Below are 415,967 nucleotides of genomic sequence, written 5' to 3'. Positions count from 1 at the left end.
TCAATACTACATATGTACCTTCCAGCCTGGAAGAGAAAGGATGTCGGGATTAAAGCTGTTGTCTTTAAGCACATTTCACCCATCCCTTGTCCGCACAATGCAGTCTCTGAGTATTCATGCACAGCCTTCAGGAATGCTTGAGCCTGTATCTGCAAATAGACACAAACCCTACAAAGGCTCTAAGGGGCGGGGGAGCTTCTATTGCTAAAACGAAGAAAGAGGGGAATTAACCCTAAAGGAAAAGTGAAAGGAGAGGGACAGAAGCACTGGCTCATGCTTTGGCAGAGCAGGTATAGCAGGAAGCAACACCTTCTTGGCTACATCACTGGTCAGTCTGGGAAGGGTTGCTCCAGCCTATTGTTTTCACAGCCCCTATTTCGATCCCTAAGAAATTATTGCCGATACACTCCATGAAACTCTGAAAATCTGAGGGACATTCCAGTTTATCTGCCACCTGTGTTCAGATGCAGATCTATAGCATAGATTGCTTTAGGAACTAAGGAGGCTTTCCTAGGCCAGGCATGTAAGTTCACCTCACTGTAATAACAGCTCAAACTCAACTCTTGATCTCATTGAATACCTTCAAGCCTCACTTTACCCTCAGACTCCACAATGGTATCATAAGCTCTTGGAAGGCCAGTGGCTCTTCCTTTGGCCCCAGTAGGAAGCTGCAATCACATACTCGCTGGCCTGCCAGGAACAACCCAAGCCTAGCCTCATGAACAATAAAAGCGAAGCCAGTGAAATAATTTATGGACCCACTTGGGAGGCTGCTCTGTCTCCTCAGAAAGCCTCAGTGCCATGTACACACACACAAAACAAAACTTTTGATATTTTCTTGGTGTGTATATGTGTATTATTAGCAACACCTAAATTTAAATTCACAACACCTTGCTGCATTTTGGGTACTGGTGATGGCATTTTAAATTGATCCGCATGGTGAAACAATCTACTTCCGCAAGTTACCCACTCTCCTCTACACACACACACACACACACACACACACACGGTAACAATGCACATCCTCCGACTACACAAATTTAATTAATTTTTTTTAAATCAGTAGCTTACACGTATATAGGCTTTCAGTGGTTTCATTTGAAAAGAACTAAGACACAGGCTGCTCAGGTCCTAATTCCTCAGCCAGCAGCCACTTTGCCCGACCTGTGTCTCTGTACTTCTGTTTAAGGGAAGCCACCTTGAAAGATGAATTTAAGTCAAAATGCAATGCTTCCCATAGTTTTCAGAGCTAATGCTTGTTGTCTGATCAGTAACACTTAATAGGGAGCTTGAGAAAGACTGACTCCCTCTCCTTTCACTTTTCCTTTAGGGTTAATTCCCCTCTTTCTTCGTTTTAGCAATAGAAGCTCCCCCGCCCCTTAGAGCCTTTGTAGGGTTTGTGTCTATTTGCAGATACAGGCTCAAGCATTCCTGAAGGCTGTGCATGAATACTCAGAGACTGCATTGTGCGGACAAGGGATGGGTGAAATGTGCTTAAAGACAACAGCTTTAATCCCGACATCCTTTCTTTTCCAGGCTGGAAGGTACATATGTAGTATTGACCATAAGAGAGACACAGGTAGGCAAATCTCAAACAGCCTTTCTCAAGCTCTTGGAGTGCTGGACTACAGAAACAGTTGAGCTGCAGGAATAGGCAGAGACTGCAGGTCTTGGAGTGCTGGACTACAGAAACAGTTGAGCTGCAGGAATAGGCAGAGACTGCAAAAGCTGTGTCACCTGCGTCTGTCTTCTAAGTTTATTTTCTTTTCTCTCTTGTACAATGGTACAAGTGCCTACTGGGATTTGGAGATGATTTGGACAACAGGGGTTCTTTCCAGTACTTCATCCTCCTAAGATTAAAGTTAATTAAACTACCTTGCTTGAGTTAATTTAATGATTAAAATTGATTTAATCAGAATCTTCATAAGAACCAAGAGGATGGGGGCGGGAGAGAAACTTTATTCTTCTGCCAGAGTAGGATACTTCAGAAGGGTGAGGGCTGGGTTTCCTTAGGCAGGATGGTGTTAGGGACAGCCAGCAGAGTTGGGGACATGTAAAGGATGTGTGTAACATGATCTGTGGGGTTGTTCAATGACTGTATACAGAATTCTCTACAACCTGCCATGTGCTGCTGTATTCATGAGCAAGAAAATGGAACTAACCTAGAAGTCCATCGGCAGATGAATGCATAATCAAAACAGTGCATTTACACAGTGGTATTTCACTCTTCTGAAAAGAAAAGCAGAAACCGTGAACTATTCGGAAAAATGAATAGACCCCCTGGAAAGCATAATATCCAGTGGCGTGACCCAAACTCAGAAAGACAAACTCATATGTGTTCTCATATGCACATTCTACCCTGTAAGGTATACATTATATGTAAATGGGTGCAAGTAAGGTTAAAGCCTAAAAAGTAAAAGAGACCAAGAGGGCAAAAATAGGTGTGAAGGAGCGATGGGATGGTGGTACAGGGTAAAGCGGCATCAGGAAGAGGAAAGAGGTAAGGAGGGGGATGGCAGTGATGAGGAGAGAGGGAAAGGCTCTACGCAACCACACTTTGACTGAAAATACCGCAGTACCAAATGTCTTCTATGAGGATTAAAGATATTAAAGTAAATAAATAGAGCACAGACTTAAAAAACAAAAAACATAAAGCCATCCGAATACATTCTAATTGTAAGAAAATAGTGTATTCTAGAGTGTAGGGAAGTATGTTAGCTTTGGTTTTTATGTTCCTTTAGTGTTTTTTGGGGGGGGGGGTTGCTTACTTATTTATTTATTTATTTATATTTTTACATTGAGTATCTCATGTAGCTCAGGCTACCCTTATAAGTTCAATGTAGCTGGGGCTGGCTTTGAACTTGTGCTACTCCTGCCTCCAGCTCCTGGGAGCAAGGCTAACAGGCATCTCCTGCCACACTCAGCTTTAGAATGTGGACACTTAAAATACTATGGGGAATGAGAAAAGACTCAGAAGGGTGGCATTTCAGAAAAGGACAAGGGTCTAGTGGCTTGTTAGAATGAATTTGACCTCTTGATAGTAGTTCTCTAAGAACTGAAGTCGAAGAGGGGATTCTGGGCTTGGAACCCAGCCTCTTTCTGGTTGCTGGTGTGTGTTCTGGGGTAAGTTAGCCTGCTTCTACAAACATCTCAGTTATAAAATGGTGCGGAGGCTGAGGCACTGGTACTGGATCATTAGTGAGGGTTAAGTGAGAGTATAAGACTTAACTAGTGCCCAGCCTTGTTGATAAACACTAATCAGGATGACGATAAGGATTGTGCTTGACGGCAGTGGTTGCACAGCGAGCTTTCAATAAAAATGGAAAATGAAAAGGTTGCAAAACCTTTTTGTGGGGAGGGGCTTAAAATTCTGTGCTTTTGGTCCTCTGATTCTTCTTGCTTCGTCCCTAGCAATTTAAAAGACCAGTACTGAATTCTGCCCTTTTCTGAAGTTCTATCATTAGCTGATCTTATTTCTAGAACTCTTTAACTTTTAAAAATTCACCTCTGATATCTATTTTTAAAAGAACAGATACTCCTGAGTCCCCTGCTTTGTTCAGTGCTAATACATTGATGTTATTGAAAAGATCTACCTCACCATACCGAGCGATCTCCACAAGTATTAAAAGGTAAGTAATTTCTTTGACGAAGAGCAATCACCGGCATCCTTCCTTTCCTTAGACTTGAAACAGACAGCGCTGTCCTCTTTGTCCATTCTTCATAGAACACTGCACATGACTGAGGTAATTTTTGCATGATTAATGCAGCCTCTAAAAGAGGCAATGTTTCTATGTAACTCAAAAAGTGTTTGGACTATATAAAGCATATGTGTGCCTCATTAGCCAGTCTCTGGCCCAGGTTAATCCTTACAAAGGTTTTTTTTTCTCCTGTCTCTAAAAACACTACTTGATGAGTGTCATTCTCCAAGCACTACATGACAGTTAGAAAAGATCCAATTAGGATCTAAACTTCCAGACAGCACTTAGAAGTGATGGTAAATTCAAACAAGACCACCCTGAGTCTGTGGAGGAATTGGAGGTGTTTGAAGTTTGAGAGAAATGCTTTCCTTCTTGTAAAAGTCGGTGCTAATTAAAGGTCAGAAACACAGTAACCATCCAGAGTTCTAGCACTCACGGTCCTTGAGAGGCAACGAGAGTTAATAAGATGAAGTCAAAGCAGGGAAGATTCATGTTGACGCCATAGGGTGTGCCTGATTAAATGCCAGTTCTTGCTCACAGCAAGTACAGCTATCTGGCGTCTCAAAGTCACTGCCAAGGACACAACACACGAGTCTCATCTGAAGCTGAGCTGTTTCTACTTTGCCTGGTTCTCCACAGACGGTGATTCACAGCACAGGACATGAGTCACCTATTGACACTTAGATTCAAGTCCAGAGCTAAGCTCCAAGCTTAGCTTGGCCAGGCAGAAGCAGTCCCTGTGTGAGATACCTTGTACTCTACATGCATTAGCGAGAGCAAGATTCCTGGTAGAATCCAGGCAATGATTTCTGAGACTGGGATGGGGAGCTGGGCTTATTTAGAATCTTATAGCCTGATGTGCCAAGCAGACTCCCCTTAGCGATAACACACTGCGGTGGTTAATGTAGGCTGTCAACGTCACAGGATCTAGAATCATCTTGGCAAGAAATCTCTGTGCACACCTGTGAGTTTTTAGAGTCAGTTAATTGAGGTGGGAAGGGCAACACCCTAAGAATGGGCAACACCATTCGTGAGGCAGGGTCGCAGACTGAATAAGAAAGGGTAAAGTGGCTGAGCACCAGCTTCACCTCCCTCTACTCCCCGACTGTTCCTGCAGTGTGACCAGCTGCCCGTCATTATGTCTTCTCCATCATGGTGGACTGTATCCCCTAAAACTGTGAGTCAAAATAAACTCACACACTCAAGCTACCTTTGACGGGTGTGTGTGTGTGTGTGTGTGTGTGTGTCACAAAAATGAGAAAAGTAACTAAGACACACACATACAATGACTCCATTTATAAGGTGTATGGCTGCAATGATTGGCCCTGACAACACAGTGGGAGGAGTCTAGGTCAGATGGAGCATGAGAAAGAATGAAGTCTGTGACTGGGATGATGATATGTTCTTGAGGAAGTCTTTCTGGACATACTAGTCTGTCTGTCCTTGTCACAGTGGGCTGTAGAGTATAACCAAAAAAACACTTGTTGACCTACTGAGGGCTGCATGGCAGTATACACCTAGACTACTAGCTAATTGATACTAGATGCGTATTGTTTCTACAGTCTTTCTCGGGTCTCATCCATTCCCTGGCTCTACTTGTGAGCTGTGGTTTCCAGCCTACTCGTTCCTGCTTTTGCTTGTTGGTGCACTATTTTGTCTGGACTTTTCTTCCTACAAGCCTTTTCTTTATGGCAATATCTCTGATACGTGCTTAGGTCTCTGTTTCTAGTTTTAAACAGACATCGACAGATGTCAAGTCCCATGACTTGGAACTGACTTCTCATTGTATCTGGTTCTTCTCATCTATCCTTTCTATTTACTCTTCCAAGAAGCATTTTGTAACCATCCGTGTAAGTGGACTTACCTACTTTTTCTTTATTTTTCATTCTTCCTTTCTTATCTATTGATGTTTATACTTACTTACTAGTTTATAGGAGTCAAGAAACTAGGACAGCATTGGCAGATAGCCTTTTCTTTTCTTCTTTTCTTTTCTTTTCTTTTCTTTTCTTTCTTTCTTTTTTTTTCTTTTTTTCAATGAGCACCTCCTAGCCAGGCAGGACTAGTGGAAAGAGGTGAATAATAATCCAGTGTAAAAACCTTTAATCCAAAAAATTACCCTGCCTACAAGAAGTACAGGGATAAAGAAGGAACAGAGATTGAGGGAATGTCCAACCATGATTGGCCCAACCTGAATCTCACCCCACCGTAGAGAGCCAGCCCCTGACTCTATTAATAATGCTCTGTTGTGCTTGCAGACAGGAAACTAACATGACTGTTCTCTGGCTGGCTCCACCCAGCATTGGATAGAGGCAGATGCTGGGACTTGCAGAATGGAGCAGAGTTCTGAGGGTCCTGTGGAAATGTTGGGGGAAAAAACAGAAGGACCTATAGGTGACAGGAACTTTACAAGAAGACCAACAGAGACAACTAACCCAGACCTATGGGGGCTTACAGAGACTGAGAGTGATAGTAACTATGGAGCATGCATGATCTGGACCTAGGAGGCCCCCTGCACATACATAGCTGATGAGCAGCTTGGTCTTCATATGGGTTGCCTGGCAAATGGAGGGGAAGCTTGTTTCTAACGTAGACTCTATTGCCTGCTTTTGGATTGCTTCCTACTGGCAGGGCTGCCTTGCCGGCCTCAGTGAATGAATATATGCTCTGTCCTAATGTGACTTGACGTACTGAGGAGGGTTGATATGAGGCTCTCTTTTTCTGGGGTGGAAGGGAGAGAAAAAGAGGAAAAGAGGAGGTGGGAGGACTGAAAAGAGAAGAGGAGGGGGAAAACCATTGGGATGTAAAGTAAATAAGCTGAAATAAAATAAAAAATTAAAAGGCAGATAGCCTTTTCATTCATTCTGTATTTATGAATGGATAGATAAATAGTTGAATGAATGATGACTCCCCAAACTCATTATGTCCTTTATACATGTTGCTTCCTATGTTTTTCTCCATCTTGAGAAATTGAAATCTACCTTCAATCCATGCCTCGTCCATTATTCCTGCTCTCAAGAATTAACCACTTGCTCATCCATGATGCCATAAAAAATATGTACGTCTCTATTATTTTAAGAACGTATCATATGGTACATGACTGCTAACTCACTGATTCTCCCTTACCTTCTTATTTTTTGAGACAAGAAATATGTCTCACTGATCTTCTGACCCATAATTACAATAACAATTAGAAGTGACTCCCAGGCATATTTTTTTCTTTGTTTATCTGAGAGTTCTTTGTCAAGCACTGCTCCATATTTCTTCAGAATTTAGAAAGTTAGTCTCTTAGCATAGAGTGTAGCACAAAGCTATCCTTCGAAATGTCAAATAGCAAAACACAAGCCTTTAAATAAGAAGTCATAGCCAGATGACAGTGGCACATGCCTGCACTCAGGAGGCAGTGGCAGTTGGATCTTTTTGAGTTTGAGGTCAGCTTAGTCTACAGAGTGAATTCCAGGACAGCTGGGGCTACGTAGAGAAACTCTGTCTTAAGAAGAAACAAGCCCAAACAAACAAACAAAAACCAAAAAAAAGATGTAATAAAAATAAGCAAATATTTTGCATTTAATATATAGTGCTCTTTAAACAAGGAACATCAGAAAAAGTCACTGTGGTCGCCATTAAATTACCCCAGGATTTGACAATTTAAAACACCAAATGCTTACTTTCTTTTGAAACTTCTGAATCAGGAAGTCAAGAATTGAGAAGGAGTTTAGCTATCATTCTAAATTCCCCTAAATTGTCCAATCAGTGAATCAGTGGGATGAATTGCAACGGAATAAACATAGGAAGCAGGCATTGCAGAAGAGCTCCGATGGGGACTTTTGGTAAGGACACAGCCGTCTGGCAGGCATCTTAGAGCAAAAAGCAGGCAAATCCCAGCTGCTTTCCTCTTGGTGGGCATGAAGAGATTTCTAAGAGATGTCACTGGAGACTTGGATACAGGGTTTTCTGAACCCCTGGGGAGTTTCTGGGAGCAGATCCAGAGCACATGTAACCTCTGCTTTCGCCTCCCTTTCTGTGAACAGCCTGCAGCCAGAAATAGGAAGTCTAACTTGCAAAAAAGATTGAAATTAGGGTTGGAAATAGCCCTGATGCTGGATATTTAACACCTCACCGAGGTTTCTGAAAGAACCCTCAGAATAAACTGAAGCTTTTACAGACTGAATCGCCAGAAGCATCCAGGGGTGTGGGGGGAAATCCTTGATAAAGGAACCTGTAAATCATGCAGCCAGGAGAGGTACTGGAAAGAGAATCACGCCAGTTACAAACTGAAAGGGAGGAAACGTGTCAGTGTACAAAGAGAGTGAACAACAGAGGTGTCTGTGAGGGGCACCCATGGACCTGGTGCTTCTCCCGAGCTGGAGAAGTTAAGGGTTGGGGGTAGGGTATGCCAGCCAAACCCTGTAAGAGTAGGAACTGAGGAATGCTATCTTAAATAGGTACCTCAGCCTTTTGTCCTGAGTTTGAGACCTAACACCCTTAATTTCATAGGGTAAGATTTATTTTAATACTGTAGGGCATCCTTGTGAATGTCTTTGATATTGGGTGTCACAATAGCACGGTTTTGTCACCTCTCCCTCTAGGGCAACAAGTTCCTCGATGATGGACAGCCCTGATAACCCTGAGGCACTGTTCCTATCCCAACTCAGATCTCCCACCCTTGTCTTATAATCAAGAAACATTCTTTATCCTTTCTGCTCACTGGATTAGGAAAGATCAACTGTGCAGACAAATGCATTAGATTCAGTATTACTCTGAATACATTTTCTTGAAAAAAATCTCTGAGGACTCCTCCATTCACACCCAGTCTGCAGTTAGTTTGGAAGCTACTAAGTCACTGGTATGCTTTTGTCAAAATTAACCCCTAATTGGAGATAGCCACAAAATACTAGACTTAGAATGGATTGATTATACAGACTTACTGTAGTGAAGGAGGACAATTTTGTATCCTTTTCAGTCTAGCTGAAGCCCTGTAACCTGAAGCACTGTTCCTATATGAACCCAAATCTCTCACCTTTGCATTATATATATAACTAAAAAAACATTCCTCCATCTTATAGTCAAATATTTTTGTATATATTTGTATATATATGATAGATAGATAGATAGATAGATAGATAGATAGATAGATAGATAGATAGATAGACCTTCACACAAGAAAAAGGAACTATGTAAGAAAAAAGAATGGTGCAAAGACACCATTGGATGTCAAAGCTCAGATAACATTTTAACCAATAGCATTGTCAGGAAATGAGAAGGGAAAAGACAAAGGAATAAGCTCTTAGGAGTGGTAAGTTATGACCTTTGGTTTGAGAGAGAGTAGAGAATTAGTCTGTCTGCTGTTCTTCAGTTATATTGAGCTCAAGATAATTCTTATGTCTAGCTGGTGTCTTTTAGGGTGGTATGTGGTAAGTCCCTCGAATAGAAGGGTCATGGTTTAATCCATTGAGTTGTCACTAGCCTTCACGATGACTTCTAAATGATGGTGGGTAAAGGACACAAGTCGTTGAAATCCCAACTGCAGACCAAAAAAGCCTCATGCTCACTTATACCTGCCCTCCCAGGACACCCACTTCTTAGTCTGTGTCCCCGTGCACAGACAAGCACAGTGTCATATGTAACTTGGCTATCCTTTGATTCTCAGTAATACTGAGCCCCAGTGTTAGTTAATCATGGGGTTGCGTTTTCTATAATCTGTGACACGCTTTGTTTAGTTTTGCTTTCTTAAAAAAAATGACCTCATGATTTTATCGTGACTTTTGCTTACTTCTTTACAAGTACTTTGCCTTAGAACATGTGGCCTACACACTTCAGTTCCCATGAATACCCTTCCCTAACTTCCTTTTCGAAGTTACCGGAAGACTTGGTCAAGGATGCTTTTTTTAATGCCACAAGTTTACTAATCTCTCCTTTGATTATCTGATAGCTTTTCCTTTGCTCTTCAGCAAGACGAGTTAGTTGAGGCGAGGTTTGGTGGCCATAGCCTATAATCCTAAGATTTTTTTTTAATGTGATTATTCACCAGATTGTCTAAATCTCTTTCTTGGAAGTATGTAGAATACTTTGAGAATACGAATCACTCATCTGGCCCATTTAGCTAGGATAATTGGTGAGATAATGTATGAAAAGATAATATATGCAAAACACTTAGCGCTTAACATAGTTCCTGGCACAATTCAGACATGCAATGAATGTTAGCGGTATTAAATCCTTCGGTCTTCCTACAAACCTCAATTTCAAGTTCAGATTCATAGGCTTCTTGGCTCCATGTTTCACAGGCACCCTCTGTTCTTCCTTCCCTTTTTCTAGCCAGTGTGTGTGTGTGTGTGTGTGTGTGTGTGTGTGTGCGCGCGCGTGTGTGTGCGTGTGTGCGTGTGTTCATGGGTGGTTGCGCATGTAGACAGCAGAGGTTGCCATAAAGTATCTTCCTCAGTTGCTTTCTACTGTGTTTTTTGAGGCAAGGTCTCTCATTAAGCCTGGAGATAGTCAATTTGGCTAGGCTAGCAAGCAGATGAGTTCCAGGAATCTGCCCATATCCATTCTAATATCCACCCCAGTGCTGACATAGAAATTTATCATGGTGTCCAGCTTTTTCACATGGGCTCTAAACTCAGGTCCTCATGCTTGCACAGCAGGCACCTTACCCCCTGAGCCATCTTCCCAGATTCTGTGCTAGTGTTCCCCCTCCATTGCCACCACTAAGCTGAAGAATTCAGCTCTGCATGTTGGCCCACTTCACCAACCTTAGACTCTCTCTTGAGGCTGATGAACTCTGCAGACTCATTGGTCAGCACCATCTGAGTTTTTCTCAGTGAGGGATTGAACTCCAGTTCTCGCATGTGCTGTACCTGTTCTAGTAACACAGGAGCAGCCCTGATGATTGGTGCTAACAGTAGAAGATGAGAACTACATACTTATCAACACTTAAACAAATTTCTCCTTCCACCATTTTACCTAAACAAAGGAACAATCTACAACTTCTCAAAAATATTTTGAATTGGGTCACCATTAAACCAGGGAGTCTTGATTAAGTTATGAAGTTAATGAAATTGGGATTCTAAGAGAACCCTCAATTAACCCCTAATTAACACAACACAAAAAAATAACTTAGGAAGAAGGCTATCCCCAGAAGGTTTGTCATATTCTACACATAAGAGGCCAAGAGATACCAGAGAGCAATGCAACAGATCCATTAGTTCCTAAAATTCTACTTTCAGAGATAGCATATTCCAAAAGCTAACTCTGTGTTTTTATAGAATTCAGATCGACTCTGAAGTGACGAGGGAACAGATGAGCTATAAATGTGTGAATACAGTCTTCCAAGCCCAACGGGGGGAAAAACGTTTAAAAGATCTACAGAAATGTTTACTTTGAGCTTGAGGGTTAGTGGAAGAAATGAAGACACTGGTGATATAATGTCTCACCAGGATAAGTGGGGTGCAGTATTTGTGTGTGTTCAGGGGTGAGGGTGGCAAGGCTTACTGTGAGGAAGTAGTGTGCTGGGAATTGTTTGACAACCTGCCAAGGGATAGAAGGGATGCCCTCATTTAGAGCTTTTGCTGTTCTCTTGGTATAAATATTCTCACTGTTGCTAGCTGTAGTCTTATCAGTGTGATGACCCTGCACTTGAAAAGAGATATGCAAGTAGCGGCATTCCATAATATTTCAGCCATACCCAACAAACATGACATCAAGAGCAGAGATAATAGTGAAGTTATTAGGAAGTGATGAGTTTGAGTTTTGATTTCCTTGCATCTTCCATGTAATTTAAGCTGTAGGCTTATACGATTTAGTTTTTAATAATGGTTATGTTTAATGACTGGTTTACTAAAAGTTATGTTTGATGTTTGTGTCTCGCCATTTTTCCCGTCCATTTCCAGGCTTATTTCAAACCTGAAAAGAAAGCTTCCATCCAGCTTTCCTAACATGATCTTGCCTCCCATTTGAGGTATTCATGTCTGTAAAAATTGTCTCAAATAATAACTTCTTCTGTCTCTGCTTGGCCAAGGGTATCTGAGTAAGTTTTCATTTGAACACCATTCCACATCCTTTAGGTCTGGAAGACAGGAAGAAGGGGCAGGTAGGTACAGCCCAGCCCTGAGCTACAGCCCAGCACTGAGACATTTTAAAGATGATCTGTTTAGGGACAGAGCAATGACACTTTTTCATAGTGACTTCAACCAGGCTACTCATATAAATTAGTGTTCCAAATCAAGTGACTCATTTTGTACAAACATTAAATTCTCAGCCAATTTGACAATATAAGAAAACTATCACTTCATATTTTTTAGCTCAAAAGTGATGCTTAAATTTTGAGTTATAATTCTTATTTTGGCAGAAGACCGATGGCAGTCCCCCCAAAATGATATCAGAGCCATCCCGGCACTGTGTTCAGCTTGGGTGCCATATTTCCCCGGAAGCTAGGAGACTGGAAATTGTCATCTGAGGACTAGTTTAAGAAATTACTTTTTTCGAGAACTCTAAAGGCAGACATGATATATGACTTAACTGCTGTCGTGTGGAAAGGGATTAGATTTTGATTTTGCAGATTATCATGACAGATAGAAACGGGGGGGGGGGAGGCTGTGATTTAGGGAACCAGACTTCCAATTTTGGTTTCCTCATTTACTAAATTGAACAAGTCATGTAAACGCTCTAAATCTCAGAACTGTAATCTGCAAAACAGGGTGTATTCATTTACTATTAGTGATGTATCAAATTACCATAAATGTAGTGACTGAAAGCAGCATAACTGTGTCGTCTCTCAGTTCCAAAGGCTAAACTCTCAGCGGGTCTCACTGAGATCAATCAAGAAGTTAGCGAGACTGAATTATTCCTGGGAGCTCTAGGAAAGAGTCCATGTCCTTGTCTTTTCCAGCTTCTATAGGCAGATTGCTTTCTTTGGCCTATCACACCATTCTTCCATCTTCAAAGCTACGAAAACTGGGACTTTTTTTTCTTCTCTTCCTTCCTAGCTCACTGTCTTATATGCCTATGGCCAGTATTTCCAGTCTCTTGTGATACTGAGATGATCCTGGGTTGTTGTTACATTTCAAACTGACTGGCAGCCTCGATTTCAATTGCCAACTAGATTCCCCCTTTCTTCAAACCTCACACGTCTACAAGTTGCAAAGCTCAGCATGTGGACATCTGTGAGGGCCCATTATTCTCTCTATGATGTGGGGAGGATGTGAGGATAAAAATAGTGCCACACCGTACTCCTTTGGGGCTTATTTCACACATGAAAATAAGGCTCCCATCTAGTTTTCCTTACACGGATCTTGCCCCCCCCATTTGAGGCATGCATGTCTGTAAAAACTGTCTCAAATAACTGCTTCTGTCTCTGCTTGGGCAAGCGTAGCCAAGTACATCTTCCACTGAGCATCATTTCACGCTTCCTTCAGGTCTAGGAGGAAGGAGGAGGAGCAGGAAAGACCTGAGCTATCAGAGCTACAGCCAAGCACTGAGGCTTTTAAGAGATGAGCTGGGTAGAGACAGAGCAATGGCATTCTTTACGCTCCTCACAGATATCTTACTGTGCACTCCTCAATTCAGCAGAAGAGCTGTCGCCATTATTATCTCTAATAACCCCTGTGTGTTCTCTAAAGCTACCTCAACAAAGTACCATAAAAAAAAGTACCATAAAGCAGGTGGCCATAATGCAATGGGAGCACATTGTCTCAGAAGACCTAAGTGTGAGAACTTGGAGAGCAAGGTAGTCAAGAATGGCCCCTTCTGAATATTCTGAAGGAAGGTGGTAGCTTGTTGGTTTGTGGGTTTATCAGTCAATCATTTCATTCATATTTCCATGTGCCTTAGTTGGGGTTTCTGTTGCTGTGATGAAACACCATGACCAAAAAGCAACTTGGAGAGGAAAGGGTTTATTCACCTTTCACTTCCAGATCATAATCCATCACTGGAGGAAGTCAGGATGGAACTCAAACAGGTCAGAAACCTGGAGGCAGGAGCTGATGCATAAGCCTCGGAGGGGTGCTGCTTATTGGCTTGCTCCCTCTGGCTTGCTTGGCTTGCTTTCTTGTAGAACCCAGGGCCACCAGCCCAGGGATGGCTCCACCCACCATGGGCTGAGCCCTCCCCCATTGATCACTAATTGAGAAAATGTCCTACAGCTTGATCTCATGGAAGCCTTTCCTCAACTGAGGTTCCTTCCTCTCTGATGACTCTAGCTTGAGTCAAGTTGATACGTAAAACCAGCCAGGATACCATGTTCTCTGAGCTTATGATAATGTACAAAGTTTTCCTTCTTGTAAAGATACCAGCATACTGAATTAGGACCCCTACCCTACTCTAATGTGAGTTTATCTTAATTAATTACATCTAAACTAGTTCTGTTGCCAAACAAATAAGGTCACATTATAAGGTGCTAGGGGATTGGGTTTTAAAGCATGAATGTGGGGGAAATATAAGTCTAAACCTAATAGACTTCAAGGCTCAGGCAACAGATGGATGTGTGAGCAGAGAGAATATTTCCCAGGATGAAAGCATACACATCTGTAAGATGTCTGACTATGGGAGGGGAATTGAGTTTCCCATTTGCTAGTCAGTGAGAAAAAGTGAATGGTAGAATAGACTAACACACCCTTAAACTAAAACTCCTTAAAAAGACAAGTGCTGTGCTCTGCATGTGAAATGTTCCTTGCAGGAACATACTGATGGCTCTACCTGGTGGCACTAATTTTGTAAGGTGGTACACTGAGTTAGTGATGCTTAGCATAAGAGGTAGGTCACTGTGTCTTTGAAAGCTACCCTGCCCTTGCCTGCTCTGCTTTGCCTGCTAATGTAGGCTTGCCAATCTTATCCCACAATGCCTTTCCTCCATGAAGTGAAGCCCACAGACTGACCCTACTGAACTGCGAGTCAATGTCTTCCCCCTTCTAAGCATGTCGTTTTCTGATATTTGTTACAGTGACAAAAACCACTGAGTACCGCAGAAGATTGTTTTCAAGAAGTGAGATTACTACTGTCATGGTTCTTGACAGCATGGTTCAGACGCCTGTAGTTTGTGAGAGGACTTGGGGAAGGTCTGGAAATGGGGGCTACGGGAGTCCTAGAATGATGCAAACAGAGATAAGTGGCTGGTTGTGGTGGGAATTCAGAAGAAAGGAATTCTGACAGGAGTCGGGGTAGGAAGGAGTGTGCCCATGAGTGTCACATGGAAACTTCGAGTCCATTTGGGTTTAGACTAGAGGCCATTACATTCTGTAAGACCTTATCCAGATATCCATCAGTGCATGTATAGAATAGTTTTGACCCCCCCAAAAAAATATGAACAAAATCTTATCATTTGCAATAACACATGTGAAACTGGACATCATTATGTTAAGTAAAATAACTGAAAAAACAAAGACAGTACCCTGTATTCTCATTCATTTGTTGAAACTATCAGGCTGATCTTGGAGAATAACCTAGTGAAACAGTGATCATCAGAGGTGGAAGGGCATTTGGGAGACAGGGAGGAAAGAAGTTGTATGATGGAAACCAACACACAATTAAACTCAGAGAATCAGTTCTGATACTCTATTATACACTAGGAGGCTCACTGAATACAACAGAGGATGATCTGTTTCAAATATAGCTAAAGATTTCCAACACATTAAAATGACTAATATTTGAGAAAGCAGAAGCTCTTATTCCCATGATTTAATCACTTATTGAGTGTGCATATCAAATTATTATAGTGTACTCTATAAAGGCATACAATATGCTGCAATTAAAATTAATATTCTACAACATAAGAGACAAGTTTTTAAAATATGGTTAATGGGAGGAGGCTATACCATTTCTCAGAGGTGGGAATGTCTCCCATCCTTGGCTCTGCTTTCCTTAGTTTGGGTACCATTCAGCAAATCTTCACAGGGCCTTTACCTGAAACCAGGCATTCTACAGACTTGCCAGCTAGGTGATTTTTTTTCCTGCTAAGCTGTCTGTACACTCACAGGAAGTTCACCCTATTTTATGTGAAGTGTAAAACTAAACCCGAGGTAGCTTTCTAAGAACTGAGACGGCAGCAAAGCCACAAACACTTTCAGAGGTAAAAGGTTGTTGGTAGAGCTGTACCCCCCTTACTGCTTTCTGATTAGTTCTCCTTGGCCTCCCCCTTTGTCACCCGTCTTTTGTTCTCTCTGCTCAGCTATGCGTTGGACCCTGTGGATTGAGTCACTCAGACTACCCAGGTGTCTGCAATGAGTTGAAGTTGGCAGCTTTGTTGGGGGAGAGGCAAGAGAGGCCAGGCTATTCCTTCCAGCCTCTTCTAGGGACCATGCCTCTGCCAGGCAGTTTGCCCCTCCCATCCCCATTGGCTCTTGCCCTGCTTAAACTGTGGATGTCCTTTCTGGCCTTTGACTTTAGGACACTGCTCTCAACTTCTGGATGCTTCTCTGAGGCACTTACCCATGAACCACCACAAGAGTTATGCAAATTATCCTTTGCTTCCTTTGTTGGGACTGTCTGGTTGGCCAGGTGCTACTGCTCCCAAACACAGTCCAGTTCCTTAGAGCTGGTCAGGAAGCAGAGTGTAACGAGGGCTCTGTGCTGGCTGTACTGATAGGCATCTTTCATGGACTGTCTAGAAACCCCACAGACAGGTGCATTTCCATCTACATGGTAAGGCAGAAGCAGACTCAGAGAAATAAATATCTACCTCAGTTGCTGCTACTGGTCAGATAGGGTTTTGAAGCCACACTATCAGTCTAGAAGCTGTATTTTCCAGAGGGAAAAAACCCCACAAACACGCAAACAAATAAAAAAATGCAAACAAGAACTAAATCATTAGAAAGTCCTTTTAAAAGGTGTAAGCATTTTTTTTTAAACCGTGGTTGTTTAACTGAATTAAATGACACCCAAAGAGTGCACGTGAGTAGCTTAATTTTGGGTTTTATCGTTTTTAGCATCAGAACATGGTACAGAATGAATCTATTGATTTAGAGACCCTGGACCAGCCCGGCCACTTTGGGATTGAGAGTTGAAGCATCAAGTGTTTCTGATGTGCAATAAGGCTTAAAAGAGTTTCTCAACCTGTGGGTCATGACCCCTTTGGCGTCAAACAACCTTTTCACGGGGGGTCCTATATCAGATATCCTGTATATCAGATATTTACATTATGATTTATAACAGTAGCAAAATTACACTTATGAGGTAGCAACGAAAATAATTTCGTGGTTGGGGGTCATCATAGCAAGAGGAACAGTATTAAAGGGTCACAGCGTTAGGAAGGTTGAGAACCACTGGACTAGAAGGATGGGAACAGAACACGCACTTGATCTGAGGCCAGGTTGCCTGGCCTTGAATCCTGACCTCGCCGTGTGTTGACTCTCACCTTTTCAGGTTTCTGTGTCCCATTTGGTGGGGTTGTAAGAAATACCCGGTTAATTAAACCCAGTTAAAGTGTTATGAATGACGCCTCGTATGTCTCTGGGATGCGTTGGGTAGCGCTGTAATCACAACACTGGCATGTCTGGAGTTTACATGCATTTGCCTCACCCTTTGGGGAAACTCTTTTGAAGCAGTTTGCTGCCTGGGGAAGTAAGCGTCTCCTTAGGCACAGGTGTAACGGGAGGAAGCGTTCAGCCTCCGGCCTCACAAGTCAAGGAAGGAGCACTGACATTGTCAGGGCTTCTGATGCAATGTGTGTGTGGTGAGGGGGGCAAACCTAAAAGCAACAGATAAATTCGCACCAAACAGTTACAAAATACTGCATTGGAGATAGTAAGATAGCTCCCTGACTGGAAGGAACCTGTTGCTGAGCCAGAAAAACTGAGTTCTATCCCTGGAGCGAAAGCTGACCGGCTCCCAGGGGTTGCCCTCTGACTCCCACGTGTGTGCCCTGGCATTGGCAAGCACACTTGTGCAGAATAAGTAAATGAATGCGTAATAACAAGGCAAAGGTTGTTCTGGCATGGGAGTGCAGCTGGCCGGCAGGGCACTTGCCTAGTACTCATAAAGCATTGAGTCAGTGCCCGGCCCTGAGGATGATTCACGAAATAATGTGCTTTACAACCTCCTTTAGAACACTTTACAGGTGTTACAGAAGCGCGGTGCACGTGATGGTTTGCGATGGCTAATGACCACAATGGTGGTCAGGTAAAAGCGATGTCGCCCCGTGACGCTGATGCGTTAGTCTAGGCAGGCCCGCACTGAGGGCTTCGCAATAACCACATCAGTCTCGGGGGCATTTCTCGGAATGGATCCCCATCCCTGAGTGACAGGTAACTATAGACTAACGCAGTTATGGATCTGGATGTAAAGCTACATCGGCATGTTTTCAGCTCTCCTTCCTGCTGCGTCCCTGTGACTCTGTGTGTCTGGCTTTGTCTGCAGGTAAGTCAGAGGCCTACATCCTTCAGGAAGGGGAAGTCTGGGTGAAAGGTGAATAGCATTCCCGCCTTTACGAAACCTACCACCTACTATGCTTCTGGTTACGAGGGAAGAGGTAAAGATGTGTGTGTGTGTGTGTGTGTGTGTGTGTGTGTGTGTGTTATATGCATATGATATGTATGCATACATGTACGCATGAGGATAAGTGTGGTGTGGTGTCAGAGGGTGACATTTGGTAGCCTGCTCTGTCACTCTGTCTTAATTTCTCTGAAACAAGGTCTCTCACTGAACCTGGATCTTGGCTGGCAGCCATCGAGCACAAGGGATCCTTCTGTTTCTGTTCTCCATGGTGCTGGGGTTACAGGAACTCACACAGCCTTGCCCAGCTCTCTACACAGTGCTGAAATCCAAATTCAGGTTCTTCTGCCTGGGCAGCAGACACTCTTATACACTGAGCCATCTACGCAGCCCCCAAGGTTAGGAGAAAACGGACAGAGAGGAGAAAATTATTAGTCAGTGATACCCCTGCTGACAAAATGGAACCTGGGAAGGAGTGCCAGACAGAGGGACAGACGCTCGTGGGGGGCTTCTGGGTTTGGTGAGAGGATGAAGCCAAAATCCAGAAAAGGGCTGGAAACAGAGAAGGGTTAGCTGTCTGCAAGGGTCCTAGGCATAGTCAGCTCTTAAAGTTATTGAGAATGACTTCCTCTTCGGGGCACAGCGGGCAGAAAAAGCAACCGGTCCTAGAGAATGAAAAATCACAGGGCATTAGAGCAGCCTAGAATTTCTTCTCTCCTTCTAGACCTGTGCTTTTCTTTTGGGTCATACTGCCCAGCAGAGTACACACACAGCTTTAAGCACATGCACACCTGAGGCACTGGGAAACTGCTGGAGAGAAAAGGCCTGGGGAATGCAGAGCAGAGAGGGCTTCACTCCAAGCCTATGGCTATCCCAGAAGAAGTGTGGAATCTATATTTTTCATGCTTCCTTGCCCATTCTGGGGCCTGAGGAATACAGTGGCAATGACAATGAGACTCTGGCTCCCTGTACTCTTACCCTTTGGGGTTATGAGAGCAGAAGATAAAAAGTCGGCAGACAATTTAGAGGTGGGCACCCAGAAGACAACAGAATGTCCTTGTTTCCCTGGCTGGGAACCTCAGATGGGAGCTCTGGTTTCTAATCTCCTTCTAAATGAGCACCCTTGCCTGGAGGCCATACACCTGGTCAGGCTGAAACTCCAGTCTAGACATTAATCTCTTTGGTGATCAGCCTTGGAACTGGATCCCTGGCTTTTTGTGGTGGAAATAGGTTATTTTTTTTTCAGCTGTATTCCATCTCCCAAATGGTTTTAGGGTTATCTCTTCAGCCAGCACAAGGAGCCATTAAGAGGGGAATGTGCCATCAGAGACCCATTAAGACAGATCTGTTTCTTCCTGGGCAAGGAATGGAATCTACCTATGGCCTGGCTTAGAGACCTAACATTCCAAACATCCAAAATATAAACACCAGTCAAATTGGAAAGGTCAACCAACTGCCTAAGAGACAAGCCATCTGGATGGTGGATTTACCCAATGCCATACTAACAGAGCACTAACCCTTCTCCATTTCAAGTTTTGTTTTGTTTTTCTGGATCTGGACTTCATGATCTCCCCAAATCCAGAAATCCTCCATGTTGCATCTGTTTCTCTGTCTGGCACTCCTTTCCAGGTTCCATTCTGTCACCAGATATATTTTGCTCCTGCATATCCATGGGAGGAATAATTATTCCCTAAATGAGATAGTATATGATCTTTCCCAGAATCCCTTGCTCTCTGTGTGTTTATTCCAGAGCCCACAGAAAACAATAACTTTTCCTCTGATATTTGAGCATTTTCACTTTTTCTCTGAAATCGTCTCCTCTTTGCCATGTGGCTCCTCGCCAAATCTCCATGTCTAGCTCAAAAGGCATAATGTTCTTTCTTTTCTCCATTTCCTTCTTCTGGGCAACTGCCAAGATTTACAGCAAGCCTGCCTTATGTTTTTTGTTTTTTTTTTTTAAACTCTGATAAAATTGTCCTCAAACTTTCTTTGAGCCTGTTCTTAAATTATTTCATTAATGAGGCTAAGGACCATGAAAGGGGGACTCCGTTTCCCCCCAATAACACACGCACCCAAAATGAGGTTTCCCAAATTTTCTACTAACAATAACAGCAGTTCTCAATCTGTGGGTCACGACTCCTGTGGGGCTACCCTTTCACAGCAGTCACGTAAGACCATCGGAAATATCAGATGTTTACATTACAATTCACAACAGGAGCAAAATTACAGTTGTGAAGGAGCAACAAAATAATTTTATGGGTGGGGACCTCCACAACATGAGGAACTGTGTTAGAGGGGAGGAAGGTTGAGAGGCACTGGGTTAGAACATCTGCTTGCTCTGGGTTGTTCCTCCTGTCTCCTTTACCTTCTGATTTCCAAGATCTTTTGAGTTGGGAGTTGGATTTGCTTCACCTATTTTATGGGTCTATTTTAATGGGAGTTTCTTTCTCTTCATGACTCCTGCCCTAAGTTAACATGGCAGTTCTGAATAAGTCAGTCACTTCCCCTTTGCCGTAAGCATTTATTACCCCTAAGAATTGTCCAGCCACATTCTTGAACTTTAGAGGAAACAGATGGGATTTAGAGTTGGTGACTATGCTATCACTTCTATTCTTCTGCGAGGAACATTATAGGGGAAGAGAAAAGCCTTCCATCCTGTGAAGGCATGGTCAAAGGACTTGACAATGAACACATCAGAGAAAAAGCAATGCTCATTTATTAACTTGCATAAACATGGAGTCTGTATACAAAGCATAAGACCCCAGGAGAGATCCAGACGGCTGAAGCCTAGGTAACACACAGAGCTCCAGAGGAAAGCAGAGGCTGGAATGAGAGGGACTTGGAGTATTCTGCATGGGGGCAGTGACAGTTATTGGAGGAGTAAGAGGGAAACAAAATGTGAGCACAGGTTGTCTTAATAAACTTACATTCGTTCTGTTCACTCCTTGCCTGAATTTCTCTATTCTTCTTGGGTGTGAGACAGTGAACTTGGAAACCTTGGGGTTAGTGCTATCTTCGGTGACAGTTGATCACTCGGCATGCAGCTCCCCAAGTTAAGCTGACCAAGAGCCAAGAAAAGTTCTACTCTCAAAGAACACCCATTACTATCCTGCTGAATTTTAACAGCTGCCTCATCTTTTCTATCTCACTTTTTTTCCCCTGAGACAGGGTTTCTCTGCGTAGCCCTGGCTGTCCTGGAACTTATACTGTTGACCTGGCTGGCCTCCACCTTGGAGATGCACCTGCCTCTGCCTCCTGAGTGTGGGACTGAAGGTGTGTGCCTCCTCCACCTTGCACAGGGTAGGAGAGACAGGGAAACAAATTTTAGTGCCAGCTCGCTGGTAAAGACTGCCAAGTGCTTTTCTGGGGTCAAGAGCTCTGGGAGCCCTCAGGAACATAAATGCATATTAAGATAACGGGTACACAAGTTTTCGCATTATTACACTCATTAAAAAACATGCACAGCATGTGCTAACAACAGTAAAGTAGGTCACAGGGAAGACAGTGGCACTGTGTCTAAAAGGCAATTGCAGAATGGTCTTGCAGTAGAGGAGAGAGGTTACACTCACCTCAGGTCTAACAAAGAGAAGTAGGATGAGTAGCCCAGGAACTCAGCGGGGGCTCAATGGAGGAAACTGTGTAAAGAGGCTTCAAAGGTCAAGGGAAGGGCTGGAGAGCTGGCTCTGCACTCACTGCCTTGACGGACCACACAGGTTTGATTCTCAGTGATCCATGTAATGGATCGCAAGCATCCATAACTCCAGCGCCAGGAAATCAGATACCCTCTTCTGGTCTCCATGGGCACCAGGCATGCCCACAGGGGGCAGACATACATTAGAGCAAAGAACTCGTAGATAGAAAATTTAAAAAAATCTAGATACAAAGTCATTTTAAAAAGGAGGTTAAGGGAAATCTTGTTGAATGCCAGTGAGAAGGTTCTGAGAACGATGATGTATCACAGCTGGGAGGTTATTTTCAGTGGATTGACTAAGAGGGAGCTCCAAGGTCAGGCTTAATCAAACAGCAACCTGACAGGTTTTGCTCAAAGGACAGAGTTTTGTCACAGAAAGCCCCAGGAAAAGCCAAGCTTAACTGCGTCAACAATTTTCTGTCATCACATCAATATTGCCCTTGGGACCAACTGTATTGAAGCTGTAGGACATGGAACCTGATTTTTGGGGTTGCTATATTCCATATTGAAGAAGTAAGTACCTGTCAATTCCCCTAGTGCAGAACTATTGCCTGGTTCTCTTTCCCAGGATAAAATATTGCCAGTTAATTTTCACCCATCTGTTGTTACAAATGCTCCTTTGAGAGGCAACATCAAAACTCTCTTCTGGATTCTGGGTGGCTTAATTTACTTAGTGGTGATGAAGTTTACAACATATTATGTTAGAAAAGCATTTGTAGCTGGGTATGCCTCACAGCACTGAGGCGTATGAAGTGGATGCTGCAGGGTTGAGACTAGCCCGGGGTATTCTTTCTTATCTAACGTTGTTTTATTTTTAAGATTACGATGACCTTTGTTAAGGTGTGACTAAAATGCAGTCTGAGGGGCCAGAGAGATGGCTCCGCAGTGAAGAATGTTGTGGGTTATCCAGAGGAACCAAGTTTGGTTCCCAGCAGCCATGCTGGACGGTGCACACCTGCTTGTAACTCCAGCCCAGGATGGCCTCAAATCCACAGAAAAGCAATTCTCCTGTCTTAGCCTAAGTGCTAGGGAGTGTGTGTGTGTGTGTCTCTGTGTGTCTGTGTGTGTCTCTGTGTGTGAGTGTGTGTGTGTGTGTGTGTGTGTGTGTGTATGTGTGTGTGTGTGTGTGTGAGTGTACGTGTGCTGGGGAAACCCTGCTGCTAAGTTCAAAGTCTGCCATGACGGGAAAGGCCTGAGTTCCTCATAAAATGGAGGACTTTGTCAGGGAAGCTTTCTTTTCTCTGCCCAGAAGAACTTGGATCCTCACATTCTGTACCTGAGGAAAGTCAAGTAGCCCTTAGGGAAATTACAGGGCTAACTAACTCCCTTTCTCCCTATAAGAACCTGGGCAACAAGCACCTGGGATTCCCAGACTGCCTCTCCCTGTGTGAATGAGCATTTCGGTCCCTCAGCCCTGCAGCCAATGATCTTTACCCACCTGAGATATACCTACCTCCTCCCCAAAGTCCTATATAACCCTCTCACACCCCCAGTAAAACTGATCAGTCTCCCCGAAGCTGGTCCTGGAGTGTTGTCATTTTAGTCCGTTCTCAAAGGGCCCATGATCCCCGGGGGCAGGAAGGGTCTCATGTGTGTATTCGTGTGCATGTGTGTTAGTGTGTATGTCAGAGTGTTTGTGAGTGTGTGAGAGAGTATGTATGAGTGTGTGTGAGTGTGTATGTGTGCACGTATACGTGTGTGTGTGTGTGTGTGTGTGTGTGTGTGTGTGTGTGTCAGTGTATGTATTGTTTTGGAGGGGAGACAGGAGTGTCACGGTGTACATTGGAGATCAGAGAACAACTTTTGGGGATTGGTATTCTCCAATTAACACATTAGTTTTGGAGATCGAATGCAGGTCATCAGCAAAACACCTTTACTGCTGAACTCTCCCTCTCCCTTGTTATGTTATTGTTTTTTAAGAACACATTCCATCAAACAGACCCTTTAGAGAAAAAATAAATAGTCCTAACTCATAAAACAAAGTGCTTTCCTACTGTAATCATTTGAACCTAGAAACTTCTTTAAAGGATCGCTTTAATAGTTTTAAATGTGAATCTGTCATTATATATATATATATATATATATATATATATATAGGGATTTAGAGTAAGATGTTACAGAAAAATAACAAAGCAAAACAAAACAAAAGAAGGGGAAAACCCAACTAAATTCGAGAGTTGTGAAGGACACTGATCTTTCAATAGAAATGAGAAAGAGGCAGAGGGGCAAGCTCATAGTTCTGTAAGGCAGCATAGCAGCTCTTTAGCAAATGTCACTGATAGACGGAGTTTCTGAAGGGGTCCCAGCCATTCCTCCAGCAAGTGCCTCTGAGAACGCACCAGCGCTGTCGGCCATGGATGGTGTTTTGGTTACTAATGAACTATAGAAGTGAAAACAAGCATTCAGGCAGAGACAGCCAAAGGCAGAGTCCATTATGCATTCACAGTGCCCTGGGAAAACAAGTCCTCAAGACAGGAACGCATGTTAAGACAGCCATGGTCATCATGATAATGGCCTGAAAGGTTTTTCTAACTGAGAAACAGCCACTTCTGAACTTTTTCTTCAGCAGGGGATGATTCAAAGCGATGAACAAAAAACGTTCAAGTAGAAGACACGACACTCTCTTTCAATGAGCAGCAGTTTTATTCCTACATTGGTGGGGGTTTGTACAGATCCCATACAGCTTTCTTTTAGCCACAATTACAAATCTGAAAATATATTAAGCACATACATTATTAACTAAAAAGGCCGATGAGGCTCTTTGTTCAGACATTATTGGTTACAAATATAATAGTGTGGATAGATGCAGCAGTAGGAAAAAATAGATTCGCTGCCATTTGACTAGATTTGCAGAGAACATGTAACTGATTTTAAAACCACGAGGATGCTCTATTATAGAACATAAATAAGTTCAGTTGCTGGGTTTATTTACATTGTTTTATGCTTCGCACAGATGATGGAGCAGCTAAGTGCACCTTTGTAGACTTTAGAATTAGGAGGCATGATCTAACAGCCAAAGCACACAGCTGGAAGTAACTTCTGCTCTACACCGAGAATGCAGGATATGTGAGCTGTGAACTACTGTCAATATGCTGGCAGTTTAGCAGGGGGACCTGCTCTTTGTTCTTGGAGAACTGAGCCTCACAAGCAACAGCCAAGATGAAGTGTTCTTTAGTGGGGGCATTGGTGCCCTCTCTTGTCAGTGTGGCTGAGACCAGAAGACTCTGAACTCTGGTTGTAGACCATCCCACAAACTGCCAGATAGAGGCTGGTCATCTCCACTAGCGTTCTAAGGCACACACTCCTTTCTCAGTGCGATGCATATTTACACATGTAGCTATTGAAATATGTCTCAGACATAACAGAAAAGCTTGGTGTTGGGGCAAAGAGGGTGCTTCTTAAAGAACATTACTTGAGGCAGAAAACAGCCCAAACAAATCCTTCTTGTGACTATTCTAAGAAGGGTTACATTACATTTATCTGACACTATTTACAGTTTTGAACAACTTTCTTTGGTGTCTTATATAATATCATGTGCACTGGCGTATAGGTTAAAAAATAATCTTTGGTAAATCTTTTAATAGATCTTTTATTTCCATTACATAAACTTCCATTTAGGGAAGCATTCACCAACAATTTTTTTACTTAATGAATTTATCTATATAGACAGTCCTTAAAAGAATAAAAATGCATACATTTATTCCAAGGAAGCTTCCCTACAAGTCAAGTATTTTTCCAGCCAGAAGTGTTTTCACTGCTACACACATTTTTAGAAGAGAACAGATTTTTTGCTGTTATCATGGCGGCATCGAATGTCACCCTGAATTTCAACTGAAATGGCCAAACACTCTCAAACTTAACCTGCACTATAAGACTATAAGGTGCTCTGTCCACAATGACAAAACATGTAAACTTAGTCACACACATGTGTAATTAAAAAACCAGTTCAAGCTGGTTGAATCAGCTAGATCAGCTAGATCACCCAACCAGCATAGTCATAGTGAATCCCAACAATAGTAACAGGTCGGAGAGCCTTGACCTGAAATGGTTGTGATCAGAATCTGTTTGATTTTAAAATAAATTTGGAATTTTTGAATAAATATAATATGAATCTTGAATGTGTATCTAATGTGTTCATTTCTGTCCCTTGTGTACCCTGCACAGAAAGCTGATGTTAGGTTCACATGGTGGTTTTTAATGTGCTTGTGTCTGACTGAGGCATCACATGGGGCTGTAGAACTTAGCACTGCTTCATGTCAGGGCTCAAAAAGCCTTGGACTTTGGAGCATTTTGAGTTTCAGATTTCGGTATTAGGGATGCTCATTCCATCTGTCCTAACAGAAATACATAATGAGATTTTAAGAGAAACAAGAAGGGAGGGAAGGAAGGAAGGAAGGAAGGAAGGAAAGAAGGAAGGAAGGAAGGAAGGAAGGAAGGAAGGAAGGAAGGAAGGAAGGAAGGAAGGAAGGAAGGAAGGAAGACACACCATTCTACCATTTCTACCATTCTGTCTTCCTGGCGTCTGCTTTGGTGAGCTCTTCTCCAATAGTTTCCTTTCTTTGCATCATTTTACTTCCCCTCTGCAGTCATGGTCTAAAGTTTCCTTTGCTGTGAAGTGTTCTTTGAACACTGGTTGTGCTTTCTGAAGCTTGATTAAAGATCTTCGGAATGGTAACGGGGCATTCAAGCAGGTGTGGCATTTCTCTACCGAGTCCTCAGGGATGACAGCCTGCTCGGGGGCACTGCTCATGCCTTCGGACTGTTCTCGTCTGGTCAATTACATTTATTCATTTGTTTATTTAGCCAGTGGAACAGAACTCAGAAAACCTCTAAACTGTTTCTTAAACCACGCAGCTTATTACTTACTACCTATTCAGTGTGGCATGGTCAGGTTGGTCTGGGCAGCTTGTGTGAACAAAAATTTTAGAGTGGTCTATGGCTGGGACTCCAAGGCAAATATATAGATCTAGTGACTTCAGAATTCAGCTTCCCAAAATAGCATAAACTAACTGACCAAGGATTTAGACATGGCAGATCTTTTTTTTTCCAAAGGGATCGGTTCAGTATAAGATGTTAGAGCCTTAACACCAAGATAAGAGAAGCAGTGTGAAATGTGACATGCAACCCTATTTTTGTAATGCTGGACATCTGTTGAACCACTTCATATTATTTTCTCATATCATTTTGGGCTTTCTTCCAAGGAGTAATAACAAAATTAATTACAGAGCCTCCTAAATATATCTAACCCCATGTTGCTGTATTGCTCCCGTTTTCATGCTGAAAAATTAGGTCTTGATCACTCCTCTGTAATGTTGAGAGTATGGAATGTTAGCCAGGGGTGAAAGGAGACGAGATGAACAGAAGATAGAATCCTATCCAACTGACCCAGTGAACTGTCCAATGGGAAGAATCAGCAAGCAACGTGGGACCCCAGCACTAAAGGGGGGGAATGCCTCAAGAGAAACATTTGAGAGCCCAGACAGGGAGATGCATCTGCGAAAATCTGATTCAGGGGTGGAAAAACTTGGCAGCTTTCCAGAGAAAAGCAGAATGATAATGTGAAATTGATTTAATGTGAAGAGATTAAAGGAGTTAATTATAAGGAACCTGGGTAAATAATTATTCAGATGCAAAACAGACTCTCTTAAGGTTTGATGGCCTTGAAGTACCTTGAAGCCTTGATGATTAAAGAGAGGCACTCAGGTGCAGACAGGGTGCTCCCCAAGGCAGGAAGTGGAGTGTTTACCAAGACACAGCCTCATGATGCAATTAAATGCGGATGCATCCTATGGAGCAAATGGCAAAGAAACCTTTCTTTTTCTCTCCTTACCTATTTTGTGGCTCCTGAGACTAAACCGAGGGCCTCTCCACATGCCAAGCAAGCATTCTACCCTACAGTTCCCCGCTCTCTGCTAAAGTCCATGAGTAGATCAACTAGATTTGTATTACAACTGGGGGGGGGCAGAGAGAGAGAGAGAAAGAGAGAGAGAGCTACTCTCATTGCCATTGTGCATTCTCCTTGAGGACAAAGATTTTGGAACAGTGCTAGCCTGTTTTAGGCAGGCCCTTGCTGGAACTTCTCTCAGAACGAAAATGAACTTCTCTTTCCAGGTTATCAACATGCTTTGTTCCGAGCTACATGACTTTACAACTCTGTTGTTTTCCTCTTCTCAGGAGGAGGGGGAAGTGGACACACAAACGTGCTACCTCATGGCTGCTCCCTGAGCCTAGCCTTTTCTTCTTCCTCTAAGAAACATGATTCCTAACAGACACCAAGCAAAACCATGTCTGACCTCTATTTTCTCTCTAGTTGCCTGTCCCCATGCTTATACCTCTCTTCCTCTTTCTCCTGATGAAATGATCAAAACATTTGATGCATCTCTGGACACAAGACCAGAGCCTCATAGCGTCAGTCTTCACACAGAGCACAGTGACACTGTGAGGACTCTGAGTTCTGACCGGGGGGTGGGGGGAGGACAGCGGGGGGAATCCTTAGGAGCTGCTCCTCTGTTTCTATGAGCTTCAGATGCACCATAAAAAAATGTCCAGGTTGGGTGCGGAGTTATGTAATTTTTTGGATATCACAATATATTCACAAACTAAGGTTACAATGACCTTAGCTATAGTTAAACATTTTCAATTGCTATACCAATTATATCTGTTTTACCATTGGAATTTATGGGATGCAGCAAACGTTGGAGAGAAACGTGGTGTTTCTGTCCACGAAGCCCTGAAGTTAACAAATGTGACTGGTCACTCAGGCGACCACACTGCTCTTTCCATACCTTCCTCAGGAAACATCTTTGAATTGAGTCTTGATTTGGTCAATGTCCACTTTCTGATTCACTGGAATTATTAATATCCAAAATAAAGCACAGGTCTTAAAGGTAAACTTGTTAGATCGTGTGTGTGTGTGTGTGTGTGTGTGTGTGTGTGTGTGTGGTGTCATTCATATTAAACGAAGCTTCAGGTGAGTGTACTAGACAACATTTTAACTGCACCGACTTATTTAAAAAAGATCTTCGGATGGATTTTTTGATTAAGGACAGCCGGGGTTTGTTTGTTTGCTTGTTTTTTACCATTGTTTAATCCTATAGGTGATATTGTAGCTATTTCTATGAATGTGTTGGTAGACGGTGCTTTCTTTGATCAGGAACATGACCTACCACTCACTGTAGCTCTTTCCGAAGGAAAACCAAGTGCGGCTGCTGCAGGCATGCAGCCTGCTTTGTGCTTGAGGTTCCATCAGAGGTACAGGTGGCATTGTCACAAGGTACACCTCACATCTCTTAGTATCACTCACTATCAGAACCTTCCACTCTTCAGTCGCTGCAAGTTTCAATGCCCTTGAGTGACCATGGCTTGTAATTCCGGGAGGAGTCAGCCAACAAGCTTCTAGTTTAGACAACACCTAGCTCGGCTTTGGTGCTGTCTAATCCTTTATTTGTTTATTTTTAATTTCTTGGCATATGGTCTATCACAGAGGTGTAGCCATTGCCCTAATCTTTCTTTGACTGTTACACTCTTTAGGTCCTGAGGTTCCTTCGTGAAAAAGCAGCTCAGCAAAGCTGGGCTTCTGGTATGCTCTCTCTAGCTCTGACTTTGGTTTACCCAGTGAATATCGAGATAGGCAAGAAACAGCCCCAGGGATTGTTCTTGCAGCTTCCTCGGCACACATTTCACCTGTCGTATAGGTGGGATCGGTTTATGCAGAACAAGCCATGGACACTTTAGTGTGCAAAAAAATAGTATTATATAAACCTTAATTTTAAACATTATGAAAAATACATATTTACAGAAGGAACTACAAAATACAAGTATATACAATAATATCTGTTACCTTTAAATTACATAAATTCTTTAACATTCTCCAGATTAATAAATTATACATAGTATCAACAGAAATAGCTGGCACCTCTGCAGGGCATGAAGCAAGGTTTCCTTTTTAAAAGTCACACAGTGAAAAACGTTTATCCAGGGGATCTTCAGGTGTGTTCTTAACGTCTCTAGTAGATTGGATCTGGGAGCAAAGATGATATGGTTAGAAACTGTAGAGCAGCTGTTCAACCAGCAGCAAAACAGTAGCAAAAGCACAGTTACGAAGTAGCAGCTGAAATGATTTTATGGTTGGAGGTCACCACACCATGAGGAGCTGTATTAGAGGGGCACAGTGTTAGGGAAATTGAGAGCCACTGCTATAGAGCAACTGTCTCCGTTATCCTAGTTATGAAATTTCTACATGGGAGACACTGACGGACATCGCTAAAGCTCTGTGTGATTCAGGATAGAGCCTCACTGTGGGCCAGCTCACTCCATTTAGAAATGCAGATTCCTGGACTTGAAAGGGACTCTGGTTACCCATGTCCTCCTGCCTCTGAGATACAGAGGGAGCTACAGGCCAGGAGGAAGAGTAAGCTTCCCAGGGTGACATATGAACTACATTCTGAAGCTTAGCTGTTAGGATGGCGGCTTTTCTGTTTCAAGCCCACAATTAGCTTCTTTCAGGCACACCCAAGATTCGTTATAAGAAGATTTTTAAACAAGTTAACACAAGACCAAAGAACCCTTACCGTCTACCCCCACCAACCTGTCCCTCCCAGAATGTCTTAAAGAAACTGATATGCAAAAACATTAAATTACTTCACAGATAAATTAGGGGGTGATTATTTACAACACAAAAGATTATCTGATTTCCAAGGCAGCCCTAGATGCTACAGCTTACTAAATAACACACTGGCTGGGTGTGCATGACTTACTAAGTTAGAAGTTAGTTTTTTTTTATTTTGGTTTTTTCTTGTTCCTGATTTTTTTTTTAACAGAAAAAAATGTTAGGCTTTTGTTCTAGAAGATTTATAAACCAGTAGAAAAACATCAGATGGTCCTGTGTTGTTCAAAGATATTAATTTTGCTGTCAGATTTCTTCCCATTCCATGTTTGTTTCCCCCTACATACATTGCTTCTGTCTGTTTTACGTTCTGCATTGAGCCAGGGTTGAGCTATGGGTTCTCACTCAGTGGATGTTTGATCTCTACTGTAATGGTGGGACTCGAAAGGAGTGGGAGGTGACCTGCTCACTGGGAGATTACAGTTGGTCCCTCAGAGGGAACCCGTTCCGGTTCACTCTGGTTTCACAGGACTGAATCAGCTTCCAAAGGAAGAATAGGTTGTCATCAAAGAACAAGCCTGCTTCCTTCTTAGCGCCCTGCCATTGTCCCTTTCACCGTAGGCTCTCACCTGGTGAATGCGGCTAGCTGCTGGACCCCACGAAAGGCCAAATACATGGGATCAGCATATCCATGGACTCCTTTTCTTTCCTTTGTGGTCATGAGGGTTGAACCCAGAGCTCCCTGCCTGTTAAGCAACATCTCCACCCCAAACCTCTCATCTTTATAAAGTATCTAGTCTCAGGTATTTTGTTATAGCAACCAAGACAAGCTTCTTTGTAAGGGTATCCACACTATGATAATATCCTCAAAACTGTTATTCTGAGTCCAGGTGTGGTGGCATGTGCCTCCGGTCTTGCTTATGGCAAGGCTGAGGAAGAAGGGATGCTTGAGCCTAGGACTCGAAGGCCAGTCTAGGTAACATAGCCTTTATCTCAAACTGCAAAACAAACAAACATTTTTAATGAGCACTGTAGTTATTATTAGTGAATATGCTCTGGTTCCTGCTATGACTTGAATATGACTTCTGGTTCATTACAGTCAAATACTTGGTCTGCCGGGTGACAGTATTAGAAAATGCCATAGCGAACCCTTTGGAATATGATGAGTCCTCAGGAGGAAGCTCCATAGAGTTATGTGGCCTTGCATCTCCCAGCTATCTATTCCCTGGTTCAAGATTTGGCCACTTGCCCTGACAGACACTCTCCTGTGATTGCTGTCCACCACTCACTATGAGGTCCTCACCAGGACTTAGCTGACACAAGTGCCATTCTCTTGAACCCCCAGAAGTGTATGCTAAATGAGCTTTCTGCTTTATAACATTAGCCATCCCAAGTATTTTGCTGTGATAATGCCAAGCTGACCAGCATAGCCATCTGTTACATTACTGCTTTTCGTTCCGACTTGTAAATGAAAAGGCTTTATGCACAAAGTATATTCTGTATATTTAAGATAACAGGAAAAATACTCGGTCACAGTTAGGAATGCATTAAAGACACTGAAAACCTGATTGCCAAATTTTTCATTTTGCATCAGTTTTGTAGTTTGAACTCCCAGTTATAGTTTTAGTGCCTTCTCTCCCTAGTGGTCAGTTTGATCTCTCAGAAAAGAAATATTAAGGAAAAGCAGTTTGTAGAGAGCATGCTGAGTTAGGCAGACAGAGGGGTGTAGCCAATTGTCGGAGAATCTGCCTGCCATGTGTGAGCCCTGGGTATTAATGCCAGCACTGAAAAAAAAATTATTGATACCAAGTTTCTGCTCAACTGTGGATTGACCGTTCCCATTCTGCCTCTCCTCTCTGCTGCACCTTTGGGAGGGGGTTCTTTTGGGTAAAAGAAGAAATGGGAGGTTGAAGCTGGAGGAGCATTGAACTAGTACTAGTTTCCAGACAGCGCATTTTGAGAAATTGAACTTAAAAGTGAGTGACATTCAAGCTAGCGAGGTCAGCTCTTACCTCTGTGATATTCTGGATTCACATTTTCATAGATGGGAAACAGGGGGTTTTCTTGTTCGTTCCGCAGTTTCCTCGCTCTGAGGACATCTCTCACGCACTGATGCAAATATATGTACTGACACTGTGGAGAGTCAGAAAACACATCCAAAAATGGGTCCTCAAGCAGAGAAAGGTTTGTACTTGTCCTAGGGTTTCTATCGCTGCAATGAAACACTGTGACCAAAAGGAAGTTGAAGAGGAAAGGGTTTATTCATCTTCCACTTCCACATCACCGCTCACCACCTACTGAGCTATACATCCTCAGACCTCTCCCTGCTTTTGATCTTTTTGGGTGCTAGGAGTTAAACTTGGGGCCTTACACATTCTAGACAAGAGCTCTGCCTCTGAGTTGTAGTACCAGCTAGGATAGATCAGTAAACAAATTAACAAACAGTCATAAGCAAGGCTTGCTCCAGTTTTAAGAACTATTCTTTGCTTTTTTTATTCTCACAGATCCTACTTGGTTTTATGCCACCTTGACCTTGAAAACGGACTGATTTTTTTTTATGTGTGTGTGTGCATGTCTTCCTGAGTTTATTTGCAGCATGTGTGTGCATAAGCCCTTGGAGGCCAGAAGATGGGGTTGGTTCTCCGGAACTGGAGTTACAGGCTGTTCTCAGCCCCATGGGGTGCTGGGAACCAAAGCTGGATCTTCTGAAAGAGCAGTGAGCACATGTAGCCGCTGATCGGCTTCTCCTGCTCCACACAACCCCTCCTCTTTAATTTAAGTGCTTTCGGATGGAAGAGATAAGCTGTGAATGAACTCTGTTATACCCAGGCCAGAGCTTAGGAATACATTGTTCAACAGTGATTCACCACGGGCTTCGAAACTAATTACTCTCTATTAATTTGCCTTGTCTTAAGTATCAACTTTTCTTTTCCCAATAGGATATCCCTTCAAAAACTGATTACTTCTAAAATCATCAAGTTGTTACTGTAGCCGCCCCCCCCCACTTAATTCTTAATGAAAAATAGAAAAAAAAAAAAAACTAAACTAAACCTCAAGACACAAAAGAATTTTTTTTTTAATTGGGGAAGCCCTGGCTAAATGCTGACATATCCACTTCCATTTAGCCCCACCAATCTTTTCAGTATTGTGTCGGATTTATGATATTACATGTATGGCCATTCGGTTCATGGCTCCTAAGAGATAGGTTAGCACGAGGGCAGACATGTGAGCGAATACCTAGAAGATAATAAATTAGAATTATGTATAAAGGTTCATGCAGGACAGGAAGCTCTTGAGATCATTTGGAGAGAGAAAATATCAAGCTAGAAAAGATGACCTTGAAAGAACCTGAATAAAGTAAGACATCCCACGTGACAAATATAACGTGAAAGTGAGTTGGGAGTCCAGTGTGGCTAAAATACAGATTGCCTGGGTCATGGGTGACCTTCAGGATAGTCTTTTAAATGAGACCTGAGATACTTCATCCCACAATGTCCTGGTGTCTCCTCATGACAGCAGTCAGAATGCCTGACAAAAACCACTACTATATCCCTCAACAAGGTCTTACTATAGCAAAGTGTCTCTCTCAGAGTTAGGCTACAAATCTGTCCCAAGGCAGAAGGCTAAAGAGGGAAAGATGCTTGCAAGTCCCCTATTGCCTCTTTGTCTAGAAATCCTTGCTGTTTGTGTAACCGTCAGAAATGATGATGACCCATATTCCTTTGTATCCCAAAGTCTCAAGGTACAAGAAAACTGAGATCACCTGTCACTGTAGACTCAGACAAATCAGGGTAGAGCTCAGAAATTCCTTTTTCCTGTTCTGGAGCCATCACCCACAGGCCCTGTGCTGTGAGTTATAGCCCTCTGTATCCATGCCCCCTCATGTAACCAAACAAGTCAGGCAGTCCCTGGAGAGGGGAATCCAAGACTACAAAGACTGTAGAAATTTTTCCAGTGTGACACGGGCTTAAAGCCACACAAATAATGCCTGATTGCTGTCTGGATTTAGGTTGGCTAAGGCCCCCCCCCCAAAAAAAAAGGAGAGAGGAAAATTATATCAACTTTATATTTCAGGGTTATTTTATTTTCAAAGTCAGAGAAATGTGCAAGGGACAAGCAGGGCACTGGAAGTGGTTCAGGATTCCATGCGCTTTTTATCTCAGTCAACAGGCCCCTACCCTGGGCCAATGCGTTGACTCTGAGACAGCTCAGTGCTAGCTGTATAAGCAAGAGGGCTTGAGGCTGGCTCTCCAGAACTCATAACAAGCCAGATGTAGTGGTGCATGCCTGTAGTCCCAGCAATGGGGAGGTAAAGAGAGTTGTACTCCTGGGGTTTACTATGAGTGATTCAGAATCAAAGTTCAGTGAGAGACCTTGCCTCAAAAAATAAGGTGGACAGCAACTGAGAAAGACATCCAGTGTTCCCTTATCGCTTCCACATGCATACAATACACATTCCTACTCACACAGAAAGGATATGTACGTGTGTATACCATGTTCATGGATACCTCCCAAAAGGTAGTGAGTTTGGTGTTGAGCATTTTTTTTTCCCAAGACAGGGTTTTTCTGTTTAGCCTTGGCTGCCCTGGACTCACTTTGGAGACTAGGCTGGCCTTGAACTTTCAGAGATCCGCCTACCTCTGCCTCCCTGAGTGCTTGGATTTCAGGCATGCAGCACCGTACCCACCTTGGTGTCGAGCATTTTGAGTTGGAGATGAGTGTAACATGTAGGCAGAATGGCTCAGCGAGCAGGTACTTAGATAAAAGTTAAGGAAACAGGGACAGGGACGGGGGATTAGGTTTGGGAAAGAGGAGTGTGTGCCTAGGAGGGGAGGACATGGCCCAGAGTGAAAACTGAGAGAAATAAAAAGATTTACTGTATCTGGAGCTCAGATACTGAAAATGCAAGTAGAGAGAAAAAAAGCACAGACTCTTCAGAACAGTGGGAAAAGGAGAAGAGAAGAACAGAAGGAAGGGGCGATGTCTAAAGAGGAGGAGATTTGGTCCATGGCAGGTGCCTCTGCTCTGAAAGCCAGGCAGTGATGCTTATAATAGACACCCTGTTTGGGGCCAAGAGTTTGGACAGGTTCATGGAAGTGATACATAGCCCAAGTTGTATTTCAAAGTAACCAGGAGCCCTAATATACACACAGACACCCTCCCACACACACGGCTCAAGATTACTTACAATGTATTAGGTATTTACTCCCCAACCTTCAAATTAATTATAGTCTGAGTTTGTGGGAAGTGATGCTGAAATGAGACACTGGCGCCGACTTTTTAGCAACATAATTGAAGGGTTTTTTTTTCTCATTTGTAAACTAGACTTTAAAAAGTGATACAGAGACAGAAGAGTTTCTACTCCCCAGAGCTCATACAGGGGTGGGGAAGATACGAGTGATATGACCCTGTCCCCTAAATGAAATGACAGATAGACAGCAATCATCGTGAAGTGCGTGGTTACTGGGAAGCCTGATGTGAGAGGCTGGGTCCTGCCAGTGAAGTCACCATTAATTTTGTCTGACTTCACCAAGCAGCACGGACGTGATGACCTGCCTGCCCTCTGTTGTGGCACAAAAGGAGGGACCTGGCAATAGCCGAGGAGCACCGGGACTGTTATAGTTTGCCAAGCCTTGCGCTCTAGTAGCCAGATGACCAAAACCACAAGGACTAGACGACCACCACGGAAATCTGTAGAACGGAGGAGCGGGGTTGTCTGATAAGGAAATGGAACAGAACATGTTGCTGCTATTTGTAGAAGCGGGGGTTTGGGTTAAAGGATGCTGATTACCTAGTTTCCTTAGTCAAGACCCTGCCTCCAACCCACGGTCCTGGGGGAACAAACCTAGAGACCTGTGCACATTAGGTAAACACTCTACCAATCAACTATACATAGCCCAAGTTTTGTATGCTCTTGAATTCTTTCCTATTGAAACACTGAGTCTGTGGTAGAGAAACTGCTATCGTGAAAGCACTAGCTAGTCATGTTGGTACATGCTCAGCCTTATGGTTCTGGGGATTAAGGATTTCAAGTTCAAGGCTAATCTGGCCTATACAGTGAGGTTCTGTGCCAACAGAACAGAACTGACACTGGGAGATGGCTCCGTGGTCAAGAACACTTGTTTGAAGAGGTTCAGAGTTCAGTTTCCAGCACCCACAATGGATGGGGCACCCCTAGCCAGCCGCAGCCCCAGGGGACCCCATGTCATCTTGAGGCCTTGACATGGGGTCCCTCATGTACTTATCTCTCTCTCTCTCTCTCTCTCACACACACACACACACACCTATAAATAAAAGCGAAATAATCCTTAAAAAATCACAATCTAAACAATAACAGAGTGAGAGAGATAAGGAGACAGACAGACAGACACACGCACAACTCAGGGGAGTACAAAGGCGGCAGCAGATCCGGTGAGTAGGCGCTGCCTACAGGAGAGGCCGAAACATAGGCTTCTGCCAAATGTGGCCCAGAAGGTGAGCTCCACAGGATACGAATATAACGCTGCACCAGAAAGAGCTTAGGGGACAGTGCTTTTAGAACTGCGCATTCGACAAAGCTCAAAGGTAACCTTGCTGCGGGATGCTGGTTGCGGAGCCCTGTTGCCTGTACGGTTTCCATGGCTACGGTGACTGGATGGTAGCAAGTAGATAGAACTTTTTATCCATGGAAAGCTTTTTAGATTTTGTCTTTTCCCTCTGAGTTACTTGAACGAAGATTTGGGAAAGCCAATGAGAGAATCCGGGCTTTAGAGGGTGCTGATGAGAGAGTGAAACGTGTTTGGTATATGTGGGGTTTGTGTGTAGACTGACTGTGGGGCCATGGAGCGATGGCTCAGTATTCAAGGGCCTAGGATGGTCCAGAACAAGGTCCAAGCTTGCTTACCTCATGGCTATGGATTACTTTCCCAACATAATATGTATATTAATTAAATTATTTGGGAATATCATACAATGTATCCTAATCACACCAGCTTCCCATTGCTCCCAGCTATACCTGTACCCTTGTGCCTTGCCCCCCCCAAAAAAAAACCACAACAACCAGCCAAACAAACAAACAAACAAACAAACAAAAAAGCCCAACCAAGTCCAATTTGTGCTACCCATACACTCAAGACAGGGTTTCTCTATGTAGCCTTTGCTGCCCTGTAACTAATTATGTAGACCAGGCAAGCTTCAAACACTACCTGCCTCTGCCTCCTGAGTGCCAGGATTGAAGGTGTGCGCCATCACTGGCCAGCAGGACTATGGATTTTGTACAAAACTTTTTAGCCTCTGGGCCTCAGCTTTCCAGGTTGGAAATGAAAATAAGTACCATGGGACATTGTCTTAAAAAAACAAACAAAACGCCCCAAACCAAACTGAAAACAACGAAAAACACCTACAAATGTCAAAACAGTGCTCAAAGGGAAACATGTAACCTTCCTTCTATACAGCTCTTGGGGTATGCATTTGAGATGAGGATGCAGATGGAGAGGGTGGAGCTGGGGAGAGAAGAAAGTCAGAAGCTTCCTTATGGAAGCTCCTGTGCTTCTCCACCAGCCTGCCTTAAAATGAGCTCCTAAGTGGGCTGGGCTAGCCAGTTCCCCACATATAAAGCTTTTCCAAAATATTCTATCTCTCTTCCTGCTTACCTAAGTAGATTCTTCCCTGAGGGGCTCAGGAAAAAATACACCTAATGCTGAAGGCCAATGAGATTTGCTTCAAAATATGAAGTCCTGGAAAATGTGTATGTTCTCTTCTGTCTCTTGCTCAAGTGTCCTGACAGGCTAGGGAGCGGTGGATTAGGTGTGCGGAAGGCACTGGTGTCCATCTTGGAAGGCTTACCTCCGTCTGGACCATGTGGACCCTGTGCAGTCTAAGGTCGTGCACTGCTCCGTAAATGTCCACAGCATCCTTTGAGTCCAACTGCTGGAGGATCCGGTCCAAGGCAACAAATGTCCCCGTTCTGCCCACGCCAGCGCTGCAGAGAAGCAAAGGGAAGACGGGGGCCTCTGACTTCATTGCCCTTTCAAGATGATAGCAGGAGACTCGGGCCATCTTTCTTCTGTCTCTCAAACTGGGAGAATACAGGCATTCTTTCTTTCCACAGGCATGCTCTCTCTCAGGGAAAGATAAGCGAGAGCCCCTGTGGTCCACTGCTTCCCCATTCCTCCTATCCCTCACCCCACCGCTGTAGGCACCACTCCGACCTCGGTATGTTTCAGGACCATGCCTATTTTTTTTTATACTTTTTCTACATACCTTCAATTCCCAAAAAAGAACATTCCATATGTTTTGAACATTTACTGAAGTGCTAAGACTCTTTCCATATCCTTTTGCCAAGTTCTCTACTCAATATTGTGAGTATTGTTTTGTGGTTTATTCATTTGGGATACAGAAGTAATTTCATCTCTCTCTCCCTCTCTCTCTCTCTCTCTCTCTCTCTCTCTCTCTCTCTCTCTTTCACTTGCTCTTTCTTTCCTTGTTCTTTCCCATCGCTTTATTATTGTTGTTGTTTTGAGGAGGCGCTTGCTCTGTACTCAGGGCCTTTCTGCCTTAGTCTTCCTAGTGCTGGGCTCACAGGCACGGCCATGTGCGCTTGGCTTGACCTCCAACTTCTGTTATCTGTTCTGAGGAGACCACAGACTGCTGCCAGTCCCCTCCATGCTACACGGCAGAAGATCATTTTTGGTTTTTCTATTAAAAACCGTGCAGCAGTGAACATCACTGTGAATCCGTGGGGCAACTTCCGAGCCGGTGATAGCTAGAAAGTCACCGCTGGGTTGGTTGCAGGGGATGATCATTTTTGCTAAAAACTGCTAAATTTCTCCTTCATACAGGATTCTTTGATGCTGTGCCAGTTGGTGATACCAAGATGAATTTGTTCTTATTGAGCACAGACAAAATTAGAACTGGGAATACAGAGAAAGGAGAGCTCATGCCTGTCTGCTCACTGTGATAAATACTTTCATAAGGACTCTGAATAGTCCCACAAGAAATTCTTTCTCATTCCCCATGCATCCCCTGCTTTTCACGCACTACACACAGGCATAGGTTTCCATACCAACGTTATCTTTAGCTTGAGCACTGCAGCAATCCAGGGAAGGCGCCTTGCCACGCCAAGGCGGTGCGGGCACCTCTGCTGGTGGGCCAAGAGCAACTCCTGCCTCAGGTCACTAAGACCAGTGAGACTTCTGACCAAGTAGCGTATGTAATCTCATACCTTTCGTCTTAAAAACTCAACTTTGCCCATATCCGTCATTTACCGTGGCACCCATTCCCACTGCAGGGTTCCACTCTTTCTAAATAAGTATCATTCTTTGTGGACAATCCCTCTGATTGTTTGGGCTGGCAATGAACACATTGAAAGGCACAGAACAATTCTCTGGTGTTCCTGGAAGAAAATGCCTGCCTTTCTTTGGAAAGCTGGGGACGCCTCACTATTTCACATTCGCATTAAAGCACTGGGGTCCAAGGATATAGAAAAGCAGGGCTCCTGGGGTGCGCGGCTGCTGGGAGAAGGTAAAACACTTGCTGTTTTCTTTACTGCAGCAATGCTCTGCCCCTTATTTCCTAGTGCCACTCAATTGGGACGATCAAAGTGTGCTGCAAACATTAATTAGCTAAACACCAGGCTCCCCAGAGAGAGAAAGATAGCATGTTAACTTGATTTTTATGGACAGATGAACTGAAGCGAGGAAAAGTCAAGAGAGAAAAAGAAAGTTTAAAAGCAAAAATTGGCTACAGACTGCTGGAGTGAGTTAGCTGGGTCCTTTTGCTTGTCTGTCATCTGGCTTCATCTGTGTGAGGACACGGCTTTCCCTCCTCTGGATGCCATACATAGCTTCAGAGATCAGGTTCTTATGAGACATCGATCTGTCTGTGGCTTGATCATAAAGCTTCCAGGATTGTGAAAAGTAAATCTCCATGGTTTATAAGTTACCCAGGCTGCAGTAGTTTGTGATAGTAATCCCAGTGGACACACAAACATGCTACTAGACCTGGGGGTGGGGGAGGTCTGCGGCAGGGAGCTTAAAAGATGGATAAGACTTACCCAGGTGATTGAGAGAGAAAGTTATCTCAAGGAGTTAAGAACTGAAGGAAACAGGAATAAGTCTATGCACCAGACCTGGGAATAAAAATGCCATGTTTTCTCTTATGTGCAGGACGGACCTAGGTGAAAGATTATATGAGGTGGTTTGAATGGGAAATGTCCCCGACAGTTTCAGGCATTCGAACACAATCTCCGCTCAGTGGTGCGCTTGGAGATAGGTTTAGAATGTGTGGCCTTATTGGAGGAACTGTTTCATTAGGGGCAGTCTTTGAGTATTTATAGTCATGTTCCACTTCCTGTTTGCTCTCTGCTTCTTGCCTATAGTTCAACATGTAAGCCCTCAGCATGCTGTTCTAACTGCCTTGCTGCTGTCACACTGTCCCTGCTATCATGCCCTCCAACCTCTGCAACTCTAAGCTCAAAGAAACTCCTTCTCCTGTTAGTCGCCTTGTTCAGGGTTTTTTTGTCGCAGTAACAGAAAAGTAACTTATACATTATACATTTGTACATTCCTGTGTGTGTCTGTGTGATGAGACTGTCTCCCCACATGAGAGGAGAGACAGTAATCTTAAGAAAGAATAAGATAATGGAGTACATGTGATAGGAAAGCAGAAGGCGCTAGGAGACAGCTGACCCGAGGAAGGCAGGAGATATGGGAGAGGTCTACGGGGGAGGAAAACACACAAATGTAAAGAATAAGGACATACATGTATGAAAACGTGACAAGGAAACCCACTGGCTTGTATGAAAACATGAAAAAAGTAATTAAAAAAAAATTAGACGCAAGCAAAACAAAAGAACAAACTTGTAGGGTTTAACTTCCGTGTAAAATGGGAGGGGAGGAGACGAGAAATGGAACTGAAGGTGAGATGCGACCCATTATGGAGGACCTGGAAGTCACTTAAGGATTCTATGTTTCATGCAGTAGGAAAGCGAATATGGAGAGAGTGAGGGGGAGAACAAAGTAGGAGGTGAAGAAAGTGGAAAAGCTGAAGCTGTAAAGAAGAACGAGGTTAGGAGAGAAGGAAGAAGAGCATAATAGACGCGGGGTGAGGCAGGCTGGCTGGCGTGGAGGAGCCTTCACTGGCTGCAGGCCCACTCGGCCTCCACCGAGACTGTCTCCCAGGGCGCTCTCACCTGCAGTGCACTACGGTGGGCCCCGCCCCTTGGCTCCTGTTGATGTAGTCCCTGACGGTCCTCACAAACTGGATCAGGGACTGGGTGGTCTCTGGGACCCCATGGTCTGGCCACACTGTGTAGTGAAAGTGGCGGATGAGCCTGTGTGCGTCCAACTGTTCTTCCTGCCAGGGTGGAGAACAGGTGATCAGACGGACAACTGAGAAAAAACGCAGACAGCCTCTGACAACTGTGTCACATAGGAGTTTCCACAGTCCGAACTACAGGCTGTGAACCAGCAAAAGCAGGATTTACAGAGAATCTTCTTTGTAAATTGGGTTGTTTCTCCCTCCACCTTTACTCATTTCCTCTCCTGTTCTCCTCTCCTCTCCTCTCCTTTCCTCTCCTCCTCCTGTCCTCCTCTCCTTTCTTTTTTCTTTCTTCTTCCTGTCCTCCTCTTCTCCTCCTCCTCTTTTCCTCTTCTTTCCTTTCCTTTCCTGAGACAAGGCCTCATGTAGCCTAGGTTTGCCCCAAGCTCTCGAGGTATATAGAGGATGACCTTGAACTTCATTCTGCCTCCACCTCCCAAATGCTGGGATTCCAAATACATACCACAGTACCTGGCTTCTAAGTTGGGTTTTAAAATGAAGTCAAGCATACTAACATACACTGCATATCTTAAATTCCCTGATGGTCCACTCGGGTAGCACGGACTCTGAGACCATCTGCAGGATGAGGTCCCCATAGTAGAGGGGGTCTTGGTCTGCTGGCCAGTAATGGTCACACTTCACCTGGAAGAGAACAAACAGGAAAATGTGTGCCTGGAGACATGACAGCAATGTGGATCTGGACCCTCCCTCCTCAAAGTCCCTTCCTGAGTTAGGGATCCAGATCAGCAGCTAAAACAACCTGACCTTGACTGTTACTTTCTGTCAACCTGCTCATGGCCAGTGACAAAGTAGGTCTACTGTTTCAAGGGATGGCAAGAAACTTCCCCCCAAACAGGCCCTGGTCCCAGTGGTTAGATTCATTCACCCGTGGGACAGCTTAAGGAGTTCTTGATTTATTTTTTTTAACTCAGTGTATGGTCCCACCAGCTGACAAAGAATGATTTAAAACCTCCTGTTCTTGGGCTGAAGCCACAGTGCATAGGATATACACATCCTACAATTCCAGCCAAAGAACCTCAAGGAGAAGGGAGAAGATGTTCTTTCTGAAGAAAGACCTAACCAAGCAGAGGAAGGTACTGTCCTCTTGGACCTATTTGTTTACTTTTTTTTTTTTTTAAATCACATTCTTTACCTGGACCACGAGCCAAAGTGATCTTTGAGATGTTAGAACTCTCAGCTAAACTTTTTTATGCATGAAGAGATAAGGAAAGAGATTTGAGTGTTTTTGGATTATGTCTTGTGGTACCTATTAAATCGCTATCTTTTGTAATATGCGAATTCATTGACTATAAGTATGTATTTGTATTTCTGTGTGTAGACTTGGGTATCAAATTCTATGAACATTACTTTTTTATATGTGGCGAGGCCAGCAGATATAGCTAAATATGTGTACTGAATTTCTGTTTACATGGCTATGCACATAGTTTGGCCATTTCCTCAACACGTGTAGTTATATATAGCTCATATAAATATTGTCAAACAAGGAGAGTCTTGCAGAGAAAGACATAGGTCCTAGTCTAGCCAGGATGATGAAAGATAGTCTGGGAATCCAACATACATACATGAAGCTCTTAAGTTTCTTTTTGATCCTAAAAGTAGCCATATAATATCAAATATTAGAAATGGAGATTATAAATATAAGCGGTTTGACTAATAGCTCATTTGTGTCTGCCAGTACAGCCTAAAATACTTTTTCCTGAGAGGCCCCCTCAAATCAGCATACATGCGGTAGGTAATCTTTCCACCCTTTTGCTTCTGACTCTCCCAGGCTTCACATGCAAATGGGTTTGAGTGAAACGTCTGACCGCGGCTTAGTTCCCTAACAGCTTCTCCCACGGTCTCTACTTGGTTTTGCGGGTGTGACTTTGGATGAGGAGGGAGGGCAGAGGGCCATCAGAATAACAGCAAGAGAGCGGAGCCAGGGAGTCAGGAGGGCTGTTTACTCACTCGGCCTTTCTCAACACACTGGGTCACCATGACGATGTTGTGAACGTTTTGCTCCCACGCCATTTTCCAGAAGTCGTCCTTGGTGCCAGGAAGCGGTCCCTGAGTGGCGATATACTCTCTTCTGAAGTTGTTTCCCTGTGATGGAGTTACAAGACGGAGAATCAGTGACAATGGGCCTCTTTAGAACTGTAAACAAAGAGTTAGCTCGTAGATTAGATGATATGGAGATCTCCAGCAGGCCCTGGAGTTGAGAATAAGAGATGGACACGAGTGTCAAGGCTTGAAAGTAGGAAGGAAAAGGCTAGAGCACTGGACTATTGTTAAAAGGCACATTCCTTTTTATCAGGTGGATCTGTTTGTAAAGGCAAATGGAGGATTCCAGCTGAAATATAAAAAACAGTTTTACTCTAGTTTGTGTGTTTAGTGTTTGTGTGTGTGTCCATGTGTCTCTGTGTGCCTCTGTGTGTGTATATGTGTGTGCCTGTGTGTGTTTGTGTGTGTGTGTAGACTGTGCCGGGGACTGATTTTAGTCTTTTTGGATAATTGGCATCACAATAATTTGGGAAAAAGTGTAATGCAAAGGAAACTCAGTGGAAAATGAGCCATTGATGTCTAGGCTTCTACCAGATAGGGTGGATTGGGTCTGGACTCTCGAGGGTCTGACTTCATCCTAACCATGGTGACCTAGATATTTTTTTGCTAATTCATTCTTCACTTCAGCAATATGGAATTACTTGCAAATCTTAGTGGGAGCTCATTGTGTCATTGCCTTTGCTCAAGATCTCACTATATTGCATCAGCTCTGCCATCCACAACCCAGCCACCCACACGCTGCTTCTCCGCCGGCTAATCTTTATTTATCCTTAGCACCTTGTCTGTCTGACTGAAGTCATCCTTCATCTTTCTCTCTATTGGGTGACATTCTCCTCCTGCATGTTCTGTGGCAACCCCTAATCTCTGCTACCCAGTGTGGTCCTCTGTCTGGCGGGGATGGGATTCCACAGGGCTTGTTAGAAATACAAAATCCCAGGCTCTACCTGCCTCTGCCAGCTCAGCATGGACTGTGTTGAAGGCAGAATGAGGCTGGTGCTCTGTCGTATAGGAGATGCTGTTCTGGCGTGGCAGACACAGCCCTGCCCTGTAACTCATCAATTGTTCAACAGTTCACTTAGAGATATAAGCCCTTGATAGATCTCAGTGGTTGGGTCATAATTATTACTTAATTAGTATGTATTGAATGTATAGGTGATAATTTGAGGTGTTTTCCTACATTATTGGAAAAGCGATCCAGGGCTCAGTGAGGTGACAGAATTCGCTGTGTCACAGAGCCCACCAGGAACAGAATTAGAATTTAAATCTGGGTTTTTCTGACCTTTAACGCCTCTTTCCCTGAGGTACATGTGGGAGGTTGGCAAGACAGAAGCCAACATCAGATCCCAGAACTTAGCACAACTTTGAACAGTGTGTGGTTTCCAAAGGTCCAAATAACAAGAGGTTGGCCCTTCTGGCATGGCAGCCTTATGCACGGGGCCCATCTTCATTGAGCATCTCTAATCTTCCTCATCTCAGGGCCACAGAATGAAAAGAACCTTTAAACACGCATCCTGGGTTCGTGAGAGTCACATCTGACCATCGCCATTGTGAGAAACAGGGCTTAGCAGTAATAGCACTGAGCAGCCTGTATTTTATGGCAACCAGACAGGGTCTTTTAAAATTTGCAAGTGTTTATAGACAGAGCAGGGGGCAGCTCAGAATCTCCTGTGTAGCCATCATCAACGCATCATCCTGGGCACTGTGACCCGGAAGTTCACTTACAGGGATGTAGCTGGCATTGATGTAGTCAGAGCATGGGTCATCGTCCACATTGGACAGCTTCACTCTCGAGGCATCGTCTGCAAGGAGAGTTATCGAAAGATGTGCTGCTGTGCCTTGGGGTCAATTTCTCATTTATGCAACGTGATATTACGATTGCTTTATCTCTGATCCTCAGGGCAGCCTCAGGAGAAGCGTTCCTATGTCTGTTTAATAGGTGGGGCTCCGACAGGGTAACTAACTCGGGGCATGTGACACAGTTGTCTTACAAACAATGGGCGCAAGAGACATTGTGAATCCCCAGCCGTGGTTTTATTTTTGCAATGTTCCACTTGCTTACTGCAATGGCCAGCTAGCTCTCTTCTACTTCTGGAACAAATAGTATCCAGAAAAACCCCCTTCGATTGCATTCCCTGATTGGGTAGGCTGCTTTTCTTAAAAAAACAAAACAAAACACTGACTAGAAACTATAAAGTGAACCCAACTGAGTCTGTCGGAGCCCTGCTCTGAACTCTGCTAATTCTCTGAGTCTCCAGGGAGAGTAAGGACAAGGCAGATTGCTAACTGGTAGCCATTACCCTGTGACAGAAGTGCAGGAACACATGAATTGTTCCTTAGGACCCTAGAGCATACATAGCCAGGTATTCTACACACGCGCATGCGCGCGCGCGCACACACACACACACACACACACACACACACACACACAAGTGTGACCGTTCACACGGCTTTTGTGTGATAGCCTCATGAATTCCAACCCAAAACTTACAGGGCAGTATGTTGTTATATCGATTTTTTCCTCGGTTCTCAGGCAAGAGGGCAATATCACATGATTGGCTTCGACCCACGTCTTTCAAGTCCTGGTTGCAAATGGAGAATATGAAACCAAAAATAAGGCAACTCATACAACCCCTGAGACACAGAATAACTAAAGATGTGTACATGAGTTAGAATTTACAGAACAGCTGTTCCATACACACGGGCTCTGATCCCACAGCTCCACGGGGGAGGGGCGCCTAAGACCATCCTACAGAGGAGCCTTAGAGATGATAAATGCATGCTCCGGGACACAGGTGCCGGAATTGTGTTCAGAGCCTGGGTACTCGTTTCCAAACCACCTCATTTGCCAGACAAGCAAACGTCCAGGCTGCGGAACTGACACCATCGCCACTGAAACGTGTTCAAACGTGTTCATTTTGTCCTACTACCTGATCCAGAAAGTACTTTGCTATGCGGTTTGAGCTCAAGCTGGCCCCTGAGAATAGGTGGAATGCTGTTCGAGGAGCCGTGCCCAACAGTAGTGCTATTCTGAGACCTTGAACATCCCAACTGTGAGTTCACAGTGACATTCAAGAAGGGAGTCTACGAATGAGGAGCAAAATCTTCCCTGGGCCTGCCCGAGTGGTACCTCATATTCCTTGGATAGAAGGTAGTTGGAGTCAGCCTGGAGCTTCATGAAATGTCCTTCAAACTGATTTATCTTTATGGGGCTGTAATTAAAAATAAAGCAAGAGGAAAAGGAAGTTACCGAAGTAACAGGAAAAGTGTTATAAACCAGCTTTATTTCAAAAGCAGATTAATTAATACATTTTTCGCTTACCAAGAAGTTTTCCGGTTGCTGTAGACAGACAAAAGAGAAAGAGGAACCCTGTTAGCAAATCTCACAGAATTCATCTTTCAGTAAACTGAGCGAACAAAACGTTGGCACTTACCCTTTCTGGCCCAGATTTAAATGGACAGACAAAGGCCGGTCCCTTCGAATGCTCAGGCGGGCAGATGGCCTTTCCCGGCCGTGGCTGAAACGTAGGACACAGGTTTCTTTATTTTATTTATATTACTTTGGCTGCCTCTCCCCCATGTATAGTGAGGCTGTGCGCACTCGCACACTCATGCAAATGTGAAATCTCCAGATTCCACAGAAGCCTGCACTTAGCCAACATCTCTTTAAGAGGGGAAAAGGAGATGGGAAAAACCGAAGTGTGTGCTAGCTCTCGTTCTTTTTGGTTCTTTCTGAAATTAGCTTGGCTAGTAAATCCCAGGGTGAGGAGGTCAGCCATATTGTTCAGGGCATTTCAGGTACACAGTTTGGAAAATTCTGTCTTCATGAGGATATGTACCACCTCGACTCTTGTGCCTGCACAGAAGGATTTCGTTTCATGTTTAAGGAGCTCTATTGATGGCCTCTCATTCATTGCTGAGGGCCCTGTTCATTACTGGTGTGTGGGAAAGCTGGAGAGCTGGTACTCCCGGACTCAGACTTTGATTCTTGTTCTTTTTCTTTGTCTTCTTTTTTCCCCCTCCCTCTTCTCCTCCCAGTTCCACCCGAATACGACCCTTCCCCCACTCTCCCCTCCCTCCTCCCACAGAAGGGGAAGCCCCCAAAGGGGTACCAATCCACCACAAATCTCAGCAGGAGTAAGTGCAGCCTCTCCCACCGGGGAGGGAGCAACAAAGGAGACCAGCTAGTGGAAAGGGACCTAGCAGGAGGCAAGAGTCAGAGGCGGCCCCTATTCCTATTGTTTGGGGACTAAGCCAACTATAGTGATTTCATCTGGAGAAATGAAGCCATTTTCCCCGTTCAGGCTAAAGGGCATTTTTAGTAGCACCTCTATATTTGTGAGCCTGATCATTAAAGACATGTTTGTACTTACTTAACTTTCTGTCTGCAGATGAAGAAGGCAACAAGGGCCACCAGCATGCCAATTAGAAAGAGGCCAGCACTCACACCTTCAATAACTCCAAACAAGGGCTCTGTGATAACCCAGACAGAAACAAGCAACGAAAGAAGAGAAAATTGGTGTTAAGAAACCATTTTGATGGCTAGGAAAGCTGTCTTCCTAAGTGACATTGTTATTAGTGCCATTCAAGATGCCCGCAGTGAGGTATTGACTCTCCCAAGGCCATGAGCAGGCAGCTCAGATGAAGGGTTGCCTACGTCCTATTATAGTCACATTGGTTCCAGAGTAAAAGTTTACCAACTTTGGGAGTTGATGATGTATCACTCAGAGCTGTGTGACACTGTTAATGGACCTCTATGTGAAGAATTATACAGTCCCTGGGGTTTTAGAAACTCCAGCCAATTAGTAAGTTATTTTGACAACATCTCACATTTATTATCTTTATTTTTCTTTCCTTTGTCCCTCCTCCCTCCCTTCCCCCTCTTTGCACTTCCCTTCTTTCCTCTCTCCCAATCCCTTCCTCATCTCTCTTTTCTTTCTGATTCCTTGACAAGGTCTTACTATGGTGTCTAGATTGGTCCTGTCTTGGATTTCAAGGCTCAGTTGTTCTTCCTATGCTAGCATCCTGATACTTTGGATTACAAATGTGTACCATCACAACCAACATCCCTCAGTTTTATTGAATTATAATTAACAAACCATATAATTCACCCCATCTAAATGGCAGAATTCAATAGTTTTTGGTATACACAGTAATTTTGCACATATTACCACAAATAACTTGATAACATTTTAATATCCAGGGAAGTGGACTCACATCTATTAGTCATTTCCCATTTATCATTTTTCTCTAGCCTGGGCATAGTTAATTTACTTTCCCTATCTATGGATATGTCTACTCTGGACATTTAATAGAAATTAAGTCATAAATAGGTGGCTTTTTGTAACTGGCTTTGTTAACTTAGCATAATGTCTTCAAGGCTTATCTAAATCACATATATCAAGAGTTATTAGTTTTTACAGCTAAACATTTCATTGTATGAACACATCATATATTGTTTATTCATTCGCTGATATATATTCAAGTTGTGTCTACTTTTTTAGAACTTTGAAGGACGCTGCTATGAGTATCCATGTGAGGTTTTGTGCGGACGTGTTTTCATTTCTCTTGGGTATTTACTTAAATGTTGAATTGTTGGGTCATGTGACAGTATATTTTCAGGCGCTGCAAAACCATCTATCTATAGCAGCTATCCTATTTTATCTTCTTCCAAGCAATGCGGGAGGCTCCCTTCACCCAGCAGCCCTTTCGTGGTAAACGCATGGCATCTTTCAGTGGTTTTGACTGGCACTTCACTAACCACTAACGTGCTCATTTGCTTCTTAGCATCTTGAGCATCTTTGGAACAGCTTTGATCCTCTGCTCATTTTATTTAAACATATTTTTAACGCTTTATTTCTTTTTATGTGGACAGTGTTTTACCTGCATGTCTGCATGGACACCGTATGTACCCGGTGCCTGAAGAGCCCTGAAGAGTGTGTCATATCCCTTGCAACTGGAGTTATGGACTGTTGTAAGCCACCACTGAGGTGCTGGGACTCCAACCCGGGGCCTCTGGAAGAGCAGCCAGTGCTCTTAACTGCCAGCTGTATTTGTCTTAAGAGTTTATTGACTATTAACAATTTGCAACTATTTCTCTCTTTTTCCAAGGGTCATCTTCTCAGTTGTTAACTGCTGTCTTTCAAACACAAAAGACTTTCATTTTGGTGAACTAACTCCAGTAGTTTATCTTCTTCTCTTTTTCCTATGTTTTTAATATTTTACCTAAGAAATTGTTTTGTAGCTCAGGGTCACGCAGATTTCCTCCTGTGTTTTCTTTGGAAAGCCTTCCTATTTGTCCTCTCCTGTGTAGTTGTGTGGAGCCGCCCACATTAGGTCTGGTTATTCTATACTGACTTTCTTTACTCAAATCATCACTATCATTTTCCTTTTAATGTGCTTATGGTTCTGCTTTGAATATTTGCTTAGCACTTTCTTTCACTGAACTACATAATATTTTTTTTACATGATGATAGTTCAGATAGGAAAGAATTGTGTTTACAAAATCTCTACTTAATAATAAATTATGGACAAATACATGTAAATCCTCTTAGCTGGCTTCTGATCCATCTTTGGACTAGATGAAGGAGCTTATCCCTGTGTTTGCTAGGAACAGATAGAACGGTCTGGGGGCTGGGCCACCCTTCATCGTGCAGCAGGAGAGAGCAGCACAACGTCCTCAGACGGAAAAGTTGAGCCCTGAGGCAAACCAGATGAGGGAAGTTGTGTCATGGGACAATGTTTCAAGGGACAAGCTGACGGGAGTCACGCGATTCTCAGCGCACTGTTGATAATCAGAGGCAGGGCAGTGCTGAGGCCACAGGGTGTGACAGACTGTGTCTAAATACCAGCTGAAACAGATTGGGCGACTCGCTTAGCCTCTTGGTACCACAGTCTCCCATATTTGAAACGTAGGTGGCAATAGCTTCAGAATCGCCAAAGGGGTGACCAGCAAGGGTCACTCACCATGACTGCCCAAGCTGTCCCTCACACTTAGGACACTGGTTTCCTCCAAACATTTATGCAAAGCCTTTAAAATTTACATTTGAGGTTTTAAAATTATTGTTGCTATTTGCGGTGCTGGGGATAGGATTTGGGCCCTTCCATGTAGCGGGAAGAGCTTCATGGGCACGTGTGCTATGTATGCCACGGTGCAAGATGGGGAGGTCCTCTCCTTTCCTGTGAGGATCCTGGGAGCTCAAGCTCAGGTTGTCAGGCTTGGAGGCAAGCTCTGTCACTGACTGAGCCATTTCACCAGCCCAGGGTTTTTAAATAACATAAAAGAAAACATAACAAACCAAAGGAAGACAAAAATCACCTTTGCCGTTGCGATTGTTGGATATAAAATTAATACTTTAATGGTTTTCCTCATCCCTTCTTTTACATGTACACATAGTGTTTGAGGGGAGCTGTCTCCAAGACTCTCATGCCTAAGTGGTGGTGCATATGACCCCTATGCCCCCTCTGTGCTGTAGGACACCTCTGGATTGACTTAGAATACCGTTGCAATGTGAATGCTGTGTCAGCAGCTGGTAGGCTGTGTTGGTTTACAGAGCAACGGGCATGAAAAGAAAGTTTGTTTAAAACTAGCACAAACACAACTTAGCTCTTGAATATATTTTTGATTCACAGTGTTGAACCTGTGGACACAGAGAACCGACTCTGTATGTGCATTTTCTGTCCCACCTACAGCGAAGAGCCCTTTGTGCCAACTTACACTTTGATCCATGTAAGCTCTTAATATTGATGTTTTTCATTCACTCGGAAATTCATTTTTAGTGGAAGAACATTGTGTACTTCCACCTTCTCTGAAGATTAATCTCCTTCTGGTCTGTTTTATAGAACTGGTGTAATCTCCCTGATCCACATCAGTTCACGGTCACGTGGAGATTAAAATCCAAGGGGACATGAATAGCCTCCCACCATCCGGCAGCTCCCCACCCCTCCCCACTACAGGCTCTTGTGGTTGACACAGTGACTGGCTGCAAGTGTTAGACTTACCTGACTCAGTGGTGATGGGCAAAGAGAAAAATGTATCTGAGTAGAGAGGTTTTGTGAACTCTTTCAAGTCCTCATCAAATAGCTGTGTAAAAGCCCGGATACTGATTCTGAAAGAAAACAAGTTCATTTAAATGTAAATCTGTGCTGGAGCACAGTAAGGTGGGCTGAAGATTGTGTTCAAGGGGAAACGGTGGGTAGCTGGTTGTTTCATATGTAGGGTCAGATGAGTTATGAAATCAGACATGGGTTCATAGAGTCACTCACTGATAATAAGGATAATGAGAGGAAAAAAAACAAACCAAGATCCCTACCATCTCAGAAACTCTAATCCCATGGGGGAAATCAGACAGCAAACCCATAGATACAATGTGTCCAATGGAGTGCCACTGATAAGGAATGAACATGGAATTAAAAAAAAAAAAAAAGAAGCCTGACAACGAGAAGGGTCACTATGGCGATGATCAGCAGAGTTCTGGCCACACAGGCTATTTTCTATGTGGTTCTTCCATGTGCTTTGAGAAGTTACACCTCCTCTTACCAACTCTCTGCTACATTGTCCTCCTCATGTAAAACAACAACAACTACAAAATACAAGAGTGCTGAGGTCTAGAAAACAAATGTGTGCCCTGTGACCTGATGAAGCTGGAAGAATGCGAAACTCTTCAGGGTTCCTCTTGGCTGGTTCCTTTGTTCGTAAACATTCTATGAGCAATTTCGTGCCAAGTACTTGCTGCAGTGTATTGTAATCAATGACACGTCTAGCTCCTCAGTTACCCCAAACCTCCGAAGTGCAACGAAGAGGGCAAGTAATTCTGTAGAGGGAAAAAAATGCAGGACTCAAGGATGTAGGGCTAGGGGCTGTCAGTGAACCAAAGGGCGAATCTATCCGCCAGCTGTGGATGGCAGGTATGGGGCTGGCTGAAGAGTGAGCTGCCTTTATAAGCAGGAGTGGAAAGCATCCCGAAGATCACGAAAACAAATTTCAAAGATTCAGAGATGTAGGAGAGCCATGCCACCGGAAGCTTGTTGGAGTGAGGGGTTAGAGGGCAAATGGTAGGATCTCGAGAGCTTGTAAATGAGTGGGAATCACAGGTGTGGTGTGATGAGGCTTGATCTGTCCCATACATGACTCTTCAGGACAACTCTGTGATGATGTGCAGATGGAGACGGCAAGGACTGGAGAGCTAGGCTGCAGCTTATAGCATGACACAGCTAAAAAGTAGCAGGGCTGGAGCTCAGATGGTGGGGCTTTCCAGAGGGCCTTGGCACTCGCTGGAAGATTGGTGGCCCTGGTCTAGACATAAACGTCATAGTTTCTTACTTGCTTTTCTTGTGGAATACAGTACCGTTGCCCCCTCTGGCTGATTCACCCTGTGCCACTTCAGTTACCTTGTCAGTTGTGGCCCAAAAATGTTACACGGAAAATTTCAGAAATAAATAATTTTTAAATTTTAAACTGCATGCCATTCAGAATGGCAAAATGAAACCTCACATTGTCCTATTCTCTTCCATGCAGAGTATGAAACATTCCTTTGTTCAGCATTTCTGTGTGTGTGTGTGTGTGTGTGTGTGTGTGTGTGTGTGTGTGGTGTATGCCCCCCCCCCCCAGATATGGTGGCACATGCCCTTAATCCCAGGACTCAGGGAGGCAGAGGCAGACAGATCTCTGTAAGTTTGAGGCCAGCCAGGTCTACAAAGCAAGTCCAGGACAGCCAGCGCTACACAGAGAAACCTTTTCTCAGAAAACCAAAAAAAAAAAAAAAAAAAAAAAAGAAAAGAAAAAAAAAATGTCTATAGCCTTATCTTCCAAAACAGGAGCATAGGTTTCCTTTCTCTTGGGGATGCTGATCGCTGATTGGGGTGCCTCTGTTTGCTTTTGGAAACACAATGCAGAATAAGAATGCCACACATTCCTAGGGCTGGAAGTCTGTTAGCTGCAGCTGTGCTTTCTGGGAGCCAACAGCAAACAGCTGTTGCATTCACCTGCCCCTCAGAGAGAAGAACAGGTGTTCCCATTCAACGGTGCTCCCTTCAGTCTGGGTCCAGAGCACTTTTGTATTTATGCACTTTCGAGAGGAAGTATAATTTCAGTCTTGAAAGTGTATGATAGCACTTCATATTGTTTGGGTCTGCCTAAACTCAGTCTATTTGAAGATTTTCACAACAGTGAGCATCGTAAATTACTTGACAAATGCTTAAGCAGTTGCATCAGGGGGGAAAAAACGATCTTTTAAAAGGCCTCGGTGCTTCAAACAATGCGTTGGAACTTCTGTATGATGTTGAAAACCCTGTTTGCACATTATCTGTGAATGGAGGCAGGAGCCCAACTTTTATAAATTACCCTCTATAATATAGAGTACTCTTGCAGTGTAGGCTATTAATCTTCAGGAGCTCATATGTAGCAGGCGCTCAGGCAGCTGAGCACCTCATAATGCGGTACGTCTCTCTAGCAAATGATGGCAGCGCGTCTAACCTGTAGGCGGTGTGTGGCTTCAGCGGTCCATCACAGAAGTGTTGCTGACTGGGATCACATTTGCCGCCAAGGCTGTCCATCTCTCCTCCAAGCTTGATGTTGAAGCTCTTAGAACTGCTCTCAGGACTTTCAGCACATTTGCTGGCAAAATAATTGGTCTGGTAGACATGAACGGAAGCGTTGTGCCTGTATTCCAGGTAGGAAGGGAGAGGGTGCTGTTGTTCTGGTCTTAGCTCATCCATGCCTGCAGGAGAAGACCCACAGTTAAAGACACGTGTGTGTGTGTGTGTGTGTGTGTGTGTGTGTGTGTGTCTGTGTGTGTATGGAGTGCTATATCCCCAAGGCTATATGTTCATCCACTATCTTCTGTTATCCCATGATACAGACTCTGTGATCTCAAAAGATGCGATGAAACTATTTTTTCTTAGGTGAGTGTAAATAATTTTATGATCACACACATGCACAATCAGTTTTCTAGAATATCAAATAATCAGGTACATCAGATAATAACATTGTGCCACAGCTCCAGATGACTGGTAGCTCCTCGTCAAGAGAGGGAAGCTACTTAATCTCTGTACCCTGTCAAACTGACTGTATTTGCAGAAGCTTGAATGACCTGGGAGACAGAGAAAAGATAAGAAAAATCATGTCCCAAGGCAGAGCACTTGTCCCCCAAGGACAACATGCAGATCCAGAGGTGACAGGCTGCTGTTAATCTTGAGTACAATTGGATTCTGGCTCAAATCCTGGCTCGCTCTGAGCACTTCCCAGAATGCCCTCCTTCTCCACCCAGCCTCCTGTGTATTTGGGCACTGTGAACTTTTGATGCTACTTGAGGGAAAAAAAGCATAATTAATAAGGAAAATATTAATAATTAACATGTTTGAGCAAATGTCCTTGTTGTATACTTGAGCATCTTTTGGATATATGCCTGGGAGTGGTATGGCTGGATCTTGAAGACTATTCCTAATTGTCTGAGAAAACACCAGATTGATTTCCAAAGTGGTTATACAAGTTTACATTCCCACCAGCATTAGAGGAGGGTTCCCCTTTCTCCATATCCGCTCCAGCATGTATTGTCACTTGAGTTTTTGATCTTAGCCATTCTGATGGGTAAAAGGTGAAATCTCAGGGTTGTTTTGATTTGAATCTCCCTAATGACTAAGGACGTCGAGCATTTCTTTAATTGTTTCTCTGCCTTTCTATATTTCTCTGTTGAGAATTCTCTGTTTAGCTCTGTACCCCATTTTTTAATTGGATTACTTGATTTGTTGCTTTTTAACTTCTTTAGTTCTTTATATATTATGGATATTAGCCCTCTGTCAGTCTGTAGGCTGTCGTTTTGTTCTGACGACAGTGTCCTTTGCTTTACAAAAGCTTTTCAATTTCATGAGGTCCCATTTACAGATGTCCCTCAACAGAGGAATGGATAGAGAAATAGTGGTACGTTTACACAATGGAATACTCTCAGCAATAAAAAACAAGGAAATCATGAAATTTTCGGGCAAATGGTGGGATCTAGAAAAGATCATCCTGAGTGAGGTATCTGAGAAGCAGAAAGACACACGCGGTATATACTCACTTGTAAGTGGATATTAGACATATAATGTAGGATAAACATACTAAAATCTGTACACCTAAAGAAGCTAAGCAAGAAGGAGGTAAGATGATCAATCCTCATTCAGAAAGACAAACGGATGGACATTGGAAGAAGGAGAAAACAGGAAACAGGACAGAAGCCTACCACAGAGGGCCTCTGAAAGACTCTACCCAGCAGGGTATCAAAGCAGATGCTGAGACTCTTAACCAAACTTTGGGCAGAGTGCAGGGAATCTTATGAAAGAAGGGGGAGATAGAAAGACCTGGAGAGGACAGGAGCTCCACAAGGAGAGCAACAGATCCAAAAAATTTGGGCACAGGGGACTTTTCTGAGACTGATACTTCAACCAAGGACTATCCATAGATATAACCTAGAACCCCTGCACAGATGTAGCCAATAGCATCTCAGTGTCCAAATGGGTTCCCTAATAATGGTAACAGGGACTGTCTATGACATGAACTTAGTGGATGGCTCTTTGATTACCTCCCCCTGAGGTGGGGGAGCAGCCTTGCCAGGCCACAGAGAAGGACAATGCAGCCAGTCCTGATGAGACCTAATAAGCTAGGGTCAGATGGAAGGGGAGGAGGACCTTCCCTATCAGTGGACTTGGAGAAGGGCATAGGAGGAGTTGACGGAGGGAGGGAGGGAGGGTGGGATTGAGAGAGAATTAAGGAGTGGGCTACAGCTGGGATACAAAGTGAATAAACTGTAATTCACATAAAAAATAAAAATTTAATAATAAAAAATAAATAAGGAAAATATTATAGAGATGAGATTCTACCTCCAATGTCCTTCAAGAAATGGGTTTGTCACAGCACCTTGGACTTTGTTTAATAAGATCTGCTCACAGTGAGTATCTCTTAGAAATATTTTTTACTGATTTATTGGTATTTTATTGATGATTGCATCTGGGGAAACAGACTTGTGTAGAGAAGGAATTCCCCAGAAGAGATTAATTCCAAGAACTGAGGTCCTCATATTCTGAGGACCCGTTTTTTTTTTAATTTTTATTTTTATATGAATTCCAGTTTACTCACTTTGTATCCCAGCTGTAGTCTCCTCCCTCCTCCCCTCCCAGTATCACTCTCCCTCCATCATCTCCTCCTGTGCCCCTCTGTTAGTCTGATAGGAGAGGTCCTCCTCCCCTTCCATCTGACCCTAGCTTATCCGGTCTCATCAGAAAAAGGCTCTAGACAAGGACTTTGGGGTTCTACTTTACTTCTCTCTTCCTAAGGACCCCACTGAAACCACAAAGCACCTTTCAAAATGTTCCCTGGGTCCCTCCTTTTATAAATCCCTTCTTCCGTGGCATTAGCCAGTAGAGCTCCCTTGGACCAGTGTACATATGTCCCAGACAAGAGGTGATTTCCTGTATTTGGCTGGTTGTTTGGGCGTTAATTTACCTTTCCTGAAATGGATATATCATTTTGCTGGCAATATCTGAAAATTAGTATTGCCTTTAAGATGAGTGGCTGGCTGGTTTGTTATCTTGGGTTCTTAGGGACCATCACCCAACTCTGAGGACACTGCTAACGGAGACCCACCTGGCTGTGGAGCGCAGGGCCAGCGGTTCTATGGGTATGAGATTTTGGTCACTGCCCTAGATGCATGTGGAAGCCCATTATGTTCATTGCCGCCTAATTAAAGTCTGTTCACAGCTCACAAATTTATCTCCAATCCCAGGGTGTGAGGAAATCAGGGATGCACCATTGACCCTTGAAATTATTTAATTAATTATGCATAACCAATTTAGTACAATGAAACAGAATGTAAAACCATACAGACTGTTAAATATCCAGTGAAACTAGAACACCATTTAGTCTAGAAATTGTTCTAGTGTTTGTCATGTTTAAAAATTTCCCTTTGCTCATAAATGGCCCAAAGTTGGTTAGAGATGCTTAAGAAATTTATGTATAGCACCTTAGATAATTCTGAGAAATATAAGGAAGGCGAAATAGACTGTGCGCTCTGGAATCTATTTTGGAGAATAACACTTAAGGCCTTAACAGCAAGTGAATGCTTGTATAGCTGTACCTCCAGTTCAACACCGCCTGTAGGCGCTTTGACTGAATGTATCAATAATCAACTCCAAAGGTCACAATTCAGTGTGTATAATGGTGTGACCGTTACTGCGTAGCATTTGCCCAGTCTGTGGAAACTGGGTGGTCCCTGCATAGTCTACAAAACTGCACAATGAAATATAGTGCTAAAAAGTAAGAGTTGGCTGTTGCCTGCTTTTGGATCACTTTCCGCTAGCTGGGCTGCCTGGTCTGGCCTCAGTGGAAGAGGATTCATTTAGTCCTGATCTGACTTGGTGTGTCAGGGTGGGTTGGTACAGGAGCCGGGAGGCGGTAGGAATCTCCTTTTCTGAGGAGAAGGGGAGAAAGAAAAAGGGAAAGAGGGTGGGAGGGGAGGAGGGAGGGGGCTTTGATCGCCATGTAAAGTGAATAAATACATTTAATAAAAAAATTTAAGAGTTGGGTCTGGTAATTGCATGTCCGTAATCCCAGCCCTGAGGAAACTGAGGCAGAAGACTCATGAGTTTCAGGTCAGCCTGGGCTACAAAGTGTGGGAAAGATCGAACTGAGCCACACACACACACACACACACACACACACACACAAAGGAAAAAGAAAAAAGAAAAAGAAAAAGCCTGCCACTCAAAACAAGCAACAGTAAGATTAAGCAAGCAGAATTCAGAAAAACAAACTCTGTAAAAGAGTGATATTTCAAGTGAACATCATTTCTCCCTTGTAAGCTTTTGGCAAGTTTTGGGAATTGATGCATAGTTTGGGAATATCTGGCTGTCAGAGGCATTTGGGACAAAGAGATAAATGATCTTGAGGTAGATTGCTACTTAAATGCGGAATTATGAAAAAAAAAAAAGAAGTGAATGAAATTGATGGGTAGCCAAGATGATATTGCATTTTGCATTTCCAATATTGCTTGGGAAATAGTATGTGCTCTAAAAACAAGTTGTACTTTTTTTTTTTTTTAAATTGCTTTTGTTACATAGCACTCGATGGTCTTAAACTTAAATAGCCCTTCTGTCTCAGCTTGGGGGCTGACTTCTTCAAGTGTGGGCAACTCTGTTTAGCTCAATGGTTACTGTTTTGTTATTTTTTAATTCTCCTTTATGCTCAAAGATGTCAGGGTTATCTTTAGTTATCTTTATAACAGGCTTCGTTGCCAAGAGCCTCCGGGCAGCTTTGCTTGTAACTATCTCCTTGTATCTCACAGAGACAGAACTGAGTATTGAAAACTTAATTTTCTACTCTTCAAACTTGTGGTCAAAGGAGCCCTCACATGACCTTTAAGAAGGAAGCTCTGTGTCTCCGAGTTCATCGGTTCGTCGTTACTTACCGTCAGCCTCTCTCACCACCACTGCGAAGTATTTCACAGCTCCGTTGGTGTCACTGAACCAGCTACAGTTGACGGTGAAGTTGATGGAAGATTTGCTGATCAGCACATCCTTTTCATTCACACGGATGTGCGGGGGCGGTGGAGGAGGGCCTAGAAAAAGAGGTGGGAAGCCAAGAAGGGTCATAGGGGTACTCTCTCCTCCTGAACAGGTCAGAGAGGTGAAGTCTGAAAGAGGCCAGCAAAAGGGGCGTCTTTTCTGCAGGGTTTTCTCAGGCTGTAGCATTCAGTTCCTTAAGAGCTCCACTAGTTCTAGACTAACTGGACGAGGCACTTAAATCCCGTCTCGTTCGCGCATGTTAACATTGACTTGTTAGTTACTGGAGAACTCTACTCAGAGAAATGTCGATGTTTCCTGGAGCCATTTGATCCTCTGCTCCATGTAATAACGAGACAGGGTTATATATATATATATATATATATATATATATATATATATATAACCATTATATATATATATAATGGACTGTGGGCAAGGGGATGGGAGTGATGGAAATAACTGAGAGAGATGGAGACGCAAAGCCTTCTACCCTGTGTGACAGGAGCCCACTTGCAGACCTTTGGGAAACACTTACGGTCTATCATAGTGATGGTGCTGTCTTCAACCACCTCGCTGGTCACCCCCGCCGACTGCACCTTGATGGACACCAGGTACCTCTTATGAGGCACTAGCATCATGATGTTGAGGAGAGATTTTTCTTTGTCTAGCTTTCTGGAAAACTCGATTTCTTGGGTATCCATTTTTCGACATTCAATGCTATAGCCATCAAAGTCGGAATCAGGCGGTACCCAAGAGCAGGCAATGGCCGTCGAGTTCTGAGGGCGGCAGTGCAGGTTTTGTATCTTGTCCGGCTCTGTAGGTGCAAGGGGGAAGAGACACAATTCAGCGGTGTGGACATTTCCTCCGGCACTTTTGGGGATAACCATCTAAGATGTAAACAGACAGCCCCCACAATGTACTGAATTGCTTTTTGGGGAAGATATCTTTAAAGATCTTTCAGGAAAATTTCTGGCTGTTAGACTGCACTCTGAAAAAAAAATACTGTTTAAGTTGGGCTATGGTGCTACACGCCTTTAATCCCAGCACTTGGGAGGCAGAGGAAGGCTGAGCTTTGTGAGTTCAAGGCCAGCCTTGTCTACAGAGTGAGTTCCAGGATGGACAGAGCTACACAGAGAAACCTTGTCTTAAAAGATGAGAGAGAGAGAGAGAGAGAGAGAGAGAGAGAGAGAGAGAGAGAGAACAGGGCCAGGGAGATGGCTCAGCAAGTAAAGGGACTAGCCAGCAAGCCTGATGGCTGGAGTTTAATCCCTGCAATCTACATGATCAGAAGGACAAATGACTTCCCCAGGTTGTCCTCTGATCTCCACATACATGTGTGCTGTGGCGTGTACACACATGCACACTCATGAGAGCACACACAAAAGTAAAGAGATGGATAAACAAAGAATGTAAAAGAAATAGTTTAAAATGTAGCTCAGGATGTAGCTAGATAATTTAGCACTTGGCTGGCACATGTAAAGGCAAGAGTTCTCTCTTCAACATTGCAAACCCAAACCAAAACAATACAACGATAAAACCGCCCACTGAAAGTGAAAGCACTGCCCCTTTAGAGAAATCACCAGTATGCTTGGAAAAACATGTGTGAGCACACTGGAACTGGCTAGACAGAAGGTGAGGCGAGGCCCCAACCTGAATGCAAAGTCTTTACCAACACGTCTGGACAAGTAAACAACTTCCCACCTCTACAACCCATCTGTGCATACTACCTCATATAGTTCTTGCAAAGATCTCAGGGTGGAAACATGGACAGCCTCCTGGAACACTGGCTGGCAGAGTCATTACTTGGTAAACATGAACTCTGCTGAATGCGAGACTGAGAAATAACTTCAGTGACTCGTTATCCTCCAAGTGCTAGCATGCTAACTTCCATCTCCTTCTTCCAGTCTCTCCCGGAAACCTGGAAGGATTCTATCAGTCTATTTTCTACTGTCTACTCAGAGTAAGTTTCTAAAACCTAAATATGGCTGCGGTGTCTCTGTGGGTTTAGGGCAGCCTGACTTCGCCTGAAGCCCCACATTGAAAGCCTGGCAAATAAGCCATTTGGGCTCCGTTCTTCTTCATGCTCCTTCTCTGCCCAATTAAACTTCCTTCTGCTCCTGGAGAGAGAATGTTGCCACATTTCTCTCTCCTCCCCCAGGGTCTTCCAGTGTTTTATTTTCTCTACCTATTCTCCACTTCTTTTTTTCACCTGTACCCAGTGAATTCTGTTCTCTGTACGTTTCAATTTAGATGTTTCTTCTTTCAGGAAGCCTCCTTGTTTTGGGTCAAGTGCCTCTGACATGAATTCAGTGACATTTCCCTTTCACACCCAAAAATGCAACTTTCTTTCAGTGACAGTCCTGTCTGCCAAAGCTCCATGGGGACAGGGATCACTTCTTTGTTGAGTATTGTTCTTAGTGCTGGGTGAATGAAGAAATCAAAGGAGACGTCTACCCGAATCCAAGTCTCGCCATCTCAAACTAAACTGTGCATCCAACCCAAGCCCCACTGTAATAAGATGGTCCTCTCATCCCATCGGAAACCCAAGATAAGCGAAACAAGCCGTACTTGTCCTCACAGACCCAGAAATTGGTTTGCTGTAGGTTTTCCAGGAATCTCCACTGACAGTCTTGACGCTGAACTGATAGGACCTCCCTGGGCGAAGCCCATACACAATGCGTCCTTCTGATTTTCTGCTGCTGTAGGGGTTGAAGACCGTCAGTGCATCTCCAGGGAGCCACTGCAGCTCAAAGTCGTTGTAATCTGTCCAGTCTGGGGGTCCCTTCCAGGTGATGGCCAAGGAAGTGTTCGCAACATCAGCAAATGACAAGAGACTGGGGGGACTGGGGGCTGTACATAAAATAAAAGGGAAGGCCACACAATCAGATTTGTGACGTAACGGGGTGAGAGCACTGAACTGGACATCAGATCTGCTTTAATGTACAGAGAGATAACATAACAATAGGTGTAGACACTTTCTTTTATAGAAACTCTCCTGTGTAAGGCACTATCTAGCATTTTATATGCCTTTTCTTAACTATTCGTAACCATGGCCTCCTGACTAGAGTGCTACAGAGCATGAGTGTGCCCTGGGTGTGTTGTGTGTTACGTGTTTAGGAAAGCATTCCACCGTATTTGAAAGCAGTAGGGCTGGAGCTCAGAGAGAGTTCTGACCAGTTTTAGAGAATCTTGGGGACTGACTTCAGGGCGGGATACAGAGATTATCTGTGTGCATGCGAGGCAAGACAGCACTCAGGAGAGATTACTCCATTGAAACACAATGGTGATGCATATAGTTGTCCTCATCTTTCCTATCTGAAAACGGAGGCTGAGATGCTCAATGGTCTTCTTGCATGTGAGTGACAGCCCAAAATTAAGAACCTGGTGCTTTTTCCACAAAGCATATCTTGGTTTTGTTTTCTCATTGTGTGCATTATGTGTGAGCACGTGCCCATCTCTCTCCCTTGTGTGTGTGTGTGTACGTGTACATGTGTGCTTATGCATCTTTGTGTGTATGTGAGAGAGAGAGCCCATGAGAGCATGTATACATCTCATGGTGCATGTATGACGGTCAGAGGACAACCTCGGATATTTGCATTCTACCTTGACTGAGGCCTGGTTTCTTCTGTGTCTGCCCCTGTGTAGGCCAGAGTGTCTACAAGCTACTCGTGTCCCCACCTCCCAGCATGCCTTAGGAGGGGATGGGGAGATTACAGACATATGCTTTCAAGCTCCACTTTACTTGGGTCCTGGGGATTTGAACCTAGCTCCTCATGCCTGAGCAGCAAGTCGCTCTACCCCCCAAACCATCTTATCCCTCAAATCATAATTAAAAGGCTTCTCAACAGCGCTTGACTGGGCTTCTTACCTGTTCTGCCCTCCCCTGTGACTTGATTGCTGAGGTCCCCGCTGTGCGTCACCACACACAGTGTGTATTTCCTTCCAGGAACGAGACCTTGGAAGCGCCACTCTGTCAGGCCCTTGTCCTTCCAGCTCTCCTTCTTCGTGCCATTGGGGTTGTAGAGAATCAGCTCGTAGAAGTCAAAGTCCCCGGAGGCCGGGCTCCAGCTGAACCAAAGGCTGTCTGTCATGTTCCGATTGGATCCTCTGAGATGATTCACTGCAGCTGGGACTGAGAAGGAGAAAAACTCACGCTGAGGATGGAACAGGCGCGAAACCATGCTGAGCCACAGGTGAGGGCCTGAGCTGGGCTGGGCCCATGGTCCAGTTGCCTGCACTGTGGACTCGCCGATGGCTCAGAGCGCTCACGCTGGGCTCATGTCGGGTAGTAATGGGTACAAATTAAAACAAGTCAAAGCAGGTGGTGGTTCTTCGTAATGGACCATCCAGTGACTGTTAGTTAGGCAGCAATGCGCTGGTTAGCTTCTAAAAGACCCAGAAAATGGCTTCAGCTTCTTCTAGCCTGACCCACCACTCTGACAGCCACCATCCTGTAGCCACCCTCTGGGCCTGTTTACTGCCCCATCTACCATTAGCTTCTCTGTTACATCATTTTCTGACTGACCACAGTGGTCAGTCAGTGTGAGTGAGTGTGTGTGTGTGTGTGTGTGTGATTTGTAGTTCATCTCCTGTGGACCTGCTCTGCCCTCCATCTATTCCTCGTAGGAAATTGCAGGGGGTAGTTTGACTAGGGCCGCTAGAGGAGCAGGGTTAATTTTCCACAAACCCCGTTAAATAACTAAACAGAGGCAAAGGAACAGAAGCCCGTGGAATGAGGAGGACACAGCTCATCCCCACTCTGAGTTAGGGACAAAAGTTTCAATCACACACAGTCACCTAAAGCTCTGCTCTGGGCAGAACGGGGGAGAAGAACATGTCAAGGCTGAGCTGGTAACTGTGATGGCACCTCCCTTGCCACCCGTTACTGTTTAAGCCCGGGTCCTACCTGTTCTGCCGAATATAAAGGACTCGTTGGACAGCTCCCCACTGTGCGTCACGATCACCATCTTGTACATGCGGCCTTGTAGCAAGTTCTGGAAAGAGAAGCTCTGCACCAGCGGGTCAACTTGAGCCCTTTCCTGAAGCGTTTTGTCTGGGTTGTACAGAAAGATGTTGTACCAGCTGAGCTCGCCCTCCGAGGCAGTCCAGCTGAAGGACAGGTGTCTGGTGGAGTTCTCTGTGATCCTCAGATTGGTGACAGCTGCGGGGACTGGGAGAGTCAAGGGACAGGAGGGTGAGTCAGCGTTTTTGGATCCCAGACACAGACCAGGACTGACACTCTTGGTGGACACATTCAACCCCGAACCCAACATCCTGCTTTTAGGGTCGTTGGCTTTCGATAGATGCAAACAACAGCTTCCTAGGATGGGCTCCCCTGAGAGGCTTTGGTGACTGCCCTTTTCAGCTGACGTGTGTCTGTCTCTCATTTTGTCTGTGCTCCAGACAAGAATTTCATGTGCTTTGGGGGGCAGTGGTTCTCAACCTGCGGGTCACGACCCCCACAAGGGTAGCATATCCGATATCCTGAATATGAGATATTTACAACAGAAGCAAAACGCCCATTACAAAGTAACGATGAAAATAATTTTCTGGTCAGGGGGTCAACCACAGCATGAGGAACTGTATTAAAGGGTCACAGCATCAGGAAGGCTGAGAAAACCACTGTCTTTGGGCACCATGGCCAGAGTTCATATTGCCCCATCACTGTCCCTGTGTATGGTGCTGCAGGAGAAGGAGCACGCGATCGAGAATGGAGGGCCATGCTCGCAAATTCCACGGCCGCCAGAGGGTCTACACCTCAGGGAGCTTGGTCAAGGCGAAGGCCTATGAATCTGAAGATGCGCATGGCAGCTGAGACACTGCTCCATCCCTGGTGGCTGTGGGGTCAAGCACAAGCCCCGTTCACAGTGTTCAGGACAAGCGTTAGTTATGCCCTTGACTTGTGAGGGCTTCTGCTGTGCAATCATTTTGTTACCCAATGCCCATCAATAAATCTTTCTCCCTGCCCGAAGTGAACAGCAAAGACATGGATCCCCAAAACTAAAGAAATAGGAAGTTTGTGATTTACTGATGCCAAACCATTTAGTTTAAAAAAGGGCCACAAGAGGACAGGAAACAATGGTGGGAAATTACCGCCACAGACACATTTAAGCTACAGAATAAAAGTTGATTTGATCTGTGCATCTAAGTATTTTTCTCATGCCCATTAGAGTAAAGATCAAAAGATTACCTCTGAGTGCTAGCAGAGGGCTCAGAGATGATTACTAGACTGCAGAGGAGAGGCCCTAAGGAAGAGGAGTGGATGGGCAGAGAGGGAAAAGCTAACAGTAGTAGAAATTGGATTTAGGGGTATGAGAAAGGAAAACAACAGGAAAAACCCAAATCACTCTAAAAATGACATGGGTTAGGTGTTTCACTGAGGTTTTGACCTGCAGCGTTTCCAGATGTTGAATAAACCTAAGCATTTTTTCCACCGTAAGTTTATTGGCCACATGAATTCTACAAGCACACTTTGGTGGGCATGGTGGTGCATGCTTGAAACCTCATCTCTTAGGAGGCTGTGGTAAAAGGCTTATCCAAGGTCTGAACTATTATGGTCAGAGGGGTGGGCTGACATAGGCTAGCCATCGCTATGCAGAAAACAATGTCTCAAAACAAAAATCAAGCACACAGTAACCCTCCACCCCCAGCACACACAAAAGCCAATCCAACCCAACCACCATGAAGAACTAGCTCATCATCCTTTGTCCACTATAACTCAAATAATTTGCTATTAGATATTGGAATTCGTTATACATTCTGGATGAAAATAACTTTGTGAGGCAAACAGGGTCCCCAACATTTGCCCAGTTCTTTTGGTTGCCTCTTCCTTCTGGTGGCTGCTTGACTTTGTTGCATAGAAGCCTCTCTGTTTGCTATAAGGTGCCCACCCTCACCCCTGCCAGTAATTGTAACTGGACACACTGATGGCTTCAAGTTTTTTCCTGTTGTCTTTCAGGTCTTACAACTAAGCCATGGTGTATATGCTTTTAATGAGACCAGCCAGTCAACATAGTAAGACCCTGTCTCAAAAACAAAGAAACAAACAAACCTTAGGCCATTTTGAGCTTTTTTTTTTTTTCCAATAGCTTTGGCTGTCCTGAACTCACTATGTAGACCAGGCTGGCCTTGAACTCATAGTCATCCACCTACCTCTGCCTCCCTGAGTGCTGGGATTACAGGTGTGTGCCACTGAACTTGAACAGCTTTTAAACACTATTTATTGAAGGGGTTGTAGCCTTTTAGCCAGTAATGGTTTTGTTACCATTGTTAAGAATCAGTTGGCCTCAAATATGTGAGATTATTTCTGAATGCTCCTCTGTAATCTGTTAATTAGAATGACTGTTCCTTATGGTGCTGTAATGCTGTTTTGATTACTGTAGATTTACAGTGTATTTTAAGGTCAGGTATTATCCTACCTCCAGCTTTGTTCTTTTTACTCAAGATTGTTGTAGCTACTTAGCCATTTTTTGTGCTAATTTTAGAATGTTTTTCTAGTTATGTGAAACTTGATGGGCACTGAACTGAATCTGTAAGTCACTTTAAGTGATTTATATTTTGGTAATATTCATCTTTATAATCCATTAGTGTGGAAGGTCTTTCTACTTTTCTGTTTGTGTTTACTTTTCAATTTCTTTTACAAGAGTTTTCTAATTACCATTGTAGAGGCCATTCACTCTCTTAGGTAACTTTCTTTCTAGGCATTTTATTTTCTTTGTAACTATTGTGAATGGCATTCTGTTCATGATTTCCTTCTCAGGAATTTTGTTATTGTTGCACAAAAATGTTTTGATTTTTGTATGCTGATTTTGCATCCTGAAATTTTACTGAATTTGTTTGTCAGCTCTAACAGGGTTCTGTGGACTCCATAGGTTTTCTTGTGTGTGTGTGTGTGTATGTGTGAGATAAATCATATCCACAAGCAGTGATAATTCATTGTTCTCCCATCCTACTTGTGTTGTTTTTCCTCTCAGTTCTTTGTCTTGCCAACTGTCTCAGTAAGACTTTCAGTGTCACACTGTACAAATGAGGTGGGACTAGACAGAGCTATCTTTTTCAAGATCATGATTCTCAACCTGTGGGTCATGACTCCTTTGGGAGACAAAATGACCCTTTCACAGCGGTCACATAAGACCATTGGAAAATACAGTCCCGGCACAAGAGTCCTCAGAGGTTGGAGGACGCAGAAGATCAGAGAGTCAGATCTAGAGATTGAAATGACATCATTACGGGCCACACTACGGGCCAAGGGATGTGAAAAAGGCACGGAGTGGATTACTCCCTGAAGAACTTTGAAAGGTTGTTGACACCACTTGACATCTTATTTCGGTTCCGGTTTCTAACTTTGAGGAGGACTACATGCTAGTACCTTTGCACCATTTCAAATGGTCAAGTTTGTAGCAAAGTAGGCTTCGGCCACAGTCAACTGACGGGGCCGGTTTTAATGACGAGACAGAATTGGAGTATGGCGGGCTAAAACCCGTGTGGCCTGGCTGGCTCATGTGGGACTGTGAAGTAAGGATGAATGTGACTAGAGTGACATGCATCTTCCCTGAGAGAGAGCATGGCCTCACTCTCTCACCTTCCAGTGTCCACACCACGGCAGACAAGGAGGGAGCTGGCCCAAGGCAGGAAGCTGTGTCACTCACCCGTCCGGCCTTCAGCCTGGGCTGCCTTACTGGAGAGTCCTCCGCTGACAGTTAAGATCTGCATCTTGTATTTCTTGCCGGGCGTTAGATCTTCAAATTTGTGCTGCTTGGCGGTAGCTGCCTCTGACGTATTGCTCAAAAGAAGCCCGTTCTCATTCAGAAGCAGGATGTCGTATCTTTCCGCCACACCGACAGCTTTCTGCCAACTCACTGTCAGGGAGTTACTGCTGTACGCATTGTCTGCCACGACTCCCTGGACGGATGCTGGAACTTCAAAGAAACAAGAAGAGCAAGAAAACTCAGGCTCAACCACTTAGGGCAAAGCACTCAACTGAGGAAAATTTTTCTAAACTCACAGCGCACAACTGCACTTTCATTCCCTAAAACTTTTGAATTTTTTGAAAAAAAGTCTGAGAAGTGCATAGCTACAAAGACTTCTGTCTATACATAAATTTTGAAACATCCTTTTTTTTTAAGCAGGTATACATTTCCCCCTATCACACTTAATTATTTTTAAAGAAAATCTCTATCAAGACAAGAGCGTACGAAGCAAAGATGAGGGATGCTCTTGAAACCGCTGCAAACTGTAGAGGCATCTTGAAATCAGACTTTCACGTGCAGTTTTAAATTAGACCCATTCGTACATGGTTCCACTGTGGAGAACTGGGGCGCCCTCTATCATCTGGGGCTTACCCGTCTGCCCGAGCATGTCCACCTGGTTGCTCAGGGACCCACTGACAGAAGCAATGACGATCCTGTATTTGGCTCCGGCTTCCAGCCTGTGGAAAACGTGCTCAGAGATGTGCTTGGGGATAGTCTGGGATTCAACCTTCTCGTCCTGCCTGAATGCTGACACCACATAGGAGTCCATGTCTCCCCCGCCTGGGGTCCAGGTTACCATCAACCTATCCGTGGCTCCGTTGGCAGAAACGTGAACATTCTTGACAGTACTGGGAACTGAAAGAGAAAACAAACTTAAGAAAACCTCACTTAAGAAATGAACGGTGGGGATATTTAACTAACGTTTCCAAGCCCGGCTGGGGGTGTGGCTCAGCGCTATGACACTTGCCTATCATACGAGGCCTTGGGTCCCCTCTTTGGCATCTCCCCAGGTTGTGTTAAAAATGTTAAAAGTGTTTTTCAACATTTTACCATTTAGTGAAAGGGTGTGTGTGGAAAAAAAAAACATACAAATTTGCCTTTTTACTTTTCTGACTCTTCTGACCAAACAGAGGTTAAAGAGAGAAAGTTCAGGGGGAGATCAAGACCAACGAAGAGAAATGAAAATGGTAGCCATATATTGAGGGCTAAACTTGGCTTTCTTATTTATTAGCTATGCCATAATAGGGACATTATTTAATCTCCATACATTTGTGCATAAGAAAAATGCCAATGGTGATTATAGTAACGAGTCATAGGGTTGAGAAGACTGGACAGAATAGACTCTGCTGTGGGGCTGCCCTGTCCCCCAATAAGCTGTCAACTTGTATTATTAAAACGTGATCCCTCCTGAATTCCAAAGAACTGGTGCCCCATCAGGAGAGTTGTTTATTAAACCTATGATATAATCTGAGTGCCCCAGAAGCCCCAGCGAGGCACGCCCATTCAATGTTATTCCTCTGGAAGTTTCCTTGCCACCTCCAGGTTGACCACGGGGGTTGTCACTGTCAGGACAGCTTTCTGCTCCTTGCGGTCTCTCATTTCTCCAAGTCTTAATCTAAACACTCGCACTATCAAACATGTCAAATACATCACTGCGTCCACTCAGGCTCAAGAACAGGACTTCAAATTACCGGTGAGGCCCTCGATGAAGGCTGACTGCTGGACGTCACCGCTGACGGTCAGGACAAGGATTTTGTAATGGCGCCCCGGGGTGAGCGCGGTGAACTGGTACTCAGTGGCGGTGTTTACGAGGTGAATGGGTGGAAAGACTTTCATGTCGTTGAAGAGCAGCTGGACCTCATACTGGTCGACGTCCCCACTGGCTCTTGACCATGTCACGTGGAGATCCTCGGTGCTCCTGTTGAGGAGTGTGAGGCTCTTGACAGGCTCCGGCACTGGGGAGAGAGAGGAGAAGCTATTTTAGGAATGGGGCTGATCGAGTTTACCTACACAGTTCGTGACTCACACTCAAGGAACTGCCAAACATCTCTCTCCCCCCGAAAAACCTTGAATTACTTCATGCAAAATTAAACAAGAAAAATTGAAAGCTACTACTTAAGTTGTGATTTTTTTTCCCCTGACATAAATCTTCTATGCTATATGTTGGTAGGATATAATTATAAAATGAGTTATGATCTCAATCAGAAGATAAAACAGGATGTCTAGAATTTTAATGCCTTGATGCAAGAAGACAGGGAAGAAAAATGAAACACTCTCTCTTTTTTTTTTTCTTCCTCCCTCACCATATTTGCTTTTATCTACCAATAAATATTCTGTGATTGCAAGTCATTGCTTGGCTGAATGATACAAGCTCCAGGTGAGAGTTATTGGGCCTATAACTGATGAATCAGGAAGTACAGACAACTCAGGGTTTGCATGAACTTAGTGCCAACTCAGTGACCATCAAGTCCAGCCACATGACCTTCTGATGACCCCTCCACTTACTTGTTCTCCCATTCCCTTGTTCACTGGCTTCATATTGTCCACTTTTTGTACTGACAGTGACACTGTACAGGCGTCCAGGGATGAGCTGAACAAATACACACTCGTTTTCTGACTTGGGAATGATTTTGGTTTGAATGAGGTTGTTTTTGTTTTTGATGGTGACTTGATAGTGATCAAAGTCTCCAGTGGCATGTACCCAGGACACCTTTAGGTAGTCGCTCCTGGCTGAGTTGCTGACACTGATTCCTTGGACCTTGTCGGGCACTGGAAAAGAGAACAGTTGAAGTGTTAGTGATTCCAGGAGAGCAGGTGATCACAGATGACCACCCGAAACAGTGAAGCACAGAAGACAGAAGACAGTTTTTATCGTGTGCATTTAAAAGGTGAATCTCAGAACTATAGACCACAAAGGGGAAAGGTGTATACATTCCTTAAAATGATCTCTTGGTAAAAAACACGATGAATACATTCTAACCTATTAAATGACAACAGAATGTCTCTTATAAGATGGAACATAACCATAATAACTAGTGCCTAATACAAAGGACGATGCAGATATTAATAATCACATCATACCTTGGTGACTCAAGTTACCAAGAAAGGCCCTCCCCCCCCCAAAAAAAAAACTCAAAAGAAAAATGGAGAAAAGGGAAACTTGTATGAGAGCATATACAAAGTTATGTTCTGAGTCACTAGTCATCCAAGAAACTCAGGCTCAGACCCTAATGCGATGGTGTTCCGTATTCCTTTGGCAAAACAGAAAGCAGGCAAAGCTACGAAAAAGGGTATCTATCCTTCTTATCCTTCAAAAGAGGCCGGACAATGAGCTGTTGTGCATACACAATGAAATATTACACTATTAATTTTTTTATTAACTTGAAACACAAAAATTTGGGTCTCTTGCTTTGAATATCAAAATATGAACTGTGGGTGACTCTAAGCAATATAACATAACTTTGAAAATTTAAATCCCTCAAAGATTACATTCTTCTCACATACATAAAAATGCCTTTGCATGTTAAAACAACTGAAAAATTAAAACCTTATTACACTAGGATTGTACATAAGCAAAGCTATTCAAGGAAGAGATGAACTTGATGAGTCAAGACACTGGCTATCGTGGGATGGATTAGTCAGGCACAAACCATGTGATCGGATACAAATTACTGTCAAAGTCCTAGCTAGCTTTTATTTTAGGCAGCAGTCTCATGCCTTTTTAAATTTGTAAAAATTCCTACCTAGGAAATTCATGCCTAGGAAAATCAAAGTGTAAATTGATGTGTGTGTGTGTGTGTGTGTGTGTGTGTGTGTGTGTGTTTTAAGCAAGAATTATGACTAATGCTATTTTGTAAACCCGAGACTGCTTCCAATAGATATATAAACAAATGGTTCCATGAGCCAATGTTTTTCTTCTCCATTAATAGGAAAATGTATTTTACTAGGAACACTGTGGTGAAGCAATTCCGATATTAAGGATGGTCTAGTTTTCAATTTAGGGCTGAGTTTTGATTCAATAATAAATTACAAATTCTCTTGTGTAAGTGTATATACATGCTATGTGGTGCATGTGTGAATCAGAGGCCAGAGATTGACATTTTCCTTGATTGTTCTCCACCTTATTTTTGAGAGAGGGTCACTCACTGAACCTAGTTTGTCAGGTTGGCTGAGCTGGCTTGTCCAGCTGGCCCATGAGCACCTACCTGCTTATCTCTGCCTTCTCCAGCACAGACCCAAAATGCTACTATGATAGATGTGTGGCACCATGCCAGGCTTTTATGTGCGTGCTGGAGATTCACACTCAGGTCCTTATGCCTACATGGCAGTCATTTTACTGACTGAGCCACCTCCCCAGCTACAATGTCTGCTCCTGTCCTACTAGGACCAGACATGGAGACTCACAGGAAGAAGCTTGGAAAGAGACTGTGCTTGACCCCAAGAACTGAGCATCTGCTCTAATTAGCTGTCTCTTTTAGCTCTTTTGAACACTTCTATGCCTGTAGGAGTTTGGTGTATGTCACAGCATGTCTGCTCGGGCACACACCAAGCCCCAGGTCCTTTTTCTTCTACTTTCTCCCAAATCATAAAACAGCCAGAAATTCCATCATTCTGCCACCTAAACCATGATGCTTTTACACAGGTTGTATTAATATCTTTTACTGACTAGTTTTACATTAGAACATAGTGCATCACGGGTCTGGAACAAAGAGAGGCCTTTACTTGAAACCAATTACATTTCTGTTAGCATTTAGCCACCGCGGACACGAGAAATTCTGAAATGGCACTATATGCACACACTAAGAACGTTCACTGATCTAGGCAATTAACCGAAGGCAAAGCAATTACTACGGGAAGAAGAAGTAGCTGAGCGTGACGCTAAGTCAATAAGGGGCTCTCCAGGTGGAACTGGAAGTCATTTGTGAGAACCGCTTTAACGCACGGCCAGAGGACGTGACACGGGATTAGAAGCATTGGTCTGTTCAGCTTGATGGGGAAGAAGAGCGTTAGAGAAGTTAAAGAGCATTAAGGCAGCCAGCCCAGATCAGCATGACGACAACTCAGGCACAACTCTGGTTAGAGTCATTGGCTTTTTGTCAGTGGTGCACCAAATCCAAGTTCATGCTGGTCAAAGAGCCAAGATGCTGCTCTGAGCAGAAAATAGCTTTTCTCACATTTGGGAAGAAAATCTTAGCAAAAGACCTTGCAATCTTTGAGTCATGTGGACAGGGAATGCTAATGAGGCGGGTGGATGGAAGTCCTAAGGTTAGCAGTTCGAAGATAGAGCCCTAATTTCTAGTCAGTTTTAGGCTCAGAGTTGATCGATAGGAGGCCCTGACATAAGATTACTCTGGAGGTGAAAATCAACTTTTCAGATCTAAGTCACGATTGTAATTATCAGCATAATTAAACTTTAGGTTATTTGAGGGTAGAGAGAATTTCCGTTGCCAATTAGTGCTTCTAAGTCTGGCGTGATGTAAAGGCTGAACTCTGCCATGGTTCGGACACGCGACCTTCAACACGCCACTCTTCGTCTTTGGGATTTTTTTATTATCACCAAATGAGGAGACAGGAGAACCGTTTCAATGCTAGCGTTCTATAATAAAGCTAGATAGGAAGCCGTGTAGTGTCTCCTCGGAGACACAGGAACTGCAGATGGCTAAGTGGTTAAGAATGCTTTTGCTCCTACAGAGAGGACCTAAGCTGGGTTCCCAGCACCCACAGCAGCTGGCTCACAACCTCCAGCAACTCCAGCTCCGGGGGCCTTCATACCCTCCTCTAGACTGCCTGAGCACCCACACTCACATGCATGTGTCCACACAAAGACATCCATAATTTTAAAAATACACATAGAAAGAAATTGCAACTTTTTTTCCTCCTCACAACTTCTATACTGTGAGGTTACTGTGTTTCTGGAGTCTCCCGAGGGCTGACCAGGTGGGAAACCTTGATGATTCATTGACCAGGAAGGTACCAAGCTCCTATTCAGCCCCAGCATCAAAGCTCACCAGCAGGGTGACATCACTGTCCCCGATGATCGTGGAAAAAGAACTGTTTCAGGTGCAAGAGTCAACCCGGAGCCCAGGAAGGAAGACTTGACAAAATATTGACGTCAGCCTTAAACAGAGATTTCAGAAGTAAACCCCAGAAAGCAGGAATACATGGGGAAAATGGTGGTTGTCTATATTTAGTCCCTTCTAGCACATCAAAGACCTGGCTGGCGTTCATCTGCTAAGAGTTTTGCTCCCTAGTCTAGGGACTATAAAGGGCCACATTTTTACCTTGTGTTCAAAGAACGCACAGTAGTCTTGATCATCACATATTTTGGGAAAGATTATTGAATCGAGGGTTTTTTAGGCCTTAGCATGAAGCGGAGCTAACTTTAAGTCCAAGATCTGAAACTTCCTGGCTGCTCGAAACGACAATAACAAAGAACTGGGCGATTTGACCTCTTAACCTTCTTAAAACTTGTTTTCCTAATCTGTAAAATGGGAACAATGACTTCTCTCAGAAAGGAATGTGCAAGGATTAATTAGTTAATATATGTGAACCCGTGATCCAGTAACCAAAAAGCACCCCCCTCCCCCAAACAGAAATAGTTGTTATCCTATTTAATATAATAGGAATTCTAGCTATGAAGGCTAGGCCAGTCTTCCTATAAATGTGACATCTGCTCGCTTGCCGATTAAAACAGGAAGCCTCCAGATCAATTCTGCGACGGTAACTGCCTTTCACCCAGGACCACGGCAGCTCCATGATGCTCGGGGCCCACAGCTGGCCTGCGTCTGCAGAGCCCTGGACCTCGGCATCCTTACCTGTCCGTTCTTCGCTGAAGGAACGGCTCGCGTAATCGCCACTCCTGCTGGTTATGGTGACATTGTAGAGGCGGCCCGGAGTGAGGGAGCTGAAGGAGCACTCGCTGACCGTCTTGGCGATGTTGAGGGACTGAACCACCCTGCCGTCGTGGGACAGGCTCACCACGTAGTTATCCACGTCTCCAGGCGCCGGCAGCCAGGAAACGCTGAGGTAATCATTACGGCCAGAGTTGCTGACTGTTACTCCGCTCACACTGGACGGGACTGAGAGTTCCAGCGAGGGGCGACATGGTCAAAGAAAATACAACCAGAAGGCTGGGTTAGCTATAGTGCTCAATAAGAACTGGGGACTGGTAGTCTGAGCTGATTATACAGGAAGTTGAGGTACCAGAATCCCAAGCGGCTTTGGGAAGGCAAAACTCTTTCATCAGAAGGCTAATGAAAGAAAAACAGGAGGAGGCCTTTTAGACGCCTCATAACCCAAGCACGATGACTTTCATGGGATATCTGTGTGGGGAGTGTTTCCAGAGGTATTTTATGTGAAGGAGGCGGGAGAGTCTTGGTAGGAAAGAAAAAAAACAAATTTTAGCAGTCCAAAAATGAATCAATTTGAACCAAACTCTTAAAAAAAAAAAAATCAAAGATACTTGATGGCAAAGGAGAAAAATTCCATGAATTTTCTGAAGATCTTAGACTCTGTGTTACCTTTGACTTTTATGTAATCAAGTTTTTTATTCCCGGGGAGTTTAATAATAGAAAACACAGCTGGAGGCGCAGCTATCCCGTGCTAAAGCGCCTTCTGCCCTCTAGCGGCCAGAAGCCTAAAAGCGCATCCTGGAAGCCTTGTACATCTGGAAACTGGGCAAGAGAAAGCTATGGCTGGGAGAAACCATCTTTCCGACATCGTCATTATCATTTGCTTGTATCAGTTACAGATCAATGCCACAAACGTTTGCCGAGAAACTTGTATGTTTCCAGGTGCGTAAAAATGCAACGGACACGGATGCCTTAAGGTTTTCCCCGGCCACGAGGTAAAAAATGATAAATTGGTGACTGAGGTATTGATTTAAAAGTTCATTATGCATTGGAGTTAGGCGTCTAGAGCACCATACTGCCTTTGGCAATGGCAGGCTGAACTCTTAGACTGCGCACGGCCTGTACCGCTGTTTTCATCCCAGGCTGCTCAGCTTTTAGCTGGTGATTTTCCTGTAATTGCCAGGGCTCGTAAAAGACAGGATTCAGCTAAGTGAGACCTGAGAGGCCTAATCTAATATGCCCGAATTCCAAGAATTAACCTCAAAGTCTATCGTACCCACGACTGATGAGCTGTACATATGCTATTTAGAAAGGATAGAATTATCAGGAGGGTTTTGGCCAAAAGTGTAACTCACTTGATTAAGATAAAATAGGCACACGAGTTATTTGGTATTTCTCTAGAATGAAAATGTTCTCAGACCTGGAGTAGATTGATCAGATATCTGATATTTTCAATTTCGGTTCCTACCATTCTATCCAGGCTGAAAAGGTTTTCACGTGCTTGCTTCAACTCTGTGAAAGCTTATCTGAGCTAAAAGAAGAATTTTCAAAACTGTTTTAATGTTGACCATTATATCAAGCGTTTGAAGAAATACTAAGTGATTACTATTATGGCTTGAGACATGGAATCATTTTATAATGTTCTCTATAAAAACTGTGTTAATCTAGGGATCTTCCGGAATCCTTAGTCATTGACAGGACACAGGTCAGTCTACTCAGAGCGAGGGAGGCTGAGACGCACTGAAAAGTGGATGCAAAGTCCTTCTCAGCTTTTCAGTCCTCACCCCGACACTACTACACTGAAGCATGGTGCCAGCAGTTGTTACGAGAGAAGGAAGAGGGCGTCAGAAAAGACACCAGTGACAATGTCTGCTGACGCAGAATGAGAGCTCTGGCATCCATCCGCGAATTTCTGACACCAAGTTCAGTTGCATAGCTGTGTCTCTGAAAGTTAGCGAAAGCGGTGTTTTCTGGGTTAAATTAAGTAGATGAGACTGATTTTGGAATGAGACTTTTGCTGATAATTAGCATCCGAGTGTTGGGTTCATAGACGGAATCCAACTTGGAATAATTATGTAAAATTAAGAGGTCGAGGTTATTGACCCTCTTCTGAGTCCAGTCATAGTTATCAAAGCTTCTGTTGGGCTTGTATATTTTTTCCCTAAGAAACTGGAACATAAATTGCATATGTCATATGAAATAATACATTATGTACTTTCAATGTGTTCTGTGGAAAAATTCCATTTCCTTTTTTTTTGGTGCTGAACTTCTCCCGCACAATGACCATAAGGATACCTATTTGTCCTCCTAGGTCATTCTTATTGGACAAGGAGCACTGAAGGTCAGGAGCATTGTTGAGGCGGCATTCAGCACTGAGCATTCGATGATGTTGTTTATGGAATATACATGTGACTTTTCCAGGAGTGCAGTGATATACTCCTGTAGCCCCAGCTATTGGAAAGGCTGAAGCAGGAGGCCGGGATGAGCTGGAGAGTTCAGAGTCAACCTGGCCAACATAGCAAGACTCCACAGATGCCACTTGAGAATGACATCAACCCAGCTTTGATCTTGTGAAGTGGATATCATCTTGCTTCTGTGTCTTGAAAATAAGACGGTGTGTGTGGAAGACAGATCATTACTTGTTTGTTTTAACTGGAAAAAAAATTTTGAAGGAAAACAACCCCAAGAGAGGACAAGCTCAGACACCGAGTGGTTACTATGACTTGAAACGTTTTTCTAGCTTTGATGTGGTTATTGGAGATATAAGAAAAGCTCAGTACTCTCTCCTGTCCTCATGCTTCAGCCGCTTTCCATTCCGTGTATGGGTGGTATGGAAACCGGCTCTTAGGAAGGAAACAGAGAAGCCTGATTTTAGGATGCTTAAAAAAAAATTCCTGCTGGGTGGTAAAGCTCGGTCTTCATATGGGGTTTCCTAACCATTGGAACAGGGGCTGTATCTGACTCTGTCGCCTGCCTTTTGGATCCCTTTCCCCTAACTGGGGGCTGCCTTGTCTAACTGTAATGGAACTCGTATGCCAAGACAAGTTGATATTTGTGGGAGGCCTCCCTTTTTTCTGAGCCTCTTCTGAGGAGAAAGGGAAGATGGGAGGATGGTGGGGAGGTGAGGTGAGAGGGAGGGTCTGGGAAGAGAGGAGGGAGGGAAAGCTGTGATCGGGATGTAAAAATCAATTAATTGATTACAATTAATGAAAAAACATTCCTGTTGGAGGCACCTTTGTGACCCGAGGTATCTGTAAGTTACAGAGACCTATCCGCAGACTTCTTACCTGTTCTTCCTTCTGCCACCACCTGTCGGGAAGAGATCCCTCCGCTCACTGTCGTCACCACCACTGAGTAGAGGCTGCCGGATTTCAAGGCTCGGAAGCTGTACCTGCTGGTCTCACTGGAGACACTCTCGTTTTTGATGACCACATTTTCATGGATCAGTAAAAGTTGGTAGAACTCTACGTCTCCTGATGCCTTTGTCCAGTTAGTGAGCAGACTACTGGTCATGCCTTGGTTGGTGACGTACAAGTCAGTCACTTGGGCAGGCACTACAAGGCAGCAGATAGAAGACAAAGCACGCTATGTTTGGTCATCCCAAGGCAATGTGCGAATGAGGGGTCAAAGTGGAGACAGACTAAGTGCTAATAATAATAATAATAATAATAATAATAATAATAATAAACCCAAAACATGTTTTGTTTGGTTTTGATGTGGGCTTTTCGCCCTGTTTCTCACAGCATATAGATACTTGCTCCTCTTAAGGTTCAGCCCCTTTAAACAGCTGCTTATTCAACAGCTTTCGGTTATTCAGCCAGTAAAGATGAGATGATGATGCTTTGACTTTAAACTTCATATAACAAAGCTTGGTGCTTTAGCGAACTTTCTATTTAATATGACTTTAATCCATCTTTATTCTACAAGAGCACAAACCTTCAAATCTACCGGAGCCAAGGGCTATTACAGGGTGGCAATGGGAAATTCCTTCAAGTTGGTGGTGATGGTTACATTAGGGCCTAGCAAGTTGGTCACTTCTTTTTTAGTATGTCCTCCGAAGGGCTATTGTTGTGTTGCTCATGAGAATTCTATAATAATGTATAGAATTTATAAAATGACAGTATTGGCAATTATAGTAAGTAGTGAATGCCTACTACCGTTCAGAGCAGAAGGCATTTGGGAGGTCATATTATCTAATATTCATAAGTGTCTATAAGGTTAATTTCACATTTCCTTTACTAATGGGGAAATCAAACATCATGACAGCATCTCTCTAGCTTACCTCACAGCTTGATTAATAATCAGCAGATAGCCAGGCTACAGCTCTCTCACACTTAAGCCTGTGACCTTTTTCTAATTATCAGCTACTGCCACTTCCAACCGTTGGTTAGTGGCCACAGACACTGAGGTTGACATTTGGTTCTCTTTGTGCTCCTTCCTTAGGTCATAATAATCATAGCTTCAGTAGCCTCCTCCTTAAAGTTCATTAACTTTTGGGCTAAGGTGTGAATATATTGACCAAAATATTATCATGCATACTTCAGTAGAGCCATCTGATTTTAACTTTTATATGGAAAGTAAGGGAACTATAACTACCAGAACAGTTAAAACAAAACAAAACAAAAAACAAAACCGCTTCCTCACTAATCACAAAAACAAAGCTGAAGAACAAATATCAGCCAATTTTACTAGAAAGTCATAGTAATTAGGATGGTATGAATAAAACCAGCAAAGAACAGACAGACATATAAGTGGATGGAACAGAATTGGAAGTCCAGCACTCAGGGAGGCAGAGGCAGGCGCATCTTTGTGAGTTGGAGGCCAGCCTGGTCTATAAGAGTGAGTTCAGAACAGCCATGGCTACACAGAGAAACCCTGTCTCAGAAAAAACAAATGAACGAAAGAAAGGAAGGAAGGAAGGAAAGAAGGAAGGAAAGAAAGAAGGAAGGAAGAAAAGGCAACTAACAATGGTACTGAACAAGGAGAAAAATATCTGACCAAAAATCTTCCAAAAGGAGATCATAGATAGGGAAAAGGCATAGGAAAGGCTTCTCAAGCCGCCAGACATAAGAGTCCCCGACACATCTACTGGAATGGCTAGAGACACACAATAAACAGGAGTGCTGCCTGGAGTGGCCCGGCATTGTTTACAGCAGTGAAAAAAGTGTGTAATCTAGCTGGGATGGTGGCACATGCCTGTGGTCCCAGCTACCTAATGGGGCGGCTGGGACTGAAGGGTTGGTCACTTGACCCCAGGAATTTGGGGCTAGCCTGGACACCACAGTGAGAACCCCATCTCAAGACATAAGAAAATAAGCATTTTAATTGCTATAGAAGAGAGAGTCGCAGTTCCTCACAAAGTTAAACAAACGCCTTACCACACTTAAAGTATCATCCAAGAGTATGAATAGGGGTGAGGAAAACACTAGCATCTAAAACAATGCCGTGGCCTTTCATTTCCAGCACTATGCTAGATTATTAACACGAAAATGAAAAAAAAAATCACTACAATGAACGTAGCCCACATATTGGATGAGAACAAAACCAAATAAAACAATATTTTGTCAGAAACGTGAGGAATTCTCAGAGGCTGGTAAGGAAGTGGTAGGTTATTGGATTACTGAAGCAAACTGCTGCCTTAGGCATGTTTCAGACGTGAACTCGCACTCTGATTTTCCAGCAGGGCAGAATCCTGGAGGTGGGAGGTAAAGTGTAGGACACCCCCAGGCTGAGGAAGCTGATGGCTGAGCCTACACAGAACTGCATCCTGCAGCCTACTTCTTCTCTTCTCCCCACATCTCTGAGCCTTTTTAATATCTGCAGGAGAGAACAATTTTCTTTGAGGTGTTTTCCTTCTTTTCTGTAGACTTTCTATGTGCTGAGAAAGTCCCTGCCTCTGATCTAACTCCCAAGCCTTCTTGAGAATCCTTAACCTTGAGACAGCTTCGATGTGTTTACGACTGGAATTCACAAATGTGGGTGTTCAAAACACTCAGATTGACTAATTGTGTTGAACCAGGTGTGAGCTGACAGCAGTCCTGGGTACAAAGAAGAATCAAATGAAAATTCTTTCTGAAAAGCATCATTAAACAAAGCCTTAAAGAAGTCTCATATAATAAGATTCCAGGGTATATAAGCCTATAGAAAAAGAAAGAGAGAGAAACATTTAAACAAATAAAGCTGCTTAAGCAAATAGCAGCAAAAAATCAACAGACAATAGCCTATAACTGCTGCAGACTCCAGATTTCAGGAAAAAGACTGGACAGAATGCAAAACAAACATTTACGTTTAGATTGTAGTAATAAAAGAGTGCAGTTAAAACAAATCTAAAGAGCCTAATATATAACTCAGTCATAGAACTCTTGCTTAGTCTGTGTGTGTGCAGGTGGATGAGTGTGTGTCAGAGAGCATGTGCGTAAGTGTGCGCGAATGTGTATGTTTATGAATCTGTGTGAATACACTTAATTCAGAGTGAAAGAACATATATAGACTTGGGAGAAAACCAAAGAGGATATTTGAAAGTGAAAAATATAACAGAATTTACCAGATTAGATAGAGCTGCAGAGAGAATTAGTCAGCTAAAAGAACCAGATGAAAAAAAAATCAAGCAGATTGCAGAGCAGGAAGCAAATACATGGAAATGTGAGGCATGTGTATCTCTGTGTTACAAACGGGGAGTCAGAGAGAAGTGAGAGACAAAACTCTCAGAGTTAGGAGCTGAGACAAGGCCCCCCGAAAGCACAGAAATCCCGACACATCTCAAGTAAACGAGTGGGAGGGCTTCTGTACCTAGATTGCCCCCATGGAGCAGCAGGACTGCAGAGGCCACATTAAGTGGGCCTCTCAGAGGGAAGTGTGAACTGGCCTGGGAGCCCACTTTTTAACAGCGGCAATGAATGGCCGGAGAATAGGAAAACACTTCCAGTGTCCTGACAGAAAATATCTTTCAGCACAAGACAAAAAAAGACAAAAACATAGGAAATGGCTTTGCAAAGCTGAAAGCTGCATAAAGACACACCGGGGGGGGGGGGGGGGAAGCAAAAGTTGAGAGAGTTTGTCCCCAGGATTTTTCAACAAAGAATTTAAGGACCGTCCTTCCAGAAGAAAGAAAACCCTCTCTCATAGAACTTCTGAAACACAGAGAAAAAAAAAAAAAAAAAAAAAAGGAAAAACGGGCGGTACGGTAAGTCGGAAGAAAACTGAAGAGAGCATAGCTTCACAAAACCATGTTTTGGGGAGGTAGAATTTACAAGGAGAAATAAAAGGGCTGTAGGGAGGGCTCAGCAGGTCGGAACACTTGCTGCTCTTGCAGAGGACCTGGGCTTGTTTCCTGGAACCCACATGCAGGCTCACTCTCTGTAGCTTCAGTTCCTGGGGACAGGACATCCTCTTCTGGCCTCATGAGCACCAGGCACACACGTAGTGCTACACATACATACATGCAGGCAATCACTCACATATACACTAAAAAAAGAAGTTGCAGTAGGAGGGAAAGACAACACAGGCTATCCAGAGCCTGCGCATTGCCAATACCAGGCTTGACGAGAAAATGACAGCAGTTCCAAGGACATCTGCCACCTGCTGGCATCAGCACTCACGCACTTTCTTTCCCAGGTGACACTGGTGCTAAATTATCCATTCTCCTCTCTAAAGCCAGTTCTCTCATCGGGGTATAGATCCGACACCCCTCCCTGAAGGCCAACAACATTTGCCTCTCTCCTGATGATATCAATACCCCATTTTCCTGTAGATATTACAACCAACATGTAGCATCCTCCATTTTTAATAATTAAAAACAATACTTTCTGTCATACTCCCTATTCTTGACAGTGTCCCATTTCTCTGTTCTCTTTTGCAAGCAAAACTTCACAGCAAGGTTATTCTCTAATGTATTTCAATTAGTAAAATACACTTAAACAAAAGAAGAACCCTGGTAAAAATTGAAACACAACAGAAAGGGTCATAATGTCGTGCCAGGTACATAAGAGGCATAGCAGGCACTTAACAGATAGTTGCAAGTTTCTGTGGATAGGCCGTTGTAAAATGAGTGAGTGTTACTACCTGTTCTTCCTTTTACTGAAGATGACTGTTTTAAATCTCCACTCATACTGGTGATGGTCGCCTTGTAATTTCGTCCAGGCATCAGGTCTGTAAAGGTGAATTCTTTGGCATCCTTGGAGAGCGATTTGTGGATGACTAAGAGGTCTCTGTCCATCAGTGAAATGATGTATTTCTCCCATTCACCTGTAGGGGCCTGCCACGTGATGCCCAGTGAGGTCTCATTAGCGTGTTTGACACGAAGCTGGAGGACAGCCAGGGGGACTGAAGAAAAAGTCAAGAGAGACGTGAGGTCACTGGTCCAGTCCACAGCCATCAGCAGTTTTTAGAGAGCTACTCTCTTCCATCAGTCCTGGGTTCTACAGGAGTTGGGTGTGCTTTTAACTGCTCAGCCACCTCTGTAGTTCCTCTCTTCTTGTGGATCATTGTTTTGAAAATAATTAACCAATATCCTCTGACCCACGAAACTACAGAGAATTGCTTGAGTAGTTGAGTGAGAGGCATTTATTACTCTCAAAGGCACTTGGCTTGATGGACCAAGTCCCCTTGTGTATTTCTGGGTGGGCCCTGCTGTGTCACGAAGGGAAAGGCAACTTGAAAGCAATGACAATCTTAGTAAGGGTAGCCCTTATCTTAATGGAATCTTGATTTCTTCCACTTCTTTAAAAGATGTTATCATTACAATTTCTAGAAGGCCTTGCTAACAGCAAAATATAGGTCCTCCCAAACAATAGGCAAGCCAAATTATAAAAGAGTCAGTTGTATAAAATTGCAATTTGATTTCTGCACTTCCGTGGTAATGGACCAGTGCACCTTTTGTCAATGTACAAAAACCACTGATGATTTGAATCAAGGCCTACCTCGTGCTACTTTATTCATCACCTGGAAGTGTGGTTTTAAAACGACCCCTAAGTGGCCTGTGAAAATGGTTTGCTGCTCTAACGAAACAGAAAAATCTGGAAAACTATGCAAATCGAGGGGTTCTACCTTTTGCATTCACTCTGAGGACATTTGCAAAACCTCCCTGGCCAGGAAGGGCATGTGTTTCTGAAAAATATCACCAGTATCTGAAAGATGTCAGATACTTTTTAAAGAAACAGTGTGAACTCTGGTAGGTATACAAGTGTGTGGGGTCCAGGTCGAACCCTGGGTCAGTGGCCTCCAAAAGTGTTGAATTGCTTTGTTCATGTTTTAAAATTCAGGGTGAGAGACAGTTAAGGGTCTTGCTCTAGACCTTCAGGTGAGCAAAGCACTAACCACACTCTGCTTCAGACGCAGTGCTGAGAGTTAGATTTCTGAGCTCTCCAGCAGCATGGACATGAGCCTTATCCGGAAGGAACAAATTGTTTTTAAACTAGAAGACTAGGTTGCACAGAAGAAACTGAGGAAAAAATATTATGATTTGAAAGCAAATTCAGCATGAAATAAATAAAAATCAAAGATGGAGCGTGGGACGGGGGTTCTCCAGAGAATTGTGCCAATAGGTTGGACTAGACTATTTATCTTACATTTCCAGGTTGCTTGAATCTGGAAAATAATTGGTGTGGCTGGCAAAATACTGGGAGATGAGAGAGACACCCACACAGTGTCTTGACTTAAGCAGGCTAGTTCTTTGAGCATCATCCACCAGACATTAATATTTGGAAGAGGAAAACATCACTGAAAGATACAGGCTATGAGTTAAGAGGCTATTATCATCATCTTATTTAGCATTCTTCTCATAACTTTGAATCAGTGCAGTCATTTCTTTATCAGGCAAGACTACAGGAGATAGATTTCACTTTAAGTATGGGCTGTTCTGCATCCCGACAGTCATCATAGAAATGTAGAACTCGGCAGGATAACTGTCGCACCTGAGAGTTGAGGAAGCAGGTTCAGGGTTTTATGATTTGCCAGAGAAATTGCAATATAATGGTGACAACAACATGATCGAGACTCATGTATCCTAACACGCTTTTCCTGTCATCGAGACACATCCCTCTCCATGTCAATCACCACGGTACCTGATGCTCAGATTCTCAAATTGTTCAATATTAGGGCAAGGCAATGGTAACTTAGTTACCAGCACTCTTTGGAAGATTGGTCGTTATTCTCAGATTGTATCTTGCCTGTTGTTTGGCATTTAAAATATGTTTTCTTGGGGATGGAGAGAGATCTCAGTGCTTAAGAGTGTTCACCGTTCTGGCATAGGATGGGGCTCAGTTTCTAGTACTCATGTTGAGCATCTCACAAGTGCCCGTAATGCTAGGTCTGTGGGATCCTCTGCCTTCTTTCAGGAGCACATACCCTCCTCCCTGCCCCAACACTCAGTTTAAAAATCACACACACACACACACACATTTTAAGAAAGGGGTTTTCTGTGTAATCCTGGCTGTCCTAGAACTTGCTCTTTAGACCAGGTTGGCCTCAAACTCAGAGATCCACCTGCCCCTGCCCTTCGAATCATGAGATTAAAGGTGTGCACCACCACCATCTGGCATAAAAAGAAAAATTTAAAATGTCTTCTTTCATAAAATAATGAAAGTCACCCATGGAAAGGAGGTTCGATGTTCAAAATTGCCAAAATTAAATGTTTGAAACTCTGTTATCCTGTTACCATCTCACCTTTAGGGAGGGAGTACAGAAGTAAAACATCTGTGGTTATGTGAGGCAGGGAAGGAATTAAGTTCTGCCAGTCGTGAAACCCTACAAGTTTGTTTACCTGTCCTGCCTTGGCAGCGCTCAGAATTCCTCAGATCTCCACTCTCAACGATGACTTCCACCTCATACTGTCTCCCTGGTATGAGCTCCAGGACATCCATGACATAGTGTGTTTTCTCCTTTCCCACTGTGGTGTTGAGAAGCGCCAAGGACTCGTTGAAGAGCAGGACACGATAGTGCTCCCAGTCTCCAGCAGGGGGCGTCCAGTTCACTGCGAAGGACTTCATCCAAATCTCATTGTATGAAACCAGATTCCTCACCTTTTCTGGAACTAAACAAGGACATGCCAAGAACGTATTGAAAACAAACAAACAAAAAATTAAGGATATTCACTTGCCTTTTATGAGAAGCAACGTATAGAGAACACAGTGGCTGCTGTTGTACACATTTGCACCCCTCCGGATGTCTGTGTACATCAGCTGAGTACACTTTTTCAATTTGAAGACATTTGACGTTCAAGAAATGCATGCAAAAATCATTTCAACAACAGGACACTTATGCACTTTCTTGCAACACTGTTCATAGTCTGGTGATGCTTTCTTTGTTTTCCATTGCTTGCCTGCCAGTGCTGGAGATCATACTGACATTGTATCTCATGATGGTGACACAGACAAATGGGACAGCCTTTGAAATAGATAGTGTATGTTGTTGCTCATGAAACATTCCCATTCTTTTTATTCCAACGGGGAAGAACAAACTTCATGCATTTTGGCTTTAGGCATGTTTCAAGTACAAAACACTCAGGGTCTCTCCAAAACAACGATCAAACAAAACCTCAGGTCCTTCACCTAACATCTGTGTCCCTTCAAGCTCAGACCTGCTCTCCTCCTAGACCTCCTCCTGACATCTCCCTAGAGTCTCCCTCCCTCCTTCCCTTTCCCCGTTAGTGTGTTCAGGAGTGTGTGCGGCAGAACTGTGGTCTCCTGAACTCTTCCACTTCTGAGACTTTGTTCCCATCATTCATTCTCTCGCAGACATTTCTTCTTTTCCTCTTTTATTTGCCAGAAAGTTTACTCAGTCTGGGTTCTACAGTGAAGCCATTTCCACTAAGCTTCTACTGATCTTCTGAAAGAGAATACTCTTTTGGATCCCTTTTGACCATACAGCTTTTACTTGAGATCTCTAATGGCACTGGGACCAGACACAGACTGAACCACCTGCTTTTAATTCCAACCCCAGTACTTTCTGGCCGGATGACCAAGAGCAAGTTATTTAATACTCCAGTTTATCTGTACAACGTCTATGTTAACAGCATAGCTCTTAGCTTACAGTTTTCCTGTAATAAATAAACAAAATAGGTGTAACGTGTTTACACAGGGCCTGACACGAAATTATCGATGCCATTAGTATTTCTAACGGATACTATTCTTGGTGTGTGTGTGTTTGCCTGTGTGTGCATGTGTGCATGTGTGTGTGTGTGTGTTACATCTTTGGTTAAAATCTATTAAGCAAAGACCAGCAGATAACCTTTTATTAAACTATAAAAAATGGCCCCTGAAATGTCATATTTTCACTTAGAGGAGTATTAAAAATAAGCCACCAAGCAGGTTTGCCCACAGGGTGTGCTTTGCAGAACCTTGCCTTAAAAGAAATAGTACATCATAACCATTTAACTGTGTCCAAGGTTCAAAGTACATAAATTATTCAAATAAAGAATGAGATAAATGTCCAGTAACATAAAATAATAAAATTATTTATGGGAAACATGATTAAGTGCTAACTTGGCCTTTTAAAAAGAATGAACCATAAACATTTCCTTTATTGACATCAGTGGTAGTGTATTTGTGATACTTAGGTGACATGGCATGAAAAAGCAGAGAGCAGGGACAGCATGCAGATCACACAGGAACCCAGGCACATTCGTTTAAGTGACAAAATTTATGCAATTGAACCTCTGTGCATGGGTTCTATTCCCTGGGCTTCCTTGGAATAGAAGGAAGGTAATAAAAACCCTCCTTCTCAGGTAGGAGAAGAAATTTCCTTCTATGTTATTTTGTCCTATTCTGAGCTATACCTGAGAGTGATTGAAGCAACCAAAGACTATTCTGGAGGCTGACTTACCTGTTCTGCCCATTGCCATCTTCTGAGCAGACAGTTCACCAGAGACACAGATGATGGTAACCTGGTAAAGCCGCCCAGGAACTAAGTCTGTAAACTGAATTTCAGTAACACGAGGCGCTAATGTTTTGGATTCCTTGATGGTCCCTTGGTGAGACAGGGTAACGTTGTAGGAGTCTACATCTCCAAGAGGTTTCTGCCACTTGACTTTTAGAGAAGTCGGACTGCCATCATTTGTGACCTTCAGATCTGGGACCGCCATCGGAGCTAATCAGCAAGGAATAAAACAGAGATTTTACTCCTCATCTCTTGCCCTTCCTATAGGCACATTTTCACCGGGACTTTAGTGCCTGTGGTTACATACTCTTGGATCAAGAGAAAACTGCTTGAGAGACAAGACGATACTGGAAATCCAAGCAAGACTGCGCTATGGCAAGAGCGTCTTACAGTCAGGAGCCTGGATTCTGGGTGGACTTGCCAAGCGGTCCACAGAACACTGGGCAGTTCTCTGCCAGTCTCACTCTGCCTAGTTGCTTCCTGGCAAATAAAGCTTGGTTAGAACATTCTCTGCATTCCTTTGCAGCTCTGGGACTCTTTAGAGAGACTTTACAATGAGATATGCCATCTACTTAATTTCTTTTCCTTTCTTTCTTTCTTCTTTCCTGCCTTTCTTTCTTTCTTTCTTAGATTTATTTATTTATTTTATTTATACAGTTTTCTGCCTGCATTTGTGCCAGCAGGCCAGAAGAGGGCACCAGATCTCATTATAGATGGTTATACCATGTGGTTGCTGGGAATTGAACTCAGGACTTACCTCTGAGCCATTTCTCCAGCCCCCTGCTTAATTTTTTTGTGAGTGTTTATATACTTAATAAATATCAAGTACACACTAAATAGGTGGATTAGTTGGTAGTTGTACAAATTTGTGTGCTAAAATACTGTTTTGTTTTGTTTTGAGATAAGGTTTCTCTGTGTAGCCTTGGCTGTCCTGGACTCACTTTGTAGGTCAGGCTGGCCTCAAACTCACAGAGATCAGCCTGCCTCTTCCTCCTGAATGCTGGGAGTACAGGTGTGTGCCACTGCTCTTGGCTGCTAAAATATTTTTTAAAAGGTGTGTGTGTGTGTGTGTGTGTGTGTGTGTGAGAGAGAGAGAGAGAGAGAATGTATGTCACGTGTGTGCAAGTGCCCACGGATGCCAGAAGAGGACATTGATTCCAGGGGGCTGGAGATACAGGCAGTTGTAAGCTGCCCAATGAGGGTGCTAGAAGCAAATCCCAGGAGAGCAGCAAGCACTCCTGACAGCCGAGCCATCTCCCCAACCCACTAAAACACTTCTTATATTAAGTCATGATGAAGAGCTGTGTTACTCTTTCATCAAAGGAAAACTCAGGACAAGAGATAAGCTTTGGTGAATATTTTTTTCTACCTCTTACACATGCTGTAACTATGCCTAATGGCATAATACAAATTAGTACAGTTTCACTAGAAGAGAGACTATAGCACAATGACTTTGCACAGGACACTCAGAAGGCAAATTTGTGGGTTTTTTTCTCTCTCTCTGTATCTTTGTCTCTGTGTTTGTCTCTCTATCGTACTGTCCCTGTATCTCTCTGTCTCTCTTCCTTCCTCTCCTTCTCCCTCCCTCTCTTTCTCTCCAGTCCAGGATGGTCTAGAACTTGCTATATAGTCAAGGCTGTTCTCAAATTTGTTATCCTCCTGCCTCAGCTTCCTGAGTGTTGGGATTGCAAGTGTGCATATGGCTTTACTTGTTCTTGACATATCTCTTATTTAGGAGCATTGACATGTCTTTGAAGTGTGTTATGTGTTATATGTAGGAGTCCCCCAAATCTTTCTCCTTAGCTTCCTGTAGTTCTAGATACTCTTCCCATTAGAATGATTCCAAAGGTACCACCTATATTACAGTTTACTTTAAAATTAGACAACTCACACAGAGAAAAGGTTTATCACCACATTGTACTAATTAGGAGCAGATGACTATAAGTTCCGTGAGGGCTCTGACATTGTCTCTCTTGACTGGCACTAACCTGCAATGCTTAGCATATACTGAACACTCAGTAAATGAATGTGCAAATGAACAATTCATTAATCACTAGCACCAATTAGGTTTTTTTATTTTTTTTCAGTTTAGGTTGGGCTGTGGGACTGGGCTCTATGTCATGCTTTCATGGTAAAGGGTTTTAGAAATGACTGTCATATAGGGATGTCTCTTTATAGCACTAAAAAAGCACTCCCGACTTACTGTGGGTGATTACAAAGATAGTAGACGCCTAGTTAAGAGCCTTTGGGGGCCTTTGCTGTGTATTAAATCAAAAAGTTTGAACCGTATCAGCAACTAACTTTGCTTTAAAATATTGCCAAGGGCTAGTTTCAACTTTAGAACAAAAGAGAATCTTTTTTCTTCATGAACACCGATGTATGTGAAAGTCTTTCTATAACTCACATGAATTTCAGTTTATCCTACATTACCATTATCCAAAAACATACCCGGTTTAAACTCACTTTGAGCTTTGCTCTTGTTTAGCCAAGAGGAGGCGCTTACCTGTCCTCACTAGTCTCCACCGGTAGTTTTGCAGGCCCGAGGCCATGGTGACAATGGTGAGGTTGTAGAGGTGGCCAGGGGTCAAGCCATGTAAAGCGTAAGAAGTGTCCTGCTTGTCCACCTTCCTGTCTTGGACTATGGTTCCTTTATCCATCAGCATCAGCCTGTATTGCTCCACATTCCCAGAACCACGAGACCAGGAAATGAGGAGAGAATTCGGATTGGGGGAAACGCCGATATCTTTCACTGGAGACGGCACTAGTGGGAAGAAAACACAAGTCCAGAATGTCATTCATGATCCCCTTGTAGAAAGACAGAGGCGGAGTTCTTTAATTTACATCTTTACTTAGACTTGTAGCCATATTCTAACTTGTATGATAGCAATAATTAGTAATGGCTCTCTTGAGAGTTCAATGGAACCTTCATTAACCATCTTTATTAAGTCCACAGGCTTTATGGGCTAAAGGGACATCATGCATTGCCGGTCTTATCTCCCCTGTTTTACAGAGATGACTCTAGATGTTGCCAATCAGTGTAATGTAGCATGACAATACTTAGAGGGGACAAAGGAACAAACTTGAGGAAAAATGGAAAGAGATAGAAATAAGCAGACACAGCGAGGGAAGAGCAAGTGACAGGAAAGCCAGGAACTTCCCAGGAGTGCTGTCATGACACATGGAGACGTGAGATGAATTATTTTTCAGCATATCCAAGAAGCCAAAACCCTATTGTAAATACAGGGGTGATATTATGAAAATACAAGGGGAGAGAGGGAGAGAGAGAGAGAGAACGAGAACAAATAAGTCACAAATTTGGAAGGCAAGGGGCAGAAATCTCTTTTTCCTGGATTTGAATTAGATTGACCTATAGGGATTCCCTGTTTTAAATGAGAGAAAACTCCATTTTCAGAGAAATCTAGTAACTTGCTCAAAATCGCCTAGCTCTGTAGCGGCACACACACACGTCCAGTCTCCTCCCTGTATCATAACCTCCTTTTGACAGGGTATTTACTCTATTTGCTTATGAGAGATATCATGTTCCCATTCCTTGAATAACGTATAGTATTGAAGGTGACATAGAGGGCTGGGGGGTGCTTGCCTAGCACACAAGAGTCTCTGGGGTTTCATCCCCGGCACCAGCAAAAAGAAGAAAAAGAGAGAAAAGAAAAGGTATTGCAGACTCTTAACTACCAACAACACAGATCTTACCTGTTGATCCATTGATATACATGGGAGAGGAGCGTTTTTCTCCAGACACAGCTGTGATGGCAATTTTGTAGTTACTACCAGCAGTGAGGTTCAAGAAGGTGTATTGGCTCCATGTGATACTTTCTCGAACTTGGACTTCTCGTATCTTTTGATTGTTCTCATCAAATAATTGCACCTCATACCTGGTGACTTTTCCGGAAGAGGGGGTCCACTGGACTTGCAGGGTAGTTGAAGCTGTCTTCTCAGGGTTGACTTCAAACCTGGCAGGAGGCAGGGGATCTGCAAAGCATACACCATTAAAGACAAGACAGCATGAGGTCTTTGAAAATAACTGTTTATTCTGCTGAAGCCGAGGTTCACTTTCCTTAAAAATGTAAAGAATCTCCACCGCCTGAGAAAAAATATCGCCTATTGCTGTTGCTATACTTGTGAACCCACTGTCTCATTTCACAAACACACAGCTCCCTTACCTATTAGAGACATGAATTCCTACTTCTGATAAGGGCTTTTTGTTAAGGTAGGTCTGACCCTGAAAATTCAATCAAGGCTATGTTTTCTTGGACTGGGAAGTTCAGCATGTTTTCAGACACTGACAAGCACCCATCCTGTGCTTCATTAAATACTGAGGCTCCAACCGGAAAATATAGACTAGTAGGGGATAATAGGAGTTTGGAATTTGTACTCAGCTTTTTCCTAGGTTGTGGATCCTTGGTGTCATTTACAAACATAAATTTGGGTAGTTTTTAGCTATTAGATTTGATATTGAGCCTAATATATATTTGCTTACCAAATTAGATGCTCCCAACATCTGTGATTACCACTATCCCTATATTTTTAAAACCTTAGTTCTGGAGAATGCTGGCATTGACAGGGTCCACAGCGCTGATGGGATGGATAATGTTTCGCACCTAACAATTCATGTCACTTGGGTGATATTCTTGAAGTCAGGGTCAGTGTGGGGAGTGCTACTCTGCCCTTGCTGAATCTTTACCATTGAACTTGAATCAGGATGAAGAGGGTGTCATGGGACTGGGAACTAGCTCAGAGGTCAACATGATCTTATAAGCAGCTATTCATTAGGCATAGTGAGAAGTTGAATATAAGAATTTAGGCTGTCCCTAGTTTGCAAGCAGGGAGCAGAACCACTGAGAAACATCTACATGTGAAAAAAATGTATCAGTCTTGCATAGTTTTTGGCCACAAAAGTCAGAAGGAGATATTGGGGAGCAATTTGTAAATCGGGCCATTTGTTTGAGTGACAGTTATACAGACCTCAGCTCCAGCCATGTCCTGGTGGATTGCATTTTGTTCATGATACCCAGAATTATGCACCTTATAATAAATGTACTCCCTGAAGAAGATGCCCATTTGTGATTAGCACAGCTCCAGCAAGTAAGTTAACCTTATTCTCTGTTCAGATGGCATCTTTGGGCAGGCAGTTCATAAGACTACCTGTGGGCGAACAAGACATTGTATATGCAATACAGCCTATGAAATCTGGTGCCTTTATGTTTTAAGCTATTGTTTATGTGAGCTCATCATTCTGTAAAAATTAAAGATCCCATGACTATATATATATATGTATATATATATATATATATCAATAATTATTAAAAACACGAAGAATAGCTGAGAAGCCGGTAAAGGCAATGCCTCAGACAGAGAGCTCAGAGCACAGGTGAGCTTCGAAAACTTCTCATGTTCCCACCCTTGTGATCGCCTGACGGTTCTATGTCTTAGCATTTCGTGACTTTGAATCTGGCTCCATGGCTTGGCTGTTTTATACCTGGGGAATTTGTAATGCTCAACATTAGCTGTCCTTATGGTTCCTATTCCATGCTGATTTATCTGCCACGGAACCAGTGAGGTATGGTTCTAAAGAGCATGGACTTTGGAACTGGATGAAGCTAAGTTCAAATATTGGCTCCGTTGCATACCATTGATGTGACACTGAGTTTCATCGAAGCTTCTAACTCCCCGTTTGTCTGGAGTGCAATAATAAACAAACAAACAAACAAATAAATAGGGATAATAATAAATACAAGCGTTCCAAGGAGTTTTGAGAGCAAACCAGATATAGAGATTTTAACCCAACATGCAATGGGTACTTAGTTCAAAATCCTATTTCTGTCTCATTTATCAAATAAATAAATATTTTCTTCTGAATCATTTATAAGAAGGAGGCAAAAACAAAACAAAAAATTTTGCAAACTGAACTGATGATATCTTCAATGACTTCTGTTATATAAAGAAAAGTCTTGGTAAAAATCTTGGAACTAATTTTCTAACGCTTAAGTTAAAGTAAGTACTTTCCAAGATGATTTTTATTCATAGCTTTTTTTATTTAACTTTTATTAATTACACTTTATTCATTTTGTATCCCCCCATAAGCCCCTCCTCCTTCCCTCCCGATCCCACTCTCCCTCCCCTTTCTGCATGCATGTCCCTCCCCAAGTCCACTAATAGGGGAGGTCCTCCTCTCCTTCTTTCTGATCTTAGTCTATCAGTTCTCATCAGAAGTGGCTGCATTGTCATCTTCTGTGGCCTGGTAAGGCTGCTCCCCCCTCAGGGGGATGTGATCAAAGAGCAGGCTAATCAGATTGTGTCAGAGGCAGTCCCTCTTCCCATTACTATGTAACCCACTTGGACATGGGCTACATCTGTGCAGGGGTTCTAGGTTATCTCCATGAATAGTCCTTGGTTGGAGTATGAGTCTCTGGGAAGTTCCCTGTGTTCAAATTTTCTTGTTCTGTTGCTTTTTTTTTTTTTTTGTAATTGAAATTTAAAATTTTTTGGAGGGAGTGATGCAGGTAAATATTATTTAAATTTTTTTATCCTATGCAACAGATGCCTTAATAAAAGGAAAGAAGGTAATGTCCCTTCATACAAGGTTCTTTAGTTACCTGGCAAGAATAAGGCGCCTACCATTGTGAGATTCCAATAGCCAGCAAACCTCTAGGACAAAGTAGTGGGACCAACCACGAAGAAACACTTTTGCTGAAGTAGCATTTTAAGGGCAAGGGCGAAAGGGACACTTTCCCCCAGTGGAAGTTCCACAGAGATAAATCTTGCCATCTATGTCTATTACCAAACCAGATAAAGGTTAAAGAAAGTGTTAGGAGCAGTGTAGTCTAAATATACACAATCTGCAAAATATGAGCTGTAAAAAATGAATTTTAAGATTGCGTGCCTAGAGGGTGAACTTCAGAAATGCAGACTTTATCTAATCTCTCTGAGCCAGAAAACAAAACAGTCGATCCTTTGTACATCCGGCAGAACAAAGAAACAATGAAACTGGGAAGTGCCTGGGCTGCGAGAACCTGCCCTGGAAACAAACACTTAAAACCCCATTTACACTGCGATAAAGCCCGGGGCTGGCAGAGGTCCACTGCTGCCCCGCATGCCGCAGGAGCCGAAGGGTTTGGAGATTTCATTAGCATCGGCCCAGTGAAAACGCCACTGTAGCCAAAACATTTTCCGTTTCATAGCAGATGTAAGTCAGATGCCTCTGTTTGGGGTGCAAGCTTCTTCGGCGTGTGGCAGCACGTATGATTGGTTCGTATGTGCGTGCATGTGAGTGTGTGTGAGGACTAGTGCACAGGTGTGCCATAGTGTGAATGTCAAGGTTAGATCACAACCTCGGGTATCCCTGTATTCCACCTTGTTGGAGACGGGGTTTCTGTGTTGCTCCTCTGGACACCTAGCTGACTGGTCCATGAGCCACCTGAGATAATCCTTTCTCCACTTCCTATTTTGCCCTGAGAGCACTGGGATTATAGGCAAGCGTGACCCAGGCCTGTGTTTATGCGGGCTCTGGGGATTCCAACAAAGGTCTTCATATGTGCATGAAAAGCCCTTAACCCACTGAGCCATCTCCTAGCTTTCATCTGTATGAATGTATGCATGCATGCATGCGTGCATGTATTATGTAATCATGTACGTATGCATGTATGTTGTGTATGTGAGGGTGATTTTAACACTGTTTGACAATTCAGCTACATAACTGCCAATCTAGTTTTTCTGCCCTCAGAAGAAAAGACAAGGCTTGGAAAAATTCCTAAGCCAAGATGAATTATGTTTTCCTCTTAAAAAAAAAAAGCCACTTGGAAAGAAGAAAATTATATTTCTAATGCAAGTAATACTTAATTCTTATAATTTTTATCAGTGAGGCTACTAAGAATATTAGTGTTTATTGATACATAGATTTCTAGGCTTAAACTACGAAATGACTGAATTTATTTTAGAAATAAATTTAAACCAAGAGGCGTGCTGCCAACCTGTGCATCGGTGTCAACATCTGTATAGGACCTACATTATATCTGGGAAGGATGCCATGGAGGAGAAGCTGAGAGACACCAAATGTGGGTACCAGGAGGTAGAGCCAAATATCTGACAGCCAGATGTAAACTGTGTGTTCTTTCTAGCATGTGAGATGCTGCCCTGAGGTGCATATTCGGTGCAACCTCAACAAACCCATCTAGATGTGCATGGAAGGGACAGGCATGTTTATACAACTCCTCAGCTGAGAGCATACTCAAGACGAGTAATAGCAGGATGGCACCTGTGCCTAACTCTAGGCACAGGAAAGCTCCCTTGAACTATTCATTTAGCTGTTATCTTAGGAAGCTAGGTTGGGGTTTATTAAGAAGTGGTTGAAGCAAAGAGGTCAGCATGAGCTTTAAGAGTGTGGGAAACAGACACTTAAGACAACAGCCAGTGTCGTGCCCTGCAGTGAATGCTGGCTCCTCGGGGGAGTCTTCCCATTGAGTTTTAAGCTGTTTTCCTTGTCAGTTCCTTTCCCCACTAGTTTTACTACATTTACCTGAGGTCAGACCACTTTGTCCTAGATTACTTAAGACATGTTTAGGTGTTCTCCTTACTTCATGCCTTTCCTTCCCCGTTGCCAATCTATCCCATGAGCGTCTCTCCTATTGGCCATCTTTCTCCATCCTGAAGCTGCAAGAGCTTCATCAACATCCACTTCAAAGCAAAGCCCAAGCTGTTTCATAGGCACTCCAGGCTTCCCTGGCTCTGGGCATCAGCCCTCTTTTAAAATTTATCCATCTTTACTGTCTCACTCCATTCCGGGAGACCTCTGTGCACCCAAAGCCAAGTTCTGGTAGCTTTACAGAAGCTGGGCTGTCATATTTATTTAAAAGCAGGTGGGTAGCAAGCTCGACTTCATTGCAAGCTACATTTAACTTGGCATTTTGTATAATTTGGAATGGATATCAATGATTCAAACAAAATAACCAGGTTTTTTTTTCATGGCAATTAGGTGGGGTAGAGTATGATCCCAAATAATTCCTGCTACATGCTCTTGAAAATGAGAAGAAAAATGGCATAGGAAAGGAATTTCCCACAGTCTCCAGCACATTCAATGCATTTCTAGTAGAAAGAATTCCTTGGTTGTCATTGCTGTTATTGTCCAGTGGTTCTCAATCTGTGGGTCCTGACCCTTTGGGGGTTGAACAGTCCTTTCACAGGGGTCTCCTTAGACCACTGGAAAACACACTTGTTTATATTATGATTCATAACAGTAGCAAAGTTACAGTTATGAAGCAGTCACAAAAAATAATTTTACAGTTGGGGGTCACCACAACACGAGGAATGGTATTAAAGGGTTGCAGCATTAGGAAGGTTGAGAACCACTGCTATTAAGTCAGTTTTCTTTCTCACTTTAAGGTTGATGCAATCTATTAGGCTGATATGGAATACACAATACTACTGCTCCGATACATCAGATTGCTGGACATGAGATTTACATTAGACGTAGACAGGTACTACAAGGCACCTGTAAATCTCCAACAAGCTTGAAGGATGCTAGAGCGGTTTCGGCAATCATTTGCCAAGTCATTAACAATAGCGCAGACTGCCATGTTATTTTGCAGACCATCCTACCAAGCACTAAAGGTTCACCAAGCACTACAGGACCAGCAATCTGTGAATCTGAGACACACACAGGATGAATACACAGAATAAAGGTGAATTATCAAGGTGGCGAACTTTGACAACACAGACTTGGGTGCAAGTCTGGCCGTTCTCCCAAAAATGGCTACAGGCAAGGAGCTCTGTTCCTGTGGTCCTCAGTCTCTCATCTTAAACAGCACTAGCGATACGTATCTTTCAGAGCTGTGGTGAGAGGGAGTGTGGATGAAGCGCTAAGGCTGGCCCTGACACATGAAGACACTTTGTAGAGCCTGGTCGGTGTGAGTCTTGCTGCTAATCTTGTGCTCCACGCAAAGTGGCTTTCCCTTACTTGAAACGCTTGGAGTGAACATCTCTTAGATTTGGAGACTTTTCTTTCTTTCTTTCTTTCTTTCTTTCTTTCTTTCTTTCTTTCTTTCTTTCTTTCTTTCTTTTTCTCTCTCTCTCCTTTTTGTTTTGCTTTTGAAATATTTCCATACACATAATGAGATATCTTGAGGACCGAACCCAAGTTTAGACACTCACACGTTTCATTACATCTTAGGCCCAGAGCGTAAAGGTAATTTTGTATACTTAAAAAAAAATTATGCAGAAAGCAGAGTTCCACGATGTAGAATTTTCCACTTGTGACATCATGTCACTGCTCAAAAAGTTTCAGGTTTTGGAGGATTTCAGTTTTTTTTTTTTTTTTTTTTTGGAGGCTCGATCTATACAGTAACAAAGGAAATTTTCAATGCTAAAATTGAAAAGCAGGAAATAATAGCCAAGGAGGGTAGGCTTAAGATGTAAGCCTCCTGAAGGAGTCAAACTCCAGCAGATTTGAAAGGGCATGTAGGACTTGAGAACCAGAAGACAGCAGTTGAGAAGTCCGAAAGGAGTTTAGTGTAAAGCACTGAAGAGTTCACCTCTAGTGAACCAGAGAGAGGAACCTGTGAGTACTGAGAACAGCCCCTACAGCCTGCAGGGGCTGCGTTCTGTCCCCCATAGTTGTGCCCTAGTACTTCCTGTCCCCAATTCTTTGTCACCACCACCACAGTCTCCTCAGTGTTATCTAAAGCACTGCGTGGGTACAGCATAAAGAGGAGTTTCCCATGTGAGCTGTCATGTGATGAGTGTTCTACAACTGGACAGCTAAACCATGAGGATGTTTTGCTAGTGTTGAGTAAGATAACTATGTATCGTTGTTAGTTTTTTTTTTTTTAAATCATACATATAAAGACACAAACTGAAATATCTGTAAATCAAATGAGATTGCTATGATTTGGATTGTTCAAAATGATAAGCATGGGGGTCAAGGACATACGTGAAGCAAGGCGGGCCATAAACTGGTGTTTTATGAAAGGCAGGTAATAGGTACATGCTTTTTCATTGTACTATTCTTCTTATGTTCTTTTTTTTAATGCAATCTATTTACTTTATGTGTGTGAGTGCTTTGCTCACACCTATGTCTGTGCACTGTGTGTGTGTGTGTGTGTGCTTGATGCTGCAGAGGTCAAAGAGGGCACTATATCCTCTGGAGCTGGAGTGGTGGACAGCTGTGAGCCACTGTGTGGGTTCTGGGAATTGAACCCTGATCCTTTTCGAAAGAACAAGTGCTCTTAACTGCTGAGTTGTCTCTCTACATCACTGGTTCTCAACCTTCCCAATGCTGTGACCCTTTAATACAGTTCCTCGCGTTGTGGTGACCACAACCATAAAATTATTTTGCTGCTACTTCATAGCTGTAATTTTGCTACTGTTCTGAATCATGATGTGAATAGCTGATAGGCAGGACCTCTGATATAAGAACTTCCCAAAGAGGTTGCAACTCATAGGCTGAGATTCTAAACTCTCTTTTTTACTTTCTTATGTGTCTGATATGTTTGGTATTTTCTTCCGCATTGCAGGAAGAAAAACAACAACAAATTTCAAAACAAAAATTCCAGAAAGCCCGTTGTGTTCATTTTAGTTGCATGTTACATATTTATGTGCATAGCTGCACCTTAATTTACATATATTCATATATGCAATGGGCTTGGCTTCTCCTACAGGATAAGAAAGTTGCTAGTACCATCTTTTCTATGGGTACTCTAGAAAACTGCTATAGGGAAAAGGAAAGCAAAACAATTCTTTCTGTTCTTTCATTTTTTTTTCTCATTAGAAGTTGACTTGAAAGGTAATAAGACATCATATAGAATTCTGAAAGAACTAATATCAGTGTAAAAATAATATCAGTTCTGTAGAACAGTGGTAAGAACATTGGGATGGAGCCAGTACAGCAGGGACCAAGCTCCAGCTCTGTCATGCGTGAACTAGGTGGGTTTGTGAAAATTAGGTTAGTTCCTTGGAGGATGAACTTATCCAACCTGGAAGCAATGGTAGACATACTGCATAAAAAATGTGACCAATTATTCCAATTTGTCAATTGACAAATTATCTAATTTGCCCAATAAAATCTACTAACCCTATGAGGCAGGCATTATTATTTTATCATCCTCCTCACTATATAGGTTAGCAAAGAGCCCTGAGGCAAAGAGCAACTTTCTCCAAACATCCTGGCCAGTGAAGAGGAGGCTTGTGCCTTCAGAATTCATCTCTGGGCCATTATGCAAACTCTCCTTTCAAAGGCTCACTCCACAGGCTCCATGAGACAGAGTCAAAAGCTATACAGTGGAGAGGCTGAGGAGGGGGAACTGTCATGAGTCTAAGACCAGCCTGGGGGTGGATAAAGAGACCTGGCCTCAAAGACAAAGACAAAAACAAGAAAAACAAATAAGCAAACAAAACCCAAAAAGTAAAACAGTAACCACAAAACATATAGTCAACATAATAGATATATTATGCTTTCATGTACTAAATATGGAATGCTCTGTACCATAAAAGCACACACACAAAAAGATCCTTTCTTTCTGGCACTCACAATAAATAGTGCCAAGCCATTATAGATTTAACTGCACGTGAGAACGCATGGTCCCCAAATCTTACTGCTAATAAATGATGTAAAAGAAATGTCAGTGGATCCAAAGTTGCAGTGTGCTTTGATGCACTTTGACTCTCCAGCTCTATTATTTCTTCGCTCAAGTTCATCTCAAATAGCATAGAAACCAGGAACTGTTTTTTAAATCTCTGCAAATGTTTACTGATGATAGAAAGTTATAGATAGTTTTCAGAAATTATGGCTCATAATTAAAGTTAGAGTTAGCATGTGGGCTAAAGCTGCAATCCCAGTAACCCTAGAATAAGGCTGTATTTGAGACAGCAGGGGCCTTTAAAGAGGTGAATAAATTAAACTGGGGTCATTAGGTGGGACTCCGATCTAATATAACTAGTGTCCTTTCAAGAAGAGGAGAGGAGAAGAGAGGAGGGGAGAGAGAGCCGGGGAGGAGAAGGGGGGGGGAGAATGGAAGAAGAAGGGAGGGTAGAGGGAAAGAGAGAAGAGAAGGGGAGGAGAGGGGAGGGGAGGGGAGGAGAGGAGAAGAGGGACACCGTCAGGCATGGATGAACAGTGCTGTCACACCAAGAATTAGCTCAGTGGTAGAGTGCTTGCCTGGCAAGTGCAAGGCCCTGCCTGGGTTTGGTCCTCAGCTCCGGGGTGGGGGGTTGGGAGGGCAAGCCTAGGAAGACAAAAAAAATCTGTAGACCTTGGACTCCAAGCCAACATGTAGACATTTTGACCTTGGACTCAAGCCTCAAGGAGTGGGGGGAAATCAATTTTGTTTTTAGAGTACTCAGGTTTTGGTATGGCAGCCTCGGTCAATCCAGTACAACAAATAACATTTTGGAATGGAAATAACATCTGAGGCAGTAGCTTGATAATTAAAGTGCCTAAATGTTTTTCACCATGTTAAGTAATAAAATAATCATCCAAGGGTGGGGACTTCCGGACATTTTTTTCCCCTTGGAAGATTAATAAGTAGCTGAGAGTAGCAAAAAGTCTAGTGCCTATGAACATTCATTTCTCCAGGTAAAGTTCCCACCTCTATTTCACTAGGCTCAGGGAGATGAGATAATGTATCAGAAACTGAGCACCACCTCAGCCAACTCTTTAACATCGAAAGTGACAGGCCCTGTTCACAGGAAGAGCCTCAGCGTGACCTGCTAAGAATCTGACCCTGTTCAAGGCCTTCCTCCCGAAAACCCAAAACCTGAAGCCCCAGGCTAAACCTAAGAATAAATATCAGCCTTAGGCTACAGAGCAACATCTATCAGCCTTGGGCTATAGAGCAAAACCTAGGAGTGTGTAAGTGTGACATTAAATCCTCAAAGCTGTCTGGATTATCAGCAACATGGATTGCCATATAGGACCCCAAATAGGATCCTGGGACAGATAAGGGAGATGGATAAAAGCTAAGAACGTGTAAATCATGGTTAGACAGGTTCATGCAACAAACACAGTAACAGTGAGGAAATCTAAGGTACCTGTGTGCAATTGTTATAACTTTTCTGTAAATCTGAAACTGACCTAAAAGCATAGCTTTTTTTTTTTTTTTTTTTAACAGTGCCTCCCTATGAGACTCTGGCCTGGTACTCTATATGTAGACCAAGATTGCCTTAAACTCATAGAGATCCAACTGCCTCTGCTCCCCAAGTGCTGGGATTAAAGATGTGTCCTGTGAATTTTGCGTTTTTAACGCTGGTGAAATAAACTAGAATTTTCCTGACTGCCACAGAGGCCAAGCAGGGTCTAGTTTAAACAGTTACGTATCCCCAGAGGCTAGCTCTGCAAGCTCTGCTTTAGTTTCTGAGGTGACAGTCTTTGAAGCATGCCTACTTATTTAATATTTGGTGTGGCTATTATATTATTTCCTGGTAGATTCAGAAGTATACAACTTGACAGTCACAACCCTCTGATCACATTGCCAGTGAGTAGCCAGATAAACTTGAGAATAGCTCACTATCTTCTCTGTGGTTATGACAGCCTGGCACTCACGGGACGGGACAAAGTCCCCATTCAGGAAAGATGTGTAAAGCAGTCACCACTGTCAATAAAACCTCTCATGCCTGCCCAAGACTACAGGCACAGGAGGCATTTTTTTATTCTATAACTTTATAAACTCCTCATTCGCCCTCTGGCACTGTTCCCTCTGCTTTTCTTCACAGTGAACATTTCCTAAACTAAATCTGAATCCACATTTTCCAAATCTGATTTGAAATCTGGAATGGATGTTTACTATTGCTAAAAAACAATCCATCTGTCTATCTATCTATCTATCTATCTATCTATCTATCTATCTATCTATCTATCTATCTTTAAGTCCAGGTCTACATAAGACAAAATAATGAACTATTTGGATTGTTGGTGAAATCCATCACCAAAAATCACACCTGATCATGTAAGCAAGTCTGATGTTCATTCATGAATGAGTCTTACTTTTGTTCTGATTTATACTAGAACAATAAGATTGGTAAAAGGCAGTGGAGAAAGAACTCACATTTTGAATGACATCTTTTGTTTGTTTGAGTCAATATTATGCTAGTTGGTATTGCTTTAGTAAATAAAATATGAATTGTGGACCTCACCCCTCTGGCTTAGCAATCAAAATATTGAGGAATAATAGTTCTTATTTTTCTTAACAAAATGAAAACTTACACATGTCTTTAAACTCCGGAAAGCACTACATACAAATAAATTTATAGATAAACAACTAAAAATCCTTCCTAAAACAATATTTAAAAATCATAGTTCAGCGTTTTTTTTTTTAATTTAAATGAAATCCTATTTAAAGAGACAGAGAATTCTGATAAAGATTACGCGGTCATACAAACGGGCACGGGGAAATTGACCATCACGCAGAACGCAGACACCATCTGCAATTTTCATCGTCCACATTTACTCTGAAGCTCAGGAAACATTTGGTGAAAACTACCTCCTTAAGGAAAAACAGCGAGTCTGGGGGTGTCGCTCAGTTGTACAGTGCTTGCCTAGAATGAAGTAGGCCCTCGGTCCTGTCCGGAGCATGATAAAACAACGCAGGCAACATGATGTGGAGATTTCTCATGTTTCACCGCACGTCTCTGGACTTGAAGCATCTCCCGGCGTAGCAACCCAAAGCTTGCTTCACGCCACTAGCATGTTTAGTGAACCTTTGCTCGTGATCTTTTCTTCAAAAAACCAAATCCCTGGGTTAAGCAGCTATCTCCAAGTTCCTTAAAGCTTAAGTTTCCCCTCCCCCTCCCCCGAAAGCTTCTGAAAATGCAGCTACTTGGCTACTTTAAGATGTCTCTCTGCCCCACTAACTACACACTCCTGGTGGGAACTTTCCAGTGCCACCAGCAGGTCTTGAAGTTCTAGGTTCGACATTCCACAGCCACAGTAACGTGACTATTCACAGAACCGACCAACTGCTTCATCTCCTGGGGAAAACCCAGCTGCTTCAACTCCTGGGAAACCATCCAATTCTGTAGTCAATTTAAACCTCTGGTTCCATATAAATTTAAGCATATTCCTAACAAGTAGCTTGTCTTTTCAAATTAAGGTTCCTTATTAATTAAGTCCTCAGAAGTCACCTGTGTGTTCCATCTGTAGTAAGTCAAATGATATGAGTGGGCATCATGGCTTTAAAAAAAAACCATAAAAGGATTACTATTTCATTTCAGGGGCTCAGTGAGATTTCCTGACCCTGCTTGCAAATTGCCTTTACACAGGTGGTCTTCAACGAGCTATGGCCAAAGAAACCATCTTTGTTCTGGGAAAGAATCATAAAGTTAACTCATTTATCCACTTAGCTTTCAGAATTTTTCTCTTCGATTTGAACTTCCACTTGAAGGAACAGAGGTGGTAAAGACTAAGTAATGAAAGAATTTGCAGCACCCTCATGGGCTGAGACTCCACTGAGATAAATGCTTGTGACAGCTCCTGAAGGTGGGAAGAACTTGGGCCTGAAACAACCACTTCACAGATAAGAGAATGGGGCAGGGGTGGGGGCAAGAGAGACAGATTCTCATCATCCACACCTGGAAGAGGTCCCTGGGGAATCACCGACTCGAAGTTCAGCGTGCTCAAAGGATGTTCTCTACCACTAAATTAACTCAAGAAACACAGAATCTTTTTTTTTTTTCCTCCATGCTCATTTCAAGGACGCTTTCAGCTTTCCCTATGAATAGCACTCTTTCGTTCCTGAAGATTTTACGTCCTGGTTCATGTCCTATACCTACGACCAAGCATATCTACCCTTAACCATCACAGCTCCATTATTTATTGTCAAAGCATTTACTTAAAACGAGTCTGATGTTTGACAGTCTAATGTGATGGAAGCTCAAACCATATCAATTTAAATCATTCCCTCTGCAGCCCCTCTCCTCTGCACCACTCTGTCCGCTTCTAGGGGCTGTTTAATCAGCTGACATTCTCAGCACTAAGGGAGTCTCTTAAGAGTCAAGCAAGCTGCTCCGATTTCAGCCAACTAGAAATCCTGGTCCAATATCACGACAGGTATTTCTCTCTATATATAGTTTTCTTTCTTTTTTTTTCTCTTTTTTAATGCCCAGAGATCAAATGAAAGCTCCAGTATGAAAAGGCAAGGCTCAGTTTAGAGGGCTTGGCCACCCCGTTACACCTGTCACTCTTTACCTGTCTGTAAGACCAGAGTTCTCTCTTCTCCATCCAGAGAAACAATCCTGAAGTTATAGGTGGTCCCTGCTTGTAAATCCTTGGGGTCACATCCATAGGTGGTGTTGTCTCTCCGGAAGGGGTGGCACCACAAGGGCCCTGAGTTGTCACTGCTGTAGATGAGGCTAAAGTTACAGGCTGACCCAAACGTCCTCCACTGGATAGATGCTGCCGAGCTGGAGACCCTGGACTCCAACACGGTGAAGTTACACTTCGCTAGCTCTGCCACGCCAGTCTGCAAAAGAGTCAGAGAGCACAGAGTAAGTCCATGGTCTGCGCTGCCTAGGGATGTCCGCAGCGACCTCCCAGAGCCACCTGTCCTCAGCCCTGGAGCCCAGCATGAGCTTGTCCTCTCACCCTCCAGCCCACAGGGGAAGTGGATGGCAGACAACTTTCACCCTAGTTGCTCCACCTCCCCCAGGAGCAGCTGGAGACAGAAGGTTACTTTCTTGACAGCAGAGTTTCTGGAAAGGGTGGTTCTCCCACACAGGGGCAAGAGATTTCTGTTCCTTTTCTCCCGGAGGGAGGCTGGGAACAGGCTGGATTCGGGTCTCGGCGGGGGAGTGGAGCATCATCCCCCCACCCCAACCCCTGAGCTGCCGGCTCACCTGCAGAAGGTTGAGCGTGATCCCCAAGGCCAGCACGGCTCCATGGTTCAGCATCTCGCTGGGAGGACAGCCGGGCCACCTCGGGTACCACTTGTTGCGCGCTCAGCGCCCCCCGCGGGCGCAGCGCGCTCCCTTCGGGGCTGGAGTCGCGCAGGGGCCGCGGCAGCCGCTGCTTCTGCTGCCGCCCCGGACGGGCTGCGGACGCGACAGGCGGCGGGGGCCCGCGGCGCGCGGCCCTTCCCACGCTGCCATTCTGACCCGCGCTGCCTCGCCCCCAAGCCCCGTCCGGGACTTCCGCAATCAAAAGGCAATTTCCTTGTCTCCCGGCAAAGGAACAATGCTCCGGAGAGGGAGGGAGCCCCGAGGAGCCAACGCCTGAGGCTGCCAAGGGGGCCTGAGGCCAGCCAAGCTGGCCCCCTTCCTCCGCTGCCGCCACCCCAGCCAAGGGTCCCTTCTGGGGGCGCGGGGGAGGGGGGCTCCGCCTTCTCCTCCTTGGCTTTCACTTTTTCCTTCTCAGTGGTCCTCAGCCTTGTCCTCAAATCCTTAAATAGTGCTTGAGCCCTCTCACTTTTCAGCCCCCCCCTCCTCCCCACCCCAGCGCCCCCCTCCCTATCTTCCTTCCTATCTTTCTCATCTGCTTTCTCCAGGGCCTCTTTTTCCCAGGCTTAAACTTGACCGGAGCACATTTCCCTGGGTCGCCCACACTCTTTCCTGAAGCCTTTTATTGGAGGGCCTTAGCCCTTCTCACCTCAAAACACTCATTTGTCACAGGGCACATCCTCTTGACAGAGAGAAAAGACCCGCGAAGAGCCCGCCCATCATCAACAGCACCTCTATTTCTCCATCCACCTTTACCATTTCTCTTGCTCAGGTCCCTGTGCTCTCTAAATCTTAGGCAAATCCTGTGACCCGACAGCGAAATAATCATCACCAACGTGCTCATGCCCTAGACGGCAGCTCCACCGCTGATTACCCTCGTGATTCTCCAGCCCACAGAAGAAAGCAATGTTCAGCTTAGCTCAGCGGGAAACACTCCTGTAGCCGGGCTTCCCACACCTTTCAAAGTTGCCGTAGTGTTTTCTACGCCAGCTGCAAGCACGTTAGCAACTGTCCTATAACCTGAAGAAACGCGCGTCTAAAAGTAGGTCATGGGGGGGAGGGGAAGAAAAACAAAAAACCCTCCATCACCCAGAGCAAAAGTACTAAATGGGAATGATAGCAAAACGTCGCAGCCACTGTGATAGCTGTCAAGTCTTGAGGCGCTTAGCAGAAGACATGACCCCCCACTGAAATGACTAAGATAAGGCAATTCTGTTCCGATTCCATTTCTCTGTTTGCTTAAGATCGTTCTTAGCCCTCTCCTTACAAATGTCACGTCTGCTTTGGCAACACTGTTGAGATTTCCACTCCTTGCCTATGGTCCAGATGTATTAACCAAAATAATTGGCAAGTTATGTCTAAAATGGCTACTATGCTCTGGCAGGAACGAACATTTCAAGGTTCTCTGATCCTCCTCTAACTTTGATGCATCTTTGGGGTGTTTGTCTTTTAAAATGCCCTATCCCTGAGCTTGGGTGCCATGAAAATTGCTCTTGGTCTAGCCATTGATAAAGACTCAGAAGTCCTAACTGGCTTCATCAGGGTGGCTGCCAATAACTATCTCTCATGGATATTTACTCCACATTTCAGGTCATGAGAAGGAATAAGACATGCACCCCGCCTTCGTATATAATATGGCGCAGATAAACATGTCCCCCAATGCTCCAAGTCTGCTAGACTTAACTTGGGAAAAAAGTGACAATTACTTCAGTTATCTTAGAAAACATGCTCGCCACTATTTCTGCATGAAAAATGGAATTTGTTCCCTTTCAGAGACCCCCGGCTCTTAGAAGCAGCTACAGACGTGTGTAAAATCACCCCTGCAAGTCAGTGGGCACACACCAGGCACATGTATGCACTGGGCAAATCAGCATTTCCTCTTTCTTCGCAGGGGTTGGTTGTCTCGCTAGCACGTTCTCATTCTCTGCATTTTCGCCCTGCACCCTCCACAACCTGGCATGCCTTCCTGCCTTGTCCTCAGAGCCCACATCTCTCCTCCATTAGCTCTGCGCTTCGCTTTGTCACAAGCACCAGCCGCCCTGAGTCTTGGCAGTCTCTTCTCAGCGCTCTTCTTCATCTTTACCCTTTCTCCCCTTTCTGCACTTGGAAAGCAAGGCTACCTCAGTTGAAACAGAAGAACAATGTTCAAAAGGCTCCTCAGGGAGAGCTACTGTAAAATTACAAACGTGAAAAGCGACTTTGCAAACCTTATTTGAACCAGTGCTAGATTGTCCAGCAGCAGGTGCATCTAAATCATTTTATATTTTATTTTATTTTTGATTCTCTTTTTTAGATTTACTCATTGCATAGGTCCCACTTACTAATTCCTGATGTTTATGCTTTTCTTTGTCATTTTCTCTGGTACTTTGAATTTTTCTGATTGGTTTTCCAATTTGCAGGCTTTCCCCTTAATAGACTAGATATTCACTGACCTCTGGGAATCCTCGGTAGATCCTGTCTTTCAAGCTCTCTCTGTCATACACATACACACATTCACGAACATGCTGCATTCTTTTTTTACCAACTTTAGCATATCTAATAATCCTTCCTTATGACTTAGACGAATATACCTGAAGACATTTGAAAAGAAACAAACAGGACCGGGACAAAACATCTTCCCAAATCAGTGCTTAGATGCTTCCCAGTTAATAGGAACCTAACAAGAGTGCACCTAGCAACAGGAGTCTGGAAAATAAGAAGTTGTGCCTTTAAATCCATATTTACTCGTGAGCTATGGAAAATGAACATACATATATACATACATACATACATAATAACTGAGTTTAAATCATTTCTTAATCTCCTCAACATAGTTGAAGAATCATATCAGTAATTGATGGAAAAGGCCAATAGTTATAAACATTTCTTTCCCAAAGCTATCTGATTGCAGACTTTGAATTTATTAGTATTTTATCATTATCATCTTAAGGCTGACGACAGAGCTTCTAATACTTGGTGGTTCTAAGTAGCCCATAAAAATTAAAAGATAGTGAGACATTAGGGACAACTAAAGCCACTAGGGCTTATAGGTGCTGCAGAGGGAGCTAAGCAGTTAAAGGCACCTACTGCTTTTTAGAGGACCTGGGTTTAGCTCCCAGCACCCACGTGGTGAGTTATAACACCCTTAACTGCAGTTCCAGGAGATTGGAGGCACCAGGCATGCGTGTGGTACAGATGGCATAACTGCAAACAAAACACTCACACACATAAAAAATAAATAAAGTTTTAAAAAATGAGATTTCAGCTATGGTGTTAATAGGCAGATACGGCTACCGGTTCCAGGAAGCAAGGACACCGAAGTCTTCTTTTCCGTGGAGAGTTTACGAAGCAGTCCAAAGTATACGTATGTTAACTCGTTTCTTATTTGCTCCCTTTGTTTGAAATTCCACAACTGCCTTTGAGCTCATTGTCCCATAGCACACTCCTGCATTTGCTTTACAAGTCACTGCATTCCAGGAATGGGGATCAGTCATTCTGCACCCTGCCAGCGGGTAACCTTTTCTCCTTGTAGTCAGGAAGCCTTTCCCAGACTCCACAGGAAGGGTGTGGCTGCTTCTGACTAGACATCAATGACTGAACAGTTGTCTTTCAAAAAAAGGTGATAAAGAGTCATGCTGACGATCCTGCTTGAGTTAACAGTCATTACCTACCAACATGGATGTTGTTACATTATGAACATAAACACTGAGTTTTATGTCAGTCACCCCGGGCCAAGAACCACTGTTTGGGAATGGCGACTTTGTATAGTTTTCATATTTATTTGCTTATCCTGCAGAGAGTAATTTAAAGATGTAAGTACACAACTCTGTAAGAGGTATGTAAGGCAAGGTGTACAAGGTCCTGAACACAGGATCCTCCATCCCCATGGGGCCGGGGGCATGTCACCCTCCCAGCACAGGATGCTTTCCTTGTCACCTTCCTGGAAAGCCCCTGACCTCAGGCATTTGCCTATTTTATAGAGAGTTCATGAAGGAGGGCTGGTTAAATCACTGGCCCTTGGTCATAAGCTCAACCTTCATGCCCTTCCCCCTCCACGAGACCCCTTCTAAGCCACTCACCGATGCCCCCAGAATCCTCACCCGCATTAAGTGTTTATCACTAGGGCTTCTAAAAACCACTTTATTCATACAAGCCCGAATGTGGTTGAAAAACCACTATGTGTTGCTTTTATCCATTTGCAGCTGTTTCAGGGATCTAAGTCAAATATTTTTTACAACATATATTTTATTATTCTAGTGGTATAAGAAATGACAAGGATTATAGGACCCCTTAACCAGGAGCAGTGGATATTAAAATCCAAAGAACAGATGTCCCTCTGGACTTTAAGCCCAGCGAGGCCATCTGTGGTCCACTGGTCACTCCTTTACACATGCTTCTGTCATTGGGTGATAATGGCTGGGGTAGAGTTGGGATGGACGTTTGCACACCCCAAAAATGTCGGTTGCCTCATAACAGAGTTAGCTGTGTGGTACACATACTTTGGTTTGAGCTCCAGTACACATAATTTGGTTTGAGCATAGCACAAGGTCCCCTCACCTTTCCTCATCTCAGAGTGAGGCCATTCCCTAGGGAAACTCAGACCCAGCAAGTGATGCCCACTGCTTCTATGCCATTGGGAACATATTGCTTTCCCTCCTCTGCTTACTAGTTTTCCATCCACAAAACAAAGGCACAGCACATGGTGGTAGGCACACTCAGAACACTACCGTTGTCTCCTATCCCCAGTAACTTTTTCTAAGCATTCCACCACCAGTGTGTATGTTCACATGAGAATGTGCCTGCTGGGTGGTGCGCGTAGCATCATTTGATGGCTCCATAGGAAGGAGCTGAGCTACTGTAAGCCAGACTGAGCAGGGGGTGAGTCAGAGAGCTCTGTGGAAGAGGAAGTGAAGCAGAATTGGGAAAACTAATCCAAACCTCTCACAAGCAACCGAAAGGCCACAGTCCCCACCCAGTGCCTTCTTTACCTGACTCTGCATCATTGTCTATCTCCTGCTTCCCTCTTCTCTTCAGGTGCAGGCTCTCATTCAGCAAATATGACCAGGCACCTGCTCAGTGCCAGGCTTGGGCTTATTTATGTTGGAAGACTCCTCCTCAAAGTCAGACATCATAAGGAAAAAGTGTCTTTTATGCTTTTCACTCGTCTGTTTAATTCAGAGCAACAACATGTGGCGATGATTCAAACATTTGTGTATTTAAGTACTGTCTGCACCTTTGGTCCTTTGAAAGAAATTATTTTAGGTAGAGTTTTGTTTTCTCATTTTGCACAGGGTTCAGAATACAACAGAATCTCAGTAAATATTTTATAAGTGGGTCTTTGTAGCTGCTTAGTAAATGCTGTTATGTGAATTAATTCTCAAACAACATGTTGTAAGTACAGTCCTGACTGGGAAAGAGAGGAGTGGAAAGAGAGAGAGCAGGGGAGAAAGAGAATAAAACAGGAAGAGATTGATTTTTGAGAGAAAGAAGGAAAAGTGGAAAGAGATAAGAATGGGAGCAAAAAAAAAACTGAAAGAAAAGGAAGGAAGAGGAGGAGGAATGTGACAAGGAAGGAAAGGAGGGGGAATGGGAGAGATAAGGAGAAGGGGGAGAGGAGGAAGACGAGGAAGAGACACACTCCTGTAGGACGGTGTGGTACCAGTGATTATCTGAGAACTTGCTAGAAATTCATATTATGGGGCCCTACCATCGACCCAAGGAATCAGTGCTGTAGGGGGTGAAGGAAAGAATTTGTTTTAACAAATCCTCTGTTGCTATTCGGCGACGAAGAGCTAATAAAACTCCAATGCCAGACTTGTCTCCTCATACACCTCCAACCAAAAATCTCATTGTTAGGCAAGTTAGTGTTAAATCGTCTTCCTTAATTTCTCTCAAATTTCACCAATCTCTCTGCTTCCAAGGGGTGACATGGACTATTTAGCGGGTCTTGAACAATTTTGGAATTTGTAAATTGGCTACCTTTACCATATAAATCGTGCACGTCTCGACTTTTATAACGTCTCATGAAAAATTAAGTGTGGATGCTCCAGGAAGAAGAGCTGGAAACACGGCCTATGGTAACACCAGATGTTAGGCATGAGACAGGCCTGATGCCATTCCTTCTAGGAAGAATTTTTTTCCTAGTACTAGGTATTAAATGCAGGAACCTGCCATGACTGAAAAGTGCTCTGCCTCCGATCTATATTCTAACCCTGTATGTATGTTTATTTATTTATTTTTTTCTGCCAGAGGCTTGCTAAGTTGCTCTCGCTGCCCTTAACTTGCTGTGTAGCTCAGGAAGGTCTTATATTTATATCCTGCTGTGCTGGCTTCAGAAGATGGGCTTATTGGCCCGCTCACCAGGTCTGCTAGAAGGGTGTGTGTGTGTGTGTGTGTGTGTGTGTGTGTGTGTGTGTAGTACCTTCCATCTCTCCTTAGAGCCTCTCTTACACATTCCCTTCCAACCTCATGCCTTCTACCTTTTTAAAAAAAATGACCACAGAATGCAATCAGTGCTGGTGGCGGAGCCATCTATAGGAGGGTCAAGTACAACCAAACTATCCGTGTACACGTCCGCCAGAGAAAAAGGACTCTCTTTTCTACCAACAGCCATCAATTGCCAACAGATTCTCAACTATGTGTGGGGCTTAGTGAGCCCCTCCCCCACCCATGCTGGGATTTGGATGGCCTTCATCTTGTGCTGCTCTTGTACAGGCAACCATGACTACTTGAAATATATTTTGTGTGTTATTCAAATCTCATGCAATATCTTTACTTATTTAGAGACAGGACACTGTGTAAATGGACCTGGCCTTGATCTGTTTGTGTAGCTGAGGATGACTTTGAACTCCTGATCTTGCTGCCTGCACCTTCTGAGTCTAGTATGACACACATGCGCGACCGTGCCAAGTTCATGTGGTATTTAGGATGTAAACACCCTCATTCATGCTCAGCAAATGCTCTATCAATGACACCATGGCAATTCTTAAAAGAAGGTGTCGCAACCAGGTAGATGGGTTAGCTAAAACCAAGCACAAGATATCAGGTCCCTTTCTAAGTTTTCCCTTGTATTGCCTCAGTAGAAAATTGTGTTGAAAGCTAATGCACGTTTAACCTGCGACAAGTGTCATGCACCTAAAAAAGAGAAGCACTAAACTAGAAGAAAGCATAATTTTGATGAGCAGTTATTTGTAAAATCCTCACGGCCATCTTGTTCTGTATTTAGAGATACAGTTTAAAGTACTTAAAGAAACCTTCCAAGATAAACTTCTAGATCTCACGTCTCCAAGAAATAACAAAAACGTTTGGAGGGCAGTTTGAGGGGCTGAGAGAGAAGGCATGAACTACACGCACAGTGCGATTCCCAGCCAAGGGCCAGACATGTTAGGACCTGTGAGTGTTAATAGTGACATAATATTCTGCCGGGAGTGCTAAGATGGCATCACGGTAACTGAGCGCTCAGCGATACTAACGAAATGCATGGACTAATGCAGACTCCACGCATGAATAGCTTTCCGAGGACATCCAGTGACAATAAATTCACACTGCATTCTATCTTGTATCCAAAGGAAGCTGTTCAGTAGAACTACACCAGAGACTTTTAATGCCTACCCAGACTGCTGGCCCTGCCATGGGAGGGGGAGGGAGGGCATCTAAATCCTGGAAGGGAGGAGTGGGAGAGAATTATCAGGAGGCTCCACCACCAAACAAACACATCTTTAAGGCTTCTTGGTGTTTATTTTCCACACCAGTTTCTAATACTTTTTCTTTTCCTCTTCCTTTTCTTCTTCTTCTTTTTTTTTAAAAATCAGGGAGAAAATCTTTGTGTAGTTTTATTTAGCATGGTAGCCATTGATAGTCATATGATCTACAAGCACTGGGACTCTAAGGGAATTGCTTCCTCAAGCTCTCGGAAACTCACCAACACCATAGCTGCGACTTCACCAATGCCATAGCTGCCACCACCCAACACAAGAGATGAATCGGCTCGAAGGTGAGTGAAATTAGGGTAGAAAAGCTTCCCACAGGACTGTCAGTGTTTGCTGTTAGTGTGTGCCATCAGTGGGCACATGGCTCCTAGGTGGTATGGCTTTAGGAGCTAGACAGTGATAGGCATAAAAAATCTATTCACCCAGTCCTTGACAGTAGATAAATGAAACATGGCATAAGATTTGCTTTTGCAGAACAGTGAAATGGGGCTGGAGCGATGGCTCATCAACTAAGAGTACCTGTTTTTCTTGCAGAAGACTTGAAGGTTCTGCCCCTAGAACCCCTTTGATGGTCCACAACCATTGACAACTCTAGTTCTAGGAGATCTGATGCCCTCTTCTGGCCTCGGTACTAGGCATGCATGAGGTGCACATAGGCACAGGCAAGCAAAACACTCAGCCATATAAAACAAATGTAAAACAATTTTTAAAGCCAAACAAACAAATAAACAAGCCTTTAGCTTTTTTAGAGACTTAAGGTTGGAAATCAAAGACATATTTTAAATATTCTGTGGGTCACATTGTTTCCCTGTGAATTCTGTAGATGTTACAAAGAAGAGCCTTATAACGTGGTCAACATAGATGAATTCTGGCTTTTACAACAAGATATTAATATTGCTTTAAAAATCAAAATAAGAAGGCAATACCGAGAGAAACTAGATCTTTTTCTTGTTTGTTTGTTTTTTTTTAAAGCTTGAATTTTGAATGAAAATAAAATCAAAAGATGGAGCCGTGATGGCCCTACATTCTGCCTGTCTTGGTTATGTATAACTCAATACAGTTCCCTTACCCCACCCTTCTCTCTTGGGTGAGGCAGAGCATCTCTCTGATCTCTTAGTGTTGAGCTGCCAGTGATCAAAGCAGAAGATCAAAGAACCTTATCATGATTTCCACAAATGCAATGTTTAACCCATCAGCCAGAATACAGAGCGCTGGAAGGAAGGAGCTCTGGTCTTCATTACCTCCTCCGCATCCCCAGGTCGTGATGACTGGATTTCTGTCATATGCTGACATAATAAACCTTTACACTCTTCCACTAAACAAGGGCTTGGCTAAGAATTATGCCCAAATCTTCCACAAAATAACCTCCTCACGCATCCCGGTGCAGAATTAGAACTGTCATCAGCAAAGTCTCCAGTATGTAGCCCCCAAGCCTTAGAAGAAATTGGCATCCATGAAGCAATTGTTCCGTAGGGGTGGGCACCAAGTCTGTGTGAAGCTAGTGGTTCTCAACAACCAGGACACATTGTCTGAAACTGCTACTTGTACCAACAAGATCAGGACCCTCAACAAACTATGCCCATAGCTGTGAGTTCTAGCCATTGTTCTGCTTTCTTTTCTGGTCTTATCGCCCCCACTTTCACAGTCTTGCAGAGAGAAGAGCCAACAGGGAAATCCAGAGACATACATCCCCAACAGCAGGCATGTAACAAGGCCCAAATCTATGAGGGATATGAAACAAGGGACATGATAGTAACGGGGAACAGAAGTGGCTGCAGAAGGAGGTTCTCATCTGGACCTACTGTGTTCAGCTGCCGGCTCCCTTCAAGGGCAGGAGAAATGTAAGCAGATTGTTACTTCAGTCCCGGCTCCTGGCATTCATGGTATTTCTCCTTCCAGCTACTTTTCACCATATTCTACAGGAGTGTGTGTGTTGGGGGGGGGGAAGAGGTGTGTGTTCAAAGCTGTTATTCTGTGCCTGGAATCTGAAAGTGCAACTGATAGCTGGGGTAAACTGTAAAGATTTAAAGTACTTAGCAGTTCTCCCTTTATCTTATCTTTTCTTCATACTTATCATGCAGCTTAGCAGCCAGCTCTGACTTTTGGCTTCGCTGACTTTTTTTTTTTCTCCAAATTCATCTAATTTCTTTTGTATTGTGGGTGTCTATCTCTCCTCCCCTTCTTCCTCCCAGCCTCCCCAAGCTCCACTGTCTGTCACCCCAGTTCCTGAAGAAGAGGCATCTTGGTGCGTCTCGGCCACTGACCTAAGCTTCCTGTGGATGGCAGCCTCCGAAAGCCCACCCAGCAAACTTCATTTTGATCTCTTTTTATTTTAAAAGTAATTATTTTGAAATAATCGCACACTAACAGGCGAACTGTAAGGCTTTTACCCAGGGTTCCTACAACCCTTTCCTGGACCTACCATCACTCTCTCACTGTCTCTGTCTCCTTCCCATTCATATCACCCTTGAGTTTTGCGATATGGACTTAACTGATCTTGTTCTTTGAACCACTCCAGGTGTTCTTCTGTGACATCTGTCTTCCCCCATAGTTGACTGATGTTTCCTTGCGTCTGACTTCAGGTTCTACAGCCCCTGCAGTGCTCTCTCTAAGAAGTAGGTCATTCAGTTATCTCCCAACCCGCCACAAACTTGCACTTCAGGCAACGCTGATTTAGGAGCTGTGAAGCGGACTCCCAGAACTGCAGCTTTAAAACCTGTGCAGGAGATTGTGGCCCATGCAGCCAGGGCGAAGGGTCATAGAATTTCCCTAATATTTGGCTTCTCTGTGGGTCTTAGTTTTCTATCCTTTAGTCATTCTCCTTCTCCCTGCATCAGCCCTTGTTCCAGTACATCTCATCTGCTCAGAGGCAACAGTGTGCCAGAGAAAGGTAGCATGTCAGCCAGCCACCTCAACGCGTACGGCCTGCTCCATGGCTGCATCTTAGGTGTGTGGGTGTCTATTTGTGTGTGTCTCTATGTGTGTGTGTCTCTATGTGTGTTTTATGTCATGACAAACCATCAGCCCAGCTTCCCTGTGAACAAAATGGAAGGCAATCCAACTATCTGTCATTAAAGGAAAAATGGAAGGAAAACAAAAAGGAATCCTTCAATTTTTAAGGCTGGAGGGGTTAGGTGAATTTTAAATTCAATTGTGCTATTAGCAGATGGCCACCCACTTTAACTGAGTAATCAAGAAACTGCAGGTGGAATTAGGATTGGATGCTGCTGACAATGAGGTAGGGGCTTTCAGGCACACATTAATATCACAAGGATGTTACTTCCTGCTTTTTAAACATCTCCACGCGGGGCCTGAGAAGCTGGCTTGCTCAGCTGCTCAGACCATGTTCTGAGGGCTGGAGTTCAGTCCCCAGGTTGGGTGGCTCACAACCGCCTGTAACTCCACCTCCAGGGGAATCAGGCATCTCTGGGCTCTGAGGGTCCTGCACTCTCACGTGCACGTACCTCGCCTCCCCCTACACCCGTAATTAAAAATAATAAAAATAAACATTAAAAATAATCTCATCAGTCTCATGGTCTGTGATATCTGATTCCACTCATAATAGACAGTCTACGTGTCATGTGGGTACTCTGAGGATGATTTGCATTTGCCCTCTAGACTAGAGGTTCTCAACCTGTGGGGTCACAACCTTTTGGGGGTTCAAATGACCTTTTCACAGGCGTCACCTAAAACCATCAGAAAACACAGATTATTTACATTACGGTTCATGACAGCAGCAAAACTATAGTTATGAAGCAGCAGCAAAATGATTTTATAGATCACAGCATTAGGAAGGTTGAGAACTGCTGCCCTAGGCAGGGGGATGCTGTCTGTCCACACAGCGGGGGTGACAGTCGGGCTAAGTGTACTAAGTGACCCAGTAAAGGAGGTTTGCACCCTTTACTACCTGGGCTCATAGAGAACTTTCTGCACTTGCCTCCTCACTCCTTCGGAGCCTAGTGTGAACTGGGCTGTGATCTCTTTGAAGGCCAAATGGAAGGAAATGCAGAACTGTGAGAGCTTAGCCCAGCATCACAATGGCTATTCACCAACAGAGGAAGCGCTGCTCTCCTCCACCCGCCCCCCCCCCTCCCCAGGCCAGCACAAGGGCGGGGTGGGAGAGGAGGCAGGCAGTGAACCTCTAGGCAAGATTTATAAGTAGTGGTATCAGAACCAGCCAGTAACCTTATATTTTTATGCACAGTCAGCACTTTATCCCTTCTAGAGAATTTTCACAGAATATGCTAGCTCACCTGGGTTCTTCAGTCCTGCAGTCAGCTAGGGTAGGAATGATAAAACAAAGACTAAAAAGAGTCAATATTATTAAATACTCAGTTAAGAACAACTAGCGTGCCAAGGTGATTTTGTTGTTGTTTGTTTTTCAAGACAGGTTTTCTCTGTGTAGCCCTGGCTGTCCTAGAACTCAATCTGTAGACCTGGCTGACCTTGAATTTACAGAGATCTGCGAGCCTCTGCCTCCCGAGTGCTGGGACTAAGGGCATGTGCCACCACCGCTGGCCCAAGGTGATTTCTTTAATCAGACTTTTATTCTCACAACCTTACTAGGCAGATGAATTCACTAAATAATTTTCATTTCATAGAAGGAAATACTTGGGTAGAAACTGCCAGGGCATACACTAGATTTTGTTGAAACCAAAACCTTAGATAGTTAAGAAACACAGAGAAAGAGACAGAAACAGAGACAGAGAGACAGAGAAACAGAGAGGGAGAGAGAGTTAGCTACAGAATTTGATACCAAATCTTGGTCCAAATATACAGCCTTTCACAGTCAAATCCATCACATTGGCAAGGGAGGGTATGAGAAAAGGGGGAAAGGTAAAGAAAAGACACATGCTACATCCTCAAAAAGTGAGTGTAGGATCATTTTGTGTGATTGCTGAGGGGTGATAGTTGCAGTTCAAATATGTCTTCCTTGGCATTTGCCTGGATGAACAGGAATTACGTATTAGAGAGTATGGGGGCAGAGTGTGTATGTGTATACACTCTTGCTTTTTTTCATTTTTTTATAATTTTATTTTTTTATATCAATCACAGGTTATTCACTTTGTATCCCAGCTGTAGCCCCCTCCCTCATTCCCTCCCAATCCCACTCTCCCTCTCTCATCTCCTCCCTGCCCCTTTCCAAGTCCACACACTGCACTCCCGGAGAAGATAAACAAGAAAGAGGACCCAGGGTAAGATGATCAATCCTCACTTAGAAAGACAAATGGGATGGACATGGGAAGTAGGAGAAAACAAGTAACAGGACAAGAGCCTACCGCAGAGGGCCTCTGAAAGACTCTGCCTAGCTGTGTACCAAAGCAGATGCTGAGATTCATAACCAAACCTTTGGCTATTTTTCTTCTTAATCATTTGAGCCCGTCATTGGGTTTTAACCTCTGTGTATCTCAGCTAGAAATCTGCAAAACAGAGCCTATGATGACAGCAATGGTGATGATGATGGTTAGATACAGTTTCTTGTTTGATGCCCAACAACATGTATGTTCCTTTGCACTGTGAGTCTGCTGCTGCTTCCATCAAGAAGCAGCACCTGTTGGCCTATTCCTTGAATCTGGGCTGGTTTGTGGCTTGTTTTAGCCCTCAAATGTGGCAGAAGTAGCCTTGTGTGACTCCAGAGACCATCCCTCCAGAATCCTTCAGCCTTTACCTTTGGCCTTTTATGAAGCTGGGCTAACTTCCCACCATGAAAGGGAAGCTGGTATTGTTTACTGGAGGATGAGGGGTCATGAGGTGAGCCTAAAGGGCCGGCTTATAGCCAACCGCTGAACGCTAGTCATGCAAATGAGCTGTGTCTCTTAGAGTCCTGCTCACTCCTGGTGCTGTTTGCAGCTGCTACAGTGAGACCAGCATGAACCAGGAAGGGAGTCATCTACCCAACTAGATCCACCACAGATCAGTCCAGTCCACTCTGTCCCATTTCATTCCATGCCATTACCTTCACCTGCATTCTATTTTGTTCCATTCTGTCCCATTCCAAACACTTCCTTTCTTTTTCCCAAAACTTTAAACATTTTGTTCAGGTGCTTTAGTCAAATATATATAGTCAGAAACCCATCCTCAAACTCAAAAACAGTTTGCTCAACCGACAGCACAATTGAAATCTCAATCCCAAATATTCACAAGGCAGATACATAATAAAGAAAAAAAAAACAAGAGATTTAAGTATAATTTCAAACAATTGAGCTGAACTATTTTACTCTCATATTCTTCTGGTGCTCTTTGTCAAAATTACTCTCAAAGGTTATAAATTTTGAATTGTAAGTGACTCATATTAGTTTTCAAAGTATCAAACTCCAGTTGTTTATGATGAACATTTGTGAAATAATGCTCCTTTAAGTAGAGTTTGATTAGGAGGCTGGCTAGATTAGAGTTCAGAATTCTGAAAGCTGCTCTTGGAGAAACTGCCTTTGGGGAGAGCATGGTTTTTCGACCCTGACTTCACAGAGAATAGTCTATATTTTGCCTGAACTTCAAGAAAGCTAGGTCAGATACTGGTTATGTAGACTGCCTTGTTTAGGAGTTCATACAAACATTGCCGTGGGAGATGAGATTGAAAAAGATAACAAAAATAAGACAAAATAAAGACAACAACAACAATAACACCAAACCATCCCTTCTGCCCTCTCCAAGGCTGCAAAGACTGTTTGGGGCTGACCCTGTGAGCTTCATTATACAGGATTAAATCCACTTGACCAGTGATAAACTTGCAAGAGAGCTCTGTTGCAGGTTGTTCTGAACATATCTTTGCAGAGCCTGGCTGACTCTTCACCCTATTTCTTTTTTTTAATTTTATTTTTAGCATTTATTACAATTTATTCAATTTGTATCCAGGCTGTGGCCCCCTCCCTCCTCCCCTCCCAAACCCACGAACCCTCCCTCTTCTCCTCCTATGCCCCTCCCCTAGTCCACTGATAGGGGAGGTCCTCCTCCCCCTTCTATCAGACTCTAGCCTATCAGGTCTCACCAGGACTGGTTGCATTGTAGTCCTCTGTGGCCTGGCAAGGCTGCACCCACCAGGGGGAGGTGAAAATATGCTCAACTATACAACAAGGACATTTGCTCAACCATGTTCGTAGTAGCTCTATTCCTAATAGCCAGAATCTGGAAATAGCCTAGATGTCCCTCATCTGAGGAATGGATACAGAAATTGTGGTACATTTACACAATGGAATACTACTCAGCAATTAAAAACAAGGAAATCATGAAATTTGCAGGCAAATTCTGGGAACTTGAAGCGATCATCTTGAGTGAGGTAACCCAGAAGCAGAAAAACACACTATATATGCTATACATATATATAGCACATAACACAGTATATATGCTATATACTCACTCGTAAGTGGTTATTTGACCCTCTTTCTAAGATATCTCATAATGTCAGACCTGGGCCATTCTTTTTTTTCTTTTCTAAAAGACCACCTGCCTGTATTCAGGCAGATAGGTTTCTGTGGTAGTCGTTACTCAATGTTTTTGTTTGAAATATTCCCCCATCATGTACTGTCATATAGAATTAAGTTAAAATGTGAATGATTGCTCCACTAAACTAATGGTACAATGTGAGTTTTTGTTGAGGCAGATACAGCCAAAACAAAGATGTGAACATTCACTTTCAAAGAGAAGTAGCAAATACCTTATTCATGTTAGTGGATGAAATGGCTGAGGAGCTGGAGAACTGGGAAGCACCCTGATCATGGGGTGCTCCTGAAGTCACGGCTATCCCACCTCCTCTCCTTCATTTCCACTTTCCAAAGTCAGATGCTCTGAGACCACAATTTCTGAGCCAAGAGGTGGGCATAATTCAAGGTAGGAGTGAGAGGCTTTAACTGTGCTCCCATTTCTCTGTCTTAAGCCCCAAATGGGTGGAGGGATGGGCCAGACATAGATGACCTTCAAACTCAGATTTAGAGTTTGTGTTCTTGGAATAGATATTTATATTACTGGACAGAAATTGAGGGCTATGTTGGAGAGTGATGTAAAGAGTTTCCAAAAAAAGCAATAGGGCCTTCCTAACTGTTTATAGGCAAGGAAAGAACTAGGGCAGAGGGAGGAGTTATGGAAATGGGAAAGTAGAACAAAAGCAGAGTCTTGGGGGTTATTCAGTGTTCTGACTGTTTTTGTTTTGTGCTCAATAATGATAGATGTGTTCTATAGCTGGGGACCACATGTAATATTCAGTTCAATCCAATGCAAAAGCAATTAAGAGAACCAATTGGGTGGATGTCATTTGGAAGATATTGGGCTTTCACATTCTTTAATTCTTTTGGTTGTTTATTAGGAAAGAGCTAAACACTCTCAGGTGAAGTGTGAACTTTCTCTTTGTTTGTGCTATGGATTAACTCATGGTTTCACTCAAGCATATACTCATCCACCATCAAGACATACCCACATTCTTCATGGCATACTCTATTCTAATTACACCATCATTGCCCACTTTGAGGCTCAAACCTCTAAGAGCAAAGCCAAGCCAAAGAAACAACGCTCAAAACAGAGAGACTGTGTGGGTAACACCCACAAGCTACCAATGCCACTGCTCATTCACTTGACACATCTGTCGCCTTGAGGACTACCAAGATGATAGATAGGCCGTTGATGGGGAGGCGCCACGCCTTCTGCTTATCTTTACCTTCCCAAACAATTACAGCGATTCTGGATCTGCCATTGCTCTGAGATTCTTGCCCCTAGGAGCATAAATGGTCTGGAAATAAAGTACTGGTTTCAACTTCTGCTTAGTTGCTTTAGGCTATGTTTAGGACCACAAACCCCGACTTGGGTTCACAAAAACGCCAGTCTGCAAGAATACAGTATGGTATGGCAAGCCCAATTATCTTCATCTCATCAAGACGCGACGGTTTCAAAGGTTTCGTCATTATGCCCAACGCGTCTATGTGCAATTAGCGGGTAAGACACAAAATGGCTGATTCCTTAGCTAGCGCAGCGGAACTTTGAGCAAGGCAAGGGAAGGGCTTTCAGCCACCCTTCACAACGGTACCGCCCCCTCTCCTCCTACCTCTGAAGTGGTGCTGGAGAAGGGTGGGGTGGTCGATGGACTCCAGGTGGTGTCTGCCGCTCGAGCCGTGTGCAGACTGGGGAGGTCTCTCTTGCTGCTGCTTTGACTGTAGGTCTCAGCCGTGCTCCCAAGGAACGCCTCCGTGGTATTCCTAGTGTGTTCTGGGCTGTATGGGACCGTGTTTAAAGTTGTGGGAATCTGGGGAGTAGCTGAGTTTCTAGCAATCCGCACTGAGACTTCTGTTCCCAGGCCAGCTGAGGAGAAGAGAGGACAGTGGCAAAACTAACAAACAAACAAACAACCCAATCATTCTCACATTGTTCAAATTTTATGTCAATTCATCACATAAAATGATTTTGTTTTGAGATAGGATATCACCTGTTTCAGACTGATCTTGAACCTGCTATGTGGCCAGAGGCTGTTGAACTCCTGATCATACTACCCCTACTTTCTAAGTGTTGATGTTACATTTGTGGACCACCATGTCTGGTGTATACAGTGTTAGGGCTCTAACCCAGGGCATCATGCTGGCTAGGCCAGGCCAGCATTTTACTAACTGGGACACATTCCCAGTACCACATAAAAACAATTTTTTGTATGTGTGTAGAAAAAAAAAAAGCCCCTTCAGTAAGAAGCCTGTAGATAAATTTAGTTGTATAAAAAAAAAAAAAAAAACAAAACCAAAGATCAGTGTATTATAATATCTACACACTTTCTAGTTTTCCCATCCTTCGTTCATGTTATGTGGTTGAGAGGGAGAGTTACGAAATCTGTTATATGAAAAGGCCAGTGCTGCATGCATAGAAGACGGAGGTCAAATTTTTTCTGCGAACGTCTAGATCTCTGAGTTGATCTCAGGAGTGGTCCAGGGTCTCCAAAGATCTAGCCAGGCTTCTGCGCTTAGGAAACTCACAGGGTGCTGTGGGGCAACTGTCACAGACTTCGTCAGCTTCTCAAAGCGGGTGTGAAACAGAACTGTACCCTGACAGCCATTGCTAGTGACTTCCCTAACTATGTCATAGAGAATGGCTCCCCGTGGGGCCATGATGCAAACATTCATGAAAGTTAATTTTTGTTTTTAATTTATTTTAAATGCTATATAAAAACGTGAAATTATGTATTAACGGAGTATTATTGATGTTTAGTTTCTGCATATATTACACAATGTTTAAATCAGATTACCGCATCTTTCTCTTCAAACATATTTTTAAAATATGTTTTAGAATCTTTTTCTTTTTGGTTTTTGAATGTTCAGTACATTCCTTATTACTGCTGACTGTCAAGCAGCACATCAGGATGTCTTGTTCCTGTCTAACTATAACATAGTGTCTGCTGGTGGGAAGTGTTTTTAATTCTGACTCTTCAATTATGTTGAAAATTTCTCCCCCCATTTCTTTTTCCCTTCCTCTCCTCTCTCTCTCTCTCTCTCCCTTTGAGACAGGATTTCTCTGTGTAGCCCTGGCTGTCCTGGAACTAACTCTTTAGACCAGGCTGATCTCAAACTCAGAGATCTTCCTGCCTCTGCCTCCAAGTTCTGGGATTAAAGGTGTGTGCCACCCAGCAAGGTTGTTGTATTTTCTTTTGAAAGAACAGCTAGTGATTTAGGGTATATGAGCTGGTGGGCTAAATTTCCCATATTGAAAAACAAACAAACAACATCAGTTCACCTCGCCATAACTACAACAACAAAAAAGTGCTCTTCTTACATTTTTGACAAGTTCCCAGGTGATGCCTCTACTGGCCTGTGAGTAGCTGTGTAGCATATTCTAGGCCAAAGCCACACAAAATAAACGATTGGAAAATTCTGCAAATGACTGGCTGACAGGGTATGTTTGGATGTTTCACCGGCTTTGGCGATGTTGAGTTATAAACCCCACAGAATCCTGTATCTGGCATTCATCTATCTATCTATCTATCTATCTATCTATCTATCTATCTATCTATCTATCACTTTGAGGATTGTGGGCTTTAAGAATCTGAGCAACAGTTTTGCTTTTCATTACTTCTTTACTTGTTCATTTAATTTAATGATTAGGCAACCACTACATGCAAAGTCGCCCCTCCCCTTAAAGAAGGGCTTAAGCTTGGACTTTCTAATCATCTTTACTTATCCCTCTTTTGAGTCCCATTTTTTCCCATTCTTATTTTACCTGACTAGTACGTTTCATATGGCAATGCATGTCAAGAAGAGGGGCCGAGGAACAAAAAAGGTTCACGGCAGAAAAGATCCATTTATGACTTAACAAGATATAAGTAGATATTCTCATAAAAGTTAATGAAGTAACCATGGTAATTAAGCATTTTTCTTTCTTGAGATACAAAGGGCCGTGCGAAGAACTTTGCATAGTTTTGGGCGGATTTGGCAAAAAGAAATATAAGACACCAGTTAAATTCGAAGTTCAGGTAATAATATTTTAGGATAATTGAGCATATTTATATAGTGCTAATAAATGATTCAAGAATTATATACCATACTGTGTATTACAAATATACTTAAAATTTATCTGAAATTCAAACATAAGTGGGTGTCCATGTGTATTGTCAGCAATCTTGCTTATATGTCTACTAAATCTACACTTTGATAGCTTTCTGAATATATTTTTTTCAGTTTATTTTATTTTTTTTTTACTTTCACATCATTTAATACTATCATTGCCTTGGACTAGAGTTATATACTTGAGATTTAGCTCAGGGTGCCTTCTCATGGCAAATTTGACCATAGTTCTACCTGAGACTTCTTCACAACTGTTGAGAAACAGTCTTAATTTCTCAGTCTTGCTTTCAGACTTTAAAGATTAAATGTTTTCTTCACCAGGCATCTGTTAGTGTGGAGATGGGAGGTGGATGGAGCTCAGCATCTCTCTCACCTTCAGCTTTGGCCAGTGCTAACTGGTCCTAAGTTAAGGACCACCTAAAACAATTTTAACTCTCAGATTCTTTTAAAAAGAATGGGTTAGGACCCAAATCAAGCTTCCAAATACCTAGCATGCAATAACTTTTTTTTTTCTGTATGCCAACCTATGCCTCCTTTACTAGAAAACAGTTGGTAAGTTTTTATCATAAGAACTTAAAAAATATATTAGCCAAGAGGCACAACCAGTGGATGAAACTACACTCTCCCAAAGATGAATAAATGATCAAAACCATCTGGAGATTTGTTCTGTAAAGAGCATTGCAGATGTGACCACTGCATATAGCTTTTGGCTTTTTTTTTTTTTTTTTTTTGTGGAGAAAACCCTCAAACTTCTGCCATTATCTTTAATCACTCTCACATATTTTAAAAATACCTCAGACCAAACATATCCACTATCCATTTTAGGCAACCCCCTCCTATTTTTTTTTTTTTTTTTTGCCAAAAACATATTTAACTCTAATATCTCCTTATTTTATGTCTGTATGTTTGCCTGGTATGATTTAAAAGCTAAAGAAATTTTAGCCTGAACATTTAATTTCCATAATCTGTGAATTTTGAAACAGGGATTTGTAAAGATAATTGGTGTCTGAGCCACCTTTAAAGTTTGCCTGTCTTAGCCTCCCTCTAGAAACTGCGATTCAGTGGATTTGGTGTGGGTCCCAGACTCTGCATTTGTAACAGATGGCCTGGATGATGATTCTAGTCTATGGCTTTGCCGTATACACATTACGAACCAAAATGCAGTCCCAATGTCTACTTCTCTGTCTCTCTCTCTGCTCTTTCTGTCTCTGTCTTCTCTCTCCATCCCTCTCTCCCTCTCCTTTCTCTGACAAGGTCTCATATTAATAGCTGGAGCTGGCCATGGACTCCCATCCTTTTCCTCCACTTTACAAGTTCTGGAGTTAACAGTGTTACAGACCAGTAATTGTGATAATTTCTTATGGTATTGAAAGTTTATAAAATAGATGGAAAGAAAATCCTTGTAATAAATATACAAGACTCTCAAAGTAAGCTCTTTTTTTTTTTTTATTACTGAACTCTCTGTTGGAATAGACGTATGAAATGATTCTAAAAATAGTAGGCCTGTAGATGTTTGGCTGCCCACAGTATCTTCGAATATTCTATGGAAGTGTGCAGACATTTCCCAATCCGTGAAAGAGGAAGATGTTTTGACGGTGGCAAGGAAAAGTTCTTACACAATGGAACAATATGCTCAAGCTATTTTTAACGTTTTATTGTGCCATTGCTACTACATTGTTTTCACATTATAGTGAAATTCTTCGTAGAACACAATTTAAGACCAGTGGGGCACTGTGTGCTCAATCTGAAGCTTACTTTTTTCACTAATGTTGTTACTAGCTCTTAGTTAGGGCAAGTTTGCCCGTAAGATGCTATGTGCTGACTCTAGCAGTTCAAGACCATCTTTTGAATACTTTCCCAAAGGGCAACAAAATAATCAGTCTCAGGAATAATCATTAACTAAGGTTTCTGTATAATGAAAAGGACAATAATCAAATTAGTTTCTCATCTTCAAACGATATAAATAACATCCAAGCATGTCAAAAAAAAAGTAACTTGTATTACAGTCCTTTTATGATAAGAAATTTTAACTGTATTTCTGCTCTGGAGAGAGATGTCAAATATAATGAAATATGACGTGTCTATCAAAAGAGAGTAAATTAAGTGGACGAGCTAACACTGACGTTGACAATAAGGGAAAGATGACATACACACCTACACTCCAAACAGTATTGGGCTTCCTAAAAATGGAGGAGAAAGGATGGGAATTATAGTAGTTTAGTAGGAAATGTTCAAGATGATCACCATTCAGAAAATGTAGTCAGTGAAATAAAGGGCATGCTTAAAAATATATGCCTAAATTACTTTATAAATACCCAGTTGGAAAGAAAGTAAAAATTAACAGGTGAAAATTCATGCCAACACAAGGCACAGTAAAAAAAAAAAAAAAAACAAAAACAAAGAGCACAGCAATTAATCTGTAATGGAAGAAGGAATACTATGGGTTACATTATGAGCCTTGGCTTTTCAGTTTTTAGCCAGGGAGATCGGCTTTTTGGAGACCCTGATTTGTTGCCATCTGTATGGCCCACAGTAGTTGCATTAGAGTCCTGTTTTTAAAAATTGCCTTAAAATAGTGATTTGAGAAAAATATTTATTTTCAACCTGGTTCAGGTTGGGTGTGGTAGCTGGAATCTCTGCACTTGGGAGGAGGAATCCTCTCAGGAAGGGCCCACTGTTGGTGAGTTTCTGGCCAGTCTGGGCTACACAGTAAGAGCTGGTCTCAAAGAACCAAGGCCTTGCATTCAGCGTGGAGATAAACACTTGCCTCACATGACTTGAGGTGAGAGAAGGATCCTATTTCCTGCGGGTAACAGTACAACTGCTACATTTATCACGGTTTTATGCCATCCAGGACAGACCTGAACACACCAGCCACAGGGGAGACACTGGGCAGGATGGCTCTCTGTGCTGCATACTTTCTGATAGAATCGAACTTTCTAACAGACTACTGCATTTTTACCCTCTTTGCATAGTCAGAACTGGTGCAAGAATCGAGACCGTAAACCTCAGTGTCTTCTGCAGAAGAGCCTTCAGCCAGCAGCGACTAACACACGTGTGTAGGAGTGACACAACACTGTTTAAAGATTAGCATGGTAGAAAAGTGTAACTCAGCCTCAGAGGTGGCTAACCAACCAACCAACCGACCAAACAAACAAACAAACAAAAAACCTTAAAGTATGGTGGATGCTGATCCCCAAAAGGACTATGGCCCCACATTGGTGTTAGTACAAGTGTGCAGTTCTTGATGCAGAATATTGAGATAAATGTGGAGGGAGAACAGTGTCAAGGAATCTTGGGAATCTGTGCTTTTAGTAAATTCTGCCTTTTCCCCATGGCATTGTCATACAACCAGCCAAAAGAAAACCAGTGGCTCAGCACTGGGACCACCTGGGGAGTACTGGGAAGGACTGGGAAACACTGAGATGAGATGCACGCTTATAAGAGATGAACATCAGTAAAGGACTTAACTTGGATTTAGAACATTTATTACATCTTGATGAACCTCAGTCTCTGTATGGAAACTCATTTCTAAGTGATTCTCCCAGCAGTTGGTAGGGCTCTTTCATGCCCACTGAACTGTGACTCTGAGCTTTGTCTGTCATGACTTCCTGAGCCAACCTCTAGTGGAGGAGCTGATATGCTATAAAAGCAGCTAACTTCAAGAGAAGATGAAGTACATATTTATTCCACAGACATTCCTCTTTAGGACTAATTATGCATGGAACCAAGAATTTGTGCATGCATATACAAATATTTATGTATATTTATCATGTGGGGGACACCAGTGATCAACAAATTAGAAAAACCTATGATTACACACTGGCTTTTACTATTAAAAAAATAAAATAAAAAAGCGTGTTATCTCCCAATGAACATCGATATGAGAGAGCTTCAAAAGCATGGCTTAGTCCCACCTCTGCCTTGTGAACCTCCATTTTCTTTAATATTCCTCCTCCCCAGAGGATAGAGGTTTCCAGGCCAGAAGAACCTAATTTCTAGGCCACTAACTTTAGTCATTATGTGCTCATGCTGTGTATATGCCTAGATGTATATTCTAATACTCAGTAGTGCTTGATCATAGCGTCTGGCACAAAAGAGGGACTCAAGAAGCTTTTTTTTTTTTTTTTTTTTTTTTTTTTTTTTTGATCTGAGGAGATGACTCAGTAGGTATGAAGACCTGAGTTCAGATCTCCAAGAACCTTTGGACAGCACAGGTTCAATAGCCCAGTGTCAGCTCTCCTGCTGTGAGGTGAGAGGCAGAGACAGGAGGGTTTGTAGAGGCTTGTGTGCCCTAGCTAGTGTGGTGGGTGTGGAGGTGAACAACAAGAGATACTGCCTCAAATAAGGTGGAAGCCAAGGAGTAAGACCCAAGGTGGCCCTCTGACCTTCCGACCTTTCTACAAGGGAGAAGTAGTATTCACAAGAGACTGCCAGCATACATGGGCACACGTTTTAAAATTTGAGTAAGTACAAAAAAGGAAGGGAAGGTAAATAACAAAGGCGGAGATGTTGCTGACTTTAATGAGGATAACGAAGTTTTCCCCTCTTGGACACCAGTTAATAAGCTTCTGTTGGTAAACGTATGTATCTCCCAAAGGAAATGGGTTGGAGCACATGGCTCTCCCTGGCCTTTGAGAAGACAAGACAGCAGAATGACTTCCAGAACTGACGCACTCACCTTGCTTTAGACAGAGGCTTTCATTGACCAGTTTCCCCTCCTTGTTGAAGTCTAATTTCATCCAGCTGTCGAGGTATTTACTGATTTTCCTGACCACTACTTTACGGTTTTGTTTCTTGAGAAAGAGAGAGGTATTTTCCACCTCAAGGAAACCTTCTTGATCATGGCAGGTCCATCGGGGTGCCTGGGCACAGGGAGTGGCGACTGCTGGTTGGAAGGGGCCCCTTGAGGAGTTGGAGATGCCCAGGCACAGTCCAGATTTAACATGGAAGAACTTCCCGTTCTCGGTTGACAGCCACTGTTGGTTCTGGCTGGTGCCATCGCACGAGCCCATGATCACTTTCTGATTTATGGAGAGGCATTGCTGTTTACGTACATGGACTATCTGGAACCCCTCTGGAAGATGAAAGACTTATGAAGTACTGTGTAAGGGCCATTAAATAGCGAAATCAGCCAAATTAAAAATGCCAGTTTTACTTATACTTTAATCTTTCTAGCACTGCAAGTGAATTCTCTTGGCTTTAGCTCACGTGACCTAAAATCCTAAGGTGAAGAGCTAGCAAATAATCCCCCAAACCCAACCCACCAACCGAAAACATCTTCCCAAACTCAACCAATCAAGCAAGTAATCAAGCTACCAAAAACACTCTCCCAAATCAATCAGTCAACCCACCAATAAAATAAGCCAACACCAGAAACAATAACAAAATGGATATCTTCAGGGTGACAATGGAAAATGTCAAAACATCGTACGTAGCGCTTCCCTGCTAAACTTTTGTATGATTTAGTAGGAACATTATCCCCCACTGGAAAAATGAAAGGAATCTTGGAAGAGAAACAAAGTCATCCAAAGATTATGGCTTTTCATTGGATGAGGAAGGACAAAAACAGAGAGTGGCGTGTGCATTATCAAAATCAATTCAGTATACAGTTTTGTCCCTTTAACCCTCTGGTCCTTTTTATATCATAGCCTCGTTCCATTATGTCTGAGAAGACATGCCTCCTTCTCAGTCACAGCTCACAGAGTAAGTCAATATTTGTTTACAAGTTGCACAGTCTGAATAAATACTTTTAAAATTGGGTCCTTTTATTAAAAGACAGAAATACAAGGGATCCCCCATTTTCCAAGCACAACTTTGCTGGTAGTGAAAAACCAAAGTATTGATTAACAGAGGCTGAGCTCCTGCACTCCTGCAGAGAAGCATTGATTCTGTGACAATGTCTATAGTTTTCCACCAAATATGAGCACGTTAAAAAAAAAGTCAGTACTTCTTGAAGACTAAATGCCCAATTTTTAAACATTCACAAATAAAATATCCATGCTCAGTAATAATTTTCAATGAGTTTTAACCTAAACTACCTAGTTTTCTCATGGAAATATTCAATCCTTCCAAATGACAACTTCCAAGTAAAACATATTTCTTTACTCTCTTCAATCACATTCCTTATGAATATATTTTTCTTCAACATGAAAGAAAGTAAAACTATAACCTGACTGGGGGGGAAAACCCAGAGAATGCTATAGACTGTTAAATAGACTGTTACAAATAAACAATAAAAGATGTCTGGCAAGGGTTCCTTACTCTGAGGCCCATCTTTTTAGAGGCTGAGTTGTGCCAGGCACTTGGTAAACACTTATTTTCTTTCAGAGCGAAATCTCAGGAGTGTGGCCAGAGCTGTCTCCTTTTACCCACCCCACTCCTCATCGTCTTTGGGTATACTGCTGTGGAGACCTGGCTCCAATTCTGACTTATTTCAGAGACTTTTCCCAAGGCTACCAGCCTCCTTGGCTAACTCTGAGAGAGATGTCTCAGGAAACAGAGGAAGACCCACTCACCCAAGCTCCTGAGGACCAGGCAGGTTAGAATCGTCACGTAAAATTCAGCCTCCATTTTCCACTTAACAACGGTTCATGCTTCACTTGGGAGAAAAAAATTCTCCCAGATAAGAGAGGCAAAGAGTAGGAAGGAAATGTGCTTCATGGAGAGGGGAAAAGTCAGTGACACACTTCCTCCAATTGAATTGTTTGGGGGGAAGTTTTACACCAGTGTCCTTTTGTCTGTTTCCTTAGAAAGACGGGATAATGATCATGTCTTTTTAAAATGTAAAGCCAGCCACCAGGAGCCAGAATAACTCCAGAAGTCTTCCCCCTGCCATCCCTTTGGCACATGATTCCGACTTATAAACTCAAGATGGAGAGAGAGAATTGTCATGTTAGATAACTGAGTCTTCCTGCATCACGCTTCTTTTCAGGTGATGTGATTCTGCCCAATATACGTAAGCCGTGTCATTTATGGGTCTGTGACAAGTCATATAAAGACACAAACATGCACTGTTTGTAAAATGAGATGCTGGCGTCTATAAGGAAAACCTCATTATCACACAAGCGATTATAAGATTGCATTTGGAGAGAGTCATCTCCCTGCCCCCCCAGGAGGAGGAAAAGACTGAAATTAAAGCCACCATATTCTCCACTTCAGTTTACCCTTATGATGGCCTTTTTCAAATGGAGGTAAGAAAAAAATATTCTTCACTCAATATTTAGTGTTAAGAGTCATTTATTGGTAGTAGGAAAGAAAGTCAACTTTGCTGCAATGAAAATTCACGTATGAGCAGAGCATCTCATGTTGCTGAGTGCAGTTACTTTGCCTTCATCTGTCTCTTGAGGAACAAACCCTTTTAGAAATGTAGGGACATGCATGACAGAGTCCTCAGAAGAACTTTGGGAACAAAACAGGTTGGAGCATCCCCAAAGGGCACCTGCCTTTTATTGGGAGAGGGAATCCAGGTAGACAGCATATTCAAAAATCCCTTTAGTAAAAGAGAGATGAACATTTAAAATTATCAATACTTTATAGTTACTATAAATTTGTTTATCCCCCTTTAAAGTAAAACAAGTCACAATGTAGAAATATAGTGGTTCGAGTTACGGAACAGGAGCCACTCTATGCCTAATAATAGAATATATATGTATATATATTCACACACACACACATATATATCCAATGACAATCATTGTGCTCTGTAATTGATCCATAGAAGGTACTATAAATACACATTTAATAGATATAATCCAGACACATTTTCATATAAAATAGTTACTGTATTTGATTTTTTTTTTTCCAAAAACAAAAAACATATTTGTTAAAAATTCGTTATCGATCACTTGCAACTTTAGCAGCAAGATTCTGGTAACTGAGATAGGTAATAGCACTTAAAACAGGAACAGTTGAACAGCTGACAGTCCAGTCACAAGACAGGCCTTATGAACAGTAGAGCATCTAAACACGTGATGACGATGTCTTCAGCAGCAATTCCCGTCACCACGATGACAGTCACTGATGATTACGTACATAGATTCTGTGTGGCAGAGTCAACACAGACAGAACAAAAGCCTCCTTAGGCTGTGTGAGAAACTGTCACAGCCCCATCAGCATCGGACCTCTGAGACAATTTGGGGGCTGCCTCCAAATGCATTCCTATACACAAAGGGCCGGCAATCTTTTCTGTTGCCTGGTCTTCCACAATCCATGCCTCAGGCTGGCTTTAGGGCCTCCTCATCCATTGCGGGAAGCTCCTTCTAGGAGCCTCCGGTAGGTGATTTGGTTTATAATCCATGAGAGGTTGACGCTCTGGTAAGCCTTCAGAGTCACTGGACAGTTTCTGGTGGGAGTCTGCTCTCGAACAGGCACAGCGCGTGGTGCAGGAATTCATACTGCTCACTGGTTTGGACCATGCCACCCCTGCATGGAAGAGAGCCAAAGAGAACGCGGTTTGCACGACACTTTATAATACTGTAACCTTAGCGTGACGGTAGAACTAGAGTGTTACACCAGACACACAGAATAGTTAAGATGTCAGAGCATGACCCATGACTCATAGGTTAGTGATCATGAGGCTGGTGTGAAGAAGCCGTTGACAGTTGTAACTATGAACATTCCCTAAGAACGCATAACACATGTTAAACAATTTGTTGGTAGCATTGGAATTGCTATACCTCTTAGTGTGACTTAGTGTTTTAATAGCTACTGGGGAACTTCAGTTTTAATAGCTGACTGGGGAACTGTGTGCCGTGTCAGGACAGATTGTACACAACTCATGGTTACTGGACCCCTGGACTGCATCATCTTCCCTGTGCTTTCACTGGCTCCTGGTGGCTCGGGGAGAAGCAGGAAAGGCTGAACATGTAGGGCATCATCTAGTGGTATGGTGGGCTATGCTCTCCAGGCTTTTACATGCATACTAAATGACGTTCACACAACAAAGTTGTCTAGTGATACATTTTCCAGAACATGGCTCACTCTTTTAAATATCTGTGCATATATATATATATATATATATATATATATAGTCACATACACACATATGTGTGTATATGTACATATACATACATACATATATATGCATACACACACACACACACACGAATATAATGCCATGCACCTGGTTATTTATTTTAGTGTTTTGAGACCCCATCTTCTATAGCTTAGGGAACTACTGAACTCACTCTGTGATAGAGGATGACTTTGACCCTTGACCCCCTGCCTCCTGGAAGTGTTTACCTGTGTACTGTTACTAGAACTGTGATAGAGCCTAACAGACGAATGCTTGGACTCTGGAACAAGTCAGGTAATCCAGCGCAAATACCTCTTGTTCTAATTTTTAACTGTGTGATTTACACAAATTCCTTGAGAGCATTTAGTCTCATTTCCCTACTCTGTTAAAACAAGACAGTGACTGTGTTTCAAAGTTATGGGCACTAGGTAAATTCAGGGGAGCCGGAGTGGTAGTCCTAGTTCGCTAGAGCTGTATCCATCTTCTGTTGAAATGCATTATGGGTTTGGCTTAGAAGTGATGTAAATAGGTTAACAAAAGACAGCTGAGCTGTGATCCATTGCTCTTCCTACGAGTTAAAGATCTACTGTAAAGTGGTTTGTTTAAGGCTATTTGGGCACCAAACAGCCTTTGGGTGTGCTAGACATCAAAACAATAGTGGGTGGGTCTTTTAACTGCCTGGAAACTGGGAATTGGCTCTTGCTTTTCCTCTTCATTGGGACCATTGTCATCACCAGCTGACATAGATCAGTGGAAGGCAGCTGCTCTGTGAGAAAAATGATGACTTCTCATTATTCATCTATATATATATATATATATATATATATATATATATATATAATCCTTTTATGACATTTTTTCCTAAGGTGATGGTTCTTCAGCTTCATAAAACTGTCAGACACTAATAAAAAAAAAGCTACCTGCTTTTCATTTCACAGAATAAGAGCATCAGGATAGCAATTATCTGAATTCCTGTAATCTCCCTGTAACTCTTCAGCCATACAATGAATCCTATTTTAGTTTCAGTCTTTGTTTTAGCTAGTTTTTTTTTTTTTTCTTTTTGTAGCGGTGGTTGGTACTATTCAAAATAATTTTCAGATCACGTAGGCACTTCCAACTTCAAAGCGTGGTGAGTTGTTCCCCCATCACATGACTTCTCGTTAACAGTAACTGAAACTAGCCTTTTCTGTATGCTTACTAAGCAGGTTAAGCTACAGAAGCAGCGAGAATACATCCTCTGAGCTAAACAGTGACTCCTCAGGCAGGCTTGGCATGGTGCCAAAACCACGTATTCGGCAAGAAATAAAGAGGTAACCTCAGTTTTCTGTGGTAGCAACTTCTTTGCAGAAATATTACCACAGTCTTTTCCCCTAGAACTGCATGTTTTGTTTCCCAAGCTTTGACTGGTCAGAAGGTGACAACAGAAATGGCAGCTGAGGAGTCATGTTCTTTTCCTAGTTGTGTGATGATGCCTCGGAACATTAAAAGAAAAACAAAAACAACAACAACAAAAAACATAGCAGGTGTTCAGGAGATGCTAGTCTGGACCGCAAAGCTTGGGAGATGCAGCCACAGTGAATATTAGGGTAGCTGCTAGGGCACGGAGAAGCACCTCCTTGCCTTTGACATTCTCTCAGAGGATCAATACTCCTGCGTCAAGTTGTATGTAGAAAGCCTGAGTACGATGCCTCTCGTGGCCTCTGGTCCTCGAACTTTCTCTTACCATTTATCTCACTTCTGGGCAAGATGTCCCCTTTCTTGGCTGTTCTGTTACAGTGTGGCATTTGCATGTCCAGTTGGTGGACCAAAGGCGTCACAGCTGAGGCCTTGGTGACTGTTTGAGAAGTGGCTGGGCAGAATGTGATCCTGGTTGGAACAGCTTCGCTGTGACTGAGATCTGTTGACCATAACAGAGTCAGCTAACTAAGCCAAGGTTGCCGCAGCCAGTGAAGGTGGGAGACGTGGGCGCACAGCACACTGTGGCAAAACTCCTGTGGGCCTGAAAGCTCCCGAAAGATGCAGGGAAAGTGTTGTTATTTCCTATTTCTTTTGGAAAATAAGAACAAGAGGAGCAGCATGCAAGGAGCCTCAGAGATCGTTCATTGAAATGACTGGCAAAAGCTTGTTTGTCTATAGGCTGGGCGGTCAGCCAACTTCTGGAATGCTTGTGGGCAGAGATACCTTTAGAGACAGGCTTCTGGAGGCATCCAAATCCCTCTCTCCCTCTCTCTCTCTCTCTAACATCCTCACCCTCCTATTGGCCAACTAAAATAACCCCAGTAGGTCTCACGATTCTCCTTGTAGTCACACAGTAGTTCTCTAAATGATGAAAACAACCATCAAAGTCCCATAATCTTTCTTCTCTAGACTAAACATCCTGTGGTTACTCAACATCTCCGTGAGGCCTGTTTTCCCTGTCACTCACCGACAGTCTCCTACTGCTACCAGCTATTTGATGAAATAGGACCTTCCTGCAGCGTTGTATGTGCTCCTGATGGGATCTTGTCAGCAAGCATATTTTCTCTCTTAGCGCCTCATTGTAGAGCACTGAAGTTCCATGCACAGGTTCCTCAGGAGGTGAGGATGCATGGTAGTTGATACTCAGCAAGCATCTTAGAAGCAGTTGGGTTAATTAAAAGCCAGCAGGACTTTTTTTTTTAAAACCTAAAAATTACAGTTTTTTTTTCCCACCCTGGATTCGAGCTATTGAAATTTTGAAATTACACACAGGATCTTACATTTGTTCCCATTAATTTTAACTTTGTTAATTCTTTATTTGAACAGAATGTTCTTGCGCACTAAATCACTATTTCTGACATTCAATAGATTAGTCTTCCATTTCTCATTTCCAGTATTGAACCTTCCAGGCACTTAACAAGCATGTCTTGCATCTCACCTACGTCATTTATTCAAAACAAGACAAAACAAAAAAGTAAAAAAAAGTCAGAACCAAACTAAGATGACGTCTTTATGATGAGTAATTTGATAAGATATGCATTAGTCAATCTCTTCTTAAAATTTTTTTCCAGCTAAGTTGTAGGTTTTTAAGGTCCCACATGTCATTACTTTACATACGAAAAACACTTAGCAGCTTCTACATTAAATAGGCACTTAACTAGTTCTAGGTCAATCTATCAAGCAAATAATCCAGAACATGACACTGTTATATTATGTAAAAAAGAGATAAATCATGGGCTAAAACAAAGCAAAGACTTTCCCAAAAATGCTTTCATTAGATGTTGGCTCAAATTTAAGAACTCATCTCAATCCTCTTGGGAAATATTTAATAAATATTTCACAGAATACATTGGTATACTGGAGATTCCATTGACCTTTGTAAGAACTTAAAACCTAGGGGTACCCTTCAGGAACATTTTTCTTTTGTAAGCTGGTAATATGAAACAAAACACAAAACAAACCCAGGAAGCTAGTAGAGTATACAAAATATTTTTGTGGAATAAATGAACACAACTATATAGATTATAGAGGGTCTTCAAGAAGAGTTTGATGATACTTCACCCCTAGGCCAGTTTAGCAATAATTGATCCTAGGAACCTATTCAGATGGATGGGGGCTCCATGGATTTGTTGAACCAATCAGGTCCTAATGTGAACTGGTTCTGGAAGGCAAGAGACAGGGATTCTCTTACCTATTACTTTGAAACCAACCATCATCAAACAAAAACAAACAAAACCCACATAGGCATTATCCAACTGCCCTTTAAAGAGCAGCCACTAGATAATCCATTGCCTTTAGCAGGTCGTAGTTGAAACTCCACCAAAAGGTTTTTAAAAGTTTTAACAGTGATTCCAAGTCTTAGAAAATTAGGCCTTGTTGGCTTCAAAACTGTCATCAGTGACACAGAAGGCTGGAAATTAGCACTGTTGCTTAGCCCACTATAGAACTGAGGAATTCTCTTTATGTACAAATTCAGGTTTTATCAAGCACCATAGGTTAAGCTATAATTTATGTCTACAATTAAGTAGGTATTAATCAAAAAAGAATAAGTCATCTGGGACCATAGTCCTGTGATATCAATCCTTGATAGGTAGCAGAGGGAGGGTCAGGAGTTCAAGGCCAGCCATGTCACATATGACTATCTCAAAAGACAAAAAGAAAAAAAAAAAAAAGAAAATGGTAAGAGATCCTTAGCTATGCCAGTGGTTACAGGTTTGAAAAGGTCTGGAATGCCAAAGCGTCAAGTTCATTACCAACAGGGACTAAAGCATGTTAAGAGGCCAAGACAAAACAGAATCAGACTCACCACACACTGCTGCCAAGATAAATTCTGTCTCCATCACTTATTGGTAAATACCTTACGACATCATCTTTGCAGTGCTCAGTTTTTTTTTCTTTTTCATACTCAAAAACAGTGAGGCAACACAGCAGTTGTGCCTACTTGTTAGCACTGCTGTGACGAGCAAATGGGTTCATCCAGGTAAAATGTGTGGGCTGAAGCTAAGCTTGTGACTACTGTCCTCTGGTTAAACAGGACCAGTTAGGAAACTCTGGGCTGAATGTTCTGTCAGACTTGGAGGGCTAAGAACAAGCTTGGCCGAGGACAAGCTGGTTGGGCATGTCTGGATGGAGGTGATCCACACATGCTTCTACACCATAAGACGGCTATAGAAGAGGTAGCCGCTTCAAGGAGAAGCCGTGGGCTTGGAGCCTGGCAGATCTCAGGTAATAAGTTCTTCCTTTTAAACCTATTAGCTTCGGGGTTTCGTCAATTAATTCTTGTTGTCATCTCGAGACAGAGTTTTGCTAAATTACCCAGGCTTGGCTCAAACTCCTGTACTCCCCCTGCCTCCATCCTCTCAAGCGCTGAGATTACAGGAGAGCATCGCCATACTGGGGAGCTCTGAGTTTAGGTGGCTCACTTCTCTCCTCCCCTACAACTTGGCTTTGCTCCCTTATAAGACTGCACGAGTGACAGCTGTCATCTCATTAGGAGTATCAGCTATGTCGAAGTGTGTGGTTGTCTTGCTGTGGGAGAGTCAGAGTACCCCAGGGGTGGTATCAGGGAGGAAGAGGAGGAGGAGAGATGGTCCCTGTCAGTGTCAGCTGCCACTAGTGTAGCTGTGTGTGTAGTGACTCTTCTCATTGGCATTCTGTGGAAGATTTCATCTGCAAGAAATTTTCCATTGTTCACGCCCACAAAAGAGCTAGAAAAGCACTGACCTGGCAAATAAATGCGTTACCTAAGAAGGTTTTAAGTTTTGCGGGGCTTAATAGATAATCCACAAATGCTTCGCCCAGTGGCTGCCGGTGCTCAGGTACTACATAAATGCTGTATATCATTGTTCTTTGAAGCACTGTTCAGTTAACACTGTACCTGGGTGGATCACTCATCATGGTTGCCTCAGACGGTAATGGTTCAGCCCCAAGCCCTGGTGAGGTTCTGGCCAGTGTCTCTTAGAAGGCCTGGGTTTGTATTCTAGATTCTTTGTTTATCCTGTTTATGTCACAGCCTGTGCTCTGGAAATAAAATGGGCCCTTTTACTGTAAAGGTGCTGTCGGCTCTGCTTTCCTTGTGGCCATAGACTAGAAGGACAGTTGACTAGACCAGAAAGGATTCAGGCATGCTACCTTCTAAACCTGTCAGATACCCCATCTCCTTAGCCCTGCCAAACCCAGAGATTGGAGCCAGCTCCTTTCTGTGTAGGGAAGCATGCAACGGTGTCAGCTAGGGGTAGACTCAAGTTAGAGGAGAGAAAAATGTAGGATTCCCCTGGCCAGGTTTGCAAGTGAGACAATATTTTGGAAAACAAAACAAAACAAGACAACAAAACAAAAACTCTCCAAGTGTAACAGATGTCCAGGAGAGAGCTATGGTTTTTAACGCGTTAAAATTGTGACCTTTTGTGACTGTACACACACACACACACACACACACACACACACACACACACACAGCCTTTCCTGCCGCACCGCCCAGCCAGTATCCGGTCTAATCAGTAGACAGAAGGAATTCTGCAGCGGTGACTCACTGCTGGGCTAACAATGGAATTCTCAATCCCTTGCTTTTTATTATTTTTCAAATCTGGAATTCTTTTGGTAAGGTTTGGTACAGTAAATTTAGAACAAAAGGTGTAGACATTAACGCGCCTCATGGGTAAAGCTCTGATGGCTTTGGCATGAGTCAAGTGAGGCCGAGTGCGCGTTCCCGGTGAGACGCCAGCTGTGAGGTATGCCGGGCACTCCACCGAAAGCTTCCCCACATCTTTAGCAGATGTCAAATCAAGAAAGGAGAATTTAGATGGGTGTGATGACGCAGGTCTGTAATCCCAGTACACGGGGGGGGGGGGGGGGGGCAGCACAATCGGAAAGGTGAGGCCAGACTGGGCCGCATGAGACCCTGTTTCCTTTAATCCCAGCACTCAGAGGCAGAGGCAGGTGGATTTCTGTGAGTTCAAAGCCAGCCTTGGTCTACATAGGGATTCCCAGGAAAGACAGAGCTACAAAACAGAGAGATTCTGTCTCAAAAGCAAAACAAAACAAAAGCAAAAAAGGAAGGGAGAGCTGCAACCTCAAATGTCATTCCGCAGAAACTGCACTTTTTTTTTAAAGCGGGGCCTCTCACTGGCCTGTACTTACAGTAGGCTAGGCTGGCTGGCTGATCAGTGAGCCTCAGAAATTGGTCTGTCTCTGATGCTTTAGTACTGGGAGTACAAACTCACACTACCACAGGCAACTTTTTCTAAACATAGGTTCTGAGTATTGGTCTCAGGTCCTCATGTTTATAAAACAACAAAAAATCAAAACAAAACAATACTTTACCAACAGAGCCCAACCCCTCAGACAAGGTGTTTTGCATATAGATACTTTGTCTAAAATCAAGTGATCATTCAGTTACAGCTCTAATTTATATATGCCTCACATATGCCGGGTTGGATTTCAACTCTCTCTGTAGCTGGGAATGATCCTGAACTTTTGACACCCCTGATTCTATTCCCAAGTGCTGGGATTTAAATATGTACTACTCTTCCTGGTTTGTGCAGTGCAGGGGATTGAACCTAGGGCTTTGGACGTGATAGGCAAACTCTCTGTCTGTTGAGCAACGGCCCCAGAACTAGCTCAGCATTGTTTTCAAGAGTGATTTTTCTTCCTGAAATTCTCCCTCCCACCACTGAGTAAGTAGGTTAACGTCTGATTATGTCCTAGCTAAAATGAAGAAGGTTGCCCTGGCAATCCTTGGAATATTCCGCTGTGAAACCTATTCTTTTTCAAAGAGGGTCTCTCATTAGTATCTCAAAAACCAAAATGTCAGGAAAACACACACCACCTTCCTAGGACTTCATTTCTAGGTGTCCTGAGAATTCCTGATTCCCCAATGAGGCCTTTGAAACTCACTCACTTACTAGGTATAGCAGTGTGGTTATTTGGGCATGCAGAAATGCAGTAGATGTCAGGCTGTGCTCAATAACATTATAGTAAGGAGGAGAAACTTTAGACCTGAAACTATTTTAGCTAGATTTTGGAGACAAAGAATATTTGAGGATATACATTAGAGATTTAGAGATATTGATGGCATGTCTATTCCTTCTTTAAGATGGGCATGCTAAAAAAAAAAAGCACGTTATCAAATTGAAATGAGTAGTGAGAACATTTAAACAATGATAATGATGAACACGGGAAGTACTTTCTATCTTGTCTTGGAAGCTACAAGTGAAGCCGTTGAATGTCACTCTACCTGAAGGCCCCCAAGGTAAGGGCACACAGAGCCAGCTACAGGCTTATCTCAGTAGCTCTCAAAACACAGGATTAGACAGATTGCTTCCTGTTCCTGTCAAGGGGGATCAAGGAATGTGATAAAAAGCCTTGGATCCAGAGATTCCATTGAAGGTTTCACCCCACAGACTCTTGTTTTCAAATTCTGCCAGGATTCAGAGGTTCTAGGGGAATTGGAGGAAATATCCTGGGGTGGGGGTAGAGGGAGGAGGAGGAGAAGGAGGAATGTCTGTGATCAATCTGCAATAGGAGATAATCCTTTCCTCCCTGCTAGCCGCCTTCAGACACTCATGGGCTGTTTTTCAGTCATTCTCTTGTAATGTCTATGAGCCATGCTCTCAGTGTTCCTGGGGAATTTACTACCATAGTCCATTATTAGTTATGATTATCTTTGTGTGTGTATGACATCCATATGTATAAGAGCGTTGGTCCTTGCCTTTCCATCACATCTGAGTCAGGACTTTATTGTTTACCTTTGTACATGTAAGTCCAGCTGCCCATTAGTTTCCTAGCATTCTCCTGTCTGCACCATCTACCTTATTTTAGCTGCAAATCTGCTCAAAATCATTATTAAAAGTGGAGCCTCAGACTTACGACTCTGCCGCAAGAATTGCGGCATCTATTTATAGGAGCTGCCTGAAAGCCAGTAATAATAGTGCTTTGCCAGAGCCCGCTGGAAGCCTGTGTCACTGTTTTGAACTGGAAACATCCATTCAACCTCACACACCCAGTCCTAAATCAGAACACTCGCGTTTATTACTCACACGCTCTTGTCTATTTTTAAGCAAACATAACTTATTGCAATTTTTTTTTTTTTTTTTTTTTTTTACCAAATCAGGAATTTTGATTCTGCCCGGTGTTCAAACTCTTTGGCTCATTGATCATGAGATAAGTCCCATATTCAAGCCACTGTCTTGTTTTTTTTCCTCAGCCCTTAACCGTCCTTGGCTTCTCTGAGGAAGCAGCTATGAGATATGGGTAGATTATTATTATTATTTTTTATATATACAAAGATGCAGATTCACTTTATAGGCCTCAAACTCACTGTGTAGTTCAGGATGACTTTAAACTCACTGTAATCCTCTTACTATCCTAAGCGCTTTCTTCCTTCCTGCTCTTTTTCTTTCTTCTTTCTTTTTATTTTGTTTTACTTTTTGCCTTACTATTATCTAAGGAGGTCTGACACTTCGCACTCACTAAGAAATTACCCATAGACTGTAACCGTTCACAGAGGGACAGAAGGTCTCTTCACAGCCAGGTACCTGGTAACATGCTCAGCAGTGGGGGCTCAGTGACGTTTGCTGAATGACAGAATGAACGAAAAACCACTGTGAGCAGACATCGCTCAAGCCCGCCCCACGTGATGCAGAGTTTCACAAACACTTACCCTGAAACCATTCCAAAGCCATGTTCCTTCAAACGATTTCAGTGTGTAGATTTGTACGGAATTCACTTTTGTGGTGAGAGGGATCTGACAGTCCAGCAAATGTTCTGCTCTTACCATCTAGAAACATCTTAGATTTTTATACAAGGCAATCCCCATTTTCTCCTGACCTTCCCCCTTGTAGGCTCTGCCCATCAGAGGCACCCTAAGCTAGAGTTTTTCTGCTTCCTGTCACTGTCCTAGGATCTTCCCATGACTGGCCGTGGTCTGCAAGGCCATGCCAAGATGTGTCTGGTATCTTGATTCCCTTCCTCTAGTAAAAAGGCAAGTTCTCAAGGTCTTCCTGGGGTGGGAATGCATTGTCCCTAGCATTCATAGTGGGAGGGGATATAGAGTGGGATGTAAGACATCCCAAGCCTGGATTCATGGTTCTGTTAGGCAGAGGCTGACTTGCTAATAGCAGATTTGCCACACACACACACACACACACACACACACCACATGTGTATATATATATATATATATATATATATATATATATTTTCTTTTTCTTTTTCTTTTTTCCTAGACATGGGTCTCGTGTAGCCCAGGCTGGCATCCAGATTCAGTAGGTGGCTGAGGATGACCTTGAGCTTTTCTGCTTCTAACCCCAAGTGGTGGGATTTGGAGGTGGGAGCCACCATGCCTGGATATTAACAGCATTTTATACATTCACTCTACACAGGCATTTCAGACACCCTCCATAGAGGTACTCTGGCATCAGGCAGCTTTCCTGTACTCCTCGGATCGAGCCTATATCACCCCATGTGTTTATGAGACAGTTGTCATTTATACTAAAATGGCTTAGATCCTATGGCGCTATATTGTCACTCATGCTTTCAACTAGCAAAGCACCACGGAAGCGACATGACTTGGTCAGGGAGTTTTACAGTGAGCATTGCAAAATCCTGTTAACTTCCACCTAGCCATCCATACTGTTTGAGTTGGAAATCAGTAGTCCTGGATTCCAGATGAATCTATTTTGCCTCAGGCTAAGCCATATGATTTTGAACAAAAGACTGGCTATCTTTCGTTTTTAATTTTCTTTCTTTCTTTCTTTCTTTCTTTCTTTCTTTCTTTCTTTCTTTCTTTCTTTCTTTTTCTGAGCTAAGATCTTTCTTATGTAGTTCAGTTTGTCCTCAAACTCAGTGTGCCAGGTGAGGGTGACTTTGAACTCCAGATACTCCTGACTCTACCTTCTAAGAGCTGGGACTAAAGGCAGGTGCCAGTTTGCCTGGCCTAATGTCTTTTTTTTTTCTTGAAAAATAAAAGAAAGGAAGAAAGAAAGAAAAGAAGAAAGAGGGAAAGGCAAGAAGAGAAGAGCCTCAAGAATGTGCTCCCGCCACCACACTTTTGAGTTTGTTTTGTGAGTTAGATGAGTCATGTCCTTTGAAGACTATGGAGATCTCCTAATGAGATAACTTTCTGTCTGTTGAATAGCACTCTCTGGAATGTCTGGGAGACCCTGAGTAAAAGGCTAAGATGGCCAGGGAGATCATAAGGAACAATGGAGGTTGAAGAAGTACTAAAGAAAAATACAGTGTAAGAGGACAGAAGTGACATGTTTTTGTTGTTGTTTAAGACTGTATTTTTCTTTTTTCTTTTGTCCTTCTTCCCCTTTTTGTCTCCCTTCCTCTGTCCCTCCCTTCCCCTTTCCTTTTGTTTCTCTCCCCTCCCTACCTCTTTCTTCTTCCCTTTCTTCTTCCCTCTCTCCCCTTTTTCCCTTCCTTCCTCCCTCTCTCTCTCTCCTCTTTCCTTTCTCTTTCTCCCTTCCCCTTTGTTGAGACATGGCCTCACTGAAAAATCAAGGCTAACTTCAAACTTGAAATCCTTCTGCCTCAGCTTCTTAATTGTTGAGTGTGTGCCAACAGGCCTAGCTTAGCTTTTTTTAGTGGCATGAGTTTAAGGCATTAGCCTCAGTCAGCTATCAAGTAGAATTTTAAAGGTAAGCTCTATCAGGAAAACATTGAACCATTAGAGCAAGAGATGAGAGACGGGAAGGAAAAAGAAGATGAGGTGAAAGGAAGAGAAAGGATTTCTGTTGTGCTTTTCATAACTGCCAGGTGTGTGTGTGTGTGAGACAGTGGACAACTGAAGGAATTGACACACAAAGGGAGGCAGGGTGAGCATGTCTGTTTCCAAAGGAGCAGCTCCAAGGATGAGCTTTCATACAGGGCTCTTAAGAAATCAGTTAAACATGTTTGACATGCATATTGGCAGTGATTCACAAGACAGACTTCAGATCAGCAGTGAATTTGGATGTGTTTTAAAGACTCTAGCAAGAATCAAAAGTCCAACCCTGTGGGAAGACCTTGGTGCTGACAGGAGGCCAAGGCCAAAATTTCTGCCCATTTGCTTTAGGAAGGAAGGAGTAGATAGAGGAGGCATTTTGACAGGATTAAAAAAAAATGTATTGTGATTCCTTTTAAAACCAGAGAACAATTCAGTGGCCTCCGCAGGGGAATGTGACTGGGGAAATGCAGACCAAAGAAGAGGTCAAGATACAAAAGTGAATGGGGAGTGGGAGATGGGAAGGAGAACTCAACAGTGATGAGAGCCAAAGCAGTGGGCAGGCCAAGCGCCTTTCCCAGCACCCAGTCTGAAATGGTGTCAGGGCAGGAATTATTGGATGCCATTTTGGCAAAGAATCAGTTTCCCTCCATGCACTTCAGCAGGTACTCACGGAGTTCTGGAGCTAGAGCAGGAAAGCAGCATTTGACTAGGGGCTATGGGTCAGAGAACCTCAGGGACTTGGGGTCCTAGCTATGAGCTTTGGTATTTGGGCTTTTGATGGTTGGTGTGTTACAAATCAGTTCCTTCGATGTCTTTTTGTTGCTGTTCTGTGATGAGTTCTTGCTATGTAACCCAGACAGGCCTCAAACTTACGACTGTGGCACTGTGTCTTCCCCACTCTCTCCTCTCCCCACATATCCCCTCTCTTTTCTTCCCTCCCCCACTCCCTCTCTTGGTAAGGTTTCTGTAGCCTAGACTGTCTTGGCTTTAATATCTTTTCAATGCAATTCATATTTTCTCATGCGTGCGTGTGTGTATGTGTAAGTGTCTGTCTGTGGTTGGTGTGCATGTATGTGTGGGGACGCTGGTTGTACATGTATGTGCATGTGTGTGCATGTGGCAGCACAGTTAGTGTCTTCCTCAATCACTCTTCCCCTTGCATAGTGAGGGAGGGTCTCTCTTTGAACTGGATTTCACTTTCCGGCTAGTCTAGATAGCCAACTAGGTCTAGAGATTTCCTGGCTCTACTTCCTGCTCTCTGGAGTTAGGAGCAGGCAGTCACGTTCACTGGCTTTTTTTGTGGTTGCTGGAGATCCAAACTCTGGTCTTTATGTTTGTGAAGACAAAGGCTTTTCCCACCAAGTCATCTTCTCTCACCACAATACATGTTCTTTAGTATAGAGATCAAGGAGCACACAGTTATGTTTATGAAGTGTGATGGACTGGAATAGGTTGTGATGGACCACGCTGCTCAGAACCGAGGTCTCTGTGATCCATCCCCTGTCCACGTACCTGTCTACACGAAGCTGGCAGACAATACTTAGTGCGTCCACAACTCCTTCTTCTTTCAACTGTTGGCAGCCAATGGATGTAGCAATGAAACACCCAGTCCTCCCAATCCCGGCACTGAACAGGAAAGAAAAGGAAAGAGAAGATAAGGAAAAAAGAATGACATCGAGCTGCATTCTTTTCATTGTATACCTTTAACTTAGAAACTATGAAGACTAAAAATGATAAAGCTGCCGTGTATCGAACAGCCTATTGAGCAGTAACCAAGTGTGTGCTGTGCTTAAAATAGATTCTTTCACTTAATTTTAAGTAGTAGGATGAGTGCGGTGGGAGGAGGTGAGGGGTTGGAGAAGAGCAGGTATTGTAACTGTTCTAGAAATTCTAGAAGGAATAAGGCAAGGAATGGGCAGTCGACGAGAAAGCAAATATTTAGACACAGTACACTTGTGATGAACAGTGGGAAAACAAAATGTCGAAGATAACTAGGCCTAGAGGACAAGAAGGCTGATGTTGCCACAGGAGCAAGAGGGAATTCTGGGAAGGGGGCTGACTAGGAGGTACAGTTAGATGCTGAAGTCTAGTGAATAACCAAAGATTCACTTCTATTTAGGAGAGAGAATGGGGCTGAGGCACATGTTTTCTGGTCATTTTCATTGAGAGGATAACTGAATAGGAAGAGTGTGTGTCTTGAAGAACTTCTGCATTTACCTGCTTTAGATGGTAAGACTATAGACTCAACTTAGCATCCCCACCCCCCGATCTTGATCACCATATTTATGTAAATTTCTCTCAACTCCGAATCTAAAGTCCCCAAACTTCTCCTAGGTAGAACTCTTGATGTTACTATATTTCACGCGTTCAATATATTTAAATATATACCTCTATGTATCTTTCCACAGGGGCCTTACCCATCAGCTACAAGACTTTCCAGCCTAGGAACCTGGGAGCCATCTTCCACATCTGCATCTCTCTCACCTTCTACATCCCACTTGACGCTTTTTAAAAAATATTTTCCAGCTCAACTGAGCCTTTGGGATTTGTGCTTCCCTTTCTGTGGAGAACTCACATCCTTAGTGAGTTTCCATTTCATGACCAGCAGGGTTATCAGAATGCTTCCCACCTCTCAAGACTTTTCTTGAATCGGTTCATGGCACTGCTGCTTGGTTCATTGTTCCAAACTAAGGACATCATTACTCATTACTCAAACATTGTTGCGGCTTGCTATTGGTTACAACACAACATCTATCCTACTCATCCTGGTACTCATGACCTAAAAAAAACATCTTATTGTAGCAAGCATTAAACTTTTAATTTTGTTGTTTTTTTTCTACTACACATGCTATTGTCCTTATTTTCATGAATTATAATTATTTCACATATTTAATATATTTTTCTTCAGCTGAATGTTACTAAAAAGACATTTATAAGGAATGGGTTCCCTTTAATTGAAGAGTCCATAAAGACTTTGTTTCTCTGACAAAGATTTGGACCATATCCTAGGAAGGGTAGGTACTTTGTCTATCATGAATGGAAGCATATGATCCCAGGTGAAACAGTAATTTGAGGAGAGAAATGATGTAAAATAGAGTATGTGGCTTATGATAGGCAGTAGAACAGCTGAAAAGGAAGAGAAAGTTCTTTGAGTGGAAAAGCAGAAAACAACTCCAGGCAAACTAATATTGTACATCAGAAGCTGAGAAGCATGAGCTACATCCTGTATGCTTTTAAGAGCATCTAAAAGAATTTGATGGTAACTCTCCAGAAAGAAACTCACATATGCATTCCCATTTGTTCAGATATCGTCGGGGAATTCACTCATCCCCGTACTGTGTCTACAGAAGATGAGGCTAAGTACCGTTCCTCCAGGTGATGTGGAGACACCCACCAGTTTGGAACAAGGACTGTATGCCATGCAAACATTCTCAGGACTATCACTTCAGAGAAGCACATAGGCTAAGCCAGTGTGGCCCAAGGGAGAAGGATGTGTGTGGCCAATTAGTCAACTACTCCTAAACTACACGGATGAGGTCATAAGGGCCTGGACTAGGGTGGACGGACAGGAAGTGTGATTATGGGAGAAGCTTTGAAGGCAAAGCCAATCTGGTAACTGATTAGATACTGAGACTAGAATTGGAATAAGGGCCAAAGATAACTGTCAACATTGGATGCAGAGTAGAGGGAACAAAGGAGGCCTCATTCTTAGACGTAGTAATCAGAAGGGGCCTTGATTTAATAGGGGAAGTGCCTCTTTCAGTTTAGAAATTTTCACTGCTTAATGACTTTAGGTGGGAGACAGCTCCAGCCCTAAACTACGTCCATCTAGCCTTTTTTCCTCTGGCTCCAAGGGTTTAGGATAAAGCTAGCCACTGGATAATGCCACCTTTGATGACTAGACACATAGGAACTTTTAATTAGTCCACAGTTTCAAAACAGAAATAGAGTAAAATAAATCTAAAATCAAATGTTTTATTAAGTCTTAGAAAGTTAAGAAAATCAGCATCAATTAGCTTGGAAAAAAATATGGAATACATGGCCATTCATCCAAATGACTATAAATCACTTTCTTTGGTCACATGAAAAGTAAAACAAGGGGAAATGCCAGTTATGGGAAGTAAACTTCAAGCTAGACACGAGGCAGAGAACCCCATGGAACGCTGTTGCTGTCGTCTGCTTGGCCTCCATACCCTACGTGTGAACTTTGTTTTCTTTAAAAGAAATGACCACTCACTCCTTTCCCACTTCATACATTAGCTTCCATCTGGTTTTCATGAGATATCTCTGGAAATGGCTAACTGTTCCATAAAACGTGTCATAATAACAAGCGCTACCAAGACACAATCCATGCAGTATCTTAAAACAACAAAAACCCATTAATAATTAACGATATCTGCAGTTCCAACATGTATGTGACCAAAGAGACAAAAATGAACAAAAACAATTTTCAAGTCAGATGATGGAGTAAGGTTTCCTGCCCACTCAGCTGCTTATTTAGAACTTGAAATAATTTGTTTTCTGTCTGCTAAAAATGTCCCAAAAGGTCTAATGCATTTCTGTAAGCATCATTTTGACTAAGGTTCCATCATTAGGAGAGTGATCCCTCTTTAACAGATATGGAATTTACGACAAAGTTACATCCAGGAAGCTAAGCGACGATTAAAGAGCAGACAGCTGTTTTGGCAGGAGGATCAGTTCGTGCCTTACCTGCAGTGGACAACCACAGGCCCTCGGCCCTCAGAGGCAAGTCTGTCTTCTTCTACATCCAGCATGAGCTGCAGAAGGGGCTGGGCACTGTCTGGGGTCTTGTGATCAGGCCATGAAGTATACCAGTAATGCTTCACATGTTGGGTGTGACTTCCTTGCTGAAAATAGCAACAGCCACCCAATTACTTAGTCACTTGTGGAACTAAGAGGCACCACATCACAGTGCTAATTTCCTTCTTTGTCTCCCTTATTGCTGCCAGCTAACTTCTAGGTAGGGAAAAAAAAATCCAGAAGCTTTTCAAAAATACCCTTTCACCTTGACAAAGCTTTACTGTGAGTGTCCTGTTCTGACAGGGAAGTTGAGTGTTCAGCCTCAAAGAATCAAGGTCTGTATCCATCATATAGATCACATATGTATTATACACCGAGGGTATATTTATAATAAATTTTAGCAGCTAAAACTGTTGCTGTTGTTTGGAATGGGGTCTCACTATGTAGCCCTGGTTGGTCTGGAACTCACAGAGATCCCCCTGCCTCTGCCTCTGCCTCTGCCTTTCAAGTGGTGGGATTATAGGCATGTGCCACCATGGCCTGCTATAAAGGTAAAATTTTAACAGAAAGAAAGGGACATGCTGTGTTTCCTGTTCTCTAAATCTTGACAGATCATATATAGACATATTAACAAATATAAGAACATTTGCTTGATTCCTAATCAGAATAGTTCTACAGTCCTCTCAAATTGTGGTATTTAATAGCAGCGAGAAACCCTAGCAGTAAAGGAGTTCCTAGCAGTAAAGGAGTCCCTAGAAGTAAAGAGGCTACGTGGAATCCCTAGCATAAAAACACTTTGCGACAGGCTCACACGTAGCATCTCAAACCAGAGGCCAGGTGGGAGGTCTGTTTCTGACCACGCATGTGTTTATAAATAGGTTTTCAAAAAGCCTTCCTCTGCTACACTTTTGAATAAAAACCATCCTTGTAGCCCTGTCTTCACTGTCTTCCTCTTAGTTATGATTTTATCTCAGCAGTCGGCTGCTGATAAGATTGAAGTCCTTACATTGATTTATTAAAAGTGAAGATAATACCATGGCAATGCTGGTTAGCACCTGCTGCCTCATGAGTTAAGAAAGACCCCACATTTCTATGATGGAAGCTGGTCTAGGAATGTCCCTGGGAATGACTGTATCTCCACGTTTTTTAAGATCTCCTCAGCACTGCAGGCTCATCTTGTCTCCCACAGCCATGCACCCGTGCAGATTTTCTCTTCCACAGTTCTCAGGCCTCCCTTAAAGCTGTTTAGATAACGACATTAGCATAAATGTCTTAGTAGGGTCTCCTGCACAAGCCTTTTGTTAAGGGGTTTCTAAAGGTTGTCAGTGATATTTTATAAGTGAAAATTAGATGACTCTAAATGCACTGAAAAATGTTCTTCCATAGTGCCTACTTATATTCATTTAATTATTTTGTATAACCCTTATCCTCACTTACTTTGAAGACAGCAACAGCCCTCAAATCTTACCTTTAAGACAAGGTTTCGAATGGTGTAGTTATCACATTCATTTACACTGATGACCAGAACCTCAACCTTGCCGTAAATCCCTCTCTTTTCTGGCCAGTAGAGCACACATTTCTGGGGGAAAAAAACACAACAAAGCTTTGCATCTCTCTTCTTTCAATGGTCTCATTTTTTTTTCATTTACTTAGAAAGTTCAAAAACCAGCTTTATTAGCCTGTAAAGCTATGAAGACAAGGTGAGCTATATGATGCACAGAATAAACCTCAATGAAGTGTATGTTACAAGTGTTTTGTGACATTTTACTGTTAACCCCATACCAACCATAACAACAAAACAAAATTTAACTAAACACTAACAAGGATTTAAGAATTCCCTTAATAACTAACAAGTATAAGGAATCATCTCTCCCACGGTGGCTGAGCCAAGCACCATTTCCTGCTGCATCAAACCAATATGTCCAACAGGAGTTCCTGCAATGGATTAGACACTCATATAAGATTGTATCCCCTGGCACACAAGGCAGGTATAGTGACTAGTATATGCAAATATTATGTTTTCCCAGGTCTGATGATGTGACTTTTCACTTATGAGACCCATTGATATTAATGTGGAACACAATTATGACTGACATGTTTTTATAATTGATGCTCTGTGAAGGACTTAATAGGACCAATAATAATGATATTAGAAACTGGAAGCTATAACACAGCAGTTAAAGAGCAGACTTTGGACTCTGAGGACCTAGATCCAGATTTTAGTTCCACCATAAGCAGGACATTTTAATTATCAGTTTCCTCATAATTTCATATACACCAAGTATTTAGAACAAAGTAAGTACTTAAAACTGTCATTGTTACTGTGTTTTGGTTCTTTATTACATTTCATTTATATGTTCTCTGTGTATGTGTACATGTATGTGTGGGTGCACACATGCCATGGGATATATGTGGAGACCAGAGGACAACCTGCAGGAGTCAGTTCCCTCTTTCCAGTGTGTGCGTCTCAGGAATTAAACTTAGGTTAACAGGGTGGGTGGCAAGCCCTTTATCAGCCCAGTGTTCTTGCCAGCTCTTGTTGATGTTTTGGAAAAATGATTGCTTATCTATGTGTATGTTTGCGTGTGCATGTGCCTGCATGCATGTTCACTCATAGAAGCGTGGCTGCCAGTGAAGGCCAGATGAGGGTACCCACTTCCCTAGAGCTTGAGTTATAGGCAGTTGCAAGTCACCTATTGTGGGTGCTGGGCACTGAGCTCTGCCTTTCCTCTGGGAAAGCAGCAAGGGCCTTTAGCCATTGAGCCATCTCTCCAGTCCCCCTTGTTCCCATATTTTTAAGGCTTCTGAGTGATAATTCACAATATATATATACATTTATGTATAATTTCTTTCACATTTTGCCATCAGTTAGGATCCTATATACCTAGGATACTTGATTCTTCACATACCAAGTATTTTCTTCAAGAGAAGGGTGTATGAGCACTTGAAAAAACTTAAGTACCTATAAATTCAAAATACCAAACATTCATAGATTCACAGACTTAAAGGGAAGACATACACTATTTAAGAAACAGTTCTCTCGGGCGTCATCATGCCATTACTCTAACAAGTGCCAGGAAGGAAATAATGTTGTCTGGAGCAGTTTCTTTCACTCATTACATTAAACTCATATGTCTTCACAGCTTTATCCTTTTCAATGAAATGGAGATCATTCTGGTTTTGTTTACACGTCACCCAGGGTATCTGATTTCGTGTTGCCATTAAAAGCATGTGCCTGGCAAGAGGGCTTGGCTTCCTTAGCTGATGCCCTGATTTGACCCCTTGATCCCATAGGTGGCAGCAGAGAACCCTCTCTACAAAGTTAATCATCTGACCTTGGCATACCCCTACTCTACCTCCTCACCAAGGCAAATAAATTAATTAAAACAAAAAAGACCCCCATTTTTAAAGGTAAAGTGAATTGTTTCACTATCAATGTGTTGGAAAATATTTGAATTATGTGTGCGTGTGTGTGTATCCATGTGCTCAAGCTTATGCATTCATATGCAGAGAACGAAAGAGAATATCTCATGTCTTCCACTATTACTCTCTGCCTGTTTCTTTGGGTCGCTGAATCTGCAGGTAGCCTGACTGCCAGCAAGCCCCATCAATCCCCCAGTTAACATCCCTGAGATCACGGGAGCACACAGCAGGGCCAGGCTTTTTACGTGGGTGTTTGGTGTTCAAACTCAAGTGTTCCTATTTGACCAGGAAGATCTCTTGTATAGCCTCTGCTACCATCTGTAGTCAAACTAACCCAGTTTGACTAGTTGAGTAGTTTGAGTAGTTTGTTAATTCAGCTTTGTGAATTCAACTCTCCCCTGAGCCTGACACTGACTCCTAGCCAGTCCCGCTTAACAGTGGTGTTTGCCAGTGTCTTGATCCCTTTGTATTGATGCTCAAGAGCATTGCTTGCCTTTGTCCTTACTAACCCCGAACATCTGTTAGCACATAAAGAGCTGTCTGATAACTAAGCTGTATTTAGACTGATACTCCCTATGACGGCAGTTGTATTTATGGCCGAAGCACTATAGTTTATTTAAATGACACAAAATCAGCTAAATAAGGAGTATAGGAGCTAAGAAAACACCCCAGAGCAAGCTATGCTGACAGGCTGAGTACTCAGGAGCAGCCTTGAAGCAAGGTGTCTCCCTGAGCCTCTCTTACTCTGAAGCTGGCTATTAAAACTTCTTTGAGTTATCAAAAAGTAGAAATGACAAGACCCTTGCTCCAGAGAGTTTTTCTCCATTCCTGGGAGGAAGAATAGAACACAGAGGCCACAAAGTACTCCTGACAGCCACTCTTTCCACTGGATTAGCCCTGCCATCCACTCATGTCTACGATGAGTTTCAATAATAAATATAACTGCCACCATGACAGCTGTCAGTGTAAGTTCCAACATGGCTTCCCAGTGTTCACAGAATCTAAGTCGAAAGATACTTTTTATTGGATTTTTGGGCCTACCTATATTTCTATTTCTGTACATTTCTGTGCCACATAAAACTCTTTGACTAAGGAAAGGGCATAGGGGGAGAAGAGAGTGGGTGGGTGGGACTGGGAGGAGATGAGGGAGGGGGCTGCAGGGGGATACAAAGTGAATACATTGTAATAAATAAAGAAATAAAATTTTAAAAATGGAAAAAAATTATCTATTTAAATAATTAAAAAAAAAAAACCCTTTTTGAGGGGTAAGGGGCTTGAGATTATGTATCCTAGTCTACCTTCAAGTTCTTGATCCTTCAGCTTTTGAAAAGAGTGTGCCACACACCCAGCTAAACTCTTGGTGAGGAAATGAGAACGAATAAAGAAAACTATATAGTCAAATCAGGCCAAAATGAGACAACTAGAAGGTTTTTGTAAAGCTTAAAAAAAAAAAAAACCTAAATATGATTCATCACCAGTACTGTTTTACAGGCTTTTCTGTATGCTCTCCCACTTAAAAAAGAAAATGGGGAATTCTGATAATGTGGATATACATTCATAACCTGGAATCCTAGCTTCAGGACGGCACTCAAACAAAACCCAACACAGACCTCAGCCCCACTGTTAAAAAGTACACGGATTTTACCTGTGTGTAGCTGTGTGTGGCCTGTGAGTGGATGTAGACCTGGGTGGGAACGCAGAGGACAGCCTGGTGTGTTGTTACTCTAAGAGAGAGGCTGCCAACTTCGTGTGGCTATTGCGGGGCATCAAAAATGATCCAAGTGTGGTGCTGTGACGTGTTGAGTACCTCGAGCCGAAGTGAGAACATTAGGACCGAGGCTCTCAGACTTCCTTCCCCTGCCTCTGGCCTCTCAGAGGCCCAGGAAGTCCCGCAGGCTCCCTCTGAAGTGTCCTTATCTGAGTGAGGGAAGTCCTTCCAGACACTCCCTAGGACGTCAAAAGGAAGATTCACCAGTGGAAAGAAAACAAGAGCCGGCACCACACCCGAGCTCCCGAAGAACTTTTTTTGAGACTGTTATCTGTTCTTCTGCCCTATTTCATTTCCCCAAAAAAGAATTTCTCGGGCTAGCCATGGCAGCTCACTTTGGTACTCCCAGGCCTCAGAAGGCCAAGGGAAGGGAATCATGAGTCTGAGGCTAGAGTGGGCTACCTATGCGCATCCTGACTCAAAAACCTAAAACACACGAGCGAACAAAACAAAACAAAAAACAGAAGACTTACCCAAAACAAGAACCTCTCACCACAATCAATTTCTCTAACACAGCCTACAATCACCACCTCATTCTTTTTGAACCTTTCTGGTTTTTCTGAATGGTCACTTTTCATGTTGTATATTCTTGGTTTTGTACCGTGTTTATGTTCCTCTCCTTTGAATTTCTGTTAGCTAACTCCAGCAAACCCAGTTTCTGAAACTTCAGAGAGCAGAGGGGAAGTTCCTTTTGTGCGTATGATATGGCATGTTCTATACCATCTTAAATTGGAATATGTTTTTTCAAGAATTTATATCATTTAGTCAAGTGAGTTCACATCTATGAATATATCTTAATGAAAATTAGATAGTTAGAAGTGTGGATAAAAATGTCAAAGCAATTTAAACATTTATTAAAATGCAAATAAGTACACGAGTTTTGATATATCCAGACAATGGGATTCTGGTAGTTATTAAAAGTAATGTTTTGATGAATTATGACAAAGAAGATGTACATAATGTTGAAAGCATAATATTTAATGGGATATGAATACCCCATTTTTCTCTTTATGTCAATTCTAAGCCTTCCCCCATCTTGTATTAGCAGGTATCCCATTTCCATCTTTTGTCCATACAGAGCTTTAATTTTAAGTACCACCTATCTCTGGAGCTCCCCAAACTTTATACTTGAAATCTGAAGCTTGTTTTCTTCCCTCATTGTTCCCCCTTACACCCTCAATCTGGGTTTATGCCATCACCATCCTCTACCTCTCTAAATCAGACTCCATCACTCACTCACTCCTTCATCTTTCTCCATTCAATCATGACACAGCTCTGTGGCTCTCAGCTCTGGAACATGTCTTACCTCAATTCCCTCTTCTCACGACCCCGACCCTGCCTTAATTTAGTTCCTCATTATTTCTCATCTGGACTGTTGCTACGACTTTCTAACAAATCCAAACTCTAGATCCTCCACCAACTATGTTCCTAATGTACAAATTACATCAACACTCTTGGTTAAAAAGATCCTCTGTGATTCTCCACAGTCTGTATGGGGAAACCCAAAGATTTTAGTAAAGTTTTGGATACTCATTGCAATGTCACTCTTCCCACACTACTGCACTCAACAAATGGCAGCGGCATTAGCATTGGGTAGTGCTTTTCACACTCACATTCATAAATGACAGGGGTATCAGCCTTTCCCACGGTATATGGGATGAGCTCAACATTTCCTTTCTTTCTTCCCTAGATGAAGAGGGGGCTAGTGAATGACAGTCAGAGGTGCCTGAGGACTTTGCTTGACTCACTGTAAGACTGTAAACATTTTTTTTTCTTTTCTGAGACAAGGATGCACCACACAGCTCAGCAGTCCTTGACCTTAAGATTCTTCCCAAGTCCTGAGACTATAGGCATGAGTCATCCCAGTAAGCTTCAACAGGACTGTCTGTCAGTCATTCTCTCTCCCCTCCCCTCCCCTCCCCTCCCCTCCCCTCCCCTCCCCTCCCCTCCCCCTCCCTTCCCCTCCTTTCCTCACTTTCCTCTCCTCTTTTTTCTTTTCCTTTCCTCTCTTCTTGTTTCCTCCCCTCCTCTCTCTTCCTTTCCTTTCTTCTTTTTTCCTCCCCTCCCTTTCTCTCTCCTCCCCTTCTCTTTTCTTTCTTTCTTTCTTTCTTTCTTTCTTTCTTTCTTTCCTTCCTTCCTTCCTTCCTTCCTTCCTTCCTTCCTTCCTTCTCTCTCTCTCTCTCTCTCTCTCACTCTCTTTCTTTCTTTCTTTCTTTCTCTCTCTCTCTCTCTCTCTCTCTTCTTCTTTCTTTCTTTCTTTCTTTCTTTCTTTCTTTCTTTCTTTCCCCTCTTTATCTCTTCCCTTTCACCCTCCTTTCCTTTCCCTTCATTTTCTTCCTTCTTTCTTTTATTTTTTTTTCTTTTTACTCTCTAGGTCCTAGATCCCCAGAGCCTACAAAGTCTAAGCAAATACTCCAACACTGAGTACAGCCCACAGGCTCTGCCACCTGCCTGTTTTGATCCTATGGTGACAGTTACTTTCTCTAGTAATACAATAATTCATGTTAAAAGAACGTGAACACTGTTTTCAATTTTGTTTCATTTGATTCGTAATTCTCTTCCTGTTCAGATTCATTTAAAAACATGAAAGAACTCAAAATTGCCTGCAACTAGGTCTCTTTTATTATAAGAACTCATTTTTCAGCTCTAGTTTTTAATTTTTTTGTTTATTCTTATTTTGTAACTGACAATGGGATTATTAAAAGGAACATGGTGATTATTCTTTTTTTTTTTTACTTATTAGAAAGTAAACAGTTCATAAACATAAAGCGTGGGAACTTCTAAAGATATGTCCACCTCCGTATTCTTTGGAGGAAGTGATTTGTGTCTATTTTAAACAATGACACTAAGCACAATTGAGAGTTGGCTAGTGTTCAGTAACCAGCATCTTCCTGGTGCTGAGAACCCACAGTGTATTGCTTTAAAGCACACTCCTCGGTATCATTTTGATCTGCAGAACAATAGAGTTTCCTATATCATTTACATGTGTAACTTTGGGGAGCCTGGGCACGAAGGATTTTTATTTTAAGTTAACGGTGAAGGGGTGGTTAAAAACATGTGTTTCACTGTTCTGGATTATGACTGCCCACAGGAAATAAACATTTGGCATATTACACAGCAAATATATAAAGTGTTTGGCTTTTGTATCCCTTTTTATCTTCGCGTTAAAGAAGGATAAGAAGCCAAACGGTAAAAAACAAAACAAACCAACCAAGTATGCCTCTCAGTCGGGATTCACAGCCAAAGAGAAAAACAAAATCCTCAACAACAATTCAGTATGGGAATAATTTTTTTTAAGGTGTCTTAGCTTTCACGGGATCTACGCAGCTCTCCGGTGGGCGCAGTGAAGTCTAGGAATGGTAAGAATGAATTAAGCTTGAAAAGGTGCAGGGTGGAGAGAGCGCCTGAGCATCCTTAGGGGAGGAATCCTGCTGCACTTTAACCCTCAGGTCTGACCCTGAGCAGTTCTGCTAGAATGATAGCCACAGCCATGGTCTTGGGGTTAAAGAAGGGTATCCATTCACTGGGGCTTGACTTAGTCCCAGTTGCTCACAGCAGGTTTCTCTGAAATGTGTTAAGTAACTAAGATGCTTAAGGAATGCTCTCTGACTAACACCTTTAGTTCCTGCCTTCCTGCCATGAAAGGACTCAATTAGGCAAATCCTACTGGGCTTGAAGAAAGGTGGTGGTTGGATAGATATGATTGGTATACATTGTACAAATATAATATTACAAAGAACAAATAACAGGCAGTTGCGAGCTCTCCAATTGTGGGTGCTGGGAACCAAACTCTTGCCCTCTGAAAGGTTAGTGAGTGCTTTAGCCACTGAGCCATCTCTCCAGACCCCTCATCTGTGTGATTTTTGCCTTCAACTTAGGGTGATCTTCTTGTATCAGCATCCTTAGTGCTAAAATTACAGATGTGAGCCCCCATGCCTAGCTGATTTCATTTTTAATAGAAGAAGTAGTATGTATAAGGTTACAAATGTGTTCTAAGACCAATAAACATGAAAATTTATTTAGAAATTTGTTATTTTTACTATTATGCCTTGTACTCTCATGACTGTCCAGTACTTTTTTAACTTTTATTAATTACACTTTATTCACTTTGTATTCCCCCATAAATCCCTCCCTCCTCCCCTCCTAATCCCACCTTCCCTCCTCTTTCTTCACGAATGCCCCTCCCCAAGTCCACTGATAGGGGAGGTCTTCTCCTTCCTTCTGATCCTAGTCTATCAGATCTCATCAGGAGTGGCTGCATTGTCATCTTCTGTGGCCTGGTAAGGCTGCTCCCCCCCCCCACAGGGGGAGGTGATCAAAGAGCAGGCCAATCAGTTCATGTCAGAGGCAGTCCCTCTGCCCATTCTAGTATTTTATTTTTATCTCCCTGATTTGTGTTGTTTGCTTACTATTTTTAGTTACTCTGGAGTCTTTTAAAAACATTTTATTTGAGCCAGGTGTGGTGGCACACATCTGTAATCCCAGCACTCAGGAGGCAGAGGCAGGTGGATCTCTATCAATTTAAGGCTAGTCTGGTCTACAGAGAGAGTCCAGGACAGCCAAGGCTACACAGAGAAACTCTGTCTGGAAAAACCAAAAACCAAAAACCAAACCAATCAAACAAATGAACAAACAAATTATTTGTGTGCATGTGGAGGTCAGAGGAGAACCTTTGGGAATCAGTTCTCTTCCTGCACTGTGGGTTCTGGGGACAAACGCAGGCCACGAGCTTACCCAGTGAGTGTTTGTTACCACTCCCCCTGGTATTTTGTATATCTATAATGGATGTTTATATACATATACATCTATCTATCTATCTATCTATCTATCTATCTATCTATCCTCTTTCTGAAGTTTTTGTCTTTATAAAGTACAGACAATGCTGCCAACCTGGTTTTGCTGCCTATGTTGTCCCACCTGGCATTTTTTTGGTTTTAAGATCTGAGCTTTCCCAATTTTGAATAATCAATGGTTAGTTCTAAATTAAGTAAGAATGCCAGATTTAGACAAATTAATTCCCTCTCTTAATTTAGTAGATGCATTTAATTGTGTGGTTTATCTTATTTCACTCTTTTCACATCCTTTAGAGATGTTCACATTTTAACTCATGGCTCCTGCAAGCCTGGGTTTGTCTCTAATTCTTGTAGGCCACTAAAACATAAGCCATCGGTACTTCTCTGGTTTTACCCCTTTCATTAAATTTTTGAAGTTTTGAACTACGATTAGTTTTTAAAAGTTCTGCTGTGCATTCTATTTCATAGCTTACCCAGGGTTACAGCCAGGGTTACCCAGCTTACAGCCGAGGGTTCTTCAGGTTAACTCATGTTCTTACTGGGAAGTAGGTGAACAAATGAGGCACAGCATGCCACACATGTTAACTTGCCTAAAGGAAGCTTGTCACTCTTAGAGCAATACCAGTTATCATCTGCTCAAGGTATAAAGTAACCTCGACATTTGATATCTTCGTTTCCTCTTACATAAATATTTTGTAAGTACGCGGTCATCTCGTTTACGCCAACTCTCTCCTACGGCATAAGAGACATATAGAGCATCCAGAACTGGGATAAACATCATACCTCATTTTTCTCTTTGAGTTTTGTGATCATAACGATCACGGGGCTATCTTCTTGCCAAACCATTTGCCAGAAGTCATTCACCGTGTTGATCATGGGGCCCTGAGTGGCGATAAAAGCTTTCTCCTTGCCGCTGTAGCCCTAGACGGAGCAAAGAGCCAACATATCGTTATAGGTCCGTGGATTGCTGTGGACGTTCTGGGGGGCGATCTTCAGAATAATGGAGATGTGCAAGTTCAGAAGCAGCTTCCCTGATCCCAGCACCGCTAGGCATACGTGTAGCACTTCCCAGAAAACCCAGCTCTCCAGTAGGTAGAAAGGGTTGTAAAGTCCAGTCACTCCACATGGGGCCTGTGCTCAGGGACTCACAGCCAGGGAGGACTCACAGCCAGGGAGGACTCACTGTGAAACACCTGTGGCCAGTGTTGATGTGACTATAACATGAGCACTACAGACATGAAACACTGGTTTAATTTGGTTCACCAAATTAAAGCAACCTTTATTCTGAGAATGGAAGAAAGAAACAAAGCTGGGTGGGGCGGGGGATTCGTTAGGGGGAAAAAGGATAAAACCAACAACTCAAAATAGTAAGTCAACATGCCAGCTAGAGAGAGAGGTACAGTTACTTACCCTAATATAATTAGCATTAATGTAAGTGCTCAATGGGTCGCTTATATTTTTTGGTCTTAAACACACTCTGCTGAGAGGATCTAAGGAAGAAGCCAGAGAAAACACACTGAGTAGATCTAGTTTAAAAAAAAATCCTCTAGAGCAACTACAAGCAGCAAAGAGAAGTGTGTAAGTTCAGGGCTGTTAGACCAGTGCCAGTGTTTGTCTTCTGTGCACGTGTGTGTCTATCTCTTGATCTATCTGTGAGACTTGGTCCACCCATCAACCCTGATTCTGATGGAGGCCACAACATGCTTTAAGGGAGTTCTGATTCTTGACCCCTCTCTCCTTTGGACCCCTCTCTCTTTCTTTAGATTTGGAATTTACAACCCTGCTTTTCTCCTATTTCTTCAGAAAAGAATTGGACTGTTCTCTCCCATTTCTTTGTATTTCACTATTATCCCCTGATCTGGCCCTTCAGGACATAGTTCTGTCCTGGCTTCACCAGCAGTGTTCATTGACTTACTGGGATTGAAACATGTGATATTAGCATGGGTGTGAGGACAAGGCAAACGAGGGCAAAAGGAGGTTGAAAAGCACATCTTGAGTTAGCGAGTTCTCCGTCTGGCCATAAAACAACAAACAACATCCCCTGATCACTATTGGATGTCACACCCCTCCCGGTGCTTCGGAGGCCTGACGCGATTTAGCCTGTGCGTCTAAGAAAAGCTCCCTTAGGTAGCGGCTGCCACCTCTAACAGCATATTCCAAACTGAAACAGAATCTTGTTCATAGCGGGAAGGCCTTACAGCTTCGCCCAAAACACTACAGAACTTCTGTGCCTTTTTGGATGACACAAAAAAGAGCTGAACGACTGCGAAGATGGATTGTTTGAGGAGTCAGATGTAACCTGACAGAGGATGAAGAAATGGGGCTCAGCAACATGGACCTCGTTTGGGAGGAGGGAATTTCTCTGAAGGGTCATGATGGGCAAATGGTTCTGGAGAAAACTAGAGCACAGTAGGCCCTGGGAATGTGTCCGGTGGCAGCCCTCTCAGCTAGAGCCCTCACAGGACGGATCCTGTGGAGAGGCCAAATGGCTCTACCTGTTTCAAACCATGGCATTGCCCTAGTCCTTCTGGAATCATGGCATGCCCCTACATTGCCTACAGCGGTTGGGTAGGGGCGAGCTGGTTTTTATTTGCAGAAGCCATTTCCACCCAACTTTGCATTCATGCTGTATGTAACACGCATCACGCTGTCCACACTGTCAAAGGACTTTCTGCTTGACTGCCTTTTATTCCCTCCTCTCTCTTTCTGTTTCTGAACCCTTAGTAGCTGCATTTTAACGTATGTCTGTGTTTTTGCAGAACACAAAATAAGGAAACAGGAAGAGGAGCCACCGAGGTGTAAACAGCACTTGTGACCAGGTTCCATGAGTGGTAGTGTGGGGGAGGGGTCTAACTGCCGGCCTTCTTGCAGTGCCCTTGAGCTTCTTGCCTAGCATGTAACGCACCACCATCTGGCATCAGTCATCTGCTGAAGCTCACGAACCCGTGTATAGTCATGCCCCTGCCAGACGGGCAGACTTACACACCCCGTTGTGTATAAGGGCTAATCGTTTCCTCTTCTTTCTTTAGTGACAAGATTCTGTGTTCACGCTGGGGTCTGGTAAGATGCACAGTGTGTAACTCCCCCTCTTCCCATCTCTTGTGGTTAGTTGGGGTCACATGACCAGGCTGTTATTTGTAAATGAAAGTGACGTGTATGACGTCATGGTCATGGGAATCAAAGGAGAGGCGGTGATCTCCTTTTGCTGCTTTGTATTCCTTTTTTCACTGCGTGGGTCCCTGTTGGGGTGAGCAGTGTCTTGGAACGTGAGAAGACAAGCAAGGCCTTAACCTGAGACAAAGGTCTGGATGCACAACATGGCGAAGCTGCTAGATCAACCTGAAGACGCCTCTGTCTGAGGCAGATACATTTCCAACTCATTTCAGCCACTGATAGCATAGTTGTCTTTATATGTATGTGTATGTATTTCTAAGTTTTGTGTGTGTGTATGAATGAAATTTGTTTTAGTCATAAGTCAGTTCTATGTAGCTGTTTTTTTCACATTTCTAGAATTTGTGAATACTTAGAAAATAAAGGCTTAGGTCAAAGTCCTCATGTCCAATAAGAACCAAGTTATATAAAGAAAAAAAATTAGCAATTTAAGAACTATGTCTTTCAGTTTAGAGGAATATCTAAGCTCCAAGGATCTATGGCTTGACTACTTAGATACCCGCTGTGATTGCAACAGCCTGGACAGCCCCAAATTGCATTGTACTGAATGTTCCTCTTCTGTCCAGCCTTAAACACACAGTCTACTCACTCTAATGTCTATATTTGGAAAAAAAATGTCTTTAGTTTTTATATGTAGCCACCAATCATGTGAAGTCATCAGCCACATGCAGACACCGAATCCTTGACAAGTGTCTGGTGGGAGCTGAGGACTTAGAATCTTAATTTCATGTTCTACATCAGGAGGTACTTTGCTGTGAGTGGCTAGCGGGTGGCTCTTCCAGATAGTGCAGACCTGCAGGGTGGCTTCCGAGCTCCACGTGGTGGACTACAGCAGTCTTTAATTGTCTTTGCCCATGGCCTCACTGCCAGCTACATCCCTGTCTACCCCATCTGATGTGGCTCCAGCATCAAAGACGCTGTCTTGCAGATTTTAGGCATTTGAACACACTCCTCTTTTATACAAGAGTTTCTCACGTCTCAGGGCTCAGCACTGCAAACACACCTTTCAGAAGTCCTGGCCTTTCTGGGGAAAATGAAGCATCCACTTTTTGCCCTGGTTTCCCTGACTTTTATTTCAGTGTTTGTTACTTTGTGTTCTAAGTGCTTATGTTTCTGCCTGCCCTCAACAGGTTGTGGTGAGACCCTGGAGGGCAGGGACCATGTTTGGTTTACATCTACGGCCTTTATAATTTCCACTTGATGTGTTGTTCATGAAGAGTCTAATTCTTGAATTAATTTCTGCGGTGAATAGTTCAAATGCTGCTTTTGCTTTTTTTTTTTTTTTTAGATTTTTTTTTTCTTAGCAACCGAGACAAGAAAGAATGTGCTTGTCTTAATGTCTGTTGGTTACTTGAGATTTGCACAGATGCCTCAAGCTACTCCAGCTTGAAAAGCCCCACCCACCCCACCCCCACACTCTCCTTAAGCTTTGTGTCTATGGATCATATGAGTTAAAGGGGATTTACTTTGTAAACTTCTCAGAAATGGTTCTCCATCAAGCTAAATGATATTTATGAAAAAATTAGCAATTTATAGTAATTTTCATATATTTAGAGGTTCAAGTACTTGTTATTTTTAAAGAGGTACAACATATGATTATGCTGGGAAAAGGAGTTTTCCAGCGTAATCTTTTTTCTTTCCCGTTCCTTCCTAGCCTTCTTCCGTGTTTCTTTTCTTTTTTTTTTTCTTATTTTTTTTTGATTGTTACAACTTATTCGCTTTGTATCCCAGCTGTAGCCCCCTCTCTCATCCCCTCCCAATCCCACCCTTTCCTTCTTGTTCTCCTCCTACATCTCTCTTGGAGTCCACTGATAGGGGAGGTCCTCCTCCCCTTCCATCTGATCCTAGCCTATCAGGTCTCCTCAGGACTGGCTGCACTGTCCTCCTCTGTGGCCTGGTAAGGCTGCTCCCCACCCCCCTCAGGGGGAGGTGATCAAAGAGCCAGCCACTGAGTTCATGTCAGAGACAGTCCCTGTTCCCTTTACTAGGGAATCCACTCGGGACACGGAGCTGCCATGGGCTACATCTATGTAGGGGTTCTAGGTTATCTCCATGCATGCTCCTTGGTTGGAATATTTGTCTCAGAAAAGACCCCTGGGCCCAGATTTTTTGGATCTGTTGCTCTCCTTGTGGAGCTCATGTTTCTTCCAGGTCTTTCTATCTTTCCCTTCTTTCATAAGATTCCCTGCACTCTGCCCAAAGTTTGGCTATGAGTCTCAGCATCTACTTTAATACCCTGCTAGATAGAGTCTTTCAGAAGTCCTCTGTGGTAGGCTCCTTTGCTGTTCCCTGTTTTCTCACTCTTCTGATTTCTATCCTATTTGATTTCTGAGCGAGGATTAATGGGGTACAGAGCTAAAAAGAGAATTCTCAGTAGAGGAATACAGAATGGCAGAGAAACACTTAAAGAAATGCTTAACATCCTTAGTTATCATGGAAATGCAAATCAAAACGATCCTGAGATTTTACCTTACACTCATCAGAATGGCTAAGATCAAAAACTGACGTGACAACACATGCTGCAGAGGATGTGGAGAAAGGGGAACCCTCATCCATTGCTGGTGGGAATGTAAACTTGTACAACCACTTTGGAAATCAATCTGGCACTTTCTCAGAAAATTAGAAATAGTGCTTCCTCAATATTCAGCTATACCACTCCTAGGCATATATCAAAAATATGCTCAGCTGTACAACAGGGACATTTGCTCAGCCATGTTCATAGCAGCTTTATTTGTAATAGTCAGAATCTGGAAATAACCCAGATATCCCTCAATGGAGGAATGGATACAGAAATTGTGGTACATTTACACAATGGAATACTACTCAGCAATTAAAAACAAGGAACTGATGAAATTTGCAGGTAAATGGTGGGATCTAGAAAAGCTCATCCTGAGTGAGGTATCCCAGAAGTAGAAAGACACACATGGTATATACTCCCTTATAAGTGGTTATTAGACATATAATATAGGATAAACACACTAAAATCGTCCTTGTTTTTTATGTCCTCCTTCTGTATCTCTGTCCTTCTTTCCTGTCCTTTTCTTTTTTTCCTCAGCATTATTGGACATAAGCAAAAATTTCTTGCACCAAGTCTGTATTTATGAAAATTTCCTACCCTGGTCTCACTAAAATACCACTGCTATCTTGACTTTTCTCTTTGCCAGACAAAACAAAACTTGATCAGTATTTTAACTGACACAAGAACATACTTCATCAAAGATGACTATATACTTAAGATTTTCCTTCCAGGCAGAAACACAGCTGAGGCTCAAGGGAAAAAAATGGGAAGATGGGGAAGCATATATTCCCATGTATCTTGAGCAAAGCCAAGGGGTGGGTTTTCATAGGTGAATTCAAGATAGGTGGAAGTTGGAGGCAGGGCTGGTTACATAGTCAAGGTGCTCATGGCCTATCTTTGACTTCACTGCAAAAGAGAGAGGACTTGGGACCGCATTGTCCAACATGACAGGTACCAGCCACCTGAGGCTAACCAGATATAGATAAAATGTTCAGTACGGTCCTATGTTGCATTAGTGGTACTGCAAGTGCTCAACTGTCATATTGGCATTTATATCAGAAACAGCAAACTGCTGTGGAGATCTGATCTCGGCAAAGCAGGATGGTGATGACATGAAGCACATGTGTAAGGACCATGAGAACATAGGAGGAGAAATGGGGATCTTTATAGTCTACTCTTGAAAGAGGACTTTTCTACACATACAGTGTTTAATTATCTTCTGGAATTTATTCTAGAAAAATTAATGACAGACCCACCATCATTTAGGTAGAGGAAGACAATAGAATCTAATATCGGTTACTAATCTATCAGTTAGGACTCTGCTAAGAGTTTGCACAGTTGATGTCTTCAATAGATGCAGAGGGTAGAGTTATTGTCCCTGTTTTTTGGGGGGGGAGAGGTGGGTAAAGAAAAGATTTAGTACAAAAGGATTTAGGACAAAAAGATTAAGTAGCCTGTACACACTAAGATTTTCTTGTAAGAGTGGGAAATAAAACCTAACTTTAGTATCTTGGTTTAGCTACAGAAGTTGTTGGTTTAGTGAGTGGTTCATTTGCTTGTGTATCTACCTTGTATAAAACATGTCTTATAAATCCAATACATATGGAAAACGCTACTGAGAATCCTTACTGAACATCACTGTTTGTAGTAGGAAGCACAGGCCAGGGTAAACAGAGCTCTGTAGTTTTGTGTGTATGTTGCTTTACATTTATAAATAAGTAAACATTTATGAAGTGTTTACTTCCTAATTGCGTGTCATTGCTCCATTCTGAGGCATGTTAGGTCCTCCCTGTGGCTTCTAGGATTTGCAGTACAGTAGTGTACCGCTAATGTTTGTTTATTCTGCAAGACAATTTGATCCAAGCTTGACCTTTGCACCTTAATCTGCTAGTTATCCTGTTCTGTTTTGAGCTAGACATCGTCCTTAAAGAAAGAGCAACAATTCAGTTGGCTGTTGCTTATCCACATACCCACAAGCATGTGTGTGTGTGGGGTGTGTGTGTGTGTACACATAAACTTTTTTTTCTGTGGGGAAGGGAATCAAGGTGACGGTCTTGTGGCATCAGGCAAACCCTCTACTATGAGCTCTAGCCCCAGGTCCCACTGATGCTTAACCATTCAAGAATTGCAAATTAAGTAGCTACTCTGAAATTCTTGCTAGCAACACTTAAAGGTTTCAGTTTTTCTATATTCTTGTCAACATTTTATTGTTCAGAAAGATACACATGGTGTATACTCACTAACAAGTGGATATTAGAAATATAAGATAAACATATTAAAATCTGTACACCTAAAGTAGCTAAGCAAGAAGGGGGACCAAGAGTAAGATGATCAATCCTCACTGAGAAAGGCAAACAGGATGGACATCGGAGGAGGGAGAAAACAGGAAACAGGACAGGAGCCTACCACAGAGGACCTCTGAAAGGCTCTACCCAGCAGGGTATTGAAGTAGATGCTGAGACTCATAACCAAACTTTGGGCAGTGCGCAGGGAATCTTATGAAAGAAGGAGATGAAAGACCTGGAAGGAACAGGAGCTCCACAAGGAGAGCAACAGAACCAAAAAAATCTGGACACAGAGGTCTTCTCTCAGACTGATACTTCAGCCAGGGACCATGTATGGAGATAACCTAGGCCCCCTGCACAGATGTAGCCCATGGCAGCTCAGTGTCCAAATGGGTACCCTAGTAAGGGGAACAGGGACTGTCTCTGACATGAACTCAGTGTCTGGCTCTTTGATCATCTCCCCCTGACGGGGGAGCAGTCTTACCAGGCCACAGAGGAAGACAATGCAGCCAGTTCGGATGAGATCTGATAGGCTAGGGTCAGATGGAAGGGGAGGAGGACCTCCCCTATCAGTGGACTAAGGGAGGGGCATGGGCAAAGAAGAGGCAGGAAGGGTGGGATTGGGAGAGGATGAGGGATGCTACAGCTGGGATACAAAGTGAATAAATTATAATTAATAAAAAATGAATTAATTAAAACATTTCATTGTGTCTATTTTTATCACACTTATGGTGGATATGAAGTGATGTCTCTCTTTGGTTTTGAAGTCTCTAATGGATAATAATGTTCATCTTTTATGCCTGTTGGTCAGCTGTGTGGCTTCAAGGAGGAGTTTCTATTGAAGAACTTTTTCTATTTTAAAACTGCTTTGTTGTTTGTATGATCAGGGCTGATCATTGGTAATGGATAACCAATTTGTGAGCTCTTCCCTGGGAAAGAGTATTTTTCCTGCTCTCAGCATTCCTTAGTTGCCTGTAACTCTTTGCCTAAAGTTAGAACTTCAAAAGATTTTCCCTTTCCATGTTACCATATCTATTGGTGTTGTCCTAACATTATATGGACTGAACAGGACATATTTATATATTTAGGAATGTATATATATACACACACATATATATATGCATATACATTATATATAATATATATGCACACACAATAAAGATATTATGTGCCTGAGAGAGAGAGAGATTCAGAAAGTAAGGCAGATACACGGGAATGATTGTGGAGAGGAAAGGGAAGGGAAGAAATGATATAACTATATCTTATTAAATAAAAAAATTGCTAAAAAATTGCTTTGTTGTCTTTAATATTGGGCTGTTAGAACACTTTATTTTCTCTATACAAGTCTCCTATCAAATGCTTGTTCTATAGCTACTGTCCCATTCTGTGGGTTATCTTTCCCTTTTTATGATGACATTTGAAACTAAAATTTTGTGTTTCCATGAAGCTCATTCCTGTTTGTCTTTTGGGGGCTTATTCTTTTGGTGTCATCTAAGAAACCATCAGCTACCTCAAGCTTCTGAGAAATTTGTGCTTCTCTTTTTTTGTTTTAGCTCCTATCCACATGCAAGTATCTGATACATTTTGAATTAGTTTTTATATATAGTCCAAGAACAGATGCATCTTCTTTTGCTTTTTCCTTCATGCATGGAATTATGTAACAGTAGTGATGAAAATCAGTTAATACTAATGTGTAATGGAATAGTATTTTAGAGCCACGGATTTTTCTGGAGTTGTGAGCTAGTCACTGTGATGAAAGTAGCATGAGATAAAGTCAACTCCAGATAACCTTGGTGATGACTATTCTTGACACACCCATTTCAACTCTAAGTTTGGTGTGTTACAATTTTGTGAGGGTTGGAATGGGTGAGGTATTGGTGAACGGATGACACCATTTTACGGTGCAAATTATTGACTCACGAAACTTACTTGGCAAAATGGTCTTATAACGATTTTTAGTTCCATGACGTGGAATATCTATTTCCTTGGGATCCACAAAGTTCATTGGAATTTCCTGCAAAAACAAATGATATCAAGTTGTGTATTTAATGCTGACATAAAGATCAACTTCACAGTGGGTATTGGCTCTATGATCACCTGGACTTCAAAGCCATCTATAAAACAACAGACTTACCCTGCTGCCTGCCCAACATCTTTCCTTTCATAAACAGGTAAAACACAGCCTGTTTGCTAACATCTAAGAAACATCCCTGTATGATTGGAAAGATTATTTTATTTGTTGTTACTACAGAGACAGAGAGCACTCTGCTTAGGTCGTAAGCATCCTGCTGTTACATCCCTTAGAAAACTATTAAAAAAAAAAAAAACCAACAATGTATTTGTTTTTTAACTTTGTTCAAAAACTTTTAAAAAATAAATAATATTAATTAATTAATTAATTAATTAGTTTGTTTTTTGAGACAGAATTTTTCAGTGTAGTTCTAGCTATCCTGGAACTTGCTCTGTAGACCAGACTGGCCTTGAACTCACAGAAACACAATTGCCTCTGCTTTCTAGTGCATGTACCATCACCTGGCTTTATTTAACTTTATTTTTTTATTTCTTCAAAAACTTTTTATTAGATCAGAAAAATATTCATTCCTTTAATATCAATTGTGATTCTTTTAGAATCATTAAAACTTCCTCCTAAAGTGGTAAGTGTGGAAGGATTTTGTTACTGATCTATGTGCTGAACTATTCTTAAAAAGAAATCACATGGTTCACATGATCACAGAAGGAAGAATTAGGACAGAAGTGGCTCTTTTCCACCCGTGAGACCTAAAACTACATGCATCCTTATATGACCAGGTTCAAGGGATGAGCAAGAATTTTCAAAAGGACATAGGCAAGTATTTTAAGATTTTCTTATAAAAATACAGTATTTCTTAAAATAAAGTTCTTAAATAGAGTAAACAAATCATGGTGAAATCACATAAAAACAACTGTTATGTTATTTGGTGATTAAGGACCAAGAACTCCTTCAGTCTCATAAAACATTTCCTTCTTTTTCATTAGCACCCATTAACCTTACAAAATAACACATTTACCCCGTTTTCATGCTCACATATAATGCACTTTGACTACACTCCCCACCTCCCATTTTTACCATTTTTCCTTTGTCCAAGTTTTCTTTGGAAAAAATAACTAAGCACTGAAGTTGAGGAAACTCATCCAGAACTTCAAGGTGTCCCCATATTCTGCCAATCTGAAAACTCAAGAAAAGGCAGACTACATCATGAATTGAAAACTTGGTTACAGAGAAGAACAACTTTTTCCTTTAAAAAGGGGGCCACTGTGCTTATTTTTTATTATTTTAGACATTTAAGATAGTCTACTGAATACTACTGATACTCTACTGAAACATTTTCATTTTTTTAGTTCCAGGATATCAAAATAAAAGTGTCAAATATTCAAGATTTCTTTCTTTGTTGCTGTTGTTGGAGGCAAGAGCTCAGGTAGCCCTGAGTCACCTCAGACTCGCTACGTAGTTAAGGATGATCCTGAACTTTCAATCCACCTCCCTGAACTTTGAGGGGCATGCACCACCACTCCAGGTTTGTATGGCTCTGGAGTTTAAACTCAGGGCTTTATGTATGCTAGACAAGCACTCCCAACCCACATGTTTATTTTTAATCATTCAAAAAAGTCAGGTTGCTTTGACAAAGCCATAGAAGGCAACAATTTTATTCCCTGTTCTCTTTCATTTCACCCTGCTCTCTGGTACACATTGGCAATCAGGGTCCCACATTGTTGTTCTCCCTGTATCCTCCTTGTTGGCCTCATCTTTATTTCATGGAAGTAGACCATGTTAGAGGCTTATTTTATCAGCAAATATACAGGTATAAGGTTAATACTGATTTCTGTATTCCCCCAAATCTGGTTGCAATCCTTGTTCTGAGAATCTCCTGTCTGAATGTTATGTAAACTCTGCTCTTCAATTGGCCCCGATATGTAAATAAAGCAGCTTATAGTCAGTTGCTGAGCAGGGGAGAAAATAGAGCTGAATTTACTGGCAGTCAGGGGAGAAGGAGTTAAAAGACAAAGTAGGGGATTCAGCCACAGAGACATCAGAGAGAGGGACTGGAGCATGGAAGCTACAAAGCACAAGTATCTCTGGGATGTATGCTGTGAGGAAGCCCAATTAGCTTAGCGAGTCTAGAATAGAGAAATAACTGCCCAGTTATTGTGTTGTGAAGCTTATTATTAATCAAAGAAGCTTATTATTAAACAAATATAATAGAGTCTCAATTATTTGTGTGATAGCTGTGTTAAAAGAGAAACAGAGAAACAAACATTGTTTTATAAAATTAATCTTAATGCAAAGATCTATTTATGGCCCCAGAACAGACACTAGATGCCTTTGCTAGGCAATGTGACCATTAACTGGCACTTTGATTTCTAGGCTTCATTTGCTTCACATATAAAAATATCACACACAGCTGGGTGTGGTGGTGCACACCTATGATCCCAGCACTCTGGGAGACAGAGGTAGGTGTAGCACTGTGAGTACAAGACCAGCCTGGTCTACAAAGTGAGACCAGGATAGCCAAGACTACACAGAGAATGTTGTCTCAGAAAACCAACCAAACCAAACCAAACCACCCCCTGGCAACAGACAAACAAACAAAATAAAAACAAACAAAACCACTATGGCTTGGCTTCTCATTTTAAAAACTCCACAATGGTATTTTACTTCAGAGGGTTGATAATAGTTGGTGTCACTAATCAGGAGTCTAGCACATTACTGATCTTTCTCTTTTAGTCTGGTACTAAATATCAGAACTGACCATAGAGCTTTCTATTTATTATACACAGCTTAAGCTGTGTAACCGCTTTATGATACAGCGTTATCCAATCAGTGAGTATTCCCTTCAGGTAACACCTAGAAAGTACACTCCCGTTTATTCTCTGTGTGTGGTATCTTACCACGTATTAAATTACCTGATGCAATGTTGATTTTCTAAAACTGAACCTCATACGGCACTCACTGTCATTTTTAGCTCACACTTGGTCTTTTCTTGAATTCTGTTGCCCAAATTAAAAACAAAACAAAACAAAAACAAAAACAAAAAATGAAACAAAACACCACCACAACAAGACCACCAAAAACAAAACACCAAAAACAAAAACCCTGAGTACTGCTCCTAACTTCTCCATAGCTCTTCCTTACCTCATTTAACAAAACCAACATTTTGTTCATTGTTGAAAACTCTCTCAGTTTCTCTGAGAGCATGTTAGTGTTGACACCTCCTGATTTCTGGTTTCCATGCTGTTGCCTCTAGAGTCCTCAATCTGCTCCCTTCCCAGTGCCTTCCCTGCTGCCAAGGGGGTGGCTTTTCTAAAGTAAGCTTAAATCCCATTCTGAAGGCTTAACTTTTGCCACTTCCCATTTTGATTTCAGTGCCCCAGGAAAGATGAACAATTCAATTTCCCACAGTCACAGAAAGGCTTTCTCCCAATCTTAAAATGCCTCTTTCTCTGCCCAAGTCCCCTGTGCCACTGCACACTGCTGGCTCTTACGTGCTGAGTCAGCGAAGAGTTGTGTTGCAGCCTCAGCAGTCAGCCAACAGTTAACAGATGTGGATCTAAAGCCATGGCCCTTTACCTTCTGCCTTGCAACCATTTGCCCGCAGCAAGCTGTTTGAGACAGGGCAGCAGCATTTCCAGATATGGCTCTGGGACTTAGAATATTAAAACTGAGTAAGAAATAGTGGGCTCACCATGAATTCACTTTGAAGTAAGTGGGAACTTGCCACCACATCCCTCAGCTGGGGCCTCGTGAGCACGCGGCTGGCTGACTGCAGGTACTCCATGGCGACTTTCTCCCGGGGGGTTGGGACGGCCACAAAGGGTTCCACATTTCCCAGGCTGCTCATGTCCAGTGTGAGGGATACATTGGATCCGCGTCTACATGGGGAAAGAATGTCATTACATTTAACTATTACAAACATTTAGTAATTTAGTATACATGAATTTAAAATATTCTTCTTTTTTTTTTTTTTTTTACAAGGACACAGTTCAGTGAGCTCTTTCCAGGAATAAGGCTCGTGTGTGTGTGTGTGTGTGTGTGTGTGTGTGTGTGTGTGTAAATATATACATATTTGTTATCATGACTGACTACAGTAAGTCTCCATAGTTCCTTTATAAGGAACTGACGATTTAAACGTTGTGAACAATTCTGAATTGAGAACATGTATAAACTATAAAATATTAGTAAGCGTACTTGTTGAAATAATGGGGTGGTTAACAGTTTTAAATAAAAACACCAGAAAAAGTAAAGACATCTGACTGGATAAATCATATATAGGTAAAAGAACATGCATTTATATGTATGTCTGGGAGTTCAAAATAAATTTCATAGTCATTAAATGCTTTAGTCATTTTACAGCGTAGACATGCTTCAAAGTAGCGTGCATGACACCACAAATAAGTATATCTTTGATTTGTTAATTAAAACAGAAGAAAATTAAAATATCAATCTCTCTATAGTTCCTGCTATTACATTAAAACAGGATGGGAAAGTTTTGAAATGTGTGTGCGCATAAATTTATATATTGTAACTCCTGGATAAATCCTTTATACTGAGGGCAGTGGCACACACCTGAAATTCTAGAGGCTGAGAGATATAGGCAGGAAGATGAGGAAGGAGTTCAAGGTCATTCTCCACTATGTAATGAGTTTTGAGGCCAACCTGGGCTGCACAAGACTATCTCAACTCACACACACACACAAACACGTGTTATTCATTTAACTTTATGAAACTTATAAAAGGCCACCTAGAGCTATAAGCTAAATTTCAGTTTCTTTTTTCTTTATAATTTCCCTTTCTTCTTCTGGGAAGTAATGCCTGAAGTCCTTCCGCCTTCGCAGACCCTGGCGTGCTGGGTAGGTTTAAGTCCCTCACCGGAGTTCCCTTAGCTGCGTGGAGCACAGCTGCAAAAGCAGGCGACAACAATTGACAGCGTGGCTGGCTGTTCTACAGGTCAGCCTGTGAGGGAAGGAGGTTTAGAGCCAGAGATTGTGCTCATCACGATTGTAATTTAAAGAGCACAAAGTTATGTGTCAGGATATTACAAGTGCCAAGTGTCTGGTGTCCCGCAGAAGTGGAGAGCAAGGAGCAGAAGGCCAAAACGCAAGAGGAAATACAGTAGGAGGAAATTCTGAGCCTCTGATCAGTCCCTCTGAATGGTGGAGAGCACATCAGAAAAGAGTTAAGTGGCTTAGCCTCCATTTTAAACAATGGGAAAGACGCAACCAGAGAAACCCACGAACATCTACCAGTTTTTTTTTTTTTGAAGCTGAATCTCCTTGGATTCTTGATTCTGCTGTAGATACAGCACTGGCCCTGTCTGTAGTTTGATAGGTAATGTTTTTACCCTTGAAATGGATGGCAATTATCGTTTTTAATTCCTGTTTTTACTTAATAGAGATTTATTTATTTATTTATTGTCATTAAATCATATACCTAAAAATCCATGGCATTTTGGGTTGTTTGCTTCACTAGTTGCTGAGCTAGCTGGAGTCCTAAAGCTGGTTTAGAAGGGTGAGGACTCTGCTTCTGGCACTAGCAGAAGAAACCGGGTTTTCAGCATAACTACCCAAGCTACACCAGTTTGAAGAATTATTTTCTTACACTGGCATGCAAAGCAAGGGGCTTCATCAGAGCATCTCCTACATATGCGCTCCTAAACTTCAAGTCATCTGCTCCCCTCCCCATAGATGATGCCTGTCCCAGGTGCCTCTGGCTGGTTCCTCTTTTCCCTTAGCAATTCTTCTAGCAATTCTACCGTGCTGTTATAAGTATCCCATTACTCTATCCAAGAGGATTTCTCCATTTCTCAAGAGAGTCTGATGGGCATATTATGTGCTTAATGCATTTCTTTTCCTTCTTAATTTCTTTCTTTGAAAACTGGCTAAAGCTTTCTGAATATTTCACAAGCGCATTTGTTGGTAACTAATGTGATTATGTAAGTTCTTGTTGTATGCAAACATGTACCCTGCCGTACTCATTGCAGTATTATGTACTGTAATCCTTTCTGTTTTGCTACTGGATTGGTCACAGCCTGATATGTGTACGTGAGCCTTTCACAATAACAGCATTCAGTTTTTTCCCCTTTCATTTCAAATGTTTTATCTTAAATAACTTCAGTGCTTGAAGGATTCATAATTATATATCTTCACTGTTGGGCTTACCACTGTTTCTTTATTTTCTTTCACTTCCATATTCAGCTTTATCTTTGACTCATAAAAAAATTGATATTGAAGATCTGAGGACATGGCTCAGTGTAAGATGCCTGTAGGAGGGCTTGAGTACAGATTCCCAGAAATCATGATTAAAAAAAAAAAAATCCAGGTATCACAGCATGCATCTGAATCCAAGCCCTGGCAGGGAGTTGGGGATAATCAGAGTCACGTGAGTTCCTGGAGTTCACTGGCCAGCCAGCCTACCCAAACCCATAAGCTTCAGGTTCAGTGAGAGACCCTGACTCAAAAATTAAAAGGAACAGTGAGTGAAGACGCCATTTGCCGTACTCCTCCTGCCTCTGCATGTACACATATGCACACACACACAATTTATACTGACACGCTTTATTCTTCTTTGGAGTGTTCCTGAAATACATTTTCTGATTTTTATCTTTATTATTAACTCTTTGGGGTTGCTGAGGTAGGAATAGAGAGGGGCAGCATCCTGAAGCTCCTGTGACATGCTACCTGTTCCATAGAGAGGTGTATGTGCCAGCCTGTTTGTTTGTTTTCTCCCAAAGTGAGAGTGTGTTGGCAGATTATGTTAGCTTCTATGTGGAGCTGAAAGTCAAGTTCTTGGGAACAGGAAGGGGTCAAGAATAGTATTCAAATACAGATTTTTATCTTCACAACATTTTTGTTTGGGCTCAGATCTTGCCCGTCCATATTCTTGGTTGCTCTTCTTAGGGTCACTTAGCTTCTGTCTCTTTTAAAGTGAATAAATAATCAAGTATACTCTACTGAGACTTACTACCTAAGCAACATACAAGGAATGATGTCAGTTTCTCATTAAAAACAACAATGCGTGGGTATTATTAAACTTAGATAACACTGAACAAAATCCTCTGTAATTTTCACTTTTTGTATAAGTGTAAGGAATTCACTTAAGGACCCTTCCACAAGATTAACTTTAGTGCTTTGAAATCAATGCCTACACATTTGCCACAAAAGAAAAATACACCCTGATAATTTATTATCTTAAAATTTTCCTTTATTACGGCAAATCTATCTGCACTGAACCCTAGACAATCCCACAGCGCTTCACTTCAGACAGTGTCTCAATGTTCAGCTACAGAGTTAAGCTTTCACAGGCTGGCCTTGCAAAGAGCATTTGCCACAGAACAGCCTTCTCATGCTGAGAACTCTCTCACGATTGTTATAAAATACGATGCTAGGATGTTGTTAGCTTGGGGAAAAAAAATTCTCCCCTTTTGTTAGTTCTTATTTTTAAGGCACAAACAATATTTAGAATTGTTGAAATATGGTGCTATTAGGGTACTGACTTGGAAGGATCAGCTTACAAGAACCTACACTTTTGGAGACTTCGGCGTCTGTTTGGAGCGAACTGCTTAAACATGTAACCACGTATTAACTTTTCCTGATGAAGAGTTCACTGTGGAAATTTATAAAATTTAGACACTTAAAAATTGAATTATATTGAACTCATATTTGTGCTTTTTACTAGTATTTAAGTCGATGTTAATTTTTTTCTAATTCACATGGATCAACAACCGTGGCTAATAGTTACAGTTTTTGGTTTATTTGCTTAGAAAAGGGATGAACTCACCTTCATTGTTTATTTTTAAGTCCTTAACTTTGAGAATATTTTAGTCCCATCTTTCCTAATGTCTGTAATGTATCTTGATATATTACTGTGGTGTTTGTGGTGTGCCATTGTTTCTCAGACACATTTGTGGCAATCACCAGTCCGCTGTTGCCTTAAACCATTGAAGTGGTTTAAGGTTTATGTTTATGCTCAGTTAAGCACACTGATCTCACTAAGTCACTTTATTTTACGTTTATTTACTCGTGTGTTTCTGTGTGCAACAGCACACACATCAAGGTCAGGTAACAACTACAGAGTTGGTTCTCTCCTGTCATTTACATTCTAAGGAAGGAGCTGGTGGCCTATGCCACAGTGGCAAGTTCCTTTACTCCATGAGCCATTTTATTAGCCTAAACATTTCTTCTTTAAAAAGTTAACCATTCTGGTGGTTTGAATAAAAAATGGTCCCCATAGGCCCATAGGAAGTGGCACTGTTAGGAGGTTCAGCCTTTTTGGAGGAGCTGTGGCTTTGTTGGAGAAAATGTGTCACTGGGGGTGGGCTTTGAGGTCTCAGGTGCTCAAGCCAGGCCTAGTGGGTCAGTTCTCTTCCTGCTGCCTGCTGATCCAGACACAGAACTCTCAGTTCCTTCTCTAGCACCATGTCCACCTGCACACTGCCATATTTCCTACCATGACAATAAAGGACTAAACCTCTGAACTGTAAGTCAACCCCAATTAAATGTTTTCTTTCATAGGAGTTGCTGTCTATTGCTTTGAAGACAGCCTAACTAAGATAACCATTTAATCGATTTGTAATTTATTTGGGGCTATGGTCAAAGGTGAATTCCTGAGTTTTTTTTTTCTTCCAGATAGCTAGTCAGTATGTTTTAACACAACTTATAGAAATATCTAGAAAAGGATATGTTTTTAGTAAATATATTTTTAAACTAGCTACTACTGACTACGACCTGAAGTGAAAAATTTGACTTTATTAAACCAAGATAACATTGGCTTGTTCTAGGAAATGCCACAAACCAAAGTGAGTAGAAGCGAGGGCAGAATTTAATAATTCAAAAACAGATCAGGAAAATTAAAATGAAGATAGGTTTAGAGAAAAAATATCCATCAAAATAACAGGAGATCAAGACTTTTAAATAACAACAGAGTGTGGAAAGTAAGAACATGAACTCTTATTGAAAACTTGGCCTCTATTTTGCTGTGCAAGTATGAAAAACAGTTTAGACATTTTTATGCCTTTTGGTCACTAGTGGACAAAAGGGAACACAATAAAAAGGCTTTATCAAGCTCGCCTGTAGCACCAATTATTATTTATGCCAAAAAGTAAATAGGAGGGAGGAAATTCAAAAGATACCAATGCAAACAATTGAAGGAAAAAGCAAATTCTTAAGGCAAGGTAAGAGCAATGCAACAAACAGCAGGCTAATTGCAATTAAGCCAAAAGGAAAACACACATAAATATTATGAGCCAGGGGCATACTGAACTCAGCAAGGGAATATAAACAACTCTGCTGAAAAGGTCTATGTCTGTACCACTGTTCTCAAAAGCCATAAGGTGGGAAGAAAACACTGCTAAAAATACTTGAGCACTTAGACTGAGTGCTGGAATAATGCAGAGACCACACATCCACTTTCCTGGATGGCGAGGGATTTGACACTCGACTTTAGAAGCTGCTTTTGGCAGAAGGGGTAGTTTCCACACAAGGCTGCTCTCCTCGCGCCGGGCCAGTTGGCCAAGAAGAATGAAGACTTCCAGCCCCTCCTCACTTGGTGTCCTCAAAGAACTTAACTGAGGACCGAAGAAAATAAAACAAACAGTTGCTCTGCCTGTGCCCTAGGCAGATGTGTTCCTCGACTATCAGATGAGGAAATGACAGCGAGAAATTCTGGCAGCTGGCTATAGCCAAGCCTTGGAATAAGAATGGAAAAGTACACGGCTCAAAGGTCGTGAGACAGTGATTTGCATAGAACTGTCCCCACAGCACCCCATCCAATCTCACTAGAAGAGAAACAAGAACTTCACTCAGCTGAGTGGTTACATAAAAAGTTCTTACGTTCCTACCATGATAGCCAATCCTCCTGCCTCCACCTCCTGGGTGCTTAGACTAAAGGGTGTGCCCACCCCACCCAGCTAGTGGCTAACATTTTATGTATCATAAGGCTAGGTAAAGAATTATCATTAGAACACCCAGGAAGCAGAGGTAGGTCGATCTCCATGAGTTCAAGGTCAGCCCGTCAGCCCGTCAGCCCGGCCTATACAGTCAGGGCTGTATAGTAAGACTATCTCAAAAGACTGAAACAAAGAAAGAGTACCAGCCACCCCACCCCACACACAACTAAAAAAATAAACCCATACATACATACACATATATGTGAAATATATAAAGTAAACTTGTTACATTGTTCTCTAGGCTCTGGCCTTGGAAACTGATGAAATCAATGCTTTGCCACACTTAAATTTTCTTGCCCTCAGACTTTCTAGATTGTGACCAAAGATAATGACAACCATAGGTTTTTTTTTCCCCACAATATAGAGGGTAAGGAAACATAAAGGTCACTTTTCTTTCCCCAGCTTGGTATCATGTACATGAAACATTTGTGGAGCAATAACCATTTGGGAAGTCTCGCCTCCCACTGCATTGATGTGGCTTCATGGGTATTCGAAACAAGCAGAGGAGGAAGAACTGGTTACTTAGTCCATCTGCAGCAGTTAAATTTGTAAGCAGCCCCAGTGGCCCCCTAAGTTGAAAATGCTTCTTTTACCTGACATAGTCAAAATTTATACTTTATATCTTTACAAGGAACAGATTTTTTTAAAAATCTAATTTGAAAATAAGATGTTTTCACTAGACAAAGACTAAAATAGAAGATACCTTTAAAATAAAAATATCTCCAATAATAGATGGAGTAACCTCTAATGTTTTTTGTGACTGTCCTTCAGATCTTCAGGACAGTTATGTCTGATTTCAGAGCTGACCAACTTGGCATAGCCAACTGGGGCCACTCTCCTGCGGAAGACTGTTCTACTCCCAGCATTCCTTCGTTGCCTGCAGTTCTTTATCTAGGGTTGGGGCGCTGCAAGATTCCTTCCTCCCATAGTTACACAACTGTCTTCCTTGTCAGTGAGTTGTTTTATAATCTAAGCCAATAAATCGTCAGAGACACCGGATATGGAAGAAACCCGAAGACAGACTCTGAGGGCCTGTTGACACAGCTCAAACCATTCGTGTTTGGCGCCAAGCTTCTAACAGCTCCCTAGCGAGCCTTCAAACCCTCCCAGCATCTCTCTGGAAGGTCTTCTTGCGTCTAAACTCTCCAAATTAAAATGTTTTCTCCCATCTCTCCCTATAATAGTTTTCACTAGGAAGTAATTGAAAATACAACGATAAGGCCCACCACTCGCTCCCTTTGACATAATGCTTCCTCATCGCCTCCTCCTGCATCTCTCCAGGCTCCCCTGTCACACCCTCTCCCTCTCTGTGCCTGAGCAGGCAGCGCACTACATCTTAATTCAGATCCGTGTCTTTTAAATCATACCCCTAAATGTAGGCGTTCTTTTCCAGAACAGTTTTTTTCCTGATATATTCCTAATAAACACATATCTTATTCACCGGAAATGTTTTTATTCTCTGCAATGTGAGCAGTTTGAGGCAAAGATCAGAGCTTCAATTCTGCCTCTGTGCCCACTAGCACATGAAAGGCTACGCTTTCCTTATCTGTGTAGATACACAGTTGAAATAAGTGAGAGAGTGCGAGGTGGCCCGATGGCTTGGACAGTTTCTCCAGAAATAAACCGGGGGAGCACTTTAGATGAGAGTTCCAACATGTAGAGTGATATGCCAGATGTGGTGGTGTACACAAATAATCCCGGCACTTGGGGGGCAGGGACAGGAGGCTGATTAAAGCTACACTGTAAACACCTGTCCCCCCTGAACAGCATATCAAGACCCTGTATAAAAAAATGAACACATAAAATAAAATATGTAAAACTAATGTAATTTGGACTGTGCAGGTACAAGAAATGCTATTTTTAAGATTTGGTGTAAAACTTGTATAAATATCCATGAAGTTTTAGCTTTAACATCCTGAAGACCTTTGAAGATTTTATGCATACAAAAGAAAAAAATGCAGTGCACTGTTTCCAAACCAAGAGTGATTCATTTTTATCTTTTTCTGTCATTTGGTATTGTTTTGGCTGTCACTCATGATGAGGAGTGTTTCCCTTAAAAAAAAAAAAAGAGCAGAATGTTGGTAGCTCTAAATTTAGTTCCTAACTTTACTTTTTCCTCATTCATAGAGTGATATGAAGAAATATTAGATCTCAATAAAGAAACCAGTCTTTCTGAAATGGGAATCTGAATTTCAGTTGATTTGTGTAAAGGCATGAACTTGGATATATATGCAGATATGCCTAATGTTTTGTAAGTAGCATATATAATTAATTCACCATTTATTTATGCAACTTCCAAGGACTCCTTTGAGTACTCACTTCACTCAATGAAGTAAATGTAGTTACTTTCAAGACCAGTGATGCACACAGGTAGACCCTTCCACTGATATTAGCTAACTCAGGAATCATCAGAAAGCATACATTATTTATTTCGACTACAGCTCTCAACAAAGGAACGGCAGAGAAATTTCTCAATCTGATGAAAGTCATGCCCCAAAGCCCCACAGCTAACATTTGTTCAACAACGGAAGATTCAGAACTTTCTAGGCAAAATAATCTTGAAGAAGAAGAAAGGTGGAAGACTCGCATTTGCTTAGTTCAAAAATTCTACAAAGTTGCACTAACAGCAGCAGCAGCAGCAAGAACACAAAGAGGTATTATAACGTTAGATGTACAGATCATCGGAAGAGAATTAAGGTTCCGTACATCAACAAGGAGAGATGTCCCAGACAAAACTACCAGGAGAAGCTGCTGCAAAGGCCATGGGCAGGTCTAAGGAAGGCAGAGGAAGTGCTGTCGAGATTTTGAGGAAGCCAGAACTCTCACCTACCGCTATTTGGAGTGTGAGTGGTCTGGTCATTTGGGGAAAAGTAGCAGTGCTTTAAAACCTAACCTTGTGAGTTATGCAAGTATGCTATGGCTGTTAGGGAAGTGCCCGCCTACTTCACTGTACCCCCAAGTCTCATTTCACTTTTTATTTTGAGGCGGGTTCTCACCAAGTTGTACACACAGCTTGAACTCTCTCTCTAGCCCACATGGGTCTCGGATTTGTGATCCTTCTGCCTCAGTTTCCAGAACTCTGAGGTTACAGGCCAGGTAGGCTGCAGCACAAATTCTTTCAAATCTTTATACCAAATTCCTAAACTTGTTTTTAGTTGTTGGAGAGAAACCTTTGTAAAGCTACTTTTCATAAGGAAAAAAAAAAGAGTGTAATAGAATGATTTGTGTTAAACAATAGTATATTCCAAATCATGTGTAGGTTTGTATCTGAAAACGTGGGAGGCAGAAGCAGGCAGGAGTATCTTGAGTTTAAGGTCAATACATAGCTAGACCTTATGTATTGATAGATTTAATTTCGAGACAGCTTCTCTAGCCCAGGCTGACCTCAAACTCCTTACGTAGTTTGAACTTGAACTTCTGACCTTCCCCTCTACTTCCTGAGCACTGGGACTATAGGTGTGTGTTGCTACAGTTGGTTTATGCAGAGTTGGGGGTTGAAGCTAAGGCACCACGAGTGCTAGGCAAGTTCCCAACCAATGGCGCTACGCTCTCTCCCTCAGCCTCTGTCTTACATCTAACCAGGCATGGTGGCACAGGCCTGCAATCCCAGAATTCAGAAGGTGAAGGCAAGAGGATCATTAATTTAAGGTCAGCCATACACACTCTGAGAGTTTGAGACCAGCCTGGGTTTCGTTAGATATCAATATTAAAAACAAAAACAAAAACAAAAAATGAAGTGATTACTTCTAATGTCTCTCTGAGTCTATGCGTCTTGAGAGGCCCTGATCTTGTCTAACATCCAGCACAATTATCTGCAAGATCTCAGTTATTTGATATAAGAAGCAGATATCTGGGCTAGAGCGATGCCTCATTAGTTAAGAGCATTGGATGCTCTGCCAGAGGACCTAGGTTTGATTCCCAGCACCCACATGACAGCCAACAAGCATCTGGAACTCCCATCCCAGGGAATCCTACACCCTTTGCCAACCTCCGGTGGCATCAGGCACATGGATATACATGCAGCCAAAATACCGATAGCTTCCACCATTAAAAAGACACCTTCAGGATCCACCCGCACCTAAAACGAACTCTCAGTTACAAATTATGAAAATCTACCATTTCCAAAACGTTCAGCCAAGAACAACAGCTTACTTAAATACCCATTCCTGTGTTTGTTCTGCGCTCACTAAAAAGCATAACCACCCACAAACGCAGGGCGGCAATTGTGAGCTTTGGGCAGTGAGGCACTTTGGGAATGAACCAGGGTGACCACTGCCCTCTAGGAGTCACTGGCCTTTCACCGGGGAATTGCAGTGTAGAAGTCGCTTCCTTTTGGTCAGGGGAGAGTAGGGGGTGGGGGGCTGTATTTAATGTCCCATCACTCCTCAGGTGGAAGGAAGGAAGGGGCCAATTACCTGGAAGAGTTGTGCTCCTGATAAAAGGCACCATCTGACCACACCAACCTTCCCGCCAGTGTAAACACACAATCACGTTATCAGTACCATCTGAGATAAGGATAGAAGTTTAAATATAAATTATTGACGGGAGGCTCCAATAATTAAAACAGGCTTTTCCCTCCTCGTGTGATGGAGGCTTGCCACCTGGATGCCGTTTGTCACAACTCATTGTTATTTCTGGGTCTTTTCTCATCCATGACAAGCGCGATAATTGCAAGATAACCGTGAAGTTCAAGGGTCAGTGTGCCACATGAGGGGGAAGGCACAGAGCTGGAGGCTTTACTCTGCTTCGTTGGCTATACTGCATCCAAGGAGCAGAGGGACTGGCAAAAAATGAGTACATCTGGAATTCAAAGTATCATATACGTTTTAAGGACTGAACGGGCATCTGTCATTCTGTCATGTGACGTGCACTTTGATGCTTGCACTAGGAGACACAGCCCTTTCTTCTCTAGAAATGAAAGTATACACGTCAGCCAAATCAAATAGAATGAAGAAATTACCTGGAAACAACCTCTGACTAATGCTTTAGGAGCAGCTAGCATTTTTGGTATAAAATTAAACTCATGTATATGTCCTTCATTTTTGTTAGGCGTGGTTTGCACGCCACGGCGTTTACATTTCTAACATGTAGAATTCAATACATTTATATCAGTCACTGGGTTGGCTAAGCTGTGGTGGCACATGCCTTTAATCCCAGCACTGCGAGTTTGAGGCCAGCTGTGTCTACACAGTGAGTTCTAAAAGGACAAAAAAAAAAAATCAGCACAGTAAATTTTAAAATATTTTCCTTATTCTCAAAAGAAACTGCCTCCCCATATCTCCCTCTACAGAGGTGTTGGGTGCCAGTCATACAGTTTCTGTATTTACAGGTTCATTCACTTTGAAGGTTCCTCCACATGGCATACTTGTTTCCCCCCCCCCCTTTTTTTATTACTTTATAAATTGTTCTACTATGTTTGGATATAAATTTTCATGGCGTATATTTTATTTCTCCTGGGTCCAGTCGGCGACGGAATTGTTGTAGCATCCAATCATTCTATGCTTTATTCTGTTCTGGAACAGAATCCAGGCTTTAGGCATTCGAGGTGAGTCTTCTACAGCTGAGCTCTATACCACAAGCACCACCATTTCACTTTTTGAAGAACCACCAAATGGTTTTTCCCAAGTGGGTAGGCTACTTGCCGTTCCCAGCTGTAAGACATTACGTTTCTAATTCCTCCACAATCTTGTCACTCTACAACATATACTATTGTTATTTATTTATTTATTTATTACAGCAATCCCAGAGAAGAAGTGGAATTTCATTGGTGTTTCAATTGCATTTTTCTATACAATTATAGATACTGATGATATTTTTTGCACTTACCAGTCCTTTGTTTATTTATGCCTGTTCCAACTTTTGCTTTATTTTAAGTTGCCTTTTTTAGTCCTAAAGTACTTCCCATATGATAGATGGTAGATCCTTATCACACATGATTTATAGTTATTTCCTTCTATCTCAGTTGTCGTTTCAGTTTGCTGTGATGGCTAATAATTTTATGTGTCATCTTGACTGAGACATGGGATGTCAGTCAATATTTATCTGAGAGTGCTTTGGATGAAATCAACATTTAAACCAGTATATTTAGCAGAGCAAATTGACCTTAATAATTCGTTACTGGTCAGCCTGAACAAAAGACAAGTGCTGAGCCCATCTTCCTCTTAGGTCAAAGTGAGGAATTCTGTTTTGCCCTAGAATGAAATGAGACACTACTCTTTCCTGTGTCGAGATTCAAACTCAGCCTTTCCTGTATTCTAAGCCTGCTAGTCCTCAGACTAGAACCACAAAGTAGAAAGTAGAAAGTAGAAAGTAGAAAGCTACTTAAGACTTTCTTAAGCAGCCAGGCTACTGAGCCACCGCAAAGATTCGGAGACTTCCGGCCTCCTCTCTGATGTGATTCCTTTTTAACATATCTTTATGCATATTCTGCCAATACTGGCTTGTTTCTATGGAGACCTTGTAGGTGACAACATCAGAACGTAATGTCAAAAGATTGAGCACACAGGAACCATGCTTTGTCCTGTAGTTTTAATGATGCAAGATAGAAGAAGCATGAACAGAAACAGGGTAAAAAGCTCACCAGCACAATTCCAAGAATAACACAGCGCCATCAATACAAATGCCATGTCTCGGTATCATGAAGTGTTCCAGCATCTGCCGTGGATGCCTGCTATGGTCCACATTACACACTAGATCAACTTTCCCCTTAAATACATGTATCTGTGACAAAGTTTAAGTCATAAATTAGGCATAATAAGAGACTGTTAATCACTAAAAAATCCCAGTGCACAGCAGCCACAGTTGCATGAGCACAGTGTCTCTTTCAAGACCTCTGATGGTGCCATGTTTGCCTTTCACATCCTGTGATGTGAGGTGATGTATGCTGTGATGTGTTTAAGTGAGCTGGATGATGTAGGCAAAGGGATGGGGTGTGAGGCTACTACACAAGGGTTGTCTCAACATCAGCTCGGGGTTAGAGTAGTTAATAAGTGAGATAGTTATCAGGTGACTAGTGAGACAGGTAAATACACCATCTGGATACACTGGACCAAAGGATGCCATATGCCCTGTGCAAGACAGTGTGGGATAGTGACAGATTTCATCATACTGTTCATAATGGCTGAAATTTAATACTTATGGACTGTTGATTTCTATAATTTAAAAAAGTATTTATTTGGTTTTTGGTGAGTGTACACGTGTGAGTGTGTGTGTGTAACAGTATATGGGTGCCATGGCACCTGTGGAGGTCAGAAGACAACCGTATAGAATTGTTTTTTCTTCTCTGTGGGCTCTGGGAATTGAACTCAGGTTGGCACCTTTACTTGATGAGCCATCTAACTGGCCAATGTTTCCTTTTTTCTTTGGATAGGGTCTCGCTCTGTCGTCCAGGCTGGCTTTGAACTCGTGGTAATCCTCTTGCTACAACCTCCTAAGTGCTGGGTTACAGGCATGGTTCACCATGCTTGGATGGTTTCCACATTTTCAGAAAATGTAGTCGATCACAAACGTCTGAGAACACGGAAGGAGGTACTACAGGAAACAGGGGCTATTGCAGTTTAGTCAGTGTAAAGTTGGTACCCAAAGAGGCCTTCTTGGCCCGAATCACCGTGTCTTCCTCCATCATCATGCAGAAAACATCACTGATGTCCCAGAACCACTTCACTGTCTGTTGAGCAGACATCTGTGGTATAAAATCTTTCATTCAAGGGAAATACCATGGTTTTCATCTAGAAAATATTAATTTAACTTAAATACAAATCTAACTTATTATAAAGGCTTATGAAAAAATATATTTTTCATTGTTGGGGTCAAACCCAAGGCTCCCCACAGGCTAAGCAGGCACCCTGTTACTGGGCTCATTTGTAAAATTTTCAGCGAGGAAGAAAGGCTCCTCCCATGGTCCTCTCTCTCTTAACTCTAGTTCTTCGTGCAGCACCTTACTCTGGGGCCTTGTGTACTCTCACTTTGGTTACACAAATATATACAATATATATACAAATATATAAAAAGATAACTAATCAGAACATTCTCCATAGCTTTGCATCTTTCCCCCACCTTACATTATATACTGAAAAACTTATTAAAACAGCAAGCCAGCAATTATTTATCTAGTGGTAAATATCTGTTTACAGTTATTTATTTCTGGTTCCTTTCACTACTATAACGTTGCGGTTGGTTTTCTGGTACTGTATATGTTTGCTTAGTCACCAAGATACATCTCTAGGAATATAAGTTTATCTAATTTATCCAGTACGGCAAAATTAGTTTTCTTTATTATTTAAGACATATAAAAAGTAACCTTCTATCCCCTTTATTATCTCTTGGTCAGTGTTTAATCATTATAACAGAAAACGGTTTTAAAAATACTGGCACTATAGACATGGCAGAAAAGGCTATGCACAACCCCACTATAGCCATATTCTAAATTTATCTTCAAGTTTCAAGTAAAATTGCTAATAATTATCATCATTTTTATTGTCTGCCACATAAGTAAATTGATAAAAATAATTAAGGCCATCACTGAACTTCATTTACTTATAAATTATAACATGGACTGTTATACTGAAATATTATGAAAATTAAGACACTTTTACAAAATTTCAAGTAAGACAAGGAAGAGAAAGAAGGAATCTTTTTTCTTTACCGATTATTTGTTCGGCCTATTCCCTAGGATCAACATGTCCCACGTGGAGACTGTGCCGTGTATCTAGACATGTAGGGCAATAGGGACTTCTTATAATCACCTTGGATATTCATGGCACCCTGCACCTGGGATGCCGTTGGACCACATCAGGGCCCCTCCCTAGTCCCGAGAGATCTTTAAACATGACATTTATGTCTAACACGAGGGACATGTCCTTCTGTCCTCTGGACGTGTAACTGGCAAACATTAAGTTTTTACTGCAAGAATTTGCTATACAAATGACTTCAATAACTGTATGGACAAATTGAAATGCTCTAAACGTAATATATTCACTGGCGCTTTCCTTAAGCAAGTGGTTGTGGAGTATGTGTGAAACACGGCTGTAACCAAAGCTGCAAGAATATTTCTTGTCTCCATCGAACTATTGCTCCCAGGTATTGTTTCACGAGTTAATTATTTCTTTTCACTAGAGATATTTTTAGAACATGTAACACTTCTATCTAGACAACTCTCCATCTTTGAGATATCCATGATGACACTTCTTTATAACCCTAGGTCACGATTCTGTAAATAGTGTGATAATGAACAAAGGGTATCTTCTAAAACGCTTACTGCCTTTCAAGGAAAGGGAGATCTCGTATGAGACCGGAATGGCCTGGACCGCTGTTAGAGGAGCACGTTATCCAGTCCTTGGATGCGCTAGTGACACTCTGTTCTGATGACAGATCGAGATATAGAGACAAGTCTAACCAGAGATGCCAAGGGCAGAGTCACTGGTCTCAGAAACTGAAGAATGCAGGGTTTCCAGTCGGATTTTTGAAAAGTAGCTCTAGCCGCTACTAATGAAATCGAAGCAGGAGAAGGAGGAAGAGGAGGAGGAGAAAGAGCTGAGCACAGGTCATGGAGGGCATCCTGACAGAAGTTGCCAAGCACAGGTCATTCAGGGCATCCTGACAAAGTCGGCACAGGATGCAGGGCAGAAATCACTTATAGGGCATGGTCCCTACGTGTTCCTGGGTTGACAACCCCGGCGAGGTGGAATACCACCTCACATCCTTCTCCACAGCAGTGTATTCTTCTACGCAAGCCTTGTAGGCATGGGGAGAAGAATGAGCACAGAAATGTTCAGGCCTGACTCAGTCTGCATTGTTCCGTGTTCACTGTAATGTTCTCCGCTGATTCCTAAAGAATAAAAACAACTTTGTCTTTACTGTACACTAAACAACTGTAATGCAAACCTCAGCCAGTGGGCTTAACTCACCGATGCTCACTGATTTCTGGCATGAATAGAAAGCCATTCTAAGATGAAGAACACTTCCTTAAAAATCCAACTTAACCGTAGTGTTTCGAAGGCTTGCAAAAATGATCACGTTCACATTTGGAACTGCTTTTTGTGGCATTAACTGAATATTTCTAATAAGTGTATAAAGTATGGCTTAGCTGATTCTCCTCTTCCCCATCTGCCCCAACCTTGCCACATTTCATCCCCAATCCTGAATTTCCTTCTGGGTCATGCCACATATGTCCTTTCACTCCCCCCCACCCCTGTCCCCACCCCTTCCTTCAGCAACCATTTCATCCTCTCTTCATCTCCTCTCAGGCTTTAATCTCCTTTACTCCCATGTAGAGATGGACACTACAGGTTAGCATCCACAATTTAAAACCTCCCTGGACTAGAGAGAGGGTCAGTGGTTGAGAGTCCATACTGTGTTTGCAGAGGACCCAAGTTCAGTTCCTGGCATCGCCTCAGGGGGCCCAGGCTCTCTGCTCCCTGAGGGTACAGCTCCAGGGAGGAGCGGACAACTGCTGCATACACACACATACACACACACACACACACACACACAAACACATACATAGACACACTCATAGACACACATACATACACAGACACACACACATAGACAGACACCATACACACACACAGACACACACACATAGACACACACTCACATAGACAGACATCATACACACACACAGACACACACACACATAGATACACACACATACACACAGACATACACACACATAGACATACACACACACATAGACACACACACATACACACACATACACACACATCCACACATAGACACACATACACACACACATAGATACACACACACACATAGACACACACATACACACACATAGATACACACATAGATACACACACATAGACACACATGCACGCACACACACTATTGAAAATGAAATAAAAATTCTTTACGGTCCCCACTGCATTTTATATAAAGGCACCTGCCTTTTGTGCCTTTATTATTGTGGGTTATATTTTTCCAAATGTTTTGAAGAGTTGGGTGTTATCAATACATTCTTTTACGGTAAGAAAAATCACAGCAGTCTTTGGCGCTCTGAATACTTAGGGATTTTCTATATTGTAAATGGGGTGAGATGCTGATAAATCCCTGAAGTTTTGTAATTATAATATGAGGGATATATTTGTAGACAGAACATATTTATATCCCTTTGTGTATACTTGAAAGATGGTAGAAAATGTGACTTCTGAAAAAAAAAATTCTTCCATGTGTCTGAATTATCAACACACACATTTTCTACCAATAATCCCCTGTGTCAGATGAGGACAAGCAGAGAAGTGTGAACTCAAAAAAAAAAAAAAACCTAGAAAAAAAAAAAACCAAAATACTAAAAACGAAGTGCTTAGGACAATCTGTTCAGAGGGACAGAGCTCATTAAGGGAATGCCACAGGCCAGTTCCTGGAGTTCTGGTCCACACCTAACAAATTCCAAAAGTTCTTCAGACCTAAGCAAGTCAAAATACACTGCGGAAATCGTTTTTGACAAGAACTCTCGGACTGAGCTTTAAGCAATCAGTATCAGGCTAGGACAGGAATCACCCAGTATCCTGTGGAGGAAAACAGCTGACGCGAGGCCCAAGCAGCCTTCCCCCTCCTAATCAGGCTTTCTAATGTACTGCCAATTTGCCCCCAGGCTGTCCTCGACAAGGCCACAGCATTACTGGAATCCAGGGGTCACCACCGGCAAGTCCTGGGGTGCAGGGCCGCATCTTTTCCTGGAGTTCCTTTCTCCAATGCAACTGTGCTTCATCGAGAAAGTTCTTTTCAGTTTGAGTCTTAATGGACCCCCCCGCCCGACTAAATTCCATATTGTTCTGTGTGAGAAAGAGGGCATGCGTCCTTTCTGTACTGCCTTGAACACAGATAAGGAACAGACAGAATCCCTTCTGAGGGATGCCAGATGAGAGCCTCCGGGGCTGCAGGCTTAAGTAGGAAGCCCTGCTTGGTGCATTTGGGTCTGAACCAGTGCAGAACGCCCTCTGGATGGCAATTAGGGACGTAGGGGAGCAGAATCTGTTGGTGGCTCCTTTCCAACCTTGGGATCCTTACGGGGCCCTTGATCCTTGTTTATTTGATTTGGCTTTCCATCTTAGAAGGGCTCCAAATGTCTCAGGTAGAATTTTTGATGACAGAAAAACAGCTGCTTTAATGTTCGTTTCAACAAAAGGGGTCAAAAAAAAAAAAAAAAAAAGCAGCCCCTGGGTCTCCCTCCGTGTGTGTGGCTCACTAGCGCCACCTGTAGGTGGAGGGCAGGAAGGCAGCGCAGGCCGCCCGCTCCCCTGAGGCTGCCCGGGTGCCTTCGGCTGGAAGCAGTATTGTTTTATTTCAGATTGCTCCTGTTTCGCCATGGAAAGAAAGTCGACTACAGGAACGGCCAGTTGCAAACACGGAGGAGGGGCGATCAGGAGTATGTGGTACTTTGGGCACCAGAGGAGGCAGAAAACAGGGAAAAGTTGAGTTTCGGTGGCTCGCAGCCTGGCGTCTCTGCAGGGGATGCTTCCATGACATCAGCTTAAACGCTTGTGTCTCAGTTTCTGCGTTGTGAAGGTCGTATGATATCCCGTATAAACAAACACACAGGCATGGGCACGCGAGGCTTTTCTAGAGCCCTAGTTACTGCTCGTTGGTGTTCCGGGCCATTTTCTGAATCGTGCTAAAGCTAGGCCTTGAAATGTCCTTCTACATTTGCACACGCTCAATATAGGATTGATTGTATTGCCTTGTTCTATTGTAGACGCCAAACAAGTTGAAGGTCAAAGGTCAAAGGTGAGACCTGGGAAGCCACTGGTCAGTGTCAGCATCCATCTACATAGACGCTAACAGCAGTGCTTTTTATTCTAAGCGCACCAAGAGAAGTCTAATTTTTTCTTAAAAGAGTATATGTTACATAAACTATAAGACTAAAAAAAACAACAACAAAAAACAAAACAAACAAACAAACAAACAAAAAAAAAACAGTGACCATAACACATTTCCTGAAAGAAATCTATTGCACACATGTATTGTCTCGATGGCTCGGCTAGAATTCAAAAATCTTTTACTTAGGCTTGGTGATGTCTGTCAAGAGGCTCTCAACTTCGGGGGTTAGAAAGGGCACCAGGGACACTGGCTGTCGTGAATCATGACTGCTAAGCTACCCTCTTTGGGCATGCTCCCCTCCAGGGTGGCTATAACGGCAGGTGCATTGCAGATTGTTCCTGTTCAGACAAACCGGAAGAGAAGCGAACACGGAGTGCGCAGAGGGAGCACACCGTATGTTTCCAGCAGCCTTAGTTGACCACAGCAAACGGCACGTTTGGTCTGACTGCTTACAAGCATTGATTCTATGTCCTGGGCTGATGGTAAAACTGGGGTTATGGTTATGGTTCCTCAAAGTTCAGCACACTACAGTTTCCCCAGGCTCTTTGACATTTATTGCCCTTGTCTGGGGAGAATACTCCCCTCCAGAGAGCAAATGGATCCGACAGCCCAGAGCCCTCCCGTTTAACACATCTAGGAACAGAAGCTCTGGAAGGCTTTCAGATGGCTGCTGCCCCCGGCAGGGTCCTCAGGAAAACACCCAGCAGTGAGAAGCAAGTATAGACGATTCTTCAGGGACCCCGTGGCCCTAATCAAACCCAGATTTAAATGCCTCCATATTCTGGTGTGGCAAGAAATAGGAGTGAACTATGAGTTTGTTCCCCAGATAAGGGGAATGATAAATAAGAAATGAACCTTCTGTAGCCTCTGAAAAATTTACCCTGTGTAGCATCCACCAAGAACATTTTCTTCCTACACACTTTCCTGTCTTCTCACTGCTACTTCCCAGGGTACTTGGCGATCTTGTGCCTAGGACTGACACCGGCCTGGGGTGAGTAAGAATACGCTTCCTGTGTAAGAGCACAAGACATTTTAGGAACAGGAAAGGCCCATCCGGTCCAACATACCTGCCCTTTTTAGGTTTATCTTAATATCACCTTCCTTAACCTTAGGCAGACATTTCTCATAATCTCCATCATAAAATTAGACGTGCCTATTAGTATCATTATCTTTAAAGCAGATAATTTCTGAAAACACTTAAGGCTGCTGGGAGTTTGTACTTTTAGATTTTATGGAGTCATAACCTCCAAGTTCGAACAAAGGAAACTCCAGAGGCGTTTAGCTTTAGGGTTGGGGAGGTCAGCTCACTTGATTTTATTATACACACTTTAAATTACGAGTTGTTTTATTTGTTGTGTTCTGGTTACCAACATTTTCTGTCAGAGTATTTGATGATAAGAGGCATGTTTCTGAGGAGAGGAATCCACAGGGAGAGAATCTGTAGGTGGCTGAGTTCATAAACATCACAGACCTGTTTAAAAGCTTAGCATTCCTTGAGCTCTTTCCTGGCCTCTGCGTCATGTCTCATATCTGGACTTTATGGCAGGGTGAGGTAAGCAGCTCACTGTCATAAAGAAGGGGGGGTGGTGTTTGTTCGATAAATACGACACTGCTCAGGAGGATTCATGCTTTCAGTCAAAAAGCCAGAAGAGGAGGACCCGGGAAGGAGGGGCCCTCAGCAGCATGTAGGTCAGGGTCTGCAAACTTCATGCACTGATTTTTCACTCTTTCGCTCTGCAGGTCAGCAAAGCATCGAGAAGACACCAAAGCTGTCTGCCAGATGTCGAGCACTGATTAATTCGTCTTAAGTTCAGCCAAAAGGGAAGAAAGCATGACGGGTGGAGCACGAAGAGCCAACACAATCAGCATCTGAGCAACCAAGGCTTCCTGTCACCTTGGGAACAAAATTGATTGGCACCAGCTTCCTGTGTACAAGCTAAAAACCAGTAGCAACTGTAGTAACAAGAATAAACTAGAGATAAGGGACGTGGAAATTAAACCAACTCATGTCACCAAAACTTCAGCTCAAAGGCCTGAGCAGAAAACTCATGAGCTAACTTTTGAGAGCAATTTTCAAAACTTATTTTATATGTAAAGTACACTGATTTCTTCTAGTTTTTCATATTTTTTTGGCAGTTTGAAATCTATATATTAAAAAAAGACATGGACCTACATTTATTTTAAAATCATTTATTTTAAAAGACTCATGATTTCCTCATCTCTAAAAAACAAAACCGAACTTTACTGTACTGGAAATGTACTGGAATGATTTCCTAGTTTTTGCTTTAGTTCTATGCTCTGAAAAATAAAATTTCTCTATAAGTTACATATATATATGGCTACTATGAGTTGTAAAATAAGCTTTGGAAATATGTGATTATATGAGATAAAACAACAAAAGCATCAATATTTGCTTTTTTGTTTGTTTATAATTTTTCTTATCTCTTCAGCTGTTATAATCATCTTTGTTAAAATATTTTTAAAAAATATTTTTATTATTTTATTTTACATGCATTGATGTTCAGCCTGCATGCATGTCTGTGTAAGGGTATCAGAGCTTGGAGCTATGGACAGTTGTGAACTGCCATGTGGGTGCTGGGAATTGAACCTGGGTCCTCTGGAAGAGCAGTCAAATGCTCTTAACCACTAAGCCAACTCTCTAGCCCCCATTAAAAGATTTTTTTAAAAAAAATATTTCTTTTAGTTAATGAAGAAAACAATGCATTTCATCATGATGTTTTCTACATGCTATATTTGTGTTCATCCTTATGACCCTCAATAGTTCCCCCTCCCCCACCTTGCTGGTTGTAAGAATAAACTATACTAGATACATGAGAAAAAGCATGTGATTAAAAAGTGGTATGTGCTAGCCTAATCTAATTCTATTTGCTTTCAGGCTGGATTGGATTCTGAAACTGTATTCCCTGATGCTGTATTCATCCATTTAAAAGTATTTGTTACAATATAAATATATAAAGTTACATCTATAAACAGGATTACAATGCACGAAGTAGCTTGATTGCTCTGTGTCTTACTTTTTAAAGATTTACACAGAGGAACAATCTAAAATTAGACAACTGTAGAAAGAGACACATTATTTTGTGAAGTCATGAAACAGGAAAGCAAAAATGTTTCCAAAATACATACTTTCTCTGAAAGTTTGAGACTAGATTAAAAAATAAAATCTCCACCCCCTTTTTTTTTGTGAGAGACGCCTTTGGAAAGTTATGTGATATTTTTGCCTGTTCTCCTCTCCTTTAAATGGTCTGAGACCGTCACTTAGCCCTCTCTGTCTTTAAATCGGCTCTGGACTGCTCGTTACACCTAACGACACGTAAGCCTTCTGTAGGCAGTTGCTATGCTGTGTTGCTTAAAGAACAACAACAGAAACAACCTGGAAGTGCTCCACAGGGACAAAGGTGAAGTGGTTTGGATCTGCAGTTGTCTGGAGATGAGGGTGGAAGCTACGGTGTGGAGTCCAGCTGGGGCTCTGTTCTTTAGCTTGCCCTAGCCTTGATTGACATTATTAATGTAGGACACTGAGGCCAGTTCTTAGTGCCAAGCAGATGCTTTGCCGTTGTCGGCTGTGTTCTCATTCAGATCCTCACTCATTTTACTACCAAGACACCTTCAGGGTGACTCCAGGACTGCGCCGGTCTCTGCGCTCTGGGCTGCTGTGGACAGTATTTCTCTTCTCCTCAGCGTAGTGGATTCACCTGGTACTTACTCTCCTGCTTCTGCCTGCACCTTGATGTTTTTGTTGCCAAGGCGACACTCGAAACTGTCATCCGTGAGTACGAACATGGTATGTGGATATCTCTGCAGAAGTCTGGAGAGTATGTACAACTGATGATGGCCTGAGTTACCAGTATTTTACACTGTCTGGTGGCCAAGATGAGAGTGTGGAATGCACCCTCCCAGTGTAAGTAGGACACCTTATACTCTGTGCCATCATAAAATAAACACAGAAAGACAAGGTCAAAGGACGTGATCTATTGACCATTTAACTGCATACTAAAAGATGTCATTGACTTACTTATTGTTATTTTTTTTCCTCTCGTGGCAAACCTTTCCCCATTTATCTTTATGTTTAAGGAGAAATGAGTTTGATAAGATGAGAGCTCTTTTTGTATATCTGAGCTAAACTATTCCCAGGAGAATGTTCTTGGGTTGGCCCATACCTCAATTCTGAACAATTACCCTGGCATTATCCTGAAAACAATCCACACAGTTCTCCTAAAAATAAATAAAGCACAATGGAGTAAAATTATCCTCCCAATATAGGAGCAGTGACATTTCAGTCAGGAAATCTAAGCTTTTCCCAATGCATTAAACTCTTAGGCGTTTGTTGCAAATACTTTCTTGACTGTGGAAAAAGTCAGATTGCTGAGTTAATGATTGCGCCGGAACACTGGTGAAAACAATATACCAAAGTCTAACTCGGGTGAGTTTGTCTAGGCTGTCAACTGTCCCGACTGTACAGTAAATGGGGTCAATTCTTGCCAGAGTTCCACTGGAGTACTCCAGCTGAGGGCACACTGGTTTCTAATCTCTCTTTAAAGTGGGAGCCTCTCAGTTAAGAAAGAAAAGAAAATCTCATCTGCTCATAAAGAGAACATGTGTTCACAGCAATGGTGGAGGACACAGACCTCAGCCCACTTTCCTCTATGGCCCCTGGAAGCAGAGTTTCAAAACAATGGAAGCCGGCTCCCAGAGTGTCCTTAGGGGTCTTTGTAAAAAGCCAGCTAGCATCTTTATTATTGTTATTCATATTATTGTTAACATATTGTTATTCATATGTTATTGTATTCATTATCAGCATATATCCTTGTCTATAAACTGTTGGCATCCTGCCTCCTAATAATTGCAGTAATAAAGCCAGCTTTGGAACTCAGTGCAATGGAGCAGATAAGGTTACTGAGGTATGGTGGGGCCCAGATCAGTCATCTTTGTAAAAACCACTTACAAGGCTTCGGATTGGCAAGGCCTGAGTTGTTTGCATTCCAGAGCTGTGCTTCTGGAGGGTTGTGGCTCCTGCCTTCACACCAGCGCTCTGTCACCACTGGGTAGGACTCTTTATGTGACTTGCACCAGGATCATCGAGACCACAGTTCCCAAAGAGAGTAATTTAAATACAGGAAAACCAGAGAAATAGAAATGTATACACACAGGCATTTCAACATGCATGCACTTAAATGTAGATTTTGATGGATTTATTTACATAGTTGATATATCTGTGTATCTGGACTCATATGCATGATCGTCTCTAAGGCTCCACATGGGATCATTTCCAGGATCCAAGTAGAAGCCTAAACTGTCAGGGCCAAGCGGCTTGAGTGAAATGGTCCCGCCCTTGCATATAACCCCCAGGCATCTGTCTGTAGGGTTCAAGTCACCTCTTGTTTGTATGACACCAAGTGCAATGTGAATGCCACGGACATTGCTGTAGTGTCTAGAGGGCAGGGACAGGAAAAACATGTTGCATGTTTGGCATTGATGCAAGATCCCTGCCTCCACACACATTCAAGTGTGTCCTGCACACACTTGAATCCATACACCATGGAACCCCTCAGTAAGGAGGCAGACGGCGTAGAGATGTCTCCATGGATTCCTTAGACCCCCTTCTTCCTCCCAGATGCTCCCTAAGACCTGCTGAGGCTAAATTCCTGGGTCACACTCTATAATATTTTTGTCTATAGACTCCATGTAGGTTCTAGCATTCTTTAGACTATGCAAAAGTTTCCCTAGGCCGTTCTATTAGAAGAGGCTTGGGAATGGCTGCTCTAACCGGCCATCTCAGCTCTCTATCGCTGCGTTTTCAAGAAGTTACAAGGCTTCCGTTGCTGTTTTGTTTTGGTTGAGACGAGATCTGCTATAGCCCAGCTGGCCTGAAACTCACCACGGGGGCCAAGACTGGCCTTGAACTTCTGATCCTCCCGCCTCCACCTTCAACATACTGAAGATATGGGAATGTGCCATCCTGCCTGGCAGAGCTCTGAGCTCTAAACTCTAACAGCCCACTTCCGTACTACGGCCACACCTGCCGCACTGAGAGACAGCGGCAGCAAGTGAAAACACGGAAGGACACATGTATTTAGGGAAGCCCAGTGTGTATCAGGCAATGCAGGTTAGGAGAGTGTATGGGCAGGACTGAACACTGGGCAGGTGGGCCTCTGCCCCTAGGAAGCTTACTGTCTCGTAAACAATACAGTTCAGCGCTTTATGAAGAGCAAAGGCTTTGATAAAAGCTATGAAAATATAATCACATTTAAGCCACGCCTCTGTTATTGTATTCATTATCAGCATTCTGAAGTTCTTCACATGGCAATACGAGTTAATATAATGTACATCTGCCGCCTTGTGGATACAAAAATCTGGGGTGGCGCCACAAATAAATCCTAGCAATTCCAGAGAGACCGGTGTCGAGACAATGTGTACAGGGTTTCCCAAGGCAGCCCTTCCCACCCTTCACTGGTATCACTCTGGAAGCTCTGTAAAACCAATCTTAGGAAGGCTGTAGAGAAGGGCCTTTCTTTCACTTCTAGGAGGACAGCTGTTTCAGTGTGCCACCTGCAGGTCCCATACAGAACAGCACATTTAAATTAGAAATGAGAAAAGTCCAGGTCACCAGTTCTCAAATAATATTTAGCAAAGCTATCTCCCACTCCTTACTGCTCTCAGAGAGTTTGCATTCAGAACAGGGAAGGCAAGAATTCTGAACCCATTTCTGTCCACACGTTTCTGAAATATCTATTAACCAAACTCCTAAATTGAGTTTGCCCAAACCAAACCAACAACAGTAACAACGAAAAACCCCAAAACAACAGTCTCCCCCTAAGAAAACCCAAACCCCAAACTTCAGATCTGTCTCCCTCCCCTGGTGTGTGCTCAGTGCCTTCAAGTGTACAGACACTTTCTAAGTTTTACTAATTTACCTGAAAGCAAAGTCACACTACCACAAATGGCTTAGCACAGAAACCTCTTTTCTTCAATTTTTGTTTGGACTAGAAGCCATTTCTCTCACTGTAGGAAAGGGTGGGTAGTGACACACATCTGGAGCTGAAGCGTCAAGCACTCTACAAGCTGATTTAAACGAGTTGATCCAGACTCTTCTTCCATTGAGCCCTGACAGCAGGAAAAGCCAGCACCAGCAGACCAAGCTGATCAAGCTCTCTCTCTCTCTCTCTCTCTCTCTCTCTCTCTCTCTCAAGAACTGGATGAATACAGCCAGACAATACGCAGAGTGAGAGACCTTGGGACACTCAGCCCTAAGAGGGAGGTTGCCATCCAAATCCTTCCCCTCAGGGCTCAGGAAACCCCATGGCAGAGGAGGCAGAAGAGTGTAAGAGCCAGAGGGGATGGAGGACACCAAGGAAAACAGGGCCTACTAAACCTAGCATGACCAACACGTATATGAACTCACAGAGACTGAGGCAGCACGCACAGATCTGTACCATGCAGGGTCCTAGAGCTGAAAGGAGACATGGACATGAGCTCCTGTCATTAACCCAGAGCTGTCTACAACTGATAACCACTTCAAATGAAAAATGAGTTTGAGTCTCGCTGGAGAAACAAACTATCTTGTTTGTTTGTTGTTGTTGTTTTATTTTTTTGATACAGGGTTTTGCTGTGTAACAAATTTTTAGATCAGGCTGGCTTCAAACTCCCAGAGATCTGCCTGCCTCTGCCTGAGTCCCGGGATTGCAGGCGCGCACCACTGTGCCAGGCAGAAGCTAACTAATCTTAAGGGTAGGCTGCATGCCCAGCAGAAATTGGCAAGACAATTCCTCCCTTCCTTCCTAATCCCCGCCCCCCAGGTCCTTTGCAAGAGACAGAAAGGGGGTGGGCCAAATGGGAGAGGAGGTGGAGAGAAAATGGGAGGAGTAGAGGGAAGGAAAACCGTAACACGAATATATTGTATGGAAAATTTTTTTTCTCTTTTCAATAATAGAAAAAAAAAAGTAAAATTCCGTTTTCCTTTATGCAAGATTAAGTAGGAAATGAATCAATAGGCTGTCGTCCACTAGGGGGCACTGTTTCTCTATATTGCAGCCAGATGGGCCTGGTACTAGCAAAAGAAACTAATTTGTGAACACTGCCCCCATCCCTCCGCCCCAGGCCTTCCCCTACGTGAGGCCCCGCTAAATAGGAACATGACTTTAATTTGTAATATACTCACAACAAAAATGACAATCAGTTTAAAACTAATTTAATTTTGCTCAAGTTACCTGCCTTTGGTGATCCGTCCTTTTTGAGTATTCTGCTAAACCAGAGGTCATGTACCCAGATGGGGAAAAGTCTAATAAGAGCAGGATGGTGCCTCCCTCCAAAGAAAAACAACATTCAGGTGGTCTGCGAGGTGTACGACACATTCCTAACGGCGCCCTGGGCGAGAGCCTGCAAGGCACAGTCCTGACACGGTATCTGAGATTCAGAGCGGGCCTCTCCAAATAGAAAGCCAGGCTTTCCCAGGGAATTGTCTGTGCCTGCCCTGATTAAAATGACTCCTACAAAGCGGGCTGCTTCGCCTAATTCTGTCAACTTGTACATCGAGATCTGGAGTATAGCCCTTAGCAGAGACAGAAGGGTCCTTTTGTAAGGCAGGAACTCTCCAGAGTGAAGCTCTTAGCGGTCCAGGACTAAAGCAATCAGTGGACAGAATCTCAGAAATGATAGCTACCACAGCGCTCACACCACTTCAGGCCAGGACGACAAGAACACTATAGAATGCCCGTCTTGGGCTGGAGACGCGGCTCAGTGGTTAAATACATGTGCTATTCTTTCAGGGTATCGGAGTCCCGTTCTCAAACTTGGGTGGCTTCTGTTGTCTCCAGTTCTAGGGGACCAAGCACCTTTGGCCAACTAGGGCATTTACATACACATCCAAATGTGCCCCTTCCCATATGCACACAGTTAAAATGCCTTAAGGAAATGTGCAGCAACTATAAAGCACACTTAATTCTCTCTAAATGCACAGATTATAATCTGAATGGCCAGAAGCTTTCCCAGAGTAGTGGGATTGGGCTCCTCCATGTCGGGTGTGGAAATGGATCCCCTGTGACTCATCCCAGCACCCAGGATCCAGGATCAGGCTGCAGTCCTTGGACGTGAGAGGTTGGGCATGGGAAAGGCCTGAGAGTCTGTCCACTCAGTCTCACAGGGCAGCCCATGTGCTTAGTGGGCTGGTAGCGAATTCAGACAGGAACAGCTCTCAATGGGACTGACGCTGGTGTGGCTTCAGGGTGTCACGAGTGAGGAAAAGGGAGGCAACCTGACAAAGGGAGCAGTTATAGTGATGTCTGGTAGTGTCCAGTCCCAAACTGGTGAGTCGCCCGGCCAGAAAGGCTCAGGCATTTGAGGCAGGGTCTTAAGAGAGGCCCATACTTGCCAAAAAATGATGGCCAAGATTTAGCAAAACTTGTATTTTAATTTTTTTAAATATGCATTTGGGCTGGGTATATTGCTAATTGGTAGCACACTTGCTGAACATCCATAAGGCCTTGGTCTTACCCCCCATCCCTTTCCCCTAAATCTCCCTCTACTTCTCTATCCCACGTGCATCTCTAACCTTGGCTCCTGCTCTATTCTCCTGGGTTTGTATCTGCTGCCGCTTTCACTTTTTGTGTTGAATACTACTCCATCTTGTTCATGATTTGCCTAGAGATAAAAGCTCAACATCTTTTGTCTCTATTTTCTTAGTCCCTGTAATTTTTAAAAAGTGTGATTGGGGAATACAGAACTCTCTTAAAAAGTCATTTCTTAAACGTTCACAACCCCAGCTGGCGTCGCAAAAATGCAGGATGTCTACGGTACAAAGGAAGAGGAAAGTAGCTTGCCATTCACTGTTGATCTGAGCTTGTACGTGTTCCAAATGCTCCCCCCCCCATTTCTGGGTATCCCCTTAAAAGAAATTTTATAAGAATATGATGTAAAAAGCTACCAAAAGTTCAAAATCATCACCCATGTCATCTAGAAGGAGGCGGGATAGACAGCAAAGTGGCAACTTTGTAGCTATACTCTCTAGAGGTCAATCTTTAGTTTATTTTTTACTTCTTTGTGATGCTGGGCATGCTATCCAGTCTCTCTAGAGTTCAGCTTCCTTGTAAGAAAGGACAAGGGATGCCTTTATTACTCTGCCTCAAGGGATGCTGGGAAGATCCTATGAGACAATACATTAAGAGCTGCTGACCTAGGGCAGGCCAATGTCCTGCCCGTATGTCGGTTGCCAGTGCTTGTCTGTTTCTATGGCAATGACAGCTGCTGGGGGGAGGGGCACAGACACGCCTTCTCCGATGTTCTTTTCACCCCTCTGTTCACAGAGTGAACGTCTCAATTCTGGACTAAGTAGAGACAGGCCCCGCCCTGCATGCCCAGTGCGCTCTGAGTGCAGTTTTTAAGCTTTCCTTTTTAACTTTTTCCTTTTTATCATTGCCTCATATACCTTTCGCTGTAGCTTCTTTACTGTATTCACACTTCCCATCATCTTGTTCTTTACATCAGATGAGCATTTGGACTCTTGAATGAGAGAGACCAGGTAAGACAAGAAAGCCAGGACAGAAAACAGGCTTCCGGGAAAGCTATCTACCTTTGGAGGGCTTTGAGTCTGCTTCACAGAGTTCCATTTTCCTGACTGAAAGATCTTAAAAGGACTCTGACAGCTTAGTGGGAAAATCTGATAAAAGAAAAGACAGTGTGACAAGATGTAATACACCTGTTTTCCCACAATAGTGTTTTAAATTTATTTTCCATGGGATATGGGATTAAGTTTGTCTTCTTTTTTTTTCCTCAAAAGGTGGAAGTCTAGGGCTTGCCTGGGGACACACTGCTTGCTTTCCAATTGCCTTCGCCCCCCTCACAGCCCAGAAACGTACTATAAATTACTTTGCCAATAAACTAAACACAAGAGGCAAGTTTCATCGACACATAAAACACGAGTCTCTTCCATGAGGCTGAAGTGAGATAGTGCATGTAAAGGGCTGCGAGTCTTCCTGAGGCCCTTTGTTCTGCATGTGTGTTGTTCTGTGCTCTGCTGGTTCTGGGCTGTGCTATGATCCCATATATTGCCAGGTGAAGCAAATGAGTCAGGCTGATGGATTGTGTTCAATGGTGCGTAGGCTCCGGCAGAACAAACGGTGTTTATTCGAAGGAGACCAGGCAGAACACGTGCAACGGCTTGGAAAGATCAACAAGATCACAGTTAAGTCTGAACTTAACTGTGCTATAACCAGTGGGCACCCATCGGCAGACACAGTGGTTCTGCTGGTGACCCCTTCAGGTCGCCCCTGTTTGACTACCTTCTCCCTTGCTCCAGGGACGCTGGCTGTTGCCACTTCCTGGAGAATCACCCTCAGATGATGGGAGTTGACTAGAAAGTTATGTCCCCAGGCATCCTGTAGTGCATGGTTGGCTGGTTTATGAGGGAATGGGTACCTAGCTCATTTCCCTAGATGTGGGACAACTGTCAATGAGCTAGCATGGGTGACCCAGGGCTCCCTGTGTGCTCACCGCGAGGGTATGAGCCAATCCTGCCTTTGCTTGTTCTTGTCCCCACTCTGCTTCTCAGCTTTCCTGATGGGCTTCTCCTTAGAGCATCCTGTCCCAAACCACGTGGACAAGAACCTGTGTCTCAAGCTAATCTTTCACAAGACCTCACCTGTTACGTCAGAGCAGATTTGAGATCCCACTGCCATTTGATAGGAAGCTCAAGAGCTGACTTTCATCAGGGGGTTTATTCAGAGATTGTGGGTTTTAGTTTCTAGAGTTTAAATATAATTAATGCCCTGATATCCATTCAGACACGATCTTTATTCATATCCCCTTGGAGGGAGATCAACTGAAGACAGATTAAGTCTTTTCAAAGTTAAAAATCTTTGAGTACCAAAATGCATCCACCAGAGGGAGGAAGGGACAGAAGCCAGGGCCTTTGACCTTCGCAGGAGGATGTTATAATACAACAAAGGAGTTGGGCCTGAGTTTGGGAGAAGAAACTCATTTTATTGGTAAGGTCTGCCATTTTTTTTCATTGCTTCTGCTATTGCTGACATATTTGTGGCTCTGACAGGACTCTTCTGGAATTAGCTAGGTCGAATTTCCAAGACCCATAGGATCCTAAGAAGACACATCACCTATGAAGAGCAAATAAACCACATAACAGTATGTTTACAAAAAGATGCCTGTACCCTTGTGGCAGCTCTAGTTTTCGAGAACAAATCCTCTTGTAACACCACAGTTTTGCTGGCCCACTGACTGCGGACACTTCTTTTCTACAGTTGTCTAACCCTCCTTGCTCAGGTTTTACAGCTAATAGAAAACCAAGATGGGAAAACAGAGAAATAGTGTGAGCACACCAGTTCTGCCAATTTCCTGCACTCAGAGTCAACCTCCAGTCCTGCAGCAGCCCAAGGGCGCCATCTGTAGGACTTTTGTGTATATGATTCTTGTCTTCCCACTAGAAAAAAACTGTACTTTTTAGAATTTGCATAAGGTCCCCCATTTTCTGGACACTTGAGATTCAGCCTGCAATTTTCTTGAGAGGTTTAAGGAGGTGATTTGGGGATGGCAGACACGGGAAAAAGGAGGAGGGGATATAAAACCAGTTAGGCACCTTGCTGCTCTAGCTATCTTGGCCAGCTATCACGAGAGCAAGGATCAGGTGCATTACAGATACACAGTCTGAAGCTACATGCAGAGTAGTCATGAAGCACCTGAATCTGCCTAAACTATAAACTCATAACTTGATAATTTGATATTGGATGACCAGCTTTAAAATGTACAATTATAAATATGTAGTCATAAATATATTGTAGGTAGGAGGAGGAAAAAAAAACCCTAAAGTTCAATTGATAGGTACCAAATATGTATGATTTCATCCTGCAGAGAGAAATGTACTGATGTTGTGAAAAAAAAGCCAACTTGCTGAATTAAAAAATATAAGCAATCAGTACACACAAACCTGGGAACACAGACGCAGAGGACGGAAACTAAAATGATTTTAGAGTTCCTTTCCCTTCTCAAATTCACCGTGCCATTTTCCATTATTAATTTTACAGTACCCTTTGAAGTAAGGTGAAGTTGTTTTGTAGATGGGGAAAGCTATACCACAGAGCTATACTTACTGTGTTGAGCTTCTCATGTAATAAATGCCAGAGGGCTGGCTCTCCAGCTTATCATTAGTCTACTTGCTCTTGGGGAAATTTCTTTAGAAACTGGAGGTGTCTATCCACATACAAAGGGAAGTTAATTAACTCTGTAACTCTTTCTGAATTATGTACTGGGATTGCAGGAACCATGGACACAGAGTACCTAGAGCTCTCGTAGGTGGCTAAGAGAGTCTCACAGCCTAGTTAAGGGGGAGGGTCCGTCACTACAGAATGGGTCAGTGTTTTCTGAATGATTCTTTAAGTAAAAAGCACTCTAAGGCAGTGGTGCCTTTGTGAGCTCACTGTTGTTACAAATCCCTACGGGCACGGGTAGGCTAGGCCCATGGCAGGAGGTAAATGTTACGTTGTGCCGTGGAGATGACAGAGAGGAAAGGGGCAACAAATGAACAAAATGTCAGCAGAAACACATGGAAGGAGGTGGGAATGGGAAGAGACTGAATGGGATAGATTGTTGTGGGACCAGTAGCAAATAAATTTGGAGAGAAAAAAAATCAGAATTAGGTAGTCTAGGATCTGTCAGGCCCATCAAGGAAGGCAAAGAAGTATAGGAGTTCCCCCCTTTTTTTTCATAGTTAGTAAGATAACACAAGTTTTGTTTTAGGAGGATAAACCTGAAAAGAATACAACATGAATTAAGAGAGGAAAAGAATTAGATTTAGACAGCGAGGGTGAAATAAAATAGTGCAGGTGATAGGTAATCTACGTTAATTTTTATGGCATTTTTTATAATCAGAAAATTCACTTCAAAGATGAAGCAGCCAGGCCCAGGGTAAGGAGTGTTTCAGGAATGAGAAAATTAGAAGCAAGAATCAATATGATTTGGGGGTGATAATTGGGAGTAGAGATAACATAACTACCCAAAGTCCCCACATCCTATGGATTTTTACTCTTCATAATTTTCAAAACATATTTTCATATTTATCTAAGCACGTACATATAGTCTCTACATATTATTTTACTTATATTTTAACAAAATTATATTATTGATACCAAGGATGCGAGATTTATGACAGTTGATTAATAAGGCAGCCTTTATGATCTTATGGCTTTATGGATAAGTTCTCATTCAATAAGCAGAAGATTATTATTTATACCAGGATCAAGCTCTGGAAATGAAAACATGAAGCTTTCTAAAAGGCACCATTAGAATACGTAATCATAAAAGGTCAAGGCTTGAAGATGAAATGTCAAAAAACGTTTTTGACCATATAACACACTGTATAGGAACCATAATTTTATCACTCTTAAAGTTATCCACTGTGCCACGTTGGCAGAGATTCATGGCAGAAAGATGGGAGTGAAAATAAAGGAGGAAGGAAGGCTGACTGGATAAGCAAAGTGTTTCCCTTCTGGGAGTTGACCAGAGAATTACTCATGAAGTGCATTCACTTCTGTGAGCTCCTGCTCTCCAGAGATTAGATTCTATATGTAAGCGATAAAGCAACCATTAAATAATATATATGTCCCCCAGAAGTTCAGAGTCTATTGTCTATGACAGGTCAGTAAACTGAAACTGACGACACACACAAGTGAATCTATGCATATCATGCAGAAGGAAGCCGAAGGGAAGGTCCTGGGTTAGTGCTGGGCTACAGGGGTGAGGCAGAGAGTCACTGTGAGGAATGACCTTTAGTCATTCAAGAGGAAGTGACAGGTATACTTTCTTCCCCCCTTTTCCAGTTCTGTCTCTCACCTTTGGACCTTCCTTGTCTTCACGCTGTCAAGCTGCTTGGCTTTTTATCGCTTAAGAAAGATATGTGAAAGTAGACGGCAAAGAAATATGGGTTCTGTCTTTTGAGTTTCAAAGGTCAAGTCCAGAGTGGAAAAACACACCCGAATGTGTAAATGCCAGATACAGTGAAATACAAAATCAGCCAGAGTAGAGATTCTTAGTCATGAAGCCAGAGAAAAATTGCATGGACTCAGGGGAGATGTGTTAGTGGTGAATTGAGAGTAAAGCCCTGGCAAGCCACTAAAGCTGAACCCCGGAGAAGAGAGGTGTCTTCAGCAGAGGGACCTTGACCCCTGGTAGAACCATGAGAAAAAGTGGCTGGGAGAAGGTGCTGTAGGGATGGAGTCTTGGTGTGAGACTATATTTCTTATATTTCCACGTAAGGTAAAGTAGTCAGCAGTGAGAATACTATGGTACCTCAGAGTGTGTTGGGCACCGTCTAGAGAGGGGAAGAGAGGGAATGAAAGGAACTCATCACCAGAAACGGAAGGACTTGCATGAATAGAAAGAAGGACCGAGTTGGTAGCAACGGAATGAGTGGATTTCTGAGGATACAGGATGCTTTGCACATTTTAGCAAATGACAGTTTGGATGGAGAGTATTAAGGCAGATGGGACTCTTACATTTTATATTGAGAAGGTTCTTTCAAAATATAGATGAAATCCCCAAGCAACAGAGGTGGAGCCTGAGTCAATTGGAAAGGGGCTAAGATTAAGTTTATGCCATTTCAGTGGCGTGGGACTTAGAACAAGAGTTTAGCATGAGTTGTAGAGAAATAAAGGTATATCTCTCATTTCTTTGATTTGTAGACACAGATTCATTCTTAACGTAAGGTGGTACTTTCTAATAGCAAATAGGGATAGGGAAAAAATGGACAGAATCTAGGTGACTACTATTTCATGGTCTTTAAAGGGTTTAGTATGGTGCGTGGAGAAACCCCACAGTAGCGGGATGTATGTATGTAGGTACTTAGCAGGAAATAAGGTATAGTAGACCAGAGCAGAGATGCTAAGAAATCAGCAGTCTTTTGTGCTAGATAGGAAGAAAAATGAAGCATGTGTTTTGTACTGAGTAGTTGGACCACAGAGTGTCAAGACAAAGAGGATGGCAGGTTGAAAACTGATGAGGCAGCAAATACACTGTGTTCCTTTAGGATAAAGGGGGGAAAGACAAGAATCATAGGAGAAATGACCGAAGGGAAGGGAAGCTCTTTGATGTAAAAGAAAACCAACGTTGAGGTGAAAAGATAATAAACATTAGGGAAGAAAGCTTAGCTGGAAAGAGAGGAGAAAAATCGATAAAGTAAGTTACTAAGTTAGGAAGGACTTGGAGACATGGAGAGAGCAGATTTCTCTTGCTTTGAGGAGGGTAGGCATTGGGAGTAGGGGATTCAGGGACAGTTGTAATTATTGATCAGGGAACATGAAGGATTTAATAGTGATCAGCCTTTAGGGTTTTTTTTTTTATAAGTAGCATTTCCATGTGGATAACAAATATGAGTAAGACGTCACTTGAGTACCCTCCCTTCTCAAACAATGAAACGAATACATGGATTTTAACCTTATGCTTCTTGAAATTCAAATGTGCTACTGAGATGGTCTGAAAGGATGGTGCTACTGACGGCTCTTCTCCCGGACAAAGCTACACTGACCTTGCTTAGAATTACTAGTGCCTGGTTCTTGTTAAAATTACCCTGATTTTAAACTGTTTACTACTATCTTTGTCTTTTTCTATGTCCATTCTGACCTTTCCCGCTTCTCTCCCCTTGGGTCATCACTGATGCTCAGAGCTCTCCTGCAAGGCTTCCCCTTGAAGCAGCCACAAGTGCTGGAGACTGGGAAGAAGCCGAGAACGTAGCCCATTCTTTCCTCGTTTAGAAGGAAGTGAGGGTCAGATGAATGATGGATCTGTGGACCTGGATCTCAGCTCTCCAGAGCCTAAGTTATTCTCAAGAGAAAAGGTCTGTCTCACCTTCATTTCCAGAACAAATCTGAGAAAGACATTAAGCTATATCCCAGTAGGAGAATGTCACTTGGGGGCTGCTGTAGAACTGTCAGGAAGGCAGCAGCATTTCATGGGAGGAGAAAGGATGAATGATCTGAATATCTCCTGTTTCCCCTCTAGAGCATCATCAACTGTTTGTCTACCAAGAGTCTTTCTAGCTAATCTCAACAAACCTCTCTCCTGTCTTAGCATTCACTGGGAACACATTAGAAGAATTTTAGATGTTTTTCTTTCTGAGACATAGCTCAAGCTGACATGGTATTCACCATTGCCCAAGGCAGCCTCAAACTTATAAAAATCCCTCTGCTTCCACTTCTCTAGTGCTGGGGTTACAGGTATGAGCCATCACGCCTGGCTGAAGGTCAAAGAGTTGAATGGTACATTTTTGTATTTTGAAGTACTTAAAGGTCTAAACGATACTTCTCTGAAGGATGTGTGTGGGGAACATGACACTTTCCATAGGACATGGTGATAAGTTACTGGAAATAAAGGCAAAATGAACATATGTGAATTAAACCCCAAAGACAGCAAAATGGCCAGTGATAGAAAATGAACACATAGAAAAAGAAGTGCATTTGCTTTCAGGCTTTCAATGTTCTCACACAATCCTAGTGTTGGTTACAACATAAACATTTTTTTAACAATAAAATAAAAACTTATTGTGGGCTGGAAATACAGTTCTTTGATAGATCACTTCTGTGATGTCCTGGAGGCACCATTCTCAGTTCCACACACCACCAGAAAGTAACAGAATTACTTAAGAAAACACTATGTTCCAAAAAGTTTAATTAATATTTGGGGTGGGGGGAGAAAAACTTACCCGCTCCTTATGTACTCTACATATTTTAGTTTTTTCCCCCTATGGGACTTGCTTTAAATGAAAGTATACCATATGGACAACTACATCCCAAAGACAGACAAGGATAACAAAAATACAGATCCCAACATGTGATTCTCACTGTGGATAAATGAAACGGAAGGGAAATTTTAGATGAATTAATGTATGGCACAGACTCCTTCTACATGACTCCAAACAACATGGGCATCTTGCACTTATTACCAACCCCTTTACACCACGCTTGATGATACTTAAGTGAGATTTCTCTGTTTGGTTAGTGGCCCTTGATAAGTACTTAATAAAAAGTGGTAGGAACTGCCCCTCGGCTGAAGATGGACTTGGAGTCTACACACGCTTCAAGGAATCAGACGTACTGAGACAACTGTGACAAAAGTTCTTGTCCACGGGCGACAAGAAATCTACTTCCTGGTGCCTATTTGCTGGCGAATGATTCTACCCCATGGTCAGCCGTTTCCGGTTTCACCCTTTTTAGCTAGAGGAAACTTTTCAGAAACAAAGCAGAACAAAAGCGGTCTGTAGTTGGGCTCTCAGTCAAGGCTCTTACCGCTCCTGAAGTCCGATGGGCTTCATTTTGAAGGGAGAAGGGCAGACGGAGGTGGAGGTGGTGTTTCTGATCTCAGGAGAGCATTGGCCTTGGGGGTCCACAATGACATTCAGCACATTGGGCGCCTGCTCGGGCTGGACCATGCTGTGGGCTGTCTTGGCCTCCGGTTGTGCTGGCTGGAACGCAATGGGTGACAGGTGGATCTCTTGGTTTTTCTCTTTATCTTGTCTTAAGGAAAGCTGAAACCTTTCTTTTAACCTATAAATAATCTACAAAGAGATACAAGGGCTTCTGTGAGATTCTTGTGTCCTGGACAACAGAGTGTGACCCCCCAACCCCCACCTTAGAAGACACAACAGAATGAACATTAGTGATAAAGTAGGCCCAGGCGCTAATATAATCTCTTGGGTTTTTTGTTGTACTGAGATTTTTTTTTTTCCCTGTAAAATAAGACCCTGGTACATACATAATGCCGGTATGACTGATCGTCATACCAGCAGGCAGCTTTAATAGCACTCAGTGTAGTCATGGGGCAGAGGTAGGGCCAGCACAGACACTGTCTGCCTTTGCTCGGTATTTCAAACAGGCTGCACATACATCTTGAATGTCTGTGTCCACGAATACATCCCTCAAGGATATAGTCAAAAGAAAATTTGGCAATAATTCTACAAGGATGCTGGGTGACAGTTTGATCACAGGAGTTTCTTGAAATGGAGGCGTTTGGAAGGAAGGGCTATGAAACATGGATCTATGATCTTTAGGGAGACAGAGAACTGTATCCATTTATAGCAGAGATGCAAGGCTTATTAAAATGTTAATAAGAATGGTTATCCCATAAACAAGTCATTCTTATCTCGGTAAACATGTCATTAGTCATACGTCAACTGGAGAATCTGTTAAATACTTGAAAAAACAACATGTAAGGCATCTATCAAGGAGTAATTTGGACAGCTAGAATTTTCTCATTTTTTTTCTTTTAAAAAATGTATAGAAAGTTAAAGAACCTTTCTGAGTTTTAGGTGTGTGGGTGTTTTGCCTGAATGTGTGTCTGTGTACCATGTGAATGGCTGGTGCCTGAGGAAGTTAGGAAAGTGTACCGGATCCCTTGGAACTGGAGTTAGAGATGGCTGTGAACCACCGTGTGGGTGTTGAGACTTGGACACAGGTCTTCTGGGAGAGCATGCAGTACTTTTAACCACCGAGACATCTCTCTCACACAAGGCAATCACGTTTAAGCTTTTAAAAGGATGACACAGACTGGTGAGGCACCAATTAACTTAGAGAAGAACACTGCCCGTCTGAAGAGTATCTTCATACTGGTTGATCCCTTCAGCTTTCCCTGTTCTGCCTTTGTGTTCCCGAGCATTCTCCCTTTGACTTTGTTCCATTCAATTTCCAACCCTCGCTTCTAAACCTCCCCTTTTCTTCCAGAATCATGAGTGTATCTTTTTTATTTCCTTATTGCTACCCATGTTCACTTGATGCTGGCTGCTCTGCTCCAACTCCTACAAAAGCCAGATGTCCTAGCTCCAAGTGTGTTCAGGGTGTGACTTGATGAGCTAATTCATGTGGAGGGAGAAGTGACAAGTCATTATCTGCAATTATGTAGGTGAACAGCACCCAGGGTGTCTGTACCCAGGACTCCTTACGACACTGACCCCCTGGTGTGATTTCTAGGATCCATCGGCTGAACAGACAGGAATCAGGAAGAAGATTTCCTGGCCATTTCTAGTAAGATTCCCTTTAGCGAGTCTTGAAATGTATTCTATCTTCCTTGTCTTTTCAAAGCTCTTTTAAATTCTACTCACTTATATATTTTAATAAGTCTTCTGGGAAATTTAAGCTCTCTCTCTATGAGTATATGTGTACATATATAGGAATTCATCTAAAATTATGAAATAAATACCTTTGAAAATTTATTTTAGAACATTAAAAATATTTCCCAGCTAGTCTCAGAGTAATATTGAGAAAGGGTCTGTTTAACAGAACATTTTTACAAAAATAGATCAGAACTAAATTAAAACACACCAATCTAAAATGAACTATCAGAGATTAATCTCCCTGAATATGATATTTTGTGTTATATATATATACATATATATATAAATTTCATATATACATATGAAATTTAAAAAATAAAAAGAGACATAAAATGTCCTCCCAACTGAATCAACTGAATACTTATTGGCAATCTTCTTTAGACTTGCCAGAGCAGAAAGCATCATTAGTGGTGCATATGACAAAATTAGAGGCTTCTTGTAATGCTGAGCAAAAGAAATAGACAAAACTGTCAGGAGAGATAGCTCAGTGGTTCAGAGCACTTGCTGCTCTTGCAGAAGACCTGGGTTTGATTCCTAGCACCAATATGGCAACTAACAATTGTCTACAACTCCAACAACTCCAGCTCCTTGGAATCTGTCACCATCTTCTGGCCTGAGCAGGGTACTGCAAGCATGTAGTTCACATAAATTCAGTGCAAGCATATATATATATATATATATATATATATATATATATACCTAAAATAATAAATAAGTCTTTAAATAAAGAATTAGACAAAAATGAAAACAAGATAAAGGTTTCAAAACCATGAGTCTTAAAGGTATGTTTTTATAGATTAAAAGATGTCTCCATAAGAAAAAAAAACAAAAACTGTGCATATCAGGAATAATGAGAAGCACACATCATATATTGAGCTGCTGGGAAATTAGAGCAAGTCACTTTTTTTTTAAATGCTCATTTTCTCATAACCTGAAAACTATAATCTTCAGCAAGGGAAAACAAAATCTTAGATTTTTTTTTTCAAAACAATGGTATGTGCTTATGACTCCAGCACTTGGAAGTCTGAGGTAGTAGCCTTCAAGGCCAACTTTGGGTCACACGTCAAGAGCCTGTCTCACATTCAAACAAACAAGCAAGTGCATTCGCTTCAGTGGGTTTCGAATATTGCCACAGCAAATATTACTGCACAAGGGGAAGATGGATGTTAACTATTAGAGATGAGCTTCTCCCCTCTACAGTGTTTACTTTCAGATATACTGTGTTCTCTTGGAGCTACAGGAAAGACCATGCTGAAGGGGAGTGCCTTTATCTTCTGGAGGGGAGTGCCTAATGTCTAACTTTCTGCTTATTTGCAGTTTCTGTCTCCTCTGCCACCGTGCTGCAGTATGGACACAGCAGGGCAACACCAGCTAGATGCCACATACATGGGAAACTTACTGTGATAAGCTGAACCCAGAACTACTAAAATGTGAGACAATGTAGTTCAAAGTGGGACAGCATTCTTACGTTGCAAACAAGGCACTTTTCTGAATGAAGAAACCGATACATTTATGCCTTCAGGATCCATTTACTAGAAGGAGTGATGCATGTATTTTGTAGTTTAAGTTCTTCACATATGAATGTAACAGGCATGCTGGGATATTTGGTTTACTTGTTCATATTTTCATTTTGGAGCCATATTATACCATGAAATCAAGAGCCAGCATACAGTTGTCCTCCGCTGTTCTTGGCAGGCCTCTTTATGATTACATTAGTGCAGACAAGATCTGGTCTAAAGTCCTTCTCTGTCACATACAGTTTGGTGAGGAAAAGCTGCCACGTATTTTATAATCAGTAATCTATTTCACCTCTGGCTTTTAACCCGTCTCAGTGTAGTTTGCATATGAAATGCTTTCCACACAACATTAATCAGGAAAAAAAATCAGAATCTGGAAAATGCTTAATGTAAACATGGCAGTTAAAAATACTCAAAATACTGGACTGGTTGATAGAAAGTATGAAAAAAAGATGAGGTTGCTACCTGGCAATAAGGTAATTTTGTGAACTTTAGTTATAAAGCAGTCTTGGCTATAAGGCAGGTTTTCAACTACCGAGTAGAAATTTTGTCCTGCAGAAGATATTTGCAATGTCTAGAGAAACTCTGGGGTAGAGAATGGGCCAGTACCAGGAGTATGAAGCTAGGAAGCAGATAAACACTCATCAATACACAGGAAAGGTCACACTCCCAACCCCCAACAGAAGGGTCAGTCCTTGGTGAGACTGTTGAGCAGCCTCATCAGGGAGCTAAGCCTCATCTGGTATAAGCTCTTGTTTCACAGTGAGGCTTGAAGCAGTTAGATCACCTAGAGAACATGGCTATAAAGTCTAGAATCCAGGTCTCCCAAATTCTAGGCACGTAATCATGGTTTCTTTCAAATCCATACTTCCTCCTTCCTGACCTCATTTCCAAAGCTTCTGGAAATGTGTGTCAGAGACTTCTCTGCACAGATTGAATCTTCAGATACAATATTTGCATATTTTTTTCCTGTGAGAATTTACTTTGCTTAAAAAGCTCATTCTTAAAGCCTAGCAGAGCAATGACAAGCTAAGATGTTCCCTTTATTTTTTCAGAGCTTGTGTTGGAGCTTTGGGATGCATTAAAATAATCTGATCATTTGTGGGAGGAAAGAGAAAGGAGTATTGAATAAGAGGAGCTATAAAAGCTGAATTATAATATGGGGAGTATGAAATGGCAGCAGCGAGACCCAAGGAATGCAGAAACGAGAGGAAGTAAACAAGGCCCCTCGAAACATTTTGCAGTTATAATTTTTACTTTTAAATTCTCAAAAGTAACAGAAGACATTGTGTTTGGGTTAAGGTACGTTCTAATTTTAAAATGATGGCCCCAATAGACAGTGTTCTATAGGGTGTTTTACAGTAAGTTAAACAAGAGTTTATTCTTTTAATGTCATGAACACTCCTACTATATCCTGGAAATGAGATGCAGATATAGCACATGCCTGCGGTTCTCAGAACTCGGAGGTTTCTAGAAAACAAATGTTTAGAATCACATCCAGCACAAGGTACTAAGTGCAAATGGGTGTGCCCTTAGCACACAAGCATGGAGCAGCAAAGGCTTATCAGTCTTGTCTGGGCGGAGTGTGTATGATAAACACAGGCATACTCATGTGTTCCTAGACCTATCTGTGGCTAAAAATAGAAGTCCGCAGAATGAGTGACAGGAGTAAAGGAAATTGTGGTTGACTCTGTTATGGGATCATGCAGAGCCATGGTAGTGAGCTTAGACCTTCGGCCAGATGGACTTGAGTTTGAATTCCAATCCCTCCTACCTTTCCATCCGTCCCGCCCACTGTTTGCTGTGGATCTTATCTCTTCTGAATCCTGCTTTGCTCATCAGCAAAGACAGGAATTTTAAAAATTATTCTGCGTCCCGCAGTAGATTTAGGACCAGTAAGTATGCAATATACAGAAGAAATGAATTACTGTTATCATTTTACTCCTGCGAGTTAGGGGGTTGTAGACTATTTAAGTCATAAAAAGAATAATTTGAGCTACGGGTCTGCTTTAGTGATGGTGTCAGTCAATCTTATCAGCTAAGCATCCGGGTTTATCTCCCTTACCCCTAGAGAGTATATATAACAGGTTAGAAATTATAGGTAGGTAGGTGTCTATGTCTGCTTTTTGACATGAACCTATTGGATGATGTTCAGAGCCTAATGGTCCAGTACAGCATTTCCTGCCTCACTTACTAGACCATGACTTGCTTCATACCTGGATGGGTCTGCCATGGCAGCACTTTTACATTCCGGCAGCTGTTTGTTTGCAATTTCTAAAATTGCTTTCCAGAAGCGATCTGGCCTCTAGACATCTCTATGTACATTTCATGAATACTTTTACACTTTTTAATAAGCCTGTAAGTACATTGGAAGTTCTAATTTAGAAGATAAATGGTGTTCTTTCTATTTTGTACTCAAGTTTAAGAACTAATTCTTCTCAGTAATAAATTTCCTCCATTAAAAACAGACTGAATGGAGTCAAAGTTGCCCACACATTTTTTTTTCTTAGAAAATTCTATTTGTCTATTTGCCACCCCTCCACCCACTGTATATTCACATTTGAGAGGTGCTAAATAAGTCACACATTTGAAAATGTCACTCTTGCCTAATTTTATGTCTGACAATATATATTCCTTTTTTTTTTGTATTGTAAGGAAAGTAAACATCATGCCACACTGAAAGAAAACTTGCCAAAGTTTGTGCTACTGTTGTACCTAATACATAATCTTTCAGTACAAAAATTTATCTGTACGTCAGAATGAAATCATCTGATTTTCACTTCAGTGCTATATGAGAATGCTGGACACAATAAAGTCCATCTGAGACTTCATAAATATAACTAATGCCACAAGGAACATTCCAAATTATAGCTTTTTCTTTGCCACGGAGCCAACAGAGGTGTAGGAAACAGCGCATTTGTGCATCTGAGAATCAGAAAGTGGACCTCAGTACACTTCAGCACTATATATATACTGCATATCTAACAGTAAGAGAATCTGGCAAGAAATTAATTTAAGATAATTATCAGAAGCGGCTGGACTCAGGAAGATGACTTGATCTTAGAGAATCATATTTAACACGTCTCTAAGCGTGAGCTGTGGCAAACTGTAGCAGATAAATTAGTTTCGCCTTTAATCCTATTAGAAAGTATTATTTTTTTCCACGGATATCAACCCTTCTGAAGCATTGTCAGTTCCTTTGTTCCTTTGTAAGTGACTCCTTCCTAGTAAAAGTTAAGGAAGCGTTTGAAATCAATCAATCAATCTGTTTCTGTCATTTATTCAGTCATCACCTGCACTCCGGCCAAGCGTTCTTTCTCCATCTCTGTTCCCCAGCCCTCAGCATGCTTCCTCCTTAGAGAGAGAACACCACTACCTGGTAAGCAAGCCAGATGACATGGGGGCATTCTTGGTACTGTCCTGATCGTCAGGACCCCGCAAGTCCTGCTTCTTCTACCGCCACACGGCACTCCATCTTTCACCCTTGCCCTTCTCCACTTCTCCCCGATACCAGTTCGCCATCGTCGTCTCTGTCATGAAAGGGCCTGCCTGTTCCCATGCTTCACACTCCCCTGAGCCACAGCTGCTTTCTTTCTTTTTTTTTGCTCAATCTTTTATTTATTTTTAATTTTAATTTTTTACATTTATTCACTGTATATCCTGAATGTAGCCCCCCTCCCTTATCTACGCCCTGTCTCACCCTCCCTCTCTCATCCCCCTTCCACATCCTTCCCTAGTCCACAGAAAGGGGGTGTTCTACTCAACTACTATCTGACCCTAGCCTATAAAGTCTCATCAGAATTGCCTGGATCCTCTTTCTCTGTGACCTAGCAAAGTCACCCAACCAGGGGAAAATGATCAAAGAGCAGGCAACTGAGTTCATGTCAGAGACAGCCCTATTACCCTTACTAGGGTACCCACATGTAGACTGAGCTTCCTACTAGCTACATCTGAGCAGGCATCTAGGTCCTCTTTGTGCATGGTCCTTGATTAATGCATCAGTCTCTGCAGGTCTCCCTGAGCCCAGAATTTTTGGCTTTGTTGGCCTCCTTGTGGAACTCCTTTCTCCTCTGGGTCCTTCTTTTCCACCCCACCTCCATCTTCCATAAGACTCCCTGTTCTCTGCCCGAAGTTAGGCTGTAAGTCTCAGCATCTGCTTCAATACCCTGCTGGGTGGAGTCTTTCAGAGGATATCTATGATAGGCTTCTGTCTTGTTCCAAGTCTTCTGCCACTTCTGGTGTCTATCCTATTCACTCTTCTGAGTGAGAAATAAGCATCCTCCCTTGGGTCCTCCTTGTTGTATAGCTTCTTTAAGGTCTATGGATTTTAGTAATGTGTTGGTATAATGTTCTTTTGAAATGTATACACCTTACCCTTGTTCATTCAAATGCTGATTTCTCCCCCCACCTCTCTGGTTTCAATTTGGATATTGCATTGTGATACTTATTCTAAGCATCCTGTCTCAACTTTGTGTAAACAGGCCAAAATAAAGCAACTAGCCACAATGTTGTGCAATGGGAGGAGCCAGAGGACAGGAAAGAGGGGAGGAGCAGAGGGCAGGAAATGAGTGGGAGGAGAAAGGGTGAGAGAAGAATTTGGAGACAGAGCTGGAGGACAGATCTTGGAGGACATGGAGCATGAACCAGACCTAAGATTTCACAAAAAGCAAGTATAATGGATAAAATCTAAATGTTAGGAAACTATGAGGGCTTGGAGGTTTAGGATGGAACAACTATTGCCCAGCATTGTTTTCTAGGTTGATTAAATAAATCCCAGTCTCTGTGTGGTGACTTGGTTATACAACAGCTGCTTTCTTAAGCAGTGACTTATCTCTTAAATATCCTCACACAATCTGCACGAACTCTGTTTCCATTTTTCTCCAGAATATGACAGTCTAACTGCAACACCATTCAACTGCTGTCTCTCTGTCTGACACGGGTACCCCATGCATGTTTGTAGCTCCCAAATGTCTGGCTGTTCTGCCTGGTCGCTCACTACCATGCTTTCTTCTCTGTGGCCCTCATTACAATTTAATGCTTCCCAAAGAATTGATATGACTTTGTGTGTTTCTGAGAAAACTGAGTAGAAGGTACCGAGGTCCTATATAAGTCTGTTTCATAGATCTCTTTCTTGGTGCAAGTAATTTGTTATAGCGGAAGAACTGGCATTGATACATTGTTGTTCTTGACTCTTGCCACACAGTAGCCGCTCTCAGTGCTATGTATTTTATACACATGGTGAATTTATAACACCACGCAGCCATCACAATGCAGAAGAAGTTCATTGCCCCAAATCTATATTCCCCACACAATAACCCCTCCACCACCCGCCATGATTTGACAGCCATGGATCCTTCCCAAATCTTTATAGTTTTTTTTTTTTCCTTTCTCAGGATATCCTATAGATGAGGTCAGAGAGTATGTCCACTATTTGATGTTTTACAATTGTTAACCTTTGTCCATATTTCCTTCCATAATTAAAGCTTTTCAGAGAACAGCTGTGATGGAAGTGTGCTCTCCTCTCCTGCACTGGATCCCTGCGCGAATATGTTGCCTGTGATGATGGATGAATCCACAACAAGCCCAGCAACATCAACCGTACTTTTGAAACATCCCTTTCTTGACTTGTTCTAGTAACGATGGAACAGGCTTATTTAGGCTTGTGCCATTTACATTGGTGTTTGGCTAATATTGGAAAAGGGGGAGTTGGTGTTGGACCTAAGAAGTTGAGGGAGGGACCACTCTAGGTCCTTTTGTCTGAGACCAGTGCCTGGTTACACCCAGTTTATGGGATATCTTGACATCGCATTCAGTTACAGTCAGTGAATCAGAAACAGTTTACCTGTCAAAAGCAAACCCTGCTCTTTTTCTGCCTATGAACTGGCTTCCCACCCTCCCTCTCCATTTTGTCTTCTGAATCTTTTTCATTAATCTTCTGACCAACCTTGGTGTTTTACTACTTTCTGTTCTTCTTTCCTTACTCTTCTACGATTCTTCTTTTTCTCACTGCACTGATGTGGACTGAACATGGGGGCTGACAAGCTCTAAGCAAGAGTTCTACTGAGCTGCACCCCCAGCTCCTTCAAGCCCTTTAATCTGTGAAACAGAATAATTCCTAATTACGACTAACAAGACAGAGGGTAGAACCTGAGCTTTCCTAGGCTGAGGGAAGAAAAATAACATATCTTGAAGAGAAGTTAGCCACAAGGAGGAACCACACCCTTTAAACAGGAAGTCAGAGACCTCCTCTACAGTTTCCATCAAACTTTTCATCTTTTCATTAAAATTATTTTCCTTAATTCCTGCCACGTAGATATAACATCTCTTTTAAACTTGTTTCTTAAATTATTGTTTTGATTATTGGGTTACAGTTTTAGAGGTTCAATTTCTGATCCAAAGGAGTTATCTTTAATCCATTACAATGGAAAATTTAGGGTGCTCTGGTCATTTCCTTCATTTTGAGATCTTGGGGGTGTGCCTGTCTTCACTCTCTTTGTGACCTTATTTGTATGCCCCAAGTTCAGATCCAGTGGTCCTTTCTGACTTTCTAGATTGAGTCTCAATCTTTTTGGTATCATTTCCAGAAGCAAGAACACAAATGAAGAAAATGCAATAAAACACTGTTGATTATAATCAAATAATGTTGATTATAGATGGAGTCATTAGCATTTTGTCTTTTGAAGAGGAGATGTAAAGCAAAACAGGAAACATTTCTAAAGATATACAAAATAAAAAGAACATAACACATAAAAAGATATTAAACCCATTTGTAAACTTCAAACATTATCCTACATTGCAATTTTTTTAAAAACAACAATAATAATATTTAAAAATCCTTGTTTTACTTGAGAGTTAACTATTAACTCATTCAGTGTCAAAGCCTGGCTTAATTTAGTGGGTTGGGTTTATTTTGGATTCTACTTTTTAAAATCAGGACTATGATTTGTAGGTTATATATCACGACCTGCAGAACAATTGCAGTGTTTACTTTTATTCTTGCATATTATTCATTCAGCTGGAAATGAGGTTGCAGTGACTCGGTTACCTTCAAGGCTATAATTGCTTCCATTAATGCCTGATATTTCTTAACATACCTTCAAGACCATTTAAAACAAGGAAATAAACCCTTCCTTTGGGAGAAAGCTAGCCTCAAAGACATACTTCTTCAATTTTCCCCCCTCCGTGTCCCATAAAGATGACAAAAGAGAAGAAATAAAGTCAGCTCAAAGTGCGCACCCGAGACTTAAGTGACGTTAAGGGCTACAGTGAGCTCGGAAAATCACCTTCTAAATCCTCACAGAGGGGTTGATCTAGAGCCTAAACACTGCAGTGCAGCTCCAGCCCCTCCGTAGAGGTCAGCATCCGTACTTCCGCACTCCCTTACACTGTCTTTCAGCAATCAGTCTTCAGCTGCCACAAAACGGTCCCAGCCTAACACGATTATAGCCTGGCCTCTGCTTCTAGTCTTTTCAATATTCGTTCAAGTGGCAAACTACCTCACATTACTAAGCAGTGGGCTCCACAAAGGACAAGACACACAAAGAAACAAACTTACCATCAAACATGTTACTATAATAACAAAGATGCTGAGAAAAATGACGACTGCGTAAAATCCTTCTTTGCTCCAGATTCTGTCCGCTTCATGCTGCCCTTGTAAAATATTTTTCTTTCAAAAGCAAAAGAGAAAACCCGGTGTTAAAGGAGAGCTTGAGGAAACTGGCGTTCTTATCAGACTGTCAACATATTCTTAGCTTGATTCCATTCAGTGTAGTAAAACACACCTCCAACCCTCGCTGCCACAGCTGCTTCTCTAACTGCCCAGGCACAGCCGGACAGACAGCCATCCTCTATGTCAGGAGATCCTGTAAGGGAGGGGGTGGGCATGCGGGGCAGGCTCCTGGGTTCTTGCTTTTCTCCACGTCCTGCACTGCCTCTCTTGAAATCACCTGGTTCACAGGTAAGAGAGCTCTGTGCGTTTCCACGCCGGGAAATTGTTTCCAAAGCTCTCCATGCAGCCAGTCCCCTCCCACGTCCACACTGTGTTCACAGCTCTGCTCCTTACTTTTAAACAAAAGTGAAACAGGTGTAAATAAAAAGCTCGTGACGGTTTAACAAACAAGCCTTGAGGTTGGGAGGATAGCTGTTTTGTTTTCTTCTTTTATCATATCCTTTTCCTCCTTAAACGGAACTTCCTTTGTCAAAATCTAACGCAGTATCCTGCGTAGAGATTGCCAGGATAATATATTTTATTTAAAGTAATAGGGAACACCCACAAGGTGAGAATTACTTAGTAATAAATGGTAAAAATAAATAGGATTATTTTAATTTTTATTGCTCTTACTTCTAGCTTTGGGAGTGGAGATACAGAAGAATTATAAAGACGTGAATTTCTCTTGGATCTTCAAAACAGAACAGCACATTGATGGCTACTTCAGAACTTTTGTTTTCTGTTTGAGACAGATTCGCTCATTCTGTAGCCCAAGCTGGCCTTGAACTTAAGGCAACTTTCTTGCCTCAGCCTCCTATGTGCTGGTATCATAGGTATGGATCACCATACCTAGATATGAAAACGTTTTATAAGTTAAGTGACATTGTAGACTTATAGGTAAAGAAACCTTAACTTCAAAAAATAGAACAAAACCTAGGTGGTATCTGAGTAGGAAAAACATAAAGTCTGTATGAAGCAAAATGTTTCCACTCACTTTTAAGACCAGTTTACAGGTCCGAGGGAGAGCATATGTCTATCCTTGACTGTTGGCACCAAAGACTAAAACAGCCTCAAATTAAACCTATATTTTAAGTCTCTAAACTTTGAGTTAATTTCTAGCTATTTTTTTAAAGTTAGAAAGTATATTTAGTATTTGCAAATTAGATAAAAATATTAACCTTAAAAATTACGTCATGGAAATTTTAATCTCTGCTCTCAATCGAATCTTAGTAGAGAGATGAATGACGAGACTTTGAGTTCAATTATGACAATACAAATCATTTGGGGAGAGACTTATTTATGTCCTACTACCTTTGGCTACCTCTGGGTAGATGCATAGATACAGGAAATGATTTATGTAGATACTTTGATTGATAGAGAATCTGTTAGTACTCGCTTGGCCAGGTGATTAGTAACTTAGGACCCTGCTAGAATGACTGGGTTCCTGTGACAATTTCCTTTTGCTTCTTTAAAAACAGGTAGGGCATTTTTTTTCCCACTTCAGTTTCTCTGTAAACACAGCTAGAAGCTAATAGAAAAGAAAACTATTGTAAGAATCGAGAATGGAATTGACATTTTTTTTTCAGGCAAGTAAATGGCATCTATTGTCTGCTATAAAAGCAAACTAGTTAAGCCTTCATGCAGGCAGCATATATTTGTCAAATTTAAGTATAAGGATTTGTGCTTAAACTCATGTAAAATTAGAAGAAGGGGTGGTTAGGAGGGTGGAGAGAGATGTTGTATTGATCCATTTTCCTTCTTTAGTTCTATGGTTCTCAGAGCAAAAACATGTTCCTTTCTGTGGAAGACAGACCTGGCTTTTTTTTTTTTTTAAGTGAAGCAATGATGATGGAAGAATTATCCTGCACCCTCCCATACTGCACCCACAGCTCAAAGGGCTCTTGTTTGGAACTAGAACTTAGTCACTGCACGTTCTTGGTAAATAGATTTCCTTCTGAGTCATGCTGCTCCTGCTGAGTGCTGCTATATCTGTTCAGAGATCTAAACAGCCTGATAAGGGCAGGGTAATAAAGGAAAAGTTTGTAGTCATGAGACCACACATCAAAAGATTGTAGTACACAGTAATCTCCAATCTAACCTTTACATAGGGTGAACCCAGTGGCTTTCAGATTTTGTCAGGGGCTGCGGGTTCAATAAGTCATAGACTCCCAGGCCAGGTCAAGTTAATGCCAGTGTAACATCTTTATGGGTAATTTCATAGCTGTGCTGCTCTGCCTTCAACTTAGGTGCAGTGAAAAAAGATGGTGTGTTTTTGTTATTAAAGAATGGAGATATTGACTAATATCCACTTATGAGTATATACCATATAATATAGCATAAACATACTAAAATCTATAGTCCTAAAGAATCTAAAGAATGAGGACCCAGGTAAGAGGCTGAAACCTCATTCAGAATGGCAAACAGGATAGACATCTGAAGTGGGAGAAAACAGGGAACAGGACAGGAGCCTTCCCCAGAGGACCGCTGAAATGCTTTACCCACCAGGGTATCAAAGCAGATACTGAGACTCATAACCAAACTTTGGGCAGAGTACTGAAACCCTTATGGAAGAAGAGGGAGATAGAAAGATCTGGAAGGGACAGGAGCTCCACAAGGAGAATAGCAGAGCCAAAAAACCTGGGCCCGGGGATGGGGTGTGGGTGAAGAGAGTGATACTCCAACCAAGGACCATGCATGGAGAGGACCTAGAACCCCTGTTTAAATGAAGCCCATAGTCTGCTCAGTTTCTAAGTGAGTGCCCTAGTAAGGGGAGCAGGGGCTGACATGAACTCAATGGCCTGCTCTTTGATCACTTCTCCCCTACAGAGTGCATCCTTGCCAGCCCACAGAAGAAGATGATGCAGCCAGCCTTGATGAGATCTGATAGGCTAGGGTCAGAGAGAAGGGAAGGAGGTCCCCCCTTATCAGGGAACCAGGCAAGAGCATAGGGGAAGAAGAGGGAGGGTGGGTAGGACTAGGAGGAGATGAGGGAGGATACAAAGTGAATAAAATGTAATAAACAAACAAATAATTTTAAAAAGGAAAAAAAAAAAGAATTTTGATCACTTCCCCGTGATGGGACTTCCCTACCAGACCACAGGGAAGGAAGGAAGGAAGGAAGGAAGGAAGAAAGAAAGAAAGAAAGAAAGAAAGAAAGAAAGAAAGAAAGAAAGAAAAAAAGAGAATTTAGATGTTTCCTTTCTCTATGATGACAGCTTCTCTAGCTCTTTTATGACTTGATGTCATGTAGTTGGTTCTTCACCATCTCCCACAACACCCTTTCACTCTCTCATTCTTTCCTTCTTTCTTTCCGCTCCCTCATATCAGGGAAGATGAAACAGATACAGGGACTTCAGGAGGTACATCATGTTGGGAGAAGTGAAGTCTGAAGAAAGAAATGGAAATGTTATGTAAAAGGTCTGGTTCATTTGATTACTGCAGATTGAGGAGACTCATCTCACAGCAGCATGGCTTTGTTGAGTAAGTGCCAGATTTTATTCATATTACACGCAATGCAAGCTCTTGATCCGAGTGGTCTAATGTATGTTAACACCGATGTCATATGCCCTCAGCATTGAATGCTAGGCCTGGAACTCTTCACACTTGCCCTCCGGTTAATGTACCGAGTTTGAAGGAACAATCACCCAACCCAGAAGTTTATGGTTCATATTTTATATTATAGGAGTTTTTTCTTTGAGTCACTTTTTCTCAGACATCAATCAATTCATCGGTCTGTTATTTAAAGAAGGTAACTTCCTCCTTTGCAATACAGAAGTTATGAAACTGGAGTCATTTGCAAATGAACAACAATGGGAACCTAAATGCTTTATTCAATATTAATGTAGAATTTAATGTTTCAATGATTATCTATCAATTTTTGGGAAAAATGTAAATAAAAACTAAAATAGTGAGTTAATTTTATTTCTCTGGAATCTGTCTCATGGGGAAAGAGGAAGGGCATTTAAAAAATTTACAGGCATCTAATAATAAAACAATATGTGCTTATACTGTTCTAGGTACCACATAAAATATATATAAAAGAAATAATGTGATGGCTCACAACATAGTCCCAGCACTGACAGGGCTGAAGCTGGAGAATTATCACAAGCCCTATGCCGTCATAAACTTCAGGACAGCTGGTTACAGTGTGAGACCCTGTCTTAAAGACTCTTCACCCCAGAAAGGAAAAACAAAACAAAACAAAAAACCCCAACAAAACAAAACAAAAAACGATGTCTTTTCTCAGGAAACTCATATTGGCAACAGATGATTAACAAAAGTAATTCTCTATTTGGTATTTTTTTTTTTTTTGCTTTCTGAATCATTTTCAATAAAACAACAACAAAAACCCAAACCAGGAACAAAGAAAGAGTAGCAAAAACACCCTTTTCCATGAAAATAATTAACATAAATTTGGGAATAGATGCTTTGAAACATCTTTGTGGAATTCTGCAGTGGATGTAAAAGATAGCCCGGAGACAGGCGTTCTTCCTTCCCCCTCCCCCTTAATGGCTACCCTGTCATAGGAAGGTGTGTTTTGAGGGATATCAGGTGAGACAGGGTTGAGACATAAGAGGTTACAGAAGCTTAACCACAAGGAAAAGAATAAAGCCATGGGGAAACATACAGGAGAGCCCTGGAAGCTCTTCATAGGTAAGACACACAACTGTCCTTCCCCATTTCTGCAGTGTCCCTTAGCCTGAATGTGACACAAGTACTTCAAACCTGCACACTGCAGGCTCTTTCTTTCTTGACTTTCTCCTTCTTAACATTTAGTTTCAGGACGGGCCTTCTAGTGGCACTGAACAAAAGATCCACACAGCCCATCCCATCTTGCTGAAACGTCCCTTACGCTCAACTGAAACACCTGAAGAGCCCTTATACTGAGTATTTCACAGGTTAGACAGTTCCTAGATTTATACCTTTCAACAACTTTATGGGCAAACATCATATTGTGGTCACTAAATACGCTTGTTTTTTTTAAGTTTAGGGCAGGCTTTGTCATCTACTGTAGACCAATAGCTTCCTCATGGGCAGTCCATGTAACCTCCTCCTTTACCACAGTTACATGTAGGGGGGCCCGCAAGTACTTGTTAAAACACATTCTTATCATGTGCTTATTTTAATGTTAATTTCACATGAAAACAGATGTTGTGGGCTTCATTATTATTATTAATCATTATTATTGTTTTGGGACAGGGTTTCTCTGTCCTGGCTTCCCTGGAACTTGCTTTGTAGGCCAGGTTCTCGTCAAACTCAAGAGATTCACCTGCCTCTGCCTCCTGAGTGCTGGGATTCAAAGTGTGCACCACCACTGCCTGGCAATTTCTATATTTCACACTAAAATATAAATATTAATTGGTTCTGTCTAAATAGTGGCCTTCCCATTCTTTCTGAGATCTTCACATTCTAAAGCCACCTGTTTGTGTCTGTTTGCTATCTGTGAGTGTGATTCAATTGATGTAAGACTTCAAGCTCCACATTTTTTGTCTTGCTTATTTGTTTTCTTAGCTTAGGGTAGGTCTTAGCATGGCTTCCCGACACTTGCTGACTCAGCTGCTTCATGCTGCTGGACAAAGCAAAGGCACTGGAGACAAAGATAAAGTGACATGGCATGTCCCTTCAAAGAACCTACAGTGCAGAGATAGCCTCCAAGACAGCCTAGCAGGAGGGGTTTCGCTCTGACCTCAACAGGGACATGATGCACTGAGCACCTAAGCTCCAGAAGGAATGATGGAAGCCTTTCCCATTAAAAGAAGGATGAAAGCTGGAAGGTATATAGGAAGACTGGATTACAAGCATGGAGGGGTGGGTTTAAGGGTCATGATAACTAGCAAACCGAGGATTGCTCTAACACAAACTCAGGTGCCACTCAGTAAGTACAGAGCACAGTGCCTGTAGACCATGAGAAATGTAGCCCGCATCCTGTTTGTATTTTGAAACCAGAGAATCAAAAAATTAGGTGTATACTGAAGAAGTTTGCTCTGACAGCAAAAGAAAAAGAAACAAGTTTTGAGCAGGAAGGGGAGGGACAGGGCAGCAAACAAAGCCAAAAGCGGTGGCACAGGATGTGAGCAGGAGGGTGACTGTTTTGGCTCGGTAGTGACACACAGTTTGTCCTCCTGTTTGTGGCTTCTGCATCTGCAAATTCAGCCAACTGTGAACAGAAGCTCTTAGTGAAGCAAATTCATCTTCAGTTCACCTGTACAGTTTTAGCAACTCTTCACATTTTAATTACATTATATCATGTGTTATAAGTAACTCAGAGAGGATTTGATGCATGTGGGAGTATGTTCGTAGGGTACATGCAGGTGTAACTTTGCACAGGAAATCCTAGTGTCTGAAGATGTTGATATACATTGGTGTCCTGGATCCATCTTCCGAGGATAGCAAAGGACTGTACAGCCTCAATTTTAAGTCGTCCATGTTCAAATTCCATTTGTTTGCTACAAACAAAATCTGAAGATTTTCGCATATATTTAAAAAATTTAATCCATATGTCAAGTCCATTAGATAAAGACTAATTTCCATTTGAATCAGAAGAAACTGAGGCTCAGGGGGCGTGACACCATGCAAAGGAAAACATTCCTCACAGCAATATTGTCTCACCAGGATTCAAATGGTTGAGTACACGAGTTTTTAGTCTAATACCTCTGAGTGGAAATGAAAGGCAATGGGGTTTCCTGGAAAGCAGATAAAGCCAGCACAAAATAATGATTTATTTTGCTTTATTTGGAAAGAGTAGCCCAGACTGGCCTGCAAGGCACTCTCCATGTAGGTCAACATGACTGACTGTCCTGAATCTGCTTCCTGAGTGCTGGTTTCTGGTATTTCAGGGGTACACCACCATGCTCCGTCTAGATATTCGTATTCTCTCTGTCTGTCTGTCTCTCTCTGTGTCTCTGTGTTTCTCTGTCTCCCTTCTTCCCCTCCCTTTCTCTCTCCCTCCTTCCTTCCTTTCTTCTACCTCCCTCTCTGTTTTCCCTCCTCTTTTTTCTTTCTTTTCCTTTAGGTGCTATGGATTAAACCCAGGGCCTAACACATGTAATTGTTGGCTTACATGTCACTCTTGAGTCACTTTGAGACAGCTGTTTAATTTTTATGTACCTTACTTTCTGTGTGTTCATGTTTTCCCCCCAAAGCCAAATTTCATGAATTTGTGAGCTGAATTACATTTATTTAGGATGCTGGTTATTCTGATGAATTTGAGTTTGAAAGGAGAGATAGAGAGGGATTATTCACCGTGTAGGAAAAATGGAGGGACGGTAGAGAACCCGTTTTTAACTGTCAGATTTAGAGAACACCAGAAAGAAAATCTCATAAATAGGAAAAAGCCTATCTCACATACTTCAAAATCATGGGGCAAATGGATATTTTATGATTATTTTGACAATGGAAGTGATGAGGAATTATTCTCTCATTGAGGAACACAGAGTAAAGTTTTTGTTTTTGGCAAAATCAGTTTCCAGTGAGTAACAGACAAACCTATCTAACTGGCATTTCTTGTAGACAATCTACTGAAAAGAAATTACAGGGTCACAATTATTTCAAGAATCAAACTTTAACATGAAAAGTGCATTTTCTTAAGGAAAACACATAAACTGTGACGCACACCAGATTCAGACCTTTGTGGAGAGTGCTGTTTTAAACTCCTCACAGGTTGGATTAGCAAATCGTGCTAAATGCAGACTTTTTTTTTTTTTTTTTAATGAACTCTTCCGTGCAGTGCCGTACCTCAGGGGAGATGTCTGTAATTCCAAACTGCGGTAAACTCTGATGCAAAACGTCGACATTGAGCGAGCGCAGTACTTCCTCAGCTTGCAGTGCCTGCGGCTCTCCTGGTTTCCGGTTTACAGGGGACACAAACAACTCAACATGGCTCTTCTTTTCCTAGTGAGGGCACACCATTTGGGTATGTTAAAGATGTCTAAATGGCATTATTTTAGTTAGTTAGAACTCCAGAATGTAAAATTTAATATTTTATTATATAATAATTTTACTATATAATAATTATATATAATAATTTCCTTTTTATATTTTATCATATAGTAATAAATTAATATATAGTAATATACAATGAAAGATATGAAATATGAACTATCAAAGATATGAGTAATATATAATATATTATAATTTATATAAAACATATATTATTAATATATAATATTTTTATTATTTTATTTATATATGATATCATATGTTCTATATATTAATTAATATATTATATAATAAACATTTTATTATATATTACATAATTTTACACATTATATTAGCCTATATATTAATATAATATATATCCTATATTATATTAATTTATATGCATTATACATAGTAATATAATATAATATGTAATATAAGTATACATAATATAGCATAAATTATACCATAATATATTATGATTATATGTTATAATTTATATATACAAATACCTAAATTATGTACATTATTATAATATATTATATGTATAATATAATATATTACATTATTTATGTTGTTTTATATTATGTTAATATATTATATATATATATAATTATATTCTGTATTAAATATGGGACAGAAAATATTTTATCTATTAAAATATATATTCTATTATCTATAATATACACTAATATGTATGTTGCTGTTGTTAATTTCAGAGAGCATAGCCAGAAGTAATATAATGTGGTTCTTAGTTCTACATCCTGCTTTAGCTTCCTCCTAAATACTAGCATTATAGGTTTGGACCAACTTAACATAAATTTTAGAAGCTCCCTGAATACGTAGGCTTAAAGTCATATTTTATAGTCAAACGAGTTTGATCAAACCCAGTGTAAGCATCAACCATCAGGCACCACCATGTTTTATCTTTCCTCATCAAGGGTGAATGCAAAAGCTAGACTGGCCAAGGAAGACGAGTTTGACATTCCCTTCCTCATTCTTTTGATCTTATTTCCAAACTTTGAAACTCTATCCTCGGTAGTAATGCATTTAATAAACCTAGACCCAGAGCCAAGGCATCTATTCAGCCGAGCTAGGTGCCCTGGCTGTAATAACTGTCTTCGCTTTTGAATATTTTTGAGATGAGCTCTCCCTGTGTTCTATCTAAGGCTAGTGTGGAGTGCCTTTATGTATCCAAGTCCAATACCAAACTCCAGATCCCCTGCTTCTACTTTCCCACTACCAGGGTAATGGTTTGGCGTTATTCTGCCTAGCAAATCTTTGCTCTTAAAAAATATTTTTTTTTTATTTATTTTCTGTGCGTGTCCGTCTATGTGAGGTTGTCAGATCCTCTGGAATTGGAGTTACTGGCAGTTGTGAGCTGCTGTGTGGGTGCTGGGAATTGAACCCAGGTTCTCTGGAAGAGCAGCCAGTGTTCTTAACCGCCTAGCCATCTCTTCAGCCACAACGTTTACTTTTAAAAGATGCTAACAAATTCTGTATTTTCTCTTTTTGAACTAAAACCTTTATAGTAGTTATTCAGTCTCTAAAAACTGCCTACTAAGAATAAATGCTTTCTGTGGGAATTGAAACAATTCAACTTTCACCTGCAGAAAAATACATAAAAATATAAATCAACCCTCAAAACAAAGTGTCTGTACCTGAAAATACAAATACAGCTACACGTGTAGAGTAGACAGCTTAATTTGAATAAGGCATACAATTTAATGAAATGGAAGCATTTATTTAGTCCTTTGTTGGGTTCCAAATATAATATAAATAAAGATTTTAAAGCTATGAGAAAACCTGAAGTCTTTTAATTATTTAATATATTAATGATTTAAATATTGTATATATTGTTATTTAGGTATTTTAAGCATATGTATTAAGTATTAAATATATATGTATGTGCATGTGTATTCATGTGCATGTATGTGTTATGTATGCATGTATATGAATGACATGTGTATAGTAGCCTGTGGAGGTCAGAAGATGACATTGAATTCTGGACTAGAGTTCCAGGCAGTTGTGAGCTGCTATTTGGGTTCTGCGAACCAAACCTGGCTCTTTTGCGAGAACAGTGGTGCTATTAACCCAGACGCCACCTCTATATCTGCCCTTCACAGTCTCTGTTGTGTGAGCCTTAGACAACTAGACTTTTACAAAGAAAAATAATCATTGTCAGGCATAGTAATGTGTCATTTGTTTCATCCCAGCACCCTAGAGGCAGAGCAGGCGGATCTCTGATTCAAGGCTAGCCTGGTCTACAGAGTGAGTTCCAGAACAGCCGAGGCCACACAAAGAAGCCGTCTGGTTTAAAATTGTCCAGTTTATCCAGTCTTCAGTGGAAATGAGATCATGTAGTTCATGACATCCAGGTTCCCAGATACTGAGAAAATGGGGTGAAGAATGTATGTGGGTGACTGGGGTAACGGGTCTAGAGTCATCCTACACAGGGGACCTCTTGGTCACTTAGGTTTTCCTCACCCCCACTTCAGATGCCAATCTTAAGTTTTTTTCCATTTGAGCTACTGAGGTAAGGATCAGTTCTTTTTTTATTCATACATAAACCTTTGTTTTGTGCAGTCAGCATCCATTCCATTGATAAGCTTAAAGGTCTTGAGTAAACAGTGTCCAGAAACCTGATACAGAAGGTTCCAGCCCCTGAACTAATTTTGGAAGTGGTATCAGGTTGCTAGAACTGGTAATATGGTCCCTTTCCAAATTTATCAGGGAAGGTAATATTGAACTATGACAAGGTTGCTAAACTATTTTCTGTACAGGGCCAGATTAGGTAAATTCCTTAGGCTTTCCGGGTCAATCTGTTTGCTGTAACAACTTAGCTTTGCCACTGTAAGCGTAAACACCGCCACGCCACCACGTGTGGACCAGCGGATTCGGCTTGCTCTAATAGACATTTATTTACACAAACGGGTAATGCGGCAGGTTGGGCTTATCAATAGAACCGTGCCATGCTCTACAGCACTGTGAGGATGAGGAATCTGCTCGGATTCTGAAAATAGGAGAGATCGTCATCTTACAACAAGACGGTTGATGTGCACTTGCTGGGGTCGGAGCCCCAAGGCGGCAGCTACTCCTCGGCGGAAGATGCGAAGCAACGTTATGTTCGGCTTGTTTATATCCATTTGCAATGTCTGAAAAACAAAGATGAAAAAAAGAAACTCGAGTGAATATTGAGTCTCATATGGCCAGTTGGCCATTAGTAACTGGCCACTGCAGTTTGGGGGCTTTCGTAAGTCTGAGTGCTAATTCTGATACAAAGAAAATCACCGACATACGTTATTTGGAAACGTAAACGGCGGCTAAGTGATGGCACATTATGTAATAAAGTAATTTTAAACGCACCAGAAAATGATCATCTTTTTTTAAAGAAAAGTATTCCACTGCAGTGTGGCTTAATCTACTTGGCTCGCCTTTTGGTGTCTGCAGCCAAGGCTGTTTCACCTCTCTAAGCTGAAGGACATGTTTAATTCATGTCCGCACACAGTGGTGAAGAACGATGCTAGGTAAGGTCCATAAGGCTTGACCTGGCTGTTCCCCCAGTGCCAGGCAAACAAATGACATGCAGGACGCACTTTCTCTGGTAGAGATGCCTCACTCTGCACTTCACTCACGCGGACACGGATATACGCATAATTAAAAAATGAAATATTTAGAAATCGTCTGAGGATGTGTGTTCGCATACCATTCGCTATGCTTTTTTTATAGTTTAGATCTGCTTCCCATCTGTAAATAACAATTTAATATAGAGAGTTAAACTCAAGCTAAGCCTTCAAGGATCAGTAGAATTTAGACAACAGTGACGGTTTTCAGTTTATAGTTAATTTATAGTTTTGAGCATAAGTCCTTTATCTACCTACTAAAACCCAGTCCTTGATATCTCTCCACAACAAAGGCTGTCTTTACTCTGAAAGCCTGCCACCTACACTGCCCCCTGCCCTGTCTACACTGCCAGGGTATGGAAGCTGTTGTTCGATCTTGGAGTGTGTGTCACAGCTGTCTGCTCTTGCCTTCCTCAACCTGCTTGCCTGAAACTCTGGTAAGGAGCCCCTGAGTTCTGGCTTGCCCACAGTGTTTGTCAGGCAGGCTGAGTAGGCAGGCACTGTCTCTGGTCCCCCTAGGGCAGGATTCAGTGCTGCAAGCAACTCTGGGAACTGAGAGACAAGGGGTTTGTGTAAGCCCTGGAGAGCTCAGTTCCCAGGGCCGTGATTAGCAGAGGCTTGTAACTGTGGAAACAGTATTAAGGTCTCACATGGGAAGTGAAATAGGAACTCAAGATTAAAATCACTCAACAAGACAACTCTGTAAGATGGTATAAAGCTGTGCTTTTGAACCAGAAACTTGAATGACCCAACTCAAGTGAAGAAATGCACAGAGGTAATCCTCAGAAATTGGAATCCTCCGGCTCACCACAGCAAACATTTGAGTAATTTGCCTCAGATCTCTGCTTGATGGTGAAAACTTGGATTGATTCCACAGAGCATGCAGGAACCTCTGACTATTGCCCTACAAAATAACGATGCTAAATTATAGCTTAAATAGATATATTATTATGTGTTGTATAAATATAAACAGACATGAACATTTGGGGTTCTAATATGTGCCAGAGAGAATTATGAATGCAAATTTGGAAAAAAAGAAAGGATTCTTAATCCAACGGCAATTTTATTGCACGCAGAATAGGAGTGAAACTTCCTGTAGCTATTGGACATAGGCCACTTATACCTTTGTGAGTAGAGGCTGGAAACAAATAGCTCCTTCCGTGCTGCTGCATGCAGGCTCAGTTAAGACAAAGCAGGAATTTCCAAGGCAATAATGAGGTTACAGCTTAGTTTCAAAGTTACCATGAAATAACATAAGGTGTTTTAAAGCCCTCTTGATCATTTTTATGATTTAATATTTCCATTTCAAGGAGAAATAGAGATTCTAAATGGGAATGTTAAGACATTTAATAGCATTCAGTCATTCAAACAGTTACTGTGTTGCATGAGTTTGAAATGTCCTCCTCAAAGGCCACATACTAATGACTTAAAGACTTGGTCCTCAGCTTATGGTGTCTGTACCTTAAGAAGTAGAACCTAGTGGGAGGAAGTTAGATTGCCACTGGGGTGCCCTCGGACTAAGTACCCAAGCTCTAGAACCTTCCCCTTTTTTTGGCTTACTGTCTCCTTCATGTTTTGTAATATGCCTCTTTCACAGGCCCCTAGTTGATAGGTCAATTGACTATGGACTGAAACTTGTAAGAGCTGATTATCTTTGGTTTATGTTAGAGTAACAGAAGCTAACACTACATAAGGAAAACTGGGTACTTATAGTGATAATTATAACCATATGAACATAAAGATTTATAATGAAAACATAGTCAGAAAGATTCCAATACAAAGTTTATTGGGAATCTCTTATTCAGAGGTTATGGAGTCAATTTTCCATTATTGTATTACCCATTAAAAGAAACAGCACTGTTGTGATGTGTGTGTGTGTGTGTGTGTGTGTGTGGTATATGTTTATGTACACATGTTTGTATGTGTGGTCACCCATTTGAGTTCATCCGGAGGTTATTTTTAGGGATGTCTTAATCAATTGCTTATCCACCTTATTTTCTGAGAGAAGGGTTATTAATGGACCTAGAACTCGGTTTTGACTATCCAGGCTAGCCAAGGACCATCCCCAGGGTCTGTTTCTACATCAGTTCTGGAGTTATGGATGTGTGCTGCTAAGCCTAGCTTTTTAAAATGGGTGCTCACGGTTTGAACTCAGATCCTCACATCTGCACAGCAAACACGCTATTTACCGAGCATCTCTGCATCCCCTTATTAGTACTCTACAAGATTTTCTTTGGAACCAGGCATGGTAGCACATGCCTATCACCCCAGCACGGGAGGCTAGAATAAAAGACTGAGTCTGAGGCTGACCTTAGTAACATAGTTTTAGGTCATCCTGGTACATAGGGAGACGTTGGCTCTCTTCTTGCCCTCAAAGAAGGCTTTCTTTGGTCACCAGACTGCCCACTAAACTAGTTAAGGCCGATAGGCATTAGCTATAAATGGGCTGACAGAATTAACTAACATCCTGCACTTACAGGCGACTGACTGTGAATGGCTCTCAGCCATTTATTTTTAAAGGATGGTTGATTTTTTTTTCCCTGGGAGGAGGGCAGTCAGTCCTCTCACAGTGCTAATGTTCAGCATCACCTATCTTCGATTATACTCACCAAGAGTCATAACCATATCTAGTTGCTCAGTTAGCCAAAAGAAGGTCGGATGACTCTCCTTACCCCTAGCAGATATACCTAAAATCCCTGAGAGAAATGCTGTTTCTCATTAGCAACAAAAACCCCTACTTTGCTGAGCATCCCATTCTTAGTCTTAACACATCCTCATTCTTGTCTTACTCCATTCTTAATCATGGAACCCCCTATCTTTGGTCAGGATTTGTATTGGCAAGTGATTTCCGGAACAGTTTTTCCATCATGTATTTGAATTGAGCAGGAATCACTGTCCTTTGCTACTGTTTACATACTTGTTTCAGTGGTCTGTATTTCTATGCTTCTTTCTGCATAGATGTCCCACTCATGTTTCCAACCCAATGTTACCAACTCAATCACTTTTTCCTCTCCCTATGCACAGCTGACTTTCCCCCTTTCTCCATGTTTTATATGGTGAAGTATCACATTTGGTAGTCATTTTGACTCCTTTCTTATTCTTCGCCATTATGACAGCAAATTGGTAATGTCTGCTCTATTGCCTATTGTCAGGGATCACGTCTTCTCTCTGCTCTCCCTTCTCAATCTTCCCTGAATACTCAACCCATTTTACCTTCATCTGTGTTTTAAATATCTCAGTTTAGATTCTCACCATGGCTGTCTAGACTATTTGAGTAAAGAACCAGTGGGTTGCCAGTCTTCCATGATCTTTAATTATTTTTTTCAATATTTCAACATTTATTATCACCATCGTGTGTGTGTGTGTGTGTGTGTGTGCCCAATCACGCCATGAAACAGTGTGGAGGTCAGAAGAAAACTTATCAGGACTGTCTTAACTTCACACTCCTATCTGTTATACATTACACTAGGCACACAGTAGTCATACCTGAAGTTTGTAATCATGCTATTTTCTTTTCCTGTGGTGTCTATTGGCATATGGCTAGCTAGCAAAATGCAGTTCCTTCTCCCTGGAGACTCAGTTCCTTTCATAGAAGGACACCACCGTTCCTGGGCTCTTCATTTGGATGTATCTCTTGTTTAGCTGGATTTCAGTATCTGTTACTTTCAGGTGAGGCTCTGAAGTGCTATATTTTTGGAGGTATTGTATCTTTAAAAGAATGTTTGTGGTGCTTTTAATAACAAATGACATCTTGGCTGGATATTAGATTCTTGATTCAATCTCTATTTTTATTTTTTGCCTTTGAAACCTGCTGCTGTTATCTGAATGCCTCCTGGCAATGAAAGTTACTGTAAAAAATACCCTGACCTGAGGCTAGCCTTCCTGCAGATAACTTGCTTTCCTCTGCCTGTAATCTCATAGGATTCTTTATCTCTGAAGTGAGGAAAAACTCCCCCACAGTATTTCCTTGGTTTGGTTGTTCCTACAACACCGAATGCCTTCGAAATCTATAGATTTTAAACTTTGTTTCAGAAATATTATTTCCCATGTTATATGTGAATGATCTCACATCCAGATACCAATTGAACCATTGTATATTGTATTCCTTTTTAGCCTCACTGCTTTATATGTTTCCTCCACTAGCCACTTGCATACTTCTATTCAGTAAATATGTTTTCCATCCTGCTCTCTCTGTCCTTTCCATTTCCTTGGTTTCTAATGTAGTTTCAATTTCTCTAATGTATTTTAATTAACTTTGAAACTTTTATAATTTTATTTATTCTTTACAATTTCATATGTGCCTCTGATGAAATTTAATCATATTTGCCCCCGATATCTCCCCTCCAACCTTTGCCAGATGTCTCCAAAGTGTCCCTCTCCCGACTTAATAACTCACTATGTCCAGTTACTGCTGCCCATATGTGCATGGGTGTGGGGCCAAGCACTGGAAAGTAGCAATCTTATCAGCAGCCCAGCTGAACAGCACTTCAACAGCAGGGCCTGGGCGTCTACACAGGATATGGAGTCTTTTAAACAGGGAATGGTGCATGTAAAACTTCTCCGTAAAACTTCTTTGTCGTTTGCTTATGTTTTAAAATACTTTTTCACCCCAAGGAGTTCAGTTTCTGTATGTCTCTCAAAACATATGTCTCCCAGTGCCTATCTGTCATATTTAAACTTTCATTCATTATATGATCTTCAAAGCCCTACTTTATCTGGCTCCTGTTGGCTCTGATCCTTTTCTAATATTCCCCATTCAAGTCATTCTGTTCTTACATGTCCTCAGCAAACCACGGTCATTTAGACTATATGGCCTTTACTTTAACTTGCCAGATGCTTATAGAGCTTTCTAGCATTAGTGTATAGTGACTCCTGGTCTTTCCTCCCTCTGTTTAGATTTCACCTTCTTAAAGAAGCCTTTCCAACATGACTAGTCTCTGTCACATTATTTTATTTCCTGATGGCATCTGTCATTAATTGACACGCCTTGTTTACTGACTTTTATTCCCTCAATAGAGCTCAACTGTTTATCCGATCCTCTGCCATTTCCTCCATGACCTCACGCATAGTAGGTATTGAATAAATCTTTGTGAAGCCAAAGAATATGAACTGTCATAATCGACATTGTGTTGTTACTAAGCGGAAGAGTGTAATTTACACAGTAGGATTTGGAAGGGTGATGGGAACCAGGGCTACTGCAGGGGCCTTTCTACTCAGTTGAGAAATAGATGCTTAAGAAATATGCAGAGGCCCATACTCCAACCAAGTACCAGGCATGGAGATAACCTAGAACCCCTGCGCAGATGTAATCCATGGCAGTTTAGTGTCTAAGTGGGTTACATAGTAAGGGGAAGAGGGACTGCCTCCGACATAATCTGATTGGCCTGCTCTTTGATCACCTCCCCCTGAGGGGGGAGCAGCCTTACCAGGCCACAGAAGATGACAAAGCAGCTACTCCAGATGTGATCTGATAGACTAAGATCAGAAGGAAGGAGAGAAGGACCTCCTCTAGCAGTGGACTTACGGAGAGGCATGCATGAAGAAGGGGGAGGAAGGGTGGGATCGGGAGAGGAGTAGGGAGGGGCTTACGGGGGGGATACAAAGTGAATAAAGTGTAAAAAAAATAAAAAATAAAAAAATAAAAAAGAAATATGTAGAACTGATTTTGAATAATTCACATTATATATATAATTTAGTTCTGATTCTTTGACTATTATATATTTAAGAAACAAAAAGGTCCCAGGGTTAATCTTTTTTATTTTTAAATTGAAAATATTTTTTTATATAATATATTCTGATTATGTTTTCTCTTCCCTCAACTCCTTTCAGATCCTTCCCACCACAATCCATTCTTTTGTTTCTCTCTCTCATTAGAAAACAAATAGGCATCTAAAATATAATAATAAAATAAGATAAAATAAAATCAAATAAACCTAATCTTATAACTTTTTTCAAGTCTACTCCTATTATATAATTAATATAAATTTTCCAAGCTGTGTGTTATATTGATTGCAAATTAAACACACAGTTAGAAAGTGTTAATGTCATTTTTGTATAACTAAAGGACATTAAATAAATTTGATAATTTTAAAATTTAAATTATTATTATACAAATCAAATAGGCTTATGATAGAAGATATAAAAAATACAATAAATTAAAACAGATTCATAATTGATTACCCCGTCACTCTGAGACAAGCTTATGGCCTTCTTTGTATTAGCTTTTTTTGTGGTTCATAAGTTATGTCACGTAAAGTACCTATGCTTATGTGAATATATTACATATATATCATTCAAATATCATCTATTTTAAAGTGGTTTAAACTTGATTTCTGGAGCTTCCTCTTTCTCATGACTTTAGAAGAAACCTTAGCTCCCCAACTTGATGTTTTATTCTGTGAGGCAGGCACAAATGCACTTATACTCCTGGGTATTTGTTTCCCTTTATTCTCCCTTGGGGACAGTATGTGACCCGTGTAATTGGGACATTTTCAGTAAGACAGCAGGGCATGCATAGTTCTGTGCTTTCCTTCTGTGTGCTAATTACCAATAAGAGCATATATTCTTGTCCACTCTTTGAAAATGATACAGTACATTTTAAAGGATGTTTTTACAGAAAAGACCTAGAGTTGACCAGTGCCTCTTGAGCGCATCTTTCTAAGAAGATGGAGTCACAGAAGAATAGCCTCATTGTACACTTCAGCCTTGTCTCCAGCATCCTATCAGCAATGATTTGGGTGTTTTGATCTCATAAGTCTGTATCCTCTGTCCCTTAGAGTGTGGGAGGACAGAGATTCCATCTCTCAGTCTACTGAAACACAAACACTGCATCACAGACTCACTTCACATCACTTCTCAAAGCCAAGCCAAACCAAACCCCAAAAGGCTCTACGAGGGTTCTTGTTAGTTGGCTTTGGTTTCAGCGCAGGAATAGCCTGAGGTCAAAAGTCTGAAGGCAATCGGAGTGTGCAGGGATTTGGAAGTCTGGGGTAGAGTCTCCACAAGCAGTTTGTTATTACAGCCACACGCATTCAGGAAGAAAAACATGGATCATGGAAAGGCTGTAAGTTTTTTGACTAGGAAATAATTGTGAATTTCAGGCAGTGATTCTCAAATGTGGTTTCTGAGCCACTGGGAGGCCATATGAGACTTTATACACAATTGCATATGTTTCTGATTCGAATTAGGCACTTAATCCATTTTGATGGATTACTGCATCAAAATTACTGCATTTTGAATTAGGTATATGCTCTGTTTTATTGTTTGTTTGTTTTGTTTTGCTTTGTTTTTGTCTTGACACAAACTAGTTATCTGGGAAGAGGAGCCTCAACTGAGAACCCCCCCTCCCCATCAAATTGGCTTGTAATCAATCCTGTAGGCTGTCCTATTGATTAATGCTAGATGTGGGAGGACCTAGCCTCTTGTGGGAGGTCCTGGGTAGTATAAGAAAGCAAGCTGAGCAAACCATGAGGAGCAAGCTAGTCAGCAGCACCCCTCCCTGGCCTCTGCATCAGTTCCTGCCTTCAGGTTCCTGCCTTGCTGCCTTGTGTTCTTCCCGTAACTTCTCTATATGATGAACTTGTTACCTGTGAGTATAAGATGAAATAAAGCCTTTCCTTCCCGAGTTGCTTCTGGTCATGGTGTTTTAGCATAGCTTAGCTTACCACAGGTATATGACATTAAGAACAAATTTTGGCTCAAACAAAGGAAAAAAAATAAGGTGACGAGCACCAAGGGACATTGCCTCTCATGGCAGCTATCTTTTCACATTTATACTTCAGCAAGGGTATCTCATATGGCTTAATATTTCTCCTCAAGATCCCTACTCTAGTGATGAGCTCCCCCTTTAACACAATAGGTAACAATAGTGGCGTTTTCAGACACTCTGAAAGCAATTGACATACACACTTAATAAGATTTCTGTATTCCTGATGTTTTGGTCATGGGCATACAATTTTCATTGTAGTTATGGGTCACAAAATTCATTTATTTGGAGGCTGGAGAGATGGCTCAGTGGTTATGAGTGTGCACTGCTCTTGCTGGAGACTGGAGTTCAGTTCCCAGCACCCATAACCAGTGGTTCACAGCTACTCTTGACCCCAGGTCCAGAAAAATCCAACTTGTCTTCTGGCCTCCGTGAACACCTGTACTCACATGTACGTTCCCACGCACAGACACACATGCACTTCCACAAAACAAGGAAAGCAATTCATTGCTATTTAGTTAGTACAATTTGTGACAGTGGCGATGATTAGTAGTGAGTGAGAAGACACATTTAAATTTCTTGTTTGTTAAAGGGAAGACTTGGACCAAGGACAATAGTCAGGAGTCTCTTGACTTCTGTGTTCACACACGTTTAGACGCATCTGTCCAGTGTGCGCTTGCTCTAAGGATAATTTAACAAAATGATTATGTTTACATGTTTAGAAACAGGGTAGGCAAGTAAATATCAAATAAGCTTTCTTCATCAACAAATTACAGTTATGAGCTCAGGATATTGAGAAAGACATGAGTTCAAACTAGGGTGGGCATCTCTGTCAAATTCTTAACTCTCCAAGAACTTCAGTTTCTTCATCTATCAAATGGGAGTGATAAACGCATTCTTTGTTATGAGACTAACTTAGGAAATCATAAGAATTCAGATAGAAAAACAGCTAGAACTGGCATAGGAAAGATCCTCAGTAAACTTAGCCTAATGATATGAATTTATTGCATACTAACACTGAAAACAATTTATTTGGTGAGGTACTTAGCTGCATGTTCAGAGCAAAGAGGAATGGAATAGTGACTAATAGGCATAATACTTATTTACTAGAACAATTACTAATATCAGGGCTGGAAGTGGCCTGATTGTATTGATGTTGTTCATGTTGACAGATTTTTACATCTATCAAGGAATTTTAGCTAAAAGTCAGTCAAGCAATCAGAAAAAAGGAAAACACAACATTCAAATTATTTCATTTTGCCAAAAATAATACCATTTGTTTTATATTTGAGGTCAGAATGCCAGATTTTTGTTTGTTTGTTTTTGTTTTTTTTTAGAATGCCAGATTTTAAGAAAGTTCTTTGACTTTCAAATCAATGCCTCCCTTTATTCTCCATCAAATTCAGCCCCCAAATCCATAGAGCATAGAAGATGCTTTATAGACATTGAATTAAATTTATATTTATCTTGCTTCTTTTTCTACCACTACAAATTAAATGCCAATAAAAAGCAGCCAAATTTAGCAACCTAGGTTAGAATCCCTTAGCTGATTCATTTGAAAAGCCTTTTATAACCTAATTTCCTCTTTATTTCATTAATCTCTCTCCTCTATTTCAATTTTACCTCTTAATTAGTGTCCTATTTTATCTTATCTATTTTTGGGATAAGCCTTTCTCTGTTGCTTCTAAAGATTCTTTACACTTATCTGTTAGAACTTTGTATACAATTTCCTGAAATCTTTAAATTTTAAATAATTCAATAGGCTTCATGTTCATAAATATATTACTTTTTAAAAATCACGAAATGATGACAACCTTGATCTTCTGAGTACATATTCACTGGAGGAGGCTAAAGCTTACATAAATTACAGAATTTATACTGCATACTCATGATATTTCTACCCTTGTGCTTTGTGATTTTGCATTTTTTAACTTGTAAAATATTAAAGTTACACACACACACACAAATCAAGGAAAATAGAGGGTCAATAGAAACCTCTCAAGACAGAAGAAAAGCCATAATGTAATCATGATAAACTGTTATCCTGGTCACACTAAGTGAATGTAGCAGCAACTTACTTGCTTCAACAGACTTTTCAAGTCTCATTATTATATTCTCCAGTCAACAGACATTTCTACTTTCATCTCCCTGATTATCTTTCTTTGTCTCTGTTGTTATTTTCACCTACTGTTATTCCCTATGTTCTCTTTCAATCTTCCTTGGGTGGTTCCTACTTCTTTCCTTCCCTCAGCATTTCTTACTCTTGGGGCAGAAGACGGAAGCCAAAATTTACGCTGAAGGTGGCTCAAACTGGATCCAGGCAGAAAAGGAAACACCCGGTAAACATTGTTGGAAAAAAAATAGGTCAGACAAATTCAGGCTTCTACAATGTGCCTCATCAAGGTAACAAATCTGGATGAGTGTGGTGGCTGGAGCATAGCTTTAATCTCAGAAAAATAAAATTGCTGTGAGTTGAAGGCCGGCCTGGTCTACATCGCAAGTTCTAGGCTAGCCATGGCCACATAGTGAGAATCTGTCTCAATGAATCAAGCACCATCACTACTACTAACAACAACAACAACAACAACAACAAAAGAAAACAAGAAACAAATTAACAAACCAAAGCTAACAAACCTCAAACTCTCTATCACTTCTATGACTGCTTCACTCATAGAGCACATTTGAAAGGACAAGAGACATCCCAACGCTGTGTCTAATACTTAAGTCTCATTTGTGAATGGTGTCTAGGATTGCTTAGAAATAGACATCCATGGGCAAATGCATAAGCTTTAAATTCCCCAGAGAACTTGCTTTCTAGTCATAAACTGAGGTTGTTTTAAGCCACCAAACATACATGTATATTAAAAATCAAGAAATTATTAATATATACTGGCCACTTGTGCTTTATTTGATAAGAGTAAAAGAGTCAGATGGATATTTTTTTTTCTCTTAATGTTCAGACAACAGGGGTATATTATTTCCAGACTTGTGGGGGGGGATCACATAGAAAAAAGCTTGAGCCACGAAATGGCAGAAGACCACATGAGCTCTGAAATGCCATCTGAGTGGTTCGGAGTCTAACCCTGCATGGGTGGATGTCACACATTTCTTTTCTTTTGATTCCCACCACGGAGGAGTTCATGTTTCACTTCAGGGACTGTAATAGGGTTCTGCTTTCCCTCTTCTGGTGAGCTACACGATTCTCCAAGAAACATGATAAAAATGAAGTGTGGCTTATTGGCAAGTGTTTTCGAGATGCACCTAAAAGTGCTGCAGTTGAATATCCTTGGTAATCTTGATTATTTTTCTGTCACAGTGGGCATTACCAATTTTCTGCATAAGTTAATGTGGATAGAGTGTGGAATGGGTTTTAGTATGCCCATGGTTCTTTCATCTGCAGAAGGAGATGGCGACATAATAATAAGCATATCATTTTCCCACAATATGTTATTTCAATGATTAGCACTTTCAGAGCCATCTCTTTTCTAGAAAAGCAAGATTCCTGTTGTCTGCATCAGAGATTTTAAATACAGCACCACTGGGCCAGTGTCGTCTTAGTGCTTTCTTTTTTGTCTTAGTACTTCTTCATCCTTACAGTGAGACTTGCTTTTCTTTTAGTAGGATTGAGGGTGTGATGTTTGTTAGGACCGATGTACCTGTGACTTAATTATTAAATTGCCCCAAAGAAGTAAATGAATAAGTTGATCAGAAAAACAGCAAGGTTACATATAGCTTACTTTTCCTTCTTGCAGCTAAAGATAGAAATGGTTAACCTATAGGGCACAGTTCAGATCAATTATTCACTGAGTGATTCACGATGATCACTTAAAAATAAATCGAAGATTTTGGAAGCTCTAGGGGAAAGTATTTTGGTATAAGGAGCTAAAAAGCCACAACTGCTTTGTAGCTCTACTCTCTTGTAAGTAAAAGTTTTTAACAGGCAAACGTTCTTCATATGTATGTAAAGAAATTTTTTGAAAACTTCCTTCTTTCTCTCTAGTTTAAAAATCTGGCTGCTCAACCCTAAATTTTGGCCCTCCTTTGACGTTATTATCTGCTCATGTTTCATACTAGAGCTGCACTGAAAAGAAAAAAAAATCTGGCAGACCAATATTTTATAGGAAATGGAGCTTGATTTCATGAGCCAAATGACTAATCTGGGCTATCCTGATGATTGGTCTCTGTAATACTGAATCAGACAGAAAGTTAATCCAATTTTATTATAAGGATGTATGGTAATATCAGCTACATTATTTTTGACATTGTCATTTATCCTTAAGGACCATGGATAAAATAGAAATTGTCCACAACCTTGTACCACTACTAATACTATTTTAAAAGCTCAAACTAAATTTCCATTTTTTCCATCCCTGTATGCCCAGATCCTGGACACAGTGCCAAGAACACAGTGGGAATTCAATAAATATATCTTGAAATAAATTTCTGTCTAAACATTCTGTGAGATCCTCCTTATCTGAGAGCATTGCTTTCTAGGCAGATTAACTAATGAATTCATAAATAATTTTTAATCAGGGCTAAAAATTATTGTGAGAGTTATTAAGATTAAAAGCAAAGGTTCTTGGTTCTTTGAAAGAAAGGAGCAAAGCTGCCATTCCCAGCTGGGAACTAGGCCAGGGGCACCTCATATCAAAGCCTTTCACTCAGCCGTCTCTTTAGTGGATCAGAACAGAAGATACTGACTGACATTTTAGCAAAGTCTCTATGTAACAGGGGGACCGCAGAGGCCGTCAAGGTAAAAATGGCTAGATTTTGTGGCTCAGCTCGCCACAAAATTTTCTAGTTACCACAAATAAGGTCACCCCCACCCCCAAATGTCAGTGTGGAAACACACTGAACAAAAACAGAGAAAACATCTGCTTCACTTACTATCTTTTATGAAACTTTTGGGTTCTGTCCAAACGGATGCGTTTGTAACTCCACTCTTCGGCATGGCTGTTAGTTTTGCAGATGCCCCTGAGGATGGTGAGTCGTTACTGTAATGCTGAAGAGCCGCAGGGTGTGTTTACACTTCACACTTAGAGGCTCAATCTGTTTCTCTGACAATCAGAAAGCTTCTTCGCTGACTCATTCCAACAGCCACTAATAGAAACCCCAGCGTTTATGCTCCGGACCTCACGGCATCCCCCAGACCACCCTCTCCCCATCCCTATGGAATGATTCTCTTACCCTTTTGGAAACTGACCGAGTGTCGTGATACATCGGACTTCCATTTGGGTTTCTCTTGTTATTCCTTCACCATTGCAAGTTGCACTAATCAGAAAGCCTGGGAGCTGAAGCCGTGTTTAGTCACCTGGAGCATACTGGCTGCTACTATTTCTAGAGACGCGGCTGAGCCCCGGTCTACAGCCAGAGCTGGCGCTTTCCCAGGAGACACCCCAGGTGCTTGCTGCTTCGACACTCTAGTAGCTTTGAAATTCATGTGTTTCTTTTTCATTGTAATTAGCAAAACTGTAAAATGAGAATTTTATGAACTGTGGGCAAGGCACGTTGCATTAGGAAAAAAAACTGTTTTTTTAAAATAATTTTAAAAGAAAACAGCATGTTTATAAGATCTTTTCAGAAAAAAAGTGTTTTTTTAAGTTCTTACAGCTATCTAATTTTAGCTCTCTTTATGATTTAGGAAACAGGGATTAATATTCATATATGTATTGAAGAGGAAATTAAAGTGACTAATAACAAACCCAAGTAATGAGTTGGAGATTCAAATATACCCTGGTCTGATTAAAAAACTATTTTTTCCCTACCATTCCATTTTGGCTTAATACATGTAAATAAATTATTGTTATAATTGTTACTATTAGAGAAAATTTTGTTCGAAGACACATCAGATAGAGCAAAGGAAAGGAAAACCTTTTCTTTGTCTATACATAGCTAACCTCATTTTCTTAGGGTAAGAATAGTTGAAACAGAGGGCGGAGCCAAGATGGCGACTAGCACACACAGTTTCTGAGCGGTGGGATACCTGATCTTCTGAGTTGGAGAATGGAAGGACCCCCAACCCAGGAAAACCACAGCGAGGCTTTCTGAACACCAGAGAACATCGCAGGAGGTGAAAACTTTGGCCTCCGGTCACCCGGAGACTTGCTTGGGGAAGGAGAGAAACGATCCTTTGTTCTTGCTGCACTCCCTTCCCCCAGACCTCCTTCCTCCTCGGCACAGCGGCACAGCGGACTCATCTTTCTCAGCGCAGACCTAACTGCCTGGGGTATACAGCCGCTGAGACGGAGCCCCAAGCACTTTAGCGGCAGACAAAAGCCAGCAGTACGTGCCCCGGAGTCCCAGATTCGCGCAGCGGCTGCACCATCCTCCCAGGGCGCGAATCTGCTAGACACCATACTAGCTCCGCAGGATCGCCATCACTGACGGTACGGCCCGCCCAATCCCACAGTGACAGAGAATACGCTATATACTCACCAAAACCAGGCAGAAACGTCATACAACCTGGACACACCAGGCGCTGGGCCTCCCAAGCTTGGAGAGCACAATGAAGAGATCCCAGGACTTCCCAGAAAGCATTGGGACTAGCAACCCAGTCTCCAGTTACAGCGGGACGTGGCGGCGGAGCAGCACTGAATTGACGGGGCACCACAGCCCTCCAGTTTAAGACTAACCAGGGCCAAACCAGAGAACAGAGAGCCTGGTTACCCCATCCCTGCTGAAGTGACCACCCTGAAATCTCCAGCTGCAGCAAGACCTCAGAACCTGGCAGTGACAGCAGCACAGAACTGGCGGAACACATCAAAGAAGCAGGGCCAAACCAGAGAGCAGAGAGCCCCGGATACCACGATCTCAGCCAAGAGACCTGCCTGTAAGTGAGTGCATCCTTGAGAATCTGCAGTTCCCCAGATCCTGGGTCCTTCTAAATCAGAAGCCAGGCATCGAACCCCCCTCCCACCCACATACCCACTTTGGGAAACAGAGGGGCACTAGGGACATTGAAGTTCCTGCCCTGTGGGCCTGATTGAGGAGCTAAGACAGTTAATGCCAGAAATTGCGCTGCGATCATCATTAGCGCCTGCGACATATACAGTGCAGAGCCCCTCCCACACACTCAAGGGTTCAACATTAGCCATCACTCTGTCCCTCGAGAAACTCATCCACGCACACTTACACACACAGATACACACGCGCGCGCGCACACACACGCTTGCATTTGCCCCGTTTGCGCCTGCGTACTTTCCTCCCACAGGTACAGCTAGTCCTCAGCACACGCTGAGAGTGCTCAGCTTCCTGAAGAACTCTCCAGACACCAGAGAGAGACAGCACCAGTCTGATCTGCAGAATCCAAAAACAAACAGGGAAGGTTTCAGATAAGCCAATGGCCAGAGGTAGGCGAAAGAACACTTCCAACATAAATCAGGACATCATGACTTCACCAGCAAACCCCAAAATCGATGGATACACCAATCCAGCAGAAGCACAGGAAAATGATTTTAAAGCCATGCTTGCCCAATTATTTGAGGCTCATAAGGAGGAAATGAACAAGTCTTTCAAAGAGATGGCCAGTCAATTGGAGGCAAAGAAAGAAGAAATAGACAATATCCTTAAAGAAACACAGGCAAACATAGCCAAACAAATAGATACACAAGTAGAGGAAAAATTAGTGGCATATAAGAAGGAAATGAAAAAAGAAATAGAGGCCATCGTAGAGAGACAGGAATCCAAATTCAAACACATGAAAGAAATGGTGCAAGGCATGAAAACAGAATTAGAATCAATAAAGAAAACACAAAATGAGAAAACCCTTGAGCTGGAGAACTTAGAGAAAAGATCAGGAACCACAAAAGTAAGCATCACCAACAGAATACAAGAGATGGAAGAGAGAATCTCGGGAGCTGAAGACACACTGGCAGAAATGGATACTTCTCTCAAAGAAAAAGTAAAATCAGAAAAGTTCCAATCACAAAATATCCAAGAAATCAAGGATGCTATGAAAAGACAAAATCTAAGAATAATAGGAATTCACGAAAAAGAAGACTCCAGACTCCAAGGTCCAGAAAATATTTTCAAGAAAATCATAGAAGAAAATTTTCCCAACTTAAAGAAAGAGATGTCCATAAATATACAAGAGGCCTACAGAACTCCAAATAGACTAGACCAGAAAAGAAACACATCACGTCACATCATAGTCAAAACACTAAATCTACAGAACAAAGAAAAGATATTAAAAGCAGCAAGGGAAAAAGGCCAAGTAACATATGAAGGTAGACCTATCAGAATCACGCCGGACTTCTCATCAGAAACTATGAAAGCCAGAAGGGCCTGGGCAAGTATCATGGAGACTCTAAGAGATCACAAATGTCAACCCAGACTACTATACCCTGCAAAGCTTTCAATCAACATAGATGGAGAAAACAAAATATTCCATGACAAAACTAAATTTATACAATATCTACACAGCAAACCATCCCTACAGAAGATACTAGAAGGAAAACTCCAATCCAATGAAAACAAATTCACCCAAGAAAACAGGGCATACAGATAATGTCCCAACAAAAATGAAAAGAAAACAAGCAATGAAACAGGGTTAGATCATCGACTCCATTACAAAAGGAACTAACATGCATTGGTCACTATTATCTATCAATATCAATGGACTCAACTCACCAATAAAAAGACACAGGCTAACAGAATGGTTAAGGAAACAGGATCCAACATTCTGTTGCATCCAAGAAACACACCTATGCAACAAAGACAAACACTACCTCAGAGTAAAGGGCTGGAAAACTGTTTTTCAAGCAAACGGTTCCAGAAAACAAGCTGGAGTAGCCATCCTAATATCTAATAAAATAGACTTTCAACCCAAGTTAATCAAAAAAGATAAGGAGGGCCACTATATTCTCATCAAAGGAAAAATCCACCAAGAGGACATCACAATCTTGAATATCTATGCCCCAAATACAAGAGCACCGACATTCGTAAATGAAACATTATTAAAGCTTAAATCATACATTGATCCTAATACCTTAATAGTGGGAGACTTCAACACTCCACTCTCACCAAGGGACAGATCAACTAGACAGACACCAAATAGGGAAATAAAAGCACTCACAGAATCCCTAAATCAAATGGACCTAATAGAAATCTACAGATCATTTCACCCAAACTCAAAAGAGTACACCTTCTTTTCAGCACCACATGGAACCTTTTCCAAAATAGACCATATAGTGGGCCACAAAGCAAGCCTCAACAGATACAAAAGGATTGAAATAATCCCTTGTATACTATCTGACCACCATGGACTAAAGCTCGACCTCAACAACAACAGAAACAACAAAAAGCCGACACGCACATGGAAACTGAACAACTTACTACTCAATGACAGCTGGGTTAAGGAAGAAATAAAGAAAGAAATTAAAGACTTCCTAGAATTCAATGAAAAAGAAGGCACAACATACCCAAATTTATGGGACACATTGAAAGCAGTGCTCAGAGGAAAATTTATAGCACTAAGTGCCTGCAAGAAGAAATTCGTGACATCACATACAAACAACTTAATGGCCCAACTAAAAACCCTAGAAAAAAAAGAAGCAGATACACCCAAGAGGAGCAGACGGCTGGAAATAATCAAAATAAGGGCTGAAATCAATCAACTAGAAACAAATAAAACTATCCAAAGAATCAATGAAACAAAAAGCTGGTTCTTTGAGAAAATCAACAAGATAGACAAACCCTTAGCCAAACTAACTAAAAAGCAGAGAGAAACTATCCAGATCAGCAAAATCAAAAATGAAAATGGGGACATAACCACAGACATTGAGGAAATCCAAACAATTATTAGGTCATACTACAAAAGCCTATATGCCACAAAATTTGAGAATCTAAATGAAATGGATAATTTTCTTGAAAGATTCCATCTACCAAAACTAAGTCAAGATCAGGTAGAAAGACTGAATAGCCCTATATCTCCCAAGGAAATCAAAGCAGTTATTAACAGTCTCCCCTCCAAAAAAAGCCCTGGACCAGATGGCTTCAGCACAGAATTCTACAAGACCTTCAAAGAAGTGCTAACTCCAATTCTCCTCAAGCTATTCCACAAAATAAAAACAGAAGGAACACTACCAAACTCATTCTATGAAGCCACAGTCACCTTAATACCTAAACCACACAAAGACCCAACAAAAAAAGAGAACTTTAGGCCTATCTCTCTTATGAACATTGACGCAAAAATACTCAATAAAATACTTGCAAACCGAATCCAAGAACACATCAAAGATATCATCCACCATGACCAAGTAGGCTTCATCCCAGGCATGCAAGGGTGGTTCAACATACGGAAATCCATCAATGTAATCCACTACATAAACAAACTGAAGGAGAAAAACCACATGATCATCTCCTTAGACGCCGAAAAAGCATTTGACAAAGTCCAACACCCATTCATGTTTAAAGTCTTGGAGAGATCAGGGATACAAGGCACATACCTAAACATAGTAAAGGCAATATATAGCAAGCCTATAGCTAACATCAAACTCAATGGAGAGAAACTTAAAGCAATCCCACTGAAATCAGGGACAAGACAAGGCTGTCCATTGTCCCCATATCTCTTCAACATAGTACTTGAAGTCCTAGCCAGAGCAATAAGACAACTAAAGGAGATCAAGGGGATACAAATCGGAAAGGAAGAGGTCAAAGTGTCACTATTTGCAGATGATATGATAGCATACATGAGCGACCCCAAAAATTCAACCAGAGAACTCCTTCAGCTGATAAACACCTTCAGCAAAGTGGCAGGATACAAAATCAACTCAAAAAAATCAGAAGCCCTCCTATATACCAAAGACAAAAAGGCTGAGAAAGAAATTAGGGAAACAACACCCTTCACAATAGCCACTAATAACATAAAGTACCTTGGTGTGACTCTAACCAAGCAAGTGAAAGACCTGTTTGAGAAAAACTTCAAGTCTCTGAAGAAAGAAATCGAAGAAGATATCAGAAGATGGAAAGATCTCCCATGCTCATGGATTGGTAGGATTAACATGGTGAAAATGGCCATACTGCCAAAAGCAATCTACAGATTCAATGCAATTCCCATCAAAATACCAACTCAATTCTTTACAGACCTTGAAAAAAGATTCTCAGCTTCATATGGAGAAACAAAAAACCCAGAATCTCCAAAACGATCCTGTACAACAACAGATCATCTGGAGGTATCTCCATTCCTGATCTCAAGCTGTACTACAGGGCAACAGTAATAAAAACTGCATGGTATTGGCATAGAAACAGAAAGGAGGATCAATGGAACCGCATAGAAGACCCAGAAATAAATCCACACACCTATGAATACTCGATATTCGACAAAGAAGCCAATTCCATTCAATGGAAAAAAGACAGCATCTTCAACAAATGGTGCTGGACCAACTGGATGTCTACATGCAGAAAAATGAAAATAGATCCATATTTATCACCCTGCACAAAACTAAAGTCAAAGTGGATCAAGGACCTCAACATAAAACCAGATACCCTAAATCAATTGGAAAAAAAAGTGGGGAACAGCCTAGAACTCATTGGCACAGGAGACAACTTCCTGAACAGAACACCAACAGCACAGGCTCTAAGAGCAACAATCAATAAATGGGACCTCATGAAACTGAAAAGCTTCTGTAAAGCAAAGGATACCGTCATCAAAACAAAACGACTGCCTACAGATTGGGAAAGAATCTTCACTAACCCTTTATCTGACAGAGGACTAATATCCAGTATATACAAAGAACTAAAGAAGCTGAAAAGCAGCAAACCAAGTAATCCAATTAAAAAATGGGGAACAGAGCTAAACAGAGAATTCTCGACAGAGGAATATCGAATGGCAGAAAAACACTTAAAGAAATGCTCATCCTCATTAGCCATCAGGGAAATGCAAATCAAAACGACCCTGAGATATCACCTTACACCCATCAGAATGGCCAAGATGAAAAACTCAAGCGATAACACATGCTGGAGAGGTTGTGGAGAAAGGGGAACCCTCCTCCACTGCTGGTGGGAATGTAAACTGGTACAACCACTCTGGAAAGCTATCTGGCGCTTTCTAAGACAAATAGGAATAGTGCTTCCTCCAGACCCAGCTATACCACTGCTAGGTATATACCCAAAGTTTGTTCAAGTACACAAAAAGGACACTTGCTCAACCATGTTTATAGCAGCTCTATTTGTAATAGCCAGAACCTGGAAACAACCCAGATGTCCATCAACGGTGGAATGGGTTCAGAAATTGTGGTATTTTTATACAATGGAATACTACTCAGCAATCAAAAAGGAGGAAATCATGAAATTTGCAGGCAAATGGTGGGATCTAGAAAAGATCATTCTGAGTGAAATATCCCAGAAGGAGAAAGACAAACATGGGATATACTCACTTATATAGACCTATAAGATATGATAAACATAATGAAATCTATACACCTAAAAAAGATAATCAATTGAGCGGACATGGGGTAAGATGATCAATCCTCATTTAGAAAGACAGATGGGATGAGCATTGAATGTAAGACAGGAGTCTACTGAGCGCATCTGAAAGACTCTTAATTAGCAGTGTTTTCAAAGCAAAGACTCATGACCAAACCTTTGGCAGAGTACAGGGAATCATAAAAAAGAAGGGGAGTTAGTCTGATGGGGAAAGGATAGGAGCTCCACAAGGACCAAATATATCTGGGCACAGGGTCTTTTCTGAGACTGACATTCAACCAAGGACCATGTATGGATATAACCTAGAACCTCCACTCAGATGTAGCCTGTGGTAGCTCAGTAACCAATTGGTTTCCCAAAGTGAGGGGAACAGGGACTATTTCTAACAGGAACTCAATGACTGGCTCTTTGGTCTCCCCACCCCCGAAGGGAGGAGCAGTCCTGTTAGGCCACAGAGGAGGGTTTTGCAGCCAGTCCTGAAGATACCTGATAAAACAGGATCAGATGAATGGGGAGGAGGTCTCCCCATTCCATCAGTGGACTTGGAAAGGGGCACGGTGGAGATGAGGGAGGGAGGGAGGGACTGGGAGGGAATGAGGGATCGGGACATGGCTGGGATACAGAGTTAATAAAATGTAACTGATAAAAAAAATAAAAAAATAATAATAATAAAGAAAAAAAATAAATAAAAAAAAAATAAAAAAAGAATAGTTGAAACACATTGAGAACGCCACAAACTGGGACATCAAAATACAAGGCATAACTCTAACAGAGTTCAATAAACCTTAATTATTGGTACACTACTGGTATCAAGGTAAATTGTTTACGAGTACCAGAGCCTTCCTAACAGCCCTAAAAAGATGTTCATGATCTTTGATCCAAAAATTCCCCACCTGAAAATGTATCTTAATGAAATGACTTCAGTGAATAAACATTAAGTCCTAAGATTTTCTTGGCTAAATTTTATTTAAAAAAAAAATCAGAGGAAAGGTTAAGGAACATCAATAGACAAGGCATAAAAAATTTTTGGCTCAGTCACATGAGTCTTTGTGAGGCAGGACAATCTGCTAGGGGGTCATCAAGGGTTTAGGCTCTCTCGATGGTTGGCCTGCCGGGCGTGGAACTGAGCATGCTACTCCTCCACAGGAAACATGACAGGTGCAAGCCGGCTTTTATCGTGTGTTTTAAAACTTTTTATCATGTAACTGTAGGCGACGAATTGGTGAGGTGTAGGTGAGGGCTGTGCTTCTGAGCGGTTTCTAAGTACAGGCCGCACTTTGGCGGCCTCTAGTACGCAGTCCCTCAGGCTCATCCTCTTGAGCCATCAGCAGCCTGTCAGCTCACAGGTGGTTCCCTCCTCCTCCTGACAGTCTTTTCACACGAGGCCCCAGGACCTTGCCTTCTCTGTGTTGTTTCTCTTCAGCCACTTCTTTACTTGTCTTTTATTTTTCCTCTTTATCTTCCAAATTCTTAAAGAGCCCCGTGCTTTGCTCTCAGTTTCTCCTCCTCCTCCTCCTTCTCTTTCCGAGCCACAGACTCAAATTAACTGTAAATTCTTCCAGAGAAGTCAAAGCTTGCCATCTAATGGAGCACCTACATACCCATTTACACGTCAGGCTTAATCTTCTGACTCCTGCTCTCCCCACACTCATACGAGATTGGTTCTTTCCTCTTTTCTCTTTTTCTAACTAGAACCCTTAGTCTTTCAGTGCTTAAGTAAAAACAAAACAAACAAAATAAAAAAAAATCAAAATAAAACAAAAACAGTATCATTCTTTCTTTTTCTCATGTGCTACTATTGGTAACAGAAGTCCTTTTGTCCTTTGGACAGTAGTGACAGCAAAGTCACATCCAGCACCCTTCACCACTACAACCCTCCTCCCACCGCTGTGGTTCATAGTGTCAAGCTTCTATCTAATTGGCCTCTCTGCTTCTAGCTTTCTTTTGCCTCTGCACAAAGCCGGAGTGAGTAAAACACACACACACACACACACACACACACACACACACACACACATTAGATCATATCAGTGCTATCTTAAAACTCTCTGAGGGGCATCGCAACTTGTTCAGAGTAAAATTAGAATCTGGCATGGCCCTATTTGAGTGCCAACTTAGCAGCTCCCTGCCTCCATCCTTGCCATTCCCCCTTTGATTTCAGTACCTTTTTCTTTTTCATGTGTACATGTATGTATGAACGTGTATACAGTTGTGTGTTTGTTCATGTATGAGTGCACATGTGTTGAGCCCATGTTTGTGGAGGTCACAGGCAGATATTGGGATCTTCCTCCACTCATCTTCCATGGTATTCTTTGAGGCAGTATTATCAATCAAACCCAGAGCTGCTCGATGAGGCTAGTCTAACTATCGAGCTTGCTGTAGGGATCTGCCTTTTAAAACTTCAATTATTAGCAGGCTGTCACATCTACCAAGCATTTACATGGATTCTAGGGACCTAAATTCAGGTCCTCATGGTTGCACAGAAAGGGCATTAACTGAAGAATCACCCCCTAGTCTTTTCTTTATATTCTTTATTCTTGTCCCTTCAGCACACCCAAGTCCCCCTCCCTGCAGGTCTTTGCAGTGGTGGCTTCACTAATAGAAACTTTTTCTAAGATACAGTGGGTCCCAGCCTCTCACTCTATCCAGATTTCTGCTAAAACAGTACTTCTGCGGAGGCCTTCCTCAGGAGAGTATTTAAAACATCCTCTCATCTGTCACCTTCTTAGCATTTCTTATTCAGGGTGTGTTATCTATCTACCGTACCTACTTGAAGGTTTCAAGCCTGCACTTAGTTTGGGTTCTGGGAACTGAACTTAGGTCTTCTGCAAGAGCAGCAGGTGCTCTTAACCACAGAAACATTTCCCCAACTTCATATTTCCAACATCTAGGATTGATAATGACCATGTGCATCCCTTGAAATAACGGTTTGTCCATCATGTGAAGATTCAGAATAATCTGCCAACCAAAGACTTGAGAGCTTAAAAAAAGTCCTACATTTATGAATGGTTAAGGAGTTTCTCATAAAAGGACCTGTCCTACGGAAAGTGAGGCCTAGGTCTCTGAAATGGGGATTGAAGGGTGAGAGCCTAGAAGGAAGTAGGAAGCAAGTCTAATGTAAATTCAAGTGAATCGTTGGGATATTGGAACAGCTTCAGAACACAATGAGATGAAATGAGATCAACATAAGGTGACTTTCTTTTTTTTATTTTTCATCAATTACACTTTATTCATTCTGCATCCCCCCATAAGCCCCTCCCTCCTCCCCTCCCAATCCCACCCTCCCTCTTCCCTCTGCATGCATGCCACTCCCCAAGTCCACTAATAGGGGAGGTTCTCCTCTCTTTTCTGATCTTAGTCTATCAGTTCACATCAAAAGTGGCTGCATTGTCCTCTACTATGGCCTGGTAAGGCTGCTTCCCCCCAGGGGGAGATGATCAAAGAGCAGGCCAATCAGATCATGTCAGAGGCAGTCCCTCTTCACATTACTATGTAACCCAATTGGACTCTGAACTGCCCTGGGCTACATCTGTGCAGGGGTTCTGGGTTATCTCTATGAATAGTCCTTGGTTGGAGTATGAGTCTCTGGGAAGTTCCCTGTGTTCAAATTTTCTTGTTCTGTTGCTCTCCTTGTGGAGACCCTGTCCTCTCCAGCTCTTACTATTTCCCAGTTCTTACATAAAATTCCCTTCACTCTGCCCAACAGTTGCCCATCAGGCTCAGCATCTGCATTGATAGTCTGTAGGGCAGAGGCTTTGAGAGGCCCTCTGTGGTAGGTTCCTAGGTTGTTTCCTGTTTTCTTCTTCTTCTGATGTCCATCCTCTTTGCCTTTCTGGATGGGGATTGGACATTTTAGTTAGGGTCCTCTCTCTTGCTTAGTTTCTTTAGATGCACAGGTTTTAGTGGGTTTGTCCTATGTTGTATGTCTATATGAGTGAGTATATACCATGTGTGTCTTTTTGCTTCTGGGACAACTCACTCAGGATGATCCTTTCCAACAAGATGTGAATGGAAACATCACAATAACACAAGAATGTAAGGAGACCTTTTCTCATTCTCAAATGTGTGAGGGTAAGTTTAGTGTTTGTTACTAACTCATCAAAATTCCCCTGAGAACATTATTTTCCAACTTTTATTAGTATGTGATAAGATATAGTCTCATCATTACTCATACACCCCATTGGAATGTGCATAAACACCATTTCTGTTTGAATTGCATTTGAAATAGACACAGATACGAGAACTTTCAAATTTATCATTTCATTTTTTCCAAAGGCACAGACAAAATCACAGGGCTCATTGTCATTAGGAGAACCATCGATCCAATTGATCACATTTTCAAAAGCATTTTACTTGATGTATATTCTGTTAGAATTTGAATTTTTACTATTTCTATGTGTCAGGAATTCTGATGAAGTTAAGTATTAAGTAACAAATTTATAATAGCATTCTTATGTTTCAAAATGTGTTTTGTAGATTTTTAATAACAGGTAATGTCTTCTGTTCCCCCTGGCTTCCCCACCTCATCAAGTATAACAGAAGTAAATATATACGAATCTCATCAGAGTAGCCAATATATTTTAGGTTACTTAATAATTTGCCTTATAAGCAAACATTGGTTATATAACTGAAGTGGAAGTTTCTGGTTTCTTTGAAGACTCAGTTTTGTCATGTGATGTTTTGCTGCAAGCTGGACATGGAGGCTGGCTTGTGAGAGGGCATGTGATGTTTGCTGTGAACTCTTTCATGTGAGGGCAATGACTTGGGCCAGTTGAGAACATCTGTGGGTGGATTCTGAGGAGAGGAGAGCTATAGAGGTCCACACACAGCGAGGTTTGGCTTTTTGGATTGACATCTCTGTACTGATCATTGTCCTTTGACACTTGACTTCACAGAGAGAAATGTTCCAGAGAACTTCTGAGGGAAATCCAACTGAGTCTTGCTGTGTTTGCTGACTTCTTGTGCTGATGAGTGTTGCTGCTTGGTGTTGGCCTTTGGACTGGACTGCTGGTATCCTGACAACTGAGTTTGGTAATCCCCTAAAGACCCAATCGACCCTAATCAGCAGGAAGTAGATAAAAGAGGTCTATAGCCCTTTTTTACCAATCTCCTATCTAAGGTTGGGGGCGGGGCATGGTGTTGGAAGGGAGGTAAAGGTGTTTAAGAGCTGTAAATAAAGTAGGTTACTTTAAGCCTACATATAACTATGAAGTAGGCCTTACCAGGTGCCGTAATATTATTACCTTTGCCCTTAAGGTGAAATAGATATGCTATCTGTAAACTTGTGTTTTGATTTAATATAATCAGTAATTTTATCAGTGCTAAAAATAACCCTGGAAACTAAGGAAAATTGCAAGCATAGATAAATGAATTAGATGCCTTTCATACATCTGGAAATGAGTTAGTATGGTAGAAAACAGATTAGTTTCCATTTGAGCCTTATTATTAATGGATCACAATAGATATCAAATAAACCTAAAACCAAATTATCTAGATGTCATATAGGCCATGCTGTCGCATTAACATTTGAGTTAAAAAAAAGTGAAGGTATCTGGTTGGACCATAAAAACAAACTACAGAACAAGCAACAACCAGCCCCAGAGCATGAATAAGGCATACCTCTTCTGATTTCTCTTGCCCGCTCTTCACTCTTCCAGCCGTTCTGTGTCTTTAGTTCATATTGTTTCCTTGATTTGGAATGGATGTCTACTAGATCCACTGAGAAAATATTTTACGAGTTTCTAACATATGTCAAGAACCCTATTCTCCAATAACATGTGGTCGTGAAGGCCTCTGAGTCCCACAAGAGACATATTTTTTATTCTTTTTAAATTTTTTATAATAATTATTAATTACACTTTATTCATTTTGTATTTCCCCATAAGCCCCTCCCTCCTCCCCTCCCGATCCCACCCTTCCTTCTCTTTCTGCATGCATGCTCCTCCCCAAGTCCACTGATAGGGGAGGTCCTCCTCTCCTTCCTTCTGATCTTAGTCTATCAGATCACATCAGGAATGGTTGCATTGTCTTCTTCTGTGGCCTGGTAAGGCTGCTCCCCCCTCAGGGGGAGATGATCAAAGAGCAGGCCAATCAGTTTATGTCAGAGGTAGTCCCTCTTCCCATCACTATGTAACCCACTTGGACACTAAACTGCCATGGGCTACATCTGTGCAGGGGTTCTAGGTTATCTCCATGAATAGTCCTTGGGTGGAGTATGAGTCTCTGGGAATTTCCCTGTATTCAAATTTTCTTGTTCTGTTGCTCTCCTTGAGGAGTTCCTGTCCTCTCCAGCTCTTGCTATTTCACACTTCTTACATAAAATTCCATTCGCTCTGCCCGTCAGTTGGCCATCAGGCTCAGCATCTGCTTTGATAGTCTGCAGGGCAGAGGCTTTCAGAGGCCCTCTGTGGCAGGTTCCTAGGTTGTTTCCTGTTTTCTTCTTCTTCTGATGTCCATCCTCTTTGCCTTTCAGGATGGGGATTGAGCGTTTTAGTTAGGGTCCTCTCTTTTGTTTTGTTTGTTTAGATGTACCGATTTTAGTGGGCTTATCCTATGTTGTATGTTTATATGAGTGAGTATATACCATGTGTGTCTTTTTGCTTCTGGGACAACTCACTCAGGATGATCCTTTCCAGGTCCCACCATTTACCTGCAAATTTCATGATTTCCTTATTTTTCATTGCTGAGTAATACTCCATTGTATAGATGTACCACAATTTCTGCATCCATTCTTGAGTTGAGGGGCATCTGGGCTGTTTCCAGCTTCTGGCTATTATAAATAAAGCTGCTACAAACATGGTTGAGCAAATGTCCTTTTTGTGTACTTGAGCCTCTTTTGGATATATGCCTAGGAGCGGTATGGCTGGATCTTGAGGAAGCGCTATTCCTAGTTGTCTGAGAAAGCGCCAGATTGATTTCCAGAGTGGTTGTACAAGTTTACATTCCCACCAGCAGTGGAGAAGGGTTCCCCTTTCTCCACAACCTCTCCGGCATGTGTTGTCACTTGAGTTTTTGATCTTGGCCATTTTGATGGGTGTGAGGTGAAATCTCAGGGTTGTTTTGATTTGCATTTCCCTGATGAGTAAGGATGTTAAACATTTCTTTAAGTGTTTCTCTGCCATTCGATATTCCTCTACAGAGAGTTCTCTGTTTAGCTCTGTTCCCCATTTTTTAAGTGGATTACTTGGTTTGTTGCTTTTCAGCTTCTTTAGTTCTTATATATACTGGATATGAGTCCTCTGTTAGAGAAAGCGTTGGTGAAGATTATTTCCCAATCTGTAGGCAGTCGCTTTGTTTTGATGACAGTATCCTTTGCTTTATAGAAGCTTTTCAGTTTCAGGAGGTCCCATTTATTGATTGTTGCTCTTAGAGCCTGTGCTGTTGGTGTTCTGTTCAGGAAGTTCTCTCCTGTACCAATGAGTTCTAGGGTATTCCCCACTTTTTTTTTTTCTAGCCGATTTAATGTGTCTGGTTTTATGTTGAGGTCTTTGATCCACTTGGACTTCAGTTTTGTGCAGGGTGATAAGTATGGATCTATTTTCATTTTTCTATATGTAGATATCCAGTTAGACCAGCACCATTTGTTGAAGATGCTATCTTTTTTCCATTGTATGGTTTTGGCATCTTTGTCAAAAATCAGGTGTCCATAAGTGTGTGGGTTTATTTCTGGGTCTTCTGTTTGGTTCCATTGATCCACCATTCTGTTTCTGTGCCAGTACCATGCAGTTTTTATAACTGTTGCTCTATAGTACAGCTTGAGATCAGGGATGGAGGTACCTCCAGAAGATCTTTTATTGTAGAGGATTGTTTTAGCAATTCTGGGTTTCTAGTTATTCCATAAGAAGTTGAGAATTTTTCTTTCCAGGTCTGTAAAGAATTGTGTTGGCAATTTGATGGGAATTGCATTAAATCTGTAGATTGCTTTTGGTAAGATGGCCATTTTTACTATGTTAATCTTGCTAAGCCATGAGCATGGGAGATCTTTCCATCTTCTCATATCTTCTAATTCTTTCTTCAGAGATTTGAAATTTTTTTCATACAAGTCTTTGACTTGCTTGGTTAGGGTTACACCAAGGTACTTTATGTCATTTGTGGCTATTGTGAAGGGTGTTGTTTCCCTAATTTCTTTCTCAGCCCTTTTGTCTTTTGTATACAGGAGTGCTACTGAATTTTTTGAGTTAATTTTGTATCTGGCCACTTTGCTGAAGGTGTTTATCAGCTGTAGGAGTTCCCTGGTAGAGTTTTTGGGGTCACTCATGTATACTATCCTATCATCTGCAAATAGTGATAATTTGACTTCTTCCTTTCCAATCTGTATCCCCTTGATCTCATTCAACTGTCTTATTGCTCTAGCAAGGACTTCCAGCACTATGTTGAAGAGATATGGAGAGAGTGGGCAGCCTTGTTTTGTCCCTGATTTTAGTGGTGTTGCTTTAAGTTTCTCTCTGTTTAGTTTGATGTTGGCTATAGGCTTGCTGTATATCGCCTTTACTATGTTTAGATATGTGCCTTGTATCCCTGATCTCTCCAATACTTTAAACATGAATGGATGTTGAATTTTGTCAAATGCTTTTTCAGCATCTAGGGATATTATCATGTGGTTTCTTTCTTTTAGTTTGTTAATATGGTGGATCACATTAATGGATTTATGTATATTGAACCACCCCTGCATACCTGGGATGAAGCCTACTTGGTCACAGTGGATAATATCTTTGATGTGTTCTTGGATTCGGTTTGCAAGTATTTTGTTAAGTATTTTTGCATCTATGTTCATAAGGGAGATTGGCCTGAAATTCTCTTTCTTTGTTGAGTCTTTGTGAGGTTTAGGTACCAAGGTGACTGTGGCTTCATAGAATGAGTTTGGTAATGTTCCTTCTGTTTTGAATTTGTGGAATATTTTGAAGAGAATTGGTGTTAGCTCTTCTTTGAAGGTCTGGTAGAATTCTGTGCTGAAGCCATCTGGTCCTGGGCTTTTTTTGGATGGGAGACTTTTGATGACTGCTTCTATTTCTTTGGGGGATATAGGACTATTTAGTTGATTTACCTGGTGCTGATTCAGTTTTGGTAAGTCAAATCGATCAAGAAAATTGTCCATTTCATTTAGATTTTCAAATTTTGTGGCATATAGACTTTGGAAGTAAGTCCTAATGATTGGATTTCCTCAGTGTCTGTAGTTATGTCCCCCTTTTCATTTCTGATTTTGTTGATTTGGGTGGTGTCTCTCTGCCTTTCAGTTAGCTTGGCTAAGGGTTTGTTGATCTTGTTGATTTTATCAAAGAACCAGCTCTTGGTTTCATTGATTCTTTGAATTGTTTTATTTGTTTCCAATTGATTGATTTCAGCCCTGAGTTTGATTATTTCCAGCTGTCTACTCCTTCTTGGTGTGTCTGCTTCTTCTTTTTCTAGGGTTTTTAAGTGAGCCATTAAGTTGCTTGAATGAGCTGTCTCGAATTTCTTCTTGAAGGGACTTAGTGCTATGAACTTTCCTCTTAGCACTGCTTTCATTGTGTCCCACAAGTTTGGGTATGTTGTGTCTTCATTTTCATTGATTTCTAGAAAGACTTTAATTTCTTTCTTTATTTCTTCCCTGATCCAGCTGTCATTTAGTAACAAGTTGTTGAGTTTCCATGTGTGTGTAGGCTTTTTGTTATTTCTGTTTTTGTTGAGGTCCAGCTTTATTCCATGGTGATCAGACAAGATACAAGGGATTATTTCAATCTTCTTGTATCTGTTGAGGCTTGCTTTGTGACCCACTATATGGTCTATTTTGGAGAAGGTTCCATGAGGTGCTGAGAAGAAGGTAAATTCTTTTGTGTTTGGGTGTAAAGTTCTGTAAATGTCTGTTAGGTCCATTTGATTCATGACCTCTGTCAGAGACATTGTTTCTTTGTTTAATTTCTGTTTTGTTGACCTGTCCTTTGTTGAGAGTGGGGTGTTGAAGTCTCCCACTATTAATGTGTGGGGATCTATGTGTGGTTTAAATTTTATCAATGTTTCTTTACCAAATGTGGGTGCTCTTGTATTTGGGGCATAGATGTTCAGGATTGTGATGTCTTCCTGGTGGAATTTTCCTTTGATGAGTATGAAGTGTCCTTCCCCATCACTTTTTATTAATTTTGGTTGAAAGTCTATTTTATCAGATATTAGAATGGCTACTCCTCCTTGCTTCTTGGGTCCGTTTGCTTAGAAAGCCGTCTTCCAACCCTTTACCCCCAGGTAATGTCTATCTTTGTGCCTTAGGTGTGTTTCTTGTATGCAACAGATTGCTGGGTTTTGTTTACGTATCCATTCTGTTAATCTGTGTCTTTTTATTGGAGAGTTGAATCCATTGATGTTGAGAGAGATTAATGACCAGTGGCTGTTAGATCCCTTTATTTTGATGTTGGCTGTGGTCATCAGGTTGTGTGCTTGGTTGCTTTTTGTTTTACTGTAGTAAGGTTAATTATTTCCTGTGTTTTCTTGAAAGAAGCTAATTTTTTGGAGTCGTATTTTCCCTTCCAGTGTCTTCTGTAATGCTGGATTTATGTGTAGGTATTGTTGAAATTCGTTTTTGTCATTGAATATCTTATTTTCTCCATCTATGAGGACTGATAGCTTTGCAGGGTATAGTAGCCTGGGCTGACATCTGTGTTCTCTTAGGGTCTACATGATATCCTTCCAGGCCCTTCTGGCTTTCATAGTCTGTTGAAAAGTCAGGTGTGATTCTAATGGGTTTGCCATTATATGTTACTTGGCCTTTTTCCCTTGCGGCTTTTAGTATTTTTTCTTTGTTCTGTATACTTACTGTTTTGATTATTATGTGGCGATAGGATTTTCTTTTCTGGTCAAATTTGTTGGGTGTTTTGTAGGCCTCATGTATTCTTATTGGCCTCTCCTTTAACTTGGGGAAATTTTCTTCAATGATTTTGTTGAAAATATTTTTCTGGGCCTTGGAGAAGGGAGTCTTCTTTTTCCTCTATACCTATTATTCTTAGGTTTTGTCTTTTCATATTGTCTTGAATTTCTTGGACAGTCTGTGTCAGGAATTTTTTGGATTTAACATTTCTTTGACAGATACATCAATTTCTTCCATTGTATCTTCTACACCTGAGATTCTTCCATCTCTTGTAGTCTGTTGGTTATGCTTACCTCTGTAGTTCCTGTTTTCTTCCCTAGGTTTTTCCTCTCCATTATTTCCTCCATTTGTGTTTTCTTTAATTTTTCCAATTCTATCTTCAGGTTTTGAGTTGTTTTGTTTACTTCCTTCACCTGTCTGATTGTACTTTCCTGTTTTTCTTTTAGTTCCTTCAACTCTGTTTCTTTTATTTCATTCAGTGCTTTAAGCATTTCCTTTCTAAAGGCCGTAAACTGTTTGGCTGCAGCTTCCCCTATTTCTTTATGGATGGCAATATTCTGTTTGAGTTTATCTTCCTCTATGTCTTTACATATCTTATTTGTTTCCTCTGTTATCATCTTCTTGAGCATAGTTGTTAGGTCATCTTCTTGGATTTCAGTTATGCTGGGGTGTCCAGGGCTACTTGCCCCTGGGTAACTGGGTTCTGGAGATGCCATATTGCTCTGTCTTTTGTTGCTTGAGCTTTTATGCTGGCCTCTACCCATTGTGCTATCTTAGGTGTTTGGGGTTATTTTCTGGTGGTTCCTGGGGATCCTGTGGTGGAGAGAATCCCCTTTGCAGAAAGCTGGTTTTTCCTAAAGGATGTCTTCTCAGCTTTTTGGGTATAGTCCCTGGATGGCTGGCGTTTTTTTCAGTAGTTGCTGCTGCTCACCTCAGGGATAGAGACCTGAGTGGTAATTGTGGTCTTTGTTAGAGGGTCCTCTTCTCACCCAGGGAAGTCCTGAGGACAGCTGCCCTATTTCTGGGTTTCTTGCTGTAAATTTAATGATCAGCTGCTGTGACCCAGTTGGACATCTGGAGCACAGCAACTGTTTGTGCCTGTGTCTGGAGCACAGCTGAGTGATGGCGGCTCAGTCTCTGCCAGCTGCCTGGCGCGCAGAAACTGCCTGTGTCTGCCTTTCCAGCCTTTGGGAGCCTGGGAGTCTGCCTAAACTGGGTAATTTTTCCGAGACCTTTTTGGGGTGGGGGGTGTCGGCTGAGTGCTCTGAGATCAGACCAGCCGTTTCCCTCTCTCTGTGTTTGCACCGGACAGTGAAACTCTTTTGCTGGTGCCCTGGTGCCCACAGTTCTATCTCAGGCGGTGAATCAGGTGTGCAGGCAGAGCTCTGTGCAGGAGCCTTGGTCCCTGGCTCTGGCTCTGGGCTGGCTCCTGGGGCGCCCGTGGAACCCGAGTCTTTTCCAGGGGATGTCTGGGTGACCTAAGGCCGGTCCCAATCGTTTCCTGTACCCTGGGGTTATCTCTCGACTGAAAATTCCAGTCTCTGATAGTGTGGTGCACATGGTTCAGTCTGGGACCGTGACCAGAGACTCTGGCTTGTGGCTCTGGGCTGGGGCTGGGGCTGGCGGCCGGCAGCCAAGTGTCTGGCGGAACTGGGATCTCTTCCGCGGTTTATCCGGGTGAGTTAAAGCTGATTGAATCCCCTCCGTGGAGTATCCGCTCACCTGGGAAACACAATGACTGTGTTTTATTGCCGAGAGTTCTGATTGCTGGTCACTGTGCTGATTCTGCTGTGCTGACGGTCAGAATGAGAGTCCTCCCGGTGCCGACATCTTGCCCCGCCTCCCCATATTTTTTATTCTTATCAAGGGCAAATCCCTTCACTTATGCTCCCATCCTCTTATGCTTCCATTCTCAAGAACTTCCTTTTGCTTGTTTTAGGCATCATTATTTCCTCAGCTACTGATGAATTTTAAGCTTCCTTGAAAATAAAACCATACTGTCTGCCCCTCTATTTAGCTATCATTCCTTTCCTTTGTTGAGAAAAAAAAAAAAAGTATTTGTTCCTGAGAACTATTTACATAAAATAGCCTCAAGCAAATCAGACATAGCCTGTACTTTACCATTACTTGTATTTCATCTGACAGGATCTCAAGAATAAATGGAACCCATTGAGATCACTCGTGGTCTTCACAGAGCCACGTGCACTAGGCTTCTGCAGGTCCCTCCTTCTCAGCAGCAGTCTGACATAGTAGATTGCTCCTTCCTCCTGGAAACTTTGTTATCTTAGCTTCCATGGCATTTTACGATCTTGCTTTTCTTCAACTTCATGTTAAATATTCATCCTCGCGTAAGTTACTCTAATCGTGTAACCTAAGAAAGGCCCTTTCTTACCTCCCTTTCTTAGGATTTGACACACAGTTTCTACATACCTCGCCTTAATGTGTAATAATCTGTTTGTGTATATGTGTATGACACCAGAGTCACTTTGTCTTGCTTACTCCTGCCGTCTGTTGTAACTCCTGGTGCATAGGCACTCAGAACCTTATTGTTATATTTTGTCAGTCCCCATGAGAAATTCAGTCCTCACAGAGGAAGCTGCTGAAGAATCTTTACTCCTACCTTTCATCAGTACTAACGCTTGCTTGCTTTACAGTCCCCATGATTCTCAGAAGTCTTTCTTCTGAGAGGATTGGGCTCACAGACATGATGTGAGCACTATCACCATGCTATATCTGCACCCCCTTCTAATGTTTTTTTTCCCTCCCTCCCTTCCTCCCTCCATCCCTCCCTCCCTTCCTTCCTTCCTTTCTTTTTTTTTTCTCAAAATCTTTTTGCTGGACAAATGGGTAAAAGAAAAACAGAATAACAAAGAATGGACATAAATGGAAAATAGCAAAAAATGACAAATCAAAATGAAAGCAACAGAAAGAGTAGTGTTGGCATCCCAGCTAGGGAATGCAAGGGTTTCATGAGCAACTCATGCCCTGATAAGAGGAAAGGAAGTCTAAGGTCTACCTACTCTCCTGACTATGCACGAACTTTTATCTTCATGGGGAAGTCCAAAGTACTTACTAGACCAAACAAACCATTTAGCCACGTGAGAAATGCAGCTCTGTGTTAAAAACATGTGTGTGTATATATATATATATATATATATATATATATATATATATATCACATAAATGTTATACACATTTATTTTAAATAAAGACGCCTATTTTGATGTATGATAGACCACGTGTTATTTTACAGTTAGGTGTGCATATTGTTCTCAGTTCCCCAAGGACTCAAATGACGATTTCAAAGGAAATCTAAGAATCACATGTTCATTTCCTCTGAAATAGAACTTTCATTTCCAGATACTGAGTTTTATCAAGATAATTTCTCAAAGAAATTGGTGACTCATAAGATAAGCTAGGGTCAGATACCTTTAGACTTATTTATGCCATTTTTTCTTCACCTTTGGAGTTGAGTCACAAGGTTCTCTTTTCTGTGTTGAGGCTGAAGATAGGGATATGGAATTTCCTGAGTGCTTATGGAGTAAGAAAGAGTAGAGAGATGAGAGCCACGTGCCACACTAGGCCAGTGATTAAAACGGGAAAAAAAAGGGCTGAGGTGAAACTTGGACACATAAGGCTTTACATGATGAATAATGATGAGCTACCCTTTGGGTTACATGTGTTATGTCCTGCTTATGCTTACAGCATTGACTATCTAATATTTAAAAGCATTCTGCTGGGTATAATGGTACACACTTGTAACTATGGCACTCAGGAGCCAGAGGCAGGAGGATCTCATTTGAGGATTTCCTGAGCTATGTAGGGAGATCCTACATCAAAACAAAATAAACAACCAAAGAACCCGGTGACTCAGATACAGTTATTATCATTTGCTAATGAGCAAACAGTCTCAAGAGTGTTAATGACTTCCCTAAGGCCACATGTCAACTAACCCAGATACATTTTCTCTCCCTTGGCACACATAAATGAGATTTATTAAAACATTGAAGATACACTTAAATTCATATTAATAATAATTTTAAAAGAACTATGAAATTTTAGAATGAGAGTTAGATGAAAATATAATAATAACAATTACATAATAAGATTAAGAGGATTTTATCCTAAATCTTTCTACAAATTGTACAAGCTGGCTACTAATTTCATATCTCTGGAATCGGTTTTCTTAGGTCTGAGTGTATGAAGATTGATTCTTCAATATAGAAGCCCACTGATTCATGTGTCAACCTGGATGGACCACAGGGTACCCAGATATTTAGTTGGGCATTGTTCTGAGTGTATCTATGGGGTATTTCTGGATGATATTGACAACTGAAGCAGAGCCTTCAGTTAAGTATTGCTCTCAGTATAGGTGGGCCTCCTTCAAACTATGAAAAGTAAGAGAATTAACTCCTCTCTGCCTTTGAGTCAGTCCTTTTAGAATTGGACTCATCTGGAATTTACGCCATAACCTCTTTTGTTTTGCAGACCTTTGAACTCATATTGGAAGCGTTTCACCGAGTCTCCTTCATCTGCACCCTGAAGACAGAAGATCTTAGAATTCTCACCTTGTATCTCATGAGCAAAATTCTTATAATAAATCTCCTTATTTATGCCCATCTCCAGTTTTGAATTGGTTCTGTTTCTTTAAAGAACACAGCTGAGTCCATTCATCCAATAATACCAACAACTGAAGATATGGTTGGACTCTTTCTCTTATACCTTCTTTGTACTTGGAGACTATGTTGGCCTCCATTCTTAAGCTCTGAGAAGAAAGCATATGGAGTGGAGGTGTAGCCGACTAGGCTGTGGCTACCAAGGAGATTATTTCCTAGGAACCTGTGTCAGTTTGTCTTTAGTCCATATTGCTGAAAAGAGTGCTTGTGCAGCCCATAGCACTATTACCCATGACTTCAGCTCCTAACAGCAAAGAAAGAATATAATACGACACAGAGTTCACATTGAAGTGAAACAAAGTATAGATTTAGATGTATGATTTAGAGTTATCTAATTATACAGAACACAGCTTAAGGCTGTAGTCTATGCAAACATAAAATTTTAAGTTAAACAACTTTATTAAGGAGCTGTATTTTCACAGGTGTCCTCTCATGATTCACAAAATACCATTAAATTTACCCTATTACACAGTGATGAGTATATTGAGGAGTGCTGTGTAGAAGTAAAATTTTGTAAAAAATTAAAAATTAGCTATATAAAGTATGGCAGTTAAAGGGGTTTTGAATATTACCAGTAATAACTAGATTATGAATTCCTTGTGTAATTCTAAATGCAGTTGTATTTTAAAAATTATATTAAAACATTTTTCCAAGTATTTATTTATGCAGGAGCATGCATGTGCAATGTGGAAGTCGGAGGACATTTGTGGATGTTGGATTTCTTTTTTTACCATGTGGGTTCTGAGGATTGACTTTAAATCATTAGGCTTACTGGCCATCATCTTGACTCACAGAGACATTGTCCCATCCTTGTTGTAGTGTTAAAAATTATGTTAGATAATAATTGAACAAACAAAGAACAATGAACATAAGTAAAGCATTTGGAGCATGGAGCCTTGAGGCTTACGGTAAGATGAGTAGACAGTTTATCACTGGGCAGGATTTTAGACAGTTCCTTTGCCTTTGTTACAGAATGACATGGAGCAAAGGACAGTGATGCTCATGAAGACAGAGTGAGCTCATACAGGAATCAAGTAAGTAAACCTCAGGAAAGAAAGGCTACACCCATCCAGTAGGCGCATTCTTGTATTCTGAGTATGGTTAGGTCATTTCTGCATATTTGATGAGGAAACAGAAGTGGTTTAAAAATCACTTCTGTTCTGAGGAACTTCATCCTATCTCTCTTCCTGCCAGTAACTAAAGTGTGTGTGTGTGTGTGTGTGTGTGTGTGTATGCATGTGCATCCACGCATGTGTGTGCGTGAATATATTTGTATGCATGCAGAGACTAGGGCGAAGATGTTAAGAAAGTACTAGCTTTCAGGCTAGAGCAAGTATTTGGCGTTTGGAAGAATCAGTGGACTGCTATGCGTACAGCTCAGTGGTAGCGTGTGTTAAGCCCTGAGGTCCCTAAATAGAAATGTGGGTATTAAAAAAAAGAAGGAAGAAGCAAGGAAGTGATAAAGGGGGAAGAGGGATAGAGGAAAGGGAAGGAAAGAGAGAAAGAGAGATTTAAGTAAGAATCAATTTGTTGCTTGACTCTGACTGTGACTACTTTCTCAAATTTTGAATTTTGAATTTGTGGTGTCATGCTTTTCATAGTCGAGAGAGAGAGAGAGAGAGAGCGAGAGAGAATGAGAGAGAGAGAGAGATACAAATTTAGGGCCTTAAGTTGTAGCCATTCTCTTTACAGGAAGTTGCCTAGCTGGCTATCATGTCTCAGCATCTGAAAATTCCCAACACTACCTAATTAAGCAATAAACTCACTATTAGTGAAACCCTATGCAAGTGGCCATATGGCTTGTGAAATTTAAGAAAGTTAGTTCAAGGCCAGACAGAAGTTAATGGTGTAAGTGAGGTTAAAACCAGCGTGCTTTCTGTTTCCCGGCATCCAAACCATTACCCAGTGTCTTCACATCTAAAGACAATCTGTGACAGCCAGAGTGAATTCATGATCAGACTGCAGACCATGAATCTTAGCAGCAGTGTTTGTAAAAACTCAAGTTTCATGATCAATGTTTCAAAAAAAAACAACCCCTATTTTTTCAGATTGTGCACTGTTAAAAATTAAAAGCATGGTACAATGAAAAAGTAAACATTCATTTTTACTGCAAGATGGTAATTAATATTTTATGTATTTCCCCCTGGGATCCTCCATCATACATAAATAAGATTATGTATTTTTACAGATGCAGGTTTATATACTCTATAATGTCATCTCTTTGCTTTCACTTATTAGAAGCTGACATTTCCTAAATGTAAAACAACAGGTTTATCTTATCATCTTGTAAATATTTCAAAATCTGTTTAATTAATCCTTACTGACAAGCACATTGTTTCCATTTTATCCTGCAATGTTCTTTGTGCATGGCTTTATATTCTTAGAAGTTATGAAATCACAATTAGTGAGTTAAACTATGAGTTTTGAAGGACTTTTGTTGATTTTGCATTCATTCCGCCACGATCTACCAAAATACATTAATTTAGAGATGCATTCATTTTCAAACAGCAAGCAGGTAATACTGGAAGTTACAAATATGAGTGAGGGTTTCTTCCTTAAGACAGTTGTCCAAATGTGACAAGCAAAGACAATTAATCTGTGACACTTGCTTAAAGCATTTACATGGACTCTCTCATTTCCTCCTGTTAGGCTTTTCATTGAGTAGATGAGGCATTGAAGTGCACTGTTTAAAATTGCATGTCTTATAAGTTGATATTTGAACCCCGACAGTTTGATTCCGGGGACTATGCTCTTAACCTCCAAGTTAACATTTAAAAATATACACAAATAGTTTTAATATTATGATTAACTTGGTGTATGTGGAATGTAATTATGCCAAAGCAAAAGTTCTTCATACGGTAATGGGGGAGATTTTGAAGTGCTATATGGTCCCTTCTATGAGGCAAAATATCATGAGGTGCCCCCTTCCAGAGGCAAAATAGGCATCGAAGCTATAGTTATGGCCTTCTTAGTCCTGGTTGGTATTCCCAAAGGCTTGAGGTAAATAACCAGCTACAGAATTATTTTAGAGGGATATTGGAAGAAGCTGGAGAGCCACCCGGAGTCTGTTGCATCTTAATGCAGTTTAGACCATCTGCCTATCTGTGATCCTCTGTAATGAAGAACCCTTCAGCTGGGGCTGAGTCATTGTTTCTGATATATGAGCCCAGAGTAGGGATCTGGATCTGTCCTACCTTATCCATTCCAACAGAACTCTAGAAAGTCCGTTAAACTCTATTAGAGTGAATAGATGTAGCCAAGTTTCCATAGTGTCTCCGTGGGCCTTGAAGAAGGGTAGCGCTTCAGTTAAGACACAGTAGGGGGCTTCTTTAGGTAGACTCCACAGCAAGAGGCACTGTGCGAATGCAGAGTGAGGCTGCTGATTGGGGGATGGAGATGTGGTAAGCAATTCTATTTGAGCAAAGATTTTAGCATGGGTGTCAGATATAATGGTCGGAAAGAATGAACAGGCAGTGAAGGTTGGTCCCATATCATCAAATCTCATTAAAAAAGGTCATGATATTTGTTTTGATTGTTTTGTAAGTTCTGGGAAACGATAAAAGTAAAATTATTTGGCATGGCAATAAAAGTTCTTCATAAATGAATCTCAGCATGTCTTTTTAAGTTCTCAGCATATAACTTCGTTATTAGCACATTGGTACATTCCCTTAGATCCAGACATACCATAATTTCACCTGTCTAGTCTCTAAATATGATGAGTCATCTAGACATCTTTTTTCCTGTCTGGCTGAATTGCTAGCTTACAACTCCTTCACCACGTTTTATTTATCCAGGAAGTCCCAACTGAAGCGCTACTTCCATTGAAATTCCTACCCCAAATCAGAAATTTCTAATTTCTTTTCTTTTCTTTTCTTTTCTTTTCTTTTCTTTTCTTTTCTTTTCTTTTCTTTTCTTTTCTTTTCTTTTCTCTTGTCTTCTCTTCTCTTCTCTTTTCTCTTTTCTTTCTTTCTTTCTTTTTTTTTTTTTGCCTGTTTCTATAGATTATTTATTATCGCCCCGTTTGGTTTGTCTATGTGTAAAAATTTCCCTGTAACAAAAAGACTACTTACACATCTATCTTTCAAGAAAAGACAGAAGTACTCTTAGTTTGTTTCAATGTTTTATAGTTAAGAAAATCAAGCTGAGTGGAACTGGAAGTTTTATTGAAAACTAAAAGCTTTCTCTTCCAGCCTGACTGTCTAAGCTGGTACACTCTGACACAGAGGGACAGCTAATGTTCAGGGAACTCCACGTCTTTGTTTCTTCCTGAACTCTGAAATCGTTAAGCCATGTGGCTGTTACTTTGTAACCATAAAGGGGAAAGCACAAAGGCAGAAGGCAAGTTGCAAAGACGGCAGTGGGAAAGATGAGACATGGTTAATTACTGAGTCTAATCAGGGCTGCTGCCTCTTAGTTTAATTTGATGTCTCTTCTTATGGAGTATTTTTCTAATGAATCTGAGCACTCTGCCCACTTTAAAGGTTGTTCTTAAGTACAGTCATCATGTTGTGTAATAGATTTGTCAAACTGTTCCTTCTAACTAGAACTATATCCTTTGATGAACATTTCTCCTCCCTTATACAATGTACTTACACGTCTTTAACACTAGATAATACATTTTTATTCAATAAGTTTTTTATTTTCTTTACAGAAAGTTTCACATGACTTCATCTTTATACTTAAGCCCTCAATACAAACCAATACTAAATGCCAAATGGATGAAACATAATTTCATCTCTTATTGTAACCAATTCAGCTAACAGTGATAGGAAAAAAAGTGAACAAAACAACTAAGCGAACTATTTAACATTTCATGTTAATATTCTTTTCTCTAAATACTATCTATAAAATCTTCAGAAGGATTTTAACATTTTGTTGATATTCTGCATAATCTTGAACAAGGCTGAACCCTGAATGTTACTGGGCTAATTTTCACTGTATGAAGATGAACTTTGGGAGTGGGAGACACACTTGTAGTTTGTTTTTGTAAGAGGGCACACAAAGAAAAGATAAACAACTGTGTCCAGTCAGATAAATACAGCTGTTCTTTTCCACTGATGTCATCGTGTTTCCGCTATTTAGCTTTGTAAATTTGGACTTTTCCCCTATAAATTTATTCAGGTGGGGCTTGTCTACCACGAAGGTCCAGCCTGAAGTTATTTTTAGTAGCTGTGTCCCAATTAAAAAATATTCTTGAAAATTAGTAAGCAATTGTGGTGGTTGGTGAGATGACTCCTACTACAGTCAGTTCTTAGAATTTGCTAAATGTCGACTGGCCGAACTGGTTGCTATATTTCTAACAAGAAGCAGTCATATCAGCAACTTCAGTCATTCAGAGTGTAAACACTGGGGATCAGAGAGATAGCCCAGATGTTAAGAGCACTTATTCTCCTAGAGACCTGCGTTGGGTTCCCAGCGCCCACATGGTAGCTCATAACCATCTTCGACTCCAGATCCAGGGAATCTGATGCCTCCTTCTGACATCACTGGGCTTTAGGCATGCCATGTGGTGCCCATGTATACATGCAGGCAGAACACGCATATAAATAAAATGAATAAATCCTTAAAAATTAAACATTATTACTTTCAGAAAAAATATTTCCCCTTAATGTATATGTATAAGCCAAAACAAATGGTAGAAGATTAGCATACATTAACTTTTTATAGAATGACCATTTAATTTTTAAACAATTACTTTAGAATCAATTCTGAAATGCCATTTTCTCAAACATTGAATTGATGAGCAGTGCTACTTTCTGTATAATAAATAGAAAATTTATACAAACAACTTAGGTTGCCTAGAAACCCCCAGTGATAAAATACTTCTGCGATGAATGTACTAGGAACGTCAGGATGAGAAGGGTACCTAGCATCTAAAGGATAATGGGAATCTTAGTGCCAGGAATATTTCTTTTCTCTTAAGAAGAGAGCATAGTTATGCGTCTGTCTTTCACAGAGAGACAAAGAGCCTCAGACAGTTATTTCTAAGATATTGTGGGTAAGAAAAAAATCAAACTTAAGTGAATGCATTGTGACAATCCCACAACTGCACATCTTGTCAGCATTAAGTAGGATTTGATTTAACTGATTACAGCTCCAAAGGTTAGCACGTATTAGCAAATGTGCAGGGGAGGCAACTAAGAAAGTTGCTGTGCACCCAGGTGTCATTGTGTTTTCTCAGGGACAATGAAGACAGTGGGATGCAGATTCACTATAATAAAACCTCACGCCAATAAAAATACAAGACAAAAGCACCTCTGTAGCCTCAGCATGGTTAGAAGCGCGCATTTGACGGACCAAAGTAGAGCTTCTCAACCAACTGACAAGGAAAGATGCTGTTCTGAAATAATAATTTCATAGGACATTATCATAACTGACAGATGCCTGCAGAATAGGACATTTTCCCTGTCTAGTTTGTGTTGATTTTATGTGAGATGTTCAATAAACATGTTCCCAAATTTGAAGCTTCCCAGACAGCTTTAAAAATCAAAACTAAGGTGGGTAATAGTCATAGTCTGTTGATCAGATAAGTCAAAGTATGCAATTATAATATTTTTTGTTTGTTTGTTAGGCTCCCCAGAGCTCTCAAAAGTCAGCGCTGTAGCAATTAACTACATGTTCCTAATGATTACCCCCTTAGGTACAGACTGCCTTCCATGTATACACAGCAGGTGTCTAGGGCAATTCTATTTCTAGACCATGCTCATACATTTCCCCAGAAAAATCAAAGCAAATTTAGGTCAGGGTATATTTATGGTTATTAATAACAATATTAGACTTTTCTAAGCCCTTTGCAGGTACGAGGTCACTGAATCCACTCCTACTATGTCCTCTCTTTAGTGGCATACTGAAGGTCACAAAGGTAAGCAGCAGACACAAGGGGTAACCTTACTGCTAGAACATTCTGTGATGCCATGCATACACCTTGTGACTCCAAATTAACCCCCCCCAATCCAATGGTTTTATTTAACATTGATCGATATTTTTTTTTCTCCAGTATGAGTTCTTTTATGTCTTAGAAGATGACTGTTCCATGCAAAGTTTTTACCACATTGCTTACATTCATAAGGTTTCATTCCTCAGTGAGTTCTTTTAGCATATCAAGTCTACATGCAAAGGCTTTACCACATTGCTTACATTCATAAGGTTTCTCTCGAACTGTACGGCAAAGAAAGAAGTTTTCATCGAAAGAACAGATGAGCAAAGCACTACTTTGTAAACTAATTCACATATGTGTCTTCTGTTCAATTATTATAACAGGAAAACTGAAAATTGATATAACCCTAACCCTATCCATAACCCTAACCCTAACCCTAACCCTACCCTAACCCTACCCTAACCCTAACCCTTATCCTAACCCTAACCCTAACCCTAACCCTAACCCTAACTCTAACCCTAACCCTAACTTGTTCTTTTTTTTTTTTTTTTCAATGCAGTTTATTCAGGAACATTGAACAATCCTCGGACCCCGGGGAAAGCCAGCCCACAGCTTAAATGCCTCTGGGTAGCCAACCCAGGCGTGCCACGGGGGCAATGCAGATAGGTCCACCTACATGGAAGCAAGCCAGATCCTCGGCCTTAGCCAAATGTGGAGTTGTTCGTGACAGAGAGCACTCACCATCGGGAAGGTGGAAGGCGGAAACCAAGGCCGTAGATCATTGATCGATATTTATAAGGCCTTACTTGTTTAAGATTCTGCATCAGTTTCCAGCTTTCTACACACCAACCAGAATCTCCTGAGTAGTTGTATTGCTTAACTGGTGTTGTCAATGTGATCTTTCTACTGTGTTCCAAGACAGTTACATTTTTATTTTTCTCTCTACCAGCTAACCTTTATTGGGCAAATTTCTTCTCTTCTTCAACCCACTTAGGAAATCCACAAAGTCTCAGCAGTGTTAGTTTAGATTCAGAACACAGTAACGTAAAATACTGTTCTAAAGCCCCGTATAATGGCGCGCGCATGTGCTCGTGCCCCCCCCACAAATGAACATAGAGTGGATGAAAGACACAGTCCAGTAATGTGCTAGGTGGTAATGGGCACCCGTGCTACACCCCAAAAGGCCTGCTTCTGAGGCACAGGAGTGCATAGTGTTCCAGCACACAGGAGCTTTTGTGAAGCATTAACACTGATTTACTATCCCATGTGGTCTACTTCTAAAAGCGCTTCAGAGAGGGGAGAAAGAAAAATCTATGTGCCTACTCCGTTTAGTCCCCCAAGGAATACATTTATTTTCTGCCATGTGACCACCTCTAATAATATTGCAGCACTTTTACAAAGGTTGGATATAATTTCCCTGCTCTTCATCTCCCATCTGAGAGGCTGTAGAAAACAATTAACTATTAATGACAAGAAGCAAATAAGCTCTTTTCTCACACTGAACTCAGCTGGCAGCTTGAGAAGGAGATCGATACGGAAATCTATGAACAGGATATCATTTTAGGCTTAAGAAAGACATATTCTTCAGAAAAGTGCTCTGCACGTGGAATGAAATTAATTTATGATTTTTATATTATCATTGCAGATGTGTTTTCATTCAGTCGCAGGCTCATTAAAACCTTTGTGAAATAGAGTCAACAAATGGGAAAATTGTAACTTCTGCTTTCTTGAGCTGTAAAATCAACCCTGAGTTTAATTGTGTGGTAATTTAGCTATTTGTACATGCATGCGTGTGTGTGTGTGTGTGTGTGTGTGTGTGTGTGTCTGTATGTGTGCTGGTTTCATGTGATCATGAGGGTGTGTACATTTGTCTATGTAGATGCTCATGCAAATGAATGGCCAAGGTTGACCTTGGGTGTCCACCTTTGTTTTTGAGACAGGGTCTTTTGCTTGGCTCGGCTGGCTAGAGCCTGTTTCTGTCTCCCAGTGCTGTGATTAAAGATGTACCCTGCAGCGCCTGGTACACCTTTTGTGTGGGTGTTGGGTATCTTCAGGATCGTATACGTGTGCCAGTAGGCATGTTACCAACTGAGCCATCTCTCCAGCTTCCTAACTTAGCTACTTTTTTTTTCTTCTTCCACAAATCAATATAAGGGTATAAAATTAATTGTAAGTTTTCGAATTTGAGGGAACATATTTCAGTACATCCTTTGGTACAACGTGCTACATTTTAGATGTGTAAAACTCAAGGTAGGAAACCATGGCAGGCTCTAAGACCTCTTCTGCTGCATAGTATGCCTTAACTTTTAAAATTCATACAGTGTCAACTAAGTATCTTATTTTTTCCCTAAGCTCATAAATGCACAATCTTGCTCACGAATAGTGGCATTAGACTAATGCCATTTAAAATGCTGGTATTAAATGTATAAAAATGTTAGGCTTAAATGAAGACTACTAAATTGGCAAAACCTTCAAAAAGATAAAATACGTCTCTTCTATGTGCGTGTGAAAAAGAGAAAGAGAAACACACAGAGAGACAGAGAAGCAGAGAGAGAGAGAGAGAGAGAGAGAGAGGAGAGAAAGAGAATTGGATTTTTTTATTCCTTTTGCTTTTTCCTATTAGTTAACTTTGATTCATTTTTTGACAATAGCAAACATGTATATAATAAATTTTGATTGTTCTCCTCTCACTTCCTATTGCCTTCGCTCCCTTGTCTACCCCTTCTTTTCTGCTAATCTGTTTCCCAAATTCTGTACTTTGGCTTGTTTGTGACCCCACTGTCTTTGACCAAGGCCATCTGTGTGACCACAGGATTGGAACTAACCATTGGAGATGGGTGGGATTACCAGTGGGCACACAATTGTAGACTATGGCCGTTTCTCTCCCAGAGACCATCAGTACCCAGTGGTTCAGCCATAAGAGTATAGCAGGCTGAATCCTTCTATCATCTACAACTAAGTGTTGACAAGGCTTATAATGTGGAGGCTCCAGTGTCAGCAACTGAAGCTGCTGAGATTTTGTGATCACAGCTTTTACATTGTATCTAGAGTGCATGTTTTCAGGGTCTTTTGAACCTTGTATTTTTTTATTCCCTGTTCTGAAATGCTCTCAGATTCTTAGAGGGGCAAGTATAAGTGTTTTGCTTATGCCCAAACCCTCACTTGTCACTTATTCTCAGTATCTTAAGCTGCTACCAGTCTGTGCGTTCGCCACTGTGCATTGCAAAACGTGGCTTCTCTGATTAGAATCGAGAGTAGTATTTGTCAAGCTATACAAACATAGGTGTTTAGAAGGAAGTTTGTTTAGCTAAATGTCAGTATTTTCTTTTCCCCTAAAAGCCACAACTGCCTGCAAATTTCATGATTTCCTTGTTTTTAATTGCTGAGTAGTATTCCATTGTGTAAATGAATCACAATTTCTGTATCCATTCCTCTGTTGATGGACATCTGGGTTGTTTCCAGGTTCTGGCTATTACAAATAAAGTTGCTATGGACATGGTTAAACAAATGTTCTTGTGTTCTTGAGTATATTTTGGATATATGCCTAGGAGCGGTATAGATGGATCTTGAGGAAGTGCTATTCCTAATTGTCTGAGAAAGCACCAGATTGATTTCCAAAGCAGTTCTACAAGTTTACATTCTCATCAGCAGTGGAGGAGGGTTCCCCTTTCTTCACATCCTCTCTAGCATGTGTTATCACTTGAGTTTTTGATCTTAGCCATTCTGATGGGTGTAAGGTGAAATCTCAGGGTCTTTTTGATTTGCATTTCCCTGATGAGTAAGGATGTTGAGCATTTCTTTAAGTGTTTCTCTGCCATTCTATATTCCTCTGTTGAGAATTCTCTGTTTAGCTCTATACCCCCTTTTTTAATTTTTTTATATTAAGCACAGGTTATTTACTTTGTATCCCAGCTGTAGCCCTCCTCCCCCATTCCCTCCCAATTCCATCCTTCCTCCCTCATTTCCTCCCTGCTATACCCCATTTTTTAATTGGATTACTTGATTTGTTTTTTTTTAACTTCTTGAGTTCTTTATATATTCTGGAGATTTGCAGGCAAATGTTGGGATCTAGAAAAGATCATCCTGAGTGAGGTATCCCAGAAGCAGAAAGACACACACAGTATGTACTCACTTATAAGTGGATATTAGACATATAATATAGGATAAACATACTAAAATCTACACCTAAAGAAGCTAAGCAAGAAGGAGGACCTTGGGTAAGATGATCAATCCTCACTCAGAAAGGCAAACAGGACAGACATCAGAAGAGGGAGAAAACAGGGAACAGGACAGGATCCTACCACAAAGGGCCTCTGAAAGACTCTACCCAGCAAGGTATCAAAGCAGATGCTGAGGCCCATAACCAAACTTTGGACAGAGTGTAGGGAATATGATGAAAGAAAGGGGAGATAGAAAGACATGCAGGGGACAGGAGCTCCACAAGGAGAGTAACAGAACCAAAAAGTCTGGGCACAGGGGCCTTTTCTAAGATTGATACTCTACCCAAGGACCATGCATGGAGACAACCTAGAACTCCTGCACAGATGTAGCTGATGGCAGCTCAGTATCCAAATGAGTTCCCAAGTAAGGGGAACTGGGACTGTCTCTGACGTGAACTCAGTGGCTGGCTCATTGATCACCTCCCCCTGAGGTCGGGGAGCAGCCTTACCAGGCCACAGAGAAAACAATGCAGCCAGTTCTGATGAGAGCGGAGAAGCTAGGGTCAGATGGAAGGGGAGGAAGACCTCCCCTAACAGTGGACTTGGGGAGAGGCATGGGAGGAGATGAGGGAGGGAGGTTGGGAGTGGGAGGGAATGATGGAAGGGGCTACAGCTGGGATACAAATTGAATAATCTGTAATTAATAATTAATTATATAGAAAAATAAAAATAAAAATAAAAAAGATCCATGACTGCCATAGGCATGGGATTTGACTGGGTTTATAGTACCAAACATGTGTAAGCTTGTGTAGAATGGGCCTTAAATCTAATCTGAAAACAGCTTCACATGCCTATGCCTATAAATGCTATTGGGGATAGGGGGCAAAGACAAGCAGATCCTGGGAACTCATTGGTTAACCAGCTTCACTAGAAAACTAGAGTTTCCAGGTCACAAAAGAGTCTGTCTCAAAAAAAAAAAAAATAAGGCAACACAATCCAAGGGAAAACTCTTTCTTGCTCTGGCTCTTGTACTCTTTCTGTGTCCCATCTGAAGATGCAATGATCCCTGCCTCTAATGTGTAGGAATTTTGTTGTAGATGTATCAGTTGGGACCAGACTTTACCACTCTGCATTTTGATTGGTCATGGTTTTCTGTAATGGTCTCTTTTTGTTGCAAAGAGAAGTTTCCTGGAAGAGGGGTGAGGACTACACCTATCTGCGGGTATAAGGATTATGCTGGTTTAGCAAAGTGGCAGTTGTAGGTTCTCTTCCGAGATGTGTGACTTCATTAGCCCTGGGTTGTTGGCTAAGCTGCTGGCACCAGGCATGCTTTCTCTCGTGTTGTGTAGGCCTGAAGTCCAACCAGAGAGCTGTTGGTTATCACCAAGTCATGTGTGGTACTTCTCTGCCCTTAGGGTTATTTTATGAGATTGTGTCTCCTAGAAAGGTCAGAAGCTACACCCATGAAGTCTCACCTACATAGTCTCCTTCCACATGTGAAAGGAGAAAGGTCATGAGGTCTCAACCCTGGACAATTAAGGAATGCTGAGCATGGGACAAATGGTCTTCCCCAGGGAAGAGTACATTAGTTGGTCATCCAATATTACATGGTCAGCTCTGAAAGTGTATACATACAAGCAACATTATATAGACAGAGCTGGTTGTATTTCTATGTTTAGGAGCACAAACACAGTTAACAACAACTAAGAGATACCATAACTTTGAAAGAGAAGTAGCAGGATGGCATATGAGGAAGGAAGGAGAAAAAGAAACGGGGAAATGGAAGTAATGCAATTATACTCACAAAAATCTTAAGAAGTATTTTTTTTAAATGGTGGCAGGTAGGTGACAAGGCTCTGCTAATAAAGCACTTACCACCAAGCCTGTTGATCTGAGTATATGATCCCTGGGATCCACAATAGTGGAAGGAGAAAATCAGCTTCCACAAGGTGTCCTCTGACTTCCATATGCGTGCATGGTACACTCAGGCACACACACTAACACTCACACCCATACCTCCCACAAACTCAGGCACACACACACTCTCAAAACACAGACGTTAAATAAACAAATAGAAAATTAGAAAAAATAAGGCAGAGAATAAATAGGGGAAGAAACTCTTATTTCCTTTCCTGCCATCTACATGGACACAAGAGTATCCATGCAACACACACACACACACACACACACACACACACACACACACACTCAAAAAGAAGTGAATCTCACACATTCATTAATCTACCAACATTTGTTCGAAATATCAGCAAAAATGCATAAGCTCTGCCTTCAAGCTGTGAATAATGTGGCTATTTTCTATGTGTTATCACTGAAACAATTTTATAACCGCTTGACAGATGCATACATAGATTTTAGCTGGTTCTTCCTGCTTTCTTTATCACATTGCAGTGAAAGTGAAATTACAACTAATTTAGGAGGATGCTCTTTCCTGAATTATCTCTATCTTTTCAGTGTGCGAAATCCTCTTCTCAAGGAGGACTGAGTGGGTGGTATTGCCTATAGCAAAAATAGAATTCCACTCAGTCACTTTTTTAGTCACCATTCTTTGTCTCTAGCACAAATGCTTCATGAAGCTTCTTATCTACGATTTCATTGCAAATTATAAAACTCACTATTTTTATACAGACAAACGTTTAAAAACAAACACAAAGCGAATAAGCATATCCGAAGAAAATGACCTTTACTGAGGTGTATATGCAAATAAGAAAATGAATGAGCATTCCTGGAGAAAAATGAACTTTAAATAGGTCTATTACTTTAGTAGTCCCTACCAGAAAACAGCAGGTTAGAAGAGATAATAAAACATCAAATAGTTTATTCTTCAAGGCAAGTACTGGCCTGAGGACAGAATGGTACAATGAGCATATAATATGATCCATTATTTATGTCTATTCTCACTTGTATTTTTTATAATTTTCTTTTTGGGTAAATTTTATATATTCATAAAATATGTTATTTGTTATGTAAAACTATATATCTTAGTCACTGTTCTGTTGTTGTGAATAGACACCATGACCAAGGCAACTCTTACAAAAGAAAGGATTTAACTTGGGGCTTGATTATAGTTTTAGAGGTTATAGTTTATATCATCATGGTGGAGAGCATGCAAGCAGATAAGCACTGGAGCAAAATCTAAATGCAGATCACATACTGCCATCATACAGTGGTACAAAATATATACCATTCCAAAAAGGGAGGAAAGGGGCTATCGTGAGGGAACACTGGGGCAAAGATTGAAAACCAGTAGGGCACATTGCAAATTCTGCATCACCATGTCTGATGTCAAAGCACCCTTCAGAACTCCACCTCCTTCCAGCCTTGTTGACTGGGACACACATTTCTCCCTCCTGGGTCTCCCTCCTGCACCGTCTGCAGCTTTCCTCAGCAGGTATGCTACGACTCTGTCATCGCCAAAATCTTGGGGTCTCCAACATAATCCAGGCTTCACCTTCTCAGCCCCACAAAAGAGCCTCTCTAGACCTTTATGCAAGGACAGCCCTGCCACATGGCTAGCCTTGGTGGCTTTCCTTAGTCACAGAGGAAGATTTCACAACCCCTTTCTTATATTCTTGACTCTGAAGATATAACCAAGTGACCAAAGTTGCCACGTTTTGCTGTTTGCCAAACAAACAGCAAAACCTTGGCCCCTTCCTTTGGTACACTTGCCTTACCTTTCTGGTGTTTCATATATCATATAATATAACATATACAATACAATATATAATATATAATATATAACATATAACACATAACATATAATATATAATATACAATTTAAAATATAAGATATACAATGATATATTATATATGATATAATATACAATATATGATATACGATATGATATATATTTTAATATATAATATATATTTATATATACATATATAGGTATATATGTGTATATGTGTATATTTTATATATATATCATCAGGCATATTAGATAATATAATACTTAAAACAACCTGACTGTATGACCCAAAACTTTGAAATTATAAGAGTAATTTCTATTTCTAATAATGCTCAGTAACTGATGAAGTCACATGTGGTAGTGCACACTTGCAATCCTAGCACTTAAGAGGTTATCTTTAGCTACTACTTGGTTATTTTGAGGCTAGTCTGGGCAATGAAATCCTCTCCTCTCTCCATTCCCTTTCAAACTAATTAGTTTCATCTCCTTAATTGTGATATTTGAGTTTTGCAAACTCAATAATAAAACTGATCTAGATTTTTTAAAGTTAAGGATTACAGATAATTCTGTTTTATTAACCTTGGCTTATTTTGTGCTTTATAGTACTCATAGATAAGTAGCTATTAATGATCACAGTTTATTCATTGCTTGTCTCACCAAGAACAGCGCTACAGTAGGACTTCACAACTATTTGCACAGCTATGTGGATGAGTGACAAAATGACTACCGTACTGCTTTTTTACTTCAATACAGCAATTGAAGTAAGGCGATTCAAAAATCTACTTGCCATCAGAACATGTTTAATGTATTTGTGTAGCTCATCGGGATTTATAATAGGTACTTGTGCTTAACATTTTTTACAGTTGAGATATATGAAAAGTGAAATAAAAATTTGTGCATTTGTAATTTGTTCTAATTTTCCAAGGAAAACAACAAAAATAAACCCCACTGGATTGTAGATCCATGCTCTCACTCAATCTCCCTCTCTCCTATTTCTTTTTTGCTCTAAAGGCCTGTATAGAAACAACTAGAGATTATTAAATTGGGCAATAGTGTTTTACCAGAGGTAAAAAAATTTTTTTTTCTTTCTTTTCTTTTGTTTTGTTTTATGAGACAGGGTTTCACTGTATAGTGTTGGCTGTCCCGGACTCACTTTTTAGACCAGGCTGCCTCGAACTCAGAGATCCTCCTGCCTCTGCCTCGAGGTAAAATACTGTTTATTTTCCAGAGGTTAGTAGTTGTTCTTTGGTAAGGAAAAGAGAACTCTGTCTTCTTGTTTTTTGTTTTTATTTTTAATTTGATTTTTTATATTAGTTACAGTTTATTCACTTTGTATCCCAGTTGTAACCCCTTCCCCCTCATTCTCTTCCAATCCCACCTTCCCTCCCTCTTCTCCTCCCATGCTCCTCCCCCAGTCCACTGATTTGGGAGGTCCTCCTCCCCTTCCACCTGATCTTAGCCAGGCTATTTAAGGGTAAAGACTCACGGTACCAGTTCTACAGTTGCTAGCAAACAGCTCCCCATTTTAGATACATTTTGTTAGGTTGGCATTTATAACCTAAGCCACGACTATGTACTTAATATTCCCCACCTCTTCCCCATCTTTGTGGACTTTGGAATAACTGGCAGTTGTTTAGATTCGGACATCACATCCGTGGCACTGAGCCCAGTACCCTCCTGCCCTTCTCTAAAAGACTTAACGCAGTGAGAGACTGAGGAGGGGGTCATGGAGAAGATTCCAGCAGTGCTCGGGCAGTCCCAGACAAGTGAAAGGCTCAAGAAGAAAGTGACACACACACACATACACACACACACACACACACACACACACACACACACACACACACACACATACACACACGAAAACCAAAGCCACCCCACGGCCCAGGGTCCCCCTGCAGGGGAAAAGTTTCAATGGTTTCCTCAAGGAGGCTCGTGACCGGAAGTGCCTCGCTTTCAAGGTCCTTTTCCAAGTAACTTCCGGCCCATGTGCCGGAGCGCGTGTGCTGCCTCGAGGCCGCCTGGAGGCCGCCGGCGGCTGCCTGTTAGGAGGCTGTCAGACGTGTGTGGGGGCCCGCGGAAGCCCGCGGAGGACTGTGAAGGAGGTCCGGAGAGGTACGTGGCAGCCGCGAGGCCCGAAGGCCCGACGTGGAGCCCTGAGGCCCAGGGAGGTTGCGGAGCCCGAGGTGGTTTTAGAGGCCCCCCTTGACGGGATGCCTGGAGGCCCCGGGAAGCCACGGAGGCGCGACGGAGCCATTGTTGGCCAGCGGCGTGGCCAGCAGTGTGCCCTGCGGCCTGCCCAGTGGTGTGGCCAGCGGCTTGCCCAGCGGTGTGTGAGGTACCAAGGGCCAGCGTGGTGACTGATCCGACCTGTTGGGGCCAGACTTAGCCATTCCGGACGGACCCCTGAGGCCTCGCCCTCACAGCAGCCCCCAGATCCCGCAGGCCAGAGCCAAAGCCCTCCGTCCCTTGTTCCTCTTAGGGCGGGTAGGGCAGAAACGCAGGTGCCAGGCCGGGCCATACAGTCTCCCACGTCAGTACTGGCATGAGTGGGCCAAAGAGTCAAGATGAGTAAAAGCCAAGAGGAACTTCCTCATGAACTTGAGAACCAGTTCATATTGCGGCTGCCCCCAGAACATGCCACAGCTGTCAAGAAGATCATACATTCTGGAAATCCTGCCATGAAAGATAAACTGAAAATTGACTTATCTCCTGATTCACGGCATGCCGTTGTTCAGGTAAATGACGTTTCACTGTCTGCCAAAGTTGTTGACTTGCCTTCTGTTATTGAAAGCCTAAAGACTCATGATAGAAAAACTTTTTATAAAACAGCAGATATTTCCCAGATGCTTTTGTGCAGTGCTGATAGTGATCTCCACTCTTCTCCAGAAGAACCAGCGGCTTCTTCTGCTGGTGTTACTGCAATGGGAAACGAAGGGGAAGCAGAGAAAAAATATATTTGGAAGCATGGCATTACTCCACCACTTAAGAATGTCAGAAAGAAACGGTTTCGGAAACCAACAAAAAAGCCCCCTGATATGAAGCAAAGTGGAGAAAGCTGTAGTGGCTACATTGATTCGAAAGACGTGGAAAAGGAAGTGAAAAGACTGTTGCGTTCAGATGCTGAAGCCATTAGCAGCCGATGGGAAATTATTGTTGATGAGGAAGCCAAGGCAGTACAAAGTCAAGCCAGTATGCCAGTCCTTCCAGTGACCTCTGAAATAGGAGGTCATGTCTCATCAGAATGTGCTATGTCTCAGAGCACATTCCTTGAGTCTAGCAGTGATGATCAAGACAAGAATGAGAATAAAGATGAAGAAGAGGAGGAGGTGGATGAGGAGGAAGAGGAGGAAGAGGAGGATGAAGAAGAAGAGGAGGAAGAGGAGGAAGAGGAGGAAGAAGAAGAGGAGGATGAGGATGAAGAGGAGGATGAGGAGGAGGAGGAGAAGGAAGATGATTCTGAAGAGGATCTGGAAAGAGAGCTACAAGCTAAGTTTATTGAGTTTAGCTTGTGTGAAGCTAATGAAGACTGCAGTTCAATAATTCTTGGAATTCAGAAGCTGATTCATTACAAGGAGAAAAAGCTCCAAGAGATTCAGGGCAAAGCACAAAGGCAGATAGATCTCCTTGGAAAATTAGAAAACCTCACCCTCAAGAGTCATTTCCAGTCTGTGCTGGAACAGCTAAAGTTACAGGAGAAGCAGAAGTATGAGCAGATCATTTTCCTACAGGAACAACTGAAATATTTTTCGAAGAAGTAAGAAGACTCTGAATCTGTCATTCACTGGTGAATTCACATTGGTTAAACTGTTTCCCTCCACTTCCCTTGAATTAACTGTTTTTGTTTCTTTGAACATTTCCCTAATTGCAGTGTTTCAAGCACACTGCCATGTAGAAAAGGGCAGTATAAAAATGTGATAACTTGAAGGGTCCCAATTGATCCTGGGGCTTGGCTTCTCTTGGTTAATTTGAGAACTCCATGTATTGCTTCTCTGTTATGATTCTATCGCATCAATTAGCTGTGATTAACAAAGAGAGACAGTCTGGCTCATAAGGTCCTACACCTAGTTTGGATATGTGTATACTGTTCAAGTATTTGCTATAGAATATAAAAAAAAACACACCTGTAATCTCAGCACTTGAGAAGTTGAGGCAGAATGATTCATAAATTCAAGGGCAGCCTGGGCTACATAGCAGCTTCCAGGATACCTTGGTTTACGTAGATCTGCCACAAAACAAAGAATCAATACTAGATTCTATTAAGGTAAAGGCTGCTTTCCTGCTCAGGGAATTTTTTTCTTTGTTCTTTGTGTGTAACTGATTTTTGTTTGCTAGTTAGCAGTTGAAACATAGGTGTTATTATTGTGTTTCTATCCTTAACCTCATTAGACAAGATTAGGAAAGCCGGATGCCTGTAATGCCTTTGAAGATTCCCTTAACAATGCTGGGCTGCTAGATAGTGTTGTTTTAAAGCTTTATCTATAGTCTATGTTCTTTAAGCAAAAAGTAATTTCTTTTAAATAGAAATAAAAGAATCACTAAAGATTACTCCGTTGTATTGATTTTGAACATAATACTCAGTAGGCGGAGAAAACAGTGACTATAAAGAAAATGTTTGAAAATGCTTATTTCAAGAAACAACAGGCAGTGTTTCATACAGTTCTATATCCTCTAAGAAAGTATATTTCAGGAAATACATTTGTCAGCAACATTTGAATCAGACACACAGGTGTGTATCACTGTAGTTACTAGGAACTATTTATAGTTCTCTGGATTTAATGATGTATACACCTTTCTTTCCTACCAGAATGTAAATTTGTGTTGGGGCACATTTGGGTACACATACACGCATCAATTTATCAGACAAATGAGGGAGAAGTGAAAGAGAGAGAGAAAAGTGTGAGGAGGGAGGGAGAAAAGGGGACATTACAGAATACCAATAAAAGGCAAACTACATACTCTCATGTTTTTAAGAAATTTTGAAGCTGTTTAAAACAAGTTATAGAAAAAGTATTTTAGAATTTTATTACAATTTATTCACTTTGTATCTCAGCTGTAGCCCTCTCCCTCATCCCTTCCTTATCCTGCCCTCCCTCCCTCTTTTCCTCCCATGCCCCTCCCCTAGAAAAAGTATTAAAACTGATAATCTAGAAGAGTGTTGTGGAGAATGAGAGTTAATAAGATATAAGGCTTGGGAATTTAAAGTGACTTTAAGTTATAGTTGGGTCATAGCTTTTATTTTATCTTATGGAATATTTTATCAAGATTCTATATAAAGTCACCTCAGAAGTAACACGTTGAATAAAATTAAAGGAATTAATATTAAAATAATTACTAGTGGCTTGGAGATGGCACAGTGAATATGAACTAGCATGAAGACTTGAATTTAAATCAGGTAAATGGCCAGGTGTGGATCTGTTACCCTAGCACTTTGGGAATGAAATCAGAATTTTGGGGCGTGTTAACTGAAAACCTACTTGAGCAAGTTCAGTGACAGATATTGCTTCCAGTGTAAGGTTGAGGGTGATAGAACAGGACACTAGACATTCTTCCCTGGCTTCCAACCACGCGCATGGGTACACACGTATATATGTGTGAGCATATATCCCATAATCCAGCACTCACAAATTTCTTTTCAGAAAAAGTAAAGGAAATTATAATTCTGCCTCACTAGTCAGTGTTACTGTAAATCATGGCAAGTCAAAAGACAATTTTTTTTCAGTTTTAAAAGACATCTCTCTCACCCTCTAGCCCAGTCTGACTTCAAACTCACAAGCTCAGCCATTTGAGTGCTGAAATTATTCCTGAAGCAACAGTTTTAGGGTGTCTTTTCTCTCTTTAGTGAGAAAAGGTATTCATTTAAGCTTATAATTTGATTTGATTCTATAAATATTTATCAAGGTATACCTGTATTGGACACTTACAATGAAGAAGTATGAACACTACTTTCAAGAAGGTTGCATGGTAATGGCATTGACCATACTAGTCAAATTATATTTTTATTTTTAATCTTTTAAAAAATATTTAATTTTTTTCTATTTTATATTAATTACAATTTATTCACATTGTATTTCAGCTATAGCCTCTTCCCTTATTCCCTCCCAGTCCCACCCTCACTCATCTCCTCCCATGTCCCTCTCCAAGTCCACTGATAGGGGAGGTCCTCCTCCCCCTCCATCTGACCTTAGCCTATCAGGTCTCATCAGGACTGGCTCCATTGTCTTCTTCTGTGGCTCAGTAAGGCTGCACCCCTCTCACGGGCAATGAGTGAGAGACCAATTGGTCACAGGTGACCAATGAGTCAGCCACTGAGTTCATGTCAGAAACATATTTTTAATCTTAATATGTGTCTATATGTGGATATATCATACAAGTACAAGTATCTGCGGTCAGAATCACTTACCTGTAGCTAGAGCTGTAAGTGATTGTGAGCTGCCTGACATACATTTAGGGAACAGAACTAATGTCCTCTTAAGAGAAGTAAACACTTTTAACAGCTGAGCTCTTCATCTTTTTTTTTTTTAAAGTATGTTTAGGATGACAAATAGAGTCAAATTACCATAGATAGCACAGCTCATTAGCTATGATTTGAGGGATTGCTGAGAAACATCAGTTGTTCAAAAAGTGTCGCTTCAATCTTAAATTTGATTTACCTTGCCTGAGATTACTGTTACAGAATCCAAGCATCTTGTAAGATGGAAGCACTGTCATTATATGAGGGTTCAGGGGTTATATAGTTCTTATAAATATGTCTGGTATTTAGAAGAGGATTTTTAAAGAAAAGGCAGTTGGAGAAGGAGAGGCACAATTAATACATGAAATGGAAAAACTGTGGAGCCCTGGAATAAACAAAATGTAAAGGCTGTGAAAAGAGAGGATTCCCAGGAACACTCACCAGCTCTTATTGGTTTACTTTTGGTAATTCATGTTGGTACAGTGACATTTGTAGTCCAATAATAATAATACTGCCTGCACTGTGGAACAAGTTAAAGATACTTTTCTGAATTAAATGTAAAGTGCCTTTATGAAGAGACATCTTCCAATATTGGCAATCTAACTGTGTGGAGTAAAAACAAACTTTCTATTTTTGAAAGTGTGTGTGTGTGTGTGTGTGTGTGTGTCTGTCTGTCTGTCTGTCTGTCTCATAACCCAGGAGGGCTTAGAATTCGGGATGACATTGATGAATTCACCGTACTCTCATCTTAACCTCCCAAGAGCTGAAATTATAACTATGAGCCACAAGCCCTGGTTACTTCTTAAAATTTTTAAAAACGATTTTAAATATTTCAATCATTAATAAGATTAAAAGATTTAAATGGAATAAATGCAAAAGCTTCTTAAAAAATGCAAAAACTTTAAGGGAGTCAATCTGGTTGCAACTATGACTTTACAGAGGAATATTTTTATGTATCAACAAAAATGATTCATACCTATAATTTATTAATTTTTTTATTTTTCTTTATTCTCTCAAACAATAAATCCTAAATGCAGCCTCCCTCCCCTTCTCACACTCCCCCCCCCAATTCCCCTCTCCCCTCAGATCCACTGCTCCTCTATTTCCCTCCAGAGTAGAGCAGGCCTACCAGACATGTCAACCAAACATGGTATAACAATATGTAACAAGACTAGGCACAAAACAACATATCAAGTCAGTATGAAGCAACCCAGTCAGAGGAAAAGGGTCATAGAGCAAGCAAGAGCATCAGAGGTACCCCCCTCTCCCACAAACACCCCAAGCTAAACAACCACAGCATGTATTCAGAGGGCTACTAGTGTGGACCTATGCAGACTTCAGTCTCTGTGAGCCCCTATGAGCCTGGCTTAGTTGATTCTGTGGGATTTAAACCACACAAATGACCTGCTTAAGGTCACTATTAGAAAGCAGTCTGTTTTGTCACTGTGGGGTATAATAGTGCTCATTAAACTGAAGAAGCTGAATACTGAGAAGGAATCTTTGAATTTTTAAAAAATTCTTTCTATAGTTGACCTGCCAGGGACCACACCCTCAAATGAACACCCTGGGTGTTCTTTTACCCAGAATCCATCAACTAGCTCCTCAACTAATGTTAGGCCCCTTAACTTCCAAGCTGAAATTTTGACTGACTTAATGTTGTGCAAGTCAGCTACTTCTGAGTTCATGAGTGCACTGGTCCTGTCATGCCAAGGAAACTGTGTCACTTTAGTTGCAACCCCCTTCTATGATGGTTCCTGAGCCTTTTGTAGAGAGGTTGTGATAGATGGCCAATAGATGAGATTTATGGTGAGGATCCCACAGACACTTATTCTCTGGGCTTCGACAAATTGTGAGAAACTTCTCTGATGAGATTTGAGAGCTACACTAATCTATGGGCATAGAGATATTGTTTAAATAAATGCAAAACATGTTTAAAATGGTCATTACTTTTAATAACTTGATGTGAAATATTAATAAGTTTGACATGCTGAGGGCTGGCAGCAAGGTAATATGTCCAGAGCCTAATACAGGAAAGAGAATAGTAAGGAGTGAAGGAAACAGATATTGACATGTCTGATTTCTGTGGACAGTATGTAGGGTTCAAATTCAAATAGGGAGAACGTCCCTAGAGTTCTAGGAGAGTTATTATAAAAATAAGTATTTTTGAGCAACAGTGTCTACAAGGCTGTGCCATCCAAGAACTGAAAGAAAAACAAGGAAAGGGGAAAGGCTGCATTTAACAGCTGACATTTTAGCATAACTCCAAAATAGACAACACAGAAAATGACTGAAAATAAAAACCAACTGGAATTTTCATTTGGAATCCATACAAAAGCATGGTAAAGATAACAAAGGTTAATGCATATATATATATATATATATATATATATATATATAAAGGGAGTTTGGTTTGGAAACACACACACACACACACACACACACACACACACACACGTTAATGCTTCTCTGTGACAGAAATAAACAACCCATTCTGCCAAGAGGAAGACAAGTGGAAATTAATGTCAGAATCCAGGCTTAATTCTTTCTCAGATTCAGAAAAACTGAATTTTAATGTTCATGAAAAGCACGTGTCCTGCACTGTAGAAGCTGGGGCAATTATTGGTTTATTCATAACTTTATGTCTCTGGTACCAGACACTGTGAGGGGAAGTAGCTAAGGGTCAAGCAAAAGGTGGCAGAATTTTGCATGCAATTAGATGGCAAGCAGTGGAGGTCTTCTTTCTCCCAGTTCTTTCTCTCTCTCTCTCTCAAACACACACACACACACACACACACACACACACACACACACAGACACACACATATGTAAATAATTCCTCCCACCTTCCAGACAGAAACTGAATGAATATAAAGGGAACAAACTGAATCCATCTGTGACTAGAAAGTCAGAATTTTCAATAAATGTTCCCCAAAGAAAGCATTTTTAAAATGCTCTTTGCCCATTTTCTTTTATTATTATTATTATTTATTACAATTTACAACTTATTCAATTTGTTTCCTGACTGTGGCCCCCCTTGTCCCTTCCTCTTCTCCCCCTGTGCCCCTCCCCTTGTACATTGTCGAAGGAGGTCTTCCCCTTCCATCTGACCCTAGCCTATCCGGTCTTATCATGACTGGCTACATTGTTTTCCTCTGTGGCCTGGTAAGGCTGCTCTCCTCCTCAGGAGGAGGTGATCAAAGATCCAACCACTGAGTTCATGTCAGAGACAGCCCATGTTCCCTGTACTGGGGAACCCATTTGGAGACTGAGTCTATGGGCTATATCTGAGCCAGGGTTTTAGGTCCTATCCTTGTATTGTGCTTGGTTGGAGTATCAGTCTCTGCAGGACCCCCAGGGCTCAGATTTTTTTTTTGTTTGTTTGTTTTTTTGGCTCTAAATTCTCAATTTCATACGGGAAAACAAAAAACCCAGAATTGCTAAAACAATCCTGTACAATAACAGATCTTCTGGAGGTATCTCCATCCCTGATCTCAAGTTGTATTATAGCAACAAAATAAAAACAATAATAAAATAATAATAATAATAAAAAACAATAATAATAACAATGATAAAGGGAGCAACAATAATAACAATAATAAAATATTAAAATAATAAAATAATATTTTAATATTTTAATAATAAATAATAATAATAATAAAAACTGCATGGTACTGGCATAGAAACAGAATGGTGGATCAATGGAATCAAATAGAAGACCTAAAAATAAACCCACATACCTACAGATACTTGATTTTTGACAAAGAAGCCAAAAAAATACAATGGAAAAAAAGACAGCATCTTCAACAAATGGTGCTGGTCTAACTGTATGTCTACATGTAGAAAAATGCAAATAGATCCATATTTATCATCCTGCAGAAAACTAAAGTCTAAGTGGATCAAAGACCTCAACATAAAACCAGACACACTAAACCTGTTAGAAGAAAAGGTGGGGAAGAGCCTTGAACTGGCCATTTTAAAAAAGCACAGATTTTATATGCCTCTGAATGAGTGACCTCTCATTTCATAATCCATCAGTCCTGTGGAGTTTTGTGTTAACACACTTGATGCCATGGGGCCTGCCTGGCATGGTGGCATATGTCTGGAATCTAAGCACTGGGAAGGCTGATAAGGACTGTAAATTTGATGCACTATTAGTATCAGTATGTTTGTGTATCTGTGTGTGTGAGAGAGACAGAAGAGAGTAGAGAAAGAGAGAGGGAGAGAGAGAGAGCGCATGCACTTAATCTATGGGTATTTCCTTAAATCTCAGTTTAAAAATGAAAACAAAACCAAACATTTGTGGGCTTAAACATTTCTTTTTCAAACTTTCTCTTTGCACTCCTCTCTAGGAACACAAAGCTTGTACCCGTTAGGCTACTTTTGACTCTGTCTACTTAGAACTTCAACTTCTTTATCAGAGTGCCCATAGTGTGGGGTATGTCATCTGCTGTCTCTCAGATTACAGGAGCCAGGGAGGTATCTAGGGGATAGAGTCTTTCCCAAGAGAACACTCAGAGGTCGGAAGCCAGAAGGCCGTGCCACTGTAAAACAGCTGTTCTTCTGTCTGGTCGCCATCCAGCTGAAGTCCTCAGTGTGTGAGCTGAGCTATGGGGTGGCCACATTTGTGGCTGGCGAGGCTCTGTGGAGGGAGGGAAGCAGCAGAGGAACCACCACAGTGAGCAGAAGGTGGTGTGTGGCACTGAGACACTCCTCAACCAGTATCTACAGAGCGCCTGGGTTGATTCTCTGCTCCAGACAGGAAGTTCCCACAGGGAAGCATCCTCTGCATTTCCCCCCTGTGGTCTCACAGGATCCCTTCATTTGTTACCTCATAGCATTTGACATGTGCATTGTAATTAATGATGTGCCTTTTGTGCAGCATCTGGGTTTTATTAACTCTTGTGTCCCAGGGCTTAACATATAGTAGTCATTCAACAAGCATTTTGGTTTTTTCCTTTTTCTATCTTGTTCTATCTGCATGCACCCCTGCATGCCAGAAGATGGTATTAAATTTCCAGTATAAATGGTTGTGAGCCACCATGTGGTTGCTGGGAATTGAACTCAGGACCTCTGGAAGAACAGACAGTGTTTTTAGTAGGTGAACCATCTCTACAGTCCAACAAGCATTTTATTTAACTAGAGGAATACGTAATTTCTAGTATAATGCCTGTAAGTGCTTAGAAAAGGTAAAGGGTCACTGAGCATTAAATTTTAGCATCTTCATTAAAGGGGGGGGGAGCTCCAAATCTACTATGGAAGTTAATTAAAACCCAGTGTCTGGTTATGTTAGCAGACCATTCATTCATGTGACAAATACCATCCATCTATATTTGAGCAAGGCCTAGACAATTCTTGGTTCACAGATAGATCAACATTCTCTTGAGCAACCCTGGCTTCAGCAAGCTGCTCCTCGGAGAAGCACAGTGTGTCTGGTTCTGTTAGCTGCTGGGCCTTCCTATTCTTTTAAGCCACCGCTGGAGAATAAGGGCTTGTTTGTGAATATCTGGCAGTGACTTGACCAGAGAGCATATGTGTAAGACCAAAGATGAAAAGCATCATTCTATTAGGACCAGCGATGACTGTCACTTGCTGTTCTGACCACGAGTTTGTAGAGTTTGATCACTGACATCCGATGATGTTGGGAGGCTCTTCTGGACCAGTCAACTTATTTTCCTGTATTTGTCCCTCCTGAAGAGGCCCAGCATGTGGACAGTATTTTTTTTTATCCTAGTTTACAGTGAAGTAAACTTGGTTGGAGTGATCACCCAAATTCTCCTAGACAGTGATGGAGTTGGGATTTAAAGCCAGACAGCTTGAGGACACTGAGAAGTCCTTGCTTTGCTGCACATGTGAATTGCTCCAGTGCGAATGCCCACCAGGAAATGACACAGTACAAGTCAGCGGTACATCTCCCCAAGTGTGGGGTTAGTGCTAAGGAAGAGAAAAGACAGAAATTGCCTTAATTCATTAAGAGACAGTGTTTTGTAGTCTGCTCTTAGACCCTCTGATATGCCTTCCTAATGCTGTGTTGTTATTACTCTCCCACTGAAGACTCCTCATACAGTTTCTCTGGTGCTGTGTTCCTATTGTTTTTGTTGTTGTTGTTTTTTCTAGAGGGCAGGACCGTGTCCTTACCAGGTTTATATCCTTTGATATCTAGCACTGTGCCTGGTACAAAAAAATTCTTAGGCAAATAGTGGGGGAAACTGGATACAAAACAACCATGCAAACATTGGCTGCTAAATCACAATCAGCTTTGTTTTTGGAATCAGAAACATACGAACATTCCTTATTTTGAAGTTCTTTTAAGAATGTGTCCCTTGCTCTGGCATGGACCTCCTAACCACACATGGTAGTACAACATTGATCCCAGCACTAGGGGGCAGGGCCAGGCACATCTCTGAATTCAAGAATGGCTTGGTCTGTCTACATAGGAAAACCTCGTCTCAGAAAAAAAAAAAAAATAGAAGAAAGAAAAAGATTACCTTATATAGATTAGATACATTAACTTTCTTCTTTTATAGAAACTGTTTATCATTAGGTATTTTAAATATCTTTTTTATCTGCAACTTTATGAAATCCCGAATGAAGCTCTGCTAGAAAATGAGAAGAGAGGGTAGGGGCAAGGGAGGAAAGGGAAAGGATGAGAAGTTGTAGCAGAGTGAGAGATTGTTGGTAACACCTCTCTCTCAATTAATCTGGAAGTGGAACTGTGTTAATACTGTGAGAGAGAAGGCGTGAGGTGCAAATGGAGTGGTGATAATGGGGAAGGTGAGAAGGAGGTGGGAAGGCTGGGCATTCACACTCACCTCACACCTCAGTGTAGGAGACAGTGGAACACAAATGATGCTAATGAGCCCAACTCTGTCTCCTGCTCCAACTCTTCTTGAAGCTCTTTACAATTTTCCTTCCTTCCTTCCTTCCTTCCTTCCTTCCTTCCTTCCTTCCTTCCTCCCTCCCTCCCTCCCTCCCTCCCTCTCTCTCTCTCTCTCTCTCTTTCTTTCTTTCTTCCCCCCTTCTCTCTTTCTTTCTTAATCTTCTTCAAGACAGGGTTTCTGTGTGTAGCCTTTGCTGTCCTGGACTTGCTTTTGTAGACCAGGCTGGCCTTGAGCTCACAGAGATCTGCTTGCCTCTGACTCCCCGAGTGCTGGGTTTCCAGACGTTTGCCACTACACCCGGATTCCTTTAAATTTCTAATAACTCTTAGGAAATGCTTTCTGCAAATTTTATCCAGCTAAGAGTATATATTTTTTTAAATTCTCCATTAAAAATGTTGGGTGCAATTACAAGCAGAATGAATGTTCATCCCATGTTTTCTCCCAAAGATTTCTGCTTTGCAATGGCTGTTCCACTCATCCTTTTAAGTGCACTCACTTGTCAGCCGTGTGCCTTGATTTGGGGTAGAAAATACAGATTGATGTCAGGAATTACTCAGGAATAGGAGTGACTACGAATTAATGAATCCATTAGCCCGTTGCTCCAGATCATATCGATCTCTTGCCTAATGCCCTCTGACTCATCTGAGCCAGAAGGAAACCTCTAAACCTTGGCAACATCCTCAAGGATCTGGGGTCTCTGAAACCTACCTCCGCTACACTCTAATCCTGCCTTCCAATGATGCTATCCTGCCTTATCTTCCGTGGACATTCAGGGTTATTCCTGCCTCGGAGTCTTGCCCCTCCCCAAGTCACCACTAAAAACTGTTCTTCTTCTTGGATCTCTTCATGATAAGCTTCTTACGGCTATGACATCAATTCAAACATTGACTCCTTAGGATTGCCTTTCCTTCTGCTTTTCTTGTGCCTAAACTAGCATTGTCCCTAGATATGGTCCCTCTAACATCACCTTTGTGACACTTATAATAACCTACTGTTATCTTATTCAAGTGTTTCGGTGTAGCCTGTATATTTTCTGCACCAGAATGAAAGTTACAGAAGGGCAAGGTCTGTGTCTGTACAGCTCCCAAACTATGGTTCGATGTAAGACACATAGTGACCTAATAAAGAGAAGGCATCTGTGTTTGCTCCTGGGACTGATGCAGCAAATTATTATACCACTCCCCAGTTCATGGAGAGTTGGCTTCCAGCTGTAATCTCACATAGCAGAAAGTTCAAGGGAACTTTTCAGAACCTTTCTAATAAGAACACTTATTCCTGTGAATTTCATGATTTCCTTATTTTTCACTGCTGAGTAGTATTCCATTGTGTAGATGTATCACAATTTCTGTATCCATTCCTCTGTTGATGGACATCTGGGTTGTTTCCAGGTTCTGGCTATTACAAATAAAGCTGCTACAAACATGGTTGAGGAAATGTCCTTATTGTGTACTTGAGCCCCTTTTGGATATATGCCTAGGATTGGTATGGCTGGATCTTGAGGAAGCACTATTCCTAGTTGTCTGAGAAAGCGCCAGATTGATTTCCAGAGTGGTTGTACAAGTTTACATTCCCACCAACAGTGGAGGAGGGTTCCCCTTTTTCCACAGCCTCTCCAGCAAGTGTTGTCACTCGAGTTTTTCATCTTGGCCATTCTGATGGGTGTAAGTTCATGAAATCCCAGGGTCGTTTTGATTTGCATTTCCCTGATGGCTAATGACTTTGAGCATTTCTCTAAGTGTTTCTCTGCCATTCGATATTCCTCTACAGAGAGTTCTCTGTTTAGCTCTGTTTCCCATTTTTTAATTGGATTACTTGGTTTGCTGCTTTTCAGCTTCTTTAGTTCTTTATATATACTGGTTATTAGCCCTCTGTCAGAAAAAGGGTTGGTGAAGATTCTTTCCCACTCTGTAGGCAGTCGTTTTGTTTTGATGACGGTGTCCTTTGCAGGTAAATGGTGGGGCCTGGAAAGGATCATCCTGAGTGAGCTGTCCCAGAAGCAGAAAGATACACATAGTATATACTCACTTATATAGACATATAACAGGATAAATCTAGTAAAATCTGTATATCTAAAGAAACTAATCAAGAGAGAGGAGCCTGACTAAAATTCTCAATCCCCATCATGAAAGGCAAAGAGGAAGGATATCAGAAGAAGAAGAAAACAGGAAACAACCTAGGAACCTGCCACAGAGGGCCTCTGAAAGGCTCTGCCCTGCAGACTATCAAAGCAGACGCTGAGACTTATGGCCAACTGTTGGGCAGAGTGCATGGAATCTTATGTAAGAAGTGGGAAATAGTAAGATCTGGAGAGGACAGGAACTCTACAAGGAGAGCAACAGAACCAGAAATTTGAACACAGGGGTCTTCCCAGAGACTCATACTCCAACCAAGTACCAGGCATGGAGATAACCTAGAACCTCTGCACAGATGTAGCCCATGGCAGTGTAGTGTCCAAGTGGGTTACATAGTAATGGGAAGAGGGACTGCCTCTGACATAATCTGATTGGCCTGCTCTTTGATCACCTCCCCTGAGGGGGGAGCAGCCTTACCAGGCCACGGAAGATGACAGTGCAGCCACTCCTGATGTGATCTGATAAACTAAGATCAGAAAGAAGAAGAGGAGGACCTCCCTTATCAGTGGACTTGGGGAGGGGCATGTGTGAAGAAAGGGGAGGGAGGGTGAGATCAGGAGGGGAGGAGGGAGGGGCTTATGGGGGATACAAAGTGAATAAAATGTAATTAAAAAAACTTTAAAAAAATCTAAAAAACAAAACAAAACAAAACAAAAACCACACACACTATTCACAATGACTCTTCTCCCATGGCCTAATCAGCTATGGAAATCCCCCCATCTGCATACCATCACAATGAGACTTGAGTTTGAACTTATGATTGGGTGTGAGTATGACACTAAATAAATAAAGGCGAGCCTTATCTCTTTTGGTAATCACACACAGTGTAAGGCACAAACTGCCTATGCAGTCAAGAGGCAATTGTAGCTCAACGTAAGAATGCCATTGCTAAGCCCTCTTATTTTCGTATCTTCTTTTCCCTTTTGATTGTCCCCTTTCTCCTGTGAACACTTTCATTTTTATTTATATTTTTAGTCCTTCAACCCTCAAACTGATCTATATTACCTTATCAGAAAAGAACACATCTCTATTCAGCGGTAGTTTTCAGATGAACTCTTTGGCCAAGGCAGGCTTGTTTCTCAGTATGTATCATTTTTCACACTGATGGAGAGCAAAGCACTTCTTGTCATTTTTACTTGGAAGAATGTTCTGTACTTATTCAAACGCTGTAAGATCTTCTTTAAGTTTGTAACAAATGCATAGACACGTCTAAGGCAACATGTCTTTTTTTTTCTTTTTTCTTTCTTTTTTTTTTTTTGAGACAAGGTTCCTCTGTGTAGCCTTGGCTGTCCTGGAATTGCTTTGTAGACCAGGCTGGCCTTGAACTCACAGAGATCCATCTGCCTCTGCCTCCTTGAGTGGCTTGTGCTACCACTCCTGGCTTCTAATTTTTTTTTAAAAAATAAAATGAACCAATTAGTGGTTCTTTCTAATTTTTTTATTTATTATATATTATAATTTATTCACTTTGTATTCCGGCTGTGGCACCCTCCCTTGTCTTCTCCCCAACCCCTCCTTCACTCCCTCTTCTCTTCAGCTCTATTCGTAATAGCCAGAACCTGGAAACAACCTAGATGTCCCTAAATTGAGGAATGGATACAGAAAGTGTGGTACATTTACACAATGGAATAACTACTCAGCTATTTAAAAACAAGGAAATCATGAAATTTGCAGACAAATGGTGGAAACTAGATCTTGAAGATGATCATCCAGAAGCAGAAAGACATACATGGTGGCTCATAAGTGGCTATTAGACATGTAATATAGCATAAACACACTAAAATCTATAGTCCTAAAGAAACTAAACAACAAGGAAAACTCTAGGGAAGATGCTCAATCCTTATTCAGAAGGGCAAATGCAACAGACATCGGAAACAGGAGAAGACAGGGAACAGGGCAGGAGCTTACCACAGATAGCCTCTGAAAGACTCTATTGATCGAGGTATCCAAGCAGAGACTGAGACTCAATTAGTGGTTCTTAATAACACAGTGTTAATAAATCATTTATTTTTTATATTTTGGGAGAGGAATTGAACATGAAGCTAGTTTTTTTTTGCTTCCTAATATTTTTTCTTGAAGTTATTCAAATTTATCAAACTGTCCCCAATGTTCCATATACCAAGAATGATGCCACAGATCCAAAATCTAACAAAGTGTCTTTCCTTCACATCATGAAGATCTTTGTAGTGTAAACACATGAGAATGTCCCTCAAGACTGTGCCACAGACAGAAATAGGAGCTACAAGCATGCAAACACAGCTTCCCTCAGACATGTAAGTATAAGCTTCATATTGAGCAGTAACATACCTGTTTCATGTCTAGAAAGTGACTTACATAGATATAGTAGGCAATCATTAAGTATTTGATTCATGAATGAATCTAAACTAGACCACACTGTCTAGTAAGATTCTCTGCAAGGAAAAATTGTGAGGAATTCGACTTGAGAGATAACGAGAATGAAGGACAGATGAACTGACCCTGACTAACCCTTAACTTTGCCCTGAATTTCCCAAGGCTGGAGGAATCTCCAGGCTATTACAAGTCATCATGTTTGTATGATGTTGAAACACCCATGAGGTAACTTAGGGGCTAAATGGATCTTCTACATATTTTAAAAATCAGAATCCTGCATGTTTTAGTGGTCAGATCTAAGTTTGCTTCCCTCAGGCTTTGCTTTTCAAAGATCATTCCCTGGAGTTCCATATAGTTGAGCAGAAGCAAATGGCTCTCTTGAAATAGAAGCGCCAGGTCTCCTTTAGAGTAAGTAGTGTATGGAGTCAAGCATCCAGGGAGAGCAGACTTTTCAGGCATATCAGTCCATCAGTCGGGGCACATGTTTTCCAGGGAATTGAGCCTCTCTACCAGGTTGAAAGAACTCAGACGGCTTTCTGCTTTGCCGTATGTTTAGTAGATACTTGACTGTTATTTCTCCTATTTAGGAAAATTGAGGCTCAGATGATTAATCGACCTGTTTAAGGCTAATAAAACTGAGGAGTTGGTGAGCTGGACCTTAACTTCAGAGTTTTGCCCTGTGCTCGTTGCTCATTTTCCTATTCTGATTTTCTTCTTAGGGAACAGCAAGTCTGTATTTACCCTTAGAGTCACAGAGGATATAAAACAAACCAGAAACTCACTCAGGGACAGCACTGGGGTTGAGAAAGATTGACGTGGGGGATACGGTTGTACCTGTGTATGACATACAGTTAGGATAGGTTCTATTGCATAACAAATGTATTGCATAGACAAACGTTTCTTCTAAACATACAGTGTCCAAAGGTTCATTGTAGTGTCTGAGACCTAGTCTACAGAAGACTTTCTTTTGAACTTTCTTTTTCTTTTCTCTTAGACAGGTTAAAAAAAAAACAAAACACACAATTAGCTCATACTGGCTCCTAAAACTGCTGCTTTAGAATGTCATCCCAGAACAATATTTTAGAAACTAAAGGAAATCTCAGATTTTGTCATCAGTATACAGAAAAGGGCAAAGACTATTTGTGACCAGTATCAGATGCCCCAGATCTTCTCATTATCTCCTGAGCTGTAAAGCTGTGGACACCTCTGAACCTCAGAGACTGCCTCTGGTGCCTTCACTGCTGAAGCTAGCGGCACTCACGCTCCTGCCAAGAGGATGTTGTCAGGCAGGAATATAGTCCCTTTTGGAGAACACGTGGAGGTTGCCCGGAGGGGTCCTTAGTTTGCATTGAGCATTTAAATCATTTAAATAACATACCCAGAACAGCTGAAGCAAAGTAGCTACGAGATCCCCATAGCCAGACACTCGTCCAGGCTCCTTGAAGGTAGGGACATTATCCGTGTTGTTCGCCATTGGATGGTAGGGCCTAACAGTGCTTATCAGAGTAACACATCTAATGCTAAGAATCTACCATCTACTGCTCACCACTTTTAAAGATGTCTTCCGTTGGCTCTTTAAATAATCATAGCAGTCCTAGTAAGGCCCTGCCAGTGACTGCCCCATGCCTCTTGCTAAGGAACCCTTGCTAAGGAACATGGAGACTGAGTCTATGGGCTACATCTGGTCAGGGTTCTAGGTCCTCTTCATGCATGGTCCTTGGTTGATTCATCAGTCTCTGTAGGCCTCCTGGGCCCAGAAAGAGGATCCAGACAGTCCTGATGAGAACTGGGAGGCCAGGGTCAGATAGTGTGGGAGGAGGACCTCCCTTATCAATGGACTAGGGGAGGGTGATGGAGGGGGGAGAGGGAAAGCGGGGGGGGGGGCGGGAAGAGATGAGGGAGAGGGCTACAACTGGCATACAAAGTGAATAAATTGTAATAATAATAATGAAAAATAATCACAGCAATCCAAATGAAGAAGGATCCGTTGTTTTCTCTACCTCATAGATGAAAAAGCTGAAGAGGAGGAGTGGTGTGACTTGTTAGAGTTCAAGGATGACTTTTGTACCAAGAAACCCACACTTTTAACCTCATCGCATCGGGTAATAAGCAAAGACAATTGCTTATTAAGTGCTCGTTTTCATTTGTGAATCTGGTGATAGAAGCAAGGTTAAAAGCATTTTATTGGCAATTTCTCAGAAGCCATTATCTCGCTGTTTTGAACCCAATATTCTTAACTTATTTATAGTCATTGGTCAACGGTAAAGCAGAAACCCAAATTAAGCTCTTCAAATATTCATTTTTGTTCCTTTCAATAAACAAAGACCAGGGCAGCCAAGGAAAGTAAGGGGATTTGCTGAGCCTGCAGGTGGAGCAGGCTTAATCAGAGGCAATCAGGGCTCCAGCCTCTCTCGCCAGCTGTGAAGCGCCTGGCTTTATTCACTGTGAAGTGTTCTGTTATTACACATGCTTCACAACAGAGCGGCCTGTGCATGGGTTATCATTCTTGCCTTGGCCATTGTTCTGAAGAGCCAGCTGGGAGGACAGGAGGGAATATGTCATTTTAGACCTGCCTTTTGGCTTACCTGCATGTTGTCACATGAAGCTTTCTCATTTCCTAAGAAAGCTTTCCTCATTTCCAGTCATTTTTATAGCCTCTGACTCATCCACGTTGCTCCCAAATAGCCTACTCTTTCTTAAGGTCAGGAGCCTGCCTTTTAAACAGAGGCTTCTCCCTGGAGCACCCTAATTATATTAAAGCCTGGGGCTGACAAAATCCCTTCCTGAATTTTAGATTCCTCCTCTATGACCTAAATAAATACAACCTTATCCAACAAATCTGTTCCTCCCAATACATTGGAACCATTCAGAAGACTGGGGCAGGCTTTCTTGTTTGCTGAGGTATCACTGAAGGGGCTGTTGTGGGTCTCCTACATGCTGGACATTCTGTGATTCATTGATGGGAGATTTTCTTCTGCTGCACTTTTCTGTGTCAGAAGCCACAAATCCAAATGTCAATAGTAACATGCACACGATGTCGGCAAAGAATAGGCCAGGCTTGTGACAAGTGTGAAGGAGTTCTATCTACAGGGAGCTGCTGCCCTGAACCTGCAGCTGAGTGCTGCTGTGTGAAAATGCAGACAGGAAGCTGCTAAGACCTAGGTTCCCAAGAGGAGTTCTAGAGACTGAGGTTCCCCCAGAAGGCTCCGGCTGTGTTGACTATTCTGCAGACCAATGGATTAGAACTTTGTTGTTGTGTTGAGTAGGAATGTTGCAGACCAAGAGCAAAATCTGTCTTAGAGGCTGAGGTAGGAAGACTGCAAGTTTAAAGTATGCCTGGGCTAAAGACTTAGAGGGCAATTTGGAAACTTAGTGGGTTCTTGTCCCCAGATTTAAAATGTTAAAAAAAAAGAGTTAAGGCGGTAGCTCCGTCACAGAACATGAGCTCAGTTCCTAGCTGAGTCGTCTTGGGCTGTCTTTATCTCTCCTAATATCCATTTATCGCACGTCTTTGTCTGACCTAACATCCTTTCGACTTTCAGGTGAGACATCTGGAATAGACAAGCTGAGCATACCGCTAGCTGCACCAAACCAGGAGCTCAGGAAGCCACCAGAGAGCACCTACATCAGTGGTTCTCAGCCTTTTAATGCTGTGACCCTTTAATACGCTTCTTCATGTTGTGGTGACTGCAAGCATAAAATTACTTCATTGTGTACTTGAGCATATTTTGGATATATGCCTAGGAGTGGTATAGCTGGATCTTGAGGAAGCGTTATTCCTAATTGTGGCAGATTGATTTCCAAAGTGGTTGTACAAGTTTACATTCCCACCAGCAGTGGAGGAGGGTTCCTTTTTCTCCACATCCTCTCCAGCATGTGTTGTCACTTGAGTTTTTGATCTTAGCCATTCTGATGGGTGTAAGGTGACATTTCATGGTCATTTTGATTTGCATCTTCCTAATGACTAAGGATGTTGAGCATTTGTTTGTTTTTCTGTCATTCTATATTCCTCTACAGAGAATTCTGTTTTAAATTGGATTACTTGCTTTGTTTCTTTTTAACTTCTTTAGGTCTTTATATTCTGGATATTAGCCCTCTGTCAGATATAGGGTTGATGAAGATCCTTTCCCAGTTTGTAGGCTGTCATTTTGTTTGAGGACAGTTTCCTTTGCTTTACAGAAGCTTTTCAGTTTCATGAGGTCCCATTTATTGATTGATGATCTTAGAGCCTGTGCTGTTGGTGTTCTGTTCAGGAAGCTGTCTCCTGTGCCAATGAGTTCTAGGTTCTTCCCCACTTTTTCTTCTAACTGATTTAGAGATTTGTTCAACCATGTTTGTAGCAGCTTTATTCATAATAGCCAGAACCTGGAAACAACCCAGATGTCCCTCAATGGAGGAATGGACACAGAAACTGTCGTACATTTACACAATGGAATACTACTCAGTGATTGAAAACAAGGAAATCATGAAATTTTCAGGCAAATGGTGGGATCTAGAAAAGACCATCCTGAGTGAGTTATCCCAGAAGTAGAAAGACACACACAGTATATACTCACTTATAAGTGGATACTAGACATATAATATAGGATAAACCTACACAAATCTGTATACCTAAAGAAACCAAGCAAGAAGGAGGATCCTGGGTAGGACAATCAATCCTCACTCAAAAAAGACAAACAGGATGGACTTTGGAAGAAGGAGAAAACAGGAAACAGGACAGGATCCTACCACAAAGGGCATCTGAAAGACTCTACCCAGCAGTGTATTAAAGCAGATGCTGAGAAGCATAACCAAACTTTGGGCAGAGTGTAGGAATCTTATGAAAGAAGAAAAAAAGAAGTAAAACCTGTAGAGGACAGGAGCTCCACAAGGAGAGCAACAGTACCAAAATATGTGGGCACCGGGGTCTTTTCTGAGACTAACACTCCAACCAAGGACCATTCATGGATATTACCTAGAACCCCTGCTCAGATGTTGCCCATGGCAGCTCAGTCTCCAAGTGAGTTCCCTAGTAATGGGAACAGGAACTGTCTCTGACATGAACCCTGTGACTGGTTCTTTCATCACTTCCCCCTGAGGGGGTAACAGCCTTGCCAGGCCACAGAGGAGGACAATGCAGCCAGTCCTAAAGAGACCTGATAAAATAGGATCAGATGGAAGGGGAGGAGGACTTCCTTTATCAATGAACCTGGAGAGAAAAGGGAAGAGAAGAAGAAGGGAGGGTAGGATTGGGAGGGAAAAAAAGGAGGGGCTACAGCTGGGATACAAAGCAAATAAACTGCAATTAATATACAAATAAAATTTTACTTCATTGCTACCTTATAACTATCATCTCGTTACTGTTATGGATTATAAGGTAAATATCTGATATGCAGGGTATCTGACATGTGACCCATGTGAAAGGGGTTGCTCAACAACCAAAGGGGTCACAACCCACAGGCTGAGAACCACTGATCTAGACTCAAAGCAGAGAGCAACCCACTTCATTGTAACAGCCTACCCGCCGCCCCTGCTGGTGCATTCAGCACATGCGGTGATTTCTAACCTCTCCTTATTCTGTGGTCGAGTTCATGCAGCTGTTTCCACAGTGGTGTACATGATTCGGGGGTAACCTGAATCTGGGTTCCAGGAGCACAGTTAGTAATATTTAGCTCAGACTAAATGGCCTATTATTCCTTTTGGGGTACTTGCTATGTTTTGCATCGATAGTTCAAAATTTTTAAAAGTAATTTATTTTTTATTCACTACATTCCGGTTGTAGCCCCATCCCCTCCTCCCTCCCATTCTCACCTTCCTTCTCTCCTTCTACCCTCCACCCTGATCTATTCCTCAGAAAAGGGGAGCTTCCTTTCCCATCCATCCTAGTTCCTCAAGTTGCGTCAGGACTGAGCATGTTTCAAGAGCAGTCCCACCAGGAGGAAGTGATCAAAAAGCTGGCAAGTGAGTCCATGTCCGGTGCAGTCCCCACTTCCTTACTAGGGTACCCACATGAAGCCTAAGCTGCCCATTTGCTACATCTTAGTAAGAGGTGTAGGTCCAGTTCCTTCATGGACCTTGGTTGATGCTTCAGTCTCAGCTAGCAGCTCTGGGGCCTAGCTGATTGGCTTTGTTGGTCTTCGTGTGGAGCTCTTGTCACCTCCAAGTCCTTTTCTCTTTCCTCCCATTTTCCCACAAGTCTCCCTAGTTATCAGCATATGCTTGGCTGTGAGTTTCAGCATCTGTTTTGAGGCATTGCTGGGTAGAGTCTCTCAGAGGACAACTCTGACAGGCTTCTCTTTGGAAGCTTAGCAGAGTATTATTCATAGTGTCAGAGGCTGGCACCCTCCCAGAGTGTGAGTATTTGGTTGGGTCAGGCATTGGTTGGGCATTCCCTCAATCTCTGCTCTAACTGTGCTTTTTCCCTGCACATCTTGCAGGCAGGGTAAATTTGGGGTCGAAGTTTTTGTGGGTGGGTTGGTGTTCTCCTCCCTCTGCTAGGAGACTAGTCTAGTTAGAAGGTGTCCTCTTCAGTCTCTATGGCCTCTGCTACTAGGAGTCTCTGCTTGAGTCCCCCTCATATCCTTCTAGGAGACTACCCTGAGTTAGGACTCCCATTTGTCACAGAGGTATCCCACCTTCAGTTTCTCTTTTCATGAAAGGCCCTCTGTCCTCTCTCCCCAGGTCTGGTCTCCACTCTCTTAGCACTCTATATCCCCTTTCCTCCTCTGTTTCCTCTCTTCAAACACCACTTCTGTCTGTTCTGTCTCCCTTCCAAGTGACATTTATGCATCCTCCCTTGGATCCTCTATGCTGCTTATCTCCTTTGGGATTGTGCCTCCTAGTATGCTTATCTAGCATTTATGGCTAAAATCCACATGAAAGTGAATACATATCATGTGTGTCTTTCTGGATCTGGGTTACCTTACTCAGTCTGGTTCAACATACGAAAATCCATCAACATAATCCATCATATAAACAAACTCAAAGAAAAAAAATCATACATTCATCTTATTAGATTTTTAAAATTGTATACTTTTCAGATTTAAAATATTACCTCAGATTTTAAAGTATTTTGGAGAAAAGAGATTGCAGACAGAAGGAACTTGAGAAAGTAAGATTCCTTTGGAGACATAAAATCACTGAAGCCTGACAGAGTGGGGGTGTGCATAGGCAGATAGCAAGAAACGGGATCTGAAAATCCCACGACTTTTACCTAAATGTGGTGTAATATCGTTCAAGGATCCAAGCTAATATGGCAGAGTTAGAGTGGTAAGGAGAAAATGGGCCAGGGGCAGAAGGGTGCCACCACAGTCTCTGGGACACGCTAGGACAGTACTGGAGACACATGTAAAGGCAAAGTGGGAGGGCAGCAGGCAGACGGAGGGATGGAGTCAGTGCCGTAGTGAGGAGAAGGAAGCGCACCGTTGTCAGCCAGGCTTCTAAGCTGGGAAGGTGTGTGGATTGCGGACCCAAGTGGTTGGCTGAGGCTAGAAGTGCAGAAGCAGGGGCAGGCAGGGTGAGCTGATCGGTGAGGGAAGATTCCAAGTCCTGCTTTCCATTTGTTTTGTGACATGTCGAGGCAGGCTGGAGACAACTTCTTGGGACATATATGACATACAGTCATGGGAAGGGTGGGGAGAACAGGTGCTGGGGATGGACCACTTACAGGGAGAGAAGAGATGGCTTACAGGACTGCTAAAGGCATTCGATTCTATCACTGCTCACCCTGAGAGGTTTAAACCTCACCAGCAGCCTCCATACTCAGGGCAAAAAAATGCAACCCTTAGCCAAGCTGTACACTGGTTTGGATAGCTAAGCCGGCAAGTGGTGAGCTCACCCGCAAGTGGCAATTGACGGATAGAGGAACTGACGAATCCATCTCTGAAAGAACTGTGAGTCCATCTATAATAGTTCCTGAAGTGCCCTGGCAGAATATACTGAAGACAGTAAAGAACTTTGGCTTTTCCTGGGCTTGCTCATCTCTTCCTATGAATTTTATTGTTGTTAAAGAGCAGCTGCCGTTAGGCTTTTTCTCCTATTTGGAAAAGTGCACACGATGATTTTGGCTTTGACTCCATCAGCAGACTTTCTAGAGAGTCAGGGAGTTATTGATGCCCAAGTCAGCAGGATGCATTGCAGAGAAAAAAAGACCTAGCATCTTGTCACGGAAAATGTCTTCTTTTAACACTGTGTTCAGAGATGCCTTTGCTATCACTGTGGGACCAGAGTCCCTTGGTAGGCTTTAGAACGTGGCAATCATAAATATTTTTGAAACAGTTCTGAAAAGAAATTCATTGACATTTTGCTCATGTAATCCTAGGGGTAATTAGCTCCCTAATAAATCTTGGAGGAGGAAAATCATGACATTACTCTTAGATGTCATACCTACCACGCTGTACACAGAGCATCTGGATCAGTTGCCTTTCTAGCTAGAAAGTACTGGAGGCAGTTGACTCTCAGAGTAGCAGTACGGTCAAGCAGCATGCCTAGGATCCACTGCAGTACTGACCTCATGACGAGAGTATTGACCTTCAGTCAGAAACGGGTTCAGTGTTACGCTTTTTTGTTTCTTGTTTTCAGTCCTGGGAACCGATCCTAGAGTCTGATGCAGGTTGGGTAAGAGCTCTGCTTCGACCCTCTTCCTTTCAGCCTTCTCATACGGCCATATGAGTCTCATATGAGTCCCACTCAGTTTCTCAGAGAGGCCTTGAAATTTGATCCTCCTGTCTCAGTGTCCTGACTAGCCAGGATTATGGACTTGCACTGCAGCGCATGGCTGTACTTATGCTGTCTTGTTCCACTGTGTCCAGTTAAGGAGGGTTCTTCATCTTTCCAAAATGGATTCGATCATCTGTGAAAGTGGATGGTCCTTGCTCCCTTCTGCCTTTGAGAAGCACTTCTTACAACTTACCAGTTTGAAGGGCGACATGAGGGTAAAAAGTCAGGAAGGAGTTAAGAAAGAGGCTTTGGCTCCTGATCATTTTCTCTTTTAGAGTGATTTTTGTGATTAAAAGAGATTTACATAAATTGCAATTATAAATTGATACTTAAGATTATAAGCTATTAGTTATTCATAATTAAAATGTAGTCACTGTTCATGACTGGTCTACTGTTTAGCTGATAGCCTAAAGTGGCCAAGCAGAGCAAGAGTCTGCCCAAATACCTGCTAAGTAGGAGAAAGGAGGAAGATGGGTACTCAGTGTTTCACTGCCTGCCAAGCTCCCCATGTGTGCAATCAACACTGATTGGAAACTGAGTAGCTTTTTGAGAATGTGGGAAAAGCAACTACTTCTCTGATGGTATTTCTCTGGGAACCAACCAGAAATATCAAATTCTAGTATTTGGCCTCCATGTTAGGAAAGTAAAACCTTAACTTTCATTTTCCTTTAAAATTTTTCCCCGTAAATGGCATAGTGAAGATGTAATTTAATTAAATCGATGTTTATTCATAAATATAAATAAAAAAGCACAAATTGTTTCCTTTTTCTTTTCTTCTCTTTGGCATATTTATTTAATTAAATCAGCAGCCCAGTAAACTCATCTAGCATTCTTGTAAGGGGCATTCTGGTTAATAAGGTCTTGTCTCGTCTCTGTTTACAAAGTCCTCCCAGCTCCCATCCCCTTCCCCTCTTTCTGCTTTTTACTCTTTTTTTTTTTCAATGCAGTTTATTCAGAAACCTTGAACAATTCTCGGACCCTGGGGAAAGCCAGCCCACAGCTTAAATAGCCTCTGGGTAGCCAACCCAGGCGTGCCACGTGGGCAATGCAGATAGGTCCACATACATGGAAGCAAGCCAGATCCTCAGCCTTAGCCAAATGTGGAATTGTTCGTGACAGAGAGCACTCACCAGCGGGAAGGTGGAAGGCAGAAACCAGCTCCATCTTTAAGGCATAGCATTCTGCAGCTCTCTACAGTTCCCCCTTTTTGTTTTAGATGCATCAGGCAAGAGTAGAGGTCTGATCTCTGATATTAGAAATAAATTGGGACTTTGTACTGATGTTCATTTAGGTGTCATCCACCCAAAGAGCATCAGACCCGTCCGATACCTTTTTCTCAGAGGCGGGACCTGGGGCATCAACCCGCATGCAACCAGACATGCTCTTCTCTGGGTCCAAAGCGGCTGACCCTGAGTGCAGTGCTTAGCCTCGCATCCTGAGTGTAACATTTTAGCTTTTTATGGTATCCAACCATGCTTGGGGAGAATGTCCTGCTTCAATGGCTGTAAAGGCCTGAATGATCAAGGCTGCATCACACTGTTGTGAGACTCTAATCTTGCATATATACCACAGGCAAACCAAGGAGACCAACACCAGAAGGCCTGCTAACGCTCCCATGCCCGCCCATTCCTTCAGATGATTCATGGCTGCAGCAATCCATGATGATAATCCTGTGGCTAGTCCTGCGTCCACTCTGGTAGAATTTACTGTGACAATGGCCACTCTCAGCTGCTCCATCGTAGTATCGAATTCTCCAGTCCAATTACCTAAAATATAGCTCGACAATTGTTTAGACAGATTTGCAGCACAGGAAAAATTCTCATGTTATATGCTAGTGACTCAAAGTCCAGCATATTTTCATTGACAGCCAATGCTTTTTACTCTTAAAGGTTAGGTCAGAGTGTTTTTTCTCCTACATAAATGTTTTTTGCACTTCACTGGTTGTCTTGTCCCAGCTTCTTCTGGCTCGCACTAAAATCGGTTTAGAAAAAAGTTAAAAACCCTAGCATGATCAGCAACATCTGAATCAGCCCGCTCTTCTCTTCTTTTGGCTTTCTCTCTTGGCTCTCTTCAGTTTAAAATCTTCAGTCCACGCTTTGAAAGAACATGCTTCTTGTGTCTCAGGACCTTAGTACATGCTTGTTATAATTGGCTTTCTGTTGCTATGGTAAATATGATGGTCAAACCCATCATATTTTGTTTTACATTTTACAGTCCATTGTAGAGAGAAGACAAGGCAGGAACTTGAAGCAAAGCTATGATGGGATGCTGCTCACTGGGTTGCACCCTCTGACATGCTCAGCTAGCTTTTAAATATAGTCCAAGGCCACCTGCATCATGATGTGCTGCCCACAGTAAGCTGAGCTTTCCTAGAACAATGTTCCACAGACAGATCTACATGTCAGTCTGGTGGAGACAATCCCTAGGGTGAGGCTCTCTAGAGGAATGTTAATTCAGAACATGGCTGTTCTGGCAAGAAATCACATCCTTCTAGTTCTGTATGATCCAGTTGGAATACAAACATGACTTTAATCAAGAAGGTGGAGGCAAGTGGATCTGAGTTCCAGGCAAGCCTGGTATAGAACAGGTAAAGAAAAGCTTAGGTCCAGGTGTGGTGGGACACACCTTTAATTCAAAACAATGAAGGGTAAAGTTAGTTTGTAGAAGGAAGCATCCATATTTGAAAAGTGATGTCTAATTGAGTGGCAGAAAAAGTGATGAATCAGAGAAAGATTTGACAGAAGAGGATATTCCCAACTCTCATGAGAACAGAGAGCAAAGGGAAGCTACTTAATGGGCAATACAGTGGGAGAGAGGAGACAGTTTTTACCAGGACAGTAATAAAGAGTCAGGTTGCAGAGAGAGAAAACTCAGGTGAAGACTGAGTGATTCAAAGAATGAGAAGGAGCTAGGAGATTAGAGCAGATTACTTAAGTTAGTTTGATGCCAAACAGACAATTCAGAGACCGAGAGAAAAGCTAGATTGAAAAAGTCAGCTGGGAGAGGCATTTAAGCTAAAATGCCCAGTTGAACCCACCAGCCCAGAGCTCAGTAAAAACAAAAAAGGGTGAGCTTATTAAGCATTACGTCTCAGAGGCTGAAAACATTGTAGGCCTAGGTTAGATTGTACAAAAACTAGAGGCTCCCAGGACTAGGCCTAGGTTAGTACAAAGAGGCAGTAAATTTCGGAGACAACTGAAACCGGCGGTTAAAAGTCCCTTTTACAAGGCTCACACTTCCCTGATGTGTCGAGTTGGTTGATAGCCAAGATTAGCCATTAAAATGCTGTTTTCCCAACTTGGAATCTTCCCCACTGCCACTATCTACCTGGCTAACTTCTATTTAATTTTAGATTCTAAACTTTCAGTTACTTCATTGGGGGATTTATCGTAATCCCTTAGAGCAGTTGGTATCTCTCAGTTATAGACTTACTCCGCCTGAATTTTCAGTGAGCCTGTTTATTTACCATTCTGATCTCAACCATGCTTATGTCTAAAAGTTCTGAATTGAATGAATAATGTTTATTTTAACATTTATCCGGTGGTTATATATGCATGATGCCTATTTCATATTATCAATAGACTCTTCTCTAAAGAAATAAAGATCTACTTTTAGAATATTTAACTTGAAACGTCTAAGGCAAATAAAACATAGTATTTTGAACACAAGGTTTGATGGGGATGGTGGTAGCAGAACTCAGCTATGCGGAAGAGGCTTGCAAAGGAAGAGAGAAATGAAATACAGAGAAATGTGGTTGTAGATGGAGACCCATTAGAAAATGAAGACACTGTGTGCTGTGTTGGACACTCATATTTGATTCCAGATTTGGCTTCCCAGCTGACAATTCTCTCTCCTGGATGTAGAGTGGAGATGCTGAGCTGTATAATCTCGAAACATTTCTGTTTCTTATATCATATGCTATTAAAGCCACTTCACTGCCTTCATAAGTACTAAACAGCTAGTTTGACAGGAAAAAAAAATGTCCCCTATGCCGGCAGAATAGTTCCCTGTTACAAATTCAACTTTTTTTTTTTGTCATTTCAGAGAAAGCTATTGACTTTATAATGCTTGTCTCATCCTGGGGGCTGAATCTCATGTTTTCAGCACTCATTTATAAAACAAAATTTTCCAAGTGCCAATAAGCCTCTTACTGTCATCAAAGACAGTAATCTATGAAGCTGTCATCTTTTGAGACCAACCTACATCACTACAGTAGATTGATGTTTCCACAAGGGAGGGTGAATATTGATTAACATGGATTTGCTCCCAAAGTAATCTAATTCATTCAAGTACAGCTACTAGTGGCTTATCATAAGCTTTATCTACTCTGAAAGGGAGTACCCTAGAAATACAAACCTACTTTTTGTTTGCTGCTTTGCTAATGTGTTTTGTCAAAGAACGAAGCTCTTGGCAGCTGTTAGCATGAAGAGAATTCATGTCACAAATCATTGGTTGATGCTGCTTGAGAGTAGAAGAGAGAAACCTGGAGGATAGATGGAAGTCTAGATCACATGGCTGGGTAGAAAGATGACCATGTAAGTGCAGAATATGTCAGAGGCAGACATCTAGAAACCAGCTTCAAGAAACATGCATTACAGGAACTCAACATAGGTATTACAGACACAAGAGAATACACAGCTAGAAACATGGGACAAATATGACTTGGCTAGGGGGATTGTTCCAACATTTTATGTACATAAAACTTATTATTCCCTATATTCAGTCTCAGCACTTTCCCTAAAGCTAATACTCCACAGAGACAAGGTTTCCATGACGATTCTCATTTTTGTGACGCTGACAAGATTAATCATCATGTCACCCATGGTCTAGAATATAGACTCACCGTGCATTCATATCCATGATAGTTATGTTCAAAAGTATTAGGGGAAATCAGTAAGTGAGTGAATTCTCTGCTGATACTGTTTGCCTACCAGGCCATCTTTCTGTAGGAAAAGGAATTAAAGCCACTGAATTAATTTTCCAATTCAGTCATTATTTTTCATCTTTACACCATGTGTCTTTCTACACATAGGTCATAAAGGTTTCCAAGCTATTGTTGATAACGTAAAACAAGTGTATTCAGTCTTGGCTTATGGACTGTGTGTGTCCCAGGATAGCTATGAATACAGCCACACACATCTGTAGATGACAATGTCATGGTGCAATGTTAAACGGTTGGATGCCCTGATTATATTGTTGCATTCAGATGAGTTAAACTGCTTTAAATGTGAACGAGAAATCTTTGAAATAGTCATGTGCAATGTGTTCCTCTGTAATTGCAGCACATGCTTTATTTACAAAGTTACAGTATATAACACCTATTACATGAACTTGTGTCAGATTTGGTTTGAGGAAATGAAATAGGACGGTAACGCATGCCACGAGACATCAGCTTTAGGTTTCAAATCGCCCTTCCTTGTCTGCAGTATCAGCATACCCTCGATAACAAGGAAAAGAAATGTTAGTAGTTGCATAGAGTAGTGTACACCTGTGACCTCAGCACTTGGAAAGCTGAGGCAGGAGGATCATGGTTTTGTGGCCAACTTTGCTTACCCAGTGACATCTGTCCTTTCTTTTTTTATTATTAGTTACATTTTATTAACTCTGTATCCCAGCCGTGTCCCGATCCCTTATTCCTCCCAGTCCCTCCCTCCCTCCCTCATCTCCTCCCTGCCCTTTCCAAGTCCACTGATGGGGGGGACCTCCTCCCCTTTCATCTGAGCCTTTTTTATCAGGTATCTTCAGGACTGGCTGCAAAGTCCTCCTCTGTGGCCTAGCAGGACTGCTCCTCCCTTGGGGGGTGGGGAGGTCAAAGAGCCTGTCATTGAGTTCCTGTCAGAAATAGTCCCTGTTCCCCTTACTATGGGAAACCAGTTGGTTACTGAGCTACCACGGGTTTCATTCGAGCAGAGGTTCTAGGTTATATCCATACATGATCCTTGGTGGAGTGTCAGTCTCAGAAAAGACCCCTGTGCCCAGATATATTTGGCCCTTGTGGAGCTCCTATCCTTTCCATGTCATACTAACTCCCCCTTCTTTCATATGATTCCCTGCACTTTGTCGAAGGTTTGGTTATGAGACTTAGTATCCGCTTTGATACACTGCTAGGTAGAGTGTTTCAGGGGCCTTCTGTGGTAGGCTCCTGTCCTGTTGCTTGTTTTTTCCTACGTCCAATGCACCTCCCATTTGTCTTTCTAAGTGAGGATTGATCATCTTATCCCGGGTCCTCTTTCTTGTTTATCTTCTTTAGGTGTATAGATTTCATTATGTTTATCATATGTTATAGTACTATATGAGTGAGTATATACCATGTGTGTCTTTCTCCTTCTGGGATACCTCACTCAGAATGATTTTTTCTAGATCCCACCATTTGCCTGCAAATTTCATGATTTCCTCATTTTTAATTGCTGAGTAGTATTCCATTGTATAAAAGTACCACAATTTCTGTATCCAAAAAGAAGCTAAAAACAAACAAACAAACAATAACCAAATAGACACTAGTGAGGCAATTATTGACAAAGATCTATTGACAAAGACAATAGATCCAGGCTCTACTGCAGTCCTGTGCTCACTCTCTGATTACATACAAAAGACAGATACAGCGTATGGCTTCTTCTAATCTAACTGGAACAACGGTTAATGCTTTATGTTTAAAATGCCTTGCACAGAAGCAGGTTGAACCAATCTGTTTTGTGTTATTGTAATGAAATATCTAGGTCTGAATAACTGTATGAAGAAGACATATGTGTTTGGCTCACAGTTCTGGAGCTCCAAGGCTGAACATCTCATCTGGTGTGTTTTTCTCACAATCTATCTCCAGACACTCTACACTTATAGTGAAAGACAAGGAATACATCTGTCTGCTCTAGCCTTCCTGTTTATTTTTAGATAGCTATGTGTTACCAATCTTCAATCTACCATAGATGGTTTTAGCTAATGTTAATCTTTACCTCCCAAATCACACTTCTGTCAGATTGAATGTCCAGTCCTGAAGTACTTAACAACAGAGATTAAATTCTAACACACAGAACCCTGAGGACACTTTTAAACCATAGCCAGCATATTTACCATATCCACAGCCTATACTCTGTCAAAGTATGAGATAATCAGTTAATTTTCCTGTTCCCTATACATGTAACTATGATATTGACATTTTAAACACTTATTTAATTTTAACAAATCAGAGTTCACGGAATGATGAGTCCATACATATTCTTTTCCAAATAGTTCTGTGTTATATTATTATTTTTATCATTGCCTTAACAAACTGTACAATTTAGAATCTTAATATACACAAATTGCCTCATAGTTCCCTGTATTAGAATTTTGACATGGGTCTGGCTCCTCTAAAATCATGGTATGATCTATTCTGTGTTCCTTTACACAGATTTTGAGGGAGAATCTGCCTCTTGGCCTACTCCAGCGTCTGGAAGCTTCTGTGTCCATGTTTTGTGGTCTTGTTCCTTCTTTGTGTCATTCTGACTTCCTCTCCACCCTCTCTTTCCCACTTTTAAGGACTGATATAAGTACTCTGAGTCCAGAAAGATCTCTTGAGCTCATAGCCAGCTGAAGGCAAACTTACGCTTCATCTGTTGCCTCTTTTCCTCCTTCCAATTCCAGATGACACTTTCCCAGGTTCCAAGAATTAAAACATAGATATCTCTGGGATCTATTGTTATCCCTACCCCAGCTATGTTTGAATTGAGTAGATTGGTCCTGGGATCTGTGATTATGGCTCAATTGCTTTTCATAACCAAACTCTACGCATGACAGAATAGAGAATTTGAGGTCTGAATAACTGGAGTGAAAACGCATTGGAGAACTAAGAGTAAAAGAATCTGAATGCTAGGTTGAAGCACCCATAACAAACTCCTCACTTTCTCCCATGGCATAGTGGGGTCGGGTGGGCCAGTAGTTGCGTCTCTATTGGAGTATATAAAAATCCTCTCAAAGTCTAGCCAGAGGATAAGATTAAAGGAATCCCAGAATAACCTTCTCCAGGAAAACCATTAGAACAGGGTCCAGAGTCTCACAGTCTTCATCCTGTCCATGAGCATCAGGACAAGTGTGCTCAGGCCACCCTCCTCTCCATCTTCAGTTTTTACAGCTTTGTTTTCTTAAACTGGCCTGAGTTTAAAGATACTATAGCCCTGTGTGTGAATCTACTCTGGTTGGATCTAGAGAAATTTGTTATTGAACCCCCACAACTGCTCTAAAAGAGCCTTTTAGTGGAAATTCCATTCTGACTTACACCACCACTAGAATGAGCCTCCATTCTGCTTACAAGAAGAACGACAAACCAACAGCTCCTCCCAATCCCAATACATAAACAGCCACAGCTAGCCTTGTACAGAACTACCCACACATCAGTAGGAAAGTCATCATAATGTATTAAGATGCTAAATGAGGAGATCTGATTTCAAATTTACTAATATGGTATAGGCAATTTGACTTCCTTTATAGCTGTTATGTAATAGTTACATTTTAATTTTACTCTATCTGCATGGCAAGCTGGCTGCGCTGCACCCCCCAGTAATGAAAGATGATCTTTCAGGAATTATTATCTCTAGAACTCACATCTTTTATCTTGACTCCAAACTCTGAGTATCAGAGTCACTGGGGGAATAGCTAAAGATCGACATAATTATACAATGTAGTTTTTGACATTTCACATTTTGCAACTTTTATCATAGGAACTGGAAACCTGTTGAAACTAATAAGAGAACAAATGCTTATATTAAACTAATTTTACATAAAAGAATGGTATTTTAAAAATAGTTAACATATTCTAAATGTTTTATTTATGCCAAGTAAAAGGGAAGGCAACTTCTTTCTGAACTTAGGGGTGATTTTCAATGAGGGATATTATAATCTTGTTAACTTATTTGCTCATAGTATTGCTTTTCACTATAAATTCAAAATCCAGTTAGCATTTCATCATGAGGGTATATGGATAATATTAATACCAGGATCCTTTAGTTTCCAACTAATTGGTGTTTTGTTGTTGTTTGTTTGTTTCTAAATAATACTGTTAGTATTTCCTGGAAAGAAGGTGAAGCCACCTTTTAAACAGCCCAATAATGCCATGAAAATGTGCTATTAGTTAGCTGTCACACTCTATGTAACCTGTGAGTTTTTGCTTGTAGATGAGCCACCTACTTCCTTCATTCAGTACAGGCGTCACAATGGGCTCTAATGAGTCCCACCAGCACTACAGAACGAGCAAATTGCTCATATGCCATTATTTTGGAAATTGTTGTCAAATAGAACCTAAATATCTGCTCTAGATGTACTCCTGTCCTAGTTCCCAGGACAGGTAAGTGACGACAGACGCTTATGAAATTTGCGGCACACACACACACACTGGTTTTCTGTGGCTGCTATAACTTGAAATCGGTGGCTTTAAGCCAAAGACTTTTGTTGTTGTTGTTGTGTTTGTTTTTTTCTCACGGTCTTGGAGAGAAGCAGCCTGAAATCAAGCTGCCTGCAGCGTTGCTGCCCCTTCCAGAGTTCTACAGAGGGTTGTTCTTTGTTTCTTCCTGCTTCCAGTGCCCCTTGACCTTCCTTGCCTGGTGGCCATGCCTCTTCCATCTTAGAGTCTGTGGTCCTTCACGAGTGCCCTTGATCTCTGAGCTAACTCTCCAGTCCCTGGTTTACAGTTTGTATTTCAGAAATGTGGATTGCAAATGGGCAATGAACTCAAGCCATGTGCATCCATATATAGAAAATAGCTACAGTTATTTGTTTGAAACTTAATAAAATCCAGAAGTGTCTTTTCTATTTTACTTTGCTATAACTGAAGTTGCATTAGCCAACTGATGATCAGTTTTCATTGCATTTACATGAAGTTTACACTGTTGTTTGGATTTTATTTCTATGACAGTTGTGGTCTGATTTCTTGTTTCATCCCTTAAAATATGCAGTATATTAATCTGGAACTCCTCTTTGTGCAAATTAAGGCATTCCCAGCACCTTGGCTCCATCCAGTAATGTACACTCACCCTCAAAGCCTCTACCCACTCCCCAAAGGTTTAAATAGCCTTTGTTGCCCCCAATTAAACAAGCTATTTCAATGAAGCCTGCCTTCTGGGAACGGATATGTTAAGGCTAATTTTTAGATATATTATTTTCCTGAAACTCTTCGGGCACTATATACCAGATGGACAAGCGCTTCCTTCCCTACTTTGAGGGATGCCAGAAATAAATATTTGACATGGGAACTTGGATATTAAGTACAAAAGTTTTGACAAGAGGCCTTGCTGTGCTATGATAACAAGTTGTAGATGGGTTATCATTTACTTACTAGCTAATATTCACATATAAGTGAAGCTTTTGCCTGGAGATGGGAACAAATACAGAAACACACATCCAGACATTATGAAGAGAGAGAAAGGTAAATGGATAAATAGATAGAGAGAGGCCTCGGAACATACAGCTATAAATGGAATGTCTGCATCAAATCCTTCCCCTCAGAGCTCAGGGGACCCTGTGATAGAGGAGACTGAAAGAGTATAAAAGTCAGGGGGTGGAGGACACCAGGAGAGGTCATTTAAGACACCTGTGCAAAGCTCATCTGAACTCACAGAGACTGAAACAGCACGCACAGGGCCTGAAGGGGTCTACACAAGACCCTCCGCCTATGTATTACAGTTTTCAGTGTAGTTTTTTTAATTGGACCCCCAAGTTTGTGAACCAGCGGGCCTCTGATTCTTGTGCCTTCTTTTGTGTTGTTGTTGTTGTTTTTTTCCTGTCTGTTGGTTTGCCTTGTCCAACTTCAATGTGTTTTTTTTTTTTTAAATCTTATCTTTTATTTTTGTCACATTTTGTTGTTATCTCTTAGAAATCCATTCTTTTCTCATGCGAGACAGAAAAAGAGTGGATACAGTTTGGGGTGGGGTAGGGAGGTGGGAAAGAACTTGGAGGAACTGGAAGGAGTAGAGGGAGGGGTAACTATAATCAGGTTTTATTACACAAGAAAAGAATCTATTTTCAATAAAAGGGAAAACAAGACAAGACATAAAAGCCAATAGAAAATTTAATATTCTCTATGATAAGCACAGCAATTTCAAGTGGGTATAATTTATACCCAATATGAGAAGTCTCAGGGTTGTAGTTGGATAACCACTGTCTTCATCAGTTTAGCTGGTTTAAATTCTGGAATGATGGGCAGAACTAAAATTCCCAATTTCAATCAGATTTAAAGAGCTTACCTCTTCTGAAGTAAAGAGGAAATAGAAGTTGGTGAGAATTGCCTACACCAGTTTTTGGGTTAATAGCTCCACAGCTCTAAGGCCTACAGACTGAATAGTTGTTATTGAGCTTTTATGGCCTTTAGTATCAGGTAGACTTTCTAGAAAGAAACAACAGCACTAGAAAACTGGATTCTCGATTTAAGAAATATTTGCCTATGACCCTTAAAGATGCTACTTATAGTCTATGGAACTGGAGGGAGGCCTTAAAAGTTAATCCAAAGCTCAGATGTTCATTCACTGAGCCCAATACTGAGCACCACCTCTGAAAACAAAATAAATGATTTGTGTGTAGACTGCTGGCCTGATGCTAAGTAATCACCATTTGCAATTACTCAGTTCTGTGACAAAATTTCATTCACTTAGTATTACTCCTTGTGGGCATGTATGGGCTGATCTGTGTTCATGCACATGAATGGCTATTAAGCCATAACGGTAAGATTAGAGGCTTAGGTGACAACGTAAAGAGGAAAATGTACTTTGAATGCTCTTTAGTTACTCTTCAAAGATTTGAATAGAGGAAACATTATTTATAACTCAGATTATCTACCAGCTACTCTCAAACACTGAGACAGAGAATGTGGTAGGCGCTTAAATTCTGGTTTGAATCTTGGCAAATAAATACCTTTCTGAAGAATTTTTGTGTCATGCCTCCTCAACCACATACAATTAGTAAAATTAAATAAAATTTATTAGGAAGCATCTTAATTAGGGTTTCTATTGATGCACAAAACCATCATGACCAGAAAGCAAGTTGGGGAGGAAAGGGTTTATTCAGCTTACACTTCCACATTGCTGTTCATCACCAAAGGAAGTCAGGACAGGAGCTCAAGCAGGGCAGGAACCAGGAGGCAGGAGCTGACATGAGGCCATGGAGGGGTGCTGCTTACTGGCTTGCTTCCCATGGCTTGCTCAGCCTAATTTTTATAGAACCCAGGACCACCAGGCAAGGGATGGCACCATCCACCATGGGCTGGATCCTCCCTCATTGATCACTAATTGAGAAAATGCCTTACAGCTGGATCTCCTGGAGGCATTTCCTCAACTGAGGCTCCTTCCTATCTGGTGATTCTAGCTTGTGTTGACACACAAAATCAGCCAGTATAGGAAGTATTTCACAAATACTTATTTAATGTAGATAATTTCTGACCAGTTTATCTTGCTGTACATTCTAGTGAAGTCAGGGGGCGTGGCTGCTGGTAGGTTGCTCCTGTCCCAGTGGATGGTTGGGAATGTATGGCTAGCACTAACTGCTCTCAGGGAGTTGTTAATTACACTGACAACAAAGGGAACATGGAGTTGGGAGGGAGAGGTGGTGGGAATCACATGACAGAGCTGGAGGAGTTAAGACTGGGGAGAACGATGATCAATACTCATAGCATAAATGCTTGAAACTTTCAAAGAATAAAAAGTATTATTTGAAGACTTGTTTGATTTAGCTCATAACCCAAATCACCACCTATAAGTCTGTGTTTATATGAAAATGTATTCCTTGCTCCAAATATTTCATTTTATTGGACTTTGCAGACACAGCATGTTTGGATTAAAATACCACAACACATAGGCAGTTACTAGTTGTTGAGTTATATAGATGGCCATTATTTGAAACGAACGTGTTTGGTCTGAGTTACACACTCTTCAGAGGCAGTGTGACAAATATAAAGAACACATTTCTGTAAAGTGACAGTTTTCCAGTATTCAAGGTGACCAGAAATATACTCATTGCTTTGGTTAGAGACCCTTTCCCACTGGTGGGAGTTCTTGATAAGCCAGTTAGCCACGTATTGAGCAAGGAAGCCTCACCCCAAGTCTGGAGGACAATTAGATGTAGCTGCTGAGCTTTTGTTACTTTCTAGCACCAAAGTAAAAGCTGAGATTGACTGGAATTTTTGCAATGCCTCTACCATTTTTTTTTCTTTTCTTTTCCACTAACACATCACAGCACATGTGTGTGTGGTTAACACATCACCAAGTTTGAGAAGAGGGACATCTGGTGGATGAAAGAAGAAAAAGGAACATGGCTTTGATTTCATATTCTAATTTTAAATATGTTTTAGCATTCCCATTGGCTTTCCTGGGGGGGGGGGAATCTATCAGCATATGAAGCCATGTAGCTAAAAATGGGCAGATATTCATGATCATGGAATTTGATAGGATAATTGCTCCACCTGGCCCCTTAGCATATAATTAATGAGAGTTTTAATATCTGAAGATAAAATTCGCATTGTCTTGTGGTGCATAGCTGTATGTCTTTCTGTTACCAGCTAACATTTGGCCCCTCTAGTTAATAAAACAACAAAGACAAACACATCAGTCATCTGAAGGGTAACTACAATGTTTTTCTTTGGGACTTTACCAAAATTTTCATTTTTTTTCTCGGTTCTCATTGAATCTAATTTACACTCACATAGTTAAATGTAGTAACATGGAAAAGAATTAATTTTGTATTTATTTTCAGGATGAGCAATATAGCAGCCACTTAGATCCAGTTTTCCTGGAATACTGAATGCAAATTCAACTCAACTCAGATAACAACCTAACACAAAGTAATGCTTTCACAGAATCAATATCCATATCTAAACCGCAGATAAATGTCAGGAGCAGCAGCTTGAGACCATAGCTAGTATTTCATTCTTTGTCTCCTTAGCACAGCATACTATAGGCATTTAAAAATTTGGCAAATGAATCCCTTCAACCCAGTCATAGGTGGGGGCAATTTCCCTCTTCTTTGTTAACTGAGAGATGCATCCCTGCTCCTCTACAAAAGTTAATTTATTCTTGTCTCCCATGAAATGACCCAGTGCCAGGCCCCTTTGATACAAAGATGTCCATAAGGCCCCTTCCTTCACTCCACCAGACTTTAAGAACCTGGATGTTGTTTCTGTACTGCTTTTCACAAAGTACAACCTTAACACAAATTTTGTTGATGCATGAATAAGTTAAAAATTGACCAGTCTTCTGAACACAGTTTTTATATCTTTACTTCATCCCAATTCCTCTTTATTTGAGTCATATTTATAATATGTATTTATGAAATTTATTATTTCATAGGTTACAGACATGTGTTTGTGGGATGATTAATCTTGGTTGTCACCTTGACTGGATCTAAAATCACCTCTCTATGGGTCTGTTAGGCATTCTTCAGAAAGATTAACTGAGGGAGGACAACTCTGTCCTAGATGGTGACATTTTTCAGTAGTTGCCCATATGTGTGGAGAGCCAAGGTTGTGTTTTGACTACCTGCCTTTGCCCCTTGCTGGTGTGTGCATCCATTACTTGGCTCAGCTCCTGCTATAGTTCATGGACATCAGAGCCCAGCTATCTTCATCTTCTAATAAGACCAGACACTCTCCAGAAATCCCCCAGGCTTCCAGGGCCAGACTGGCATTCAGCCTATGAACCAAGTTACTACCCAGTTCTCAGACTGAACTTCTCAAACCACATGGTATAAGTCAATCTGATTAAAAACAAGGAAATCATGAAATTTGCAGGCAAATGGTGGGAAATTGAAAAGAGCATCCTGAATGGGTTATCCCAGAAGCAGAAAGACACACATGGTATATACTCACTTATTAGACATATAATATAGGATAATCATACTAAAATCTGTACACTCAAAGAAGCTAAGCAAGAAGGAGGACCCTGGATAAGATTGTCGATCCTCATTCAGAAAGGCAAATGGGGTGGACATTGGAAGATGGAGAAAACAGGAAACAGGACAGGAGCCTACCACAGAGGGCCTCTGAAAGATTATGCCCTGCAGGGTATCAAAGCAGATGCTGAGACTCATAATCAAACTTTGAGCAGAGTACAGGAAATTTTATGAAAGAAGGAGGAGATAGAAAGACATGTATGGGACAGGAGCTCCACAAAGAGAGCAACAGAACCAAAAAATCTGGGCACAGGAGTCTTTTCTGAGACTGATACTCCAACCAAAGACCATTCATAGAGATAACCTAAAACCCCATGCACAAATGTAGCCCATGGCAGCTCGGTGTCCAAGTAGGTTCCCTAGTAATGGGAACAGAAGCTGTCTCTGACAGGAACTCAGGGGCTGGCTCTTAGATCACCTCCCCCTAAGGGAGGAGTAGCCTTATCACACCACAGAGGAAGACAATGCAGACAGTCTTGATGAGATCTGATAGGCTAGGGTCAGGAAGAGGACCTCCCCTATCAGTGGACTGGGGAAGGGACATAGGAGGAGAAGAGGGAGGAAGGGTGGGATTAGGATGGTACAAGGGAAGGGGCTACAGATGGGTTGCAAAGTGAATAAATTGTAATAAGTAAAAAAAATTAATAATTTAAATGCAATAAAAGGGAAAAAACCCTCTTTAATTGGTTATCTTATTGACAGTGCTCCTCCAGAAAAGCCTGGGCAATACAGTTGGGAATTCTATAGTAAAATATTACTCTAAACATTTTATAAGTAAATCGATTGGTTTAGTTCTCACGATATCCCATGAAGTGAGCTTTTTGGTTTTGTAAAAATTGAAAATTTAATATGTATAAATATTTGGAGAAAAACCAGTTCACAATAATCTCTAAAAATTTATTATTAATACTAATATTAATATTTCAGTATATTAAAGATGCTCTAATTATAAAAATGACCCAGTATTTTCTGTTTCTTTGAAAAGTCCAAACATGGCTATCAGGATTGCAAAGGACATTAATTTTAATTTTTGAAGCGCATCTCTATATCTGGGATGTTGAAATGTAATGATATACATCTATCAAGCTTTCTTAGCCTAGCAGGTGGTGTTAACATAAACTGTCCAGGATATATTCAAAGGAAGATCAGGTATGTGTATGTGTAAGGGGAGAAGAAGAGATAGGAAGGGCATGCAGGGAGGTGGAATTCACATAATCTGATTGGATGCCTTCTAAATTCTTCAAGCCCAAGTCTAAAGCCACTTGGAAAATGGGAAGAGTAGGACCCAGTGAATTGCCAGACTCACTGAATCAATCATAGGAACTAGTCATTCAGCAAAAGTTAAATTAAGAGCCAGTATGAACTCAGTGTCCTAGAGATGATATGTGAAGAACATAAGGAAAGGATCATGAAGAAAGATTATAAAAGTTAAACTTCATGGGTGAAAATGGACAACAAAAGTATATCAAGGCTGGGGATGCTGTTCAGCTGGTAGAGTAAGTACGTGGCATGCATATGGCCTGTGCTTAATCCCCAGCACTACGAAAAGTATGTTAAAAAGTCATACCACTACCTGTGACCATCACCACACTTTTTCACTGCTAGCACAGTGCTATTCTGAGTACTGGGTAATCGGCAAGTGGCAGCAGGACCACCTCTCAAGAGAGACTGATCCTGCACTGAAGTTAAGGTTTAGGATCTTTCCTGAAGTATAAATCAACCCCAGAAGAGGCAGGAGCACAAGAGACTATAACAGCAGCAGTTTTAGCAGGGTTCCGTGGAGTGCATGGAAGACAGGGAAGACAAGCCATGAAACAAGCTGGCTGCTTAACCCTGTACAAATCACCTTTTCCATCTGGGCCTCGGTGCTGTTTTCACACAAAGCACAGATGGAATTTATAATTTTCGCATTCCCTCCTACTGCATGCTCTTTAATTTTATGACAATTTTTGTGCAACATATGAGATTCAGGGTAGCTCTACAGTCAGATGCTGGCATTTGTATGTGTACTCTGCAATAAATGGAGGCATCTTGGGGTGTTCCAGAGAAGTTCTGTCATCATGATAGATTATCTTACTTCTCCCTGTGTGTTCCTGATACTGCTCATGACTACCATTCAGGTGCTGAGGGCTTTTCTCATTGATTCCTTTCTGTAGCCCTCTGGAATGAGTGTTACGACTTTCATTCTATAGAGAAGGAGCAGGAACACAGCAGAGATTATTAATAAATAGAGCAAAGTATCCGTGCCACTTGCCACAATTACTATGTTAATGTTCTTCGCGTATTAACTCCCTCGACCCTCACACTCACCTATGAAAAACTTTCTGCTATAATTTCCAGACTCACGGCTGAGACAGTCAGTGACTAAATGCCATGCATGGCTCCTGTTGTCAGATGGAGAGACTGGAAAATCAAAGCTCAAACAATGCAACTGTGGAATCTAAGTCTGAGCCACTGGACATTATGCTTTACCGTGTGGACGAGGCCATGCATCTAAACAGAAGGAAAATAAGAATAGATAAATGGATTTGACTCCAAAGTGTTGGCTTTCAGACATGAGTCAATAGTGCTTTGGCTGCTTGCCTGGCCACATGCCCCATTGCCTGTGGCTCTGTCTGTCCTACTCCTTTTACTCAGCCTTCATCCGTGGCCTGATATGAAACAGCATCCTGAATTTAAGTTAGTTTGCTTTGTCTGTCTGGTGAGGTCTCACTCTGTTACCTGGATGGTCTGGAATCCACAGTGTAGCCCTCAAACTCATGACAACCTTCTCGCCTCAGCCTCCTGAGTGCAGGAATTACAGGCATGAGGCTCTGTACTGAACTCTGAAATCTCTTATGCTCATCCAGTACCTGATAGTAGCTTCCTGTCTCATACTTTACCTCGCTGCCAACCTCACATACTAGTCTATATTTAGACAAAGTCCAGGTAGCACAGCGATGTTATTAATTCAGCATGTATAAGCATGTATTAATTCAGCCCCATGCCATGGTCCTTTTTCTTCTTCCTATCTGGAATCAGGCATATTTTCATTAGACTCTCCCAGTGGTCAGTGTCCACAGAGATGCAGGTTCAATGCCATATAAGCAGACATAGCATTTTATTCAAAGGCTCTCTAGTTCTCCTTTTTCACCTAGATTTATTCTTTGACCCACTCTGATACCTATGACCAATGATTTATCTTCTGTGCCCTTATATGGGTCACATAAAAGGTTACATCAGAGAATGGAGCTTGTCTCTGGATCCATTGTGTCTGCCCCTGAGTTCCAGGGCTGGCCCTTACTAATCTGCCTAACCAGTCACATTACTTACGTTTTAGCCCCTCTCTCATTTCTAAAATGAGGATGATGAGACAGTGCCTTATGAAAATTATTCATGTGCCACAAGGTAAGGACTAGATGAGTCTATATTTGTAACATTTCAAAAATTTTATTTTTTAATTTAATTTTTATATATTTAATTATTGAAATTTATTCACTTTGTATCCCAGCTGCAGCTCCCTCTCTTGTCTCCTCCCAGTTCCACCTACCCTCCCTCTTCTCCCTGCTATGCCCTTACCCTAGTGCCCTAATAGGGGAGGTCCTTCTCCCCTTCTATCTGACCCTAGCTTATCAGGTCTCATCAAGGCTGGCTACATCATCTTCCTCTGTGGCCTGATATGGCTGCACCCCCAAGGTGCATGAGTTCATGTCAGAGACAGCCCCTATACCCCTTACTAGGGAACCCACTTGGAAACTGAGCAGCCAATGGGCTTCTTTTGAGCAGGAGTCTAGGGCTTCTCCATCATGGTCCTTACTTGGAGAATCATTTCTGCAGCCCCCCCGGGCCCACCAAGGTATTTTGGCTCTGTGTTCTCCTTATTTATTTATTTATTTATTTATTGCAATTTATTCACTTTGTATCCCAGCTCTAGTCTCCTCCCTTGTCCCCTCCCAAGCCCCCCCACCTCTTCTCTTCCCCATGCCCCTCCCTGAGTCCACTGATAGGAAGGTCCTTCTCCCCTTCCATCTGACCTTAGCCTATCAGGTCTCAGCAGGACTGGCTGCATTATTTTCCTAGTAGTGCATTTTGCATAGGAAGGACTGAGCTTTGAGTTCCTACAGGTCACAAACTGGACTATCTTCTGAAGCTAGTAACAGAAAACAAGAGACTTAGAGTGAAGCTTTGCTCAAACTGACCACTGTATGTTCTACCTGAAAAATTTCAAAGCCCATTGTCTTTTAAGAGCTCTGTGAAATCCAGGCAACACGCAGACACTGTTGAATTGACCCTCGGGTAGGAAAATGCGGGCTAAGAGGACTTGTCTATGAACCGTACAATAAATATTCTAGTTGCCTCTGGAAAAAACACGAGTTTAGTTTTTGTTTTGTTTTAACTATTGAAATGTACAGCCATAAAATCACCAAAGTGCCAGGACAGAAGCCCAGACACAAATGGAATAATAACCGTTACTTAAGTTAAAGTCTTGTCTGGTGCCAGTGGCTAGTGCAGACAGCTCTAACTTCAGCTGAGGGAACTCAGGATAGCTGCTGTTGAAAAACATGTGGGAAACAGCAGGACTCCGCCAGCATCCCTGAGCTTCATAGTCACTGGATGCTTTGGAATCACAAGAAGTGTTCATGCAAACTGGCCTTTGGGAACAACGAGCTCCCAAGGTTCTCACGTGCTGTGTGTAGACCACGGAGAGAACAAGGAGACCCCAAATGCGAGTTAGCATCACCTCCCTCCAGAGAGGCTTTCCCTCCAGCGCGGGGCCCCCGCCAATCTCTGTCAGGCCCCAACCCCCCGGTGGCTCAGAGAACCTGCGTGTATAAACAGACTCATTTTTGTCTGGGCTACCTCATTCTGATGACTTGAGTCCTGAATAAAGTACAATATGAAAGCTACTTAGAAACTTTGACGTCCTATATGAATAAAGGCATTATTTTTAGTGTTTTCAAACCAAATCTGACTTAAAGAACAACAAGTCGTGTTGAAAATTTGGGATAAACACTCCTACACGATGTTTTGAATCTCACCATATCCTGCTTGTGCTTTTTCCAAAATTGCTTTTGTGTGTGTGTGTGTGTGTGTGTGTGTGTGTGTGCAGCTGAAAACATTAGATGTAGTTGTAGACTACAAGTCTCCTGAAGTTGCTTGTAATCGTCTGAATTTCATGCAGTTTAGTAAACAGGAAAGACTTCTCTTAGTCAGCGGCACATCTTACTGCCTAATCTTTTATTCTCCTTTCAAGCCACATTTTATTAAGAGAGCACACACACTTTTAAATAAAAATTGTTAAAATGTGGTTTTAATTGAAATAGAATTGCATCACCTTCTTCCCCCCAGCCCTTTCCAACTACTCTCTCCTAGATTCCTCCCATGTCCCCTCCATATGTTGATAACTTATTTTACTTTTTTTATTATTACATGTGCCTATGCATGCACAATATATGTAAATGCAACTCACTGAGTCCATTTTTGTTATTGGTGAGTATCTGGTTTCAAGACTGAACACTCTGCATTGGACAACCAAACAGGGCTCATCCCAGAGAGAGGCTCATTCTCCTTCTCCCAGAAGTCACTAGCTGCCTGTAGTTCTGTGTCTAGGGTTGGCACACAATGACCTTTTCCCCCTTTCACATTACCTCGCTAGCTTCCTGGGGCTAATGAGGTCATGGACCTTAGAAAAGAAGTTACCAAAACAATTTTGCTAGACCAGCGTAAGTCTTCACTCTATTCTAAATCTCATCCTTACAGCCACAGGAAAGTGTAGCTGCCACCCCTCGTCAGATCAACTTCTCCTTACAGAAAATGGAGACCATCACAGGAAACTTCAATTGAACCCAGTACAGGGATCAACAGATTGTGTGAAGCCTGGTCCCAATGACTACACCTACATCATAGTTCGCGAGCTTGTGCTTAGAAAACATCGCTGAAGAAGGGAGGAAGGACTGTAAGAGTTAGAATACAAGGGTGATATCAGATGGCATAACTTTTTTTGTTTTTCAGTCTTCAGGATTCAAATCTTCAAAGTCATTCATGTTTATTGAATTTAAATATTATCAGGACCTTAAGTGTCAGTTACTGTACCAGACTCTGGAAACAAACTAATTAAACGACATAACCTCCACCCTCATCTAATTAGCATCATGGGTGTTGATATACCAGATGCCAACAAACTGTAGGATACTAATGGCTAATAAGAGTGATGAAGACATATGAAACCATTGCAAACACTGAGGCAGGCATCTTTGGTCTATCTGGAATATGAGCAATGAACAGGCATGTTATCAATCTAGGAACACAGACCAAAGGCAAATTTTGATAAGTACAAATTTTAAGCACTGATAAGCGCAGCATATTCTCTCAAGGAAATCACTCAGGTCAAAAAGCATACAGGGATCAAAAGCAAGACTTGGTGAAGGTAAGATTGAACATGTTTTCAAGGGCAAGATTTTGTCAGGGTAGCATGGTAAGTAGCATTTGATGATGAACTATGGAAGAGTTGTCATGATATGAACACTTTGTGAGAATAATAATTCAGTAATAACAAAAGGGCTGGAGATGTGGCTCAGAAGTAGAGTGACTGCCTAGCATGCATAAGGTTTGGGGTTCAAACCACAGTGCACACACACACACACACACACACAGAGAGAGAGAGAGAGAGAGAGAGAGAGAGAGAGAGAGAGAGAGAGAGAGAGAGAGAACAGACCACATTGAGAGTTATAGATGCCAGTTTGAAGGTTATTTCTTCAAGCACAGCAAGAAATCACTATTCATTGTCCCTAATCAGTGCGCTTGCAGTTGGCATGACTAGGAGGAGATTGATTAGAATTAAGGTGGTGTTCAACTTGACTCAGAAAATAAGAAAAGATAGGGAAGGAGGGAGGGGCCCTTAAGGAAAGAAAATAAAGACAGAGGTGGTGTCTTTATTAGGTCACACAGGATGTAAAAATGTACTGCATTGTCAATTGGGCTTCTGTTGCCTGTATAAGACTTCTCTGTTGGAAAAACCGGAAGTGGATCCATTCTGCAGTACGTTAACGGGAACTGAGAAAGTATAGCGTGACCATAGGCTGCTCTTTCAAGATATTTGACTTTGAAGGTGTATGACAGAATTTATAAAGTTTTGTAAATAAACCAGGAGTCATAAACAATTTTATTTTAGCATAGTTGATGGCCAGATTTAGTATGTATTGGAAAACAATAAAATGTTCAGTAAACTAGGTAAATAAATAAAACTTTGGAAGCCTATATTCAATGAAGATGATTGACTACTTGTAAAATTTTCTAGGAATGTTTGAAAAAATCTAGCTAAAGTTTCCAAGTAAGGTTTACTCCAAGGATACAAAGAAAAGAAGGCTAGAGCATAGCCCAGTTGTACTGATAATAGACTTCAGAGTGGACAGAAGCCTGGAGCCAAGAAGAGGGGCTTGTGTAAACAAGAGTCTGGAGGTGTTTCTCAAGGTGTGTGGTCACCCCTTGCTTTCCAGCCAATGACCAGCACAGCAATGAGTGACCAGAGATCATGCTGAGCGGGATATTACTTTTTAGGACACTGCTCTAAGCAGAGAACCCAATAAACAGCACAGTAGGGGCCATAAACCCGAGCATTCCTGCCCAGTGTGGGCGCCACACGTTGACAATCTTCGCTCTTTGCTTCCCCAGCCACCTGGCTGCTCTGTGGGGTGACCCCTTAGGGGTTTCCTTTCTTTTCCTCTTTCCCTTTCAGATAAGCAGCAAGGTCCAGCGCTATTCCCATGTACTCTGGCTCCTTCTCTCCCACTTCTTTAGCTGAAGTTTCCTCCAACACTTTTCTTATCCGTTCAGTCATGTCTTAGAGGCATCATCCATATACACAGCTGAGTACTGGCAGCCAACTGTATTTCTAGATACAGACCTTCCAGACTTTTTAAATCAGCCTACCTACACTTTACTTTCGGCCTTTTCTTTGTAGTCTTCAGTCTTACGTTGTAGGACTCGTCATGTCAAAAAATGCTGCCGGTCGTTTTGCCCTGTTCTGCTGGGAGCAGCAATCTTCACACTAGAAGAGTTAATACTTACTTTATTGAGGAGGGGGGATTTTATTATCTACAAATCTAGGTCTTCATTGGAGGTTTACAAATTTTTTGAGATTTAGTGGAAGTAAAAGGCTGCATGGGAATTAGGAAGAGTGAGATTAAGGGTTACACAGGCCAGTGCTGGCCAGCTCTGCCTCTGGGTTGTAATCAGCAAAAGAGTTTTGAGAAAATTCTAGTCCCTCTTTTGACCTGAGTTTTGCCTGAGTGTTTTTATTTTCTCTGGAGACCCCAAGGAGATTTTAGTGTGCGCTCAGGGTTGGTAACCACTGACATAAACCTAAAGGAGAGGTTATGCTGTTAGTATTGTAATGAGAGCATAGGTTTATTACTGAGAGAAAAATATTAATCAGTTTAGGAAATGAATGCACAAATAATGAACATGTTCCTGGTGTATATGCTAAAGATTTTATGACAGCGACAACTATGCATGAATGGACTGCCTGGGAGATGCTCCTCAAAAAAAAATTCTGCAAGACTTAATTATTTTGGTTCAGACTAAGCCAAGAGTTCAGAGACCCTGTCAAGTGAGGATGAGCAGAAAGGCTGCTGAGAACTTCCAAAGGTGGATAGGTTACAGGAGGTTGAATTTAATGAATGGATGTTTAGTCGTATGTACTCAGTTTGGTGATCTTGTGAGCTGCACTTTGATTTGATGCCCCGTGACCTGTACTAGCTACCCTCTGTGTGTAACTTCCTCATCTGTGTATGCTCACAATTACATAGAAAAAACTTACAACCATATTAGCATTTATTGGCCAGATGCTCTATGACTAGTTCTATGGAATATTTCAGAGAAATTCATAAATAAGTTCAAGATTCAGGTTTTTTTTTTAACAAGGAATATATATGTAGATCGGTCAACAACACAGGACAAAGCAGCTAGTCATTATTGCTTCAGTGTGGTGGACATTGAGTCCCTACTGTGTGCCGTGTGTGAGCACGCTTAAGCAAAGCTTCTTCCCTGTCAGTTTGTGTAAGCCAGGTCTACACCTAAGTCTCTCCTCCTTTGCTTTGTTATCATTTTATTCTTGTCATCTTAATTGCTTTCTAGAACTAAGAACTTAAAGTTGTGTTTATGTATTTGTCTATAGGCTGACACCCTCCACTAGAAAAGAGAGACCAAGGGCATTTTTGTTTGGGGTCTCTAGAATTGAAAGGAGTGACTGGCAAGCAAAATGCTCAATAAATACTTGTTGCCTAAGTGAAAGGTGCTTGTGTACCAGACTTAAATCAAGGCAAAGCTAATGTAAACCAGTGGTAGTGAAGAACACATATAGAAGCACCTTATTTAGACCTAACAGGACAAGAAAATACTGATGAAGGAGAAAGAGAGAGAGAGAGAGAGAGAGAAAGAGAGAGAGAGAGAGAGCTATCACTACACAGCCTCTGAAGGCATTTGTTGATGTTACACACGAACTGTTTCTTTGCCACGGTTTCTGTTTAATTAGTTTCACATGTGAACTGTTCCATCTCTAGAATTGTTACGTATCTAAAGTTCACACTCCCAAATGTCCTTGAGATGGTGGCGATGAAGCTGATCTTGAGCAACTGCCTGACCTGAGAAAAGTAGGAAAAGCCTTTATAGAGGTCACTAACCATACTATGAAATCTATAAAGCCCCAAGAAGGCTGAGCTTTTGGTTCCAAGTGTCCTTATGGATATTTAATTCCAGGGGCATCCATGCAAATTTCCCAAAGCCTTTGGAATGGTTGGGATTGATGGCAGTCTTGGCTGTGTTCTTGCTTGCAAGGAGGGCAGCAGGATCACACGGAGACCTTTGAATAGTACTGGGCTTCAGTAAGCAAATGCACATATTCTCTCTATACAAATTATAGCTACCTGCCTACAGTAATCATAAGCTTGTTAAAGAGTCATCAATCTTTTTTTTTTTTTTTTTTTAAATTCTGTGCAGCTTCCAACAGCACCATGGAGACAAACAGGTGGCCATGACTGGCTACCACTTCTCTAATCTAGTTCTTAGGAAACAAAATTTGGATCTCAATATCAGAATGCAGACTCAACTCCAGGGCGGAGTGAGCCTCACACGGTCATGCTCATTTGAGAAGTAATTTTAAACAGAATGACATCTGGCAAGAAGTGAGGGGAATAAGGCAAATATGTCAGGGCTGCTCAGAACCAGACCTTTCTTTCCCACACAAAACCACATACAGCTCGACGGAAACCTATGATTAGTGATGGGAAAGTAGAACGACTGTTCACGGTGTCCAGAGAAAAATGAATCAACATGCAAAAACAGGCATAAGTTTAGAAAATTCTCCCAGCATTCTTTGTGTGTGTGGGGGGTGTGTGCATGTTTGTGTGTGTGTGTGTTTGTGTGTGTGGTGTATGCAAGTGTATGTGTTCATGTGTGTATGCGTTTGTGTGTGTGTGTCAACTAAAGGTTGACATTAGTTGTCTTCTTTGGTGACCTTCCACCTTACTTTTTGTCAGGCCTCCCACTAAACTTGGAGCTTACTAATTCAGCAAGGCTACCTGGCCAGTAATCCCCAGAAATCTCCCTCTTCAGTGCTAAGATTATAGACACTTGTTCCTTTGCCTGGCTTGTTGCATAGGTGCCTGGGATCTGAACTTTTTTTCATGATTGTGATGCAAGTATTTTGCTGACAGCCATATCTCTAAATCTCTCACAGCATCTAAAATATTTACTGTTTTGAGACTTTCACACATGAGCATTGTATCTACGTTACTACCAGCCCTTTCTTCCCTTCAAACTCCTCCCATGTTTCTCTCTCCCAAATTCATGGTCTCATTATTATTTTTATGAGTGTGTGTCCTGTGTCATATATATATATATATATATATTTGGATAGTGCTTTGCAAGCTGCCAAGGGAGAGGAACAGTTGGTAGCCCTACCCAGCTGTAAGGCCTACAAACCACAGCCATGATCAGACCATCGAAACATCCCCAGTGATGCAATAGCGGCACTTTTATCTTGGGGGCTAACCTTCACAGTTGTCTAATGGGCTTAATGTCCACCCAGAAGGAGAGACTTGGTGCTTGGTACTATGAACCTAGCCAACTACCCATGGCTAAAGAGTTCAGAGCCCTGAGAGGAAAGCCTGCCGCTGCCCTTTTCCTAAACCAATATAACTTTTAACTGTGCAAAACTGACAGTACTGTTGTTTTCCTTTTAAAGGGTTGTGCCTCCAAGTCATTTTTGTAGATGGAACAGTGAACTAACATGGTTAGTGAGCTTAAAGGGTGAAATCTTAAGGGGTAAGTGTAGAACAGAAAAAAGCATCAGCCATCCCATCTGTTGCTTGATTTATCGTAAAGACCGATTAACTTATATTTTGTACAAGCCTCTCATCTATGACGTAGAAAATGGCCAAGTTTCTCAGAGCAATGATGTATCAATATGCTTACAATAAAGCTGCAAATGGGTAGAAGGAGAATTGAGCTGACGTTGAGAACGGGGTGGGTACCTTCTTAGTCCAATTGCCCTGTTCACTACTAGAGGCTTAATCTTTGCTTTTATAGTCAACGATAGTTATACTGTGTCTAAATAATGTTGATCAAAATGAAGAAAAAGTAAGCAGTTTGCTTTGACCAGAAACCGTAATTAAAGTCCCATGGCCAAATATGACTGAATAAGTATGTTTAGTACATGAGGCTCTCAGCCTCCTAAAATTAATTAGCTCTCTAATGAAAGTTGTCTGCTGTCAGAATAACCAATTTACTTTTTTTCAACAATCTAACCATACCAGTTTTCAATTAAGATTCAAAAAGCCAAGTCCTGATGAGCAAGGAAGTCATAAATCATTTATGACTGTCCTACTTTTATTTAACGTTCTACCCATTATTCTGCTTTAATTTTCTAGCATGCTTTAAAATTTGTTAAAAATTAATGCTGAGGTTATCTTATAAAGTTTATATATGCTTCGAAGGTAGGTATTCTGGGAAGCACATTCTGAAACTAAGCATCCCTTTCCTTAAATTTAGCAAGCTTATTCATAAAATATCCAATTAAATTTTAATAGTTTATTTTTGTTTAAATGGCATCCTTTGCAGTACAGGGAATTCAGTGAATCAAGAGCCATCGCTCTGCCTTCCTTAATTCATAACTGGGTAAAATAGGTATTTTTATTACTGTTTTTCTGCTCAGAATGTAAGGGCTCAAGCACATCCATGTCTTCAAAATTGTCTAATGTTGAAAACTTTCCAAATTCAGTTCAGAATATCTTTTTTTGGGGAATTGCAAGGCCAATGCTCAGCCCTTGGCTCTTTGGATGGTCTCTTTACTGTCTTTCAGCTCTCCCTTCATTAAATTTCACCACCATACTCGGATCTTGACTTAAATAAAGCCATGTTCCAGGAAAACAGTTTAGTTATAATAATGATTAAAAAAACAATAGCTTCTTCAAGTCAAAAGCACAAGAGAAAACTTGTTGTGTGTATGTCGGAAAAAAAAAAAAAAAGATAATTATGTTGGCATCAGTAATGGCCATTCGTAGCATACACTGCAGTTTGGAGCTGGAAACTCCCCTCTGACTCTAGGGCTACATTATGCTGAATCTTTCCTCTAGTATGTAACCAGAATTGCAGCTAGTTCCTAATGCTGAGCATAACCAATCTGTCCAAGCCTCCACGGCCATCTTGACACAGTCATTTCTCTTGATTTAGGTCACAAAAGAAAAAGCCCCAATGGGGCTAAGCTTGTTTCTTGGGAATGCTATTTGCAACAAGCCAAACTATAAGTTCTGGGTCAGCAAAGAATAAGGTGTTTTTGGCTCTGGAATTTTTTTTCTGGACACCTATAGCTACAGCCAAGAACAGAGGATCATGCAACCAACATGGTTGTTTCTCTGTGTCTATGGGAAGATGGGCATCCATGCTGAAATTGTTTCCATTAAGATTACTTTTACTACGTAGATCAAAGATGCAAAGTTCATTTATAGCTCAGTTCTCATAAATGCTGGATGACATTATAAATTCAACCATCACTACCATCATTTATTCATCCGTGGAATATTTATCAATGTCTGACTTTGTGACAGCTGGTGTCTGGCTGTGGACATGAGGATAAAAAGGTCTTTGCTTGGAATAGAATGGATCCTGAACTTTAAGTGAGTGCTGGAGAACAGATCTAAGCAGAGTGAAATGGTTATCTCTTTCCCTCTCAGGGTGGAAAACATTGCCTGAAAGAAAATAGAAGGAATACAGAAATGATGGTTAGGGGCATCTGACCTACATTTTGGTGGATCAAAGGATGGGAGTCTGTCTGAAAAGAAAATATCCACACTGAAGATTATAAGTGTTAGGTTGTTGTTGAGTGACATGCTGCCTTCTCTGCTTTGTAAGGATATCTGAGGATTAACACAAAGTTTTCTGACATCCACAAATTACTTTTCCTGACAAAATTATTTAAACAAATGTTCTCTGTCATACAGGTTAATGGTATGGTTTTGAATCATTATTGTAACCTTAGCTGTTTAAACAAGTAAGTAAAGAAGGCCAGGCGTGCTCAGTTTGCAGAGAACAGCAGCCACTAATGTGAGTGAATGAGAACACATGCGCAGGAGGGAAACTGCTGTGTACCCATGTAAGTCTGGGCCCAGTGATGCCAACTGTCATGCTTGAAATGAGAATTTAAAAAACAAGTTTCAGCTTATGAAAAAATAAGCTTCCTCAAAATATTCTAGGTGGCATCCATTGGGTTGCAAAGTGTCTTTGATGGTGAAAAATATAGAGTGGTTTTGGTACACCTGGCTTAGAGGATACTCACATGAGAATCCCAGTGCCTTTGTTCTGAGAGTTGATGGAGCAGTGGCGAGCTGTCCAAAGAAGGGAATCATTATCAGTAGTCAGTGTTAGCAGAAGCGTGGGTTGAGAAAGAGACTCTATCGAAAGATGTCTGTCTCTTTAATCTTGAATTTTGAATTTTACTGCATATGGCAAAATATACTTAGTAGATGAGACTAAGTGAAGTGTCTTGAAGTTGGAGATTATCCTCAACTGTCTGTATAGCTTCTGTGAAGTCATAAAAACAGTGGGTCAGACTGAGACCAAAAGGCTTGGTAGCCCAAGGAGAGGCTGGAAGGATTCTATTTCTCGGAGAGGACCATTAGCCCAGCTACAAACATGGCCTTTACAAGCTGGGAAAGGAAATAGTTCCCTCCCTAGAACATCCAGAAAGAAAAAACTTCTTGGAAACCCAAAGTTTAGTCTATGACTTTTGCATATCGTTTTCCCCAAAAGATAAGATTATGCCTTTTATTTTTTTTTAAGGTACTATATGTCTGGCTTTTGCTTTTCTCATAGTCATTAACAGGAAACCAATATGATAACACTTATGCATCCTCCTTTGGTCTAGGAGATGTCAGGAAGACAGTGAAGAAACTTTACCATCAGGCTCAGGCTGTGACTTTAAGAACTTTTTGTCACCAAGGGAAACCACAGTGTATAAGAAGGTACTTGACCTTCTGATAAGGAAAAATCTCCTACCACAAACTCAAGAAAATAGCTCCCCCCCGCAAAAAAAAAAAAAAAAAAAAAAAAAAAAAAAAAAAAAAAGAAAATAGCTCCCAAACACCTCTATTCTTTTTTGTTTGTTTGGCTGTTGTTTCCTTGTATTTGTTTTTTGAGGCAGGGTTTCTCTGTGTAGCCTCGGCTATCCTGGACTCACAGAGATCCATCCGCCTCTGCTTCCCTGAGTGCTGGGACTAAATGTGTGAGTTACCACACCCAGCTCCACCTCTATTCTTGAACAGATATATCTTATGCCTACATATGATAGGGGATGCTGAGCAATGGGATATAAAGAATCTTCAAAATCAAATTTCTGCATGAGGTTTGGTATCACCATCTTCAGAGCCTCGACTTCAGCTCTGGTTTTTCTTACTCAAGGGCTAGTCTCACCTCAAGTCTCAGGGAGTTTTGTGGAAAATGGGTGGAAAAGCTATAAGAGCCAGATGTTGTTGAAAACTTCAAGGGAACAGTGTTTTCCTGGTGCAGGAGAGCAGATGCACTTAGCAGTGATGGGAGAACGCACAAAATGTGCACACACTCCGCCAGACAAAATCCCAGCGTACGGGGCAGGAAGGTAAACATTCAACCCCACCACTAGCTAACAGCATTTGATGGATTCTGGGAACTAATAGCATTTGATGGATTCTGGGAGAGGGAGAGTCAGCCTTTTCTCTCTTAATAAAGTGACTCCTGGTAGGCTGACTGCATTCCATAGCAGGCACTAATCACGAAACTATGAAGGCAGTACCAACTAGATTCCATACCGAAAGAAAAAAAAAACATGTATGAGTAACATTATATAGATCGAGTGGGTTATAAATAGGAATATGTTTATATACATCTATACATACACATCATACACACGTTCATACATGTACGCACACATACGCGTATACATATACACATGCAATCACAATCAGTTAAAAAGAAAGAGCCATGAAGTTGGAAGAATGCAAGGAGAGGTGTGTGGAAGGGTCTGTAGAGTGGAAAGGAAAGGGATGAATGCTCTTACTATACAATAATCTCAAAAATGAAGAAAGAATCATCTCAATATGTGATCTCAAAGCTGAACAGGAAAAGATGGCAAGGGTTAAGGGAATGTAAGGAACAAGGTGAAGGGCACATATATGTTCAAAATTCACCGCATGACAGTCTCCAAGAAGTTATTAAGATATTAAATGGAAAATTTCAGAAATAAACAATTTAGAGATTTTAAACTGCGCTCCATTCTTGGCAGCACGATAAAACTTCATACCATCCTTCCCCATTCTCTCCGAGGCCTGAATCATCCATTTTCAACCGTGTCTATGAGGTGTGTGCCGTTTGGTCATCAGCTGGATTTTAGCTAGTCATTACACTGACTGTCACGGAATCCTGGGGCCTCAGTGTGAGTATTTTACAGAAGGTGCTCGATTCTTCATTCAGCTCAAGTCATCTTATTGTGTAGACATTGTATCATCACAATACAATAACGTAGAGGGGGAGGGAGGGAGAGAGAAAGAGAAAGAGAAAGAGAGGGAGGGGGAGAGGGAGAGGAGAGGAGAGAGAGCAATATGCAATTGTGTTAAAGTACATTGCTCTAAGTATTTTATTAGGTATTAATACTAAACCCTGGGGGGGGAGCAGCCTTACCAGGCCATAGTAGAGGACAATGCAGCCACTTTTGATGTGAACTGATAGACTAAGATCAGAAAGGAGAGGAGAACCTCCCCTATCAGTGGACTTGGGGAGTGGCATGCATGCAGAGGGAGGAGGGAGGGTGGAATTGGGAGGGGAGGGGGAAGGGGCTTATGGGGGGATGCAGAATGAATAAAGTGTAATTGATGAAAAATTTAAAAAAAAAGGAAAAAAAAGATAATTTAAGAACCTTAAATGACTTTCAAAAGTGGAGGAAAACATGGAGTTAGTCAATTTACATGGAGCACGTCTCTCCCCTGGGGGCAATGGTCTCCTGAACCTACTCAGACCTCGGACACTACCACTGCTAGTTCTAGAACTGATGCAGGATGTTCCAACGAGGGGGTTAAGGCTTCTCATAATATTTCCTATAAACCCACACCTGTTTGTTTTTATCCCCCATTTTTATTCATTGTTAGCCAGATAGAGCCAAGTAATTGTGGTAATGATACTTGCTTTTTTGCCCAATGCTGGAATGCTAGTGAATTTAGGTGTGCCCTGGTTACTCGCATGCCTCGCTGGGTGCCTGTGCCCGTTGATGCCCCTCACGCTATGACTCTCTTCAGACAGAAAAGGGATCTTGGAATTATAGCCGCCATTGTTACTGCCATCTCATTGGCGGCTGTTGGAGCTACCACCACGGCATTAGCCAGGAGTCATACTGGGCAGACTGCTCAGACCCTGAATAATCTTTTAGCCAATGTAGCTCATGCCTTAGATGTACAAAAAGGAATTAATGGTCAACTAAAAGGAGGCTTGATGGTGTTCAATCAGAGGATTGACCTCGTGCAGGAGCAAATTGATACCCTATGGCAAATCGCTCAACTTGGCTGTCAATGGAAGTATGCTGGACTTTGTGTCACTAGCATACAATATGAGAATTTTTCCTGTGCTTCAAATCTGTCTAAACAATTGTCTAGCTATATTTTAGGTAATTGGACTGGAGAATTCGATACTACGATGGAGCAGCTGAGAGTGGCCGTTGTCACGGTAAATTCTACCAGAGTGGACGCAGGACTAGCCACAGGATTATCATCATGGATTGCTGCAACCATGAATCATCTGAAGGAATGGGTGGGCATGGGAGCGTTAGCAGGCCTTCTGGTGTTGGTCTCCTTGGTTTGCCTGTGGTGTATATGCAAGATTAGAGTCTCACAACAGTGTAATGCAGCCATGACCATTCAGGCCTTTACAGCCATTGAAGCAGGACAGTCTCCCCAAGCATGGGAGCTAAAATGTTACGCTCAGGATGCGAGGCTAAGCACTGCACTCAGGGTCAACCGCTTTCGACCCAGAGAAGAGCATGTCTGATTGCATGCGGGTTGATGCCCCAGGTCCCGCCTCTGAGAAATTGCATGCGGGTCTGATGCTCTTTGAGTGGATGACACCTAAATGAACATCGGTACAAAGTCCCAATTTATTTCTAATATCAGAGATCAGACCTCTACTCTTGCCTGATGCGTCTAAAACAAAAAGGGGGAACTGTAGAGAGCTGCGTAATGCTGTGCCTTAAAGATGGAGCTGGTTTCTGCCTTCCACCTTCCCGATGGTGAGTGCTCTCTGTCACAAACAACTCCATATTTGGCTAAGGCTGAGGATCTGGCTTGCTTCCATGTATGTGGACCTATCTGCATTGCCCACGTGGCACACTGGGGTTGGCTACCCAGAGGCTGTTTAAGCTGTGGGCTGGCTTTCCCCAGGGTCAGAAGATTGTTCAAGGTTCCTGAATAAACTGCATTGAAAAAAAAAATTACCACACTGAAAAAAAAAATACTAACCCCTTACTGTTCTTAATTTAGTTTTTCATAGGTAGGTGTGTATAGGATAAAATAGTGTACTTAAGGACCAGTATCCTCTGAGTTTTGAAGTATCTAATAGGGTTCTTGAAATGTATCCCCAGCAGAAAAGGAGGAAAGAGTATAATGGTACCAGGTAGAGTTTGAAGATGAGGGACTAAGACTTTTACTGAGTGACTGGTGAGTCATAGGAGATCAATAGATAAAATTTTTTTCTTAATCCCTCATTGTTCCTCTTTATTTTATAGGACCATAGTTATAAGATTGTTCCCTACAAAGCTTTACAAATTAGCAGCCCAGTGGAAACATACAACAGAACTCTTCAAGCCTTAGCTCCAAGCTCCGTTTCCTTAAGAATGCAGGAGAGCAGTGCAGCAGCTGCTGGCACAGTCGCAATACTACACTTATGACAGAGCCTGCTGTTGCCTGGATGTCAGAAGAATGAACAGTTGCTAGAAAGCCCCCATGTCCTGAAGCCATTTTGACAGTCAGCATGTCCACTGCTGTGAATATTTGTTAAAGAAGGTTGTCGCCTGTGTGCCCATAGCATGCTGCAGCCGCAGGGGCTAGGCAAAGGCCAGTGGTAACTTTTCCACCAGGGTATTCACAGTGACACTTTGTCACTTGAGCCAATATCTCTAAAGCAACAGGAATTCAGAGATTTCATCCTTAAAAAAAAAAAAAAATCTGGGCAGCAGTGGTAGCGCACACCTTTAATCCCAGCACCCAGAGAAGCAGAGGCAGGCGGATCTCTGTGAGTTCGAGGCCACTCTGGTCTACAGAGTGAACTCCAGGACAGCCAGGTTACACAGAGAAACCCTGTCTCAAAAAACCAAAACCAACCAACCAACCAACCAACCAACCAACCAACCAACCAACCAAACAAACAAACAAACAAACGGAAAACAACCCAGCAAAGGACATAAATGTATCTTGGGATGGACCAAAGGTGCAACTAAGATGGGATACAGGTATTTAGTAGAACCTGGAATCTCAACCTGACACGAGAGTTAATGATTTCAGGATCCAGGCAAGAACTCAGTGAATCAAGAAAGACATGATAGCGGTAAAGCCTGCAGCACCCTGCAAGGCTCAGCTTTGAGGGTAAAGAGACCACCATGGTCATCTGCACTCAACTTCAGCTCAAAGACTGAAAACGTTACTCCTCAGATAAGTGACAAGAAACTCACCCTCAGGGTGACAGTTGGAGAAACTCATCTTCATAATTTTCAGTTCAACAGACTACTGTAGCTTCTACTCCCATCTCTTAGGTATCCATTTCTTCTTTTTTACTTTTGAGATTAGAATATAATTATAGTTTCTTTTCTTTGCTCCATCAAAACCCTTCCGTATACTCATCCCCATTGCCCCTTAAATTCATGGCTGCTTTTGTCACTAATTGTTATTGCATGTATAAAATCAACCAACCAACCAGCCAAACCCAGCAATTGACATAAATGTATACATTACTATACATAATTTGCTCACTCTATGTAAAAGCATGCTACCTGTATGCATACATTCAGGGCTGACTATTTGATAAAGGACAATCAATCGATGTGCTCATTCCTGGGCAAGACCACATCTCTGGCTCCTAGCTTTCCTCAGTTGCCTACAGGGCTTTTCCCTGCCCACCTTAGCATGTCCATTGGTGCCATCTTCCATGTCTTTTTAATATGACCGATGCCAGTATCTCCCTGGTCCTGACCTAACTTGGGTTGCATAGATAATTCTCCAGGCCTAGTTCTCTTCATCTTCATAGGAAAAGGCAGATGAAGTCACATTTGTCCTCTTAGACGCTCTGGATCCTCCAGTGTAGAAGTGTGCACCATAAACCAATATTGACACCACACAGCAAAGAAGCAAATGGCTTTCTCATAAGCTAGCAAATTATTTGAGAAATTATATGATTGCTCTGGATAGCAAGTTCCACAGAATATAAAATCATAATGTGCTCCACATGTACATGTAACTATTATTAGACAATTAAAATAACTGTTAGGACTATATATCCAGATTTTGGGGGAATTTAGTGCCATTATTAAAATGAATCATACACTAATGGTGGAATTTGACTGTTAGAAAAATGATATATTGCTGGGCTGGGAACTAATATTAGAGACACAGGCATCTAGGCTAGTGCTCTCCCGCTTGGCCAGACTCCCAGTTCTAGCATGTGTACACGCACACACACACACACACACACACACACACACTTTACACTCATCTTCTTAAAGGATGTCATGGTATGTAGGAACGCTGGTGGGTTTAGAGAGTTAGCAACATTGGTCTCCAGAGTGGCTTTTTAACCCCAATTTTGAAAAGATTGACTTCATTTTATTTCAAGACAAAATAAAAATGAAACTAAATTTAGTAACTTGTTTTTAAGTATTCACTGATTATTTTTTTATATAAAGCAGACATATGGCTGTTCCATAAAAATCATGAACAGTGATAATTGGAGTGATAGATTTTAAAGGTCCTTGTACTTTTTGGAGGTCACTGAAAATATGGATGTGAGCAGGAATTCTGTCCAGATATAGTTTTAATTTCACATATATAAAATTGTCTTATTCAATAAAAGGGCATGTAACAGCTTATGAAATATTCTTCATAAATATGAGGCTGTTCAGCACATAAACACTTCAAGTGTTTGTCTGAGTTCAAACCCAAGATTATGGCATGTCAGCCATTCTAAACCTCTTCCAAAGAAAGGATGGCAGTATTTCTTCATACAATTACAGAATTTGTTGTGTTTGATTATTTATTCATTTGGTTTTTAGTTGGTTAGTTTGTTTTGTGGTGTTAGGGATTGAACTCACACATGCTAGACAAACGTTCGATCATTCACCTCCAACCCCAGTCCTCTTCACACAACCACTCCATTATTATTAGAAAAAGTGCAAAGGTATGACAATGAAAATCTCTAAGTGAGGAGGTTTGATAGATGATATAATCAATCAATAATAGCTATTAAAACTCAACCATAAGTGTCTAGTGTTTCTGTCTGAAGAAATAAGACATACTCATAGATTTTTGCTACTCTCAACTTCTTTTTGAAGTAGAAATTGGTTATCCTATATTATATGGCTAATATCCACTTATAAGTGAGTATATATCTCCACTTTTTAAAAATATTTTAGAAGATTAAAATTTTTATCAGTTTCTCCATTCTTTTTTTATTAATAATACTTTATTCACTTTGTATCTCCCCATTAGTCCCTCCCTCCTCCCCTCTTGATCTCACCCTCCCACTCCCTTCTTCATGCATGCCCCTCCCCAAGTCCACTGATAGGGGAGGTCCTCTTCTCCTTCCTTCTGATCTTAGTCTATCAGATCTCATCAGGAGTGGCTGCATTGTTATCTTCTGTGGCCTGGTAAGGCTGTTCCCCCCTCAGGGGGAGGTGATCAAAGAGCAGGCCAATTAGATTATGTCACAGGCAGTCCCTCTTCCGATTACTATGTAACTCACTTGGACACTACACTGCCATGGGCTACATCTGTGCAGAGGTTCTAGGTTATCTCCATGCATGGTACTTGGTTGGAGTATGAGTCTCTGGGAAGACCACTGTGTTCAAATTTCTGGTTCTGTTGCTCTCCTTGTGGAGTTCCTGTCCTATCCAGGTCTTACTATTTCCCACTTCTTACATAAGATTACATGCACACTGCCCAACAGTTGGCCATAAGTCTCAGTGTCTGCTTTGATAGTCTGCAGGGCAGAGGCTTTCAGAGGCCCTCTGTGGCATGTTTCTAGCTTGTTTCCTGTTTCTTCTTCTTCTGATATCCTTCCTCTTTGCCTTTCATGATGGGGATTGAGAATTTTAGTCAGGGTCCTCTCTCTTGATTAGTTTCTTTAGATGTACAGATTTTACTAGGTTTATCCTATGTTATATGTCTATATAAGTGAGTATATACCGTGTGTGTCTTTCTGCTTATGGGACAGCTCACTCAGGATGATCCTTTCCAGGTCCCACCATTTACCTGCAAATTTCATGATTTCCTTATTTTTCATTATAGAGTAATACTCCATTGTGTAGATGTACCACAATTTCTGCATCCATTCTTCAGTTGAGGGGCATCTGGGCTGTTTCCAGCTTCTGGCTATCACAAATAAAGCTGCTACAAACTTGGTTGAGCACATGTCCTTATTGTGTACTTGAGCCTTTTTTGGATATATGCTTAGGAGTGGTATGGCTGGATCTTGAGGAAGCACTATTCCTTGTTGTCTGAGAAAGCACCAGATTGATTTCCAGAGTGGCTGTACAAGTTTACATTCCCACCAGCAGTGGAGGAGGGTTCGTTTCCCTTTCTCCACAACCTCTCCAGCATGTGTTGTCATTTGAGTTTTTCATCTTGGCCATTCTGATGGGTGTAAGGTGAAATCTCAGGGTCGTTTTGATTTGCATTTCCCTAATGCCTAATGATGTCGAACATTTCTTTAAGTGTTTCTCTGCCATTTGATATTCCTCTATAGAGAATTCTGTTTAGCTCTGTTTCCCATTTTTTAATTGGATTACTTGGTTTGCTGCTTTTCAGCTTTTTTAGTTCTTTATATATACTGGATATTAGCCCTCTGTCAGATAAAGGGTTGGTGAAGATTCTTTCCCAATCTGTAGGCAGTCGTTTTGTTTTGATGATGGTGTCCTTTGCTTTACAGAAGCTTTTCAGTTTCATGAGGTCCCATTTATTGATTGTTGCTCTCAGAGCCTGTGCTGTTGGTGTTCTGTTCAGGAAGTTGTCTCCTGTACCAATGAGTTCTAGGGTTTTCCCCACTCTTTCTTCTAATTGATTTAATGTGTCTGATTTTATGTTGAGGTCTTTGATCCACTTGGACTTTAGTTTTGTGCACTGTAAGTATGGATCTATTTGCATTTCTCTACATGTAGACATCCAGTTAGACCAGCACCATTTGTTGAAGATGCTTTCTTTTTTCCATTGTATGGTTTTGGCATCTTTGTCAAAGATCAGGTGTGCATAAGTGTCCCTTTCAGTGGACTAGGGGAGAGGGATAGAAAAGAAGAGGGAGGGAGGGTTTGACCAGAAGGAGATGAGGGAGTGGCCTATAATTGGGATATAAAGTGAATAAATGGAGATAGATAGATAGATAGATAGATAGATAGATAGATAGATAGATAGATAAGAAAATGGTCAGTGCAGAGACTCAGAACTAGTCAAAGTGTTGATTATGAATAACTCTGAGTGTTCAGTTATGGTTGGGTCATCTATATCAACTACCCACAATCCAGCAATTTCTAAGAAGAGAGGTTTTAAAGAATGTAGGAGCTGAAGGATGAGAAAGAGAGCTGCGAAACACTGTCTTGTCCATGTGACAAGGTCCGTGCACACACATCAATCCACAACAACAGTGCCTACTTGCACACGACCTGCAAAAGATGCAGCTAGTGAAAATTCCAGCATAGATAGAGGGGGCATGAGAACCTTCCCACCCAGCAGAGGAGTAATGGCAGCTGATGAATACTGAGGGAGGGAATGTTACTGTCTTTTGAGCTTGTGGTTCTTGGTAGGTTTGCTCATGCAGCGGTGGATGCCACATACCCAGGCTCATATATGTGACATTAATGGTATTTAGGGTTTTCTCAGAACAATAAAAGAAGAATTGGGATGCTGGGAATCAAAAGAGGTGGGGAAATGGGGGTGGCTGGAGGAAGGTAATGTTGGGTGGGTATAATAAAAATATATTGCATTAATGTCTAAAACTTTCAAACAGAAAAAACACTTTTAAATGAAATTTAAAATGATTTATTATTTTTATTTATTTATTTTTTTCTTTTTTTTATTTTTTTTATCAGTTACATTTTTATTAACTCTGTATTCCAGCCGTGTCCCGATCCCTCATTCCCTCCCAGTCCCTCCCTCCCTCATCTCCACCGTGCCCCTTTCCAAGTCCACTGATGGGCGAGACTTCTTCCCCATTCATCTGATCCTGTTTTATCAGGTATCTTCAGGACTGGCTGCAAAGCCCTCCTCTGTGGCCTAACAGGACAGCTCTTCCCTTCGGGATGGGGAGGCCAAAGGGCCAGTCATTGAGTTCCTGTTAGAAATAGTCCTTGTTCCCTCACTTTGGGAAACCAATTGGTTACTGAGCTATCACAGGCTACATTAATGATATTTGATATTTATGCATTTAAAAAGATTTTCACAATCATTAATTCATTTGTTCTTCACTGAAATTCCTGTGTGAGAAACTAGGTTGATTTAATGTTCTAGTTTTCATTGAAATCAGATTCAGAATATCTGATCCAGATTTTTTTGGTCCTCTGTGAGTTTCCATGCCATCATATATACTGACCTATCTATAAAATGAGGGACAAAGGTGCTGTTTACTTGTTACAGGTTTGGATAGCTAGTAACCGTGAAGATCTCCCTGTGATGAAATAACTTAGTTGTCAATTTTAATCACTTGAAATAGAACTTTGAGACTTATTTCTTCTTGTCATTCCTCCCTTTTATTGACATTGTGACAGAATACTTGAGGGGAAAACTGAGCAGGAGAAAGGTTTATCTGAGCTCATGGTTTCTGAAGTTTCGGTCCACCAGAGCAGAAGAAGCTTGGAGTACACGGTGGACAGGAGCATGCTGTTGTGGCTCTCTGTACATCTCAGTGGCAGACAGAAAGCAGAGAGGTCAGGTCAGAAGCATAGGTGCTGAGCATAGGTGCTCAGAATCTGCTCCTAAGTGACCCACTCTTGTCAGTGAGGGTCCCACTTCACAAAGGTTCCAAAGCCTTCCAAAACAATGTCATCAGCTAGGGACCAACTGTTCAGACACATGGAACTCTGGACAACCTTCACAATGCAACCACAACAGCAGATGCAGTGATAGCCCTGAGAAACTAATTTATACCAATCAAAATGCCTGGAAAATTGATGTATCAGTGGTGTCACTTGGAAGGAGAAATGCCTGAACACAGATTGGGATTCTTAAAGTCATTTTTTACTGGAGTGTTTTCACCTCTAGCAGAGCTGAGAACAAGATCAAGAGCTGGCCAGAAAGAACAATGAAAGTAATGGAAATCAACAATGAAAAAAAAATCTAAGGACCCAAGTGATTTTTTCAATATTCATATGTCTATACATTTTTAGATGGGACCATCTTTGTAGATCCAGGAAAAAAGGGTTTAGGACAATAGGCATCATGTTATCTATCTTTCTATAGGCAATTTTCACTACCATCTTCTGGAGCCATTTGTCTAGTCTACAGATTTTATCATATAAACATCCCAGAGGTGTGAGTAAAAGAAAGGAAGACATAGTCAATGTTCCCAGACATCAGGGTTTGGGACACTTCAAAGATTAGTGTTCAGGAACTCTCAAAATACGGTAGCAAGATGTAGGGAGAGTGAATGTCAACGCAGAACAGTTAGACTCTTAGTATGTTATAAGGGAGATCGCCACCCTTTTCTAAATAGGTTAAAAGGCTTCCCTCCTATGTGACAAATGAGTTCTAAGACTGTTAATGTCCTATGTGGTTTGGCAACAGTATTTAGAATCCAAGTCTTTTAACTGACCCTTATTAGTTAGGAATACATTAGAAAGCAATGACCATTGCTTTGTACCATTGGAACAAAATGATTGCTAAAATACCAAGCTGACTTAATAAAGTCAGCTTGTTTAGGTTTCTCATTAAAAGTCATGTTGACTAATGTTTAAATGTTTTTTTTTAAATATTGACCTTTGTAGTTAAAGTCCTAACTTCATATACATATCATAAGTAACTAATCAGACAGTGTAGAGGTGTAAAGGAACATATTGGAGTCAGGCACAGAAGCGATGACCCTGAGCTACTTAGAAAGGGGTCAGGAAACTTGCAAAGCTATCAGACCATACGACAAGAGTCTATATCCTCTAGAAAGGGCAAGTTATTCCTAGAAGCTTCATCAAGAAACTGGGAAGTCTAATCTAATCCAAATTAGTCATGTACACTTACACAGACACACAAATGCTATTGCTGCTAGAAGTAAATACTGGTAGTCTAGCTAGTACTTATTGGTAGAAATGCAAATTACTGTTAACTTTTGGGGAAAACTCAGTTATATGTTACTTCAACTCTGCAGCCTCATCCTTGAGAATCTTTTACATAGAAATGAAAATACTTCGATACAGCAATATAGACTCAAAGATGTTTACAGCATTCTTCATCGAGCTCAAAACAAAAGTAGAAATTTTTGAATTATGAATTATAGATGACTTTTTAAATAAATGGTGGTATATAACCATACTGTAAAAGCCATGCACCATTTAAAAATACCAATTATATGACCGAGGAGGTCACTGGTAGAAGATTGCTTGCCCAGCAGACTCATGCTAGCACTACACACACACACACAAACACAACCACATAGAATTATAATCATTGATTAGGAAAAGTTTTCATGAAAAATCACTGACACAGAAAGAAAAAAGGTGCAGAAAGTAGCATGCAATATTTTGCCACTTTTGTGGAATATAAACTGACAAAGATCTTTACATAAGGCTAAGCATGTGCTCTATTTTATTTTTATTGTGATGTATGAATATATTTATGTGATTATTTCACCCAGAAGAATAAAGGCAAAGAAGACATATAATTTCTTAGTATCCAGGAGATGTGATATTCAACAACAACAAAAAAGAATGAAATGGTGAGGACAAGAGGGTGACACTGGAAGGAAACTGTTAAAGAGAATAACTATTAGCTGGGTAGAGGACACGTGCCTTTAATCGCAGCACATAGGTGGATATCTATGAATTCAAGGCCAGCCTGATCTACACAGAGAGTTCCAGGCCAGCCAGGGTGACATAGTGAGATCTTGTCACAAACAAAACAAAACAGAAAATTAAAACAAAAAGTAAAACAAGAATGCAATAAAGTGAAGTATTTTCTCACATACGTAGAATCACATATACATAAATTTATGCTCATAAAAAGAAGCCCACGATAAGTGAGACAGTTAAGTTTGCCTTATAAAAATGGCTATGACATATTAAGTTGAAAAAGGACACAGAAAGTACTATTTTTAAAATAAGACAGATAAGAAAACATCTAAACATAAAACACTTAAAATTCTGTATGGCAAAAGAAAATGTGAGCATAGAAATAATAGTCTAGGAAGAAGTATCTAAAACCCACATGACACATGAAAGAATTATGTTTTAATAAACAAAGAGCTGCTGCACAGCATCAAGAAAAACATACTAAGCCCAGCAGACAGGATGAAAATAAGCAATCTGTATGAAAAGAAGATGGATGGCAGAATAACTAATGCACTTGAATAGAGATTTTTTGTTTTGTTTGGTTTTGTTTGTTTTCCACAGCCAGAGGAGAGCAAATGTAAACAACAATTAGGCAGAATTTCCATTTATGTGATCAGTGAACATCTTTTAAAGAGTGACAATAATTCCAGCACCTTTGGATACTATTGGTGGAAGAGAGAATTGCTCCAACTTTTCAGAAATATGAATTTGGTAATGAATTAAGGAAAATAATCTGGTCTTTTAAAAATATATCATATATAGCATGCACATAAATATACAAATATATATTTATGTATAAGATATATATATATATATAAACAAATGTGTACATATAAGCATGTATTTTTCTTTTTTCCAGCAATAATATTTTTAATTAATTTTTTATTTTTTACAATTAGTTAACTTTGTATCCCAGCTGTAGCCCCTTCACTCTTCCCCTCCCAGTCCTGCCCTCCCTCCCTCTTCTCCTCCCATGTCCCTCTCCAAGTCCACTGATAGGGGAAGTCCTCCTCCCCTTCCATCTGACCCTAGCCTATCAGGTCTCATCAGGACTGGCTGCATTGTCTTCCTCTGTGGCCTGGTAAGGCTGCCCCCCATCAAGGAGAGGTGATCAAAGAGCCGGCCACTGAGTTCATATCAGAGACAGCCTTGTTCCTCTTACTAGGGAACCCACTTGGAGACTGAGCTGCCATGGACTACATCTGTGCAGGGATTCTAGGTTCTTTCCATGCATGGTCCTTGGCTGGAGTATCAGTCTCAGAAAAGACCCCTGTGCCCAGATCTTTTGGTTTTGTTTAAAGGTGATATCTGTAGCAGTTTTCTGACACAATCACGAAATGCATACAGAAGGACAACTCAAATATTGTGGAAGTATATTGACTATGAAGAAGCAGTCATAGGAAACTACATACTGGAAATGGTAAAGCCATTTAGAAGTAAGCTATATTAATTAATATCAACATATGTCTATGAACTATAAAGGAAAGGAAGTTAGTACAGCTCAGTTTTTAAAACAACACAAAACCACGTGTTCATTGGAGACATTTAGTGCCAGTGTGAAAGCTTTTCATCCCCACACAATTACAAAGCCAAGCCTCAGTTAACTATGTTCTATGTCAGTCAGATTTTCCCTAAGAAGCTGGGAGGTACTCTGACTTGGAATAATGACACCTTTCCTTCCATGTTTTCCTTTTAGCCAAATGCTATCCTAGCTGCAGTTATGACAATGAGTACAGGCACTGTGCTATTTATTTTAAGGACATAAAATTTTCGGTGAACAGAAAGCAAACATACATTCACAAGTATTAGCATATCCTGGTTGACGAAAAAGATGTTTAGGTTTTTAGCACTTAAGAGCAGCATGTAGATATCTCATGAGAAGCTAGCCCATGGGAACACGGAAAACTGCCAGCTGGTAGACACATGGGTTAGTTGTGAGATCTGAGGTCAAGGACAAAACTAGTGTAGAGGTGTCTGGCCTTGGAGAAATGGAATGTCAGCTTGAATAACAAACCAGGCATGAAAGTAGGATGAGATGAGAAATGAATACGAGCTGGTTTTTGGTCAGGCCACCACATGTAGCCATTCATCTGTGTGATTTACTTAAACTGTAGTGTCAAGGATACCTCATAGGCCTTATAGAACAGGCAAGAAGCCATTGCAGAACCGAATTTTACCTACATGTCAGTCAAGAGTTCCATTAATTAACTGTTACTTGCTTCTCAACGTGTAGGTCATGACCCCTTTGGGGTCGCATATCAGATATCCTGCATATCAGATAGTCTACCTATTAGGTTTTTACATTACAATTCATAACAAAATTACAGTTATGAGGTAGAAACAAAATATGTTTTTGGTGGGGTAGGAGTCACCACAACATGAGGAACTGTTAAAGGGCTGCATTGTTAAAGGGCTGGCTTACTGTTTTCACAGCCTTCACTGTCATTAGCATCACAACTGTAAGAGCTGACGTCATCACAGTGTGTTATGCATTACGGAATATGCTCATTCCAGAAAGGCTCAAATAGGCACCCATGGTAGTTACTATAATTCCCACTAAAAAGAAAGAAACAGAGATTCACCAGTGTACATTGACTGTTCTCCTTCCCAAAGGTAATATGTGACAGAATACACAGAAACTCAGCATATGTTTTAAACTCAGTCTGTTCCCACTGTCTCAGGTTGCTTTCATTGGCCATGAAGATCCATCCTGGCTTAGCAACTGGGTTGAAGTTGGAGCCTGCTGAGCCATAAACCAAACAAATAATCATCTAATGCATTTTTTTTTCTCTGGTCACCTATATTTTCTTCCTTCCTTTCTTCCTTCTTTCCTTTCTTCCTTCTTTCCTTCCTTCCTTCCTTCCTTCCTTCCTTCCTTCCTTTCTTTCTTTCTTTCTTTCCTTCTTTCCTTCTTTCCTTCTTCCTTTCTTCCTATCACCAGTGACTAAACAGGTTTTTCCTTTGAAAGTTTTTCTGCCACACTGTTTTTCTGTAACAGTCACATTTAACTTGTTCATCCTGGTCGCTGTTTTTTTGTAGTGAGTTTTCGCTTAAAACATGTTACACATGATTCATAGCAGTTCATAAAATCATATGTAATACAAAGTGAAATCAAATGAAAAGTCAGGAAAGGAGGAAATTGAATTAGAAGCAAAATAGCTGGAGAAAAGAAAACATCTAGGCAAGAATGAGGCTAATTTATAGAAAAGGCCAGGCACTCAGGAAAATTCTCTGCGTTTGTTAGAAGTTGACCACAGGTTTGGCTCTCGGCTTCTCAACAGCCAAGAGAAAGAGAAAAACATGATTCCTGGCATTTAAAAGACATAATTATAAGGTAACCAGTGGCTCAGGAAAAATATAAGTATTCTTGGTATTGAGATCAGGAAGATCTATTTTCCGTTGTGGCATATAAAATTAATGAGAGCAGCCAGTTGCAGTTTTGATAAGGATCTTACTAAATGTTAGGTACTGTGCTGAATGATTCAACAGAATAACTATTGCTAGTACCTTTTATTTTTCTTTTTACAAACAGAGAAACTAAATTAAGAGATGTTAAGTAAGTAGGTCACTGAAATGAATGTAATTAGTGAGGCCGGATTTGGGATTTCTAAGAGTTCTGCTGACTCCAAAGCTAGCCTTCTCCCACATGGCTTCTGTTGGATTCATCCCCAAACATCCTGAATATTCAACAGAAACTCTCATTAACCAACATAATACAATCTCCACTGCTTCCTCCCAGCCTGTCACTTTGTCTTGTCTTCTTCATAGTGTCGAGATTTTTCATCCTTAATCATTTTCATTATATTGTTTGCCTGTTTCCCCAAAACCATTCAGGGAACATGACTCCAAAGAGTGTGTTTATCTTGTTTGCTAGTGTATCTCTAGAATGCATTTTACAATCTACAACGTTCAAGGCATTCAGTATTATTTTCAAGGAGCATGGTTTAGGTCTCCATTCAAAGCTTTGCAATCCTGTTGTAGATAGAACTAATTTTTCTCCAGTCCCCATGACTCACCAGAAATCTGTCATCTCCTTTTACTTATCTGTTCTCATCATTTGGGTAGCTACAGATTTTATTTTATTTTGATTATACTTAAGACATAGATGGCAATGTCCCTTGTCACACAAGAAGATTTTTTTATTCATTTTCCTGTAAATAATGAGTGCTATTTTTTGCAAACTTAATTCCAAGGCTTTGCCTAGCTCATTCTGTTTAGATTGTGCTAGGCACAGTCTAGTACTCAGTTTTCTTTTCTTTTTTTAAATAGAGCATCTCTAAAAAGAGAAAGAGATCAAGCAAATGGTTTAAAACAGGAAAAAAAAACATCTTGAACTTATTCTGGGAAAACACACTGATAGCCAGTTGTCATGTTCTCATGACAGAAAAGAAAAAAATATATTGGACAGTACATCTGCTCCAGCTTGGAAATGGAGTATTAAACAGTTTGAGGACTGCTTTAACTAGAGGTACCCAAACATACCCAGAACCCTAATCTAGTCTGGACCATTGTTTGGTTATTTCTCGTAATACAGTCCAGGAAAACGCAGCTATAGAGGCTTATACTGCTTTATAAGCCAGAAATCTGGAATTATCATTAGTTGGTTCTGAAATTCTTTCTTCAAAGTGGATTTCTGTAATCATGGAATTTGTCCACGAACATTTGACCTACCCCTTCCTTCTTTCTATCTTTGTAATTATTCTTTAGTGTTCCACTGAAGCAAAAACAATATGAGATTCCCACCAATTTCTTCTTTATGAAAACACTGTCCTAAGTGACAAAAATAAGACATGTTTTTATATTTCTGAAGTCATTCTGACCCAATGGGTAGATTCAGCAGTGGAAAGTGTCAAATGTACTTGAAATTAATGTAAAAAAAAAAAAAAAGAAAATTATTTTTCTTCTTAGTCCATGGAAAACCATTAAATAAGCATTTTTAAATTTATTGTCTTTTTTTATTTTTCTTCTCTCTTTCTTTTTCTTTCTTTGCCTCTGGGATTGCGAAGCGTGTGGCCATGTCCATGTTTTCCTCAGACCCCCTGGGCCACTGTTGTGATATTGTGTCTGCCTTTGCATTAGACTGCTTGGTTTGGTGTTTGGTTTATACAGACAATTCCATCACCTTAACTCTGTGGCTTCTGCTGGGTCACCTGATCTCTGACCCAACACCTTTCTTTATGAACTCTAAAGACCTAACTTGAAATCCAATTTTACCTGGTAGAAAGTAAAGAGAATCTGTCTAGAAGCTCTCTCCGTTAATGTCTTCATTGGTCTGCAAATCCTGGCAGCTGTTTCCTTTAGGACCACTGCCTCTATTATTGCTGGTTTCCAGACTCCCTGAACTGAAAATACATTGAACACATAAGGTGACACTTAGAAACCACGCCTTAAATCCCTTCTGTGACTGCTGTCCTTTCATCATCTAGGTTCTTAGAGTCCCTGGAGCACCAATAACACCTCAAGACAAAACACCACCCAGGAATTTTCTCTGATTATGCTAAGCACTTTGGAGGGTCAAGAAGCCAATCTTGCTAATGTAAGAGAGCTTGCCTCTTGCTAACACTCCTATTCTTCCATAATGGTTGAAAAAATACGTGAGAGCCTAGCATGGCTGTCTTCTGAGAAGCTCTACCCAGCAACAGATGGAAACAGAAGCTGAGATTCACAGCCAAACAGTAGGCAGAGAGTAGGGAACCTTGTGAAAAAATGGAGGGGTTGGGGGCTAGAAGAACACGGAGGGGACAGGAGCTCCTCAAAAATACCAACAGAGCCATCTAACCTGGGCCAGAGGGGCTTTGGAGACTGAGGCACCAACCAAGATCCATGCCTAGCCTCAACCTAGGCCATCTACACATGTAGACCCAATGGGCACCATGGTCTCCATGTGCGTCCCCTAGAAAGTGGATCGGGGCTGTCTCTGACATGGCTTCTATTGCATGTCTTTGGGACACTTCCCCCTGGTAGGGTTGTCTTGTCAGGACATTGTAAAGGGGAAGTACTCAATCCTTATGCGACCAGATGTGCTAGGATGGGTTAGTGTGTGTGTGTGGGGAGGGATCTCCATCTCTGAGAGGCAGAAGAGGGAGGATGTAGGACAAAGGGAGGGAGGGAAGGAAGGGAGGGACCAGGAGGAGAGGAAGTGGAAGGAGAGTAGGGAACTACGTACGATTAGGATAATTAATCGTAATAATAAAGTGAATAACTAAATTAAAAAAACTTTATAAAAAAGGAAGAAAATAAAGAAAAATACCCCTCATAATTTTATTTTCTCATAAATTTCCCGGCCCAAGGAAGCTTAATATCTCCCATTGTCTAGGAGCTCCAGATCCTTAACTTGCTGATAGTTTGAGCCTCAGTTGCGTTATCCAGGCTTTCATTGGTTTTGTGGGTGGGAGCGTAGGTGTTCTGTTCGTGGTGTGCTCACCTCCTCCTGCAGACCGCACACTACCTAAGCGTTTGGATGTGTTTCCTCGTAGAAGCTCTGTGCCTCTCTGGGGGTGGTATTTTCCTTTCCCATTTTAAAGCAAACGAAACAGAATGAGTCACAGAGAAAGCACAGGATACATAGTTAGACCCACATATCGTCACAGTAATGTTTCATGCTTTCTGAACAGAACCTTAACAATTTTGCCCTGCTTACTATGTTGGGGGCCTTAAACACTCCCTTTGCTGAGATCAGCTGGCTGATCTCAAATGCATGAAAATGTCATAGCTGAAACCATTATTTTATATACCAACTAAAAATTAATTAAATATCTACCTAATAAGCAGTTTCATCAAAGAAAAAAGTTAAGCACCCTAGTGCTTGCACTATATGTGGAGAAAAACTTTATAAAGAAAATACCTTTCCCTAAGATAAGCTCATCAAATATTCAGAATAAAAACTGAACAATTGTTATGGAAGGAATGCTATATTTAATTATATATTTTATTTCTACTTTTTTCCCTTTGGGGGTTATTTGCCTTAGGTAAAAGACTGTGTTGTTGTCCATACATTAAATTGTACTATATGACTCTGATGACTAATCTTCTCTGTCAGTTTAACTGTATTTAACATTGCCATGGAAATATACTTTTGGCAATCAGGATATATCTATATATGTGTAACTGGAGATGGAAGGACCCTCCATGCATGTGGCTAATGTCATTCCACAGCTGGGGTTCTGGACTGAACAAAACGGATATAGCAAACTGAGTGCTGTCATTCATCGCTCTCTACTTCCTGCCTGTGTGTGTAATCTGGCCAGTTGCTATAGACTCTTTTTCCCATGAGGCTCCCACCAGAATCAACTATGCAGTCCAACTGAGCCTAAGTTACTCCTTACTTAAATTGCTTTAGTCATGCGTTTTGTAACAGAAATGAGACAAATAGTACAATAATGGATTTTTAATCAACTGTTAGAAGTGTCAACTTAGAAAGGAACCTATGATATTAATAAAGTAAAAACTCCAGATTTTGTATATCAGATGACATACATGTGTGAAAATAATTAATACACACATAAGAATACATATATCCATCTCTGTCTGTGTGACATTAATATTTAAACCCTTAGAAATTCTTTTATTCTCTTTTTTCTTTCTGTATGTTTTCCACATATTCTAAAATTCTATGGACATCACACATACATACACATACAAACACACACTAACACACACACATAAACTAACTTTTTTCATTGGAGCAATTATAATGTTAATTTATTCTCTGTTTACAAGGAAGTTCATTATACTTAGACAGCAAGATTTCCCTTTGGTTTGATAAACTATTACAGCAACTCTCCCAAGACTTCAGTCATAACACAAGCAGGTGCAGTGGGAGGTCCAGTGTGGCTACTTCGCATTGACATTGCTGAAGCTTAGCATTTAGCATTTTCAAAATTTGCTCCAGATCCTCCTTGCTGTTTTGATGGTTAGAAGTGGAGAAAAGCAACAGATGGTGACAGTGTGACTGTCAGGATGCCAAGCTCAAGAATGGAACTTCTACTTTGAGTTTATTCTTTAAGGGTATAGTAGTATCTGTGGAAATATGAGCACGGGGCTTTATAAAATGCAAAGATTTGGGATCAAAATGAAGGTGATTATGTAAGATCTTAAAATTGAATAGAAAGTCCTTACAGTAGGTTAAAAGCAAATGTTTAAACAAATTTCTGAAGTAGATTACAGATGTTCTGTTTCTAGACCTTTTTCAAAACCAAAATCTGACACTGTTCTATTTTTCTTTATCTGTGGATCAAGTCCAGTAGCTGTGAATTCTGGAATTGAACTAAGCAGCCATCAAACACTTTTTTTTTTACATTCATCTTTTTAAAGGTCACAGATATGGAAAAAAAGGATTTTTGATGGGCTTAGCTATTACTCAATGTGGAGCGAAAAAATATGAAATAAGACCACATGTTGAAGGAGCCAGTGAGCTATCTCAGTGGAGAAAGCTCTTGCTGTGCCTGTCTGGTTACCCAAGCTTGATCCTGAAACCCATATAAAGGTAGAAGGAGAGGATCATATTCACAAATTTGTGTCTTGACATCCAGAAGCCTTCTGTGGTATGCTTGCCTCCAGCACATGCACATACATGCAATAAGAGAAATTAAAAATATAATGGTCTGTGAATAGTACTAAAATGACATTATTTCCTTGATAAAATAAACTTTTTACTTACCAGCTTTTGAATTGTTCTGTTTTTATTATCAGTTTACTGTTCATCCAGTACTCAATTTTTAATCCCCTACTATGTGCTAGTTACTTTAATGGACACTAAAGATACAGAAGGAATGAGATAGAAAAATCACAACGATTTGGAACATATATTTTGTCCACAGAATGAAGTGACACAAGCAACGGATGGCCAGAAATAGCATAATGGAAAGAGTATGCAGGGAAATGAACAAGGGTTCACTGTGGAAGCTCTCGTCTTAAGTGGTCTTGTGGGTGTATGTGTGTGTGTTTGTGTGTGTGTGTGGCATAAATGTGTGAGTGTATGGCACAGTCTAATGACATTTTCACCAGAGTGCAAGACATTCCTCTCTTATTAATTAGGAGGTATGCTCTGAGTTTTTTCATCCTTCTCTGTACGTAAAAATTATCCAAGAACCTATTTAAAAATTAAGTAATAAAATTATTAAAGAATCAGAAAAACAATGATACAGGAAGGACAGCATGATTTGACTTTAAAAATCATTCATAACCCCATTGTCCATAAGCAACTGCACGTTGAATACTTGTCATGTAATAAACTGAACACATTTATTGAGAGTTCACTATACACTCGACCAAGATTTTCAGGAAATGCCTCATGGGAAAGAGAATATCCAGGACCTAGCATCAGGTTTCCAAAAGGACAGAAAGAAGGCTAGAGCCATTTGTGCAGAGGGAGAGAGGAGTGCAGAGACAGAGATGAATACCAGATGGCATCCAATGTCTTCCTCCCCCCCCCCACAAGCTCTAGAATATTTATATGTACAGATTTCTGAGACCTGTCCTCAGATCACAGACTTGATGGGTCAGAGCCCTGGGAGTCAAGGATCCCAAGACATATGAGGTTGAGCAAAGCAAATGCTTGAACTTTATTTCCCTGCAGTGGAGATCACTCTTGTGTGTGTGTGTGTTTGTGTTTGTGTGTGAGGGCAGTATGTATATGTACGAATGTGTGGCACAATCTAATGATCAAAGAATGGCTGCTTAGTGACTATTAGCAGGATGTTAGAACAGCATAAAGGAAAGAGGACAAAGGCTGAACAGGGAAAAGAACATAACTCTTTTATGTTTATAACAATATTCTAATACTGTGATAGCGTTGCTGTAACAATTAGGTAATATTTACATCATTCTTTTTTCTTTTTATTGAAAACATGTTTTTTCTCACATAATATATCCTGATTTATGTTTTCCCCTCTCTACTCCTCCCAGTTCCTCCCCACATCCTCTTGCATCCTGATCCACCGCCTTTCTCTCGCATTAGAAAACTAACAGGCTTCTAAGGGGTAATAGCGAAATGCGGGAAGATAAAACAAAAAATTAACAAACGCACTGGAATAGAACAAAGCAAACAAACACCGAAAAGAGCCCAAGAGAAGGTGAAAAATAAACCGAGATGCACTCATTTGAACACTCAGGAATCCCATAAAAACACCATTCTTGTAGCCATAATGTATGGCTGTAGGGTAAAAATAGGGAAGAAAAATATAAATAAAATAAAAGTACAAGTAAAAATAATAATAGGCAAAAATTTTTAAAAGTTCTGACATGACATTAAGAGACAAAGAACCTCCAAAGATGCCCTTGAGTTCACTTTGTGTAGACACACACTGCTGGGCAGGGGACCTCTCCTTAGGAGCGTTTGTTCCCCAGTGAGACTCCTTTGGAGAAAAACGAATCTTCTTTTAAATTTTATTTATATTTTATTAATTACAGTTTATTCGCTTTGTATCCCAGCTATAGCTTCCTCCCTCCTCCCCCTCCCAATCCTACCCTCCCTCATCTCCTCCCATGCTCCTCCCCAAGTCCACTGTTAGGGGAGTTCCTCCACCCCTTCCACCTGACCCTAGCCTGTCAGGTCTCATCAGGACGGGCTGCACTGTGTTATTTATTTATTTATTTATTTATTTATTTATTTGTTTGTTTGTAAGTGTTTATCTGTGGATTGGAGCTAGCTTCGGGTTAGAGATCGGGACATCTGTCCACTTCTTCCAGCCCTCGGATCTCATCTGGCACAGACCCGTGCAGGCCCATGCTGCCTCAGTCTCTGAGTTCACAGAGCATCGATCCTGTAGACTTGGAGGGTCTTGTTTCCTTGGCGGTCTGCATCCCCTCTGGCACTTAACACAGGGCTAAGAAAAAACTCGAATGTTTTTGGACTTATAAAATTGCTGCTACTGGTTACTGTCCCAGTGACTTTTTTTTTTTGTCAAGCAACTATCCAATTGTGCCAACACCGTGTGGGTAGCAGCCCATACCTGCGCTGCATTCCTTGTCATTATTTCATTTCTTATAGGAACGCAGCTATGTTTGTGATTTCTTCTTTTACATTTATACGTTTGCATCTGTGTATTTCAAATCATTATTTATCCAACTTCCTTCCATTTTAACTTTTAACATTAAGATTTTTTTCTCTTATATTGTAGTATCTTTTTATCACCTTAACATTGTAGATGTTGTATTCATTCAATCTTTTGATTTCTGGCTCCTTTAAAAAATAATTTATGCAACCTATTTTGATCATATTTACTTTCATCCCACCTCCTCCCAGATTTACCCCCACCTCCCTTCCCATCCAGCTCCATGCCCTGTTTTCACCTCTTACATACACACACACACACACACACACACACACACACATACACACACACACACACACACACACACCAATTTTTGTTGTTCAAATGCTCATATACCACAACCTTAAAGAAAATTGACCCCTGACTCTTCTTTTTGCAGCACCTACCAAACACCAATAGCTTCTCAGCTAGGGGTGAGACTCTGTGCCACCTGGGCCTTCCATTCTGGGATTTTGGTCTGGTTTGAGTTTGTGCAGGTCTTGGGTGCATCCCTTCTGTGAGTTCATATACAAAAGCTCCCTGTTGTGCTCAGAAAACAGTTTCCTTGCAGTCATGGTCATTAAAAAGCTTCCAAAGGCCTGCATTTTGCCTACCATTAGCTCAGGAACAAGCCCAGATCCTCTCTCCCTGTCCCCCAAGCCCTGTTGATTTCAAGTTCACTTGGCATCAAGAAGTATATAAGTCACAGGAAGTTTCATAAATTTAAAAACTTTTATGGGACATGATAGATTACACTAAAGCATAGCTCTTTTCATTAGCAAGTAGCCTTCACTTTAGAACATATTCTCAGCACCTTTTTTCTATATCAAAGTGAATTTATTTTTTTTTCTGAAGAATTATTGGGGAGGTTTCAGGTGGCTTTCATCCATTCCTTATAGAAATGCTTCCTGGAGTTCTGTGTCTCTGCTTTTAATGTTTCTTGAAGGATATACCATGTTTTCATAAACAGCCTGCATGTAAGAATCAGGAAACATTGAGGAGGAAGGGGCAGAAAGACTGTAAGAGCCAGAGGATCAGGGAATCTACATTGAGATTGCATCTTCTAGGAACGTCAGAAGCTACACCCAAACGTCTCACCAACATGACTGCCTGAACATGAGCTGAACAGGACAATTGGAATGCTAACATGGATGTGAATGGAGGAAAGTCCAGGAGGCATCAACCCTACAGAGAGAACTACAAAAGAATGATGAGACAGGGAGAAACAGTCTTCCCAGGGAAAGAGCACATCAGTTGGTTATCCAGGGCCAAATGGTCATCACTTTAAAAACGTGTGCATGCAAGTAACACTATACAGACTGAGCAGGTGTAGTCATGCATTAGGAACACATACACACACACGACACAATTTAATTAATAAAAATTAACATCATGAATTTGAAACAGAGCAGGGAGGGGTATGTGGAAGGATTTAATAAGGAAAAAATAAGGGGAAATGGTGTAAATATATTATAATATCAAAGATAAACGAAATAAAAAACAGAAATCCGTATTATCTGTGTTATTATATATTGAACTGTTTGTGGTATAATCCCACCTTTGCTGGTTTGATAGTGTTCAAATTTTATTACAGGTAGCATCTTCTCCCACATGTGGCTTAGAGGCTTTTGGGGAAAGCTCTTGGAGTAGAATCTATCTGTGGGTTAAGTCGATGTTATGAGTCTGATCTCATCATCAGGTGTCAAATTCTTTAAGGATATAGGCCCAGGGTATTTAGTTATGAAATGAGCCTCACCGGCTAGTCAGAACAAGCCAAGGTAAAGCTCAAAGCACAGGGTTCAGATGTCACTGAAAGTCCACTATCCAAAGTCCCCAATAGCCTTGTGAGTTAAATTTCTTAAAAAAAAAAAAAAGAAAAAGAAAAAAAGAAAAAGAGTATTTGCAGGAATGGCTATACAGAACAGAAAGGCACAGAAAGAAATCATGGGCAACTTTCTTGATTAATTTAAATGCAAAAATTTTCAACCAAATACTTGCAAACCAAATTCAGGAACACACCAAAAGGGTCACTTACCATGATCACAGCTGAGATATGTTAGTTAGTAATTGTTATAAATGGCATAAATGGACTAGAGGACAGAATCCTTTGGTCATCTCAATAGAAACAAAAGGCTTTTACAAAAGAAAATGCCTCTTCCATGTTGAAATATATACAGAAATTTGGAATACAAGGAAGGAATTTCTGCACAAAAAAAAAAAAGGTTTCAAATGGTGTACTTACAGCCAACAGAATATTAAATGAGAGAATCTCCTCATTAGTCAGTGAAGAAACTCTTAACTCTTCAAAGGACTGAGAATAAGTGTCTGATACACACAATCTGTCCTCCTCCACCAAGGCTCAGAGAACACGGAGAGAAGTACCGAGAAACTTTGTTTTCTGGATTTGACACGGCCATTGCACACATGAACCCACAGCTGCTGAAGTTAATTGCACAGGACTACACTACACCCGGCCAGTTAAAAATTCAATGGAATTTTAGGTAAGAACTGGGAAATAGTAAGAGCTGGAGAGGACAGGGTCTCCACAAGGAGAGCAACAGAACAAGAAAATTTGAACACAGGGAACTTCTCAGAGACTCATACTCCAACCAAGGACTATTCATGGAGATAACCCAGAACCCCTGCACAGATGTAGCCCATGGCAGTTCAGTGTCCAAGTGGGTTACATAGTAATGTGAAGAGGGACTGCCTCTGACATAATCTGATTGGCCTGCTCTTTGATCACCTCCCCCTGGGGGGGAGCAGCCTTACCAGGCCATAGTAGAGGACAATGCAGCCACTTTTGATGTGAACTGATGGACTAAGATCAGAAAGAAGGAGAGGAAGACCTCCCCTATCAGTGGACTTGGGGAGTGGCATGCATGCAGAGGGAGGAGGGAGGGTGGGATTGGGAGGGGAAGAGGGAGGGGCTTATGGGGGAATGCAGAATGAATAAAGTGTAATTGATGAAAAATTAAAAAAAAAAATTCAAACCTAGTGGTGGTGAGTGGCAGCCCCTCAGGCCTCTTCCTAGAGCTATTGGTAGTTACTGGCTTCTGGGGGATGGAAAGTCACTTTTTTGGGGAATGGACACTGGTAAGTTGCCCATGCCCTAGTGAATGTCCTCAGAGCTATATGTACGTGGGCATCCCTAGTTGGGCTCGGTGGGCTAAATATAAAAAAAATGGAAATGGAAAATAAGACAATAAGTTATCAGAAAGATATTTCGGAGTAGGCACCCAGAGTGGAGTTGGAGGCAAAGTATGGGGTGGACACTATCAAGAGACAGTGTACATATACGTATAAATATGTATGTGTATGCATGTATATATACATATATGTGAAACTTCCAAAGAATAATTAAAATATACTTTTTTCAAAAAAACAGAAGAATGCCCACCTGAGTGCTGGTCTGAGTAAGGGATAACCAAGAAAGAAACTATAGCATTCCGGGGATCTCATAGAGACCATTTTAGCTTCCAGAGATTTACCAGTCTTGGGCGTTTATAGAAAAACTGCCAAAATGTCCTCCCTACTTTTCCCTTCCTTTGCTTCTGCAACTTTTTCTTTCTTTACATCATATGTACTCTGTGAAGTAGACTGTAATCTCCTTACCTACAACTCTTTTCACTGACCCCATGATAGCCACCCTCCCTATGTTCCAAAGATTTACTTGCTCTCAATTTTCTCAGGCTTTTAGCCAGGTTAAACCATTCTTCATTCAATAACATATGCCAAGCTGTAAGAGCCTAGTACTAACTCCATCCCACCACTTTCACTTATGTTCCTGGGGGCCCCTTCTTGCTGGTGTACAACCTAGTGTCCTGACAAGCATCCCAGAAACCCAATGATGAGAGCCATGGACTTTCTAGTGCACATTTGGCTAAAGTCTATGTCTTTCCTCAGGACTGACTTGGGTCCATTAATTTCCCCTCTAAATTGTATTTGCACAGACAATAGCGCTTCATCGAGTTTCTGGAACATAATTAGCATTCCGTGGGATAAACACATTCTTTGTGCTATTCTTCCCATAGAACAAACAAACTATAGATTTTTTTTTTCAATTACAGAAAGGAGAAATAGAAAAGAATCATTTGTGGACAAAACTCTTAAGGAATTCTTTGTGATACTAATTAGAAATCAGGAAGAAGAGGACATGCCCATTTTTCTTAAACTTCTCAGCTTAAACCTCATTGCTGACAACTGTGGGCATAATGTTGTTGTTGACTGTGTAAAGATTCAGATGCTGATTTCTGTGCCCCCATATATGGTTGCAGTCCTTGTTCTGAGGATTTCCTGCCTAAACTCTGTTCCCCAATTATCCCCTGATATGTCAATAAAACACCTTAATGGCAATCATTGAGCAGGGGAGAGAGGAGGGCTGGACTTCCTGCCAGCCTGGGGAGGAGGAGGAGAAAGAGAGAGAGAAGAGGAGAAGGAAGTGGGATTCAGCCAAGGGCAAAAGTCCAGGAGATATCAGCAAAGAGCAGCTGGAGCAGAGAAAGCCATAAAATGCAAGTATCACGTGGATTTTGGCAAAAGGGAGTCAGATTAGTTTAGAGGGTTAACAATACAGTAATAACTGCTACTATTGTGCCATGAAGCTTATTAAATAATAACAGTCCAGCCTCAGCTATTTGAGTGCTAGCTGAGTTAAGTGAGAAACTGCACACATATTTTTAAAACAGTACTAACAAATAATATCAGAAACAAGAGCAGGGACTAAATATTAGAGGACAAAAGAATTTTCCTCATCTGACTGGGAACTCTAAGTTATGTGTAGATTCTTAAAGCTTTAGTATAGCTTTCAAACTTTTCAATAAAAAAACATTTCAATCATTTACTCACTTTGAGGGACTGCTACTTATTAATACTGCTCGTTTCATATTTATAAAACCACACAATAACTCATCTGTATCACTGAAATACTCTATAAGCAAAAAAGACCAGGTAAGTATTTGCATACATTGTATCTGCGTCAGTTTAGGTGGGTTTTAAACATAAACACACACACATATAAATCCTATGCTTACAACACGCTAGCTATTCCATCAAGATCATTATATTGCTGGTGAGTGTTTTCTGCATTGTCTATGATCTACTCTTAAATTGCTTTTCTGAAAATAATGTCCCTCAGATCCGCCGATTTTTATGTGTATGTCACACTTCATTTTTGAAGTAGCTGAACAGTATTGATTAATGTGAAAAAATAACGCCATCCCTCCAGTTTTCCTAGGAAATTACCATGTGCATACATAATGTAAGTAGTTTTATACAAACAGTTCTGGCAATCAGAGCTGTCAGAGGCTGCAGGGGTTTCAGCTACATGTTAGACAGAACATAAACAGCAAAAAGCACTTTTTTACCTCTGTGCCAGCATCATTCAAAGGACAAAGTGCAGCTTCTTAATAAATCCCTAAACCATAAATAGCCTAAAACTGACCTGCCTTAATTCTTAATTTGTGCCTTTTATCATCTATAATATCAGATTAGCTAGATAACATTAAAGTTGTCTAGTCTCTTAGACTGTAAATCATAATAACGTAAGCATTGATGACCATGGGACTGTGATAATCAGCAGCATCAGATGGGCATTCCCAGATACAGAGATGTCATTAACATTGCTAACACCATACAGGCAGGGCATATGACTTTCTCTCTCATAACATCTGTTAGCCATAAAAGGAAAAAATTAAGTCTTACAGAAGATCAAACAACCTACATGAATAGTTCTTCTTATGTCCTCATTTTTTTTTTTGATTGCTACTATTTCCTGATTTTAATTATTGGCATCTTCTTCCCAGACATTTCTCAAGTATGGCCAAAGACTGTCTCCTTTGTCTCTTTTTCCAGATATTCTAAATGATAACGGGGCTAAATTAATACTCAATACATGTTGAAAACACCAACAAATGAATCTCTGATTGTTATCACTGAAAAAGGATACCATGTATTACATAAAAATGAAGAAAAAAAACAAGGAAAGTTCAATGTTAATCACATCATGAATGGGATATGACACAATATAAACAGTTTCACTAGACTACATTGGCCCCAAGGTTATAGTTGTTATAGTTTTAAAATTAGGATTTAATTTAGTTCTAAATAAAATTTGGTATTTCAATTCATGTGTATAGTGTGTAATCATCCATTATTTTGAAGGATTTATTTGACTATGTACCTCAGGTTGGCTTTGAACTCATGACAATCCTTCTGCTTAAATACCACTTTAAGAGAGTATATAGTAATAAAAGGGATTCAACCACAGAATAAATTTTTATATGACGCTTCCACAACTTGAGAAACTTTATCTGTGTTATCTATTCTATGAGGATCATTCGATCATGCAAATGTTGATGCTTGACCAGTGATATTAGGAATATTATCATAGATGACTTCCTTCCAACCAATCTTATTTACTCCAGTGACAGAACACTACTTATTAGTCTCCCCCATAACTATTCTCTGTTTCAACTGTTTCTTCTTTTAACAAAGAGAATCTTTGTTAAATGCTGTTTGTTTACACAAGCTGTTTTTAACAGGCCTATTCTTTAAGAATTTATTACACAGAGGGCAGGAGGCTCTGTATAAAATATGCTCTGCCTTCCTAAAGTGGTCTTTAATTCTCAGTATGTACTTACTGATGCACTATGCATTCAGGCATGAGCATCATGCCCATGTGAACACCCGCCTCAGCATCATCGTCAACATCATGACCAGTATCAACGTCAGTTAACTTGGTACTTACCACCACGATTACATTTGCTGCTGGAATTGGGAGATTTTCTATTTCAAGATCTTGACCAGACACAGCCAACAGGTTAAGAGATGGGTCATACGCAGGTCTAGGAAATGCTGAATTAACAATTTGATGATGTTTGGTTATTTGAACTTCAGAAGGGGAATGATAGTTATATGCCTCTTGAGCTATATCCAGGCTCTTCTCAATATCTTGTGAATGGTGATAAATGAACACTGGCTTCCAACTCTTCTTTTGACGAATATCCAAAAAATGATCATTATTTCCCCAAGAACACTCTACAAGACAGAAGAATCAGAAAGAAATTAAAAAAATGCTACCCAGAAAACCATGTAGAATATCTATATTTTTCTCCATATTCATTTGTGCATATTTGCACACACACATGTACATTCTCATGTGTGTGCACATATGTAGGCATGTGTCCGTGGATTACAGAGGTTAACGTTGGGTAACTTCCTCAATAGTTCCCCATCTTATTTTTGGAGACAGGGCCTTTTATTGAAACTAAACTCATCCATCCAGTGAGACTGGTAGAAGAGCAAACATCAGGGGTCTTCCTGTCTCTGTCTCCACAAAGCTGTGATTATAGGCACACTTTCCACTCCTGACTCTCTTGGGATGTGTAAGGGATCTAAATTCAGCTCCTCATTCTTAAGCAGCAAGCATTTTACCAACGAAGGCATCTCCACGGTGCCTCTTCCTTCTTTTATCTAAACATACAACACTGTGTTGGACTTGTATATCTGGGTGTCCTCTATGCTTCTCAAATGCAAAACATACTGTTTTAAAACTTTCTCTGATTTTGTTGATGATCATATATATATGTATATATTCTTACGTAAATTATTTATATACAAAAATTTTATTCCATGTATGTAGTATTTTAGCAGATTAGGTTTAGGCAAGCAAAGGCAGATATCCAAGTATGCTCCTGGTAGCAATTCGTAATTGTCTGATAGCACCCTTATTCACCACACTATAAAATTACGTACATTTTTCAGCCTTTTTCTTAAGTAAATACTCTTGACTGAAAATATATCTGTTGGAATGATATTTTGTGCACTGTGTAAAAGTTGTCTTTTTATATTCAAATGCTGATTTCTGTGCCAGCAGAGAAATGAATACAGACCTAACTTTGGCATTATTACGAATCCCCTGCCTCAGTGTTTTGTAAACATTGTTCTCCATCACCTACTGACTGGTTGAATAAAGAGTTCAACAGCTTATAACAAAGGGAAGAGAGAACAGATAGGACTTCCAGAGAGATAGGAATGCTGGGAAAGAAAAAGTCATAAAAAGAATTCACCTATGAGACATGGAGTCTGACCTATGAAAATGAAGAAGAGGTAACAAACCATGTAACAGAACACAGATTAATATAAATAGGTTAATGGGTTATAATAGCTAGTTGGGAACAAGAGTAAGATAAGGCCTAAATCTATTATAAATAAATATAGTCTCCATGTTGTTATTCAGGGCTGGAGAGGGGACAGAAAATTCATATGGTTTTATATATCTCCATTGGTAGATGATTAATGTGAAGAGAGATGTATATAGCCTTGCTTTCAGCCTTGGGAATTACATACATATGGCTGTTGCAGTAGGAGTACGATATGAAAACTATGTGTTAAAGAGCAATGGCATAAAAGAATTCTGCTCTTTAATAAAAGGGGAATGCTATGGTCACCTCTGAATTTCTACTCACCCTTCATGTGGCATCTTATTATCGATGTTGTTATTTTAAATGTTTTAGTTATAGCAACTGAGCCTAAATGCTCTTCTTGTTAATCAATGATCATAAGAAAAAAATAAATATATCTAATTTAAAATTATCATCAGGTTAATCAACACATTAAAAAGCAAAAATACAATCTACTTTTTGATATAAAAAGAGAGGAACAGATTACCACATAGTAATACCACCAATCTAGGTGTCACAGATTTGCCTGTGGTAAAGTCTCCTGAGGAATTAATTCTATATTTAGCATGTTTTTGTAGTCAGTTATTCTTTTATCTTTTATTCCTCATATCTTACAAAGTTCTAAAAAATTGTTTTTGTAAATCTCAAGCCTAATTCAGCCTAATTCAAGCCTAACACCACTATGTTAAATATAGTTTTCATGTTCTCAAATTGCAAGGTCTACTCCTTGGTAGGACAGCCTCTATCTAAAGATAGGATCCAGGGTTTATTTAGGCACAGACTATGTCTTCCTCACAACAATCTTTAAATGGACAGTCCTAGAAAAGTTTAACCAGGCCAAATGTGGGATGTCTATTCTGTTTTTCAACTCCAAGGTTACTATTTCACCACAACTCTTCATAACATGTATCTCAGAGAGAAGATGAAGAGTCACTCATCAATCATGGAATCATAGAAGCTTGTCTTTGACAGCCAATACTGTCCAAATGAGCACTTGGTGATCAGAAAGTCAGTCTACATTTAAGACATTTGGTTACCATTATCTGTTAACAAAATCACCAACAATAACATTGCAACCATGTAAATCTAACAATACTATATATGTATCTAAGGATCATTTCATTTCCAAGTGTGAAGAATTTTTATTTTAGTTAGAAAAACAAAGTATAGCTCTTTTGAAGGTCATCACTATTTAACCACCATCTTTACCAAACTGTGATGTTGTAAAAATATTAAATTATGAAATTCACAGGTAAATGGGTAAAGCTCAAAACAACCATTTTGAATGAGGTAATCCAGACCTAGAATGATAAACACTGTAGATCATTTGTGGATACTAGCTTTGACTCTTTAGATATTTATGTTTTATTTGGAATATACACAGAGGTGAGGAAATTAATGAGGGAGCAGGTGGGAGTTCAAAGTCAGAGAAATTAAAAGCAATGGTATAAAAACTTACAGGGATTAATGGGACAGAAAGGGTTAAATAGGTGTGGGGATTTGGAAGGCAGGTTAGAGGAAGGAATGTGGGGCGGGATAAATAACACTAAAGACCTTTAAAAATAATATAAAAGCATACTACTTACTGCTTCCTAATGCATTTGAGTGTACACACACACACACACACACACACACACACACACACACACCGAGTTACATTATGATGGGATGACAATGCACCTACTACATGCCATTGGAAAAAAATTAATATACCACTTCAAGGAATTAGTTATCTTTCTTGCTGTTGTTGGCCAGTGGTCTCATAGACCTCTAAACATTGTAAGTTACTGGTGATGCTATTAGTTACTCTCCAAGTAAAACCTAATTTTGAAGAAACCACATACTTTAGTCACAGAGCGTGGAAATAACAGACTGGTACTGACCTGGAAGCCTCATCCCTAGGGCTAGCTTCCATAGAGTTAGAAGGTGCTCTGTGCACTACTGGAGGAAAAAAGCAACCATCAATCAATCTTATCCACTTGGGAGCCCTGTGAGTTACGATAATGTCTGGCATGGGAAGAGAGGTCACTTGTGCAATAGTGGCACAAACACCACTGGAGTAACCAATCACTTTCTGATTGGATTTAAGTTCCACTCCACAAGATGAAACTCATATTGGGCACCATTGTTGGGTCAAGAACTTGTGGCTACAGCACATGCTGGAGAGGTTGTGGAGAAAGGGGAACCCTCCTCCATTGCTGATGGGAATGTAAACTTGTTCAACCACTTTGGAAATCAATCTGGCACTTTCTTAGACAATTAGGAATAGTGCTACCTCAAGAACCAGCTATACCACTCCTAGGCATATTTCCAAAACATGCTCAAGTACACAAGGACATTTGCTTAACCATGTTTGTAGCAGCTTTATTTGTAATAGCCAGAAGCTGGAAACAGCCCAGATGCCCCTCAACAGAGGAATGGATACAGAAATTGTCGTACAATGGAATACTATTCAGCAAGTAAAAACAAGGAAATCATGAAATTTATGGTGGCATCTAGATAAGATCATCCTGAGTGAGGCATCCCAGAAGCAGAAAGACAGACAGTATATACTCACTTAAAAGTGGATATTCAACATATAATATAGGATAAACATACTAAAATCTGTACACCTAAAAAAGCTAAGCAAGAAGAAGGACCCTGGGTAAGATGCTTAACCCTCATTCAGAAAGGCAAACAGGATAGACATTGGAAGAAGGGGAAAACAGGAAACAAGACAGAAGCCTACCACACAGGACCTCTGAAAGACTCTATCCAGCATGGTATTGAAATAGATGCTGAGACTCATAGCCAAACTTTGGGCAGAGAGCAGGAAATCTTATGAAAGAAAGGGGAGATAGAAAGGCCTGGAGTGGACAGGAGCTCCACAAGGAGAGCAGCAGAACCAATAAATCTGGGTCCAGGGGTCTTTTCTGAGACTGATACTCCAACCCAGGACCATGCATGGAGATAACCTAGAACTCCTGTACAGATGTAGCCCATGGCAGCTCAGTCTCCAAGTGGGTGCCTTAGGGAACAGAGGTTGTCTCTGACATGAACTCAGTGGCCGGCTCTTTGATCACTTCCCCTGAGGGGGGAGCAGCCTTACCAGGCCACAGAGGAAGACAATGCAGCCAGTCCTGATGAGATGGTCAGATGGAAGGAAAGGAGGACCTCCCCTATCAGTGCACTTGTGGAGGGGGATGGGAGGAGAAGAGGGAGGGAGGGCAGGATTGGGAGGGGATGAGGGGGGCTACAGCTGGGATACAAAGTAAATAAGTTGTAATAAAAAAAACTTGTGACTAGCTGGGATTAGCTCTATGGGAATACCTACTAGTATTATTCTGCTAAGTGGTCATACTATTAAATGGCCTACTAATGACTTATTATCATACACATAGGTTCAAACTTCTCCCCAAGCTGGAGAGACATCTCAGTTGCTAAGAACAATGCCTGTTCTTCCAAAGGACCCAGGTTTAATTCCCAGCATCCACATGGCAGCTTACATCTGTCTGTAACTCCCAAGATCTCGCACCTTCACACAGACACATGCAGGCAAAACACCAATGCACATAAAATAAAAATAAATTAGTTTTAAAAAGAAGTATTTAAAAAAGACTTTCCTCAATCTTCAGAAGATAAGCTTCTATTTGTAGTACATGGCGAGTGACATGGAGACCCACAACTGGCTGAGAGAAGGAAATAAGAGACTATGGAATGTTCATCCATAAATAGGATATCTCCAAGGTTCAGGAATCACATGGAGGAAGAATAGAAAGACTGTAAAATCCAGAGGCAGTTGGGAGGGGGGATGGGAAAACAGTGTCCTCTGGTCACAGTAGGGCAGCTGCACATATGAACACAGTGGTTGTGATAAACATTCACATTTCCTATGTAAGCCCAAGCCAGACCAAATCCCAGCATGGAGAGGGAGAGTAGACGTGATGCCCCACCCCTAGCAGAGGTATAATTGGCACTTGATGGTTGCTAGGAGAGCAAGAGTCAGTTTTTCTCCAAGAGTGTTTCCACTGGTAGAGTGGCCATGTTCCGTTGGAAAGTCACGTATCCAAGAATACATGGGGAACACAAATTGGACTTATGGGTATAAAAAGAAAACGAGGCTACCAAGTTGGACAGGTAGAGAAGGGAAAGTTGATTTGGGAGGAAACGAGGGAGTGGGGAATGTACAACAGAAAAAAAACACATCCAGGGCCAAATAACTAGTTTTTAATAGACAGAAGGAAAATAATATAAATATTTATATTATTTATTATTAGGAATAATATAAGGTTGTCTGAGTAAGAAAAGTTACAGAGTAGGAGAATATGAGTGATTTTTGGAAGCAGAATAAAAATGTCTTCAAGTACATAAGTATTATAGCCTGACACTGAAACCACTAAAAACTCACATGTTTATAGTTCTCGCTAGAAATTAGTACAGAAATGGAAATTCAATGAAAAATAAATTTCAGTAACGATGTTCCCATAGATTAAAATAATTATTAGGCACATCAATAGACTACCTCTGTGAGGGACAGAGAGCAAAAGAAGTCAGAAAATTTCTGCTTAAAAAGATGACTAAGAGAGAAAAAGAATCTTTAAACTATGTTGATTAAAGGTGTTCTATTGATTTTTTTCCCACCTGTTTGTTTGTTAGGTCTAATTCCAATGCATTAGTTTTTGTTTTATTTTATTATATTATTATCTTGTAGCCACTCTGTTTTCTAGTGAGAGACAGAAAGAGAATAGATCTGGAGGGGAGGGGACGTAGGAAGAAACAGGGAGGAGTGAACAGAGGGGAAACCATAATTAGCACCTATGTGAGAAAAACATCTATTTCAATAAAATAAAAAGAAAATATATCCCATAAATATACATAATATATGTTCAACAGCAAACAGTGGAAAATAAAAAGGGCCATAAATTTGAAGAGCAGGAAGGGGTATGTGGTAGTTGTGGAGAGAAAAGGGAAAGGAGAAATGTTTTAATTCAATTATAATCTCAAAAGTAAAATAGAGCGATAAGAAATTTTTTTTAAGAAAGATGTTCCAAGGAAAAAAGAGAAGAAACTAACAATAAGTGTTTATTATTAAGAGGAAAAGAAAAACAGCTGTCATGGAGCCTCAACATAGGATTTAAATGGTGAAGTAGACATTACTGAACTGAAGAAATAGTAAGCTGGGAAACTTTAGGTAATTTTTCAGGAAAGAGAACAGAGAAATTTATAAATAAATGGAGACACCAAAAAGAAGGCCAGGCTATGGAGATGGCTTAGACTTTAAGAACTCATAGAGGAGAACCCTCATACTCTTCCCAAGACCACCATTACCTATAACTCTGACTCCAGGGGCTTTGATGCCCTCTGGCCATCTGGCCTCTATGGGCATTGGGAACATAAGTGGTGCACAGATATGCTTGTGGGCAAAACACCCATCCACAATAGATAGATAGATAGTTCGATGGATGATAGACAGACAGACAGATAGAGAGACAGATAAATATTTTAGTCACCTCCTCCTGAGGGGGAGCAGCCTTACCAGGCCATAGTAGAGGGCAATGCAGCCACTTTTGATGTGAACTGATGGACTAAGATCAGAAAGGAGAGGAGAACCTCCCCTATCAGTGGACTTGGGGAGTGGCATGCAAGCAGAGGGAGGAGGGAGGGTGGGATTGGGAGGGGAGGGAGGGGCTTATGGGGGGGATGCAGAATGAATAAAGTGTAATTGATGAAAAATTAAAAAAAAGGGAAAAATAATTTAAGAACCTTAAATGACTTTCAAAAGTGGAGGAAAACATGGAGTTAGTCAATTTACATGGAGCACGTCTCTCCCCTGGGGGCAATGGTCTCCTGAACCTACTCAGACCTCGGACACCACCACTGCTAGTTCTAGAACTGATGCAGGATGTTCCAACGAGGGGATTAAGGCTTCTCATAATATTTCCTATAAGCCCACACCTGTTTGTTTATATCCCCATTTTTATTCATTATTAGCCAGATAGAGCCAAGTAATTGTGGTAATGATACTTGCTTTTTTGCCCAATGCTGGAATGCTAGTAAATTTACTAGCTGGTTACTCGCATGCCTCGCTGGGTGCCTGTGCCTGTTGATGCCCCTCACGCTATGACTCTCTTCAGACAGAAAAGGGATCTTGGAATTACAGCTGCCATTGTTACTGCCATCTCATTGGCGGCTGTTGGAGCTACCACCGTGGCATTAGCCATGAGTCATACTGGGCAGACTGCTCAGACCCTGAATAACCTTTTAGCCAATGTAGCTCATGCCTTAGATGTACAAAAAGGAATTAATGCTCAACTAAAAGGAGGTTTGATGGTGTTCAATCAGAGGATTGACCTCGTGCAGGAGCAAATTGATACCCTATGGCAAATCGCTCAACTTGGCGGTCAATGAAAGTATGCTGGACTTTGAGTCACTAACATACAACATGAGAATTTTCCCTGTGCTGCAAATCTGTCTAAACAATTGTCTAGCTATATTTTAGGTAATTGGACTGGAGAATTCGATACTATGATGGAGCAGCTGAGAGTGGCCATTGTCATGGTAAATTCTACCAGAGTGTACGCAGGACTAGCCACAGGATTATCATCATGGATTGCTGCAGCCATGAATCATCTGAAGGAATGGGCAGGCATGGGAGCGTTAGCAGGCCTTCTGGTATTGGTCACCTTGGTTTGCCTATGGTATATATGCAAGATTAGAGTCTCACAACAGTGTAATGCAGCCATGACCATTCAGGCCTTTACAGCCATTGAAGCAGGACAGTCTCCCCAGCATGGTTGGCTACCATAAAAAGCCAAAATATTACGCTCAGGATGCGAGGCTAAGCACTGCACTCAGGGTCAGCCGCTTTGGACCCAGAGAAGAGCATGTCTGATTGCATGCGGGTTGATGCCCCAGGTCCCGCCTCTGAGAAAAAGGTATCGGACAGGTCTGATGCTCTTTGGGTGGATGACACCTAAATGAACATCAGTACAAAGTCCCAATTTATTTCTAATATCAGAGATCAGACCTCTACTCTTGCCTGATGCATCTAAAACAAAAAGGGGGAACTGTAGAGAGCTGCGTAATGCCGTGCCTTAAAGATGGAGCTGGTTTCCGCCTTCCACCTTCCCGATGGTGAGTGCTCTCTGTCACGAACAACTTCACATTTGGCTAAGGCCAAGGATCTGGCTTGCTTCCATGTATGTGGACCTATCTGCATTGCCCACGTGGCATGTTGAGGTTGGCTACCCAGAGGCTATTTAAAGTGGGCTGGCTTTACCCAGGGTCAGATGATTGTTCAAGGTTCCTCAATAAACTGCATTGAAAAAAAAAACAAAATGTGAGCTATGGTGGCATTACTTTTCCATGCAGTCCATGTTCATACTCTCCAGCACTCACATCTGTGTGCAGTTCTCAGCCACTAAGGATGCATCTAATGAATGGACACAGCTAAGGTGACGGATATCACTTCCATGATTAGATTTTTAAAAATGTGATTTCTGTGTTTCTAGAAGATTTTCTTGCTTACTCCAGTATAACAAATGGTGTTGAATTAAATTCGTGTATGTTGGAGGCCCCTAGACAAAAGCCAGAGAGGAGCTGAGACCATGGGCCAGTGCTTCTCAAAGCATTACATCTTCCTAGCATCACATAGTGCGCTAAAAAGTAAATCTCAAGTCAAATCAAGCCTCCATCCAAGATCCGAGCCCTGGTAAACACCTTAACTGCAGCCACATGGGCCAGGAGCCAACAGCGAAGCCATATTCTGGTTTATGATCCACAGAAACAGAGAAATAATAAATACATGATTTGAACATTAGAGTAATTTGTCGTGTACCAACAGGAATATAGCGCAAAGACACTGAATATAGGCTGTCATTTTAAATACTTTAATAACATAACACATTAGAGAGCGGGGAGTGTTTATAAGACTTTAGGAGGGACCATGACAATACACACTCACACACACACACACACACACACACACCTTGTTTTGTCTAATTCCAATGTTTTAGTTTTTGTTTTGTTAGCCAGTCTTTTTTCTAATGAGAGACAGAAAGAGAGTGTGTCTGGATGGGAGGTGAGATGGGGAGAAACTGGGAGAAGTAGAGAGAGGATTATATATCCTATATAATCCGGATATAGGATATGAGAAAACATTATGTATGTATATATTTCTACATGGCTACCTTGGTTATAAAAGAAAATGGATTGGAGAGAAATAATAAAATGTACAGAGATTGCAGAGAAAACATTGTGGGTGACAAGAGAAAATTCCAGAACAGCTAATAATCCGAGGTTAGAGCAGGGATCAATTAAAAGACTTCCAAGTTATAAAACTGAAATAAATGACCCATCCAATGACTGTGCTGATATTGTAGCGAGGAGCCAGCTGTGGAGATTTAAAGATAACTGAAAAAATAAATGTATGGTAGCACCCTCATTTAGATAGAGAAATGTGAGTTCATGATATTTGTGTTAGTTACAGTTTCTATTACTGCGATGAGACACTATAACTAAAAGCAAGATGGAGAAAAAAGGGTTTGTTTGGCTTACACTTCCATGTCAGTGTCCCATCACTGAAGGAAGTCTGGACAGGAACTTAATCAGTTAGGTTTGATGTGGTAATCACGATAGCTTGAGTTCAGACCACAGTAACCACAGAAAAAGCTAATATCATGGCTTGTGACTATGATCTCAGTACTGGGGAAGGTACAGATAAGAGAATTTAGGGGTTTTCTGAACAGCTCGTCTAGTTGAATTGGTGAGTGCAGAATCAGGAAAATAAAACCAAAAAACAAAAACAAAACAAAACAAAACAAAAACCCAGTCTCAAAAAAATATGCAGAGGAAGACAAAAACACCTGAGGCTGAACTCTGGCTACCACATGTGCGCGTGCACACACACACACACACACACACACACACAGACACAAGCATGCCTTAGAAAAAATTAATGATGACAAGAGCCACTACTTGTGAGGCCGCAAAGTATCATGTCAGAACGACCTACACTGTGAAACCTTGCCTCAAAAAATGAAACAATAATTTGCACAGTGGTGGTGTTGTCTAATGTCTTAGTTTGCTTCCTATTGAACATCACGAGAAAATCAAATCGAGGAGGGAAGGCTCTACTTGACTTACATGTCCCAATCATTGAGGAAATCTGTGGCAGAGACAAGGAAGCTGGGACTGAAGCAAAGGCCACAGAGAAACACTGCTTCCCAGCTTGTTCCTCATGGCTTCCTGGCCTGCATGTCTTGTTTTTTGTTGTTTGTTTGTTTCTTTCATTTTTTAATGTTATCCAGGAATGCCAACTCTGCGGTGCCACCTCCTCCAGTGAACTCCCTTCCACATCAATCATTAATCAGAAAAATATCATACAGACTTCCCAACAGGCAATCTGATAGAGTCTCTGAATTGAGGTTCCTTTTCTCTGGTGACTAGTTGTGTCCAGTTGGGGGTGAAAAACTGGCCAGGATATGTTGGTGAGAACCATCCAAAGAATCTACAGCAAGACCTTGAGAAGATCAAATTTAAGGAAAAGGAAGAACAAAACAAAACAAAACAGAGCTTTGGAAGTATAAAAAGCATATGAAGCATATCCATAGCATATGAAGAATCTGGCAAAGACCAGTATTACTGAGACTTCAAGTACAATGACCCGGTAAGATAAGATTTACTCCACATTCAGAGGATCAAATTTCAGAGGGCCAGATTTCACATGGAAAAGGCTTGGGGACAGACAGCAGGAAAGCTAACATTGCAGAAACACTAAGTTAATTATTGTTCATTGACAAGCAATATTTACATGTAAGTATATGTTAAGTGTGTAAAACACATACAAGTGTATGTTAATTGTGTAAAATAATGTGTTTCGTCATGTCATTTTCATGCTAGTATATGATCTACATAGATTATATTCATATGCTATATAACAGATTTCTGCCAGATCAAAACTTTCCTTCCTGCAGAGAAGCTCCTTAATCAGGAAGATAAATTACTCAGAAGAGCTTTAGGAAGTCTCTGAAAATGACCAGGCCCACTAGTAAGCAATAAATGCTGAGAGTCGCTCTCAGAAGAACAGAGCCACGCTCCACAGAAAAAGATCTCAGAGGAAAAACGCTGAAAACCAACCAACCAAACAACCAACCAAACAAAACTTCTGATGCCAGAGCAGCTGCCTGGAGAAGCAGAAATAACCAGAGCTTCCTGGAAGAGGTTCAGGCCAGCTGAGATGCCCTGAAAGGACACTCTCTAACCTGCTGAGCTGCCCACAGGCTGAGCAGTGTGCTTCAGGCCTTCAGCGTTTGTGAGCTGTCGCCCACGCTGGGGTGGGCTTTGGCAGTGCAGCTGTGTTTGAGTCACTTCTGCTCCTGTACTTAACACCTCTCCCAAATTCATGGAATTAATCCCCAATAAAACTCATCCGTTCACCAAACTGGACTTTGGTGGTGTCCATAATTGGGACTGTTGTGAGCTCCCTACATGGAGTGAGTGCTGTTGTGTGGCAAAGAGAGGCTTTGTCACACACCATTACCCCATCCATTAGTGTTTCTGGTCTCACCTTTATCTACATACTGATATCCTTCTTCTCAAATGATTTCTCTTCTACTTTCTTACTTTTTTTTTTTGAATAATTTCTTTTTGAAATTGAAAACATTTTTTCATACAATATATTCTGATTATGGTTTCCTCCTCCCAATTCTTCCAGATCCTCTCCTCCTCCTCACCCATCCAAATCCATATTCTTTCTTGCTCTCTCTTATTAGAAAACAAACAGGCATCTAGAAAAAAATAACAAAATTTTAAAAATAGAAAATAAACAAACAAGAATAGGACAAAACAAACAAACAAACAGAAAAAAAAAGAGCCAAAGAAAATGCACAAGAAACACATACAGGCACACAGAGACACATTTGCACACAGAACTCCCATAAAACCCCAAACCAGAAACCATAATAAATATGCAAAAGAAACACAGAAAAAAGAATTATGAGACAAAAAAAAGAACCCTTCCAAAAATAACATTGACTTCATTTGTGTTGGCTGTTTACTGCTGGGTGTGGGGCTGGTCTTCCGCAGGAGTGAATTTCCCTTGATTTGCTTAACATGATGACACCCCTTTCTACCAGAACTCCTGCCATCAACATGATTTTACTCATTTGTTTTGTGTGTGGCTGAATAAACTCTATTGTGTATGTGTGTCACACTTTCTTTATTTACTCAACTAAGAACAGATAGCTAGGTAGATTCCATACCTTGGCTACATTCATCACTTTTGTGTGGCTATCGTTGCTGTATACTGGCTCCTGGGCATAGGTCTGAGTATGTCATCACTGGATCATATGAAAGATCAAAGATAAAATAATCTTGAAAACTTAAAAAGGCACAGAAGGCTCTGAACCCGAGTAGAACACATGTAATATGCTGTACTTTGTTTACTCAACAGGACTGTAAGACTTGGGGATCAATGCATGGAACAGTCTAAGTGAGGAACATGGAAAGTAAATGAGAACTAGGGAGCAAGGGGACTGAGAGGAAGGGAACTCCAAGGGCATCAGGAAGCTTTGTTAATCCCTAGCCAACCCACATAGGACACCGGGCCACAGAGTCAGCTTGAAGAGAGAGACCCTAGCTCTACATCTTAGTTTTGTGAAGAAATCCACCTCATAAATCTAGGACAGCACTTCAGTGTCTTCCCTCTCCCTCCTCTCTTCCCCCTGCCCTGCCTCAAGCAATACTCCACAGCTATTCCGTGGTGAGGGATGAAAGGGGGAGAGAGGGCTCACTGGATGTAACTCATTCCCAAGATAATAGTGTTCAACCTTCCTCACATCAGAGCTGTCCTGACATAATCAGTTCCTTAAAGTCTCACCTCTCAACACTGTTGCAATGGATTTAAGTTTCCAACACAGAAACTTTGGGGAATACAGTCAGACTATTGAAATATTTAGCATCCATAGTAAATAACAAACAGGAAAAAATAGAAGGCACGAAAACAATCAGCTAAAAGAAAAAGCCACGAAGCTTATTCTCGGACACGGCTTTCTCTAAAGAAGACATACAGAAGAGTGGTAGGGAGATGAAAACAGTTTTAGCATCAGTAATCATTAGGGAAAAACAAATTGAAACTATGGTGATGCATCACTCCATACCTGCTTAGGATTGCTTGATCAGTATCAAAAGGATATGGAGAAAATGAAACTCTCAAACGTTACAGCTAGAAATGTCCAGCTATGAGGTCACATGCTTTCTTCAAAGTATTTAAAAAAGAACTTTCCTTTGACCTATAAACCTCACTTCTGAGAACACAACTGAACCATTGAAATTAGTATATTCAGGTGATACCAGCATTGTTATAATTGTAGGGCTAAGCTCAACATCTAAGATATGGAATAAATGCAAGTATCTACAAATAAGTGAGCCGGTAAAATATGCTCCATTTATGGAGTATAATACTGGTTATCCTTGATATAGAAGGAAATCTGGTTATTTGTAGCAACATGGTAGAGGTGGAGGACATTATGATATAGTAAACAGGGCATGTGTGCTGCATGATCTCATTTCTGGAATCTAAACAGCTAAGCTCATAGAAGTAGAAAGTAGTCGTGGCTGCCGGAGGCTGGGTTAGGGTACATCTATACACCTTTACCCAAACTTCCCATTTTATGCAGATTTTGACTCATAAATCTCATATACCTGAAGCTATATGATCATTTAACTTTTAGAGGAAAACAGAAAAAAAATGAATATAAATTTAGGCAACGAGTTTTGGTAGATAATATTAAATTCACATACAAGGAAAGAAAATTGGAGTTGGTGAGCTATCGCAATGGTACAGGCACCTGAGTTCAGTTTCCAGGACGCACATGGCAGAGGGGGGAACTGATTCTTACAAGTTATCCTCTGATCTACACATATGCACCGCCCCCACAGAAGGAGGGGAAACTCGATAATAATAATAGTAATAATAATTATAATAATTATAATGAGGCTGCAGAGGTTCAGCAGTTGAGAGTGTGGACTCTTTGCAGAGGAACCGAGTTCAGTGCAAACATCAATACTGGACCACTTACAGCCACCTGTAATTCTATCTCCAGGGAAATCTGTAATCTGCGAGTTTTGTGGAGACCTGAATTCACATACACAGACTCCCGCATACACACACACATAATTGAAAATAAAATACGTATTAAAATTGACAAATTTGATATTGAACTTTTATGTTATGTGAAAGACACTGCTCAGAAGATGAAAAAGCTACCTAAAGATGGGGAGAAAATAATTTTGAGCCACACAGCTGGCAATAAATGAAGAACTCTCAAAATCCATCAGTTCGCAGATAAACCAGTTTTAAAAATAAGTTAAAGGCTTGAAACGCATTAAAGAGAATGTCTGGATGGCAAATAACTGAATGGAAATATGTTCAAACTTAATAGTCATTAATGAATGCATACTTGAAACTATGATATATGTTTCATTTCAGAAATTCTAAATGAAAATTGCTAATAATATTCAGTACTGTAAAGGACCTTAAAAAAAAAAGGAGGGTTAAGAAATTATTGGTAAGAATGCAAAAGGCATTCTGGGAAGGAGTTTGGCTGTTTCATAAAATTCAACATGCTCTTATATATAATACAGCAAGTTCAGTACTCTGCACACTAGCCTAGAGAAATCAAATCTTATATTCCAAAAAAAATTTAAATTTTGTAGTAGCTCTATTTGTAATTAATCTCAATGGAAATAACTCAAATATCCATCAAGAGGTCAAGGAATAAATAAACTATAGTAATCTGTAAAACTAGGTATTACTCATCCATAGAAATGAATAAACCATTGATCTACATGATTTGAATAAATCTCATATCCTTTAGACTGAGTAAAAGAAAGCAGTGTCAAAGCATCATTGTGCCTTCCACTTAGTTGGCATTCTCAAAAGAAAAGAGCCTAGAGTGGTTAAAAAAATAAATCAATGATTATCAGCACGTAGGGTCTGGGTAAGGGGAGAGAGAATGAGGGGCTGAATTCCATGGGAAGATAGGAGATCTGGCCCATTATACAGGTACGGGGTGAGCTTCTGCCCAAAATAAAGTATAAAGTCACAGATGATTTCCAGTTTGGTGGTGGAGGTTAAGGAATCATCTGTTCATATTTCTGTGTTTTGTGTGCAAAATGGGAAGAAGCCACTTCAAAAGTGAACATAGGAAAAAGGTTGGCATATGGATACTACTCAGCAATTAAAAACAAGGAAATCATGAAATTTGCAGGCAAATAATAGGAACTAGAAAAGATCATCTTGAGTGAGCTATCCCAGAAGCAGAAAGACACACATGGCATATATTCACTTATAAGTGGATATTAGACATATATTATAGGATAAATATACTAAAATCTGTACACCTAAAGAAGCTAAGTAAGAAGGAGGACCTTGGGTAAGATTATCAATCCTCATTCAGAAAGGCAAACAGGATGGACATCAGAAGAGGGAGAAAACAGGGGAAGGGACAGTAGCCTATCACAGAGGGCCTCTGAAAGACTCTACCCAGCAGGTATCAAAACATATGCTGAGACTCATAGCCAAACTTTGGGTAGAATGCAGGAAATCTTTTTTTTTTATTTTAATTTTTCTTTTTAGTTACATTTTGTTAATTCTGTGTCCCAGCTGTATCCTGCTCCCCCATTCCCTCCCCAACCCCACACTCCCTCCCTGGTCTCCTCCTTGCCCCTTTCCAAGTCCACTGATAGGGGAGGACCTCCTCTCCTTTCATTTGACCATGTTTTATCAGGTATCTTCAGGGCTGGCTGCAAAGTCCTCCTCTGTGGCCTAACAGGACTGCTCCTCCCCTTGGGGGGGGGCAAAGAGCCTGCCCTTGAGATCCTGTTAGAAATAGTCCTTGTTCCCCTTACATTGGAAAACTACTTGGTTACTGAGCTACCACGGGCCACATCCGAGCAGAAATTCTATGTTATATCCGTACATGGTTCTTGGTTGAGTGTCAGTCTCAGAAAAGACCCTGTGTCCGGATATATTTGGTACTTGTAGAGCTCCTATCCTTTCCATATCATACGAACTCCCCTTCTTTCATATGATTCCCTGCACTCTGCCGAGGGTTTGGTTATGAGTCTTAGTGTCTGCTTTGAAACACTATTAGGTAGAGTCTTTCAGATGCCTTTTGCAGTAGACTCCTGTCATACCTTCAATGCACATCCCATTTGTCTTTCTAAGTGAGGATTGATCATCTTCACCCATGTCCACTTTCTTGATTATCTTCTTTAGGTGTGTAGATTTCATTATGTTTATCATATCTTGTAGGCCTATATAAGCGAGTATATACCATGTTTGTCTTTCTCCTTCTGGGATACTTCACTCAGAATGATCTTTTCTAGATCCCACCATTTGCCTGCAAATTTCACGATTTCCTCCTTTTTGATTGCTGAGTAGTATTCCATTGTGTAAAAATACCACAATTTCTGTATCCATTCCTCCGTTGATGGACATCTGGGTTGTTTCCAAGTTCTGGCTATTACAAATAAAGCTGCTACAAACATGGTTGAACAAATGTCCTTGTTGTGTACTTGAGCAAATTTTGGGTATATACCTAGGAGTGGTATAGTTGGGTTTTGGGGTAGCACTATTCCTAATTGTCTGAGAAAACACCAGATTGACTTCCAAAGTGGTTGTACCAGTTTACATTCCCACCAGCAATGGAGGAGGGTTCCCCTTTCTCCACAACCTCTCCAGCATGTGTTGTCACTTGAGTTTTTCATCTTGGCCATTCTGATGGGTGTAAGGTGAAATCTCAGGGTTGTTTTGATTTGCATTTCCCTAATGGCTAATGAGGTTGAGCATTTCTTTAAGTGTTTCTCTGCCATTCAAAGTTCCTCTTTCGAGAATTCTCTGTTTAGCTCTGTTCCCCATTTTTTAATTGGATTACTTGGTTTGTTGCTTTTCAGCTTCTTTAGTTCTTTATATATACTGGATATGAGTCCTCTGTCAGATAAAGGGTTGGTGAAGATTCTTTCCCAATCTGTAGGCAGTCATTTTGTATTGATGACAGTGTCCTTGGCTTTACAGAAACTTTTCAGTTTCATGAGGTCCCATTTATTGATTGTTGCTCTTAGAGCCTGTGCTGTTGGTGTTCTGTTCAGGAAGTTGTCTCCTGTGCCAATGAGTTCTAGGCTGTTCCCCACTTTTTTTCCAACTGATTTAGAGTATCTGGTTTTATGTTGAGGTCCTTGATCCACTTTGACTTTAGTTTTGTGCAGGGTGATAAATATGGATCTATTTTCATTTTTCTACATGTAGCATCCAATTAGACCAGCACCATCTGTTGAAGATGCTGTCTTTTTTCCATTGAATGGATTTGGCTTCTTTGTCAAATATCGAGTGTTCATAGGTGTGTGGGTTTATTTCTGGGTCTTCTATGCAGTTCCATTGATCCTCCTTTCTGTTTCTATGCCAATACCATGTAGTTTTTATTACTGTTGCCCTGTAGTACAGCTTGAGATCGGGGATGGAGATACCTCCAGATGATTTGTTGTTGTACAGGATCGTTTTGGAGATTCTGGTTTTTTTGTTTCTCCATATGAAGCTGAGAATCTTTTTTTCAAGGTCTGTAAAGAATTGAGTTGGTATTTTGATGGGAATTGCATTGAATCTGTAGATAGCTTTTGGCAGTATGGCCATTTTCACAATGTTAATCCTACTAATCCATGAGCATGGGAGATCTTTCCATCTTCTGATATCTTCTTCTATTTCTTTCTTTAGAGACTTGAATTTTTTCTCAAACAGGTCTTTCATTTGCTTGGTTAGAGTCACACCAAGGTACTTTATGTTATTAGTGGCTACCGTGAAGGGTATTGTTTCCCTAATTTCTTTCTTGGCCTTTTTGTCTTTAGTATACAGGAGGGCTTCTGATTTTTTTGAGTTGATTTTGTATCTTGCCACTTTGCTGAAGGTGTTTATCAGCTGAAGGAGTTCTCTGGTTGAATTTTTGGGGTCGCTCATGTATACTATCATATCATCTGCAAATAGTGACACTTTGACCTCTTCCTTTCTGATTTGAATTCCCTTGATCTCCTTTAGTTGTTTTATTGCTCTGGCTAGGACTTCAAGTACTATGTTGAAGAGATATGGAGACAGTGGGAAGCCTTGTCTTGTCCCTGATTTCAGTGGGTTGACTTAAGTTTCTCTCCATTGAGTTTGATGTTGGCTATAGGCTTGCTGTATATTGCCTGTACTATCTTTAGGTATGTGCCTTGTATCCCTGATCTCTCCAAGACATTAAACAAGAATGGGTGTTGGACTTTGTCAAATGCTTTTTCGGCATCTAAGGAGATGATCATGTGGTTTTTCTCCTTCAGTTTGTTTATGTGGTGGATTACATTGATTGATTTCCATATGTTGAACCACCCTTGCATGCCTGGGATGAAGCCTACTTGGTCATGGTGGATGCTATCTTTGATGTGTTCTTGGATTCGGTTTGCAAGTATTTTATTGAGTATTTTTGCATCAATGTTCATAAGAGAGATAGGTCTGAAGTTCTCTTTTTTTGTTGGATCTTTGTGTGGTTTAGGTATCAAGGTGACTGTGGCTTCATAGAATGAGTTTGGTAATGTTCCTTCTGTTTCTATTTTGTGGAATAGTTTGAGGAGAATTGGTGTTAGCACTTCTTTGAAGGTCTTGTAGAATTCTGCGCTGAAGCATCTGGTCCAGGGCTTTTTTTGGAGGGGAAACTGTTAATGACTGCTTCAATTTCCTTGGGAGATATAGGGCTATTCAGTCTTTCTACCTGATCTTGACTTAATTTTGGTAGATGGAATCTGTCAAGAAAATTATCTATTTCATTTAGATTTTCAAATTTTGTGGCATATAGGCTTTTGTAGTATGACCTAATAATTGTTTGGATTTCCTCAGTGTCTGTAGTTATGTCCCCATTTTCATTTCTGATTTTGCAGATTTGTATAGTTTCTCTCTGCTTTTTAGTTAGTTTGGCTAAGGGTTTGTCTATCTTGTTGATTTTCTCAAAGAACCAGCTTTTTGTTTCATTGATTTTTTGGATAGTTTTATTTGTTTCTAATTGATTGATTTCAGCCCTGAGTTTGATTATTTCCAGCCGTCTGCTCCTCTTGGGTGTATCTGCTTCTTTTTTTTCTAGGGTTTTCAGTTGGGCCATTAAGTTGTTTGCATGTGATGTTACAAATTTTTTCTTGCAGGCACTTAGTGCTATAAATTTTCCTCTGAGCACTGCTTTCAATGTGTCTCATAAATTTGGGTATGTTGTGCCTTCATTTTCATTGAATTCTAGGAAGTCTTTAATTTCTTTCTTTATTTCTTCCTTAACCCAGCTGTCATTGAGTAGTAATTTGTTTAGTTTCCATGTGCGTGTCGGCTTTTTGTTGTTTCTGTTGTTGTTGATGTCCAGCTTTAGTCCATGGTGGTCAGATAGTATACAAGGGATTATTTCAATCCTTTTGTATCTGTTGAGGCTTGCTTTGTGACCCACTATATGGTCTATTTTGGAGAAGGTTCCATGTGGTGCTGAAAAAAAAGTGTACTCTTTTGAGTTTGGGTGAAAAGATTTGTAGACGTCTATTAGGTCCATTTGATTTAGGGATTCTGTGAGTGCTTTTATTTCCCTATTTGGTGTCTGTCTAGTTGTTCTGTCCCTTGACGAGAGTGGGGTGTTGAAGTCTCCCACTATTAAGGTATTAGGATCAATGTATGATTTAAGCTTTAATAATGTTTCATTTACGAATGTAGGTGCTCTTGTATTTGGGGCATAGATATTCAAGATTGTGATGTCCTCTTGGTGGATTTTTCCTTTGATGAGAATATAGTGGCTCTCCTTATCTTTTTTTATTAACTTTGGATGAAAGTCTATTTTACTAGATATTAGGATGGCTACTCCAGCTTGTTTTCTGGAACCATTTGCTTGAAAAACATTTTTCCAGCCCTTTACTCTGAGGTAGTATTTATCTTTGTTGCATAGGTGTGTTTCTTGGATGCAACAGAAGGTTGGATCCTATTTCTTTAACCATTCCGTTAGCCTGTGTCTTTTTATTGCTGAGTTGAGTCCATTAATATTGATAGATAGTAGTGACCAATGCATGTTAGTTCCTTTTGTAATGGAGTCGGTGATCTTACCCTGTTTCATTGCTTGTTTTCTTTTCATTTTTGTTGGGATATTATCTGTATGCCCTGTTTTCTTGGGTGAATTTGTTTTCGTTGGATTGGAGTTTTCCTTCTAGTATCTTCTGTAGGGATGGTTTGTTGTGTAGATATTGCATAAATTTAGTTTTGTCATGGAATATTTTGTTTTCTCCATCTGCGTTGATTGAAAGCTTTGCAGGGTATAGTAGTCTGGGTTGACATTTGTGATCTCTTAGAGTCTCCATGATACTTGCCCAGGCCCTTCTGGCTTTCATAGTTTCTGATGAGAAGTCTGGTGTGATTCTGAGAGGTCTACCTTCATATGTTACTTGGCCTTTTTCCCTTGCTGCTTTTAATATCTTTTCTTTGTTCTGTAGATTTAGTGTTTTGACTATGATGTATTGTGATATGTTTCTTTTCTGGTCTAGTCTATTTGGAGTTCTGTAGGCCTCTTGTATATTTATGGACATCTCTTTCTTTAAGTTGGGAAAATTTTCTTCTATGATTTTCTTGAAAATATTTTCTGGACCTTGGAGCCTGGAGTCTTCTTTTTCATCAATTCTTATTATTCTTAGATTTTGTCTTTTCATAGCATCCTTGATTTCTTGGATATTTTGTGATGGAACTTTTCTGATTTTACTTTTTCTTTGAGAGAAGTATCAATTTCTGCAAGTGTGTCTTCAGCTCCAGAGATTCTCTCTTTCATCTCTTGTATTCTGTTGGTGATGCTTACTTTTGTGGTTCCTGATCTTTTCTCCAAGTTCTCCAGCTCAAGGGTTTTCTCATTTTGTGTTTTCTTTATTGATTCTAATTCTGTTTTCATGCCTTGCACCATTTCTTTCATGTGTTTGAATTTGGATTCCTGTCTCTCTACGATGGTCTCTATTTGTTCATTTCCTTTTTATATGCCACTAATTTTATCTCTACTTGTGCCTCTATTTTTTTGGCTATGTTTGCCTGTGTTTCTTTAAGGATTTTGTCTATTTCTTCTTTCTTTACCTCCAATTGACTGGCCAACTCTTTGAAAGATTTGTTCATTTCCTCCTTATGAGCCTCAAATAATTGGGTAAACATGGCTTTAAAGTCATTTTCCTGTGCTTCTGCTGAATTGGAGTATCCATCAATTTTGGGGTTTGCTAGTGAAGTCATGATGTCCTGATTTATGTTGGAAGTGTTCTTTCGCCTACCCCTGGCCATTGGCTTATCTGAAACCTTCCCTGTTTGTTTTTGGATTCTGCAGATCAGACTGGTACTGTCTTTCTCTGGCATCTGGAGAGTTCCTCAGGAAGCTGAGAGAGGTCCCGTGTCCTTAGCGTGTGCTGAGGGCTAGCTGTACCTGTGGGAGAAAAGTATGCAGGCACAGACGGGGCAAATGCAAGTGTGTGTGTTTGTGTGTGTAAGTGTGCGTGGACATGTGTCTCAAGGGACAGAGTGATGGCTAATGTTGAACCCTTGAGTGTGTTGGAGAGGCTCTGCACTGTATATGTCGCAGGCGCTAGTGATGATCTCAGCGCAATTTCTGGCATTAACTGCCTTAACTCCTCAATTAGACCCACAGAGCAGGAACTTCAATGTCCCAAGTGCCCCTCTGTTTTCCAAAGTGGGTATATGGGTGGGAGGGGGTTCGATGCCTGGCTTCTCTTTTAGAAGGACCCAGGATCTGGGGATACAGAATGCAGGAAATCTTATGAAAGAATGAGGAGATAGACCTGGAGCGGACAGGAGCTCCACAAGGAGAGCAACAGAAAAAAAAAAAAATCTGGGTCCAGGGGTCTTTTCTGAGATTGATACTGCAACCAAGGACCTTGCATGGAGATAACCTGGAATCCCTGCACAGATGTAGCCCATGGTACCTCAGTGTCCAAGTGGGTTCCCTGGTAATGGGAAGAGGGGCTGTCTCTGACATGAACTCAATGGCTGGCTCTTTGATCACCTCCCCCTGAGGGAGGAGTAACCTTACCAGGCCACAGTGGAGGACAATGCAGCCAGTTCTGATGAGACCTGATAAGCTGGGATCAGATGGAAGGGGAGAAGGACCTTCCTTATCAGTGGACTTTGGGAAGGGAATTGGAGAAGATGAGAGAAGGAGGGTGGAATTGGGAGCGGATAAAGGAGGGGACTAAAGAAAAGAAAAGAATACCTCCCTTATCAGTGGACTTTGGGAAGGGCATGCATGGAGAAGGGGGAGGAAGGGAGGGCTTGAGAGGGGAGAAGGGAGGGGACTACAGGGGGGATACAAAGTGACTAAAGTATAATTAATAAAAATTTAAAAAATAAAATAAAATAATTTAAAAAATAAAACAAAAAAGAAGGGGGCTAAAGCTAGGATACAAAGTGAATAAAGTGTAATTAATTAAAAAATAAATAAATTTTAAAAAGATGTGAAAACACAGTCTCACTAGGAGGTGCTGGGATGCTAAATATTCCATGTGTTTGACTATTTATGCATATTTATCTATATTAGAATTTTAAAAACAAGAGCAGAGCAATGCCTATTTGGACAGAACTGGATCTATTCTCTACTTAGAGAATGGCCTAAGGTCTCTGTTTAGAGACGGACCTAAATAAGAAATAATTTCAGTGAAAGCACTCTAAGATTTTCCCATGTGCCTTTTGTTATAATCACTTCCACACTTCGTAAGCATTCATCAGGAAAGAAAAGTAGTTCTTATTATCAATTGCATCCCACTGTAAAGGCACTGGATGCTGTCTCCTCCTTCGTACTTTTCTCATCCATTGAAAGTTGAGCTACTGTGAGAAACTGACAGCCATCGTAGGAAAACTTCAGTGGTGCTACGTGTTGGTGGCAACCCTGACATGAAGGTCTCCTCTCATGTTTCTTGATTATCACTCAGCTTTAATAGATGTTTTTCATTGGATAAGTGTCCGCTACAGAGTAGAACAGAATGCAATAAAAGCTGAACACTTTGAGACAATGACAATTGGAATAAGTCGTGAAGGCTGAGAACCCTCAGATTTTGCTGGAAGAACAATTTTATATTAGCTCAGATCGAAGGAGTCAGATGTCTCCCAGTTCTGGAAGAACTGAGTTCATTGCTTGGAGGGGAGGTTGACAGAATGTGTGTTAAAATCTGAGATCAAGATCTGCCCTCTTAGAGTAAGTCAGAGTACAGAGAACTGCCATATATTTAGAATGTTGTCCTCAGGCGAGAAAAACAGAAAGTCTTTCCTATTCCTTTTTTTCTTTATTTTTTGTTTTTTCTATTATTATTATTGTTGTTGTTGTTGTTACTAATTCACTTTGTATCCCAGATGTAACCCCCTCCCTCATTTCCTACCCTCCCTCCCTCTTCCTACCCTATCTCTCTTCCCTAGTACACTGATAGGGGAAGTGCTCCTTTCTGACTGTCTGACCCTAACCTATCAGGACTGCCTGGATCCTCTTCCCCTGTGGGCTAGCTAGGTCACCCCATCACGGAGAAGTGATCAAAGAAGAGGCAACCGAGTTCATGTCAGAGACTGTCTCTTCTCCCCTTATTAGGGAATCAACAAAGAGACTGAGTTGTCTATGGGCTACATCTGAGCAGGGGGTCTAGGTCCTCTCTATGCAAGGTCTTTGGTTGACACAGCAATCTCTACAGTCACACTCTATGTCCAGATGTTTTGGTTTTGTTGGTCTTCTTGTGGGGCTCCTGTCACCTCTGGTCCTTGTATACACCCCTTCTTCAATTAGACTCCCTGAGCTCTGTCCAAAGTTTAAGCCGTTCCTATTTCTGAAATTCCTAAAGAAACAGCAGAATTTAAATTCCAAGGGTACATAGTGAGTAATGAAAATGTACAGTTAACAAAACTAAATTCTGTATACATTAATTTTTACATAAATAATTAATATAATTATTTATAAATAGTTATAGTGATTAGAAAATGTCCCCATTGGCTTTTTAAAGTATTTTCTTTAGTTTAGCATACCAAGCAACCCTCTAATTGCATGAGAAGCTGGTCTCCAATTTTAAAACATGGTATCTATTCTAAGAATAATGTTTATGGCAGGGAAAGAGTTATTTTCAAACAGGGCTGGAGAGACAACTCAGTGTGTAAGAACACTTGCCACCAAGCTTGAAGACCCAAGTTCCATCCAGTAGACCCACATGTTGGAAGGAGAGAACCAGTTTCCACAAATTGTTCTCTGCTGTCCATGTACACACTGTGGCATGCACACACACACACACACACACACACACACACACACACACACGCATGTGCACATATGCACACACGAAATCCACAAACAATAAAGAAACAAAAAAAATCAGAAAACATAGAAGTTAAAATCTTGTCACCTCAATAATAAAACAGTGATGTGAACACCCACAATAGGAAGAACGGGTGAAGAAGGCAGCCCTTAGTTGGCCCCTGGAAGAGAGCCCACTCTTCCTTGCTCACAGCTTGATATACTCGATGACACACCACACCAGGCTAACACTTCTGTTACACCATGTCTGTTGTGATCAGCTTAAACTTTTTACATAACTATAGTCCCTCCTTGAGTCTGTTTTGGTTTTTAGTATTACTGAAGCTCCTCTGTTAACACCTGCTGCTGCCTTTAGCATATCAGAGGATTAGCATGTCAGGAGCCATTTTAAAATTCAAGTGTTCTGCCTTCCAATGATTTTGTCTCTATGGTTTCATTTCTCAAACTGTGTACACTCTGTTTATCTGAACACTCTCTGAAGTTCCCCGATTGCAGAACCAGTCAAATTAGAGGTCGGTTAGAAACGTTCTCTCTAGCTAGCCAGAACGATGTGATGTTGTTTCCTCACAACAGGATTAACATAGTGAAAATGGCTATCCTTACAAAAGCAATCTACAGATTCAATGCAACTCCCATCAAAATACCAACACATTTAAAAACAAACAAACAAAGCCCTGTTTTAAGGAATAGGACAATGTCACAGTCTGACAGACTGTGTCTCTGGCCAGTCAGTTTCTGTTTAGCGTTCAATAAACCACTGTTGATTTGAGTCTGGTGTCTGGATGGTCATTGAGCGGCTATTCCTGAACCCATAAAATATCCTATACATTTCATTTCTTGAAACGAATGCCAATAAGCTAAGGTAGTGATCTTTGATGACTTTCAGAATCTAAAATTTTTGAGGGAAGGGCTATATTGTCAGGAACTATACAATTTAACTGGAAGTGAGCGATAGAAGAGGTGAGAGATAAAAAAAGTTATTAGAGATGGAGACTAAGCTTCGGAGCACAGCCCTGGAGGGAAAACTTGTGGACATCAAGAATTGGGAGGAGCAAGCTGCTGTCCCTGAGAGCTGATGTTGCAGAGTAAGAGATGGAGGGCAAGGCACAGCGCAGACAATGACTGGAAGGCAGTGGCTTTATGCCCAGTATGAATTTACAACAGACTCAGCTGAACTGGGCCCAGAGGGGACCGTGATGCCTGACTCCAGGTTACATACTTGAAAAAGTTGACTTGCCCTTTTCATGCCATACAGACTGAAGAACTGTAGACAGGATCTTCAATCTTGAATGTGTACACAAAGCCAGAACACAGTGTTACCAAGGCATACTCATGCTAGAGAATGACTTTCAAGATACCAAGCTTCATATGTATTATTCACTGAAATAATTTTTAAAATGACATAAGGATTCTAGAAAGACATAGGGAAGGCTATTTCATGTAACATGTAATACATATAAGTGCATTTGCACATATTTAAATGAAATTACACAACTTATGGTGACAATTCTACCACCAACAGCCATAGACTATCTGATAATCCTAGTACCAGGCATGGAAAACCTTTTAAGCTGTTGGTCAGGGGAGCTCTAAAAGAATCTCAAAACAGTAGTGTCTATTTTCATTGCTCTTGGTTGCCTGTCATGAATCGAAGGTAGGTCTCAATTGCTGGGGACACACAGGATGCAGGGGGTTTGAGCTGGGACTGCCATGACAGCTCCTCACTGAGGACTGACTTCCACAGTGCCTGAAGAGGATATGCAAGCTGCTAAGGGAGGAGAGAATTCTATAGTCTTGCCACCTGTGGCATCTATGAACCACATTGACCAGCTATAGAGAGATACACATAAAGCTGCAAGAGTGGCAGTTACTTGAAGTTTGTTTCATACAAGTCTTTGACTGGCTTGATTAGAGATACACCGAGGTACTTTATGTCCTTTGTGGCTATTTTGAAGGGTGTTGTTTCCCTAATTTCTTTCTTGGTCCCTTTGTCTTTTGTATAAAGGAGGACTTCTGACTTTTTGGGGTTAATTTTTTATTCAGCCACTTGGCTGAAGGTTTTTTTATCAGCTGTAGGAGTTCCCTGGTAGAATTTTTGGGGTCACTCATGTATACTATCATATCATCTGCAAATAGTGATTCTTTGACTTCTTCCTTTCTGATTTGAATTCCCTTGATTTCCTTTAATTGTTTTATTGCTCTAGAAGGGACCTCAAGAACTATGTTGAAGAGATATGGAGTGGGCAGCCTTGCCTTATCCCTGATTTCAGTGGAATTGATTTAAGTTTTTCTCCATTTAGTTTGATGGTGACTATAGGCTTGGTGTATATTGCCTTTACTATGTTTAGATATGTGCCTTGTATCCCTGCTCTCTCCAATACTTTAAACATAAGTATTGAATGTTGAATTTTATCAAATGCTTTTTCAGCATCTAAGGAAATTATCATGTGTTTTTTTCTTTCAGTTTGTTATATAAGCAATCCATATAGGTGGATTATATTATATTATATTGATGGATTTCCATATATTGGAGCACTCCTGCATACCTGGAATGAAGTCTACTTGGTCATAGCGGATGATATCTTTGATGTGTTCTTGTATTTGGCTTGCAAGCATTTTGTTCAGCATTTTTGCAACAATGTTCATATGGGAGATTGACCTGAAATTCTCTTTGTTGGGTCTTTGTGAGGTTTAGGTATCAAGTTGACTGTGGCTTCATAGAATGAGTTTGGTAAGTGTTCCTTCTGTTTCTATTTTGTGGAACAGTTTAGAGAGTATTGGTGTTAGCTCTTCTTTGAAGGTCTGGTAGAATTTTGCATTGAAACCATCTGGCCTTGGGCTTTTTTTTTTTTTTTTTTTTTTGTTGGATGGGAGGTTTCTTTTTGCTTAGGGGCTATAAGACTATTTAATTGATTTACCTGGTCTTGATTCATCTTTGGTAAATGAAATGGATCAAGAAAATTGTCCATTTCATTTAGATTTTCAAATCTTGTGGCATACAGTCTTTTGAAGTAAGATCTAATTAATGATTGTTTGGAAATGCTCAACATCCTTAGCTATCAGGGAAATGCAAATAAAAATGAGATTTTACCTTACACCCATCAGAATGGCTAAGATCAAAACCTCAAGTGACAACACATGCTGGAGAGGATGTGGAGAAAGGGGAACCCTCCTCCATTGCTGGTGGGAATGTAACCTTGTACAATCACTTTGGAAATCAGTCTGGTGTTTTCTCAATTAGGAATAGTGCTATCTCAAGATCCAGCTATACCACTCCTGAGAATATATCCAAAATATGCTAAAGTATACAACAAGGACATTTTCTCAACCATGTTCACAGCAACTTTATATGTAATAGCCAGAATTTGAAAACAACCAAGATGTCCCTCAGGTGAAGAATGGATACAGAAATTGTGGTACATTTACACAATGGAATACTACTCAACAATAAAAAAACAAGGAAATCATGAAATTTGTAGGCAAATTGTGGGCTCTAGAAAAGATCATCCTGAGTGAGCTATCCCAGAAGCAGAAAGACAGACATGGTATATACTCACTTATAAGTGGATATTAGGCATATAATATAGGATAAATATACTAAAATATGTACACCTAAAGAAGCTAAGCAAGAAGGAGGACCCTGGGTAAGATGATCAATCCTCATTCATAAAGGCAAAGGGGAGAGACAACAGAAGAGGGGGAAAAAATAGGAAACAGGACAGGAGCCTATCACAGAGGTCCTTTGAAAGACTCTACCCAGCAGGATTTCAAAGCAGATGCTGAGACTCATAGACAAAGTTTGAACAGAGTGCAGGGAATCTTATGAAAGAAGGAGGAGATGGAAGAGTGGACAGGAGCTCCACAAGGAGAGCAGCAGAACCAAAAAATCTGGGCCCAGAGTATTTTTTTTCCTGAAACCAATACTCCAAACAAGTACCATGCATGGAGCTAACCTAGAACCCCTGCACAGATGTAGCCCATGGTAGCTCAGTGTCCAAAAGGGTTCCCTAGTAAAGGGAAGAGAGACTGTCTCTGACATCAGTGGCCTGCTCTTTGATCACTTTCCCTCTGAGCAGGGAACAGCCTTATCAGGACACAGAGGAAGACAATGCAGCCTGATGAAACCTGATAGGCTAGGGTCAGATGGAAAGGGAGGAGGATGTCCCCTATCAGTGGACTGGGAGAGGAGCATAGGAGAAAAAGAGAGACAAAGTGTGTGATTGGGAGAAGATGAAGGAGGGAGCTACAGCTGGTATACAAAGTGAATAAACTGTAATTAATAAAAAAATAAATAAATTAAAAAAAGAGTGGCAGTTACATCGTGGTGATAACCAGCAGGTTTCTAATTGGCATTAAGTCCCCTCTGCCTGAGGTATATCATTTCTGGAACTATAAACTCAGACAGAGACTGTGGCTGGGAAGGTCACAGATCCCAGAGGAGAACCTATTTCTGCTACTTTCCTAAACAACGATTTTTACCTGCATTCTAAATACTTGTCCTTATACAGATTAGTGCAGCTCCACCTCCCCCTCCAAAGAAGATTATTTTGCAGAAGGAGACTGTTACAGAAAGCCGCCAGTTAAAGTGCGAAGAACAACTGATATCACGGGGTGTGTGCCTGTGTACATGTGCTTGGGTACGTGTGCCTGTATATGCACAGGTAGAGGCCAGCGGTTCTTTTTAGCTATCTTCTTCTATGTCTCTCTCCCTTCTTTTTTGATACAGGCCTCTCACGGAACACTGGCTAGACTGGCTGGCCAGCAAGGCCAAGGGACCCTCTTATTCTGCTTCTTAATCTGGAGTTACAGGTGTATACACCATGGCTGACCGCCTGTGTGAGTGCTAGTCTTCAATCTCAGGTCTTCATGCTATGCATTTTACCCACAAGGCCTTCACCTCAGCCCCTCGAACCCTCATTTAGTCAGCTCTTCCCCTCAGGTTGAATCAGTTTTACATCTTAAACATGTTCTGCCTCATACACATTCCTTTGGTAAGGAAGCACAGCATTACAGCAGGGGTATTTGGCCTGTTGGATGATGTGAATCTGTTTAGTCAGGTCTCTTCTGTCACCTTTGGGATTGGGGATTGAACGCAGGTTCTAGGGCCTGTGATGAAGTGCCTCTTCCCACTGGTCCATCTCTCCGGTCTGTGAGTTTTTTAAATTCAGGTGGTATTTGGAGTGGGCAGTGGGAATGACTGTACTCCATGCCCTGTCTCTTGCCTGAGCCCTGAGGCTGATGTGTGCTTAGTTGTAGGCTGATGTGTGCTTAGTTGTGAAAGGTTTGTCCGCCATTTTATTGCTTCTGGTGGTGACAGGATGTTTTTCTCTTATGAACTTTGAATTTTTAAAGTTTATTGTTTTCATTTTATTTTAAACATATTTTTCTTCTATTAAAATAGATTATTTTCTTGTACAATATCTCATTATGAACTTCAGTTTAAAAAAAACACACAGCCCTTTGGAATATAATTTGCACATTTTATAGAATTCACTCAGTTAATGTTTATAACGTAATGGTTTCTAATTTGCTCACTGAGGTTTATGGCCACGGCTACAGTAAATTTGAGAGCACTTAATTTCCATCCCTCAGAAGGAAACATAATACTCTGTAGTGGTCAGCTCCATTTCTTTTCCACTTTGACTCCTGCCCTCCACAGCATAGCTGCAGGCACTCACTTATCTAGTTTTTGTTCTTATATATTTGCCCATGTTGAGCTTTAAAAGAAAATCCTTCAATTTAACTGCTGACCACCATTTTTCTCTATTTTCACGAGGTCACCTTTTTCAGAGCCCACATGTGAATGAGATCACAGTGTATTTGAGTTCTGAAGTCAGCATTTAGTTTCTTCAACAGCGATTTGTTCATTAAGATCATGTTCACATTTGTAAGACAAAAGTTCTGCTGTAACTGTTTGTGTACACAGGCCAATTTGAATTTCACAGCAGGCACTTTTCATTAAAAAAAGTTGTGAGAAACCTTTGGAAAAATAGTCAAACAATAAACATGTCTATTTTACAATGGTAGAGATCTATGCCATCTTCTGCCTACCAGTTATCGTTGACATTCATCATGCTAAGATTCATGCTATAAGGTTTTATGAATTATTTTTTTCTTAAATCATCAAGCTATTGCAAGGACATTAGTACCATGCCAAACCCATTTTACAGATTAAAAAAAGGAGGCACAGAGAAAGTAAACAGTAAATGACAGGGAACGGGATTCAGACATAGGCAGTCGGGGTTTAGAGTCTAGGGTTTTTGTTGTGTTTGCCTTTCTTTGTGACAAAAGAGGCTTATAGGATAATCCCATTGCTTTTGAAGTACAAATTGTGTCAAAATATACTTTAGCTTTTAAATTACTTTATTAAAGTGTATAAGAGACAGTTCAACTCATCACAAGGATACCTTTTGTCCCTTTCTATTCTTATAGGAAAAACTGTATTTTTTTTCTATGAAGTTCAGTGTTTATCTTTTCACTTTCACATTATATTTTGCTATAATGTTTTCAACATATGATCAGATTTGGAACTTGCAAGCAATATGATAAAATCTGCCATTCAAATGTTCTATCAGCGTGTAGCAAGTCAGATAATCAGGACACTATCAGGCATTTTCAGTTCAAGGAAGCAAAATGCTTAGCAGTAAGCAGCAGGCAAACTTCTCACTTATAGGTGATTCTCAGAGCTACCCTGGCTTGCCAAGAGCTGTGCCCAGTTGGATTAGGCTTCCAAGAACCTGTTAGCACTGCACCACAGATCTTATCAATTGTCAGGGCATGTTCACCAGCTTCAAAACAACCACCCGACCGTGTCTTTGGATTTTCATGAAGAAGGAAAGCTCTATTGGAAAGATTTCTTTAACCTACATGAGTTTTCTGATGGAGAACAGTCCAAGTGAGTCAGACTGGATCTGTAGAGTATCCGGTTACCTGAGATCAAAATTTTCACCGAGAAGAGACCTGAAAGATCAGGCATTGGTAGGTAGACTGAATGTTTGGAGAATGGTGGGAACTTGAGACTCTCTTTGCCCATTCCTAAAAATGTTCTTGCTGTTCCCAACCGTACCCATCCCATTCCTTTACGGCCAAAGAGCCCTGTCGTCTCCAGTGTCTACAGAAACCCGGACACTTCTCCACATGGACTCTGACAATAGTGGTCTGGAAGCTCTATGAGCTACAGGCATAAGCAGAAGAGAATCAGTTGGTGAACAGAAAAGGACTGGCACACAGCAGACAAGAGAGGGGAGGCCCTTAAAGCCTCAAATGGCAGAACTTCTCACACTGTGTGTCTAAGAGAGACTTAAGGAGAGAACTTCTAAAAATGTCTGGCTCATCTGCCAAGCAAAACAAACAACGCAGCAGGAACTAGCTGTTTCAGATTTGTGGTGTTAATACACATTTCCCACTCACCATCAGACAAACCGAGAGTAAATTCGTGTCTTACATCCAGGCATGTAGGACTTCTGTAAAGACATCTTGCTGGAGACAACATTTAGATGAGAGACTTAGGGAAACGTTGGAAGAAAGATTTGGGGACCAAGAAATGTTTTAAACTTGGTGCTTCACCGTTCACAACAAATCTACATCTCTGTCCAGGTTTGTGCATGTAATGGATGAAACAGATACCAGCTGAAATACAAAATCTACACCAGCGTGCTCATGCTCCACAAAGACAGGCTCAAGTGTAGGCAGGAAGGAGAGATTGCTCCACGATGTCAGTTAACTATCATGTGTCCTCTCCCCATCCTTCATCAAGTAATGCACATAAGCTACATGGCTCTTATTAAAATAGTACAGGTTTTTATACATTAGCCCATTTAATTCTTAAATACTGCCCTGCTATAAGTCATCAATTTTCTCTTTCTTTCTTTATGCTCTGTAATTTTCTTCCAGGGAGAACCAGGAAAAGAAAAAGAAAAAAACATATCTGAAATAAAAAAAAAAACGCAGTGTAAATTGCCCTTCATATTAATGGGCCAACGATGTTTCAGCCCAGTTAACGCTGGTTTCAGATTTGACACACCCATAATGTACATTTTTACCAGAGAGGTAAATGTCACCCAGTGATGGGAACTGACTAGGCATCATGCACAGGGCATCATGCTCTGCCACATAGTGAAACAGCCACTGGGCCTTGTTCTTTCTGTATACATAGATTTTAGGATAGAGAGTCATTCTGGGTTGCTTTTCCTGTATGCGTGAGCACTCCCTCCCAAAGAACATCTAGTCTTTTAAGATTGTCTTAAACCTTTTCCTCTTATTTAAGTTAGAAAATGGACTTTGCTTTAGAGTTGAACAAAGAACAAAGTAACTCATATCCAATTGAGCTGGGCATTTGCTTCAGTGAGACTAGACATATTGATCTAGGGTTGTTTAGCGTAAATTATTAGTTCTGCTTTGCTGCTGGCCCATGCAGCTGTGTTTTTAATGAATATCACTATCTTAATGTATTGAAATCAAATGCATTTGATTATGAAGAAAGTCTAAATAGTCATTATGAGTAAAAATTATTTAGATGGAAAATGCTAATGCTCATAAATAAATTAGCTAATTGTCTTTCTGTGGCAAATATCATTACTATAATAGGCACTTGCGGAAATGTTATATGGTACATAAATATCAGAAATTTTGATTCTAAAATAACAGTTTATTATTACATTCTAAGCTTTTCAACATTTATAAGCACTTGGATCTTTCAACATTCCCCTTTAAAGGGAACTGGGGCCTTCTCGCTCTTTTGAATTTGTCTTCACAAAATAGCTTTCAGTAAATGAAAAAAATGTTTAACCCAAACTATATTATCTATATTACAATGGATATTAATGGTGGTATGAATGGAATTTTGATGTGTGATCTTTGATTTTTAATATATTTAATTAATATAATTAAAATTAATATAATAATAACTTTAATATAATTAATTGTCTTTTAATATAATTCACAAAACCATACCCACTCTTTTGAATTTGTCTTCACAAAATAGCTTTCAATAGATGTAACAAAAGCTTACACCAAACTATATTATCCATGTTACAATTAATATTTAGTATAATGTGACTGGAATTTTGATGTGTGATCTTGTAAACCTTTAAAAGTGACTTTTTCATAATTCACAAAATAATCTCTACTCTGTGTATATGTGTGATTGAACAAAATTTTATAAAGCTGTTTATAAATAAAATGAGAGGAGAAAAAATTATGCAGCAACACAACTGCTCGGACATTTCATGCCCATAGTCTTGTTTGGGGGCAGGAAAAGAGGTTTGGATTTTTTTACTTTTCATCTTGATTTTGAATGTGGACAATATCTATTCTTCCTCTTACAAGATGGAGTTTAGTCAGTTGATAATCTGAACTAGCAGTAACAAGTATATTTCTTAGTGTCCAATTATTGTCCCATGTTTGTTATCTGATGCCTTAATTTTTTAAAACAAAATTATCTTGATTACTGTTATGCTGAGACTTATGGGCAACCTTTGGGCAGAGTGCAGGGAATCTTAGGAAAGAAGTGGGAAACAGTAAGATCTGGAGAGGACAGGAACGCCACAAGGAGAGCATCAGAACCAAAAAATCTGAGCACAGGGGTCTTTCCTGAGACTGATACTCCAACCAAGGACCATGCATGGAGATAACCTAAGACCCCTGCACAGATGTAGTCCATGGCAGTTCAGTATCCAAGTGGGTTCCATTGTTATAGGAAAAGGGACTGTCTCTGACATGAACTGATTGGCCTGCTCTTTAATTACCTCCCCCTGAGGGGGAAGCAGCATTACCAGGCCACAGAAGAAGACAATGCAGCCACTTCTGATGAGAACTAATTGACTAGGATCAGAAGGAAGGAAAAGAAGACCTCCTATATCAGTGGACTTGGGGAGGGGCATGCATGCAGAGGGTGGAGGAAGGGAGGGATTGGGAAGGGAAGAGGGAGGGAACCACAGGGGGGATACAAAGTGAATAAAGTGAAATTAATAAAGAAAAAAAGAAAGTATGAAAATAAACATATGAAGCTATACAATGAAAAAAAATTAGAGAAGGATGTCTAATCATCTAAGAGAAGGTCATATTCCCATGACTGTAAATCATACCATGCATTTGGAAAACAAACACAATCTATTTGTAAATCAGGCCTGTTATGTATCCACTCCTTTGTTGCAAATAAATATAAACTCAGTTGCAGGAATAGTAAATACTTCTATAAGGTTCATTAAACTCTAATGTAATCTATTAATATTGATTTACCATCATTATATCACCACATATATTCTAAATATATTTATTTATTTATTCATTGAAAATGTATTGATAGAATAGTAAACCACAAGTTATAGAAAGTAGGTATGCAAAGTAACAATTATAATTCTAGTTTTCTTTAGTAGCATCAAAACACTGGCTTTCTGCCTTAGAGAAAGGCGCCTGTCTATGAGGAAAACATAGGCAAGTTGCTTGAATAAGATAAGATATCAAGGAAGAATTCAAAGCAGGCAATATCTCCTCAAAAATTGAAGTTACAGTAAGAGTTATCCAGAAAACAAAATAGAACACATAGATAAGAAAAAAATAAATAACACATGAAAAAGGAGGCAAAACATGACAATAATAGAATTTGGTCATTAGTCTACTATTCCACAATAATGTGGAATGGAGAAAATGACAGAAAATAAGAGAAGAGTTAGGAAAAAAAATCTCATCATGCTTGTGCATTTGGACTATTGCAAGTAAAGGAAAAAGCAAAAGCACTGTTAGATAATTTTATAAAGAGACTCAAGTATGTTTTTAGAACTTAGGACATTGTTACGAAGAACAGGATATATAGGTAGAAGAGTGAACAACAAGTAATAGGAAGTAGGTATACAGGGTAACAATTATAATTCTAGTAGCATCAAAACACTGGCTTATTTCATTAGAGGAAAGAAACTGCCTATGGGGGTGTGTGGCAATGGCATGAACATGGGAGAAGACCTGGTTTCAGTGACAGAGAATCTTTGGTTGAATGCTTGGCCTCCAGCTGGTGTGATCATGAGATTCTTAGGAAGCAGAGCCTTGCTGGAGGAAGAAGTTTATTGGGGCAGGCCTTGATGAGGTTTTACAGTGTGTCTCCACTTCTTGTTCACTGTCTGCTTCTTGAGTGGGAATACAACGTGATGAGCCTTTCTTCTGCTCCTACTTGTAATGCCTTCCCAGACACCACAGACTGTATCTCCAAAAACTGTGGACCACAATACCTATGTATTCTTCAAGTTGCTTCTTGTCCTGTGTTTTGTCACAGCCATGACCAACTTAACAAAAAGCACAGAGGATGAGTCACGGCATCTTGGCATTATTCTCTGTGACATGGAAGATTAAAATAAGAGGAATTATAAGTTCATATGGGGAGTATAAACAGATATTATATTCTAATTCTAATGGAGGAGCTGATGAGTTTAGGTAATGACAAAAACAGTTGTAGAGTTCAGGTGAGAGATTTATGAGCTAGAAATGTGGATTGGAGGATCTCTGTTACATACAAACCTGAATATAATTATCCAATAAAATTAAGTAGAAAATAACAAAAAGAATTTCTTGAGAATAGCAATCATAAAATAATACTCAGAAGTTAGAAACATTTATGCTAATCACTTCCTTGTTGTGTAGCAGTTTCCTCAGAGATCGAAACATTCTATCTTGCAAGAAGATCTTTAAACCAGAAAGGAAACAACTCAAAATAGCTTCAGGAAGCTTCTGAAACTGACAAGATTCACCTGGCCCTTCCCACCCAAGAGTAAACATTAAAGGTTGGTAAGAGTCACTCTCAAGAGAAAACCAAGCTACAAAACAGACTCTGATCTACACCAGCTGCCCAGAAGAAGCAGAAACCAGTGAGGCTGCCTGGAAGAGGTCTTAACGAACTAAGTCACTTGGAAAGAACACTCTCCAGGCTACTGTAGTTCAGGGTGCAGTGTTTCAGGTTCCCAGCTTCTGTGAGCTGTCATCCGTGCCAGGGTGGTCTTTTGGCAATGCAACTGTCTTTGAGTTATTTCTTCTCCTGTAACTAATCCATCACCCATATTCCTCTAATGAGGCCCCCAAAACTCATTGGTTCACCAAATTGGACTTTGATAGTATTTGTTTCTGGCCTTTCATGGGCTTCCTATCTGAAATAAGCAGAGGTGTGTGTCATGAAGTGTCTCATCACACAACACTTTAGGTTAGTTGGACATGATTTCTAAATTGGACATGGTTTCTGATAGCTACAGCCAAAACAAGATAGATTAAAAAAAAACATCAAAGGGCTTTTATTTCCATGTAGAGAAAGGGAACATAACAAACAAAGTAAGAAAAGCATATTTATGTTAAATGGTGTGAGCTTGGGGAAGAAGGTTGAAGAGCAGACATCACTTGAGAGAGAGGAGTATGAAGGAAGCTAACAAGAGAAATTTCCACTAAAAAGGTAACACTGTAGTAAAGACCAAGATCTAAAGTCACAGATAGTTTAAGCCATGAAGTAGCTTTCCTTGGCAAAGAAAAAAAAATATGCAAGATATGTTCATTACTGCTATTTTCTGTGAACAGGGAGACCAATATGACCAGAGATGAATGTAAAGAGGACAGCAGTGAGAGGTATAAATGAAAGATAGTAGAGGAGGAAAACACAGCAGATCTTGGGTGTTGTAAAGGCTGTGTTGGGTTTGAGTCATCTTTGACTTTGGACTACCAAGGGTTACTATATAATCTGAAAACACCTTAAATTGTTTCCCTGGTAGTCTGTTCTTTTTCTTGAGCATATGATTTCTGCAAATAACTTCCCAGGTTCCATGACAGGAACTCTGTCCTTCTGGAAGACTAGATACGTTTGCTAAGTAATTCTCAGGGAGTAAAGGGACACCTTTGAGACATGCCCTGAAGAAGTGTGTGTCATTCATGAAGTACAGCATTAAGGGCAAGATGGCAATCTGAATATGAAGTCACCTTTTCCAAGGCTGAGGACAGTGTCATGAATTGAAGTCAGTCTCTTATTCACAACATTCAGTTGCAAAAAAAAAAAAAAAAGGATATTTACAAGAAATTTACTCGTTGGCATTGAAAAACACTACCACATTAACATAATCTCCTCATTGGGAGACTGTGACTCATTGGGCAAAGAATGAGACTGGGGACTGAAGTAAGTAAGCTATCTGTGGGTCTCCCACACCGTTATTCTTTAAGCCATCTTCTCATGGACGTGGCTTTTGGTTGGCCCTCAATTGTAGATGATGTGGGCCTTTTAAACTGGAATTTATTTGTTACATTGGGTCCCAGAAGATGCGAAGAATAATGGATGTTAAGGAAAAAGGATTTGTCACTACTAACTTGATGCTGTCCTATTCTATCAGAGTCAGTCTTGCCTAAGTTTCCAGCAACTACTCTATGGTGACAGAAATGATAGCATCTTAGAATTCTCCATAAATGGGAGAAATTGGCTGATAGGGTAGGATGTAAGTGTTCTTCTCCATCCTGGGCACTTGAATTTTATGCAGTACACAGTAATAGGTCTGGGATTTCTCCCAGACTATGTTGTCAGTTGACACTGCTGCATCTTGTTGTTCTCTCCTGTAAGATGAGCAACTCAATGGACAATAAGTAGCAGTTATTTCTTAAGATCTGTAGCTGTCATACGGCATTCGACTTCTCTATCACGCTATGAGCTTGGCAGCACCTCTGGCTTATTTAGCCAGGAGTGACCTTTGCATTGTACTGTAGCGCCTTCCTACAGACATTACAAGTAGATCATGGCTCTGCCTTCCTTGAGACCGTCAGGGCTCAGGGTCACTATGCCATAGGCAACCACACCAAGTAACTGGAGATGGTACTCATGTTGGGAGTAATTTGCAGCCTTATCACTAGAGACATGGCTCTGCCCCAAGCAATGATTCCCAGTACAGCTGGGGATCACTAACATCCCATGCCATTATTTAATTTATCCCATTGCCTGGAGCGTTCTAAGATACCGTCCTTTGTGCCACCATAAAGAAGTTGCTGACAACATGGGTGTAACTGATATGCATCAGTTAGTGTTCCAGCCAGGAGGCTAAAATGTACAGATGTCACTGACATTTAAAAAAATAAAGTCAGCCTATGCCATGGTAGTATGGCTCTCTTTACAGGAGATAAACTCAGACATCCAACAAGTAAAAGGCTTACAGTCTCTTTAATCTTTGTACTCTTAGCCACTTTTTTCTTATTACCTAAACCTGTATAAGAATAGGTCAAGAAATCTATGTTTATCCGAGTCCTGATGAAAAGCCTAAACAGTATTATTAGATAACTGTGATACATTTTAATCTGACGACAGCTTGTGACCCACAAATTGTTGTTTAAAATTAATATGAATCCAAAATGAAACTGGCAAGACAACTACAATATCAGACTTGTATTCTGTTTTGACAAATACAGTTCTAAAGCAATGCATTAAATGCAAATACAACTAATGTATATGTAGCATACTGCAATTGGGATCACCTGTTGCCTTATGAAACTAAAATCTTATTTTTCATTTTTTTTTGAAAATTAAGAAGCTGAAGTATAGAGGGTTGGCTTTGACTTGGTAACATACCCTTTGGCAAAACTTCAGGCATCATCTAGAGATGCAGACTACTAGATTTCACCCCTGATGAAAAAAAGTCCTTTATTTTCCTCATTTTTAGGGTTCATCTATAGTAAATTAGAAATGTTTTCTACATGTGTAATATAAGTCTATTTATAACTTTAAGCTTATAACTACCTAATCTGCATTAATTATCTTCAACATTTGTTTAAATATAATTTTCAAAAATAACTATAGAATGGGTTTTAAAATTAGATAATTAATTACTTAACTTGGTAGCAATGAAAACTTTTTTTGGTAATGGTTATTTCTGTCAGTTGTTCCATTAAATAGTATTGGATATAAAACAATAGCAGTGTTTATATTTTCATTCTCTGTTTTAACATTAAATAATTGTATGTGGCAATGAAATGATTCATTACAGTTCTTAGCAAATAATTTAATAACTAAGCTATGGCTTTTTCTCCCACTACTTTTCAAGATACAAGAAATCCATTGAAAACCTCACAATGTAATAGTGTAATTATAATAATTAACATGAATACTTAATTATAGCTTTATTGTTCCTATACATTGTTGGTTTCCAAATCCACAATGCATTTAAATAGCAATAGCCAGGTCAAAAAAAGTACTATATTTCACTCCCATTATTGCATACATGAAAAAAAAAAAGCACTTGCTCTTTCAAAGAACTATCACATGGATTACAATTTCTTATTTATTTATGTGTGTGTGTGTGTGTGTGTGCTTATGGACACAGTGACACAACATACTCTCAGCATACTTAGAGAAAAAGATGCTTGTGAGCAAAACTCAAAGAAAAGGTATTTGCTTGCTATGGGGCCACTGCATGAACAACTGCGGCCACAGCAGGGCTCCTAAAACCTCTCTGCCATGTTTTATTTTGGTTCACGTGTGTGAAAATCATACCGGGTGCAGTCCAGCAAGCCTGGCCACCCGGCGTATCAGAGGAGCCAGGCGACACTGCATATAAAATGCCGAGGCACTTTATCAGGTTTGCATCCCTAGGCTAGATACTTACTCTCGTATCGAATTTATTTTTATGCGGTTGCACTTTCGCTGTCTCTCATCAAACCTCTCCGGGGGGAGACGGTGATAACCCCTAGGTTTGTAAGTGTGTGGGGGTTTTCCTGTACCCACTGCGGATACTGACCGTGGTGCTGAAATAGAGAAGAGGCTCCCTTTCGAAACCTTTCCTTACTCTTACTGGTTCAGAAAATTCGAGTGCAGAGAGCAGGGACCAAAGCAGCCTGGGGCAGCATTGTTAATAAACCATGCCTTTGGCTCTTAGGGGCGGGGATGTGGTCCATGAGGTTACAGACAGGACAGCCCTGAGAGCGCTCGCTCGCGAAGCCAGGAGACCTTCTGGATGTAGCCTCTGCAGTAGAAAGGGCTCCAGCCAGCAGGCTGTCTCCTCTCTCTTCCTGTAAAATGTGCAACCAAGTGCATAGCCTAGGAGCGCGAGCAGGGAAGCGCGATGGAGGAGAAGGCAGGAGCGCGAGCAGGGAAGCGCGATGGAGGAGAAGGCAGGAGCGCGAGCAGGGAAGCGCGATGGAGGAGAAGGCAGGAGCGCGAGCAGGGAAGCGCGATGGAGGAGAAGGCAGGAGCGCGAGCAGGGAAGCGCGATGGAGGAGAAGGCAAAGCAAACCTATATTCGCGATTTAAAGTGTTCACTCTCAGTCGTGCAAGATAAAGAAAAAGCAAGAGCTGATTTTGGTGTTAAGTTCTCGGCCCCAGCCCTCCAACAGGTGCACTCTCTCACCCCTCGGACGCTATCCCCAAACCTTCTTCTGCCAGGCAAGCTTTTCCTGGGGTCCTTAAGCACACGCGGCTTCACATCTCATCCCCAGCTTCAGCTCTGAACCCCGCCAGCCCTTACCTGCAGCGTGAAGATTAAGAAGCAGGCACAGCGCAGGGAAGCCGACTGCCCTCCTCATAGCGTGGGCATCGAGGGGCGGAGGGCAAACTCCGCCGATAGACTCCACTCCAGGCAAAAGTGCTATTTGAGAGAACCGCTGCCGAGAGTCCTCCGATCCTGGGCGGTCGGCGACAAGCGTCCTCGTTGGGGTTCGCAGAGGGTCTGTGGCGCGCCGCCGACAGAAACTGGTTTCGCCTCCCTCAGGGGTAGGGAGGTGGAGAGTAGGATGCTGAGGATCGCGGGGACTTGAGGCTGGCGGGGGCAAGGCGCCCAGAGGAGGCGAGAGCTCGGCCTTCTGGAAGCCCGCGGCCGGCAGTGGCGGTGGGGTGGACTCGAGTGCCAGCCTCCGAGCCAAGCAGCGCCTCTGCTGTCAGTGCAGCTAGCAGCAGCCAGACATGCCGAGGCACTGAGCATGCCCAGCGCCCTCCCTGGCTTGGGAGTTTCAAAGAGAGATTCCACCTCTCCGGGTCTTCGATGGGGCTGCCAGGGGAGCAAGCTCCGCCGGTGGATGGAGGTGGGGACTCCAGGCAGGCTTTAGGGACCCCGGTTCCTCCTAAATCTGGGCAGTGGGAAGGAGTGGAGTAGAGGAGAGGGAAGAGGCGGGACACGACTACAGAAAACCAAGGGGGGAGGAGGAGGGAGGCATCCATCTGGGTCCTTCCTCAGATCTTGATTTACCGTGGACTCAAGTCACTGTTGGGACTAAGTGATTGCAGGCTGACCAGCATCCCAGTGTGTCCCGACCCTACCCTACTGAAGCGTAGGCTAGCAGTGAGTTCTGGCCTGCTTGAGCAAGTGTTCCCATTTAGTCTGCTGTGTAGAGGTTAGTAACTGGGTATTCTGAGAGCGCCCCCTTCTTGCCAACTAGCTTACCCCAACTCAAGCCCCAAGTCTATGGCTGTAGTGGCTGAAAACAGGAAGATGGGAATTACAGGGTAGGGAAGTATGCCCATGTAATTTGAAGGGAAAGAGTGTGGTCTTTGATGTTTTATGAAAACGTTTACACCTAAGGTTCTATAATTTAATTAAAAAAAAAACCAACCCTAATGTATATAGGTACTTTGCTTACATGCGTGTCTGTTCACTGTGCCTGTGCTCCATGCCCTTGAGGGTCAAAAGAGGTTGTTAGAAGCTTGGAACTGGAGTTATGGATGGTTGTGAGCTGCCATGTGGACATGAGGATTAAAACCCAAGTCCTGTGGAGAAATAAGCAGCGCTCTTAACAGCTGAGCCGCTCCAGCCGTTGCCTCGTAGGTGGACTTCTCCGTGCCAGCTCTATCTTGAGCCAGGCTACCTCAGTGTACAGAATACACGTGCTTTTAATCCCTTTATCTAGGTCAATAGGATGGAGATCCTTATCAGCCTAGTGGCCAATTACTCTAAGCCAAAACGCCCCTCAACCAGGCTCCCTTCAGGAATGTTCGATGTTCTGCTTCACTCTGTGGGTTCTGGGCTGCCTCTTAGCTAAAGAGCCTCACTTGGACCAGCACTACAGCAGAGCTTACATAGGTCTAAACTTGCTCCTACTTTTCCAGGAAGCTCTGGGTTTACCTGAGATTACACTGAGTTAACCTGAGATTATGCTTTCCCAGTTTATTGAGCTGTTTTCCCCCTCAGACAGTTCATTTATCCGCGACACAAATTTCACCAACTGCAGGCTCCTTGAGAACCTCTGAATTTTGCATTAACTTAAATTGAATAAAGTTGCACTAGCCAAATAAGAGGTATGATAAGTGCCCGTTGAATTGAGCTGTGTTTCTCATGCAGTGCTTTCTTCCTTCATCCCCTGAGGACTGAGACAGCTAATGTGAAGCAAGATCACCAACAGAGCCTAAATTAGGCCGGGCCTCAAAAGATCTGAGTGGTCAGGCAGTACCATCTATTACTTTTATAATTTATTTTATCCCTGGCTCTGGGAGACAAGACCAGGAATTGCAATCCAACAGGTAGAGCGAGAGCAAGATGACATGTATTTTTAATACCTTACCAGGCTTTGTCTCCTAAAAATAGAGGCACAGGAAGCATCGCTCTTGCAGCTCCTCCAGCTGCTCCTGTGGGTGTGGTGGGCTCCACTTCCAAGGACGAGAGTTTCACTCAAACTGTCTTAAGCGGCAACTTCTCCCCTTTTCTAAGTTTCCTCTTACAGTATCACTTCCTGACATACAGACTCGCTTACATTTCTATAGTTCATCTTCTCTCCCCCGTACTCCTATGACTCCAGGATATAATCTCTAGAATGACAAGGCTTCTGACATGCTTCACAGAATACCCACACTCAAAAACAATGAAGTTCATCTGGATGCAAAACTCCAAAACTGGTAGGTAGCCTGGCTGGAATTCCTAGCTGAGCTCATCTCCCAGATACTCTATATACTTGTGCTTAGAGCTAAGAGGAGTAAAATCCGTGTCAGCTCTGACTCCTGGTATCAGAGCTGTTGCACGGATGGAGTCAGATGGGAAATAGCTTCCTTGTATTTACAGGTGTGTTTTCCCAATTTTATTTCTCTCTAAAATACTTTTCAAACTTACATAACTCTCCAAGAAGACAACATTGCTACAGTAATGAAGCAGCAATGCCTAGAATATTTTTTTTCATAGATAATTCCAACCTTTATTTGGGGCAGGTGAATTTAAAGTTTCAATTAATATGATTGGTTATGACTTTGCCAGCGAGCAGCCTGCTAGCTAGCTATCTTGCCCAGGGCTACAGGTAGCAGAATGAAATGGAAATTTCTTTAACAGGAAAAAAAACCTTCCAATTTGACTAGAGTAGTTCAGAATTGTAAAAATAACCTTGACTGAGCTGTTATCGTGGTGCCTGGATATTCATTATTACTTTCCTACTCAAAAATGGAAAAGGGGGGTTTGGTGGACAAGAATGATGGTTCATCACACACACGCAGACACACACAAAGAAACATAAAAACACAAAGTTGGGAAACGTAACATACAAGCAAAAGAATAGTAATATAACAACAACAACAACAAAAGCCCAAACAAAACAACATGAGGGGGAAAAAGTTATAAAAATATCATTGAGTTTTGTGGCCACTTACTACTGGGTGTGGGCTCTGCTTTTTAAATGTGGTTGATAGACCCAATTGGGGAGGAGGAAAACCTGATATTTTGTTTGTTTGTTTGTTTTAAGACAGAGCTTCCCTATGTAGCTCTGCCTGTCCTGGAACTTGCTCTGTAGGCTGCCCTCAAACATAGATATCATCCTGCCTCTGCCTCTGCCTCCAGAATTCTGGGACTAAAGGTGAGCACCACCACAACCAGGAAAAACTAATTTTTCTTTTGCAAGCAATGCTAAGTTGGAGATTGCTTCTTGGCTGTGGACGGGAGTTCTTGTCTGCGTTCTCCTCTCCGTGCTGAGACCCATTTGGCTTGAACCTCTGAAGGCCCTGTGCATGCCCTGTGCGCGCCACCACAATCCACGTGATTTCTTATGCATCAGTCCTGTTGTGTCTGTAACACTAGTTCCTTCATGTTATCCATTCCCTCTGACTCTTATAATCTTCCTGTCTCCTCTTCCATATACAAGCCCTGAAGGGAGAGGTTTGATAGAGACATACCATTTAGGGCTGAGTCTTCCAAATCCTCTTGTATTCTGCACATTGTCCAGCTGTGGGTCTCTGTGTTTGTTCCCATCTACTGCAATATGAGGCTTCTCTGAGGACACTGATCTATGGGTACAGAATTGTCAGGAATCATTCTATTGCTATGTTCCCTTAACACAACAGAAGTATTTGGTTTATGCCTAGGTCTTTTTGTTTGTTTGTTTGTTTTTTGAGACAGGATTGTGAGTGAGTGAGTGTGTGTGTGTTTGTGTCCACAGCTGTTTGAAACTAGCTCTGTAGATCAGTCTGGCCTGAAATTCACAGTTATCTATCTACCTCTGTCTCCCAAGTAAAGGAATTAAAGACATGTACCACCACCCCCTGGCTAAAAAATTCTTTCTTATTACAAAAATGACAATTTTATATCATTAGACAAATTGATCTATTAATAATATGCTTCCACTGAACTGATACCGCAGGTGTGAAGTAAACCAGCAATACATGGATTGAACAATTAACAGGGATGGGGCTTGGAGGAAGTGTGACCTTAGTCTACTTTACAGAGGATGTGATTTTCCTTGATGGTTTCTTTTTCTTTCTGAAATAAATAATTTTAAATCTTACATAGACCTCTGGGAAATAAGAAAGTGTGTTAAGTCTTTCATAAATATTCTGCAAGTGTTTTGGGGGGGGACAGACAGGGAGACTGCATTTCTTTGTCTTGGACCTGGAACTACTGAGTTGATTTAGTATTTTAGGGAAGACACTTGGTAAAACACTAAAATGGTGTTTTTAAAAGAAAGCTCTGATGTAGAGCATCATGGAAATTACTGGGTCAGAACCATATAGCTTGTACTGCCCTACAGAGTTGTGTCCTAAAGAAAATCATTTATCTTATAAAAAGAAGTAAAAATTTAATACATTTTTGTGAGGTAGGTCTTGGAGAGATTTGCCTAGAAGAAATACTTCCGGAGACTTCCCTCAAAACAAATTTGATCATAGTGGGCTTCCATATGCCTGTATATAGTTGAAAGCGTTCACGGAAGGCATCCTTCTCAGAACTCTTGAAGTGGATAAATCAAATTTCTTAAATGGGTTTCCTATTATTTAGGTTTCCATTATTTGAATATAATGATGGCTAACATTCATCAAAGCTATCCTACTTGACAATCTCTGTCCTAGGTAAATAAATTTCCAATTTAAACTTTCATAATAATCAGCTCAAAGGTAAGCTGCTTCAGCTAGCAG

The 415,967-nt window shown here is 41.4% G+C and overlaps 3 protein-coding genes and 1 long non-coding RNA gene across 11 annotated transcripts; 2 read left to right on the top strand and 2 right to left on the bottom strand.

The window, feature by feature from the left end:
- Positions 1-24,428: 24,428 nt before the first annotated feature.
- On the bottom strand, positions 24,429-132,002 carry Ptprb (protein tyrosine phosphatase receptor type B). Of its 2 annotated transcripts, XM_021656151.2 has the most exons (34): positions 131,436-132,002; positions 129,599-129,994; positions 122,424-122,677; positions 104,962-105,235; positions 91,485-91,763; positions 90,277-90,534; positions 87,720-87,983; positions 85,660-85,929; positions 82,962-83,222; positions 78,188-78,454; positions 74,865-75,128; positions 70,555-70,818; positions 69,741-70,004; positions 68,641-68,904; positions 67,948-68,217; positions 64,206-64,469; positions 63,168-63,431; positions 61,868-62,149; positions 59,835-60,113; positions 59,203-59,352; positions 54,240-54,483; positions 51,767-51,873; positions 48,139-48,238; positions 47,200-47,283; positions 47,088-47,105; positions 46,896-46,977; positions 46,257-46,347; positions 45,491-45,567; positions 43,676-43,810; positions 42,227-42,349; positions 41,580-41,743; positions 38,234-38,369; positions 32,422-32,542; positions 24,429-29,824 (listed from the first exon to the last, which is right to left on the bottom strand). In XM_021656151.2, the coding sequence occupies exons 1-34, from the start codon at positions 131,488-131,490 to the stop codon at positions 29,811-29,813; spliced, it is 6,639 nt and encodes a 2,212-aa protein (XP_021511826.1). In that variant the 5' UTR covers positions 131,491-132,002; the 3' UTR covers positions 24,429-29,810. The 2 variants fall into 2 exon arrangements, with proteins under 2 accessions (XP_021511826.1, XP_021511827.1); XM_021656152.2 differs by lacking the exons at positions 122,424-122,677; positions 129,599-129,994; positions 131,436-132,002 and adding an exon at positions 105,609-106,142.
- LOC132652447 (uncharacterized) lies at positions 105,143-113,646 on the top strand. Its single transcript, XR_009590028.1, has 3 exons — positions 105,143-105,260; positions 106,504-106,749; positions 113,498-113,646. It is a non-coding gene; the product is annotated as an uncharacterized LOC132652447 (long non-coding RNA).
- Positions 132,003-132,138: 136 nt separating the features above from the next.
- On the bottom strand, positions 132,139-411,252 carry Ptprr (protein tyrosine phosphatase receptor type R). Of its 5 annotated transcripts, XM_060378077.1 has the most exons (14): positions 411,121-411,252; positions 369,878-370,167; positions 232,940-233,053; positions 229,716-229,871; positions 221,829-221,939; positions 210,937-211,205; positions 173,540-173,726; positions 169,749-169,833; positions 161,256-161,335; positions 160,629-160,766; positions 151,330-151,440; positions 149,811-149,968; positions 146,613-146,726; positions 132,139-133,341 (listed from the first exon to the last, which is right to left on the bottom strand). In XM_060378077.1, the coding sequence occupies exons 1-14, from the start codon at positions 411,176-411,178 to the stop codon at positions 133,248-133,250; spliced, it is 1,965 nt and encodes a 654-aa protein (XP_060234060.1). In that variant the 5' UTR covers positions 411,179-411,252; the 3' UTR covers positions 132,139-133,247. The 5 variants fall into 5 exon arrangements, with proteins under 5 accessions (XP_060234060.1, XP_060234061.1, XP_021511834.1 ...); XM_060378078.1 differs by lacking the exons at positions 369,878-370,167; positions 411,121-411,252 and adding an exon at positions 246,414-246,571; XM_021656159.2 differs by lacking the exons at positions 369,878-370,167; positions 411,121-411,252 and adding an exon at positions 246,430-246,571.
- On the top strand, positions 286,471-287,712 carry LOC110559761 (transcription initiation factor TFIID subunit 7-like). 3 transcript variants are annotated; one of them, XM_060376927.1, is made up of 2 exons: positions 286,471-287,149; positions 287,432-287,712. In XM_060376927.1, exons 1-2 carry the CDS (start codon positions 286,471-286,473, stop codon positions 287,662-287,664), a joined length of 912 nt encoding a protein of 303 aa, XP_060232910.1. In that variant the 3' UTR covers positions 287,665-287,712. The 3 variants fall into 3 exon arrangements, with proteins under 3 accessions (XP_060232910.1, XP_021511043.1, XP_021511041.1); XM_021655368.2 differs by having other exon boundaries at positions 286,471-287,182; positions 287,258-287,712; XM_021655366.2 differs by having other exon boundaries at positions 286,471-287,232; positions 287,290-287,712.
- Positions 411,253-415,967: the final 4,715 nt, after the last annotated feature.

The sequence above is a fragment of the Meriones unguiculatus genome, chromosome 2 (assembly GCF_030254825.1).
Source record: "Meriones unguiculatus strain TT.TT164.6M chromosome 2, Bangor_MerUng_6.1, whole genome shotgun sequence".
Classification (NCBI taxonomy): Eukaryota; Metazoa; Chordata; class Mammalia; order Rodentia; family Muridae; genus Meriones; species Meriones unguiculatus.
Note: the sequence above shows the minus strand (reverse complement) of the source record. Positions and strands in the feature narration are given on the sequence as shown.

Excerpts from the sequence above, each read along its gene's own strand:
- Ptprb (XM_021656151.2), bottom strand. The coding sequence starts at position 131,490 with ATGGAGGCTGAATTTTACGTGACGATTCTAACCTGCCTGGTCCTCAGG. Across the intron at positions 122,678-129,598 it reads AAGCCTCTGTCTAAAGCAAG|CTGGCCTGGGAACAGAAGTC; the intron begins GTGAGTGCGTCA and ends TCTTCTCCTCAG. Across the intron at positions 90,535-91,484 it reads GTATATCAATGGATCAACAG|TGCCGTCTCCAGTGAAAGAT; the intron begins GTAAGATCTGTG and ends TCTTCCCACTAG.
- LOC110559761 (XM_021655366.2), top strand. The coding sequence starts at position 286,471 with ATGAGTAAAAGCCAAGAGGAACTTCCTCATGAACTTGAGAACCAGTTC. Across the intron at positions 287,233-287,289 it reads AAGATGAAGAAGAGGAGGAG|GAAGAGGAGGAAGAAGAAGA; the intron begins GTGGATGAGGAG and ends GAGGAAGAGGAG.
- Ptprr (XM_060378077.1), bottom strand. The coding sequence starts at position 411,178 with ATGAGGAGGGCAGTCGGCTTCCCTGCGCTGTGCCTGCTTCTTAATCTT. Across the intron at positions 233,054-369,877 it reads CAGCAAATGTAATCGTGGTG|ACATTGCAAATGGATATAAA; the intron begins GTAAGTACCAAG and ends TTTGTTTTTCAG. Across the intron at positions 133,342-146,612 it reads TGCCAGCTTCGTGTAGACAG|GGGTGGCATGGTCCAAACCA; the intron begins GTACGTGGACAG and ends TCTTCCATGCAG.